The sequence below is a fragment of the Marmota flaviventris genome, chromosome 7, assembly GCF_047511675.1.
Source record: "Marmota flaviventris isolate mMarFla1 chromosome 7, mMarFla1.hap1, whole genome shotgun sequence".
In the NCBI taxonomy this organism is placed as follows: domain Eukaryota; kingdom Metazoa; phylum Chordata; class Mammalia; order Rodentia; family Sciuridae; genus Marmota; species Marmota flaviventris.
In genome coordinates, this window is record NC_092504.1 from 115,787,693 (window position 1) to 116,364,408 (window position 576,716).

Genomic DNA, 576,716 nt, shown 5'->3' on the forward strand with positions numbered 1-576,716 from the left:
TCTCATTCCCAAAGCTCCATTTTCAGCTTCTTACCTGTCTCATTACCACCCACACTTAACCGGACTCTTCATTTTCTTGTTCCCCCCAGACGAATTTCTCCTCTCGTTTTCCTACTTATGTTAATAGTCTTCAATTTTTTGTTCCTCAGAATCATCTTTTCTCTCCACTGCCCACCTCCCAATTCGGTTTTACTCTAAGTTTTTTCTATTCTGTTTCTATCAAGTGCTTGAATGGCTTCAACCAATTTTTTGAGCCCCTGCTAGATACAAGGGCTTCTGCTATAGAGGCATTAGGGCTGGTCACCAGTCTATGCTGCTGGCAGCATTGAAGCAATGCTTGTAAATAAAGTCATATATCAATTTATTGAATTTTCCCAAATCTAATTTTTAATGGAAAGAAATGGAGCTGATAACAGAAATTCTTTTTTGCAACAAGAAATTATTTCAACCCGCCTTTAGATTTAAATATAACATGGAGGAGCTATACAAGATAGAAATTACTCAACAGAAATAAGAACTCCTTGTGTAAAGCAGGTGTGGATATTCCCCAGAGCTGTATAAGGCAGCATTCTCTTGCTTCACTGTACACAGTGATTATCTGCAAACGTCTGTTAATATTAGTACAGGTTTTAGGAATCCACTAGCAGCCCCTCTGATTCCACAGATCTGGAAAGGGGCTGAGATCATTCTCTGTCTCTGTCTCTCTGTCTCTCTGTCTCTCTCTCTCTCTCTAGGGATCAAACCCAGGGCCTTGCACACGCAGGCAAGCAATCTACCACTGAACTATGTCCCCAGCCTGACTCATATTTTGTAACAAAAATAAGAGAGTAATCTAAGGAATATTTTTTTTCAGATGGGATATAATTTCTCATTTTTCTTAGTGTACAGGTTGCAGAATCACATTGGTCATGCAGTCACGTGTATACACACAGCAATAATACTGTCTACTTCATTCCACTATCCTTACTTCCCCCCCCCCCATCCCTTCTCTCCCTTCCCATCACTTCTCCCTACTCAATCTAAGGTAACGCTATTTTTTTTCTCACATCTACATGTATTCTGTATAACAATGAGGGTCTCCTTCCATCTTCCATGCAATTCCCCTTCTCCCTCCCTTTCCCTCCCACCCCTCTTCCCTATCTAGAGATAATCTTCTTCCCATGCTCTTCCTCCCTACCCCATTTTGAGTCACCCCCCTTATATCAGAGAAGACATTCGGCATTTGTTTTTTTGGGATTGGCTAACTTCACTTAGCATAATCTGCTCTAATGCCATCCATTTCCCTACAAATGGCATGATCTTGTTATTTTTTGGTGCTGAGCAATATTCCATTGTGAATATATGCCACATTTTTTAATCCATTCATCCATTGAAGGGCATCTAGGTTGGCTCCACAGTCTAGCTATTGTGAATTGTGCTGCTATAAACATTGATGTGGCTGTGTCCCTGTAGTATGCTGTTTTTAGGTCCTTTGGGTATAGATGGAGAAGAGGGATAGCTGGGTCAAATGGTTGTTCCATTCCCAGCTTTCCAAGGAATCTCCATACTGCTTTCCAAGTTGGCTGCACCAATTTGCAGTCCCACCAGCAATGTACAAGTGTACCCTTTTCTCTGCATCCTCGCCAGCACTTGTTGTTGTTTGACTTCATAATGGCTGCCATTCTTACTGGAGTGAGATGGTATCTTAGCATAGTTTTAATTTGCATTTCTATGATTGCTAGAGATGGTGAGCATTTTTTTGTGTAATTGTTGATTGATTGTATATCCTCTTCTGAGAAGTCTCTGTTCAGGTCCTTGGCCCATTTGTTGATTGGGTTATTTGGTTTTTTGGTGCTTAGCTTTTTGAGTTCTTTTTATATCCTAGAGATTAGAGCTCTATCTGATGTGTGAGGGGTAAAAGTTTGTTCCCAGAATATAGGCTCCCTATTCACCTCACATATTATTTCTCTTGCTGAGAAAAAACTTTTTTTGTTTGAATTCATCCCATTTGTTGATTCTTGGTTTTAATTCTTGGTGCTATAGGTGTCTGATTAAGGAAATTGGGGTCTAACCCACATAATGGAAATGAGGGCTAAGGAACGTTTTCAGAAATAGTGATGTCAAAGAAACTCTAATATAAAATAAATATAAAAATAAAATATTATCCTTAGATCATTACATTGCTTTATAAAACCACTTTTAAATTAGTCAGCTACTTTGTATTTGATCCCATAATTCTCTCCCAAAGCTATTTCCTAAGTCTATCTTTGGATGCTCTGTCTGATTTCTGGTTATATCTAAAGTTTACATTTCAGTTTGGTGGAAGTAATACTTTAGGCAGATCAGACATTCAGACCTTACCTTGTATGTTCATCCTGTCCCATGGTGGATGGGTGGGAATTAGAGAGGGATTCCTGAACTGATAAAGGGGCCATTTAACAAGTAGGGAGTAGTAGGGAGGGGTGCTGGTGCAGATGCTGGTCCAGCCACAGTTAGGCCCATTCCCACTAGCAAACTCCAGGTGAGCGAACAGTGGAGTGGGATTGGTGAACCAATAACCTGCAGCAGTGCTCCATCATGGCCCACATGCCAACTTGGGCACAGCTGAGGGAACCAGGCTAAAGCATGGGCACAAGACAGACACCTGGAAAAGGACAGGTGAAGTCGCTTGGCTTTCTTTATGATCCACTCTAGCCATAGTCCTGTGTGTTACATCTTAGATTAGTACAAATGTTTAACGGAGCTCCAAAATACAGTGCTATAAACTCCCCTATTACCCCCATCTTCTAGAATTTTCATTTACCTTTGTTAAATGTTTGGCCAAGTTCCACTTGTTCCAGGCAGGCCGCAGTACTTCAGAGGTCTCTGTGTGGCCTTCTCTCCTTATACTTTCATAGAGCAAATCAGGAGAAACAATGACCAAAATTTTTCTTAGTGTTGTGGCTTTCTGGGATTTAATTGGCTTATTTTATGGATATCATTCAAACTTGGCTGTTTTTAAAATGTTACATAGTTTTGCTTTTGCTTTGTAAAGATTAAATATATGTGACAACCCCTCTTGATGCCAATCAAGTGACTATATGCCACCAATTTTGTAACTGCCCCATGCTGTGATATCTGATTGCCTTGCTATCTCTGGGGACAGATTGTACCACGAAGAATAATTTCCTGACAGACATAATTTGTTTAGAAATTTATAAACTTGACTGCTCTTAGAAACAGCTAGATGTTTATGTTTCTGTCTCAATTTCACTTTAACATTTTATTTTATGTTTCAGTAATACTTAGCAGTTAGTTATAATTTAGTAAAATACATTTCACTCCTTCAGCAAGTATTTACTGAGTGTACTGTTTTAAGTGTTTTAGATAACAGCAAATGAAAAAATCCTTCCTGGACTGGGGAATCATTTGGTTGGTAGAGGGCTTGCCTAGCATGAATGAGGCCCTGGGTTCAATTCCCAGCAATCCCTGCTCCACCAAATCCTTCTTCTTTTCATGGAGTTTACATAAAATTTATTTTAATTAATGTATAATTACATGATTATATTAATTTAAAATTTCATGAGCTTGTGACACCACAATCCAGTTTAGAAGATAAGGTGAACAAATATATAAATATATATATATATATATATATATATATATATATATATATATATATATATATATATATATATACACACACACACACACACACACACACACACACACTTTCCTCTGAAAAGCTTAAATAAAAAACAAGATTGAGAAGTTTATATTTATTGAACAGGACATAGGGAGTCTTGGAGGTGTGTTTTGTTTGTGCTGGAAATTGGACCCAGGGACTTGTACATGCTGAGCAAGTGCTTTACCACCGACCTACACCTCAATCTCCTTGGAGATTTTGATGGACCTTCACAGTATTTTCTGGCTAATTTTCACAAGGTCCCTCTTTTAGTATATTTTTTTCTCACTCTGTCACTTATTTAGAATGTTCACATCTCTGATAACCCCAAATATGTGTGTGTGTGTGTGTGGCAGGGGTGGAGTGTGGGGGGGTGGGGGGTGTTTTGGATTGCCCACCTCCAGATACAAAGTGGCCTGCAGGTGGCAGTGGTGAGCAGCACATGCAGCAAACCCAGCAAACGTCACCTCATCAGTGCTTCCCTGACCACCCTACCTGAAATAGCACCTGCTCCAGGCTCCAGTCTCTCACTCCCTTACCCCCATTTTTCTTCATAACTATTTCACCAATTGACATTATATAGTATTGGGATTATTGCCTCTTTCTTTCCACTAAAATGTGAACTTAGGTCTTTGTTCATTGTATTGAACAAGGCCTGACAACTAGTCCATATTCAATAATATATATTTCCTAATCAATAATGATATATAAATATATATTTATATATAGCTCATATTTAATAAATATATATTTCATATTCAATAAGTATATATAAATATACTTTGAGCATCCAGCAGAGGAACACTATGTAGAATGATATACACTTACCTGGCAACCAAATTTTGGGGTACATATTTGATCAAGTTTTATTTTATCAGGATAATTTTATGTAGTTTCTGTTCATAGCTAAAGGTACCTTACCATATCAAAAGGTTATAAAGAGAGGTGTGATGAAGGAGACTTTTAATACCCATAATGAGATAAAATAGTGTTAAATGACATACTAATAGGGAAATTAACCTAATGAAACATAGTAGGTGAGATCCACAGGAAGTGCTGATATGCTGATATCTGACTTCTAGGGATGCATGATTAAGCAATGGTTTTCCTGGATCTTACTAAACAGAATTTCCTCTGAGCTGTTTGTAAAAGATGAAACACAGTGTTCCAAATTCTGACTTGGTTTTTTCAGTGATGAGCTTGTCCTTAGTCTGTGTGCAGTCAGGCTATTCTTCTGCAAACTACAGCCACAGCAGTTATCAACCAAGTATGGTTAACACTCTAGTCTCTCTTGCAAAACACTGAGTAAATATTTGGGCTCTGTTTTTGCAAATCGTATCTCTATTTACCCGAGTGGAGGTCACAGGGCCCCAGCACTCAGGGTAAAGCATACACAGCATCTCAGTTTGAAGAAGGCTAAAATATGTCACTTTTCAAGGATGAAGCAAGGTTCTTCAAGATGCCAATAAAAAGTTGGCTTTTGTACACCGTCCATTCTGTATGGATATAACTTTGAAAGAACTATAGTGCAAATCACATTAAGGTAATAAACTTCCCTAAAACATAGATCCAAATCTTATAAATGTTTTGTTGATCCTCATTCAAGGTTGCAGGGTAAAGCAAATATGGACATTAAGTAAGAAAAGATGAATTGTTTTGTGGATGTGGTAAAATTTTCCATTCTACTTACCTGCTCTTCTTTAGGAATATCTACTTTCTTTTTATTTTTCTCTCTGCAAAGATAGTTCATGACAAACTCACGAGACTTTTCCACAAATAGAGGGCAGTCCATTTTTTCTGTAGGCCTGTATCTTTCCTCAGAGGCCTACATGATTCTTTTCTTTCTAGAGCACATTCTTGTGAATATAACTTGGCCCTTTCAACTACTGCCTTAGTCCTAGAGAGGGAGTCCGTCCTCCTTGTGCTCCATGTGTGTTTTTGGGCTTTGACTTATATAGTGAAACTAAAAGCACATTGTTCATAGACTCCAAACAAAACATCTTCAATTTCACTTTCCATGTGCTATTTTTGTACACATAGCAAATATTCTCACTGACAACTTTGTTGCCCTAGATGGGATATTTTTGCCATTAGGGTGGACTGGTTTTCAACGTGCCAACAGATTGTTTTCTTTCTGTCTAGTTGAAGAAAAATCAATTCTAAGGCATAAAGCTGTAAATTTAGGTTAGGTCTATACATTATTTACTTATTAGCTAAATAAATGTTTTGTTGTCAGAATTGATTTGAGCTTTTTTGGACTACCCAAAATATGTGTCTTCCCTTAGTCTACTGAGAGAAGATAATTCTTGGAGTCCTACTCTATTTGAACCATGAGTTGGCATTGAAAACCACTTACTCTAAAATTGAACTGAAAACACAAACTAATCATAAAACAATAAAAATGTAGATTCGTGAAGGACTGTAAAAGATCATGGTGAACTTTAACTCACAGAAAGAGACAGACAATAAATAAATGTAAATACATGTTCATGTAATCACACACACACACACACACACACACACACACACAACTTTTTAAAATCTATAAATGCTGCTAAAACCTATCCCATCAGTGAATACTTCGATTCTTATAATACCCTGTATCTCTGTACCAATTTAAATTAAGTGCTTCATGATTGAAGCTGAGCTGAAGGCTCAGGTGTTGGGTTACATGATCTTGGGCCCCTTGGGATTAAATTCCTGTTCTGGCACAGTGACCTTGCCTATGTCATATAGCCTCTGTATGACTCTCTTTTCTCCTTCATAAGATCATATTTACCTCCAAAGCTCATTGTAAGGAGTAAATGAATGAATGCACAAAACACAAAGAACTAAATTGCAGCATGACACATCTAGCATGAAGAATATGCTCCAAATCAGTGACTCTATCAGTCCTGAAGGTCTATATCATTTATCACTGGGTAAACGAGTCATCTTCACAGATGAACTTACTCTCCATAATCAAATTCAAATTCAGCAAATATTCTGGAGCAGAGGTAAGCAAAACAGGCAAGGGACTCAGAGAGGGAATTATCAATTTACGGGAAGACCATTAGTAGTAGATGTATCTTCAAATCAGTACACAGTTGGATGATAGGGAATTTCAAAAATTATTACTTTGATAAATAAACCCACTGACTTGTGAAACAAATCAAATTATTGTGTTGGCTTAAATAATACGTATGCTATTTTCTCAGGAAACAAACCTACAAGTGGAGTAAATTGGATTTAAGAAATATTCTTCTTTCCTGGAATTCATTAATCATTTATCAAAGAAAAAGTTGGTTCAAACATGGAGAAGAATAACTAGTTAAAATTTAATAAACCTAAATGATACTAGACAATGCAGAACCAAAGTAGGTCACTAAATCACTCCTGGCCACTTTTTTTCTCAAAAATCATCTTGTTTAGTATTATTCTAATTTAGAACTTGAGATTGTGGTTTAAAAAATAAATCTATTTCCTAAAATTCTGACCATGCACCTCAAATTCCAATCCAAGTCAGTAAAAAGGAAAGAATGCAAGTATTCCAAATCTAAAATGATATAAGAATTTTTATTTCCTCTACCTATCAACCTTTGGCATATTATATACATTGATGCTTCTAAAGAAATTGTATGAAGTCAAGAAGTTCAAAACCCAACCTGTGGCTGAATGAGTCATAACCTCAGATTCAATATATCAATACTTTATGTTCTTCAGTAAGAAGATACATAATGACAACATGCTCTGTCTAAACAAAATTTGCTTAAACACTGTTACTGATAAAAGTATGACTTCTCTTAAGGCATGCAATCTAGTTCTATCATCATTTGATCTGTGATTGGTGGAGTGAATGTTTAAGTAATTTCCATCTAAATTAGACAATCAAGTTTTCCTTTTCTAGGTGGCATCATAGATTATAGTTAGTTGCCACAGATGATTTATTAAAAAGAACTTCTACAACTTGAACAACTCATTTCCCATGAACCAAATATACCAATAATGATCACTCTTACAATGGTATGAAATGAAATTACTATTTATAAAAATTTTATATCTAAACCATTCAGTAATTGATAAACCTTATAAACATTCACCTAATATTCTTTGTGAATCAGACAATGCATTCAGTGTATTTATCCCATTGAATCCTGGGAACAGTCCAAGTAAGTAAATAATAGCACTAATTTTTAATTCTAATTTGTTATATATGACAGCAGAATGCATTCCAATTCATATTACACATATAGAGCACAATTTTTCATATCTCTGGTTGTATACAAAGTATATTCACATCAATTCGTGTCTTTATACATGTACTTAGGGTATCAATGTCCATCTCATTCCACTGTCTTTCCTACCTCATGCCCCCCTTTACTTCCCTCTTACCCCTAAAAGCACTATTTCCATTCTACCAACATGGACTATAAAACCAAGAGAGGTTTAGTAACTTGTACTGAGTGGCACAGCTAGTAAGGTGTGGAAATGAGATTCAAAGCCCGGCAGGTGGACTCCAGAACCCTTACCAATTAATGTCTGTACTCTCCAATTGGATTATATTCTCCTTAAAATCAAAGGCAAAAAACTAAGTCATCTTTTATATTCAAATCAAAAAATAATCAGAGGAATTGTGTGGGGTTTATCTCAGTGTAGAGTATGTGCCTAGCATGCATACACTAAGCCCTGGGTTCAATCACCAGCACCCATCATCATCATCATCATCATGTAATCACTAGCACAGAAAACAAATCATTGTGAGTGATCAATCATTGCAGATTTTCATTACAAATTTAGAGTAGATAATATGTGACTATGTTCAAAATTCTAAAGATACTAAGTATACAGAGAAATGAAGAATTTCTCCCAACCCTGTCCATCATCATCTCACCCCATACCTTTCCATAGAGATAAACACTGGCTAAAATTGACCTGCACTCTTGAAAAGTCCATCCAATGGAAGTGCTCACATGTATGTTGATACATTCTATTGTCTTTAAAAATCACAAATGGTAGAATGCTTTTTCCTTTTTCCTAAGAATATGTTGGATACTGCTCCATGTGACTAAATTAGAGTTTCCTCATTCACTTAAAAGATAGTTTCATATTCATTCATATGGATAGTCAATCATTTCTTTAATCATTACCTTTGTTGCTTATTTTTGTGGCTTAGGAGTTCTGAGAAGTATTAGAAATTTAAACTTCAAAGAATGACTTTCAGCCCAATTGAAGTCATCAGATAAATATTAAATATTTTTTATATGAGTTGCTGTGGCCATAAAGATGAGTTTAAATCTAGTGAGATCAATATGACATGTATGTGTATAACACAAAGTCACTACCAATGCTATGAAAGAGGTAGAGCTTGCTCCCAAGGTTTTGGCACGGGTGGGGTGGGGAGGGGGAATCATAAAACAAATTTTAAGGACATGTACAATTGTGACAGCCAGAGAGCTAGCGGTCTTTCTGAAGCCCAAACGGGCAGAAGGAGCTACATTGAAAAATGAAAACCTTGATCACAGATAGGACCATATGGTGCACAATAAGGAGATGGTATGTGATTCAATTTGGTTAGACTAGAAGGTATAGGAAATACGATCCAGAGAGAAAAAACAGCAAGGATAGGAGGAGACATTTATGATATTTACATTCACTATGATGGGAAGTAGGGAGTCACTGAAAGCTTTTGAGCAGATGAATGTCATAATTGGAGCTACATTATAGGAAGATTAGCAAATGGTTTGAGCCGGGTGTGGTGGCACATGCCTATAATGCCACAGCTGGGGAGGCTGAGGCACGAGGATCATGAGTTCAAAGCCAGCTTCAGCAAGTGTGAGCCGCTAAGCAACTCATTGAGACCCTTCTCTAAATGAAATATAAAGAAGGGCTGGGAAAGTGGCTCAGTGCTTGAAGGCCCCTGAGTTCAATCCCTGGTACCAAAAACAAAAAACAAAAAACAAAACAAAACAAACAAACAAAAAACACCACCAAATGGTTTGGAGGAATGACTGGACTGAAGGAAGGGAGATCAGGTAGCAGACTTTTAATTAGTTATGTGATACGATGATGTGATTGCATTAACTGAATAGTAAGAGGGGAATATTAAGGAACAAAGAAAGGTAAATCTGATTTGGGTAGATACACTTTATTTTGATAATTATTGATTAGCTATAGAATGTGAACATTTATCTGTTTTCAAATCAAAACATAAGCTTTCCTTTGTAAAGAATTAGATTAGAACATTAAAATGTTAGTATTTCTTTCATGCTAAACATATTTCTCCCACTTTTATGGTTTATCAAAATTTAGCCCGACAATGGTGGAGCATGCCTGTAACTCCAGTAACTCAGGAGGGTTACAAGTTCAAGGCCAGCCTCAGCAACTTATTTCTCAAAATAAAAAATAAAAAGGGCTGTGAATGTGGCTCAGTGGTTAAGCACCTCTGTGTTCAATCCCTGGTACAAAAAAAAAAAAAATTAATTGGTGTCAGAGGAGGGAATGAGGGATAACCCAAAATAGGGACATCAATAATAGCGATAATGCATGATTATAAATTATCAATAGTTGATGGTGGATGTCGTTTCCCAATACACAAAGAAGCTCTAGCGACAGGGCAGAGATGATGGCCCTTTTCTAATATCGCATTTTGCCTCTTTTCCTTCAGCTTTGCTTCTAGTCAGGGAGAAAGATTTTCCTAGCCCCTGCCTCTGCATCCAGAGGTAACCAGATGGAACCTCAGGAAAAACAAGCGGGCTCTTTGCTCATTTTCCCTTGGTGGCAGCCAGTTCTACCAGTCAAAGAGACAAGTCGAGCTCAAGAGCTCATTGAGAATGGAGGTCAGAGGGTCACAGTCAACCCAGAGGGACAAGAAGGCCCTTTCCAGTGTCATTCATCCTGGGACTACTGAATTGGGTCATGGTGGGAGGCAAAGTCCTGCCACAGCCGCAGGTTAGAGAGAATGTTGTCACCTCATCCCTGGGCTAAGAAAGGTCTGTGGGTCATTTAGGTTATGGCGGCAGGCCCCATCTTAAGGACAGGCAGGGTTTGCTCGGGTGGACTTGGGATCTGTGTTTGCTCTCTCTGCTGCCTACGGGAAGAGGTTGCAACACGCAGCTCCCCGCCCCCAAAACAGTGGCTAAAGCTTCACCTGCTCTGGGAGATTTTTGGATCACAGGGAGAAGTTTGAGCTGGGCCAAAAAAGGAGGAGCTTAAACCGGGGTGCAAAATCTGGGAACCTGACTGAGCACAGGTTGGGGCCAGGAGGAGGAAAAAGAGACGGGAAAGAGGTGCCCACCCTTCCGGTAAGGAGACCCCGTGATCAGCTCCCTCCAGTAGCCATCGGGGCCAGCCCTGGACCTTATATAAAGGCACAGGGGGAGCCCAGGAGTTCACAGCGCTGACAGTTCAGGGCTCTAAGCGCCAGGCGCCCCAGGCATCATGGGTTTGTCCCTACAACCCCGGAGTTTAATTCTGTACCTCTCCAGCCTTCTTCTCCTGTTCTCTCCAGCATGCCTGGCAGTAAGTGTGCTGTTCATAAAACACCTTCTTTTAAACAGAAAGCCGAAACATAAGAAAGCAAATGGTGACTAGTGACATTTCGTGCTTTTCTCCTTTTAGTATGTGGCTACCAGAGACAACTGCTGCATCTTAGATGAAAGATTTGTAAGTAGCGTTTATGTTTCTTGCGTTCTGTTGGAGAGGGGAGGAAAACAGGAGCAATTCTTCCACAAATACCGTTTAATGTTTTAAAAATATCGTTGACCTATTACTTTTTTTTTAATGGATAGGTTTTAAGTGTTGCTCTTGTTCAAATGTCTGGTCCCTTGCTGCTTCTGTTTGCAGGGTAGTTATTGTCCAACTACCTGTGGCATCGCAGATTTCCTGTCTACTTACCAAAGCAATGTAGACAAGGACCTGCAGAGTTTGGAAGACATCTTAAATCAAGTTGAAAACAAAACAACAGAAGCCAAAGAACTCATCAAAGCCATCCAGATCAGCTATAATCCAGATCAGCCAAAAAAGCCAAGTGAGAAACTAAGGACTAGGGGCCACCTGAGAAAATTGTTCAAGAAGTTCTTTTGTTGTTGTTTTGTTTGCTTATTTTCTGGTTTTGGTCTCCTCTTACAGATATGATAGAGACTGCCACCCAGAATTCCAAGAAGATGGTAGAAGAGATTATGAAATACGAAGCATCGATTCTAACACATGATGCTAGTATTCGGTAAGCATTTTGGCTTTCCTTTGCTCTCCAAGACAGATTTAGTTTTGATTACTATAACATGTTTCAGTGAAAGTCTTTTTAATCTTTTTTTTTTCATTTTAAATGTCCAGTTGACATTATGTCTGTCTTTGACCCAATGAGCTGGGAGGTTTTTTTTGTGTGTGCAATATGAATTATAGTGGATTATAATTGCTTTTATTTATGGCATTGGGGATCAAACTCAGGGCTTCGTGCATGCTAGGCAAGCAATCAAGCACTGAGCTACATCCCCAGTCCCAGTAATTGCTTTCTAATAATTACATTGGAGAAAGGTGTTCTAAATATATTTAAATGTTTAAAATCTAAATGTCCCTCACCTCCTACTGGTCTTACAGTGTAAAAATCATACACATGGGCATTTGGGTGTTGAAATTAAAATTCTCTTTATAAAAATGTCAACAAGTCAGTGGTAAGAAATTATCAAGCAGAGTCATAAGAAGGATCATGACTACTAAGGTAAATTATATTGAAGGTGAGTCAGAAAAGAAATACCTTAAGAGACTTAAACAAACATTGTAAAGCAATGTGTTGATCCTGGCACAATGAACCTACAGTTATGTATTTTCCTCCTATCATGTGGAAATAAAATACCTGTTCCTGGCTTCCTAGAGTCACATAAACTTTCTAACCATAGAATCTCAGATAAAGTTGTCGTTTCTTCACCATTTTTTTAAAGAAAATTGATCTCAAAATTCTGAGAAACTGAGATCTATGATGTCTGGGAAGAAGTGGCCCAGGAGAGATTTTTGCCTCTTTTTGATATCAGAAGTCTGTTGATGTGTTTATTGTCACCAATATAATTTGCATTATGACTGCCCATCATTGAAGTTAAGAAGACCATTGTGCAGAAATTGTCTAAGAGTAGAGAAAGAGGGTGGTCCAATAGTTTTTCTTCCCTTCTGTTTTTCAAAGTTAGAAACAGAGGTTTATGCACAGTAGATAGTTTTCTATCATTTCTGAATATTTATAAGCAACCCTGTGAGAAACTGCAAAAGCAGCGTTTTTACTTCCCCCAAGCTTTTTCCAGACCTGTGTAACTGGAAACACTAAGAAAGATAGGAAAGTGTCTAGTTGTATATTTTATGTATGGTAATACCCAAGATACCTTTTGCAAGTAAGTTAGAGATGGAAGCCCATTAATAGGTCCTTGGTAGATTACCAGGTGAAAATGGATGACGCTTCAACAACACATGGGAATTATTGAGCAGAACTGTCCCTGCTTCCAAATGGCCAGGAGGTGTCTCCCTTAACCAGGCCCATCTCACGTGGCTGTTACCTGCTCTCCTTTAAGCATAAACTGAAAATCAGAATGACCACTTAGTGATGACCTTTGTATATTGATATGGACTTTGTTATTTGTGTTCAGAGTTGAGACTTTATGTCTGTTTCTGGATAAAAAGATTCTGGCAAAAAATTGTATTCCTGTTTTTATTATTTGGGGAAGCGGGTGTGGAGTTGATTTCCTTGCCCAAAAAGCTTAGCATTTTAATTCATTTCAATTTATTAACATAATTTTGCAAATTTCCCCAAAAGGGAAGTCTTAAGAAAATAAGATAGTAGTTCTAAGAGAAAATACAAAGTTACTCCAACGAAAGGAATGCTTATCTTTTATTATCTCGTTGTTTACTTTGTAGATTTTTGCAGGAAATATATAATTCAAATAATCAGAAGATCCTTAACCTGAAACAGAAAGTAGCCCAGCTTGAAGCCAAGTGCCAGGAGCCTTGTAAAGACACAGTACAAATCTATGATACAACTGGGAAAGGTAAATGAGAGGTTTATATTGGGATCATGTTCATCAAACCAAATAGACAAAGTAAAAGGGAATGTATAGGAATAATGTAGAAAGTGTCTAGCTTTCCCCTCCACTCTTCCCCGCCTTCCTTTTTTTGGGGGGGTGGGGAAGTACTGGGAATTAAACCCACGGGCACTTTACCACTGAGCCACATCTCCAACCCTTCTAGCTCCTTTTCTTTCCCTCTTTCTTTCCCTTTTTTCCTCTTTCTTTCTTCCTTCATTTCTCTCTCTCTCTCTCTCTCTCTCTCTCTCTCTCTCTCTCTCTCTCTCTCTCTTCAACAGGGTCTTGCTATGTTGCTGAGGCTAGTCTAGATCTGCAATCCTCCTGCCTCAGTCTCCTGAGTCTCTAGGATTATAGGCATGCTGCTCCTTGCCTAGTGAGTATCTAGCTCTTAAAGTGTCTAAGGATTCCAATAGTATAGAGTATTCTTGAGTAGCAAACAATAGTTTGAAAGGACTGATGATGTAAGAATGTACATAATGTAAATTATATTCCTCTTGGGAAATGAAGAGTTGAAAACACGTTCATTTCATCTCATTTTTGAGGCTAGCACAATCTTACCTGGATTTAAAACCACAGTAAATGTTTCTTATTTTCCTTTTTTCAGATTGTCAAGACATTGCCAATAAGGGAGCCAAAGAGAGTGGCCTTTACTTCATCAAGCCTCTGAAAGCGAAGCAGCAGTTCTTGGTCTACTGTGAAATTGATGGCTCTGGAAATGGATGGACTGTGCTACAGAAGGTAATTTTCCCCTTTCATCTGTGTTTAATAAATGTCCACATTGGTGCTGCCATATGACAGATGCTTGTCAAAGTACCTTGTGAACATTAAATTACTTAACCCTCAGGAGGGAACTGAGGATGACAGGTAGAGTAACTTGCCCCAAATCACATAAGTAATAAGTAACAGAGTGAGGATTTGAATCCAGGCAGTGTGGTTTCAGTGTCTTGGCTTTCACTCAATATGGCTGGTGTCACTGCTGCAGATTTATGATGGCACATAAGCAAAGTCCTTTGGTCACAAAAAAATAGAAGAGACCTCTTTCATCAGATATATTAAGACCAAGGACCGCCATCATAAGAAGAAGAGCCCCCCCCCCCCCGAAGATACAGGTGGGCTACTCCAAGGCCTCTTGTGGCCTCTGCCAGTCACTGGGAGCCACTGAGGATCCTGGCTCCCTTGCCTTATTTACTTCCTGCCACTGTTAAACTACTGGTGCAGGGGCACTCAGAGGGCTGCATTCCACCATCAGCACATGGAATCAATAATGTCTAGCTCGAGTTCTGAAGTCCTCCAGGGGTCTTTTAAAAATAAAAAAACCTACCACTAGTTCAGAATTCACCATGTACTGAGCACTCTTTAAAGTGTTTCATTAATATCTATCATGAAATCCTCACAGCAACCCTAAAAAGCCCGATTTGATAGATAAGGAAACCAAGGCATCTTGCCCATGTCACTTCATTGCTAGTCAATACACTTATAACCTCCATATTTTTGACAGGATGTTGATGATATTTTCTTGACATGCACCAATATCTGTTCTCTCCCCTTGTGCCATTCTGTAATTAGAGACTGGACGGCAGTGTGGATTTCAAGAAGAACTGGATTCAGTATAAAGAAGGATTTGGCCATCTCTCTCCTACTGGCACCACTGAGTTTTGGCTGGGAAATGAGAAGATTCACTTGATAAGCACACAGTCTCAAATCCCGTATGCACTCAGAGTGCAATTGGAAGACTGGAATGGCAGAACCAGGTACTGTGCAGAAAGAACTTTAAGGATTTTTTTTTTTTTTTTTGTAGAGGTCATCCATACATGTGCCCTTTCCAACTCTCAATAGATGGATGGCAAAAAACAGCCTGGTATATGTGAGGAACAGTTTGGTTCTTGGGCAGTCCAAAGAGGAAGGTTCTCTCTGTAATGGATCTGAATGTTTTTGTATAATTTACTTACCCTGGAAACATTCAGAGCAATAGCTAATTGCTGAGATTTTAATAGGTACCAGAAAATGAGCATGATATTAAATCTAATTTAATCAAAATAACCATCCCAAAAGCAGGTATCATTATTAATCCCACTTTATCAACTAACATTGCTGGTAAATGATAGAGGTGGGTTATGAATTCAGGAAGTTTGACTCCATGAGTCTCCTGAATGAAAGTGAATTCAGCCTCTTTAGATTTCCCATTTATTTAATAACCACTCATTCTGTCAGCTCCTTGGTTATCATAAAATAAAATCAGCTGGCTCCCTTGGTGATCTACAGCCCTCTCTAGACTTAGAGGTACCTGAGAATTTTGAGTTTGTAGACCTAATTCAAGTGAATAAAAACATTCAACCATCTTACTATGTTTATGGAATAATGAAACAGATTCTGTCTCTGAACACAAAGATTTGTTATAGTTGTTGTTTTTTTAACTCTTCAGGTGGTATGAAAGTACTATAGTTAGTAGACTTTTTCCTATAAGATCATCTCCAATTTTCCTAGTATTGTAGATTAGGGAAGAAGGTAAAATATTTTCTGGAAATCTCTGTTCATTCCTGAGACTCATTATTCCCTCCACTCCATAGAATTTGATTTCTTTCCCATTTTTTCCCAGTGGAGAATCTCTCTCTGACTCCTATAGCTCATTTTTTTGTGGACTACACAGGTACTGCTTAGTTTCTATGATGTCCTAGATAGCCCTCCTTCTTGCCTCTGCCCTACTGCCTTGGGAAAGAAGACCCTGTTTAGACCTTACCCTTCAGGTGGTATGAATGGGTAAGGGAACTAGCTGTATCTCCTTCCTGAGCATTAACTCATGCTCATCATCAGATCATTAGGGTGATCTATGATAGCATTGTATGCAAGGCTAAATACTAAAATAGAAAGGGAAAATATGAAATTAGTCAAATTTTGGTTTTATTAGGAACCTATCTATAAGTAAAAAAGCATTCAAATAAGTGAAGTGTTTACTTTTCACTGAGACTCCTTGAAGTCTTCTAGACCCTTCCTGAGCAGAGTTGCTGAACTCTGAACTGGTTCACACATTTGTAGAAAACTCTTCTCAATGTGCCTATTTGTCTTAAGAAACAAAGTGACAAAGCAGCTGCCTGAGGGAAACGGGACCTTCTGAACTTCCTGAGGAGGCTTAGGATGTGACATCTCTATTTCCTTCTTCACAGTACTGCAGATTATGCCATGTTCAAGGTGGGACCTGAAACTGACAAATACCGCCTGACCTATGCCTACTTCATTGGTGGAGATGCTGGGGATGCCTTCGATGGCTTTGATTTTGGTGATGATCCTAGTGACAAGTTTTTCACATCCCACAATGGTATGCAGTTCAGCACCTGGGACAATGACAATGATAAATTCGAAGGCAACTGTGCTGAACAGGATGGATCTGGTTGGTGGATGAACAAGTGTCATGCTGGCCACCTCAATGGAATTTATTACCAAGGTACGGCTTTCTTTCTTAGGTTCCAAGTGAGTGTAGAGTATGTACATTTTACAAAGTGTAACAAATAGATACAAAGTAAAGAGGAATAATTGTAAGGATAGTAGGTCTTTTATCATATAGGTCTTTATTTGAAACCAAAATTGGAAAGTACCAAGACTGTGCATAAAATAGGACAACCACCTACTGCAAAATACCCAGTGGTTTGTCATTATACCTAAAACTATCACCATCAGACTTGGAACTTTGGGTTACAGTATCTCCTTTAGACATACCATATATGTGATCTGGATGGGCTAACATTACCATATTTGTACTTATTAGCACATTAGCCTGGCTCAGCTTCCCGTGAATTATATGTATCAGATACAACCAGTGAACAGTGGGTAAGTGTCTAAAGAAGTGGAATGAAGGAAAGGAAAGTACTATTAATGGCAAGGATTCATGAATGCATGAGAAAAGTCATGCTTAGGGTTTGTAGACACTTATTTTAGGATGGGGGAGGCTATGTTTTCTATAAGGGTAGAATGATTTGGACCACTGGTTTGACTTACTGCTCAGCAGTTATGCCTGGGGAGGCCCTACAAATGGATCCTAAAGGATTCATTAGCAAACATAGAATATGGCTACTCATCTCATCTACTTATAAGCAGCCTTATCTCTAGTAGCCATTGTCCTACAGCCAACTTTAAATCTTCTCAAAGATTCTTTAAAGTAACTTGGTTTCTCCCAACATTTTTATTTATTTATTTTTTTACTGGGAGAAACCAATATATCTTTGCACCAGGAGAAACTATGTTTGGAAGAAACTCTCTAGGAAGGTGCTTGATCCAGATGACTCAGGGTAGCCATGTAGACAGACTTTAGTCCACTCCAGTATTAGACTCAACCATCCCCTTACAAAATCATGAATTCTGGTACCTAGGAACAAGAAGGCAAATTAATCTAGTCGCTATAGAGATTATAATAAAGATTAAAATAACATTCCAGAACCATTTTCTAAAACCTCTTTTCAATGAACCAGTAGAATCGTGTTGTCCCATAACCACAGACGACCTGATCTGGAATCTTGGGGCTCCTGCATTCTAACCTGCCTGAGGAAAGACTGTCCATAATAGCTGAGTCCAGGATGGTGAAGCTTAGGGAAAGAGAGAGACCAAGTAGGGAACTTTGTTCTGGCTCTATTAGCAGTGAATAAATTTAGAGAATGGCTGTGACCATGAAGCATGCTTCAGATAGACAGCATTGTCGAATACTAAATTTAATTATAAATTGAGATTTTAGGAATCTTTAGAGACACTTTTCGTTAATAGATAACACTTGCAAACTTGATGAAACTGGCAATGCACATCACAGTAGACATTTCTTCTTAGACTGTCTGAGGAAAGCAAATGCAAGAGTAATGATTTGTGTGTCCACTACTCTTTTTAGGTGGCACTTACTCAAAAGCATCTACCCCTAATGGTTATGATAATGGAATTATTTGGGCCACTTGGAAAAGCCGCTGGTATTCCATGAAGAAAACCACCATGAAGATAATCCCATTCAACAGACTCTCCATTACAGATGGACAGCAACACCACCTGGGGGGTGCCAAACAGGTCAGGCCAGAACATGATGTTGAAATAGAAGATGAATAAATCATTTTTCTCAGAGATGGTAGAGTGATAACTGTTAATTTCTATGGACTCACACAATGTTTCAGACATTTTCTGAAAGTCTTTTCCTATCTTCCTTTACTGTATTTTTTAATTTTAATTATTCTTAAAAGGATATTTGGGCTTCAATGAAAAATAAAAATTCACATCAGACTGTATTCCAAAATTACTGAAATCAGAGTTATTTTAAAAATTGCTTATTTGAGGAGATAACATTTGGACTTATTTCCTAAATATATAAAAATAAAACTATGGCTTTTTTTGCCTTGTTATGATTATTTGTCATTTTATTTTGTTGCTTTTTTGGGTTTTATTATTTCATAAATATTTTTGTATGTACTAATAAAATAGGAGAAAATTTTAGAGTTTCAAATGCCTGAGTATGTTTTCATGTATATTACCCCCAAATCAGTCATATTTAATTCTTCTTTTTTAAACAGAGAATTATATCTTTTTTAATATATTCTTTTGTTTTGTTATATATTCATAGGCTGGAGACGTTTAAAAGACCATTCAAAAGTGATTTGCTTTTTTAAAGGACTTTATCTGAACAGAAAAATATAATATTTTTCCTATGGGACAATGGACTTTCAAAGCCTCACTTCATATTAAGAGTAAAACGAACTCACGTTGAAAACTCCATTAACAGTTTTGTGCTGGTGGTAATTTATCTACATGCATTTCAATAAACATTTTGTTTCCTAAGACTAGACACATGGTATCTTTTATTGAACATTAAAAACCATCACTTTTCATCCACTTAGTCATTACAATTGAACAGTCATCAGTTTTTGCTGAACTCACCCTTGATGCTAAACATTGTACCTGACTGGGGGAAATTACAGAGGAAATGAAGTCATGGCTTTTCTCTTCAGGGAATATGAGACACTTGAAGTGCTGTAACCCAAAGTGAAAAAAATTGATATAAGAACACATCAGGTAATTCAGGTACATGGGACCCAAAGAGCAGCTGGCAACAGAAATCTGCTGAGGGATTCTTCCAGCAGCAGTGTTGAACTTCAAATACAGGCCACCACATGGGTTCAATCAGAGAGACCTACAGTTCAGAGCAAAGCACTGTGAGGAACCATCTGCTCAGTCTCTCACTGATGAACCAGGAGGGGAGGGGAGTGGAACCATCTCCTCATTCCAAATCAGAGATAATGATACTTTAGCAGCTTGAATTCAGAAGCTGCTGACTATCTAAGGAAGTTCATAAATCTGTGTAACTTGACATTTGGTTGACTGCATAAAGCTCTAAACTGATTTTATGAAGGAAGTATCTAATTGATCTGAAGTCCTGAGCTTTGGCTTTGAATTGTCTTCCTTCCCACAATTTCTTTCCTAATTCCCTCATTTTCTGGTTCTCACAAGTCCTGATTTTAAAATAATCTTAGAGGAAGTAAAAACAAAACAAAACAATAAATCAACTTCTAGGTATACAAACAAATGCTTGTGACTCTTTGGAAAATCGGAACATGGATGGGGGGAAGTGGGGATGGGAATGGGAAAGACAGTAGAATGAATTGAACATCACTTTCCTATGTTCATATATGAATACAGGACCAGTGTAACAACCACAAGAATGGAAAGTTAGATTGCATGTGTGTATGGTATGTCAAAATACATCCTACTGTTATGTATAACTAAAAAGAACAAATTAAAAATGAAATAAGAACTTAGATTCATTGTTTGCAGTATTCATTTGTCTATGCATGCACAGTGTTCCTTCAACTCCCATTTATTGAGTACCTTCAATGCACTAGCTCCTGTGCTAGACATTACGGGTGTGGCACAAAATGTGCTCGACATCTTCCTCTCTCTCAAGCCTATTCTTTTCCATCAGTTCTTATGTTCCAAGACAGGGACATCCTCTAGGCTTCCTCATTCCCTCCTCCTTCATGTCCACTGACTGATCTGTCTGTCAAGTCCTAAATATTTAGTAGAATCCTTTCCTTCTCTATAGTTCTTGCCTCTAGTCAACAAACACATCTCATGCCAGAAGAATTGCAATAACCTGCTTCCTGTTCCTTCTTGCCTATTCCACCTGGTCATGCTCCACACTATTTCTAAAATCAGAATGCAGAGTCTATCTACGCTTCGTGCAATTACAAAATCTTTTAGAGTATCGGTTTGATCATGAATAGAAATAGTTATATATTTCAAAGTTTTAGTGCAATAATATCACTCCTGTGATTTATCCTAAGAACAGTTAAAAACATTTTTTATTTATTCTAATTAGTTACACATAACAATAAAATGCATTTTGACATATCATACATTAATGAGAAGCTATACTCCATTAATTACTGGTTGAGTAATCATATGTGCATGTAGGGTAATAATGTCCAGTTCACTCCACTATCATTCCTTCTCCCATACCCCTCCCCTCCCTTCGCTCCACCCTGTCTAATCCAAAGTACTTCCATTTTTCCCCCACCCCATTTTGAATTAGCACCACATATCAGAGAAAATATTCAGCTTTGGTTTTTTTGGGATTGGCTTATTTCTCTTAGCATAATATTCTCCAATTCTACTCATTTACAAGCAAATGCCATAATTTCATTCTTCTTTAAGGCTGAGTAATATTTTATTGAGAAAAAATATATATATATATTTTTTAAGAAGCTGGGGATGTAACTCAGTGGAGAGGAGGTGCTTAACATGCACAAGGCCCAGGGTCCAATCCCAGAGCCCCAACCCTCACAAAGAAAAGAAGAAAAGGAAAAGAAACAGAAAAAGGAGAGAAAAATAAGAAAATATTATATACAGCAATATAATAATAGTCATAACTTTAATGACAATGAGAAATTTAGAAAATATTAACAGTGGAAGAATCAACAAGTAAGACATTTTATTAGTACAATGGAATAGAATATAATAACCACATAGTAAGAATAATATCTATATCAACATGGAAACATTTACAAAATAATAAACAAAATTTAAAGATGACAAAATAATTCTACAATGACAATTATGTAAAAACTGTACATTTTGAATAAAATATAATCTTGACATATGCACATTATTTGTACATATTTGTTCTTCCCAATCTATTATATAAAATGTAATGAAATAATAAATAAATTTCCAACATTTCTGATTTTTTATAATCACCTGTCTGATGCTTCTTCTGATATATTAATTATAACAGTCTTTCAAAATAATTTTGAAGTACCCCATATTTGTGAGTGTCCAAAGTACATATTTGCTCTACATATTGGATAATCTATCACTGATAGAAAGGGAACAGTAATTTTTTCTTTAGACTTCCCCATATTGTTTGGATTATTATAATGAATATAAATTTTAATTTTGCAGTTAATTTTAAAACTCAGCAAGGTAGAGAAAAATAGATTAACTTCAAATTTATATTTAGATATCAATATACAATGGTGAGCATTGAAAGACTATAATTTAAGGAAGAAAGCATGAGAAATACTTCCAGACTCAATTGGACCAGGTCTTCACAAATGAAGTAGGAATTGAAAGGCTTATCTTGATAAGAGAACTTTTAAAAATCTACTTTCAAGGGGGCTGGGATTGTGGCTCAGCGGTACAGTGTTCATCCAGCACATGCGAGGACCTGGGTTCGATCCTCAGCACCACATAAAAATAAATAAACAAAATAAAGATATTGTGTCCAACTACTTCTAAAAAATAAATATTTTAAAAAATCTACTTTCAAGTGTAAAGAAGAGTTTGGGAGATTATAGATTCTTTTTCTTCACAATTTCTCAAATCTCAGAAAACTATTGCTCATCTCTCCCCTTGACTTTCTTAAGCATACAAAAATTTGAGTCACTGAAAAATAGACTAAATGCAAACCGGATGTACAAGGTCCAACACTTTCATAAACCTGCAGGGGGAAATTTCTGAAAGAAAAATTCTGATGCATAGACATTAAGTCATGCAGCAACAGGGAAAAGATTTTATATCAAAAGACAGAATCAATTGGCCAAGAATCAATTTTTTAAAAATATACCTCTGAAGTGCTGTAGCTTTTTCCAAATTTTGTTATGTTTAATAGTTATATTTTATAGATTATGTTTCAGATGTGTGGGTGGGTGAAAAATGAGTAGGGAATGAAGAAATGTAAGTGTTCATGGCATATTTGAGATCTTTCCCAGATCCTACATTCTTTCACTATAAGATTGTTATAAACCGGACAAAGAATGTATGGTAAATATATTTGGTTTATTCCAATGGTAAGAGAGAATATTTAGCTGTGGGAAAATGTGTCTACCTGATAGTTTCTTATCAGTTTGATTTAGCTCAAAAAAGAGCCAAGGATAAAAGTTAAAGATAGTAAATGAATAGATGAGCAACAATAAATTCTTGAAAGAGGCCATGCGTGAGAGAAAGACTATATTTCCTTTACCTCTTTGGGGTGTGGCAGGGAGGGACATATGCACACCCTCAGAAGCACCCTCCTAATACACAATTCTCATTGTTCTGTGCTGAATTAGTCTCTTGATTGATTGATTAATCCTAATTTATTTAAATTTCCTTCCTTTCCCCTTCTCCTCTGAATAATCAACGATTCTAACAAATTTGATATGCATTTCTTTATCTTTTGGCATTTTATTAATCATGGATATATGTGTGCATATTCTTAAACTATATAAATGTCATTGTGCTATATATAAATCAGTGTTATTCAGAATGCTGACCCCCAATTTTTTGTTACTGCATTAAAAACAAAAATCAAGATTAGCATGTAGAAACTTTGTTCAATGTTGTTTGTTCTGATTTTTTTTTATATCTATTGAAACTGTATCATTGTTTTTTGAACCAAATAACAAAAATTGCAGCTTGTGTTTTACATATTCTTGCTTTGCTAAATTTCATTTTTCTAGTAATTATTTTTATTGTGTTTTTGTAAAATACTAAGTCTGTGACTGAATAGAACTTTAATAAAATGGTTCCTTTGCCACAAATACTTTGAGAATACTGTTAACATCTTCATTGTATGTATTGCTTTGTGTGTGTGTGTGTGTGTGTGTGTGTGTATGTGTGTGGTGCTGGGTGTCAAATCCAGGGCCTCATCCATAGTAGGCAAGTGCTGTGCCACTGAGTCACTCCCCTGATCCCACTTATTTTTTTTAATATGACAGCAGAATGCATTACAATTCATATTATACAGGGCACACTTTTTCATATCTCTGATTGTACACAAAGTAGAGTCACACCATTTGTCTTCATATAAATGTACTTAGGGCAATGATGTTTATCTCATTCCATCATCTTTCCTACCCCCCCCCCATCCCACTTATTACTTTTGTTATTCATCACTGTTTTTTTAAAGATCTATTTACAATTTGAGTGTTTTATAATTTCCCTTTATGTCCAGAGGTACTCAAGTGAATACTAATTGTTTCCAAAACTTGTGAATTTTTAACTACTTTAACTATTATCTAGATGCATTGCCTATGGTTAGAGAACAGAGTCTTGATGGTGATTCTTGGGAAGGAGAAGTTTTGCAACTCATATTGGGACAAAGGATTATCAGAATTAATGTATCCCATAAAAGTGTATATAAACCACAATCATTCTCCAATAAGGATCTACCTACTGAAATTATATGAACATTTTTTTTTTCCTTTTGGAAGGCAAAGTATAAACCGAAGACAGACAGGTGGTTATTGGCTTGTAAGCATGAGCTTTGGCCCAAATGGTGCTGTAGCCTTTGGCCCATTCTAAGTATTAATTAAAGGTCTGACCATGAGAACCAGCAGAGCTTTGCTCTGTGGCAGGTTTGGAAGCTTCCTGGCAGGGCTGGATGGCACAAATTGAAGCTGCTGCTCTTCTCAATTTCATTGGGAAATACCTGAACGCAGAAAATGAAGATAAATTTCAGATCATGGCCTTTAATCAGGTCTACAACTGGGTCAAAAATATGCTTCTCAAATCCCAAATTCAGAGTTCATGGCCCTCGCTCCCATTTCCCAGGTTCTTACCCAGATTTCTTTTATTGGCAACTTGAAAAGCATGAAGTGACCCGAAGCACCTGAATTTTGCCCCTAAATCTGAATGTTGACTCTCCCTAAATAAACAGAGAGGGCAGATTCCACTCTGATAAAAGTGGCTTCTTTCAAATCCTCAGGGACAAATAGTTAAAGTGTGACTAAAAAACAAGAGCCAACACTGAAGAGGCCTTGGCCTGGAAACGCATCCTTTATGATATGCTCTCTTCATATTGCAAAGCTATGGTAAGCTTCAAAATGAGGCAACCTATAAAAATGCTCCAGAGACAATAGGAAAGAAAATTGAGTTGATTTTAAATATATATATATTTTTTTCCACACAAGATATGAATCTGATGTTGGTTACTTTGGAAATATAATTTTAGATTTTTAATATTTTTGATTTTATTTTTTAAATAATCTTTTTATTTATAGAAAAGTCATAGAGATACTGTACGGAGTGCCCCATACCATCATCACCCAGTTTCCTTTAATGTTAACGTTTTATGTTACTAAGGGTTCATTTGTCAAAACTAAGAAATAAATTCTGATACATTGCTATTGTCTAACTTCACACTTCATTCAGATTTCATTCATTTTTATACTAATGTCCCTTGCCTGTTCCAGGTTTCCATCCAGTATACAATATAATATTTAGGTTGTTATATCTCCTTAGTCACCTTTGGTCTGCAATGTTTGAGTTTTTCCTGCCTTTGATGGTTTAGAGGAGTTGATTCTGGTATATTAGTTAGGAATTTTGTAAAGTGTCCCTCAATGCTTTTTACAATTTTTCTCAATGCTTTTTTTGTGAAATCTATTTTACTGTCAAATGACCTGTTAAAACTATATCTCAATACAAAGAATCAAATCCACGGAGAATTAAATGGGCCCTGGTAATTGAATTGTTCCATTTTCACATGTAATTACTTATTTGTGGAAACACCAAGTGCCTTCCTGATGCTGTTTTCCCAGACTTCAGTACATCCATGTTAAAGCACTACTGATTGAAAGATCTTGTTTGCTAATCTTTAATAGAAGAAACCCAGTGAAACCAGCAGAACAGAGTACTGAATACAGCAAATTTACAGTGGATGATGTTAGAATGGAAATATGTTGTTGATATTAAGACATCAATTGATTATCTGTATAATTAATCATGTTTCTCAAAAATAGCATTTTTATCTTAATATGTGTTCAATGCCAAAAATTTAACAAATCTAGAGGTAATGCAATACAGGTAAGATAATTTTATTTTGAAATGAGTTATTTAATTGATAATGCAGTTTAAAAGGAAAAGAAACAGTGGGAAAAACTGAAGGACTCCACTTTCAACTCTCTTCCCCCACCCCAACACACACACACACACACACACACACACACACACTCACACACAGACAATTTAATGAATTTTACTGAAAACACTTAAGTAAAAGACCATTAAAATTACATCTTAATTCCAAAAATGCCCCAAAATGTCATTCATTTAGATGGACATTAATCTGGAAAGTACCAGAGAACTTTTCAGAGAAATAAGGTAGATTTCTTTCCTGAATAGGGAGATTAAATGGAAGTATAATAAAGTCAAGCAAGATTAAACAAACAAACAAACAAACAAACAAGCCCTATTTTTTCCCTTCTCACTTTTTATAGTGTGGTTCATTTCTATGTGTTTGAGGAAATCCCATTTTCTCTCTACAGCTATAACTTCCAGGGAAAACATCTGCAGGCAAAGTATTAACAAGTTTTGAAAACAAGTGTCCTATTTTTCTCTTTTACATAGATCATCATACCAACTCATTTAACAGTAAATGACAAGGTAAAAGCAAACTTTTGCAATGTACTTGGAATGAGCAAATACAACACACAACGTTCTTGTCAATGATTTCCAGCGAATCCTTTTATAGACCAGTCACTGTTGAAAAACCTGAGGCAGAGGCTCTGTAGCAGTATTTACAAATGCCAAAAGTTCATGAAATTTTTAAATTTAGACATTTCAAAATTTCAAAATCACTTTCTTACTTTCCAGTAATTATGTGCTCAATATTGTTTAAACTGAGTATTTCCTGTTAAAGTACCCTTACCTTCTTGTTACTAGGATGATAATAAGTGTATAGATTCATATAGCTTTTTTTGTACTGAGGATTGAACACAGGGGCACTTATCCACTGAACCCCATCCCCAGTGCTTTTTTTATATTTTATTTACAGACAGGGTCTCCCTGAGTTGGTTAGGGCCTGGCTAAGTTGCTGAGTCTGGATTTGTGCTTGTGATTTTCCTACCTCATCCTCCCAGAGCCTCTGGGATCACAGGTGTGTGCTACCACGTCCAGCTTTATATAGATTTTTTAAAAAATATGTTTTAGTTGTTGGTGGACCTTTATTTTATTTACTAATTTATATGTGCTGCTGAGAATCAAACCCAGTGCCTTGCACTTGCGAGGCAAGCACTCTACCCTTGAGCTACAATTCCAGCCCCTCATGTAGATTTTTGATGGAAGAAACAAGTGTATTTTTCAGATGCACCTTGTCTTTTGAGACATAATTAAATCTGACATTTAAGGGAATGTTTTACATAAAATGTAACCAAAGGAGTGCAGATTCCATACCTGACTCTTCAGCTGTGTGTTCTTAGATCTGTGTTCTAACAGCACTTCTTCAGAATATATTCCACAAAATGTATCGTTGTTTTATGTTAGATTAAGCTATACTCATCATTTTGCAAATATTCATCAATTTGACCTACAAAGAAGGCAATTTCATATGGTTTAATTTAATTCTTAGCTGTTTACTTATTTGACTTGCTCCCCAATTATTAGCCACTTAAAAATAAAAGACTAGATTATTTGTCTATCTCAGGCATGAAGAAGTGGACAAAACTGGACAAAAAGCAAACACATAATAAATGGTTGTTAAATTTAAACTAATAAATAAATGAGTTAACTGCTCTTAGAACTCAAGACATTTAAAAAACATTGGTAAAAAATGGAATGTTCTACTTTCATGAGATATAACCCTGGAAAGGAAAAATACTCCATTCAGAAGCAAGCTATTGTTTGTTTTGTTCTGCTTTGTGTCTCTAAGATGTGACTGTCTAGACAACTGTTTAAACATTTTATTCTTCATGTGCAAGTTGTGATAGTAGATATAGCTTAAAACTGAACATCCTGTAGAATTTCTATCCTTTCTGTACACATTGTACACCACACAAGTAAAAATATTTCAGTCCTTCCAGATGTCACAGCTTAACAAATGTGTGAATTCTTGCATATAAATATTAATAACTGGTGGAATATTATCAATTTCAAAAAATAAGTAAGTCAAATATCCTTCTCTGCAGAGGTGAGGAAAATTGTATAATCATTCTGGCAACCGCAATACATAGCAGTTTGAATTTAGACCGCTGAAAATTTCTTAAAATTTTTTTCAATTAAAAAGATAACCTCATTATCACATGATTTTAAAAAATGATATTTCTAGTTTTATTTGGTGCCTATTAATGACATTTTGTTAAAAAACAAAAACATAAGCCAAAAAACCTCCTCCCCTCTGGTTTACATTATGGCTTATTCATAGATTAGCAAGTCATCATTGCCTGGTTCAGTGCCAGGTCCAAAGAGTGGCCTCAAAAGGGCCTAGAAAAGGAATCGTAACATAAGAGAGAAAACAAGATAGCTTTTTATTACCAGGTATTAGGGTATTCTAGAAGCAATAGAAGAATATAAGGTAACATTTCTAGGGATTGTATCATGTATGTCCAATATTTTATATATGTCATTTTTTATAATTCCCACAAGTTTGCAATAAAACCATTGGTATCCCATTTTACAGATAAATATGCTAGCTTGACTAATTTAATAGTTTGTCCACATCCCTTCTCTAGAATTCGGATCTCCAGATGGAAGCCCTCTATCCTTCCTCCATCCTGAGCCGCCATGTTGTCTAGCAGTGATGCAGTACCATGAAGAATAGCTAAGTAGGACCAACGGAATAACATGAGAAGGAGGCTGCTTTTTAGGTAAGGTGGTCAGAGAAGGCTTCTCTAAGGAGGTGCCGTTTGAGTAGAGGCTTGGATGAAGTAATGCAGTAAGATGGGCAGAAACTTGAGGGCAGCGCAGAGCAGCAAGGATAAAACCTCCGGGGGTGGGGCATCCTTGGAAATGCCCAGACAGGAGCCAGAGTGGTGGCATTCTATCAAATAATTTTCTCTTAATTTACTTTCGACAACCGTGTGTTCAATGAACTCACCCAAAGCTCACCATGTTACTCTCTGGGAACTTTCTTGCTATGTCACATGCATTTCCAAAAAGGGACACTTCCTGCAGCCATAAGAAAATGTCTCAGAAGGTCAAGCCTCACCTCCCTCTTCTTGCCTGTGTTTTGCCAGGGTGGTCATGGAATTTCTCATGGAATTATTGCCATCTGGAACCTCAATGGGGCTTTAAGCCCCCCATGTGAGCTCTGTAACTGCCTCTAGAAATCTGAGAGCTGCCTGAATGAGCTTAATGAGGCAAAGAGCCTCCATAGACAGACAGACAGTGATGGAGGACACTGGTTTGCACCAGGGCTTTGACTCATTTCTAGCAAGACTTACGAGCCTTCTGGAGGCAGAAGGGCCACTTCACAACAATGGAACTCACTCATGCTTTCTGGCTGAGTGAGGACCCACACCTTTTCAGAAAGAATACAAAGGCAAAAAAAAAAAAGTTCTTCCATTCTTGGCCAGGCGCAGTGGCACACACCTGTAATCCCAGCGGTTCGGGAGGCTGAGGAAGGAGGATCGCAGTGTTCAAAGCCAGCCTCAGCAGCTGCAAAGTGCTAAGCAACTCAGTGGGACCTTATCTCTAAATAAAATACAAAAGAGAACAAACAAACAAACAAAAAGACGTGGATCCTTAAATGTATGACCTAGTGGGGGAGATGGAGAATATTCCTACAATGATAAATGCCACCAGTGATACATGGTCTAAAGAAGTATAGAAAAACAGAAATTACTTTCAATTGGATAGACTAAACCAAATACCCTATAAAATGACAACCAAAGTGTTTAGCACTTAGTAAGCACACAATGACATTAGCTACTTTTACAACCAAGAGTGGCTTTCCATAGGAAGTAGAATTTGGGGCAAGGTAGAATTGACTACTATATAAATTATAGGGTATCCTGTTAAGTTTGAACATCAGATGATAAATGACACTAAAAAAATTTTAATATGAGTATATCCCAAATATTGTGCTAGACGTACTTACACTAAAATGTATTCATTATTTATCTGTAGTTCAAATGTAACTGACCATCCTGGTTTTTTAAATTATATGCTACATCTGACAAATCTAAGCCTAAGGGTTTTTTTTTAGCTTTAGTATAATTGACAAATGTAGTATAATTGACAAATGAAAATTATATATACTAAGGTATATAACTTATATATATAGTATGTGTATATATATATATATATATATATATATATATATACACACACACACACTAAGGTATATACTAAGGTGTTGATACGCATGCATGTTGTAAAGTGATGACCACTGTCAAGATAATTAACATATGGATCATCTCATATACTTATCCTTTTGATTTAAGTGAGAAGTCTTGGCAAACTTCAAGTGCACAAAACAGTATTGTAAACCATAAGCACTGTGCTGTTCATTAGATCTCCAGAAGTTATTCATCCTACATAACTGAAAATTTGTATGCTTTGACCAATGTCTCTCCATTTCTCCAGCTACCATCCTCTGGAAACTACCATTCAACTCTCTTCTATTTTAGATTCCACACACGAGAGACCATACAGCATTTGGTCTTTTTATATCTGCCTTATTTCACTTAGCATTTTGTCTTCCGGTTTGTCCATGTTGTCAAAAATGGCAGGATTTTCTTCTTTTCACAGACTGAATAATTTTCCATTATACTTACCTACATGTATTTATTTATCTTTTTAATCTACTCATCATCAAGGAACATTTAGGCTTCTTCCATATCTTGACTGTTAGGTATAAAGCTACATTGATCATGGGGATGCACATATGTCTTCTACATACTGATTTCATTTTCTTTACACACATTCTCCAAAACAGGATGGCTGGATCATATAGTAGTTTTCTATATGAAATTTCATATGGAGATCAAGAGTAGGGAAAGCAAATTAGGATGCACAACACAGAGAAAAAAGAAAGAAATGGTATTTTCATCTTCTTTTTTATTTATTAAAACATTATAATTACATATAGTAGTTGGATTCATTTTGACAAAATTATACATGAAATTTGATTTACTCTATTTCAGTTCCCGTCTCCCCTTCCATTCCCTCCCTCTGCCTCTTCTTCCTTCCTCTACTCTAGTGATCTTCCTTTCACTCATTTATTTATTTAGTTTTGATTGGTACTTTCTACATGTACACAAAGGTGGGATTCCCTGTGGTATGTTTCTGTATGCACATAGTGTGATTTTGTTAAACCTATTAGCATTTCCTCCCCTTTCTCGTCCCCCCCCACCCCCTCAATGCCCTTCCTCTACCTCACTGATCTCTCTGCTGTTTTCATGGGATTCCCTCCCAGACCTTCTCTCCCTTGTTTTGCCCTAGCTTCCACCAATGAGAGAAAACATCCAACCCTTTGTTTTCTGAGACTGGCTTATTTCACTTAGCAAGATGTTCTAGACTATTTCCATGCATTTGCCAGCAAATACATAATTTCCTTCTTCTTTATGGCTGAGTAAAACTCCATTGTGTATGTATACCACAGTTTCTTAACCCATTCATCTACTGATGGGCATCTGAACTGATTCCATAATTTGGCTATTAAATTGTACTGCTATAAACATTGGAGTGGCTGTATTGCCATAGCATGCTGATTTTAGATATTTTGGGTAAATCGAAGGAGTGGGAGAGCTGGGTCATATGGTGATTCCATTTCTAATGTTTTGGGGAAATCTCCAAAGTGCTTTCCAGAGTGTTTTGTTGTTGTTTGTTTGTTTGTTTGTTTTTTACTAATTTTCCATCTTGTCAACATGTATTAGTGTACCTTTCCCCACATCCTCACCAACATTTACTATTATTTATATTCTTAATTTCCATTTCTAACTGGAATGAGATGAAATCTTAGTGTAGTTTTGATTTGCATTTCCTGGATTGCTAGAGATGTTGAACATTTTTTTCCCATATATTTGCTGTCCATTTGTGTTTCTTCTTAGAAGAAATGTCTTTTTAGTTCTTCTGCCCATTTATTGATTGGGTTATTTGGTTTTTTGGTGTTCAGTTTTTTGAGTTCTTCATGTATTCTGGACATAATTCTCTGTTACAGAAGCAGCTGGAAGAGATTTTCTTTCATTCTGTAGGCTCTCTCTTCACTGTTCTTAATCATTTCTTTTGCTGTATAGAAGCTTTTTAATTTGATGGCATCCAACTTACTAATTCTTATTTCTTGAGCCTTAGGGATCTTATTAAGGAAGTCAATGTTTGCACTAATATGATGAAGTGTTGATCTTGTGTTTTCTTCTAGCAGTTGCAAAGTTTCTGGTCTAATTTCTAAGTCTTTGATCCCCTAAAACAGTATTTTTAATTAATTTTTAAAATTTATATATGACAGCAGAATGCATTACAATTCTTATTACACATAGGGCACATTTTTTTCCATATCTCTGGTTGTATGCAAAGTATATTCACACCAATTCGTGTCTTCAAACCTGTACTTTGGATAATAATGTCCATCACATTCCACCCATTTGTGGCACTGCAGACTCTCCAATAATCGCTGCCATTTACTGAATACTTAGTATGTAGCAGTTACTGCTTTAAGGAATGTACAAGGATTAACTTATATATTCTCCATAAAGACGTACGTGGTAGGTTATCATTATCTCTGTTTTTAAACAGAGGCGGGAAACAGAGGCAGACAGAGATAATGCAACCTGTCAAAGAGCACAGAGCTTAGAAATGGTGTAGCTGTGGATGTGTTCTCCTTTGCATTTTCAAAGTCACCTGTTCCTGGAATGTGGGGTCATCCCCCAACTGCTGGCTGGAAAATCAGATGCTGCTGTTTGCAACAGTTTATCGGAAGCAAACAAGTTGAGGAAAATTGAGTAAGAATTTCTGGGATACCAACATTATGGCAGGAGCAAAGGAAGCAAAATGAGCTTGAGGACTGTCGAAACAGGACAAAGGTAATGATTTACCAAGCTGCCTGCAGATTTAAATGGGGTGGCAGCTAAGAGTGGAGGCAATCCTCCTTTCTTTCAACTGGAGTGCTTCTCATGAGCCAACCCCTGGCTCAGAGAAGATGTTTTCCATGAGGATCGTCTGCCTGGTCCTGAGCGTGGTCAGCACAGTATGGGTAGGGTGCCATTTATTCTTTGTTTCTCTCTGGTGTTTATTCTACAAAGAGCTTGGAGGTTCTGATTCTGCTAATTGTATATTCTGATACACTCTCAGCCTCATGCTCTTGCTAAAAAGGCTTGGCAAGAATGCAGGATAATATGACTGACTACAAGAGGAAGATCTTAGAGGAACCCAAGTGTACAAATTCACAAGGGAGATCTTGACGTCTATCATTCAGTCTTAAAACATTGTTGGTTGTGTTTTTCTCAGAATTTTTAAGGACAAGAATCCTTCACATTTTTGTCCCTTTAAAGTCTTGGAGTACTATCATGCCAGATAACAGAACAAGGATTCTATAAGATTTTTTTCCCTCTAATTCTTAATTGCTTATTATTTGTCTGTAATAAGCATAATGTTTAGTTTTATTTAAATTTTTTCTAAAAGGTTGTTTTTTTTTTTATTCAAGACAAAATGCTTAAAAAGCAAATGCATTATATTTGGAAACATACAGCAAGACCACAAGAAATAAGTTGATAAGTAAATAGGTTTATTTGGAAATATTATATTCTTTTAAGATAACTTCTAAATGTTTAAATATGGCAAGAATTTCTAAAATTTAGCTCCAGAGATCTATATAAAGGAAGAAAAAATTTATTCAAAAATGTTTCTGAAATACTCTGCTTTTATAAAAAATATGCCAAATATGTTCTGGAAACTCGGTTATCTCCTAGTTCATAATACAAGATGTAAATTATTTCAATTTATTTCTTGCCCCCCCCAAATCATAAATTGTAGTGTGGGCATAAGCATTAAAGAAGGAAAAAGATGAAGAGGGGGGTTTTAACTTAATTTTCTCCCTTATAGAAAAATAATAAGGAAGACTTTTTGTAGGAAATAAAACTAAAACCATTTATTAAAGTGATATTTCAGGTAATACATAGGCTTCAATTATTTTTCCTCTCTCTTATTGTCATAAATCTACAAATTTTGCTTGTTTTTATTGTTGTTTTGCTTCATTCTGAAATATGTTTGAATTTACTCTTTCATTTTTTTAGGCAAAAGGATTTTACTTGTTTCTTTCAATTAATTGTTCTTGGTTCTTTGAATTAGGATTATTGTTATTTGGATATGCCTAAAAAATGAAATTAGGACTAAATATTAGCTTAAACTATCCCATACTAAAGAAGTCACAACAAAATTTTTGTAAGTTGGTGGTATAGCATAAAAATAGTGAAAATCTAGAGCCATTTTTATATATTAAGATATAAAGTTTTATTAGTAGAGTTTTTATACCTTATTTGACCACTTGGTTCAGGACAGGAAATTTTTAAGTCTGTATTTCTAATTATAAGATGTTCAAAAAAAGTTGTCAGTCAGCAACTATTTTTTTGTTTGTTCTCTGTCTACTTTTTTTTTTCACTTCAAATAAAAAGAAATCACTCCATGAATGAGCAACCCCAAAAGCATTCCTAAGTTTTACTTCACCCTATTTGTGTCCTTGGTGATGGCTTGTCTGAACTATGGACCCATCGCTAAAGGCTGCACTAAATACTTGAAGGGAAGTTAAGATAGTGTAGGTTTCTGCCTACTGAAATAGGAATTTTAGGAGAAAGAACTCTGAATTTTTCCATTATCTTTCCATCTACAATCATTATGAAAAGGCAAAATTTAACTGATTTCATTGATCCAAATAATTAATTACCTTTATCACAAGCCCTTTAAAACTCCTGACATTAATCAGACATTTATTGTCAAACACTTTTAAGAAATTTGTACCCCTTATCTTCTTTAAGTCTCATAACCATTTCGTAAAACGGGTATGAGGATTTTCACTGGAAGGTAAGAAACCTAAAGTTTTGTGGAAGCCCTGAAATTGTGACTTAGGATCTCTTAAGAGTGCCATTCATTCCTGGGACTTGCAGGCATGACAGTGTCTCTTCTTCTCCTGGCTAACGTTGTTGTTGTTGTTGCTCTTTTTGTGCATGTGTGAACGAATCTTTAAAGACTGCAGATACAGATAAAGGTGAATTCTTAGCAGAAGGAGGAGGAGTGCGTGGCCCAAGAATTGTGGAAAGACAGCAGTCTGCCTGCAAAGAGGGGGACTGGCCCTTCTGTGCTGATGAAGACTGGGTAAGCCGTGGGCCTGGGGAGCAGGAGGGTCCTTCCCTATGGTGCTAGAAAGGGGCCCAGAAAACTTTTCCAGTAGGAAATAACCTAATAATAATCTAGCTCCTTGCCTGTCTCATTAAAAGCAACAAAGGTCAAGGCACCTAATCTTGAGAGCACAGTTTAATTACAACCCACTCTGGATCATTACCTGGTTGAATAGATTGGATGTTAGTTGAATGCTTAAGCAAGTTCTAGGATCCTGAGTACTGTGGTCTCAACATTTGATGGAACCGCATTTATAGGTAGGTCAACAGTCATTCCAGAGTTTCTCTAATTAGTCCTCTTGATTATTTTTAAGTCAGAAGAGATGGGAACTGCAAATCATTCTGGATCCAAGAGATAGGCCCTTAATGTAATTTTCCCCTATTCACTTTCAGAACCAAAAATGCCCTTCTGGCTGCAGGATGAAAGGGTTGATTGATGAAGTCAATCAAGATTTTACAAACAGAATAAATAAGCTCAAAAATTCGCTCTTTGATTATCAAAAAAACAATAAGGATTCTAATACGTTGACCAGGAATATAATGGAGCTTTTGAGAGGGGACTTTGCCAACGCCAATAGTAAGTACTCCATATTATTATTTTGACTTTATAACTAAAGCAACAACACAAATCTTAAATAAATAAGATGTCTGCTTATAGCTACTGAAATTTTATTCCAAAGTACTTAGCATAAAAATACATGCCTTCTTGATATCCCTGAATTTTAAGGAGAGGCTTGTTTTTTTATCTTTTTTCACACAGCAAAAGAGGTTACTTTAAACTCTTAAAGGTCACAAAGTCAGTCAGAATTTTGGATTGAAGACAAGAATGTAAGCATGTTCTTTTTAAGAATATATAATGAAAATTAGATGGACCAGATGCTTTGAGCAGATTTATTTTTGCGGGGGAGGGTTACCAAGGATTGAACTCAGAGGCACTCAACCACTGAGCCACATCCTCAGTCCTATTTTTTGTATTTTATTTGGAGACAGGGCCTCACCCAGTTGTTCGGCTCCTCGCTTTTTGCTGAGGCTGGCTTTGAACTCACAATCCTCCTGTCTCAGCCTCCCAAACTGCTGGGATTACAGGCATGCACTACCTCACCCGGCAGATATTTTTGTTTCTATCTTATGGAGGAGGAAACTCACAGGTCAATAAACTTGCTCAAAGACACAAAGCTGGAGGTGAATCCCAGACCCCACTGAGTTCATTATGTAGATTTTTAAATTTTTAAATATAGAACGATTCTCTTTCTCTCTGTTTACCCTCAAAAGAGTTTAGGAACAATTTAACATCTATAGGTAGGAAGAAAAATTCCTCAGTAATTAAATCCAATAATGGATTCAAATCTCTTGAGTAAGGATATGATAAAATAATTGGAATGTGATCAAACTATTTTATCTCTTAATTAACCTTTGAATAAATTTATTATGTATTAAATAAATTCTATTATTATTTATTAAATAAATTTGCTAGTTCTTTATTATCTATTTATAAATTCATTATTTCTTTATTATTTATTAAATAAATTTCTTTGGAATTCCTTCTGTGTTTATTTGAATTACTAACTACTACTAAGACATTGGAACCAACATCCATGAATGACTGCAGAATGCAACAGTATCTAAAAATCAAATGCCTAATAAGCTTGAAATTCACAGAATAAATATAGGGAGAACAAACTGTAAACAAAACAAAATGTGGGAGTACTTATAATCAAATTTCCTGTATTTTCTTGCTGGCTATTATAAGCAAACCCACTCCCAGATACTTCAAAACCCATGTTTTCTATTTCAGACCATGATAATACATATAATCAAGTATCAGAAGATTTGAGAAGCAGAATTGAGATCCTGAAGCGCAAAGTAATAGAGAAAGTACAGCAAATACAACTTCTGCAGAACAATGTCAGGGCCCAGCTGATAGATATGAAACGCCTGGAGGTAAGACTGTAGCTCAGACCCATGTCCTTGTCATTGAACTGTGAGGAAAAGGAAGACAGTCGTCACACCCATTGGGTGTCTACCATATGCAAAGAAAAGTACTATACCCACCATCTCCTTAAAAGTAGGAACTATCTCCCCCACACTACAGATGAAGAAAAGTAAACTTTCAAGAGCACATACTAAATTTCAAAAGCAAATTTTCAGTCCTGTCTGCCTGATTCCAAAACCCAGGATATCAACAACTTGGGGCCTTAGCCTCAGTTGTACCAAGGGTGTTTTAATTGGTGTTGCCTTTCAGAGGGAATGGCAGCTTACTCTCTACTATTCTGAATCTAAGATGAACCCAAAGAGCTCCCATTGCAGATCCTGGCTAGCCTTCCCATGCCCAACCTGTCTTGCACTGAAGATAGAAAACAAAAAAATATGGATTATAGGTCTGCAAGTCCTAAAAATTTAACCAGTTTCCAAACAATAAATGGACTTCCAGGAACTCAAGAGGCATAGTCCATTATTTAAATCTACCTTTTCCTTTTCTCTTTCTCTAGGTGGACATCAATATTAAGATCCGATCTTGCCAAGGGTCGTGTAGTAGGTCTGTATCACGTGAGATAGATCTGAGGGACTACGAAAACCAGCAGAGGCAACTTGAACAGATCATATCCCAAAACTTACTTCCCTCTGCAGATAGGCAATACTTACCACTGATAAAAATGACTCCAGTCCCAGACTTGATTCCTGGTCATTACAAGAGCCAGCTTCAAAAGGCCCCTCCAGAGTGGAAGGCATTAACAGAAATGCAGCAGATGAGGATGGTGTTAGAGCGACATGGAAGAGAGGGGAGTGCCCGAGGAGACTCTCCATCTTATGGAACAGGGTCAGTGACAGAAAGGCCCAGGAACCCTGGATCTGCTGGTACGGCACCACGGAATCCTGGAAGTTCTAGGCCTGGAAGTGGTGGAAATTGGAACCCTGGGACTGCTGGATCCGATGGTACTGGACACTGGAATCCTGGGAGCTCCACACCCGGTCATAGTGGAAATTGGAGTCCTGGAGGCTCTGGACATGGAAGTTTTAGGCCAGAGAGTGGGGGCTATGGGAACACCAGGCCTGCCAGCCCAGACTGGGGGGAATTTGAAGAGGTGACAGGAAATATAAATCCAGGGACAAAGAAAGAATATAGCACAGGTAAACTGGTCACTTCTAAAGGAGAGAAAGAGCTCCTGATTGGGAACGAGAAGGTCACCTCTGCTGGTACAACCACCTCACGTCATTCATGCTCAAAAACCATCACTAAGACTGTGATAGGTGCCGATGGTCGCAGAGAAGTAACCAAAGAAGTGGTAAATTCTGAAGATGCTGCTGACTGTGGTGATGCCACTGACATAGACTCGCTGCACAGTTTTAGTGCCAGAGGCAGCCTAGCTGACTTTTCCAGACTGCACCCTGATGAAGCTTCTTTCTTTGAAACTTCCTCAATTGGGAAAACATTCCCAGGTTTACTCCCACCTTCCTTCAAAGAGTTTGGCAGTAAGATCCAAACTATGGGCTCAGAATCTGACACAGGGGAAACTGGCTCTCTTCATGAAGGTGTACCTGAATTCTCCTCCAGTGGGAAAACTTCAAGTCACAGAAAACTTGTAACCAGTAGCACAACTTACAGTAGAGGAGGCTCCACGGTGGAAACCAAGAACTATAAAATGTCAGATGAGGCTGGAAGTGAAGCCGGCCATGAAGAACTCCTCCGAGAAGCACATACTATCAAGAGAGGCCGTGCCATGTCTCGCCCTTCCAGAGGTATCCACACTTCTCCTTTGGGGGAGCCTTCCCTGAACCCCTAGACTAATTATTTCTGCAAAGTGCTCCCACAAGTACCTTGCACTTCTTTCTTAATCATCTACTAAGCTTTATCAAAATGACACTTTTTTTTTGGGTCTGTTTTTCATGCTAGACTGTGAGTTCCATGGGGGAAGGGGCTTTGTCTATTGTGTTCATCTCTGTATTCCCAAATGCCTAGCAGTGCAGAAAGTCATCACTCAATAAATACATGTTAAATGAATGAATGAATACCTTCTGAAACTCGGTTTTGAGTTTATATAACCAAATTGTTTCATCATTCAAAATATGCGCTATAGGAATTGTCACTCAATTGACTAATTTTTAGCGTGTGTCTCAGTTGATATTTAGATCAGGTGAAAACCAAGTTGTACTAGTCTTCATTGATACTTGGCTACCTTTGATGGCTATTTGCCATTAGTCGGTTTGTGCAAGTAAAATTCCAAATTCATTTGAGAAAAATGTACATTTTGAAGATATAGATGACCCTCGATTGCATACAATTATATCCCACTTATGTACATCCTTTTCCCATGGGCAGAAGGAAGGAAAGAAGGAAGGAAGGGAAGAAAGAAAGCAGTATTTGCCTTCTTTAATCTGGTCCATGCCTATCTTTGTAAAAGTTAAATGAGAGTAACTTCTTCCAACCAGCTTAATTTTTTTTTTAGACTGTGATGATGTCCTCCAAACACATCCTTCAGGTGCCCAAAGTGGCATTTTCAATATCAAGCTACCAGGATCCAGTAAGATTTTTTCTGTTTATTGCGATCAAGAGACCAGTTTGGGAGGATGGCTTTTGATCCAGCAAAGAATGGATGGATCACTGAATTTTAACCGGACCTGGCAAGACTACAAGAGAGGTTTCGGCAGCCTGAATGACAAGGGGGAAGGAGAATTCTGGCTAGGCAATGACTACCTCCACTTACTCACACAGGGGGGCTCTATCCTTAGGGTAGAATTGGAGGACTGGGATGGGAAAGGGGCTTATGCCGAGTACCACTTGCGGGTGGGCTCTGAGGAGGAAGGATATGCTCTGGAGGTTTCCTCCTATAGGGGCACTGCTGGGGATGCTCTGATTGAGGGTTCTGTGGAAGAAGGGACTGAATACACTTCTCACAATGCCATGCAATTCAGTACCTTCGACAGGGATGCAGACCAGTGGGAAGAGAACTGTGCAGAAGTCTACGGAGGGGGCTGGTGGTACAACAACTGCCAGGCAGCCAACCTCAACGGCATCTTCTACCCTGGGGGCTCCTATGACCCAAGGAACAACAGCCCTTATGAGATTGAGAATGGAGTGGTCTGGGTCCCCTTTAGAGGAGCAGATTATTCCCTGAGGGTTGTCCGCATGAAAATCAGGCCCCTGGTGACCCAGTAGGCCAAAGCAGTGGGAATGGGGACAGAAAGGCTTGGTTTGTTTAGCAAAGTGGAGAGAAAATAAGGAACATAAAGGAGTCAAGATTCTTTACCACCTATTAAAAATTCCCAGGTGCTATTTCATTGTTCTTTGTACTGTAGCTAAATGTAACTGAGACATATTAGTGCTTTGAAAAATAAAATAATCAATTTTTTTTTTTACCTTTAAATAACTCTGTGGGCTTTAAAATTTTTAAAGAAACACACTAAGGGACATCCATTACACCAGGAGGAGGGAGTCACATGGGACCTCCTTTCTGCAACCCAGAAGATGTTGAAAACTTCTCTTCCACACCACCCAGTCATAGGCCAGCCCATTGCAAACTAGTTATTTTCATCCACTAGGTTTGAATGGTTTTAAACCAACATTTTGAGTTAAAAATCACTGAATTGAGCAGTGCTTGACCTTTGTAGAGGAATTCACAATTTTCAAAGTATGTTTTAAAAATTTTTTTTTAATATTTATTTTTTTAGTTGTAGTTGGACATAATACCTTTATTTATTTTTATATGGCGCTGAGGATCGAACTCAGCACTCTACAGCTGAGCCATAGCTCATCCCTCAATATATGTTCATCTCTTCTTTTAGCAAGCAAGTCCAGAAAAACCATTCTTTCCTAATAGAAACGGAAATGTATTCTTTGAGTCTACCCATAGAGACTATAATGTAGACTCAAATTCTTTTTCAGAGTCTAACCGATTTCTTTCAAGAACATATGGAAAAACACATTTAAAATATTTACAAATATTTACAAAAAGGAAATTTACACATGCATAAACAATCTCCCCAGTATTGATTTGATTTCATTTTTCTACCAAATACTAAATCATTACTTTGAAAACACCTCACTAAATATGATCTATATCATTTTTATAAATTCAACATATTTACATTGGTCAATTTGTTTTCTTTTTGTGGGTTCTTTTTAGTTACATGAATGGGATTATGAATGGAAAGGGCTTTCTTTGAAGATTTTGAATTTATTATAAGAGAATTAAGTATACTTTCAATTCAATAAACAGTCCATTCTAGCAGACTCATTATGATTGGAAATAGAGTTTGAGTGGGAGAAAAGACACCACACATCTCTTTATTCCATCTGACCTTCTCTTTAACTGATTTCTTTCTCTCCCTTCCCCTGAAATTAGTTATTAATTCATCTTCAATTCCTTTCATTCCCCTCAACTTGGCTTCCAGGTGCTTACTGGTCTATTGAAATTGCTCTCCTTCAGTTGGCAGTGACTTTGTAACTTTGTTAGGATCCTGCGTTCAAGCCTTTCCCTTCATAGCCTCCTTTCATAGTCACCCCATCCTTGGATCTGTCTCTTCTCTTGGTTTCTGGTATCTCACTCCTTCCTGTCTCACAATTTTCTGTTGTTTTCAACTGGTGATTTCTTCCCAGATGACTCCTTAAATGCAAGGGTTTGTCATTACGATAACATAAGTGCTCATTTATTAGTCAGGATTAGGTTTGGCATGTGTGGCTTCAACAAGGAAGAAGTCTGTTTCCTGTTCACAAGAAAAAAAAAAAAAGTCTGCAGGAATATGTTCTCCCAGTCCTCAAGAAGTCAAAATCTTAACACAGAAGCTGCAGTTGTGGCTCAGTGATGGAGCACTTGCCTTGCACATGTAAGGCACTGGGTTCAATCCTCACACCACATAAAAATTAATAAGTAAAATAAAGATATTGTGTCCATCTACAACTAAAAAAGTATTTAAAAAAAAATCTTAACAGAGGCTTGCAGATCGCTTCCTGGTCTAAACCTTGTGTTCTGTGATAGCCTGGAAGAAGGAGGAAAGATGGAATGGAAAGGGAGTCTCTTCTCATTTAAGGAGCTTTCTTGATTGTTCCATAGAACACCTCCACTGACATCTTATGGGTCACACCTTAGTCACACAGGTAGATCTAATAGGAGATGCTGACATTTGCTTTTAGCTTGGGTATAAGAGAGTCCTAATTAAAATTAGGATTCTGTTAATAAGGAGGAGAGGGAGAATAGATATTGAAATCCAGTTACTACTTTTAGCCAAACCCTAATTTCTCTCTTTACAATGAGGACCTTTGCTCTTCATTTTGTGTGACTATCACCTAAAGCTTCATCTACATCAGTGGACTTAAGCAGGAAAGTCAGTGAGGTTAGGTTAAGTTTGTTTAGCTTTGCATATGAACTCTTGCACAAATTAGCCCATTTTCCACTTCTACAATCATTCGCTCTGCACTGCAATTACATTGCATTTTTCATTGGTACTGGAATACCAGGTTTTTAAATGATTTTGTGCTTTCTCACATACTATCTAGAAAATGCCCATTTATCCCTTTAAAAATAGCTCAAATCATGCTTCTGAGAGCCCTTCCCTGATGTCCACCACATAATACAATGAATTGTTCTCTTGTGCCTTGTTTTTGCAAAAATAAAGCAGTCTATTCCTGACTCTAACACACTTATTTTACTGTGGCACTAGATTGTGAATTCCTTTAGGCCAGAGCTCATTTATGTCATGTATTCTGTCCTACATAAGACTATCTCACTCATCCTAAGATGATACAGATAGATTTTAAATATTTCTTTAAATATTTTTCTTTTATATTTACATACCTAATTAATCTGGAATTTGTTTTAATATATTATGAAGAAAATATTCTCTTTTTTTTCTTTTGAAAGATGTCCAAGTATTAGTGGGATAACTTGTTAAATAAAGCATTCTTTGCCCATAGAATTTACATGTCAATTTATTGTACGAATTTTCTCTGGATCTCTGCATAGATGCCTTTGTTTAGCCTCCTGTTTAGGCCCATTGTGTGTGTGTGTGTGTGTGTGTGTGTGTGTGTTGTGCTAGGGATTGAACATAGGGCCTTGGCAGGCAAGAGCTCTATCCCTGAGCTATACCCACAGTGCTATTCCTTATTCATGTTTAAAATACAGCTTTTGGATGAAATTGTCTCACTTCTATCCCGTTTTGTTTTTTGTTTGCTTGTTTGTTTTTTAATCTAGAAAAATTGTAACTTTCACTTTTACTTTTGAAATTTTCTTCTAGGGGTTACCTGGAAAAGTCTTCCTTAATTTACAATTAGTTACCTTTTAAGGGGTTTAGAGTAAATTGTCTCTTCCATAATCAAGTTCTATTTAAGTTTTCTATTTCAAAATAACCCTTGAATGAATGAATGTATGAATGAACAAAATAGATATGAACCAGAACATTTTGCCATGAAAGTACATAATTTTAAATATTTCTTCCTTGGAGGAAAATGATGAATTAGGGTTTCTGATTTTGAGTTAGGAATATAAAAAACATCCAGTCATATTTTTCAAGTTATGCATAGGTGAATCGATGTCTTTTAGCCTGAGGCTATCCTTGATGCTCTTCTTCAGTATGCTATAGTATATGAAGGAAAGCTCTTAGTTACTCTTTTCTGAGGTGCAGGAACTATATTTTTATATCTACTACTTATCGCAAGGCCTGTCACATAATAATGACCCAATAAATTTTTATAAGTAAAGGAATCTAAAAACTTTTAGTCTTCTACTTCAAACTTTACAAAAATCCCTTCCATATCTAGTGATATACCCAAGTTAATTAAGATGTCATATTTTATTTTTATTCAAGAAACTACTTACATTTTAATTCATTTATTATATTTGCATATATAGTTCCAGTTTTCTGAAACTCTTTAGTACCGGAAATTTGGGGGAAAAAATTTCTCTAAAATGTTAGAACACTTTTAATTAATAATCACATATTGCTAGTTCCTTTTACAAAGTTGAGATCATTTTATTAATTGATTGTTCAGGTGAGAGAATAAATTAGGGAGGTTAAATTCTGTGATGATAAGAGGCACACCTGTGAGTGAAGCACACAGTATTGTTTTCATAGGCTCTAACCACCTAAGTTCCACCACTTATTATTCACTTGGAGATAATGATACTGTAATTCAGAGATAAACATCAGACTATTGTATATGGCATTTGCTTTAAATTATTTTCCCAGTACTGTTACTGATTTGATTATACTCTGTCATAGGTTCCCAAAGGCAACAAAATATATTTCCCAGTTAGCTAGTGCTAGAGGAGCTGCAGGTGAATCTGGAAAGTAGTGCTATGCAGACACATTCACTCATCTCAAATCAGGTCTACAAAAACCTGAAAGGAAATGATAGGTCACTAATACAAGTACATGCAGAATGCAAAGTCATAAATCTACTATATTTTATATTCAAGAAAAATAATGCAACATTTGCTATTTACTAAAAAAGTTTGAGATTAGCAACATTTAGATTTTGATAACTCTGAACATAATACAAATTCCTTATAGGTAGTGAGCTTAACATAGAAACCATTTCTGAAATATCTTGTATTTTATTTATTTATCCATTTATTTATTTTTGCATTCATTGATTCATTTATTGTTAGCTTTTAATTGAGACCCAAGTACTTTTTAAATGTCATTCATGGAGAAAATACAAATTAATTGAGGTTGAGATCAGGAAGGACCTTAAACATTACAGTATCATAGGGATTTGCATTTGGGGAGGAAACTCAAATTAATACTTGAAAAAGACATTATGTCTTTCATTTTCACATAGCAAAAGCAACAATCAAAAGCACAGAGGAGAGTAAACCTAAGAGTAAGCCAGGTTTGAGCTGAGAAAAGCTAAGTTATTAAACAGTGGTCTCCCTGTTCATCATCTCATTGCTGAAGGTAGGTATGTGGTGATTGCAAAAGAGTAAAATATTTGCCAGACTCACCTTTGACTCAATCCCCAATAGGTCTATGACCTTAAGGTTGCACGCCTACATAAGCTATTGCAAAATTGCCTTCAAGTATCTCCTTTTGAGAGATAAAGCAAATGCAGTAAACAATTGGTGACTCTGGGTGAAGGATAGAGAGGTACTCATTAAACTTACAATTTTTTTCTTTTTAGTCTGAAACCTTTCAAAGTAAAATGTTAGAAGGAGAAATAAATATAATTTAATCAACCCCCCCAAAAAAATATGCTACCTTTTGATCACATCTTGGGTGGAAGAAGGAGATATAAAACAACTTAAAGTCCAACCAAGAGAATCACCTAAGGCTGTGATGCAATGTGGGAGAGATGGTGGGTTTAGCCTTTGGAGACCTATTAAACCCAAGTCCACTTGAATCTAATGTATGAAATATGATATGTCAAGAGCTTTATAATGTTTTGAACAACCAATAAAAAAAAATCTAACCCAGTGTATCCTCAAATGGTTCCAACATGTAATTAATATAAAACTTATTAATGAGAGATTTTACATGCTTTTGCTTTCTGTACTAAGTCTTTGAACTCCAGTGTCTACTTTATACTAATAGAACATTTCATTTTGGATACTGAATTTTCTATAGCCTTTCCAAAACAATAAAGTTATGTCAAGTAGAAAAAAAAAAAAAACCAAGTCCAGTCTTAAACATAGGTAGTGGTTTCCTATAAGATTATGGAAACTTCAATGATAACAATTTGCTCTAAATATTCTTCATGGTCGTCATTTGAATGAAAAACAAGATGCTAGGTAAGAGAGATAAAAGGAGTCACAGATAAATGTAGCCTGCATCAGTAATTCCAAAATCCAGCCAGTGATCAGAAACTCTATTGAGAAAACAGACTCTTTGGCTTATTCCACATGCAGACTTTGATGTAATAAACCTAGGTTTATACCAGGAAATCCCTGCAGATTCTGATAACCAGGATCCAGGACTTTAAGTGTGTAATAATTAAACAGAAATATTGATTGATCTGGTGATATGTCACATTACTCCAAATTTTTGTCCCAAGTGCAGAATCTGTGATCATCTTAAAATCCAGTCCCTTAGTTACATTGATTAGTTGTTTCCCTTGCTTCCTAAATGCAAAGGAATTAAAAGTTTATGTCCCATAATATATGTGTATATATACATATACAATATATTTTTAATAGATTGTTGCATAATTTCAGCCCTAATTGTATAATAAAATATTATTTTTCTCATGCCACAGTGTGGCATTAAACAATTAACGTTCAACTCATTATTACATTATGTTCATAAAGTCATGGTTTAATAGTCTTTTTCAATGCTATTTTTTAATTCTGACTAGAGGAAACTATTGTTTTATTATATTCAAAATTGTAATGCCCAAAAGGGCAAAATCAGATAGATAGCATTTCTTACCAAATTATGCTTTAATAGAGCTTGCTTCTTTCTAGATAGACTTATATATTACATGTATTCCAGGAGTGATGTTTTGCTATTTGTATGTGGGCTAAGAATTGGCCATTGGATTGTCTGATTTAATGGATTTAAATCTGTGCCTTTACTTTAAGCTCTAGGGATACACTAGGTCCTCTATGTGTGCATAAGGGGTTGAGCAAAGTTCTGAGGATTGACCTTCCCAGCCCCCTTCTTCAGTGGACTCTTGACCCCGAAGTTCCACTCTCAACTATTTTGCCTAATGAGTTTCTATGTGTACCTTTACTGGACTGTGAGTTCTGTATAAAAACAGGAATATCCCAAACTCTGATAATCATTGGGTTTAATCTGTCAACACTTATGAGTTTATGAAAAGTAGTCTTTCTGACAGACTAATCATTCTGAAATCAAATCCTAATAAGAGCTTATTATTAGTGTAGGAAAAAAGGTGTATCAAAAAAACAGATCAATTACTGGTGTTAGTTTTTTAAATTGCCCAAGAGTTTCAGAGAGTTTTCTCTTGGTGTTGATAATTAAATGGAAATTTGAAATGAATAGTAATTTAGCAGATGGTGTTGCGGGGAATAAGCTGTTGACCATGAGAACTGCTTTCCATAGTAGCTGCATTAACAGTGCACAAGGATACGCACTGTATCTAATAGTCAGAGTGCTAGAAGCAGAAAAACAGCTGGTGGTGGCCAGGGATAAGGGGAGGAGGAAGGAAGAACTTTTCAATGAATATAAAGTTAGAGTTATGAATAAGTCCTGGAAATCTTCTTACAACGTAGTACCTGTAGATAATAATACAATATTGTACATTGAAAATTTTGATAAGAGTTGCTCTCATATCAAATGTTCTTACCACAACTTAACAAAACAAAACAAAGGAACACAAGAAAATTTTTGGAGGTGATGGATTGGATACCTTAGTAATAGCTCTACACATATTGAAGCTTATTGAATAGCATATGTTAAGAAGGTGCAAGTTTTGGGGCTGGGGATATACAGCTTAAGTGGTAGTTCACTCGCCTAGCATGCGTGAGGCACTGGGTTCAATTCTCAGCACCACATTAAAAAAAATAAGGATATTGTGTCCACCTAAAACTAAAAAATAAATATTTTTAAAGAAGAGTGTGCAAGTTTGAGTGTTTTGTTTTTGTTTTGGGGGTGGGGGTGCTAGGCATTGAACTTTGTTTGTTTGTATGTCAATTATACCTGAATAAAGCCAGTAAAAACATTCTCAAGGACCTGATTTGTCCTGATATGGTGAGAAACCCACTGTGACAAAAATGTAGGTAGGCAGGAGAGGGTACTGGGACCAAGTAGTAAGCCATTTTCATCTCTAACTAAAAAATTTGATTTTAGGGAATTTTGACATAGACAGCAAGGAACTAACATTAAGCAGGAAAGTAACTTGGCCAGAGTTTTCTATTTTTAGGATGATATGTGAGATGACAGAGTGATAGAAGGAGCACAAGCTACAGGTGACAAAACTCATGGCAGAGTAACCAGATAAAAGTTGAAGTCAGATTTGATGAGGAAGTAAGAGCATGACAGCATTCAGAAAAAAAGAAAGTAATACCCTTTTTTTAGAAAAATGAAGAGGATGAGTGTTATGGTTTAGATGTGAGGTGTCTACAAAAAACTCGGGTGTGAATCAATGCAAGAGGGTTTCAAGGTGAGATGATTGGGTTATGAGAGATTTAACCTAATCAGAGCATTAATCCCCGGGTAGGGATGAACTCAGTGGTAACCATAGGCAGGTAGGGTGTGGCTGGGGGAGCTTGTTATTGAGGGCGTGCCTTTGGGGGATACATTTTGTTGATGGTGAGTGGAGTCTCTCTCTGTGCTTCCTGGTGCCATGCTCACCTCTGCTTTCCTGGGCTACATGCTTCCACCATGATGTTCTGCCTCACCTGGAACCCCAAAGAATGGAATTGGCCAACTATGGACAAGACCACTGAAGCCATGAGACCGAAAAGAAACTTTTCCTCCACTAAAATAGTCCTTGTCAGGTCTTTTAGTCACAGTAGTAAAAAGGTAGAGTCATACGATGAACTTCAGGGCATTAAGGTCCATCAGAATAAATGACAATGACAAAAAAGGACTGAGGAACCCAGGGTTACCAAGGGCAGTTGGAGTGCAGCAAGGAGATGTTGAAACAATATACCCACTTCATAAGGAGAAGTAGAAAGAACACTTCTACTTCTAGTATAACTATGTAAAAAAGAAAAACCGAGTTGAGAATAACAGTAGACCTCATTTCCATGAACACTATGTATACTCTTACTTTGCTATTTCCCTTTAAAAAAATGTTTGATGAAGACTTGCTCATTATTATCCCCTGGAAGTTCTGATGCTAATATAGAGTAGTGGTGTTTCCATGGTACACAGCAAAATTTTGACTCTTCAGATACTTGAAGCTTGGGATGCTTCTCTCTCTTACAAGTTCAAAGTCTAATTCATTGGCAGTGTGGATATCAAAATAAGGAAACATTGATTTATTGCAACAGACACTGGTTTAATTAATAATTCTGAAAGTTTTCAGTGACAGATATTACATAAATAAATAGGGTTTTAAAAGTGGATATTTAGAAAAAGATTTTAGTTTGCCTCATCATTTTTCTATAAGGATAGATTATCTCTTTTCCTGATTTGAAACTTTTCACAATCAATTCGAACCAACTGACTTTGTCCACAACTATCCTCTTAGTTACTTCATGGTAAGGTGAGTGAAAAATATGAAAGAAAATTTCATGCTACTTTGAATGTCATTTATCCTATACATTTTCCAAAAAGACACAGAATCATATGAGATTTTCAGAGGGATATAATGTATGAAAGAAAATTCCAATAACATAATGTAAAAAATGTTGTCACATATAGAAGAATAAAAATCTACATTTGGGAAATTATTGCTGTGGGAAGAAGGGTCTGATCTTCATTGATATCTTCCTCATTGAATACCATGATCCCTTCCAATTCATCCATACTACGCCATCATCTGTGCCATGTTTAGCCATGTCCCAGCTGTACTGTCCACCCCAGTAGTATCTGCCATTTGGATTGGCTGCATGACATCTGTTATACCACCATCCACCACCATCTTCTTTAGAACACTGTTTTCTTGGATCTTCATTTGTCCTGAAAGGAAATATGTCTTAGGTTACTAGAAGCAGAACTACAGTTGTCAAGTTAATTCTTTGCAGAGTATCCACAGGAGAGTGCTATACTGAGGTACTTCCCTTGGGTTTTACATGTAAAGTCCTATAAGTACACCAAAGGCTTCCCTGTCCCATAGCAAGAAAGGGAGATAGCTGGGCCTATGTGGCCAGGTCATGTAGTGATGACATTGGTTACTTCATACTGAAATGATAACTTTCAGATGCATTAGTATTTAAGAACCCTGGAAATCAAAATGAAGATCTTCAAATAAACATTAGAGCATAGATATGTAGGTATTTATATGAATGCTCATTGCTCAGAAAATGAGTGTGGTCTAATTCCAGTTCCTTCTCTTACTGTGACTTTGGGTTAATTATTTAATTTCTTGAAGTTGCATTTATAAAGTGAGAATAATAATTTCTACTTTATAGTTGAAATGCTTTTAAGTGAAACATACATTGGGTGACAGATTATGGTTGCTAATAACATTAGCTGTTAAATGATGCTGAGTAATGATACTAGTAGGGACTTTTAAATTAGGAGTGAAGAATGCAGCACATACCAGCCATCATTGTCTCTGTCGTAGGTGCTGAAGAACATGCCATTGTGGATGGTCATGGTTCTGTTTTCTCCTACCAGTTGAGAAGCTCCATCCATGAGAGCATTGCCGGCTGTTCCTTTGTAGTTACCCACTGAGATTCTGTATTTATTGGCCTCATTCTGCACCGTGAAGAGTCCATAATGCGCCTTCACCTTGTCTCCTTTCCAGTCCTCCATTTCAATCAAAAGTTCTGTGGCCCCCATCTCGGTAAGTTCATTGATCTTATCATTTCCAAGCCAATACTCACCTAAAGGAAAAACAGAATAAAATCTTACCAAATATCAAATATTTGGAAACAAACAAAAACACTGATTTTCTTACCTATCTTTTGCTTTTACATTTTTCTAATTAAACTCCTTTTTACTGCCTAAAACCTAAAAACAGACTCTAATCAATGCTCTTACAATGGAAAAAAAATCCCATTTGAAATACAATAATTTTATTTTCTCCTCCTAGTTTTTACCTGGTAGGCCACAGTATTTCTTTCCATCTGCATTGGTTGCAATATTTCCAAATCCTTTTTTATAGGGGTCCCATTTTCTGCCAAAGTCAACGCTACCATCCTGACGGTTCTGAATTACTGTCCATCCTATGGTTGATGGAAACAAAAATAGCATAAATTAGCCAATAATAAGTGATATCGCTTTGAAAAGAACATCTGAATCCATTGTCCATTCAATTTACCTGATGCCCACTTAAATTTAGTTCTCCAAAATGGACAGAATCATGAATATAAATATGAGAAGAAACTCTTAAACTCTTTGGAAATGAAATATGCTTGATCTTATCCCAACTTGTAAATCATAGATATTTTAAAGCTTTTAAAATATCAGATTGAATTCCAAATCAAATTGCTCTTTGCCAGCTATGTCACAGCAAGGTCTTGTTTCCTGTCCGGTATTCGAAAGAACCACTGTCCAATACTTACCTCCATTTTCTGTGGTCATGTCACAGTATACTCTATATGGTTTGCTGGACCTGTCAGGCTTAATGAGATACATTTCAGATGTTTCACCACCTTTCCTGATGATTTCTTCACATTCTGCAAACATAAGATAACATCTTATGTTCAGGGTCTATAACATCATTACTTGGTCAGTTCTTTATCAAAAATGATTATATAGATCAGGGGGGTACTGTTTTATTATAGACATTTGAGAATTGTTTTAATATTATAAAACACTGGGTCTTTCTTTGAAAATCAAACTTAGTTTTGAAGAATTCTATCTGCTGAGTAAATGAAAAGGGCCCTCCCCTAAGCCCCTCTTGTGCCTAGGAGTATCCCCAAATGGATGGAACACATGGGATGGGGAAGCTCCAATACCTGTCCCTGCCATCTGTTCACCCAAGTACATTCATAGACTGTACATCAGATACCCTTGAAACTACCACCATCATTATATTTCATCCTGCTTATAGGAAATTGGCAAAATCACCAGGCCAAGGCATACCACAATATGCTAATGACATCTTCATGATGTGTTACAGTGACATTAGGCTCCACTGAGGAAAATGTACTGGATTCATTTTTTAATTCTTTTATTTTTAAAGAATGTGAATTCTTCTGGAATCTGATAGAAGTATGTTTACTAACTACTTACCTTTGCCAGACACCACAGGGATATTGCAGCTGACAGTGCACGGGGCTTGGCAGTATTCCATCTGTGCTGAGACATCAGATTCTAATTTTTGTATTTTGCTTCTCAGGTCTTCCAGGATTGAGCGGAGCACACGAAGGTTAGTTGGGATGTTTTCATTCACCGTCTCATCTATATATAATCGTTGGTTTTCCAGTGCTGAAGAGTACTCATTAATGACATTTTCATTGTCTAGGAAAATGAAATTATATAGGGATGGTCAGCATTTGCCTCATAAAAAGCTAAGTATATTCAACTATATAATTATGATTTTAGTTTGCTGAGAATAAGAGACATTGATTGAGCTACTATCAAGTAATCATGATATATAGTTGTACTTAGGGAAAATTATTTTGTCAAGGCATAGACAAATTAGCAACTATATAATTATGATTTTAGTTTGCTGAGAATAAGAGACATTGAGCTACTATCAAGTAATCATGATATATAGTTGTACTTAGGGAAAATTATTTTGTCAAGGCATAGACAAATTAGCAAAGCCATAGAACTTCAGCATTATCACCACTATGTGAGTAATTTACCATAGGTATAATTTAAAGATCATATCCAATAATGGATACAATATGTTGCTTATTTCTTTGACGAAGAAAAGAGGAGAAAGCAGTATTTGGGCCTTCCATCTCAGAAGTTCAACATCTTCTAGAGAAAATGCATTTGATTTCTGTATACACCTTGCATAATTACTATAGAACATCAAAAGTTAAAAGAGAGATGCTATGATTCCTTCAACTCATTTGAAAAGTGTACAAACTTAGGTATGTTACTGAGAAGCCAGGCTCATACTCTAGTTGATCCCTAAACACCAAGCCACTACCCCTAAGCATTGAGATCTTAAGATTCACAGTTGAGACATCCCTGTGCATGCGACAATGAAATATATCATGGATTTCTCTTTCACATTCAAAACCTCAAATATTCAATCTATATGTGCTAAATTTTCACTTTGTAAATTTTTAATTATTATTATTATTTTGTACTGGAGATTGAACTCAGGGGCACTCAACCACTGAGCCACATTCCCAGTCCTATTTTATATTTTATTTAGGGACAGGGTCTCACTTTGTAGCTTAGCATCTCACTGTTGCTGAGGCTGGGCTTTGAATTCACAACCCTCCTGCCTTAGCGCCCCCAGCAGCTGGGATTACAGGCCTGCAGCACTGGGCCCGGCTCACTTTGTGAATCTTTATCTTCTGAGTCATCAACCAAATTTCTTATAGATGAACAATGAGAAATTATAGTAAAATTTTTCATAGATCACTCTTGTTGAAGCCACACTGGGAACAAAACTTTGATCATGTTTATCTGGCGAATCACAGGTGCAGATGCCTAAGCCAGGATCTTAATGTAATCAGATGCATACTGAAAGCAATATTGATGCTATTTAGACCAGTTTAGAAATGCTGATCTCATAATCATGCATTCTCACAGCTGATTTTATAACTGAGAATCAAATGGAAAACACAAGAATATCCACCTTTTACTTGTGCCTGCCTCTTTTTCCACATGTCTTTTAGCAGAGTCATGTACTGAAATGTGCTGGAGGAAGTCTGGGAAACAGACTCCACATTGTTGTTTAATTCTGCAATGCTGTTTTTGATTGGTTTTTCCTGGTTTAGCAGAGTATCTTGCAACTGACATCCTGTAGGACACAACACCCCCTACAAAGAAGAAAGCAGGCATTAGAGAAAGGATGTGGATTATGGATACTTGTTGAAATAGTGCATATAACAATCCAATTATCTCATTAGTCAATGTAACACTGTGTTATTTGACTTGCTTTATGGAAGACCAGAAATGTCAGAATTAGCATCATCATATATTTACATATTTTGAAAACTTAAAATAATCCTTACCACAGAAGAAATGTAATGAGGCTATGAAAATTTTATCAACTTGAACAAAAGAAGTAGGTGAAATTTAAAGCAAAGACAATACCCACATATCCTAACTTGTTATCTAGGCCCAGACCAAAGAACACAAGAAAGGGAGACTACACCAAAGACCAAATTAGGTTTATGTTCCGAATTTTATTTCCAAAATAAATAAGCAAAATAGCAATGATGGTAATGTGGGTCAATGAAAACCTAGACTTTCTCTGCATGGAAGACCCACCACTTCAAGAAATGTCAATGCTTACCAGGTCTGGGTCAGCATGAAGACAGCCTCCAGCATCCGGGGCTTTTCTTTCCACTTTTTTCTGACCCGCAACTGCTTTGGCTGGACGAGCCCGATAGCCACCTCCACTAATGGGAGGTGGGGCAGGTCTCAGGCTGGGAGCCTCTTCCCTCCTCCGGTCAATGGGTCGATGACCACGAGCATCCACTACAGCCTGCAGGAAGCCAGACAGAAATAGAATGATGACTGTTAGAGAAGATTTGAGATGAAACTATTCCAACACCCTCATTTTATAACTGAGGTTGTCACAAACCTGAAGATTTGCTTAAGGTCCATTAACTGGATAGTTTGTGGTAGAAAATCAGAAGTTTACTTATGTCTCTTCAGAATAGGATGAAAGAACAATAACATCTAAGACTACCATACCCAAGAGAGTTTTTAAAGAGAGCCTCTAAGATAAAACTATATGAGATTATGAATAACCTTGACCTCAGGTTCTTGAAACCCAAATATTGGAACACACAAAATTCTCAGGAATCTATACAGTCAAGAAGAATGAATATTCTTAAGCCCCTTAGATTACTAAATTCCTATAATTATTATTTATCATTTCCCCACCTACAACTTTTACAAATTGATCATCAGTCTATCCTATAGGATCATATGTAACAGACAATATAAGATGTATTTAAAGTGAAATTTACTTAAATTTGATTTGTATGTAATAAGACAAACTTTGACCCTAACATGTTGCAAGAGAAATAAGGTATTCTGGGGTCAGATTGCCTGGCTTTCAACTGTGACCCTACATTTACTATAAGACCCTGAGCAAGTTACTCTGTGTCCCCGTTTCCTCATCTGTAAAACAAGGATAACTGTAGTTTATATCTATCTCATAAGATTACTGTAAGGTTTTAATGACTTATGTATGACACACTCAGAATAGTACTAGGCCCATTGTAAATGCTCATTATAACTTGGAATGTTATATATGTTGGAATCATACATAACAGATATTATAGTTTAAGTGGCTTCTTCACTCTTAATTCAACTTTCACTCTTATTTCCTATTAACAAAATTTATTAAAATATAATTTTGAAATTTCCTATATGGTCTCTATATGAAATACCAAGATTATCTCATATTTAAAATAATTCTTAAGATTTATATGTTGCAACAAAAATTATGTACTAACAAAAATATTGCATTAAATGAACTTGAATTGCAAAATATGCAGTGCAATATAAAGGTTTTGGCTTGGATTAAATATATTATCATATACTCTTTGTCAGTAATTGTATTCATGGGGACTTAATTACTAATTAACAAATGACAAAAATTTGGAGAAGGACCTGAACTCTTTTGCAATTGTTTGAGTCTAAAAGTCACCAAATGAGCTGTACTTAGAATTTTATTGTCATTTATTTGTAAGATAATTTGATTACTTAACATTTCCTGCTAGGATTAAAACCTAGGAAGTTTGGCTCCATATTCCCCTGCTCAATCACATATATCCTTAATGAAAAAGATTTGGAGGAAATATCAAAGGCAAGGTCCCAAGGAGAGCTTGTCTGCTCCAACACAAATTTAATTCACCTGTTTATTATAAATAAAATTATAAATGAGACTGTTTTCTTTTTTGTTTTAGAGTGCTAGTCGAGAAGCAATTTTACTAGAGAAAAAAATGTAAAAAATATTTAACAGATTTTAAGTCTATGAAGACCACTTATCAAAATAACCAAAACTAGAAAATCTGCTTTGGAACATAAACTATTAAACTATTTCTATGAAGATTAGTTACTGAGTAAGAATGTGAAAGTACCTTGCAAAGTGCTTCAAAATACTTAGTCTCACAACTTCTTTCCATTTTTCTCACCAAATGTGATTGACCAAGTTATCTTTTTATTTGAAGAGTGTGATGATTAGAACATTAAAGTTCTCTCCAAATTCAATAAAAGAGCCAAATGAATCAAAGTCTTATTGTATATTCTTATTTCTAGTGTGTTGATACTTTATCATGCACAAGAAATTTGATCATGATACATTTGATAATAAAATTACAATTCCTTAAATATTTCTTTTTTCTAAATGCATTTCTATGTTTTTGATAACAACAAACTAATAGCAGTAAGTTGGCAAAGATAACACTTGAGGACAAAACTGTTCGACAAAATAAAAAGTTAGACTTCATAACCATCAATAATAACAATAAACACCACCTCTGATTTAAATTGTCTCATCTGAAAAACATTTCATTTAAACTTAAATTATAATTCATATTCATAATTAGTCAGTAATCTCAAGAGCTATATATTGCTCTCCTCACCAAAAAGCCACCTATCTATCACAGATTTTTCTTTTAAAACTCTCCTCTTTTGCTGTATTTTAGCCTTTACAGTTTTTAGATTCTATACTTATAATTGTAATAATGTATTGCTAGAACTAAGTGAAAATCATAGCATTCAGGATAACAAAAAGTGAAAAAAATACATCTTACGTTAGCCAAGCCATCTTCATCCTTGGAAAATAAAAGTAATAAACCAAAAAAAAATCAAATTATTTTGCTTTCACAAATGAATCATCACGAAGTAGCTTTAGGTAAATTAGATCCTAGAGATTAACAATTCAGTTTCAAAGTATAATCAACACTAATTTCATTTAAGTAACTATTCATTAGTATGATTGTATTATATTTTATATTAATAAGATTAGTAATAGTAGAATAATATAAAAAAATCACCTCTTCTTCGTAGTCATAAAATTGGGATTTAACTGAGAAAACACACAACAGAAGCAATAATAGATGTTTCATGGTTTCAAATTTTTGAAAGTTCCAAGAAATCATCTTCTGCCTGAAGACCAGAGAGAACTTCAACTATATATACTTGGGTCCTCTGTTAGGCATGATTTCAGAAATGGTTACCTTCCCTTAGTTAATATTTAATTTTTTGGTTCCCTTGTTGGCTGAACCATTTTATCACTTAAGCAACATCTTCCCAGCAAGACTTATTTACTTGTGATACAACTCTTCTCTGCTGTTGGTTTAATTTAGAAACACTCATCTCCTCAACTCATTTAACCAGAAAAATGATGGAAATTTAGAACATTCCTGGAAGAGATGTATCACATTTCTCATAAATTAATGCCACACAAGTTCACAAAGAATGTGCAGGGAAAAAAATTTAATAGAATCACAAAATTTGAGCCACTCAGAAAGCAATCACTAAGATTAGGAACCCATTAAAGATACACCATATGTGCTTAGGTTTTGAGGCAAACACATAATTCAATTTTACAAGAGGCCATTAAAACCAAGAGTAATTTATGTCATCATGTGTTTATCCTTTCTTTAGACATTAATCAGAATTAAAAAATAGCAATTCATGTCTTTGATAGACAAACACTGGAAAGAAAATGTCCAGATCTTTTTTTAACCCTGACTAGTTTTTATACTTTGTCTTTTATTAATGTAAATTAAAACTAACAACAAATTCTAATCATTATTAAAATAACTAATAGTTTATAGATTCTCAAATCAAAATTGACATTATAGTGACTGGATACATAGTTAACATTTCATATAATCCATAATAATCACTTTTCATATTTTATTTTCTATCAGATTGCTTATTAAAAACAATGTCATTGTAACATTGGGAAGCCTTCATAACAGTAATGACTTTGTACTTCTCTTTCAGTTTGTTCCCACACTTAATTTTCCTTCATCATTTCTCATAAGTCACAAGATCCATCATTCTTATCTGTTCATTTGTTTATTGCAATTGAGACTAAGAACTCCTACAAGAATCAAAAGGAAATCCCATCAGGTGCACTGTTTAAAAGTATTTCCTGTTTTGTTTTGTTCTGTTTGTATGGAAAGTAAAATATTCTTATTAAGGTTGCAAAATGTTTTTATTAGGAAGATGATAAGTTATCTGAGTTTGGATTGGGGAAGTTTTAAACAGTGCTTTGAAACACAATCTTGGTAATAGTGTGAAACAGTGAATTTCTTTTTTCTCTTGATAGTATAGATTACATTCCCAAATTCTTTTAACTCAGATATATAGAAACAGAATATTGAATTTAATTGAAGAAATATATTTGATTGCATTTTTTCAAATTTGTGCCCCAATTATTAGTCGTGAATGAACATTTTTCTTTACAATTATATTCTTTAGAATATACAGAGGGATACACAAGATGACAGAAAAATTAACTCTATCAATTAAAATAAGATACAAGAATATTTTCCTTCCAAACATAACTGAGAAAATTTTATTTTAAAAATCTGGACAGATTTTATTTTGTGATGTATAGGTTCTTGCTGATTTTTAAAAGAACTATTTGTTAAGAAGATTCAAACAATTTTTGAGGCGATGTATTATTATATTTCCAGTCCACAAGTTGATAAATATTAATTTTCAGAAATTGGTTCATTTTGTTAGTTTCTTCTAGCATATAGTAGACTCTTGTTCAAAGTTACAGTGAAAGTTCCTTACCACTTAGCTCTGCTGCAGCCGGCCTTCTTACCACTGGCAGAAGGAAAATGGAAGAAAACTAAAGGAATGATCTGTAAGAACAGAGAGACTTATGTTCATTCTATGTGAGTAGTACCTAAGAACCTCCTAAGTGACAGGTGGTCTGGTGGGGCCTGGGGACACATTGGTGAGCAAGACAGACATAGCAGACATTCTATAAATAAAGATAGAATGAGTGAGTAAACTGGCCTTCGTTGATTTGTTCCTCAGATGCCAACTACGATATTCATTTATCTTATTTAATTCTTGAAACTACTGAGCTCAACAGATAATGAAACTGAGGTTCAGAGTGGTTAAACTATCTAAGAGCACACAGAAAGTGCTAGTACCAGGACTTGACCCACTCTGTCTAACCCAACCTCTATGCTCTGTGCCTATTATGCCAATATTGCCCAATGGAATGTAAACATTATACAAAATTAACCTGAACTTTCTTTTTTAGTTTGTTGCTGTTGTTTGGGGTAGTGTTGTTTGGGGTAGACACTACAGTACCTCAGATGGGCACACACACTCTTAGCCCTTACTTTCACATATATTTTCATCCTAATCTATGGGTGGGTGTGAATATTCCTGTCTGTGTGAGAGACATGGAGACATGGGCAGTTATGTTGGTGATGAGTTTCTTTAATTATAGTTCTTGTAGAATTTTTCTGTACTAACACTCTAACTTGCTTAATATTATAAAGTAAATGAGGATGTTTTCAAAGAGAAGAAATGTATTTGCAGAGATCCCACTTAATAAAATGTTTACATTTTTCACAAAGTTGATGCCATTGGTGGAGGATAAAGGGAGTACTGTTTGTTCAGTTACGTTTTGAGGTCAATGTTGCACTGCTTGTCCTATTAGCTGATGTTGTTACCTAAGTCCAGGGCAGTAAATCAGTGACAGAGAAAACAGAAATAATCTGTTCTGCCAGCAGCTCTCTGGCATGAAAGGCAAAGACTTGCAGGCACTGATCGTCAATGCAATTTCTGCTGTTACTTTTATGATTCATGTCAGGCCTAATCTACATACAGCAAGGAGATTTGTGTTTAGTAGCTATTTACAGAGCATCTGCTTGGTGGCAGGTAGTTTGATAGGAGCAGGGACACTTAGGTGAACAAGATAGACAAGGGCCCTGGGCTTATGAAGCTCTATGTCTAGTGGGAAAGAGAAAATGGACATTACCTACAGTAACTTGGGCTGAGTAGGAAAGCAGGGCTTTGGCAACAGTGACTTAAGAACCCAGTATTATTTCGGGGGGCGGGGGGAGGACTTGAAAGGAAAAGGACACTTGTGGACTAGAAACTCATAGTTTGAATCATTGTATGTTTTATTCATGCACCTGGCACCTAGGAAGTATTTCAGATATATCTTTTGAGCAAGTTTATGAATATATAAATGAACAAATGAATAAAATGAAATATTGATCTTCTTTATCTAAATAAGTATAGTTTTGGAGATTTTAAACTAAATCATTCTTAGTCTTCAATCATATTTTCCTTGAGCTACAGTTTGAGAATCACAATCCAAAGGGAAGAGTTGGAGGTCAGTCTGGACTAGAGTTGTTTTTTTTTTAGTTCTTCTTTGGTTCTCTTTAGTTATACATGATTTGAAATCCATTTTGATATAATTATACAAGCAGGGAATATATCTTATTCTAACTAGGACCCATTCTTGTGGACGTACATGATGGTGGGATTCACTGTGATGTACATACGCAAATTATGTAAGATTCATCTCACTGTGTTTCCTTTTCCTATCCTCCCTCTCTTCCCTCTATTCCTCATTGTCTAATCTCCTGAACTTCTATTTTTGTTGTACAAGCCCAAGACCAGGTGGCAGCGACACCTGCAGTTGGTTAGCCATCCTCTATGGGAAAGCAGGTGACAGGGAAGAAAAGGAGAAGGCAGTTCTCTCTTGTGGAGGGTCTTCCACTATTAACTTAGAAGATGTCAGCCTGCTCTATGTACAGGAGTCAACATGGAAAGGGATGATGGAGTATTATCTTCTTTCATCAGGTGCAGATCCTAAGAGCTAGAAAAAAGACAAATTGATCTTCTAGTTTTGTCACATTGAGACAAAAAAAACAAAGGGTGTAGTGACCACCTCCCTTCTCCTGGAATGACCCCTAACAGTCAAGAGTGCAGCTCCAGTGGTCCTGCTGGTAGTATGACGCCCTGACTTCTGAACACAGGTGACCATGCTAGGGGTAGACATACTTTTTATGCAACCAAGCTCTATCAAATTCTCTCCCCCGATTTGAGATTTGCAAAGGAAGTTTCAGACAACTGGGTGAGGTGGCCTGAAGTCATACACATTTCTAGAGAGAAAGTCCATAAGCTGCAGTAGCAGACCTACCAAAACCTGCAAACTTAATGGTTAAGTTTTTCTGTCAAATCTGAGACCCTTGAAGGCCTTTCAATAGCACCTATTGCACTTTACCTTTCAATAACTTAGGCTGAGATGGTTTCTGGAACCCAAACAAATCTGAAGAAAAATTAAGTATTTTGGAATTGGGCTGGCTGCCTTATTTTTAGGCAGAAAGTGCACTTTGGAGAAAAAAGCTATATTTTCCAATAATGCAACATATCACTAAATTTTTTTACATATTAAGTATATGGTACCAACAATAAAACTCTGGAGGGAAATGAAAGATTTAATTTTATTTTTGAGCGCTTCAGTAACATTCATATTAAAAACTTTTCATCATTTGATAACTATTTTTTCAATTAAATTAGCAATATTTTCTGTAAAATAGGCTCAAGATTCATCAAAGATTTAATGAAATTTTTATAAAAAGTTACAGCTTGATGAGAAAACATGGAGCTGTATAGATAAAAATGAACAAATGGTCATACAAAAGAGAAAAGAAACAAACACCTATTTAGAAAAATATTAAACCTACAACTTTGATCACAAGTTCAAGGCTAGCCTCAGCAACTCAGGGAGGTCTTAAGCAACTTAGCAAGACCCTATATCAAAATAAAAAATAAAAAGGTCTAGGGATGTGGCTCAGTGGTTAAACACCCCTGAATTCAATTCTCAGTTCCAAAAAAATAAAAAATAAAAAAAAAATTGAACCCAGATATGAATCTAAGAAAACCAGAAAGGTTAACATGGAAACTGTATTAGAGAAGGGGGCAAAGGGCATAAAAAAAATCTCCACCATGTCTACAGAAGTAAGGGAGATGGTACATGGGTCAAAGAATAAGATAAGCTGGGGAAAGAGGCTTAACACGGGGGATAAACACTGCAGAGTACAAGATTTAGAATCCTCTGTCAATTCCCTGTGATTTCTTCAATATTCCAATTTATTTTGCTAAGAGTTTGTGGACCAGGTTTTCTTTTGGAAGAATTAGGCCTACTTTAAGTTTAGTTCAGAATGAAAATAAAAGCTGCCTGTGTGGAAGTACTGACCTCTCACTTCTAGCTTCCATTTCTGCAGATCTTTTCTTCTTATAAGAAATAGAATTCTGATTGTAATAAAACTAACTCATATGGAGCAATTAATTATGTGCCAGACACTTTTGCCAGTACTTTACTCTTAATTTCTCCAGCGATGTTATTGGGTAGCATAGTAGTAGTATTTCCATTTTACAGATGGGAAATTGAGGCACGCAAAAAAAAAATCACTCAAGATGACACTGCTGGTAAGTTGCAGAGAGGTGCTGAAGAATGATATTCTGGCTCCAAATTTTATATCCCTGCCTACTATGATGAGCAGTTTCTTCCTGTTATGCACAAAGCTTGTTTGATCTCTTTTATTGATATACTGTTCCTACCCTGGCAAAATGAACACTGTGTATGTACAACTGCCTAATTCTAGGAAGACACACACACACACACACACACACACACATACACACATATGTAACTATATTTTTAGAAGTTAATCTTTTGGGACAAAAGGCATGTGAAAATTTTTGATTAATTTACTGCTAAATTGCATATCAAAAATTTGCCTCCATTTGTACACCAATCAATCTTTAGGTCGTTCCCTCATCCTTTCAACACTGAGACTTGTAAACTAAAATTTGAACTAATCCATTAGGTGTTACAGAATATCACATTGTTGTATGACTAGCACTTCTTTAATTATGAGGCATAATGAGGATCTTTCTTGTTTGTATTTATTGACCCCAATATTTCTTTTATGATGAATTGCTTGTCAATGTGCTTTGTCTATTAGGTTGTTCATTTTCTCTCTTGATTTAAAACAGTTCTATTTATAAAAATAAAATTATCCTTTAGACTAACATGTACATTGCAAACTTGTTCCCAATTTTCATTTATATTTTGACTTTATGCTCTCTCTCTCCTATGTACATATAAACATGTACCATATGGTATTTCAAATTATGGTACCAAATTATAAATACTCTTAGGATCCCTGAATTTGGGTCTAGCTTAAGAAGATCTTCCCCAGTACAAAGTTTTGTTTCGTTTTTTCAACTTTTTAAAAAATATTTATTTTTAGGTGTAGATGGACACAACACAATTCCTTTATTTTTATGTGGTGCTGAGGATGGAACCCGGGTGGGGAGTGCTCTACCGCTGAGCCACAATCCCAGCCCTCAAGTTATCCATATAGATTTACAATGGCTCAGAGCAGAAACTCTGGACCTAAACTATTTGGATTAGAAACAAGAAGAAGAAATTGTAAATTCATAATTTTACAGGTATGATAATCAGGAAACATTTCCTATAAAGATGTGTAAAGTATTGATACTGCAATCAAATCTACACTCACATATCCTAACACTGCTCAAGAGCAGAAGACATAATCTTTGAAGAAAAATAAATTTTTTTATTGATAATAAAAAATAGGTTGACTGAGAACACTTTTCTTAAAATTTATATCAATAGTTTCACACAAATAGATAAGATATTATTATTTACATTAAATTATTTGCCATATTTGCTTTAAGGAAAAAAAAAGTCTTCTGAGTCAGTATGAAGAGTAGTAGGGACATCTACTGGTCAAATAAGGAAACTCACGAAGTCAGCCAGTCTAGTTAGGTTTTTGGAGGCTTGGGTTCCCTCGAAAATCCAATGAAATTTATAGATCCCTTGGGACGGGAAGACAAACAAACACAAACAAGTTTCCTATAGAAATACAAAATTTGCCTATGATATATGTAATTCATGGATCCCAGAACAAAATAATAGGGCTACATGAGCTCTAAAATAAACTTGCATGAAACAATTCATAAATTCAAGAATTTTTAAAAGATCAAAGTCTGATGCAATTTACTTCAATCATTAGAATATTTTTCTGAGTCTGGGTTTATAACTTAAATGTTTCCAGAATGATAAAAATCTAACAGTTTAACACAAGTAGACAGTTATTACATTACCATAAATATATTACTGTTTCTACAGTTTTTATTGACATTTAAAACCATGTTCTTAAAAAAAATAAAATAAAATAGTGTTATTTTCTATAGTTACTACTGTCTATAGGTAAGGTAAAATGATTTAATTCTCCGAGTATGCATTTTATAATCATGGAATTTTCTTGCAAGGTCTACTATCACTGACCACTTTTACAGAAAATAATAGGTCAAACACACTTAAATTCAGAGATGACTGTATTTTCAAGTAAAAATATGGCTTTCATGCTTTTAATAAATTTTAAAAATCATGAATTTCTAAATGAGATCATTGATTGACATTACTATACTTTTATTAGATTTTTTTCCTCCTTTTCAAAGTACAAGCAGTATTTTCTGGTGACAAGATCTGAAACTTATCATAGTTAAGGAAGAAGTAGGACCAGTGAAATGTTTGTATGTTTAAGTTTGCAAATGCCCAACTGCATCATTTTTTTTTCCTTTTACACAGAAAAACAATTGCACATAATTGATCATAAACTGCAGATCTTATCTAGGTAGGAAACAAAACAAAAATACCAGTACTTGGCATCAGGATGCCTCTAAATAAAAATAGCTATGATCTCTGATTGTCTTTCTCCCACCAGCTTTGAAAAGCTGCGTCCTGGAATTGTTGATACCATATTAACCAGCAGACAACTAGGAAATGACCAAGACTTTGTATTCTTGAGATATTAAAAGAAATCTATGCAGCAGAAAATAAATTTGGGGTTTTGCCATATGCTGTTAATGAGATTATTTTTCACACCTACACGTCAAAATTTCTCAAACTGAAAAAAACAATTCTGCAACATTTATTCAAGAAGTGCTTTTGCACTGCGTCAGAGGAACTGCTTTTAGGCACCAATACCAAAACAGTCTGCCAGCCAAGTAGCGGAACCAGCGCCAAAGAGACCCCAAAGGCAGCAAGACCTTTGAACCCACAAAGGTTCGCTGTTCTGATCATCCCTAGAATTGATTTCTTAAGATCTGTTAATTAAAAGCATTAAATTTCCGAGAAATGCACCATCAAGCAAGAGTAAGGCCGAAAACATTGTTGTTGTTTTTTGGCCCGGGGATGGGCGGGGGAAGATTCTCAAGAAGGAAGAGGGAAACCCGCCAGTCAAGCGCTTCCAAGAGTCTCCGCCCACAGGCTCTAGACCCCGCCCCGGAGGCGGGTCCGAAGAGGAAGACCCGCCTCTCGACCCCAGAAGGCTGGTGCGTTACTAGCGCGCGTGCGCGAGCTTACGTCACGTCCGGCGACAGGGCTCCGGATTCCGGAAGAGGCTGAAGAGTGGCGGCGGCTGTTTCTGCGTTGGCGATAAGTGTTTCTTCGTTATCAGAGGGGTCAGATAAACGGAAGCGTCATGGTCGAGGTAAAGTGACGCTTGGGCACTCAAGAGTTGTTAGTCTCTGGGCTTTTTTTCTTTGGCATTGTTCATAGGGGGTGGAATGTGCTGGGAATATGGGGCGAGAAGAGGCTGCGAGGGTAGACGTTTTGACCGAGGCCGAGTGGTCTCTTTTTAAGGTTTTCTGGGGAGGGAGGGAAGCCAAGTGAGAATCCGAGTCGCTGCTTCTGTCTGGGCGGGAAGCCTGAGATAATTCATCCAATTCTTATTTGACCCTTGGGATCCAGCACTGCCTTCTGATGATGCTTGACCACTGGTACTGCAGTGTTAATTGATTGTGTCCTAAAGACTTGAGACCTTCTCTATTTTAGCGTTCAATTCGTCTCTCATTTCAGCTGTACTGCAGGGGTCCTAAAGACTAGAGATCGTCTCAATTTTTGCATTCAGATTTTATGTCTCTCATTTCAGCTGAACTGCAGGAGCCTGCCATTCTTGAAATTTTACATCTTTTCCCTAGCTTGAACTCCCATTCAGACAAACAGATCTTGTTTGTCTTATCTCAAATATTGATTCCATCCACTCATCTCCGTATCCTGCATTTATCTTAATTCAGACTAGCTTCATTCATCTTTTGCCTGGATTAGTGCATTAGCTTCCAGCTCATCTCCCTTCTTCCATTTTTGTTCTCTTTGAAATGTGAGTTGTTCATGTTTTGCAGGAATTCCTTTGACTCTGTTGGTAAAACAAAAATATAGGCTGTGTAATGGTCTGAAAGACCTGAGCTGATCTGAACTTCACCTACCCTTGCAGCTTCATCTTATAGGACAACCCACCCTCTCAGCCAATGTACACAGTTGTGCAGTGTTTCTTACTTTATTTCAACTGTTGAGCACCTTTGCAGTCTGCCTTGATTGTTCTTATGTTTATACTGTAATTTTATAATCCCTTTGTCCTTTCAGCAGGGATTTCTCCTTCTCTACTTAAATATCATCGAAGAGATACCTCAATTATATTGAGTTCTTCCTGTGTTCTCTGACTTAGCCCCTTATTTGTCTTCATAGTACTTTTCAAAATGCTGAATTATTTTACTTATTTTTAATTGTCTGTTTTCTTTTGAACACAGGGACCATTATTACCTTTTCATTGTTCTCTGGGTAACTTCTAGCACAATACCTGCAAGATATATAAGTACAAACTCAATAAATATTCATTGAATAAATTACTAATCCCAGACATGACTCAATTGCTATACTTAGGGCTCTGGCCAAAGAGGAACTTTCTCCTCTTCTCTGAACTTGACTCCTGTAGCTTGCTACAAATAGCAGTGATGCACTCAATATGTATAAAACTTTTTACATATTGAAACATGTAAAATGTAAAAGTAATTTTGCTTAATTTATGATATGGGTAATTTGTTGCTAAATGTGCAATTACACTCTTTTCTTCCTAGGAAGTACAGAAACATTCTGTGCACACACTTGTGTTCAGGTCACTGAAGAGAACCCATGACATGTTTGTAGCTGATAATGGAAAACCTGTGCCTTTGGATGAAGAGAGGTAGGTATAGTTCTTTTTCAGTTTCTAAAATATTTAAAATTCTGATATTGATGGAAGAAAGCAAGGAGAGGAAGACCTTTAAAGGTCTTAAAATACTATTACACATAGGTTATCTATCCAATAAGAAGTGATGTTCTTGCATAATTTCAGCTGATTTAACTTTTTTTTGCCTTTTACAATAAAATCTCAAAATTAATTAATTGCATTTTACAAATATCCAGTAATTAGCAGAGCCCCTTTTAGGTATTTTATCTTATAATCAATCACTTTGTATGTGCTTTCAGCTTCCCGCTGCTCTCAGAGCCTTGCTGAGCTGAAATTGTACCTGGCCAGTACCTCTACTCCCATCTTTTCTCGTTAGTATGATGAAGATTTTTGAGTGGTGGCATATTTTTGGTTCTACATCTCCAGCTCCAGTCTGGGATTGCATTATGTGCAGTGTTCCTTCTTTGCCCTTTACCCTTCTGTTAAAATATTTAATTCCTCAAACAAGCATTTATATTTAACTTATAAGGTGGACTATAAAAGTAACATAAGTGCATTTCTTTTTAAAATATTGAACTCATTAAGTGCTTTGATTAGTTCTAACTGAACTCTTTAGACACATCTAGTAAAGTTTGGTACAGATGGTTTAAACTATTTTTAGATTTAGACATTAGAAATAAAGTATATTGACTTTGAGGTTTTTAAAGGATATATTAGTTTCTGTATATCTTTAATTATTTGGATCCTTGGGAATTAATCATGAAAAGTTTTGTCTTTATTAAGTAACTAAAATATTACTCAAGTTTAATGAATGTTGGTGTGATACAAAAAATAAATTTATGTGGTGTGGAAATGCACTTGAAAATGTTTGACTCTACTATTTAACTTTAAAATCTAATTAGAAACTTTTTCTACATGATTACACAAGCCTAAGCTATTTAAGTACTTGTTTACTAGCTTTTCATAAACACATTGGTGAAATATTTAAAGTATTTAAGGATATATTTTATGTTTATAATTTTTAAATAGTCACAAACGAAAAATGGCAATCAAGCTCCGTAATGAGTACGGTCCTGTGTTGCATATGCCTACTTCAAAAGAAAATCTTAAAGAGAAAGGCCCTCAGAATGCAACGGATTCATACGGTCATAAACAATATCCTGCCAATCAAGGTAAGTATAGTATAAATCAGAAATGACAGGACTTATGTGAATTTTTTAAATATAAAAACAAATGTCTTATTAGTGCTCCTTCTGAAAGCATTTATTATGGTCACACAGTATTATACCAGTATTAAGATGGAAGTTTTGACTTGCCCATGAGAGTCGTAGCTTAGATTATTGATTGATCACTTTTTTTCTAATGGGAAATAAAAGCGTATAATGATGGCAGAAATGTGTTGGATGTGCAGACGGTCACAATGGAGACTAATGGAGAAAATTGAAGAATATTTCTAACCTATAGGAAGATCATTTATCTTAGCTATAATTCAGAAAGATGAAATTAAGTATTGAAGTTGTAATGAACAAAGAGGATCTAAGATTCTACATAAATTAAAATTGGAGAGCTGGGAATATAGCTCATTTGGTAGAGTGCTTGCCATGCATGCACAAGGCCCTGGGTTCAATCCCCATCACCGCAAAAACAAACAAATGAAAAACAGAAACACCGTTGCTGTTTAGCAAATGCATGAGCTTTCTTGATCTCTTACCAGCTAATGGACAAGGAAATAACCAAGTTTTTGGTTTATTGAGGTCAAAACAAAACTGATGAACTTTCCTTATTTTTGAGACTTAAGTTTAGTTGGGAGAGGAAAAATCCAGTTAGTAACTTAATATTATTGATATATTCTAAAAGATCATACTTGAATGTAAGATAGATTCACTATCAATACATATATTTTCTTTTTTGTTGTTTTTTTCTTTTTTAGGACAAGAAGTTGAGTATTTGGTTACAGGTACACATCCATATCCACCAGGACCTGGTAAGTAAACTTTTATGTATTGGAAATAATCTTATTTTATTGCTACATATTTTTAGGCACCATGCTAGAATTTCAAAGGCAGTAAGACTGCTCTAGTTCTAGACCTAAGTTTTTTACCTGAGTGATTTAGACAGACATGCAACTATGTAAACATTAAAAATGATAAAAGTGTTGGTACAGAAGTAGGTATGATTAAAAATTGCAGTGTGTGTGTTTGTAGGTGTGTAGATGGGTTGGCACATAGATGATATGGACAGGGTGGAGGACAGACAATGCGTGGTATGTATAGAACGGAAAGTGCGGGGGGATTGGGTGCATCTTATAGTAACTTTCATTCTTAGAAACATGAGTATTTGAGTAGCTGCTTAATTTTTTTGCTTTTGAAAGTAATATCTGAATTTTAATAATTTAAATTACGAAATTGGGCTATTTTAATACCAAGCTGCTTAAATTAGATCAAATTTAGAAACAAAGCAAGGCTTAATCAAACTTGTTGTAATATCACTGCCTGGAGATCACCAACTAGTGTCTTTTTCTCTAACAGTTTATTTTAAATATATATATAAATGAGAACAAAAATAACTACTAAGAAGAACTGATTTTATTTTTAACAGGAGTTGCTTTGACAGCGGATACTAAGGTCCAAAGAATGCCCAGCGAATCAGCTGCACAGTCCTTGGCAGTGGCATTACCTTCTTCCCAGGCCAGGTATCAGATGTTATGCTTATAATTACAAAGATTGAAAATATATTTCACCATTTACATTTTTTCAGAGTTGTTTATAACTGTATATTTTATTTTGGCACTTTTCACAAAAATTTAAACTGACCATGTGACTGAGGCATTAATTACTTTTATAATATTTCTTTTGCCTCAAGTCGTGTGACTGAGGTATTAATTACTTTCATAATATTTCTTTTGCCTCAGAGTTGAGGGAAATCGTACTGCACCTGGTGGAACTGAATATCGACATCCTGGGGCTTCTGACCGTTCACAACCTACAGTGATGAATTCAGTAAGATTCTCTGTCATATAGCAAAACAGGTTTCTAGCTTTTGGAATGTTACCTTGTTACCTTTATTCCAAAAGTTTTCCTTTAACTATTAGAGAAATTAACACTTTCTTGGAATTTGTTCCTATAAATAGCAGCTTGAGATAGTCATTAACATTTCTTTGCCCTAAAACTTTGGGTTTTAGTAAATTAACATATGTTTTAGAATTTGAAATCCTGTTACATCCATTATCTACTTGCACATTGCACGAAATACGTATTTTGATTAAGACAATGTGATTTTGGTATTTACTATGCACTATTAAAAATACAGGAAGTATTATCCTGAAATTTGTGTTACTTTGTGCTAATTATGAAAGTCTTCTTTCAATTGAACTTTAAATTGGTGTGTGCTTAAAGCTGAGTGCTAATAGTGTGGTAATATTCTTGGGCTCTACAACTAGCATTTTATAAATGAGTGTGTAGAAATTGGTTTATTTGTAAGTAAACAACAATTGCTCTTAGTGAAAATAGTTGTAGGAAAAAATAACAGAAAATGTGAAGCTATTTTATTATGTGTCTTGACGTAAGTATGGGCTTTACAACTATATTATATTTTTGTTTTTGTTTTTTTCAGTGTAGGAATCGAACTCATCAGTTTTTTATGAATTCTGTTTCATATGAAGTGAATGAATTTGTGATGCTCACACCACATGTTTTCTTCATTCTCATTTAGAGCAGTCTTTGTGTTCAAGCTCTCTGCATCTTTGGGAGGATATAATTTAAACTTCTTGAGGGCAGAATTTTATGTTCTTTTTTTTTTTTTTTTTTAAATTAATGTACACTAACAATAGATGGTACAGGTTGAGTTGCCCTTATTCGAAGTGTTTTGAACCAGAATGTTTCAGATTTCAAACTTTGGATTGGAAATATTTGTGTAGCCTTTACCTGTTGAGCATCCCTAATCTAAAATTTTGAAATCTAAATTCAATTTCGATTTCAGAGTATTTTGGATTTATGGATTAAGGATGCTCAATCGGTATCAGCAGTTTACCTTTAAAATAGTATTTAAGTGCTTATATTTAAAGATGAATAGAAACCCATGATAAAAGCATTTTGCTGTTCATTTTTCAGCATGGGCACATATAAGTTAAAGAATTTTTACATAAGGTCAGTCAGCTAGAAAATGGCATAGCTGAGTTTTGAACTCAGAGTGATGTCTGCTCTTAACTAATACTCTGCCTCTCTGAGGTTTTTTTACTTGCTTTTAAAAATGAACATACAGAAAATAAAGTTCTGAAGTAGGAGTCTTAGACTGACTTTTCAGTTGAATATGTTAGGTGTTTTTCTCTCATTTAAGGGGAAAAATTTTCATAAATCCCCTTTTAATCCATCTTTTAATTAAAAACCAAACTTTAAATATGACTTCTTTATTGATAATGTAATCTGTTCCATATTTAGATGGTTATGGAAACTGGCAATACTAAGAACTCTGCGCTGATGGCCAAAAAAGCACCTACAATGCCAAAACCCCAGTGGCACCCACCATGGAAACTCTATAGGGTGAGCAAATCTAGATTTTATTCCACTATGTACAATATCATTGCTTTCCATTTGATGAGAGCTGAAGAATAGAAAAAGGAGAAGGAATGAATATGAAAATAGTAGAGTGATCTGCGGTGGGATGAGAAGGGGCTTTTGCACTGTTAAAAGATATCTTGAGATTTCCTTGGGTAAAAGGTATACTAGTATTTTTTGTAAAGTGCAGTATAAAATATTGACAGAAGGCTACTAAATGTGTAGGACAGGCAAAATAAATATAGGAAAATATTTGAAGTATTTAACATGAAGGCTGAGGAATAAACACCTTATTAGTGAGTTTTTGTACCTACCAATTATTCTTTCAACTGCAATAAATTAAAATAACTCAGAATGTACCAGATATAAAATAAAATTTATATAATAGGAAATGTACAGCCAACATGATCTTATTTTTCAAATGATCACATTGTAAGAGACTTTTTTCTTTCGATGTATAGGTCTACTGAATTTTAACTGATATATGGGTTTGGGTAACCACTGCCATGATCTGCATCAGCTCAAAACACCACTGTGTTGTTCTTTTCGTCATACCCTCCTCCACACCTGGCAATCACTGATATGTTTTCTATCACTGTACTTGTGTCCTTTTTACAGTGTCAGAATGGAATCATACATTATGTACTCTTTGAGACTGTCTTTCTTTCTTCATTCTTTGCCTTTGAGATTCATCCAAGTTATTGTGTGTGTTAGTAAAGCATTCCTTTTTTTTTTTCTTTTGAAGACTATTATTCCTTTGTATAGATGTACCGCAATTATGTACCCATTCACCTATTGAAGATAAGTTAATGTTGCTCACTCTAAAATATATTGTCAGATAATCTTGTAAACATATAAAGATGCTGCAGTTCAAACCCAGGTTGTGGTTAAAATTGAATACATTTTGACTAATGTGTAGATGATTCTGCCTATTTTACTTTTTCTTATTCAGGTTATCAGTGGGCATCTTGGTTGGGTTCGATGTATTGCTGTGGAACCTGGAAATCAGTGGTTTGTTACTGGATCTGCTGATAGAACTATAAAGGTAATAAGAAAGAAAAGATAACAGGACTTTGTGTTTGTTGCAGAAGTTTAAACTATTTTAAATTATTTCCTATGGCAGGAATTGTATTGCAAGCCTTTATTTCTTGGACTTCAGCATGTAGTCTGTAATAGTAATAGTTTGAAATAAATATCTATTTGAAAAGAGACATTTAAGCAATAGGGGTTTTATCCTAATCATAATAACCTAATTCCTTAATACTTTAAGATTTTTTCCCTGGTTACAAAATTAAACCAGGCTAATTTATAGAATATGTGGAAAATTTATAGAACTGTGAAAGAACCACACATAATCCTATAAATATCAGATATTTAGACAAATTTAATTTTAAAAAACATTTATTTCTGTGTTTATATACATCAGTACATTTACTTCTAAACTTTTTTCAGGGTGTTAAGGTATAAATATGTATCTTTTAAAAAATATTTATAACTTTGTATCTGTTTTCATTTAACATTATATCAAAGCCATATTATAAAAAGTCTGTATCTTTTTAAATGGTTACATAATATATAATTTTGATATTCTACAGTCTGTTTTCCTATTGTTGGACATTAAAGTTTTTATTTTGATGATTTTTATTATTAAAAGTGGTGCTGTATGGGTCTGGGGTTGTGGTTCAGCAGGAGAGTGCTCACCTGGCATGTGTGAGGCCCTGGGTTCGATTCTCAGCACCACATAAAAATAAGTAAATAAAGGTATTGTGTTCAACTACAACTAAAAAATAAATAAATATATATATTTTTTAAAGTGATGCTGTAGTTAGCCTTTATGCATACGTGTTTTTCTGTATTTTATTTTGTTATGGTACATTCCCAGAAATAGGAACATCAACTATTTTTGAGGATATCCAAAGTATAAATTACTTCCCAAATGACTTGCAGCATATTTCAGAGAATCCATTCCAGTCCATCAATTTTGTATTCTTTTATCTAATAACATAAGTAAAAAATGGGTATCTAGTCTTTTTTTAAGTTGTTCATACAAAATTTCTATACAAATTTTCATTTATTTGTGTTCATTTTTTTTCAGTTGTCCTTTGCCAACCTAATACCATGTTATTCATACTTTTATTATCAATGATATATTTTACATATTGTTTAGAATGTTAGCCTTTACCTCTATTGCAAACATTTCTCTAGTTTGACAGTTTGAGCATGCCTTTTACATTTTCTTTTATTTGGAAAGGATCATTTTTCAAATTTTTACTTTTTATGTATATGTGTGTATATATTTGGGGACTTAACATTAGGATTCTAAATATTTGCTTTGGGTTAGCCAACAAAATGAAAAAATATTCTTTGATTGCAGATCTGGGACCTGGCCAGTGGCAAGTTAAAACTCTCGTTGACCGGACATATCAGTACAGTGCGAGGTGTGATAGTAAGCACAAGGAGCCCATACCTGTTTTCTTGTGGAGAAGACAAACAAGTAAAATGCTGGGATCTTGAATATAATAAGGTACTCTTAGAGTTAAGTATTGAAAATACTATGAGCTACTGTTTATTTTTCTAATTTTAGAAAATTTTACTTTATTGCCTTATCTTTTAGGTTATAAGGCATTATCATGGACATCTGAGTGCAGTATATGGTTTGGATTTGCATCCAACAATCGATGTGCTGGTAACCTGTAGTCGAGATTCAACTGCCCGGGTAAATGAGTTAAAGCTGTGTGTTTGTAAACGTATTGCATCTTGTCATATACATATTTGATATCAGTCTTATATTATTTGACAGAGCATTAAAAATAATTGCTGCATTTGTCAATACCCTAGTCCCTCCTTTTCTTGACTTATATGTGTTTTTTTTTACCACCTTAGGCTTCAGTTCTTTGGCCTTGCATTCTCGTTTTCCAATTTGTCACAACTGTTGTCCATTATCTTTTTTATTCAGTAGTTCATTATGCCCATTAGTCTTTCAGTACCCTTATCTTTCAGCTTTTTATTTTCCCCTTGCAGCTGTTTTCTAGTTGTATTCCCCGCCTAGCTTATAAATCATTATCCTTCTTGTAAGCATTTTCTTTATGATATTGAGGCACAGTTATCTAGTAAATTCCCAGCCTCGAATTGATCTGGTTATCTGCCTGAGATATGAATACCTGTTCTTTTTAACTGTATGTCTATTATATTTTTATAGATTTGGGATGTGAGAACTAAAGCCAGTGTACACACATTATCTGGACATACAAATGCAGTTGCTACAGTGAGGTGTCAAGCTGCAGAACCACAAATTATTACTGGTATGATAAGATACTTTTCATATTTATAGTCTGTTCATACCAAATATGTTATAATTGTACATATACTTCTCATTCATTGTGATTCTTTTTATTGTGTTTGTGATATTTTTGTATTATATATTTTAATCGTAGGAATTTGAAATTTCTTATTAAGACTTCTTCTAGTTGTTTTTTACTTCATACTTTTTACATATTTTAGGGTATTTCATACACAGAATTTTGTAACATCCAACTAGAAAACTTTTTAGTGTTATTTTATAGTGCCAAAATTATTAGTCTAGGAAATTAAAGTTAGAAGACAAAAATACTCTGAGATCAATAACCTTTAGAACTGATGTGAACCTTGTATTTGTTAACAGTGGATCATTAAAAACTAGAAAATAATTCCTTCACCTAACATTTTTTTTAAAAGAATTAACATTTAAAATCAACCTTGAGTTTTGGAACTATGATGAAATTAGCCAAGAGATGATAAGACTTTCATTTAATATGTATATATTTGTGGAAGAATGCTTCATATGTTGTCATATATCACTTTTGCTTCTTTTTCTTGGTCTATGTTTTGGATTTGTGTGTATTTCCATTACAGGAAGCCATGACACTACAATACGATTATGGGATCTGGTGGCTGGAAAGACAAGAGTGACATTAACAAATCATAAGAAATCAGTCAGGGCTGTGGTTTTACATCCACGACAGTAAGTGTGTTTTTTTTTTTCATTATCTTCTCTTCCATCTTTATGCCTTAGTATAGTACTGAAATAACAACTTGAGCACTGCTTTTGGCAGTCATGTAGCCGCTGTCACCGTCAGTCCTGTTTCACTTGTGGACATGCATTTCTTCAGTTTTTCTTATGTTAATTATTTTGCTTTATGCCCTAAATAAAATGAGGAAAGCCTTTTATACAGTCACAAATACTATCAAGTTAGACAATATAAGTATATCATGGACAAAAGGTGCATATCAAAATAGAAAGTAACATTGGCTGGGCATGCTTTGCACATAAATGATATTAGACTTGAGAAACACATAGAATGATTTAATTCTTAAGAAGTTCAAGAAAGTGAGAACCATGAACATTATAGTCAAGCTATCCACAGAAATGGCGAAGAATATCACATCCTAGTGTTCATCATATCAGATCACTCCTGACATTCTTCTGTTTGTATTTATATTTTTTCTTTTCCCTTTCTTTTCTAACTCTTCCTTCCTCCTGTCCTTCCCTTTTTCTTCCCTTTCCCTGTTTTCACTCATTTTCATCCTGTCCTTCACTTCTTTTCTCCTCTTCTCTCACTATTTCTTTCTCTCCCTTTCTCCAGAATTGTTGCTCACTCTTTTGCCTTTTTTGTGAAATTAGGTATTTGCATATTTATTACTCTTGATGTACAGCCCTAGGAAAATGAAAGAATAAAACATAAAATTTGAAAAATTCATTTAACTTGAAACAAGTACCTTGATATTTTTGCATGTTGATATGACACTAATATTTTGCTAAAATTGAGCTGGGTGCATGGTGGCACACGCCTGGGACTACCCAGCTACTCAGGAGGCTGAAGAAGTGGGAGGACTGAGGCCAACTTTAGCAACCCAGTTGAAGCACTGTCTGAAAAAATAAATAAAAAGGGCAGAGGATATAGTTCAGTGATAAAACCACACATTCTGGGTTCAATCTCCAGAACAAAAAAGAGTGCTAAAACTACAGATATCAGTGAATATGCATGGGAAATTAACTAAGCTTTTTAAAACCCACCATTTTGTTTAGCTTGATTTACGTTGCCATTAATTCGTTTTGCTTTTATTTCAGTTACACATTTGCATCTGGTTCTCCAGATAACATAAAGCAGTGGAAATTCCCTGATGGAAGTTTTATTCAAAATCTTTCTGGTCATAATGCTATTATTAACACATTGACAGTAAATTCCGATGGAGTGCTTGTATCTGGAGGTAACATAAGATTTTTATAATAAATGTGTTTAGTTCATTGTTTTATTTTTTAATCAATGAATGAACATTTCTAAATCATCAGAGATAAGTATTATAGCAGAACTTGCCTGAAGAGGGTATATTTGGATGTGTACGTGTTTGTGCCTATTCAGAATATATGTAGTATATTTCACAGTTAAGCTCACTTTAAGTTCCCCTGTGATAAATCTAAGTTAGAGACAGGTTTATGATGAGAATTGCATGATATTTGGTTGAGTATTCTGGAATTGACTGTCAAATTTTGTGGTGCTTTTTAAGATCTATGATAAAATTAAAAACAGATGAAAGTAGACAAAGCAGTATTAAGAGAAGTTTAGGTTAATTGTTGGTCAAAGGATACCAAACGTAACTAACTAGATCTTTTCCTTTAAGCTGACAATGGCACTATGCATCTTTGGGATTGGAGAACTGGCTACAATTTTCAGAGAGTTCATGCAGCTGTGCAGCCTGGGTCTTTGGACAGTGAATCAGGAATATTTGCTTGTGCTTTTGATCAGTCTGAAAGTCGATTATTAACAGCTGAAGCTGATAAAACCATTAAAGTGTACAGAGAGGATGATACGGCAGTAAGTTCATTGTTTTACATACATTTAAAGTAAAATAACAACTATACAAATTTAGCAAGGGTCTTAATTTAATTATCAGAAGGAAAAATAATCTTCATGGTATTAAGGTATTTGTCATCTTGAATAGTGTCTGCTCCTAGATTTCTGTATCATTTTCATTGATTTAAGTGAATATATCACTTCAGTTTTTTTTTAATTTTTTTTAGTTGGTGATGGACTTTTATTTTATTCATTTATTTATATGCAGTGCTGAGAATTGAACCCAGTGCCTCACACATGTGAGGCAAGTGCTCTACCACTGAGCCACAACCCCAACCCTGAATATATCACTTTACTTTTATACCAACTTTCATTTTTACAGTTACTAGGAAAATGGTACACTAATAATAACAAATACTAAATTGCGTGGAAATTTATTCTAGAATCACAAGCTTCATGCTACTATAGCTAAATGAAAATTTTATTTTGGATGAGAAACTACAAATTTATCTTTAATGAATGTATTCACTTTTTGTTACACTTGGATAATGCCTAAAGTTTATTAGCTATTCCTAAAACCATTAATAACCTGCTAAATATGTAGTGAAAATAATATGACTTGGAATAAATACATTATTTTTGTTAAAAAGGAATTCTGTTAAACATGAATTCAACTAATAGCACTTTAATTTATTTTTTACTTTTAGACAGAAGAAACTCATCCAGTCAGCTGGAAACCAGAAATTATCAAGCGAAAGAGATTTTAATGTGGCATTGTCTTCATGGTGTTTTTTTTTTTTTTTTTTAAGCTTGGCATTGATGAGGATGTCGGTCATTTTGTGTTCTGGCGGGAATATAAAGCAGAAACTCATTTACTGGAATCATTGCTGCTTAATATTTTACAATAAACTGTCCCCTATGCCCCCCCCCCCGTGTTTTTATTTGTAAAATGAACATTTTGTGATCCTAGAAAGTAAGATGCAAATATCAAGCACATGGAGGTTTATTAGACATGACTGTTCTAAAGACAAAATTCTTAATAGTTTTATTAAAAAATCTCTTTTAAAAATTGTCTATTATAACAACACGTTTTGAGGGGAGCAGGTGTTTTTTACAATCCTTTAAAAACTGATAATTTGGGATTTAAAATTTTCAGTCTTAATTTATATATGTTCATTTCAAAAGCAGTTTTTGAGTTTGTTCTTTAGAATTCAGCAGTAGATACTGTTCAGGGAAAGATAAGATTTATCTATCTCTAAAACTTCGAGTTTTGCTAGCTTACAGAAATGCTGCAATACAGGTGGTGTAGGTGTAATGCTGGAGGAACACTGAGTAAAAGGCTATTCATCTTTCCCAGAGAGGCCTGGGGAAGACTTCATTGAGGAAGGACCATTTGAACTGACCTTGAAGTCAAGGAGGGCAAAGGAAACAGTGTTCTAAGCTGAGGCATTAACTGGATGAAACCAGATGCGGGAACCTGAGTGGTGTACTCTAGGACAGATTGTCTGTCACAGTTGACTAATGGGATACAAAGCTGGTTCGTGTTAGGAAAAGCTCATGGTCTGAGTTTGGATTCTATTCCACAAGCAGTAGGAGACCAATATTGTAATAGAAACTTAGGGAAATAACTATGGAGATACCACTGAAGATACTTAAAGCAGTAGCAAGGGGTACAATCTTCTGGAGATTGTATAGGAAGGTGTTTAAAGTTTCTAATTCTTATATCTCCTGGTAAATAACAAATTTTATAAATCCTGCCCTTGAGGTCCTGATTCCCCATCAGTCAAGATTTGTCTCACTTCACCTATGATCAGAAGATTGTTATAAGAACAATCAATTTAAAAAATTTCCCAAGTTAAAAAATTGCACCATGAGTTCAAACATTTCCAGACTTTACATATCCCATTTGCATGCTGTAGGTGGGAGAATAATTGTAACACTCTTTAGAAGTGTAGTTTTTTGTGTTTATTGAGAATATTTGAATCATTAGCCCAGTAACTTCATTTCTAGGAAACGGCCTAATAGGAGTAACCTGACAAGTGTACACAAGGAAGTTCATTGCACCTTTGTTCTTTAATATTAAAACTAACCCAAATGCCCTATCATTAAGGAGCTAGTTTAATAGATATGATCCTCCAACTTATTTCTTTGTATTCATGAAGAGAGTGAGGAACATCTAGACTTACTAGGGCAAGATGTCCAAAGTTTGCTCATGTAAAAGGAAGCTGTATATGCATTTTTGTAAAATAATGAACACTAAAAAATAATGGGAAAGTAGCACCAGGTTGTTAACAGTGGCTTTGTGAAGGAGTAGAATTGGGAAATTTTCATGACCTGCTTTATATATTTCTATAATGTTTTCCTTTTCTATAAGCATGTATTTTGTAAACTTAAATAAAGGAAAAAAAATAAACTAGTATCCCAGAGAGATTCTAATATGCTTTCTAAAAGAAGAAAGATATTGCTAGTACAAGAAAGTAAGATAGCCCATACTAATTTGCCTAGCAAGGTTTCAGCCTCTGTGTTTTAAGTTAGGAACCATTAGCAGTTTTAATGAACATTGAAATCTAAAGAATTTATGCTATCCTTTATGTGTTGCAAAAGGTGTTGTAAAAAGTTTGCTTACCATATGAAACTCAAAATTTTAGTCAGAATTTCATGTATATGTCCCTCTCAACCTGCTTGGTATAACTTCAACTAGAGGTTTAACCCAAATCTCCTACACTGCCTATGTCATATCTATACCTAAGCTACAAATATTACCTGAGTAAAACAGCTGTGCTAGCTGGATTCATTAGTGATCTATGACCACATGCCATCAATGATGACCAAATAATACATTTCCATTTTAAAAGCTTTCTGCCTCCTATTAAAAAGATGAGCCATCAGCCTACTCTTGCCATGTATGTGTGCCTACTCAAGGACTTTGCCCCCATGATTAACCATTCTCTTGCACCATTTAATTTCCTCTGTATCAAATGATCTTTATCAGTATAAAAATATAGTGACAGTCTTCCAGAAAAAAATAATGATTGTTCTTATGTGCCTGTTTCTCTTCACTTATAGACAAACTGCTTCACTTTTTATAGACAAAAGTTTAACTCATCTCGTAATTCCTCAGTTTTCCATTTTCTTCTAGTACAGAAATAACAAAAATAATTTGTTCAACATATAAGGAAAATAAGTTGGTAGAAAATAAGGAAAAATAGAATTAGTAAATAAACAGATAGTTTTAGGTGAAACCTTATATAAAACTAAATAGAGGGCTGGGGTTGTGGCTCAGTGGTAGAGTGCTTCCCTAGCATGTATGAGGCACTGGGTTTGATTCTCAGCACTGCATATAAATAAATGAATAAAGGTCCATCATCATCTAAAAAATATTTTTTAAAAACCCAAATAGAAGCATAAGTACATAGAAGAATTTAATTAATGGAGACAAATGTGTCCAATTCTATGTCATTATATTTGAAGAGCCTAATACAGTGGTGAGACTTAAAATATTCAATGATTTATTCGAAAAGATAAAACCTAAACAAATTAATTGCCATAGAAGAAATAAAGTTTTATTTCTACCACCACCACCACTGTCTACATACACCAATAAGCCCAAAAATCTTCAAAATCAAATTCTAATTCACTGCACTTCAAATTTTTCTAGGACCTAGATAACAAAATTTTTAATATGCTTTCAGATGTTAGTATAACAAAAACCCAGTTAAGTACAAATAAAATTATGGTTTAATCTTGCTTATGAATATCAGTGCTAAAAATCATTAGTAAAGTCTAATAACAGAAAAAGCACATGCCAAAGTGGACTTTATACTAAGAATGCAAGAATGGGTCACTGCTGGAAAAGATACTCCATTGACTTACCTAAAACAAAAAATATGAGCATCTTCATAGATGCTAAAGGAAGCATTTTGCTAGATTCTAAAATCCATTTTGGGTGAAGTCTGCAGAACAGAATATACAGTATGATCTTAAAGATACAAATTACTCTAATTCTGGAAGGATATAACAGGGGAATAGGGTAATTATTTTACTTTCTACTTCAAAAACTAGTAACTTTTACTTTCGATTGCCAACAATCAAAAGAGAAACTATTAACCAGCTAATCACATCCGTTAGTCATTCCATCACTCATACATCACCGTTTCACATCTAGGCACATATCTAGGCACATTTAGGGAGGAAAGAAATAGTCTTTATTAATAACTGTCAAAAACCACCAACAACTTATCATTTATTCAATAAAAATTAGTTCAGTAGTAAATTATGGTGCACAAAAACCGTGGCACAGGGAATACTTAGAGGCATTAAGAGGAAAAAAATGAAGTAAATTTGAAGACGCTAATGTGAAACAATAGTCAAAGAAAAAATTTTAGGAATGTTAAAAATATAGAGAGACTTGCTTAAAAAGGTGCTTGATAGCATATTTGCATCTATTTTGGTACTTCCTAAAAGCTCATAATATTTTCATATTATAATTCTATAAGGACTATGAAGTTGTTTCTTTGTACTAAGTGAAAAACAACAAGGACAAAAAGAAACAAAGAAGAAAACAGAAAACAATTTTTGGAAATGAGAAGGCATATGGAAATAAAAAGACAGAAGATAACCAACTTAACATACTGGAGAAACCTGAATCCTAAATTGACAATAAGGAGAGCCCCCAAAGCAATTCACTTTATGCAGCAGAATCCCCAAAGATTTAGAAAGGGGCTGCACCCCGCTAAAAGGGGGGCAGATGAAGATAGATAAAGTAAAATACTTGGACTTTATACTTAGGGTTTCCAGATAAAATGCAAGTCTCCCAGTTAAATTTGAATTTCAAATAAACAACAAATCATGCTTTTGTGTAAGTATATTCCAATTATTTGTATGAGACACACTTATAGTAAGAAGTATTCATTACTTATTTTAAACTTAAATTTGATTGGATGCCCTCTATTTTTATTTGCAATTGTACTTGGAATGGTCATGGCCCCCAGGGACACATCTAAGAAGGAAGGAGGAGAGACATCTGCATAGAAAGAATGGCTTCTCCCATCTCCCTGCATTCTGATTTCATAATGGTCCTTCTGATTAGCAGAATCTATCTGGAAGCTGGTGGGAAGCTGGTCTAGGGAATATATTTCTGTCTTTTATTGACTCTCCCCAACAGCATCACAAAGCAGAGCATAGAAGGACTGGAGGTGAGATAAACTCCAGCCCAGCTTTATTTCAATGTGTAGAATTTTAGCTAAAGATGAGTCTTGACTGAATTTCTCCTTTTTTTTGATGCTGGGGGATTTGAACCAGGGCCTTATGCGTGTGCCAGGCAAGCTCTTTACCACTGAGCCACATCCCCAGCCCTAACTTCCTTCTGTGGTGCTTTTAGTTGCCTTAAATATTTTGAGTGCTTCTTTTGGAGTGGGCAAACAGAAAACTAATAGAAAGGATTACAGAAACATGAGATGTCATAAAACAAGTGTCATGCTAGGGACCCACCTGGAATGCCAGAGGAGTGCAGAAGGTCATTTTTGAAGGGGTCTCCAAGGAGCTTCACGAAATTCTTGGCATTCTAAATGAGACTTGCATAATGAAAGAGGAGGAATGGGAAAGACATTCCTAGGTAAAGGGCATGAGATTAAAACCAGAGATGAGGAATGTGTTGCAGATTCTGAGACTAGCCAAGATGACAGCTGAGCAGACAATGTGTGTTGTGTATGGGAAGCACCATGGCACAGAGTAATTGGCTCAACCTGTGGGACCCATGGCCCCTACGGATAAATGGGTATTCAAAGATAGTCTGCCATGGGGGATCTTAATATTTCCCACTGTAAAACATGGCTGTCTTCTTACCCCAGCCAAACCCATTTTTTTTTGCCAAACTTTCTTTTCCTAGGGTTTTTTAAAAGTACTTTTTCTCTTCTAAATATGAAATATTTAGAAGACAAACAAAGAAATATTTAGACAAATATTTAGACAAACAAAAAAATATTTAGAAGACAAACAAAGTATTTTGTTTGTCAAATTATATTAATGCTACACTCTTAAGCCAAAGTTGTGTTTTTTGTTTTGTTTTGTTTTTAATTTATTTTTTAGTTATAGATGGACACAATATCTTTATGTGGTGCTAAGGATTGAACCCAGTGCCTCACACATGCAAGGCGAGCGCTCTACTCTGAGCCACAACCCCAGCCTACCAAAGTTGTTTTGTAAAAAATTAGGAAAACATTAGGCACCACATTTTGGTTTCTTTTTAATTTTTGTTTTTGTTTTTGTTTTTTAGTTGTAGATGGACACAATACCGTTATTTTATTTATTTACGTGGTGCTGTGGATCGAACCTAGTGCCCCACTCAAGCAAGGTAAGCACACTACCACTGATCCACAATCCCAGCCCTAGGCACCACAGTTTTTCATGCCTGTTTTTCTATGCATTTGTGTGTGTGTGTGGGGGGGGGGGGGGGGGTGCGCGTGCACGCACGCACATGTAGAATTTATTTCTGCATGATTTCTATGAAAGGCATTATGCCATACATATGCACTTTGTTTTCTTAATACATTTAGGGATCTCCTTCCCCCTCCTCTCTCTCTTTCTCTCTTTCTGTGCATTGTGTCATTGTTTTTATTGAAGAAATATATTTTTTTCATTCATTACTGCAAATATCAACTGAAGAAAAATGAAAGAAAATACAAAAAGAAAAAGAAATGGAGGCAGACCTCAGTGGATCAGGAAAGCTTATTAGCAGACCAGTACATTTTCAACAGGAAAATGGCGAATGGTTATAAAAACGGTCTGAATTTTACAGGGTTAAGCAGATCCATATCCTGGTAGGAGTTTGTTAGTTACATTTTGTGTGCTTACTTTTGGTGGGCAGGGGAACTCTGGCAGATAAGAGAAACTGCAAAAGGTCAGAGTTCTTATTTCCCTTTTCCCCTAAGGGTTTTGTAAATTTCGATTTCCTTCATCAACACTCATTGATTTTTTTGGGGGGTGCACATTACGGAGTATTTCTATAGTTAGCAGTATAATTAAAGTCAACATATGTAGTTGCATGTACAACCAAATTAGACCAGTGTCTAATAATTTCCATTGCTTTAATACCTTAATTTCTTTTAATCCAGATATTCCTACTCTTATAGGTCTGTAAATGAGTCAAGTTGCAACAATGTTAAAAATCCTTCCCTTTCCCCCAAAAGGAAATTAAGTGGGATCCTTAGAGTCTGATAATAGGTGAATCTGAAGGAAAAAAATCTAAATGCCCAAGAGCTCAAGGACATTTTAAAGCAGATCAGGAAATAGGAGGGCTTCCTTGGGGATTAAAAATTTTTTTTAATTTAAAAATTGTTTGATGGTATTTTTGACAGATAATATTTTTGCACTGATCATACATGATCTATAAATAAGGCTTAACAAAAACAATAAAGACTTTTTGATGTTTAATTTTTAAAAACAGCATTATTGAGATACTATTCATATAACATATAATTAACCCACTTCCCCGAAGAAGTTCTTAGCATAATCACAAAGTTGTGCAGTGCTCATCATAATCAATTGTAGGGAATTTTTTTTTTTTTTTTTTGCGGGGCGGGGGTGTACCTGGGATTGAACCCTGAGGCTTTTAACAACTGAACCACATCTCGATCCCTTTTTATATTTTATTTAGGGATAGGGTCTCCCTAAGTTGCTTAGGTCCTTGCTAAATTGCTGAGGCTAGCTTTGAACTCACAATCCTCCTGCCTTAGCCTCCTGAGCCAGAGGGATTACAGGCCTATTCCACCATGGCTGGTTTTATAGTGAGTTTATATCACTCTAAAGTAAAATCCCATATTCTTTAGCAGTCCCTTCCATTTTCCCCCAAATTCTCAAAGCTGTAGGCAACTACTTTATACCTCCACAGATATGCCTATTTTATACATTTCAAATACAGGGACTCACATGCTATGTGGTCTTTTGTCCCAAACTTCTTTCCTTTAGTGGAATGTCCTTAAATTTCATACAGGTAGTAAGTAGCCTATATCAGTACCATATTCCTTTTCATTGCTGAATACTATTTCCCTGCATGGATATACACTTTTTCACCCAACAGTTAAAGAACATTAGGTTGAAGAAAATTTTCTACATTTAGAAAAAAAAGTACATTATAAAGACTTTCTTGAGGGTAACTAGTGTGTTTAGAAGTAAGCTCATAAGTTATTTTAGGACTCTTAATTTGTCAACCAGATCCGATTTCCAGTTGTTAGATACTTGAGCCATTCTAAAAATTCTGCATTATAAATGATATAGGGAGGGATAATTGCCTAACAAAAATTAGAAATTAAGAGGTAAACTGGAAATTAAATGTACAATTTCTAGAAAATGGACGAGAACTTGAAGTTACATAAGAAAGATATTATAGTATTTCAAATTAACATTCATGAAATACAAAGAAAATATTCATATTTAAACCATCTTTTAACATTTTATTGCAGTTAATGTCTTTATAAGCAGCATATGGATGAATTTTGCCTTGCCAAAGAAATTAGAATGTCTGTGCCTTTTAGAAATGATAATAATAGTAAAAACAAACCTTCATAAAACATTTGCTATACACCTGGCATTATTCCAAGTGAATTTATGTATTAACTCATAATACTTAAAAATCAGAGTCAGCTACATAATTTGCAGGTCAAGTGTAAAAGGAAATGCAGGGCTTGCTGTTTACAAATCAGGAAGAAAGTGGCATTAAAAATAGTACTAAAATACAAAGTGTTTTTCTTCCCTTCCTTCGGTGGTGGTTTTTTCATTTGTTTGCTACTTAATAGCATTCTAAGTGAAAATAAAAAATAAAAAAATTTAAGTTATAAGCATGAATTCTAATATTGGTTTTTACATTGTGCAATGTACATTTAAATGCAAATGAGCATTGAACTCATATGCAAAATTATCAAAATTATCATTTGTATTTCATAGCACATATGTGCCTATGTATTTTTGTGCTTACCAGAAGACTGGTAATGCTTCATAAAACCAACTCAATTGTTTTTATTTCATTTCTTTATAAACCTACATTCCACTGGCACCTACTGATTTTTGTACGTGTGGGCTTACCCATGAATGAGGAAGAACAGAACCGAGAGGAGCTATGGGGTGGGTGCCTAATCCTTCCCTTTCCTTCTGTGTTACCATTTTCAGCAGAGTTGGTTGGCTAATGTAGGAAGTGACATGAATAAAGGAGGATTCCTTGTCTTTTGGGTTTCTTAGAATGCCATTACCTTTGTTTTGTGTTTAGAGCAAGTTCTGCTATGAATGGTAATATTTTCTTGTATTCTAATCACATCCTATTAAAATGAGCTTCCCCTAGGGGCGCTGGGGTTGTAAGCTGTCCAGAAGTGGGCATATAGAAAAGGCTCAGAGAATTATGTTTTGGTCCCTGCTGTACTAACTATTACCAGATACTAATAACTAGCATGATGAAATTAGCTGAAATCTCCCAAAACTGTTGCAAAAAATAAAATTCAAATTTGGGTATCATTATTTATTTATCAGTACTAATCATGCTTGCAACCTTTTGGTATTTGCACAAAATATGGTACAAAATACATTTTGAGAAGTCCATAAGATGGTGCAAAATGAACAACGCTTCTTCCCAAAGAAAAATCTTCTGCTTTTAAAAATTCCCTTCTGAACTTAAAGATGGAGAAAGGTAAATCCGTGGTAAAAAAAATAAATGCATGAGAAGTATGGAGGACAGAAGAAAAACTGAGCTCCAGAATTCTCTACCACTCTTCCCTCACCAATGACTTGGAAGCTTTTATAACAAAGGAATATCTAGTCATCTTGGAAACTACCAGTGCATTTTCACATCCTATGCTGGGCTTCCACTATGTATGTCATTGCTTTGCTGAATCAGGCTTGTCATGACCCATTTTAGAATTTCTCATGGTGAAGTAGGCTTTCTAGTACATCTACCAATAAACATTCTTTGCCAGTCTACTCCATTGCAGTTGCTTCTGATGGAACTGGGGCAGCAAGAGTGACCAATCATTTTTAAGTTTCTATTTTCTCACAGAAATCACTGGATCTTTAATAACTCTTCCTAAACTGTATATATGACTACCATCTAATAAAATGCCAAGCTTTCTCCATCGCCCTCAATTTTGTTCTTTTATTTCTTTTTTTCCAGGTCCACCTGAAGAAATGTCAAGTGATGAGCAAAATTTTCTTGGATACATTTAGATTTCTGCTGGGTGCAATTTGTTGCTCACTATGAATGAGGTGATTGCTCAAGTCAGGAGCTACCCATGCACACACACATGCTTAGGTCCTTGAAAAAGGCCTTGAGTGGGAAAATGAAAAGATGTTGGTCAAAGGGTATAAACTTTCAGTTATAAGAACTAAATGTACAGCATGATGACAATAATTAGTAATAATGTACCATATACTTGCAATTTACTAAGACAATATATCTTAAATAATCTCAACACACACACACACACACTCACAAGTTAACTATGCAATGTAAAGGATATATTAATTAGCTTGATCATGTCACAACATATACAATACCAAAACATCACATGAAATGCTTTAAAAATGTACATTTTATTTGTTAATTATACTTCAATAAAGCTGGAGAAAGAAAAAAGAAGACCATCCTATAAAGTTTGATCAAGAAGAGCATATAAGTTGATTCTTTTATAAAGGCTCTAACATTTATATTACAGTCTGTTTTTAAAAGATAGATTGTCATTGGGTTACCTAATTATTTTAATTCAATGAATATAAATATTGGTACTTAAGAGTTATAACTTAGGGTTTAATATAGTAAAAATTGAAATTTACCAAATTCCTCTGCTTTAGATAGGGGGAATGGGTGGGTTTTCTGCTTAATATAAAGTGATTCTCCCATCCAAACCATATATCTCTCCCTAGCAATTTTTTGTCTCTGCTTTATTTTTTTCATATCACATTTTAATATAATCTATTCATTTTAGTTGTCTATTTCCTACAATTAAATATAAGCTGCAAAATAGCAACTACCTTATTCATTGATGTTTTTCCAGCACCTGGAACAGTGTCTGACACATAACAGAAAGTTAATGTATTTTATTAGATAATTAAAGTGAAAAAGTATAATTGTGGAATCATTGGGAAATTGGTAGAATCATTTTATGATGATCTGTTTTTGAAATTTTTTTCACTTTTATAATACAGGTAAATAATTAAATGAATTATTAAATATTGGGTGTTGGAAGTAATTTCAGTGAGATTAATTTATACTTTTATGAATTTTTAAAATGTAATTAACAGAGGCAAATTCATCAATTTGGCAGATACTTTGAAGAGATAAAACTAAATTTTGGAAGTGTGAGTTATAATCTCACACCTCAGTTTTCCAGTGCAGCTTTGGATAATTTTCTTCTTTAGAACAAACTACATCCTCTGCTGCCCTTTTATGGTACAGCTTACGATTTGAAGCTCCCACATGAATACAAAATTGTTGGAGATTTTTATCTCCAGTGCCATTTTTTCTAGTGTCTAAATTTCTGAAGAATTCAACGCTGAAGTCTAGAAATAGTATTAGTAAATATAGTGTGCATTACATCTTTGTTTAATTTCTGTCTTGGATTCAGAAATTCAAATAAGTGAGGAGAGTGGGAAGGTTGGGGGTGAGATCACCTCAATGGTTGGAGTACAAAATTATTTCCTGAAACTTGACATTGCTGAGAGCAGAGAGAGCCCCTGAGAACAGCATATTCTTCCTGTGGCTTCATCATTAACTGCAGTTATAAAAGGGAAAGACTGACAGCTCGTAGCAACAGGAACTTTCTGAAACTGGAATGGAGACAACCTCCCTCCCCCACTGAGAAAATCGATGTTTCATTGGTGTCTCTGACACCACTTTTGAAATCAAATGCTTATAAATTTCTTAAAAATTTCAGACTTTTTTTCAGGTTGCCCATCATCAGCACTGCCCTGAATATTCTATGAAGTCACATTCTCTTTCCTTTTGACCAGAGCTCTGCTCTAGCAGAGCAGAAGGGAAGGTTCCCATCACAGCCTGGTCATTCATCCTGGCTTGGCTCAGCCCTCGCTTTGATTAACCCCACACTGATGAATGTAAGTAAGTTCCTTCACATTTCTGCGTCTGGGTTTCCTCTCTGTCTCTAACCCCATGGAGTAGTTGTGCTTATTAAGGAACAAAGTGGTTCTAATAGGGCCTGGCAAATAGTAAACCCTCTAAATATTCCCTGTTATTTACCTGAAAGTATCTATTTCCTTTGTTCTGAGGGTGTTGCTGCTTAAGTCTTTTATAATTGCCTAAAAAAAAGGTTGCAGATTCTGTCCTTCTCCCTTCTAGATAGGGCTGAGGAATTAGTTCTAGACTTTAGGACAATGGTCTCTCCCAAGGCAGCTCTTTTAGTTTAGGGTCAAATCCATGTCTCTGGATAATACCATCCAGTTTCAGGTGACTGCCATGTTGTGAACCAATGGAGTAGATTACCATAGGCTTGGAGGGGGCTTCTATGCTATTTGTAGGCTTCTCTTACAAATAAATGTTATATAATATAATTAATATATACAAATGTATGTTATAATATATGTACATATGTACATATATATGCATTATATAAAATGTAATATTTATCAATACATATAAATATTATATAAATATATATAAATATACATGCAAATTTTATATAATATATAATACATAACATGTACATGTATATCATTATATATTATATAACGTTAATTTGTAAGGAAGCCTAAAACATATATGTGTGTGTGTATACGTATATAATATATATGTATACACACATATACACACATATGTTTTATATACAATTATAGTATATATAAGACACTGAAATATTTGACTTTCTTAATTGCTATATGATTTAGACATCTTAATGGAAACTTAAATACTTGGATACTTATTTGTACATTTATCATGAATCAAGGCTAAATTTTTTCCATTATCTACCCCACCAGGTAGATATCTGTGCTATACCAACTCCTTTTCAGAACCCTAGATTTGTTTCCTTCCTTCCTCCCTCGCTCCCTCCCTCCCTCCTTCTCTTACTCTCTTTCTTTCTTTCAGAAGCAATGGTAGACATTGTGAGTTGATATCCAACAACCATTGTCGTCTTAGAACCCTTATTTTATTTAGGGGAGTGGTGGTGATGATGTGTCTACAATATTGCACATCTCGGACTTTTTTGCAGGTATGGGTATCTATGAGGGAATGTTCCACCCAATGAGACTTAATCAAAAATGTTGTGTGGAACTTTCTGGAAAGTTACTTAAAAGTTGTTGATTCAGCTGAGAGGTGGAAAACTTCACTCTTTCTTCCATCAAGAAAGCAAATGTAATAGTGGGAACATTAGCCATCATATCGTAACAAGACATGACATTGAGGATAGAAGCCAGAGGGATGATAATGCAGCAGAAATACCAGGAAGCCTGAGGGTATTATAACTACAATGCTGCTGCCCATCTCTAGGGTTCCATTATTATAAAGAAGAAAACCTAACTTTCTTAAGTTACGTTATTTTGGCTTTTTTGTTATTTACAGCCATATTGAATCTTAATAGATAATAGGGGACTTGGTTTTGAGTGTCCCCAGAAATGGGTACCCATCTGGGTCCATTCATATGAGAAGCAAGGGGAGAGGGCGAGGTGAGGTGGGAAATTTTTCTTTTGTTGAATGAATGTAATGAATAGAAATATTGGTACTTAAGAGTTACCACTTATGATTTAATTTAGTAAAAATTGAAATTTACCAAATTCCTCTGCTTTAGATAGGGAGAATGGGTGGTCAGTGGAGGCAATGGTGAGAGGAAGACCTAACTAGGGAATCATGAGAAGATTGTAGCTTCTGGGCCAGGGGCAGGATGATGAGCTCACAGGCACAGCAAAAGATGGTCCATAAGTTTGGCTCTGGGTTCTTGATGTTTCCTAGGGGTAGAACTACTCTTGGCTTAGTCTTTCCTCTTGAAAGGGTCATAAACTTTCTGTGCTGTTCCCCTTTGATCTTCTCTTTCGAATCTTATAACTCTAGTTTGGACATCAAAAATAATATAGTAAATAGTTTCTTTATCTTTGAATTCTTTTTCTACCAATCTTAATTCTCTTTCAGGCAATATAATCATCCCCGGTGGATGAGTGGAAGGGTCAGGAAGTAGAGGACAGGAAAACAGGAGGATTTATATTCAGGATGTTGTCTACCATCAGGATGTCTTCCAATACTGGTAAAATTATTGCTAATATGAGAGGGAAAAAACCAACACATTTGGTCAAGAAAATCACAATCAGTGTAGTTTCTTTTGATTTTTAAAGAACACAAAAGAAAAATATCCATCAACTTTCTAAGAAATATTGTCCTGTATTCAGTATGCCTATTTTAACAGAAAACTCTTAGAAAAGAACATTCATGAATATAATAGATCTTGCCAAAAAGTAAGTATAACATCATCAACAATTAATAGACTGAATGAAAGCCAGGTATTTAAATAAACCATCTTGCCAGTCTGCTATCTTCTTGGAAGCTATTTGCAATCACACTGCCTCCAATATCTTTGGTTTCATTCAAAGGAAATGAAATGTATTGTTCTCCAAAGGAATCACATGTAAGAATTTTCATTTCATCCTCATAGGGTGTGAAGGTAGAGTTGTATTAGTCTATCCTTTACGTTGGAAACTGGTCAAGAGAGAGTGTTACAAAAGCAAACTGTGATGAACGTCCCTGAGATGGTGGTGGGGAGACCATAATAGCTGGAGGGAAGTAGGATGGAGTAAAGAAATTCAAGTACTAATATGATAGAAAGTACTGGTGATGAAAAATAAATTATATAGTCTGTGACTATGTATCTGTGGAGGATTTGTTTCAGGACCCCCTCAAATAGAAAAATTATGGATAATTAATTCCTTTCTATGAAATACCATAGTATTTGCATATATACAAACTACACAGATTCTCCTACATACTTTAAGTCATCTGTAGATTATTTATAAAATCTAATCAATGTAATGCTATATAAATAATTGTTATACTGCAAAGGATAATAAGAACAAAAATCTATAGATGTTCAGTAGAGATGCAATTTTTTCCCAGATATTTTAAATCTATTTGTTGGATCTATGAATGCAGAACTCTTGAACAGAGGATGGACTATACAAGAGTTGACTTTTACTGGGGTAAGAATGCCATCCATTTCTTATTCTCCACTCATATTTGACAAATTTGACATTCAACTTTATCAACAGGGCTCAAAATCCTGATAGGAATAGCTAAAGGATTGTACCCCAGATACATGAAAGCCACTCTGTTTTCTTTATTTCTGGGTCCTAGATATGGCAGGTTATCTACTATCTTGTTTTGTTAAGATATTATGTATTCACATGAGTCATTCATTCATTTATTCAACGTTTGTTGATATGGCATTCTTCCCTCTTTCTTGTACAGATGCAGGTTTTTCTCTAATTTTATTTCTTTTACCTATTTCAGTTGGGAAACCTCTGCAACTATATGATATATATATATATATATATATATATATATATATATATATATATATATATATATATAACGCACAGGTATATGTATACAACTATGCTGTGGGGGAAAGTAAGTTATACCTGACTTGCAAATGTACAACAGATTTAATTTTAAATTTTATTGCTTTAATTCATTCTACGAGGCCAACATCACCCTGATTCCTAAACCAGACAAAGACACTTCAAAGAAAGAAAACTACAGAGCAATATCTCTAATCAACCTAGATGCAAAAATCCTCAATAAAATTCTGGTGAATCGGATACAAAAACATATCAAAAAAATTGTGCACCATGACCAAGTAGGATTCATCCCTGGGATGCAAGGCTGGTTCAATATATGGAAATCAATAAATGTTATTCACCTCATCAATAGACTTAAAAATAAGAACCAAATGATCATCTCGATAGATGCAGAAAAAGCATTCGACAAAGTACAGCATCCCTTTATGCTCAAAACTCTAGAAAAACTAGGGATAACAGGAACATACCTCAATATTATAAAAGCAATCTATGCTAAGCCTCAGGCTAGCATCATTCTGAATGGAGAAAAATTGAAGGCATTCCCTCTAAAATCTGGAACAAGACAGGGATGCCCTCTCTCACCACTTCTGTTCAACATAGTTCTCGAAACACTGGCCAGAGCAATTAGACAGATGAAAGAAATTAAAGGCATAAAAAAAAGGAAAAGAAGAACTTAAATTATCACTATTTGCAGCTGACATGATTATATACCTAGCAGACCCAAAAGGGTCTACAAAAAAACTATTAGAGCTAATAAATGAATTCAGCAAAGTGGCAGGATATAAAATCAACACGCATAAATCAAAGGCATTCCTGTATATCAACGACAAATCCTCTGAAATGGAAATGAGGACAACCACTCCATTCACAATATCCTCAAAAAAATAAAATACTTGGGAATCAACCTAACAAAAGAGGTGAAAGACTTATACAATGAAAACTACAGAACCCTAAAGAGAGAAATAGAAGAAGATCTTAGAAGATGGAAAAATATACCCTGTTCATGGATAGGCAGAACTAACATCATCAAAATGGCGATATTACCAAAAGTTCTCTATAGGTTTAATGCAATGCCAATCAAAATCCCAACAGCATTTCTTGTAGAAATAGATAAAGCAATCATGAAATTCATATGGAAAAATAAAAGACCCAGAATAGCAAAAACAACTCAAAGCAGGAAGTGTGAATCAGGCGGTATAGCGATACCAGACCTCAAACTATACTACAGAGCAATAGTAACAAAAACAGCATGGTACTGGTACCAAAACAGGTGGGTGGACCAATGGTACAGAATAGAGGAAACAGAAACCAATCCACAAAACTACAACTATCTTATATTTGATAAAGGGGCTAAAAGCATGAAATGGAGGAAGGATAGCATCTTCAACAAATGGTGCTAGGATAACTGGACATCCATATGCAACAAAATGAAACTGAATCCCTTTCTCTCGCCATGCACAAAAGTTAACTCAAAATGGATCAAGGAGCTTGATATCAAATCAGAGACATGGTGTCTGATACAAGAAAAAGTTGGCTACGATCTACATACTGTGGGGTCGGGCTCCAAATTCCTCAATAGGACACCCATAGCACAAGAGTTAATAACTAGAATCAACAAATGGGACTTACTTAAACTAAAAAGTTTTTTCTCAGCAAAACAAACAATAAGAGAGGTAAATGGGGAGCCTACATCCTGGGAACAAATCTTTACTCCTCACACTTCAGATAGAGCCCTAATATCCAGAGTATACAAAGAACTCAAAAAATTAAACAATAAGAAAATGAATAACCCAATCAACAAATGGGCCAAGGACCTGAACAGACACTTCTCAGAGGAGGACATACAATCAATCAACAAGTACATGAAAAAATGCTCACCATCTCTAGCAGTCAGAGAAATGCAAATCAAAACCACCCTAAGATACCATCTCACTCCAGTAAGATTGGCAGCCATTATGAAGTCAAACAACAACAAGTGCTGGCGAGGATGTGGGGAAAAGGGTACACTTGTACACTGCTGGTGGGACTGCAAATTGGTGCAGCCAATTTGGAAAGCAGTATGGAGATTTCTTGGAAAGCTGGGAATGGAACCACCATTTGACCCAGCTATTCCCCTTCTCGGTCTATTCCCTAAAGACCTAAAAAGAGCATGCTACAGGGACACTGCTACATCGATATTCATAGCAGCACAATTCACAATAGCAAGACTGTAGAACCAACCTAGATGCCCTTCAATAGATGAATGGATTAAAAAAATGTGGCAGTTATACACAATGGAATATTACTCTGCATTAAAAAATGACAAAATCATAGAATTTGCAGGGAAATGGATGGCATTAGAACAGATTATGCTAAGTGAAGCTAGCCAATCCCTAAAAAACAAATGCCAAATGTTTTCTTTGATATACGGAGGGTAACTAAGAACAGAGTTGGGAGGAAGAGCATGAGAAGAAGATTAACATTAAACAGGGTTGAGAGGTGGGAGGGAAAAGGAAAGAGAAGGGAAATTGCATGGAAATGGAAGGAGACCCTCATGGTTATACAAAATTACATACAAGAGGAAGTGAGGGGAAAGGGGGAAAAAAAACAAGGGGGAGAAATGAATTACAGTAGATGGGGTGGAGAGAGAAGACTTGAGGGGAGGGGATGGGGGATAGTAGAGGATAGGAAAGGCAGCAGAATACAACAGACATTAGTATAGCAATATGTAAAACAGTGGATGTGTAACCGATGTGATGCTGCAATCTGTATACGGGGTAAAAATGGGAGTTCATAACCCACTTGAATCAAAGTGTGAAATATGATTTGTCAAGAACTATGTAATGTTTTGAACAACCAACAATAAAAATTAAAAATTAATTAATTAATTAATTAAAAAAATAAATTTTATTGCTTTATTATTGATTTTGTTAGTTTCTTAATTGATCTTTAATTTATTAAATTATGCAATTCTAGATGGATCTTTTAAAGTATTAGCTCATTCTAGTTGGTAAAATTTTATCTTATCAGGTATAGTGACTAAGGAGTGAGATACATAGGTACAAGACTTATCAATGGAAAATGTTTCTAAGACTTGACCATAATTATAACTTTATATTGGACTATGAACATCAACTTGGATGTATATATTGTTGTTTAGTTGTAGAATTCACTAGAACTTGTCTGTGTATGAATGATCAGACTTTTCACCTTTGGATTACTTTAAAATTGTTGATTATGGATACTTAAACCAATTTTTGATAAGAAAATTACATAGTTGATAAGCCTGTATAGAGGAGAGCTGATCCTTCAGTACTATCCTATCATTTAACTTGGTTCAGGGATGAAAAATGTAAGATATCCCTTTAATCACTTTCTGGTAAGCACCTTTTAAGTACAACTTGGATTCAAGAAGGCAATAAACAACTTATTCTATTGTAACTTTATAGATTAGCAAACAGCTGATTTTAAATCTCCACTGACATATAGAAGAGTATAGTACTTGTAAATACTATAGTTGGAATCTTAAATGTCTCCTAAAGGCCTATGCACTAAAGGTTTTGTTGGCAGCTTGTGATGCTATTGAGAGAGAATGGAACTTTTAAGAGGTGGGGCTTAGTGCAAGGAAGTTAGGTCATTGGGGGTGTGCCCTTGAAAGGGATACTGGAACTTTGGCCTCCCCTTTTCTTCTCTGTTCACTTTCTGGCTGCCATGAGTGATAGGCTTTCTTGCCATGGACTCACACCATGAGATACTAGGTCACTACATGCCCAAAGCAACAAAGCCACATGGTGGTAGACTCAAACCTCCCAAACTGTGAACCTAAATAAACTTTTCCTCTTAGAAGCTGGTTTATCTCAAGTATTTGTTACAGTAACAGAAAGCTGATTAATACAACAAGATTCTTGGTAAACTAAGAAAAATATAAATGCCACTAGCCACCATTCCCTATCCCTGCCCCCGTGCCTCAGCCTTAGGATGGAAGACATTGACCTGCAAACATAGTCTTCAGAGTAAATGTGACTAGGAAATCTTGCTAGATGGTGCATGTGCTACTTATTTCCCCATTTTTCTAGTCCTGGGAAAAGCCAGGGAGTAGAATACAGAGTCTTAGAGTCTCCTAATACAGAAGATGCAATGTCTTCTGCAGTGGCCCTGCCTGTGTCAGGTTTGTCCCTGCAGAACTTATTCCCATTTGTGTAGTATTCGCACTTCACTTCCCTCCATCAAAGTCCCAGATGGTGTATGGAGATCTAAATTCCCTTGGTTTAATTACTAGTTTACTTTAAATAAGGAGACAAATTCAATCAACCAGAACAATCTTCTGGTTTTATTCCGCTGACTAATTAAAATGTAGCATTGCATATCTTTTTAAATAAAACATACATATTACTTTATTAAGGGTAGAAAACCCTATATGGGTGAAAATATCCAAATCAAAAACTGATACCAGGTTTTCTTTTTTTAAATTCTCAACTCAGTGTTATATTATCATAAGCAGAAATTTCAGAAGTATTCTTTTCACAGAGAAAAGTGAAAAGAAAAACAACTTAAATGTTTCTAACACTCCAATGGGAATTCCTTCTCTTAAAGGTCAGCTTTGTGTCCTGACTGGAACCTTTTCTTTATTGTTAAGGTCCTTGATCTTCCCAAAGCCTGGTAGATAAACCCACGCTTAAAATCCTTCCCTTGCCATCTGGTCCTGCTTCTCATCTTTTCCCTGGTTCCCAGGCTGATGTTTTCCAAGTAATAATTGTTAAATATGCTGGTTGGTTTTACTTTTAGAGAATAGTCAAATCTAATATGTATGATTTATGTTTGCAAAGTAAGAAATTTGGGGAAAGACTTGCCTGTTCTTAGACTGGAATCAGTTTCAGCTTGTGGCATGTGATACCATTTATGGTTTTTGGAACATTTACATCACACTAGAGTTGGTTTATCTCAAAAGGCTCAGGATCCTGCTGTCAAATATAACATGCTAAGATTTTGTTCCCCATGGAATGTTTAGGGCAGTGTTTTATTGTTCACATTTGAGGTTTCCTATCCCTAATATCCTATTCTTTGCAAAGAATGTCATTTAAACTTTTTAATTGTTTAAAAATACACAGAACATGAAATTTTACCATTTTGACCTTTTTAGAGTGTATATCTCAATAGAGTTACGCACATTCATATTGTTGTACAATCAATCTGAGAACTCTTCACCCTAAAAAACTGAATATAATACCTATTAAACAACTCCTTGTTCCCTTTTCCTCCCAGTCCTTGGCAAATACCCTTCTTCTTTCTATCTCTGTTAATTTGACTACTCTAGGTACCTAATATAAATGGAATCATACAGTATTTATCATTTTTTGACAAGCCTGGGTGCTTGAGATTCATCCATATTGTAGCAAATCAGGGCTTCCTATCTTTTTAAGACTGAATGATATTCTATTGTGTAATATACTTTATAGTCAGGTGCTTCTACGTTTTGGCTGACAGTGCTGCTCTGAACATGAATGTACAAATGTCATCTTGAGATCTCGTTTTCAATTCTTTTTTTGGCATACACTGTATTCCCAGAAATTGATTTTTAGGGTCATACATACAGTGATTTTAAATTTTGAGGAACTACTATCCTATTTAGCATAGTGGCTGTACCATTTTGCATTCCCACCAATAATGCACCTGGTTCCAATTTCTCCACATCCTTGTCAACAGTTTCCCTTTTCTTTTTAAAATAGTAGCCATTTGTAATAGTTAATTTGAATTGTCAACTTGATTAGATTAAGAGATGCCTAAGATTAAGAGGCTTTTGGGTGAGTCTATAAGGGTGTGTCTAGGAATAAATGGCATGTGGATAGCCAATTAAAGTGAAGAGCCTCCATAAACATGGGCAGCACCATCCAATAGGCTGGAGGCTTGGATGGAATAAAAGTTGGAAGAACAAGGAAACCACATTGAACGGGTTCTTGATTGCTGCTGCCATTGCCTGAGGACTTCAGACTCTTGCTGCTCCTTCACTCTTTTAATGTGAATTCTGCTGGTGATTCTCCAGGAAGTTTCTAGAAGCCGTTGGTCTTGGACCGGGGCAGCACCATTGATCCCTCTTGTTCTGAGGCTTCAGCCTCTTGGTCTGGGCAGCTACTGGTTCCTCCAGTTCTCCAGCCTGCAGACAGCCATTGTGGGCTATCCAGCTTCTGGTCGTGTAAGCCAATCTAATAAGTCCCTTTTTATAATCATCCCTTCTGTTGATTCTTGTCCTCTAGTGCCACAGTCTGGCTGGGCACAAAATAATCGAGCCACCACAAAAGCCTTGTAGATTCAAACAGCAACTCTTTATTCCCGAACTCTCACCCACTCTACACGCATGTTCTCGGACAAATACACTCCCTCCACCGGGCTCTGCTTACCGATTCTCTCAGAACTCTGCAAGAACTCAACGGGAACTCAAGGACAGGTGCCTGAGGCAGCAGGATACGTCCTATTCCCAGCAGGATCCACCCTAAACCTGGAGCCACCCTAATCCCTGAGCAGGGTCACCTTTCAACCAAAAATGCCATGCATCCTACTTGGCTATGGCTCTCAGCATCTCCCCCCTTCTGATTAATTAAACAACAAGCAATGTGGCTTTGGGACTGTGCCTGTTAGGTTGTCCAATTCAACATATGGTCCTTACCCGTCATCGGATGAGCTGACCTCTAGGCGTCAGCGTCCTGTCTTAGGTTGGTACCACTGCAATTGGATCATACCCATCACAGAACAATCCAGCATACAGCCATACTTGTGGATAGGCCTATGCACCAGTGTGTGTGGGGGGGTGAGGTTCTTTGCCTCACCTCTGTTGGCCCCCAAATTTGGCCTTGGTGCCAGTGGGGGGGTGAGGTTCTTTGCCTCACCTCTGTTGGCCCCCAAATTTTAGACCATCACTAGCAGAAGGGAGGAGGATACAGAAATGCCATGACACCAAGCCAATTGACGGCTCCTTTGGAAAAATTGTATCACCGGTGACACCATCAGCAAAGATACGCCAGCACTACCACAATTCGCTGCACCAACAGATAGTTCACAATGTATACAAGTGATACATAGTCCAGGCAAGTTCTGCAAGCAGTTCAAAGCAGAGGAATCTATCAATATGTCCATTTCCTCCCAAAGTAAATCAACTCCTTGATTGAGCATTACTTGTTGAGTTATTATTCATTGATGCATCAGTTTATACAGTTTACTGTGATAGCTATCGAAGAAGCTGTAGTTTGGTTTTATCTTTGTCTTCACCGGCACTGGGATGAAGATAGGAATTCTGGCAATGATGCTAAAAAAAAATATGTAACATTCCAACAGGTACTAAGAAAACAATTTTCTGAACAATTGACATTATCCTGAACAGAATTATTAAATATAATGAAAAGGAAAGGTGAAAGTAAACAAACAGATCTGTTAACCACCTTTAAAAACAATCCTTAACAGCTGTTTACCTAGTTTAAATTAAACCATTAAAATCACGTGAATAAAAAAAAATTCAGATCCATTTTTTCATGAGCGCTCCTCATATATGATATATGGGCATATGCACACACAGACATACAACACAAAACACAAGAGTGCACACAAACGTACAACACATAAGACAATAGTAAAGGCCTTGTAGCTTACACAGGTGAAATCTCCATTGCAATGTTTAAAAACTCCACAGTCAAAAAATAAAACTGATCAGAAAAACATTAACCTAGGTTTGTATGAGCTCAAAAAATAAAATAGAACTTTATGATGTGGGAAAAGGCAATAATAAAATAGATATTGAAAAAAGCATCCTGGTTAATCACTGTCGCAGATGTAAGAATAGCCAAGCTGGAGCTCTGGATATCAGCTGTTATGGATTTGAGTCAAATCATCTTCTTTTTGGTCTGTAGAAATTTTTTTGGTTAGTCTCTCTGGAATCCAAATCGGCTGTTGTTCTCCCTGTGAAAACACACAAACAGAACCCCGACTCCAGACAATCACTGGGTCAGGACCTTTCCATTGTCCTGTTAGAATATCCTTTCAAAGTACCTTAGGCTTATGTACATTTTTTGGATACATATGTCTTTCTGCAGCACTAAGCCCTGATGAATCCAAATTTAAAAAGTTTAGAGTAAAAAGGGTTATTTTAAGTTTATCTTTGGGGGATATATACCCCTTTCCAATTCCCTCTTTTTGCTTTAATAAGTACATTTTAATAGTTTGATGAGCTTTGTCCCTGTGGATTGTATAGGATTCCTGTTAAGTAAAACATTAACTGATTTTTCTTCAGAGATGATGTTCCAAAATATCCTATATGCATCCTTTGGAAATTTAAATATTCTTTTAAATTTAAGTCTTCCAAAAGCATTTTGCCTTAGTTTTTAGAATTACTTTAGTCCTTTTAATTTTTTGATGTGTTTTTAAACCAATTTTCTTTTAGTTTAACGTTTTCTAAATTGGCTCTTGTCTATAAATTTTAACAACCTCATCTGAGAATTTTAATTTCTGTACCACCAGAAATTAAAGTTGATAGGCTTTTTGAAAAAGATTACTAATAATCTCCTTGTTCTTCTATTTTATCCAATATTTGACTTTAAACTTCTCTCTTCTACCTTTTTCTATCTTGAATGTCTGTATCTAATAGTTGTCTTAGCTTTTTTCATTTTCTGTCTGAAATACCTTTACTTGACATTTTCAACCATTTTCTGTCTTATTTCTATCTTCTAGTTTTTTTTTTAAGGTTTGTACATTCACCCTTAGTTGCTTTTTTATCCTCCTCGTTTTCTTTTGTTTCCTATTTTGTGGGTTTAAAATTCTTGTCTTCCTACATCTTCTCTATCTTCCTACATCTTTTCTATCTTTTTTTCACCTTCCTGTATTTCTGTCTTCAAAGTTTTTCACTTCAAATTTCTAATATTCTTTCTCCAAATTGCTTTTATCCTATTATCTTCCCATTTTCATGTTTTTTTTTTTAAGTAATGCTTTTAAGATTAACTAGGCTTCGAATGGCGCAATCTTTCCTCCATCATGAAGGCATCTCGACCACCTTCAATTTAACCTTTTAAAGCCTTCCAATTATCATCTATACTGTACTTTTAAATGTACTTTTTCACCACCTACAGCTTCACTCTTTTAAACGAGGTTTAGATTCTGTTTAAATTGCTTAATGTTAGTTTACATGGCTGCCCTTTAACTAAAGGCTTTTTTTTTTTACTCCACTAAGAAGCTTTGTCTCAATCTGCCATGTACAAATACCTTTTTCTTCTTTCTTCCTTTCTCAAGCTTTTAAAGTAAGTCTAGTTTCCTCAAAATCTTTTTAAATGGCATTTTACAACTTTTTACTTTACCACACAGAGATTATCTCATCTAGAAACATTTCTTTTTCCTTTAACTTTTTATATTAAAATATATTTCCACATCTTGAATATTTTTATATCTCTTTTCTAGCCATTAACCCTTTTTATAAATTCACATTCTGAAACAACTCTTACAAAATTTCTGATTTAGACAAATTACTCCACTTTAATAAGATGAAATACTTTCATGTTTTTTTATGGTACTATAATACTATAATTGAAACCCAACTGAAACTTCTTATACTCTTTGTATATAAATTACACATGATAGAATCTTAACTCTTAGTAACCTTGTTTTAGCAAAGACACAGACCAAAGCAATATTAAACTTTTTTTTCATTTACCAATTTATGAAAACACACATAATGTTTAAATATCTAGTTTAATGTTTTCTAAATTGGCTCTTGTCTATAAATTTTAACACCCTCATCTGAGACTTCTAATTTCTGCACCATCAGAAATTAAAGTTGATGGGATTTTTTGAAAAAAATTATGAATAATCTCCTTGTTATTCTATTTTATCCAATATTTGACTTTAAACTTTTCTCTTCTACCTTTCTCTATCTTGAATGTCCTCTTAGTTTTTTTTGTTTGTTTGTTTTTGTTTTTTGCTTCCTATTTTGTGGGTTTCTTTTCTATCTTCCTATATCTTTTCTTTTTTTTTTTTACCTTTCTGTAATCTCCTTGTTCTTCTAATGGTGCTGATAACGCCAAGGTCGCGGGTTCCTTCCCCGCAGGGACCACCAAATGCTGCAGTCTGGCTGGGCACAAAATAATCCAGCCACCACAAAAGCCTTGTAGATTCAAACAGCAACTCTTTATTCCCGAACTCTCACTCACTCTACATGCACGCACGTTCTCTGAAAAATACACTCCCTCCACCGGGTTCTGCGTACCAATTCTCTCAGAACTCTGTGAGAACTCAATGGGAACTCAAGGAGCAGGCGCCTGAGGCAGCAGGATATGCCGGATTCCCAGCAGGATCCACCCTAAACCTGGAGCCACCCTAATCCAGCAAGATCCACCCTAAATCTGGAGCCACCCTAATCCCTGAGCAGGATCACCTTTCAACCAAAAATGCCATGCATCCTACTTGGCTATGGCTCTCAGCACTCTAGAGAACTCTAATACACCAATCTAATGAAGGTGAAGTGGTATATCCTTGTGATTTAATTTTTCATTTCCCTAATGATTAGTGATGTTGAGCATCTTCTTGTACTTCTTGTGTATTTGTCTTCTTTGGAGAAATCTCTATTTAAGTCCTGTGCCCATTTCTTTTTTAAAAAAAAATATTTATTTTTTAAGTGTAGATGGACACAATATAATGCCTTTATTTTTATGTGGTGCTGAGGATTGAACCCTGGTCCTGCCCATGCTAGGTGAGCCTTCTACTGCTGAGCCACAATCCCAGCCCCCTGTACCCATTTCTTAATCAGGCTGTTTTTGTTTTTTGTTGTTCAGTTATACTAGTTTTTTATATATACCGGATAATAAACCCTCTCCAGTTATATGATCAGCAAATATTTTAGTTTATTGTTTGCCCTTTTCACTCCATTGTGTCCTTTAGTACATACTGATTAATTTTTATAAAGTCCAATTTATTTTTACTTTTTTTTGCCTGTTCTTTTGGTGCCACATCCAAGAAACCATTGCCAAATCCAATGTCATGAAGATTTTCTCCTATGCTTTCTTCCAAGCGTTTCATAGATTTAGCTCTTCAGCTTAAGTCTTTAATCCATTTTGAGTTAATTTTTATAGAGTAAGTTAAGGATCTTACTTCATTCTTTTGCATGAGGATACCAGTTCTTCCAACACCATTGTTAAAAAAGATTGTCATTTCTCCATTTACTGGTCTTAGCAGCCTTGTTTGGTCACATATGGATGGTTTATTTCTGGACTTTTCATTCTGTTCCATGGGTCTATGTCTGACTTTACACCAGTACCATGCTTTGATTTTTTTACAAAATGTGAGACCTCCAAAGTTGTTCTTCTTTTCCAAGATTGTTTTAGTTATTTTGGATCTCCTGAGATCCAAAATCCTTGGATGGATTTTTCTGTTACTATAAAAAAGGAACAAAACAACAACAAAAACACCATTGCATAAATGGATTGTTTCTAATCTGTAGCTCACTTTGGGTAATATCAACATCAAAGCTTTCATTTCTGGTGATAACGGGTTTACTTTTGTTTTCGGAATTGTTATCCATAGTTTATAAAAGAAAAAAAATGGAAAAGTTATGTTGAATAAATTTCCAGAGACATGAACATCAAAGAACATTCCTTGGATGTTCTCAGGCCATTTTCGTTATTCCCTTTGTAGAAGTTGTCCATCTTTTTTTCCCCCTCTCAATCTTTCTCTTAACACAAATGGATGAGAACATTCCTGTAGAAGCACTTACAAAATTTTTACTAATTAACTGGCAGAAATTCAAACAGTGAAGTACTTGAAGCAGCCATGCTACTTTTAATTTCAGAGGAAAAGGATTTTCAGATGACAAGTGGCAAGGGATACACCTGCTGTGGATCTGAACTCCCTCTGATAGGTCTCCTCCCTCAGGAATTTTGCATTGCCCATTGGCATTTTTTTGAGGGGGGTGGGGGTGGGCGGTGGGGGTGGTATTGAGGATTGAACTCAGGGGCACTCGACTACTGAGCCACATCCTCAGCCCTATTTTGTATTTTATTTAGAGACAGGGTCTCACTGAGTTGCTGAGTACCTTGCTTTTGCTGAAGCTGGTTTGAACTTGGGATCCTCCTGCCTCAGCCTCCCGAGCCTCTGGGATAACAGGTGTGTGCCACCACGTTTGGCATGTCCATTGGCCTTTGATTTGATTTTTCTTTTAGGAATGAGAATCTGAACCTCTTTGAAAAACTCACTTTAAAAGTATATCATTAACAGAGAGCTTAACTAGTGTTTAGGACTTTGATAATCTTTTTTTTTTTTTTTCCCTTAAGGGTCCTTCATTCACCTGTTTTGCTCACTTGGATGAAACCTAATAGAACACATATCATGATTTTTGAAGCTATTTTGAAATAATGGAAACCCTGCCCAAACCTTTAAAGAAAAGAGCTTACTTTAATAGATTTTGAGGGGTATCCTAGCAACACTCCATAGTGAAATTTATCAATTTCTCAAAAAGAATTTGTACTAAATCCAAGAAAGAGACACTTCAGTTTTAGTTTCTTACAACCATTTTTTCTACATTGTTCCAAGGATAGGATCTTCTTAGGTATCTTCACTCTTGGGACTTTATTTAATGACCATTAAAAACATATTTTGATGTTATTCTGCCTGGGTTAGCTCCTTTATTGGCACTGAATTCTATCTGACATAAATCAATGGATAGATAGATGGGCAGATACACAGATAGATATTTAAAAATTGTAAAATTGATAAAAGCAGTGTGAAAAAATATATATACATATATATTTTATTATTTTATTATATATATATATTTTATTATTTGTTTATTATTATTTGTAAATTTGTTTTTATTTCTAACATGCAACAATACTGCATAAAACCTAATCCCAAGGAAAGCTGAGGCTTCAATAGCACAATTCATATAAATCCTGGATTTCCTTGTTGCTATGAAAGGGAGAAGATTTACTGGATCATGCTTTCAGATATTGGTTGTTTCCAAAGAGAAGAATTATTTTTTAAAAATGCAGAATGTGAATGAAACTAAATTTTTTTTCCAGGTGTGTGAACAAGTCAAGCATGAAACAGTACAAACCAAGCACACATTCTGTAAATAGGATTCAAAATTGAGCAGGATATTAAAATTAAATAGCGTTAACAATGCAACTCTGGGTAACCAGGGAATAATGCATAAAAGATTCATATTTGGAGAAAGACCTAGTGTCAGTCTTTTTGTTATCTTGTAAAGCAAAGTGAAGTTGTTAAGTGCATAGGTGTATGGGGGATTTACAACTTATGCATTGCTTATAGTGCAATCATTTAGTGTCTGGCTAGACAGATAAGTGGACTTGTATATATGAACATGTGTTTATATAAGCATGCAGTTATTTTAATTAGTACTGTGGTAATCTAATTATAGGAAGAATATTTGCAGGATCTAGCAGGCATGCTAATAGTATTTCCTTAATGCTGGTGAACAAATGAATAAGCATTCAGGAGCCAATTTTTATAACAATACTTTCTGCTGGAACAATACCCATGAACAAGAATTGGAATTTATAAAGCACATTGTTCCTTTCAAAATATTAAATATATAGTAAAGTTTTGTTGATTTCATCACACTAAATATTCTTTTTGAACATTTTATTGAAGTACAATCTGTATTGCTTAAGATTTTATTCTTGGAATTATTCTTTGGGCTGTTTTAATGTTATTTTTGCTTTGGACATTGTTTCTGTTTAGTTTTCATTCATTTCTAAGTTGTTCATTTGAAGGACCATTATTTCCTAAATGTTTGACCCTTAGTCCTTTATCTTTAGTTTCAAGGAGGGAGTCAAGTTGTTATTAGTTTGGGGTATGCTGCTGATGGTGGTAACAAAGGAGTGTGGGACATGGTGGCAGAGGCAGGAAGTGCCCATACCGTGGTTGGAAGATGTCAAGTTCCACCCATTCCCCTCTGTGGTTCTCCTCCTTGGACTTCTTTCCTTGCCAAACTCCATCAGTATTGATCCTCCAGATAATATTATCCAGGATCACTTGAGAATGCCACAGGCTAAGAAAACTTTCCAGGGCAATATTATCAGTATTATCTTAATTTATTCATGCAACACGCTTGGGTTCCTATCACCTTGGCCATCCTCAATTCACAACTCTCAGGACAGCAATGCTTTATTGAATAGCTACTATATGATGATTTTATGTGCTCTATTTGCAATAAATTGGTTATTTGGAACCTAGGAAACATTTTCCAAAAAATACTGCCTTACTTATCTCTAGGTTCCTAAGTCAGTTGGCAAAAGCCCAAAGAGTCTGGGTCAACTACTGTTGAATTCATTCTTCCTCCTGATTGTATTAAAAAAATCCTGGTGCACTGAGTTCTTTTCTGGGCATATTTACAACAATCTCAAGGAACTGGGTTCTTATTTATGCCAGTTTTAAGCCACTCCTTCTTGGGTTAAATGAGATAACTGGAGGGAGAAATAGTCAAGAATAGCAAAAATCAATGCAAATCTATCCCAGCACCCTCCTCTTGGAACAAACATGAGGAGACTTGGTGAATTTGAGCATGAGGGGTGGGGGAAAGTGGAGACAGAGATGTGTACAAGTGACTGCTGAGTGACAATGTGAGAAAAATGAGACTGCACGAAGAACCTGAATCCCTTTAGATGGGAACAGAGATCAATGCCTTTTAGTATGTATTTTATCTGCAACCAAGTTCAACAAATTTAAGAACATCTCATTAGAAATGGCCTAAATGGGAGATCCTCAGGAGATTCCAGAGAGCTTGACATGCCCAGTGGAAACCAATAGCACAGAACTTATCATTCCTAATGGTTTGACTCTCAATCTTGATGACCTCAAAACAATTTTTCCTTCGGGTCTTAAATTTCTCAATCTGCTACTCTACTGCAGGCATCCAGCCACTGAACTGGAGAATTAGATACTAAAAGCAATGAAAACGAGCCCAGTGGTGTTGCAATACTCTTAATTAAAAGAGAAGAGCACTAAACTACATTAAAAACAAAACAGTGAGTTCCTTTGAACGCTGGTGCTTCGGGAACAGCAAGGCTAATTAGAGGAGGATGAGAGATTCTGAATGGGACTTGTGGCTGCTTTCAAGTGCTTTGAAAGTTGGTGGCATGGATTCTTTTTGAACCTGTTTCCTTTCAATGTTTCTATGTAAGTTTGGATCATTGTCTCCCCCTGCCCCCAAGCTTTTAATTTGGTTCACAAATGGAACCCAAATGTAATAAGAAATGGAAAAATAAAAAAGATTCTTAAGATAAGTGGTCAGAAAGTGGGAAAATGAAGGAAAAGAAAGGGATCAATGATGGAGGATTTCACAAAGCAGAACTGAATAAGGACAGACAGAGATGTAGTAAGGGAGAAAGCAAGAGCAAGGCAGGGAGAAAAAGGAGAGGGAGAGAGAAAAGAGGCAGGATCTTGTGTTGGCAATCTCTCATTAGATGGTGCTCAGGAACTTTGGATCTCACAAAATTTTGGAGAGGGGATGCTGGGAATTGAATCCAGGGCCTTGTGCATGCTAGACAAGCACTCCACCAGTGAGCTACACCCCCAACCTTTCAAATTTTATTTTGGGATAAGGTCTCACTAAATTGCTTAGTTTTGCCTCAAAATTGTGATCCTCTTTCCTCAAATTCCTGGGTAGAAATCTCATGGTTCTGGAAGTAAGGCCCAGAGGGGATCCATTGCCTTAGCAGTGCTTGGTTTAAATCAGAGAAAACTGGTATGGGAATGGCTAGAAAGCCCTAGTTCTTTGCCGAATATTAAACATTGCATTAGCCTGAAAAGTTTTACAAACTGCCTAACCTGCCTCACCTAGAGATAGGAAGCCTGGGAAGGGGCCTGGGCATAGGTATTTTTATTTTATTTTAATTGCTTTAAAAATATTTTATTAATTGTACCTATTAACAGGGTTCACTGTGAGCTTTCAACTGCACACAGAGTGCACTGATCAAATTGAGCCACCTGGTAGTTCTAATGCATGGCCTCAGTGAGAACTTTGGCATCAGGGATAGGCCTGGAGATACTGGATATTGGTTTTGCAATACCCTTAATTAAAAGAGAAAAGCATAAAATTACACTCAAAACAAAAGTGTGTTCCATTGATGGCATGTGTACCTACCTGGCTGCCTGCATTTGTGGGACGCTGTTGGAAAGCTAGTTGTCACCTTCAGGAGCACATCCGCATCTATGTCCTTATTTGTACCGGTTCCTCTAAAGAACAGTTTCCTCAGGATGCTGTCTGTGTTGACACTTTCAAGGTGGTCCGGGCCTTGTCAACATAAACAATCTGGAAAATTATCATGTAATTATCAAATAGGGTATTTACACCACATCCTTTTGCCATTACATAATCTTTCCTTGTAAAACATATGCTGTTACTCCCCTTTTGGTGACTCTGCTACTCAGATGTATAAGGAAAGGAAATGCTTTCAGACCATCAATTCTCATTGCAATATTTCATAAACAATATGGAATTGTGTAGTTAGTCAATTAAAAATGATTCAACTAGATTTTTAAAGCAGAGACTAATAAGTTTGGAAGAAGAGATCCTTATTAGCTAGGTTGTCATCATGTCTTCATCAAGTTTCTCTTTAGTGAGCACCTACTATGTATTAGACACTGTATTAATAAATTGCCTATCAAATCTCATTTCATTCATTCAACTCCTTTTTCTGGGTTGTCAGATGTTGTTGACAGTAACTGAGAAAGTCTGCCTGACACTTAAATAACTTTTGTTCCCACTCCCTGAGAAATCATGGTGGGATAGTGGAATGTTTGTTTGGATGTCAGAACCTGAGAGAACTTATTCTTTCCCCAACTTGTGGTTTCTTCATTTATTAAATGATGTGTTCAGGCTGCATGATTTTATAAATTTATGAAAATCATGGTAAGAAGTAGTTGGATAAAGCAATAAGCTTCTGGGTGCAACACTAATATATTTCTTTGGTAGATGGTGCTTGATCATTTCTGGTTCCATTCATAATGTTATTTTTGATTTTTACTCACAGCTCCCTTGTGAGGGAAGCAGGATAGATATCACCTTGCCATCCCTGGGAACGAGCCTGGGAATGTTATTCTTTATTAAGAAAGACTACAGAAAGAGCAGTCAGTTTTTGTTTTCTTTCTTGCAGTGCAAAGCAGTGGGAAAAGCAAATGAAAGGTCCTATGATTGCTAAAACAAATACACGAAGCAATGTCAAAGCTTGACTTCTTGTCTGCATTGCAAACATTTTACAAATTTTCACTTTACAGAGGAAGAAAATCATGTGAATTGTTTCTCCGTAAAGTACTCTATTTGAAAAGGCAATTCAGTCTCCTAGCAACCAACACTTCTCCAAATGAGAAAAATGTCTGGAGGAAGGGAGAAACTGCAATTACACAATGAATAGAGTAGAATTCTCATGAGCCTGGAAGAGAATCATAAAGGGCATCTTAGCCCATTTCCATTCTCCTGTGCTTGCCTCTGGGATTCTCAGTGGCTCTGAACAGGAGCACCAGCAAGGTCAAATGTGGTATCCTGTCTTAGAGCTATGCTAGTGCTGGGACTTCTTTCCCCCTTGGAACTGTGTCCTTTCTAAACAGAACAAACAAGCCATTTCTATAAGCAAAACCTAGAAGTTCTCTGGATCACAATGCTATCCAAAATGGTAGCCACTAGCCTCATAAGGTTTGAGGGAAAACAACAACACAAAAATCAGTATTTTTCTCTTCTATATTCTTGTAATATAACACTTCTGGTCACCAAAAAGGGTATGCGTGTTTATTTCCCCATTCCAAGTAATTCTTGGCAGACACCAACATGGTGTTCTTCAATTTAAGTCAGTCCTGCCATTATCTGCTTGGAGATGGTATCGGATACCACAGGCTAAGGGCTCAGTTCCACAAGACCACCCTCCCATTTCAGGTACCAATCACAGTAGTAGGTCTCAGGTTATCCACTACTTCTCTCTGCCTTGGTTTACAAAGAGGTTGCAAAGGGAGGTCCTCAACACTCCCTCTCAGTTTTGATCATTTGCTAGAGCAACCCACAAAATTCAGGAAAACAGTTTACTTACCAGATTACCAGTTTATTGCAAATTATGCAAATGAGGAACAGCCAAGTGAACTGACACATAAAAAAGGTATGGGCAGCAGAGTTGAAGAGCTTCCCTGACTTCCCTGGGTGGTCACCGTCTCTCCCATACCTCTGTTTGTTTGTCAACCTGCAGGCTCTCTGAATCTCATCCTTTTGAGTTTTTGTGGAGGCTTCATTTTGTAGGCATAATTGATTAAATCATTGTCCATTGGATCAACTCAACCTTCAGCCCCTCTGCCCTCTCTGAGGTAGAGAAGAAAGTTCCAAGCCTCTAAGCGCATGGTTGCATTTCCTGGCAACCAGCTTCCATCTAGAGGTTACCCAGGAGCCCCTAGCCACCAGTCATGTCATTAACATACAAAAAGACATTTATTACTTCAGCTATTTATTCCAAAGGCTTTAGAAGCAGTGTGCCAGGAAAGTGGGTAGGGTGAGAAAAAGACCAAAATAGGTATTTCTTATTATATCAGAAATCACAGATGACAATTTTAATTTAATTTAACTTAATTTAAAAGTTTCTCAGTCCCCCAAACCACTTTTCAAGTGTTCAACAGCCACCTATGGGTAGTGGCTACCATATTGAGCAGGTCTGATTTGGAACATTCCCCTCACTGTGGAAAGTTTCATGCAACTCCACAGCCCTGCTCTGGAGAGTGCCAGCAAAATCGATTTGGATGGAGAAATCTCCTCCTTAACTAGGGCCTCTCTATCTAAATCACAACTCCCCAGCTGTATGGGGGAACTTGAAATTGCTCCTCAGAATTTGACCTCCATCTTTGGATTTTTCTCACCGTATTTCCACTTAAGATTTTTTTCCCTCTATAGTCCTCTCCAATTGGAAAAATAATTTTGAAAACTGCTAGGTATTTGTCCCACTAAGGGATGCAGAGATGAGGAACGTAAGAGGAAAAGTACTTTTGCACAATTGTGTAACTGATATTTTCTGCAGATTTAAATCTAAGCTTTTAGAGCAGCAGTCAGAACAGCCAGTGACAGACAACAGAATTCCCCAAGTTAACTCAATATGGGGTAGTCTGATCGTCTGAGAGGTGATGGTTTGGGGTCCCTGTTTTTGGTTCCCTTTATATGACCAGCATGAGGGAACACTGGCATTCCCACTTGGGAATGAACAAAGATTTCAAAAGATAGGTCAGAATTTTCTCCAGGATTTCTTCATCTTCTCTTTTTATACACTGCCTTCTTCATCTGTTTGGTCCCATCCAACATGAATTGTCTTTTGCCTTGGAGAAGAAGATGGAACAGAAAAGGAGGGTGGATATTGCACATTCTGATGATTTATTTATTTATTTTTTGCTTCTTGAATTTCTTTTTTTTTTTTTTTTTTTTGGTGCTGGGAATCAAATGCTGAACCTTGTGTGTGCTACACAAGTGTTCTACCACTGAGCAATATCTCAAACCAATCATGCCTTCTGAGTCTACCTGGACTGGACTGCCAGTTGAGAGAACCCAGGTACTGGACATTAGGACTAGTCAGTGAAATATCCAGCCCAGGCTATCACCAGCACAAATCCAATTTCAGTCTTGGCTGTCAGTGGCTGTGGGAGCTCAGCAGGGCCAATATGATCGTGTCCAAAATGGACACACATCCTTGACAGCATTGTTCATCTTATGAAATGGAGGGGCTCTTGGGGTTGCTGTAATGGATAATTCAGTGAATCCATATGTCACTGACCAAAGAACCATCTCCAGGTTACAGATTTTCATGTTAATTCCAGGCTTTCAGAGTTCAGTCCATGTTTACCAAAAGTTATCTTATGCTATCAAAAAGCAGTTCCAGGTTGCTATTTCCTCTTCCATACAATTGAAAATATTTTCTTCAAAAAATATGCTTTTCACATATACATCTCCAGAAGTCTTTTGAGAAAGGGATTGCCTGTTTGACAGGTAGAATAGTAGTAGCAAAACAAGGAATTTCTGAAATTTTGACTTGGTATATAAAAGTGTGGATTACTAAGAAATGACCAATTGCGAGGGGTCTGTGGTTTCATGTCCCCATAGACACACGGCGTGATGTGACTAGATAGCAAGCCAATAGGAGGATGTTGACTGATATGATCCGGAAGTGACTTAGCTCCCATATTTCTGCCCATGGGGAACTGATTTTAAATTAGAGTCCAAGCCAGCGTTGATGGGTAGCACAAGTGGAGACTAAAACACTCCTCTTTCCACATGGCTACAATATGTAGGGCGCAGATCATGGCACAGAAAACCAGATGCATGGAACCAGTTGAAAGACTAAAAGTTGCAGTCATAATCTTCTTCCCTCAATAACTGGAGTTGGCAGCCAAAGATCCAGAGCAGAATGGAGGGAAGGAAGCAAAAACGGACCTTCCTGGAAATCAATTAATAAATTATAATAAAAGGGGAAAGATTTTAAACATTCACAAGACTCAGTTTGATAACTTCGTTTTTGCAAATCAACTCTGTTTTCAAGCCCTTATTTCAGCCTAAGAGTGGGAAAAAAAAATCCTCTCCAAGTTTTTTTAAAAAAACAAAAAACTCTCAATCATTCATGGTTTGAAATACAGTCAGGTCAAGATTTAAACTTAGTTGAGCACAGTGTCTCCTCCTGCACACACACCCCTAGGACACCTGCATCTTCCTGTCCCTAAGCTCTGAAAATCCATTTTGTTTTTCCTCTGCATGGTTCATATTATCTCAGGGTCCCATATGAAGCTGATACCAGTTTTGAAATTCAGGATTAATTCATCATTCCCCCAGTGTTGAAGATTAAACACCGAGAAACACCAAGGCAAGAGCAAAAAAAAAAAAAAATGTTTTATTTAAAGGATAGAACAGAGTGAGACACTCCTCTGAGAAGGAGGGGCCCCAGAGTTGGTGTTTGTGGGAGTGGGGGTGTCCTGCCCCTTTTATAGATTTCAGGTTTCCTTTCTTCTCCTCCCATCCTTCTTATGTAACCAAACCTGACCAAAAGGGCAGGAAGAGAGCTGTCCAGGAGGTATTGCTTTTGTTGGAAAATGTATATCTACCCGTTTCCTTTTCTTTTGATAATCAACTGTCCCTTGCCTTGGTCTCAAAGCTGTCTTCCCCTAGACAGCCAAAGAAATCGGGCACAACTTTCTTGTGTTTTTAGATTCTCAGACATGATAGAGATTTCAATAATGCTTCTTTCTGGGATTTAGATGCTGGCGATGAGGTGTATATCAGAGTGTGGCACAGGGAGGAGCCATCGGACTGGCATCTAAATGCCTTTGTTCTCCCCCATCTTTTCCAACTTTTTGCTTCCAGCTTAGGGAGTTTGGCCCTCTCTCCTCTGCACAGAGGGAAACTGTGTTTACGCTCAAACATTCTTCTCCTGATTTACAGCAGAAACCCAATGCCTCGGGTACTCCACTCAATGGCCCTTTGGAAACAAAACACAAATCCTTGTCTCAAGATCTTAACAGAGCCAGTCTCCTGAAAATGAATGTTTTGCTTTCTGTTTTGTTATTTCTGTTATAGATTTATGAAAAATTTGATGTTATTATTCTGTCAATGCTTTGGAAATAAAGAATACTGTTGATCCATTAGGTAGAGAGCCCAGAGTCAACTAGAAACTACTAGAAATCACGGGGAATAAAGGAAATACATCAGTTACCAGGTGAAATACAATGCTACAATGATGTGGAACTTTTTGTATTTGCCAGGCGCCACTCTAAGACTTTTCTCTTCCTGTCTCATGTAGTGCTCAAAAGGATTCAGTGGGCATTCTTCCCACTGGACTTTACTGATGAGACAGTCAAGTGTGGGGGAGTAGAGGTGGAGCAGAAATGTGACCAATATTGTGCAGCTGGGAGCTGGAGGGGAAGGGATGTGAACCTATGCAATCCCACTTGAGGGCCCTTGATCAGAACCACATACACTGCTTCCTGATGGGGTGTCCTCAACATCCCCCAAACTTCAGAAGAACTTAAAAAAAATCATCAAACATTTGCACCATGTGGCATTAACTATAAACTTTTTCACACTTTCAAAGAAAGATAATGTGCATGACAAAACTACCAGAACATTCAAAAAGAAAAAAACCACCCAACCGATTTTCCACAGTTCCATTACTCTAATATAGGGGTGGTAAACCGATGGAGATGGGCCCCCAAAAGACATTATAACGGCTTAGAGGCCATATTTGACTTTCAGATGAGTTTGCCTGAGCCAGCAAGATTTCTTAAGATATCTGCTTAATTAGGAGGAGCAGGCACTACTAGTTTCATATATTCCTTGTTATCTTTTTTTAAAAAATTTTTAAATATATTTTATAGTAGACAGACACAATACCTTTACTTTATTTTTATATGGTGCTGAGGATCAAACCTAGTGCCTCACACGTGCTAGGCAAGCACTCTACCAACTGAGCTACAGCCCAACCCAATTCCTTCTTATCGTAAAGTAATCTCATTCATATATTTATATTGCTTGCTGGCTCCTCAGGAGTTGCCACTCATCTCATCTGTGATCACAGAGATAAGACCATAATTGTAATATCTTAGATCCTTCTCTTAGGCAACCACAACTTTCAAAGAGTATGCCCTAGTGCCCATTTTAGTTTCGTTAAGTATGAATTCGAATCCTGCCCATTGAGATATCATTTGGGGCCACAAGTAGGTTAGACTTTAAGCTACTAGAATTTACATTTCCAAGTTTTGTTCTTTAACCATGAAGGTAGATCATTGTACATATTTGGGGGTAAAATCATGAACTAATCAGAATAATCAGCCATAAATGCAGAGATTCATAAATGTCTTGGCATGTACTAGTTTGTATTAAAAAAACACCTAACATAGCCAAGTGAGGCTTGATCTAGAATATATTAAGAGGCTGCTAGAATCAACTTGGGAGAGTGGCACAGTGGCTCAAAGAAACAATAAAATATGTTAAATTTTAAAAAAGAGACAGCTTAGAAAATTCAGTCTGGCATGTTTTGTTTAGCAAGGAACAGCTTCATATACCTAAACAGGCCCTGAGGGCATTGGGGAAATGAGGACTCAGTGATGTTCTCAAAGACACCACAGGTTCCTGGAGGGCAAGTTCAGCACATTTCACTTTAAAGGCAGAATGTGAGTAATCCATTAACATGCATATAAAAATATATATAAATATTCACAATCATACAGGGTTTTATTTTCAGTAGAAAACAGGGCCAACTGTAATTGTCTGGAAAATTTACCACATCTTTTGACAATACTTAGTAAGATAAATCATTAATTCACATATCACAGTTTTATAAAAAATGTAAAAAAAAAAAAAAAAAAAAAAACAAGACAGAATGTTTTCCTACCCATATGGTCTTTGCAGAGTGTCTGTCTGCCTGTGGGAATTGTGTCAGTGTGAGAAGGAATGTGCAAAAAGAATCCAATGTATAAGAAATGAAGTGCTTCTCCTTCAGGTTGAGGTAGACAAGGGGCCCAGGCTGGGTATACCCACTAAACATCCCTTGGCATCAGCTTTGTGTATGGCTGGAATGTTGTGCATCACCTACAACATTTACTAAGAAAAAGTGCTGAATTTTGTCAACCCCAGTTGAAGTGATGTTAAAAAATAAATATATAAATAAAATAAAATAAATTTAAAAATTTTTAAAAAGCAGCCCTACTGGGTACTCACTGTTACACACTGTTAGAGTTACACACAGATGGAGCTACCACATCCATTTTGCAAATTCCCAATGATATCTCCTATATACACCTATAAAGATGTTCTTCCATGGAATAATCTCTCATCAATACGCAGAAAACAAAACCCCTTTGGTCTGATTGATGGTAATTAGCCTCTGATCACATAATCAGGTGAGAAGTATCTGTTTGCAGCTGATCAGGATAACAGCTGGCCCGTTACCAGCATAGAAGAGAATCATGGACATTAATGGAGGCAAACAATGGTAAGTTGGTTTATTATTTGATTTCCAAGTTGTTCTGGGTCCTGGGAACCTCAGTCTCATTTGAATTGAAAGGCTGTATAGAAAATTTTTTTTCAGTATCTGTGTTATATGAGTTTCAGTATTCATATTAGGTTAATATTAGGAAGACTCTCTTGTGTATCCAACAAAAAATTGTGGTTAGTTACTTTATATTACTTGCTAGGTCTGTTGCACAGGGTGGCTGAGAGCTTGCTACTTTATCCACGAGTTATGGAAGCTGTGCTGGGAATTTGTCCGGGTGCAAATGACTGAATGTGGAAAGTCAGCATTTCAGAAAAACATTTCAGGTTTCGAACTGAACATCTTGGGACTGGCATTCAGGGTCTGAGGGCTTTAAGAGATTTTCTTACAGGTCCTTTTGGCCCCCAGAACTGCCATCTGGAGGGAGCATCACCGACTCTTATAGCTAAGCCATTTTCATCTCTTTGCCGGCACAGTCTCTTTCTTGTTTGTTTCCTCTTTTTGGTTTGCTTATCTGGCTTTCTTTTTATTTTAATTAATTTTTATATATGACAGTGGAATGCATTACAATTCATATTACACATATAGAGCAAAGTTTTTCATATCTCTGGTTTATCTGGTTTTTAACTCCACGAGGCAGTAAGTATTTGTGTTTTGTCAAGCTCAGTACTCATAAAAATCTCAAAGTTTGCACTCTTGTTGGGGATGTTTCATTAAGAGTAGATTTTGGGGCTGGGGATGTGGCTTAAGCGGTAGCATGCTCGCCTGGCATGCGTGCGGCCCGGGTTCGATTCTCAGCACCACATACAAACAAATGTTGTGTCCGCCGAAAAACTAAAAAATAAATATTAAAATTCTCTCTCTCTCTCTCTCTTTAAAAAAAAAAGAGTAGATTATTCCAGAGGCCCTGGGTCCAACCATAATTGCATTGTGATACACAAGCTGGTCAAAAGTAGCACAGGCAACTTAGCTCAGTGGGATCTGTATGTGTGGGACATGGGGAGAGTGAGAAGGGAAGGACATGGTTTTCTTTTGGCATTTTCCACTTGTCTGCTAATAGTCCTCCCTGTGGCCTAAGCAAAGCCCTTTGCCCTGACATGCAAAGAAAAGAAATGTAAGGAGAGTCACTAACTGGAAAGGTAATCCTGAAGTCCACTTTCCGATCAGCTGACCAATCATTTCTGTGATGAATCCACTTAGACTTACTTTTTGATATTGATTTATTTATAGTACATGAACTGGTAATTAGTAATTGACTCTGTGAAAAACAAATTATTTATAAACCATATATTCTATGATGTCATATGATACAAATGAGCTTTAGAATGACCGATGACTTTCCAAAGCAGCTTTGTCCATACCTGTGTGCAAAAGTCCCTAGTGGCTACTAAGTTGCTGATGAGAAATCCGGTTTCAAGCCATTTGGACTCAATCCTGAGAACAGACATTTGTTTTTAATATGTTAGTATGTGTGATGAGATAATGGCTAAGAAATAGAGTGGAAGAAACAAAGGAAGAGTTAGACAAAGCTGTTTTTTTTTTCCCAATACAGTATCAAAAAGAGTTAGTGAGTTTATTAAGACTATGTTTTTAACCCACTTTTAAAATACAGTTACATGCCACATTGCAATACTTTGGTCAATGCTGGAGTGCAAACACAATGGCATTTCCTTACACTTATATAGCCTGGTGACATGGTAGCTGTCAAGTTTATGTCCACACAGTGACAAAAATCGCCTCATGATGCATTTCTTAGAATATGTCCCTGTTGTTAAGTGGTACATGATTGTAACGTGTGCAAGTATTCATGGTTCTTGGCACTCAAGATTCAAGAATCCCTGATTTATGATGGTTCACTTAAAAGTTTTCAACTTTACGGTAGTGTCAAAACAATACATAGTCAGTAGAAACCATACTTCAAATTTTGAATTTGGATCTTTGCCCTGGCTGGTGATATGCAATGTGATGCCCCCCATTGCTGGGCAATGGCAGGAAGGAGCCATTGGGTCACATGATTGGGAGGGGAAACAAACCAAACTCTATAATGGACTATGTTGCCAACATTTTTTTTTTGTATACAGATATTCAATATGATTACATGAGCTCTCCAACACTTTATTATAAAATAGGCAAGTGTTAAATGATTTTGCCTGTCAGCTAATGTAAACGTTCTGAGTATGTTTATGGAAGCATAGGCTAAGTTATAATGTTCAGGAGGTTAGGTGTCTTGATGCATTTTTTTTTCTATTTTATTTTTGTGGATACATTACAATTATATATAGTAGTGGGGTTGGCTGTTATGCATTTGTACGTGCATACAACACAATAATATAATTTAATCAGTTTCATTCCTTAGTGCCTCCCTTGATCTCTCCATCAATGTATTTTAGATTTATGATATTTCCAAACTATGTTGGGTTTGGGGGGAAGGTAACCCCATTGTAAGTTGAGGAGCATCTGTATGTCAACATTTCAAGATGAACTTTACATTTTAAGGTGGCTGCTTTCAGAAACAGTGGAAATATTTTCCTCCAGTTTTAAATTAGTCATCATATCTGCTGTTCATGTATTTATTCATCATCCTTTCCATAAGTTGTCCCTGAGGATTTCTTACATACCCTGTTTTGGATTGATATTGGCAAATAGCTTCAACACATTGCTTCTCTTATTGAATTGATATCATGGTTGGGAGCATATATCAGCTCTTTAAAATAAAAGACTTAAATTAGTTCTCTGAGCCAATAAGTGATCTGAACCCGATAATGGCTTGAATAAATATCTTTCAATAATCTGGTTGAAGGAGATCAATAGATCTCTACAAAAGAGAGTCCCTACAAGTAGAGACACAAAAGGGAGTTTTATAACTCAATTTCTTAAAACTTAAGGCCTAGGAGGAGAATCACAAGTTTGAGGCCAGCCTCAGCAACTTAGCAAAACCCTCAGCAACTTGGCAAGACTCTTGTCTCAAAATAAATACCGAAAAGGTCTAGGGATGTAACTCAGTGGTAGAGCACTCCTAGGCTCAATCCCCGGTACCAACAGCAACAACAATCAATAAACAAAACAAAAACTAAGGTCTGGGAAGAGGTTTACCCTTCTCTTAAAAAAAAAAAAAAAAAAAATCAGAGGATCACTTTTTCTCTCCACTGTCTCTTGTCATCACCAGGTGGCAGTGTTTCTGAGCTTTGCTGCCTAGTGACTTGAAATGCAAGTGGACAGAATTACTGCAGGAGCAAGACAGGACACATGCTGCAGAAAAATCTCATATGAACTAAAACCAACCAGCAAATACATTGAAACTCATTTATTTTATTTATTTCTGTATTTAGTGTTTTTGCAGCATCAGTTTGCATTTCTAGATGGGTAAGCTTGTGCCTAGGTCTTGAATGTATTTGAAAGGCTAGGATTTTAACCTTTTCTTGAACTTTTCCAAGATGAACTTGAGAGGAAAAGAGGGCCCTAAGGCTGGGAAGCAAGAGGTGGTAGCGGGAATGACCAGATTGTACTTTGGAAGGATGACTGTGGTAGCATTTCGTTGGTTGACAGTGTGGGGAAGGACATGTGATATCAGAGGCAGGCTGGTTTGTCAAGAAGCAGATTGAATGGTTTAAATAAATACCATTAAAGAAATGGTAGAGAGATGGAGAAGAGATGTGAATCATGTTTGAAAGTATTGCCTATGGGACTTAGTGACAACATGGAGTGTTGAACTTGAGGACGGAGAGAAAAAAGAGAGGAGCAGGGATTGACTAAGGTAAATAGTCACTTAATGAATTACATCAGAGAAAGGAAGCAAGTTTAGGGGAGAAAGTGGTATTTGGGGTTGAGGTTCCTGGTTCCTGTAAAATATCATTTGAAGAGACTAGCCATCAGTTAAGAATGAGGACTTAGCATTTGTAGAAGAAAGCAAATGTGTGACCTTAAAGTCAGATTTGGTTATTATAAGAGTCTCGATAGCGGGCCAAAGCAGCAACAGCAGGCAAGTGCAAGGGGTGTCAATTGTGGAGACAGCTTACCCCTCCCCCAGACCAATCACTTTGGTACTAATAACATTCTTCTTTATGGCAACTAATATTTTTTGAATCTATGGAAATCATGAATACATGCATCTTACGATAATTGCTTTATTGCAAGTTGTGTAAAAAGTAAAATTTCCTATGTATAGGGATCTGGAAACATGTAATATAAATACAAGAGATGTGTTGCCATGTGAAGGCAGTTTAAGACAAGCTATCTATTCCCCTACCCAGTCCCACCAGGCAGTCATCTTTATGGTATACCTCCCTATCTAAGTTTAAAGTCACCCCTGAACTAGTAGTAAAGGAGGAGAGAAGAAATCTAAGAGATGTGGTTATCAAGACTGCTTGTATATCAGGATTACCTATGGCTCTAAAAAGTGCACAAACTTGGATCCTGTCTATGGAGATTTTAATTCAGCAAGTCTGGGCTAAGAAAATCAAGATAAATAGTTTTGTGTGCTACAGGAGAAGCATTTCAATGAGTGACTGGTCACTCTGCCTAATGGGGAGACCGAGGAAGTTACAGACTAGACAGTGGTCTAGATGTGGCTGCTGGAAACCCACTGAAGCCCTTTATGGGAACATTGCCATTGGGTGTGGGGAACCAGATCATTTGCTGGAGTGAATGGAGCCATGTCAGGGAGCCTCCTATAATGCAAGAAAAGGGATTGCTGTCTAAAACATTTGCCAACTAAGAGGTTTCTTGAGCAACTCTTCCAACTGAGGTTGGAAACTATTGACTTAGAAATGGTGTCAATCTTTGTTAATTCATAAATTAGTTCAACAGTTTTGGGGGCACTGGGGTAGAGAAGTGAATACATTTTACAAGGATTCGACATTTTACAGGGAAGGCAGACAATAAACAAGTATCTCAACAGGGATGTTAATTTCAGAAAATGGTAAGTGCTGTAGAAGAAAATGAACAGCAGTGGCATGATACAGACAGACACAGGGTTACCTGCAGGAGCAGTGAGCGTCTCAAGTACAGATGGCAAAAGGGGCTTGGACTAATCAGAAATCACAAGGAAAGGAGAAGTGCATCAGAAGGACCAGGGCCAAGCATGCTAAGGTCTCAGCTGCTAAGAGATAGCCAAAGCAATGACCTCTGTTAGCCACCTCTGTTAGCCAGAATGGATCTGAATGAAAATGAAGTTGTCCTCTGGGTTTCATTGAGGTTTTTTTTTTTTTTCCTTTGTAGCATTATTTATCTTACACCATGAATTTTATTTTACTTTTTTAATTTTCATTTTTTTTTGTAGTTATCTCCTTTCCCAACTAGACAGTGAGTTCCTCCAGGAAAGGGATCTTGTCCTACCAGATTCTTCCTTGCATCCCTCATACACATACTGAATCCATCTGGATGGTTTCTTTTTGAAATCCCAATGTAGGGGAAATGGCTCTCACTCTCCCTGTGGAAGTCTAAACACCCCACATGACCAGCATGTGTGGGGAGTAGGTGCTTGGTTCCCGGAGAAGGCCAGGCAACTTTCTTGTCTACACAAAACAAGAGTAATGATAGACATATCCTTGCAAATCACAAATCAGAATGAAATGGGTTAAACTATTTTATCTTGCTGTTGGTTTAAGGTTACTGGGAGAAACCAAGGTGGATCTTTGGAATCCGGTATGGATCTTTTGAAGCCTTCTGCAGGATGTAAGGAAAATAGTTTTTATCCAAACTCAAAGAAAAAGAAGCATGGAGCATGCCTATAATTCCAGCTGCTCAGGAGGCCAAGACAGGAGGATCGTGAGTTCAAAGCCAGCCTCAGCAACTGCGAGGCGCTAAGCAACTCAGTGAGACTCGGTCTCTAACAAAATACAAAATAGGACTGGGGATATGGCTCAGTGGTCATGTGCCCCCGAGTTCAATCCCTGGTACAAAAAAAGAAGAGAAAAGAAAAAAAGAAAGAAAAAGAAAAGAGAATTCATGAAATTATCATGGTGATTATCCAATAACATAGAAAGCTATTATTTTCTCTTCTACTCTGAAACATTATTCATATTGTTTATTGTTTTATGTCTCTGTTTCAAGACCAAGTTTATATACATTTAGATATTTTATCTTGGGAACAGCTTTCGAGTTTGATGAGACATGCTTTCTAGATTTAATAATGAGATTTTCCTTCTATTCAATTATTCATTTAGAAATGTCTTTTTATTTCAAAAATTACTCATCATAAATTAAAAAATAAGTTATCTTTAAAGAAAACATTATAAAATCTGATGAAATGTAACTTCCTTTTGTATCTCTCTTTAACTATTGGATCTTTACTCTGTCAATGTAATAATCCAAGGATTAAGCATACAACTTCTTAAAATTAACTAGATTTGAGTCTCTAAGATCTTATTAGTCCAAATCATGATTCTGGAAGGTTCTAGAACTTCAGTCCAAATTGGCAATGATAACTCCCTCTGACATGCATTCTTAATGTTCCAGCTGCTCCTAATTCCTCTCAGTTTCATAAATCAACACCCTATTTCCCTTCAGGCTGCTAAATCTATATATAATTATTAAAATTTCCCTTTAAAATCTTTACTTGGAATTCTGGATGTGTTTCATCTATGCGTATTTGATTGAAGCAGTCTAAATTCTGGTTCTGGATAGTTTGGGCAGGTAAATTTGTCTTGGCCTCAAGATTGGCATTTTCCTTTGGTACTTCTGACTTCAAGCAAATACTTGGCATAGGTAAAGAATTCCTTAGGATCTCCCAGCCTCTGTCTGTCTCCAATGTCTACTTTCTAGCATCCTTTTTTTTTTTATACCTGCTTTCCAAAAGAGACCATGTCCATTCACACAAAGCAAAATAGTTTAGCTATACAGTTAAAGGCTTCTACAATCATGTGAGTTATACATACCAGCTTAATATCTTAAACCCTTGAATCATGAGGCTGTCTTAATTCTAAATGCAGCAGGGTGGGCTCTGCTTCTTTTTAAAAATATCTTTAATTTTTTAAAATCAAAGTGTCAGGAGACACTCATTTACATTATAGTTTATGGACTTGTTACATTTTAGCAGCAAGAACAAAGTCATTTCGATAGATGGCAATTTAACAATAATTGCTCTTTTCAAAATGGAAGGGAAATTAGCCAGCCTGGTGGATCAGCCTATTTAGGCAATATGTCTCCATATGTCAGCCTGCTGCTCTTGGCACCACCTGCTTGAGTCCCCATCAGGGACACAGCCCAATGAGATCACTATAGCATGCTATAGATCTTGGGCAAGTTAACGGGTTCACTTTTGCTTGGTAATGAGGAGAGTGTCTCTGGAAAAATAGGAAATTGAAATCTGTCACCTCTCAGCAAACTGATGAGTGATTGCTATTGTTTTGCATCTCTGTAGGGTTAGCACAGTTTATTAGCTATTCCTCAGCCTTGAGAGTTTAGTGTCACTCCTATTTTACAGGCAAGATTCTGTGAAGTGTGTTGTACAGCATAATAGTCCAAAACAAAAGTGATAGCAGTTTTCCTGCAAGTCTTAGGACCCTAGCTTCATCTGCCTTGAGCAGTTTTAGCAATGGGGAGAGGAAGGTGATGTTCAAGGTGACATTGTCAAGGAGCGTAAATCAAAATGCCGGAAGTGACTGAACATGCTTTCTCCCTTAGGAGTCATTCTAGTTCTCCAAATCCTGAAATTAAAACTCACCAACACCAATGCTAATGTGGAAAAAAGAGTATGGAAATGCTTTCAATATTTATGATTTTGTTTTGGAGGACAAGTTTGTGGTCTATAATTAATAACTGTGGAGACAGAAGGAATCAGAATTATCTTAGAAGAAACCATTTTTTTTAATTAAATGAACCTGCTGGAGGGAGGTTCCAAGTTGTTAGTCATTGCTTCATTCTATTAAAAAAGACTTTGGAGGAAATAATGTTTCTCTTGAGGAAAAACTATAAAATCAAAGAGTTGGAAAAGACCTTAAAGATATTCAGTCACAAGCTATCATTTTATTTGAAGTTACCAGGTAATAATGAAGAAACTGTTAGTACTAAAATAGGAAGCAAATACTTTTAGTGAAAAATGATACAACTGAAGTTTTAAAATTCTAGATCATGGTCACTTTATGGGTCTTGTTCATCATTTTAAAAATACCCATGAGGGGCTAGGGTTGTGGCTCTGTGGTAGAGCACTTGCCTGGCATGTGTGAGGCACTGGGTTCGATTCTCAGCACCACATAAAAATAAATAAAATAAAGGTCTATTGACAACTTAAAAAAATGTTTAAAACAAACACACAAACAATGAAAGGGCCACAGGTGTCACTCAGTGGTTGAGTGCTTACCTAGCATGTGCAAACCCCTGGGTTGGATTCTCAGCACAAACTAAAAGAAAAAGAGAGAGAGAAAAATTAACAAATTTAGGAAATTTCAGAATATATCAACATTGCAAGGATAAGTAGTTTATCATTGAACATTTGTGTGTGTGTGTGTGTGTGTGTTATATGTGTACAATATCTTTTTCTTGCAGCAGCTCAGAAAAGCTTGGAAACCACTGCATTTCCGTTTGACTATGAGTAGATGAAACAGATTCTTTGTGTGTACATTAGCAGAATCCCTACCTCTTGGGCCAGTGACCTCCATTGAACAGATTTCATGGCCCATTATATAACACTTAGGTTTGTTTCCCCAGTCAGGATTTATTTCTCTCCACAATATAACCAGAACACCATTTTCCCGCTGTTGGGCCAAACACTTTGCTTTAAAAGTAACCTTTGTGTCCTTAACTCTCTTTTCCAAAGACTTCATTCTCTCCCTTGGATCAATCTGTGGCTGTCTCTCAATTATGCTCAAATTTACATCTGAACAATTTTAATAATCATGATCAGACTTTATTTACACAGTCTTTCTTTTGCCTTTTAAGCTGAAGTGTCTATTTTGTTGCAGACATTTTTCTAGAAACACTTTTACAAAACAATAAAACTTCGGAGAATGCATTTAAATCAAAGAAGAATTTCATCTTGACATTGTAAGAAACACATTCTCTGAAGTGAATCTGCCCAATTTCCCAGCTGGAACGGATCCCTTGGGATGCTGTCAGCTGGAAACAAAATCAATGTTTGGATAATTCCGCCTCTGTTCCGTGAGATCCTGTGTTTAGGAGAGAATGGTACCAGTGTGGGTAAAATATGCAGTCTGAAGAATGCAGGTAAAGGAATAACTGGCTAGGCACTACCGGCTGTGCATGGGTTTCCTATGGCTGGAGTAGCAAATTATCACACACTTAGTGACTTCAAACAACACAATTTAATATTTCCTGTTCTATAGGTAAGTCCAACGTGACTCTCACTGGGCTAAAATCTAGATATTGGCAGGGCTGTGTTCCTTTGGAAGCTCTGGAGGAGAATTCATTTCCTTGCTTTTGCCAGCTCTTGGAAGCTTCCTGGATTCTTTGGCTCATGGCTCCTTCACTCTTGACTTCTGCTTCCACTGTCCTATCTCCTCTACTCTGACTCTCCTGCCCCCCTCTTGACCTTCCAAGGACCTGTGTAATTATACCAGGGCCATTCGGACAATCTCCCCATCTCAAGTTCCTTAACTTCATTACATCTGCAACTTCCCTTTTGGATAAAGTAATGTATTCACAGGTTCCAAGGATGAGGATGTGGACTAGGAATGTCTGCATGGGATGTGTGTCTGGAATTAAAGGAGAGCAAAAGTGAATAATCCATCAGATAGGATTCCCTTGCTTGGTGAATATGGTTTTTGTGCTGGTGTTTTTTTTTTTGGTATCAGGGATTGAACCCAGGGTCACTTAACCACGTGATCCACAACTTCAGCCCTTTTTATTTTATTTTTTGACACAGGGTCTCACTAAGTTACTTAAGGTCTTGCTAAATTGCTGAGGCTGGCTTTGAACTTGGGTTCCTCCTGCCTCAGTCTCCAAGCTGCTGGGATTACAGCCATGCACCACCGCACCTGGCCTGCTGGTGATATTCTTGCAGAAGAAGGGCTGAGTTACCAGAATCATTCACTCTAGGCATCTGCCAAGCTGGAAAAAAGGCATCTGTGGCCACTCTGCAGCCACGTACAGCTCTGCCTTGTTTCTCCTGAGCTGCACGATGAGTGATTGCATCTCTGATTATTGGTGGTTACTCTCTAGCATTTAACATTCATCTGTGCCCCCTGAAGGTCTTTATCATGTGAGTATTTTAAGAATCTCTTCTAAACTCCATTTTAAAAAATAGCTGTTATTTTAAGCTTCTCTCTTATGCCTGGATTAGAGAGGAGGGCTTAAAGGAAGGAAGAACAGTGAATAAAGCCCACAGGTGAAGCAGGGCGAACTGGGGATAAGAATGTGTTAGAAGAAAGGCTAGAAATCTTCAAAGAAGATCTTGATGATAAAGCACATAGCAAAAAATGTAGAAGCAGCATTTATAAATAAAGGGTCAGGGATAAAAGACCATGAAGGCAAAGGAAAAAAAATACATACATTTGCAGATACAGGAAACTGTTTGAAGACAAGCTCCTGCAGATGCAGTCAAGTTACTTGCTGTGGATACCCTGGAGCCGGAGCTCAGTCTGATGGTTAAAACACAGTGCACTGTGTTCAGAATGGAGATCAGTGACCGTGGGATTCAGGCCTTGCTTTCCTGAATGACTGGGGTATATTAATTGAATGTGTCTTACCAGGCCAAAAGCTTCTGAAATTTCATTCCTCTCCCCCACACCCTCTCTCTCTGAGATACAAATAGTTATGGGAAATAAAGAGTTGGCAGTCAACAGAGGACAGTGGAGGAGCACCTCTCCAAGGATGGCAGTCTAGTCTTCTAAGATAAAGTCCACGGATGTAAAGTCTCCTTGGAACCCAAGCCCTCAGGATTCCAGGGCTCTCTAAGTCAGTTTGTGGTTTCTCAAAGCATAGGTTCTCTCTTCAGGTTTATCTTGACTGTCATTTAAAAACATCTTCAAAGATATTATGTGTGGATTCACTCCTTATGCCCCAAAGTGGGTAAATCTTAAATCCAATGATTCATTAATTCATGACAATATCTGTCTAATTTTCAGGTTAGTGTCAGGGCCAATAGTGGTATCTTTAAAATCATGGATCACTGAAAAATTATTTAGAAAATGTCATGAAAATATTCTATTAGATACAGAATAAATTTGTATCAAAAGAAAAGAAGATGAAACTTCTGAAAATGCAAATTGTGACAATAGAGAACATCAAGTGGATTCAGAAACACTTGGAATACTCCTATAGGGATTATGCTACTGTGCTGTTCATTTTACTAAAGGAAAACAAGACTGACTTAGTTTTGCAGTTTTCTTTCCATATACATGCTATCGGACCTAGGAAATCAGGGTAGAGACACTCAGATCTCGTGTGATCCAGGCAAATTTAAAGAGCAGCATTGCCAGATCCACGTATGTTCCATAAGAAAAATAGCCAAGATATTGACATAACCAAAAATCTATGACAGAAGTTTTCCTACCAAATGTCTGTGTACTGAAGGGGTTTCTTGTAGATAGTATCTGTACCCAGTACGTCTCCATCTGTGCGTGTTAATCATGAACTGTGCTTGAATCCAGAAGGATCTATTTATTTCCAAAATAACTGTGCCTTGATCAAATAGGATTCATGTGTGCGTGTTGTACTGAGCAGACACACTGGGCCGGATGTGGCTCTTTTCCCTGACTGCCTTGATTCAATGGGATCCAGGCATTTTCCAACTGAACAGCTGTGGCTTGGGAAGAATCCAGGTGTTTTTCTCACTGAATATTTGTGGGATTGGCAGGGTCCTGGGTATTTCCTTTGCTTTCTCTTGCCTGGAATTATTATAACATATATTATGTACATATATTTCAATGAACTTTTGCTCTGTCCCAGGAAACAGATAAGCTTCCTTGACTTTGCATAGAGAATAATAATACCTAAAAGATTACAAGCAGGATTAAATGCAATTTACTTTGTAATTTTTCTTTGTTTATCGTTTTTGTCAACTCCATCCTTTATGCTGCCCTGTACACGAATATTCTAAAAATCCCTTTGTATAAAAAGCAAAGTAGAAGGTATTGCCTTTTCAGAATGAAGGTGTCACACCTGTTCTGACATCCACTTGTTAAGAACCTGTTGGACTTGGCTTTGATTTCTGATTGAAGAACTCAGCCTCCAGAGGTTTGGCATAGACCCTGTCAGAAAATGACGTGTGGTTTTGGTTTCCACATCTCATACAATATATAGGAAAATTGGAAAGAGTTCAGAGAACAGAAACAAAATGATTAAAGGGTTGGGGAAATAAGGAGCTGGGATTATTTCATCTAAAGAAAAGTGTTCAGGGAAAGCATGATGGGGAATGTGCCAAAGGCAGAGTTAGGAAGCCAAATCTTAGTGGTTATATGGTTGAGCAGGTTTGATTGGCCCTTGTAGACCATCCTGGGTCTGGTGGAGGGAGTGGGGAGAAGTTGGCCTGCCTGAAGGATTATTGGGTAGGAGAAGGGAGTCTGGAGAAATTCAGGCAGGTATTACTGTAGCTAGGAATTCTATCTCACACCTACTTATACTCCAAACTTCAAAAACAGAGTCAACTTCTGTAGAGAAGTTAGTCAAGGTACGATGGGGTTACAACCTGATAAACCCATCATAAATTGCAAAAATCATAGGTCAAAATGCAAACATCATAGTTTAGCCTAGACTAGCTCAAACATACTCAGAACACTTACATTCCCCTACAGTTGGGCAGATGAATTTAACACGGAGTTGACTTTATGATGAAGTATTTATTGATTATATATCATATAATTTATTGAATGCTTGTATCCAAAAATCACTGGCAACACAAAACACTGTAGATGTAGGTTGTTTGATGGCACATCACAAGTCTAGGAAAAGATCAAACAACTTAATGAGGCCCTAAGCCATTTAGTGAGACCCTGTCTCTAAATAAAATATAAAAGGGTTAGGGATATGGCTCAGTGGTTAAGTGCCTCTGGGTTCAATCCCTGGTACAAAAAAAAAGTGGGGGGGGGGAGAGAAAAGGAAAAGATCGACCCTTTTTTCCTCCCTTTTTCCAGATGAGAAAAACTGTGTGTCTATATCTATATCTAATGCTGTGTAAAATTTAATTACATTCTGTTGAGTGGGAAAATTTAGAATGAGTATGTGGAATTGGTTCTCAACAGAAAGAAGAAAAAGAAAATGTTCTCTTTTGGATGACTGAGAGTCAAAGGTAAGGAGGTGAATTTGATTGGTGAACTTGATTGCCTCTGAAGATGTCTGTGATGGGACTGTGGATGTGGCTCAGTGGTAGAGTGTTACTGTATGACATCTAAGATTCTGATTTTAAGAAATTAAGAACATAAAATATAGGTGGAAATTAAGTGCAGATATAATATTAAATACTAAATCCTCTCCACTTCTTAATAAACTCTGTGTTAGGAGTCACCAGAGAAATACAAATTTTCTATCATATATACTATTTACTTACTTAAGTAATTTACTCATACAATTTTAGGGATTCACGAAATAAAATCTATAGGATAGTATTATAATTTGGATCTGAAAAGTCCCTCAAAGGCCTATGTATTGAATACTTCATTCCCAGGGTGACACTATTGGGAGGTGGGAAAACTTTTGAGATAGGGCCTGGTGGGAGATCTTCAAGGACATTGTGGACAAGTCTTTGAAGGAGATCATGTGACTCTCATTATTTCTTCTTCCTCCCTTTTGCTTCCCAGCCATAAGGTCAACCATTTTCTTCTGTTATGTGCTACCTGCATGATGTATTGTCTTGCTCCAAGCAATGAGATCAACTAGTCATAAACTGAAACCTCTAAAACTGTGAGCCAAATATACCTTTTCTCAGGCATTTTGTTAGAGCGACAGAAGGCTCACAAGCAGTTGAGCACACTGGATACTCAGGCAGAATTTCTATATTATAGTCTAGAAGCAGAATGTTTTCTTTTGCAAGAAATCTCCATTTTGGCTTCTAAGACCTTCAACTGATTAATGATGCCCACCCACATTATGGAGGACAATCTCCTTGACATTAAGTATACTGGTTGCAGATGTTAATCCCATCTAAAAATATATCTTCACAGTAATATCTATACTGGTATTTGACTGAACTACTGGGTACCATTGCCTAGACAACCTGACACATAAAATGTAACCGTCTCAAACTCTCAACACTCTTTGGGTCAAATTTTTCCAGAAAGATGACACATGAGCCTCAATGGGTAAGAGGGGTCCCCACTGTACAGCACCCTTCCTAATCCTCAGGGGGCCTCCCCCTGAGGAGAAGATGGGAATAAATTCTTTGTGTTTCACAGGATTCTCCTCACTTGATTTTGAATATAATTTCTAAATAGTTGATTTCTTTTTTTGGCGGGAGGTTGGGGGTTACTGAAGATTGAACTTAGGGGCACTAGACCACTGAGCCACATGCCCAGCCCTATTTTGTATTTTATTTAGAGACAGGGTCTCACGGAGTTGCTTAGCACCTTGTTTTTGATGAGGCTGGCTTTGAACTCGAGATCCTCCTGCCTCAGCCTCCAGAGCCCCTGGGATTACAGGTGTGTGCCCCTGTTCCTGGCTAAATAGTTGATTTCTTTTTGTTGCACTCCACTTCCTGCAGCTCTTCTCCTGTGCTTCCCCACTAATCCCACAAATGTCCTGTCTGTCCGAGCTACTCTTCCTGCAATTCTCCCAAGTTTTTCCCCAACTTATTATATCACTTTAGAATTCTGAAGACAACCAGCTTAAAGAAAATCACAGAGATGATGAATGACCAGTGGAGAGGGCAAAAAAAATGACCAGTGAAAACCATGGACACTGAAGCAAAACTTTCTAGGTTAAAGTTCCATTCTATCACTTACTATCTATGTGACTTTGGTCATATTACTTCCCATGTCTCTGAACCTCAGCTTCCTTATCTGCAAGATGGGGGATAATTGTTACAGGGGAGATGAGGTGCTTTGAATACTGCTTTGAGTGCTTGGTAACTATGTCAGTTGACTCTTACAAATCTGAGCACTATCTACATTCTAAGAGAAAATTATTTTGAAGAGGGACTTCCTGTATCACTGAAATCATATAACACCAAGGGAAAAATCTGCCCTGAGTCTTTCTGTCCATGAGTTTCTGTTCATGATTCCTGCTTCATATGCTCTGCAGGCTAAAAAGTGAGAATTTGATATTACTGAGAATCCCAAAATAATTTACCCCTAAAACATTTTCACCACACCAATAAAAGAAAGCAGGAGCAATAATATTTACTGGATGTTTTCTATTGCCGACTCACATGCACAGTTTCATTTAGGGCTCACAACATACTTGTAAATTAGATAAATCCCCCCAAATTTAAAGAAGGAAATAGAAGCTTGATAAGATTTAAGTTACTGGTTCCAAATTATAGCACATAATGAGGGTTGCCATTACATGGTTGTGCTTCTTTCAAAAGGGTCAGACCTTGACCTATTTCTTGTAGGCTGTTGGTGCCTGTATTACCAAAATTTATTTTTCACACATTTGAGAAATGCATTTATTTATTTTGCTATACAACATAAAGTTATCAATTCTAGGATATTACACAGGACATTCAATGAAGGGTATTGTAAAGTGAGCAGGAAACCTTAAATGGCACACTAGTATTACAAAGCTAAAGAACCAATGGAAAAACAGATGTTTGAAACACCTCACTTTCCATTTGTTTCTAAACTAAACCACTATTTACAAAGAATGTGTCTGGGAAAGAGAGAGAGAAAAAAATCCTGCTTTTCTTTTATGTTTAAACAATATTGGATAACAGTACAGTTTATACTATAAGTTGAAGAAGCTCAAAGATAAGTTCAAGAAACCACATAGGATGATTAAAATGAAAAGGTCACAAAGATAGAATTCACAGTTAATTCTTAGTTATGGCTTCAAATTGCTACTTTAACAGACACATTCATCCACATATCATTGGTTCAACCAACTGTCATCTAATACATATTTAATGAACAGAGACCTATTATGTGCTAAAGTATTGTTCCAGGTGCTGGGATAAAGCAGTGTTTCAAGTACATAGAGAGGGTAAGATTGTAATACTCTAATAAATAGATGAGTAAAACAAGTTGATTTTAGGAACTGATAGACACTGAATAAAATAGGATGTGAGGCTATATAGTTTATGGAGGAGGGGCTCCTTGAAGTAGGGTGATCAGAACAGAACCCTCTAAACATTTGGCATCTGAGTTGAGACCTGAGTGGAAAAAAAAAAAATAAAAATCCAGATCTTTGCAAAGGAGAAAAAAATAACTAGGGAAAGAAAGCTTTAACAATTCAAAGACATCAAGATCACACAGAAGGCAGTATTGCTACTCTAGAGAGGTGGTGTGGAAGGAGTACAGTAAAGTGGGTACAGTCTCATAACTTAGGAAGGAATTATAAGCCAAATTATAAACCAAATTATAAACCAAATATAATGGAATTATATTGCAGGTTCTTAACTGGAGGTAAAATGACTTGAGGTACCTTCAATTTAGATGCTTGGTGGAGAACTACTTTAAAGGGGCCAGAGTGGAGGTAGGAAGGATTCCTCACTTACAGTGAGATGGCAGAGGATGAGGAGAAAGAAGACCCCAAAGATTCATACCAAAATTAATAGGTACGGAGATTTCATTGGTAAAAGGAAGCTGAACTTATTTTAATAATGTCTTCACTTGCATGCAACATAACTGCTAGAATGTAAATTGTTTTACTATTTTTGTCAGAGGTAAAGAAGATGGCATGGCTGTGGATTAACAATGTATATATGCCACTGAATATAAAAAGGCAATTTACTGGTGCTATAATGAACCACTATGCAAAGCTTTTGGTCCTCCCTAAAGGACAGAACAGTATCTAGGTAAATAATTCTTCCCTCTGGCCGAGATGCAAAATTGCAGAAACCATTCGCTAAATACGGTCGGCCATTCTTAAGAGGGCAGAGACTTCTTCCTCGGAGCATACTTTATTAGAGGCCATTCATCAATTTCAACCGATTATTATGGATAACTGAAAGGCAGCCTGAGACGATGGAGATTGACTGGCATTTACTTCTGGCTCAGCCAGAAGCTGGTTTTGAAAGTGGTTTCAGTAAGTGGCCTGCCCTGCGAACTTCCTTGCTTAGGGGTGGTGGAGGAGGTGGGGAGGCCTCAGCCACCGGTCTTTCTGCCCATTAATCAGCGTCATAAGACATCCTGCGTGTATTATGATGGCGCTGAATACATAAACAAGATTCACAAACCGAATCTATTGTCACTCCTGGTGGCAGAGGGGAGTGACAAGACGCTCACATGTCGCTGAATAGTAGCGCGGCATAATACAGCGTGGTTCACACCATGTGTGTCACATATTTATCGGGTTTTCTCGAAGGTTTTTCAAGTTCCTCCTTCACCCCCTTTGCAGGCATCCTGGATCCAGCTGTGCATCGGCCTTTGACTCCATCTGTCCTTCTGCTGGGGACGAGTCTTTCCTGCCAAACGGAAAATACAAGTTTGGCGCCCTAAAGTGATTATAATCCCCACCTTTGCTCATCCGGAGCCAGGCTTCAGGCCTGATGGAGGGACAGTCAAGACGACTGAAGGGAGAGGCGTGGAGAAGATGCTCGCTTCACCTCTCCACACCCACAGCACTTGGCACGCAAAACCTCGGCAGACACCCCGCCTGCGTGTCCCCGACCCGCCGGTCCCACTGTGCAAATCTCCTGGTTCTTTCCCATTTCGTCCTCCTCGGTCCTGCTGCAGAGCCTGGGCTCGCAGGTTGGAGTTCGCCCTCTTGGGCGCCGCGTCACGCGCTGGGAGGGGAGTGAGGCGGCAGAAGCCGGATCCAAGCGGGAGCTGCGTGGTCCTTCGCGTCCTGAGACGCTGCGATGAGCGACCGCCCCCGGAGCAGCCAACAGGGCCGCAGCCGGCCCGCCCCTCCCTCCTTCCCTCCCGCCCCGCGCCCCCACTCCAGGCCTCCCCGCCCTTACTCCACCCCCTTCCCAGCCCGATCCCCATCCTCTCCGTGCGTGCGCGCTTTAAATAAATTCCTCCTTTTTGGCAAAGGAAATAATGCACCTGACTTTACCAGGGGGAAACAACCAGCCGAGCAGAACAAGGAACAGATGTAAAATGAATAAAAGGAGAGAGAAAAAGAGATGAGACTCGTTTAAAGAAATCCAGGGGCTGAAGAGGTGGCTGCAGCGGCAGAACCAGCTACAGCTTTCCCATCTGTGTGTGCTGCAGGCAGAGGACGTTTGCACCAGTTGCTGATGTAACCCCGGGAACTCCTGGGTCTGTTGGTTTGTTTGCGAAAGTGTTTTCTTCTTTAGCTCAGACACTGAAAGAAGCTCCTGGATTTTTCCGCGATCCCGCCACAAGCTGGCAGTTATCCGGTGCCTTCTCGAGGAGGTCGCGGAGAATGAGCCCTTCTGGGAGAAAGATGGGAGAAGGGCGTCATCAGCGGGGAGTTCCCGTCTGGGAGCGCCTACCGCTCGGCGGGAGGAGAGGGTCACCCCGAGGGATGCCGGGCGGTGGCAGCCGCGCCAGGGCGCAGCGCTCCCTGTTCGGCCTCTTGGTGCACGCGTGGTTGTGGGCGTCCTCGGGCTCATCTGCCCAGGTATTTAACCTCAGCCTTTCCGTGGACGAGGGGCTTCCGCCGGACACACTGGTCGGTGACATTCGGGCCGGGCTGCCAGCCGCGCAGCAGCAGGAGGGGGGCGGTTTCTTTCTGTCGGAGGACTCTGATGACTCTCCGCTGCTGGACGACTTCCACGTGCACCCCGACACCGGCATTATCCGCACAGCCCGGTGCCTGGACCGCGAACAGCGGGACCACTACAGCTTTGTAGCTGCCACTCTGCTGGGCGCTGTGGTGCAGGTGGAGATCCGAGTCAATGACGTGAATGACCACTCGCCCCGTTTTCCCCGGGACTCGTTGCAACTCAACGTATCCGAGCTCAGCCCACCAGGTACTGCCATCCGCCTGCCAGGTGCCCACGACCCAGACGCCGGGTTGTTCAGCACACAGGGTTACACTTTGGTGCAATCGTCCGACTTGCCTAAGAACCCCGCAGGACCATTCTTCCAGTTGCGCTATGGGACTCCGGGGCCACCACCATCGCTGCCCCTGGAACCCCTAGACTTGGTGCTGCTGCGGCGCTTGGACCGCGAGGAGCTGGAGGCACACGAGCTGTCGATTGAAGCATGGGACGGTGGCATCCCACGACGCACGGGTCGCCTGCGCGTGGAACTGCGCGTACTGGATGAGAACGACAACCCGCCAGTTTTTGAGCAGGGCGAGTACCGCGCTGTAGTACGGGAGGACGCCCAGCCGGGCGCTGAGGTGTGTCGTGTGCGCGCCACAGACCGAGACCTGGGACCTAATGGCCAAGTGCACTACAGCGTCCGCGCCCGGCAAGTGCCCGGGACCGGTGGAGGTAGAGAACCAGTAGGCGATGCGGCCTACTTCACTGTGGAGGAGCTGAGCGGCGTGGTGAGGGTGCGGAGACCTCTAGACCGCGAGACGCAGGCCTGGCACCAGCTGGTGGTCGAGGCTCGAGACGGAGGCGCAGAGCCTGAGATCGCCACGGTGCGCGTGTCCATCGCGATACTGGACGTGAATGACAACCCACCCACTATTCACCTGTTGTTCCTTACTGAGGGAGGCGCGGCCCGTGTCTCTGAGGGTGCTGGACCTGGCGATTACGTGGCTCGCGTCTCCGTGTCCGATGCAGATGGTGACCCTGAAAAGGAAGAGGATGCCACCGGGGAGCTTGGAGTGGGCCTTGGGGGAGGGAGCATCTCGCTGTCCTTAGAGGGTGGGGAGGGAGCCTTTGCGCTGCAGCCAGGTGGACCTCCAGGAGTATTTTTCCTTTGCGTTGAGGGGCCCCTGGACAGGGAAAGCCGTGATCTGTATGAGTTGCGACTAGTGGCCACTGATGCGGGGTCTCCTCGGTTGAGCATGGTGGAGACTCTGCTGCTCTGGGTCGCTGACCTCAATGACCAGCCGCCTCACTTCACCCAGGAGCATTACCAGGCCTCTGTGTCCGAGGCTGCAGCCCCGGGCACTGCAGTAGTATGGGTCAGCGCCTCCGATGAGGATGAGGCTGGCACTGATCACTCCCTGCTGCGCTATGCGCTGGTCCAACTCTTGGCTCCCTGCAACCCAGAGGCCCTGCCGCCCAGCGCAGAATGCGAGCCTTCATTCACCATCAATCCAGAAAGCGGTGTGATCAGCACTATACGAACTCTAGACCGAGAGACCCAGGAGACTATAGAGTTGAGAGTAGTGGCCCAGGACCTTGGAGAGCCCCCACTCTCTGCTACCTGTCTGGTGACCATCACTGTGGATGACGTGAATGATAATGAGCCCATCTTCCGGAGGCAGGTGTATAATGTCACCCTTGCAGAGCATGCCCCAGTTGGACACTGCTTTCTGCAGGTGAGTGGACAATAGGCCTGCGGGTCAACTTGGGGGTCCTGCGGCGGGGTAGGGGATGGAGAGGGTGCGAGTCTGCCTAGGGAACTGTGATATGATTGTATCCTGGACCATAGGCTGTAGATCCCTCTCTACAGGAGATGAATGTATGCCTTTTGATCACTGACTCTTTCTACCAGAGTCATGGCTGTATGATCTCTAAGGTACTGACGGGCATTTGAATCTTGATGGAAACCCAGTTTTCTTCATGTTGGTGTGTGCACCCACATCAGTTTGTGAGGAACCACCCAATTCTAAGCCGTTTAGCATGCAATAGGCACTGTTTCACATTTTTTGGAGCACCCTTTTATGGCATATCAAGGCTACCATAAATGAGTTTTTCAAATGATCAAGTGTATTATGTCTTTAAACACTGAAACTGTTTTGAGTAACCATCTCCAGAGACTCCTTCCACATTTTCCTACCTTCTTTAGAAGCTTACAAAGTTGGTTGAAGACTTAAAGTTACCTTTTTAGTGTCCTTTGTGGGTTGAGAGTGCTTCAGGATGCTGAGACATCAATCATCCTTAATAAAAATGGGGCTGTATACATTGCTTTTTGATTTGGGTGTGTTGTCCTTTGGAGTTCATCTGATCTGAACTTCATTGTTAGAATGTACTACTTTGCCCCATTCTAGGCACCCCTCCCTGTTGCTTCCCATTTCCTACTTGTATTCCATTACCTAGTGTGAGGTAACCAAATATTTAAGCTTGACTTATTTACTCCAAGACAACTTGAGTAAATAAATAGAGCCTGGTGAAGTTTTAGTTACCTCTCAGCCTGGATTGTTTTCAGACCTGGACTGCAACCTCTACCTTTTGGTTCTCAGGCAGGGTGAGGGTTTAGCTTTATAAATTATGTCTCAAATAATAATGTTTTGGTAAGTAGGTGCTAACATATTGTAAAAATCAGTTTCATAAATGCTTCTATCTTTTTAATCCTTTGGGTATGTGGTTAAAAAAAATCACCATCCCTTTTTCTAGTGTGATTGGATAGAGTTGCTAGGTTATTAAAAGGTGACTTGAAGACTAATTAATGACTGCTGCTGAAGCAGATAAATCCACAAATATCAGTGACTAATACAATTAAAATGCATTTATCTCTCAAGAAGAATCCAATGTGATGTAGATTGGCTGCTTATCCTTCATTTAAGATGGAGCTAGATCTGGGAATGACTTATATTATTTCCACCAATATGGAATTAACCAGAGCTCAGCCATGTGGTCTCAGGTCCTGCAAAGGAGGCCAAGACATGGAGAAGAGCCTAAGGACTCCCAGTGTCCAAGGATTTTTTGGATTTCTAGAAATGAAATCATAACAGGTGAAGGACTGAAATGATGTGATTTCCAAGATTTTTTTTCCATCTGGAAGCCCCTAGAGATCTGCGTCTGAAAATGGTACAACTTGGCTCCTTTGAAATAAAAGTAAGCAGGATGAATGAACTGTGATCTTCACGAGAACCTATCTTTAGTGTCATTTCTAAAATTGTGAGGTCTGAGATGTCAGTTTATCCTATTATAGTAACTCGGTATGTGGTGGAATCCTTATGGTGAGATGAACTTGGCTTTAGTGGAGGGCTACATCTTCAACAATTTCACAAAACCTTGCCAGGTTGCCAAGCATTGCTGCTACAGACAGCATTAAATTGTGCTGATTAGAGTTTCTGGAAATTCCAGGAATCTAACCCTTCAAGAAATGCATAAATCCTCTTATTCACTGGGCTCTGGGGTCCCCTTCCCAGCAGCTGTGTGAACTTTCTGTGTTCCACACCCCACCCCCCACCCTCCAGCAGACTCTGGGGGGTCACTCTCACCTGACTTCCAGGTAAGCTACACAGGAGTATTTTTTATCTATCTCCTTATTCTTTCAATCTTTCTTTATATAAACTTAGCAAAAACTGATCTCCTCATTTGTCCCTCATGCTCTCTCCCTTCTTCCAAAGCTCTATTTAATGATATTATATAAATATTTTATCGCTGTGCATTTTTTCCCTTGTTCTCTACCAATCCCCCCGCCCCTTTAGACCTCATGCCTACTTAAGTCTCTTTTGTCAAAATCAAAGAAAAAACAAAATGAGAAACAACAGGAGAAAGAAAAATTATCTCCTAGATGCCCTGTAAGTCATCTAATTAAACAAACAAACAAATAAACAAACAAAAACAACCCTTTAATCTTTGAGGTGTCTTGGTGGTTATTCTGCATCCACAATCCTTGAGTTTTCTTATTTTTTATTTTTCACTTTTACTGCTGCTCCTGTTGCCAACATAGTGCAGACCACCCCTCCCCTCAACAAGTGCAGGTTGAATTCTTTTATATTCTTATGTCTAGATTGGAACTTTCCCAAGATTGTAAATATAAAGGAACACAGGAATTAAATGAAAGATGACCAGGCAATCTATATCACATGAGATTCTTCTTGAGAGAGAAATACATTTTGATAGTATTAGTCACTGGTATTTATGGATTCATCTGCTTCAGCATTAATTAACCTTCAAGCATTAATTAACCTTCAAGCCACCCATTAAACTCTGTCCAATCATGCTGGAGAAAGGGATGGAGGTTATTTTTACCCACCTATGAAAAGGACTAAAAAAATAGACGCGGTCACGAAAACTACTTTTACAGTATGGTATCACTTTACTTATCTAAAGCTTATTATTTGAGACATGATTTATCCAGAGTAAGAACCATTATCAGTCTGGAATAGGTAATCTCTAGTCCCAAAGAGTTTCTATAACTTTTGCTATAATTTGGATAAGTATCCTCAAAAGAATTGGTTCTCAGCTTTGCAGTATTGGGAGGTGGTGAGACTTTTAAGAGGTGGGACCTAGTGGGAGGTCTTTAGGTCCTTGGTGCTGTGACCTGGGATGGTGGGATTCAGGTCTTTCCCTGACCTCACTTGCCTGACCTCACATCAGGTTTTCCTCTGCTGTGCACTGTTACCATGATGCGCTGCCATTGACCCAAAGCAACAGAACCAATTGGTCAAGAACTGTAAACTGATCTCAAATAAAACTATTCGCTTAGTTTATGCTGATAGTATCTGTTGCTGGCAATGCAAGATAGTATCTGTTGCTCAGGTATTTGGTATAGAAAAGGAAAGCTGACAAACACAATTTTGACAGGCACTAGCCTGGATTTCTTAATTCCTTTCTTCCTACCCGCTCGCTCCCATGTGGAAAGCCTCTTCACAACTCACCTCTCAGGGGCTCCTTTCAATCTCTTGATGCTTTTATGGTCTAGATGGAGAGTGTTTCTACTCTGCAGACAATCAGGGGTTTCCTCAGTTATAATGTCTTATAATAATAATCGGAAAGATTCCCCTTTCTTCAGATTACTGCTGAAACGGCTAACTTCAAGCTCTAGGCAAGACCTCCACCCTCCAATGTGTGAGCTAATGTTTTGCATTTTATTTGCATGTACATTTGATTTATTGTAAAGTTTATTTCCTCAATATATTTTATAACTGATTCTTTGGAATTTTATGGTCCTGCCTGCATTGCTTGTCCTGTAGTTTTGGTCCCCTTCACCTTAACACTAACATACTTTCATTGTTTAGCTTACATACATATTTATAGAATTTGTACCAACTTTGAATTTTATATAATTGTATGACCTGTATGTTTATATTATTTTGCCTCCTTTAAGAGGATCCAACCTATCCTTGCACTGGAAATGTAAAATTTCCACAGCAGTCGTCTGCTCTCGTTTCCAGAATTTGTCTAGATCACCTAATGATTTTCATCTTTGCTAGGTATCTGGATTAACACCTTAGTTCCCAGTATGTGCTGTAGATGCCCCTGGCTGTAAGGACTTCTTTTAGTCTCTCTGGATGGATTTGGATGCCATTTTTTCCACCACTTAAACAATTGAGTGTTTTATCATCAGATAGAACTTGATTCGATTTTTTTTCTCATTTTAGAATTGGTACATCACAGTTGTGCATAATAGTGAGATTTGTTGTTACATATTTGTGTATGCCCACTCAAGTGTCATTTGCTATCTTTCCTTTCTCTGTCCCCAGAAAGCACCCAATTGTTGCCCAAAACCAATCAGCTGGCTTGGCTTGCTTTTTCAGCTTGGGGAACATAATCAGATAGTATTAGGATATGTAATAACAGGATGGGATAACCTAGAATCTGTGGGATGTATTGCTGGCTCCCATCAATACGTAACTTGACAGTTGCTTTGTCTAGCTCTTTATTCTTTAATTAAAGATGAATGACTTTACATGAAAGAGTGTTCATAGCTTTGAAGGTTATGTTTAGGCACTATGCAGCGATGACAAATATGGCCTATGAGGTCAAGGTGCCTGAGTTTGAATCTCGGCTCCACTGTTTACTAGTCATGTCATCTTTAACATTGCCTCCATTTCCTCCTCTACAAAATATGGATAGAAGTAGTGTTGGCTTCATACAGTTATTCTGTGGATAACGAATTAATACATGTATGTTCTGAACAATGCTTGGCTCATAGTAAGTGCTCAACACATGTTCTATATACAATTAAACTGTAGTAAGCCAGAATTCTGGAAATGATGAAACTATTGCTAAAACTTTTTTTTTTTTTTAAAAGAAAGGTATTTTGTCTGATAGAACAAAAAGAAGGACTAACAAAAATGGCATTTCAAATAGACATTCCCTTGCATTGGAAGATGGAAAAATGAACAGAGATTAGTTTAAATTGGATTTTAGGTTTTTAGTTAAATATATATATTTCTGTCAATGCAAGATAGTATCCGTTGCTGCTGGCTCTAGAAGTTTGTAACATGTCCTCATAAACGATGTCACCTATCTTAAGGAAGGTTCAGAGGATCTCTTGGTAGTGATTATTTGGCAAAAAAACTGCAACTATAAAAACTCTCCACAGATCTTAGGGGACTAGGTAGTGTGATCTAAGTTGGCATGGCATGGTGGCCTTGGCATGGTGGGTCATTTATCCCCAGGGGTTCACTTAGGCCACTACACACCTGTGTTAAACTTAGTGTCAGCACCTGTGCCTCCTTCAGATATGCAGGGCATGATTCTGTTCTGTAGGGTGTCTTAATGTCTTTTATTCAGTTTATTGGTTATTACTCTTTGGAATCTTTAGTTGAGATGGCATTTAATTAGTGAGCACTTTATATGGAGTTCAGTTGTTTTTCTGGTCATAGTGTCTCCTCCATAAAATGTCACAATTCAGTTTAGCAACATGTTGCTGGAAAGATCAGATATAATCTATATCTTATGGTAGAAAGTAGTAGGTATGCTTAGAGTTAAGTGGCTCTGGGGCTGGGAGGTTTTCTTTATCCAATAGATCAGGGGATCTTCTGTATAATACATGTTTTTGTTTACAACATGTAATGAATGCATTCTACTGTCATTGCCGATCTCTCTCTCTCTCTCTCTCTCTCTCTCTCTCTGTGTGTGTGTATGTGTATAAAAATGTGTACTGCATTTTTAGGCATAATCAGCTTTACAAGAGAATAATTTGGGATGGGCTTTGGGAATCTGTGACCAGTAAGATTTTCTTTCTCTGAAGATTAAAATCTGACAATAAATTAATTTGATTAACAACTAAACACCAGACTTCTAGTAATAGGCCCCTCACCTTGTAAATTATAAATTAAAATAGTGGAAATACTTTCATAGCCCCTTAGGGAAATTATGCTAGAACATTTTTATAAATGCCAGGTTATTTAATTCTTACTGAATTGAAACCTTCATGTAAAAGGAATATGTATGTACTTGGTGGTAAAAGTGGATCTGATGAACACCATCACATCACAGGTATGAATTAAGTAAAAATCTATTCAGTCCATGGAGATCTTGGATTGGAATAATCCTGGTATGTCTTGTTCTTGTAGTGAAGTCATGGGAGGGGATAACCATGAAGGACTCGCTGTGTTTGCTTATTATTAGGGAAGTATCTGGGAGATAGGGAATGGTTATTATTATTTTTTTTAGCAGGTAGTACCAGGGATTGAACTACATCCCCTGTTTTATTTATTTATTTATTTATTTTTACCTTTTGAGACAGTGTCACACTAAGTTACTCAGGGCCTCACTAACTTGCTGTGGTTGGCTTTGAACTTATGATCCTTCTGCCTCAACCTCCCAAGGCACTAGGATTATAAGAGTGCTCCACCATGCCTGGCATATGGAAGCTTTCTGAGTATAGATTGACATATGTATAATAAAGTTTTAGGAAAATTTGTGTTGAATTACAGAGTAAAAAAGAAGAAAGCAGGAAAATCAGGTAGAGGGTCCTGAGACTTGTCATAGGACATGTTCAGCCGTGAACTAGGGGAATGTTGGAGAAGTGTAATGAAGGCTGGCCTGAGAGGCTCTATAAAGGGAGAATTAGCACAGCTTAAATGAGGTGTGAGGGGAGAAATGTTGGAGAAAGTCAAAGAGGATGTATATTTTGAGTCGGGGTGAGTGGGAGGAACAGGAAAAGTGGAAGGTGAGAGTTTTGGAGAAGGAGGCTCACTCAGCTGAGTTTTGAATCGTTTGGATATGAATTAGTGGCCAGTAGCCCAGGAAAAGGTATCTCAAAGGTTGCTTAGAGATTCAGAAGTACTTTCAGGAAGGAGACCAAGGTGGGAGATACAGACTTAGAAGTTGTGCCGTACTGTGGAGGTGATCACTGAAGCCATGAATGTGAACGTGGGGCCCTCCTTCCTGTTTTCTATAGGCCTAGACAGTCTCTTTCACAGGGACTGAGGACATTGATGGTCTTTTAGGCTCTTTTGTCTCCACGATAGCTCTTTGCATGCAGGCAATCTACTCTTCCATTCCTCAAATGACCCAGTTTCGATGTCTTTTATTTTTGATCCTGCTCCCAGAACCTTACCTCCCAGGAACAGAGATTCTTGGATAACCTGGAATCTTCTAAAGCTGTTTCACCTCTGAAATCTCAACTCATATCTCAACTCTCTGATCACCGTCTCCTAGTCTTTCCAAGTATCTCAGCCTTTGGTTTTATTTCCTTTATGAATTCTGATTACCTTAAATGTCCCTTACTTTTCTGTCCTTGCATCTAAGTCCCTTTCTTGCTTCAGTTCCTCCTCTGTCTATCCCAGACTTCTCCACTCACCAAATTAACCCTCCATCTTCCTGAATATAGATCACTGTTAAACTAGATCAGTCTAGCTATATGCTGGATGTGCTCTGTATTTCTGTGCCCACCTGGGACTGTGCAGGATTGCTGGAGTAATTATGAGTGATTCCACTCAGATTGGTTCCAATCAGCGTGTGGCGTCAACCAGGCCCTGGTCTCTACTGGGTAATTTCATGGTATTCACCTTAACCATTTCTCCCACGACTTCATTCTCTTTCAGTGTCATATCTTGCTACCTTTATTCTTTAAAGGTAATCATGCCTCTTATGTTACAGAGCCCAGAAGGTGAAAACAAGCTTGTATCTTTACTTGCAATTATCAGAACTTTGTCTCTGTACCATCCGGTCCCTAAGGACTAGGTGATTAGGTGATTCTTCCTTATCCAAATCAAACCCATCCATCCATCCTCCACATTTCACCTTCCCCATCTTCCCTGACATTGCTTCCTAATGATTTCTTGAACCTCCATCTTTGACCTCTGTCTCTAGACTTGTTCCTGCTCTTTAGCATGTAATATGCTGCTCCCATTATTTGATGTATTTGCAAAGCAAGACTGTGGGCATCTTATTTCTGTTTGCTCAGTTTCCTTCTTCAGTGGCCTGTAATGACTGACATCAACTGCCTGCTGGCCTGTTTTCATTCAGGCTGGGTCATATGGGAAGACCCTTCCTACTCAAAGAAGATTTCTGGAAACCTGTGCTTCTTGTATAGTGTGTGTCCTCTTTCCAATGGACTTAGTACCCTGCTTCATCTCTTGAGCAGAAAGAGTCTTCTTCCACATCGACTGGTGTCAAGACGGGAAGAAAATGCTGCTGCTAAAGTATAAGAAATGACTCATGAGAGTTATTATTGCCCATTTCTTAATGTTACATCTCATAATTGATGGGAACCATCCACTTTGATCTTTTATAGAAGAAGAAATGTTTGAATCAATTAGGATAAGATGTCCACTGCATAGACAAAATGACTTAGTAATTATGGATTATGATTTAAATAATCTTGCTGCTTTTACTTTTTTACTGGATGGCTTTTGAACTGACTACACATGTCTTTCTAGGCAGTAGGATGCTGTGTCTTTCTTAACAGTTCTGTTTTAGATTTCCTTTTAAAAGCCCAGACTGTTAACTTCATTTTAGGTTTTACCACTTTCCCATAAACATGTAGCTCTCAGATAGCTCACTGATGAAGTGTGTGAAAGCTCTTTGGTAGAGAGGATGGAAGAAGTTTGGTAGGAAATAATAATAATTATTTCCAGGTGTTCTTGCTTTGGACAGAAGAGCCATCTATTGAGTAAAAACTCACACTTTTGAGTCAGACAAACATGGATTTAAATTTCAGCTGTCACTTAGTAACTGGACTTTAAATAAGTTTCCAAACTTTGTAAACCTAATTTTTCTCATCCAGAAAATAGGAATGACAATAGCTACCTTCTAGGGTTATTGTGGGGGTTTAGTGAGATGATGCACATTCAATATATACAGCTTTGACTGACAAATGGTAAATGCCCAAGAAAGTGTATCATTATTTGTATCTTCACTTGAGTTTGATTCAAAGTGAGGAGCTAAGAGAGAGTGAAAGAAAGAAATATCAATCAAGAAAACCAATGCCTAGTCATGTTAAATGGCTAGAGATATGACCTTGAACCTGAGTTGACCCTTTAGGAAGATGCATTGTCTTAATTCAAATCCAGAGATTTAGTTCCAAATTTAGCTAGGGTCTTACCAGTTACATAGAAAATATATGAACCTTGACCATGCCTTGGCTCTCGTGGTTAAAGTAAGGACTAGCACCGTAGCTTGTTCTCTGGCATCTGCCACTGATCATCTCTGGGACACTTGGCTGTCCATGCATCTGTTACCCTGGGTGCTTCTCTGGTCTTCTAAGGTAAAGGATATTTCCCAAGATGGAGGCAATGTCAGACTTTGTCTTGTAGCTCTTTGACTCCTGAGATGAAAGTGAGCCAAGTAAAAGAGAAAAATATTGACTTCCTAGGATTGTGACCAACTTATGTCATCATTGTTTATTGGTTATTCTGAGAGCTGCTCCTTCCCATTTGGAGTAGAAGTGGGATGAAGAAGAGACAGAGATACTTTGAGTTTCCCTTTAATAAAGAAGAATAGGACCATTAGTAGTGCCCTCTAACAGACATTTATTGAGCATGGAGCTAATAAAGTCATTGAATAACTTCTTTTATTGGAAGCAATTTACTAGCAGAAAAAAAGGACATCAATTAAAACTTATTTGAATACCTCTTAAAGAAAGCTGAACAACACAAGCCATTCCTTAAAAACCCTTTCACATATTAATATGGGAAAGTTTAAAAATATTAATATAAAACTTTTCAGTTGTATTTTTTATGTGTTGTGTATATGCTTGCTACTTTGACATGCCTCACGCAATCAAGTAAATTGTGTATTTGTACTTACTTTATAGAAATTAAAACCCATGTTTTCTATTTTAAATGATTGTAATGATTTTAATTGTTCAATATTTACTTTGATGATATCAATGGTTTATTTCATACAAAATCCTGAGACAGGCAAATACCATTCATTGATGCTTTTAGGGATTGTGTTGTGGCCAAAAGCAAGAAAAACTGGTAGTATAGCTGTTTTCACGAGGACAGCAAAGAAGATAGAACAAAATAGAACTTGAGGCAATTTATAACCAGTTTGATTACTGGTGATACTCCATCCAATAATTCAGTTACTATAAGGAACTATCCTCTACCTTTAAAAGATCTTTTCTGCTCAGATTATTCTGGAAGGTTTTTGTTCTTTATTGAAAGTAACCATGTATGGTTATCCATTGCTATGGTTATGTTTTGGAGAGATTAAATATTATTTTTAGCCTCACTAACTGGATTTAGATACTATTTAATTTTGAACAGTTGTCTAGTTAGAAGCTACTCATGTTGTATATTCTGCAGAATTCTGCATTTGGAAACCCAGAGGAAGTTAGTGTTTATATAGAGATTGACTTGTCTAGCTCCTAAGAATATCTATTATACAAGAACCAAGTTGTGAGGAAAAGAGTAATCTAAGCTTACGCACTGTTTACTCTCCTTTGAAGTATAGATTATTTTAAGTATGAACTGTTAAAAATAATACAAAAGCTGTCCTGTTACATTATGCATAAACAAGAACACAACCTTTCAGTGTTGGCAGACCTATTTCCTGGACTCATCTTGCAAGAAATTTTAGGGCATTTTTCTTGTGTAGAATTTCATTGTCATACTTGTGTCTAGTTTACTTCCATTGCCTCTATCACAAGAAGGGAGGTGACAGGAGGGGCAATTTATAAATTGGAGTTTGACAAGTCTTTTGCTTATTTGGTCACATTAAATATAAGATTCTATGATTATTGTAGCATACTTTTAACATTACAAAGCAAATTCAGTAGATGTACCTTGAGTTTTAAATCTTAGCACATTTTATAGGAAAGAATTTTGTTTTGGAGCATGGTAATATTCACAAAGAGGAGCGCAACTTTAACCTAGAGTCATAATATCTTCAGGCTACTTCATGATTTCTTCTCTAAATGTACTTTGACATATGAAATGTAGTTACTGCTTTTGTTTATAATTTGTGAAGATAACTTTTCTTTTTTCTTTAAATGAGAAAGTTAAACCTATTCCACATACAAATAAGGATCTTTTGAAAGGCTGCTTTTTCATTATATTTCAATTTTTTTTCTGCCTTATTCTTCATTTTCTGTTTATGAGATTCCAAATACATGTATGTCAGATCGCTTGCTCTGATGTCTGAGACTTTTTTTAAAAATAATTTTCCTTTCTATTCAGGATGGTTAGTATTTATTTCACTATCATGTTCCTTATCACCAATCTGCTGTTAATCCATCTGACAAACTTTTAATTTTTTTCATTTACAGAATTTCCAGTTTGGTCTATTTCGTAGCTTCTGTTTTTCTGCTGATATTCCTTATCTTTTCACTCATTACAAGAGTCTCTTCCTTTACCTTACATAGATATAATAGCTTCTTTAAAGGTTTATCTGTCAATTCCAAAATTTGACTGACCTCCTTTTTTTTTACTTGTGATTATATCACATTTCCTATTAATGCGTACATTAAATAAATTTGCACTTATTCTTTTTTTTTAGAGAGAGAGAGAGAGAATTTTTTAATATTTATTTTTTAGTTTTTGGTGGACACAACATCTTTATTTTATTTGTATGTGGTGCTAAGGATCGAACCCAGCGCCCTGCGCGTGCCAGGCGAGCGCGATACTGCTTGAGCCACATCCCCAGTCTTGCACTGTATTCTTGATACGTCACATGCATGTCATGTTGTGGAGACTCTAGATTCTGTTGTCTTCTGAATAGTTTTAATATTTTTGTTTTAGTAGGCAATTAACTTGGTTGGGTCATAACTGCAAACTCTGACTCTCAGGCACCTGTGCAAATCCCATTTCAGATCTATTTTTTCTTAACTCGATGTTTGCAATCTACTCCATGCACATGAAGCTAGGGGTTAGTTAAAAATTGGGGCACATCATTTACAGAATTTGGGCCTTTGCCATTCCTTTCTGGGATTTCCCTCTTACCTACTCTGTTTAAAGATTCTTCAGAAAGACTCTGTGTTTCTATTGAAGCTTTAGCTACACTGCATGGTGCTGTGATTGATGCCCACTTAATATTAACAGAGAAAGAAAGAGAGAAAGAGAAAGAAAAGGAAGAAGAGAGAGAGAAAGGAAGGAAGGGAGGGAGGGAGGGAAAGAGAGAGGGAAGATGGGAGGAAAAAAGTAAAGAAAGTTCAAAATATGGGAAACTCACTCTATCTCAGTCCATTTTGCCAATTTTTGACCCTTTGTGAAAATCTGACTGCTTTGATTCAGTCCTTATAGACTTAAGATTTTTTTTTCTATATTATTCATAGTTTACAGTTGTTCCATGCAGGAGGTTAGGTTTGATAGGCATGTGCTTGGCCAAACCAGAAGCAGAACTCCTGATTTTTTCTTAAATTTCATTTTTTTAATTCAATAAGATTCAGAAGATTAAGACTTAATAGTAAGAGCTCTTTGAAAATTAGGCCTGCACAATTTTACTCTATTTACAATATATTAGGTTATTATTCAATTGCAGCTATTTTGTAAAGCAGCAAAGAATTACTGATTCAGTGTTTCTTGGATTAACTAGAGCTAATAGTAGTAAATGTCAACAGTTTAAAATCATAAATTTCAGCTTTAACCAGGGAAAACAGGTAATTTTATGTATTTGTAATTTTCAAATTTTGGCTGAAAACTGATAGTCCTTCATGACAAAGTAGAAACAGAAATCAATTCTGTGAATTTGCAGATAATATTTCCCACCATGTTTGTATTTAGTCGAGTCATGTAGAGAAAATCATTCACTGTGACCCAGCTGAGCAAAAATGGTCCTCTGAAAGCTCTGTCCAAATGCAAAGAATCACCTAAGATTGTCACAAATCATTAAGACTAAAATTTAATATTCCAAAACCCAAACCCAAACCCAAAACCTTTTATCTGAGTAGAACTTCATTTTGCATTCCTACCCCTCCTTTTTTCTTTTTTTAGTGAATAAAAGCTCTGGAGCCCCCATATCTCAATTGTCTTTTACTAAGTACATTGTTCTCCTATCACATATCAGGTAGAAGATGACATTTCCTTTAATAATTCCTTCCCTTCAAAGTCATCTGTAACACAGTTCTGATTATATTACTCATGCTTAAACTTTGCATGGCTTTGTATTGCTCCTAAAATCAAGTTCAAAATCCTTTCCAAACCCATTCTATATGCCTCTCTGCCCTTGTTCTGAGGACCTCTCTTGCACCCTTCCCTATATCATGAGGGTACCATGCTCTTCCTCACCTCAGGCCTTTGCTCTGTGTCCTGGAATGATACCACTCCCAACAGTCATATGTTGAAGCGCTTACAACCCAGAGTAATGGGATTTGGATTTGGGGCTTTTGGGAGGTAGGTTATTAGGTTTAGACAAGGTCAAGAGGGTTGGGCGTAAAATGGGATTAGTGTTTTTATAAGTAAGAAGAGGAAGAGAGCAGAATTCAACTCTCTCTACCACATGAGGACACAGCAAGTAGGCCCTCACCAGAATTCAAACATGCTGGCCCCTTGATCTCAGCCCCTGGCCTCTAGTACTCTGAGAAATAAATGTCTGTATTGAAGTTTCTATGGTATTTTTTATGGCGGTCAAGCTGACTAATATACTCTTTTTGCTTCTTTGTGTGAAAGGTGCTATCCTTGTCCTCTCTGCCAGGGTTCCTCTCCCCCAGCTAACTCTTACTGGTTCCTTAAAAACATCATTCCCTTAGAAAAGCCTTCCTTGACTATCTGAGCACCCCCACTTGACCACTGCTAGTTAAGTCTCCCCTACATTATACACATTATGCAATGAATCTCTTTTGTATCTAGTACTCCTCGCCCAGATAATAGTTGTGCATCTGCTCCCTGGCTCTTGATAAACTTCAGGAGATGGTGACTGAGGCCTTATCTATCTTGCTTACGGCTAAGTGCTTGCAAAATTGCCTATCACACAATAACAATAAAGTGTGTTCGATGATAAAATGAAATGATCTACATGGTAACCTCATAAGTGAGCACTGACTGCCTCAGTGACTGGGCAGATCCTACAAGGTGACAGTGCGGTCTGTCTAAAATCTTTCACGCTCTTATAACTTTTGGAAAGGCAGTGCTGTCATTGAAATTTCTACCATGAACATTATAAAACAGTGAGACAGTTAATATCCTTTTTTTTAAAAATGTTGTCATTTAGTACCAGATAGACCTTTTCATTTCATATGAAAAACATGATCTTTGTCAGCACCTCTTTTTAACTGTCAGAATATGAAGCTATGAATGTTGCATATTAGCAGAAATATTACTAGAGTGTTCTTATTTCTCAAATGTCTGAAGTTAACAATCTGGTGTATGGCCCTGTAACCTGCTAAAAGGCATGCATATCTCTCACCCTTGTCCCCTCTCAAATGGGGTAGCTGGTTGGAGAAGATAGCCATATTTTAACTTTGTAGTTGATTCTGTCTATTCATAAACTTGAAAAATAAACAAACCAATTCAAAACTTAAAAAAAGAATAATGATAGTGGATGTGTTTCTGCTTGTTTCTGGAGGAATGCCAATTTCATGAAGCACTTTGCCAAATCCTTTTAAGTAGAATATGAATTGACTTATTAATAGTTATGTGCTCAGTGGGATACTGCAAGTGGAGAGTGCAGATAGACTTGAATCTATTTGGCTCTGCAGTTTTTAAGAAATTTAAATTAATTTTTCAACTGATATGTAAAAAAGAAAAATTTCACATATTAATGGAGGACCATGTGATATTTCTATACATGCATACATTGTATGTTTTTTTGGTGGTTTTTCTAATTAGTCATACCATGTATGTTTAAATCAGGTTAAATCTATCTCTTTGAACATTTATCATTTCTTCATGGTGAAAACATTGAAAAATTCTTTCTTTAAGCTTTCTGAAATGTGCAGAACATTATCATTATCTGTAATCACTCTACTTTATCTATTTTCACCCTGCTGTGCAGCCGCACACCAGAATGTCTTGCTTTTATATAACTCCAACTTGGTACCCATTCATCCCTCCCCTCTACTCTCAAATTCTATGAAATCAACTTTTTACGATTCCATATACGAGTGAGATCAGGCGGTAGTTATCTTTCTGTTCCTGGCTTACTTGATAAAATATAGTGATTGCCTGTTCAATCCAAGTTGTTATGAGTGACAGGATTCCGTTCTTTTTGTGGCTGAATCCTATTCCATTGTGTGTATGTACCCCATTTTCTTTGTCCATTTGTCAGTTATCATATACTTAGGTTGTTTTTCATTTCTTGTTTATTGCTGCAATGAATATACTGTCTTTTCAACATATTGGTTTTATTTCCTTTGGGTACATACCCAGCAGTGAGATTGCTGGATCATATTGTAGTTTTGTTTTTAACTCTTTGAGGTCCTGCCATATTGTTTTTCCATAATGGTTATCCTAATTTGCATTCCCATCAACAGTGTGCACAAAATTTCCTTTTCTTCACCTCCTGGCCAGCGCTCGTGAGAATACTTACTCTTATTGAAGTGATGCAATAGCCACTTGCTCATTGTGGTTTTTGATTGGCATTTCCCTGATGATTAGCTTCAGTTTTGCCTTTTGTCAGTGGTGTGCACTGGACCTCAATTTACTCATCTAGAAAATGGGATAATAATTCATTCTTTGAAGGGTTATTTTGAGAATCAAAGATCATATGCTGAAGGCACTAGCACATGTAAGCACTTAAAAATTTGCAGCTATTTCTTACACATGGAGACATGGAAACTCAACCAGACATTGTTTGGAGACTGGGTTTTACTGAACTGGATGGTTTCTGCATGAAACAATATGGGAAACATTTAATACTCAGAGACACTAAACAGAATGTGAGCCCCCTTCTGCTGGATTAATTTTGCTTATTTACATTGATTTACTCTTCTTGTACTAACAAATAACTGGATTGGACTTGGTCATGAATGATACATCCTAATCCTGAAGAAAACTAATTTAAGATATGGCTGCATTAAATGCAAAGTGTGTGGCTAATTTATTCCTTTAAGGTTTTAGCACTTTGAGCTTATAGACTAAATGAATCTACTCTTAACTTTATATTTCTCCAAGGATTAATTTATAGCCTTGATGGGAAGAACTCTAGAGAGTTCTTTTGATACTTTCATTGACAGATAAATTTTAAGATCTACAGCTACTCTGAACTAGCAAGCCTTCCATTTAAATTGCATTTTTTCTCCTTCCTGATTTGATTGGGCTTGATGTGCTAAATTTTGAGTGAATATAAGAGGTTACAGAAGAAGTTAAGTACACTTGTTTTTTTGATGTTTATTAGCAATACAGAAACCGTTTATATAATTCCCTTGCTGAAAAAATAGCTAATGTGGCAATTACAATATGGTAATAGTAGTTTTAAACTCTAATAGTATATTAATTTTATTATAATTGGAGTATCAAAAATAAAATGATAACATAACTTTTAGCTTCACTGTTCTACTGATTTATAACTTAGAGAAAGCTGAAAAAAAGTACAGTATTAATAGAAAAATGTATTCCTTAATGAATAGTTTTCCTAGAGAAGAAAACATGCTTGCAATAATAATTTGTAATAAACGTTTATTGAATGCTACCATCTGCCACGCACTGTTCTAAGACATCAGGATGAATAGTTTTGCTCTCATAACATTCCATGTCGAAGGTAATACTGTTGTCCCCATTTTGTGGATGAGAGAGTAAGTCCCTGTCCACGTTCCCCAGTGTCTTGGCCTGGAAACTTGCTGAGGTGAAGGCTTGTATGGAGGAGGTTTATTGGCCAGTGCTCTGGCCTCAACACCCAGACAAGGTGAGAAAAGCAGGCTTGGGCAGAGAGGAAAGTGAAACACCATATAGGTCCAGCCAATGACCTCAGCCTGTTCTCTAGGGAACTCTGGCTTGGATGCATCCCTCACGGCGTTAAGTGTCATGGGTCTGCCCAAGAGGAAGGGGCATAGTCTGCTCCCTTTGGCTGGGGAAATTCCTGGGTAGACACTCACAAACCAAGTAGAGGAATGAGTGTCTGGGGTTTGAAGAAAACTCCAGGTGATACCACTCTACCATCCACTGTGGCCCACCTCTGACTATGACCATATTTGGAAATAGGGACTTAGTGGATCTAATTCAGGCTCTAGAGACAAGGTCATAGTGGATTTAGGGTGAACCTTAATTCCAATGACTGACATAACAAGAGAAAGGAAAGAGAGGTTTGAGATGGAGAACAGGACTATATGAAGATGGAGGCAGAGATTGGAGTGGTCCTGCCCTAAGCCAAGAAATACCAGGAATCCCCAGAGGCTGTGAGAGAGAGGTATGGAAGGATTGCTCCCCAGAGCCTTCAGAGGGAACATGGCCCTGCTGATACTTGATTTCAGATTTCTTGTCTCAAGAACTGTGAGAAAATAAATTCCTGTTATTTTAGGCCAACTAGTCTGGGCTACTTTATTATGGCTGCCCAGGGAAACCAACACAACATGCACTGTGCTACTTGGACCCACCTGCTTCCTCTAAGCTTATCACATCTGGTAATTTCTTTCCTAATATTCTGGTTGATTTCTTTTCCTGGGGAAACTTAAAAGAAGGTGGTCAGTGGGGGGAACCCTAGCCCTGCTGCTGCAAATGGTTCTGGGACTGCAACCGATACTCTACCTCTCCCCTCTCCTACCCATCTGGAGTGGCCTCATGATTGGCTAGCACCTCTCCCAGTCAGGGTGGTGGGACTCAGTTTTCATCATAAGGGCTCTGAATGCCTGCTCACTCTAGACTTCTCTGGCTGTATTTCTTGCATTTGTCTATTAATTGGCAAGAGAGTCCCCCAAAATGTCTCAGTGTATCTCCTGGGTGTCAGAGAAGTTCTCCCCTGTCTGCTTTGGAAGACATCACCTCCTCATAATGATCAGAGTCAACTGTCTTAACAGCATGGAGCGTCTTTTTTTTTCTCCTGGCCACTTGAAGACTGCAGTGACCTGACAGCAGTGTCAGCTCAGTTGCTGTGTCCAATGGGGAAGCACTCCCCACCCTGGGAACCTAACAGATGCACCCAGCCCAGAGATGTGGTGGTGGCCGGTGGTTTTTAGAGCTTAGTGGCCAGTGGAGCCAGGTACACAGAAGGAATGCCTGGAAGTAACTCGTGGGCTTAAGAGTTTTGGGAGCAGTAACTGAGGGGAGGGACAGGGGGAGCCCACAAGAGCCACTTTCCTCATTTTATCGGCTCATGGAGAGGCTCTATCTTATCCTGGGTCACAGGAGAAACACCACATAGGCCCAGCAGTGCCTTCAGACCTCTAGGGAGCTCTGGGTTGGAAGTGCCCTTCAGGTCTGTATAGGATGAGTATCAAGTGGCTGTTGAGCTGGGACCTCAACACTCCCTTCCCACTCAGGTGCCAGGCCACATCCCTTCCCACTCAGGTGCCAGGCCACATCCCTTTATTTCATATGGATCCATTTTACTCAATTATCAAAATGAATTAGCTGGTATTTAAAAATCCACATTTCTGTTGAATGATTTTCAAATTTCATTTCTAACTGAAATGTTATCATTATAATGAAGCAAACTTTACTAGTTGTGAGGATTTCATTGTGTAGAGTGAATGTGTGTGTGAGAGAGAGAGAGAGCGAGCAAGGCTGGATTATCTCTGAAACCAACATAAAAAAGTGTACCACATAACAATATTTCAGTCGATACAGACCACAAATACAACGCTGGTCCCATAAGATTATAATGGGGCTAAAAATTTCCTGTTGCTTAGTTTGGTGAGTAGCTATTGTAACATCATGGTGCAACATGCTATTCCTTGTTTGTGGTGATGTGGTGTTAACAAGCCTACAGCACTGCCAGACATATAAAACTATAGCACGTACAATTATGTCCAATACATAACACTTGATAATGACAATCAGTGAATACATTACTAGTTTATTTAGGGTTTTTATCTTCATTTTATAGTATTCTACAACAATAGCATATACAGTACACACACACACACACATATGGAGAATACAGTAAATACATATATATATATATATATATATATATATATATATATACATATAGTACAAATGTGAATGCAATATGACTTATGTATTTTGTGCTTACTGTGACTCTTCATTGCAGCAAGAGATCACATTGGTAGGTTGGCTGATACCATGTTTTGTATAAGTACACTCTATGAAGTGTCCACAATGATAAAAACTCTGGACAACACATTTCTCAGAAGCTGTCCCATTGTGAAGGATGCAGCACTGTATTTAATATCAGTTTTATTATCCAAGGTAGTTCTTACAAAGTTTCCATGCTTCTCTCAATGTTAGATGCTCATTAAAAATAAATATTATGAAATGAATTTAACTTTAGGTCTTTTAGTGAAGGAGCCAAAATCTTTCTCTTGCAGTCGGTCTTAATAAAAAATTTCCTGTAAATGCTGTGCATGCCAAAACTGTAGGGGAAAAAATGGAGACATTCTAATGTGCTGAAAGCAAGTTTTTAAAAAAATGGTTTAAATGTTCTTACAACATTAGAATGTGTGGATGCTCAACAGTTATGCCAATTTAATTTTAATGTTACCTGTGTGGCTAAGATTACAGTGATGGATAGGCTGACAGTTGTCTTGGTTGTCTGTAAGAATATTGAGAGTTCATTTAAAGGATTTTTAAAAAATATTATCATTATTATGAGATTTAGAAAAAAGCCATTGGAACCACAATTGCTTTCATACTGTCCTGTAATCACTAATGTGAGACTTGGAAGGGATCTCGGTACAGAGAATTACAATCATTGTCAAGGGGATAAAGTATAGAAGAGAAAAGAGCCTTTTTAAACTGTGGATTATTTACATATGTGTGACACTGTTGACAACCGGCCAAAGAGCTGCTCTGTGGTTTCATGTCCTGAAGCTTTGCTGTCTTGTTAATTAATAACTCCTTGCAATTCAAACCACCTTCTTTGCCCAAAGCTGTACTTTAAATAGCAAGTTGTTTTTGCTAGAGACTAACAGGACATAAGGCATATAATATTTGTAGTAGAATCCTTAATGACATGACTATTAAAATAAGAATGTGATTACATTTTTCAGTCTGAAAGCCCTGGCAGCGTTCAAATCATCTACCTACACTTGCACCGCCTTCGGAATCTGAGCTGTGAGCATTTCTAGTCTGTTTCTGCTTGCATTTTTTTCTCCTACACCTTTTCTGAAGATTTGGCATAGATTTGCATTAATAAGATTACTCTAATAAAAAAAAAAAGAATTACTCTTCCAGGGAAAAGTTCAGTCTCAGACTCTAAAGCATTCTCTGAAGTTTAGAGAATGGAAAAGACAACAAATGCTGAGACACTGAGACAGTTAGGAGCATGTGACCATAATGCAGCTTCAGTTCTGGGATGGCACAGGGGTCTGTTTCCTGAGATGGCTGTCCTCAGCAGATCATGCATATGGTCACAGGAGGGTCAATGGATATTAAATTTGACCCTGGATTTATTAACTGAGAAGTAGAAATTATCTGTGACTGAGGACAGCCACTGTTACTAAGATAAAGCATTTCTAACTCAATTAGAAGCATAATTCTTTTTTCAACTGACCTTGAAAATAAAGGGAAGCATAGTTTGATCTACGGTGGGAAGCCTTTCACACCAGTTACTCTCATGCTGTGATATGAAAAGAGCATTATCAGAAACACATTTTTTTTCCACGAAAGCCCCATAATTTATTTCAGACCTGTACTAGAATAAATAACACACATGAGCTTTAACAGATGCGAATACTAGGGAGTAACCCTTGTGTGAGTAATTGTATCGATTGTGGAATCATTCGGATACAAGACTGGGTTGTCAGAGACACTCTAGACTTGAAACATTTTTAATGTGTACTTTTTAAGTAAGTCAGTGTGTCCCTAAGCCACATGGCAATGGTTATAAACTCTAGCCAGCACATAAGTAAGTAAATAAACGATGGGCCAATAAATAGAAACCATTTGTGCTTCTTTTTAAAAACCACTGTGAAGTGGCTGGAAGAAAGTATGTTATTTGGGGGGTTGGGGTGGGTGCTGGGGATCAGACCTAGGGCCTTGTTCCACTGAACTACAACCCCAGGCCCTAGAAAGTAAGTTTTGATGTTAGGTTGCACCTGGAACACAGCTGCAGAAATCCGGTGGTCCAATAGATTCTGATTCAGGCTGCTTCTCTTCATTTCTAAGTATAGCTGCCCAAATCCAATGTCTTCATGAAGCTCCATCTGTAGTAAAGTGACCATTAGTTAACTTTGACTAAGTATTACAATGGAAAAGTGTGGCGATAATATGTCTTTTAGAATACTTATTCCCACTGTATTAACTTTGGGATGGTTGAGGGAGACGCTCTGAAAACCGAAATTCATAACACATCTAACCTAAATACAGTCCTAAAAGACTTTCAGGATTTTTCCAGTAGATTTTTTCTGGTGAAACCTACTTGTAATTGGCTATATATATACAATAGTATAAAACTCTGCCCTAAGTAAACACTGGTCAAAAATTGTGTATGAGCCACTGGTATCTAAAATCTTATCTGAAGTCTTATCAGACTTAGCTGACAAATCTTTCTTAACATTAGCTAGAGTGTTTTGACTATGTTGATTATTAAAAGACTCTTTTCTTTCTCTTTTGTCCTCTATCCTTCCCTTCCTCCTTCTTTCATTCTCATCACAATCATATTCATTTTATTTCATTCATTCAGTTAATATTTACTGGCCACCATTTATGTCTGTGGCCTTGTAGACAGAGGTAATACAAGATGTGGTACAGAACAATTTTTTTTTTTGGGGGGGGGTACTGGCAATTGAACTCAGGGGCATTTGACCACTGAGCCACATCCCTAGCCCTATTTTGTATTTCATTGAGAGACAGGGTCTCACTGAGTTGCTTAGTGCCTGGCTTTTGCTGAGGCTGGCTTTGAAATTGAGTCACAAACCTCCTTTCTCAGCCTCTTGAGCCCGGGGGATTACAGGTGTGTGCCACCATGTGTGGCCGTACTGAACAATTTTTATGGGTTGTTTAATGTGGAAAAAGACAGAAAATAAAAATGATAAAATAGCTGATGCTAATAAATACTACAGCATGATGGGCCCCCGAGTGGCAGGCGAGTGGTGGGGCTCCTTTATGAAGATGCAGGGGTACTTCTCTAACAGGGTGACTGATATTACAGTAAGCACTGAATGAGGAAGAGGCCACCATGTAAATACTACCTGGGGGAGTAGCACTGAAGGTGAAAAGATCAGTAATCACAAAGCCCTGAGACAGTTATGAGCTTGTGGTTAGGGGAACCAAAGAAGCTATTGGATCCCCATGATCAAGGGGAAGAGAGGAGGACAGAGCAGTGGAGACCAGGTCACATATAGTGGCCAGACCACGGTAAGTGGTTTGAATTTTTTCTCATTGAATTAGAGGGCATTGGAGAGTTCTAAGCAGGACAATGATTTGAACCCTCATGAGTATGCATTTAAAAGCTGTGTCTGAGTTTCTCATTCACTCTGTCATAGAATATCCAATTTGTGAGGATACAGTAGAGAAATTCCTTTTGGTTTCCATAGAGGAGAAGAAGTTTAAAACATTTTAGAATCTTATTTCTGAATTTTACTAACAACCCAATACTCCAACGGATTGACATCCGGAAAGTTCAGAGCTGATTTGTAACTTTCCTCTAGTAATTATGTAACTATTGTATACCACTGCACATATATATATGTGTGTGTGTGTGTATATATATATATATATATATATATATATATATATATATATATAATCTATTTGTAAGACTTTATTGAAATGGGAAATGCATTTATGATGTCCAAAAATTTAAAAAAATATATAGAAATTTATATTTTGGGAATATTTGTCCTGATACTTTTCTCTACCCATTTTACCAGTCACCCCTGTCCTCTGGCCAACAATCTTTTATTTTAATTCATTGTGTGCCTTTCCATTTATATTAGTTCTTATGTGTCTTGCTAGCCTTTCTTTATGTAGATAAAGCAAATATATATGCATATATATATATATATATATATATATATATATGATTTTTCTAGCCTTATTGAGGTTTAATTGATAAGTAAATTGTACATATTTAAGGTGTATGACTTGATGTTTTTGTAGTTGCCTCTGTGTTGTCCACCAGTAAGCTAGTTAACATATCCATTTTCACAGAGATACCTCTTTTTCCTTTCCTTCTGAGACATTTCATATTCAATGGATTAGAAGAATTAATATTATTAAAATATCCATTCTTCCCAAAACATCTATAGATTCACTAAAATTCCTATCAAAATCCCAATGGCATTTTTTTATAGAAATAGAAAAAAAAATCCTAAAATTCATTTGAAACCAGTGCAGACTCTGAATAGCCAAAGTAATTTTGAGCAAGAAGTACAAAGCTGGAGGTATCATGCACCCTGATTTAAAAATATATTACAAAACTACAGTAATTAAACTGTTTGGTTCTATCATGAATACAAACACATAAAATGATGAAAGAGTAGAGTTCAGAAATAAATCAGTGCATAAAGAGTCAACATGCTATTAGGAAAATATAAGTGGTGTTGATAAAATTTGATAAATATACATTGTTATTTTCCTTTACCAAGTGTGCTCTGTGTTTGTGAGCTCTCTCTCTCTCTCTCTCTCTCTCTCTCTCTCTGTGTGTGTGTGTATTCTATTACATCTTACTTTCTTTACCTAAAGTGAAACATGGTCCATATTTAATCAATCTTAGGAGATCATTCCAATATACGGACAGCTTTCTCCCTCTATTTTACAGTAGGAAGGTTCTCCTCTGAGTAGAAGTGCCATATGCTGTTTAACCAGACCTCATTGATGTGCTCTTGGGTTATAGTGTATCTCCTGCTATCAGAAAGAGTGTGCAATCAATAACAGTTTTCACATATCACTTTATATTTGTGAGATGTCACTGTAATATAAATTCTCTGAAGTGGAACTGCTTGATCAAAGTATTCATAATACATAATTTTGGTACATATTCATATTTGCTAAGTATTGTCAATTTTCCTATGTAGAGGTCATGCTATTTTGTACCTTCAGTAGCAGCAGTATATGGTAATGTAGATTATTCTTATTGTGGGCTTTATTGTTTATTTCTCATTTATCTATGTTTTTTCTTAGTCCCTTCCCTAGTTTATTTATTTATATTCTTCTATATTGTGCATACTTTTGTAAGCCACCTGAAGATCACTTCAATTATTGACTGAATGAGGCATTGAATAAGCAGAAAGATAAATTTTACATGCTTAAATTATTCCACTGAACACCCTATCTTATGATTATTCTTTGATATTTTTACTCCTTCCTCTAGATTCTTGAGTAGCTTCTTAATAACATGGTCCAGACTTAATTAATCGTAGGAGATTGATGCATGGAACATAGTAGAAAGTAAATATTCAATATTTTAATGAATAAATATAGTAGTGTTCCTACTAAGCTTAGTGGATCTAAATAATAAAGCCAAATTTGTATGTAGAGGCAGAATTAGTGAATAATTTTAATGAATAAATTAATAAATATAGGATTTTTCTTTAAGAGAAACCATTTTATCAATAGCAATAAAGAAACATTATGGAATGGACTAAACTTGTCTAATTTAACTAGATGCCATTAGGACATAAATTAAACTGATATTCCATTAGTGCATGACTTTAGAGGAAATGAAATCCTATACCGTATGGCAGATGAGAATTTTAATGAAAACATTCATAAGGAAAAGTGTCCTGTGAATAAACTAGAAGGTTAACACAGAGAATTGGCCCAGCAAAAGAATTATTTGGAGGGAGAAAATTCTGCATTAGGGAGCTTTAGATGACACAAATACTTCAAGAAATTCTTAGAAAAGTTTTAAAATGAAATGATTAAAATGAAATGAATGTTCCTTCTGTAACAATGTATGATTACACCTCATACATTTAATAATACTGCTACACATTTTAGTCTTGATTGTTTTATGATTTGTATCTAGATGAACTGAAGGAAATCCTAATACATTTAAAATGTGATATTACTGCTCACAAAACATGTATGTGCAATAAAAATCTCTAGTCATTGCATAGGAATGTCTGGCTTGAGTCTTGCCTCCATTTAATAATTCCTTGTATATGAAACAACTGATCAGGGAACATCACAAACATTACATAGGTTAGCAAGCAGAAGGGGCTTTGATATTAGGGTAATGGTGTCAGGCCTTAAAACAAACTACCTTGTCAGACTAATTTAAATGTGTACCTGCCAAATAGTACACATTGCAATGACTAAATATACATGTATCTTCAAAATTTTTTCATGCTTATTTGATAATCTTGGCATAAACATATTACAGAATGATTTCATCAGACTTCAGGGATTATGATATTGAGTATCATCAAACATTTATGAAGCACATAAGGACATAACTTGCTTTAAACCAGTCTGGTTTATAAAGATATACATCTTTCGCAAAAAAAAGACTTGCTTTGTATGTGATTTCTTCATAATTACCTTTTAGTATCATTTTCATCATGTATTTGAGTAATGATTAAGCCTACAAATATCTATTTTCATTCCACTTTTTTTCAGAAATATAAATGTATTAAGTATTATGCTTGGAAATTATTATATCCCCTTTGCCTATGATATAATTACAAAACTATTTAAACTTTTGATAGTTTTTTTAAATTCCTTAAAATAATTTACTAATACTTCTCTTGAATTGTTCCATTATTTTTGCAATTTTAAGAGACTCTATGTTTAAATGCCTTCTAGTGGCTATATTGATTAAAGACATTCAAAATCTAGTTTTGCCAGGCACAGGCACAGTAGTGCATGCCCGTAGTCCAAGTAGTTTGGGAGGCTGAGGCAGGAGGATCACAAGTTCAAAGCCAGCTTCAGCAACTTAGCAAGGCCCTAAGCAACTCAGCAAGACTGTGTCTCTAAATAAAATACAAAAAAAGAGATTGGGAATGTGGGTCAGTGGTTAAACCCCCTTAGGTTTAATCCCTGGCACCAAAAACAAACAACAACAACAACAAAACAACAATAGCAAAATAACCAACTCTAAAAACTCTAGTATTGATAAAATTTTGTTAAAAAGAAATAAGACATGGTAGAATTTCATGAAACTTCCTTACTTGCACAAGACTCTAAATATATAATAATAGTATGAGTTTTATCCAGAGTATCCGACAACTCAATAGCTATCACACATATGGTGTATCCAGCTTATAAATAACTTTTTATTCTATACTGATATACCCCGTAAGCGTAAGAATGGATTTTATATTCATGTACAAATTTTAGCTTTCCCTCTTTTTAGCAAACTCATTCCAGATCAGAGAGAATGATTTTTAGTTATAGATGGACAAAATACCTTTATTTTATTTATATGTGGTGCTGGGGATCAAACCCAATGCCTCACACATGCTAGGCAAGCACTCTGCTTCTGAGCTACAGCCCCAGCCCATGACTATCTCTTGCTGTGGATCTTCCTAAATTTTTTTTTTTTAATCTGTAGTCTTGTATTACCTTCCTAATGTTGTAACAAATACTGAGAAAACTTTTCTTTCTGTGTTAGAGGCTGACATAGTTTTTGCACATAACATTTAACACCTGTGACTATGGAAAAGCGACTTAAGCACTCTTGGAATTGTGTTGATGAAGTATTACTTATATGCCAGTAAAGAAAACTGTAATAAAAAAGGAATTATAGTAAAATCTGTTGAAATCTTAAATTTCCTTGGATCTATTGCTTAAACCCTAGCTCAAGCATTGATTCTCTTTCTTGATTAATAAACATTTTGAGTATAAACAGTCTGGTTTCTTACGTTGGAAAAGAATAGTTCCATTTTTAGAGCTGTCATCCTGATTTAGCTCACATGATTCACTTTGATGAAATGCACTTAGCATTAGACTATGTCAGTTTCCCATAGGTCCTGCCTGTCTTGCTGGGTATGCCAGGAATGCAAGATTCTGGCCTCTCTTTACCTGGATCATTTATCAGAGTTGTGTTTTCAGCAAGCAACCTTGGGGGATAAAGTAATGTCTCCATTCAGGACAAAGAGCAGGCTTGCTTACTACTTGCTGTAAAGGGTGAGTTCTTTAAGCTCAATCTTTCTACTGTATATGTAGACATCAATTGACCCTCCACCACAACCTTAAGAATTGGGTTTGGGGAATCGATAGGAATATGCTGATATTATGGCTACTGCTTTTGCTATGAATCATGAAGTCTTTTATCTCTGATCCAGGATTCTGGTGTTATCACTGAGCCACTAGGTTGGATAATTGTAAGGATCACCTTGTTGCTTCTCTCAGTTTAGCAATCACGGTTTTGCACTGCCTGCTCTCTGATGTCTCCTTGAAGTTGTTTCCTTTAATTTTTTCCAGTTTTTCAGTTATTGATAACAAAATGATAGGCTCAGTCCCAGATATGCCATTATGCCTAGAAATAGAAATCTGGCACTTGATTTAATAATTTTTTTTGATTGTTTAGAGTTATCTGTTAAAATTCATTATCTTCTTTTTTTTTTCCCTCAATGAACACAAAAAAATATATACCTTTCAAGGTCTCTGACAATTCAACTCCAATATCTGGAACTTTCTGGATCTGTAGTATCCTGTTGTTTCCACTTTATTTTTTCTCTTTTGTTTTCCTGCTTACCATCTTTTAAAATAGTTACTAATACATCTTAATTGTCCAAATTAATGGGATTCACTGTGTTTTTTTCCACACATGCATACATCTTGTGTTCATCATGTTCCTGATTGCCTTTGATTATGTGTGGATATTGCATTTGCAGAACTGTTTTTAAAAATATTTTGAGGTGTAGGATGATGAGGCAGCTAGGCTCTAAGACAGTCATCTCCTTAAGTCCTCACCAGTTTGTGAGTTGGACTTGGTAATTTGCCACTAGTAGAAAATGGCTGGAATGTAATCTCACTTATGAGATTAAGTTATAAAAGATTTGGGTTTCTGAATTGGGCTCCTTCTCCTACACTTGGAAGCCTCTGGGAGAAACCTCAATGTGAGCAGCACTGTGGAGAGGCCTATATGGTGAGTGTGCATTTTGTGTTACATGGTCCCATTTACTACTGTTAGAAGTATGTCTTTGCCACCTGCACCTCAGATAGAGCATTAATCTGCATGATATATACAGAACTCAAAAAAACTTAACACCAAAAACCCAAATAACCCAATCAATAAATGGGCAAAGGAACTGAACAGACACTTCACAGAGGAAGAAATACAACCAGTCAACAAATAATATGAAAAAATTTTCAGTATGTCTAGCAGTTAGAGAAATTCAAATTAAAACTACACTTGAGATTTTATCTCACTGTAGTCAGCATGGCAATTATCAAGAATACAAACAACAATAAATATTGGCGAGGATGTGGGGAAAAAGGTACATGCAAATTGGTGCAACCAATATGGAAAGCAGTATGGAGATTTCTCAGAAAACTTGGAATGGAATCACCATTTAACTCAGTTATACCACTCCTTGGTTTATACCCAAAGGACTTAAAATCAACATACTACAATTATACAGCCAGATCAATGATTATAGCAGCTCAATTCACAACAGCTAAACTAGGGATCCAGCCTAGGTGCCCTTCAACAGATTAATGGATATAGAAAATGTGGTATATATATACAGTGAAATATTACTTAGCCATACAGAGAAATGAAATGATGGCATTTGCTGGTAAATGGATGGCATAGGAAACTATCTTGATAAGTAAAATAATCCAATCCTGAAAATCCAAAGGCCAGGTGTTCTCTCTGATATGCAGGTACTAACTCACAGTGGGTAGGGAAGACTAGGAGTCCTTTGAATTAGACAAAGGGGAAGGAAGGGAAGGGAGAGGGAATTAGAATAGGAAACATAGTAGAATGAATCAGAGTTCCTTTCCTATGTGCATATATGATGACCAATGTAATTCTACATCATGTACAACCAGAAGAATGAGAAATTATACTTCATATATATAATATGTTAAAATATATTCCACTGCCATGTGTAACTAATAAGAACAAATAAAATTTTTAAAAAGGAAAAAAGTATGCCAGACTTGGTATGAATTTCTATCAGGGAAGTAAGTGTTCTTTCCTGAGTCATGGAATTTATGTTCCTCAAAAAGTGCTATGAGGGGTTGGGGTTGTGGCTCAGTGGTAGAGCACTCACCTAGCATGTGCAAGGCCCTGGGTTCGATCCTCAACACCATATAAAAAATAAACAAACAAAATAAAGGTGTACTTTAACTATAACTAAAAAATAAAATATTAAAAAAGTGCTATGAGAGGGGATCTAATTTCCCCAGTATAAGAGAAGGAAAAAGCCCAACATAAGGATGAAGGTTGGAAGGATAGAGCAGAAGCTGAGGAAGAGGATTGAGGATTTGGTATCCAATTCTTTTTGCTCATACATCTTTGAATTATTTGACTTTTTTGTCATATTTCTAATAAGATACAAAGGACTACAAATAATCAGACTTCATGTTTGCACATTGCTTTCCAGCATACAAAAGCTTTTATGTATATTATCTTTTGTTCCTCATTGCAAACCTGTAAGGTAGGCAAGAAAGACATTGTCATTATTCATATTCTTACACAGAAAACTGAGAGTCTGGAAAATGGCTGTTAATATCAACCCCAAGTACATGAATGGAGAGAGGGACAGAAGGGGACAAAATGGTGGATTAAATTTCTCATTCGAGGATACAACTCATTTTTTTTTTTGAGGGGGGAGGTACCAGGAATTGAACCCAGCCCTTTTTAATTATTATAATTATTATTTTTTTTTTTGAGACAGGATCTTGCTAAGTTGTTCAGAGCTTCGCTTAGTTGCGGAGGCTAGCTTTGAATTCACAATCCTCCTGCCTCAGCCTCCCAAGCTGCAGAGATTATAGGCATGCATCACCATGCTCAGCAAGGTCTTACAATTCTTAAGTGCTAGAATTTAAACTCCTTCCAGAATTTCTGACTGTAAATTTCTAACTTTAAACATAGAATATATGCCTAACTACAACGCAATTCTCCATTTGTTGTAAAACATAACACATACTATTTCCTTTTATCATTCTGCTTTAGGATATCTCTTTCTCATGGTTTTTACTAGATAATAGGTTTATGCATTTATTTGTGTTTAGCTATGGACAGTATAAATATTAATTTTCTTATGTTACTTTTTTTCCTTCCATCCAACAAATATCTGATGCTTTTTCATTATATGTATTGGAGTTGCTAAATCTTCCTAAGTCACATATCAGATTCAAACAGTTGTCTGTTTGTATATACAAAATCCAGAGTCAGAAATTCTGGGAGGAATTTAAATTCTATCATAATAGTTGTAAGATCTTGAATGACAAATTCAACCAACCATTTTGTTCCCATTCATGTGCTTAGGGTGTATATTAACAGCCTTTTTCCAGATAGTCTGAGAACATGAATAATGACAGTGTCCTTCTTGCCTACCTTATAGGTTTGCAATGAGAAGCAAAAGATAATATACATGAAAACCTCTGTATGCTGTAAAGCAATGTGCAAACACGAAGTTTGATTATTTGTTGTCCTTTGCTTCATTGTAAAGTGTTAGGAGGAGACTACTGAGATGAGATGTCCAAGTTTCCATACAGTGAAGTAGGAAAAGATGTTTGCGGAATCTGATAATATATGAAGCCAAATATAGGGAAAAAACTTAGACATATCATTTGTAACTCAAGAAAAAAGAAAACTTGAAGCAGAAGATACTCTGTGTAAGAGTATCTGGAAAATAAAAAACGCTGATTGCACTTAAGAGAAGTACAGAGAGGCATTTTATTTTGTTGGGGGTGGGGTGCAGTGAGCCGAGGGTGAGCCTGCCAGGTGGCTCCTGTCCCTTTCCTTCCTCTGAATTTAAAAAGCATGACCTACCTCTTGTGCTTTTGATTAGTTTAACATCAAGCGCAGAGCGTTGAATATCAGCTCCTGACCTTGGGGAGAGCTTTCTGGGAAGCTGTGGAAAGTGAGTAAGGATGGGAAAGTCTTCCTCTGGCAAGCGTTCCCTCCTCACCTATCCTTCGGAAAATCCACCAAAAATGTACAGGTTGTTACTTTTGTTTCTCTAAATGATAAAACAGTTACTTATGGATCCATATGATGCAACCAGATGGTAATGATCTTAAGAGCATAAAGGGGGAAAAGGCAAGTCTTTAGTTCTTTTTATTATATGTGGATTTAAACCAAGAATGATTTTAGGGTATTAGATTCTAGTTTGTAAAATATTTTGTATTTTTATTTAATTAATTCTGTGTGTGTGTGTGTGTGTGTGTGTGTGTGTGTGTGGTCCTAGGGATGGAACCCAGGCTCTGGGCATGCTAGGCAAGTGCTCTACCACTTAGCTACACCCCCAGCCCTTAACCCCTGTATACCTTCTGCTCTGAGTGATGGTGTGTCATTATGCCAGATCCCGATCTTTTCCATTTTAAATATTTCCTCTTTCACTTTCTCTTGAAAATAGACTTGGCAAGATAGAGAAATTATAGCTCTTAGAACATAGATAAATATAAACTTCTGCTGGGGATATAGCTCAGTTGGTAGAGTGCTTGCATGCACAAGGCCCTGGGTTCAATCCCCAACACCACAAAATAAAATAAATAAACAAACAAACAAATAAATGAATTTCTCATTGATATGTACTAAATACTGATGTATCCTGAGATAGGAAGTCAAATATTTGTTATAATGGTTTTTGAACTATATGTTTCACTAAAACTGTATCCATGCACTTTAAAGTGTTAACAAGGTCCTAGGCAGCTACATATTGAACACGTCATACTGACCCTGAGGGAGAATGGAAAAATGATATTTCATCGTGGCAAAGGAATAAGTACATTTTTAATGAAAAACTCTAGATTATTAGGTGATGGGCCTAAAATTCTACTTGAATTTTAATGATGTTCTTGCATCGTGTGGTTCTGGGATTGGAAAAGCTCCTGCATGACCCCTATTTGGGGCTTACTATGGCTGGTGAAAATAGTTTTCAGAGGACCTGATATTTTCAGAAGCTAGTACTGCATATATGATTCTTCTGCTCACTGAATTACTTCTCCATTCCCCCTGTTATCTAATTTTAGCTCTTCTTGGTCTGCAAGTCCATTTAGGTAACACTGGTAATTCAATTATACCTTTTAGTTGAAAGCAGAGGCTGGGAATAGGGTTTGTACACGTTCTGTGGCTCATAGTTTATTATTATTCCTAGGCTCATAGTTTATTATTGTTATTGCTATTATTTTAAACAAATGCTATATAGGCCACCAGCCTTTTCTCATTGTTTTCCTTTCCAGTTACTGACATGAGGTTGTAGCTGGCAATAAAATGATGGCTAACATTTATTGCAGTCTTTCCACATGTCAGGAAACACCATTCATTTTATGTGAAATGTTTGATTTAGTCTTCATAACAACCTCATGAGGGTTGTTGTGGGTCATGTGATTAGGCCATTACATAAACATGGAAACTGAGGCTACTTGAAGTGAAATAATGTGTCCAAGGTTGAGCAGATGCTTAATGGTGAAGTCAGGATGCCTGTGTTGGGGCTCTGAAGGCAGTTTCCAACTCCCTCAGCCCTTGGGAAGAATAGCCCTTGGGAAGAAGTTCCACCTTACACACATGCAAAGTCTTAACAGAAGCATTAATTAAATCATTCAACATGAAGTGTATCATAGAAGAGGAATTTGAGTTCATCAAAATAATATGTATTGTTTATAGAGCAATACATCTTCCTGTTTTGGTTTGTTCTGTCTCTGCTGCAAGCATCTCTAATTAAACCACCAGAGATGTTTGCAAATTAAATCAGTATGATTGATGCTAGCTTAAGGCAGGGAAACTGAAGCTCAGATTTATAGATGAGGTTTTATCTATATGTAACAGTAGAAATGTACCAGTGGTCCGTGTAGGACATTGGTATTGTCCGACTCTTGATTGCAATATAGGTTGCTTTGCAAATTAGTCTCGGTCAACCATCAGTTCAACAGGTATGATTGGCGGCCTGGAAGATTTAAAGGTGGGAAGAACCTATTTAAGTATAAACTTAATATTGGCTTAACGATGTCCATTTAAGTCCTACATATTCTACTTTTATGTATGGGTTGATTTTGCAAGTTGGAAATGACAGGGATGTGAGCATAAGCATATGCATGTGCGCTCACATATGCGGGATGGGGAGGGGAGGGACGCTAAGACCTTCAGGTTAGATATAGTCTTTCCTAGATTTCCCCACTGGAGATATGTAAAGGGGCTGGAACTCTTGGGGTTTATCCTTGTTTGGCTCTCAGTCTCCTGCCACATCTCATTATGCAAATGTAACCTGAAGCCAATTAGCAAGGGTACTCTAGAGAGGAGACTGGAGGTCATCTCTGTGAAGCACAGAGCAGAGCAGGGAGGAGGGTGAGACGGATCTGAGATCAGACATCAGTAATGGCACAGTGTTTCTGGGGACAGTGGTTGGCTGGTGCTTTTTGCCTTTGTTCTCCTTTTCCTGAGAGGAGATACCAAATTTCTAGTTTTGAGAACTTTTTGTGGTTCTTGAAAGTCTCATTTTTCTTTTTCTTCTTCTTCTTCTTTTTTTTTTTTTATGAAACATGAAATTCCCCTTAGGACATTCTGTGTCCAGAACGTTTGTTCGGAGGCGAGAGTTTTGTCACTTGATCATCTGCTTCAGCTCTAATCTTCCCTTTCAGGGCTTTTAGACAAGTGTTTCCCAAATGGACTTTACCCCCCGCCCAGGGGATGGTACCTATGTCTTAAACTTCCTGTCAACTAAAACTCATCTCCTCATTTTGTGAGAAGCAGAGGCTTCAGAGGAAGAACAATGTCTCTGACAAATTTGTGAAAATTTCCCCATTATCTTCTCCTTTTAAACAATGAATTGATAATTTGCTGCTTAACAGTTTATAATTACTTGCATTTATGGGGTACAAAGTGGTGTTATGATTTATGAATACAATGTTGAATAATTAAATCAAGCTAATTAACATGACCATCACCTCAAATATTTAACTTTTTTTTTTGTTCTGTGGTGAGAACATTTAATTATGAAATATTGTATCATTGCTAGGAGCAACTAGTTTCTTATCTGGCTTATTTCCACCTGTGAAATAGGAATTCTTTATAATTTTTCAAAATTCTGGTTCCCATTACATAATAGAAGAAATATTTTATTATTACAAATATCTCATAAGATATTTTAGGGCAATTTGGAAACAGCTTATCATTATTGTAGTATTTTCTGCTATTGAATCTCCATTTGATAATCTTTTTTTTTTTTCTGGTGAGGCGTAGTCAGTAGTGACATATGGTAATAATATATTTATTGTTTTGTAGGAATTGGGTTTTCTTTGAATGTATCTGTGGAGTGTTTGTGTGTACATCTGAGAAACTGCATCCTTAGAAGATAATGTTTTAACTGTCAATATAACTGGTCCAATGAACTTTAGAATGAGTGAACATTATAATTTGTCAACTTTTAAAATCAAAATTAAGTTTGTTTTATTTTCTTTAGATTCTAGCACATATCTGCACATAGTCATATAATATATTTAGGTCCTTGGATTATAATGTGGAGGATCATTTAACAACTACTTAAATACAGATTTCCAAAGTTAACATGATGTGTTCAAAAAGATGGTATTTCATATCACAATTGAACTCGTCAACTTTGGGAACTTCATCAGCCCTGACCTGAGCAGGCAGTCATCACATTTTGAACTTCAAAATGAAAAAGGCAAAGCTTTTAATGGTGAACACTGTAAAGCATTTATATTATAAACAACAATTCTTGTTGGTGATGGCGGCTCGGAGAGCACATAACAGCTGTTTTTCTAGCTTGTCCTTCAAACAAAACTTCTACATACGAAGTTTATGAACCAAGTAACTTGATTCTATAATGAAAACTCCATTTCTCTGGAAATATGGGACTGATTTTTCTATTTAAGCAGCAAATTTTATTTAGAATTTCAGCAAATTACTGTTTCTTTTTGGGCAAAAGAAACATTCTAAATGGAAATATTTAATTTAAAAATAATTGATGTTATTCTAATTCTCTACAATTAGCCATCCTTTTATGTGGTGTCCTTTTACTTCTTTTAACTAATTTCAGTTAGCAAGAGGATGGATGAAATGTAGTTTCCATAAAATAATTTATCTTCATGAACATTTTTTTCTGTATGTGAAGATTGATGTGGGGGGTGACATGGAAACACCCTCTCCCCCAAAAGTTAAACATAAAGGCACAAGGCATACTGATTTAATTATTATAATGGAATTATGCTGGCTCTGTTGCAATATTTTTGCAACCAGTATCAATAAAATGATTTTCCACATTAGTTGTTCTCAAAGTGTGGTCCTTGCAGTAGTAGCATTAGCAGCCTCTTGAGAACTTGCTAGAATGCAAATTTTGGGGTTCCACTCCAGGTCTTGTACTGAAGCAGAAACTTTCAGAAGAAATGGGAGAAGAGAAGCAATCTGTGTTTTAACATGACATTTTGGTGGTTCTGTGGGCCCTAGAATAATTAGTGTAATTTGGTATCGCCTGCCAATTCAAATTGCTCTGTTATAAGCCAAATATGATAGATGGCATAGATAAGATACTCTATAAAACAAAATCATTGGGCTAGGGAAGTTGGTCCATGGTAGGCCCCTTCTCTAACACCTATAAGCCCTGAGTTTAATCCCCAGCACTTCCCCACCAAAATAATTAATACTGTTGTTTGCGTATGGAGAAAGATCAGCATGACTTGTTGGGATAAGCCATTGGAAGGCCTGAAGGTAGGGATATGTATGCATTCTTAAATGTTGTCACTAAGGCCATAGTGGCGGGACAGAGAGGCATGCAGAAGTGGAAACACTTCCCAATTTAGTTATAATGGTGCTGCTTTCATCTGTGGGATAGTAAGTTAACAGGATAAAAGAAAGTGATAGACAGGAACACAATTTGCAAATTGTAAAGCACCACAGAAATGCAACTTGTGCATTTGTTAACAAACATTTAAATATTCTTGGTGCTGGGACATCAACAATGAAAAAACCACAAGTCCATGCCCTCCTGGAACTCATAGTCTGGTGGGTTGCAGTTATATTTAAGTATGCCCAACTTCCAGTTAGGCGACAAATGAGTACTTCCAAGTAAACTGAGGTTAATTAGTGGGAAAAAATACAGTTCAAAATAGTCCCATGTGGCAATGAGTTTACCTACTCATAGCTCTGATATAGGGCAATTTCAAACACATTTAACCAGAAAGTAAGAAAACAAGCTTCTGCAAACTGAAATTAAACTTGAGTCCATTTACTTACCCTCAGGCCCTCTACATCTAGCTCCGACTCAGTTCATTTACAGAATGTCTTACTTGACTCATAATTTTAAGTTGTCTACTTTTTCTAAGTCCATTTAGTCCTGCTCTTTTCTTTCATGCTTATAATGCCCTTACTTCCCCTTCTTTGCTTAATAAAATTGTGCATATTCTACAAAACTTCCAGAAACCGTTCCCAGGCTTATTGAATGCCTTGGTTTCTGTTTTCTGTGATCTGGCTGCAGCTGGTCGTGTCTATAGTGGAGCCTGGAATTCCTTAGTTCTGTCATTGAATTAATCCCTGTCTGTGATCCCTTGTTCACTTTTAGACCTTGGATCCCTAGAGGGCAAAGACCTTATAACAGCAAACGAGGATCATCAGCACCTCCTGGCTGTTAATGATACATAGCAAGTGCTCAAGAAATGTTTGTTCAAGAATGAATTTAACATGGTAATCTGGCTTTCAATCCCACAACCCTTTAGAGATAGCAAATTAAAAGAATTTGCAAGTCCACATGGTGATGTGCACCTGCAGTTCCAGCTACAGCTAGGAAACTGAGCCCAGAGGATGGCTTTGAGCATAGGCATTTGAGGCCAATCTGGGCAACACAGCGAGATGCCATTTCAGAAGAGTTTCCTTGTGGAGACCTATAATAGTAGGGAGTACATGTTCCTTACAACTTTACAATAAAGAACAAAACAAGAAGACAAAAATTAGACAATGAAGACAAATTATAATATAAAAAATTAAGGTCCATATTTAAAGGAAGGATTAAAATGTATTCGAATTTTTTAAAGATTTATGGAAGCAGTTGCCTAAAGATGCAAAGTGTTAATTCTCTAGGATACCTGGCTCTTTGTAGCTTCCTGATAATCAGAGCTTTAGGGTAGCATATCTTGAATATGAAAACTCAAGTTAAAGAACCCATTTCACCCTTTTAAAATTTAGAGCATAATTTTGTTTTGCTTTGATGCTGGGGACTGAACCCAGGGTCTCCTGTATTCTAAGCACATGCTCTACCTCTGAGCCGCACTTCCAGCCTAGGACATTGTTTTTTTTTTTTTGACTCATTCTAGATTCCAAATGTGATGCTGATTAATGACATTGACCCTATAGGTTTATCTAATATTGTCATTTTTATTACTTTCAGTTTGATAGCGTTTTCATCAAGGAGAAAATATTATGCCATATAGCACAACTAGAGAAGATGTAGTTTCATGTTCTGCCTTATGTTTCAACCAGAATGAAACTTTCATGAGGTTTTAGAAGGACATTTATGAGTATTTGTCCTCATGTATGTTACCTTTAACTTTTTAATTTCTGTAACATTTTAAATGCTATAAAACTGTGTAAAACCTATAACATTTTAAATGCTATAACAACTGTGTTATTGCAGGTATCACTTATATCTTTTGTATTTAAGAAACATTTTCTTGAGCAGCCACTAAAGCCTCTTTGGAATATTCTGTTAATTGACATAAAACTGTGTGTGACATAGTGTGAAAAAGCTGCGTAATAGAGTTCTTTTTTGAGATCTAGCCCTAGTCTGCCTCATAGTAAATGTGAGTCTCATCACAATCACTGAAATTCAACCATCAGCCATTTTTTTTTCTGCAAAATGGATACAAACAAATGGACAGCACAGGGTTGTTTTGATAATGCAATGAAATAAAGTGTGTGAAAAGCATTTAATAAACAAAGTTCACTCACAGAGATGATGGGAACCTATATTGCAAAATATATGTTAGAAGACAGGATCCGAAAGCAAATGCCAAAAGTGTCTCATTTTTCCATTCCCGTCTCTTCCTTCCTATGATATTTCCCCTGACAATTCCTGAAGTCAGATGATTCTTTGTTTATATAAAATGGCCCAGATCCAGTTGTTCTCATGAACTCTCTTGGAACTTTCTCAAGGAGGATTGTTACTGAGCTTAAAGGGTTGGTAAATTAATTATAAATTCTAAGGAGGAAATCAGATGTTATGAAAACAGCCCTAACAACAGAAAGTGGACTTAGACCTGCTATGTTCAACAGTGGCTGGAATTTTTAAGACTTATGATTGTGTTTACTACACTGGGCTTCCAACATATTTACAGAAACTGAATGTTTATCTGTACATTGTTACTATTTTAAAATTTTGGTCTTTGCACAATTCTTGAACAGCTGCCTCACATTAACATCTTTGAAGACAAAGCCTACAGTTCACACATTTTTGACAAGGAGTAGTAGAAAGATTGGTTCAGCATAAAAACTGAATCCAGCTGTGTTTCACGTATCAAATCAATAAGGGTCTGTCTTTAATGCCTTCAAATTCAGGTTCCTTCACAGGGTGAGCTGGGCAGGATAATTTTTATTGTAGCACAGAATATTTTCTTCCTGAAAAGCAACTGTGTTATAGCAGGTATCACTTATTAACATCTTTAAGGATGCCAGTTATTCCCACATTTATCAAAAGGGAAAATATGCAGATAAGAGTGAAGCACCTTTATTTGGAGTTGGGTTGGGGGGAGAAGCTGAAATCATGAAAGTGTTGTTTGAGGAAGGGAGGCCCGAAGGGGGAACATTGATGTGAACGGGTTGGGGTACAGCCTGGGCTACATTGCCAACGTTATGGTGAGATGCAGAGACACCTGGGAAGAACTTGGAGAGACTAAAAATGAAGAAAGTGTCAATAGGCAGCTTTGCCTGCTTTGCACTTTTGCTTAGTTGGAGTGTCCAGAAACACATGTTCATTGACATTAGCACAGTGCAAATTACAGTTGTATTAAGCACCCATTTCATATGTAGAATATTATATGATTTGTGGTTAATAGGGAGAATTTTGGTTTATTTCTCTGTTTAAAATAATTGGCTATGAAAAGGCCCAAACATATTAGGCTGAGTACATCAATAGTCAAGAAAGTTGAGTGTGTGCGTGTGTGTGAGTGTGCATGCTGTTTGAACCATGGGGACATATAAAATTATCAGACTGTGTAACCAGTTATAGTTTCTATTTGATATTTTATTTTAATCAACTTACTACATTAATAATTGACTAGTTTTCATGTATGAAAGCTTAGAGCTATAATAATATTTGTTACGTGAATGCTTTTAAAAATAAGTAATTGCCCAGCATATATGAAATGTAATCATGAATCTAGCAACAATAGTATTATTCCCTTCTTATGCAACCATATGAAAACCAATACAAAACGTCATTGTTGATCATTACGTCAGTTCGGGTGCTCTGAGGCACAGGTTCCCTAGTAGGATTAGATGTGCAGATTTGTTGGGAGTCAGCCTGTGAAGGACTCAGGCAAGGCAACAATGGTAAGTGGGAGGCACTTAGGCCGTGGTGCAGTCAGTCATTCCTGAGTAGAAAGAGAGAAGGAAGGAGGGTGGGTAGGAAGAAGCTCCAGCTGAATCTTGCTCTGATGAAGTTTGGCTAGACCAAGGGTTTGCCAAAGCCAGGACTGCCCCATTGACAAGATGAACACTGGGAAGGAATGGCCCAGCTTTTGTCACCACCAGTGCTCAGCCACCGGTTAGAAGCAGCTGGGGAAGTGGGTGCTGAGGCAGATCCTGAAGGTGCAGTAGCTGTCTGTCATTGTCACCATAGGCTCTATCATGAAGGGACATCCCAGCAGCCCACCCAGGCTTACCGAAATAATGCAGTATTATGAATTATTTTTACTAAACACCACTTTACAATTCACATTCTAAATATTCACTAATGCAAATTTCTTTGCTACTGGCAAATGGGGATTGTTACAAACACACTAGTGTCATGGAAGGTCACGGAACAACCAGCTTGAAATTCTATTTCCCTAGTAAACCTAGAGGCTCATCTTATTTATTTGAAGTTTTATAGCCATTATTACATTTCACTCTTTATTTTCTTTTATACCTAGAATCTAGAAAGCAGCTCTAGCTTTTAAAAACAATATTAATGACTTTCTCAAATTCTAAATACAGGATATACTCATTTTAGACAAACATGAAATACAGAAAGCTCTAAAAAGGAAAATAAGTGTCACTATAAGCCCTCAACCTAAAATAAATGCACAGTTCGCTTTTTGTGGTGTCTCTTTTATGATTTTTTAAAAAATGTATACACATGACAGGGTTGTTAACAGCATCTGCAAAGGGAAACTATGTGAGTGAAAATTCCAGTCCCCTCCCCAGAGACAGCTAATCTGTGAGCTGGCGGCGGCACTGGCTTATCAAGTCACAGGGAAGAGCTCCTACCAACAGATGAGACTGAACCCTACCAAACTTACCTGCCTAAGGACCCAACTCACTTCAGGATGGTAGGACTTCCAGGGAGATTGCCATTTATAGCTGTTAGCCCCAGAGTTATGCTGTAACTGAAGGAGTATGGTTTTGAGGTCATATAGGGCAACCTTTCCTGAATCACCGTAGGTCACCTCAAGCTTGTATTTGTGCTGATGGCCTCAGGGGAGCAACACAGTGCCCAGAGTGACATGGTGGTAGCTGGGGGATGCTCAGCAGGTTGAGGGGTTGCTCAGATGACCCCTGGAGTGCTTTGCTCTAACAGGAGTATTTGGAAACACTTGGGTAGCCCAGAAGTTCTACAGGGGTTAGTAGGTTAGAGCCCTCGAAGTTGGACTCCATGTGTCCTTGGAGCCCGAGAGATCTACACAAGAAGAAATTCATTCTGAATGTTGTGAGGGGGAGAGAGGGAAGAGAAGAGACAGGAATTGATATTGTGTCATTAATGGATGTCACAAACAATTTTTCATTCTGCCTATTTTTCAGTTAATGTTATATTGCATGGCTGCTTGCTCAAATTATTTAATTTCCCTCGAAAATGTGATTTTAAAATGGATGTGGACTTTTTGTTAGTATGTGTGCTATCATGTGCTGAATTCTTTAATTTATGCATACTTGGGTTTTTATGTTTTCCACTTTTAAGGCATGATGAACATATTTGTGTTTATGTCCTTTATCATATTTTTAATGATTTCTTTAAGATAAATCCCTCCAATGAGATGACTGGGTGAAAGGATATCTTCATTTTAAGATTTTTGGTCCTGCATCTATATGCTTTGAAGACGTTTAATGAAATTTACACTTTCATTAGCAGTAATGAGATAGTCTGTCTCCCTAAGTCTACTTCATGATTGTATTTATTTGAAAAATCTTTTCCAATTTCACATATAAAAATATTAGGTTATTTAAACTTTCCACTAGGTAGGTTGAATATTTTTTCTTTTATGATTGTCTGTAAGCTTCTGTTGTCTTCTCTGTGTGTGTGTTTTTAAATAAGGTATTGACATTGTTCATATTGATTGGAAAGAGTCCTTTTATAAAACATGTGTGAACCTTTTTTTTTTGGGGGGGGGTACCAGGGATTGAACTCAGGGACGCTTGACCACTGGGCCTCATCCCCAGCCCTATTTCGTATTTTATTTAGAGTCAGTGTCTCACTGAGTAGCTTAGTGCCTCACATTTACTGAGGCTGGCTTTGAATTAGGGATCCTCCTGCCTCAGCTTCCCAAGTTGCTGGGATTATAGGTGTGTGGAACTGTGCCTGGCTGTGAATCTTTTATATTTGTTCTTCCTCTTCAATTTTCCTTTACATTTTCATTAAAAACTTTTTTTTTCAATGAATAGAGGTCTTAAACTTTTACCTAGCAAGGTCTTTTTTTTTTTTTTTTTTTTTGTCTTTTTTCTCTTTATGACTTTTTGGATCTTCCACTTAGGTGGGGGGAAAAAAAACACCTCATCTAAGTACTTGGAATAAAATCAAGCTGAAGTCTTGAGTTAAATGTGTCAGAATTAATTTCATCTGAAATAAAGAATTAAATGTAAAAGGAGCCATAAAAATTATTTTTGCTATAAACAGATTTGTTGGTCCTCCTCACTGTCTGGTTTGTTGCTGTTAAATTAATCCTTAGGGCTCAGAGCAGGAGGACAATTTTACATGTTTAAGATCTTCTTTCACTAGGTTGGGGGCTTAGCTATACAGCCTGAAGATATTCAGCCCCTCCTGCAGGTTCCTGGCCTGGTGCTGAGGGAATGGTTTTGGGATACACCCAAGTAATCTGTAATCCTGTCTTGCTAGATATGATGAGCAAATGTTTGTGATTTCTTGATAACTCTTTGACTTCTGACATCTTTTCTTTAAAGGTTTCACATCTAAGATACAACACAGCCCTGTCTTCCCATTTGGAGCTCCAGCAGAATTACATTACTACATGCTCCCCTAACCCTTCTATTAAAGATAAACAACAGTTCCTTCAGGAGTTTTGGCTTTCAGTAGACCTCTCAGGCTTGTCTCCCCACTGTTGCCTGTAATGCACTAAGACATCTCAAAGTTCTGCTATATCCAAGAAGCAGTCTCCTGTCTCCCTTCTATTGCCCCTCTTGGACCAGGCATGGCCTGTGGCCACAGCTTATGGTGATCTCAGCAGGGCATGATGCTTATTGCAATCAATCCAGTTTCTGTTTGAACTATTGCCCAATGGAAATTTTGAATATCTAGTCTTCTATACTGCTTGAAGTGGAACTGCTTACCCATGTCTTTTCAAATGTTTGTAAAGCTATAATACTGAGGATGATGCTTTTGTGGTCAGAAAATGAAAGGGCCTCTGGCTGTCTGGACCCCTCGTAGTCAAATTTATAAGGAACAAATACTGCTTCTATTTCTCTTGGAACATAACATTTTTTTTTCTTGGAACATTCAGGTAGAACCTGCTTAGTTTCAGAAAAAGGTTTATGGTTATTTGGATAGATTTCAATTTGTCACTTTTAATGTATGTGAAATGAAACTCAACATTTACTAGTTTAAGCTTCTTTAGTAGATGCCATTCAGTTTTTGACAAGCTAATATTTGTTAGATATTTAGAACTTCCTTCTATTAAAGATGTACACAAATACTTGCATTCTTTCTCATCTGTGTAAGAATTGTGCTGAGTGATAATATCAAGTTACACTATGTGAAAAGTTGCATGTGTCAACATGTTCACAAAACCTGTGGTGACAATCAGCATCATGGATTCTGTGCTCATGTTGTAAAGTATCACAAGTACTAGATGACTGTGTTAATACCATGGTCATCTAATTCGTGAGCCTTTTAGACAATGACAGGTGTTCAGGGAGAGGAGCTGGCTGGTATTCACAGACGGTCATTCTGACCACTTGATATTCAACTCTTCTGCTGAGACCACCCTTTGATGTGTATTCCTATGGGATGAAATTATCTCCAAGTGTTTTACCCCCATTTTATCTCCAAGTGTTTTACCCCCATTCAGAGAGATTTAGCCACACACCTTGTTCACCAATTTTTAAATCATAGTTCTATGCTCCACACCATCCAAGCAATTAATTGGCTATGTTCCATGAATCCGTACAGACTTAAACCTTCATCCATTTCTCCTTCCAAGCAGAATGAACAATACGATGCAGTGTGTGAAGTTCTGCCTTCTGGGGAGATTTCCTTTCATTACTGTCATTTGCAGATATCCCAGAAATGGGCTGTAGTGCTGCAGCCATCTGTAGATCACCCTCATCTTCTCTTCATGAGGTCATAGGTGTGGGCAAGGAGAGAGGAGACAGTTTAGCAGGAGTCAGGGAAGTGACATCTGAACCAGTTCCTCATGGAACTTGTGTCTTCAAAGTTATTTTGAGATCATATGTAGCATGCCCATCTCATAATGGAGTGTCTTGTGCATGCCCAACACTATGGCTTGGAGGGTCAGATAGCACCCAGTTCATGAAGGACATGGTAAGTTAGTCTATGGTTAAGTGTCCAATCTCTATTAAGGCCCAATAACAAGCCAAACGCTATTTACTCAAAAGAAGAGAAGTTACCTATAGAGAATGGTGGAATTTGCTCAGAGACATCATTCTTTATTCCTGATTTTCACTTTTGATGTTACTTCATGAGCATTGGCATGTCCATAGGACTATGCTGCACATGAATGCAGAAATGAATCCATTTGAATGTGATTCTTCCCTTTTGGAGTTTACAGTCCCTCAAGGGGACACACATTAACCACCCAGCCACACAGATGGGAGTTAAATTTAAGTTTCAGTGAGTTTTACAAAGAATGACTTGTGGCAGTGTCTGAGCATATAGTGGGGGAGAGAGAGGACAGGTAAGTCTTGGTTGAGGAAGGAACATTTATGGAGCTGAAATCCATAGGGTGAGTAGAAGAAATCTGTTAAGCAAAAGAACTGGAAAGACAGGGTTAGCCAGAGAGGACAGGGATGACTTCTGTGGAAGCCAGAAAGAACAACTGTGTGACTGGAGCAGAGAGAGCAGAATCCATGTTAAGGGTTTTTGGCTTTATTATCAAAAGCCACTGAAGTGTCTTAAACAAAAACCTCACTTGAAGGTTGGGGGAAAGAGTGAATTTAGGAAATAAGATCACAGATTTGCAATAATCAAGGTAAGAACTAATAGTAGTGGGGGGAGTTGGTGGTCAGGAGCCGTGGGGAGGAGTTGCCAGATTTGAGAAATTCCTAGGAGGATCTCGTGAGGAATTGGATGTTGATGGAAATGGATTCTTTGGTTATTGTGTAAATGGAGCAAGATCCTAAATTTAGATTGCATATTGAAGACCTTGAGGCATGATATGGTTTGGATGTGAGGTGTCCCCCAAAAGCTCACACGTGAGACAATGCAAGAAGGTTCAGAGGAGAAACAATTGGGTTGAGAGAGTCTGAACCCAATCAGGTAATTAATCTCCTCATAGGGATTAACTGAGTGGTAACTGGAGGCAGGTGGATATGGCTTTGGGCTATATATTTGTATCTGGTGAGTGGAGTCTCCCTCTCCCTCTCCCTCTCCCTCTCCCTCTCCCTCTCCCTCTCCCTCTCCCTCTCCCTCTCCCTCTCCCTCTCCCTCTCCCTCTCCCTCTCCCTCCCCCTCCCCCTCCCCCTCCCCCTCCCCTCCCCTCCCCCCCCTCTCTCTTTTCTGATCATCATCATGTGAGCTGTTTTCCTCTGCCACACTCTTCCACCATGATGTTCAGCCTCACCTTGAGCCCCAAGGAATGGAGCCGGCCTTCTATGGATTAAGACCTCTGAAACCACAAGCCCTCAAATAAACTTTTCCTCTTCTACAACTGTTCCAGTCAGGTCTTTTAGTCAGAGCAATGAAAAAAAAAAAAAAAAACCTGACTAAAATAAGGCATTTGATGTATTCCAGTGAAGTACTTGAGTCTGGAGATGAGAGAAGAGTTCTGGTCTTGAGATGTGAACTGATAAGCAAGTCGTAAGTTTATGCACATAAAACAAAGTCGTGGGCTTGAACTTCATTGCCCAGGGAGAGGAGCACCAATGTTTGATAGCCAGAAAGAGGAGGGGGAGCTTGCTAGGGAAAGGGGAAAGGGCATCTGTGAGATAGAGGAAATCAGAAGAGCCCCGGGGAAGAGGCACTGAGGAAGCTGGGAGGGAAAACCCTCTCAGAGGCTGGGGACAAGGCAATGATTTGAGCAATTGAATTTTATTTGAATTTAATGATATGAGTCTTGAGGGTTGAGATGTAAGTATTGTGAAGAGTGAATCGGAGGCGAAGAAATGAAGTCGACAAGTCTAGGCAGTTTTCTGGATAATCTTGTCTTCTGGGCAAAAGACAAAGAGATGTGGGATGGAGTGTGTTTCTGTTGTTGAGGGGTGTTTTTCTAATGTTTAAGGTATAATATAGAGGTATTATCCGTATTCAGATTATGTCTTGAAAAGATATCTTTCCTTGCTTACAATTTTCTTATTCATTTATTTCATTTATATAAAAAATTATCTGAGAAGATAGCATGCCCTTCACATCGCTGACCATCATGTACTAGTTTTAACTATTTAGTAAATGCAGCTCCTCAGAGCTCTGGTTGAATATTTACTGAGTGATTTTTCCTCAAGCTCCACTTTGTTTCAAACTCACTGTAGAGAATCAAAATCTATTTGAGAATGATTTTTTCAAAACAGCAAAACCCCCTGAAAGATATGCACGTGTAACAATTTGTAATTGGAATGTTCATTAAAGTGATTGTACATGAAGGTATTCTTGGGAGAATTAATATGGAGAAGTCCCATGCGCATTTTACTCAATTTTCCCTAGTGGTAGTATTTTGCAAAACTGTGATTTTGACTACTTCATCTACTTCTTTAGATTTCTCCAGTTTTACTTGAACTTTCTCTCTCTCTCTCTCTCTCTCTCTCTCTCTCTCTCTCTCTCTCTCTCAGTGTGTGTGTTTGTGTGTGTATTGGGAAAGTTATAGCTCATACACATGTATGTGAGTGTACATTTAATTTTTATCACAGATGTAGATTTGCCTGTTCACCACCAGAAGCAAAATTTTGTGGATGAATAAAGAAGTTAATTCTCTAATTGGAGTAGCTGATAGTAAATTATGCATGCATGAATAAATCAAAGAGGAAATAGAACCAGTTTATTTACCTCCCTTTCATTGACCAGTAACTTGTTTTGCTTTTGAAATCTGATAATTTCAAAATGTCTTTGGGAGGCAGCCCTGGGGATTCTATTATGCAACTGTAGTATGGCAGACTGTTACATATGGACATTGAAGACAGACAGCCTGGGCTCGAGACCTATCCCTTATCCCACGTGTGATCTCAGGAATGTTGCTTAACCTCTCTGATTCAGTTTCCTCATCTACAAAATGGAGATAGCAGTGTCTCAAAATTGTTCTGAGGATTAAGTAGTACATTATATAAATGAAAGCTGTCTTCATTGTTTATTTAGAGTTGATTCCTTCTAGAACATAATCTGTCAGTGAAAATTCCAGAAACAAATCCTGGGGCATATTTTCTTCACTCTGTGTAAAGCAACACTTTCTTTTGACAGCAGACCTGTGATAACTTTAATGTGTGTTTAACTTTTGACATCAATCTAAATATGTTCAGTATATTTACCTCTCAGGGATGTATGCATTCTGATAAAACAGTTCCATTTTGCAGCCATGATAAAAGCTTTAAAGATAACCTCTTTAACCTTCACATTTTTAATGTAAGTCCTTATGGATTAGACTTTTAAATCTTTGCTATTTCCTGAGAAATCTTATTGATTTAGTAAAGCCAATGCTGCATGTGTAACGTAAGAGAGTTAGACATATTATTGAAAAAGGAGAAGGTAGAGTATTCTTTTTGACTGGAAAATGGAGATGAAATTTTGAAAAAATTCTCCAAAGAATATTCTCATCTTCTACTGATTCAGTAATGAATCTCCTTCCATTCTCTTTTTCTGATTGTGCCCTGAGAGATTTTATAGTCATTTTTCAGGGATAGATGAATGCATTTTTATAATTAGGATTTTATAATCAGGTTTTGTTCTATTCAGGGACATGAGCAAGCTCAACTTGGGGGCAGGTGACCTGTGCTTTCAGTGTAAGAGAATCTAACAACAGTTCTTTGAAATTATCCTAGGGGATGCTGGGAGGAGCATGAAGAATGAATTAGACATTTAAAAAAACTTTGGTTTCTTGCAGAAGTGCTATGGGAAGTTGCTTTCTACCTCAAAAGCCCTTGAGAAATCAAGTTTCTGTTCCTATGCGATTGGTTTCTCCAGAGCTTGTAGGAAAAAGCAATTAATGCATTCATTTACTTAGCAAATATTTATTTACTGAGGCTGATATGGCTTAGATATGAAAAAGTTCAAAAGCTCATTGTGTGATGCAAGAATATTCAGAAGCAAAATGATTAGATAAGGAGAATTGTAAACTAATCAGTAGATTAAACCACTGATATGGATTAACTGGGTGGTAGCTGTAGGCAGGGAGAGGTGACAGGAGGAAGCAGGTTGCTGGGGGTGTGACTTTGGGGTTTCTATTTTTTCCCTGATTGAGAGGAGCTCTCTCTGCTTCTGGTTGCCATGTCCTGAGCTTCCTTCCTCTGCAATGCCCTTCTACCATGATGTTCTACCTCACCTTGGGCCCAGAGTTATGGATTTGGCCAACCATGAGCTAAAATACACTTTTTCTCCTCTACATGGTTCTTTCCAGGTATTTGGGTCACAAATGATGCAAAAACTGATGGAAACAGAAGCATTACTAGTTTTCAGGTTCTATTTTAAGTGCTGAAAATAACACAATGGGCCAAAGACCCTCCCTTTGGGGAGCCATTCTAATGGAGGAGAAAGATAATAAAGAAGCAGCAAATGATTACTGATATGTAGCGACAAATGCTACAAATAGAATGAAATCAGGATAAGAAGGCAAGGGAGTGAAAGCTGTTACTTTGTCAGATAAGGTGGTCAGGAAAGCCTTCTCTGAAGAGGTAATATTTGACTGAAAGCTGTAGTGACAAGCCATCTTCAGGGGCTGGTTGTCTAGGCAGAAGAAACAGGAAGTTCAACACCCTGAGGTAGGACCCTGTTTTCCGGGTTTGTAGAACATGGAGACCAGTGTGCCTGGTGCTGAATGAGAAGTGAATGGTAAGTGTGGAAGACATGAGTTCGGAGAGAAGTTCAAGGGCCCTCTGATGAAGGCCTGCATCATAGGTTGTGGCTTCACATTTTATCATGAAAATGTAAAGGGGAGTGAGTGCTGATCATCTATTTATTCATTTATGATGCCCATGATGGAACCTAGGACCTCATGCCTGCTAAGCACCATGCTCTGCCTTTTAAAAGGATCATCAGGCATTGTGTAGAGGGATGCATGATGATGGTGATGGTAGTGGTGATAGAGTATGATTCCGCATAAGTGAGCGATGGTGATGGCCCAGCTCAGAGTGGTAGGAGTGGAGGTGGAAGTTGGGGTAAGAATTCAGATTCAGAATATATGCAGGTTGTAGGGAAAACAATATTTGATGCTGGATTGGATATGGGAAGTGCAAGAAAAGTTCTCATTAAGGATCTTGGTCTGAGTAAAAGGGAGAATAGAGGTGTAGGCAGTAAATTATGGGACCTAGGGAGGGAAAATTTAGGGAAAGGAGTCAGGAATTGATTTGGGGACATGTTTTGTTTTGTTTTTAAGATATCTATGATAAAGCCAAGTGATATGGTAGCAATACAAAGAAATAAGGATGAGATTTACTGAAATCCAGTAAAGAAGATGGGATTGGAGATATAAATTTGAGATTCATCACTTAGCAGAAGATGCTTAAAACCACTGGTGTGAACTACATTCTCAGTGTCCTTAATAAATAGAAACGAGGTCCATGTGCTTAGCCTGGGGACATTCTGCCTGAAGATAAGAGGAGTAAGCAAGGTGCTATAGGTTTGACCTTAAATGTCTCTCAAGGTCCATGTGTTAAAGGTAAGTCCTCAGTTTGATACTATTGGGAGGTGGAGCTTAGTGGGATATTTTAGATCTTTGGGGATGAGTCCTTGAAGGGGATTATGGGATTCTAGGCTCTTCTTCCTCACCTTTTTCTTTTGTGTCCCAGCCATGAGGTAATCAGTTTACTCCACCGTACACTCCTCATTATGATGCTTTGCTTTGTTACAGACCCAAAACAATGGGGCAAGTCATGAGTCGAAACCTCCAAAAATATGAGACAACATAAACTTTTTCTCTTACTAAGTATACTCATCTCAGGTGTTTGTTACAGTAACAGAAAGGTGACTAATACAAAAGGAGCAGGTAGGCAGGGTTGAGGGAAAACAGGACAGTATTGTATTCTAAAGCAAAGAAAAGGAAATGTTTCAATGAGTAATTGATCAATTTTGTCAAATGAAAATTGGTTAAAGATTCAGGCTCAGAATTGGCCACAAGCAGTGAGCAGCTCATTGGTGATTTTGATAGTTTAAATGAAGAATTTAAAGAGAAGAGACTCTTATCTATACCCACCTCAAGGAGTTCTGCTGAATAGAAGAACAGGGGAAAGGGGTGGGTAGCTGGAGGGGAGGTTGGGCTCATTGGAGATTTTCCCTCCCCTCCCCTCCCCTTCCCTTCTTCTCACTTTCTTCTAGAACAAATATCATGTATCTGTGCTGAAGGAATGATACTGGGAGAGGGAACAATAGGTGATTCCAAATACATAAAATAATTGGAAAAACAGAATCCTGGAGTAGATGAGATGGGATGGGACTCAGACCTCTAGTAGAGGAGGGACAATCTTTTGGTTGTCAGAGAAAAGGTGGAGTGTACGGTTGTACATGCAGAGGGGTTGGTGCAGGTGGGAGATTGTGGAGGTTCTTTTCTGATTCTTTTTATAATCTCAAGAAAATAGAAAAACAAGAGTAAAGGCCATCAGTGTAGTGAATGTCGTGGAGATAATGAGACCATTTAAAGAGAGAGTTTCTTCAAGGGTCTGTGAAAATGCGGACATCTACCCAGCAGAGAAATATTGGACTGCTGGGCAGCTCTGCTGGTCACTCAAGGTTGTAGTAATACATTTAAGGGAGATGATCCCATGTAAATGTATTTTTGTTTAGACATCTTGATCTATGGAAACATCTGTAACAGGTAAAGAGTTGGGTTTAACTGATTTTAGAGCAGTGGAATTGATTGATTCAGCATGGAGGTGATTTTAGCAGTAGGTCACAGAATCCAGATAACGTAAGGAGGGAAGTGAGGCTGTAGGAGATCATGGTTGTTGGAGTTGATACTGGAGTGATTGTGATGGAGAGAGGGGAGATGAGTTAGAGAAAGGGATAGTTGAAATTGAGACATTTGCAGGCAGTGATGGGAGCCATGATGGCAGAATTTGAGCAGAAGCATGCACGACTGAGGAGGGCTGGGAGACAGGGTCTTTGAACATGAAGAGGGGACTGACCTTGGCACCAGGTGTTACGTCTTGGATCTGAAAAGTCTCTCAAGGGCTCATGTCTCCAGTGAAGCAGGTGAGACTTTTGGCAAGTGGTTGGATCATGAGGTCTTTGAGCTCATCAACGAGTTACTCATTGATGGATTCATAAACTGATTATAGGGAGGGGGTGGAAACCACTGAAGATGGGCCCTCTTTGAAGGAAGTAGGTCACTGGGGGCATGCCCTGGAAGGTTCTGCCTTGTTCCCAGACTCTTCCTTTCCTTCTTGCTCTGTTTCCTGTTTGCCATAAGAGGAGTAACTTTCCTTTTCTACATCATTCTGCCATGATGTTTCTGCCTTGCCTCAGGCCCAGAACAATGAAGCCAGCTGACCATGGACTGAAACCTTAAAACCAGGCCAAAATAAACCTTTCCTCCCTTAAGTTGATTTTCTCATGTATTTTGTCACAGCGATTAGCACAATAGGATTTTGGAAGACTCATCTATGCAGATGAAGGGACTATTACTAAGAGAAAGAAAGGGAACCATGGTGAAATGTTCTACGGCTGGGATGGGGAGGGTTTATCAATGTAGTGAATAATTGTAACAAGGAGAGGTAGCTTTTGTATCTGATGGCATGTGCCTCAAAGGGACCATGAGTCTCAAAGAGGAAGAAAAAAATAGTGTGAAGCAGCAAAAAAGATATATGCCTCACTCCCAGTCCATCGGCACAGGAGGAGTGGGGAGAAAATAAAAACTGTGACTGGTGAAGGTGTCAAGGTGAGCTGTTTCCTGGTGCCGTGTGTGTGTGTGTGTGTGTGTGTGTGTGTGTGTGTGTTGTGAGGGTGAGGACATCCAGTTTTCAGTTATATCCTGAAGGTGAAAGGGACATTCAGAGAATAGGGTGAAAATACAGGAGTTCTCCAAATGACAGACTTGAATTATCCATATACAGTGGTACTCTTTGGAGGATTCTGGAAGGATGTGTTTGAGTCAGTGAGGGGACAGAGAGCCATGTGGGGTAGGAGTGTCTAGGGGCAGAGGCTCTACCTTCTTCTGGAGACTTTGGCTAATAAAATGGATCTGTCTTACAGATCACATTAGGGAAACAGGGTCAGATAATGCAGCTTCCTTCCTTCTGGGGACTGGCCATTTAGGTTGTCTTATATAGTAGGAAGGAGAAATGGTGGTCTGGCTGGGAGCAAGTAGAGCTTTATATATCTGCCTCTGCACTTTGTCCTCAGTAGTAACAAGCCCAAGAGATCACCCAGATGATGAGCATGTAACAACATTTAGAGTACAAAATGAACGTGGTGTACTTGATATAAAGGAGACTATTTGTTTGATTGGCAATAAATAAAATTTACTCATTTATTTATCCAATGGTTATTGATTATAAGATGTGAAGGATATAATGCAGAACAAGACTCAGTCCTTCCTAATTCTGTATCTCATTAGAATGACACACTGTGTTGTAGATCTGATTTACGTCCTCTCTTCTTGACAACCTTACAGTACAAGAACTCCTCAGATATATATGTAATAAATAAACAGCTTTTTATAAATAATACTTTATAAATAACAATAGAAAAAAAGCCATGTTATTCTCATAAAAGATGACTGAGATCTTTCAGTACAAATGAATTTAATTTTTTAAATAGATTGTGTTGTGTTGACTTATAAGTGTTGTATTATATGTTTTCATAATTTGGAGAAAGGGTGCTCTGCTACAACAGGAGCTTCAAAAATAAAAACAGAAGAGATTTTCTGAAAATTTTTTACTCATGCCATACTGTTTGTCAATACTTGTAAAAATAAAGGGATATTTAACATTGTTTTCAGTTTACCTTGCTTTTAGAACAGATATTTTGCATATTGCATGGCTTTAAAAATGAACTTTTCATGTATTAAAATAGGCTATGGGAAAAGACAGCAGATTATCTGCTGTGTTTAATTAATTCATGAATTATAATTCCTTTGTTTCCAAAATCGCTGATCTAGAGTCTTCTCTTTTTGGCTTTCAGAGACTCAACAGGTTGCTACAGTTGTTGCAGAAATCCTCTGAACACATCATATTATCACACTGAAGAAATTTTGGCTACAGTTTTAAAATACTATCAAACCAATGAGGTTTCCCCTTCTGTTTTAGTATACAGTTCCAACAAAGACTTAGCATCCTTTCTTCTAAAAGCACCCTAATATCAAAGGGCTGTCGGTGCTGGTATATCTCTTTATTTCTGCCCATGCCATCAAAGGTTTGAATTATTTTCTTCTAAAATGTTGGCCAAGGTCAAAGAGATTTTACAGTAACTCTTAATGAACTGATGAGATATATGTGTTTGCCATTTGCACAATGTTAACCCCAGCATCCTGAGCTCTAATGGCATACGGAGTAATAAACAGTGAAAGATATTATTTGGTGAAATTGAAAAAGTCTGAATTATGTGTCAAGAATAAGATTCAATTGTGACTTTTTAAAAATGACCTCTACATCTTCTTTGATTTTCTTTTCTTTTGGTCTTACGACTTCTTAGCCTTTAGGGATATGAAGGGTAAGACCTAATTGTTTTTGTGTAACTAATAGAATGACTTATGATTTTTTATGTCTCATTAAAATAGAATACGGTTAAGCCCATTATAGAATTTCATCTAGTCCATGAATTCTTGTTAGGGGCAAAAATTGGCTTGTAGGGAGTAAAAAAAATGTCTAATAATTATTTCTGGTCTTCCAAAGGAACACAGTATATAAATTAATGTACAGTAATCAGTGATATTAAAATTTCACAGGAGAGCTGGTGTTGTAGCTCAGTGGTGGAATGATTGATTGTCTCACATGCATGAGGCACTGGGTTTGATCCTCAGCACCACATAAAAACAAACAAATGAAACAAAGGTATTATGTCCATCTACAATTAAAAATAAAAAACAATCATGGGAGGCTTAGGAAAAAAATACCAAAAAAAATGCTCCTTAGAAAGACAATAATATTTTTATAAAGGTTCAGAAACACTGATCTAGTAATTGATATGGAAGTTCAGCACCAGAATATAATGTGAGCCACCATTATGGTAAGAATATAGACAGATTTTGAAAATAAATATCAATTGCATGTTTGCTTATGATTTGGGCAGATAAGTCCCAAAGGCCCATGAATTGAAGGCTTGGTGGCCAGCCTGTGGTGCTTTGGGGAGGTGATGAGGACATTAGGAGGTGGGTCTTAGTGGAAGGAAGTTAGGTAATTGGAGGTGTGCCCTTGAAAGGATATTGGGACCTGTTCTCACCCCCTCTTTCTCTCTCTGCTTCCTGGGCTCCAAGAGGTGAGCAGCTTTCTCCACCAACCCTTCCTACACTGCTGTCCTGCCTCACCACCCGCAGAAACAATGGAGCCAACTATCCATGGACTTACCCCTCTAAAAATGTGAACCAAAATAAACCTTTTCTTTTTTAAATGGAATATCTTAGGTACTTTTATTCTCCAAGTACTGATTTTGTAGTTCATCAACCTACTTAAAACTCACACTGGTCCTTTGGACACCAGGGCTCTAAGACGTAATATTGGCTGTCTCAGCTTCACCTCACCCTTGTCTTTTCTTCCAGGACCTAGCTGTCTTTTGGGGGGAAATGAGATAAGGAAACACTTGGCCCAGAGTATTCTGTGAGCACACATGTAGACAGCTGTGGGACCACAAAGGAAGAATAGTTAACTTTTCTGGAAGGTAGTTAGGGAAGGATTGCACAAAGAGAGGACTTGAGAAAAAGAGTTTGCAAACTTAGATGGGGGAAACAATTAGTTCTTTATTTTTCAGTTAACTCCATCTGAAATGTACTGTTTTCTTCAATTACTATGCGGTAAACTTCAGTATTATTAGGACTTGGACTTTATCACCTCTAGAAATCATAAATATTTCCATAGCACATTTTAGTTGTTGCATATATCTTGAAATCTGTTTGTGGTCATAATTACTTTGAAATTATTAGACCACTTCTAAATTTTATGACTAAACATGTTAGTAAGGTATGTATTTTGCAAATCTCAAATTTAACCACCTAAAAATCCCAAGCTTCTGTTCAATAAAGGTTGCAACAAAATTGAAAGGAAAATCACAGCATTGGATGCATATATTTCAGATAAGAGAGTCATCTTTGTAATGGAAGTAGAACTCCAACAGCAGATTGATGGAATTTCAATGATCTCAAGGAAGTATTCCAGATTTATCAAAGAGCGACTAAGAAAAGACCACTTATAAAAGAAGATATCAATGTGGCCAGTGCAAATGTATCTCTCAGATTCCTGGGGAATATCAAAAACAATTATTTAAAAACATTTTGGCAAGTTGCCAAAAATTTGGAGTGAAAATGTAAAATATAAAGTGTGTGGGAAATGGATCCTTTCATAATGTGGTACAAGGTGATAGATTCTTTTTATGGCAGTTTTCCACTTTTTAGAATGCTAATAACTGTTGACCCAGAAATCCTATCTCCAGAAATCTACCAAAATGCTGGCATATATGCACATGGACATATATTTAAGAATGTCTGACAAAGTATTGCTCTTAGAGTGAAAAACCTAAAGAGACTCAACTGTCCATTAGCAGGGAAATTCATTACATACATTGTCAAATGCTTCTAATGGCATGATATACAGCTATAAATATAGCTATATCCACTGAAATCAGAATACTCAGAGAAAACTAATGTATGAAAAGTCATAGGGAAAATATGCAGCACAATTCTGTTTATGCAAAATATAACAAAGCCAAAAAACTCAGCAAACTCCAAAGTGCATGGAAAATTGTCTTGATGGCTGTGGGCCCAGCACTTCACAGAGCTTCCATTTATGGGGAGGAGTGGGGTTGGCAGGGGAAGTGACAGAGTTTGTTGTTATACATCTGTAGTGTTTTTTAATGACGTTTTATTCATGTATTACCACATACTTAAGTAAAAGGAAAAATTCTTAAATGATTGCATTTACTATAACCACAAAAATATGGACTTCTTAGGGATAATTCTATCAGAAACCGAGAGAGCTATTATGTTGTATTGAGGTATATAAAAAAGACCTGAATAATGGAGAAATGTGCAGTGTCCTTGAATTAGATGATTCAATTTAAATTTATAGAGGTTATGCAAATCTAGTCAAAACCCATGAGAGATTCAATCTGACAAAATGATCCCACAGTTCTTCTGTGATAATAATAGTAATAACAATAATAAAGTCAAGAATAACCAAGAAAATCTCGATAAAGAAAAATGAGAGTATGCCTATGAAACCAAATATTGAAGCTATTATAAAATTAAAATCGTGGAAACACTGAGCTATGGGCCCATGATTAGATAAGAAGGGGCATTGAACAGAATGGAAAGCCAGACATTAGTTGGCTGTCCACTGCAGTCTTTTGGGCACTGATTGGCATTTGCCTAATGAGACTCACATATGGCCTTTCTAGCTCTTTATTATAAGAAGGCCATTCTCAGCCTTGACTTCCTTTGCATTCCCACCACACCTGGTGCCAATTTTATGTTTGTTATTAATCAGGTCTGGCAGGGAGAAGATGACCATCTGATTGAATTTCCTGGCAAGGTGATTTTAGAAGCAAATGTCTCGTTATTCTCTTCTCTCTAGCAGGAATGTACAGAGGGACAGGGAAGGGTTATTTTGAGATAAAATTCAAATCTTTGCTGTATAAACTGTACACAAACAGTATATACTATATAACCTCTATAACCTACATAAACTCAAAGACCTGCATAGCCTCTATGACCTTAGTAGCTTGCATGACCTGCCAATGCCCATGGACTGTGCAGACTCTATGACCTGTTTAGTTTATATGCCTGCATAACTGGTATAGGCTGTGTAGCCTCTGTGCCCTGATTAGTCTCCATGGCATTATCAGCCTCTTAGGCTTGCTAAGCCTAAATGGCATGCATAGACTCTAAAACCTGAGAAGTCTCTACGAATGCATTGCCACTATGATCTGCACAGCGGCTGTGACCTGTGTAGGAGGTTCAAGGAGACTTTGTGAACAGTGTTATATGACATGAGCAACCTCTGTGACCTGAGTACCTTTATGATCTGTGTAGCCTTCATGGCCTGAGTAGCCTAAATGACCTGAGTGGCCTCAATGGCTTTATTATCTTAAATGACCTTAGTCATGATCTGCATAACATCTATGGCCTGAGTAGCATCTATAACCTGAGTAGCTTCTATGAACTGAGTAGCCTCTATGGCCTATGTGGTGTCTGTGACCTTAGTAACATCTCTGGCCTACTACCTCTATGGCCTGAAGATCCTCTGTGACCTGTGTAGTCTCTAAGGTCTGTGTAGCCTCTGTGGCTTAGCAGTCCCTGTGAGTTGCCTGGTATCTATGGCTGGAATAGCCTCTATTACCTTATATCCTCTATGATCTGCATGTGCTCTTTGGCCTGAGTAGCCTGCATAGACTTAGTAGCCTAAATGACCTGTGTAGCCTCAATGACCTCAGCAGGTACTATGACCTGCATAGACTCCATTACCCAGTAGCCTCTATGACCTGTCTAGATTCTATGATATGTAGAATGGCCTGAGTAGCTGAAATGACCTTAGTGCACCTGCATATCCTCTATGGCCTGTGTAAACCTGAGTAGAGTATAACCTGCCTAGGCTTTATGACCTTTGTACCCTTATGGCCTGTGTAGGCTAGATGAACCTAGTACCTCTTTATGACCTTAGTAGCCCTTTATGATGTGTATAGCTTCTGTTGTTCATGTACCCTCTATGACCTGAGTAGCCTCTAGGAACTGAGTAGTCTTTATGACCAGTGTATCCTCTATGAATTCATAGCTTCTAAGTCCTTCACTTTCTCTATGGCTTGCTGAGAATCTGTATTTTGCAGACCATTTACAGCCTGTGCAACCTCTCTGACCTGCTTCCCATTTAAGACCTGAGTTGCGTAAAAGACCTGTGTAGTTCCTATGACCTCAGTAGCTACTATGACTTGTATAACCTCTATGAATAAGTAGCCTCTATTCTCTGTGTGGCCTTTATGACCTGTGTAGCCTCTGTGTCCAGAGTAGCCTCTTTGAGTTGTGCAGATCTTTTGAGTTGTAAATGACCTTAGTAACCCCAATGACCTGTGTAGCTGGTGTAGCCTGAGTAGCCTGTGTAAGATGAATAGCATAATCTCTGTTACCTGCATAGCCTCTAAGACCTCAGTAGCCCGTACATAACTATGGTATGAGTAATCTGTATTGCCTGCATATATGGACCTTTGGAGGATTTTTGACTAAGGTAGCATAAAAGATTTTAGTAATCCCTATGACCCATGTAGCCTCTTATAGCCTGAGTAACATCTACATCCTCTATATACTGTGTAGCCTATATGACCACTGTAACCTTTATGACCTGTGTAGACTCTGTGGTCTGAGTAGCCTCTGTTACTTGTGCAATGTCTGTAACCTGCATATCAGAGTGATCTGCTGCTGGGAGCCATTAGCCAAGTAGGTATGACAATTTCCTTGCCAGCGTACCCCATGTTGCTTAGTGGAAGGACTCGTGGAAATAGGACATTTTGCAGTGACATTGCATGTAGGTGACCTTGCTCAAGGACCAGGGCGGATTAGGGTGTTCCCAGTTTAGGATAATCAGGTTTAGGGCGTTCCAGGTTTAAGATTATTCCTGCTGGGAATAGGGCGTATCCTGCTGCCTGAGTTCCCCTTGAGTTCTCAAGGGATTCAGACAGTAGACAGAAGCCCAGTGGGAGTGGATTTGGGTAGAGAACGTGGATTTCCCCAGAACGTGATTGTAGACGGCTGGTGTGAGTTCGGGAATAAAGAGTTGCTGTTTGAATCTACAAGCTGTGTGGTGGCTCGTGATTGTGTGCCCAGCCAGACTGCGGCATTTGTGCCCAGCCAGACTGTGGCATTTGGCGTCCCGTGCGGGGAACTTCTGAAGCTTGGAGGTAAGTGAAATTGCTCGTCCCTGAGGAAGAGCAAAAGAATGGGTGACCATTTCAAAAAAAAACAGTGCGTTCTTGTTTTGATTTATCTTGTTTTTGTTTCAAGCTGCCTATCCCTAGAAATTTCTCAGGCAAACTGGAAAAAATGGTTGACTAAAGGTTTGAAGTTTGTCGGCCCTGAGGAAGAGAAAATTGATACAACGATTTTTTATTCCGTTTTTGTTTCATTCAGTTTCGGTTTTGTTTTGTGTTATCTTATTGGGTTGCGTTATCTTTATAGTGGATCAGAAATTAGTAAAAAACAAACTGAAAAGATGTTAAGTAAATTGTTAGAGGTTCAGACCATGGAGAAAGACATTTTAGATCAAGCAAAAGAGAAGGTCTCTCGAGCTAGTCAGACAGAGGAAGAAAATTTAAAGGAAAAGGGGTTGTTAGGAAAAAGGCCACAACAGAAGGCTGTTACTAACTCCGTTTTATCACAAGAGGGCGTAATTCAACCAACAGCCCCACCGATGGAGACAGCTGAGTGGCCCTCAAACCCCGTGGTTGAAAAATGGGATCCTGAGACAGGACCTCAAAGATTAGCATGCCCTGTACTTGAACAGGTAGGAGGGCAGCGAATTCACCGTGCTTTAGATTTTAAAACAGTGAAGCAGTTAAAGGAGGCTGTAACAACCTATGGTCCCCAAGCTCCATTCACGGTAAGCATGGTCGAGTCCATTACTAACTTGGACATGACGCCAGCAGATTGGGCTAGCATGTGTAAATCTGTACTAAATGGAGGACAATATTTGTTATGGAAGGTTGCCAATGAGGAATTTTGCGTGGAGACAGCTAGGCGAAATGCAGCAGCCGGTTACCCTCAAAGAAATCTAGATATGTTGTTAGGAAAAGGACCTTATGAGGGTCAACGGCAACAAATTGAATATGATCCTGCTATATATGCACAAATTGCTGCAGACGCAGTTAGGGCATGGAAGACTTTACAAGGACATGGAGATTTACAAGGTCAGCTATCTAAGGTAATACAGAGAGCTAATGAACCTTATGCTGACTTTGTAGATAGGCTAATTCAAACGGCTGCCAAAATTTTTGGGGATACAGAACAAGCAATGCCATTAATAAAACAACTGGCTTATGACCAAGCAAATCGTTGCTGCAGAGAGGTTATTAGACCATGGAGACATGAAGATTTAAACACATATATTAAATTATGTAGAGATATTAATGAACAAGGGCAAGTCTTGGCAGCTGCAGTACAACAGGCTTTAGATGCCAGGCCAAAAACATGCTATGATTGTGAACAAACAGGACATTTTAAAAGGAATTGCCCCATAGGAGGAGGGTTTAACAAAAGTAGGTATCAAGGGAATAGAATACCGGGTATTTGCCCACAATGCCGTAGAGGGAGACATTGGGCTAATGAATACCGTTCTCAAACCACCATAGAGGGTACTCCCTTATCAAAAAACGGACAAAGACCAGGTATTTATCCACGATATCATGGAGAAAGGCATCAGGCTCCATTGCCAAAAAACGGACAGGGGGGGCCCAATGCTCCGGGGCCCACAACCACAAATCTACGGGGCAGTGGAGGAACCCAGCAACACCATCAGGCTAGTGCCCAGGACACATTGTCCATTAAATCCCTCATCAGACAAACCCGAGGGAGCGCAGGGTTGGACATCTGCGCCTCTGCCAGAGCAGTATTAACTCCAGAGATGGGAGTTCAAATCATTCCCACAGGAGTAAAAGGACCTCTTCCCCAAGGAACAGTAGGCTTATTATTGGGACGTAGTTCATCTACATTAAAAGGACTTATGATAAGTCCTGGGGTAATTGATCCCGATTATGTAGGTGAAATAAAAATTATAGCTAGTTCTCCAAGAGGTATATCAGTAATTTCACCTGGAGATAGAATAGCACAGTTGTTAATAATACCCAGCCTACATAATAAATCTCCTAGTCATAGTGTAGAAAGAGGTTCCAGGGGATTAGGCTCCACAGGTGTAGATTGGGCTATGTTGTCTTTAAATTTAGATTCTCGCCCAGTGCTAAAACTAAATATTCAAGGTCATGAGTTTAATGGGCTACTGGACACAGGAGCTGACCTTAGCATCATATCTCGTCAAGAATGGCCAAAACATTGGCCATTACAACAAGCCACTCAAACGCTTCGAGGCCTAGGAGTGGCGACTAATCCCCATAGAAGTTCTATGATATTAGATTGGAAGGATCCTGAAGGATGTGAAGGAACTATACAGCCATATGTATTGGATCATCTTTCTATAAATTTATGGGGACGAGATGTCCTAGATCAATTAGGTTTGACGTTAACAAATAACATCAATCCTAATGCGCCCACTACTAGGGCTAGACAAGGCTTTAGGAAAGAAAAAAGATTAGGAAAACAAGGGCAAGGTATAACAGCACCAATACAAATAGATCAAGGAACAGACAGACATGGGTTGGATTTTCAGAAAGGGCCACTGAGACAATCAAAATTACTTGGAAATCAGAAAGACCAGTGTGGGTTCCTCAGTGGCCCCTGACTAAAGAAAAGATACAAGTAGCCCATGATCTGGTCAAACAACAATTAGCGGAAGGACATATACAACCTTCCATATCTCCCCATAATACTCCCATTTTTGTCATCAAAAAGAAATCTGGTAAATGGAGATTATTGCAAGATTTAAGAGCCATTAATAATGAGATGGTTATTATGGGACCTGCTCAATCAGGGATTCCTCAATTGTCTGCTTTGCCAAAAACCTGGCATGTTTTAGCTATAGATATTAAAGATTGTTTTTTTTTCAATTCCAGTTCATCCCGAGGATAGTCCACGTTTTGCATTTACTATCCCTGCATTAAATCATGAAGGTCCTGATCAGAGATATGAATGGAAAGTACTCCCTCAAGGCATGGCTAACAGTCCAACTATGTGTCAAATATATGTTAACAAAGCAATCCAGCCACTTAGAAATCAAAATCCTGAACTACAAATATTTCACTATATGGATGATGTATTATTGGCACATAAAGATAAAAACATATTGCTGGAATGTTATGCCACACTTACAAACTTATTAAAAAAATTATAGTCTAGAGATAGCAATAGATAAAGTACAATTAAATTTTCCAATTAATTATTTAGGAGTTCTATTATCCTCAACCATGGTCCGTCCACCAAAAATTCAAATACGAGTAGATCAATTCAAATCACTTAACGACTTTCAAAAGTTATTGGGAGACATAAATTGGATAAGGCCTTATCTAGGTATACCAACAGGAGAGTTGGGACCTTTATTTGATATTCTAAAAGGTCCATCAGATCCAAATTCACCCCACATGTTAACTCCTAAAGCAAGAAAGGCATTAAAAATTATTGAAATATATATGGAAAGTATACATTTGGATAGAATTGATATAAGTTTGCCTTTATTATTTATTGTACTACCAACAAAAAATATTCCTACAGGAGTATTTTGGCAAGAAGGTCCATTATTGTGGATACATTTATCTTATTCTCCTAACACTATTCTTACTAGGTATCCTGAGGCTGTAGGACAATTAATACTCAAAGGAATAAAAGCAGCGAAGGGAGTGTTTGGAATTTCTCCCAATAAAATTATTACTCCATATACTACGGATCAAATTGATGAGTTAGCTAATGAGTTAAATACTTGGGCAATAATCATGTGTAAATCTAATGTTACATTTGATAATCATTTACCATCTAATCCTTTGTTGTCTTTTTGGTCTAAGCATCCTGTAGTTTTTCCTAAAATGACAAGAAAAACACCTATCATGAATGCTCCAAATATATTCACTGATGGGTCTAATAATGGTACAGCAGCAGTAGTTACCCCAGATCGAACTTTTACATTTTTAGTACCCAAACAATCAGCTCAAAAGGTAGAGCTTAATGCAGTTTTACAAGCTTTTTTGATGTTTAAAGATTCTGTATTTAATTTATTTTCTGATAGTCAGTATGTAGTTAATGCTATAGTATCTCTTGAAGATGCTGGTAGGATTTCCCCTTCTTCTACTGTTTTCTCTTTGTTTTCCACTATACAAAGTCTAATCTGGGACAGAAAAGATCCATTCTTTATAGGACATATTAGGGCACATACAGGATTGCCTGGAGCCCTTAGTTTAGGCAATGATTTAGCAGATAAAACTACACATGACATACATATTTTCTCTACATTTGAAGAAGCTACAAATTTTCATAAAAGGTTTCATGTTAATGCTAATACTTTACAAAAGCGTTTCAAAATAACTAAGGAACAAGCCAGACATATAATAAAACAATGTCAAAATTGTGTGACATTTTTACCACAAGTTAATCTTGGAGTCAATCCTAGAGGACTGATACCTAACCATATTTGGCAGATGGACGTCACACACTTGCCAGAATTTGGAAAATTAAAATATTTACATGTTACAGTCGATACTTCTTCCGGATTTTTGATGGGCTCCCTTCATGCCGGAGAAAAAACTAAAGATGTTATAGCTCATTGCTTACAAAATTTTGCCACTGTGGGCGTTCCTAAACAGTTAAAAACCGATAATGGTCCTGGCTATACCTCTACCTCTTTTAAACAATTTTGATCATCATTTGGTATTACTCATATAACAGGAATCCCATACAATCCAGAGGGACAAGGCATAGTTGAAAGAGCTCATCAAACTATTAAAACATACTTATTAAAGCAAAAAGAGGGAATTGGAAGGGGCTATATATCCCCCAAAGATAAACTTAAAATAACGCTTTTTACTCTAAACTTTTTAAATTTGGATTCATAAGGACTTAGTGCTGCGGAAAGGCATATGTATCCAAAAAATGTACATAAGCCTAAGGTACTTTGAAAAGATATTCTAACAGGACAATGGAAAGGTCCTGACCCAGTGATTGTCTGGAGTCGGGGTTTTGTTTGTGTGTTTCCACAGGGAGAACAGCAGCCGATTTGGATTCCAGAGAGATTAACTAAAACAATTTCTACAGATCGAAAAGAAGATGATTTGACTCAAATCCATAACAGCTGATATCCAGAACTCCAGCTTGGCCATTCTTACATCTGCGACACTGATTAACCAGGATGCTTTTTTCAATAGCTATTTTATTATTGCATTTTTCCACATCATAAGGTTCTATTTTTATTTTTTGAGCTCATACAAACCTAGGTTAATGTTTTTCTGATCAGTTTTATTTTTGACTGTGGAGTTTTTAAACATTGCAATGGAGATTTCACCTAGGTAAAGCTACAAGGCCTTTACTATTTTCTTATGTGTTGTACGTTTATGTGCACATTTGTGTTTTGTGTTGTATGTCTGTATGTGCGTATGTCCATATTTCTTATATGAGGAGTGCTCATGAAAAAATGGATCCGAATTATTATTTTTTTTTTATTCACGTGATTTAAATGGTTTAATTTAAATTAGGTAAACAGCTGTTAAGGATTGTTTTTAAAGGTGGTTAACAGATCTGTTTGTTTACTAATTTAAATTAGGTAAACAGCTATTAAGGTTTGTTTTTAAAGTAGGTTAACAGATCTGTTTGTTTACTTTCACCTTTCCTTTTCATTATATTTAATAATTCTTTTCAGGATAATGTCTCTTTAGCATCATTGCCAGAATTCCTATCTTCATCCCAGTGCCGGTGAAGACAAAGATAAAACCAAACTACAGCTTCTGTGATAGCTATCACAGTAAACTGTATAAACTGATGCATCAATGAATATAACTCAACAAGTAATGCTCAATCAAGGAGTCAACTTACTTTGGGAGGAAACGGATTTTGGGAGGAAATGGACATACTGATAGATTCCTCCGCTTTGAACTGCTTGCAGAACTTGCCTGGACTATGTAACTATCGTTTGGTGCAGTGAATTGTGGTAATGCTGGCATATCTTTGCTGATGGTGTCACCAGTGATGAAATTTTTATTTCCTTGCCAGCGCACCCCATGTTAATTGTGGTACTGCTGGCATATCTTTGCTGATGGTGTCACCAGTGATGCAATTTTTCCCAAGGAGCCGTCAATTAGCTTGGTGTCGTGGCATTTCTGTATCCTCCTCCCTTCTGCTAGTGATGGTCTAAAATTTTGGGGCCAATGACTATATGCTGGACTGGTAGTCAGTGACGGGTATGATCCAATTGCAGTGGTATCAACCTAAGACAGGAGGCTGACGCCTAAAGGTCAGTTTTCTGATGATGGGTAAGAACCATATGTTGAATTGGACAACCTACCAGGCACGGTCCTTAAGCCACATTAACCTCACTCCCCCACTGGCACCAAGGCCAAATTTGGGGGCCAACAGAGGTGAGGCAAAGAACCTCACCCCCCCACTGGTGCATAGACCTATCCACAAGTATGGCTGTATGCTGGACCGGTAGTCAGTGACGGGTATGATCCAATTGCAGTGGTATCAACCTAAGACAGGAGGCTGACGCCTAAAGGTCAGTTTTTCCCATGACAGGTAAGAACCATATATTGAATTGGACAACCTACCAGGCACGGTCCTTAAGCCACATTGCTTGTTGTTTAATTAATCAGAAGGGGGGAGATGCTGGGAGCCATTAGCCAAGTAGGTATGACAGTTTCCTTGCCAGCGTACCCCATGTTGCTTAGTGGAAGGACTCGTGGAAATAGGACATTTTGCAGTGACATTGCATGTAGGTGACCTTGCTCAAGGACCAGGGCGGATTAGGGTGTTCCTGGTTTAGGATAATCGGGTTTAGGGTGTTCCAGGTTTAAGATTATTCCTGCTGGGAATAGGGTGTATCCTGCTGCCTGAGTTCCCCTTGAGTTCTCACGGGATTCAGACAGTAGACAGAAGCCCAGTGGGAGTGGATTTGGGCAGAGAACGTGGATTTCCCCAGAACGTGATTGTAGACGGCTGGTGTGAGTTCGGGAATAAAGAGTTGCTGTTTGAATCTACAAGCTGTGTGGTGGCTCGTGATTGTGTGCCCAGCCAGACTGCGGCATTTGTGCCCAGCCATACTGCGGCAATCTGCATAGCTCTATGGCCTGCACCACCTCTATGACCTGCATAGCCTGCAGCCTGAGTAGCCTCTATGACCTATGTAGCCTCTATCTGTGAGTAACATTTATGGTCTGAGTAGCCTAAATGACCTGAGTAGTCTCTACGACCTAGTAGCCACTATGACCTATGTATTCTCTCTCTATATGTAGCCTTTATGGTCTGAGTAGCCTAAATGACCTTAGTATGCCCTATGACCTGCGTGTCCTCTATAACCAGCATAGCTTCTATGAGCTGCATAGCTTCTAAAGCCTAAGTACCTTCAATGGTACATATGGCTTGAGGTATCAAAATTATCTTAGTATCCTCAGTGACCTTAGGATGTGCTGTGACATTCATAGGCTCAATGGCCTGAGTGGTCTCTTTGACCTGCATAGCATTTAGTGCCAGATTATCCTCTATGACCTGTGTAGCCTTTAGAATATGTGCAACCTCTATGGCCTGTGTATCCTCTATGACCTGTGCAGACTCTCTGACCTCTAGAGCTTCTTGGCCTAAGTAGCCTCTATGATCTGAGTAGCTTCCATGACCTGAGTATCCTCTGTAATTGAGTATCTTCTATGACCAGCAGAGCCTCTATGAGCTGCATGGCCTTAACTGTCTATAACCTAACCTTTTATTGATTGAGTATTCTAAATGACCTGCATAGCCTCTATGGTCTTAGTAGCCTAAATAACCTTAGTAGCCCTATGACCTACATAGCCTCTATGGCCTGTATAGCCTCTATGACCTATCTAGCCTTTATCGCCTGAGTAGCCTCTTTGCCTGCATACCCTCTATGACCTGATTAGTTTCTTGGAACTGAGTAACCTCTATGACCAGTATAACCTCTATGACCCAGGAATCCTCTATGACCTGCATAGCCTCTATGGCTTGCATAACCTACCTGTTTAGCCTCAATATGTGAGTGACAGAGTATCCTCTATGACCTGCATAATATCTATGACCTGTGTATGTTTGGTGAACTGGTTAGCACTATGATCAACATAGCCTCTATGGACTGAGTAGCCACTATGACTAGGACCTGAGTCTCCTTTATGAGTAGTATAACCTCTATGATTTGCATAGCCTCTGTGACCTGTAACCTTTATGGTGTTTATGGCCTGTGTAGTTTTAAATGACCTGTGTAGCTTCTGTGATCTCAGCAGCCAGTATGGCTTGCATATCTGCTATGATCAAGTAGCCTGTGTGTCCTGAGTGGCCTCCATGACTTGCATAGCACCATCTATGGTTTTAGTATCCTTCATGTTCTGAGTAGCCCATGAACTGAGTAGCCTGTATGACCAAGGTATCTCCTAAGACTCGTGTAGCCTCTTAGACCTACATAACCTGTATGACAGGACTGTGTAACCTGTATGATTTTCATAGCCTCTGTGGCTTGCACTGTCTCTATGACCTGCAACATCTTTATGACATGAGTAGCCTAAATGCCCTGGATAGCTTCTATGACTTCAGTTAGCTATGGGGAGGTGGCCAGTGTCTTGTTAGGGGGGTTCTTCTTCCTGCTCAGGAGGGTGTAAGCCACCTAAGAAATTAAAGTCTAGAATAATTAGTGAAGAACAAAAGACAAAGTCAGAATTAGGTTTAAAGGATGGAGTACCTGATAGATCCAGCCCACACAGGAGCTGGAGCTGGCAATTAGAAAATGGCTCCTGTGGTTTATTTAAGGAGTTACATTAAAGGCAGAGATAAGTTTTCAGGGGTGGGGTCTTGCTTTGTGGGGTCTTGCTTTGTGAGTTCTTGCAGTCAGCAGGTTGATTGGCATCTTGGCAGGTCACAACCATCTCAGAGGAGCTGTGCGGCTACAGTGCCGTCTCCGGTGCTGTGTGGGACGTTTGGCAGAGCTGAATAGGGCTCACAATATGTCTGGGTGGTCAGCCAGAGGAAATGTCCCCTGGATGTTTCCAGACACTGGATTCTCCTATTCATTAGGCTGTAATGCATGTCTGTGGGCAGTCCATAGACAGCCCACAGATGGCTCTCAACAAGTAGCCATATGGCCTGCATAGTCTGAGTGGATTCTATGACCTGCCTGGCCATTATGATTTGTGTAGCTTTTTTGACCTCAGCAGTCTAAATGACCTTAGCTCCTATGACCTGTGTAAGCTCTATGATCTACATAGTCTCTGTAACCTATGTAGCTTATGTGTCTTCAGTATCCTCCATATTTTGTTAAAACTCCATGGTGTGAGTAGCCTAAACGACCTTAGTAACCTCTATGACATGCTTAGCCTCTATATTCTGAGTAGCCTCTGTAACATGAGTGACCCCTGTGACCTGCCTAGTATCTATGTCCCAAATAGCCTCTATTGCCTGTGTACCCTCTATGATCTCAGTAGTCTCAATGAACTGAGAGGCCTGAATGACTAGCCTAACATCTATGACCTGTGTAGCCTATATGACCTACGTAGTAGTCATTATATCCTGAGGAGCCTAGAATACTGGAGTGGCCTATATGACCTTGGTAGTCTTTGTGTCCTGAGTAGCTTCCTAGTCTTTATGGGCTGTGTACCCTCTGTGGCCTGAATAACTTGTTTAGTTCTAGTAGCCTCTGTGACCTGAGTAGTTGCTATGACCTTTGCAGCCTTTATAAAATGCACATCCTCTGTGACCTGTGTATCTCCTATGACTTAGACAGCCTCTATGCCTGAGTAGTCTCTATGACATATGTAGCTTCTATGACCTGCCTAAACTCTATGGCCTAAGTATCCTTTATGTCCTGCATAAGCTCTATGGCTTGTGTTGACTCTATGACCTTCTTAGTCGCTATGTCCTGTGTATCCTCTATGACCTGCACAGCCCGTATGACCAGTACCCTTTGTCACCTGCATTGTCTCTGTGACATGCCTTGCTTCTGTAACCTAGGTAACCTCTTTGGCCTGTGTAGTTTCTATGGTCTGGGTAACCTCTATGACTTGTATACACTCTGTGACCTGCATAGCCTTTATGTCCTGTGTAGCCTCTCGTTACCTATGTTCCTTCTATGACCTAAATAACCCCATGACCTGTGTCACCTCAATTGCCTGAGTAGCCTCTATGACCTCATAGACTATTTGACATGAGTAACCTGAGTAGCCTTTATGACCACCATATCCTCTGTTACCTGTGTGTCCTTTGTGGCCTGAGTAGTCTCTCTGACCTGCATAGCCTCCAAGAGCCTCGTTGCTTTTATGACCTGTGTAACCAGTATGGCCCAAGTATCCTCTATTACCTCATAGTCTCTCTGACCTGAGTAGCCTTTATGAACTGCATGGTCTTTATGACCTCTGTTACCTCTATGACCTGGGTAGCCTCTAGGACCTTCGTATCCTCTATGACTCAGCTAACCTCTTGAATTGAAATCCCTTAGGATCCGCATAGCCTTTACGACCTGAATAGCCTCTATATCCCCTATAGTGTCTTTAACCTGCATTTCCTCTATGACCCATGTACCCGCTATGATCTTTGTTACTTCTACAGCCCAAGTAACATCTATGACCTGCATAATTTCTAATCTAAAATGAGGGCTTTTGGAATAGTGTGTTTCCAAGTAGGAGCACAAGGAATACTTTTAAAAAAACTTTTTCCTCAAAAATAGTTATTAAAAATATCATTTTATAGAGGACTTGAACAAGGTGCTGCAAGTCAGTCTAGGAAGAATAAAGTCAGCCAAGTTCAAAGAATTTGCTACTCAAAAATCACCCTCACCGACAAGAACATCAATAAAGCCTGAATCTAGCATAAATCAATTATATAGATTCTGAAATTTCCCCCTTTGAAATAAACTTAAAAAATACAAATGGTATTTATATCAGTTGATTATGAATATATGAACAGTGAATATATTTTTGTTGGGTTTTCATATTTCTCATTATTTATACATGCTTTATAATGAAAATTATTGCATCAGTAAGCAGGCAAAAATGTTATTTTGCCAATTTGTCTTTCTGCTCCTTAGATAATTTCAACTGTTTCGCCTTTAAGTTTGCTGATATTTTTCTTTTGCCTTCCTTCTCAGATCCATTTGATCTGTGAATTGTACTTCCCATCTCCTAAATTCCTATTTGGATCTTTTAAAAAAAATTCCATCTCTTTCTGGATATTCTCATTTTGTTAATATTGAATTTTCCTAGTTTCTATTTTTTTTCATCATTTCATTTAGCTTTCTAAGAATAGTAAAGTCTTTGTCTAGTAAATGTAATGTCCAGGGGGTTTCTGTTCAGGTTAATGTTCAGGGTCTGTTTCTGTCTATTTATTTATTTTTCCTTTGTCCTTGTAATCGTTCATTGAAAGCTGAGCATTTAAATATTGTAATATGATATCTATGGAAATCAGATTATCTTATGTCCAAAGGATTTGTTATTGTTGATTATTGAGGGCTACAATATCCCGTTGTTTAGGGACCTTTCCAAACATTTATGTATGTATGTATTGCAGAGACTGTGAAGTTGTCATGTGAAGTTTCTTTAGCTTGTGTTCAGCTAGTGTTTGCACTGAGATTTCCTTGACGGCTAGGAGGGAACAAAAAGTAACAGAGTAAGAACAAGACCAAGAAAGTGAAAGAGGGAGAATAAGAGCAAGAGAGATAGGAGGGAGGGAGAGAGGGAGAAGGGGAGGAAAGAGAGAGACTTAAGATAACAATTTTATTTCCTAGTCTTTGCAGATCAACTCTGTGCTGACCAGGCCACTTACAATTCTGACATAGCCTTCACTTCCTGCTTTTGATGACCCTATTTCAGATTTTTTTATACTCAGAATCAAACAATAATAACATTATCAATAAGATAATCTTTTGCAGCTCACCTGCCGCAGTCTGGCTGGGCACAATTCAGGAGCCACTTGTCAAAAGAAACGAACTTTATTTTTAGAACACACACACACCACCACACAGCTCTTCAGGAAAACCTTCAGAGCCCAACTGCCACCACCAGCTTCCCACAAGCCTCTCAACCTCCCCCACTCCTCCTGCTCTTGAGGCCAATTGGCTGGGTCGCATGGGCGGGGCCAAAAAAAGTCCCCCAATGAGCAGCTCCGTGGTCTGAAAGGGCGGGGAAACAACCCAATGAGCATCACTGCAGAGGAGCCAATCAGTTGGCAGCTAGAAGTTTGCTGGGGCCGCTGTGAGCCAATCATCAGCTGGCAGCTGGAAGTTTGATGGCAGCTGGAAGTTTGTTGGGGCCCCTTTCGGCTGTGGCTCTCAACACTCACCTTTAATATTTGTGTAATAATTGTTTTACAAAATCTTCAAGGCTCTAACTTATCAGTTTAAATTTTGGGTAGCTAGGAGATATAATTTAGATTATTTAGGTATGAGGAGAGCAGAACATATAAAATCTGTACCATTTAAAAAATCTAATTAAACTTGTTTATTTATTTTTAGTTATACATGACAATAGAGTATAATTTGACCTATTTGGACAGACAGGGAGTACCATTTGTTTTTATTGATCAGAAGGTACTCATTATTTCTGAGGTAATACTCTTCTTGTACTTCCTGTACTTTTAAAATATTATCTCCCAGAATAACAGTGATGACCAAGAATTTGCTTATTGATCTTAAAAAGTTAGCTTTGTTTTTGCTTCTAGTAGTTCTAAATTTTAAAAAATTATAGAATAGCTTTAGATTTACAGAAAAGTTGCAAGGATAGTATATATTTTTTGCATACCCCTCACCTAGTTTCCCATTGTTAACATCTTGAACTTCCATGGTACATTTGACAAAACTAAGAATTCCACATGGGCACATTACTGTTAACAAAGTTCCAAACTTGGATTTCACTTGTTTTTCCCTCTTTCCCTATTTCCATCCTGGGCTCCCATTCAGGGCACCTTATTCCCCTTAAGTATCATATTGCCCTAATGCTTCTCTGGTCTGGGACAGTTTTTCATACTTTCCTTGGTACCTTGATAATTTTAATGGTACTGGTCAGGTATTTTGTAGAATGTCTTTTAATTTTTTCATGGTCAGACACTGTTTATGAATTTTGGGGGAGGAAGACTAGATAAAATATCATTTTCACCAGGTACAGGGGTGCATGCCTGTAGTCTCAGCTACTTGGGAGGCTGAGGTAGGAAGATCACTTAAATCCAGGAGTTTGATACCAGTTTGAGGAACATAGTGAAACTCCACTTAAAAAAAAAAAATCATACATCATCTCATTTCAAGGGTACGTGCTATTGACTTGGCTTGTCACTAATTATATTAGCTGACTTTTTAAGAGTACAATTTTATTGTTAACTGCATCATTTTTACCAGAGTGTATAAAGTGTGTCCAAATAAATTATTATAAGAGGAACATTCATGTACCCTTTCCAACTTAAGAAACCTAATACTTAGAAGTTTTTGTATGTCCCATCTCCATAGCTACAATCCTGAATTTGTATTACTAATCATTCTCACAAATACTACCACTTAAATCTCTAAGCAGCAAATCGTGTAATTAATTGTTTCTGGTTTTAGAATCTTACATACATTTTTTTGCATATATGTGACTTGGTTTCTTTTTCTCAAACTTCATTTTTGATATTTATTCATCTCATTGACTGATGTTTGGAGTTGCTGTCTTGTCCCGCTATCTTATTACCTGCTTTCTCTTTGTCAAACTTTTTTCTTTTGTTTCTTTTTTCCTTTCCTCTCTTGCTTCAGGATTATGGCATGAAACTGGTAAACTCTGCAATTGAGTAATTAGAAGATAGCAGCCTAAGTGACTAATTAGAAAGTTTTGGATTGGCTAAGGACAACCCTAAGAGATAGTAAGTTTGCTGGAAGCTAGTAAGAGCAGCTAGCTTGCTCTAGGAGCCTATGAAGGAATGTTCTGGTTTCCTAGGCCTACCATAAGAAATTACCATAAGCAGTGTGGCTTAGAACAACAGGTATTTATTTGCTCACATTTATGGAGATGAGAAGTCTAAAACCAAGGCACTGGCAGGGCTTGCTTTCTCTGAAGGCTCTAAGAGTGGAATCCTCTGGCTTCTTCCCAGCTTTTGATGGCCCCCAGAGATCCTTGACATTGTTTGGCTTGTAGCTGCATCATTTCAAACTACCTCCATGGTCATGTGGTGTTATCTTTGTGATTCCTCAGTTTCTGTCTCTCAAATTCTTTGCTCCCCAGTCATGGGATTTAGGACCCATCGAATGCATTATGTCCTCATCTTACCTTAATTACATCTGCAAAGACTCTATTTCCAAAAACAGTTTCATTCACAGTGACAGGGGATTAGAACTTGAACGTATCTTTATTGCAAGACACAATCTACTACAGGGATGGGGCAGTTCCTAGTTACTTACAGAGAGATATGAAGAGGCTTCCCTTCAGAAACTGGTGGCTTCTGAATGGGGTCAGGGAACAGATACCCGGCTTCCACTCTTCTTCTTCTCTCTGCTCTCCTACACTGACTCCTCTTGGCTGAGCTCTGTGGGAGTCCAGAGAGTCCATAAGTCTCAGGATGTGGTCCAGACAGATTTAGGCATGAGGGCACAGAGCTGGTAGAAGGTAGAGGCAGATCCGGGGCACAGGTACTGGACGGGTTGAGAGCACGTGCACCTCTCCCTGTTGCTTCCCCAAATCTCTCTCTCTTATTTGTTCTTATTCCATTACTACTTCTATTATCCTGAAAATTTTATTCTCTATGGATATTCCTTTTATGGTTACCCTACTTAACTTTAACATGTATATTTACCTTTAAATTTAAAACAAATTAGTATCTTTATTCTCCTACTGAACAAAGTAAGACCTTTAACTCCCATTATTCCTACCCAACTTAGAGGCTATTATGGTTTATTTGAAGTCATTGTTATTATTGCATCACTTGTCTGATGAGGAATAACAAGGCACTAGAAGTTACACAACTTGCCCTAAGACAAACAGAATTCTACTAAAAGTCTCTAAAAAATACTCTTATGTTTTAAATTTTAAATTGACAAATTATAATTGTATATAAACTAATAGTCTTTGGCTTATTATATGTTGAGTCTGGGAATATAGATGTCATCTACATTGTAGCTTCCAGTAGGATGCGTGAAAAGATAGACTATTAATATTACTGTTTAGATCAAATAGCTAAAACAATAGTTTTTTTTTTAAAGATTTGACTTATGATTTCTTAGAACTTCACGCTCATTTTTTGAACATCATGCCTTATCCATAGTGGAGACATAATAAAGATAATTGTTGCATTCACTTCTGACAAGAAAGTACAGGTAGTTTATATCTTGATGAATTCCCTTTTTAAACACATAATAATAGCAGGTAAGTATTGAAATATGGAACAAAAATATATGGCTATACTTAAAATGAATATTTGCCTCTTCTTGGAACAGAAATGGGACAGAAAAAAATTTAAAAATGGTGACTGGAGTTGAAGCCCTAGGCTTACTGCACATTGGTTCTGGGAAGCAGGAAGTGATGTCCACAAGTTCAACTCCCATAGGGGAAGAGAACTGAGGTCCAGTGGGTCCCAGTATTTAGATAGAACCATGTGACTAAACACTGAACCAGGCTTCCTGTGGATTTTGAGGTTAGAATATTATATCCCTCTGTCCTCATTAGAAAGGAGACCTGAAATGCCATTTTCAGTCCTGGAAGAGATTTAGCATTGTCTACAAAGAAAAATCCAAGAAAATATATCAAACACATGCTAGATTATTTCTTCGTTCTATACAGTATTAACATAGAAACTCAGAAGCATTTCTATATCCCAATAATAAGCAATAAAAACAAAAATAAACAATGAGAAAATATAAGAGTACCTAACTAGGAATTTAGCTAACAAAAGATGTCATATATATATGAAAAGTACAAATCAGTACTGAATGATTTAGCTGTATGTTAAATAAGATCACTACTTTAAAATATATTCAGAAAATGTGATTCTCCCACACCTGAATTGCAACTTGAACATTCTGTCTTTTCTGATTACTATAAATTAATATTCCTTATATTCTATTTAAATCATGCTGAGTCTTATTTCAGTAAATAGGATCCCAAGTCCCCAGCAATTGCCAAAACTCAGGATTTAGTTTAGAGTTAAATATTTCCCTGCACATCATTGTAGTTCTGTTCAGTTTTTCTCAATATTGTGAAGATGTTAATGTTGCTTTATGTTGACTGTAGACTCAATACAATCCCAATAAAAATCACAGCAGGTTTTTTGTTTTGTTTTGGTAGAATCTGACAAGCTGATTCTAGAGTACCTATGAACATGTATAGAGTTAAGAATAACTAGGCACTTAGAAGAACAAGGTGAGGGGATTTGAGATACCAGGTAAGAAGAAGAAGAATACTAGCATAATAATGAAGATAGTGCATTGCTGGCGGGGGATAGGCCGATCAATCAATGGAATAGAAGGGAGCTCAAGCAGACTTGTACATGTAGACGCTTGATTTATTTCTGAAATGTCACTGCAGAGCCACAGGGCAAGATAGTTTTTTTCAATAAATGTGCTGGGATAATTGGAAATTTAGAGAGAAAAAATAAAATGGAATCCCCAAACGTAGATGTACTAAATGATCCTGAAATTGAATCTCTATAATTCATTAGGTGACGTGAGGGACAGACACATTCTTTAAGAATATTGATAGATGCTAGGCCACACAGCTGATGTTCAGGTTTTAAAATGTATGTCATTCAAACTTTTCTGGGAAAATAAGTTCAAGAATTCTGCAGCACCATCTCCCCTACGAAAGAATCAGGGGATTCATCTCTATGTTGCTTCAGGGAGGATCCTAATTTTATTCTGCCTGGGATCTCCATTTGTCTGACCAGAACCCTAAGGGATTCTGAGGCAAACTCACATTTCTGGAGAGAGCTTTTGGATTCCTGACACCCCTGAGGCTTGAAACAAATGTCTTTTGCTAGTTATCTTTTTTCATCTTACCCTGTCATGAGTTCCTAGGTGAATTCTGAAACCTCTTCATGACTTTAGGGGATGTCCTAGTATTTCAATGGCATGAATGTGGCTGGCTTCAAACAGAACATTTTGTAAACTGACATGATAACAGGTTTTAGATTCATATTTGAATCATATGCATGTGTGCTATGCCATGTTTTAAATTTATGGAATATTTAATATATATGCTCTTGCCTCTTCAGCTAGATTCCTAAGTGCTCACAGTGACAGAAATCATGACTTAATTAAGGGACACCTACACCACCATTGCCTTCACCCCTGACATTTGTACTGTGTGTCAAGTCCTGTGGCAAGCACTTTACAAATAATTAATGCATTCCCACAAAACCAACATACTGTTAGGACCTCTATTTTGCAGATGTAGAAATTGAGCCACCAGGTGTCAGTGATTTACTCAAGACAGTCAGCTAGTAAGGAGCAGAGCTAAGGGCCAAACTCAGGGGAGGCCCATTTCAGATTCCTGGCTATTCACTACTGTATAATGTTTCTTGATACATACAAAAGAAATTGATTACAGAAAAGAAGTTTTGAAGTTCTGTGGCAATGGAATCTAACCCTTATGGAATCCATAGACTCTGTGGCACTTTTTCTATTTAAACTCACTCCCTCTTACATAATCTTAGCAATTGCATATTTTTTAGTATTTAAATTGGACTTCTCTTTTTATTTTTCACTGTTGTTATGTTTTGCATGACTTATAAGAAGTTTCTTGGTAGGATATTGGATAGTTATAAAAATTTGTCCAAAACCTAGAAAACTAGAATAGGAGTAGAGGCAGAAACCCGGGGAGCTGGGTCACGTTACAGAACTGACCTGGGAAATCTGCTGCTGATAAAGCTGAATTCTAAGCTACCCCTTGTCTTTGTTTCACTGGCTCAAAAATTTAAGTTTTCTTGTAGAAACATCTGTTTAGCCAAGCCTAGGACACCTGTCTATGCTCTCTCTCTGCCAAGAGTGAGGAGAGGGAGTAACTGGCCTCTTGTAGTGAGAAGTAGAATTTGGCTTCCCATCAAGCCCACTCTGAAGTCTTCCCCACAGAGAGAAGGGGAGAAGCTGAACAGCCAGAAAGTGATCAGGAGTCATTACGGTTCTCTTATTTTTTATCATGTGTCCATCCACAGTTCCATTCTGCCTACTGAAAATGGTGGGCTAGACACTCACATTCCGTACTAGGAAACAGGAGAGTTGTATGCATAGGCCAGATTAAGGCCATTAATTAATGGTCATTCATGCAGGAAACAAGTGATCCGGTTCATGTAGCATTGCCAGATTGTGCTCTGTTTTAAAGATGTTCCTGTATGTTCTGAACCACAATCAAATGTTCTGCTAGAACACAAACTTAATTTCATTGATTTTTTTTTTCACTTTAAACTTACCCCCTCTTTTGGCATCTCTAAGTCTTTACATAGTATTGTCTTTTAACCCACATTTCTTTTATTTCCTTTAATCCTAATATCCAGATATTTAGAAAATCTTAGCAGATATATATATATATATATATATTTTAATGTTTAAAATTGGCACTCTCTTTTTATTTTCATTCTTGTTATTTTTGCATGGCTTACTTTGTACCTAACTGGATGTCCTATCTCCAGTTGGTCCCTCTTCCAGCTTGCCTTTCCTATTATTACTGAATTACGTTAATCTGAAGCACATTTCTAGTTCTATTACTCTCATGCTCCATTTGATTTAATGGCTATAGCCTTCCAAATTTGAGTTTGAAGCATCACATGAGAAGGCCCCAAACTACTTCTCCAACCTAATTTCCCATTTGCCAACTACTAAACACTTCTCTCCAGCCAAACTATGAATATATTCTATACGTTGACTGTGATCGACTGTCTTCTACTATATGTTTTATCCTAGAAATCCTAAGTGGAAAGGTTTTTGTCTTTTCTTTTTACAGATGAGGAGAAAATTGATGTCATGGTCTCTCCAGAGGTCCCTGATAGTGAGAGAGCCGAGTTCCAAGCCCAGTCTGGGAGGTCTTCAGTCTTTAGTCTTTCCAGTACACTGGATTACCTTTTTGCATCTGTTTTTTTTCTCCAGTTCTCTTTATGAAATTCCCTTTCCCTTTATTTATATGTGACTAAATTTTTCTCATCTTCTAAGATTTCTAAAACTTAACTCAGCTGTCACCTTCTCAGTTAGACATTCTTAAATCATGGTAGCTTGGAGGGATCTCTACCTCCTCTGATTTTCCATGCTATTTCTTTTTGGTTCTTTACATACAAGGCTTGTGAGGAGCCATAAGATAACCTGCAGTTTATTCCTTGACATTAGCTAGAATCATCACTGATAAATGGAATTTTCTCTGATCAAAAGAATGCATCTGTTACTGCGGTCATCAACTAAGGGCAACATTTCTCTGTCAGATGTTTACTACTACCTCTCACTATCTGCCATTAAAAGAATAGTTACGTCCAAGTGAGACAGGTCAGTATGTATTTAGATGAGATAAGACAAAATCGAACTTTCTCTTGCTTGATTGTCATACAAGGACTTGGGTAGTCCCAAAGTGAAGTGGAAGCAGAGATAAGGATAGGGAGTTGGGGGACCAGGCTGAGGTCCCAGGAAAAGCCTGACATCTAATTCTGCTTTAGGCAGGCTACACATTAATCCTGAGGAAAATGGCAGAGGCTAAGAGGTCAACCAAGGAAGGAAAATAAACCAAGGTAAGGGCAGGGCAATCAGAGAAAGGTCCAGGTGTCCATCCAGAACTGGCCCAAAGTGTTCAAGTCTAAAGGAGCAGCAGGGTAGCACCTACAGAATGTTTTACTAGTGTTCAAGTTTGGATCTGGAACCTCTCCCAAAGGCCCATGTGTTTAAGGCTTGGTCCCTAGTTTGTGGGTGCTATTGGGAGACGGCAGAAGATTCAGGAGGTGGAGCCTAATGGAAGGAAGTTAGGTCTTCAGGGTAATGCCCTTGAAGGAGATATTGGGACCTTCAGTCTCTTCTCTGTCCCTTTGCTTCCCAGCTACCATGAGGCAAATAGGTCTCTCATGTCATGAGCTCCCACCATAATGTATTGTACCATTCAGCAGCCCCAAAGCCACATGGCCAAGTGACCATAGACTGATACCTTTGAAGCCATATGCCAAAATTAAACCTTTCTTCCCTTTAAGGTGATTATCTAAGGTATTTTGTCACAGTGATGGAAAGCTGACTAACACAAGCAGTAAAATGGAGTGTGACACTGAGATTATCTCAGTTTTTGCTCAGGTCTACAATAGCTCTCAGAGTGTGGGTGGGCCCAGCAGGAAGCCATTAGACACACTTAGCTAGGGTGAGGGCTCTGTGGTATGTAGATTGAGAAGCTGATGACAGTATTACTTTCAAAAAGCTCTGTTTAAAAATCAGCTATGGTTCATTTAAGCACTGTGGCTTTGTGAGTGACCTCACAGCTATGTGTTTAGCTTTAGTTAAATGGAGCCTCATGAGTCTGATATGCAGTTTTTGTTATATAATGTGGAGATCCAATGAAATGGAAATTCAGTCTCTGATATGTGTTAAAATGCTAAATTCTTCAAAACAATCTCATTGCCTTGTCAGCTTTAGGACTCCAGTTTGAATGATGAAGGGGACTGGCTAATTGGCATTTGACTTCTACATTGAGTAGTAATTTTGTATTCCTTCTAGAAGCTTTTCAGCAATATTTGGAAAGGCAAGTGATCTAGTAGATTAAATCATTCTATCTGAAAGAAATGCACTTAGCTTAGACATTTAACTTGGCTAGAAATTTTATTCATAGAGAAGAGTGCTCCACTTGAGGATCTGGGGACAACTGGGATGCTATTTCCAAGCATTCTTACAATACAGGTGTATCACAACCTACTGGTTCCTCAACTGGTGCTAGAACCTTGAAAAATAGTTTGTGCCTTCATTCAGCTGTGACTTTGGAATGACTTTGATGATAAATCTCTGTACTGAAGGGACAGACCCCACCATGCCCTGCTTCACAGCCACAGTGAATAATTGCTGTCACCTGTTATTTAGCCATGATCCCTCAACCCAGTGATCCTGTTTATCTGCTGCTGTCAAGGTGTGCTTATCGGGAATCTGCTTTCTGAGCACAGACTTCCCTCTTGCTTGGAAAAGATGTTAATTAAAAAAGAAATAGAGCTGCCAGAAGTGAATTATTGAGTTCCATGGTTATCTTTGGACTCTGTACCCGTTATAGATGTCATTATTGTGGGGGAGGGGGACAGGAGGCTCTGCAGCCAGAGTCCTACAGATAACATTTCCTTGCAAGAGCACACAGCATTTGCAGGTAACATTATCTGCATCTGAAAGGAGGAGGGCTTGAATGAAGATTAACTTCCGTTTTCTGTTGCACCTCTGATTTGAAGTAAAGGCTTACCTTTAGGTACATAGACCTAACTGATTTCCCGAGACCCTATAAGGTTTCTGACAAGTTGCAGTTTTCAAAATCTCTTGTGTCCTTGCTCATATATTTCTTCACAGTGTGCCTTTGTGCTGTTTAACTCTGAAATCCAAGAGATTCGAGTTTGATTTAGTAATTCAATTTAATGTCGGCATGATTCATTTTCTCAGTCGAGAATTCATTGTAGTTGTTTAGGTCTGTAGCTTACTTTCATCTTAATTTTCTGGTTCTTGCCTATTTTCCTCCTACCCACTGTAAATTTTCATTTTCCCCCCCATATCCTATATTTTCTCATTTTGTTTGGCTCCTTATAATTGTTGTATAAAGACCACTGAAGCTTTTCATATTCTTTATTTAGGTAGTACACACATTTGCTTGGAATGTTAAGAAGCTTTTTCTGGGTTCTTTTTTAATGTTGTTTACATTCAACTAAGTGACTTACTTCTAATTATATCCCCAGATTATAGTTGTTTGGGATTCAATCTTCTCTTTTCTCTTCTTGAATTCTTTGATTCTCAAAGCATCTTGCATTTGCTTACTGTTGCAGCCCAGTTTTCGGTTGCTTGTATCCACAAGCCAGAAGAAGGAGGCAGCAGTGGAGGCTCCTCCTATCTGAAAGTTGTTTGCACATTGACCAAGTTACAAGTATTCAAAAAGTATTTGCTAAGCTCCTACTATGTGCATCTTAAGTGTGACAATTCACCCAAAATTATTTGAAAAAATATATATATGTGTGTGTGTGTGTATGTATGTATATACATACATACACACACACACAATACATACACACACACACACACACACATACACATACTTAACATCAGGCTCAAAGAAGTTAAAGTGTGATTTTTTAACTCCTCATCGCTGAAATTGTGGTCCCTGGACCAACAGCTTCAACATCACCTGAGGAGTTTCAGATCCCATCTGAGATTTACTAAATAGAAATTTGCATTTTACCAAGATCCCCAGATGATTTGTGTGCACTTAACATTTAAGAAAAGTATACAGAATTGTATAATATTATTTATGGATGCATTAGATTTTAATTATTTGCTAATGATGGCTAAAATGTATGAATATAGATTATAGGATGAGTTTTGTAATCTTTGTGATCAGAAGCAGTTCAGCTGGATTCCTAGCCTTCAATTCTGGAGTAACATATTGCAAGGGCTCTGAGCCAAGTTCGCTTTTTTTGATTTGTTAGCAGTTCAACAAATCACTTTTGAACACCTCTCTGCGTGATGTAGGAAAGAATGAGACATGGTTCCTGTGTTTGTGAAAACTGCATGTTAGCAGGGGAGACAACCAATTATTCAACTATTAAAAATGCCTTGGGGGCCATAAAAAGAAATGAAGGACTGACATGCTGCAACATTGGTGAACTCTGGAAATGTTATGCTCAGAGAAAGAAGCATGTGATGTCATAAAAGACTGCATCTTATAAGATTCCTTTCATATGAAGAGTCCAGAATAGGGTAATCCATAGAGACAAAAGTAGTCTCATATCGGCTTAGGACTGGCAGAGAGATAGGAGGACAGGGCGGTGATGGCAAAATATAAGATGATGAAAAGATTCTGAAATTGTGGTGATGGTTGTACATATCTACTGGAGTCCATTGGATTATGTATTTAAGTGGGCAAATCTTATGGTAGGTTAATGATATCTTGTTAAAGCTGTTAAAATTATCTTGATAGGAATAAGAAGAAGTACTGTAAGGTGCTATGAGTGTTTGTAATGGAGCCTTCAGATCTGGACAGGGAAGTCGTCTTTGGATATCCCTTCAGCCAGGCTTGGGTGAATGTGTGGGAGTGACCAGGGCAAGGGAAATGAGTATGCAGAACATTCCAGGCACAGTGGGTGGCATTGTGGGGTGGGGGGTGGGGGGAGTGGGGGGGTGTCAATGACAGAAAGTACAGGAAGCATCTGAGGACTTGACAGGCTGGTGTGGTGCAGGTAGATCAGAGGGAGGAATGTCATGAGTGAGCCTGTGAGATGACAGGGCTCAGGTCACTGGGGATCTATAAGACTTTGATGTTTATACTGAAATAATAGAAAACTGCTAAAGGGCTTTATTGAATGGCTCTGATTATTTTCTAGATCACTCTTACATTTGTCAGAGAATGGATGGTAGAAAACCATGATTGGAGACTGGGAGACCTTTGGGCTCAGACAGATGTCGTGATGGAGAGAGTGGCAGATGTTTTAGGATGCATTTTGAATGTAAGACCTATAGAACTTGCTCGTGGAGTGGGTGACTGGGTAAAGACAAGGGTGAATCAGGGGCGACTCTTAGGCTTTTGACTTGTACATCTTGATGAGTCAACATTTTGAGTTGGAGGGACCTGTGGCCATTCAAGTGGAGATGCCGAGGAGGACTACAGCTCAAATGAGTATTCTGAGCATTTGTTAAAACTGAAAAGTTGTCATAATGTGGGAGGTAATTGAGGTTATGGGAAAATCAAAATAGCTTAAGCAATGAGTATAGTTTGAGAATAGTTGAGGTCAAAGGCCTAGCTCCTTAGAATACCAGCATTTAAAAACTGAATAGAGGAGGATTTGTCAGCCTAGGAGACTGAGGAAGGACATCCAGAGAAGGAGGAGACCCCTGAGTTTGGTTCAGTGAAATCAAGAGGGGAGAAGGAATCATAAGTAAAGAGTGGTGAGCTTCGTCGGGTGACATCAAAAGAATAAGTAAAATGAGCATTGAAGATGTTTCTTGGATTTAGAAGATGGAAGCTATTTGTGACTTTACCAAGAAATGTGGGATTATAAACCAGACTGAAAGAGATTAGAGAGGAATGAGAAGTGAGGAAATAGAAAAACACAGTGTGGAAACTGTCTTAATTTACTTACAATAGGGTGGAGAGACAAAGGCTGTGATTGGAAGAGAAAATGGGTGCAAGGTTGTGTTTTTAGTTTGTATGTATATCTATAATGCACTAATTTTTAAAAAAAATTATAAATAAATAAAAGAAAGACCAATAGAATAGAGGAAAAGAAATGGGAGAGAGGAGAGGAGGGCAGGGGAGATATTGTGGACTGAATTGGAGTAAATTATATTCCATTCTATATGATTATGTCAAAATGAATCTCAATATTCTCTATAACTATAATTCACTTAATAAAAATTTTGGGAAAAAGCAGACTTAGGCATATTTAAACACAGATGAGAATTGTCTAGCAGAGAGGGGAAATTCTTAAAGGGGAAAGATGTGATTCTTTTATAAAGTATGGATGCTTGTTTTATATTATTAATGTTTTCTGAGTTTTCACTTTATGCCAGGCATAAGTTGCTGAATGGTGTATATTAAACCTGTTGGCAGTGGATATGATTTTTGGGTTACTTTTTCCAATAACAGTAGCATATACGTTATATATAGTAGTAATTACCATGTAGCTGGTAGGCATTGATAAGGGTTAGATTTAGTAAGTACCTGTCATCCACTAATGTCGAAAGAGTATCTTCATTTCTATAGCTACTACAATACTAGTTGACACCTAAAATTGACCATCATGCCTTAACATCTTGCAGGGCATTTTAGGTGTCAACTTGACTGGGTTAAGGAATACTCAGATAGCCGTGAAAATGATTTTTGAAGATTTCTGTGAGAGTGTTTCTGGTAGAAATTGGCATTTGTATCAGTGCACTGCATAAAGAAAATCCTCCCTCCCACAATTTGGACAGACACCATCCAATCAGCTGAGGGCCCATACAGAACAAAAAGGCAGAAGAAAGGCAAATTCACTCTCTCTTATGGAGCTAGAACACACACCTTCTCCTGCCCCTTGGACCTCTGAACTCCAAGTTTTCTGACCTTTGCACACTGGGATGTACCAGCAACCCCTCACTATCCACCTCCCACCCCAGATTCTTGAGCCTATGACCTTGGATTGAAGATCACACCATCATTTTCCCTGGTCTTGAGGCCTTTGAACTTGTACTGAGCTATGCAACTGGCTTCTCTGATTCTCCTCCTTCCAGATGGTGTATGTGGGACTTCTCAGTCTCCATAATCACCAATTCCCATGAGAATTTCCCTCTCATCTAGTCTGTCTCTCTCTATCCAATTGGTTCTGTTTCTCTGGAGATCCTCGGCTAGTATAGTATATATACTGAAATTATTAAGATTCCCAGCTTCCCTCTCCCATTGGTCTCCAAGGACTCAATATATTCTCAAAGCAAATAATTAGAAGATTAGTCTCTGGAAGTAAGCGAACAGCTGGGCCTCTTATTCCCCGCCCCCACCTCTTCTTTCCATCTGGTCTGTAGCCCATTGAATCTACCTCTAAATATATATCTAATTTGCCCTATTCTCTCAGCCCCCATGACTATCATTAGAAGCCTTCACTATTTCTCACTTGTGTCAATTTAACAACCTCCCAACCCATCTGATTGCCTTCCAAATCATCATTCCACTGATGGCAAAGAGAAAGAATGTTTTAAATGCAAACGGGGTGCCACTTCTAGTTTAAAAGACTTTCAGGATGCATTTGGATCCTGAATCAGCTCCCTATATACACCCAGCCTCACCTGCCATCTCCCCCTCCACTCTATGGTCACTCATCCCCAATATTGCCCACTCATCCTCTCTTCTCTTGTTTGCTTGCTTTCCCCCAACACCCTTTCTGAGACTTAGTTTTAGCAGTCTCCTAAGCACTTCCTCTCCTAAACACTTTCCTCAACATCTCCAGACTGAGCCAGGAGCTCCCAGTCCTCTGTGTGCCTGCAGTGTCCTGCATAGTCTTCCTCAGGACATAAGCACTTCTTAACTGATGCTTCTCATTTTCCCATCCAGCAGAATATATTCAAATTCTTTATAAATTTTGAAGGAACAGTTTGACACCCAAGTAAGTGAAATCCTTACTTACTATGATCTGTGTTCGATAGAAACACAAAATATTTTTTTGCACTGACTTAATATAATTCAAATTACCTAGGAATAAAATTACCAAGTAAGTCAAGGGAAGATTATACTTTGTTTTATTTGCAACTTTGTCATTTTGCAAAATCCATTACCAATGGCAGCACTGCCTGGTAAATAGAGTCACCACCTCAGGAGGCCCATATTAATCTGCATTTGTAGCCTCTGTGTGCACAGCGATGATGTATGTGTACACTTGCATATATGCTTATTTAGCCCTTGTTTTTAAATGGCAAATGTGAAACATTCACTCATGTGCAGCACTCATGCTGATTCTCTGTGAGTATGTCTTTATTTAGTTTTCATTTCAAATCATAAAATATGTACAAAAGCATAATGAATGGTGTCTTTCTTGTAATTCCAAACCCGTTCATTAGAATTTTGTGCAAATACCTACCTCATTGTGTTTTCTATTATAGTCATACCTAAACAATTATGTATTGAAATACATGCCCTTATAAATTACTTTCATTTCACCCTTACATTGCAGCTAGAACATTATATGGATTTTTACAAAGGAATTGCATATCAGGATAGAAGAGGAGATATTATTAAATGCTTAGCTTAAAAGGGTATAGATTTGAAAGGGGGAAATGACTGGTGTTTACTGTCAACGTTTTTAGGGGGTACTGGGGGATTAAACACATGGGCACATAACCACTGAGCCATCTGAAGCCTTTTTTTTTTTGATCTGTTCTCAATAACGTTCTTGCATAAATCTGGTTTCATGTTTTTGACTTTACTTTTTTTCTTTTTAATTTTTAAAATTTGTTCTAATTAGTTATACGACAGTAGAATGCATTTTGACACATAATACATAAATGGAGTATAACTTCTCATTCTTCTGGTTGTACATAATGTAAAAACACACCAGTCATGTAGTCATATATGCACATAGGGTAACAATGTCCAATTCATTCTACTGTTGTCCCTACCCCCAGATCCCCTCTACCCCACTCTCTTCTGCCTAGTCCAAAGTAGTTCTGTTCTTCCCTAACCCTTCCCCCTTTTGTGAATTAGCATCTGCCTATCAGAGAAAACATTCTGTCTTTGGTTTTTTACTTCAGATAGAGCATTTGTCTCCAGGATATATAAAGAACTCAAAAAGCTTAAAACCAAAAAAACGAATAACCCAATCAATAAATGTGCTAAGGAATTGAACAGACACTTCACAGAAGAAGAAATATGATTGGCCAATAAATATATGAAAAAATGTTCAATATCTCTAGAAATTCAAGAAATGCAAATCAAAACTACCCTAAGATTTCATCTCACTCCAGTCAGAATGGCAATTATCAAAAAATACAAGCAACAACAAATGTTGGAGAGTATATGGGCAAAAAGGTGCACTCATACATTGCTGGTGGAACTGCAAATTGGTGCAACCATTATGAAAAACAGTATGGAGATTCCTCAGAAAACTTGGAATGGACTCACCATTTGACCCAGCTATTCCACTCGTCAGTGTACACCCAATGGACTTAAAATCAGTGAAATTATAGCATTTGCAGGTAAATGGATGGAGCTGGAGAATATCATGTTAAGCGAAAAAAGCCAATCCCCAGCTCTTTTTTGTATCTTATTTAGAGTCAGGGTCTCACTGAGTTGCTTAGGGCCTAACTAAGCTGCTGAGGCTGGCTTTGAGTTCACAATCCTCCTGCCTCTGCTGGGATTACAAGCATGTGTCACTGCACCTGGTTTACTGTCAACTTTTTATAGGAAATCCATAGGCTCTTATTCCATCACTTTGATTTTTCTAAAATAATTTTTGTTGTGTGTGTGTGTGGGGGTGGTGGTGCTGGGGATTGAGCCCAGGGCCTTGTGCATGCAAGGCAAGCACTCTACCGCCTGAGCTATATCCCCTGCCCTAAAATAAATATTTTTAATAAATACTTTTAAATTCCTTTGCCATGTTCTTTCTTATTTTGGCTGCAGCAGTATGATAGTTATGATTTGTTAGCAATGGAAAAGTCAAAGAGAGTCTAAGGAATGGATTAAAGGCACTGTCAGCTTGGGGAGCCATGGCAGGAGGTTTCTGCCATTTGCAAAATACTGTGCTGTTCCTAATTAGACACCGACTGGTCTGGGCACTGACACCTGCCTTTAGTCGTTGATACACCAGTGGCATGTGCCCAACTTTGGGCACATCATTAGGATTTTCTGAGCCTCTATTTCTACATGTGCAAAGTGAAAGGGACACATTTGATTTTTTTTGGTGGTTTCTCCATTTGTTCTGCTATGTCCCTGGAAGAACATCATGAAATACAGATGCATTTAAAACTATCCTATTCTACTACCAGAAAATTTGACCATATTATATAAATGTAACAAAAATAAAAACACTCTTCCACGGAGAAGGCAGTCCTAATAAGTCAGAATAATTAGGTGCCTTTCTCCACAGATATCTTTCAGCAATTGCCCACTTTTTCTGTCACCCACTGGTGCTTGTTGTCAGGTAAGCAATGCTGAAATAGTCAGGAAAACTATTGCAAAAGAAAAGCTAAGAAATCAAGAAAATTCTATTAACTTATTTTGCTTCCTGAATATTGAGAAAACAGCACGTAATTCTGTTCTAGTGGTGTAGTAGAGAAAGAAATTTGTAAGTTTAGTTAATAATTAAGGCAGTTTCTATTATTAAGAGGGTTTTGTTTTGTTTGTTTTCTTTTCCAGATGTTCCTATACTGATTCTCAAAACACCAGAACAATTTTTTTTTAATTTTTCTCTTCTTCCTCCTCTTCTTTTTCACCCCCTTCTCCTCCTCCTTTTACCCAAGATAGTAGGATTGTTAGATTTAATAAATAAATATATGGGATTTCCAGTTAAATTTGAACTTCAGATAAACAGTGAATAGTTTTGGTTTAGCTTTTTGAATATAAGTAATTTCCAAGTAGTGCATGCAGCAATCTGATTTCTAATTCAGTTCATGTGAACCAGTCCATTAATGTTTGTGGGTTTTTCTTGTTTGAGATCCAAAAATATCATCAGGGCCCTCCTCTGAAAGCTGCCTTTAAGGAGGGACCCCAATTACTCTCAGGGAGTTAATTCAAATAACTGCTAAGAACTCAGTACTTTGCTTGGATGTAAATAATTCTTGATTTGGTCAAGGGAGTCTAGTAAGGGCTACTAATCCTGAACATTAAACTGTCAAAAAAAAAAAAAAAAAAAAGTGTTCACAGTGCACCTGGGAGTCTATAAACTAAACAGGAATGAAGGGCTGAGTCCTGCTGTCCCCCTGAGGAGCCACACACTGGGGACTGGTCTGCACTGGTGACAGGAGGTCTTGCAGTAGTTGTGGCCTGTGTGTCATTTGAGTGGCATCTAACAGAGGGAGCCCCCACCATAGCCATTGGTCTTAGTTCAAACCGGCCATAAAGCAGCTCCAGTCTGAGTCCGCACCAGAGCAGCTGGGTGTGTGTATTGCCAGGGCAGGAGTGACCAACCAGGACAGATGGAGCTGGCGTTTGACAAGGAAGGAGCGATTTGGTGTTAGTTTTGGCCTTGGAGTGTAAAAACATCTGGGAAATAAAATGAGTGAAGTTAACTGGAAACGTGAGCGTTCGCCAAGACTCTGGAAGAAAGGTGCAGAGGGCGCAGACGCTTCCCTCCTGCCCGCCTCCAGCTCCCAGCTTGGGAAAAAAGCATCAGAAGAGAAACCCTATTGTTACTCTCGGGGAAGGGGCCTTATTTAGAAGCATTTAATAAGTGAGTGTTCCCCGCAGTTCCCTTTTCTGTGGTTCTGATGTGGCTGCTTAGGAAAGCGGGTCAGGCCAAGCTGTGGTCCCCCGGGATACCAAGAGGCTGAGCCAGAAACCTGCTGCTCAAGACAGGACGTCTGACGGTCCTGTTAGGGGACAGTTACCAGGAGCGTCTGGAGGATCCGATGGCAGAATGGGGAAAACACAATAACAGGACTCCAAGAGTGTGAAGTCCTGGAACAGAAAGAAGATCATTCTTCATCCCTGGGGGACAGCATCAGAGTATTGAAGGAAGAGGAAAAGAGAGCTGTCGGGTAAACACGGCCTCCCTGCCAGTTGGTCAGCTGTTCCTGACCCTGGGAGGGCAGGCACTGAGAGGTCAGCAGCGTTCCTCTGGCAGGAAATAAAAAACCAGGCAGATGCAGCTGTGCAGTGCTCCTGGTGGTCACCATCCTCCACTGATTCTGTCGTGGACCCTTCTTTCATGCTGTGCCCTCTCTGAATCTCATCTCTTCCTTTGCCCAACCAGAGCCCTCTGTCCCCTCAAAGCTGACCCCACCCATTCCAGTTACTAGTTCTTCTTTTTCTTGTGCTCATCTCAGTTCTAAAACATCAGCCTTCAAATCTCTCACACTGAATACTCTACTAATAACATTTGATTACTCATTGCCAGTGTATGTTTATTTCTTTATAAACAATCTCCAAGGATTATGTACATCCATATATGCATGCAAATATAAATAAAAATAAGCACAAAATGTAAAAATACGAATGAGAAATATAGATATTAAATATAAGATGAATCTATTTAAAACAGAAAAGTGGAAGAAGTAAAATAAATGAGTAAAGTAAATTTATGTTTTCTTACCACAACTTCATCTAGCCTTTTGTTTTGGACAAACCTTTGAGTGTATCTGCCTCCTCTGCTGGGCAAGCGCTGACCCCTGGCTGCACCTTGGCCTGAATCCCATGTCATAGTCATGGTCCTCACTGACCTCCCTGCTCTTCCTGCCTTTCTTATTGACACAGGACTTGGAGAGACCACCATTCTAGTTCCCCAACCCAGGATCAGACATACTTAAGGATCTTTGCTAAAAGCACTGACTTTGGGGGTTATCCCTGTAGCAGGAATGGGTGATACAAACCTGAATATATCTTATGCTGCCTCTTGTTGCTTCTCAGAGCAAGGAAGGAATCAATCAAATTCTAGGCCATTCAAGTGCTGAACTTAAGTTTTAGGCATCCATATAAGAAAAGTCCTTCCCCCCCTGAACTTTGTGGGTATTAAGTGATACTGGGTGGCATTACCAGAAACAAATCTCTGGGGACTGGGAAATCTGTAATTCTGAGAAACCTGCAAATGGGAAGGAAATTAGGATACTTTTGTTGCAAGTGAATCGTGAACTCCAATCAAAAGTATGTGCAATTAGATCTTTGTAAAAGTAAAACAAACAAAAAAATGCATGTGTAGGTCAGATTTGTGAAATATTTCATTAATATTTGAGGGAGAAGATTAGAAATTAATCTTACTAAATGACCGAAAGAAAATACTATCAAATTCGTAAAGATACAGTTTATCTTTATGCTTGCCTTGCTATGCATTTATTTGCAAATAATATCAGTTTTATCAGGTCCCTGGTGGCCCTCACTAGGATAACTCAATGATAATGTATTTAGCCAAAGAAAACAGCCATGTGTTAGGCAGTTGCACAGCTGCTGAAGAGGACAACATGTTAATGGGGGTGAGCCTTTTGCCACACCCTCTGAGCTCATGTGGGAACTGTAGCCCCAACTTCACCCTGTTAGCAGCTGTCAGGGAAGGCAAGGCTTTCCCTTGTCGAATTGCTACATTCCCCAGTGGCAGAACTGCCAAGGCCAATTCAGATCATTCTAAACTATTCCCTTTTCTCCATCCCCTGTTGGTTTACCCAGTAACTTACAGCATCTCATTTGGAAAAGAGATAAGCAAAGTCTCATTGCTGGTCTTTCTTTTGCTTCGCTTCTCTATCTTTAATACTTAAATCAATTTTTAGGCATTCATATGAGAAAGGGCCTGTCTCTCTCTCCATATTTGCGGGCATTAATATCTTAATACTTTAAAAGCATCATTTTAGGCAGGAGAAGGGGGAGTTGTGGCTGGATTGCAGTTCAACAGTTGGTGGTGCATTTTTGTAATGAGTAGGAAAACGAGTGTCAGGAATGCTTCTTGTATTATGGCCTAATTTTTTGGCAAGTATCATATTTCCCTTGGCCAAAGGAAAAAAAAAAAAAAGAAAGAAAGCAAGCAAGAAAGAAATGTAGCTTGGAGACGTCTTCTGGTCTTCACTTTTTATTACGTTCTCTGGGAATTTTCTGTTTTGCTTTCCCTAATGTTAGAGGCTCAAATTCAGGAGGGTCATGTACAGTGTTAGGCATTTTGTGTTTTGATTTGGTTTAAAGTAATACCACAATCAAACTCTGAGTTAGTATTTTGTTCTACATCTTGAAAAAGTAGACTAGGTAACTGACCTAGTGTTTTGTTTTGGAATTTTCTAAACACTTGGAGATGTCGCCCTGCATTAGAACACACACACACACACACACACTCAGAATTTATTTATTTATTCAAGGAAAATCATTGCTTGCCCCTCTCTAGCACTGTTCTGGAAGCTGAGGGTGATGGTATGAACAAGACACAGTGCCTGTCATATGGAGCTCATGGTTATTTGATGGGAAGCAGGGGAGAGTCCTGAATACAAAACTCAGTAAATAAAAATAAATTCATTAGATAATTTCAGATATGAAATGCAAGGAGGAAAAGAAGAGATGTGTTCATTAGGGCCTCATTGGGAAACAGAGGGTGCACTCAAATTTGGATAATTTGAGACAAATTTAACATAAGTTCTGTTTATAAAGGCCAGGCCAGGGCCAGAGTAAGGAACATTATAAATTAATGCAGTCTTTTGAGGCTAGGTACAGAGCCAAACTCTAAAGTAGAGGGAACAGTTACCTGAAGGACAGGGAGGGCTACCTCACAGGGCATGTGGCCTTCGACTGGGGCCCTTGGCTAGCCCTTGGGTTTCTTCAGGAAAGGAACTCAGCTCCCCATTGGCCTAGCCCACTGGAGGTCAGATGGCAAGTGAACCAGATGACATGATCCATCTACACAGGTCCACCTTCTGTGGGGGACACAAGGCCGGTGAGAGAAAGGGGAGCATGTGGCTCTGGAGGAGAAGGGAGGTGTCCAGTGCCAGGGAAAATGGGATACCACTTGGAACTTACATTACCCAGTGACCTAAACTGGGGTGCTGTTTCTGCCACAAAGGTGCTTTGGGTTTATTTGAGGTGATCAAAAATAAATTTATGAAAATATAATGAGCAATAGATAAAACTGGATAAAAGTAATACAAATGGCATATATCCATACATATTTGAGAACAGAGGAGATTGCTTCTACTTTGGAAGATGAGGAGAAATTTCATGGAGTAAGTATACTTGAATCTGGGTTTAAGGAATAGATAGACTGTTAATCGCTAGGTAGGAAGACATCAAGGAATATAAACTGTTATGGGTCACACTGCACAGATGAGAGATGTTTTAGGACCAAGGTAGTGATTAGGTACTGTCCTCCTTTTAGAACATGGCTTGAAATTAAAAATAAACCTACTCTCTTCTAAACTCCCACTGAGTATAGAAATGACATCTGTGTTACCTCACTTTCTTCCTTCCTCCCTCTTTTCCTTCCCCCCTGTACCCATTACTTCTGTGCATTTCATCAAACATATACGGAACATCTGCAGCTCGCATAGTTGCAGTGAGTAAGCATTAAGTCACTGCATCGAACAAGTCCATATTCCCCTCAGTTGGGAGTTGAGTTTCAATTTCAGTATTCCAGAGAATTTCTCTGTCATTCAACAGGGTAATAATAGGCAATACTTATTGAACATTTGTCGTATGCCAGACACTGGAGACTTTGTCTTATGAAGAATGAATGAATGTTTGTATAATATGTCAAATACACTCTACTGTTATGTATATCTAAAAAGAAGAAATAATTTCTTAAAGAAAAAGAATGAATGAAAAACTTCAGGAATTACTGAAATGATCTTCCATATTTTGGCCCCACAAAGCTGGGTTTGATTGTTTTAAAAGTGCTCATTTGCTCAAATAGTAACTTGACTGAGCAATTTACTGCACTTCAAGTGTGAATGAGGTTTCAATTTTGCATAAATGATGGATGAAGAACACTTTCTCAGTGAGAGACCCATGGCAATTCAGTGTGGGTCCAGTGTTATTTTCTTTCATTTAGTGGAAGTCTTTCTTTCTCTTCCTCCTTTCTGGGATTCCAGACCTCTTAATGGCAGGGACTGAGAGAGGCAGCTAGACAGAAGAGGTGACTAGTTTGGGGTCAGTTGAAGATGAAGTTGATGGGGGTAAAGCATTGGTCAGTTTCTCTCCAGAGACTATGATAAATTTGATTTTTTCTTATACTCACACAGATGTTTCTTTAGTGGTGAGCTGTGATTTCTATTTCCCATATTGATAAATAAAAATTCATTTGGAAAACAGCTCTTCATAATACTTAATTAGCAATTTTGTGCTTTTCCTTTCTATTCTCTCTCTCTCTCTCTCTCTCTCATCTCTGGGAACTGAATTTCCCTCATAACTCCTAAATATTTTATTTTAACTTTAGGTTAGTTTAAAGAAATAAGTTATCTACAAAATAGTGGTGGCTATAGTGGGAAAGGTCAATATATTTTTCCTGCTTAACATATATAAATTATAGATTGGTCTCCTATGAAAGTTTTTCCTCAAGAATTGTCAACTTTCTTGGAAACAGTTTCATTTCTAGTCTTTTAAAATTTATTCATTAAACATAGCCCAGGTACCATCATAATATTTAAAGGAGAGTAATCATTGAACTTCAAATAAGATGTTATTACTGTGATTTTAAAATGATCTGACTGCATGTATTTCACACATGAGAGAAAATGTTTGAAATTCACATTTTTATCACTAAAACTCTGGGTATTTGAGAATGTAAAGTTGTATCAGTATTAACTTTCTCATTTTAAAATTCCTCAGATTAATTTTGTTATCAAATACATACAGAGATGAAAGGTGTTGAGCAGAATCCTGGAGGGGCTGCCCATGACATGGGACATGAAGGACGAATGGTACTTGGAGTGGGTGGCAAGAACAGCAGGGAGGGCCTAGTTTCTAGAACACTCTCTTTGAGAAGGAGATGGGGAGAGAGGGGGCCAGGAAAAAGAAGAAAATGCAGGTTATAGTAATGGGGGTTGTGGACATAGATAGGCTTTTGCCTTGCCCCATCCTTAGAAAATAGTTCTCCCAGGGCTGTCAATGCAGTTTGAAGTTAAGCAGGCTTAGCAAGCCCTAGTGCAGCCGTGCCCTGCCAGACCCTGGAGAGAGCCCTAGGAAGCACTGCACCACAGCCTGGCGGTGGGGAGGGTCTCCAGGTTGTGTGCAGCCCCTCACTGACACAGCTGGGGATTGTCAGAGGCTCCCAGCCCTGACAGAAGAGACCAGAACCCTTGTTTTATGGTGAAAGTTGTGACTACTCGGAAACAAGCACCTGGAAGGGCAGAGCATTCCCGGTAATTAAAAAAGAAACTATAACTTCTTGTCAACCAGAAGGAGAAAAGTTTTTATTTCGACAAAGTTGAAGATATAATTCAGAGTTACCCCATAACCTCTGCCTCCATCTTATGCCTAAAGCCTCTGAGTTTTTGATATTGGTGAAGCAAGTACAGGTTGATGTAAGAAATGAAACAGAGCAGCCTTGCATAGCAAAGGAATGGAGTCCAGATAGCAGACATTTTGGGCCTGGATGGTTCAGCCTCTTGTGGTCAGATTTGTAACAATTAACAAAACCCCCATGGAAGAGAAAGATCTAGAGAGACGTCAATCCCAAGACCACTGAGGCCCCAAATTTGAGGATTTCATTGTGCATACTGTCTTGCCATAAGGGGATGTCTGTGACCACTTATTCTCTGACTCACTACAGACCCCAGCATGTGTGGGACAGCCTCGGGACTACCCAGCTCTTTGGGAGCTTGGTGGCCTTTGTATTTCTTAGGGGTTTTGATATCCAGCTGCATTCACAAGAGAAAGGATCGGGTGCACCTGGCAACTTTTGTCTTTTGTCAGAGATGAGGCCCCAGAGGAGAGGAAGATTGGAACCGGATGCTGACTACTTCCTTTCCAAGATAGTCACTCATATCTCAGCTCCAAGATTTGTTAGAAGGAACTTTGGTGTATGCAGTCAGATGCATTTGGGAAATGGGCAATGTTGTCCAACACAATAGCAAAAGAAGAAAGGAAGGAGAGATCTGTGCTGCAGACCAGAAGAGATTTTCTTTCCATAAGCAAATATAACATATAACTCCTTTGGGAGAAAACTATGTAATAGATTTGTCTGGATTCCAAAAACTTTTCTTGGAGCAAGATATAATGAAATGAAGGAATCTAGTCATTAACATTCCAGTGTGGTGTTGGTTCTCACAAGAAAAATATGAAGGGCTCTCATTTGCACCTCCTGCTACAAGAGAGTAACAGATACTGGACTTGTCCTCCCACTATGAATGACATAAAACCAGACAGAATATACGAGACGACTACTTTCAGGTGCCGGACCTTAGACAGAGCAGGATTGCCATTTTTGAGGGAAGAGAAGCACCCATCATGAGCCCTTTGATTCAGGGTCCTTTTTTTATTGTGTCAAAATGAAGGAGAACCCAACAGGAGTGATGGTATTACTGGACTGAGAGATAGTGACTGGGCTTCACTGCTAAACTTTGTGGGTACAGGGTTGGAAAAAAGGAATTTGTCCATGTGGGTGTTTATTATGGGTCATGGCCAGAGCTGGGCTGTACATATTCTGGCCAAGACTGAGATGCAACAGAGAATGCTGAGTGTGGGGTGAGAACTGACATAGAGAAACCACAGTTCATTCACTGTCAAGAGAGATTGGCAGTCAACCACAGAGGTGGGTAGAATTCACTGACCGAACAATTTGGTCTTTTTTTTTTTTTTTTTTGGTGTTATAGAAAGGCAATGCCCTAGGAATAAAGACTAAGCCTTCAAATAATTATCCTAAGGATAAAACACCAACTAACTCTTCTAAAAAGACAACATAATTCAGGCTATTTACAATGTATCATATACTAAATATTTATGAGCTGGACATGGTGGCTGTGCATGCCTGTAATCCCAGCAATTTGTGAGGCTGAGGCAGGAGGATCACAAGTTTGAGGCCAACCTCAGCGACTTAGCAAGACCCTCAGGAACTTAGCAAGACCTTATCTCAAAATAAAATTTAAAAGGGCAGGGCATGTAGTTCAATAGTAAAGTGTCCATGGGTTCAATCTCCAGTATCTGCTCCAAAAAAGAGATATGTAAATAGGAAGGACAATGTGAGCTCTCATCAAACACTGAGAAATAGATCCTAAGATGACACAAATTTTAGATTTAGCAGACAAGGACTTTAAAAATTGGCTATTGCAAATGTGTTGAAGGACTTAAAGGAAAGGATAGACCTAATGAAGGAAAATTTAGGAATATCAACAACAAAAAAAAATAAAAACTATAAAAATTTTCTAAACGAAAACCCTATAAATGAAAAGGACGATATCTGAAATAAAAGTCTAATCTGAAGAACAGCATAAGTAATTGATGGAACAAGTAGATAAAGATAGAAATTTGAGCCAGTCTGTCCTCCACATGACATGGCTGGCATTTATAGAACCCTCTCTCCAATGCTTGCATCCCATTTATTGTTTTCAAGAACACATTAAATGTTCAATACCACAAATCACATGCTAGGCCATAAAAAGGACTGAACATGTTTAAATTGTTGAAGTCAGAAACTACATTCTTTGACCACAATGGAATTAAATTAGACATCAGCAACAACAGGATTTCTAGCAAAAAGAATCCAAATGTTGGAAATAAAGCAATACTATTTTAAATAATCTATCACTCAAAAAAAGAATTGAAAAGTCAATTTGGAAATATTTTGAATTTAGTAATAACAAATATATATTAAAATTTTGTGGGATACAGTTGAAACAATTCTTAGAGGTAAATGCATTATTTTTTACATTTTTATTAGAAAAGAAGAAAGATGTAAGAAAGAACAAGGTAGTAGATTATAGGAAGGAATTACAAAGAGAAAATTCCACAAAGAACAATAAAAATTAGAAAAATTACCATAGGAAAGTTTTTAGAAAATATTAATTAAATCAATAAATCCATGGGAAAAAGTGTTCTAGATAAAAGGAGAAAGAAAATGAATTATCGATAGCAGGGATGAAAGTGAGGATAGAATATAGTTGCAGACCTTACATACATTGAAAAGATATTATGCAAAATTTCTTCCAATAAATTTAATAACTTACATGAAGTGGACAAATAACCAACTTTATAAAACTGGCACAAGAAGAAAAATCCCAATAGCTCTTTATCTACTTGAGAATAGAGTTTAAAATGATTACCCATCTTTCTTCCTCAAAATATCAGTCTCACATGGTTTTACTTGTGGATTCGATCAGATATTCAAGAAAGAATTAATGTGAATCTGTGTTAGACAGATTTGCATTACTGTTACAAAATACCTGAGATGATCAACTTATAAGGAGGAAAGGTTTCTTTTAGCATAGAACTGTGGTGGTTTTAGTCCTGTTCCTTTGGGGCCTTTGGTGAGGCAGCACATCATGCATCATGGTGGGAGTGTATGATGGAGGAATCTGTTTATGTCATGGCAGCCAGGAAGTTAAAAAAGAAAAAAAAATAATGAAGGAGAAGGTACAGGTCCTAATATCTCCTTCAGGGTTATGCTCCCAATGACCTAACTTCCTCCCATTAGACACCATCTCTTAAAGGTTCCATTAGCTTCCAATAACTCTACAGGTTAGGGACCAAGCCTTTAATACATGGAGGATACTTGCCGCAGTCTGGCTGGGCACAAAAATCACGAGCCACTCAAGCAGGAACAAACTTTATTTCCAAAACTCCTGGGAATGCCACACAGGTGGCCTTCTCTGGGGACACACTACACCAACAGGAAATCCCTCCTCCGGAATTCCCTCCTACCACACTTCCCCAACCAATGGGAACTCTCCGGGAGTCCAGAGCTCCAAAGTAGCAGGCCTAGGCAGGCAGCAGGGGTCTAATCTCCAATTGAATGCACATCTTAACATAATCATTATCATCTCAATGGCTTGCTGGCCTCACCTTTCAACCAAAAATGCCATGCATCATTCCTACTTGGCTATGGCTCTCAGCAGATACTTATTCAAATTGCAGCATAATCTCACACAAACTCAGAAAATACAAAGCAGGGGAATGTCTCCCAATGTCTCTTATGAGGTCAGGATAATCCTGACACCAAAACTTGATCAAAACATTATGAGTGAATGGGTAGTTTTTCTAATTTCTCTTTCAGAAATTAGAAATGTATAGAAATGCATTTGAATGATTTTATATCCTGCCATTTTGCTGAATTCATTTATTAATTCTAGAAGTTTTCTGGTGGAGTTTTTTTGGATCCAGAATTATGTTGTCAGCAAGTAGTGATAGTTTGAGTTCTTCTTTTCCTATTCAAATCCCTTTTATTTCTTTTATCTGTTTAATTACTCTGGCTAGAGTTTCAAGAACAATATTGAATAGAAATGGTGAGAGAGGGGACCCCTGTAATATTTGGGAATCAATTTAACAAAATATGTGAGATATATATATATATATATATATATATATATATATATATATATAAAACTACAGAACACTAAAGAAATTGAAGAAGATATTTAAAAGATGGAAAGATATCCTATATTCTTGTATAGGCAGAATTAATATTATCAAAATGACCATGCTACCCAAAGAACTGTACAGATTTAATGCAATTCCAATTAAAATCCCAACATTTCTCATAGAAGTAGAAAAAGCAATCATGAAATTTATTGGGAAATATAAGAGACCCAGAATAGCCAATGCAATCCTTAGCAAGAAGAGTAAAGCAGGAGGCCTGACAATAGGAGACCTTAAACTAGACTACAGAGCTATGGTAATAAAAAGGTAGGTATTGGCACTATAGACATGTAGACCAATGGTCTTCATCATCACCTAATCAGATTAGGTCCTGACTTCTGTAACAAGACTCCTAAAGCACAAGAAAAAAAAGTCAAGAATTAATAAATGGGATGGATTCAAACTACAAAGCTTCTTCTCAGCAAAGGAAACAATCAATGATATGAAGAGAGAGCCCACAAAGTGGGAGAACATCTTTACTACACACACATCAGATAGAGCACTAATTTCCAGTATATATAAAGAACTCAAAAAACGCAACACCAAAAGAATAAATAACTCAATCAATAAAGGGCCTAAGGAAAAGAACAGACAGTTCACAGAAGAAGATATACAATCGATCAACAAATGTATGAAAAAATGTTCAGCTTCACTAGTAATTAGAGAAATGTAAATCAAAACTACTCTAAAGTTTCATCTCACTCCAGTCAGAATGGCAATTATCAAGAATACAAGCAACAATAAAGGTTGGCAAGGATGTGAGGAAAAGGGCACACTCATACGTTGCTGGTGGGACTGCAAATTGGTGCAACCACTATGGAAAGCAGTATGGGATGCGTTAAAAAACTTGGAATGGAACCACCATTTGACCCAGCTATCCCACTCTTCTGTCTATACTCAGAGGACTTAAAATCACCATATTAGAGTGACGCAGCCACATCAATGTTTATAACAGCCCAATTCAAATAGCTAAACTGTGGAACCAACCTAAATGCCCTTCAGTAGATGAATGGATAAAGAAACTGTGGTATATACCCACAATGGTTATTACTCAGCATTAAAAGAGAATGAAATCATGGCATTTGCAGGTAAGTGGATGGAGTTGGAGAATATCATACTAAGTGAAGTGAGCCAATTCCAAAAAAACAAAGGCCAAATGTTCTCCCTGGTAAGTGGACACTGATTCATAATGTGGAAGGAGGGGATGGGAAGAATGGAGGAACTTTGGACAAAGGGGAAGAAGGGGAGGGGAGGGGACATGGTGGTATGAAAGATAATGGAATGAGACGGACATCATTACCCTATGTACACGTATGACCCATATATGATATAATTCTGCATCGTATACCACCAGAGAAATGAATTGCTGTGCTCCATTTGTGTACAATGAACCAAAATGCATTCTGCTGTCATGTATAACTAATTAGAACAAATAAAAAAATATGTTGGACAAAAACCAGAAAAAAAAAAAACATTATAAGTAAACAAAATGGTGATTCATCCGTATCTCTCATAAACAAAAATCCTCAACAAAATATTAGGAAATCAAATTCAACAGTCTATGAAAGGATAATAAAATCAAGTTGGTTTATTCCAGGAATACAAGGTGATTTGATGTTAGAAAATAATGTAAATCAGAAACATAACACAAAAAAAGGAAAATACATATGATTATCTAAATTAGTGCAGAAAAATCATTTTTAAAAAATCAACACTTATTCAGGCCTAAAAACCAATTAAAACAAACAGCTGTCAATGAACTGGAAAAAGGATCTAGTAAGGGCATCTACAGAAAATTTAGCCTTAACTTCATAATGAGTTCTTTCCTTCTGAGATAGGAAAATTGTATAAGTGATTTTTTTTCTCACCACTTCTATTGTGTAGATATCTATCAGAACAGTAAGGCAAGGAAGTGGAATGAAGTGCAAAATATTGGAAAGGATGCAATAAAATAGCCTTTATTCACAGACCAACATGATTAGTGGTGTTAAAAACCCTAAATTAAGTACTTTATCATAATTCACTAAAAAGTTAGTTTAGTAAGATATCCCAAGCAATTTTTCCTATGTATTAACAATAAAAAGTGGTCAACAAATTTAAAAACTTTCAATTTTTAGATAGCTTCAAATATAAGCTATTTAAGAATAAATTCAATAAAATGCATGTAGGACCTGTACTCTGAAAAACAGCGAAGCTTTTTCTGAGAGACAATGAAGAAGATCTAAATAAATGGAGAAATATATAATGCATTGGTGTACTTAATATATTTAGAATGCATCTTCTTTCCAAGTTGATCTATAGCTTGATCACAGTCTCTGTCCAACATTCCTAGTAGGCTTATTTTATAAAAGTTACATACTGATTCTAAAATCTATATGGTAATATGGTGGATCTAGAATATCCAAGCAGGGAAAAAGTTTGGGGACTGGCTCTGTTTGATTAAAGACTTAGTATAAAGCACTGGTTATCAAAAGTGTTCAGTGTTATCATTAAGAAAGCTAGATAAGAAAGACATCCTCTGAATTGGTTTTGTACAAAGGTACCCATGGTACCTTTCAATGGTAAAAGGAAAGTATTTTTGATAAATCACTGGGAATGATTTGGAGATCTTTTTGCAGAAATAACTTGACCACAATCCCACACCATAGACAAAAATCAATCGGAGTTTGCTTGTAGACCTAAAGATAAAACTAAAACTTCAGAGTTTCTAGAACAAAACACAGGAGTATCTCTGTGCACTCTTGAAGTAGGAAGATTTCTCAGAGAGGAGACAAAAAGCCCAAAACATAAAAGAAAAAATACTCTAGCAATTTTGGGAGAAAGTATTTGGTAACTGCTTAGAAAAGTTAATACACCTATGATGTGCAATTCCTCTCCTAAATGTTTGCCCCCTGGGAAATGCAAAGATGAGCTGGGCGTGCTGGTGCACACCTGTAATCCCGGGAACTTGGTAGACTGAGGCAGCAGGATCACAAGTTTGATGCCAGCCTCAGTAACTTAGCCAAGCACTAAGCAACACAGTGAGACCCTGTCTCAAAATAAAAAGAGCTGAGGATGTGGCTCAGTGGTTAAGCACCCCTGGAGGAAAGCTCCAGTACAAACAAAAAACCAAACACTAAAAAACGAGTAAAAGAATATTCGTAGAAGCCTCACTAATAAGAGCCTCAAACAGGATAAAGACAGATGTTCATGATGACTGGATAAATAAATTATGGCCTTCAGAGCTAATAGAATACCATTCAGCAGCATAGAAAAAGTGAATTTCTGTGACATGAAACAACATGGATGAATCTCAAAAACTTTATGCTGAGTAAAAGAAAACAGAAGTGAAAAAACACACATGTGATTTTATTGATGTGATTTTAAGAATTAGCAAAATTAATCTATGATAATAGAAAATAGAACCGGAGTTGCTTATGGTGTATGGAGGTAGTGACTGAGAGCAAGAATGAAGACCATTTCTGGGGTGGTTGAAATGTTCCATATTTTGATTGGTGTGTTGATTACATGCACACACACACACATATATCTATGTATAGATACATACATTGGTCAAAATCTGTCTAACTAGTTGTACCTTAAGATGAATGCAAAACTCTAATATAAATTTTACTTTAATAAAATGAAGCAGCAATGCTTGGGCTAAGAGAATGGACTTCTTGCTTTTCTAGAGCTGTGTGCAGTTGAGAGATCACAAGTTGGGACCCCAGAGTGGGAGGGCAGAGAGCCATGCGGTAGCCATGCATGTAAAGGAGTGGTGTGAGTGTGAGAGAAACCCAGCTTGGGGGGGGGGGGTTGTAACTACCATGAATATGAAACTTTGGCAGAAAGGGGAAAATATCTAAGCAATGTTGAAAAGAGTTATGTTTGTTTGAAGCAATGCATAGACTCTTATCCTTTTAAGGAAACCTGAAGTGAATAGCTCCATTATTCTTGGTTTTTGGAGTCCATTTGTGTTGCTTTCCAGAAGTGCCGCCATACTTAGGAGTACAGGCATATGTGGTGGGGGGCAGGGTACTAAGGAGTATAGTATTGATTTCTGTTCTCTTGGGTGAGAAGGGCCTTTGAAAGAACTCCTTCAAAGTCCTAAAATTACCTAACAAAAGAGTTGGTTTGGAAAGTCTAGTTAGTCACTTTTAAAGGAAACCTTACCCATATTTTATAAAGTGAAAAATCCTGTTGATTTTTCCACGAATTACTTGTGGAGGGTGAAACGCCCTCTGGATTTATGTGCTCTTGCAACTTGTTCAGAGCCACTTGGAATTCCCTCTCTATTCCTGTGCTCCCAGAGGGAACCTTAGGCTTCTTTTCACTGTTCTGAAACAGCTTGGAGCTATGAAAACCTCAGCAGAACTCTCTGGGCACAGCTGCACAGTACTTAGTCAATTGTTAATTCCACCAAAGAGGAACATTGGTTATGGACTCAGCTTCAGTGGAGGGATCCCTTTGCCACCAACTCCCTCTGCTGGCCTTGAAATTGCATCTTACTATGAAACCCTTTCTCCCTCAAATATGATCTTTTCCCCTTCTTTGACTATTAAAGATAGCAACTCCGAACCAAAAAAAAAAAAAAAAATTAAGCTTAGTTATGAATAAGCACTTAGTGAAACTTGATCACTCACAGCTCTCATTGGCCTTCCCCTCTTCCTCTGTCACCCACCCTAACGCCAGCCCTTCCATTGTCACACTTGTGGTTCAGTAGTTTTGAACCACCACGCCTCAACACATCTTTACTGGGGTCAGCAATGAGGCATTATCTCAAATGCCGTGTTCTTTCTTTTTTTCCACTAAATGTAGAGAATTTAAAATATGTATTTTCATAAAGTGTTCCTAACTACGAACAGATTTGTGCTCACAAGTTTTTCATATTTTTTGGCAGATTTTAAGATGAAAATCTTGCATGCCATCTGATTTGAAGCAACGATGAAAAAGCAAAGGGGGGAAAGGTTGGGTAGGTAAACGTTGAACTGTTCTTAGCAGTTCTGGGAATGATACCGTATTTTAAAATCAATCCAGAATGGAAAATGGAAGTTGCTTTCAGGCATGACGGTCCAGCATTTATAGCTCAGTTTCTGTTTCCAGTCCTCCCAGAAGACAGATATCATGAAATAGTTTATGAAACTCCAAAACTTGTCTTAAGATGATGTTTTTGGAGAGATATGGGAAAAAGAACTGCACCCCCCACCCCCACCGTCCAATACAGAGGACTCACGCTGATAGGTCTGTTTCCTATTCTTCTCTGACCTAGAGAAAGGGAGGTATAAGTGGGGAGTTGATGATGTTGAAGAGATTGTCAAGGTTTAGATATGAAATATTCTCCATAAACTCATGCATGAGACAATATAAGAAAGCCTAGAGGTGAAATGATTGGGTTATGAGAGCCGTAACCTAATCAGTGCATTCATCTACTCGAATGGATTGACTAGGGGGTAACTGTAGACAGGTAAGTTGTGGCTGGAAAAGGCGTGTCACTGGGGGTATTTGGGGTCACTGGGGGTTTATATTTTGTCCCTGGTGAGCAGAGCTCTCTCTGTTTCCTGGTGGCCATGTTCTGAGCTGCTTTCTTTCCTTCCACATTCTTCTTCCACCATGTTCTGCCTCACCTTGGGCTTAAAGCAGGGAGTTGGCCATCTGTGGACTGACACCTCTAAAACTATGAGCCAGATAAACTTTTCCTCCTCTAAAATCGTTCTTGTCTTGGTCACAGCACCAAGAAAAACTTATTAAAACAGAGATACTGTCTTTTTTTTTTTTTTGGATACTTTTTAGAGCCTCTGCCAAAGGTCTGAGATATGTAGACCTATAATGAATGAATGTTCTTTATTTAATAGAGTGACATAAAGAGTTTTGGGGTACACATGTTTGGATTCAGACCTTAATTTTGGGTAGGAAGAGGAATTACACATTTCTATGTAGTCAATTAATGTGCCTTTTGTAATGTGCCCCAGGGCTCACAGTCAGTTTAGGGGAGCATCCTATTTGAAAGCTCACTGGGATGAGAACGACTGAGAAGATCAGTATCATGGGGATAGCTTTATAAAAATAGGAGTCTGATAACATTTATTTTTCCAAAAATTACTCAGAAACTTTAGAAGTGACTCTGGATCATTGGAGACATGCCTTATTGCTGGCTCCCAGAATGAGGTGTTGAGATGTGGTGGGTGAGAACTCGGAATCACATGGTGTGGACAGAGGAAGAGCTGGAGTGGGATGGACAGAGGCAGGGGGTGGGGAAAAATGACAACTGAGAATAATAATAATAATCCAGCTTCACTCAGCGCTCAATACATGTCAGGCCTCGGGCACTCTTTGTGCCTTATTGTATTGTATCTTCATGGCAACCCTGGGAAGTGACCGTTACTCCCATTTGACATGATTTGTAAATGGTGGATACAGGACTCAAACTTACGTCTAGCACCCATATTCTTAAACGCACAGAGAACATTCGTATACATAATTCTTTTTTTAAAAAAAAAAACATTATTTTTTTTAGTTGTAGATGGACACAATACCTCTATTTTATTTATATATTTTTATAAGGTGCTGAGGATCCAACCCCATGCCTCACATGTGCTAGGCAAGCACTCCACCACTGAGCTACAACCCTAGCCCCCTATATACATAATTCTTTATTTGAATGGAATTAAAATCAAATCAACAAAAACCCATTAGTCATAGTTTAAGGCCTAGTGCAGATATAAATTCAGAATTCTTTTTTTTTTTAAGATAGGAGATAGACCTGAATCAGATGGCATTTCTCCTCCTCAAAGCAAAAAACAATACCCAAAGCATAACTACTTCTACTTGCACCCCTAAATCTTCTTTGTCTTACCTTGACCCACTCATAAGCATCATCGTTTATGTCTTCAGTTTCTCCTCTCAGTACCTGTTGTTGTTTTTTTTTTTTTTTCCCCTTCAGTTTTGCTCTGCTTAGTCCAGAGATGTGAATATTCTGAGATGATGTGTTAGGTGTCCATTATTCATTTTGGCGGGGAAAGAGACAAAAGAGAAAGCTCATTCTGAGCTACTCCATCCATCTCGTCATTTTGAAAAACTGATATGGTAAAAGCAGCGCTTCTGAATCCATTGGCAAATGTGACATCTGCATCTCAGGAAATGGTATTTTTAAAATGAAATCACATGTGAAAAGCAAATCCTTTGTCTATCTTTGAAAGAGTTAATTGTGGAATGTGCAAAAACCCATAGTTAGACACAGTGAGGCTTAAGGAGTGGGCGAAACAGATGCCAAGAAAGAGGGGACACAGGGGACATCACCATGTAGTTAAAAGGTTGTCATAGTTTTGTGAAAAAGCAAGTAATATTTGGTAAGAGGCATAAAAAGTATGCGTGTACTGTTTTTATTTTAATGATACGATATTTTATTGAAATTAAACCCATATCCTAATTGGGACCAATTTCAAAAAGTACAAATGAACTCTCTTCTTGACTGTAGAATAGATATCCTAGACCTAGACAACCCATATTTCAAACTTTTGGCTTAATTTGTAAAGGAAATTGAAAAGAGAAAGAGAGAAAATAACCAGACAATAAGTCCTAGCCCAAATGGTATATGTGGATTGATTAATCAGGATTTAAAAAAAATACGTAAGAATCTTTTTACCTAATAAATATTTGCTCACATAACTGTATTTGTCCCTTCCCTATTCTAACTTTTACAGACTTTCCGGCGTCATTAGAATTACGTGCATATTTCACTCTTCATTCTACTTCATGTGTAATGTCCTTTCTGCCATTTGCTGATACCACTCCCTGTCTCTTCCACTCCCCGTGGACGTACCTAGAGAGTCACAGCTCATTGTTTGGCTCAGCCCGTTAATCGCACCAATGATGCTGCCTTCTTCTTTTAGGCTATTTAATTCCCAATAGTTCCTTTCGATCCTGTTTGAAGAAATGATGGCAGGAAGGTTTCAGACATACAAATAAATCATATATGGAATGTTCAGTATTAGAATAATACAGGGAAGAGACTATGGGAATAGAGAGGAAGAGAAGATCACTTCAGCTGAGGACATCAGGGACGGCTTGTTGGAGAGGCGGCAATTGCCCCTCATCTTCAAATATATGAATTATGAGTCAGATTTAATCATAGTGAAGTGAAGGGGGAAGGAAATTCCATGCAGAGAAGATACCTTGAGGCAAAGGCTGGAGCGGGAACTGTGTGAAACAGTGGATTGTGCATTTTGACAGGAATACAGGTGTTACAAATGAAATAAGAGGAAATAGGCTATAAGGAGGGTAGGTGGGTTGGGATACCATCAAACCTTTGAGTGCAGAGTATTGGCATTGGGAGCTCAATAAACTCTTTTTCCTTCCTGAGTTCAAAGCCAGTCCAGAGATCTCAAGTGTTCAGAAATTGGAATTATAATGGTATCAAGATTACTATAAAATTGGAATAGAGGATGTGCTTTTATATTGGTGGCCAAGTGGACCGGCTGAACCTCACACCTAATTAGATAGAATTATCAAACAGGCATGGGAAGCACTGGCCAACAGAGAGCCTCTTCAACTTGGGCAGACCCCACAGGACAGCCAGCAGGAATTATTCTATTCTTCTCTCTCTCCCCTTCCCTCCCTCCCTCCTTCCTTCCTTTGTACTTTCTTTCCTTCCATATTTATTGAGTTCTTAGTATGTACCAGGTACTCTTTTATGTGCTGAGGAGAAAGTATTGAACAAGACATAGAATTTATACTTTAGAAAGAATTGAAGTATGCTTAAGTCAGACTGAATCTTAAACAATCCCAGAAAGGCCTCAGCCTATTTATGCTCAATTTCTTCTCCCTAAATCAGGATGCTCTGTAGAACTACAAAAATGACAAATGTTTACCTCACCCAATTTTCTAACCTATAAAATGGTAATAAGAATTCTTTCCTCGAATAACTCCTCGATTTTGTAAGCAGGACGAAAGCCTGTGGAGGATGTTAGCACACGATTCGCAGCATAAAGAGAAGTCTAGTCAATAAACCAGAGTATTTCTGCTTCTGTGCTCTTTCCTGTTCTTATTTAGCAACTCTTATTACCATAATTCCTCTTTGTCTTCCAATTCATTATTTCACTTGCTTTCTTGTCTGCTTTTTTCTATTAAGGATTTTTGAGCCCTTTCCAAGAAAACCCACCCCTGAGTTTCTTTATATAATAGTTTTATAGCTACTCGGCATTGGAAAGAAAATTTGCTTGTGCTTTGGAAATGCTTTAACTCATCATTTAAATTTAATGAGGCCTGGGGGTATAGCTCAGTGGTATACTTGCTTAGCTTGCCTGAAATCCTGGATTTCATTCCCAGCACCAAAAAAAAAAAAAAAAAAAAAAAAACAGATTTATGAATTTGGTGAACATCTCAATTTACAAATAGAACTTGGTCAATACAAAGGATTTATTCCTGGAATTTATTTATTAGGTGCCTGTGTTGGACTAGACACCCTGCGGGGCAGTGGAACTAGCCATGAATGAAGCAAGATGGTCTGTCGTTGCTAAGATTATAGGCACACAAGAGCAGTGGTCAGGCAATCCAGGGGACTGTGGATATGTGGGAAGATCTGCTGTGGGGAAATATTGTTTAAGGATTTTCACCAGGGTCTCTTAGATGGCATTCATTATGCCCAGAACCCTCAGCTGGCCTAGATGTTTTATCAGATTATCAAGGTGTGATGTGATGAAGCAAGAGATAAGAATTTTGGATTTAAATGAATATAGATTGTGACCAAAATATAGAAAAAATATGTGGTATTCATATTTAATGCTGTTATTTTAATAATGTCCTTCATGATACAAATTTGCTAAATTCTTTTTCCTAATTGCTAAGCATTGCTCTTTCAGCTTTACACACATTATCTCATTTAAAACTCAAAATGGACCCAAGAAGAAGAGTGGAAAAGTCTAATGGTTGTCTTCCCAACAGTCTGACTTTCTTCCTTCATCTTCCTCCAAATGGACATATTTTTTCTTGGCTCCTTTTCAGTCCTTCCATTTAGAACAAATCATAGTGATCTACTTTGCCTGGCCAAATAATTGATGGTTCTGGGCAGGCCATAGGACTCTGGGACTTGAAGTAAATGCTGGTAGGAATTTCTGGAAAGCGTTTTTTTTTTTTTTCTCTTAAAAATGGATGCAAAGTAATTATGTTCTTTCTGCCTTTGGATATTGCCATTGGCAAGGGGTGTGCAGTGCCACAGTACACGAAGTTAGCCCAATGTGATGACCATCTCTAAGAGAACAAGCAGCCAATGTACCAACATGGTCAGGGAGTGGAAGCGGTGAAACATGAAGGATCTAGAACCTTGGTGGGTTTACCAAGCTACTTCAATTAACCAGTCCTAAAACTGCCATCTCCCCCAGATTTCTTGAGAAGTGAGATAATAAAAGCCCACATTGTTTAAAACACATTGGTTGGGTTTTCTGTGACTTGTAACTGCAAGCATGCCGAAAGATGTGTGATTTCTTTTTATAAAACTGAAGCACATTCATTGATGTTAAGTTACTGCCCAGTATTACATAGCTGCACGGGAGAGCTAGGATTCAGATTCAGTCTGGTTCCTGAGCCTGTTTTTCCAAGCTGTAATGTGCACTGACCTTGGCATTTCAATTCTGCATGGATGGAACAGTGATGGTTTTAGTATTGTTGTATTCCATTCCGGAGTCACATATTGATGGTGCTGAGGCCTTCTTGGATTCTGCCCCTCACTGGTAATAGTTATGGAGCAGCAAAAAATTATGGAGGAGCAGGGGAGAAGTATGAGTAGGCCCTTTCCCATCAGCCCTTTATCTGTGACTGCAGATTTGACAGGGAATCAATTCAATGGATGGGTATAATTTTATTTTTTTGTCAAGTGTGTTTTTAAGTACGTAATAAATCTTACTTAGATTGATACTTAAATTTTGAAGTATGGATGTTTCTGAGACTGAGGAATTAACCCATATGTGGACTAGTATGTATAGTTCTATAAAAGTGATTGTACTGGGGAAGGGTAGGCAAGCCCTGCAACCCATGTTCCATGGTTAGATCTCTGCTCACTGTCTTCTTCAGGAAAGCAAAGTCACTAGAGTCTGTGATTCTGATGCTTTTGCAGGTGTGAAAAGTGAAGTAAATTATAGTTTGCATTGGAACTCACAGACCTTCATTTCTATTGTTGACTTACTTACTTGGCCTTCCTGTATTTGTCTTTTTCATTAGGATTTTTCAGACCTACCAATTCTCTTTTGAGTTTAGAGTGCATCTGTCCATGTTTATATCTGGGAATACATGATTCAAATAGAGAAGGCCTCTGGGCATACATTTCCAGTAGCTTCTTCTTTTTTTTTTTTAATTTACAAAACATATATAGGAGAGATACAAGCAAAAGATAAAGCTAAATTATTCTAATTTATGATACTCATTCCCAAATTTGAAGGACATGCTTAAGCATGAATCTTTTGGGGAAAAAAAATACAATGAGTTGCCCTCTCTAGATTTTTACAAGTGTTTCAGGGTATCCTTTGTGGTTAGAATGGGGAGACGGTGACCCTTAAAATCATACAACATGATACACACACACACACACACACACACACACATTCTCCATAATTTTACCCCAGAGAGAACACTTGTTAGTAGTTGGGGGTATATTATTATTCAGATTTTTATTTTTCTGGAAATAGCAGAATTTATATAACTCTACACTGTGGACTTCTATCTTGAGTTAGGATGTTGGTCAGAAGGCCATGAGCTTCACCTTTCAGTAGATGGGGTGTACCATGTGGCCCATCCCCTTCTCTTCTACTCTCAAGTGAAGGAGCACCCGTGATGGCAAGGAGAGCAGTATCTGGTCTCTTCCTCTGCTGGGGAACACGCAGAGCCTCAAGTCACTAGTCCCTTTGGGTTGCTGCAGTACAACACATGGCCTCAAGAGGAGTTGAGCGATGGGTCTGTCTTTTTGGTCTGTCCTTGGTGCTGGACTTTTCTACCCATTTACATATGGGCACTGATTTGCAGAAGCATTCCTTTGCTTCACTCTTTTAAACCCTTTCTCTTTTCCTTCAGCATTTTGTCTCTTCCTGCTGGCTCGACATCAGTGATTCTCTGATCTGCCTGTTTGGGGGTCTAGAGCATAGGAGAACTGATTCTAGTGCTGAAGTGGAAGAAGGACTTGATCTGCCTTGGACAACATGGAGTACCCAAGAAATGCTCAGCCATTTCTCTATGAGGTGGGGTGGAGGAAGCACAGCACTCACTGTGTGCTAGAGTCCTTGTCACTTGAGGATCAATATACTCTGCTTAATTTGTGAGGCGTTATGCTCAGAAGGAAAGATCACTTTACCACATATAATATGTTCTAAGTTTAAAAGTTTGATTTTGCCGAACCTATTTTACAACTTTTGTTCTTTACATCTTTGTTATTTTTCTGCGTGTGTACAGTTAGATTTGCTTTGTTCTTTCTAACACACCTATACTATACCATTGTATTGCTATAAAATTGGTTAATCCATTAAAAAATATTTTTAGTTGTAGAAGGACAAAATACCTTTATTTCGTTTGTTTATTTATATATGGTGCTGAGGATTGAACACAGGACCTCACACATACAAGGCCACAACCCCAGTCCTGGCTAAATCCATTCGGATAGACCCTTTTATTGTTTCTAATTTTTTACTGGAAAATGAGAAAGTTTAATAACACTAAACTTGATCAAAATTTTCATCTTTCCCAATATGAGAAATAAAATTAAAAAGTCTGAGCTAGAGTATAATTATTATTGAAGTCCAATGCCTTTTAATATGTGTTTAATTGCTTGTATTTATCTCACTTGATCTCTCAGCATCATTCTGTAACTCTCGCATGCTAGGCATAACTACTCCACAATTGGCTCTGCTGAGAAAATTTTCTCAAGGCTAGGAGAAAGAGTAGAAGGAAAAATTTCAGTTCCTTTCCTTGAGCCACACAGGGTAAGTGGAGTTGCCATTATATTAGAAATGAGTGAGAGGGGAGTGATTTTGTGCAGTGAGTGAGGAGAACCCAAAAGTTCTACTTTGGCCATGTTAAATGTGAAATGCCCATGAAACAACTCTAGTGGGCACATCATAGGGGCCCTTCCACATGTGAATCTGGAGCCCACAGAAATGATGCATGCTGGAGGTATGTTGTCCAGGCTTCCCTCATATGGAAGATATTTAAAATCATTAGACTGGATGAGCTCACTAAAGCAGAGAGTGAAAAAAGAGAAAAGAAGACATTTACACAGCAGTTTGGAAGCACTAATGTCTATGTGTTCGAGCCATATATGAAAATTAATCCCTTGGTGAAATCTTAGAGGTAAGAAGAAAGAATAAAAATGAGGTATCAGCTTTTATAAGTCTGTTTCTTTTGCCAGATCTCTGAGAAGGTCCATACTGGCCAACAAATTTATATCTGAGCTTCAGGGAAATAAAAACCTTGAATGAAATATTTAGTTAAAATCCTCTCATGAATTTGCTTGTCATGTAAGGATTTACAGTATTAGACATTATGCATGTATGTGGAAAACATAGTATTTATGATCCAAATTCATTCTTGGATAAACGGAATGTTTCTAATCATACAAGTCTTTTCATTTCCTGATATCAGTAAGAATGCTATGAAAGCATCCAGTTATGAATTGACTTGTTTTTGAAACATGTAGTTTCCCTTCGTTGTACTATTGTTTTGTAAAGAAGTGTAAAGTATTTGAAAACCATGGTTGTCTTGAATAATTCAAAAGGTTTTACTGTGATATTGTTTGCAAAAATAACAGAAGACAGCAGTGTGTGATAGATGATCGGATGAACCAGAGAAATCTGCTTGTGTTACAAACACTGTGTTAGTCAGCTTTGCATCTGTATGACAAAATATCTGGAAACACAACTTAGAGGATGAAAGATATATTTTGACTCAAATTTCAGGTTTCAGTCCACGGTTGGCTGGTTCCGTTGCTAGTGAGCATCATGGTGGTGAGTGTATGGAGGAGAAGAGCAGCATACCTCTTGACCACCAGGAGTGAGAGGGCCCCGGGGAGGGGGCGTGAGAGAATTTTAGCAGCTTTTTCGCTGCTATAACTAACTACAAGACCCAACCAGAAAAATTGTAGGGGAGGAAAAGTTATTTGGGGTCTCCTGGTGTCAGAGGTCTCAGTCCATGGACATCTGGCTTAATTCTTTGGGGCAAAAGGTGAAGCTGAACATCATGGTGGAAGAGTGTGGTGGAAGGAAGTGGTTCTCATGATGATCAGGAGTAGAAAAGAGACCCCATTCACCAAATACAAAATATATACCCCAAAGGCACATCCTGAATGACCCAATTCCTCCAGCCACATGCTACCTGCCTACAATTCCCTCTCATTTAATCTCATCAGGGGATTAATTCACTGATTAGGTTGAGGCTCTCATAACCCAATCATTTCACCTCTAAATCTTCTTGTATTGCCTCACACATGAGCTTTTGGGGGAAACCTCACATCCAAACCATAACATAGAGATAGAGAGATAGATAGATAGATGGAAGATGCAATCCTAGGGACATTCATGCAAGGACACCTTCTTCAACTAGTCCCACTTCCTACTGTTTCCATCACTTCCAGATAATGCCATCAAATTATTAATGCACTGTTTAGATCAGAGCCCTCATGGTCCAATCACATCCCCAAAGTTCCACCTCTGAACATTGCTGCACTGGGGACCAGGCCTTCAATATGTGATCTTTTGGGAGCATTCCAGATCCAAACCATAATAAGCTCTGTTAATGCTAATAATAAACAGTTAAAAAGAGACTTTGAAACCACATAGTTAAAACTCATGAAAGTAGGAGTTGTAACTATTTTTTTAGATGTGAAGTGAAATATGACAGAGGTATAATTTGGGCTACTTTGTGTACATATGTATGCCTATGCGTGTGCATGTGTGTGTATTTATTACAAGTGATATTAAAGCAAGTTTTGAACATGAGTATTGAGCCAACCATTTACTTAAACTTGCTATATTATAATGTAGTATTTCTATCTCTTCTTTTGCCATAAGTTTATTAAGAATATCAACATCGGAGGTCTGTTCACTGAAATAAGTAAATAAATCAAAGGCAAATGGTAGATTAGCCACTGGCAACCTAATTTTTAGTGCCATAAATATCAATTAATTGTTCTTCTAAAGATTACTGTCTTATGTATGGAGGAAGATTTGACATCATTAAAACAGCATTATTGGTGGAGAACTCTGGAAGAGCCTCCATGTGGCTCTTGGGGGCTGAGGAGACTTGTTCCTCTGACTTCAACTTGTTTGATCCATTTTAGCTTAGGTGCCTTAAAGGGAGTTTTTTATTTTCCAGTTTTTGATTTGTATGTGTGTGGGGAGTTAAATTAGGTATTAGAAGAATCTTCACAAAAGAGGTATTGGATCATGTTTTAGATCATGTTTTCAGTTTTAGTCACTCCACGACACATAGTAGTAAAATGAAATTTTACAAAATAGAAAGTCATAAGATAAAAATTTTACTCAGCACAAACACTTTAGCTAGGACTTAAAATTGAATGATTTGGGTCATTTAAAAAAAATTAACTTTTATTTTTATTATAAGAGTAGAATGTAGAGGCATCAATGAATGGAGACCTTGGCTATAAGGGCAGTTCAAATATCTTGAATGAGTCCCTAACTATCAGTAGATTTATTCACCAAAATTATATTAGTTTTGATTAACATGTATAAATTATAAATTTTATTATTTTATTAACATGTATATATTATACATATTAATGGGGTTCATTTGATATTTCAACACAGGCGTAGAGTGTGCACTGATCAAATCCAGCTTCCTATGCATCCTCTGATTTTCTAAGAATTTATTCCCCTGTTTTAGATCAGGGGTTGGTAAACAGTGGCATCTGGGCTGGAACCAGTTAGCCTACCTGTTTATGTACCACTTGTGAATTAAAAATGCTTTTTACATTTTTAAATACTGGGGCAGAGGGAAGCAATATTTCATGACAAGTGGAAATTAAATACAATTCAGATTTCAGTCTCCATAAATAATTATTTTACAATAGTTCATGACAAGGGAAAGTTAAATGAAATTCAGATTTTGCTCTCCATAAATAAAAATTTTATTGTAACTCTGCTATTCATTTACAATAGTCTATGACTCTTTCATGGTAAAATGGCCAGGAGTGGGCAAACTTTTTCTATTAAGGGGCAGATGGTAAATATTTTAGGCCTGAGAGGCCCATACAGTATCTACTACAACTGTTCATCTCCTGCTTTATAAATGAATAATGCTGCTGAAGGTGCACCATCTAGCATGTTTGAGAACCTGGGTTTGATCCAGACCAAAAATAAAGAAACAAACAAAAAAGAGGATATTCCTGTAGACCCTGTGACTCCTACACATCCACACTCTGTAAGTGGGTGTTTGAGAAAGAGGTACTAAAGGTGCACGTAGAGTAGCTCTACAGAGAGATGGCAGATGCCTACCAATACCAGTTATACTTTGGTTCAGCATTTTAAAAGCTCAGCTCTTTTTCATAATATTTTTTCTATGAAATTATTTCTTTGAAAATTTGAAAAAAAAATAATGAAATAAAAACATTTTTAAAGAACCTCTTATTTCCCCCATTAGACTACTTAACTTTTCTTTGGTATTTTTGTTGTATACACTAGATTCTTTTGGCACAAATGAGTTATTTTAAATACAATTTTTCAATTGTTCTTTTCTGTAAAACTGAACACATACTGTGGACCTTTTATTGTCTTTAAATACACAGTTTTCATGGCTACTTTGAATTCTGTCTCAGGGATGAATTATAATTTATTTAAAAACTGTTTTATTGTTGAGTATTTGTACCCTAGAATAAATAATACTATGTTGTGTCTTTTATACAGATATTTTACTTTGGATATTTCTTCATATATACTGAGATGAATAATTTTAGATTTGGGAGAATGTTTAACAGATGTATATGATTAAAACCAAAACTTTTTCCATATAGGCTATAAAAATGAGTGCATATTTGATTCATTTTTCTCACAATTTAATATATTATGGTTGCCAATTTGCAAGGCCACAAATGTTTTGTTTTTCATTAATTTGATTACCATTAAAGCAGCATATCTTAAATATATTTATTTTTCTGTGAATTGTCAGTTCATGTCCCTTGACTACTTTTTTGTATTGGGCAATTAGAACCATTTTTATTTTTAAAGGACATTAAGTTTTTGTATGTATTTGTTACAGATATCATACCTAATTTGCCATTAGATTTTTTTTTGTATATGATTATTTTTCAGAATGCAGAATTAAATGTTTGTTTTGTCTTTTTCCTTTGAGATTTTTGGCACTGTTTTAGGTTTTAAATCCCTTTTTGCCTGAAATTTTCTTTCGAGTATAAGGCCAGGCCAAATATATATATGTGCTTGAAGTGATTTCATTATTTATATTTGACATATCTGTATAGAATTTATTTCAGGATAAGGTTAACAGCAAACTGGGTCCCCCCAGCCCCACCCACTGTACTTTGCCAATTTTTCTAGTATTTATGTTGATCCACTCACATTTCTCAGTGGTTTTCTTTGTAATATACAAAACTTGAGTTTTAAGGAGGATTTTTCTCAGATGCTACGTTGATGTGCTGCTGATCTGCCTGCTAATTCTTTGTGTAGATCATGCTGTTCTAATTGTTCAGTTCGTAACACTTCAGGGACAGCTCTTCTTCTCAATCCATTGGTTCAGGCTTCTTTTGGGGGGGAAGGGAGACAGGACAATAATTAAATAATAGGATTAGTGATTTCTAAATCTCATTCTTTAAGGCAATAAAAACATGTTATCACAAATTTTGGCTCTATCTTGAGAACATATATTCAAACTATTCATATAATAGTTGTAACAACTTCTCTGAGAATGCTTTTAAAAAGTTAAAACTAAAACACAGTTGCTTCCAACCTCTTAAATAGGTCCATGTATCTTGAGATTTATTTCCTTCTTCTTCTTTTGCCTAGCTGATTTTAGTTGCAGTATTCTGGTGGTGTTAAAAACCATTATGTATTTTGATCTATGGTGATAAATCTCGGTTAATAAATTGTTTTAGGAATAAAAATTATTTTTCAGTGAGTGTTCCGTAAGTGTTGTGAAACATTTTGTTCTTTTGTGTTTTCTCTGTAGGTCAAATAGGCTGAATAGTCATGAAAATCACTCTTATGCACAATTACTCAATTCATTCTTTCATGCAACAAGCGTTTACGGCACCTCTCGCTGTGAAGCAGGCAACAGTGTTGTGGGTGCTGGAAATGCATTGGGGAGTGAGATAAGTGTAACATTTACCCTGGAGCTTAAATTCCAGTGAAGACATGTAGTTATCAGAAAAAATAAAATAAAAATGAAAATATATAATTCAGTACAGAGATAAGTGCTCTGAGTATTATAAGGACTCTCAAGTTGCTTTTGCTAAAACACTGTCTTCACTTGGGCCTGCAAATGTTCAAAAAGAAATTGGCATCTCTGCCTCCATTTTACGTCTATCTTCTTTGCTCTGAGTCACTTTGGATTCTAGGAATAGCAGGTTTGATCAATAAGCATCTTGTGATCAGTCAAAACTCCCTCCAAGGCAATAGCAACTTTCCCGCCTGAGTGGTCCTGAGCTAATGATCAACCAGACCACAGTTTGACAAAGATTGCTTAAGTGTGCCTATTTGTTCCTGTTGCCTATGTAAACTGGGAGTTCATGTCAGTGGCCCCTGAAGACAGGGATGGAAATCCTGGTACCTTTTATCTTCCTAGTATAGCTACACTGATTAAAGTTCCTTTCCTGCTTTTCACCATTCACTTTTTACATTTGGTTTTTCGGGCAAGTGGCTGGACCTGTTTGATTGAGATACCCAGAGTTGGGCTTTTGGCCTAGAACACGTGCAACTAAAGAAAAGCAAAACAGAATAAGAAGAAACCATTTGCCAGAGGTGAAAGGGAGATATTCACGTCCAGGGTCATCAGGATGGCCTGTGTGACTAGGTAGTATCTGTACCAAGACTTGAAAGAAATGAGAGAACAAGTTGTACTAATGTCTGAAAGGAAAGCCTTCCAGGCAGACAGAGCAGCAAACATTCCAAGGTGCAAAGATTCCAAGGTGCTGTGAATCCCAGTACCATTAAAGAGATCAACATGTCCAGGAGGGAGATGAGGTTACGGAGGTATCCAGGGATTAGGATTTTACTTAAGGGTAGAATTTTACTGGGTATGATGGTAGCCACTAGAAGATTCTGAGTGGGAGAGTAATATGACTTGTGTTATTTAACAGTATCTCTTTGGCTGCTTCAGTAGGAAGGGCAGGATACCTGAAAAGATTGGAATGTTAGCGAATTTTCAGGTGGTATGGTGCTAGAAATCAGGAGTTCCCTTTGAGCATATTGCATGTGAGATACAGGAAGAGATGTTAACTGTCAGTAGGATGATGCATGAGCCTGGACAAGGAATGAGAATTGAGTCATCAACACAGATTGCTTTAGTGTCATCAGGCTGGGACACATCACTCAGGGAGTGTATTAGTTTCCTAGGGCCATCACAACAATTGCCATAAATTTGGTGCCTTAAAACAACAGAAACTATTATTTCTTACAGTCTGAGACTAGAAATCCTAGATTTGGCAAGGTCCAAGGGTAGAACCCATCTTTGTCTCTTCATCAAGTCAAGCTTTTCTTCTGTTGTTACATTATCCCTCCTCTTCTGCCTGTTGTGCCTCTCTGCCACTCCTTATAAGGATACTTGTCATTGCATTTAGGGCCCACCTGGGTATTCCTGGATAAGCATCTTTTCTCAAAATCTTTAAATTCATCCCATTTTCCCCATATAAGGTAATAGTTTTTCTTTGATCATATAAGGTAATATTCACAGTTCCTGGAATTAAAAGAGTTTACCATTTAGTCGTCTATAAGCAGTCAGTGTGAATGGAAAAGAAAAGTAGCCCAAGACTGTGCTTTGGGTCATGCCAGTGTTCAGACGGAGGGTGAGACCATCCAGACAGTAAGGAAATAGAGGGAGGTCAGTGGGATATGGGGAGGAGGACAGTCAGACTCTAATGCTGGAGAGGCACATGCTTCAATAAGGAGATGCTTAGCTGTGTGGAAAGCTGCCAAGGGATTCTGAACCCAAAGACCAACATTCATTACTAAACTTGGTGAGATGGGGGTTGTTGGTGAACTGGCAAAATTGCATTCAGAGAGTGGCATGTTGTATCCACTGTGTTCCTCAATGTTGAATCCAACTTCTACTGGAATATGACAGTCCTGTGTTATCTGTTGGGTTAGTGGCCAGCCAAGTGCTTAAAATACAAGAAGTTGTTTCATGATTTCTTTTCTATTTGAAGTTCTATGGATGAATGTGCATGTCAATAATTTTGTTTCTTCAAAATTAAGTAATCTGATAGCTTAGGACTTGGCAAAGAGTCCTGCTGCCAACAAAATGTCACTCTAAGACTTTGGATTGGGTCTGGCTGATGTGAATGACTGAGACCCTCCACAAGGCTGACCAACAATGCTGACAAGGAGACCTTCTCAGGCAGAGGTGGTGTTGTCCTAAGGACATGCACACCAGTCCTTTCTGACAGCTGCTAATAATTGAGTAACCTGGAGTTCCCAAAGACAACAACAGATCTCCTAAAACCATATGGTAGTCTCAATAACATTGGCTGGATTGGAAGAAAAATACAATGAACTGAATTCTAAAATTCATTCTCAACCTTTTCATAGCATATATGAACAAATGTTTTGGCTTGTGTAAAAACAAATTTCTTATTTCTGCTTTAAAATTCTGCTTTTTCATTCAAAAAGCTTGAACACATGTATCAGGGCCAGTGTTCTCATGGCCATGTAAAGCATCTGTATTCCTCCTTATCTAGATGTTAACATGTGAAAAGTGGCAGAAAATTATTTAAATGTAAGAAAGCTAAAGATGGAATCAGACCAATCTTAATATCATAGTGATATTTTGCATCTTTATAGTGTCTCCATTAAACTGGTGAGCAATCACACTCAAGGAGAACAGTTCTGAACCAGAATAAGCTTAAAGTAAAATCATCAGCTTCATCTTAACCTAAAACAGGAAATTGAGAGAGAAAGCTGTGGAACTCAGGATGGCATTGAGAGTGCTGCGATTGGCTCTATAAGTAGATTCAGGGGCAAAATCCTCCTGTCGACTTACTAACAGAGTTTGACCAGGTTCTTCTGGTTTTGATTTAAGTAGCTATCTCTGCAGAAAGGGCCCTCTGAGCATCTTTACCAATTAAGATTTCCTCTTAAGGCTTTGTCAAAGCTATTTGCATTTTCTATTATTCAGGTTGCCCAACTTTACACATCAGTCAGCAGATATTGGACAGTGTAAGCATCATAAAGATTCCAGATTAATTCGAGGCATTGAAGACCTAGTATTAGTAGGTGAAATATGTTGTTAGAGAACAGAAGGTTAATGTATCTAGGGAGTTGGGTAAAAACAGGGAGGAATACATTCTTATTTTATAATTCTGAAACTCAGAATGTGAACTGCCAACATAAATTGAAATCTGTACTTTTATCCCATGTTTGATTCCTTATAGTTTGCTCTGCCAAAAGTCCAGATGAGATAAAAGTTCTTGAAAGTGAAAATAAGGAAACTTGGTTTTACATAAGCCAAAACACTTGTTTACATATGCTATTAAAGGCCGAGAATGACTTTTATAATGTAATTAATTGTAGTTTTTTTCCAATCAAGTGGAAGTTATTGAGACTCCAATATAGTTTTAGAAGATGCATTTGTTTTGGGGAACTTGAGCCTATTTTATTATTAATAGCTGTCAGAACACAAGAGACCAGATGTATTTGAAGGTTAGGTTTTTTGTGGTGAGGAAATTTGTGGATTTTCTGGTTCAGCCAATCTGACAAAAAATAGCTCACATAGGATAAATTTTGCCAGAGAATGTAAGATGGATGAGAGTGAAGATAAATTTTAAAAACTATCTCATCAGTTGAAAAAAAATATACAATGAATGAAAGCAAATAAATATATTGCAATTATTAGGATTTTCATTCAAGCCTAGAGAGTCTCAACCTAAGCACTGTTGACATTGTGGGCCCGATAACTTTTTGTTGTGGGGAGTCTGTCCTGTACATTGTAGGATGTTTAGCAGCATCTCTGGCTTCAACCCACTACATGCCAGTAGAACCTCATCCCCCATTGTGACAACCAAAAAGTTCTCTGGTCTTTGCCAAATGTATTCTTGGTGGCAGACTTCCCCTAGCTTTGAACCTTTGAGTTATGCTGCACAAATGCCCCCAAAGTCACATTCCAGATATTTGCTCAGGATAGAATGAGATGAGGGGACAGGCTTATTGAGACCTTCGCTGCTGGACATGTTTTGGGGATGGAGTTCACTTGGGAAGCACTGTAATTATGGTGTAGCTTCTGGATGTACATTGTACTGCTGAAAAATAGATTCTCTTAAAATCTAAAGTTCAATGAGCATGTTAGGAATACTAAAAATACAGGTGATATAGGTGATCTTTTGAATTTGTCTGCCTCCACAAAACCTTGCAACAATGTGGAGCTCTGCCACAATTGTCTCCAAGACTAAGTGTAGTAGTTGGTATTGGGGAGACTATTCTGAGTATAACTTTGCATTTGCTTAATTTTACAAGTAGCAGCTACTTGAAGACCTACACAATCTTATATGCTTATCTTCGTGTATTATAAACTAATGGTGCTTGTGTCAGAGACTATTTCCATTCATCAAATATCCTGATGTTTCTCTGCATTTCCTAGTCACCCTTGCAGTCAAGCTGGGGCCATGCAACTAGTTTTCTCCAGTGAAATGTGAATTGACTTGACTTTGAGGCCGAGGAAGTAACAGGCCAGAGTGCCTAGTCTATCTTCCCCCCACATCAAAGTGACTTGGGGGGTCCTGCCATGACCCAAAGAGAGAGCTGTTCCATGATTTCATTTTCTCTGTTCTCTTTTTCTGGAACAACTGCTAGTTGGATGTTGGACTTTCGGAGATCATCTGCTTAATTTTCTTTTATTTCCAAGAATCATCTCTTCATCTATTTTTCTGCTTTCTGGAAACCAGTTGGAATTTGACCACACAGAAAAGGAGGTTCAGCTAAGCCTTGAGGGTTCAAGCATCACTACTGGTTGCCTTTCTTTATGGTAATGATATTATACTCAAAAAGCCACATGCTGTGACATGAACAGTTATTTGAAATGGTGTCACACATTTCCTAGTACATTCTGCTTTGAAGGAAAGTAAAAAAAAAAGATCACAGGAGTGCATTTTTTCCAGTAAATAAAAGATGAAATGACAAGACTCAAGATTTGGAGAGAGAGAGAGAGAGAGAGCGAGCACGTGTGCAGTTTCAGGCATCCACCAGGGGGTCCTGATGGGGGGATACTATATATGTATTCCTACACGGTTAGCATAAATCAGTTAAGTGCTTTCGTAATTCCACCTGTTTCATCCTTTTTACTGGTCATATGCCTGCTGCTAACATAAGTGGTGCTTACAGGATAAGAAAGAAATGCCTTTCCTCTGGGCAGTGCCAGCTTCATGTCAGTGCACCTGTTTGGTGAGCAGTGTGCTGGCTTTTATGCACAGAAGGAAACCCGGCCTGGGAGACCCAAAGCTCACCCTCCAGAGTGAACTTGGTCAACCCTATTGGTTTCCCAGCAGTGCCGCCACTCTGCCTTGATTTTTTTGGCCTCTTGCCATTCTCAGGTTGAGCCCATCATGTGAAGGCCTAGGAGGGAGAGGGAACCAGCTAGTACGTTGTCTAGTCCTGACAGCCACGTGGATATTTTTAAGCCTTTGCAATTGGATGAGATCACTTAGCTATGATGAAAGAAATAAGAGGACAAAGGAATCCAGACTTCAGACTTTGAGAGGTCACTTGAACATGTGGGGATAGGCATAGGGGAAGGAAAGAGAATTTACTAAGGGAGGGAAAAAAAGTGTAGAGACAGAGTTGTGAGAGGAAGGAGGAGAAGAGAGAGAAACAATCAAAGCCCGTGCTTTCTGAATAGCTGAGGTGGTTATGTGATTGTCCAAATCATTATCATAATTCACAAACCACTGAAAGTAATGCCAGTATTTCTGCCGTCTCACAGATCCATCTCCTATCTCATAGGTAAAAGCCTCCGATGCAGATGCAGGAGCCTATGGCTTTGTTCAGTATTCTCTTTATGACGGATTCCAAAGCGATGAAGCCCCTCCAGCATTCCGGATCGACCCACACGATGGGCAAATCTGTGTGTCTCAAGATATTGACAGGGAAAGGGATCCTGCCACCTTTGATCTCCTGGTGAAAGCGAAGGATGGGGTAAGTCTTTGTGTATGAAATTTCAAACATCCTCAAAAGTGAACCATGAAGTGTACTTTGTAGAGAATCAATTATAAATAATTGGCTTACCAAATTTCATATACCCATCACCTCTTTCCTTTGCCTGAGTTTTTTTTAAAGCAAATACCTGGCATTATATCATTTTACCCATTAATAATTAGATAATATCTCTAACAGATAGTGACTTTTAAAAACTATAACTACAATACTTCAGCAGTATATTATTCTTTGATAAAATCTAATATGGATTCCTTGTTAAATTTTCTGGATTATCTAAGCATATATTTTAATAACTGGTTTATCTGAATCCATATCCAAGTAAGTCCCTGAATTTTTATTTTTGGCATGCAAGTGGTGTATTAAATATACTTATCACATATGTTTTTTTTCTTTCCGTAGCTTGTCATTTCTTGTCCTTAATGGTGTCTTTTGAGGGAAAATGTTTTTAATCATAAGAAAGCTCATTTTATCAATTTGTTTCCCTTTATAGCTAGTGTTTTTTTTGTGTGTGTCATTTTAGCAAGCAATTGCTAAACTTAGAGATATAGAGGTGTTCTCTAACATTCTTTTCTAGAACCTTCTCATTGTTTCACCTTTCAGATCTGTTTTTTCAGTCTAATGTTGGGAAGGTTTTTTCATTATTTCTCCAGTATGGTATTCAATTAATCCAGAACTCTCTACTGAAACGATCTTTCTTCAATGTAATAGAGTCTCACTGTTGTGGAGAACCATGTGATTGTGTATGTGTGTCTCTCTGGACACTCTCTTTTTGAGCTATTTGTCTGACTTAGTGGTAGCAATAGATACTCCTAATCATTTGAATTTTATAATACATTGTAATATCATGTATTCTCTTAGCTTTATCCTTGGCTATCTCTGATAATTTGCATCTCCAAATACATTTTGGAAACATCTTGTTCAATTTCCAGTACATTACAGTAAAGGTAGACTAGTATGCACACTGACACTGGGATATTTTTCACTTACTGTATTTTAAAGGCTTTACTTGTTTCTTTTTTTCCATCAGAATATCTTTTTTTTCATGTACTTCAACTCAGATATCTTAGCAACATTGAATAAAAATTTTCCAATAAAATCTTCTCCCTTTTTTTTCCAAATATATTTCTTTTGATGTATTTGAAAGAAATGGTGCTTATCTCATTCATTATGTGAGTATGCACAGGAAGAGTAATTTGAGGGTAATCTGAGGCACCTGCTAGGTGCCATTCCATGGATCTGTTTGTTTTTTTTTAATTTGTTCTTTTTGGAAATACATGACAATAGAGTGTATTTTGACATATTACCCATATATGCATTATAACTTACTTGTTTCTTTTTAAAAATCTACTTATTATTCCTTTGTGTAGCTATATACTGCTAACACCTCTATGGGCTGATGTTTCTCATTTGAAATTAATAGGAGACTGTACCTACTTAAGACATGAGTCATTGGGAAAATAAGTCTAATTGTATGCATTACAAGTAAACATATAGAAGCTAATATGAAATAAACTAATTTATATTCAATAAGATATTTGTGTTCTATTTGATTAGATTGTTGTGAATACCTGCTATGTGGCTTCTGGAATCCTTGATCCTATGTAATAAATATGTAGGAAACAAAGGTAATAATAAACAGACGAGTTTAGATTAATGTAAGTCTCTGCAATTATTTAAAGCCCAATATATCCACACAGATATTAATATAAGACTTTAAAATGTATTCTTAATAGATCTGGGGACAATTATAAAAAGGCCCTCTAGAGATGAATAACCAGGTTAAAGTCAATACTGCAGGAGTCCAACACCTATTTCTAATTAGCTGGTTTCAGAAGATCTTGTAATGATGTGTAGAAGTGGTTATCTTTATACAAATTGCATCATTTGGTGCAGGAAGTATTTTTTTTTTCTTTTTCCATAGTCCACTAATTAGGAGCACTGTAGCAGAATAAGAAAAAAAAAATCAATGCAATCAATTTGAACTCCCTTGCTTACTTCCATTTCCATACTCTACAGACTTATCCCCTAAAGAATGGAGTCCCTGCTGTATCATCCAAGTGCTACTTTAACCACCCATCCCCCCCTAAAGTATCTCCAGACTGAACAAATGGGATACATTTTTCCCCAATCAAGAGGCACATTATTTTTAAAGATAATTATATTTAAAGATAATTTAAAGATAATTAAGAGAGATAACTTACTGTTAGGAGTTAGATGGGGTATCCCCCAAAAGTTTGCATTTTATGAGACAACACAGAAGGTTTAGAGGAGAAATGACCGGGTTATAGCCTTAACCTAATCAGTGAATTCAGCCCTGATAGGATTAACTGAGTGATGAGTGGAGGCAGGTGGGGTGTGGCTAGAGGAAGTGGTTCATTGGGGGCATGGCTTTGAAGTATATATTTGTGTCTGCCAAGTGGAGACCCCTCTCTCTGCTTCCTGATCACTATGTGAGCCACTTCCCTCCGCCACACTCTTCTGCTGTGATGTTCAGCTTCTCCAGGAGCCCCAGGGAATGGAGGCAGACTTCAATGGGCCGAGACCTCTGATACTGTGAGCCCTCAACTAGACTTTTCCTTCTCTACAATTGTTCTGGTCGGGTCTTTCAATTGCAGCAGTGAAAAACCTGAGTAAAACACTGTCTATGTGCAACTTTTGCCAATTTTTAGAAATAAAAAATGAGACAATCTTTACATTGATGATGTTTGATGAGTCAGAATATTCAAACTTGTAAAAACTCCTTGTTTTGTAAAAAGAAAACACTTCTAAAAAAAAAAGCACAAAATATTTCTATTAGAATTGCAACACCCTCCCTATGGGTTCTTTATATTCAAATTCTCACTCTCCTTTTTCGGGTGATCTCATTTTTAGCCCAGTGCAGAACTTAGTTTCCAGAGAACTGCTCTGACCCTCCCTGTTTTAATGTAGGTTTTCATTATTATTTCCATATGGTAAGGACTATAGATCATGAGTAGCTGCCATTAAAAAAAATAGTTAATACAAAGCCAAGAGGAAGGCATGCCACCCTTGTGTCACTATGCCACAAGGGTGATAGAGCTGTGCAGGTTGGGGGAACATGTGCATACAGTGAAATAACAAGTTGGCCAGGAGGCCTAAGGAGAGAAAGCATTGTGAACTAGAGCATTTACTGTGGTTTCCAGGGATGGGCAAGGCAGAATTAGCAGTTTTAGTATTGACTGGTTTGAGTAGTTGCAGAACACTCTAGGACATAGAGACTGTACCAGTTGTCTAATACTTGATGCTAGGTTGATCAGGGCAGGTGGACAGTGGCGTGGCATATAAAAGCCTAATTGGGATATGGGTTCTGGATGTTTGTTTGCATTTGAACAGCGAGTTGTTCACTGTCCTAGGACTGGGCTAAGCCTGGGAAGGGCTGTCCTCCAGGGTCATCAAGGCCCCAGATGTCAAAGCATCCGAATATAGAAAATAGGAGATATGGTTAATGCACTACCCTGGGGGGTCTCCAGGAAGAGAAAGACTAAGGGCTCATCAGAACTCCTGGAATATTGGGGCTGTACAAGAGAAAATCTTTGCAGCTACATCAGTTCAATACCAACTTATTTTACATAACAGTGATATTGAGGCAATTCACCTTTTGTCCACGTGTAGCATCTTAAATCCTCAAAGGAAGTTTTTGTCTTGACACAGGCTACTTCCAACACTTTCTTCTCCTTTGCTGCACGTTGTCCCTGGCAAGCTTCACCAGCGCTGCTCAGTCCTGGGCAGACAGCCCATGGACTCATCAGCAGCTGCTTCACCCTCCTCACTGCTTCCCCATCCTCCTCCTTGTCTTCATCTTCATTTTCCATGGTTTACTTTATCTCCATTCTCTTCTGAGTTTGTCTCCTCTAGAAGATTTTTAGCTGCTGGTTCCATCTCCACCCAAGTCTGTCTTTCTTCAATTTTGTGGGACTCCAGGCATTAAAAGTCATTGAGAATCACCTGCTTCAAACATGCCCCCCAAACAGAAAGCAGCCCATATCCGAGACCAGAGTGGCTCTAATGCCACATTGGTTTTTTTCAGAACCATCTTCATCCTTCCAACTGGCCTAAGGCAAAGGACTCTCATAAAATGGTGACTATGGCCCCATCTTCTATGACAACCACTTTGGCTATCTCTGTGGGCTCCTGTGTGATGACTTCCCCAAATTCCTTCTTGCTGTCTATCAGCCTTGTCCCCTACTTTTTTGCCTCTCCTGTTTTCTCTTCTCAGACCTAGGGTGCTTCAGCTTTTCAGCAAACCAGCAGTCTGTGTTATCATGGAAGTACAGCTCACTAATGAAGTCATCCTCCAGGTTATCTTTCTTATTACAGACACTCCCAAAGAGCAGTATCTGATGATTCATGTCTACAGCTCCCCCAAAGCCAGACATTGGAAAGGGCTGGCTTTACTCTTGGAGTAAACTCAATCCCAGTCTACACTCATTTGCCTTCTCCTTCCTCAGAGGAGAAACAGATAAATGCAGCATGATTGTCCATATCTTTATTGTTTCCAACAGCCTTTACAGATGTTGATGTTGCCCACAAGAGTGATAGACATATGGCAGCCCAGTCTGGGTGGAAACCCGGACCCTCAAGTGGACAGCTTGCTTTACAGAAATATGGTTAAAGGTATACATATCCCTTGTTATTTCATGGAAAAAGAATTAGCTGTTTCTTCTAATTCCATCTGAGTCCACTCTGACCTTATGGAAGGATATAATTTGCTCCCAGGTATTGGTGGCCACACATAGGACCCTGGGTTCCATGTAGTGGTAAAGCTTCTTTCCACTGGGAGAAGAAAACTGTCACCTTGAGACACCACCACTGCCTGGAAAGCACAATGCCTAGACCTTTGGGTCAGGTATCTTTTCTGACATTACAAATACAGAGCTCATTACACAAACATGTATTTTGGTCACTGAAAAATTCACCTCTGCAAAGCATCAATTCATTATTGAGCATAAAAGGACACCTTGAACCTTGGTGAAGGTGAAGAACATGATATTTCTATGTCTTTTTAGCATGTATTGTTTGGAATCTGTGTCTTTTTAGCATGTATTATTTGGAAGTTTGTTATCAGGGGGGACCTTTAAGATCTACCCCTTTCCTGAACGCTTGGACACCTTCTCTATCTTGATGGCTACCTTCTTCTTCTTGCTTTTCCCACCCATCTTGTGGATATAAGGCCACATAGTGACCCAGGGAAGAAACTGTACCTGGGAATCCTCCAAATGATGTCCTCATGGGAACAGTGCTTGGCATGAGGCAGGGATGCATCTTAAGACAAATTCTAGAAGAATCCATTCTATCCACCTATCATAGACTTTTAACAGTTTCCTAACCTTCACCCTGTTTGGACTTAACACTGCCTCTAACATTCTTTATGTTTGCCTCAGAAAGTACAGAAAGAAAGCCACATATGTGCTTTTATGTTGAGTGTGTCTATGTGCACACACAAATATAATGTGTACACATACACACACACACACACACACACACACATATATATACATGTAAATAAGTATAGATGCACATGTACATATATGAAGTTATCCAGTATACAGCATTACTGCATAATCTTCATGAAATTCTTCTGTGATAAACTGTGAGTTTTGACAGGGTGACCTCTGCATTTGTCATAATTATTCTGTGTAATATCTACTAGCCTTGTATGTCCCTCAGAAATCCATCATCAAATAGGTCAGAAAAGATGAAGATAACAAGGCTGGTAATGACCCAGCAGGCTGCCCCTGAAAACAATCCAGATTGCACCCAAAGGAAAGATTAGCTCAGACAAGATATGTTAGGTTCAAAATGTTGCCATTCAGGCCATAATGAATTTATTCAAAACAATAAACTGACGCTTGACAGAAGTTCTTTAATTTTACATAATCACCTTGACAATCTATGGCTTTTCCTCTCATCCTTTCTCTTTCTAATAAATGTCCTCTAAGCCCTTGGTAGGAAAATTGCTGGAAACTCATTTACTGGTGGTTCCTAAGAGATTTTTATCTGTTAGTAGAAGAATATTTCTTATAAAATAACCCAGATGTTCTTGGCTTCTTTGTTGCTACTCTATTTATCTTTGTGGTGACTGTCAATATTTTTTTTAACTCCATCACTTCTACTCGACTGATATTACATCTGAAATACTCAATTTTTTTTCTGTTCCTGCTACTGCTATTTATCTCACACACAGTAGCCATGGTGAAGATGCTATAAAATGAAATAATGGGATCAAATAATTGCCAACCACATGGTTTTCCCCAATAAAATTCTATAATATAATTAATTCCAACCTTATATCTAATTTTTATTTTTTTATCCATGTATTTTCACCAAGTGGAGCTCTCATTTTTGGAACATGTATTTATTAACATTGTTCCCTCATTTTTTGCTGAATTCTGTAGCTGAAATGTGTCTGAAATATAGCTATTTCAACTCTGTCTCACCCCTCTAGGCTTAACAGAGGATTGTGTCAGACTAATAATATAAAAAGTAAATTGACTCAGCTTCTCACCATTGTTTATATTAATGACAAAGTTGGCTATTAAGGTTATGCTATTTAGTGTGTGTGCAGTGCAGATTGAAACCCAAAAGCAAACTTCCCAAGTAAAGAGCATGTTCATTTTAATTCTAATAGCTTATGTAATCTCACTTTCTAAACAGTGTTCAGGTACTTATTTCTCTCTTTTGTTTCATTGATTACCATCCCCCACCCATTTCAGAATGCCATTGGGCAATTGTGCCTCATGTTTTCTAGTTCAATTTTTCTGCACCATATCTGAAATGAATTGCCCACCATTCTTTCATATATTTCATAGACTAATTCCAAAATGTCTTAGATACCACTTTACTTCATTCTTGTCTGCAAGAGTTTAATCCTCTCTACCTTCCGTTACTATCCATATTCTCATCTGCACCCTGCTCAGTTCATGCCTTAATTTGAATCTCTTTTGTACTCACAATTTCTGTCCTTCTAAACTCTTCTATTATGCTCTCTAAAACCCATGGTCCATCATTTAGCAAATCCCTTTATACACTCAGCCTGGTCTCTCTCTGTTCCTTTATCTCCTTGCCCTGATTGAAAATAGTCTGAGGATACCAGGTTTTTCCTGGCCTCTGAAAGGGAAGACCAGAATTCCATAAATTACAAGACAGGAGGTAGTGAGATAGGGCTCTCCTGATGCCCAAGGCGTTATCTAAGTCTTTTCTACTCCATTCTTGAGAAAACAATTTGTTTTTGAGGTTCAAGTTGTCAGACTATATCACAGACATTCCTTTTTATTGTTATCATGTTTTAAATCCCTTTATCACTTTGGGATTTTTTTCTACCTTGCTCATAGTCTTTCTCTTCACCACTGTATTCATCAGCTTTCCATTTCTATAACGAAATGCTTGAGATAATTAAATTATAAAGAGAAATGGTTTGTTTTAGCTTACAGTTCTATAAAGGTTCCAGTACAAGATGGAGTAACCCCATTGATATGGGCCTTAGGTCAGGTAGCAAATCATGGCAGAAATGAGTGGTGGAGCAAACTGATCACCTCCTGAGCCAAAGAGGAAGAGGCCAGGATCTCACAGTCCCCTTCAAGAGCACCTCTCCAGTGACTTAAGGATCTCCAAGAAGGCCCTACAGCCTGAAGGTCCAGAGCATCTCTTAAGAGTGCCATTCTAAGGACCAAACCTTTAACACATGGAGCTTTGACGCCATTCAACATCTAAACTATAGCAACCACTTTTTCCTCATCAATCTTGGAGCTTTCAATATTTATAACTATCTTATACTCAGAATATCACAGCTCCTTGACTTTGTCATTGCAAAGATCATCACCTAATTAATGGTGGTGAAGTGTCTGAAATCTTGATTTCAAGCATGCTACTTTCTGATCAGCATTTTTATCTTCCTGTCTCGCTTACTGGGGCACCTCTAATCCCATCTTCCCATAGGAAGATCAACTGGTTTATTACCCATCATTGAAGCCATTCAGTTGCAAACACCCTTCCCTAGAACTCTCCTGGTAAAACCTTAGCTTTGTCTAAACTCAACTCTTGGCCTTTTCTGCATTTGCTTCTCAGCAGGCAAATGTGCCTGGAGAAGAGGAGCCCATCTGCTGGAGATAGGAGGGTCTTTACCTTCCTGCTACCAACTCTACTCATCTACCCATTTACTAGTTCATTCTCTACTTTCTTCTTATCATATTAGAGATGTCCCTGTTTGTATTAGAAGCAAATCCCTCCTGGTGTTCAGGGTCAGCCTACTCAAGGTCATCACTTTTCTCTTTTTCCTGCATTATTAATTTCTCAAATTCTCTTGAATGACTCCCATACAAGGCAGAATAGTGATCTCTTTTTTAAAAAAAAAATCTTTAAAAAAAACTCCTAATTTCATATACTTTCTTAGAAAATCATTTTATTCATTTTTTTCTCTTCCATATTAAATCTACTTAAAATAGTTGTCCCTGTTTTCTCACTTATGCATTTCCTTTGATGGATTCTTCCTTTCCAATAAAACTGCTTTTATCAACAGGATTACAGTTGTGCTGTATCCTGGCATTATCGATTCATTAATTTTTAACATCTTCAACCTTTCAGTGATTTGAAAAATATTCTTTGAATGCTGCTCTGCTTGGCTTTGTAGACACCCCAACTTACTGCTTTCTCTTTACTAAGCTGAACCTTCATTTTTCTTCACCTTTGTTCATAAAACTTAGACTGTATCACATTGACATAGAAGGCTCACTAGGATGCAAACCACGACGCACACAAACTAAGAGATGTGAAGAATAGATATTAATATTCTGCTCTTCGGGAGTCCCAGAAGACAAGAACAAAGAGAATAGAGAGTAGACAATTGCCAAAGTAGAAATAACAGCAGAAAATTTTCCATATCTGCTGATTGCCCCCAGGCAACCTTCCGGCCTCAGAGATATTGTTTGCTTTCAAGCTTGGAGTTTTCCCAAAGTACTCCAGCCTCTCACAGCATAATTTGAGGGCATTGGGATTTGGGTAGATTGCTTAGGAGTTTCTTCTCATAATTTTAAAAATCAAATGATTAAAATTAAATCAAAGTGACCCCCGACTTGTTGGTAGAAAGAGAAGAGGTTAAAAAAAATTAATAAACATTCATGCGTGAGATGTATTGGTTACCTATTGATGCATAACAAGTTATTCCTGAATTTAACAGCTTAAAATGACAACCATTTATTATCTCATGTTGTTTCTAAGGTCTGGGAGTCTGGAAGTGGCTCAGCTGTGTGGTTCTGGCTCAGAGTCTCTCATGATGCTGGGTTATCAGAAGTTTCCATCTTCTGGACAGAAGTTTTGTAATACAGCCTAGGGAAGTGGGCTCTGAAGGGGATAGAGGGAATGAGTTTAGATGTGCTTTCCTGACAGCATTTGGTGGGATACTGATTTCCCAAAAAGGAACCTTCTAAAAAGGGTTCTGTGGTCCAGAAAGAGTGAGTTATAGGGATACAGCTTGACATGACCACAGCCATCTTGGTTGTAACATTATCTCAATGCCTGCAAGACAAACAAAGTTGTTCACAGTGGGCCGAACGTCTTGCGTGCTGTCTACTGACCCCTGCACTGCATTTTAACTGACCTTGGACACATTAATAGTATTTGAGAAAGGCCAGGGACATTCCAGTTGGCAGCAGCCCTCTTTTTTCTAGTTTAGTGTATAAATCCCTTCCTCTTGCCTCAGGGTGTGAGGATAGACCTATCTTGCTGACACTCAAGAGGTGCTTCTTTCCATAAATCCCCAGTAAATTGTACCTTGTGCTACCTGAGATCCATCTGCCTGTTTCTTTCATCTCATGGCACTGTCTACATGTGGTGGCTCATTCTCATACACCAGGACTGAGTTTCTCCAAAACAGTGCCGTTTTCATTTCTTCTAGAAATGTGCATATAAAAGGCTCTGAGAAAATGAACCCTTATGACTTGGTGAATTTGGCATTTCCCCACCTTTCTGACTAAGGAATCTCTTTATTGATTTATGAATTTTTAAAAATACATCTCTCCCTTACTACCCAGGTATCTCTCTCTAAAACATAGATTTGATCACATCACTTCATTAATGCCAGCAATAGTGTCATGTTGGAATTTAGGGAGAATAAGTGAGTATTTGACTTTTTTAAATTTTGTTTTTGTGATATTTTTCATATAAATAATATATCAGCACAGCAAATGTATACATGACTTGTTAACAAATAAAAACGTATGTATTGAGGGCATGCACACCACATGTTTTTTACTGATGGTGAAACCAAGTTTGAAACCAAACTCCATTCTGGCTTCTGCTGGTGGGTGGGGTCTGTGTAAGGTAATGGCCTATGCAGCTGAGAAAGCTCCTTTTAGTTTGAGCAGCTAATCACAGCAGGGGCTGCCTGTTAGTGTCACTTGGTCAGCTCAGAGTGTCACAGCCAACAAAGCCTGATTCTTTTCCACTACTATCCAGTGGTGTGTTGCCTCTCTAAATGGTGGCCCATGCCCTCCACATGTGACAACAGACCCCAATAGAGCACTACAACCTCTTACCAGGTTCTTGTTTTGCAAATCTAAAGAACTAAACTCATGGGACAAAAGAAGGCAAGAATGAGAGGAGAAGGATTTATTCAAGTGTGAAAAATAGAAATTGAACTCTTGCAGAAGCAAGAGGAAACCCCCAATAGGGGTTGCTGCCAGTGTGTGCTAGTCTAGGGGTTTATGTAGCACATGGGTCAAAGCTTTTGGTTCAAATTTATGCTAATTGGGGTTTGGAAAAGTACTAAGGCTATTGGGTAGCCCTGCAATCTCATTCAGGTCTGCTCTACTTCTGTTTTCCTCCTGCTGGTGGGGAAGCAGGGGTCAACGTGGTGGGAGCCTGGATGCTTGGGGTTCCACCTGTCTTGCTGTGTGGAGTAGGCATCTACACCAGCCCAGGCCAGGTGTGGGGTGAGGGGTGGTAACAGGTCTGGTACCCCTAGCTCAGCTCTGCCCTGGAGCAACATGCCTCAACCCGCACCAGCATGGCGGGCTCCGTGCAGCCACAACCAAGCTCACTTCTCTGCAGGGATTAGTGGGCTGGCCGTGCAGCTTGGCAGCTGGAGAACTGTGACCATGGAGGCCTTCAGCATACAGAATACAGCCCAGATTTGTTAGTTTTTGAAGGGTGGCTACAGGGTTGAAGTGGCCTCTAATCCGGTGCTCACAGCTCAGGCGAATCATGCGTCTACACTTGAATTGCTTCCCAATCCTTAAAAGGAGAAGTTTTAAAAACTCATCTGGTGACAAAACTTATTTGACATTACATGAAGCTAATCACATTCTTAAAATCCTTCTAAGTGTGTTTATTCACCTACTTTGTTGCTCTTGTTACCCCAGACCCTGCTATCTTCTGTTACCTTTCTAAAATGGAAAGTCTTAATTCTAAGACAAATCTCTCTGACTCCAATTATTTAACTTGCAGTGTTCTTCTATTATATTTGATGGCTATTAATCATTAAAAATGCTTTTATCTGTATTGTGCCACTCATTTCAATGACAGGTCTTCAGATGACCCAGCTTCATGGAAGAGGTGGCTTAGCTTTGGGCCACCTGAATTTCTCAAGGCTACACGCCCAGATGTTGGCACAGCCAGACACTGAACCCAGTCTCTTGGCTCTGAATTGTTCTGCCCTACCACAGACCTAGCCACCTAGAGTCTGTCTTATAGACAGTGAGTTCCTTAAAAACAGGGGCCCTGTTTTTATTTTATTCTGTAAGGTCAAGTCCATGCAAAGCCAGTCTTACAGGAGAGGTAGAATTTATGCCACAGCAGAGCAGAGTAAAAGAACCTCAATTTAAAAGAAGTCACCAGAGGCTTTGAGGATAGACGAATCTTTGTTCTAGTTGCAGATGTGCTATTTATAGTCTCCTGTACCAAGTCACCAAGCTTCTCTATGCTTCGATTTCTTATCTGTGATAGGAAGAAACCCACAAAAACCTTAAAAAGGAAGACTATAACAATTGAAGGAAAAATACATGTAAGATACACCTAAAATACACATAAATGGTTATTAAAATAGGAAAATACCTCCTTTGATGAATTCAGCAGGTAAAAAAATTGAATTTCTAGAAAAGGGAGACTGAGGTGTCTATTTTCCTTGCAAAATTCTGTGACAATAAATCCATTCACTTTGTCTAACATTTGCTGATTTTTTTTTAATAGCATTGCCTGGTTGAGGATGTTCTTGGAATTAAGTTCTTTGTTCTTAAGGATCTTAGAGTGGAGAAATGTTCATTTCTTCATATTTTCCCCCAGTCTTTTGGTACTTTGCTCATCTGCCTTTTCAGCCCTTCTTCAGCCTGAGTGCTTGAACTTGAGGAGAAACCAAAGAGGAAGAAAAAAAAAACACATCTGAGAAGGCAGGCTCTTTGGAGGAAAAGTAGAGTATATGTCAGATGTCATGGATTTTCTGCTTGCTTATAATCAGTCTGTGGTCCCCTCTTCCAGTACCTACCCAGACACCTGCAGGTGATTTTACTTTGCTGAAGGTGCAGGCCTGTCTGTATTGTTTGTTCACAGGCCAGAAGGATGTGTGAGCACTGTTCTATTCCAATCATGACTAGTCCTCACTACTCCTGTTCTAACTGGTAACTGGCAGGGAGGGCTGTGGAACTTTACCCAACTTGGAACATGGAAAAATCACTATTGCTAAAGATTTGTTTCTCAATTCCTTTTTAGTCCTCAAAGTCTGGTATATAGGGACCTTAGAATTATAAGAGCCATTTCCAAATCCATTGTCAGTTTCACCCTGAACAATGCCGTCTTTCTTGCCCTGCCTCACCCTCCACATGCGCTTCCTCCCATCCGCACAGCGGCAGGCCTCTTTTAGTCTCATGCCAAGCCTCCTTCACTGTCATTCTTGTTCCTCTTTGCTCAGTGCCTCCCTGCCGCAGTGGGAAAATGGAACAAAAAGAACAAAAGAAAAAGGAAAAAAAAAGGAGGGGGGTGGATAAATGAGGAAATCCAGGCTCCTGTGACTTACCAAGGATTTTTGTCAAAACTGGAAAGTGTCAAAATGTACCAGATAGCAATGGAAAATGGGGCCTGAAAGTAGGAACAGATGTTATGCTTTAGAAAAGGAAAAATTGCAGGGGGCAGTGTTCTTCTATTTTGTTTGCTCCCCTTCTCTTTGGTTTTACATGGAGGTGACACAAAATAAATAGTCTGGGATCCACTTCTCACTGCTTTGTGCTCTGTGTCACCTTTCTCAAGCCTAAAAAATTCCAATTTCCAAAGCAATCAAAGCAATAGTGATCCCAAGGACATGGAATAAGTCCCTTCACTGTTCCTTCCTTGTCTGGGCTGGTCCACTCCTGGCTTGGTGTTCCGTGAGCACCCTCACTGGGACCTTTCTTCACGGCCTTCCAGTCTGTTGTGAGCACTGTAGCCAGGACAACAATTAAAAGCAGAGTGCTGTGGTGCACGCCTGTAATCCCAGCTCCTCAGGGGATCGGATCGAGGCAGAGGATTGCAAGTTCAAGGATAGCCTGGTCAACTTAGCAAGACCTTGTAAGGGTGTAGCTCAGTGGTAGAGCTCTCGCCTAGCATGCTTGAGGCCCTGAGTTGAATCTCCAGGACTGCAAATAAAAGACCAATACATGCATATTTGAATATCTATCTATCTATCTATCTATCTATCTATCTACCTACCTACCTATCTATCTATCTATCTATCTAAAATTGAAGTTGAATAAACTGTTCCTGTGCTTAAAACTCTCCAGTGAAGAAGTTCACAGAGCCTGCATGACCTGCCCCTGCCTGACATCAGCCCCAGGGCCTCCATTGCTGTTCCTGAACAGGCCACAGGGGGCGCACTGCCCTCTTGCCACAGAGCCTTTGTATCTTTCCTCTCTTTTATAATCTTCCGGATAACTGAAGTCAAGCTCCTATATATAAATCTATACTCAAATCACTCATACCTCTGAGTGACGTGTTTCGTTGGTGCACCCACCTCTGATACTTCCTCATCCCTTTTATTTAGCACTTACTAATATTCACTTCAAATTATTTTAGAGATAAAAGTAATTTTAGTTTTTTTTTTCAGGCATCAGAGCAACTTTCATTGAATATCTTTGGCCTTTACTCTGAAATTTTTGCTTATAAGCTCTTTTAGTGGTAATCTCATTCTTTTTTTTTTTTTTTTTTTTAGTTGTTGATGGACCTTTATTTTATTTATTTATATATGGTGCTGAGAATTGAACCCAGTGCCTCACACATGCTATGCAAGCACGCTACCACTGAGCCACAACCCCAGCCCTATCTCATTCATATTTAAGAATCAGCACTGAAATATAAATACATGCCATCATATAGGAAGTCATGTCAAGATTAAAAGTAAAATGAAATATGTGTGTGTGCACATATGTGTATATATGTGAGGGCATATATATGTATACCTGTATCTGTACAATGATATTTTGTTGTTTGAGAAGTCTGTTGTAGGATCATTGCCATTTATGCTTTATGCCAGTATATTCAGCTCACTCATCACCACTCATTCATCCCACAGGGAGGGCTAAGTGCCCAGGCTTTTGTTCGTGTGGAACTAGAGGATGTGAATGACAATCATCCTGTGTTTGACCCATCGACCTATGTGACAAGCATCAGTGGCCAGACCCAGCCAGGCACTGAGATCATCAGTGTCCGCGCCACGGACAGGGATTCTGGGACATATGGTACGGTGGCTTACGAACTCATTCCGGGAGACCTGTCATCCCTCTTTACCATTGACTCCACCACAGGTATGTGACCGTGGGGTAGTTTTATCCTCTGGTTCGTTAGGTCTCAGCTTAATTGTTTAATGATCAGAAACTTAGGAAAAAAAATTTTAAATAGGAAGGTTGTTGCAGGATTCAACTTTCCAGAAGGCTCTGAGACTCAGTGAAATGGACCGGCCTTTTGTCATTAGGTCCCACCTTTGCTTCTACTTGCTTTCATGTTTTTTAATGGGCTCAGTTTCCTATTAGTGCTAATAATACCTATGTTGCAAAGTTGTTGTGACAACCAAAGGCAGTAAATTACACTGAAGCTGTTGGCCAGTGGTATATAATTATCTTACAAATGTCCATCTCCCCTTATTTGTACGAACATGCCATCTAAGGAGGACTTAGTATCATTTCAGTGTCTTAATGGATGGTATCAGTGCAAGGAGACCAAGTAGACATCTTTCTTCATGCTAGGTCTGGTATTCCCTTTCAGTCTTAGTCTCCTTGTTTCTAAACTCTTACCTAAAACTCCTTTCATTTCTCTAACATGATAATTAATTACATATCTACCAAAGAAGCCCAGTGAGCAAAGCAATTCTTGTAGAAATAATAAATATTTCAGAGGTCACCTTCCTTATTACTTTGTTGTAAAAAAAATGATGTTTGAAATATTTGTCATAAAAATCAAAATTCAAATTAGATAATATTATTTTATAATACTTTTGATATCCTTAGAGATATTCTAGTCTAAAACTGAAGCTACAAAAGAATGAAATGATTTTTTTTCCCTTCTATATTCCTTCTCACAATCTGAGAAATATGTTGAATGTGTTTCTATTATATGGGAATGATCCTGCCTGGGACTACAGTAGACTGTGTATTGTCACATTGGATCTTCACAATACCTTTATGATCACCACATACATTAGAAACAGATGATAATTTACTCAGGAAATGTGATCTACTGTTAGTTTGCCCTCTCTGGGCTCTCTAGGTAGAGTCACCGCAGCTTCCAGCAAGAGAGTGCTTCATCTGGCTCACGTAACGGGCTGGAGGATCAATTTGTTTACAGTGGCAGTCTTTATAAGGCAAACTTTTCCTTGCTTGAAATAATCCACTGACGTGGACTCTGTACCATTTCAAAGATCAGAAGAAATACTTTTGTAGGAAATTAGTCTGCTTATCTCGGCTTTTTTCAAAATTCATCTTCACCGAGGACCTTAAATGCCTGTCAAATCATCAGGCCCTGTAGGGCACTAGTGTTGCCAAAAATATATAGGTCAGCCACAAATCAGGATAGGGATCTAAGAGCATGAGGCAGATTGTTTTTAAAAGACATCAACACACTCATCATCCAGTTTCCCCTGGAAGAGCTGGAAGAATGAACTGTATTCTGTTTTTAGAAGAGATCTCTGTCACTATACTGCCCCCATGCTTCCCTTCCTGGCACGGGCTACGAGACAAATGCCATTGTTAATCATGGAGAACGCTTTTCATGTGTGTCATTATCTAGGGAAAGCATTGTAGTAATTTTCTTTCTTTTTTTTTTTTTTTAAGAGTAAAGACCAAATTTTTAATGGAAGTAGCCTTGAGTTACTATTGTTGGCAATTTTGATGCCCGTCCATCTAGGTAGAAGGCATTTCTCAGACAAACAGTGTTTGGAATTGGGTCATACTTAATCACAACTCAGGAGAGATTTGTGAGACCTGGTCATGGTTGACTTTAACCTTTAGAGGAGAATGAAGCAGTGTGATGACTACTGTGGGAAAGAATTTGTCTAGGGAACCAGCAGTCTCCAAGATGAATGGTTGAGCTCCATCAGTCCATCAGTTGAAGCAGAGAACACAATGTATATATTCATGGTGTCTCGGGTATGCTATGTTATATGTCCACATCACAAACTGATAAAATCAGGCTAATTAACCATCACCTCGTGCACTCTGGATTTTTTTTTTTTTTTTGTAGTGAGAACATTTAAGATCTCTTCTCAAAGCAATTTTCAAGTATAGAAGATTATTATTCATTATATTCACCATACTCTACAGTACATCTCCAGATAAAATGTCTTCTTTGAAGGCTAAATGGTATTCCATTTATGTCTATACCACATTTCTTTACCTGTTCATCTATTGGTAGACACACTAGTTGATTTCATACCTTGGTTATTGTGAATACTGCTGCTTTGAGCATTTAGTGCAGATATACTCTTTGACCTGCTGATTTCAGTTTCCTTTGAGGATATACCCAGAGGTGAGATTGCTACTGTTGACTTTTCGAGGAAATTCTATGCTGTTTCCCATAATGGTTGTGCCCCATTTTCTATATAAGGATGTTCTCTGAAAATAGAACCAGGAGCAGTATTGGAATATGATTTTCTTCTTCTGGATTCGTTTCTTCGTGTTGTTGTTGTGTTTTCTTGCTTCACCCTAAGGCCCATCTCTACCAAGGCTTCCAGTATAAAAATAGCCCCAACAAACCATCTCTTTCAATAACTATTCATGGAATAAATTTACAAATGACATTTATTAATAATCAAAAAGTGATGTAAATCTTTATTACAGACTTCTAAGAAATTGCATGGGAGTTCCATTGATAACATGGTACAAAACCTAATTTAAAATCCCTTTTGTGATTAACAGCATCAAAACTGACCCTATGGCTGCCTGACTCTCCCAATCTCTATATAGCTTACCTGTGTGGACACTGGTATTTTTTCTTTCCTTTTTAAAAAATTACCTCCCTTTGTTTCTGGATTTATTCTTTACTTTTCTCCTTTCAGTGGTAAGTTTTCAAGCTAGTCTTGGTACCTTTCAATTATTCCCTTTCTTCTTTAACCTGAGCTCCTACATAGCTAGGTAGAGGAGAAATAAAATAACCTGAGAATATTGAGCAATGATGAACCCAATTATGCATTGTCGCTTCCTCTTTCATTACTTTAAAATTCTCTCTTAGAGACTTTCCTGTCTTGGAAACCTTTGCTCATGGCTTCATGCATCCTTTCTTTCTGAGGATTTCTATGCCAGACGTGCTATTTTAAAAACTCACATATTTTGTATCACAGGCTCATGCTTTCCTGAAGACAAGAGATTGCTCATTGATCTGTTTGTGCCACAACCAAGCCTCATGTATTAAAAATAGAGCTCTTTGACTTATTGTGTTCATCTGGGAAGAAAAATGTTTTGGAGAAAACTGGAAGGGGGTGTGACCATGTCATGGTTGTTTTCACTTGTGGGTTTATCTTCCTGTTCTGTTTCTGGTTTTCTAAGTTTGTTGTTGATTCAAAGAACATTTTTGCAAAATGCGTTTAGGCACCAGGAGAGAGATATTGAATGCTCTCTTCGTTTCTTATTCTCAGCCCGTTGGCTAGCTTTGATGTGGGCATGAAGCAGACCACACTGTTTGGAATTTTAAGAGGAAGAAACACAAGAGACAGTTATTAATAGCTCTTTTTTCATGTATTTTTAATCTCATTTTATAAACTCTATGTAGGTTTTTTTTCCTTCTATTTTTTGAAGTACTCTGATTAGTAGCATAAAGAAAATAATTTCTCAGTCTTTGAGATTGTCCTCTTAGTAATTTTTTGGGGGTGGGTAACCAGGGATTGAACTCAGGGACATTCAACCATTGAGCCACATCCCCAGCCCTATTTTGTATTTTATTTAGAGACAGGGTCTCATTGAGTTGCTTAGTACCTCACTTTTGCTGAAATTGGCTTTGAACTAGTGATCCTCTTGCCTCAGTCTCCCAAGCCATTACTTAGTAATTTTACATTAAAGAAAAATATGACTTCTACTTCAAATTATTTTCTTTTTCTTCATTTTATTTTATTTTTTATTTGATCTTATTAGTTATACATGATAGTAGAATGTATTTTGACATATTATACATATGTGGAGTATAATTTCCCATTCTTCTAGTTGTACATGATATGGAATTACATTGGTTGTATATTCATATACGTACATAGGAAACTAAGGTCCAATTCATTCCATTATCTTTCCTATTCCCATCCCCCTTCCCTTCTAGTTCAGATTCTTTTAATGTGACAAATAGGTTTTAAGCATTTGGGTTGGTTGTTCTCTATCACACAAAACTACCTTTTATTAGGGCTACCTTTGGCTAAATTCTTGTGGTTTGCTTCTTTTTTATGGAAGCAAGTTAATGATGTAAAGACAAGTGAATAATAATTCTAAAAAGAGCGTAACTTATCTATTTAGGGCAGGAAATGAAAGGAAGTCAGTCCGTCTGTGTGATGCACATTTTTTCAATGCTTGCTATGTACTTGCTGTTTGGGATACATCAGTGAATAACACAGATGAAAATTCCTGCTCACACAGTGCTTACAGCAAGAAACTTAGGTGGCTTAACCTATGGGCTGTTCTGTGTTTAGTTGTGGTGTACACCAAATCCAAGATTAGCACTACAAAAGGACAAGTAATTAAAAGGGTAACAAGCTGCCAGAGAAGGGCAGCTGTACCTCATGTTTGGTTGCCTCATTATGTGGATTTTTAACATGGACATGAAATAATGTAGCACAGACTCTGTTTTTCTTTATTTCAAGGGCAGATTCTTTCCTAATGTTAGTTTCATGGTCACATCTCATACCGTGTAACGATTCTTACAATTCTTCATGACTGCCACTTTCCTACATTTGACATTTAACAGTCTCCTCTGTAGTTAATCAATTAATGCCACACCTCATTTCATAATGGATGTGAGCCTGTGGGTGCCAAATAAATGGTGACTTTCTTTTATTTGCAAGACAGATTGTAAAATTAATCTCAAGCACCTAATGAGTATGTTGCTTTCCTAGGAAACAAAACCAGAAAAAAAGAGAATTTTCTCATGAGTATCTTTTCAGTACAAGATCACAGACTCACAGAATGGAAAACTTTACAAATCAGCTGCCTCATTTAGTGGAGGAAGAAATTGAGTCTGAAGGGATTTCACCAAAGATGTACTGCTGGCTATGGCAGAATTGGTCTTGAACTTTGTCCTAGATCTGTGATTCATCCCTATACCTGTCTCAGGCAATAATACTTTCAAATTGCTTTTTTGAGCCTTGATCAAGTTTATGAGAAAAACAAGGCAGATATTTTTATGTCCATCTGCAAATGAAGATACTGAACACCCTGAGAGTCTTAATGACTTATTCAAGGGCATTGTAGTAAATCTGACACCTGAATTTATTTCCTGGATTTCCATTCCAGGGCTTTTTCTATTATTACAATTATTTTTAAGCTGAAGACAAAAATAAAATAAATATAGATTGATTCAACTAAATAAGATAGAAAAATTATCCCTGTAACTTCCTTGGTAAGCCTAATTGAAATGACAAATTCTCTGTTGATTTTTATAATTACTTTTTTCAATGGAATAAACAGAAATTAGTAGAATCTTTCAAAACACATAATTTTTATTATGAAGTTGTTTTAGTTGTTAATATGAACTGGAAAGTTGAATTCATTCTAGTTCTTGCAGCCAACAACTTAGCCAATGAGATTTGTGTGCAAGATAAATACTAAAATGTCATTTATTTTGTGAATATACTTCTATATTCTCACAAACTGAGTATAGGAAAGACTTTATAAATATCATAGGAAAGACTTTATAAATATCAATGATTAATAAAAAGTTGATATTGATATCTCATAGTTTTTGGTTTCACCTATTTTTGAGAAACCATGTTTATAGGCTTTGTATCTGGTGAAGGTCATGGTTTTGTGTTTATTTGAACTTGTCACAACTATGCCATAGCTTACAATTTTAGTAATAACCTACAGAATATTTTTTAACAATGTATTTCTACCTAAGTTTAGAGTATTCAGAAAATCGGTATTGTTTAATTAATAGAAGAGCATGATAATAGATTAATATATACTATATGTAATATATATATATATATATATATATATATATATATATATATATATGATAGATTTTAATTGAGAGGATCTTTGTCTTCAAGTTCTTTTACTACACTATCAATTTTAAGAATATTTCATCCCAGCAATTTTCTCTGCTCAAATAAAAAGTGACAAGATGAAGAGCAGAGACATAAATAGTGTGCATTATAATTAGTATGTAAATCCAAACAGTCATTAAAACATAAAATAACCAGTGCTCTGTAAATTAATCAATGTCTGTATTTTAAAGTTGGTCCCTGCATTAGTGGTTAATAATAATTTGCAAGTGTCATGAAAAATGGCACTGTACTTTAAAGTATTAAAATATATTATCATAAATTTTGAGTTGATAAATATATAGGCAAAGGCAGTTCTTCATTTTCTGGCCCCTCAACTTTTTTATTTTAACTTTTTTTCCCTCCCAAATATCTTGGATAATATCTCATAGAGAAACATTTGACCTTCATTTGCAAAGGTTTCAAATCATTTCCTTACTCTAAGTCAACAGGTTTTACCTCTCAACTTTTAATAGAGAGCCCAGTCTACTTAAGAATCTTGTATTCAAATGTACAATTTTTATTTGTCAATTACACCTCAATAAATCAGACAAAAAAGGAACATTGAATTCGAGCAAGAGTTTTGTTGCTCCTCTTTCTATTCAAATGCTTTTAAAAAGTGAATGTTTGAAATATGCAGTACATAGAACCTCATAATATCCTCTTCTAGGTAGTGAGCATTCATTCAAAGAAATTTATTGGACCTGGATGTGCATGCCAAATATTTACTTCTCTTTGTCCTACTTTTCTTAGACTCAGTAGCTCTCCTTAGGGTGAGCATACTTTTGAGATATATCTTTATATTTCACATACAGTCCAGTCTGTGGGCTATAGAGTCACACTATCTGTCTCTCTCTGGTTTTTGTTTGTTTTGTTATTTAGTTCTGGGAATTGAACCCAGAGCTTCCCATATGCTAAACACATGTTCTACCACTGACCCCTCTGTCACTCTGTCTCATTAAGGTGACTATCTTTGTATTCCATGGAAAAGAAACACTAAGGGCAAACTTCATGTATTGATAACAGTAATTACTGAAGACAGTGTTGGCTCCAGAAGGAAGCCAGGCAAAGTGTCCTGGACCAGATGGCGGGTGGGCTGTGACACTCAGCAGAAAAGCTCAGATTCGGATGGGCAAATTGGAGAAGTATAGATGGCAATTCCAGAGAAAGCAACAAAATAAATAGACATGGAGATGAAAATTACTAACCGTTTGGAACAAGAAACTAAAATGTTAAGTTTGGGCTGAGCCACCAAAATACAGAGTAAATTCTACAAAGAGTCTAGACTCTAGGCAGAATTTCCAAAGGAGATGCACCTTGTCAAATGTATGAAAGGTTGATAGTCTGGATAGAGCTCTCCTTGGTTTATGGGTCCCCCAAGGTGGGGATCAGCACCTTATGACTACTCAAGAGAATATAGTGTATGTCCTCGGTAGTATGGGGCTGACCATAGACTCATGTGTGACTATCACCTGACAAATGTAAAGAAGAGATGGTTGGCATCAGAATAATGGAAGTGTTTCTAAAATAGAAACAAACTTCACTTCCGTAGTTTGTGCAGAAGAGATTATTTAATCATTTCTCCGGGATATAGAACATTTTTGAGAGAGAGGTATGGAATGTTTTCCAGGTTCTGTCTACAAAGGACCAAAGATTATACTGCCAGCTTTTTAGGAGAGAAGGAAGTAGTAATGAACAGCTCAAATAGAGACGTGTTCACCTCCACCAAGGCCACTTCAGGTCAATGGCCAGACACAAAAATCCTTGCTATAGTTTGGATCTTGGATGTTGCTCAAAGGCCTAAGCATTGAAGGCTTAGTTCTCAGCCTGTGGCATTGTTAGGAAGTTGTGGGACCTTTAGGGGGTGAGGCTTAGTGGAAGTAAGTTATGTCATTGTGGATGTGTCCTCTCTCTGTATTTTCCAGCTGCTATGAGGTGATCAGCCTCCTCCACCGTGTGCTATGATGAGCTGCCAAAAGCAACAGGGTCAGTGGATCATGGACTAAAACCCCACAAACCATGAGCCACAATAAATCTTTTTAAGTTGATTATCTCAGGTGTTTTTAACACAGTATCTACAAGAGTGTTATGGGTTTAGTTATTAGGTGTCCACCAAAAGCTCATATGTGATACAATACAAGAAGGTTTAAAGGTGGAATGATTGGCTTATGAGACCCTCAACCTGATCAGTGGAATAATCCCCTGATTGGGATTAATCAAGAATGACTGTAGGCAGGTGTGAAGTGGGTCATTGGAGGCATGCCTTTGGAGGCTCATTTTCTCTCTGTTTCCTAGTGCCATGTCCACAGCTGCTTTCTCCTGCCACATGCTTCTGCCATGATGTTCTGCCTCACCTCAGGCCCTGAGGAATAGAGTAGACCATCTATGGACTGAACCTGTTTCAGTCAGCTTTTTTGCTGCTGTGACTAAAAGACCCAACCAGAACAACTGTAGAGGAGGAAAAGTTTATTTGGGGGTTCACAGTTTCAGAAGTCTCAATCCATAAACAGTATGCTCCATTCCTTGGGACTCAAGGTGAGGCAGAATATCCTGGCGGAAGAATGTGGTGGAAGGAAGTGGCTCACATGATGATCAGGCAGTAGAGAGAGACTTAGCTCTGCTCACCAAATGTATACCCCAAAGACATGCCCCAATGCCTCACCTCCTCTGGCCACACCCTACCCACAATCAGTTACCACTCAGTTAATCCCATCAGGGGAATATTTCACTGACTTCTCCTCTAAACCTTTTGCATTGTTTAGCTTTTGGGGGACACCTAATATCCAAAGCATAACAGAGCCCTCTGAAAACGTGAGCCCCAAAATAAACTTTTCCTCCTCTAAAATTGTTCTTGTCCTGTTTTTTGATCACAGCAATAAAAAAGCTGACTAAAGCAAAGAGAAAGTGAGTTTTCAATACTGCTTACACTGAAAAGTGATGATGCTTGGTCATTATGATAGTGTCCATCAATTTAAACTTTCCTGCCTCCCCTGCCCCCATCCTCTGGCCTCTTTCCCCCCCTTCCCCCTTGCTTCAGTCCTGTGTGGTTCAGGAATTCAGCAAGTTGAGACAGGAGAAGAGCTAAATGAAGAGAGAATTCAACCACTTTTTTTTTTTAAATTGATTTTTTTAAAAAATAAATGACAGTGGAATGCATTATAATTCTTATTACACATATACAGCACAATTTTCCATACCTCTGGTTGTATATAAAGTATGTTGACACTAATTTGTGTCTTCATACATTTACTTTGGATAATGATGTCCATCACATTCCACCATCCTTGCTAATTCCTTGCCCCCTCTTTCCCTCCCACCCCTCTGCCCTATCTAGAGTTTCTCTATTCCTCCCATTCTCCCCCTCCCTACCCCACTATGAATCAGCCTCCTTATATCAGAGGAAACATTTGGCATTTGTTTTTTTGGGATTGGCTAACTTAACATCATCTTCTCCAACACCATCCATTTACCTGCAAATGACATGATTTTATTCTCTTTTATTGCTGAGTGATATTCCATTGTGTATATATGCCACATTTTTTTATCCATTCATCTACTAAAGGGTATCTAGGTTGGCTCTACAGTTTAGCTATTGTGAATTGTGCTACTATAAACATTGATGTGGTTGTGTCCCTGTAGTGTGCTGATTTTAAGTCCTTTGGGTATAAGTCCTTTTGGGTCCATTCTCAGATTTCCAAAGAATCTCCATACTGCTTTCCATAATGGCTACACCAATTTGCAGTCTCACCAGCAATGTATGAGTGTACCTTTTCCCCCACATCCTCGCCAACACTTATTGTTATTTGTCTTCATAATAGCTGCCATTTTGACTGGAGTGAGTGAGGTGAATGGAGAACCTACATCATGGGAGCAAATCTTTACCCCTCACACATCAGATAGAACACTAATCTCTAGGGTATATAAAGAACTCAAAAAGCTAAATACCAAAAAAAAAAAAAAAAAAAAAAACAAATAACCCAATCAATAAATGGGCCAGGAACCTGAACAGACACTTCTCAGAAGAGGATGTACAATCAATCAATAAATATATGAAAAAAATGTTCATCATCTCTAGCAATCAGAGAAAAGAAATGCAAATCAAAACTACTGTAAGTCAACCACTTTTGACCTTCAGCCTCACTCAAAGTTTAAACTTAGAATTTTGATTATCCTGTAGTCCTTTCTATTTTAATTATTAAATCGAGACATCAAATAACAAAAAGAGTTATAATTGGTTGATAGTCACTGTTGAAATTATGGAGATTCTTGAGTTTTCACAGCTAGAAGGGCACAATATAAATTTAAAAAGAATAAAACAGTGTAGCCTCTGATGACGTCTCTTGAGGATTGTGAATGAAGAGGAGAACGTGGGCAGTGAATGAGAGGGTGGGAAGCCATCAAGAGGATGGGAGGATTATGAAGGAATTGAAGAGCCTGACAGAAAGTTTAAACCTGATTGTTACAGAAGTTAAGGTCTGATGTGGGGTTTTGAGGTGCTGTATGACATGATGAAGTGATGTGTAAGGAGAACACCCTGGAGCAGCGGGCCAGGTGGATGATAGAAGAGAAGATTTGAACAGGAGAACTAATTGTTGTAATAATCCAGGCTTAAAGTAATGAGGTTTGTGCTTAAGGAGAAAGCAATAAAAACGGAGCAGAAATAAGTAATTATCTTAGAGAAAAATAATAAGAGAGTGGCGAATAATTCAATTTATTAATGAAAGGGGATACATCACACAGAATTTTTATATTTTAACTAAGATGATTGATGGTCCAGCTGGCATCAAATTGACAGATGTCTCAGGGGAAGTGCGACCTAGGAAATGGCATAGAACAACAATTCAGGTGAAGGGATGAAGGAAGATTCTAGAATAAGGTGACTGTTGAAGCCATGAAAACATGAATATTTTGAAGGAAAGAGCAGTTTTCAAGGAAATTTTGTTTTCATAAGTCATGAAGGTGATTTTGATGCAGCTCGTCAGGGACACCCTTTGAGACCTGGCAGGAAATAGAACAAGGGACCTATTTAGAGAGATGCTTAGAAGCCTGAGGAGAGACGAAGAAAGCCCACTGGAAAAATCTAAGGGGTTATCAGGAGGGGGGACATGGAGGAATTGGTGAATTCTAGATAGGGCAGAGAGGTGGGAGGGAAAGGGAGGGGGCATGGGGTTAGCAAGGATGGTGGAATGTGATGGACATCATTATCCAAAGTACATGTATAAAGACACGAATTGGATGTCAAGATACTTTATATACAAACAGAGATAGGAAAAATTGTGCTATATATGTGTAATAAGAATTGTAATGCATTCTGCTGTCATTTTGTTTAATCAATAAAAAGTAAAATTAAATAAAATTTTTTAAAAAAGAAAACTACAACACAACTAAAGGGCAGAGTCAAAAGGTGAGGGGATCTCCTGGATCTGACAGATCCAAATGCCAAGGATGGAGACAACCTGCAGTTAGCAGTGTCCCCTTCACCCTGTCTGCACACAGCCTTTTGTTTCAGGTGAATTTCCTATAACAACACTTGGCTGGATTTATTCTCAAAGTTTTGCCTCTTAACTGGAATATTTTGTCTATTTATGTTTCCTAAAGTTTCCCAGTTTAGATCTGCCACTCATTTTCATTCTCACTCCTGTTAACACAGTTCCTTGTATTATTTGTGATTGATTGACTGTGGGCTTGGATTTTAATCTGAGAGAATCCTTTGAGTCCTTGGGATTTAGGTGGGTTCCTCTGGAAAGGATTTGTATTTCTTTTGCCCATGCTCTACAGAAATATGAGTCCACATATTGTATGAGTGTGTGTGTGTGTGTGTGTGTGTGTATGCACGTGTACACACATGTGCATTGCAAATGAATGTGCATGCTGGGGTGAAACCAAGTAAGTACCTGGTACATACTAGGCACATGCTTTACTCTGTGGCATACCTCCAGCCCCAAGTCTTTACCATTTTAAACCAGATTCTGGGCTTGAAATTTTTCACACCATCCTCTATTGTGAATTCAGGCTGCAAATTAATGTAAGAGCTGGTTTATGTTTAGGAATTCTCAAAAGGAGTTTTTACCAAGTGTTTAACAACACTTCAAGTCAGGCAATTTTCTTCTCAGTCTATTGGGAATGAAAGGGTTTATTTCAAGCTCATCCTTCAACTGAAATGTTTGTTGACTTGATCTTATTGGACAAATTCTTGAGATGCTCTCCATCCCTGGCCTGCCTTTATCCACAGACTACTTGGGTCTCTTTTTTCTGCCTCCTGAAAGTCATTTAAAAAAAATAAACTAAAATAAGGGGGGAAATGGGGGTAATCACATGAAAATAGAAGGGAGATCAGTAGAGGAAGGGGATTGAGGAGTAAAGAGGAAAAATGGGCAAAGGGAAGAACTGCAGAATGAATTGATCTAACTATGCTCTGTACATATACGAATATGCCACGGTGAATTTCACCTCTATGCATATCTGTAAAGCACTATTTAACAATTCATAAAACTATAAATAAATGGAAGGAAGTCCAGTAGAGTAGAGGAGGGGAAACAGGAAAAGGGAGGAAGTAGGAGGGGAGGGAAAGGGGAAGTAGTAAGGACTGACATGGAGTCAGTTATATTCCATGCATGTATGAGTATGTCAAAATGAACCCCAATATTATTTATAACTATAATGCACTAATAAAAATATTGAAAAATAAACTTCAAGGTCACCTGTGTTTGGGAAATGCCCTGAAGGCCAAAGTTCAATGCAGTATGTTGTCTAATCTCTAGGTTCCTGAGGTCACTTAACTGCTTAACAGTTTGTCTTCTTTATTGTTAATTTATTGAAGCATATCCCGAGGGTGTTTTCATATTTTATGTAGCCCTTGCTTTCCAGAAGAGAGTCAGAGTACCTAGTACTAGAAACAAAAATTCCTTTTATATACAACTATATAATATGTATATAGGAGTTCTCTCAATGGTGGTCTATAAGATGTGCATTATCTTTTTATCTTATTTCATGCATGTGATAGTTGATTTCATCATATTACTTGGGGGTCATGAAAGAGGCTCAGGAAGAAGCTCTGCCCTTATCATAAATGGAAGACATTTACAAAGAAGACAAGTCAGGAAGTGTTCATCTTCAACCCTTGACTTACTTGGAGGGAGTGTCCCCCTTCGCCCCAGAAGATGGAGCTTAGCAGGAGTGAGGATAAATGAAACTGTTGCTTTTCATAATCTTGGCTTTGTTGGTTTGGAGAAGAGTCCAGATTTAGTGTCCATTGGGATGGCTTGGGCCAGGGGTGGGCTAGGTAGGACAAGAAATCCTTGAAAGCCCATAATGGAAAGCTAATGCCACAGATAACCATAAAAACCCTTGTATTATTTCTGGGACAGACATGCAATCTGTTATGGTTTACATATTAGGTGGCTCCCAAAATCTCACGTGTGAGACAATGCAAGAAGGTTTAGAGGTGAAATGATTGTGTTATGAGAGCCTTAACCCAATCAGTGAATTAATCCCCTGATAAGATTAACTGACTCACAACTCTATGGCTGGAGGAGGTAGGTGGCTGGGGGTATGCCTCTGAGGCATATAATTTGTCATTATTGGGTGGAGCTGTCTCTCTGTTTCCTGGTGCCATGTCCTCAGCTACTTTCCCCTGCCATGCTCTTCTCCATTACATTCTACTTCATCTTAGGCCCCAAGGAATGGAGTTGGCCATCGGTGGGCTGCTAAAACTTTGAGTCTCCTAAATAAACTTTTACTCCTTTAACTGTCCTTGTCAGTTCTTTTGGTCATAGCAGCGAAAAAGCTAACTTGTTTGTGCACTGTGTGTGTCTGTGTGTACGTGATTGTGGAGTTAGCTTACTCTACATTCTGGTAAGTTAGAAGTTCCTAGTTAAAACTGTGAATTAATTGACTAATATGTATAATTCATAGAAATAGCAAAAGTCTGAAAGCAATTGATGCCTTCATTGATGAAGCCATCAATAGTGTTTCAACAGCTAACACTATTATTTGAAGAAGGAGACATTCATTTGGGAGAAACTATTCATGACGGTAGTATTTTTCAACCCTTTTAACTCAATCATCAGTAGTTTTCTATTTTAGTGTGTTTATGGATACCGCTCTAAAAGTTGTTATTTGTTTCTTCAGAGCTGTATCATTTTTCTGAAATCCACCAACAGTATGATGATTTCTAGGCTTTTGCCCCTCAAAGTTTTATATACACCCTCCCTTTGGCCACTCCACTTGAGAAGCTGTACTGTAATTGCTTGGCAGCATTTGCTGACAAGATGACCGTCTTTGGGGACATAACCTCGACTGAGTCCCTTAAAAGCCGGCCTACCATTTCATTTCTCCTTTTCTGCTGCTCATCTTTACCCAGAACCCACTACTTCACTTGGATCATGCTGAATGAAAAGCAAACCCATCATATATGCCTGTGTCCAAATTAACTTGTCTTCATTGGAAGGCCATATCTTTAGCTCTGGCTTTCGTGTCAATGAACTTGAACTAGAGCTTTCTGAAGATTTGCCCAGGGGGTGTCACTCTTCCTGAGCCTACAGCCATCCCTTCTGCCTTTTGTATATTCTTCCTTTTGTATATACAGTTAATTTCTTAAACCTTGCACTTTTGTAAAGCTGAGATTTTTAATGGACACTAATCTGTCACTTTTGTTGAAAATAAAGGTTAAAAACAATCTTTGAAGAATTTTCTGACATTTTCTACCTAAAGTTAGCATTGGTAAATTTATTTTCCAATATATGACATATATGTAATTATGCATTTTATGATGATATTGGTAATTTAAAAGTAGTAAGTATTGTAAGTAAAGATTGTAAAAAAAATCGTAACTTTTTTCCAATTGAAGTTCTGGATTTTCCTTACATGTAGATTAACTAAGTTGTTTGTGCAACTTTTAAATTGGACTTTAAAATGAAAATAGCTGATTTTGAAGAGCTGTTTAGCATACAAAATCAATGTCACTGTAAGCCAAGGTATTAATTCTGTTTTGTGTGTTTTGGGATCACTGTGTGTATATAACTCAAATCAGCCTTAGGAGGTAAAATGATGGATACACAATTTCACTCTCAAATTGAAAAAAAATAAATAAAACTAGGAATTTTTACTAATTATTTTTGATGCTGTATGTTACTTCTTTTGGGAGAAATGCTTTCAAATGATTTCTTAAATGATGTTAAATATTAAACATGTAAACTAAATTATAGAATAAAATCAAATGTTTTATGTTAAAATAATTAAAAGAAATTCAGCATGATATGACATTGAATAATAAAGTTACGACACTCGACACTTGCTAAACATTATTTCTTTTTCTTTGAGCGTAGTATCTCATCTGAGTTCCATAAAAATTCCATGAAGTAGATCCCCTTCATGTCCTGTGTTTCTGATGAGGAAGCAGACACTCAGAGAAGTGTGGTGACCTGTGTCTTGTGGCGTCATTAGATGGAGCAGGCAGGATCACTGACTACTTAAAATGGGGGAACTTCAAAGGCGCAGAGTCCAGACTTTGAGATTGAAACAAGTCTGTTAAAAAAATGAAAGGAAGCCGGATATGTTGGCGCGTACCTGTAATCCCAGAGGCTCAGGAGACCAAGGCAGGCGGATCATGAGTTCAAAGCCAGCCTCAGTAACTTAGCAAGGCCCTAAACAACTCAGCAGGACCCTGTCTCTAAATAAAATACAATAAAAGAGGACAGGGGATGTGGCTCAGTGGTTAAGCCCCTCTGGGTTCAATTCCCAGTACCCCCCCAAAAAAGAAAGGAAGACGAAAACATTTTTATTTATCATCATCTCATATGGATTTACTGGAATTAGCTGTGCACATTTTAATTTTTGTTCTAATGTAACTCCAAAATAAAATTAGACTTTTGACTTATTATTTAAATATAATTCATCAATTATCTTTTTGTTCACTTTCTGGAAAGTAATTATAGCAGCACACTGAAATATGTATCATGTGAATCAACATTTGGTTATAAGTGCCATGAAAAAGGAAACAAAAATACATGAGTTTCTCTGTAAAGGCTGTAATTTCCCTTAGCCATCGAACCCTAAATAGATATAAAAGAATAACAATAATAGAAACATGGGATGATTCAGCACATTTAACCTTATTTTTAAAAAACAGTTTATTTCCGTTGCCATAAATATTCCTATGAAGTAAAAAGAAGGCAGAAATAATATGCTTTTGGTGATACAAGGATATAAAGACATAGTCTATAAATAATAATGAATATTGTTAAAGTTTACAGGAAGCTATTGGTTAGCACTGACTCCTGTGCTGGGCCCAAAAAACCCAACCAAAATGGAGTCACTCGTGTTAATGTTCCACATTCCCAGTCAGAAACTAAGTTGTTCACATGATCTTCCAGGAAGTCAGAGGAGAGGAAGATAAATCTTCAGACTAGCCTGTGTTAGCCAGCATGGCATGGAAGTGCCTTCTCTACTTTGGCCTTTAGACTCGAGTAACTTTGAAATGACCAATCTTCTTGTTCTCAGTCTCTGCTCTCCTCAGCTCTTTATAAAGCCAGTCTCCTCTGTTGAGCTCATTGGAATACTCATTCTGTTTTATAAAATGAGGTGTGGCCCAACTATTAAAATAAATAAAAGCCAGTTAAGGTCTCTAAACTAAATTTGTCATTTGACAATATTTTTGAGCATTTAATATGTGCCAGAAAATTTTCCCCTTACTCTACTTATATTATATTGACTTATTTAACCATCATGCCAGACCTTTGCTTTGGGAACCATTTTTATCCCCACTTTATAAATAAGTAAGTGATCCACAGAAGAGAAGCAGAATTATCAGAGGATTTCAGATGACCACATGAGAGAACATAAACTAAAACTTCTGGTATTACACCTGTGTCCACTGGACGTGTATTTGGGCTCCCCCGAACACTACTGGCCCACAGTCATGTTGGCAACCTATATCCATATCTAGGTTTATATAATGAGGGATGGTTATTTAAATGATCTTGAAATATTTACTTAGGGGGACACATTGTACACCCCATAAAAGCATATAAGAACTAGGACTTATACACACCTACAAATAGGAAGTATACATCCATCCAAGACTAGTTCAGATAAAGCTTTGAATTAGTAGTTTTACCATTATATTAGAGGAGCTAGACATGATGGATGGAAAAAGAGCATTGCAGGCCCTCTATAAAGGATCTTTAGTGCTGCGGTCAGCACTTGTGAGTTTCTTATGCACTCTATTTGCACAATTTCACATTATATTGATGCAGCTCCAATTGCCCAACTTTCTCTTTACCCAGAAGATTTTTTATTCACTCATTATCAGTTCTTCCTTGGTACACAGAATTGCCCACTTTCTAGTCCTTATATATAGTCCATATATAAATATAAGATATAAATAAATATATAATATAGTTATATTTTTATATGTTCATTTATATATGTTTGTTAAATTAGTACTGAATCAGGCACTTATGCTAAGTGATATATTTCTATATAATATTTAATTTGATCCTCATGGCAGTTTTGCACAATAAATGATATCGGTCTGATTCCAAAGTCTGTTTACAAATGATAAACAGAGGCTCAGAGGGTTTATAAAATTGCTCAAGGTCAAAGCAGGAATTGATAGAACCAGGATTTGAACCCAACTATATTTGATTCTAAGGCTGTTGCCAGGGTCTTTTATTATTCTGTAAACTCTTAAGAATAGCTTTCTTGCCTTGCTTTTAAGGATAATCTGCTCATATGGAAAATGTCTAAGATGCCAGTTTTATGTACAAAGTCTGGTTCTGCTAAGATTTAATCAAAACAATTCACAAAGAAACCTAGTACTGAGAACATAAAATTAGCATATAGAATCAGAAATCTAACATTCATAGCATTTCAAGGCAAGGATAACAAACATCACAAACTTTACTCATTTGTTTGGGGATGGCTGATTGCAGGAGGAAGACCAATATTTTAAACCTGAGATAATGATTACAAGTTCAAAATGTATCACATTGATTAAATTGGTCATCTCAGTGTCACAGAAATACCTTTCATATACCACACTAAGTGGGCTCACCAGATTTGGATCCATACAAATTTTAAGCCAACTTTTTCATTAAAAAATCAGGGTACTTTTAATGCCCAGTTTTGTGACACAATCATGCAGTTTATTATGATAAATACTCCATATGGAGCCATGAGGAAAGAGTCTATAATGCAAATGATTCATGTTAAATATGAACAGCATCTTTTTTTACTGGGTATCAGAAGTTAGGAATTATTTTTCTGTAGTTCTTTCAACCAAAGAGTCTCCCATTGGCCAGGGACAGGTCATAAGTTGAGGCACTCAATAAACAGATGGCTTTTCAGGGTCCCTTGGATTCTGGTTTAAGCAGGAAGGGATATATAGGCACCTGTTTGGTCATTTCCTTTGTTAAGCTGGAAATGAGGTAGAATTCAAGTACAATGTATTAAAAATATTTATATATGTTTGTTAAATTTGTAGATGTGTTACCCACATAAAATGAGCAAATTGTTGTGGGGTATTTTTCCTCTGTAGTTACTAATCCTAAGTGTAATAAATCAAGAGCTAGAAGTCCTTCATGAGGCTGACGTCAGGCCTGCCGCTTGCCACCTGAGCTAGTATTTCTTTGAACTTATCTGTTCTATTCTATTATCTATCCTTGCATTAGTACCACAGACTCCTAATGGTTACAGGCATATGGTAATTGTAATATTTGGCGTGGAGTTCCACCACTAAGTTATTCTTCTGTTATGGACTGCCTGTTTGTGCCCCTCCAAAATGCATTTGTTGAAACCCTAACCCCCTAGTGAGATGGAATCAGGAGGTGATGGAATTTGAAAGTTAATTATGTTTAGATGACATCTTGAAGGTAGAGCCCCCAGGATGGGGGTTATGTCCTTATAAGAGAAAGAGATTAGAGCCCTCTTTCTCTGTCATATGTGGGGATATAATAAGAAGATGGCCATCTGCAAACCAAAAGAGAGTTCTCACCAGACATGGTATCTTTGTGCACCTTGATTTTGTGCTTCCTGGTGTCTAGGACTGTGAGAAGTACATTTCTGTTGTTCAAGCTCCCCAGGCTATGCTGTATTTCTTAGAGCAGCCCAAACTAAGACATCTTCTTTCTTCCTTTGAAGTTCTTTTGATTAATCTCAAGCAGTGATTTTTCCTGAGTGGCTTGTTATTTACTTTTTAATTCATGAAGCAGCTTCTGAGCCTGGGATTGTGACAGGCCCTGGTTGGTTAATGGTGATTAATAAAGACCCAGTCCTTGCCTTCATGGACCTTAAAATGTAGAAGGGGACAAAGAGAAAATAAGAAAACAGGCAGATACCTGCAGATTGTGATCTTATAAAGAAAATGACTGAGGAGTAGAGACAGGGAATAATAATGAGGGCCAACTTTATATAAGATGATGTCCTCGTCTGTTTTCTGTGCTATAACAAATTACCCAAGACTGGCTTATTTATTAAGAATAGAATTTTGTTTGGTTCATGGTTCTGAAGGTTGAGAAGTCCAACACATGACATTAACATCTGCTTCACATCTTGTGAGGGCCTTGTGCTGCCTCACACATTGGTGGAGGCATCACATGGTGAGACAGAGCAAGCAGACTAGCTCTTGTCTTTCTCCCTTTCTTGGAAAGCCACTAATGCCATGTGGGGCCAGGGGCTCTACCCTCATTACCTCATTTTACATAAGGCCCTATTCCTAAAGGTCTTCCCTCCAAATACCATTAACATATGAATCTGGGCAATAAGTTTCCTAAACATGAGCTTTTGGGTATACATCCAGACCGTAGCAGTGGCATAATCTGTAACTGCTCAGTGTCTGCTCATTTATTTGCTTGGAAGACAAGTCACTAATCCAACATTGACTATTTTCAAGCCATTGTGATTATTTCACCTAACTAGCAATGTAATCCAGGCCAGTCGGAATCAGTGAGATCTATAGCATTTGGGATCCAATCAGGAAAACAGAAACATTTATTGTAAAATATATAATTTAATACGGGCCCTTGTAAGTGGGTAGTGGAAAACAGAGAGAGCAAAACAGGAACAGAGGTTAACCCAGAGACATTGCATGAGGCTAGGGAAACTGAGCTCTATGTTGGACATGATTGAATCTTAGTGTTGGCAGTAGGCCCTGTAGAGCTGGGATCTAGACATCTTCAGAGGGCCCCACCACATGGGGGCTAGTGCCCCTGGACACCACTGTAGCTGCTTCCAGACAAGTTCTGCCAATGGGGAGCACTAGCAGGAAATTGGACGTCAGAGGCTAGGAGCTTTGTGGCCAGTGTCCTCCTGTCTTTTGGCACCCACTACACCATTCCCTTCAGAAATGCAACTGTCAGCCATTCAGTGCCTTCTTGGACAGTAAGCATCACCCTCTCTGTGCCCCTTCAGAGTGCAGCAGCCACACCACAGTGTTCTGAGCCTCTCTTGGCCCTTTGGACATGGCTGTAAGTCACCCTATGAGACACCTAAGTATCATCTGCAAGAAGATGCCTCAGAACATTGGGTACCACTGATGAGGTCCCACCTGGGAACTTCAAGCCACATCATGGCCCCTCCTCCTCTTCTTTTTGACAAAAGTCATAATGCTGCCTTTTCTGTTTTGAGCCTAATGACCTAGAGAAGGTCACAGCCTTCTGTAGTTATCATTCACCACCACCACCACCCCCCGCCCCGGCTCTTTTAGCTTTCCTATTCCCATTAATTAATTAAAGATCCTCTAAAAATTCTTGTATGGTTTTCATTTTCCTGACTGGACCATGACCAGAAAAAAAAACCACATTTAATATCTTTAAATAAAGGAGGAGATTGAATATGTAAGTATATACATTGGGAAATAGCCTAGCAATTCCAATAGGTCTTTGTAAGTCTTGACCTATTTTATACCAGTGCAATGGATCCCTGCAAGTTCAAAGACAAGTGCATTAGCCAATTGTGTTTTCTTTTGAGTGATTATTCTTAGTTGAGTATAATGTTTTCATTTAATAAAAAAATGAATATTGTAAAAGCTAGAATTATGGAAATAGTTACCACAAGAATTGATCACTTTCAGAAAGGAATTAACGCTGTCTGACATTGCTAGGGGAGTTATCATCGTCCTAATTTGTACATGAGGAAGGTAAAAACATGGCAGGTTGGAATGATTTTTCTGTGGTCATACACACAAATCAGTGGGGTTCCTGGTGTTTTGAAACAATTACTTTGAGCTTGGCAATTGGTGAACAAGTATTTTGTGTAACAAATATTAACTATCCCATCATTAGACAGAAATGTTGGGTAGATTAGCATGATATGTACATATATTAATGTAACATCATGCCTACCTTTTTTGAACACAATGTACAAATGTATGTATACATATGTGTATGTATTATGAATGTGTGGATATGTACACGTATATATTTATGTGTGTAAACATACACACACATATGTATGTATATACTCTCAGATTAGTGTCTCTACTTCTAAGACTTTTATGAAATGAGAAATGGAGAAAAGTTAAAAGGGGATTCCCCCCCCCCCCAAATCCTAGTGGAAAACCGATATTGGAGGACTTACCTTGTAAGTTCAGGCACATTTATAGTTTTGTTTGTTTTAAAAGGCTTGAAAACATTTTCCCTTTAAGGTATTTCTCTTTAGGAAGTAGGATTCCTGACCCTTCTCCTACGAACTCATTTCTTTGAATGGCCACCATATGCAAAGTTCATGCAGATTTCACTGTTTACATGTTAGCTACGAATTTTGTTGTCACTTGCTTGCTTATAACTGACAGTCCTAGCCGGGTGCAGTGCCACAAGCCTAGGGTCAGGAGGCCAAGGCAGGCAGATTGCAGTTCCAGTCCTGTCTCAGCAATTTAGCAAGGCTCTAAGCAACTTAGTGAGACACTGCCTCAAAATAAAATATAAAAAGGGCCAGGGATGTGGCTCAGTGGTTAAGCGTCCCTGGGTTCAATCCTTGGCACTCCCCCTACCAATAAAAAACTAAGAGTCCTTACTTTTTTTTTTAAACTCTATTTTATAGTTTACCCTATGTTACTGTGGCACATTTTGCTAATAATTTGAGTATTTGACACAATATTTTTTATGTCCAAACAGTTTTATAAAGACAGTTTCCACAGAACATGTTTATCTGAACCTCAGGGAATTATTTAATGGAAAATAGCTTTCCTAAACAACTTGCTAGTCCTAAAATTTTGTCCTTGAAGATTTTTATATAATAATGCTATTTTTTAGGCAAGTGTCTTGTGTAATTATTTTTAAAGGCATGCAATTTAATGTCCAATCTAAATCTTTACTATGGTGTTAACATTTCCTTTATAGCTCTAAAGAAAGTTGGTATAGGCAGTCATGCATCACATAATGATGGGATACATTCTAAAAAACATGTGTCGAATGTACTTACACAGACTAAGATAGATGCAATATGTTAGGCTTTGGATATGATGTACCTCAAAAGCTAATATGTGAGACAATGCAAGAAGGTTTGGAGGAGAAATGATTGGATCATAGCCCCAACCCAATCATCGAATTAATTCCTGATGGGATTAACTGGGTGGTAACTGGAGGCAAGTGGGGTGTGAGTAGAGGAAGTGGTTCATTGGGGGCATGGCTTTGGGGTATATATTTTGTATCTGTAGAGTGGAGTCTCTCTCTGCTTTCTGATCACCATGTGAGCTACTTCCCTCTGCCACATTCTTCCTCCAAGATGTTCTGCCTCACCTTGAGCCCCAAAGAATAGAGTCTGTCTTCCATGGACAAAGACTTCTGAAACCATGAGCCCTCAAATAAACTTATCCTCCTCTACAGTTGTGCTGGTTGGGTCTTTTAGTTGCAGCAACAAAAATGCTGACTAAAACACAATGTCACTAGACAATATGATTTTATAGGACCACTGTCACACATGCACTCAATCATTGATTAAAATGACATTTTGAGGTGCATGACTGCATGTGTCTTTTTCAGTAATATATTTTATTTTTCTAAAAATCCTTTGAACTTTATATATTTTCTAAATACTAAGTTGACATACACTCATTGTTAAATATTTTTAAAGTATAGGGATATAGCCAGGTGTGCTGGCAAACGCCTGTAATTCCAGTTGCTTGGGAGGCTGAGGCAGGAGGATTTTGAGTTCAAATTCAGCATCAGCAACTTAGTGAGGCCCTAAGCAATTTAGCAAGACTCTGTCACAAAATAAAAAATAAAAATGGTCCAGGGTCATGGCTCAGTGGTTAAGTACCCCTGGATTCAATCCTTGGTACCAAATAAAAAAAAAGGAAAGAAAGTAAGCTGTCCTATAATCTCATAATCTCCACCCCCAAAGGTGACCTTTCTTGACAATTATTCATCTTCTTCCATGTTTCCCAGTGTGCTTATTTTTGTGGTTACACCTATAGTGTAAGTGTCAGTGTTTATATGAAAACTGTATGTATTGTTCTGTACTCTTAACATTCTCACTTAGCAGGGTTTCATGTATAATAATGCCCTAAGTGTTATCAGAAATAATTTAGGATTGAGGGTATAAAAAAAAAGAGAGACAACTGTTTTAATTTTTATTATTATTAGTGAGTTTGAGCATTACTGTATTTATTGACATTTTGTCTTTCTTATCTACACTATCTGTGCTTATCTACCGTTAACGTTTGGTTTCCTTTTATTTTTCATCTTAATTGCAGAAACCTTTATATTATGGACATTAAATTGTTTAAATATTTTTCAAATAATTTTCATTTTATTAAAAGATCACTGATTAGTGATCAAGGAAGTGAATGATAAGAAATATAAAAACTGATATTTAATGTATAATGTATTCAGTTTATAGTAGGCACAGATTCCCAGACCACTATAGCATCACAGAAGGGTGGTGTCTGGCTATGTGGAGGCAAGCAAAAGCTACCTGCATTAGGTGAGACTTGAGCTGCACTTTAAAATATGACTCGAAATCATCAGGTTGATGAAGAATTGTTCTGGGAAAAGGATATGCTAATTCAAATAGAAAAGAGCACCATCTAGTCTGCAAAGTATAAGTACTTCACTTTGCTGAAGGAAAAAAGTCTACATAGTAAGTCATGAGATGGGGCTACAGAAATGGAGGTTGTGCCAGCTTTCTTATCACTATGACCAGAATACTTAACAAGAGCAACTGAGAGGAGGAAACGTTTATTGGGTACACATGATTTTAGAGGTCTCAGTCCCTAGACAGCCAACTCCATTTCTCTAGGCCCGAGGTGAGCACATCATGCAGAAGGGACCAGTGGATGAAAGGTGCTCAGCTTATGGTGGGGTCAAGAAGCAGAGAAACAGGGGCTGGGGTTGGGGCTCAGTGGTAGAGCACTCGCCTCGCACATGTGAAGCATTGGGTTTGATCCTCAGCACCACATAAAAATAAATAAATAAAAATAAAGGTTAAAAAAAAAAGCAGAGAAACAGGGAGAGAGAGGAAGGGACCACAGGAAGAGCAAGCCTTTCAGGGCACATCCTGGTGACCCACTTCCTCCAGCCACGCCCCACCTGCCTACAGTTACCACCCAGTCAGTCCATTCAAACTTGGATGGATTGATCAGGTTGCTGCTTTCACAATCCAATCATTTCACCTCTGAATATCCCTGCATTAATACAGGAGTTTTAGGGGAACGCCTCATATCCAAACTGAAACAGATGAAAGAGGGCTAATTTATGAAAAGTTTGGTGTGTTCGGATGAGGCATTTGAACTGTATGCTGAGAACCTGGATATATCCGGATTTGGATTTCAGGAAGACTATTTTCATAGAAGTCTGAAAAATAGCCCAGAAAGAGTCAGTCTTTAGGTAGGAAGACTAGTTGTGCCTATTTGAGAGAGACATTCATTTTTTTCAATGTCACACGATCTTCAAAAAGGCAAAATGAGATCTTTCAAATTTTCCCTATAATAAGAATTAAGTTAAATCTGTGAGAATATATACCCAGGGTGTGGGAATGACTGGGGTTGAGGGGACTTTTTTGTTTTTTTCTGTAAACAGTTCTGTATCATTTGAGTTTTATTTTTCAAATCAAGCACAAGCTTTTATCAGTGGACTAGTCCAAGGGGATTGAAGGGAAGGGAGGACGGATGGGACAAGGGAAGAACAGTGGAAGGAATCTGACCTAAGTTTCCTGTGTACATATATGAATATACCACAGTGACTCTCACCGTCATGTATAGCCACCAGACACTAATTAAAAAAAAAAAAGGTAAGTAAATAGCAGGAAGATCAGTAGAGTAGAGGGAAGAGAACAGGGTGAGGGAGGATGGGAGGAAGGACTGGGGACTGAATTAGAACAAATTTTATTCCATGCTTTTATAATTGTACCAAAATGAATCCTAATGTCATATAAGCTAAAAATGACCAATAAAAAGAAAGAAAGAAAAAAGTCACCTCTGGAAGTCATTTGTGCAGAATAATAAGAACTTCCTGTAAGGGTGAAATAACATTTGTAGCTGGAATCGAGACTTACCTTTCAGGCATTCTGATTGTTAAGGTTAGTTTTCTGGGGTGGGGTCATACTCTTCTTTGCTATAGGTGTCTAAATAGCTGTCATAATGGGAAGGGGCAGTTCGAAGTTAGAAACCTGCATGGTGAATACTCTACAGTATTTCTGAAAATTCATTTCTTGCTTCCTGCTTTTAGAACGTGTAATGTAATATTTTATCTTCACTCAACTTAGCAAGCAAATGGATGATGACATTGATGTTCCACTTCTAAGTCCCAATACATATTTTATTTAACGATCCAGTCAATGCTAAGAAAGATTGTAATTAATCACTGCCGGTTTTTAATGTGTAAATTTTCAATTGGACTTTACCCCAATTTTAAAAATAAACAAAATAAATTCTATTTACCTAAAAAAAGCATTGGCTTTTAGAATGAAACAATTTATATCTTTTTTTTTTTTTAAACTGCACCAATAACAGATGGGAATGATCTGAACTAGGAGTTTGTTTGAAAAGTATTTAGGGCTTTGGTGGACCACAAAATCAATTAGAACCCTGATTCTAACATGTCTGCTAAAGTTGGTCTAATAATAGTTGGTATCATTAGTAGTGTTTTGTAGTATCCTAATACTTTGGATTTGGACCTGCTTGGCTTGGTCAGATTGACCTGGAAATTGTGTTCACTTTGGAGTCCTCAGTTAAGATGATCAGCTTGAAGCATATTCAGGAGAAGCAAACCATTTGGGAAATGATTTAAAGTCAAGTTAGATAAGAAACTATTAAAGAACAGGGCAACTCAAGTATGTCTCAAATCGTCACATTGCACACCTTGAACTGGTACAATTTTATGTATTGATTATACCTCAGTAAAGCTGGGCAGGGGGATAAAAGGGGGGATGTTATGCTTGGAGGAAGTCAGACAAGATGCATGACTTTATAATACATTATGCCAAAGAGAAATGATGCATGTTCATTAAACCCTGGACAGAAATAGGAATGGGAACAGATTTTGAAAAGAAACAACTAGAATGGGTGTCCATTTTTCATACCTAAAAACTGGGTACTTCTGATGTATTTACCAGCTTATATACTGCCAAAAATTTGCAGTATTCCATTCTTAAATTGATAGGATGATTGGTTAGACCATCAGAGTCCATAAAGTGCAACTGTGTTTATTTCTATTTTTATCAATGAGTCTGCATGCATTTTCTTTCTTGTTAAACAAAACCAACAGGTTTATTTCCAAAGTTGGTTCCATTGTATCTATTTTCTTGCTTTCAAACCAGTTACATATTTAATTATTGCAATATTAAATAATTAGTCTTCTCAATTTCTGAATCTCTCCCCAACTTAACCATAAATACCTCTTCCTCTCACACGCAATAGTCATAAGCCTCAAATATCACTCTTTCCCTCATGGTTTTAACACTTATTGAAGTTTCCTTACACACAGTTCTTGTATTATATCTTCTCACCAGCAAAGAGTAGAATCAGTTGAAAAACAGAACTGCCCCAATTGGCATTGAGTCTGGGAATGCCTGGAAGATTCATTTCAGTTTTCTCCTGAGGTTTAGTGCCCTGGCACCTGGGCAGGTTGTAACTACCCGCTACCCATGTTAGCCCCACCTGAGGACACATCAGACTGAGCTGGTGATGTGATCGTCAGGCCTGATTTTATGTTCTTCTGGTTGAGTTGACATGCTTCCAAAATGTCTAATGTTTAAGCCCAGGGGGAATACTGTTCTCTTGACAGAATCTGTAGCATCATTTTTCAAATATGTACAAGTTCTTTGGTTATAAAACTGGTGTATCAATTCAGTTTCTCTAGAAAGATAGAACCAATAGAATGGGTGTGTTTGAGTATGTGTGCATATGCGTGTGCGTGGATATACACACATGTCGATGGCCGTTTACATGTGATAAATACATATACACATCTATGAGGAGATTTCTTGTAAGGAATTGCATTGCGCAATTATGGAGACTGACATTTCCCAAGATCCGCAGGGTAAGTTAGAAAGCTAAGCCAAAGAAAGTCAATGGTTTATTGCATACTGAAGACCAGCAGGCTTGAGACCCAGGAAGAACTAATGTTTCATCAGAGTCTGAAGGCAGGAAAAAACTAACCAGTATTCCATTTTGAAGACAGTCAGACAGGAGGAATTCCCTCTTAATTATAAAGTGGTAAGTTTTTATTTTCAATTCAGGACTTCAACTGATTGGATAAAGCCCACCTATGTTAGGGATAACAGTCTACTGTATTCACTCTGAGAAGTCAAGTAATATCATACAAAAATATGGAATCAACCTAGGTGCCCTTCAACAGATGAATGGATAAGTAAAATATGATATATATACACGATAGAATATTACTCAGCCATAAAGAAAGATGAAATTATGGCTGGTACGTGGATGGAACTGGAGACTATCATGCTAAGTGAAATAAGCCAGTCACAAGAAACTAAAAGCTGAATACTCTCATCTGATATGTGGATGCTAACATACAATAAGGAGGTAGGGAGGGAAGAATAGAAGTTTACTGGATTAGACATAGGGGAATGAAGGGAAGGGAGAGAGGATGGGAATAGAAAAGATAATAGAATGAATCAAACATAACTTTTCCATGTTTATATATAAATACACAACAGTGAAATGCCACATCATGTGCAACCGCAAGAATGGGATCCTAGTTAGAATAAGTCATACTCCATATATATATATGTGTGTGTGTGTGTGTGTGTGTGTGTGTGTGTGTGTTAAAATATACTCTACTTCCATGTATATCTAAAAGGAGCACATTTTTAAAAAGAGAAAAAATTACTCTCAGAGTCACACTCAGAATAATGTTTGATCAAATATCTGGGCACCCCATAATCCAATCAAGTTGGTGCATAAAATTAAATAGCACAGCAGACTTAACAGATTAGGTGTTATAACTATCAGTATTTATTGCATATTAACTACTTATTAATTATTTCTTGTCCCCATCCAGGGATTATTTACTTAACATCATCTCTTAGTCATTTGGAACCGACTACTCTTTTTTTGATGGCCTGTGCCCAAGATGGTGGTGGGCTTACAGCTGCAGTTAACGCTGACATCACCATACACATCCTCCAGACAGCTCTGGCACCTGCAGAATTTGAAAGGCCTAAGTACACATTCTCAGTTTATGAAGATGTGCCTGAAGACAGTCCTGTTGGAACAGTGAAAGCCAGAGAGTCCTTGAGTAAGTACTGCTGCTGCATTAAAAGTCCATGATTGAAAATCTTGCTGTATTTTCTTGGGTTGTCCAATCTTGAAGAATGCTTTCCTTCTCTCCAGGCAAGATGAACTGAGGCAGCACAAGGTGTGGCTTGCTCTGCGTTCTCTCAACATTGTTTCTATCCATCCTACAATTCTCTTAATAATAACAACAGAAATAGGTATTTTCAAAAGAAAACAGTACAGAATATTTATGTAGAAAGTGTATATGTCCTCCCCGAAAACACACACTTAAAAAAAAATATTTCTTACAAAAATCCATTCCATTCTGTTATACTTTTTATCACTTTAGTATAAAAAGGGCAGCTTTCCAGGAAAACTACATCATCTGGCTCATTAAATAAGTCACATAGTATTTCAACTTAGATGTGTTTCCTTTAAACATTGCCTTTTTGCTGTCTATTTGAATATTTTGAAATTTTGGTAGTCCAAATACCATGTGAGCAAATATTCTTTCATAACTCCATTTTACACAGACAGAATGAAATCCTAAAAGGGAATTATGTCTCCAAAAAGCTTGCCTTCCTCCTGGTCCCTTCCTTTCCTTTCTTCTCTCCTTCTCCTCCATCTTCTGTGGGGGTTATGGCCCAGGCCTGGGAAGACATCATACAGAAACATCAACAGAAACTTAACTTGGCTTCCTTAAATATAGAGAAGATGGTATGCAAATTATTTTCTGAATATCTTTTCTTTTTACCTAATGCAAAAAGATGAAGAAAGATAGTAAAGCCTGCAGCTTGCTCTTTGTTCTCTGGATGTCTGCTTTGCTCACAAAACAAAACAAAACAAAACAAAAAACCCTTAATCTATGCACCCCCTTTTCAACATGCTTGAGAAGTAGAGGAAGAAAGCAGACAGACATTCCACAGTGCTCAGGGTCTATGCAGCATATGTTAATATTTCAGCATTTCCAGCACCTGCATTCCTGTGGCATATAATGATTGCATATCCTCCCTTTTCAGATTCCTCAGAACCAATCTTCTACAGGATTTCCTCTGGCAACCTGGACGGAAAGTTCTCCATTCACCCTTGGCTGGGCACTCTTCGCACCCAGAAGCCTTTAGATCACGAAACGCAGCCCGTGGCTGTCCTCACGGTCCAGGCGCAGCTTGGCAGCTCCCCGGTCTGCAGCAGCACGGAAGTCAACATCACCATAGTGGACGTCAATGACAACCACCCCGAGTTCCTCACAGCCTCTGATGAGATCAGGATATCGCAGACCACCCCGGCTGGCACGGCCGTGTACGTTGCACGTGCAGAAGACAAAGACAGCGGGCTGAACGGGCTCATACGATACAGCATTGCCAGCCAGAACCCAGGCATCTTCACCATCGACCGAGGGCTGGGGGTGGTGTACCTCCGTGGGAGCCTGGGAGGGGAGGTCCTGCAGAAACACACCCTGACCCTCGTGGCAGAGGACCATGGCGCCCCTCCCCGGGCCTCCCTGTTGATGCTGACGATAGTCATCGAGAAACCAGAACAAACCCCAGCCTTGACTTTTGAAAACTTGGTTTATCAAGTGGAAGTCAGTGAATCTCTCTCGCTGACGACACAAATACTGCGAATACAGGCGCACCCCCAGCACACAACCTCGCAGACGATGTACTCACTGGAGGCCAGTGTAGACGCTGCTGCGTTCGGCGTCCACCCCTACACGGGTTGGATGTATCTGCGGCGACAGCTCGACTATGAATCCACACGAACATACCGCTTTAGAGTGTTCGCCGGGATCCCGGAGGACAGATCCTTGCAAAATGTGAGCGCTTCAGTCATTGTTCATGTCCTGGATGAGAACGACAATTCCCCGACCTTCTCGCGTGATGTGTTGTTTTTGAAAGTTGAAGAGAACCCTATTCCCCCAGGGGTAATAGGCAAAATTACAGCCATTGACCCAGACTCTGGAAAGAATGGACAGCTATCCTATTTTCTTTTGTCTGATGGAAAATTCTTCGGGATAAATCCTAATACAGGTAGCATTTTGTAGCTTCCAGTTACTCCTTTAAAGTTAGGATTGAGAAAAAAAAATTTTTTTAGTTATAGCATTAGTATGAACATTCAGATAAAATGAGTTTTTAGTAGATGAAGTATCTGATTATAGTATTGTGTAACTTTAAAATGAAGTTAAAACCGAAAAGAATTTCACCTCTAATGATTCATCCTTCTCTTGGTTCTGCTCATATATTGCCAATACCATCATGTGCCATATAATGACACTTTGGTCAACAGGGAGCTGCATAGATAACAGTTGTCCCATAAAATTATAATGGAACTGAAAAATTCCTATTGCCTATAACTTGTACTGTACTTTTTCTATGTTTAAATATATTTAGATGCACAGATTCTGACTATTCTGTTACAGTCGCCTGCAATATTCAATAGGGTCATATGTTCCACAAGTTTGTAGCCTTGGAGCAATAGGCTATGCCATATAGCGTCTATCATCTATGCTTCTGTAAGCACATTTCTGATGTTTGCACAGTAAAGAAATCAGCTAGGGACACATTTCTTAGAACATATCCCCGTCATTAAGGGGTGCATGACTATATAAGCTTCTTACACTGAATGAGAGGTATAGTCAGAATTGGATTAAATAAATCCTGGGAAAGGTTTGTTTTCTTTGCCAACCAGTTTTTTTTTTTTAATTGCAGATTTTTTTTTAATCACTCCGGCATACATTGTAAAATATAAATGTCACCAACACAAAGCTAGAAAGTAATCCATTAGCTGAGATTTTAAAATCACCCCAGGGATGCACGCATGTCCCCATTCTCATTTTGTTAAGGGAACCGGGGGGGGGGGGAAAGGGGGAATAATTACAGTGGCATAATTATTTTTTTGAAGTCTTAATTTAAAAATTAAATATAAAACATTATATTTAAAAATTTATGCTGTATGAATTTACAAGGACTTTAATCTCTGCAACAAGATGTGTTTATTCTGCAAATACAGAGCTGGGAAAACTGAGAATGAGATAGCTGTGGGAAGGTCAAAGAGCTAGTCAGAGGTTAGAGGAAGCCACCAATAGCAGAAGGCTTGAAATAGGTCACATCCTGGCTAATATTGCCCCTACCCTTTAGTGGGACAGGATTTGAATTCAGTTCTAGTTAGCTTCTAGACTTTGTTCTTCATTCCCCATGTGTGAAATGGGAGAAGATGCTTCTTCCTTCTGTAGGTGGAGCCTCTCATCAGCACAAGTGGCTTCTAGGAAGGGTGCAGACTGGATTTCAACTCCCAGTCACTTTGTAAACTGGTGTGCCTTCTGGAGGGCATGGGCTGCACAGATGTGTGGGAGAGTCCTGCTGCCGCTTCATTCCATATGTCTGTTCGTTTCCAGATCTTCTGTTTCACTTGGTAATTTTTTTTAAAAAAAAATATGCAAACTACAGCAGGTTACCCCATGATTTTCTTTCTTCTATAATTATTCAGTACCCAGATTCAGAAGACCTAGTGTTCCGTCATGATTTTGTTCATATCAGAGCTCAGTGCCCTTGCCATGGATAGAGGAGATAATTCCTAACATGTGTCACGTTGTGCTCTGAGGTTGTCAAAGAGATGAAGTACATGAAGGGGATTGAAATCCAATGTCCTGATAAGCTGTTCTCATTTGCCAGGGACAGTGTGGCAAGGCAGGGCTGGAGGGCATCCTTCAGAGCGGGCAGGCCACCATGTCTCCTCATCCTGGTATGCTGAGCAGTCTTCTTACTGACGTGGATGCCAGTTCCCATTGAACCCTGACTTGGCATCACCAGTGCCAGCCCCAGGCTGTGGCTCAAAGTCCTTTTACCTATTTTTTGAGAGAGGATCTCACTAAGTTGCTTAGGGTCTTGCTAATAGACCTCTAAATAGCTGATATATGTCCATCAGAGTTGGTTCATAAAATAAAAAATCTGTTTGTCATTCAGGATTTGGGGTTTTTCAAAGAATTACAAATTGGAACTTTAAAATACAGTGATGATGTGATTTTTTATTAAAATTACATTTATGGTAAACACTCTTTAAATAGTTTATAAAGTAAATAGTAGCAGTAAACTCTGCATTTTAGCTCACCAATCCAGAGACTTATCCAAATATGAATTTTATCCTTGTTTCAGCTTTTTTAATACAATGGTATTTTATTTGAATTAAGAGGAGAATATCTTAGCAATGAGAATGTTGGTTGATAGTTGCTTCATGTTTACTTTCTCACAAGTAGATTTCTTGAAAGACCTTAGAAAACTAGTGCTTTGCTGAGCTCCACAGCAGGAGATGGGCTATTGGAGAGAACTTGGCTTCCAAAGGCCCTTGGCAATATGAAGAGGCAGTTACAATTTTGTGCCTCAGTCTCCATGGCTAAACCATGTAGGAGTTTACGAAATATAGCATAGTTGTAGGCAAAAATATATAAAATAAGGCTTATAAAGCATTAATTGCTCTTTGGGAAGTCACTACCCATTGCTACACATATGCTTTGTGGGAAAAAAATAAATACTTGTATACATGAATGAAAAACCATTGCCTAAAGAATATGATTTTCAGGAAAATGTTTGCCATCATTTTAAAGTAATGATAACAACTGCCGAGAGTGTGATAATTCACAGCTTATGAAATGCTTTTTCTTATGAAACAATTGCATTTGTTTCAGAGAGCAGCCCCAGGAGGTAGGCTCAGAGACCATGTTAGGTGGGGAACCTTGGACCCAAAGCCAGAACTTATATCATAGCTCACATGCTTTCCATTGTTCTGTGTGGCAGCCTATAATAAGCAGTTATTTTAAATTTTCCAATCATTTTTTTTGTGTGTGTGAATTCATAGTTTCTTAGTTCAAAGGGTTGATGGCAGATAATTTGAAATACAAAGAGTGACCAAGAAAGTAGCATTTTCGGGAGCTACTTCAGGAAATTCTTCCGACAGTAGCATGAGCCAAACTAAGTATGTGGTCTTGGGAGTTGTACTTCTGCTCAAAGCTTCATCTTTGATTTTCCTTCTCTGGATTATTTTGGGTATGGTCTGTGACACTAGTGTCCTTGTCCTTTGCTCTGCCCTGTATTCTTCAGGAGAATTGATCGGCTGGTTGGCATTGGATCGTGAGCATCAGATGCACCATCAAATGACTGTGCTGGTGACGGACCATGGCTCCCCACCACGAAATGCCACCATGGTGGTTTATATCACAGTTACCGACATCAATGACAACAGGCCATTTTTCCCACAGTGTCTCCCTGGAAAGGAACTTCACATCAAGGTTTGTGAAGTAGCCTTGCCGTGGATTTTTTAGTCATTTGTTTTGAGCACCATCTTGTGGTAATTCATGTGAATTTATCAAACTGGCCTTGGTGGGGCATTGCATAGATTTCTAGATAGAAATTGTAAATATGTGGGTTTTTTTTTTTCTTAAAAAAGGGCATTTAGAAAAAAGAGAATAGATATTTATGCTCTTTGGAATCACCTCCAGTTGTTGTATAAGGAGGAATGTATTCCTGCCCTTTGCATACAGATATGATTACCTCGGTTCCAGTAATGCTCACACATGGATTATTTAACCACTAGTTTGCTTGCATCTTTTTGAAATCCTTATGAGCAAATGATGCACATCACTAAGATGGGAAGTTGAGAGCATGGAACAATCTAAAATCTAAAATGGTCATTTTAAACTTCTAATTACATTTATATCATGTACATTTGTATGTTTTTGCATCTTTTCCAATGTGTACAGTATAATTAGCATATTAATTCATGTACATAGTAAGTGAATATATCTTGGAGGTATTTGTATACTTGTAATTTTTTTCTTTTTTTTTTTTTTTTTGGTACTAGGGATTTAACACAGGAGTGCTTTACCACTGATGTATTTTTAATTTTTCTATTTTACTTTTTATTTTTTTGAGACAGGGTCTCACTAAGTTGCTTAAGGTCTTGCTAAATTTCTGAGGTTGGACTTAAACTTTAAATCCTCTTACCTTAGCTTCCCAAGTTGCTGGGATTACAGGCATGTGCCACCACACCCGGCTGTAATTATTTTTAATGGATGCATTGTACGAATAAAAAGTTTGAGAGCTACTGCTCTAAAATAGTCAAATTGGACAAACTGGGCTCAAATATACACACTGAGCAACTGAAAAAAGCTATTGAAAATTTAATAACTTTAAACTAATCTTCTGAAACCATATTTAAAGAAAAATTATCCCAAAGCCAAACAGTATCAGGTAATTATATAATTTGCAATTCTATCATTAAAATATTCTGTGCTTAATTGGAGAGTTTAACTCCACATGTGCATTTCAATATTCCAGAAAAATTCCTATTAAGAAGATATGTTTCCTGTGTGAGGTATGTTTCCTGAAATAAAGGGCCATATTTATCTTAAGCATATTTTGAACTATAACAACTACCTTTTAAACAATGACCTGAGAAGGTGAGAATGAGATGCTAAAATTCTTTAAAAACATCCAAAATAGATAACTGTTTTGTTCATTTGATTTCCATCATTTTTATTTATTTATTTATTTGCAGAATTAGTTCAAATGCCCCTGATAATTTGTTCAAACTGTGTAAAAGATTTAAATTTGTAAGGTGGATCCTTTTCATGGACTTCCACCCATGTAACTTTTCTTATGGTAGACATTTGGATGGTACATGGATTTTAAAACAGTTTTTAAAAAGGCATAATAGTATAATGTGTCCTTTCATTTAAAGGCCAACTGATGCTTCTTTTTAAAATGTTGCTGTCTTTTTTGTAAGCCATGTGTTTTTATGACAGGTTTTAGAAGGTCAACCAGTAAATATGTTGGTCACAACTGTTTTTGCAAAGGATCTTGATGAAGGAAGTAATGCAGAAGTTCTATATTCAATCTCTGCAGGTAAAACTTACTAATATTAAGTCTGAATGGTTTTTAGAATTTCCTCTGTCATTTATAAGCTCTCTATCTCCTTCTAGGAAGCGGCATCCTATTTTAATTATTCAGAATTCTCTAGTTAAAGTTAAGTATAACAAAATTAAAAACAAAATTTATTTGCTATTGCCAAGAATCACTTCATTTAAAAAAATAATCTTATGAGTTTAGTGAAAACTTTTCTATGTACTAAATAGAAACCATCCACCTTAAATGAGTAATTTGTACTAATCCAAAGTACAAATTAACTATTACCAGAAGGCAAGTAGTAGCTAGTAAATAAGAAATGGTAGTTAGTGTGTTACAAGTGCCAAACATCTATGAATCTATATGAAGAGGGACTGCTCTTAACATCAGTGTAAATTATACCTACTGGTACTGTACCATAAATTATTACCATATATGTGTTGTGTATGTGGGAACTTCATTGCAACAGTTTTGCTTTTATGTCTTAAAATTTGCAGGCCTCAGATTTTTTTCTGGTGATTAGGTTTAGTTTGCATTGTATCTTAGACCATTTTAAAAGACATTTGGTGCTTTGTCTTGTTTGACACAGACAATAAAACAAGAGACAATATTGCCATTGCTTGCAGATAATTTGACTGTCTTCATGGAAAACCCAAGATGTACTACTATAGGCAAAGTATTGGAATTAATAGGGTAGTATATTTTTCCCAGAGCCACGTACAAAACTCACTAGCACTTTTTAAATTAGGCAGTTTTTCAAAGATCTCATTCTTTGTAGTGAATCCATAAAGAACCATAGAGTGAGAGCAGATTCATTGCAAAGCTAATGAAGCTTAAGTTTCAAGGTCCTTGACTATGTGACCTTCTCCAGGAAAGGGGGATGGTAGGCAATTTATATATTTTTCTCTAGGAGGACCCCTTAAATTATATAAGCTTCAGAACTCCCTAAATCAGGATCTGTGCCTATTAAGAGGCATAGGGAAAATTCCAATAAAACATGTATAAGACCTGTATGAAGAAAGTTACAAAATATTAATGAAGATAAATGAAAAAGGCAAATGAAATAGCCAACCAATGAAATTAAAAACTGTGTCATGTTCATACTTAGGAAGTCTCTATATCCAAAAGATGAAAATGATTTAAATATATAAATTTGGTGTATTTCCAATTGAAACCTCACTGAATTTTGGTGGAATTTGACAAACTGATTCTGGAAGTCACACGGAAGAGCAAAAATCACTGAATAACTAACACAATGTCAAAAGAACAACTAGGATATTTATCCTCTGTAATTAAATCCCAGTGGCTCAGAAGAAGGCTGGGTGAGGCAGGAGGATCACGAGTTTAAAGCCAGCCTCTGTAACTTAGTGAGGCCCTGAGCAACTTAGTGAGACCCTGTCTGTAAATAAAATATAAAAAGTGCTGGGGATGTGGCTTAGTGGTTAATTACCCCTGAGTTCAATCCCCAGTACAAAAAAAAATCCTGTAATTAAGACAATATTGTATTGATTCTTTGATTAACAAATAGAGCAGTGGGAAAGAATAGAGAACTCATCCCACATAAATGGAGACTTGTATGAAAAGATATACTATCAGCAAAATAAAATTATATATCTACCTCTCAATCTATCAAAGATGAGGTGGTTTAAGTAGGAAAATCCTTGAAATCTTACAGAAGAAAATATGAGAGATTGATTTGATATTAGCACTGAGGGCAAAGAATGATTTTTAAACAAGAAAAGCAAAAATTTACAAAGAAACAGATCAATAAAGCTACATTCAAATTTTAAAAAGGAGCCTGAATCATCAAAAACATGTTAAAACACGCTCAACCTTGTTGGCATAACTACTTTGAAGAAGAGTGGATGATATCTGATAGAATTGGAGGTGTGCTCACAGTGAGCCCTTGAAGTTTCATTTCTGCTGTACACCTCAGAGAAACTCAGATACGTGCAGGACAAGATCTGTAGCAGAATATTTATTGAAGCATTGCTTGAATTGTTTACATAATATGGTAAAGTACTCTACAATGAAATTGAGTGTATGGAGCTGTGCATACATGATCCCAGAAAAACCTTGAATTTTATGTAAAAAAGGCAGGTTACAGAAGATAAAAAAAAGTATCTTACTCTATAACAGTGGTTCTCAGATCATTGTGTCACCTCTTTCTGGGGGAGTTCCACTTGTTCCTCTCATCACCTCCTGGATCCTGGGCAAGTTCTCCTTTCATGTTCCTATGCCCACATCCTGATTTCTCTACCTGTAAACATTTCAGAAGGTCTTTCCAACTTTTTCAGTATACTTAAACAGTGTTTTGGAATAGTGATTTTGCAGAGATAATGAGCCTACTGAAGCAGATCTATCTAATATTTTTCACTTAATTTTCCTTTTTGCAAAATTGGTACATTATAATTTTACATAATAGTGGGATTAGAAGAACTATATTTAAAGACAGTTATTCTTTCTCCTTTTAAATTTTATTCTTAATTTTTTGTCTCCCCATTAATTACTGCTCAGCTTTCTCTTTCTAGTCTTGTAATTTATTCTAATCTGGTCCCAGGAAGGAAAGTGGCTTTTCAAGCATGCATTCAAAGATCTTCCTCTGGTTATTAGATCAGTAAGACCAGTAAGATCTTTGTATTATATTTTTTCCTGTTTTATTCTGAGCAGGGAAAGAGAACATGGTCCACCTATGAAAAGCCACAGGGGTGAAGAGGAACACACATGCACACATCCTTACGTTGGGCTATAATCCTGCTGTAATACCATTATTTAAAAACAAGCAAAACCATGTTATGCATATTTATGAATGTATGGAATAGATACATAAACCTTCACTTCAGTTAGGTAAAGTGGCTTTCTATGGATAAGGAAGAGAGGAACAAGATCTGGAGGTATATATAGGCCCACTGATTTCTTTATACTTGGTCATTTCATTTAAAATCTTGAGGAAATGTTGAGAATTGATCAGCCTGGTTTCCAAAATAACTTTTAGGAATGTAGCAATGTAAAAATGCAGTAACTTTATCTCATTACAAAATAGAGGCAACTACAAAATATAATAGAAAAACAAGACAAAAATTAGTGAAATGGGAACAGAGATTTGAATCATATTCCTGAGAACACGCCACAGTATTCTGGTGAGACTAAAGTGAGTGTATTATATCACAGAAATCACAACTAATAAATGTTACATAACTTCTTGCTCAATATCTGAGTTTCTTAAAGGCAGGAGTTCTTTTTTATTTGACTTTATATGTTTGATAATTGGTATCATTCAATACTAGTGACTCGGCAATTGTTTAAACAAAGAATGGAAGACTCTAGCCACTCGGGCTTTGTCTGAGGCTTTGTTTTTTTTTTTTTTCCATTTTTTGGAGTATTCGGGTTTAATTAAAGAATAAAATCTGCTATTTAACTCAAGACCCTGTGGTATCAATCTGAATTATAAACATCTATATGAACTTATGATATATTTTTGTGCATAAGTGTGTCTGTTCTCTGTCCACTGAAAAGGCCTAGAAGTGATGATCAACCCCAAAATAATGAACATCCCTAATGTCCAGAATATGGTCTCCCCAAACCATTTTCCACCAAAAGGAACCAGAAGTCGTTAGAGAAATGACTGATTATAGATGTTACACAAGAAATCTACAGAAAGAGTCTGCACCATTTTGGTTTTTGCTCTACCCCTTACAAGGAGTTTATGAAGATCATTGGAATTCCATCCAAGTGGTCCAGGAATCATATTTAAGATGATCCCAGTGTTCAACCATATGAGCACCATTAATGATAATAATGACAATATGTTGAAGGACATTTGTTTAATGTCATGCTTAATAATTTGTAAAAAAAAAACAAAAACATAGAACTGTACTTATAGTTGGTACATTGGAGGATATTAGTAAACCCACCCATTATTTCAAAGATAGTTAAAAGTTTAGTATCAAGCATTTATCTTGTCTTTCCTGTAATAAACGGTTCCTCTGGTTTATCAAAAAAATAGATGAAAGGCAATTTCTTTTATTGAAATATTCTGGCTCATAAATGAGCATACAGCACGTTAATGTTGTATGTTTTGCAGTCCTTATGAGTCCATAGATCTAGGCTGTGAATCAACAAGGTCAACATCAAAACCAAAAGGCAGCCAAGCAGGTGCCTTTGGAGGGAAGCACTGTTTGTGCTGTTGTCTGGCTGAGAAATCCACACGAGTCCCATCAGTTTTCCAGATCCCCCTTCCAATTCGACAACCAGAGGAAGATATGAAGCCACCTGTCAGCAATGCAACAACCCAATTTAAACCATGAGAAACTTCAAGAGACATGATTCAGCTTCTTCACCAAATGAATTGCAAGGATGAAATAGAGAGATATACGGCAGGAATGAATGACTTCAAGAAATATGAACTCTACAAACTTTATTTTGATGCTAATTTGAAGAATCCAACCAAAAGATATTTATGGGACTATCAGAAATCTGAAAACTTCCTGGATATTTGATGATGTTAAAGGATCACTGTTATTTTTAAAAGTATTTCATGGTACTATAATTATTTAAAAGCATTCATTATCTGTTAGAGATGCATGTTGAAGTGTATACAGAAGAAATGATATGATTTCTGGAAATGTTATGATTTCCTTCTTGTTCAGAAAGAAATGGGGGATGGGAAATATAAAAACTAGGAATAGATGAATTAAGATTGTCCATGAATTGATAATTATCGAAGCTAGGCAGTGAGAGCACAAGAAAGTTGATTATGTCATTTTATGTACTTGTTTAATATGCTTGAACATTTTAAAAAAATGTATTATATTTACAGTTCATGGTCTTCTTGTCTTGTTTAATTTAAATTTATTTGAACAGATACATGAAAACTTAAAAGATGTGCTTATTAATGTGGTAGCATATGACATTTCGATACATTGTGTAAGGTTTGAGTCTGTCACCTCCAAGATGTTCAAGCTGTCATGGAACTTAAGGCAAATACATATTCCAAAAGATCATAGATACATTGGATTAATTGGTTTTCTGCCTGGTCAATTAACATTTGTTTCTTAATTTGTGTGTGTGTGTGCGTATGTAGAAAATTATTCTGATCACTTTAAGATCGATGCCAACAATGGTGAAATAAGAACCACCACGATGCTTTCACATGATTATCGACCTTCCTACAGGATGACGGTTATCGCCAGTGACCAGGGAGTACCTGCCCTTCACGGAGAGGCAATTGTTAATATTCAGGTAATGTTGTCACCATAAAATGTGAAAGAATATTCTGAAGGTTTTGTTTGATTTGTATACAAGTGTAGAGAGTGAAAATACATTCAATACATGAATACTATTTTAAGATCACTTTGCACATATATTTATTTCTTTGTTATCCCTAGGAATTGATTTAAATCCATATAACTTTTAGAATTAGTTTGGGGCAGTTCTTGACAAGGCATTCATCACTCCGTGGGCATTTAGGTTGCTTTGTTTATGTTATGTCTTTTATTTTATTATATCCTGATGGGAAGGACCTGGTAAATTGTTAGGAGAAATTTGTATGTAAACAAGGGCCATGTCACAAATCACTTAGAGTTTTGCAATCTTTAAAGCTTAGAACAGTTGCTTAAGATCCATAAAAATATGGATTAAAAAATATGGATTTTAAAAGCCTTAAAAAGGCTTTACTTAAATCAAACAAGTTCTACGAAGTCTTGAGATAAGAAAAGCCCTCCAACCAAAGTTAAGACCGAGTGACTGCACAGGTAGAGTTCTTTGTTGATGCACATGATACCCAGTGATATTAATATAAATATATGTATATAATCAAGAATATATTTCCCCAACAATTGTGTTTTCAGATTATATTCTTTATGGATTCAAGAAATAAAGATTTGGAGAAAAATCTACATAGCTATACCTCAATTATTTTTTAAATTTCAGACAAAGATACATGCCATTTACATGTACAAAGATGTCATTATGGATAAATTGATCTCTAGGATTTACAGTAATTTGGAGAACCAGCTGTCCCACATTTCCTTTGAAGAACCACAAGGTTATATTTCAACATGGCCTCACAAAACTACCATTTCACACATCACAAAAAGTGGAAAATCATGTCATTTCCTATATCCTAAATATTATGCAATTTTTAATCTTATGAGGCATGTTTTCTGACCAAGTAACATGTATATATTGCACAAGTAGGAATTAGTTTCCAAACTAATATTGTAACATGTATTAGTATTTAATATTATGTTACTATTTTATTAATTGCTTAAAAATACTCCAAACTCACAGCTCTTTTTTTTTTTTTTTTTTTATTCTTGCTCCAGGTGATACCACTCTACAAAGGGAGAGTTATCATTTCTCAGAACATCAGACATTTGGTTATACCAGAAAACTTGAAGCCGGCAAAAATAATGAGCTTGATAAAGTCACCCGATCACCTTCAACAGCATCACAATGGAAAGCTACACTTTATCATTGCTGCCAATGACAAGGATAGTCACTTTGAAATCGACAGCTCAACGGGAGACTTGTACCTTTCTAAGGCACTTGATTATGAAACGACATCTCATTACCTTTTCAGGGTGATTGCTGAAGATCGAGGCAAACATCCTCCCCCGAACAGCACCGTCTTCCTCAGTATTGATGTGGAAGATCAGAACGACCATTCTCCATCTTTCCAGGATGAGTTCATTGTGATAAGTGTAGAAGAGAATGTGCCGGTAGGAACTCTGGTGTACGAATTCCATGCCAAAGACGGTGATGGCAGCTTTTTGAACAGTAGGATACAATACTTCATTGAATCCCACCATCCTGGAATGAATCCATTTCTCATCCACCCCTCATCTGGCATGCTAGTCACCGCCTCCCCTCTGGACAGAGAGAGTACCCCAGCTGTCACTCTGACAGTAACCGCCTCCGATCAGGCTGTGAACGTGACAGACCGGCGACTGAGATCACTGGTAGCAAAAGTGGTGATTTTGGATGCAAATGACCACAGGCCTACTTTCACGACTTTCCCCATCTCCTATGTCAGAGAGGATGCTGCGGTGGGCTCCGTGGTGCACCACGTGAGTGCTCAAGATCCAGATGAAGGAAGGAATGGAGAAGTAACATACAGCATCCTCTCAGGAAATGACCACATGACCTTCGTGCTGGATGAGTCGTCAGGTACAGTGTCCTGTGTGTCACTTTAAACATTTTCTATTTAAATTTATTGTGGTAAGAAAACTTAACATGAGACCTACTTTCTTAACAAAGTTTTGTTTGTATAATACGTGATCTTTGACCTTGGGTATCATGTTATGCAACAGATTTCTACAGCTGATTCATCTCATTTAACCAAAACTATGATTTCTCCCTTTCTCCCTCCATCCAGTTGGACAATCCCCATTGCACTCTTTGATTCTATGAATTTGACTATTTCAAAATACCTCCTATGAGCAGAATAATGACATACTTATATTTCTGTCATTGGCTTATTTTACTTAGCATAATATCCTCAAAGTCTATCCATGTTATCACATATTAACAGAAATTCCTTCTTTTTTGAAGGCTAAATAGTATTCCATTTGACTCCAGTTCTTCTGGATAAACATCCAGAAGCGGGGGTTCCATGTTGTGTGATAATTTTCTTTTCTTTTTTTTTTCTTTTTTGAGAAATCTAGAAATGTTTACAACTTAAAGTACTACCTCTGCACTTATCATATATAAGTTAAAAAGTGTAACAACTCAAACATTTTTAAAGCATATATATCTTGAGAACTATTATTTTAAAGGAAAAGAATATTAAAAGGATAAATGTAAATAGGTAATAAGAAACTTTAATTGAAAGAGAAGTAAAAATGCATCCAAATCAGAAAGAAAGAAATAAAAGTATCCTTGTTTGCAGAACACACAATCTTTTAAATAGAAAACCATGGTGATTTTACAAAAAACAAACAAACAAAAAAACTCTTATAATAAACAATTTCAGTAAGGTTACACAATATAAAATCTACATACAGAATCAATTGCATTTCTATACACTAATAAGAAGCTACTTGAAATTAGGAAAATGGCTCCCTTAATATAGCACCAAAAGGAGTAAAAATACTTAGGGCTAAACTTAACTAAGGAGGTGAGCAACTGCTATACCAAAATTTACAAAACACTGATGAAAGAGTTAAAGAAGGCACAACCAAATGGAAAGATATCCCATGTTCATGGAGTGGAAGACTCAATATGGTTCAAACAGTCAAACTATCCAAAGTGATCTACAGATCAGTGCAATCTCTATCAAAATTTCAGTAACACTTTTCACAGAAACATAATAATGTTCTAACTTTAATTTGCCTGTTTGTTAATAGTAGGTACACTACAGCTAGCTCACATCTCATAGGCTGAATATACAATAGCAAACTTCTTTGCCTCCATCATGGGACCTTGCAGTAAGAGATGAAGCTAAAAGTAAATCAAGGCAAGAACATGACAAATCAATACCACTCTTTAAAGACTTAGACACAGAAACTTATCTTTATATTATGTAAACAAATATTTGTAAATAATTGAAAATAATATATACATGTTTTAATGGTTGAATTCATGTGGACATTAAGGGTGTTGCTTTTCACATATATTGTACCCTTTTGTGTTTAGAAGATCACTGTCAAATACTTTGTGAAAATGTCTCTCACTGTGACTTCAATTGTTTGTTGCCACATAACAACTACTCTAAGTTTTGATGTGACTTGATGAAAGAGTATATATGTACAAAGAGTAGTGTTCTGAATTTGGAAATGAATTTCCTTCTCCTTGATTTTCAGGGGAAATTGAAAAATTAATAGACTTCTATCTTATTCTCTAAAAAAAAATTTCTATATAAGCCTCAGGAAAAAATCTCAGATGTACACCATTTGGCACAAATGCTAATAAGAGCATTATTTGGAATGGAACTGAATGTGCAGGATTTGGAAGTCATGATTGTAGTCTAGCTCTATTCTGTTGGAAATTTTCATCAAAATATTTATTAAATCCTGTGCATATGTTTCCATTCAGAGGCATGCATAGACACCACCTAAATGCCCAACTGACAGGGAGATAGTCCAGACACAGGCTGGGGCTCTCCAAGGACCTATTTCAATGATACTTAAAATGTTTTCCAACATGACCAAGGAAGGTCTATTTCAGATTGTTAAAGAGAATGAATAAAATTAGAATTGTATCTCAGTGTGGTGGTTTTTGAGCAATTGCAATGGCTGTTTCAGTTGAGATATTTTTCAAAGACTTAAAATGGTAATAGCCAAATGCATCCATATGAGGTGAAATTTTTTCCTCTCACAAGATTTATGTTTCTTATAGAGAAATGGCTTTAATGGCTGTGAGATATGACGTGATGAGTAATTATTGAGAAACTATCTTTATAAAGTTTGATTTCATAAACCTCTTGAATTATTTGAAGAAAAGTTCTTAAAGGATGAGAGAAGAAATCAGCAGTTCTAAAAGAAAAATGTGACAATTGGAATCTTACAATGACTAGCTTTGTAAAGCACTTTACTCATATGGATTATGTGCTTCAATGGCAATATGATACAGCCATGTTATAGCACCCTTGCTCTTTATTGTAAAAAAAAAAAATAAGACAGTTAACTCAGATTAAGTGTAAAGAAGCCAGAACTCTTTAACAAAAATCAAACATCTTGCCAGGCATGATGACACATGCTTGTAATCCCAGTGGCTTAGAAGGCTGAGGCTTAGGATTGTGAGTTCAAAGCCAGCTTCAGCAACTCAATGAGACCCTAAGCAACTCAGCAGGACCCTTTCTGTAAATAAAATTTAAAAAAAAAGAGGACTGGGGATGTGGCTTAGTGGTTAAGTGCCCCTGGGTTTAATCCCCAGTACCAAAAAAAAAAAAAAAAAAATCAAACATCTTTAAGTAATGTAGTCATACTCAAATTTTTATAACGCAATCACTTTTAAACATGGAATATCATGTGACATGAAAATATGTGTTGTTAATATCACAAATATCGTTTAAGTGAGGGAAATACTGGGTAAGCAAATAATTTTATGTTTTTAATCAGTGTATTGTAATCATACATAACAGTGAGACTCATTGCAGCATTTTTTATACATGCGTAAAACATAATTTTCTAGTACTTCTTTTTCTCCTCTCCTCCCTCCCCTTGGTGCCTTTCCTCTACTCTACTGAACTCACTTCTCTATATTTGTCTTTCAGTTGGCGTATTATAATCATACCTAAGAGTGGGTGTCACTGCGATGCCTGTACATGCACATTGAACATTGGTTGATTTCGTTCTCCGGTGTCTCCCTTTCCCTTCTCTCCTCCCTCCCCCTCAATATCCTTCCTGTACTCTACTCCCTTCTATTTTTTGAGGTTCTGTGTTTTATTCCTTTCTTCTCTTTATCTTCTACATATTCAACCCTTGACTTTCTGAGTCTGGCTTATTTCACTTAGCATGATGTTCTCCGGTTCCATCCATTTACCAGCAAATGACATCATAATTCATGCCACGTTGTCCTTCTGGGAAACAATAGATGGTTTTTGAATTTTCATTCATCCCCATAAATAAATTGATTTTTCTGACTAAAAAATGTGAACTGTTAATTCTGGATAATATACGAATTTAAAGTTGGTTTAATATATTCATTCTTTAACAATGAAAATTGAGTGTTGGGCTAGGGATGTGGCTCAAGTGGTAGCGCGCTCACCTGGCATGCGTGGGGTACTGGGTTTGATCCTCAGCACCACGTAAAAATAAAATAAAGATGTTGTGTCCACTGAAAACTAAAAAATAAATATTAAAAAAAATAAGAAAAGAAAATTGAGTGTTTATCAATTTAAATAAGTTTGACATGGGTAGAATGAACATAACCAACCTAAGGAATATTCATAACACACTGCTTTTTTTTTTCTCTTTCAAAACAGGCTTACTAACTACAATTCGTCCTTTGGATTATGAACTAAAAACTCAGCACATTCTGACCCTTCTGGCCCTGGATGATGGCATGCCAGCACTTTCTTCATCACAGACCTTGACAATTACTGTTCTTGATGTAAATGACCATGCACCAGAATTTATGCAGCACCTGTATGAAGCTTCAGTTAAAGAAAACCAACGTCCAGGGGCATTTGTCACAAGGGTTGAAGCTCAGGACAGAGATTCAGGTAATATAAGAATACAGAAACTGGGTAGTTAATACAAAAAAAAAGGCACTCAAAAACTATCATTAACTTAGTTTAAAATAGTCACGCTCAGTTGCTAGTTGTCTCAGACTTCTAATGCTTCCTTCATTTGAATACACATAGCCACACACACATCAAGATAATTGTGCCTTTTATAGCATTTGTTTATATGGATCTTTATTATCATTTATACTAGAGCAGTACATAACTAATTAACATGCGACTTATTGATTTGATCTTGATAGTAAAAAGAATTATAGAGGAAGAATGACATTTATTTCCCAGCGTAAGAGATGGCTCAAGTAAAGAAGACAAATAAATTTTTTTATTTCCTCAATATTTTAGCAGAGTGGAAGAGATGGCATCAGATGGCCTAGGTGAGAATCCCAGAATTAGCATCCATTTAAGCTGTGGAATGGAGAACAAGTCACTAATCCTCACTGTTCTGCTAATTGTAAAATAGGGCTAAAAATGCTGTCTAATTTATAGTTCTCTTATGAGAACCACATTTTAAAAGGTTTGTAAGGTATCATTCTGTACAACTCTCTTACGAGTGTGAAAGAGTTATTACATGTATGGAATTTAGACCAGTGACTGACACAATAAATGGTCAGTGTTATTTGCCCATCACTACTATCATTACTATTATTATTAATATCAACTAAAGACAATAACAGTGAACAGAGTGAACAGTTGCCCTGGCTAGGAATTTATAAATTTCTGAGACTTGCTTTTCAATAGCTCTGTAACTCTTTTGGCATTTAAGATTTGGCAACTTCAATAACTAACTTGGTTTTTCTTTTAAACAAAACAATGATTAAAAGTATAGAGCAGTGTTTCATATTAGCAGCATATTCTCAATTTTTCCATCTGTAATTTAATAAGCCAGTCTTTAAAATTTGCGTTTGTACATAGCAAGGGGCGTTATATATCAATATAATATTTTATTCTATTCTTTTAAGAATTGTAAAAGATGTTTCTATGGAAATAATAGTATCAACAATAATACATTACCCCTTGCCAAGTTGTTAAGTCAAAAGACTCCAAGATTTTCTTCAACTTTTAAGCTGAATTACATACTATTTGGCTCTTTTGCCATATCTTTTAATGAAGTACATTTTACATGAATTTGTGTTAGATGCTAGAACAGTTTCAAAGGCTAACCTAATTTTCTCTCTTTGACCAGAGCGGGGCAGTGTGATCAAAGAGTTTTCCTTCCTATGTTCAAAGATATAGTACTAGAGCAAGCTCACCGTTGTCCCAGGCTGTGCTTCAGAATCTGTTCAGGACGTAGCCAGAAATGATCATTTTTAGAGTGTTAGCAACAATGGGGAATATACACTAGCTTTGTGATTCACAATAATTTCAGTTCTGTGAGGTTCTCTTAGGGCCTCCTCTGTTATAAACAGCAATGCAGAGCTCCAGATAACATAGAAGCCACTCCTGAAAGTGTATAGACACACATTGAACCTATTGCTGATGCTATGTGATTTAACAATCATGTAAAATTCTCTCTTCCTTTATTTTTCAAGTTTTATATTTTTTGCAATGGGCTTTACTGAAAGTATTTTTTTCCTTTAATGTTTGAAAGGGAGAAAACACTTTCTCCCAATATTTTGCATGTATTAACTAAAGATGACTACCATAAATATACTCTTCTAATTTTTACTGTTAAATCGCCTAGTGTTAGTGCTGTTTTCTTTTAGTATAAATATTCTGCATCCTGTTAGTTATAATTGAATGAAAGCTCATTTATTCTAGAAATTATGATTGCTGACTGCAAACTCAGATGCACAATTATTATTTTTGTTGCTTTGCATAAATGGGTATTTACCACAAACATTAACATCTTCATGAGTCTCATGTACCTTTGCGTGTTTTGGAGATGGTTTTGATTTACTGGAAATCTCAGTGTTTTTAGTGAGGCCAGATTGGTTAAGAAGGTGGTTATGTAAATACATGTAAATACTGCTATGTGTGCATTAGCTTTTGAATATATTTTCTCTCAATACAGTTCTAAAATTTCTACCTAGTGGGTTAAAACAATGAAAGAGGATTATGCATAAGAAATGACATAGTCAAGATTTTAACATAACTGGCATTGCATTGGAATTTATGAATGGTTTACTTTATAGTATGTATTTTAAAAAATACTATAGCGTTACTTAAAACCAGCGAGCTTAACATATGTTTTCTAGCATTCTACAATGCAGTTTTAAAAAATGTAAGCATACGGTGTTGTTTGGCATTCAAAACCCACAGGGATTTGCGCACTGAATGTTTATGATGTATGACTCACACTAATTCTAACAGGAGTTTCTTCTTGTATTAAAAGGAAAAAACAACTACCAGATTTTAACTAAGGTATTAAAACTGCTGCAGCATTTGGTGCTCCCAACAAGAGCTCCATTGTTAGTGAGTGAAGTCCTGTCCCTATGGTGCCCCTCCAACTCCCTGGATGAAGACGTGCCCACCAGGGAAGATGGCTCACATTGCTCAGTAGTGATGAATACAAAATAGTTTAACAGTACATTGCCATACATAAATATAGAATTAGTTAATAAGATGTTATTCTCTATTCCATAAAAATATATTCTCTGCCTGGGGTCATCTTGATCTGCTGGAAGATTTCACCTACATCAGATATACCACTGCACCTTTCAAACCTATATTTATAGACAGGGAAAGATATGATATTTCTTTGAATCCAAAGACCATTAATCCAAGGACCATTAATCAGAAGATGCATCTAATTTCAGAAATTGAAAATGTATAAAACATGTATCTTAGAATTAATGAAAATAAATAGATTCTTTGCCTTAACCTTAGAATTACGTCTACCTGGCTGATGTCTTTAACCTCATAGGAAATTATAAGGTATCATTCTGTACAACCTTTAAAAGGAGACTTATTTGTGCACATATCAAAGGATAAGGATGTTGTGTGAGTCACTTTCCATTGCTGTGACCGAATAACATGACAAGAACAACTTACAGTCGGAAAACCTTATTTGAGGCTCATGGTTTCAGAGATTCAGTCCATGGTCAGTCAAATTCGTTGCTGTGGGTCCAAAATGGAGCAGAACATCATGGTGGAAGGGCATGTAGAGGACAGGCTCTCAGCTCATGGCAGCCAGGAAACAGAAGTTGTGAAGAGCCAGGAACAAGATATAATCCCCAAAGCACCATACCCCACCTGTCATTCAGATCATTAATACATCAAATGGGTTAACCCACAGGTGAGGTTATATCTCTCATCATTGCCTAAGAGCCCTACCTCTAGGTGACATACCTTTAATCCCAGCAACCTTGGAGAGACTGAGGCAGGAGGATCACAAGTTTGAGGCCATCTTTAGCATCTTAACAAGAACTACCTTAAAATAAAAAAAATAAAAAAGGGCTGAGGGTGCAGCATAGTGGTAGAGCACACTGGGCTCAATTTCCAGTACCAAAAAAAAAAAAAAAACCCAACCTCTGAACTTTGCTGTATTGGGAACTATGCTTTCAAAACATGAGCATTTCCAGGGACATTTCTAGATCCAAACCATCACACATGTTAAAATATTTTAATATGTGCCATTTTGCAATAACAATTTCTCACTGTAGTAGAAACTCTAGTTGGCTGTGCATTTTTTTAAGGCAATTTCTTTATGGGGTGATATTTCCCCAGTGTCATCTACAGAGGCCAAATATCCATCAACTGTTCATCTGCACTTTATTAAAAGTTACTGGTTGACATGCTCTTCAGTTTTTTTTTTAAACCAACAGTATTTACCCAAAGTTTTAGATTCTGTACAATCCATATAAAGTGGGACCAAATCAGTGTTACAGACTTTGTACCCCAATTCTAGCAACTCTGATTTTACCAAAGTCCTAACAGAGGGATTTGGAGATAGGCTAGACCACTGGGCATTTCAATGTTAAATGCCCCAGTCTTAGGTCATGAAACATTGCTACAAGAAGTTACATGCTGATTGAAGTTACCACCTACATAGAGTATAGTTCTGCTAATCCACATGTATTTCCTAGGTTTATGACAATATAAGATAAGCAGAAAACTCTTGCTCTTCTCTTGAAACTATAAGCTATCTCTGACTGAGAGTTGCATTTGACTTCCGGCAATGTGTTGAAATCTGATCCTGTTCATGGGTGTTCACAAATATAGACATCCCCTTACTGGGTACCTGTTGCATCTGCCAGTCAATTTGGGTCTGATCTTCAGGGAGATTCATTTTAGGGCTCCCATAGAAACTTGCTAGTTCTCTAACTATGGCTGACTTGAGCTGCAAGTTCAAAGCCTCAGTTTGTAGTTTTCATTCTTTAAGTTCCTAGTACATTCAGAATATCATCCTGAGTCATATTTCTGTTGCCACTATCTAGTCAAAGTTAGCACCACTTGGTCTCTAACAAATTTGAGTCCTTTAACAGTCACTCTCAACACCTTGGAACACAGGTGATAATTCAATCGTGACCTCACCCCAAATGCTAAATTACTAGAATCCCATTACCACAGCAAGGAACTCAGCACTGCATGGAAGGCCGAACACAGAATCAAACCAATCCCAGAATCCCTATTACCCGAGAACTGCTTTTGCCAAGTACTTTATCAATCACTTTCAGTCAGGGAAACGAGATGCTACAACACAGGTGCTGTACAGTTGAATTACCAGAAAGAGAATACTAAGGTAACTTAGAAAAAATAACTCTGGAAGCACTGGGAAACACAGAGAGGAAATTGGGGTTATTGAAACCTAGGAAGGGCATGAGAAGGGGCCTGGGGGGCCTGTTTCTCCATTGTACCATCTGTTGGATAATCAAGGTGGGCAGAGAGATGGTTGGCATGGTTCTGGACTGAGGTTTTGCTGGACATCTATGGCAAAAAGCTTTGGGACCTGAGGAAATAAGCCAGGTTACTAAAGTGACAGTTCTTGGAACTGGACTGGATAGGGTAAAAAGTGTCATTGAGGAGAGGTGTCTTGGGGACATAATGAAGCAGGCACCGGACCCAGGTATTGTTGTCTAAGAGGAGATGTGCCATGCGGATGTGTGTGCACACAGAGGCACACACACACACACACACGCACACACCCTTCAGTAAGTGTGTGTCATTAGCCTATAAATATCTTCAGATGCGGATTTCTAATTGAATTACCCAGGAGATGAAATTAAACTAAATCATCTCTATTCATTTTTGTCTTCCGGGTTCTCAAGTCTGATGGGGCCACATTTGTGCTGAAGGATTAAAGAGTGTGAGGAGAAAGAAGCAACTCAATCAGTTGAAACCACCAAAAAATATGGGAAGAATTATTTTTAAAATGCATAATAATGTGTTATCATATTTCTCACTCCAGATAGGACATTGATTACTAAGTAAAAAAAAAAAAAAGAAAAAACAAACAAAGCAAAAATAAATATATATGCAATTCTGTGGTTTTGCCTCCTGAAAATAAACAAAATCTTATAACTTAGCACAGGCTTTTAAATAGAGGGTTGATCCACAGAAATTGTCATTTGCCCCACAAGCTTACAATTATGCCATTAAATCACGATCAGGGGGTGTTAGAAGGAGTAATTAGGAATACGTTGTAGAATTGTATACTCATAAGAAAAATTTTATGGGAGGGAAAAAATCCTAAGCATTCACCATGGGGAAGTCTCATAAGACTTTTGAAAATAAAGCATTTCAGCTCATGGGGCTTTTATTTCACAAGAACAGCCAAACAGATTTTCCTTCACCTTAATTTGAAAGTTGTTTAAGAATCTCACCTTCCTCATCTACAGCCTGACATGTTCAAAGGAAAATGAATGGGAATACAGTCAAGTTTATTCCACAGAGATGATTGCTAGGTTTTTCTTTTGATTTTCCTTAAGGAATCAATTCCAAGCTTCGGTTTGAAATCATGCCAGGGGCTTCCTTTGGGTTGTTCGAGATCAATCCTGACACTGGAGAGGTAGTGACAACTACCACATTTGACAGAGAAGTTCAGGATGCTTTTGCCCTTCAAGGTAAGGAATCTTTGCCCCCTCCCCACCAAAGGTCAATGATATAAAAAAAAAAAACACACACACACACCAAAACCCCAAAAAGATCCACAGTGAAATTTTACATTTTATTAACGTATCTTTAAATATTATTGACCCAGTGCTACCTATAAGTTTAGTCTGATGCTGTCTAACTAGAGCAATGCATTTCATGTATGAGTTAACGGCCACAATTGGTGCTGTCTTTCTGTTCCATGTCAGTACTAGTGCGAGATGAGGGCGTCCCATCATTGTCCAGCACCACAACTATCGTCTGCACTGTTGAAGATGAGAATGATCACGCGCCAGAGTTCATTGTCCCCGTTCATGACATTGAGGTCCTGGAAAACCAAAAGCCAGAGGTTGTCTATACTGTTTGGGCCTCTGATATGGATGCTGGCCAAAATGCAGCCATCAGATTTCACATAATCGGTAAGTACTTTTAATGAAAATCCCCGTCCATGAGACTGACTGGAGTCAATGTGCCCTATAGGGTAATTCTCCTGTATCTGGCATCTGTTGTATTTTTTTGCATAATGCACACCCAGTAGGAACTGATGGGTAACACTTGGCATGGGCTTCCTTCCACCCCTCCCACAGCCACCCTGAACCACTAACTTCCAAATTCTTTAAAATCCTGGCCTTGAAAATTGTGAATTTGCTTTCATACTAACTGTAGTAGATAGATGGATGGAACAAATAGCTTTTCTCCTATATTTTTCCCTTTCAAATGATCACTTATTTTATTTTTTGCTTCTTTAATTAATGTTTCTTTCTTACATTCTTGCCAAATTTTATGATAATTTGATAGATTTTTTTCTACAAAAGATTGATTTTTGTATATATTTTCCTACAACTAAAATATTTATGCTGAAATATAAGATCTAATAAATTTTTAAGTAAATATAGAGTCCAAATTCAAAAGTTATTTTGGCTGTAGTTATTGATGTGATTATTGCAATATTAAAAATAGAAAAATTACATTCCATGTTTTGACACTATTTAACATGGAAATTAAAATTATATTGGACTGGAAATACATCTCTTAATGAGATTGATGGGCTTTTTTTCTAGCTCATGAATTCATGCAATTTTTTTTTTTTTGAGACAGTAGTTTGCTATGTTCCTCAGTTTGGCCTCAAATTTATGGGCTAATCCTCTTGCCTCAACTTCTCAGTAATTAGGAATATGAGTATGCACTTCTGTTCCCCAGGATAAAACAAGCTGTAGTGCCAAGTCTGCTGCTGTTTTTCTTTGTTACATATATAAGAACTGAGGGTTCCTCTGGGCATGCTGGTGCACGTCTGTAATCCCAGCAGCTCAGGAGGCTGAGGCAGGAGGATCAAAGCGAGCCTCAGCAACTTAAATAAAATATATTTTTTAAAAGGGCTGGGGATGTGGCGCAGTGGTTAAGTGCCCCTGGGTTCAATCCCTGGTACCCGCTCCAAAAAGAAAAAAGAAAAAAAAAAAAAAGAACTGAGAAAGTCCCTATGCACATTCATTCATTCATGCATGCATGCATTCATTCAGTTTTGGGTGCTGTGGACTGAACCCAGGCCTTTAGTAATGCTAGGTATATGCTCTGCCACTGAAGCTACAATCCCAGCACCTTCTGCAGGTTTTTTTTTTTTAATGGGAGGATCATTGTTTGATACAAGTAAAGTTGGTTTTTGCGCTCTTCCTGAGCTATACACCCCCAAAATCAGTTAATAGTGCTTCTTTTTATTTATATACCACTTAAAAACTTAAATAGGTCCTATAATTTAGCTGAAAGCAAACACACTTTCTGAATACAAAAGAATGTTTTCTCCCAGGCATTAAAGTCAGTCATTGTTTCAGTATTAAATATGAATATTGGGAATGACCCCTTGATTTGGCAGTCATTTATCTGGGTGAGAGATGAAACTTTTTTTTTTTAATTTGTGAGAAGGGCAGTGATAAAGGCAAATTTAGACAAGGTAAACACCATGATCATATGTAAATTCTGAGGTGAAACAATTTTAACAATAAGGATGTGCAAACTGAGCTTCTGGAAAATACCTTAAAGCTACCTGTTTCCAGGTACTCCTTGGAAAGCTTCATATAACCTTTAAAAACATGCACTTCATATACTCTTTAAGAACAACCATCTAAACATCATCCATTTGTGGTGTTACTCAGTTTTCCATCACTATAACAAAACCTGAGATAATTAACATACAAAGAAAGAACTTAGTATGGCTCACAGTTTTGGAGGTTCCAGTCTATGATGGATTGACTACATTGCTCTAGACCTATGATGGCACATCATGGTGGAGGGCATGGAAGAGCAAACTCATGTACAGTACAAATTGGGTTAACAAAAGAAAGCAGGAGGATGGAATGGGATCCCACAGACTCTTTAAAGAGTATATCTCCAATGATCTAACTTCCTCCCACTGGGCTCCGCCTCTTAAAGGCTCCACTATCCCCAATATCTCCACACCGGGGACCAAGCCTTTAATAGTCGAGATTCAAACTATAGCATTTACCTAAGCCAAATCAAATAAATTTTTCCTTCCTCCTTATTTTTCCTCCTTAGTATCTTTGGAATATGTCCATTTCCTCTTTGCACACATTATTTTCAGAACCTGTTTGTTGCTCAACTATAGATTACTACAATGCTCTCTTAATCTCCCCATATTCTAATCAAGCCTTGCCTTGCTGCTTCAGTCTTCCTCTTAAAACATAAATTTGATTCATGACACTGTCCTGTCAAAGTCCTTCAGGAGCTCCCCATAGATTCTGAGATAAAATGGAGACTCTTTAACAGTGTGCTCAGGACTTTCATGATTGAACCTCTATCTACCTCCCAAATTCATGTCTTCTTCATTGTGTCAACCCTTTCCCTACCCTCTGCACGCCAATACCCAAGGAACCCTGTGTTCTAGTCACTCGAAAACATTTGCAACCTGCTAAATTCTCCTATTCCTGGGGCTACATACAGGATATTTGCTCTGCATGGAACACTCTTTCCAAAACTTGTACTCTGGCTTTTCTAAAGGAGTGTTTTAGTCAGCTTTTTTGCTTCTGTGAATAAAAGATCTGACAAGAATAATTTTAGAGGAGGAAAAGATTATTTGGGGACTCACGATTTCAGAGGTCTCAGTCCACAGCCAGCCAGCTCCATTCTGTGGATGAACATCATGGCAGAAGAGTTGACTTGATGATCAGGAAGCAGAGACTCCACTCACCAGATACAAAATATATCCCCCAAAGGCTCGCCCCCATCCCCTGCAGCGACCTACCTCCTCCAGCCACAACCTACCGGCCTTCTATTTTGTTTTGTTTGTAGTACTAGGGATTGAACTTCGCATGTACTAGGCAGACTAGGAGTGACTTTTGATATTAATTTTCCTAATAAGCATTTCCTGGCCATCCTAACACCAGGCTATGCATCCTTCCCCTGGCCTCCCAGGATATAGGATTTTTCACACTATATTTTAATGTCTGGATACCGGCATTCATTTCCTCCCAGACTCTAAACTCTTAGCAGTCAGATAATATCTTACCTCTTCAAATTCCCAATGTTAAACATACACTTAGCACACAGTAATTACTTACACTTGGCACATGATAGGTGCTTATTAAATGTTTGTTGAGTGAATTAATCACTTTGTCATCCACAAATACCACAGAAATGTAGGCTTGTCTGACCATCTGTACTTTGGTTATAGATCAACTGTTTCTCTAAATAAAACCGCAGGACCCTCTCCTCATCCCCAGCATCCATTATGACAGTTGCTTTCCTCCAAAGCCATTCCACTTTGTTCTCATATACCTCCAGTACTTAAATTCTAATAAGGTCCCATAATATTGGACGTGGTCCTTTCATTTTGTCACTCATTTGAGAATATGACTAGCAAGTCTTTGAACCACATTTCCTCCCAAATTTACCAGGATGACTTTGAAACATTTTGAATTTGTGTTTAGTTTTAACTTTTATTATACTTTATACCATGGAAAAGAGTAAAGGGAAGATTTTTTTTAAAGATGCTGAGATGAATAAATTATCTTCTTTGCTAATGTTATGGGATAACTTGTCAAGGGTCCAACTAACTGTAACAGAAGTGTCAGGACTCATGCACAGCATGCCACGGGCATGTGGAAGAGGAAGCTCACGGTGGTATTGTAATGGGCATAAACTCTGAGAATGAGTTTGTTTGGGAAAATCACTATAACTGATCAGTTAATTTTTACTGATATCCAGAAATGGACATTATATCCTGTTTCTTATCCCTGATGTCTATGTTTTATTTTAAATAAAATAATATATTCATATATGTTTGCAAGAGGGAAAATATATGAATATAAAAAGTTGTAGCTATATACAAAAAAAATCAGACTGCCAAAAATCTGTGAAAACCAGTGTTCTAGTTATTGATTCAGTTAAGATGTCTACTGAATCATATTATTATTATTATTCCCTTCTTAGAAGTGTCCTAAGGTCAGGGATTGTATCATGCTCACTGTTCTATCCCCAGTACTTATAAAAGTACTAGCTTGAAACAGGAAATAGTTCCTAAATGAATGAATAAATTAATATGTATGTTAGCAAATAGATATTTCTTTTTTCAATTCAAGTAACTTTTCAATTATTTTCTATAATAGATGGAAACACCAATGCGTACTTTGCTATTCATGAAACTTCAGGAGAACTCTCTACCACTCGGGCTTTGGACCGGGAGCAGGTCAACAATTTTACCCTCATCATCCTGTGCTCTGACCTGGGGGCTCCTCCTCGAAGCTCTGTGATACAGTTGCAAGTTAGGGTTTTGGATGACAATGACCACAGCCCATCTTTCCCAGTCCCTCATTACCGGTCCTCTGTGAGAGAAGATGCTGAAATCGGAACCGTGGTTCTGGTGCTGTCTGCTGGGGACGAGGATGAAGGCCTGAATGGGCAGATTGAATATTTCCTATTGGACAAGTCGTCTGGTGCCTTCACCATTGACCCTGCCGCAGGTATACTGAGAACTGCGCACACCCTTGATCGAGAAGCCCAGTTTCAGCATACATTTCAGGTGGTGGCCAGAGACTGCAGCATCCGAGGTTCAAGAAGCACTACTGTGATCATAGAGGTATCTGTCACTGACGTTAATGACAATGATCCAGTTTGGGACCAGAACCCGTTTGAGGCTTTTCTTCCCCCCCAGTCATCTACAAACCAGACAATTGCTATTCTGAGAGCTGACGACCCAGATTTGGGGCCCAATGGAACTGTCACTTTCAGTTTTGCAGATAGTCAGTCCATGTTTTCTCTTGATCGATATACAGGAGAAATTAAACTTCAGCAAAATCCATTGTCAGAACATTTCCCTCTCTGGCTGAGGTTAAAAGTTACAGATCAAGGGGTCCCAGGCAGGACAACCACTGGTCTCTTAGTCATTCACAAGGAAGAAGAAGATGTAAAGATTTCCTTTAGTCACCGTCAATATAAAGGATTCGTGACTGAAAATTGTGAGGCAGGTAAGTGTCCCTTTAAGTTTTTGTATTCCAGCTTATGTAAGAGTATTATCACAGATTCAATTATAAACATCTGAGTCTAGCCAGTCCTTGGTATTGAGAAGTCATAATCATCAATATGATTGTATTAGTCAGCTTTCAAGAACTATAATGAAATATCTAAAGCAATTAACTTATAAAGTAAAGAGGTTTATTTTAGCTTCCAGTCTGGGGGTTCCAGTCTAAGATGGAGTGACCCCGTTGCTTTGGGTCTCTGGTGAGGACAGCATGGTGGGATACATAGCAGAGCACATCACTCACCTCATGATTCAAGAAGCAGAGTGAAAGGGTAGGACAGGGTCCTGAAATCCCCTCTGAGAATACACTTAAGGACCTCCCAGTAAACCTTGCTTCCAACCTTCTGTTATCACCCAGTGGCACCACCCTGAGGGTCAAGTCATTAACACATGGGCCTTTGTAGAACATTCAACATCCAAACTATAGTGATGGTTAATAGTAGCCTCATCTGACATAAAAATATTAAGGCAGAATACAGTGAAGACCGAATGACTTCTAAGGTGTACCCTCCCCTTTCAAACACGGTTTAAAAAGCTAATGTTAAATGAATTGGAATCCTCCACCATTGTCTTATTTTTTTTTTAAATACCTGATCAGAGTTGTCCTTCCTGGTTCCCTGGCATTTGGAATTACCTAATTAAATTGGACATTTATCTTTTTAATGGAACTTAACACTCCAAATTTATTTATTAAGTTGTATGCTTAAAGAAGGGAGGAAATACTTCTAGAAATAACAGAAGCATATTCTGTAAACATTCACTGGAAGTCATCTGAAGTGATGAGCTGTGACCTGTCTTTGAAGAGTAAAAATAATGGGTAAAGGGCATAAAGTCCAAGCTGAGAGGTAGACCCAAACTGCAGATGTGACAGGAAAGAGAAAGGGGGGAGGAGAAAATGGTGGTTTTGGAGGCTGTTGAGTCTGATTAGATGCAAGTAAACCATGCCAGGATTGGCAGGCTTCTTAGTCCCTTAGAAAAAAGAAAATGCAGTGTACTTAAAATACAGATTGATATGATTCAAGCAGGCCAAAGTTTTCCCTGGAACATTAATTCAATACAGATTTAATCTGGTGTCTATCTCATAGACACCAGAAAGTGATTTTTTTTTCTTTTTTAATTAAAAAAATTATTTTTTGAATTCCAGTGGTTTTAAAAGATTGGAAATTCATTGGTCAGTGTTCGAATGGTCTTGATATAAGTGATGAAATAAGCAACAGAATGATTTTCCCCTCTCCAAATGCACCTCCAATTTTAACTTCCATTTTTTTAATGAAAAACATTTGCTTATTGGAACTTAAATTTTCTGTAGGTCACTCAAAATTTCTATCAGTTGGTGCCACTTGACATCTGAGTGAATTATTCTTGCTTCAATCATAAATTCTCATCACTCTGCACTGCTTTTAACATTTACATGCTCTTTTAAGAAAAAAAAAATAGTTCAAAGCCAGCCTCAGCAAAAGCAAGGCACTAAGCAACTTAGTGAGACCCTGTTTCTAAATAAGACACAAAATAGGGCTAGGGATGTGGCTCAGTGGTCCAGTGCCCCTGAGTTCAATACCTGGTGAGAGAGAGAGAGAGAGAGAGAGAGAGAGAGAGAGAGAGAAGGAGGTAGAGAGGAGAGAGGGAGGGAGGGAGGAGGGAAGGAAATAAATAGTTTAAAGTTCAAACAAATAACTCCAATGTATTTATATTTGTTTAACTTTTTGTTAGAAAAAAGTACACAGATTCAGGTTTTAACTGACATTACATTCCTCTACTAACAACATTAAACGTAACACTTCAATTTGCTGTAGTCCGGCTGGGTTAAATAACCGAAAGGTGACAAGCAACTTGAAGGTTGAATCCAGAACTACTTTATTGCAAGTGAACTCAGCAGGAACTGAGAACTCAAAGTAGCGGGCACCCAAGGTAGCAGGAGCCGCCTCTCTGCCAGACTGCAGAGGTACATATACCCAACTAATTACACACAGCTTAACTTAATTGACATCATCTAGACACAGTAGTCAGTCATTAAGGAATCCTCATCATCTTAATGGCTCATTGGCGTTGGCTCAGAAACCACTCCTCCTAGCGTACTGCCAGGTGCCATCTTAACTTGGTTGTGGCCCTCATCATCAATTGTTTAAAATAATATATAATTTCCATTTTTAAAGCAATTCTTTAGTAGATAAAATCTCTGTAAAAGTCAGTTAGGATTTGGATCTTAAATGAATGTCCCCCAAAGGCCATCTGTTAAAGACTTAGATTCCAGCCTGTGACACTATTTTGGAAAATGGGACCTAGTAGAAGTTAGGTCATGGAGGATTGCCCCTGAAATATTAGGGCTCCAGCTCCTCTCTCTCTACTTCCTTGTAGATACAAGGTGAATGACTTTGCTCTGCCTTGTGCTCCCCACCTTAATGTTCTGACTCACCACAGGCTTCAGCAATGGGGCCAAAGGACTATGAACTGAAACCTCTGAAACCATAAGCCAAAATAAACCATTCTTCTTTTTATGTTGTTTATCTCAGGTATTTTATCATAGCAACAGAGAACTAACGAACACAGAGTCAGTCATGAAATATTCACTTATTCATAAAAACAAAGCACATTGTGGCCCTTCAACAGCATGTCAGGATAAGTTGTCCAAGTGATTCTCATTCTACTCTTACTGCTGCTCTTCCTCAACATTTGAGATAACAGTCATCCTGAATCTTTTTAAAAGTTAAACTTTATTACCTATAATATTTTAATCCACTAGACAATTTAAAGAAAACTTCTAGAAGCCAGCTTGCATTTCTTCTGCTTTGCTTCCAGTGCTTTGGTTATTCAGATGAGGCTGACTCAGCAACCATCACCCTCAGTGTGGGCTATTTACAACTTCATGCATTTCTTTGAATTACCCGGAGGGGAAAAATTGAAATTGTGAACTATATTAATACCCTGACTGAAAGTGAGGACTCAGAGTTTGGAAAATTTGAAATTAAATTAAAATATGATAACACATGGGGGCACTCTAGGAAATAAAACATACTTAATAGTGTAAAGTAAATAAATTGCATATTGATACTTTGGAGGAAAAATCCTTCTCTTGGCATTTGGGCCGTTGATTCCGTGAATTCTGGCTCTTCTTTTCAGTAAGGGCTCATGAATGTTGAAGTGTGGAAATCATGACAGAAGTTGATGTAGCTGAGTGGGTCATGCTTCTTGCTTGTGCTGGGAAAATTCTCTCTCTATGAGTGGAGATGATAATGATTTCCTCACAGGGATACTATAAGGATTAAATTAAGCTGTAGGAAGATGCTAGTCATCTTTTTGTTGTTGTTTTGGTATTTTTTCTTCTGTCCCAAATCCTTACTTGGATTCTGTAATGTTAACTGGGCATAAGTTCTCATCAGAGCAGGCAGTGTACATAACAATGTTATGATGGAATGAAATGTTTGCAGTCTTGAAGGCCCCACCATCTGTTCCTTCTCTTCAAATCAGGTAAGAACTACACTTTCCAAGGTAATGGTCTTCCCCACAATGTGGAATTAAATGACACTGTCACTGGCAACTTTGGCACAGGGCCCAACATATAATATTTTATGATAATGAAAAGATGGAAACAAATCTCTCATTCTTATTTCATTACTTAGGGGCACCCTTATACTTGAGATGAAGTTCATTGGAATGGACACCACCTAAGTAGCCTTTGAACAGCAATGTGGAATTTCCTTACCTCTCCTCTGATTCCAAGGTAGCTCTGAAGGGAATAGAAGTAGCAAAGCCCTAGACCAGGTCAAGTTTTCACAGAAAATATCTACCTCCCAATGCAGGTTTTATCTTTGTGAACTCACCCCAGTCCCACAGTTGGGCCTCAGCCATAGACGCTCAGGATCTCTTTTCAATAATATAATAAGAGGTTCCTATTCCCAGAGTGGGAGTAGTAACCAAGATGAAAGAGACCGATGCCTATGTTATGAAGCCACTTTAAAAATCACGTTTGCTGAACTGTGATGCCCATATGGATTACAATAGGCATGTTGAAATGACCGGTTATTTCTAGGAAAAAAAAAAAGATACAGGGAGCCAAATTATAATCAAAATTTTGTTTGCTAATCCTCAACAATTAGGAGCAGGATGTGACTCAAGTGTTGAATGTCATCAGCCTGTGTTGCCCTTTTCTCAAGCTAAACTTCTCCAGCACTGCCAAGTAGGAGCTTGTGATGTCTTCACTGAGTGCTGAAGCATTGTATAGATAGCAGGATTAGTGTGTGTGTATGTGTGTGTGTGTGGGGGGGGGGGTCTTGGAGATCACACCCAAGGACCTCATACATGCTAGATAAGTCCTCTACCGCGGAGCTACATTCCCAGCCCAGGTGAATGTTTTTGAACTATATTAATATTCTCTGTTACCTCTCTGTGGATAAGAGTTTTTGTCTATTCTACAAGAGATGTCCACTTATTGTAGAAAGCATTAGGATCATTACAGTAGGAATACAAAGAAAGAATATTCTGTCTTTCACAAACAAAATCTGTGGTTCATGATATAAACAAACATGGTTCATAATGAAGCCTGCTCCATGGGAAGAAGGGAAACCCATCCATTCTGGTTGCTGGGAACTATAGGAAGGACAAGAGAGATAAAGTATAGGAATCAAGGGGTCGGGACCTTGCATCCCAGATAGACCCCCTTTCTAGAAGCTATAATCCAGGAGGGGCCATTGAGATCGACTGAAGGGAAAGTTAGGAGCAGAGGACACGCTGAGACCCTGGGAGAACACTGTCTTCCAGGATGGCTCTTTGCTCACACAGATCAGGGGGCAGCAGAGTAAAATTGGCAACATATTCAGGTACAGAGGTACAGGGAAGTGCTCCATCCTTGTTTGGCTCTTGCAAAGGCCCGAAGACATCCTGGAATCCCAGTCGGCTCACTTGAGGACACAGATCACCAGTGGGCCCACCACGGGGACCATTGCTGCAAGGGATAAGATGACCTCACCCCCAAATCTGTGCAGGGACAACCTGAGCATAGGAAGGAACATGTGGCATTTCAAAGGGTCTTTAGCATCATTAGAAACTCACATGAGGTCATGTCACCAAGGATGGAGTCCTAAACTTGGCCACATTGACATGACAGACCAGATTCGCTGATGAACTCTAGGAGCTGGTAGCACAAAAGGATCCCACCTGCAAGACCCCTCCACCAGACACACACACCTACCCACCAGTGTCATCTTATTGAGGAGCAACACAAGAGGCAGGGAACTCCAAAATTGAGCACATACTAAAAGTAAGTTACCTAAAAATGGTGTTTAAAGGGAAAAGACAGAGACAACATTACATAGCATTTTAAAAATGGTCATTTCTTCCTACTGTCCATCAGAATGGTGCTCCTAAGAGATAGTAGATCAATAATTTGTTTTAAAGAACTATTTTTTCTTTGTACATTTAAGATGTTCTCTGTGAAATTGTAATTTTTTCACTTCATAAATTTTTAGCCCTTGAGAGACACTTTTATTTATATTCTTGGGGGATACCTCACTGTTCTGTCCTCCTCAACATCTCTCCTATCAGATGTTGGCTATATACTTGACTTTGTATGCTCTGTGTTCAGTTTTCTAAAGGACTATTTAGAAAAAAATCTTTTTTTAATCTACTCTTTTATAAGATGGTTTTCATGATCAAATCAGCACTTCATATTCCCTAAAGTATTTTACCTTCCTTATTATCAATTGTCTTAAGTCTAAGATACGAGATGAATGTGAGTTAGAATTAGCTGGGAGGAGCTTCTGTTAGTGTAACAAAGCTAGAGGAAGTTTGTACCTGTAAGGTCTTCACCAAATATTAAATGAAGTCATTTTACCATTATTGTTTACTTCTAAGACAAAAGGCTTCTGCCCAAATAAGAATTTGGGGAGAGGGGAGACAGTTTGTGCCAGGCAGAGGAAATGGCATCATGCACAAAAACTTGGAGACTAAAGATTGTGGTGAGCTCACTGTCAGGTGAAGCAGCTTTTTTAAAAATTTCATTTATTTTCTTTTTAGTTATACATGATAGTAGAATGTATTTGGACATATCAAACATACATGGAATATAACTTCTCATTTTTGTGGTTGTACCTGATGTGGAGTTACACTATTCATATGTGAACACAGGAATGTGATGTCCAATTCATTCTACTGTCTTTCCCATCCCTATTCCCTCTCCCTTCCCCTCATTTCCTCCCTGTCTGATCCAATGAACCTTCCCACTCCTCCTTCTGCCCCACCTGTTGTGAGTCAGCATTTACATACCAGAGAGAACATTCAGACTTTGGTTTGGGGGATTGGCTTATTTCTCTTAGCATGATAGTCTCCAGTCTCATCCATTTACTGGCAAATGCCATAATTTCATTCTTCTTTATGGCTGAGTTATAATCCATTGTGTATATGCATCACATTCTTCATCCATTCATCTGTTGAAGGAAACCTAGATTGGTTCTATAATTTGGCTAATGTGAATTAAGCTACTGTAAACATTGACATGACTGCATCACTGTAGTATGCTGTTTTTAAGTCCTTTGGGTATACACCAAAGAGTGGAATAACTGGGTCAAATGGTGGTTCCATTCCAAGTTTTCTGAGGAATCACCATACTGGTTTCCAGAGTGGTTGCACAAATTTGCAGTCCTACTGGAAATGTATGAGTGTACCTTTATCCCCACATCCTCATCAACATTTATTGTTACTTGTATTCTTGATAATTGCCACTCTTGACTGCAGTGAGAATAATCTCAGTATAGTTTTAATTTGCATTTTTCTAATTGCTAGTGAGGTTGAACTTTTTTTTTTTTAATGTATTTGTTGACCAATTGAATTTCTTCTTCTGTGAAATATCTGTTCAGTTTCTTTGCCCATTTATTGATTGGGTCATTTGGGTTTTGGTGTGAAGTTTTTTGAGTTCTTTATACATCCTGGAGATTAATGCTCTACCTGAGGTACAAGTGGCAAAGATTTTCTCCCACTCTGAAGGCTGTCTCTAGAAGCATCTTATCTGGAATAGCTGAGTACTGGTCGGCAGGAGGTCCATGTGCTTCCCAGAGATAACTTGGAAGAGAGAAACAGCAAAGGCCTGTGAGTTATCAAAAACACTTTGATATGGTAGAAAGCTCCCTTCAAAGCTGTGTGAAGGGAGGCCTGGAGGAGAGAGATGAGCTAGGAGGATACCGCAGGGATCCACGTGACCAATAGCCAGGGTCTCATTAAAGCCTCCACAGTGAGGGAAGATGAGGCTGTGTGCTCCATGAGGGTTTCAGTGGGACCTGGTTATTACTTAGACACCAGGGTGGGGTATTTTAAAAAACAAAATACTTGGACATCCACCCCACCCCACCCAATTCAGTGAGACTCCTCTGAGGTACACCGTTAATGGGTAGAAACTCCCATGCATTTCCCCAAGGATAGAAAGATAAGCGAGAAAATTCAAAGAAGCATTAGTGTTTTACAGGAGTTTGAAGAAATAAAGCATCTGTAAAGGGGATGGAAACGGGGGGCTCAGGGTGGCCGTGACAATCCCTGGGAGGACAGTATTAGAAGAAAAGGAGATGTCACCTTCCAGAAGCAGGAAGCAATCAGTATATCTAATTTGGAGCAGAGGCTTGGTAAAGTAGAAACTGAAAAGTGGCAGCTATCCCAATTGGGTCCCTGTCCCCAAAGAGAGTGGTGAGTTTGTACCCATGGGGAGGGGACTGCGGTGCTCACAATCCATCGCCTCTGCTGAGTGAGGGCAGTCTTACCTGAGATGGTCTGAGGATGTCAACTTGCCCTTGGGTGATGCAAACATGGAAGAAAGGAAAGAATGTCTGAAAGAAGTCCATGCAACAAGTGTGAAGGATGAGACAACCCGGAGAGGCACTGTGAGCAAACCAGAGGCCTGAGGGAGTCCAGAGAAGTCCCAAGGAGCAGGGCTGCTCTGTGGAAGTTGTTCAGGATTTTGGCCAAGAATAATACAAGGCCCAGGCTGTCTAACATGAATTCTGGACTCGGCTGTGGCTTCTTACAGAAACTGTTCACAGCTCAACAGAATTTAGCAACTTAGGAGGGAATTGGGAACTGTGGCGAGAACTAATTTGCTGGAGTTTTATTTTAGTAGCCAAAGCACAGTGAGGTGCAGCGTGAAAAGGTGGGGACAGGCCATTCAGAGCACTTTGGACAAGGTTTGGAGATGAAGGGGAGGAAAGGAATGTGACAAAACCACTGTTTGAAGGGCCCTGAGGATCAGAGGGGTATTTTGTTCTGTTTTTGAAAGCTGGCAGAGATTTAGACAGTTGTGATTTATGGCACTTTAAAACCTACCAAGAACTTTCGCTAATACTTAAATCAAAAAAATGGAATAAAAATTATTTAGTGTAAATATTAAGATGCCCTTTTTAAAAATTTTTGTTCTATTTAGCACCTATTTTTTGTGGGTGTTTGAAGCCTGGTTTCAGATTATTTTGAGGATAACAATGATCTCTTCCTAAGCAGCTCTTGTGACAATCAAATGGAATCATTAAAATAATAGATTGTAACTTCATTACTTGGCAACTGAAAACATCCTAAAAGGCATTTTCTTGAGTGAAGTGTAATTAGATAGTTGGAAATGTGCATCTCAAAACCAAAGTTGAGAATCATTCGGTACAGAAATACCGTGTGGTCTATCTTTTTGAATCTGTGTGGGCTTCAGATTCTGGCTGGGTCTTGGGTTTCAGGATCTGGAAAGGAGAATATGGATGGATCTTGAAAATGCAAAGAATCTAAAGTTTGACTGACAACATGGGAAAGGAAACCCAGACAGGAAATGGCTGGGCAGTGAGAGAGGGCCAGACACACCAGACCCACAAGCAGGACGTGGGATCAGATCCAACATTGCCTCAACACTAAAAATTCCCCAGCTCACGTTGTAAATAAAGATAGTCTTCTCTTACAAAATTAAAGATATGATAGGAACATCTAGGGATCACTTCAGCACCCACCTTCTCTAAGCTGTTGAGAATATTTTAGATATTCTCTGTTGAGAAATGCAGTCATTTCTCAATATCATTCCTAAAAATCTTGCCCACTAAAATAAAATGTACTTCTCACAGACGCCTTAACTCTAGTTGGTTTTCTTTCCCACCTCTTTGCTAAAACTTACAAAAAGTCCGTAAGCAATTTAATAACTTCCTCTATTATTTCTTTAGGTGTTCACAAAATATATTCAAAAATGCATAAATTACCATTTTAAAGCATCATTTTCACATGTGTGTAAGTTTTGGAAAATTATTCCTTTTGAGTATACATTTTCTGTGCTTTTCTGTACTTTGTTTCCTAGGAGTGAGTTCCTTCTTTTTTCCTTCCTTCCTTCTCTCTCGCTCGTTTTTTTTTTTTGTGTGTGTGTGTGTGTGTGTGTATGTTGTTGTTGTTTTGTTTTTTGGTGGGAAGGAAAAAGCAACACCATTTCTTCTCTTATTCTAATAAAAGAACATTTACCTCCTTAACCATGACTAAATGTATAACAGTGTCAATTAAATTCATATCACTGTGCAACAGATTTCACATTTTGCAAAACTGAAACTCTACGCTGACTGAACCGTTCCCCTTGGTTCCCTCCCCCAGCTCATTTCAAATGTCATTCTACCTTCTGTTTCTAGAAGTCTATTTTAGATACTTCATGTAAGTGGAATTGTGTAGCATTTGGTTTTGTGGGGCGGGGGGGTTGTGACTGACTTGTTTCACATAATGGCCTCAAGTTCTTCCTTTTTGTAGCATATGGCAGGATTTCCTTCCATTTAAAAGGCTGCATAATATTCCAGGGTATGTGTATGCCAACTTTTGACTATACTTTCATCAATGGGTAGACATTTAGGATGCTTCCACCTGTGGGAATGAACATGAGTACAAATATGTAGAGGTCCTGTCTCCAGTTCTTTTGGACATCTACCCAGAAGTAGAATTGTTGGATCATATGGTAGTTCTGGTTTTTAATTTTTTGAAGAATTTCCCTACTATGGTCCATAATGGTTGCACCATTTCCCATTCTTACCAATAAACGTTCACATTTTTCTACATCTTTATCAATACTTATCATTGCCTGCTCTTTTTTTATTGCTGTGTTGTTTTGTTTTGTTTTGTTTTTATAGTGGCCATTCTAACAGATGTGCTATGAGAGCTCCTGTGGTATTGATGATTCATGATACTGAGCACTTCATCATATTTCTTGGCCATTTGTATATCTTCTTTGGAGAAATGTTTATCTGAGTCCTTTTCCACTTTTTAATCAGGTTTTTTCCTTGATTGTCTGTAGAAGCTGTTTTGGATAAAACTTCCTTAGATACAGGATTTGCAAATATTTTCTCCTGTCTGACTTTTCACTCTATTGATGTTTTTTTTTTTCCCCCCCCTGAGGAAAAAAAAAATGATGCAGTTCCATTTGTTTATTTTTGTTTTCCTTGGCTGCGGTTTTCATGACATAGCCAATAAATCTCTGCTAAATATAATGTCAGGAAGTTTTTCCTCTGTTTTCTTCTAGGAATTTTACGGTTTCAGGTCTTATATCTAAGAGTTTAATCTGTTTTGAGTTGTTTGGGGTTTTTGTTTATGTACCAGGGGTTGAATCCAGGAGCACTTAACCAGCCCTTTTTATATTTTATTTTGAGACAGGGTCTAAGTTGCTTAGAACCTCACTAAGTTGCTGAGGCTGTCTTTAAACTTGTGATCCTCCTGCCTCAGCCTCCCAAGATGCTGGGATTACAAGGTTGGGCCACTGTTCCCAGCCTATTTTGAGTTTTGAGTTAAGTTTTGTATATGGTATAATGTAAGGGTCTAATTTCATTATTTTACATCTAGATATCCAATTTTCCTAGTACCCTTTGTATAGCCTGGGCAACTTTCTTAAAGACCATTGATCATATATGGAGAATTTATTTCTAAGAATAATGCGGTAAGTCTTTGTGTCTATTGTTATGCCAGAAACATACTGTTTTGATTATTCTAGCCTTATAATATGAATAGCAGTAAGGATGTGTGAGACCGCTAGCTTTGTTTTTCTCCAGGTTATTGTTGCTGTTGTTATTAGGCTATTCAGAGTCCTTTGAAGTTCCATATGAATTTTAGGGCTATTTTTACTATTTCTGAAAAACAATTTCATTGGAATTTTGGTAGGGACTGAATTTAATTTTACAGGTTGCTTTGGGTAGTATGGACGTTTTAACAATATTATCTCCCACTCTATGAATAAGGGGAATGTCTTTCTATTTATTTGTGTGTTCTTTAACTTCTGTCAGCATTTTTTTTTTATAGTTTTCAATATGCAAATCTTTTTTTCTCCTTGGTTAAATTTATTCTCATGTATTTATTGTTTTTGATGCTGGTGTATTTGGAATTGTACAATTTCCTGGATGGATTTTTTTCATTGCTACTACACAGAAATATAACTAATTTTGTGTGTTGATGGCCTTTATTATGTATATTATTTCCTTCTATTTCTAGTTTGTTTTGTTTTTAATCAAGCAAGCATGTTTAATTTTGTCATTATGACTTTTTGTATCTATTGAGCTGATTTTGCAATTTTTTTTTTTTTTTGTTGGTTAAGTAGCACTTTTTTTTTTTTTTGCTTTACAATTCTTAATACACCTTTTTACCACAATTTATCCTGTCACATCTTCATACATGTATTCTGTATAATGATGAGGGTCTCCTTACACCATCCATGCTATTCCCCTTCTCCTTCCCTTTCCCTCCCATCCCTATTCCCTATCTAGAGGTAATCTTCCTCCCTTGCTCTCCCTCCCAACCCATTTTAAGTCACCCCCCTTATATCAGAGGAGACATTCGGCATTTGTTTTTTGGGGGGATTGGCTGACTTCACTTAGCATAATCTTCTCTGATGCCATCTATTTCCTTGCAAATGCCATGATCTTATTCTTTTTATTGCTGAGTAATATTCCATTGTGTATAAATGCCACATTTTTTTAATCCATTCATCCACTGAAGGATGTCTAGGTTGGCTCCACAATTTAGCTATTGTGAATTGTTCTGCTATAAACATTGATGTGGCTGTGTCCCTGTAGTATGCTGTTTTTTAGGTCCTTTGGGTATAGTCCGAGAAGAGGAATAGCTGGGTCAAATGGTGGTTCCATTCCTAGCTTTCTAATAAATCTCCATACTGCTTCCAAATTGGCTGCACCAATCTGCAGTCCCACCAGCAATGTATGAGTGTACCTTTTTCCCCGCATCCTCGCCAGCACTTGTTGTTGTTTGTCTTTGCAATGGCTGCCACTCTTACTGGAATGAGATGGTATCTTAGCGTAGTTTAAATTTGCATATCTCTGAATGCTAGAGATGATGAGCATTTTTTCGTATATTTGTTGATTGGTTGTATATCCTCTTCTGAGAAGTGTCTGTTCAGGTCCTTGGACCATTTATTGATTGGATTATTTGGATTTTTGGTGCTTATCTTGTTGAGCTCTTTATATACCCTAGAGGTTAGAGCTCTATCTGATGTGTGAGGGGTAAAAATTTGTTCCCAGGATGTAGGCTCCCTGTTCACCTCACATATTATTTCTTTTGCTGAGAAAAAAAAAAACTTTTTAGTTTGAATCCATCCCATTTGTTTTAATTCTTGATTTTGCAATTTTTATACTTTACTTAGTTAATGTTGTATGCCACCTTAATTTATTTTCATATGTTGAACTATCCTTATATCCTTGAAAGGGATAAATTCCACTTGGTAATGGTGTATGAACCTTGGAATGTGCTATTAAATTCTGTTTGCTACTATTTTGTTGATGATTTTGTTCAGGTATGTTAATTTAGTGTACCTGCAAAAAAAGAAAAGAAAGAAAGAAAAAGAAAAGAAAAGAATCTGTAGTTTTCTTTTCTTGCAGTATCTTTGTCTAGTTTTGGTCTCAAAGTAATGTTGATATCATAAAATGAGTTTAGAAGGGTTGCCTCCTTTTTTAAGTTTTTTGAAAGAGTTTCAGAAGGATTGGCATCGACATTAGTTCTTTAAATATTTGTTAGAATTCTCCAGTGAAGAAATCTGGTCCTGGTTTTTTTGTGGTTGGGAATTTTTTTATTAAAAATTCAATGTCCTTTATTACATAGGTCTGCTCAAAATTCTATTTCTTCATGAACAGTTCTGGCAGGTAGTATGTTTCTAGAAATGTATTCTTTTTTTCTATGATATTTAACTTGTTGGCATATACTATAATTGTTCATTGAGGTCTCTTGATTCCCTTTTTAAATTTCTGTGGCATCAGTGATAATCTCCTCTTCCACTTCTATTTTTGATGAGTCTCTCTTTTTAATTGGAGTTTGTCAATTTTGTTGATATTTTTTTAAAAAATAGCAATTGTTAGTCAATTTTTTCTATTGTTTTTATTTTCTCTACTTAGTTTGTTTCCACTTGAATCTTTATTAATTCCTTCCTTCTACTAACTTTGGGGTCAGTTTATTCTTCTTTTTGTAGTTCCTTGTGATGTAACCTTACATTGTTGATTTGAGATTTTTAATGGAGGCATTTGCCATTGGTAACTTTCCTCTCAGAACAGCTTTTGCTGCATCCCATAATTTTGGGGATGTTGTGCTTTTGTTTCATCTCAAGATATTTTGTTTCTAATTTCCCTTTTTATTTCTTTGTTGGTGCGTTGGTTGTTCACATATTTGGGGATTTTCCAGTTTTCCTTTTGCTAATGATTTCAAGTTTCATTCTATTGTGGTTGGAAAAGATATTTGGTATGATTTCAATCTTGCTAAAGTTATTAGGACTTGTTTTGTAAGCTAGCATGTGAGTTATCCTGGAGAATATTCTGCATGCACTTGAAGAGAACCTGTATTCTGTGCTCTTGTTGAGTGAAATGTCCTTTATATGTCCATTAGGTCAACTAGTATGCAGTTTTATTCAAGTCCTGTGTTGCCTGGTTTATCTATCAATTATTGAAGGTTGTGTATTAAAATTTGCTATATTGGGGTCACTAATTCTCTCTTCAATTCTGCCAATGTTTGCTTTAGATATTTGGGTGCTATGCTGATTGTAGTTATTATATCTTCCCGATGAATTGAATTTGTTAGTACTAGGCCATGTTCTTTGTCTCTTTTATCTGTTTTGCCTGATGTAACTCTGGCCATCCCTGTTTTATTTTCAACAAAATTTACTTTTAGTATCTATTCCCATCCTTTCACTTTCAGCCTATATGTGTGTCCTTATATGTAAAGTGAGTGTGATAGAAAGGACAAAGCTGGATTTGTTAAAAAATCAGTTCAGTTAATCTATGCATTTCAGTTTGGGAGTTTAGTCCATTTATATTTAAAGTAATCCCTGATAGAAAATACTATTAACATTGTGTTCCTTATATTTGTAGTTATTTCATCCTTCTTTACTCCTTTGGTTCTATTCCTCTGTTTCATTGTTTTGTTTTGTTTTGTTTTGTTTGTCTACTGGCATGCTTGACATGCTTTGATTCCCTTCTTATTTCAGGTTTTTCTTCTATAGGTGTTTTTATTGTGGATACCACATGACATAAAATAGCTTATAACAATCTCTTTTAAAATTATAATAAAGCCAAACTTCATTTGCACATGAAAACTTTGACCTCTACATCTCCCCTTGTTATATGCACACTTTATATTACACCTTCTTATATTATGTATCTATTGACATAGTTTTGTGGTTAGAGTTTTTGTTTTTAGATTTTACATTATAAGTCAGAATTCACAGCAATTTGTGCACCACTAGTGTAGACTAATAGGATTCTATATTTGTCTATATATTGACGTTACCAGAAAGGCTTGTATTTTTCATGTTTCCATTTGCCATCTAGTGTCTTTTTGTTGCAACTAGTAGGACTCCCTTTATCATATCCTTTAAGGCAATTTAGTGGTGATGACCTCTCTCAGCTTTTGCTTATTTAGGAAGGTTTGTGTCTCCTTCATTTATGAAGGACAGCTTTGTAGTTGGGTGTGGTGGTGCACATCTGTAATCTCACCAAATTAGGAGGCTGAGGCAGGAGGATCATAAGTTTGAGGCCAGCTTCAGCAAATTTAGTAAGACCCTATTTAAAAATAAAAAGGACTGGGAATATAGCTCAGTGGTAAAGAGCCCTGGTTTAATCATATATGTATGTGTGTCTGTGTGTGTGTGTGTGTGTGTATACACATGATGTATATATATACATTCACATGATCATATATATATATGATCTTATATATGTGTATGTGTATATTCTCAAACTTATATATTCTCAGTACAATCTCAAATTTAAACTTTGTCAGAGAAAGAATATATATTTTCAGTTCTCTGAGGACTTGAGTATCTAGTTTGAAGTGTTTTTATTGAATGAAATTCTTTTGCATTGTAATTCCATTTGGTATGATGAACATTTTATTTTCAATATAATATGACTGTTTCCTTTAAAAGAGAAAGGCCTAGTATGATTCTTTGCAATTCTGTACCAATCTTTGTTCTTTTTAATGTGAGCCATCTCCATGTTTTCATTTGTAATTGGGCATGTAATAAGCATCCTAACCCATGAAAAAAAGGGCCGCCAGCAAGACTGTGTATCTTGCCTGTTTCTCGTCTTACTGCCATTCTTAAGAGTAAATGACAAGTTAGATGAAATAAAATTTCCTGTTTTTAAAAATAAATTGTGTCAGGAAGCACGCAACTATAATTGAGCACAAGAGATAAAGCATGAAGTGTACTACTGTAAAGGTTAAATCCTAACAAAAATGCAAGACATTTTTATGTTAACAATATGTCTCCTGAAATGCAATAAAGCAACCATGAGATTATAATGCAATTTGAAAGAATTCTCAACATGTGTAGTAATTGATTCCACCGTGATTGATTAAAATTTGATACTTTGTTCCAAAATGACTTCATAACTGGCTTGAATAGAATAACCATTGAGAAATCCTGATAGATTATTTTTAAATATTGTCACAGTTTACGTCAAGTATAATTTTTCTAAAGAGAGTACTATATAGAATTTGGAGTTTCCTGTCTTTCTCCATAACAAATTCTGTTTTGGGTCTTCATTCACTGAGTTCTCACTGAAGTTTCAGTTCTGTGGGCAATATCATATTCTTGTTTCCTTTAACATTTATAGTGATCATTGCATTCTTCCTTTGAGAGGTAGGCATTGAAAGGATCCTAGAGGAAAAGTCTGTCTGATCTAGGGCCTTTTCGTTTTCTTTTACTTTCAGTGAAATTATATTAAATATTTAGAAAAAAAAAGCAATTTAACTTGGTTTAGATATGATATTTTGTTATAACCTCCAGCAGAATGGGTTTTAAGCGGGGTTCCCAGTTCCTGTGCAGTAAGATTCAATGAGGAGGCTCAGTCGTAAAGGTACTATTTTTTTGACCTCTGCAGATAAGACTATCAGATGTGATGTTATAGCATTGAGTTGTTTTTTAAAAAATAATTTCCATTAATTTAGAGTGACCCTGTCGACCCAGACCAACACTATTCTAATTTCTCTGCCTAGAAAACTTCAGTGTTCTTTTTCTCTCTGTTTCCTTTTCTGTTTCTTCTTCCCACAATCTTTAAGTACCTGCTACTTATGAAGAAATACATTTTTGAGACATAGAACAACACACTTCATTTTTTTTAAAAAAAGCAACCTTACATTGAACAAAAGATGCCAGATACCATAGACTTTAAGTGTAGGAAATTTCTCTTTAAATTATTATTTTAATTGTACAAATTTATGCAGTATGGAGTGGTAATCTGGTAGATGTATATAGAGTAGAATGATCAAAATCAGATAGTAAGCATTTCTATCTCTTTAAACTTCTTAAATATTTTGATTAACTTAATGATTACACATATTTTTGGAGTACAATGTGATACGTATAAATATGTATACAAGTGCATGTATATAACATGTACTGATCAAATTGGGGTAATTAGTATATCTTTCTTATCATTAACAAGTGTACGAAATTTTAAAGGTAACACTAATATATAGCTGGGTGTGGTGGCTCATGCCTGTAATCCCAGCAGCTCGGGAACCTGAGGCAGGAGGATCATGAGTTCAAAGCCAGCCTCAGCAACTTAGCAAGGCCCTAAGCAATTCAGTGAGCTCCCATCTCTAAATAAAATGCAAAATCAGACTGAGGATGTGGCTCAGTGGTCATATGCCCCTGAATTCAGTCCCTGGTTCCGTCCCCCCGTCCCCCCGCCCCCCCCAAAAAAGAAACTAGTATACAGTTATAAGAATATATCAATCACAAATATATAGAAAATCTCCTTGGGGCTGGAGATGTAGCTCAGTGGTAGAGTGCTTGCCAAGCACATACAAGGACCTGGGTTCAACCCTCACACCACCAAAAAGTTAAAAAGAAAATTTCTGCTGTCGTGTTATTTTGCCCAATTAAATCAAGGAGATGAGAGATCAGTCTTCCAACATACGAGTCTCTGGCTTAAAAATAAGTAGCAAAGCCCAAATGCTAAAAGGGCTGATAACAGAGAGAGGCTTATCTTCCTCTCAGTGATGGGATGACTCAGCACTGGAGCCAAGCCACAGCTGGGTTTCATTCAGTCCATCTGGTGGTATTTGTTTTCTTAATTAGTTGTTTTCCAACATTTAGAAATTGAGAGATTTCACATGAACATAAACATGAATTTTCAAGCTTCTCTTGGAAAGACCAGAATCTCAAGCACCCTGAAGCCTGTTTCCTCTGTTCGCAGCAATGAGCTGAGGTGCGTGGGCACACTGAGTGCTCTGCCCCCTCCGCTTCTCTGACCTCTTCAGGTGGCCAGGCTTCTTGCTTTTACTTAATGGCATCTGAGTTAATGATTCCTGCAATGTACTCATCTTGGACATCAGGGCTGGTCCTGTTTCCTTTTCAAATGTGTTCTTTCACTTTTCCTCCTGTGCCTTGTTACCACCATCTTGGAGAGGACCCTGTTGCTGTACAGTGAGCAGCCAGAGAGACCTCCAGGGTTCCCTCCTGTCCATCTCTCCCCATTAGTACAACATGCAAACATTGCCAGTAGGTGGCATCCCAGGGGGCAAAGGACAGTAAGAGGAGAGGCAGGGTCATGGCAAGATCAGGAGTTCAAAGCAGTTACCACAAATTAGACGCTTAAAACCAGAGGAAAGGGGTCAGTCAAAAACCATCAGAATGTGTTTTCAGAAGTGATGGGTGAGTAAAAACCAGGAAGCCAGGGACAAGGTTGAACTAAAAAGAAGGGTGCAAGTGTGGCCAATAAGCACACAAAAAGATGCTCAGTATCACCAAACATCAGGAAAATTAAAACTAAGAACCACAATAAGATACACTGCATATCCACTGAGATGACTAAAATTACAAAGACTGACAATACCACTCAATTGGGAGCAACTAGAATTCTCATATGCGGCCAGCCAGAATGTAAAAAAGGACTAATGCTTTGGAAAATAGTTTGGTAGTTTCCTATAAACACACATTTACTCAAGGAATGAAGACATGAATTCATGAAAACCCAGGGGTATGAATGTCCACAGAAACTTTAGCCACAGTAGCCCCCAATAGGAAGTAATCCAAATGTCCATCTATAGGTGAATGGAAAACAAATTCTGGTGTGCCCATGCAATACAGCATCACTCTGCAATAAAAATGGAACGTACTTCTGAAACACCAACCAATACATATGTTGTTGTCAGAAAATTACACTGAGCAAAAGAAGCCAGAGAGTGTGTGACTCACAAATGTATAAAATTTTAGAAACAAAACAAATCTTGAGTTATAGAAAATAAATCCGCGATGCCATGTGGTCAAAAGTGAGGGGAAAGTGACTGCAGGAAGCAGAAGGAAAATTTGTGGGTGTTGAAAATATTTCTGGGTCTTTATAGTGATACTGATCGCATAGGTGTATGTAGTTGTCAGACTCATAGAACTGCATATTTAAAACACATGCTTATTATTGCATGTAAATTTTACCTTAGTGAAGTTGACTAATTTTTAAAAAATATTTTTACAAAAAATAAGAGAAATGAACAAACAGAACAGAAAACAAAGCAGAGGTGAGCCATATAGGCATAATATATTACAAACAAAGACATGAAAGTACTGACCTGAGGCCCAGATAGATGCCTGGGGACCCTTGTAGCTGTCGTAAGTAACTTTCTTTGCCCAGAGTTGCTCATACAAGTAACTGCTGTGTGCAGCTTGCCTTGAAGTCACTTTGCATCTTTTCTCAGTTTATCTTCCATTTTCTCTTCATGGTTTCCTGTCACATAAAACCCATCTACTTTATTTTTTAAATAAAGTTTTATTGGAACACAGTCACACTTTTTTTTTTAACACATTGTCTGTTTTCATGCCACAATGACAGGGTTGAGTATTTGCAACAGAGACTACACAACCCACAGAGCCTAAAAGATTTATTATCTGTCATTTTACAGAAAATAATTGAAATCCTTAATATAAAGCAAATTATTATCATTATTATTTTTTGGTACTGGGATTGAACCCAGGGATCCCAGGATACTTAACCCCTGAGCCACATCCCCAGCTCTTTTTATATTTTATTTAGAGACAAAGTCTCACTAAGTTGATGAGGTTGGCTTTGAACTTATGATCCTACGGCCTCAGCCTCCAGAGTTGCTGGGATTCCAGGTGTGTGCCGCTGTGCCCATCCTAGGCTCCCAACCCTAATCATACAGACCACCTCATTGCCACTGTCAGTCCTTGTGCATTCTTTCATGCTGGTGACTGGTTTGTCCCCCATAACATGAAATGGCTTTCTTCTCTACTGTCTTCCAATTTCTACACCTAATTCAATTTTTGTTTCTTCCTTGAAGTTATCTCTCGACTGCTTCTTCCCTATTTTAACAAATTTTTAATGAGTTAATGTCATGTAGTAAAGTTACTTTCCAGTTGAATTGCTTCTACCTATTACTAATCTAGATGCTAGTTAAAGAATTATTTCTCCTCTTTATACTCCTTTGACCTTCTTTCCCACTCCCACCCAATGATCAAGACACTGTGTGAAAATATGTTTTCAATCTGTCTACCTGGTCCATCTTCCCTCCCACAGTCATGGGTCTTTGTCTTTTGCTAGGACTATTGTAATATTATCTTACACTGTCTCTGCTCCATTTTTTTTCTCTTCTTTCCTATGTTCTTCAGCCAGCAGTCAAATGTTATTTTTTAAAATAAATTTCGTTGTTTCATTCCATTCCTTAGACTGCTTTTATGACTTCCCAATGAACTGAGAAAAAGACACTCTCCTTGCTGATGCTGCCGTGTCCTCTCTAGGCCTCTTCCCTGAGCCCTGGTGCTGTACCAGTCCTTTCCCAGATCACCACTTCTGTACTGGTTATTCCTCCTCCTCGAATCCTCTCTGCCAGTTACCATGGCCCTTCATCCTCACTCTGCCTCACTCCAGGAAAGAAGTGCTCCTGTCACATAACCTTACTTCTCTTTCCAGGGAAAGTAGCAGAGTCTAAGATTTACCTTGATTACATCTTTGTTTAGTGATTTACTGTGTTTCCTTCCTCTAGTTAATAACCACCACATGAAGAGAGATCTACTCTATCTTGCTTGCCTCTGTATCCCCAGTACTTAGCATGGATTCTGACATATGAAGACGCTTCCTGAGTAATTGTTGAATTAATGAACAGTGAAAACATAATAGTTATTACTCAAGTGTTTGCTCTTCTTCTTTTTTCCCATGAAATATTATTTTCCTAAAGATGCCCTTTTTTTAACCTTATGTTTACAGGTACTTCTATCCTGACTGTGAAAGCTTTTGCTTCCGACTCAATTCAGGATGGTATTAAATACTCAATTTTTAGTGGAAATGAAGATGGAGTTTGTTCCCTGGGCTCCAATTCAGGTAATCCTTCTCTACCATAATATAGCTTTATTTGCTGTTCCATTTAATGTTACTAGTCTACAAAATTTTCAAGGCAAAATTTTAAAAGTTAGCAGGAAATTTTTATAGTAGCCAATGAGAAACTACCGGGAAATTCAGAACTATCTGTGTGTTTGTTTATGTATAGTCACTAAGAATTCTATTTCAACATTTCCAAATTAGCATTTATCCTGTCCTTTGGATTTTTGAAGATGAATTGGTTTCTACTTATAATTTCCTAACCTGTTTGGGAAAATTGGAGATAGAGAGTGGAGATCAATGATACTGAATTTGAATTGAAAATAAGCACACATGTCTGGCCCTAGGGAATTTTCATCAGAGATTCTTCTAATTCGCCACTGAATGTCAACAATGCAACAAGAAAGGACAGCTGGAAAAGTTTCTATGTGGTGGTAAAGAAATTACTTCCAAATACAGCATGTATTAAATTTAGCTTTAATACGACCATTATTGTGTTTTAAATGAATACCAATTGATTATTTGAAACATACTTTTTTGACTAACAGCTATGCAGTAGATGTATATCTATTGCTTCATTGTCAAACCTCAAGAAGAATGGTTTTAATAATTTCTATATTACCATACAACTGCCTTATTTAATCTGTAATACATGCACACGGGAAAAATTGGGAGGGCATAATTTCTTAGAGAAAAGCCTTTATGGTGGCTAGGGCTGGTGTTATGGCTTTTTGGTCCATGCAGCTGGGTCAGCAGCCTTTCTGAGGCAGTCTGCTGGAAATTTCCATCCCTTCACCACCCATGGCAGACTGGAAGAATGACAAAGGAAACCTGTTGGCAAAAGGTGCTTTCAAACACCACCGACCCATGAGCTTTCCCGACCTGGTGTCTTAGATCTCTGGGGAAAGAGCTGAGATTAAACTGTTAATGAAAAGAGGAGAATAATAGAGATTCCATGTTATCCCAGACTATCCGGATCTTTCTATCATGTCCCTCCTGATGTGGCCCACGCATGACCTTCCCCCGACCACTGGATTACATTATTAAAAGGCAGATAAAATTTACCTAGAGTCAGAACAAGGAGGTCACCCACAGAAATCTACTTTTTGATTAGTTATGTTGAAATTTATGTAAGCATTTTTGAAATATCTATATGATAATACATTAAAATTTATAAAATACCTAATGGACAATAGAAATATAAAAGCCCATGTGTTTGTTGTCTGTCTCCAGAAATAAGACATTACTAGAACTTTAGGAAGACACTGTGTATCTCTCCTCCTTTCCTCCCTCTTCCCATTTTCTGCTGCTTAGAAGTATGAATGCATATTGGAATGGCTAAATCGAGTTAATTAGCATATTGTTGCATATGCTAAAGAGCCTCAGGCTCCCTTCTTCCACTCCAGAGGTATCAGTAACCTGAATTGGATATTGATAACTGAGTTTGTTTTCAATGTTATAATTTTCCACTGTGTTCAAATTTCTAAATAGTGTTATTTTCTTTGACCTTCATTTAAACACCATCTCAGAAATGCTGTGGGCCCTTTTGCTCAACATTTTTACTGACTTAAGGTGCATAAGCCACCCCCTGTTTAAGAGAAATAGCAAAGAAGGAAATGTACCTGTTTGCATATCTTTTGTTAGGTCTGCCTTAAATATTTTGTACTTTTTCTTGCTGAAGTAAATTAAATTTTTTTTCTGACCATGTTGGTATGTATGTTTGAAGTTAACTTTTGTGTTTTGAGTTTGTACCAAGCAAGTTTGCAAACTCACTGATTCTGACATTTTTCTGTACATTGTATATACACAATCAGTTTCTGAAAATGTCTTCCCCTATGTTTTTTTCCCCTATGTTTATTGGAAGTTATATAACTATTTTTCTTCTTTTAATGGTTAATCTAGCTATTTTAATATTATAAAGTTAGAATCCAAGGTGAGACAAAATCATATGTACTACACAAGGCTTATAATTCTTTATCTCCAAATACTCCTTTTTCTATTTGCATGGTTTGGTTGACCACAGTTTTAGTTCTTTTAATTAGGAACAATTAGAATTTTATAATAGAGTTAGCTGCTTCTTAGCTAATGTCTTTGCAAACTTTTCTTTCTTACATCTCAAACTTCCCTTTATTATCATTTTCTTTCTACCCCAAATAACTCCTTTTAGTGACTTTTAGATTTTAGTTGTGTAAAAAATGTCTTTATTTAATCCTTATTTTTAATGCATACTTTTGCTGGTCTTATAATTCTAGACTCACAGTTAATTTCTCGCCTGTCTTCTGGTTTCCTGCTGTTGCTCTAAGAAGTCAGCAACTGATCTAAATGCCATTCATTTGTATCTTTCTTTGGAACACCAATTTGACAAAGATGGAACCAAATAAATCTCTCCTATACCTCTTTTTCATCTCTTTGTCTTTTTGCTTTTCAATCTGAGGAATTATATTTTTTCATTTTTTTTAATTTCCAGGAATTTTCTTCTGTTTTTTTTATTGTGTTGTATTGTACTGTATTGGGTATTGAACCCAAGAGTGCTTTACCACTGAGCAACATCTCTAGCCCTTTTTATTTTTTATTTTGAGACAGGGTCTTCCTAAATTGCTTAGGATGCCATTAAATTGCTGAGGCTGTCCTTGAACCTATGATCCTCTTCCTACCTTGGCCTCCTGAATTGCTGGGATTACAGGTGTGTATCACCATACCCAGCTCTTCTGCTCTTTTTCAAATATTTTTGGTCTTCAAAAAATTTAATCTCTTGTTCCTTGTGCATGTTTCCAAGGTTCTTTTATATATATTTAAGCATGTGGGGCTGGGGATGTAGCTCAGTGTTAGAACATTTGCCTAGCACGTGTGTCCCCCACGGTTCCATACCTAGCAACACTGCATTTATATATATAATTCTGAATGCAGTAATTCTACCACTGTAAGTCCTTGAAGTTTTATTCTGCTGTCTGTTGGATTTACTTGTTGTTTTTCGTGGGTCTGGGTTTCTGTATGATGTTTGTACTTGTGAACTATGACCTCCACATTGTCCTCAAAACATTTCCTTTGAAGATTCTTTGAAGCCTGGATTGAATTTGTGCCCCTCAGAGATGATTTTCTTTCCTTCTAAAATTCACCTGGTTACAACAAACAGGAACAAATTTAAATTTAATTCTTTTTGGGGGGGTACTGGGGATTGAACTCAGGGGCACTCAACCACTGAGCCACATCCCCTGCCCTATTTTATTTAGAGACAGGGTCTCACTGAGGTGCTTAGCACCTCGCTGTTGCTGAGGCTGGCTTTGAACTCTCGATTCTCCTGCCTCAGCCTCCCAAGTCACTGGGTTATAGGTGTGGGCCACTGCACCCAGCAAATTTAATTCTTAAGAGCTTTTTAAAAGACATTTAACTGTGACAGTATAAGTACATAAACTCAGGCCCAAGCTAATGAATTCCTGGAAGAAATATTTTTTCTCTCCTTGTCAGCAAATGCAAAGTCAAGAAAATTAAGTTTTATGCATCAGTTTTTAATTTTTTTCACATTCATTGTTCATTTAGAATATAACTTTTGGGTTTCTACTGTATGCTGGTTTTTTCCTATTAGCCTTTTAACCTTTGAACCTGTTTTTCACATTCTGAAGTGTCAGAGAGGCATTTCAAGGAAGTCATGGAATGAACATAGACTTTTAGTGCATGTTTCCCTTCAAGGATTCCTGTTTTCATTGTTAGGGTTGTCTTCTGGGGATTCCTTACATCTGTACCAACTCAGTAATGCATTTTAATATACACATAAACATGTATGTGCATAGGTATTTTAATCAGTTTTTCACTGCTGTGACTAAGTAACCTGACTAGCACAACTGTAGAGGAGGAAGAGTTTATTTGAGGGCTTATGGCTTCAGAGGCCTCAATCCATAGACAGCTGGCTCCATTCCTCCAGGCTTAAGCTGAGGCTGAACATCATGGCAGAGAGTGCAGCAGAGGAAAGCAGCTCACAAGGTGATTAGGAAGCAGAGAGAGAGAGAGTCCATTCACCAGATACAAATATATACCCAAGGCCACACCCCAGTTCCCACCACCTCCAGCCATAGCCCACCACTTCAATTACCACTCAGTTAATCTTTATCAGAAGATTAAGTCACTGATTGGGTTAAGACTCTTACAACCCAATCATTTCTCCTCTGAACCTTCTTACACTGTCTCACATGTGAGCTTTATTGGGACACCTCACATCCAAACCATAACAATAGGTAATGTGCATATATATCATATGCATCCAAATCTTATCAAGCATTTTAGTTGCCTTGATCATGAGCATCATTAATATGTGTAGATTATATATATGTATATATAATCATATGTATATATATAATCATATTATATATATATAACTGTTATCATGAAGTCTTTTAGATTTTTAATTATGATATTAAATGCATGTCTCATACTATCTTTGACACATTATCATTAAATTTGTGCCTAAAGATACCTAACAGAGATTTTTCTGGATGTGTGTATTTTAAACCTTGGATTAGTTAAAATAGAAAACTGGTATATATGATTAAATAATAAAATTGGTCTTTCAAATTGTGGTCACTTTTTTAAAAGATAAAAATGCAAAGAACCTCTGTTCCATTGTTACAAGCCAAAGGTTGACTTTTGTATTTAAACTTCATGCTGCTTTGGATTAAAAACATCTATTACTGTCTAAACCAGCAGGAATTTTAGAGTTTGACTAAGACTAAGACAGTGTATGTAAATAACAGATGGTAGTATTCAGTCCATTATTTGGTAGATTGACATAAAACAAAAATGATCAAACTTTCAATGTTTCAAAGACATGCTTGTGGCAGGAGAGAGTTTTAAAAGCTATTGGGTAACATAAATATTTGTCACATTCTGCTTTGGGTTCATATAGTTGTGTGCACACAGTGTACAAATGACTGAAGTAACCTGATTATTTTATCAAGCATGTAGCATTTGAAGAATCTTAATCTCATTTTGATGTGCATTTTGTAACTTGGACTAAAGCTATGTATTAGAAGGAAAAATATTACTGCAGTTTTTTCTCAAGTTAATATACAACTGGCACATAATGCATAAGCAGGAATGTAAAGGTGATATTTGCAAGGCTTCACGCTATAAGGAAAATGTGGACTTCTGCCCATGTCATTAGACAGCCTGGTAGTACTTTCATCTCACTGATGACTACATCTTTGATGTCTCTGAGAAAAATTCATGTGTATCATTGCAGGCAAAATGTGGATTTAGTAGGTGTGCCAGCCTTGAGTCATCTCATAGACTGGCTATTGTCTTTTCCATTTGCACAACTTTCACAGCATGTGCCAGTTATGATGCCAAAAATAAAAAACCAAGCAAGGAAAGCATTAGACCCATAGATCCATTCCAAGTGCAAAATTCCAATTATCAAAGCGTAAACACAAGCCTTTTATTAAAAACTCCACTTTGATCTGCACCATAATTGGCACACTTTCTACTAAATGACACTGGCAATTTAGTGTTGCCTTTCTATTTTATTTTTCCTTTACAAACAGTAACACAATAGCATGATAGCATGATGCTGTGTTTTCTAGAGATCGGGTGAGAGCCATGGACCCACCTCAGACTTGGCTTCCCTACAATTTAGGGGTGTAGGAATCAGCCTTTGTGCCACAGATGTTTCTCAAGACCAGCTACTTTCATCACCAACCCACAAGATACATCTTAATGATTCTGCAGTTGCCAAAATTGGGAGCTACCCATAATTCTCTGTTAGGGGTGTGTTGAACAAAACAGACTGTGGTGTGTAAAATTAATTTGGTCCCAGGACTCAAAATAATACTGAAAATATGATGTCAAAAATAATAGTGAGTTTATGATATTTTAAATTTGATAGTAAAATGAGTTCTGAATATAGAACATAAACAGTTAATGTTTTGAGGTAACAGAATATTAACTATAATATTCTCACACACACACTCCCCCACACACATACATACTCAATATCAAAGATAAAACTCAAGTGTTTTCTGAACTAGGTTGGTTATCTGGGGAAATGTGTTCAGGCAGAGAAATAAATATGCTCTTCCAGGCCAAGTTTCTGGAAAAAGTATAGATTCTTTTGCCAGCAAATCAAACTTCTAAAATTCCATGTAGAGATGTTGTATCATGTGGTCTGCACAGCTACCCTATAAAGTCATTATGAATATTCTCATTTCATGGAAAAGGAGCTTTAGCCATATAGGATCTGAAAAACCTTCTCCAGCAAGTCACAAAAATGAGGTGTTGGAGCCATTAATTTAACTAAATGAAGCAACCAATGCTAGGATTTATTCTTGGTTTCATGTGCTTATTTGATAAGTCTCTACTTGATGGAATTTCAGATAGTCAAAATGATAATAAGTGGGATCTGAAATTTTGTTCTATGGCAGGGGGGAAAAAGCAATAAAAATTAGAGAAGGCAGTTATATAGAAGGAATTTCTTAATTTAGGGGAGAAACTTGAGCATGACATCATCCCCAAAAGTCTGCTTCCCTGAAAAAGATAGCATCCATTTTTATTTAGTTCTGCTTCTTATATAAGGATGTTCAAGTACTCACGAATGCCTTCTAGAGGCCACACCCTGAGCTAAGTGATGTGATGGAGTGTAAAAGACAGGTAATAGTCCTCACCTTATGGAGCTTATAAACCTGGAGAACTAATAGGCCTGAAACATGTAAGGTGACCGAGAAGGCTGCCTACAAATGCAGATGTTTTGTGAGAGTCTGTGGGCAGCTGGCATTGGGATGGCACAGGGCAAAAAAGATCCCTGTAGGGGGCTAGACGTGGGGACAGTTCCAGGCAGATGAGAGGCATGCATGACAACTCTGAAATGACCATTCAGGGGATACTGGACGGATGCAGGTTATGACTGGAGCAGAGAGGGCAAAGTAGAGAAAGATGTGAGTGAAACTTTGCAGGTGGGTGAGGCCCGAGTGAGTGGACCCTTGCAGGTTAAAGATGCTGAACTTCATCCTGTTAGCTGTCAGAAGCCCGTGAAGGATTTTATGCAGGACAATGACAGCATCCATTTTTATTTAGTTCAGAATGGAAACTGGATTGGTGGGGAGACCAGGTAAGTGGCTAATGCAGGGGACAAAAAGGGAAATGCTGATAGCTTGGAGGAGGGCAGCAGAAGAGGTGGATTAAGAGACTTTGGAAGGTGCACTTTGCAGATGTGACAAAGGGCTCCATATGGAGAGAGAAGGATGGTAGAAGAGAGAACTCCCAACCGGGTGCTATGGAGTACCCCAGTAATCCCAGTGACTTGGAGGCTGAGGCAGGAGGATCACAAGTTCAAAGCCAGCCTCAGCAACTCAGCAAAGCTCTAAGCAACTTAGTGAGACCTGTCTCAAAATAAAAGATAAAAAAGACTGGGGATGTGGCTCAGTGGTACAACACCCCTGGGTTACTGGATAATCCCCAGTACCCCCAAAATAAATAAATAAATAAAGAGAAAGCTCCAGATTTTACATATTTTATGGATTCTTTCCCTCTACATGTTTAAACCCTGCAAATACTTGTTAGTTCACAGCTCTTTCCACAATGACCATCGTCAGTGGGGACGAGAGGCCTGCCAATGGGAGACTGGTGGGAACGTGAGCCTATGAGTCAAGGGTAACTTGGATCTCTTTAAAAATAACACTACATTCTCTCTTTTCTTTCTCCTTGGGAATAAAAATAGGACAACTCACTGTGAAAGAACCCCAATTCCTCGATTTTGAAGTCAGAAATGAAATGCAACTCATCATTGTAGCTGAAAGTGGCGGACACAGAGCCTACAGCAAAGTCGCAGTCTTGATACAGGATGTGAATGACAACTCGCCATGCTTTGGGCAAAGGTTTTATCAAGCTTCAGTGTCCGAAGGCCAGCCCTACAGCACTCACATCATACAGGTGAACAGAAGTGTGTATGTGTGTGTGTGTGTGCACTTGTGTGTATTAATTATTATCAGTGTACAACAGAATGTCAAAGGCTTCTGTCCAACACATTAATTAAAATGTAAATGTCCCACTGGGAGTGGAGGTGCATGCCCATAATCCTAGAGGCTCTGGAGGCTGAGGCAGGAGGGTCACCAGTTCAAAGCCAGCCTCAGCAACTCAGCAAGGCCCTAAGCAACTTAGTGAGACCCTGTCTCTAAATAAAATATAAGAAGGCCTATGGATGTGGCTCAGTTTTTATGCACTCCTAGGTTCAATCCTCAATACAAAAAAAAACAAAACAAAACAAATGTCTCCAGGTACAGCATTTAAGGGTTGAATGAAACCTTAGATTGAATGAAATCTGAAATTTCTACATTCACTCTTGTTCCTCTTTATTCATTCAATGCTCCATTGCTGCCCACCTGGTTTCTCTAGGGACTCTAACACTGCAGGCACTAGAGGGACACTGCAGGATCACAAAAAAAAAAAAAAAATGACTAGACTTTCAAATATGTACAGTTTAGGGGGGAGGTTGGAAATATAAGTATAAAATCAAATGTTATACAATTAATGTCATAATAGGATCTTGCAATGAGTGTCATGAGAGCAAATAGGAGTGATTCACAGTCTCCTCTTGGAGGGAAATGTGACACTTCACAGAGGACTGATCTTTGCATCAGATCTTACAGGTGAACAGGCAGGTGGACAGATCCTCTGTGTTTCAAGACTCACCTCATCTCACTGATGAGCCCCTAACAGTAAGAGAATCTTCACTGTCTAGTTGTCTAGCTCTAAGCCTCACCCATTCTGGGTAGTGTTTCTTCTTGCTTCAGGACTAGTGCCCATTTTTTCCTTTCCCTTCACCATTAAACTACATTTTGTAGTCAAGAAGCTGGGCACCAAAGGATCTGCAACTTCCTGCGAATCCGCAAAGAAAATCAGCATAAAACCATCTTCCTGGTAAAGATAGCCATAGAATGGGCGTTGCCTTTGGCCCCTGGAACGCTGCTGGTGTGACCAGCACCTCATACTTATCACATCATGGGTTTCTTCTCTGGGCTACATATTTATATGGAATGCTAGCATTTTCAGGACAAGATCTCCAATACTTCTTTACATATAGTCACCTGAATATATAGAAAGACGCCTTCTTTTTACTTGAAGTGCAGTTCCTGATGCACACGCGCTCCTCTATTGCGGGGGACCAGTTGAGTCGCAGCTCTGCTGGAGGTTCAGCTTCGTGCCCCTCAGTGCCACACACACACAATCCGGGATCCTCGTGTCTATTATTGCAGATTTATTTGGTATTAGAGCAGCCTGTTTTCTCCAGTCACCAACCTGGTCCACAAGTGCTGTCTTTACTCTGATTTCAGCCAACACTGGGATGTTTAAGAAAGTGATGGTGGCGATGGCAGATCCTTTTGCAAGGAGGATTTCTGCATGGAGGCCTGTGGCGTTGCCCTTCTCTGTCCCCCATGCTAATCTGGGTAGGGCCAGACTGCTCCCTGTGGAGTAAGTGCTCGTGAGGATGCCTTCAAAGCCCAGGTGCCTAAATCAGGGAGAATCGGGTTCACCAGTGCCTCAGGTTATTGCAGACTTCTAGAAGGTTGAGTCAGGGATAGACATGATGCATTTTGTTCTTCCCATTTTTAGATTGCTTAGTTCCTAGGAAGCTAGCACTGCCATTCTCTGTCCTGCTAGAAAGAGGTTATACCAGGCTACTTCCTGGGTTTTGCTACCTAACTGCGCACAGGCCATTTTGTCTGCAATTCTAGAAACTTCCCTTGAGGATCTGCTCCTCCTTGCTGGGGTGCAGACTTGGCAGTTGTATCAAAGACTGACTAACCTCCCACCCTGCCCCACCAGAGGTGCTGTGCATTGCCTTAGTCTCAGTCAGACGGACTTTCTCTTGGAATTTGAAGGGACATCAAGACAGACAGAGCAGAGCTGATTCATCTTGATGGCAACAACCCGAGGAAGCTGTGCTGTAGATACCCAGAGTTGCTCAGCTTCTTGTTCACCAGGTAGTTATCTTGCCGATGCATACCTTTCTGAAGTTAGCCGTGGTGCACACGTGTTACCAGCATCCTAAAACACTGTTCCATGTCCTTACAAGGCCCACCTTCTATACCACTTCTAAGTATACACCTCAAGGGACGTGATGGGCTGTATTTGTCCCCAGTTGGAGACTAGTTTCTCTTCCTGGTGATCCCAAAGGACACCATGTATTGATGCCTTTCTGTACCCCATAATTGGCTTGTGCACCCTCCTGATGAGGTCCTGAATGCTTCACTAGGGCCACTAAGATCTGGTGGCAGTGGGAAGGATGGATCAAGAGAGTAAGGATTAGCAGCAAAATCCCACTGCGACATCCAAATAACAGCCCAGGAGAGAGAAGACAATGGACATAAGCTAAGGCTGAGGGGCACAGAGTATGTAGAATTTTTTTTATTAATAAATCAGAAACTTATTCTTAAATAAGATATTCAATCCATTGATATAATTGATTCAGTGATTAAAATTTAATTACACAGTACATCTCCATGGAGAATGAGGCCAAACATTTTTTCCAGCTTCAGTACTACTTTTCTAACTCATCAAATCAAGTGATCGGAATCTCAATTTATTAGCACTAAACCTAGGCTGTATCTTTTTTAAAGATCCCTTTAAGTTAAAACTTGAATCAAACATAAAAAATCTGCACATGGCTTATTTTATAGGTGATGGTTTAAACAGGAGGATAAAACAGCAAATGAAAATTATTTTTCACCATATGAAGGTTTCCTGTAACACTTATTTCCTTTTCTGGTGCCAGCCTGAATCCATATACAGCTCTGGAAATCTTCTATTCAAGCAAATTAGATATTTTTTCCAGCAATTTTGCCTATTGCACAAAATTATAGCTCAAGAACATGTGAAAGTTATTTGGAAATCCTTTGGATGAGTATGCAGAAAATTTCATTTCCCTCATCACGCACTTTATTATAAAGTTAAATGTAAGCTTCAGGCATTGTTTTTTATTTTTTTGAATGTTTGTAATGGTGGTTTTTAAAATGCATTAACAACCTGTGATTCCTTTATAATGCATTTCTCTGAAAAGCAAGCTTATCCCATATTGCAGATTAAATCCTATCTAATGGAAGAGTCGGTTCCTCATAGGTTTTTGCTACTGACCTGGACAGTGGGTTAAATGGCCTTATTGAGTATTCCATTCTCTCGGGCAACCAAGAAGAAGCCTTCCAGATTGATGCTCTGAGCGGGGTGATAACAGCAAATTCGATTCTGGATTACGAGGCCACCAGCTCCTACAGGTTTGTCCAGGATTCATGTACATTTGATCCACTTTTCTGCTTGGTGTCTAGTAGAGTCATTGCTTGGGTCTCAACATCCTGTATATGGGAGCTTAACTGTAAAATGTGTTTTCTTTTGATCCCGTTTATGGTTACCTTTTTTGACATGTAAAAATAGTCTTAGAAATAATTTTGTATATGGAAAAAGGAATGAGACCTGATCTAAGATTTTAGGAATTTGTGATGCTGTTAAATGTAGAGAGAGATTAAAAAAATGTTTGTGACATGCCTTCTGAACCATAGCACCCTCTGCAAATGTTTACTGTTCTTATTTTTAAAACAGTGAAGACGGAATGAAAAATTCTTTATTCTTATTTTGTGCACAAAAGTACAATGTTGTCATCAGGGTTCTTGTGGCAGTACTATGTCCTAACTGAAATAATAGAAATGATCTTATTAAAAGCATATGTTCAAAGTTAAACTGCTTTTGTCTGGTATGCCAGCCTCATCCAAAACACTATACAGGAGAGAGTAATAGTGTCACAGATCTTCTGTGTATTTTTAACAGTCAGTGCTACAAAAGTCTAGAGTTACATGCAGAGATATTTGTGGCATCTCAGTCTGTAAAAGCAAAAGACTCTTAGGAACCACCACAAGGAGGTACTGCAAAGGACAATGGCATGACCCTTCCATGATACACCAAGAAACTCACTTTAAAAAAGAAAGGGGTGTGTCTGTGTTTGCTGCTGAGGGGAGAAAGCTCTAGAACATGTGGTGTGTAGTGCTTACACGGTGTGACTCTGAGGAAAAGCTCGCGTATGTACTTGGGAAGCTTCTGGTAGGTGCTGTTAACCTTGTTTGTCTTTGGCTAATTGGGTGAATGTGTTGGGGTTAAAGAGACTTGGCTTTCTTGTTGTACATTCCAGTGTGCTTTATATTTGTTTAACCATTTTATGTTTTTTCAAGAGCATTTGCATACACACTACAGCAGTGCCCCTTTATCGTGGGAGATGTAAGACTGCCAGAGGAAGCCTGAAACCCCATGAAGTAGTGAACCCTATATATGTTGTATTTTTTCCTATATTCCCTGCAGCATTACCACATGGTACCAGAGTTAATCTGTTCTGCCATGTTTTATGCTCTGGGGCCTCCTTGGCATCACTACTCTTACACTTTGGAGATATTATTAAGTAAAACAGGGTTATTGAACACATTCACTATAATACCACAACAGGCAATCTGATAATCAAGTGGTACTAAATGACTAACAGGTGGGTAGTGTATACAGTGCGGATACACTGAACTAAGAAATGATTCATGCCCAAGCAGGACAGAGCAGGACAATGTAAGTTTTCATCACACTATCCAGAATAGCATACAATTTAAAAATAATGAATTTTTTATTACCAGAATTTCCATTTAATATTTTTGGGCAACAGTTGACTTGGGAAATTGAAACTGGGAAGTAATACCACAGGTAAGGGAGGGCAGACACCATTTTATTTCATTTAATCCTTACAGCTACCTCACAAGGAAGTTCAGGTTGGCATTTCATATTTACTGATCAGGCAACAGAGATACACTAGCTTGTTCAGGGTCACAGACTATTTAAGGATCAAACTTGGACTTGCACTCAGCTATTCTGATTCTGAGTCACACTATTACCATACAAACTACAGAGCAGACCTCTTACTCAGAGAAAAAGAGATATAAAAATGGCTGGGTCAATATTCTCCTATACCAGACTTCTTTCATGTTTTATGAGGAAAGTGGAATATATCAATGGTAATAAACAATGAGAACTGATTAAAATAGAATAGGTTCCTGGATGGATTGAAATAATTAGCAACTAGAAACCTTCCAACTCTAAGAGTTTAATCAAGTTCTTTTTCATTTAATATATTTCAAAATATTATTTCCAAAGTACTTTTTAAAGTTTAAGACCTTGCCATGTATTAATTATTAGGAAATTTTTAAGTAATATTTTAGTGTAATCAATTTTTATGACACAATGTGTCAATATTTAAAAACCTATTTCCACCACATTGTTTCTTTAGTAATTTGAGCATGAAGTATTTTTGCCCTCTCTGTGGATGACTGTAGGTAAATCTCGGTGCTAGTTGAGTGATTGCAAATCAGAGATGATTGACAGTGCTGTGTTGCAGGAGCTAAGCATTTCCCAGTTATAACTGACTTTTCTGTTATAGTGTTCCTCTTATTCAGTGAAGTCTAATTAACAATTAAATCTAACTTCTTTCAACTTTTTCCTATTTGCGTCATGGTTTCTATGTTCCCAAGATCTAAATTGGTCCCAATATTTTAAAATGGATTTCTCCAAATCCCCATGAAGAAGTTAACTCAAGACTGGGAAAAGTGAAAACAAAGAGAAGTTGAAACCTATCCACCCCTGCCACACACACACACACACACACACACACACACTCCACAGACACATGCATGCCCACGCTCACACATCATCTCCAGCATTACTAAAGCAATAAAGTATTTTAAGCTTCTTGCCTCTCCGGGTTCTCCTCTAACCCACTCCCAACCCCTGCCTGCCCTCTGGCTTCCATTTTTCTTTTTTTGAGCTTATGTGGTGATAGGGATTGAACCCAGGCCCTTGTGCCTACTAGGCGAGCCCTCTGTCCCTGAGCTACATACTGAGTATGTAGCAATGAAAATTATAGGATGATTTTCCTCTCGTCTGCTATACCCTGGGTGAATGCTTTGGAAGTGCTTTCATTTAGTTTTCAACTTTACTTTTAAAGTACTGCTATTTTGTCTCATTGAGGAAAATATTCCTAATCCCAAAACTTGGTTTTAAAATATACATTGAGGGAATAAAAGGACATAGTGTCAGTTATGATTTTACTAAGCATAAATAAATTAAATAATTTTAGTTTTCATATGAGGGCACATTTGATAAAACTCAGTGGGAAGGTGACAAATTATCAAATAGGCGTTAAGCTTTGTCTGATTGATTTATCTAAATTTATAAAAACTGTCTACCAGAAAAAAAGCCAAAGATACAAAGACAAATCAGTCCTTGTTCTCAGGGAGATTCATATTGGGGTCCTAGTAAAACCCCATGACAGCATATTAATAATCACAACAGTAGCCATTTATGGAGATCCTGCTTTACATTTATTATCTAATTGAATTCTTATAGCATGATGTACAAAATGAAGGTCGTAAAATTCAGGTAAAGTTGCTTGGCCAAAAATAAAACTAGTAAATGATAAAATGTGAAAGCAGCCCATGAGAATGGTCATAGTAGAGCTTCCTAGAACAAAAAATTAAAGTTTGAAATAATGTTAAAAAATAAGCCCCAGCTCACAACTGTGAAATAGCACAGTTCAGTGTGAATGCCAAAATGAAGTTTGAGTTAATGGTTTCTGCTACTGGACTCATCACTGATATAGACATATCATTGTTTAATTTGGCAATTGGTATTCATATAAGCCTTGTAACATTATAGGGCCCAAATTTTTAATTTTTTGAGGGACTTTAAATAAAAATGAGCAAAAAATCCAAGTCAACTGATTGTTTATTTAGATGTTTAAAAATTCAACTTCTATGGCATAAATATTCAAGATGAAAAAGCAATTGTTTGTCAGAAGCAACGCTCAACTTACAGTACACTCTCCATTTAATATTCACTGTGACTAATGAGAAACACAAGGAAAGCAATTGACTATAAAGGGTGAGAAATGGACTGAGGTACTAATGATCTTTTCCAAAATATTCAACTTATAAGCATCAGTGTTGGGAATGGAACCCCAGTTTATGGACAGCCTATGGAAAATGAATGGAAGTCATTTTAGTCAGAAGGTCATGAGGAAGGCATGGATGTACTACAGTATTTTGTATGCTTGGAAATAATGAGCCATGGAATATACCTGAGAATCAACTGAGTGTGTAGTAACCACAGAGGTTGGCAGGCTGCAGGTAAATTTTGAATGATTTTATATCACATATAATGAAAATTGTACTTTATTCTGTGGCCATAGAAAAGCATGAGCAGTTGAATGAATGTTCTGTCTTTATTTTGTAAAGCTATCTAGTGATGGATGACAGAAAACTTGCTTCAGGAAGACAAGGCAGGCAAGTTAGGCAGCATCTAATAAAGATCTGTTACCCAGATGAAGGGACTGTGCTTATTGGTTTTCCTTTATCATAACAAATACCAGAGATAAATGTACTTAGAAAGAGAAAAGGTTTATTTCAACTGAGTTTTGAAGACTTCAGTCTATGATTAGTGGGCCCATTGCTTTTGGGCCTATGATGGTGCAGTAGCTCATGGGAGGGAGCATGTTTTAGAGCAAAATCATTATCTCATGACTAGAAAATGAAATAGGAGGAGAGGGAGGAGCTTGTATCCCACAATGCCCCTTGAGGGAACACTTCCCATTATCTAAAGACCTCCCTCTAGGCCTCATCTTCTAGAGGTTCCACTGCCTCCCAGTAATACCCTGGGCTGTGGAACAATCCTTTAACATGGGCCTTTGGGGGATATTCAGATACAAACAATAGCAGGGACATACTTAAAACTTGATCCAGCTATGGAATCATAGGGACTTGGTGATAATTTTAATTTATTGAATGAAGAAGGAAATAGAAAATGGCTCTGAAATGTCTGCCTACGAAAGACAGGGGAATAGATGAGGATTAAGAGTCAGTGCAAGAGCAAAGGTAAAGATTCCCTTTAGACAGTTGAAAATCGTGATCTGAAACTCAGAAAAGGAATCTTGAGTCAAGATTTTAAGATGAGGTTTATCCAGAGAAAAGGTGTAAAACGGAACACCCTAGGGAGAGCCTGGAAGATGAGCCTGGGAAGTGGTGAGTTATCGCCTGTGAGGATCAGACAGAGAAATAGAAACCAAACTGACAGACTCAGGGGATAGAAAGAGCCAGAAAAAGAAGGTGTCCTGGAAACCAAACAGAGAGTTTGGATTGGGTAAAAGAACAAGACTTCAAACTGTATTGGGTTAGAGTTTCTAGAAGCATTCCTCCCTGTAGGAAGTTTGCAAGAAATAAGTTTGTACTGAATTGGTTTCTAGCAAGATAATTTACCAAGATAATTCATATTAATTTTTTGAGGGACTTTAAATAAAAATGAGAAAAAATCCTAGTCGACTGATTGTTAATTTAAGATGTTTAAAAATTCAACTTCTATGGCATAAATATTATTATTAATATAAAGTTGTTAAATTAACATTTAAGTTAAAAACTAATTTTCATAAACAAAACTATTTGATGTATTAAGTAAGCAAATACACCTTCCCATTACAAACATTTATTACAGACACCATTATTCTTGGATGATCAAACAACAAATATTTCTTTGCCATTCGCTATTATTATTATAAGAGTGTCTGTGAACTTCAAAGAAAGGATTTTATTTAAATTTACATAAAAACTTTTGGCCTCATCTGACTGATGCTTTTTGCTCACTTTCCTGCGGGAGTCTCTGCCGCAGTCCAGCTGCAGCAGAATAATCAGGGGGGGTGACTAATAACTTGTGTAGGTTGATACAGCAGGAGTGGGAGCCGTTTATTGCAGGACAGGAGCAGTATTTATACATTCCACACAGCTTATCTAATTAACATAAACTAGATACATCAGTCAACCAATAAGGAATCTCCACACTTAATGGCTTGTTTTTGTTACTTCTCAAACCACTCCCTCTGGCATTTTGCCAGGCACCATCCAGACTTGTTTATGAACTCTAACATTCCCCTGGCAAAATGCCAGGTGTTATTTTGACTTGTTTGCAGACTCTAACAAGTCTCCTGAATGCAAATGTTCTCTGACCTTGTATACTTGACAAAGACCAAAATATTAGCACAGCACTTTTAGTTTTCTGAGTGCATATGGAAGGATTATTTCCTTTGAAGAAATTTCAACGAATTCCATTGTGATCTGGCATTTCTTTTCATTTCAAACAAGGCCAAATAAGAACTTGAAGGTTTATGGTGTTTATGTCCACAATTTGGAAGAGACCTATGCATGGAGACCCACCAAAATGATAGACAGAAAGCAGATTATGAGGGAGAGAAGAATGACTAAAATAGGAAGCAGAGACAATTAGAACAGACTACTTCTTTCTCAGCAATGCCATATTAAAAGGAAGGAATGTCATATGGTGGTAACCAATGGGAATTCAGGCTTGACACTAGGGTGTACTTTCAGAATGGGCTGGATTTGGGCAAGCTTTGGACCAAGCTCCTAACATATGGGCTTTTGGGAGACATTTCAGATCTGAACTATAGCAATGGCCTTTTATAATACATACTTAATATTATATGACTATCTAAATGTTTTCTTCATAGCCAGATATGTGATTTTATTTCCTTTCACACACTCCCCCTGCCAAAACCAAGCTTCCTTGAGTTAATTACCACCAATCGGTTTTGCTCATCTTACTCAATTTGCTATGTCCATGTATCAATTTCTTATAAATGGTCCATCAGCTTTGTTATTCCACCCATCTTTTTCTCTTCCAAATGCCTCTCATATCAAATAATCTATCTAGTTGCTTTTTTTTCCCCCTGAGGCCTCATTTCTGCTGCTTTATGCTCTCCTGGGCGCTAGCCTGGAGGGTTTGATTCAGGGAGCACTGGTTTATCCCTCACTATTTTGGACCCAGAGTTTCCAGATCCCATGCACGCCCTTATAAGTTCTTTTCTCTTCCAGTCGCTTTGTAGGAAAAGTTGCCAGAGATGTAAATTATCTGTGTCTTTGCATGTTTGAAAATGACTTCATTGTACTCTCACATGTGATCTATGCAATAGACAATACAGAGGTTGACAAATATATTTTAGAATTTTGAAGGCATTGTTCTTTTACCTATAAAACCCATCATTGCAGTTGGGAAGTCTTATGTATTTCTAATTCTTTTACTTTGTATGATTTTTTTCCTTCTCTATGGAAGGTTTTAGATTATTTATTTTATCCATGACATCTAGAAATGTTATGATTATGTGCTTTGGTGTATTTCTCCTCTTTAGTTCAGTTTTCTTTAAATAAGGAGACTTTTGTTCCTATTTTCATGTATTCTTTCATTGATAACTTCCTACCCTCTGTTTTTATTTTTTGGTTTGTATTTTGTTTGTTTGTGTTGTTCTATTTTCCTGTTCAATCAGTTGTTAGATCACGTCAGTGTATACTTTGTTAGCTGTATATTATTTCTACTTTTTGTTTCTTTCTTGGTTGTTTTTTGTAATTTTAGTTTTCTGGAATATTATCTTAATTTTAATCTTCTTAATTTTTATTTATTTTCTAGTTTAAAATGGGATATATGGCTTTCTAGTTCTAGTTTTTATTTATATCTATCTGTATATCTGTATCTATCTATATAGAGAGATGTAGATATAGATAAATAGATACATTTTTACTTCCAAAGGCTCTTCCATGATCCTTGAATTTTTTTTGTAGTATCCTGTTCTTGTTTTATTAATGTGTTGTCTTCTGATCTCTCTCCAAGGGCATGCATTAGAATTGATTTTATATTTTCTTTTATTCTTTTCAATATCTGTTCCCACTTGGCTCCTTTTTTCTTTTTCTTTTGAGCTCTCCTTTTCTTCCTGGAGGCTTACTGATGATTGCCGGGTGTGATTTAGGCAACAGCAAAGTTATTAGAATCTCGAAATGAGCTGAATGAGCCTGACTAGCACAATTCACTTTCAGATGAACCAGAGAGGACATAGACTGTTTTCCAGATGACATTCCAATGGCCATAGATAGAGTCCACTTATCTGAGGTGGGGGCTTTCATTTCTTTTGTAAAAGTCCCTCAATATTAATTAACCAGCAGGAACGTCATCAGGCATTCTTTTGTCTGGAAGTGAAAGGCAGCAGGCAGAGGGACATGATTCTTCTGAATTTTGATTCAACAGAGTCTTCCTAGTTATATCTCAACACACCCTTTTTCATGTCTTGGGTCTCTCCTTGTTTACCTGGGGGAAAAAAAAAAACCTGCTCTTCATTCATCCTTCTATTTGGATGTATTGCTAAATATAATTTATTCTTAGAGCAATTACACGTCCATGGCAAAATTGAGAGGAAAATATAGAGCTATTTCATTATCCCTATCTCACACATATGCAGCAGAATCCCCACTAGAGCAGTACATTTGTTATGATCGATGAAGCTACACTGACATATCACTACCACCCGAATCTGTAATTTAAATTAGGGGACACTTTGGGTGTTGTATATCCTGAACACATTTTAATCTTTGATTTTCTCCAACTCACTCATCTATAACCACTCTTGAATCTTCTTATATCTTTTAGAAATGTTGATGCTTCTCACCTACTCCACCCACTAATATTTTCTCCCATTTCTTTTTAGCCTTATGGATTTACACATTATTTTAGATTGCCTTGCTATCACTTTTGTAGAATCTTGGAAAGAAGAGGATATAAACTTGAGAAGTCAGATTACCATATTTAACCAGAAGTCATACTTCTTTTTTAGATGGTTCTGATGCTGACTGATCACTTTTAGTTTCCTTAGGATTTGAAAAGGAATGGAAAATTTTTCATAGACATTTAAAATATAGATGAGAAAGAGTTTTTGAAAAATTTCCTACCAACATATTTACTGTTTTAAGGCAATTACAAAAGATCCTGTCTGGTCAAAGGCCTCATTTAATGTTTAGCATGGTGAAAGAAGTTTCCCATGGTTGAGAGAATAGGAAAAATATGTTCTGAACTTAGAACGGTCTGTTCAAAATCTGGTCAGTTTCATTTATAGTCTCTGCTGATCATAATAATCAGGGCAATAGTTTTGTAACATGGAGCCAGTTGGCCTGGCTACAACCAATAGTTTCACAATGACTGCCAAGGAGCCATCATGGATGGCTTGAGGTCTCACAGACACTGTATGTAGAATCACTGCAGATCTACTTTCATAATTTTTTATTTGTTCTTCAAGCCATTGAGAAACCTTTTTTTTGCCCCTTTATTTTGAAAATGAACTACACATTTTCCTTACTTTTTTTTGTTTTTGAAACCTGCCATAGAAATTGCATAGAAGCCCTGAAGTTATAGTATTCTGAAAATAAGGATGGTTTTGACAACAGTAGAAGAGTTGATGGAACCTTAACTTTGGGATCTTGGCTAAGACTAGGTGACCCTGGAGAAGGGCAGGCAGAAAGGGAGGACAACACTATGAGTTGATTACTTTTAGCAAATTATTTCCATATGTACCTGATTGGTGGTCATACTAACAAACTTTCCACTTGAAATTGTTCCTAGGACTATGAAATTCAAGTGGTTGTGGTGATAATCTCAACTCTGAAAGTGTAGAAGGCACTAGCTTTGTGAATGTTAAGATTGACAGTAGTCATTTGCTACTAAATGGAGTCCAAGTCAAGAATGAGTTGATACTTATTTCACCTCATTTTCAAATTTAGGATTGAAAAAGGTTACTTAAAAGGGTCTAACAATGGAAAATAAAGTAGAAAGGTATCTACTTCCAAAACTCAGTTTCTTAAAAGTTAGTTTCCACAACTGGGCAAGATGGATACCACCTCTGAAAGAAAGACCATCTTCTAATTGACATCTCACTTTTTGATGCAGCTTCTTCCCCCCGGACTTCATAGAAAGAAGTTAAAAACAAGCTGATGATTTTTTATTAGGGTGCTGTGTATATATAGCAAGAGAGGCACATTGAAGGAGTATCAAATAGTAGAGCAAAGCTTTCCATGTGACCAGGACTGGAAGTTGAATTCTATGTCTGTCATATAGTACATATGTGACCTTGGGCAGATTGTGAGAATCCAATGCTCAATCTATTTTCTTTTCATTTCTTTTTTTTTTTACTTTCTTTCTCCTTCCCTCCTTCCTTCCTTTCTGAAAATAAAATAAAGTAGCCACCTGATCTCAAGGAACTTATAGAAGAGGTAGACAAATGAACCATTAAGAACTAAAAGCAGTGATTGCTAGGGTAGAAAAATGTACAGGGTGCCATGGGGATTGATAAAGGGGAAGTTGAGAGGTCAGTGCAGTCTTAAAAGAGATTTGAGATTTGGAAGGCCAGGCCATGAGGCATAGGGACAGGGATTCTAGACAGAAGTCAGGTCATAGAAGGTCATGTGTACATGCTTGGGGTTGGACAACCTTGACAAGAAGGACCAGGAAAGGTTTTAAGGATGGGGGAGGGGATTGTACAAATTGAATTTTAGTTTTTAAATTTTATTTAGTTTCTGATGGAACCTTGTGCATGCTAAGTGAATGTTCTACCACTGAACTACATCCCCAGCCCACAAGTAGGATTTTAGATAGAGAAATTGAGCTTCACTGTGGGTGATGGATAGGAACAGATGAGACCTTTGTAGGGGAGGTTGGTACATACAAGAAGCACCCCAAGTGAGAAAGGATACAATATCTAAACATCATCACAGGTGTAAAGATAAGGGATGAGTCTGCAGGGACGGACTTGCTTAGGTGTGCCCAGGACATTCTTGGATTTAGCACTGAAAATTTCATGTCTTATTTTGCCTGGATTGTACTGGTTTTGAAAACACTGCAAGTCCACGTTCCAGAAAACTTTTCAGTTCTCGGCAAAGTATGATTGATGGCTGATAATACTACTTGAATGAAGATTAGGCTTTGAAGGAAGACAGGAGTATAGTGAATAAAAGCACTAATCCAAGTAACATTCAAAAAGTAAATCAGTCAGACCCAGTGCCTCATATATGCTAGGTAAACACTGTACCACACTACCACTGACCTATATTCCCAGCCACTACCACCCCATGTATATGGAGTATGTGTGTGTGTGTGTGTGTGTGTGTGTGAGAGAGAGAGAGAGAGAGAGAGAGAGATTGTGGCATTGTCCTTTATTCTGTAATTTTGATTGATTTGAAATCCCAATCTTAAAAAATAGCAGTGCAAAGCAATCTTTTAGTAGTTCTGTCTTTGTTGGTACAGTAAAATGGAAATGTCGCAGTATTTTACGTTGTACATGGCAGAGTAGAAGAAATCTGCTTATCCAAAGTATAGATATTAGTGTTTGTAATTTTTAGGTTGTTCTTGGTAGGATAGGATTAAATTTTACACTCTTATCTCCCAGAAGTGGTCCATTCATTTTGACATTAATGTTTCATGATCCCTGGAAGCTTGCTGGATTTGATTCTCCAAACATGTCAAAATTTAAAAAATTTCAGGCTACCATTCTTACGAGAAATAAATTTTAAATGATACCATTTAGAGAAAGCCAGGGGAGAAATAAAAGTAGCCAGTCAACTCATTTTAAGATTTTCAACTAGATATTTGATATTTATGTTGTTTTTTTAATTCCTGGATGGTGAGTAACATTCCTTGATTCTTTTCCAAACCAGATTGATCGTGCAAGCCACGGATAAAGGGCTGCCCAGGCTTTCTGATACAACTATGATCGAGATTCGAGTGATTGATATAAATGACAATGCTCCAGTTTTTGTCCCCTCTGAAGCAGTAGAAATTGCAGAAAGTAAGTGTGGCAATTTGCTGTGGTGGTTTTGATTTACTTATATCATTTATCATTTCTTTCAGCCAGACACTATGTTAAGTATGAGTGCTAGCCCTGCACAGCCATGCAAGCTTGGAAATTTTTATCTTACTTTTATAGCATTAAAAATGAATGGTTAAATATCAAATGTTAAATATCAAATGTCAAAGGAGTTAACTGTTAAAACTGGGATTTGTATTCAGATTAGCAAGAGGCTGAGCCCCCTCTGCCAACTGCCATTCCATATAATATCTGTTTATGTGCAGACTTGCCTTAAAAATTAAACTTTTCTGAAGAAGCAGGGTTTTTTTTGGCTGCGGAAACAGTGAATCTTCTCTGAGAAGAAGCAATGTTCTTAGACTCCTAGCTTCGTCAATCTTTGCAAGATACTAATGACAATTAATGAAATAAGTTGGATGTTGGTTGAACAAAGTCATCGTTTTCCTCCCTAAGTCCCCTAGACTTCAATAGTTGCATCACACTAATGGTGGATGTTGAAAATATAAAGTTTTTTTGTGATAGATGGATTAATCTTAATTGTTTGGGTATGTGAGTTATACAATGATTGCACAGTTTATGAACCCAAAATTACACATGCTCATTCACTACACTGGTGAAATCCAACCCAACTTTTTATAGTTGAAGTTGAAAATACTGGTGGCTTATCACTTGCCTCTCTGCTCTCTCTCTCTCTCTCTTTCTTTCTCCCTCTCCCTCTCTCCTGGGGATTGAACCCAGAGCCTCACATCTTCTAAGCAAGACCTCTACCCTTGAGCTACATAGGCAGCTGCTTGTTTTCACTCTTAATACCAAACTCATTTCTAAAACGTCCTTACCATTTTATTATGCTCACTTTCCAAACAAATCATAAGCACCACCTCTCACAGAGGGATATATTCCAGAAATCTCTATGTCTAGGGATGCCCCCAAATGTTAAATTCCATAAATAAGAACATTTTCCAGTTTTGCCTCTCACCTATTTATTTTCATTTGATTTTATGGAAAATCAAATGTTCGTGTTCGTAAGCACTTGCATTAGTGTTAAAATGTGCCCAGAATAAATATATCACAAGAACAAACTGCATAAATCAAAATGTACTGAATGGGGTGAGGTGTGGTTGGTGCACATCAAGAATGCTCAAGCTTCAAACTGAAAATTATGAGCCTCATATACAGTGGAACCATTCTGAGCATCTTGGCATACTCTTTCCACCCACACCATACCTACAGCCTAGTAACAAAGTCCCTTTCATGGGCAATTTAGGCTGCAGAACACATGTGGTATGTGAGACATTGAGCATGTCATCTATTTTGTAATTTTTTTTAGTGACTAATATTAGAGATTTGTTTTCATCACTAGCACTATATAAATTTTGTCTTTCTATCATCTTGATAATTTTGAAAATCAGATTTAAGAGAAAGAAGCAGTGCAACTCTGAAAGAAATAATTTTGCCAAATAAATACAAAGGAATGAGTAGCTAACTCTTATATCTGTACCCAATTTTTTTTATTAAAACCTCGCTTTTCTTTTCAAAATTTTATGCTTGGCATTAATATTTTGAGTAATGTTTTTCCTACTCACATCCACATGAATATGATTTTGATACAGAAACTACACAGTACAGATATATGCTTAGAATGTTCCTTGACCCCAGAGTGATGTTATAAGTATATAATTTTAAAAAACTGTAATATGAAAAATTGAATATACTCTACTTTCTTAATTTCCTACTCCGTGGTAAATTTTCAGTTTTATTGGGCTCATAAATCCTACCGAGTTTTTGTTTAGTTCACAAGGAGCTTTGTATGAGAAAACATGCCAAAAAAGAGCAAATCATGTTGGATTTACAATGAGACACTTGGATTATACTCTTGAAAAAATTGTTTTCAAAGGATGAATGTTAATGGAGGTTGACACTGGTCATGATTATTTCAGATTCTTTGCCTGGTGTAATTGTGTCTCGGGTATCAGTTCATGATGCGGATTTGAATCCAGCTTTCATCTTCAGTTTCACAAAAGACAGTAACCCTGGAGCCAAATTTGCCATTGATCAGAACACTGGGAGAGTGGTATTGATAAAAACATTGGATTTTGAAGAAGCTTCTGAATACAAGTTGTTCGTTCAAATTTCTGATTCAGTGTACCACACAGAGGGATCCCTCACCATCTCTGTGTTGGATGTCAACGACAACCCACCAGTGTTTTCTCAAGATTTCTATCAGGTAAAGAGCTTGAAGAAATGTAAGCTTTCCATTGCTGGCCCACTGAGATAATATTTATTCTGGTTTTGGGTACCTGATTTAATGCCACAGGTTTTATATTGTGGAAACTATAAGTAATTATGGAATTGAATGTCTCGTTCACTTCAATTCATAAACTATGTAGGTCATCATTTTTTTAAGTTTTTTTGTGAAGTTGGAGTCCGGTTGTTCAGAACAATTGGAACTTGCTTCGTATTTGCAAAGCCACAGATAAAACGAGGGAGTTTGGATTATCTGCATTTAATTTGGAAAATTTTTTTCTTCCTTAGGCATATTTTTGGAATATACTAATTAATATCTTAAAACAAATTAGGTACAAATCTATAAGGTGGAAATTTTAGTATTTAGAGCATAGTATCTATTTAGAGAAGTTAGAGCAACAATAGTATTCAACTAATCATTTGGAAATGAACTCCAGGACTTTTGAGTATACCAAATGTAAGATTTAAAGGTCAACACAGGAGGAAAACTAAACTATAGAGGTTTATTTAAATTATACAATGTGTATGATATAATAATATAACAGTGACTGTATTAACAATATTCAACACACAGAAATAATTTAGAAAAAAAATTCATAAGAAAAATCAAAACTGAATAAAATTTTAAACTTTTTCTTTTCTCTTTCCAGGAACTGAAAACATATTTCTTTTCTTTTCTTTTTTACCTTTTTTGCAGTGTTGACAATTCCACCCAGGGTCTCACACATGCTAGGCCAGTGCTCTACCACTGAGCTATTCCCTGGCCTAATATTTTTAATGTGTCACCTTCATAAATCGATGTATCTAAGAGAGTCATGTTGAATTGTATGGTTTCCATAAGCAAAATAGACAAAATGACCTTATGTTCTGGCCCTGGTCATTAATGTGCCTTTAGCCTTTAAACACAATGTCCTTTTTCCTCTCTTGTGCTTAGGTCACAGTTCCTGAATTGGTTCCTCTGGGGTACTCAGTGTTGACTGTGTCAGCCTCAGACTTAGAAGGCAATGAGACCATTTCTTATAGAATCCTTTCCTCTTCTAAGGAATTTGCCATTGATCCCATGAATGGTGAGTGGTTTCTAGTGACTTTAGAGCTCACGGTTTGAGTTACAGGGTGGAATCATGAAGTAATACTTTCCAGATGCTCCTTCAATAGCCCCCTATCTCTACCCCCTGCAATTATAGGCACCACCTTCTTCTTTACCTTCATGTCAAACACTGCAATAGCAAACACCAGTGTTATTTCTCATTTCTCTTCTCAAACATCTCAGTGACTGAAAAGCAGAAGGCATTGGTTAAGTGCTGGTAAATACTCAGAAATTTAGACCCCCAAGATAGTACACCCCCAGTTTCATGCATCTATCCAAGCACAATTCAGGCCATTTATCCTGGGATTCAACAATAATCAAAATGAGGTTGAAAGGATTAAGTCAGTGCTAAGGACTTCACGTTACTAGAGTCTGAAGTCTTTTACTCAAACCAAGTACAAAAATATTCAGTAATAGCTTCATTTGTTCAATAAGTACAAGAAGAGTGAAAAAGGAAAATAATTTAAGTATCCATTTCTACTAAACAGAAACCATGGTGATGTGATGTTCTACTTTATTTGATGTCTTTTAAGTCTCTTTGTAGTTTTATCTAAGAACTAGACATTCGTGAATGCGTTTGAAAATGAATTCATGCAGGTTATTCCAGATTTGAACAGGTAAGTGGAGTACAGAGAAAGTTTAACAGTGAGTGGACATTAAGAGCTAAATTTTATAAAAATGAATATTATCAGCAAAGTAATGTCCTAGAACACTTTAGAAAAGAACAAAAATTAGGACACATCACACTGTGCGTTCCGACCTCTACCCACCATTTTGCATTATTTCTGCAAGAGAGAGCTGACTTAAAAATTAACCTCAGGATGCCTGAAAGGAGAATTTGGTCCCAAAATATCAGAATGAGGTCCCCAGGGTGTTGTAAGAAAAATAGGTGATGTTACCACATAGTCTGTTCATGAATGAGTAATGTATGCATATAAACATGTCTGGAATTTGGTGCCTGCTCCCCTGCCATGATGTCAGATCCTGGCAATTGCTGCCCTGGACACTGGCAAATTGAATTCACCTTTCCTGTTGATCAGAATGGTTTTAAAACTTTAAGTCTAATCAAGTCAATTCAGTCCATGGTGTGACTCTAATTGAAATGTGGCTTTTTTTTTTTTTCTTTCCCTGGCCACATTTTTATTGGCACGTTACATCACACATATTGATGGGATTTGTGAATACATATTAATAGATATACACAATATGACAATATACTTGGGCCAATATCAATCCCCAGCATTTCCCCCCAGTATATTTTTTAATTTGTTTTTTTTTAGATATATATGACAGTGGAGTGAATTTTGACATATCATATATACATGGAATATAACTTTCATTCTTGTGGTTGTGCATGATGTAGAGTTACAGTGGTCATTTATTCATGTATGAACACAGAAAAGTTTTGTCCAATTCAGTCTACTGTCCCATCCCTCCTCCCTTCCCTTCATTCTCCTTTGTCTAATCCAATGAACTTCTATACTTCCCCTCCCATGTTGCTGTTAGCATCTATATATCACAGAGAACATTTGGCTTTGGGTCTTTGGGGATTGGCTCATTGCAATTAGCATGATAGTCTCCAGTTCCATCCATTTACCTGTAAATGCCATAAATTTATTCTTCTGTGTAGCTGAGTAATATTCCATTGAGTATCTATACCACATCTTCTTCATCCATTCATCTGTTGAAGGCACCTAGGTTTGTTCCATAGCTTAACTATTGTGAATTGAGCAGCTATAATGATGTAGCTGCATCACTGTAGTAAACTGATTTAAAATCCTTTAGGAAAATGTCATTATTCAATATTCTTCTTCAGTGATCATACTTAAAACACATTTATCTTAGAAAAATGTTGTTCCATCCATATTCATAAAAATTATGTCTGTATTTAATATAGTAAGTCTTAAATATATATTTTATCAGTAAGGGAAAAATTCACTTGCTGAATGAACCATGAGCTTTAGGAAAAGTATATCTAAAAATGTATATCTATAATTATAATATTAAGGAACAGTTATAATTCCATAAAATTATCATTTTTACTGCTTTCATTGGACTAGGGTGAGTGTCAACCAGTATTTCCAGAATAAGTATCTTTATGCCAAAATATCTCTATACATTTGTTTATGGCTCATAGAATAGGGAATAAATTTTACAAACAAGAATATATTTTCTTGAAATATGGTATACATACAAATGGAGTTTCACTTGCCATAAAGAAGAATGAAATTATGGCATTTGCTGATAATGGATGGAAATGAGGAGCATCATGCTAAATGAAATAAACCAGACCTAGAAAACCGAGGATCAAATGTTTTTTCTCACATTCAGGAGCTAGATCAAAGTAAGGGGGAAAAGAGAGGACAGTGGGATATCATAAGAAGAGAGGGAAGATCCGTAGAAAAGAAGAAAAGTGAGGGGGAAGGAGGCAGGACAGAAAAGGGAGGAAATGCAGAATGATTTTGATAAAATCATGCTATGTGCATGTATAAATATATCAGAGTGACTTCTACTTTTATGTATAATCTATAAAGCATCAATTAAAAATAAATAGAAGGAAGACCAGTAGAGAAGGGGGCAAGAGTAAGGGGGGAAAAGGGGAGGGAAGGAGGAGGCACTGGGGACTGATATGGATCAAATTAAATTTCGTGCATATATGATATGTCAAAATGAACCCAACTATTATGTATGACTATAATGCACTCATAAAACCATATTTGTCTTTTAAAAGCAGTTATAGAACAACTTACTACAGAAGAGTAAGATTCAGAAAAAAGAATCGTAGTGAAGGCAATCTCAAGAAGCACACATATAGAATTTTTATGTCATTAAAATTATTTCTGAATCTTATAAAATAAAAATTATTTCTGAATCTTAACTGTACTTTTATAAAGTTTATAACATTATATAAATATAATAATTTTAATTTCTATCTGGACTTTGTTATTGTTTACACATCTGACAAAGAACTAAACACATTTAGATACTCAGTAAGCATCTGCTGACTACACTGGCCATGAACATTTACTTCACAATACTGATATGCTCTGCCTTGTTTTTCAGGAACAATATTTACTACCAGCCCTATATTACCTCTGGATAAAATATCAACAATTCGATTTCTTGTGGAAGCCAGCGATGGTGGAATTCCTGACCTGAGGGCTCTTACGTTAGTGGAGATAAAAATACAAGATGTGAATAACCATGCCCCGGAGTTTATAGTCGAGTACCATAACCTTAGTTTGACTGAAGATGCTCTGATAGGAAGCACACTCATGACTCTTTCAACCATTGACCTTGATTGGACCTATGAAAACACACAAGTTGAATATTCCATCATCAGCGGTAATTCACAGAACAACTTCCATGTGGAAACTAGTTTCATTCATTCAGAATATCCTTCGAAGCAAGCTGGTTATCTTGTGTTGCTTCGCAATCTAGACAGAGAAGCAAGTGCCAGCCACGAGCTTGTCATTCTAGCCTCTGACCATGGTTGCCCTCCTATGAGTTCCACAACTGTCGTATACATACAAGTGCTTGATGTTGACGACAACCCACCCAAATTCAGCAGTCTGAAATATCATGCCCACGTCAAGGAAAGCACGCCGCTAGGGAGCCACATCACTGTTGTCTCAGCAAGTGACTGTGATGTGGGTTCACATGCAGAAATCGTCTACCACATAATCTCGGGAAATGAGAAAGAGCATTTTCACTTGGAAGAAAAATCAGGAGTCCTTTATTTGATTAAGCCTCTGGATTATGAAGAAACGGTAACATTCACTTTAACTGTCCAAGCTTCAGATGAAGAAAAGAAGCACTTTTCTTTTGCAGTCGTGTCTATCAGTGTCTTAGACGATAACGATCATGTGCCTCAGTTTATGTCCCCAAACATGAATTGTGTTGTTCCTGAGAATCTCCCTATTTTCTCCACCATATGTTCTATAAATGCTTTGGATTTTGATGCTGGTCCTTATGGAGAATTGACCTACTCTATTTTATCACCTTGTTTTGTCACTCATGGAATGCCTCCTGATCAGGACCTTTTCATCATTGACCCTTTAACAGGAGATATTCGTGCTAAGCAAATCCTTGACTATGAAAATGTCAGTAAGTACTGCCTCACAGTTCAGGCCAAAGACAAAGGTGGATCAACAGCCTCTTTAATGTTGTGGGTGGACATTGAAGGGATAGATGAATTTGAACCCATTTTCACTCAAGATGAATATTTTTTCAACCACCTAGAAAAGAATCAAGGAAGGCAGTTGATTGGAAGAGTGGAAGCCTCAGATGCAGACGCTGGTACCGACGGAGTCATTCTTTACTCCCTTGGAACTCCATCTCCTTTCTTTGCCATAAATGAAACAAATGGAAATGTTTATTGGATTAGAGGCACTCCCCTCATACAAAGTCAAGCCATCAGAGAACACACCTTTGAAATGAAAGTCATCGCCCATAGCCCCAAACCCGACTCCAAGTTCGCGTCTTGCACCGTGTTTGTAAACGTGTCTTTGTCCTCTGATGGAAAACATGCAGCGATATCTGCTGACAGCTTTTTGATCAGCCTCACAGTCTCCTTTTTAGTGTTTCTGTCACTCATCGGCATTCTCCTTGTACTGATACTAAGACACAAACAGAAAGACACACGACGCAACTGTGAGGAGAAGAAAGCATCGTCGTCCTTAGGAAGCAATTTGAGTCTGACCAGGGAGGCCGGCATGCTCCGGGGCTTCCAGAAAACCAGCAAGTGCCATCAAGAGGTACCTGTGCAAGCCGTGCCTGAGTGGTTGAGCTTACTAAGCATCATGGAGAAGGACATGATCAACCTGTACAGGCACTCAAACTCCAGCGGCCACTGTTCTGTGGAAGGAGAAACTGCAGAAGATAAAGAAATCCAGAGGATAAATGAGCATCCTTATAGAAAGGACTCGGACTCGGCGTTGAGTGATCGGGGGTCCAGGGTGCCTGACTCGGGAATCCCCCGGGACTCAGACCAGCTCTCCTGCCTGTCTGGGGAAACAGATGTGATGGCCACGGTCGAAGCTGCAGAAGCCAGCCAGACGTTTGAGGACAGAGATGGTGGGGAAAGCTGCAGCACCCTCTATGTTCAAAATACGGGGTCACCCCAGCCACTTCAGAAGAGAGAGGTGAAAGAGGGTGTCCTGGCTGACGTCAGGAAAGAGTCTATCTTTATGTCAAGTGATCAGGAAGCAAGATGCGCAGCTTTTCCAACTCAGATAACCTTCAATCATGATCTGAGAGGCAGCTCCACCTGGGATTATCTGCTCAGTTGGGAACCCAAGTTCCAACCTCTTGCCTCAGTGTTTAATGATATTGCAAAACTAAAGGACGAGCATTTACATCTGCCTGGCATCCCAAAAGAGAAGTCTTTTGTTTTCCCACCGCCTTTGATAACAGCGGTAGCCCAGCCTGGGATTAAAGCAGTTCCACCAAGAATGCCAGCCATAGCCCCAGGTCAGGTCATTCAGAAATACCCACGCTCCCCAATTCTCTGCCACCCCGGTTCTCTCTCGGAAGCCATGGCTCCTAGCTTTTCTCCATCTCTCTCCCTACTGGCCGTGCAGACTCCTGCCAGGTCGCCCCTGTTGTCAGATGGGGAGTTATTAGGACCACACCTCCGTGGTGCAACCCCTGAACTGAAAGCTGAAGATGAAGTTCAAATATAAAACCATGGCTGTGCCAAATACCCGCTGACCACCGGTCACAAATGGCTGGGCAAAGCATTCCCAAGCAAACTCTGGGTTCATTCTTATCTAAAAGTGAGGGATCTAATTTAGCCAGGGTTTTTAAAAATATCCCCCATTCAAGTTTCTCAAATTTCTTCCAGCCTTAATGAGGAGTTATTTCCTCTTTTAAACTTTATATTTTGCTCTCAGGACTCACGTTTGAATATATCAAATAGTGTGTATTCTGTCGTACCTGGTTTTCTGTGTGATTAGATTTCCAAAGAACATAGTGAACTTTGCTGCCTGCCAAAATGTTTCTATGGAAATAAACAGAAATAAAGTAGAGGGCACTCTGGTCAGATTGCTGCTGATTACACTGCTAATCTAAAGCAAGTAATGTCTGAATGGGGAATGAGTTTAGAAAAGAAAGTAATAAAAAGGAGAAATCTAGAGGAATAAACTTAAGTTTTAAAGCAAAGTGGCAGTCTGTGAATCTGATACAGTTATCCATGGATTTCTCCACTTTGCCCATATACCAGCCTTGTGGAGTTTAGCTATAATTTGAATTTCAAAGTGGTGTTTTTGGAAATCTAATGGGAAATTAAGAATGAAATTTTCATAACTATGTGTCAATAGGAAAAACAGATAACTATTCCTGTTTAAATGAACCAGAAATATATGATCTGGATAGAGGGTCAGGATGGATTTTAGCAATACTTATGTGGTTAGCTGCCACCTGACACATCATCTTGGCCTTCTCTCCAAATAGAACGATGTTTTTGTTCAATACTCTGTCTTATAATAGGGTACGGGTTCAGACATGAAGATTAATTTATAATGATTTCAATTTTATTTTCTTCTAGATACAGTAACTTTGGGTATGAAATAATTTATCCATTCAATGTCTGTTTTTAAAGTCTGTGTAGATAAAATTATGTTATTAGCTAATTATAAATTTCATAAAGTAATTTAGCAATATATTTTTAAATGAATTTTTTTATATAAATGTTTCTACTCTACATGTTAAGAATGGATGTCAGAAGACTCTTCTGTTCACTCAGACTCATGTTTAGCTTTAACTGCCATTAGATGTAGCAATGTGGCAATGCGGTGAAAGTAATTCTGTTTTATACAGCCCTTGTTTCAGAAATAAGAGTAGTGTTGTACGATGCTCACATGCTTCTCTCTGATGAACCTGAGAATCCAGGGTGCATCCTGAGAATGATGATCCAGAAGTCATTCTCCCCTGGTAGGCACCATGGCCAGGTTTTTGGATAGCAGCTTAGCAATTCTAGTGAAATCTCAATGCTATCTGGTGTGGTTTTCTTAGTAGTTAGGGTGGGCTTCTGCTACAGAACTAGTTCATTAAGTCTTTGTGCCTCATCTGTGAAATTATGTGAAATAATTAATTTTTCTTTACTAAGAAAGCATTGCAGGTATGGTGTTTGATATCTAGTTTTGTAAATACATAATTCTAAGTCTTCCTGTGCTGATATTTACACTATTATATGTCTTTGTTGACTCAAATCGAGAACAAGTGTATAAAAATCACATTAGAAAGTGTATGAAACATGAAAGTTTTGAACAAGCCTGGAGAAAGTCATTTAGGTATGGAAGGTTTAACTATTACAGGACCAATCCACGTCTCTTCTTTTCTTCATGGAATCTGGGGAAAAAGATTTCATGACTTTCGCAAGGAAAAAAAAAAAAAACCCCACATCCTAATTATTTTAGTGTTTCAATATCTATTCTCTCTTTGACTCTTCAAAAGATTGCTTTGAGCAAAGCAAGAAATTCTATAATTCTATTTTTTTTCTAATTATGTGTGAAAGTTTTATTTTGCAAGAGAATTATTTCTGGAAACCAAGAACGTTTTGTTGTTTTTAATTAAACAGGTTCTCCATTTACTTATGTTTAAAGATAATTGCCCATCCAACTTTTCCCTAAGTTATTTGCCTGTGATTTATTACTGAATATGATTCTGTATTTTTTCTAGCCATTTCATAAAAACAGAAGACATGAAGTATTTAGAGCTCCTTCCCAATAGTTAGTGGATTTTTAATTGACAGCTTTATTAATACTGTAATCCAGCACCACACCACCACCAAAAAAACTGCCACAAGTAGGGTTGAGGGTAAAATGTGAACATGCTGGCTAAGTGTTTGTAATAAATCATATGTCAGCCCTTTCAACTAGAGTGCTTTTTCCTAAGTAAACAATGTAATTTGTACAGTTTTCCTTCAAGTTTAATATTAACTTGCCTCATATGTTCTGTGTTACTTTGCTGATCTCTACACCAGCTTTAGCACTCTGGAGGGGGTACAGAACTTGTTGGTGGAAAATCATATTAAGCCCCAAATTCATAAGCTATAAAATAAAAGACAGTTGTCTCTTGTGGAATTTTGGCTGCCTGAAATTCTGGACTTTCTTGTTGGCAGCCTTAAAAATACTGGTGTAAATCAGTACCAAATGGATATCAAAATTCCATGTCCTAGTAGTAATCATTGAATTGGCTTCCAAAACAGATTCCTGGGCAAATAAAGGGAAAAATGCAGTATCTTTAGGGATTTGATCATTTCACTGTTTTTAAAAATATTGAAATGTGTTATACACTACTGGCAGCTTCCACATGTATACATTTAGTCTATAATTAATGTCCAGTTGAGACAGGATTTGTTTGTAGCACCTTTATCATCAGAGCTCTGCTTGCTATCCTTTCTAGAATTGAGAGAGATGAAAATTTATTATTAACTTTAAAGTTATTTTCATCCAAATCTACAATACTTTTGTTGTTTTTGTTTTCTTTTGCCATCTTATACATGCTTTAACTTTAAAAAGGTAAGATGTAACTCAGGATCTAAGATAATGATGATCCACTTCAAAGCAAATGAAATACATGGAATGAATATGGCCAGTGGATTCTCACATGATTTTATAGTTAAGCTTGTTGAGATTTTTTTTTAGCATGTTTTATGTGAGCTGAAATGTGCAGGGCCATCTGTTCAGTCATAGCTGAGAGAGTTCGAATAGGAGATCATTCTGTGCAAGAGGGATTTCAGGATAAGTGGAGCTATAGACGCTCTGCTTAGAACCCAAATCAGGTGTCCCAGTGTGAGCTTCTGCCCGATACAGAGATGGAGGGAGGCAAGGAAGAGAAGCAGGAAAACAAAGAATGAGGGATAGAAAAAAATAGAGGATTAAATCTGGAAAGCAATAGTTTGGGACACAGAGAAATGTAAGAAGGCAGAAGCATAACGATTTATGAAAACATAATTTTAATGTACGACTTAATGACTTTTACTAAGTCACTTACCCATCACAAATTTCCTTAAAGGAATCTCTTTTATTCTTTTCTGGTTGTCCCATATGGTTCACTCCATTGTCTTGACAATTTAGATTTATCAAGTTGTGAAACTAAAACTAGATGACAATGACCTAAAATAGTTTGATGACGAATAAACTTGCATTCATTTTGTCTTTGGGGTTTTCTTTTTTTATTTTCTTTTTGGCGCAGAGGGTGGGGGCGATTGTAAATTTCAGAAAGAAAAAGTAGCAATGATTATCATACCTTATTCCCTACTCTACATAGCTTTGGCATTGAGAGTGTCACCGTTTTAGGTAGTTGTCCCTGGACATATAACCAAATAAATGGAAGTTCAGAAGCAGTTAGTTGGAAGAGAATATAAAATTCTTTCCTAGTGGCTAGTCCTTTTAAAAAAATGAGTACTTGCTTGATGGTTGTGACTCTATTATCAAATATTAGATATTACCCAACTTTTAAAGCACAGTACAATACACAAGGCATAATCCATAGGTTTTTCTCAAATAGTCCATTTTATTTGAACTCTGGTGTGATATCTATTAGTTTGATTCCATCTAGATGAAAGAAGTGTGTCTACTAGAAACAGAATTATGGCAATCTGAGATTGATTCAGCCCCATGTGACTGGCGTATCAAACTATACCTTTCTCTTATAAACTCAACACTTGGCTATTTGATGACAATTAGCACTTCCTACTGTTTTAGTCTACATAACTTTATTCAGTTCACCCAATGCATTTGCTAAACCAAAACTGTGAAGTGAGTAATAGAGAGGGAGAAGGCATGCCAAATAAATAGCAGATGCACAAGTACATCTCTTGAATGAGAAAGCATTATTTTGGTTAGAAAACTAAATAAATGGGTTTCGTTGTTAGATAGTCAACCCTCAGGGCAAAGGCCTGGTCTCCACTTGTATTATAAAGTACAGATGGTTTTTATAATGAATGAGTGCATGTGTGAATGGGCGTGGAGGGTGCTAAGCTATGCAGGCCTTAAACCTATTAGGTGAGAACTCTGACATAATTCTGTAATTTTAGCCAATCCCAGGGCTGAGAGAAAGTAAATTCAAATATCCTATTAGGATATTATACAATACCTTAGAAAAAGTCAAGGGCCAGCATTCCTTTCTCTCCCTTCCTCACAATATGCAGGTTATCTTGTGAGTTTTAGACATAATAGAAACAAGTTATAAATGGCATTCCAAAGCATAGTTTTTGAGGCAGTAACATGACATGACCAAGCACATTGGTTTAATTTAGTTTTAGATCCTGTAATAAATCATGGCTTCTCCATGGCCAGCATAATGAAGTTGTATCCTTGTGAGAGAAAAATCCTGCTTTGTAGATATCTCTAGTATGTTCACATCAAAACTTATTAAAATTTAAGGTAAAAACCAGATGAGAAATTTATGAGATATAGTCTATATATACATATACTTAGTGTGTTATGGGTAATATTCTAAACAAGAACAGATTATTTAATACACCATGCTGAGGAATTGGGAAAGTTAGTACACATGAAGTTATTTCTTCTCACACCATAAATTTAAAAATAAATTCTAATTAGTTAAACCATATGAGCTGGAGGGAAAACAGAATAAAGATGAGAAAGATCTTTTATTAAATATAAAAGCAAACATAGACTGATGGATTGGAATTTGTGACAATAAATAGTACTGTAACACTTTGCAGAAATTATAATGGGGAAACACTTCACAGATTTAAGCAAATATTTATCAAATATTAGATATTACCCAACTTTTAAAGCACAGTGTAATACACGAGGCATAACCTGTAGTTTTTTCTCAAATAGTCCATTTATTTTGAACTCTGGTGACATTTATTAGTTTGATTCTATGTAGATGAAAGAAGTGTGTCTATTAGAAACAGAATTATGGCAATTTGAGATTGATTCAGCCCCACATGAATAAATAAAGTAAATATTTATTTTTTATTGTGAATAAGCTATGTATTGGGGCTCTGGAGAAACAGGAATGAATAGAACTGTCAAACTTAGGGAATTCATAAAACTCCCATTTTATTGAGGAAAACAATTTTTAAATGCTTTCAATTAATAGTAAGTTATAAATAAAAATAAGAATATAAAGAAAAATAAGAGATTGGCGAGGTTGTGGGGCAGTATAGATGGGCTGTTTAGATTGATTACCTAGAAGAGGTGTCTCTGGTATAATGCTATTGGAACTGAAAGAAGTGTATGAATTGTGCAACAATCCGGGGGAAAGCCTTGCAGGTACATTTGTCAGCTGGTACAGGGATCTTGAGGTAGGAGCCATCTGGAGAATTATGGTAACTATGAAGCTGGGAGTCTACGACTGATTATGAAAGGAAGAGGAGTAGGAAATAAACTCATATTGGCAACCAGGTTGCAGATTGTGTAGGGCCTTGAAGGTTATGGTAAAGACTTTATATTTTCCCAAAAAGTATGATGAAAAATCACTGGTACTTATACATCGAAGTATGAAATTATCTGATTCATATTTTTAAAGGACAATTGACTAGTTTTTAAAAAATAAACCAAGGCAGGGCTGGGGAGAAGTAATCGGACCCAGTTACGGCTCTTGGAGTAATTTCAGCTAGTGATGTTATAGTATGACTTCAGGTATCAAAATCAAGAAATATACTACAGGTAGAGTTGCAAGTTCTTGAGAGTGGATTGGATACAGAGTGTGGAGGAAATCATACCTGAGCCTGGGCTTTAGGAGAGTTTAGGGAAATAGAGAAACTTTGGAGTCATCAAATTATAGACAGTACCTAAAGCCATGAATTGGATGGCCGTATGAGACCACCTAGGAGTAAATAAGTGTTATAGGAAATAAGACAGATCCGAGCACTCACATCTGGAATCTTTCTTATACCAAGAGGTCAAAAAGAGTAGGAAGATTGAGCAACTAATTATTAGGAAGACAAGTGAAGCAAGGTTGTAAACAAATGATAAAATAGCGCCCCCCTCCAAAAATTAAAGAAAGTGGGATACGCTTTATTGTCTCAGCAAGAAAATACCATCAATATAGACTTAAATCTTCCTCAATGCCCTAAAAACATGGTGAGATCATCTGGAATAGTGAAAGCAAAATTTTATGGACAAAATCTTTTCCTAAAGGAGAAGTCAACCTCACATATTCTAGGATGTGGGCAGGCAAGCAAACCCACCAATTGTGTCAGTTAGGTGACAAGGAAAGGGGAATAGTTCAATGTTTTTGAGTCAGAAAACCAGAAATTGCTAATGGGTATTTTTTCACCTACCAAAGGGAAGGTCTACTGTTGGAGTGGAAACCCAGCAGATAGGTCAGGGAATAACTAACGACTAGGAAGACAGCAAATCATCCACTTTGCAGATGAGTAGAAAGACTGAAGTAGAATGAAATTATGCTGGGTGTCCAAGATATACCCAACCTAAATATCCTGTGGAAAAAGACAATTCTTGATAAGTAACATGTACTAAACGCAGATTTCAAATTCATATAAATAGCAAAGAAAGAGAAATCCTAAATACAAAGGGGAAAAGAGACCAAAGAAAGCAGAAGATACAAAGAGATCCTACTTATAAATACTTTGCAGAAACAAGAGAAAAGGGACTCTAGAGCCACAACTCTAAGAATGCTGTTCTGGTCAGTCACCCCCTCTACATTATAACTTCCTGAAATACGGGAAAACCCATCTCAATTAAGCACAGGCAACACAAAATACCTGCAATCTCAAATATGTTATAACCAAAAAGACTAAGCCTTGAATAATTTTCTGATGGACATTCAATGCAAAGGTCAATAAAATTTTTAGCTTAATATTCCAAAAGTAACTAAATGAAATTAAAAAAAATCATAAAAACAAATATGCACAATCAATCCAAAGGGGAAAACTACCCAAGAGAAGGATATTAAAACAAGATAGAATTTTTTAAAATAATTCAAAATAGAAGAAAAAAATTAGAAGACTAAACTAGGAGAAATAAAAGCTTAATAAACACTAAGGAAAGTAGAGTAAGAGAAATAGGAAACAGGAAAAATGAAAACAAAAATCAAAAAGAATTGAAAACATGTTTGAAGGCATCTAGCGACCACAGATTTAGCAGGCTGGGGGAAAAAATGATTCAACTCATGTATAAAATAGAATCCTTGAAGAACAAAAGAAATGGAACAGAACAAATACAAAACCCATAATTCATTAAAATTTTCCAGGCATAAAACAAAATTAGGATCCACATATTAGAAGGGTATTCCATGTAAAAAAAATTAACCCAAATAGTGGATAGCAAGACATATTTTTTAAATGTACTACATTTCAAAGGGGAAAAAATATTTTTGGTCTTCCAGATAAAAATACCAAGTTTCTAGCAAGGGAAAAAAGAATATCAAATTGGTGCACATTTCAACAACAGCATTTTAAGACAGAAGACTGTGGTGTAGCATATTTAAGATACTCAAAGACAAATATAAGCCAGAATTTTTTATCTAGTTAAATTAATCTGTGTGTGTATAAAATAGATGAATGTATGAATATGCGAGGAATATTCCTAAAGAACAAACTAAAGAATAATTTTAGGACAATTGAGAAATACTAGGAAATATTCACCATAAGGACCTTAAATATACTTAGTTGTGGAACTGATTATGTATATATAAAGTGATAAAATGGTGTATAGTTACTTTGATAAAGTAAATAAATTTCAACTACAATTATGGAAGATGAAAGAAAGAGTACATGGAAATAGAATGCTTGCTAATTGTCTTATAAGTAATATTTGGGAGTAGAAGGTATTACTTTAAATTAGAAAGAAGAAAACAAGAATATATTAAAGGTAAAAACAAAAGTTAATGAGTCATAACAACAAAAGCCTGACAGAGTTCATGAATAAATAAATCTGGCTTAAAAATCATTCTTTCTAAAAAGATTTAAATTAAATCTAAAATGATTTTATTTCCAAAATTGACCTAAGCCTAATTTAAAAACAGAATTAAGGATGTTAAGAAGCTCCTCCACAGACTGCTTTACACTGAAATTTTACCAAACTTTTAAATATTAGATAATATGAATGTGATTTAAACTACTCCAAAGCATGGAAAAATAAGGAAGTTATTCAAATTCTTTTAATGTGTTGAATATAGAATTCATATCAAAACCTGAAAAATATTGCACAAAACAAAAAAGTATAGCCTATTGCCACTTACCAAAAATGTATGCAAAATTCTTAACTAATTAGCAAAAATAATCAATAGCACAGTAAAATATAATACATCACAGCATGGAGGATTTATTTCAGAAATGCAAAGATGTTTCACTATTAATAAATTGGTCTATATATTACTAGAACTATGGGGGGAAAAATCTGTAGGACATTTTCTTAAGTAGTGAAAAGATCAGCTACAAAATCAGTAGTCATAAATAGACAGTCCCTTAAGATGATAATTAACTCCAAAACCTGGTCTTCTCCAATGGAAGGACTCTAAAACCTTTCCTACAAAAGCCAAGAACAAGACAACAGGCTGATACATACACCAAAGCTTTGCATTGTAGAGATTAGTTCATACAATTAAACAAGATAGCAATTAGAAACATAAGAATTTGAAAAAAACAGAGAGAAACTATTTGTAAACTATATTTCTGGAAAACTCAAAATAATTGATGAGAAATCATTAACAATAATTTGGTAAATAAAGTTGTAAGATACAAAATTATTACCTAAAATCACATCAATACTCTTCACATTTATGAACAAGTATCAGGATAAATGAAAGAGAAGATTCCATTTACAATTAGGAAAAAAATAAGCAAAAACTTAATAAGAAAAAGTGCTTAAAAACTTTATGAGGAAAATGATAACATCTCCTGAAAGACACCAAGTAATAAAAATAGATTTTTTAAAATAGAAAGACTCAATGCTGGAAAATATGTCAGTAGTTCCTATGTAAATTTAAAAATTTAAAGTGATCCCAATAAAAATACCATATTTATATTTTTTTCTAGAGTTAAATAATTTGATTATACCGTTATTTGGGGAAAGACAAGCAAGAATAGCTAGGAAACAATATGATCAATGTTGTATGCACTAACTGCATCAGATAAAACAATATCATAAAGCCTCAATAATTAAAATGGGGTGGTGTTGATGTATTACTACATGACTAATGGAACAGAAGAGAAAAACCGGAAGAGATGCCAGTGTATACATGTCTTCCTGTGATGATTGTTTCTTGTTGTGGGCCAGTTGTCCTGCTAAAAATAAGTACAAAAGATGAATACTAACAGCAATGAAGAGGAAGAAATGGAGAATAAGAAAATACAAACAAAAAAACCAGTTCTGTGTGTGTGTGTGTGTTTTGAGGCATTAAAGAACTACCAACGCAGTGAAGATCTAAGAAACCATGATCCTAGAGAGAATAGAAACACAGAGGGGTAAACCTAACATACTACGCTCCTAACTCCCAAGAGGTTGAGCAGAAAATGTCAACTGCAAGCTTGAGAGAAGTTAAATAGAACTACCCGCAATTAGGATCTGGAGCCCCTGAGGAGAAGGACCAGGTTATTCATATACCAGGTTATTAATTGGTACTCCTGCAAAAAAAAAAAATACATATGAACCAGAGAAGACAAGGTCTCACAAAATAGCCAATTTTTGAATAAAATTAAGTACACAGTTAAGTATGATAATCTGTCCCTATTCTTACTGTTCACAAAAAGTAATATTTAGTTCTCTATAGAGGAAAAATTACCCAGAACATTAATTATTTATAAAAAAAAAATACCCAGCATTGAATCTAAAATTTCCAGGCATATTGAGGAAAAGGTAACATGACCAAAACTAATAAAAACAAACACGTGGAAGAACCATATATTGCCATTCTCTTATGTGGATTTTTAAATTAGACATCATAATGAAGAACTTCAGGAGAAAACTAGAAACTATTTTCAAAAGATGAAAAGGGAATCCTAAACTTTTAAATACATGACCATTTCAAGCCTACTAAGATAGTTATAATTTTAAAAGACAGGTAATTCCAAGTGTTTGGTGATGGTGGGAGGAATTGGAATTCTCATAGATTCCTAATGCAAGGTAAAATGGGTATGTCTATATGGACTTTTAGTTCCTCAAAAAGTTATGCATACACTTATCATGTTACCCAGAAATTTCACTTCTAGGCATATACTTGAAAAAAATGAAAGTTATGTTCATACAAAAAAATTGACCATGGCCAGGCGTGTGGTGCACACCTGTAATCCCAGCGGCTTGGGAGGCTGAGACAGGAGCATCACAAGTTCAAAGCCAGCCTCAGCAAAAGCAAGGTGCTAAGCAACTCAGCTAGACCCTGTCTCTAAATAAAATACAAAATAGATCTGCAGATGTGGCTCAGTGGTTGGGTGCCCCAAAGTTCAATCCCTGGAACCATTCCCCCAACAACAACAACAAAAAAAACTTGACCATGGATGTTAATAGGAGCATTATGCATAATTACCAAAAAATAGAAACAACTCAAATGTCAATTATCTAATAGTAGATGAACCAAATGTGGTATGTTCATAAAATGGAATATTACTTGGCAAAAAAAAAAAGCATTAAACACTTACATGCAATACAATGCAGATGGACTTGAAAACATTATACTAAGAGAAAGGATCCAGTCACATTGTATGATTCTGTTTATATGAACCATTCAGAATAAGCAAATATGTAGAGACAAAAAATATATTAGAGAGTCATAGGGCTAGATGAGTTGTGGGAAGATGGGGAATTATTGCTAATTCTTTTTGGTGTTGAAAATATCCTAAAATTAATTGTGGTGATGATTGTATAACTCTGTGAAATACTAAAAACCTTTGAATTGTACACTTTAAATAGATGAATTGTATGGTATGTGAATTGCATCTCAATAAACCTATAAAAATACAGTAACTGAAGATAAGAACTCAATAATTGTGTTTATATCAGATAGATTGTATCAGATTAGACACATATAAAGAGAGGATTAATAAATTAGAAAATATATCAAAAGAAAATGCATAGACTAAAACGTGGAGAAATGTTTGCAACTACTGAAAAAAGAATGAGAAATTAGTGGAACAATGTAAAAAGGTCTAACATATGTATAATTAGAATTCAAAAAGAAAAATGGAGATAATGGGCGAGAAGCCATATTTGAAAACATGGTGACTGAGAATCTCCAATCTGACATCAAATCACAATTCTAATTATGCCACCAACCTCAGTCATGATAAATTTTAAAAAGAAAGCAAGCATATCACAGTAGAAGTGCTATAAAGCAAATGAGAAAAATCTTAAAGACATTCAAAGATAAATAGTACATTATCTTCAGAGAACTGAGTGCCTATGGAACTATAACATATGATAAAGGCAGCACATGAAATTAATGAAGGGAAGAATTTTTTAGTGAATGGAGCTGGAATAACTGGTCTGCCATAGGAAAAATTATTAAACTGATCTATTCTTCATACCAACCACCAGGATAACCCATACAAATAAAAACAAGCAAACACTAGAAGAAAACCTACATGTAGACTTTTATAAACTGGGAATGGGAAAACATTCTCTAACAAGACTCAAAATCCAGAAGCAATATGAGAAAAGGGTGATAAATCTGACTAAAAAAACATTTTGCATGGCAAAACCTCTGAATCAACTACAATATGTGGGAGAATGGATTCTGGGGCCACATATCAATCTTGTGGTAAAACAGGTTGGGTCACATGATTGCTAAGAATCATGTGAAGACTTCAAAGAAAGAAAACTACAGACCAATATCTCTAATGAACCTAGATGCAAAAATCCTCAATAAAATTCTGGAGAATCGGATACAAAAACATATCAAAAAAATTGTGCACCATGATCAAGTAGGATTCATCCCTGGGATGCAAGGCTGGTTCAATATACGGAAATCAATAAATGTTATTCACCACATCAATAGACTTAAAAATAAGAACCATATGATCATCTCGATAGATGCGGAAAAAGCATTCGACAAAGTACAGCATCCCTTTATGTTCAAAACTCTAGAAAAACTAGGGATAACAGGAACATACCTCAATATTGTAAAAGAAATCTATGCTAAGCCTCAGGCTAGCATCATTCTGAATGGAGAAAAATTGAAGGCATTCCCTCTAAAATCTGGAACAAGACAGGGATGCCCTCTCTCACCACTTCTGTTCAACATAGTTCTCGAAACACTGGCCAGAGCAATTAGACAGACGAAAGAAATTAAAGGCATCAAAATAGGAAAAGAAGAACTTAAATTATCACTATTTGCAGTGACATGATTCTATACCTAGCAGACCCAAAAGGGTCTACAAAGAAACTATTAGAGCTAATAAATGAATTCAGCAAAGTGGCAGGATATAAAATCAACACGCATAAATCAAAGGCATTCCTGTATATCAGCGACAAATCCTCTGAAATGGAAATGAGGACAACCACTCCATTCACAATATCCTCAAAAAAAATAAAATACTTGGGAATCAACCTAACAAAAGAGGTGAAAGACTTATACAATGAAAACTACAGAACCCTAAAGAGAGAAATAGAAGAAGATCTTAGAAGATGGAAAAATATACCCTGTTCATGGATAGGCAGAACTAACATCATCAAAATGGCGATATTACCAAAAGTTCTCTATAGGTTTAATGCAATGCCAATCAAAATCCCAACGGCATTTCTTGTAGAAATAGAGAAAGCAATCATGAAATTCATATGGAAAAATAAAAGACCCAGAATAGCAAAAATAATGCTAAGCAGGAAGTGTGAATCAGGCGGTATAGCAATACCAGACTTCAAACTATACTACAGAGCGATAGTAACAAAAACAGCATGGTACTGGTACCAAAACAGGCGGGTGGACCAATGGTACAGAATAGAGGACACAGAAACCAATCCACAAAACTACAACTATCTTATATTTGATAAAGGGGCTAAAAGCATGCAATGGAGGAAGGATAGCATCTTCAACAAATGGTGCTGGGAAAACTGGAAATCCATATGCAACAAAATGAAACTGAATCCCTTTCTCTCGCCATGCACAAAAGTTAATTCAAAATGGATCAAGGAGCTTGATATCAAATCAGAGACACGCCGTCTGATAGAAGAAAAAGTTGGCTACGATCTACATACTGTGGGGTCGGGCTCCAAATTCCTCAATAGGACACCCATAGCACAAAAGTTAATAACTAGAATCAACAAATGGGACTTACTCAAACCAGAAAGTTTTTTCTCAGCAAAAGAAACAATAAGAGAGGTAAATAGAGAGCCTACATCCTGGGAACAAATCTTTACTCCTCACACTTCAGATAGAGCCCTAATATCCAGAGTATACAAAGAACTCAAAAAATTAGACAATAAAATAACAAACAACCCAATCAACAAATGGGCCAAGGACCTGAACAGACACTTCTCAGAGGAGGACATACAATCAATCAACAAGTACATGAAAAAATGCTCACCATCTCTAGCAGTCAGAGAAATGCAAATCAAAACCACCCTAAGATACCATCTCACTCCAGTTAGATTGGCAGCCATTATGAAGTCAAACAACAACAAGTGCTGGCGAGGATGTGGGGACAAGGGTACACTTGTACATTGCTGGTGGGACTGCAAATTGGTGCAGCCAATTTGGAAAGCAGGATGGAGATTTCTTGGAAAGCTGGGAATGGAGCCACCATTTGACCCAGCTATTCCCCTTCTAGGTCTATTCCCTAAAGACCTAAAAAGAGCATGCTACAGGGACACTGCTACATCGATGTTCATAGCAGCACAATTCACAATAGCAAGACTGTGGAAGCAACCTAGATGCCCTTCAATAGACGAATGGATAAAAAAAATGTGGCATTTATACACAATGGAGTATTACTCTGCATTAAAAAATGACAAAATCATAGAATTTGCAGGGAAATGGATGGCATTAGAGCAGATTATGCTAAGCGAAGCTAGCCAATCCCTAATAAACAAATGCCAAATGTCTTCTTTGATATAAGGAGAGTAACTAAGAACAGAGTAGGGACGAAGAGCATGAGAAGAAGATTAACATTAAACAGGGATGAGAGGTGGGAGGGAAAGGGAGAGAGAAGGGAAATTGCATGGAAATGGAAGGAGACCCTCAGGGTTATACAAAAGTACATACAAGAGGAAGTGAGGGGAAAGGGAAAAATAATACAAGGGGGACAAATGAATGACAGTAGAGGGGGCAGAGAGAGAAGAGGGGAGGGGAGGGGAGGGGAGGGGAGGGGGGATAGTAGAGGATAGGAAAGGCAGCAGAACACAACAGACACTAGTATGGCAATATGTAAATCAATGGATGTGTAACTGATGTGATTCTGCAATCTGTATATGGGGTAAAAATGGGAGCTCATAACCCACTTGAATCAAAGTGTGAAATATGATATATCAAGAACTATGTAATGTTTTGAACAACCAACAATAAAAAATTAAAAAAAAGAATCATGTGAAGAAAGGCCAGTTCCTGAAAAGAACAGATGCTTATTACCATTGCACCAGGAATTAGATACTATTTTTCACTTATAAAACTAAACATACCTTGTAAATATACCTTATTGACTAATGAATTCACCAGTTTTAAGTGTAGTTTTACAGAGCAGAGTTTGCTTGTATACTAAGCAGAAGCTTAATGCCTTATAATGTTAGTAATTGAAACTTCATGTGGTCTTTAAACTTGGCTTTTTATTTTTTATTTCACTGACCTTATTTCTTTTTCTGTCATTTCAAATCTGTCATTGGTCTCTTCAGCTAATATAATGGAAATAATTTGCTGCTGGCGTGTTAAAGTAGTCCTCAAAAATGAGACAAAGTCAAGTGGACTTTGATTACTTTATAAAGTTCTTCTGGTTTGATTCGTTTAAAAGTACGCTTTCTACTTCTTATCTAGAAACTGTAGAAAATCCTTAAACTATAAGTTAATTATGGAAAGCATATGTGGTTAATTTTATGAAATGGACAAATTGAAAGTACTAAAAACAAAAGGGTTCAGATTATTGTCAGATTGTATGTCATATAAAAGGGAAATATATTAACCTTTGTGAACTTAAATATACAATTTTACTGAGTGTTCATTATGTGCCAAATATTGTACTATGAGTTTTATATGTAGTATATTTTGTTTAACCTTCAAAAAAACCCTTCAGGGTAGATACTAATATGCTCCCATTTTACCAATAAGGAAACCATGGTTTAAAGAACTAGTAATTGGTGGAGTCTGGAATCCAACTTGGTTGAGTGACTGGAAGCTCTTCTTTTAACCCCTTCATTACACTACCTCACACTTAAATGTCCCTTAGGAAAAATCTAAAATTTTTTAGTGATAATTTAAAATGGCTCCATTTTGAAAATTCCTCAGTAGATCATGTTCAACAAATGGCAGATGAGCTCTATGGCATTTGGACTGATACTTTCCCTTGTTCCAGAATTTGTAGTCCTAATAACTCATAATTGAGGGATGATTGTACAGGCAAGTAATAAGTACATTTTTCTGATTCTCACCTTTTCTTACTTAAAAAAATTTATATTAAAAAAAGGACCTGATGATACTCATGACCCAATGGCTCTGAAGGTTTATATATCGCTTCAGTATCCATTGCAAATATCAATGAGACACAACACTTTAAGCAAAAAGAAAAATGACAGAGTTTAAAAAAAAAGACAGATAATAATCATCTCTATGGCAATATTTAGTCATGTGGTTTTGTTTGTTTGTTTGTTTTAGTGATAGAGATCAAAATCTAGGGCTTCATATATCCTAAGCAAGTGCTCTACCATCGAGCTAAACCTTCAGCTCAAGTTGCAGATATCTTACCCTACAAAGATGGTTCATTCCATTTTTAGGTATACACTCTAATGAAAAATTTCCCAAGAACAGAAAAACCTAGTGGAGCCTTCGTGACTAAAGTTTAGGCCTGTTCTGCTTCAGGAAGGAGGCATTACTAGACATGGGTATTCTGCATTTTTGAAGGAAACTGCCAATAAATGGAGTCCGTAACTAGGTTAGGTTCTTAAAACATGGAGCTAAGGAGAGCTGCTGAGCTCCCTCCCCACCAGAGTAAAAAACAGTGGAAAAGCTAGGCTCATCACCACCTGGAGCCATAAGAACTCAAAGGATAAATACTTGCTCTTATGAATGAGAACTAAGTCAATAGACCTATAACTTAATGATTACCTATAATATCCCAATATTACTTAGAGATGGCGTTTTGAAAATCATAATAAGATCTGGTTCTAGAACCAGCATTCCCATTAATGTCAGGAGTAATAGAAGGATCTCTTTTATTACTATTTAAAAGAGTACCAGTAATTGTATATGATGCAATAGGACCAGAATATAGGAAATAAGGTACCGAATGTGGAAAAGAAAAGATAAAAACCTTTGTTTGCAGACAGTATCATTGTCTGGACAGCAATTCTACAGATGAGTTATTAGAACTAATAGAGAATGAGTATAAATAAAATCAGTGTCAAATATCATTAACACATGCCATCAAATGCAAAATGTAGCACAGTAGAAGAAAAGTTTATAAGCTCATAACTGCATTCATAATAACAAGAGGACTATACAGTATTTTAAAGACTAAATCTAACATTGAAAGACTTCTTGGAGAATATTCAGAATAGTGTCACAGGAAGTAAAAGAAGACCCAATTAAGTGATGATATATAGTAGAAAGGAACAGTCAATAATTTAAAAATAATAATTCTCTGAACATTCATCTACAAACTTAATGCCATTGAATCTAAAGGCCAATTGGGTATTTGCAGAATTGAGCCGTACTATTTAAAAAGACTTACAGAAGAGCAAAGACCCAGCAATAATGAAGCCAACATTGAAGAAAAAGGAAGTATGGGCCCTAACAGATATGAAGAGAAGAAATAGAGAGGACTGGAAACAAGTACCTGCATGGAAATTTGGATGGAGATGGCTTAGTAAGTAAGGACAAGGTGGATAATTTAATAAAAGGTGCTGCATCAATAAGTTATTTACATAAAAATAAAATTTTACCTCTTCCTAACATATACAAATGAAAATTAAAATTTAAAATTTAAACAATAAGAAGGAAATACAGAATATTTTTATGGCATCAGGATATGAAAGATTATATCTTTTTGTTTGCAGACAGTATCATTGTCTGCAATGCAAAACATACAAACACAAGAAAATATTGATAAATATAATTACTTCAATTAAGAACTAGTGTTGAAACAAAGCTATCACATAAACAAACTTATAAAAGAATCCACAACTTAGAAAAGATGTTTATAATAGATACCATGATAGTGGTAATATAACAAATTAATAAGAAAGTGATATCATTATAGAAAAATTGACAAAGTTAAGTTAGAGGAAAGGAAATTTGCATGATTAATAAATATATTCATGCTCAATGACATATCAAGTGTTGATAAAATTGTGGAGGATCAGAAACTTTTATTCACTGCTGCGATATATTCATAATATTTATGCACTGCTAGTAGCGTTGTTATTACCATTGTGGAGAGCAATTTGATAACATCTTGGCAAAGTTGACAATACTCTTTCTGACAACCTAGTTAATTCCATTTCTAGGCATTTACTATACAGAAAATATCTCTCATGCATATAAAGGACATGTATGATAATACTTATTGAAATACTATTTTCAAAGCAAATATTAGAAACAATCCAGTCCATCAAAAGAAGTATTGATAAATATTTATGGTAAACTCATAATGTGAAATAGTAATCTGAATGAGTAAGAGCTATTTGTACCAACATAAATAAGCCTTTAAGATAATGCATTGCAAAATGACATATTCCACACTACTGCCTTTATATAAAGTTTAAAACATACAAAACAAAGACATGTAGAATTCTTTATGAATAGATACACATGTATGATATATGTAGCATTAGTATAACTCATATCTGGGATCAATCGACAAAATCATAGTGATCCTCACCTTTAGGAAGAGAGTGACGTGAAGTCTTCCAAAGTGATCGTAATTGTTTTTACTTTGACAAGCCTGAAACAAGCCTGGCAAAATATTAAGCTTTCATAGACCCAGGTTGTTGGTAATATTTTAAAATTAAAAATATATCATACTGATTACACATAAAAAGATTTCATTTTCAATAGCTTGGCTGCATCTAAAGTCACTCTTAAACGTCTAATTTAGGCATAAAGGACATATTGTCTGAAATAAAGTGTTTTCCCTATGCAAACTGTGGCAACGAACTTTGAGAATCCAAGTGCTGTGGAAAATGTTTTCGGCAGTGTGCTTTAATCAGCATCTTCTGCCAAGGATTTTTCTTTTCTTTCATATTACAAAGAACGCGAGTCGAGCAAATGCAAACATGTAACTCTACATTACTAGGGGTGAACCACAGAACCTGAGAACTGTCGGCTTTTGTTTAAATACACATTTTAATTTTAAGCCAAAGAGTCCCTTGTTTCTGTGATGAATGTGATGTGGCATTTTCTGATTGGCAACTGACCCAAGGAAAGTACACAGAGAACCATCATGTCACACTCCAACTTCATAATTAAGTGTAGTTTTGTTTGTGGCCTTAATTACATTTGTTGGAAGCTAAGTCCTTGATTTCCCAATCATGTCTACATTTTTACTTGCCTATGTAAAAAATAAAGAAAAGGAGTCTGACTCCAAAGCAACACAAATTTGGGAGATTGGTTTGGTACGAATAGCAATAGGAGATATATCCCCTTATTTAGCTGCCATATTTCTCCTAGGGAAAAAACAAAACAAAACCTCGAGCATTGATATTACCTGGATACTTAACAGAAACTGAGGGTTTTTCCTTTGGCTAATGGCTGCTAATCTGATCCTTCTTCCTAAACTACCTCACCCCAATCATAAATGGGCCAGTTGAAAAGCCCAGCTACTTTATATTTGTGCATATAAAGATGCTGCATCTCAGCACAAACATGGCTGATATCGTCCCTCTAGAATAATATAAGGAAGTTGAAAAGTAGGAGCATGTAATACACAATGGTGCTTTATTTATTGGAAATTATTTTTCAAGAATTATATGATAATCCTGAAAGTCTACAAAGGCAAACCTCATTTTAGAATCGATGTCCCTTTCCTTTAAAGGTAAAGGAATGCTTAATAGCAACTGACTCTTTTAAGCCTCATCCTTAAAAGGGGGTGGAAGGAAAGCATGTGATATTTCCCGTGGCCAAAGAAGCCCCACTTTCCCCCTGAGGATGAGACCATCACAAGCCCACAATCAGTGCCTGGCTAGCAGCGGGTTCCCAATGTACCCATGATGATTCCAAAAGTGTAATCATGCCCTGATGACTGTGTGGGGTGGGCAGAGGAAGAGCCCAGACTCAGCACAGCTTCCCAGTTTGGCATGCCAGTCTGCCCGCAGAGACAGTGTGGTTCCACCTGCCCATGAGAACCGCAAAGCACCACTGAGCTTCTAGAATCAATGATCTCCTTTCCACCACTAAAATGTCTTTACGAATATTTTTGCCTCTAAATATGAATAATACTGATGTTACTGGTGGACTCACAATTAACAATTAACCTGTAGTGTTAATTGGAATTAGCAATAGAGGTGTGGCTTGGGGAGAGGGCAGACAGGAATGGACTCAGCATTTCTGCTCTCAGGATGAATTGAGTTAGTTGTGCCCCATAGAGGAAATATGGCTTAGCTCTCCATTTCCTTTGCTTCTTAAAATCATTTCCATAAACTCAGAATGCATCAAAAGATATGCAAAAGCTTAAACCAGAAAGGTGAACATTCACTGTGTGTCAATTTCAGCAGTGATGGTTCATTTTCCTCCCAGGGTCACCTAACCATCACTTCTGCATCAGCCCCAACTTCCTATCTTCTGACAAGTTCTTGTCTAAGAATTAAACTCGTTGTTTTGAGATGAGAAGAATGGAAAACAAATGATAAACAGCACAGACGTTACCCGGAGGACAGAGATGGCGTAGAGGAAAATTGCATAATACTGGTTCAACTTTAAGTTATCTGGAATGGAGATGCAAAAGAGGAATCAAGTATAACTAAAAAGAACAAATAAAAAATATATAAATAAAATAATAAATAAAAAACGCTGGGAAGTGACTCAGAGGTTAAGCACCCCTGGATTCAATCCCTAGTATCAAAAAAAAAAAAATATCTCTACAAAATATTCTGCTCATTCTTAAATTCTAGTGACACATAATTCCATTTTGCTACACATCAATATTAAGTTATTTCACTTTTTTGAGGAAGCCAGGAGTCCTCTTAATGAAATATGCACTCCCTTCCACTCCATAGAAAAGGTCTCCCTTCCCCACATAAACAATTCACAGCTTCTTCAGATCATCAGACAATCCTTCTTCTCTCATTTGCAGCTCTCTCACTTTATGTTGGCTTGGTTCAAGGATAAAAATGCAAATGTTAATTAGTTCCAACTTCACAAGTTTGAAGACAAATCTATGAATTTTGTTTTCCCTCAAATATATAGAGCTCTGCCTCATGGCTGTATTCTAGAACTCATGGTTAGTTTGGTTACACATAGACAAGGTGAGCATTCTAAAACATTGCTGTCCAACAGAACTCTCTAGAAGTTATTTGTAGTATCCACTAGCAAGCTGTGACTATTAGGTACAAGAAACAGAGTATAACTAGTAAGATGGAAGAACTGCTTTGTAAATTATTCTAGATGAAACATGTTGAAAATGTATTGTCCCTGGAAATGAAAACTTATTTTAAAAGTCCAAATAATCATCATCATCACCATCATCATCATCATCATCATCATCATCATCATCATCATCACTGCTATCACTATTCATTGAGAGGGAACAAGTAGAGATAATGAGTTAATAAGGATTCATATTTTCTTCATATTCATATTCCACTATGAATATTAGTCAATAATGATGTATTAGGATGATGATAACAATGTTTGGAAATTTTTGCTGATAAACAGCAGTAGAACAAAAAAAAGCACATCTATGGGCCCTGACTTATTTATAAGCAGTGTAACTTGGACCAAGTTCCTAACCTGTCACCTCTTAATTCCCTCACAGAAAGAATGTGACATTAAAACTGACAACCTCGTGGGACTGTTCATCCAGATAAGATGGTTAGAACAGCGCCTTGCATATCACATGAGCCCCATCAGTTTAGCTCTTACCCTCTTTTGAAAGGCATTGGCTTTAAGCTCAGAGTAAACACAGCTCAAAACCCTCATGAACAGTGGCACCTTATATGCCTGATTTCTTCCTTTCAAAGGACTCAAATCACTTTAGAAGCAGGGATTTCTGTGGGATCTGAGGAAGTTTGACATTTCATCAAAGTCAAGTGGCAGCCTATCCAAAGACTCTCAGTGGTAATTGTCAATTAGTTATTAAGGGCCTGTCAATAGAATTTTCCCACATCTGTTTAAACAAGAGCACTCCATTAGCCTTTACAGAGGAAGCATGTCACATTGAGCATCTTTCTTCATCAAGGCACTGTCTTAAATTTTGTCAGTTTCTTCCAGAAACACAGACATTCAAGTAAAGATATAATGAAAGCTTTTACGGGGCCACAAATTCCTCAAGAAAGAAATATTATAATCAAAAACTAATTTTTCTACAATCCAAATCTTATTAGTAGAGTGTAGGACCACTTAAAAGTGTTTCAAATATTCACCACTCATTGCCCTATCTAAAAGAAACAAAACTTATAAACATGATTTTTAAATAATTTTATTCATGTTTTCCCATTTTTCATCTCATAACTTTTTCCATCTCAAAATTATCATTATAATCATACTAGTCATACTCTGTTGTTTGTACCCAATAGTCACAGCTGGCTAGTGGTTACTACAAATAACTTCTAGAGAGTTCTGTTGACAGCAAAGTTTTAGAATGCTCAGCTTGTCTATGTGTAACCAAACTAACCATGAGTTCTAGAATGCAGCCATGAGGCAGAGCTCTATATATTTGAGGGAAAATAAAATCCATAGATGTGTCTTCAAACTTGTGAAGTTGGAACTAATTAACATTTGCATTTTTGTCCTTGAACCAAGCCAACATAAAGTGAGAGAGCTGCAAATGAGAGAATATCATTAGTCAGTAAACTTGTCATAGAAACAGCTACAGATTCTAGAGAAGAAATTGGATCTGTGATGCCATATTTTGTTAAGAAATTTTAAAATGTTTTTTTTTTTTTTTTTTGCTACTCTTTCCCCACTGGACTGAAGTGCTTCGAATTTATGTATCTCAAAATGAAGTTAGCGATCCACTCATCTCTCCCTCTGTCCCTACCCTCTGCCCCCTATCCCTTTTTCCCCTTACTTCCTTCTTTCCAAGGAGCTCCCAGGAAGGAACACTGATTGGGATGACAGCCAGGAAATTGGATCCTATTGCCTTCCTCTACGTTCATCAACTGAGGCAAGCCACTCAGCTCTAAACTTGTTCTGCAACTTAAAATTAGGGATTGGCTGAGTAGGAGGATTGAAGGTTTGAACCCAGTCTCAGCAATTTAGCAAGACTGTAAGCAACCCACTGAGCCTGTCTCAGAAAAAGAAAAAGGGCTGGGGATGTAGATCACTGGTTAAGCATCCCTGGGTTCACAGGGATTGGTAATGCAATAATCTTTAAACTCCCTTCCAATGTTAACCTCATATAAACTTACTATTTGAAAAAGATCTCTTAACTAACTGTTCTTTATTTATCAGCTAACATGGGAATCACTTATATTTGTCCTTAAAATGTGTTTTTGTTTTTGTAACTGATTCTGAACATGAAGGAACTTGGTCTACCCAATTATGAGTCCCTTCTTCTGGGTCTTCTCTTCCAATTATTCTTTAGCCTCTCAAACTAGTGAAGCATAACACCCCATGAAAACAGCAGTAAACATCTCTTGAGCAGATGTTTAAGTATTGGTATTCATGACTTCTGTTAAACTATTCTATGTAAAAGAAAAATAAACAAAATTTTAATATCAACAATTGACTATTTTTGCAATTGACTATTATAAAAATTATCTACACAATTTCTAATTTTTTCTTTTAATTTTTTCAGTACAATATGTCTGCTTGGTCTAAGGTAGAAGCCATTGAAACTTAAATGCTGCCTTGTAATTATAATCCTCTAAAAATGGTCCTAAACATGCTTTGGAAGCTTGCAAGCTTCCTAAGACAACTTCAGAGAAGTTGAGTGACATTCTTTAGTCCCAGGCACAGTCAAGGAGAGAGCCTCATGCAGTGATGTCCCTGTCTCCCTGCCCCCGCATCACTCTAGCCCAGGAGGCTGGGAGCTACCATCTCTGGTGACTTGTAGCCATTGTTTATGGCTCCTGTCATAGGATTCCCTCATTCACACCCCATCTTACACCCTGGATTCCATGACAGTATGGAGGTGTTGTCCTGACCTCTCAGCTGGCTGTTAGATCTGTCCACCGTGCGTGTATAGCCCTGTACTTTGCAGTAGGTTGATAAATGTGCTTTCACCTTTCCTCTCAACCCCTTCAACTATGGCAACCCTTCCTCTGAGGTCCTGGTCCAAAGATATCTGACCATTGGAATCTGTACCTCTGTGAAAAGAGTCTATAACTATCAGTTCAACCCCACGGATTCTAAGTGGCATGTGTTCAGTGTTCTGGCTCTGAGGTAGGACATGGGATACAATAGCAAATAAGGGGTTTGTGGGTTTATAGGTAATTGCTGGAGCATGTGGTTCGCATGCACAAAGTCTGGGTTCAATCCCTAGCATCAAAAGAAAAAATAATAAATAAGGACCTGTATGTTAGAACCAGGGTTCCCTATCTGTGACCTTAGGGTCACCAGGGGCCTCTAAAAAGCTGCATGTACTCTGGGCATTTTCTACCATACAGTCTGTTCTGGTGTTTGAGACTTTGTGAATGTTCATCTCTGTGTCTGTTTAGTCTCTTTCTTGAGAACACAGCACACACTGCCTCCTTCATCAATATGATTCCATGATAATAACTGAGATTGGAGCATTTTCTGACTTCTTTGGGGGAATGTTTCACAGTGAAGTGAGGACATTGTCATCTTCATTTCTTTTTAATCTGTCACCCTTTAAAGAAAATACACATAACAGTAGACTTGTGTTACATGATTAAAATGTTGTAAGTCATTTGATATATTGTCCCCAGATGGGAGATGCAGAAGAGGATGTTTGCCCACAAATTCTTCTCCCAAACTCAGCAAACAAGTGGGTTGGAAGGAGCAATAGAGTTTGCCAACTCTCTGGATGCATTTATTTAGTTCATCTGCTTGCAAAGCATTTCTGTATCTCTTTTTTTTTTATATTACCCCAAGAAGAAATGGACAAATGAGTTAAAAATGTCTCACTTCACAAAAAAAGAGACTAAGGATAAGTGAGGTCATAGAGTATCCCAGAAGGGTCAAGATTGTCAGTGTTGAGTCCAGAGGTTGGAAATCTGGTGTGGGTGGGGCATGTGTGACAGGGGTGGTTATGGTTTGGAAATAGGAATGTCCTCTGAAAATATCATGTATTAGGCAATGCGGCAATGTTCAGAGGTGAAATGATCATATCTTAAAGATAGATTAATAACATGAATGGACTACTCCGTGGTAACTGTAGGCAGGTGGGGCATGGCTTCAGGAAGTAGGTCACTGGTGGTGTGCCCTTGGGGACTATATCTTGTCCCTGGCTCTTTTCTCTCTGCTTCCTGGCTGTCATAATCTGAGCAGCTGTCCTCCACCATGCCCTTTTACCATGATGTTCTGCCTCACCTTGGACCAAGAGCAATGGATTTGTCTGATAATGGACTTGAACCTTTGCAATCTTAAGCCAAAATAAACCTCCTCCTCTAAGTTGTTCCTATAAGGTATTTTGATCACAGTGATGAAAAGCTTACTAACACAAGAGTCTTCCCACATCTGCTCCTAGACCCTGCCCATTCTTCCTTTGTTCATCCCATGAGCTTGATGGTTTGACTCTTCCTTTTTTCCTCAGCCCGTGATCCACACGTGCCAATGTCAAGGTCCTTGTTCCTTTTTCCTTCACATTCAGTCCACTTCTATGCCCAGCCCCAAGGCATCTTGACCATTAGACCTTCCCATCCTTCTGAGAAGAGTGGTTAGATCTCAGAGAGAGCTTCCAGAGATGCTTAGAAGTCTCCAGGGTCTTAGAGTTCATGTATCTTTCTGTTCAGAGAAACTCAGTCGAGCACATCCTACCCAAACTGAACAAAATACCCACCTTCAGGGAGAAGACCCAGCAAGGCTGTGTCAGGCGGAAATGGTCATGCCTCCTCAGGACTGCCACTAACATCAATGCATTGACCCACCGGTCACCCCTCCTGCACATTCAGCCTATACCCAACAGCTCCTCCTTTGGAGGCCATAGGGGAGGAGTGGGTGAGAGGAAAAAACACAGAAACAGATCTGATACTGATCTGATACTTCCAGAAAGGAAAACATTTGGATTGTTCATAGGAAATTAACAAAATGAAAGGATTAACTGAGCCAATTATGAATTTTTAAATGTTTTTCTTTCCTTGTAGATGGACACAATAACTTTCTTTTATTTATTTTTATGTGGTGCTGAGGATCAAATCTAATGCCTCACATGTGGTAGGCAAGCACTCTACCATTGAGTTACAATCCCTACCCCCAATTATGATCTTTAAAATATAAATAGAGGGTTTACATGTGGTTTCTTTGCTGACGATCACTTGGGATCAGAGACTCATTAGTAAATGATAAATGCATCACAGTCTAACAGGATGCAATCTACCATCTGATAAAAATGGGGGTGTTTGCTCACAATAAAAGGTGAATACGCCTGACTATTAATATATATTACTTTTTCATCTTTTCTTTTTCTTTTAGTTGGGAAATAAAATAAAAGCAGGGCATAGAATTCAGGGTAGCTGATGGAAGCAGGAAGACAGAGTGACCATCTACATGTCCAGGTTGACATACTTCTGTTCCTAGATCCATGGCTAATAGAGATCATCCTCTATAGACATCAACACATGATGATGTTTTGGTCAACAATGGACCTCATATAAAATGGTGGTCCTACAGGATTATAATGGAACTGAAAAATTCCCGTCTTCCAGGAACATGTTAGCCATCATAGCCACCATAACATCACAGCACAACTCATCATTCATGTGCTTGTGGTGATGTTGGTGTAAACACACCTACTGCACAGCCAGTGGTAAAAAAGTATGACACATACAATTATGTGTAGTACATAATATTTGACAATGATAATAAACAAGTACGTTATTGGTTTATATATGTTGTGGTTTAGACCTGTAAGGTCCCCCAAAGACTCATCCCCAGAGAAGCAGTGTTCAGAGGTGCAGCCTTTGGGGAATACTCGAGTCATCAATGATTAATGCATTGATGAGTTTACAACTTAATGGGCTATTGGGACCTGGTTAGAGGAGGTGGATTCTTAGGAGTTGCCTTGAGGTCTGTGTCTTTTCCCTGGGTCCTTATTATTCCTTTTATCTCTGTTTCTTTCTTTACTCTTTCTCTTTACTTCCTGGACACCATGAGGTGAGAAGCAGTGCTCTATCTACCACATGCTCCCACCTGATATTCTGCCTCACCATAGCACCAGAAACAAAGGAGCCAAGCAACCATAAACTGGAACCTCTGTAACCATGGAGCCAAAATAAATCTTTCCTCCTCGTAATTTGTTTGTCTCAGGTATTTTATCACGGTGATGGAAAGCTAGCTAACACATGACACCATACTTTTTATCATCATTTTAGAACACACTCCTGTACTTATATTAAAAACATGTTCATTGTGACACAGTATGCCACCTTACTTCAGCAGCAGCCTCATTCATGTAATGTAATGCATTTCATTACATCTCTTGGTTTCACCAAGAGCCCACATCAAGAAATGGACCTAGACCATCTAGGTTTGGGTAAGTGTACCCTACGATATTCCCACAATGACAAAACCACCTAATGATGCATTTTTCAGAGTATGTCCCCAACATTAAGCAACACATGAGTGCATTCCTTTGCCTGTTCCCTAGGGCAAGGATAGGGACAAAATCCCATGTGGTCCCAAATCCCATGTGGAAGCCAGCTGGGGGGTCTCTGCCACCCTGTGTAGGAAAATAAACCACAAATCAACAGCAGGAGATTTGCACTCAAGGAAGGAGATTCTTAGAATAGTTCCCAGTCCCATTATGGAACCAAGTGCGTCAAACCAGATGATTTCATTTGTGCTGATCTCTGAGGAGAGGGAGCAAAAATACATAAGTCAGCACATTCTGAAGGATTTACCAAAGCTTCTTTATCAACTGTCCATATGTCCATGATCCTTTTGAAAGTCTGTAAACTTCTTAAAAATATAACCAGGGCAATATCAGCACTGACAAGTAGGTCATCCTAACCTATCAATCACTGTACAATGCAACTTCCAACATTTGAAATCAAGGAGCTTCTTAAACATTGGGAAAATCTCAGGAGGAGCAAGAGTTATGAGTTTCCAGAAACTCAAAGTGTGCAAGATCTGGTTGATTGTGTGTGAACCCTGTTTCTTCTTGTCCTTCCTGGGCACAAAGCTTTACTGGTATCTTAGTGGTCCTTTGAGGAATAATTTTCTATGACCATCTTCATCTTTATACCAACCTTTCCAATTAATGGTAGCCAAGGAAATTTTAAAAGCATCACAATATACTTTAGTTTGGCAGGGGGAGGATATTTGTATTTGCTTATTCATTTATGTAAGTTGACAAAATTTTATACATATATATTTTTTTCCATGTATATGTTTTGAAATATGTACACACCATGAAATGGCTAGATCAAGCTAATTAACATATGCATTACCTCACAGACTTAGTTCCTTGAGGTGACAATACTCAAAATCTATTAGAAATTTTCAAGAACATAATGCATTGCTATTAAATGTAGTCATCAGATCATGCAATTGATCTTTTGGACATATTACTCTTAATGAAAATTTGTATCCTTTGACCAACATCTCCCCAATCCATCCAACTACCATTATTCCCAACCCAGCTTCTGGTAACCACCATTTTACTCTCTGCTTCCAGAATTATTATTTTATTATTATTTTAAAGATTCCACATGTGAGATCATGTGGTACATTTTTTTTTCTTTACCGGGCTTATATTACTTAATACAATATCTTCCATGTTTATAGATGTTGCAAATGATAAGATTTCCTTTTTTAAGGCTGAATAAAATCAGAAAAATACAAATTAATATCATGATAAGATAGCATCTCATATTTTTTAGAGAGACTATTATGAAAAAGGTGAAATATAATAAATGTTGCTCATTGCAATTTGGATCTGGAATGTCTCCCAAATGCTCATGTGTTGAAAGCTTGGTACACAGCTGGTGGTGTTGTTGGGAGGCTGTGGAAACTTTAAGAGCAGTGCCTAGTTGGAAGAAGTTTGGGATGAGTAGGAAAGGGGAATGCTTTTGAAGGATTTATTTTGTCACCAAATTCCCACCCCCTTCCATACACCACTTTGCTCCAACACACATTGCACACCATGATGCTCTCCTCACCATAGGTGGAAAAGCAATGGAGGCAGGTGACCATGGACTGAAACCTCTGACACTGTGAGACAAAATGAATCTTTCCGCCCTTAAGTTGATTTTCTCAGGTATTTTGTCACAGTATGAAAAGACGAATAAAATATTGGAAAAGATATGTAAAAAATACTTTCACCCTGTTGGTGGGAATGTAAAATAGTATAGTCATTATGAAAAATAATATGGACAGTTCTTAAAATATTAAGAATAGCACTACCATATGCTCTAGCAAGTCTAATACCGGGATACATTCAAACGATATGAAATCAATATGTCAAAGAGACATCTGCTCTCCCATGTTCACTGCAATATTACTCACAATAGCCATGGTACGGAATTAATAAGTGTCTAAATGGATGAACATATAAAGAAAATATGGTCATATGTACAAAATTGAACACTATTTAGCTGATTTTTAATTTAAAAAGGTTATGTTTCTTAACTGATTGCTGCTTAGTGGGTTGTTTATTTCCTATCATAGAAGCTTGAGAAGAGTGGAGTGAAAATGAATGGCAAATGATTCTACAGAAGTGACTGGATTTCAGAATGTTGTCAGCCCTAAGTCATTCTTTAAAAACCAAAATGAAGCAAAACATTGTTGGGATGATTGGACAACAATGTGAATGTATTAATCCATTGAGTTGTACAGCTAAAATGATAAACTATGTTATGTACATCTTATCATATCCAAAAAAAAAAAAAAAAACAACTATACAAGTCTGTAGAAATGAAGCCATTTCAAGCAAAGCATAATGAATGCTGTAGAGACCAAAGTGGGAGACCCAGCAGGCTTTGTTCAGTTTGACTATGGAAGTTGGGCAAGAAACAACGGAGACCTCACCCTAGAGGTACTTGTGCTGCTGACAGTGGACATGAATATATTTTGCTAAAATATAAATCATATGCTTCCTCTTTCTTTGACTTTTTTTTTTTTAGTATGAGGTTGGAACATAGAAATAAGGCATAAGATTCAGGGCCATCACTGGAGAAATGGGCTCCTACTCTGTGCTTCCAAGATGTTTGGAAAAAGAGTACAGATGCTTTTTACTAAATTTCAAAACAAAGATCTGAGATTAGTCCCTTAACACAACAGAAGCTATTTGGATGGCCTTTATACCTGATTTTCTAATTGTGCCTGTTACCTCGTTAGTTGACTGGGCTGGATGAGGGTCCAGGAACATTGGTTCTAGCAACAAAAATACCAGGAGTGTTTCCAGGATAGATCCAGCAAGATCTACCAAGGATCCCCCTGTCTATCCACTGACATATCTAGATACACACACCAGATATGAGTAATGGGTCCAAAGAGCAAAATCATGGACATTAGGAAACGGAACCAGCAGCAATAGAAACAGCATAATGAAGTTGGATTCTAAAACCAATATATCTCATTTCCCTTGGATTTTTTCTATTATTATTTGTCTCTATTGTTTAAAAATAGCTGCCAAATCATGTCAATGACATTGTTTATTTTTAAGATCTCCCACCATGTACAGTGACACATGTATGGAATCCCAGTGACTCTGGAGGCTAAAGCAGGAGGATCGCAAGTTCAAGGCCAGCCTTAGTAATTCAGAGAAACCCTGAACAATGTAGCCAGACCATGTCTGAAAATAAAAAAAAAAATAAAATAGAAAGGACAGAGAATATAGCTTAGTGGGAATGTGCTTCTGGGTTCAATCTCCAGTACCCCTCCCCACCCCACCCCACCCCCACCCCCCAAAAAACCCTGCTTGTACTTATTTCTTTAAATTCTTTTAAATTTACATCCCTTGAGCTTCAAATATTTCATCCTCTCTCAATTTTTAGGTTTAGTGAATGAGTATAAAATTTTTTCATATACTATAGCTAAACTCACTTTGGGGGGTAAATTCCTTAAGATGCTCAACATTGTCAATTATGTCATCAGTGATTAAAAATTTTTATATCTTTTCAAATTTACATGAATTTTATTTCTTTTTCTAGTCTTATTGCAATGGATTGGACCTCCAATACAAAGTTGTTCTGAAGTGAGGATAACAAGCCTTCTGGTCTTGTTACAAAGACTAAAATGAAAGTATCTAATCTTTCACTGTTAAGTATGATGCTGGTTGCAAATTTGTTATAGGTGCCCATTTATCACATTGAGAATGTTTTCTTCTCCACCTGGTTTGATGAGAGAGCTTTAAATTATTGAGTAGGTGTTGAATTTTATCAAATATTTTTCCTATTAAGATGATCATATGTTTTTTCTATTTTAGTATTTTGAGAGATGAATTACACTGATTTACAAATGTTAAACCAACACTACATTCCTAGGATAAATCTCACATGATCATGATGTGATTATCCTTTTTGTATGAAGCTAGATTAGATGTGTTTGATTTTTTTAAGAAGTTTTGAGTCTGTATTTATATAGTTTTCTTTGAATTTCTGTGATGTTTTAGCATCACGGTAATAAATTTCTAAATGTTTCTTCCTTCTTTTATTTTTCAAAGACTTTATATAGAGCTATCACTATTTCTTCTGTGTTTGATAGCATTCACCAATTTAACAGATGTGGGTTTCAATTTTTCTTTATAAAAAGTTTTTATAAAACTTTCTTTATATAAAGTTTTTTTAATATGAATTTAATTCCTTAATTATATAGGATTAGCAAGCATGTTTATTTCTTCTTAAGTGAGTTTATTAGTTTCTCTTTCAAGAAATTTGTCCATTTCATGAAAGTTATCAAATTTATTTTGTATAAAATAAGCTAATAAGTTTTAAAGCTGTGGTATCTATAGAGATATTTTCTTATTCTTGCTGTTGGTAGTTTTCTTGTTTTTGTAGTTTTCTTGTAGTTTTCTTTTCTATCCCTCTTTTTAATTATTGGAAAGTATGAATTCAGAAGAATTTCTCAGAGTTAGCAATTTTGACAATTTGGTCAAATAATTTGGGGAACCGATCTGTGCATTTTAGGATATTTAACAGTATCCCTAGTCTTAACTACTAGAGGACAGTAGCAACTACTTTCCCTCCATTTCCGTCTATCAAAAATGTCTGCAGATATTGCCAAATGACCTCTGGAGTATATATAATTTGCCTTGATTAAAAACCACTGGGCTAGAGTTTATAGATTTTTGTTTTATTAATTTTAAAAATTTACCTTCTGTTTTTATGTATTTCCTTGCTTCTTAACTTTCCTTATCTTTACCATTATTAATTTAGTCTAGGTTTAGTTTTTATACTTTCATTGGTTCAAATTCACTTTACCTATTTACTTATTCATTTATTTCTAATGAAAGCATTCAGTATTTTATACTTTTCTTTTGGCCATGGTTTACCTCATAAATGTTATATGTTAAATGTTATATTGTGTTTTCATTTTCATCCAGTTCAAATTATTTTATGATTCCCCCTATTTTTTTGAAAATAAGTCTTGCTTTATTTATTTTTTTAAATTTATTCATTTATTCTAATTTGTTATACATGACAGCAGAATGCATTCAATTCATATGAGACATATAGAGCATAATTTTGGTTGTACACAAAGCAGAGTCACACCATTCGTGTCATTACTCCAAGTACATGTATGATTTCCCTTTTGATAGCTTCTTTTACCCAGAATTTATGACAAATGTGTTTTTTAATTTACCAATATTTGAGGGCATTGTCAGATATCTTTCTGTTACTGACTTCTGGTTTAAATTCATTACGACAGCTATAGGTTGATGATTTCAATTTTTTAAGTTATTGAAAACATTTTTTAATCCACAAATATGGTCTAACTTGGTGAATGTTTCATGCATAGACTCAAAAAACTAAACATCAAAAAAACCCAAATAACCCAATCAATAAATGGGCTAAGGAACTGAACTGACACTTCACAGAAGAAGAAATACAATTAACCAACAAATATCTGAAAAACAATGTTCAACATCTCTAGCAATTAGAGAAATGCAAATCAACACTACTCTAAGATTTCATCTCACTCCTATCAGGATGGCAATCATCAAGAATATAGGCAACAATAAATGTTGGCAAGGAGGTGGTAAAAAAGGCACACTCATACATTGCTGGTGGGACTGCAAATTGGTGCAACCACTATGGAAAGCAGTATGGAGATTCCTCAGAAAATTGGGAATGGAACCACCATTTGACCCAGCTATCCCACTCCTTGATTTATACCCAAAAGACTTAAAATCAGCATACTATAGTGACACAGCCACATCAATGTTTATAGCAGCTCAATTCACAATAGCTAGACTATAGAACCAACCTAGGTGTCCCTCAATAGATGAATGGATAAAGAAAATGTGGTATATATATTCAATGGATATTACTCAACTTTAAAGATGAGTAAAATTATGGCATTTGCCAGTAAATCGTTGGAGTTGAAAAATGTCATGCTAAGCAAAATAAGCCAATCCCACAAAACCAAAGGCTGAATGTTTTCTCTAATATGCAGATGCTAATTCACAATAAGGTGGCTGGGGGGGGGGGGGCACTAGGGAAGAATAGCATTACCTTAGATTAGGTAGAGTTAGTAATGGGAGGGAAGGGGAAGAGATGTGGGGATGGGAAAGATAGTAGAATAAAACAGACATTATTATTGTATGAATATTATGTGACTGCATGACCTATATGATTCTACAACATGTACACTCAGAAAAATAAGAAATTATATCCCTTCTATGTATGATATATCAAAGTGCATAAATGTATTCTACTGTCATGTATAACTAATCAAATCAAATTAAAATTTTTTAAAATAAATTTTTAAAAAACTTGTATTCCATTGGTGTTGGATGGAATATTATACAAATATCAGTAAAGTAAATTTGGCTCTTAAAGTGCTTCTTTGCACTTCACAAATTTAGGTTTATTTGTTATTTGCTTATTTCTTATTTGTTCTATCAAATAACAAGGGAGAATTGTTAAAGTTTCTATATAATTGGGGATTTAACTATTTCTCCTTCTAGTTCTATCAGTTTTCACTTTGTGCATTTAAAAGTTTTGCTATTACATGTACACACTTAACTTTCCATCTTGATGATATTTCTGGTTCTGAAGTCACTTTTTAAAAACTTAATAGAGCCAGTCCATGTTTTTATAATTAGGTTAGCATGCTATAGCATTTCCCCATCTTTTTACTTTTAAGCTGTTTGTGCCTTTATATTTTTAAGTGGGTTTCTTCTACCCAGCATCTAGTTACATTTTGCTTTTTTTTTTTTTAAATTAAAACTGGTAATATGTACATTTTAATTGGGGTATTTGGGACATCAATGCAAACTACGAACTTCGTCTTTCCTGTTGCATGGGGAAACAGAAACCTGTTTATTTCTTTGAGTCTTGGCTGTGCTGTTTGGAGCCTGCCCAGTGAACAAGCAGTGCATTGATCAGCCACCAATTTGCTCAGAACTTCTGTGCAGCATTTAGAGCTTCTGTTGTATGGCTTCCCTTAGACTTCCTGTTCATTTTCTAGCAGCTATGATCCTCTTTAAATTTGATGCTTCAAGCCAGCAATTTGGTCCTTCTGCCATGGAGCTAATGGCAAGCTAAGTTTTAGTCAGCCATCTGAAATGTACTGGGATCTATTTTCAGGTAAAAAGTTGAGAAAAAATGAGAAACTTACTCCAAGACATTTCTTCCTTATAGTTTCTACTTGTTTTCTTTGTTCTCATGTGCCTTAAAGTATTTGTTTTGTTTTCCCCAGAGTTTGGTAGTTGTTATATAAAGGATATTTGGTAGAACAGAAGCAACTTATCCATTACCAGAAGGTAGATTCCCAATTTCTCTAACTTGGATTTTCATAATATTAATATAAAATACCTTATATCTGTCCATCAATCATGTTTCTGTTCATTCTCACAGACAAACGAGATCTTTCAGAAGTCCGCTACCCTCTTAACTACCCCAGATGACCTAGTACGGTGACCAAATATGAATATTCTGCTATGGTATATCTCCTACAAATTATTTACTAATTCACTGAATCTTTACAGAACTCTTTTATTAGCCAGTTTCTCTTTGGAAAAGAGTTCATTTATCTAGCCCCTCTGTTTGCTGTCTCTAAGCATTTTATTAGATAAAATAGTCTCTCTATTGTAACACGGCCAGATTTTGAGGAAAACTTGTGTGGAAATTTGTCAAAAGCCTTTTGGAAATTCTTATTAGGGTATATCAACTTATTATTCACTCTCGTAATTTCATTATTGCCTTAAGGAGTGAAAATAAAACATGCTACTTTCAAAAGAACTCTGATTTACTCATGGTTGTTTATCTTTAAGAATTTGATAGTCCAATCATTTGATAATTATAACCTTGTATCAGCTTCTCTGGAATAAGAATTAGGCATAATGATTCAAAGTCCTCAGAGTCTCCCTGAATTTTTTTTTTTTTTTTCGCTACTGAGATTACATATTCACTCTTCTAGTCTTCTGCCATGGAGCTAATGGCAAGTCAAATTCTACAATTTGGCCACATATCTGTGGTTTCATACTTAAGTTACTTTAAGAGTATCACTTGACTTGGTGATTTAAACTGCCTTTATTTGGCTAATAATAACAGATAATATTTTGTGCATTTACTACATGCCAGACAATGTTCTAAATGTATGGAACTAAACATTTTTATTCTTAGTAAATCTTCAAAATAAGCTTTCTCGGCCCATTATTTAAGATAAAATAAAAAGTTATTTAAATAAAATAGATTCTTTAAAGTGTCCTAAGTAGGGACACTTTTAAAAGTAGAAAAAAATGGTAAAGATAGAAATTCTGAAGGTGCCAGCAGATACAGATTAGCATATCATGTGATGCTAAATAACATTATATTAGTATAGGTTCCTTGGTTTGTTTTATTAATGGTTGAATAAAGCAGTCATTTGGGGGGAAGGAGTCACTGGACCATTGAGCTACATCCCAGCCCTATTCTGTATTTCATTTAGAGACAGAGTCTTACTGAGCTGCTTAGCACCTCGCTTTTGCTGAGGCTGGCTTTGAACTCACAATCCTCCTGCCCCAGGCTCCCAAGCCGCTAGGATTACAGATGTGCATCATCACACCCAGCTAAAGCAGTCATTTTATAATAATTTTCTTCATGTTTCTGGCTTGATTCATTTTTTCCACATTTACTCTCTTTCTTTTCTATTTTAGGTTATAATATTTTTAAATCTAATACACAACCAGAGATATGAAAAATTGTGCTCTGTATGTGTAATAAGGGGGAAAAAAACAAGGGAGAGAAATGAATTAGAGTAGTTGGGGTAGAGAGAGAAGATGGGAGGGGAGGGGAGGGGAGGGGAGGATAGGAAAGACAGCAGAATACAACAGACACTAGTATGGCAGTATGTAAAAACGTGGATGTGTAACCGATGTGATTCTGTAATCTGTATACGGGGTAAAAATGGGAGTTCATAACCCACTTGAATCAAATGTATGAAATATGATATGTCAAGAGCTATGTAATGTTTTGAACAACTAATAATAAAAAAAGAATTGTAATGCATTCCCGCTGACATATATTTAAATAAAAAATAAATATTTTTTTTAAAAATAAAATAAATAAATAATTTTTAAAAATTAATTTTAAAAAGAAAAAAATCAATCATTTGATAACAAAAAAATTATTGATCTAGCATTCAGTTTTCAGTATCCCCTTGGGTCAGTTTTCTTAAAATATCTTTATTTTTAACTCTTACGTTTGCTCAGACGAGACTTCTCCCCCTTCATTGTCTTTGTGACAGGACTATTTTACTCTTTCCATTCTTCTGCTTTGAACTGCTTAGTCTGTTCTGATTTTCTTTTGTTCTTTTTTTTAATTTTAATTTTAATTAAATATTTAAAAACTGGTATTTGATTCAATTATTGTAAAACATGCCTATTTGGTACATGTCTATACATTTTACAATGATAATGATCCACTTTGTAAAAAAGCTCTTATTTGAGTGTAGAAAAATATCATTTCTCACTTATTTGAATCGCCAACTTTGTTTTAAAGCCCGAGGCAATTGCAAACTTCCTCCCCTGGTGGTTTTTCTCTGCATCCCATCAGTTTTTCTTTAAAAGAAATCTCTTTGAAAGAAAATCTCTTCCTACATTATTCTTTTTTTCTAGGATTAACTGGCGGCTGATGTAGTTGTCCAGGTATTTATGATTTCTCTTATAGTGTATCCTTCCTTCCGTCCTTGGACTCTTCCTGCTGTTCTCAACTGGGTGATGGGCTGAGTTAAAACCAAAGGATTCCATTACTCCAGTCATTCCGTGCTTTCAGAAAGTTCATGAAATTATCAACTTTACTTTTAGGCTATGATTCTCCCTTTAGCTTACATAAAAATGTGGCAGGGATCATCAGAAGTTGCCTGCAATAATCACACAGACAGAACATCCGGAACAGAAGCAACCAGAAGGTCAGGAATAGTATGAGAGAGCTTTTGCTGATAAAAGGAAAGTATCTGTGTGCTCAGAGGGGCCGGGAAAAGGTCCTTTCAATCAATGCTGTGAGAGATAAGCAAGTTCCTTTTCTTTCCAGTTGTTAATCATTGAAAAATACAGTTAAAAACTATTTTCTAAGTCTCACAGCTTTCTTTTGGAGACAACATTTTAGGACAAATTATATTAATTTGGTTCTTATTTCCCAAAGACTTTTGACATCATCTCTGCGAATACTGTTACTAACTCTAAGAAAAAAAAGGACTCAATTAAATTATGCCCAGTTTACAGGTAAGTTTGCTTAGGTATGAGACTTTACTTGTCAAACTGTTAGTCAGCTTCTATTGCTGTGACAAAGTACCTAAGAATATCAACATATAAAGATGAAAGGTTTATTATGGCTCATGATTTCAGAAGCTCCAGTTCATGGAGAGTGGGCCTCATTGATAAAGACCTGTAGCAGCACAGTACATCGTGGCAGGAGCATATGGCAAAGGAAGCTGCTCACCTCATGTAGCCAGGAAGCAAAGAGAGAGAGAAGAAGGGGCTGAGGTTCAAATACCCTCTTCAAAGGTACATCCCCATTGACCTAACTTCCTCCCATTAGGCCCCTCCTCTTAAAGGTTCCACCACCTCCCTACAATATGTTGGGCTGGTGACCAAGCCTTCAACACCTGGGTTCGAAGGAGAGGAGAACATTTCAGACCCAAACCATAGCACCAACCGAACAGGTCACTTAATCACAAATGGAACTTTCATTCTGTGTCTGCTGTGTTCCGTGCTTTCTCCGCTTTTATATCTTTGCCAGTCTCCCATGCTTCCTCTGCACCCCCTAATTCTTTATTTCTGTTTTCTCTCTTATAACTCTTGGAACTTTTCACATTTATCATTACAGGAATAGGAGACTGTGCACTAACTGAAGGAGAAGAAAGCAGTCACCGTTTTCATGTGCTCAAACCAAGTTTAGCATACTCTCTACATTTAAACCTCATTGAATAACTTATTCAGGTTTAAGGTAATGTGTGATCCCTATGGGGTTCTTAAAATATTTGACAAAGAAAAAATACAGATGAACCATGATTTAAAATGATAGTTGAGGCTGCTTTGGCCCACAGTTTAGTTTAAGACTCCCATGTAGGAAGGAAAAGTCAAGAAACAGAAGTCTAAATATTTATTTTAGGCTTTATTTTTGCTGCTTTTGTTGGTTTTACCCCTGTGGACTTCTTCTATTATTTGTTTGTTTACTTCAGTTTTTCCTGTGAACTTCTTGTGGCATCAGCAACAACTCTGACCCTCCCCCAGTCTGGAACATTCAGGAGTCTGAACTTGGCCTTCATGGCTGCCGTGTGAAGAGAACAATTCCCCCAAAGGCCTTCTTTCCTTATTCCAAGCATCCAAAACTTCATCGTGCTTTCCAGGGATTTCGTCATTTTTCAGTGTCCTTGTTTGGTTTTTCAAAGCCTCAGGGGGTTGAGACCCTGTGGTTTCAATATTTACAATCCTGTCCCCTTATTGTTATCACTGGGATGGTGCTCAAGGTCACTCAGTTCACACATTAAGTTTCAACTTGACCTAAAATGGTACTGATGAGGTATAAAGACCCTCCTACCAAACCAAGTGAGGAAGGCACGTCCTGTTGCAGGCATCATGTGGCTTATCTGCCTAGAAGTCTTCTTCCATCTCAGACTTTCTCACTATGAACTGCAATTGGAGATATCTGCTTTATCAGTCTTTGATGAGATGAGAGGGAGCATGAGCCTGAGGGAGTGTAGGAAGCAGGAAGGAATGGAGAAACAACCAGGCAGATACACTCTCTGGCCACTTAATTCTGATTTAAAAAAAAAAAAATGGTAGTCCCATTATCCTGATTGACAGGAGAGGCTGGTTGGCTGTCAGAGGGTCCTTGGTCTATGGTCATAATTCTCAGTCCAATCTAAGTCGATGAAAACTACCCTTGGAAATATTTTGTTCTAAAGCTAATTTGAATAACAAGTCTGGTGTGAAAATAGATCTTATCCTGTTTTCCTGCCATCAATCACTTTTCAGATTGCATCCTGGAATACTTTATATCCGGTGTGATATTTATCTTTATGCCAGATAAATATCATCTGTCTAAGGAGAAGCCCTCTATATTTTTAATGACCAGTAACAATTTATCCTGAGAACTCTGTTTTCCACCACCCTAAATACCCCAGGAAACAGCTAAGTGAATTCTCTTTTCCATAGCCAATGACTCTATTCTAGTGATGTTTTTCCAAACCGTCCCACAAACTAAGAAAAATATATCGTGAATGTTATTGAAAGTAAACTGGTTTTTGAGACAATGAAAACATTTTATTCATTTAAATTGAAGCAGAATGTCAGTGGCCTGCTTTTAATTCACATTGTCCATGAAATTGAAGCAAAGCATTCGTCTTGATTTTGCATGCTCATTGTCTCTAGTTTAAAATGGTCAACTTCAATTGCCTGGAGTTGGCTAAAGTCATTCAATCTTTGGTCTGTTTTTGACCAACAATTAAACAAGTACAGGGAAATGCCATTGCTTACCATGAGGTCAGAAGTCTCGTTTAGAAAAACCATTTGCCCCCACAGACTAGTTAGAGCCCCCCAAAGATGTGATTTTTCTTTGATAATTGAACAATGTTGTGCTTGGGATTGGAAAAGAAGTAGGGCCAGAAAAACTCAAATTGAAAGAATCCTCATAAAATACAAGTCAGCATATGTAGTCACTTAAACTCTAGTGTGTATGTATATGCCATGATTTTCAGAATGAGCTTAATAGAGGAAAAGGATGATGGTACATGTTCCAAGAGATTTTGTAACCTGACATTGATTGTTCCAAAAATCTTTTTTTAACCCCACAAAGTTAGATGTGTAAGGAAGCGAATGAAAGTATCTTAAATTTGGAGATAAAAATCTTCCTCGTGTTTTACACCAAATTCTTCAAATTAAACTGATAGCCTATGTTAAAATATCAACTTCTGCAAATAAACACAAAATTGAAAAGTGTTCTAAATATCTCAGGAGGCTTGAGATGTGGCTCTGTGTAGAGCACATGCTTCACATGCACGAGACCCAGGTTCAATCCTCAGCAAACAAGAAAAAACAAACAATAATAATAAATACCTCAAAATAGATGTCTATACAAAAAATCCTGTGCCTCAGCAAGTAGGATGCAGAAATTTGTGTCATCCAAACTAGGGTTTTACAGATGTATTTTCTATATGTCCCTTTTGTTATACATGTTAGCAAAATGGTTTATTTAAGGGTTTTGTTTGTTTGTTTGTTTGTTTGTTTTGGCAGAACTGGGGATTGAACCCAGATGCATTCTACAGCTGAACTACATCCTCAGCCCCATCCCCTGCTTTTTTCCCAATTTTGAAATAGGGTCTGTTCAAGTTGATGAGGCTATCCTCCAACTTGGGATCCTCCTGCCTTAGCCTCTTGAGTGAATGGGAACACAAACATGCACCATTGTGCCCCCACAATATCAATTTTTTAAATAAATAGCTATTTGTAACTGATTTGAAGCAGCATTTACATGTGTTTTTCTTCTGTAGAAAAGGTCATCTCAAAACCATTAGACTTGATTATAAAGAATTTAACTTGGATAATATTTCTTAAATCTCTTTTTTCTCTTTTAACAGAACATACAAAGTATTATTGAGTATTTATGAGTGAAACTCAATGAAGAAATCACAGTTTTTAATAGGCTTACAGTAAAAACCCCCAAAGATGTTTATATTAAGAGAATTTGCTGATCCTGGAAATAAAAGGCAAACTTTAAAAATCCTTACTTCAGTCTTCATTTTGAAAAACAAATAAACAAACAAAAAATACAATTCAAATGGCTCTGAAAAATCAAATATTTCTTTCTAAATAACCCAAGACATTTTCAATAAGGAAATGATTTTCAATTTTCTATTAAATAGAAATCATAGGAGTGGTGTTTAAATTATGTAAAGTTCTGGATTAGTAGAGTGCAAATTAAAGAGGAATTAGAGTAAAATAAAAACAGATTGTACAAGCTTGGTCCTAGAGGTAGTTCAAAAATTCAGTAAGAAAGCAGGATTTGGGGACATGTTGTGATTACTAAGTGACTATATGGGCAGCGACTGTCCTCTGAGTTTGGAAGGGGCTAACCATCTGAGTTACCAGGGCTCCATTTCTCATAGCATCTCATATTGAAATGCCTTAGCAGTCTTTCCCCAGAATCTAGTTTGAGAAAATGAACGTGAACTTCAGGGTAAAAATGCCCGTCTGCACTTTCATCGTGAGGGAAAGAACAGACTGATAACTGGACACATCTGATAGCCATTTACTTTAATATGAATGTTTTTGAACCTAAATGCATTTAGCATTATAGCTATTGCTCAAGGAGAAGGCTATTCTTTGGGCTGTGATGAGCTCAGAAAAAGGATCCAAGGATTTCTCTGGGAACTCCAAGAACTCTGGGCTATTTTTTTCCCATTGTCCACTACTTTATTGTCACTTTAGCCTCCTTTATTTCTACTGTGAATCAGAGAAGCACATATCTCAGATTTAGAAGGAAAATACCACCCATGCTCCCAGGCCAAGTTCTGAGCTGAGAGAGAGGCAAGACTCTTGCAAATCAAAACGCACGATTTAGAAGTAGCACAGTGATTCCTATTTCCCTATAGCCAGGAATGGGCTTGATACCATTCTTCTGAATTAAATACCCACCAGAACATAAGCTTTCTGCCGACGAATGACTCCCCCAAAGGAAACAGACACCCAGGAGCTCTCCTAAACTCACAGACCACCCTAAAGTGCCTAAGAGAATGCAGGAGTATAACACAAATTCAGAGGTTCTCAAATGTGCTCCAGGCTCTGGGAATCCATAAATCGTGTCCAGGAATCTGCAAAGTCAACTGTACTTTGGTAACAGTACCATGTACTCATGTTCTCACAGGAGTACAGTGGAAAGACTGGATTACACGTGCTATTGCAAGCAAAATCTGGAATCTACCCCGCCTCCCATCAAGCCAATCACAAATAGATTCTTAAAAATTTGAAACAATGCCACTTTTCTTATGAAATTGTTTCTATATCCTTTTTTAAAAGCTTTTAGTTTTGGAAATGGTTTAAGACTCATGTAAGAGTTACCAAAACAGGACGGTGAGAATATACTCTTCAGTTTTCTCTCTCAACACTTCATATAACAATGATGTCATTACCAAAACGAAAAATTAACCATTGGTATGTAATTCTTCTAACTCAACTACTGAATCCATGCAGATCTCACAAGTTTTTTTTGTTTGATAAATATATTTGTTGTGATTCAAAATCCAATCCAAGATGCTGTGTTGCATTTTGTCCTATCTCTTGAGTGTTGTCAATGTGTGAAAATTCATTCTTCCCTCGCTTTATATGACCTTGGCATTTTTAAAGTATAGTGGTTGGATATTTTATAGAATGGCCTTCAACTTGAGTTTGATGTTTTTTCGTGTTTGAATTAGAGTTACGAATGTGGATGAAGAATGCCACAGAGGTGACACTGTGCCCTTCCTTGGGAATATGTAATGTCCATGTATTGCTACTGCTGATATCAAGCTTGGTACTTAATTAAGATTGTGATCACTAGATTTCCCCATAGTACATTCACTATTTTTCTTTCTATAATCAACAAATGTTTCATCTATGTAAATATTTTCTTTCTCCTTAAACTTTTGCCAACCAATTCCATCACTCTTTGGTCGGTTGCCAGAAGCAAGTATTTCTATGGTGTTCTAAATGTGGTTTTCTATTTCATTTAGCCCATCTACATTTTTAAATAATTCTGCAAATATTGTCCTCTATTTCTCACTTATCAATTTATTCTGTCATTAGTTATATTAGGATAAGTGCATGGACATTCATTTTATTCTTTGGTTATGCATGTATTATCTTTGTGTGTTTGCTCAAATTGTTCTATCTTTGACCATTAGGAGTTTTCTTTTTTTATTGCCTCATGTGCCTTTTGAGATTTTGTTACTTTCTGACACCACAAAATGTTCTAGCTTTATTGCTCCAACCTTGGGTCAACCAATTCTCCAAGGAACTTTTGTTCATTTTAATGGGGAAGTTATTTATAAATCAAGACCTTTGAATTCTGGGTGTGCTCATTGCTTTGAGGGCAAACATTGTTTCCAGACCCTAGAACACAAGGGAAACACACACACACACACACACACACACACACACTCATGTCTATTATCTATTTGTTAACAAAACATGAGCTCATATAAATACCTACAAATCCAATACAACACCATACAGATCATCTAGAATCTCCCCTTTGCTTATTTTTAACATCTTTTTCCCACAGTAAGAAATCTGTCTCTCATTATGTAACATATACTTACATATTTGTTCAACCCTAATATATGTATACATATAAAGAAATGTCAGGATTGCAATCCTGTATGCTGATGAGAAATCAATACACTAATTAAAGTACAGTATTTGCATAAAATTCTTTTTATCTTTTAGCTTCACAGTATCCAGGAAACATAGTGTCTAAAGTCACTTAGGCTAAGGTCTTCATTCCTCATTCCTTTTGTTATGTCATATATTCATAATATAGTTGGATATGTCATCACAAACTATATTATGTCTTGTTTTCCCCAATGTTTTGGTTAATTTTCTTTATTTATATACAATAAAATCCACTCATTGTGATATACAGTTTCTATGGGTTTTGACAAACGCATAGAACCATAAATCCACCACCATGATATAATACAGAGTAGGTTTTCTGACTCCTGAATTTCCCTCATGCTATCCTTAAATAGTCAAGTCTTACCCCTGTGCCAGTGTGGGCACATTTCCCACCCCTAGAGTTTTTCTTTCTACAAAATATATGCTTCTTTTATTTAATAAAATACATTTGTGTTGTCCCATGAATCAATACTATAATTTGTTGCTTTTGATAGTTCTGCGTTGTCTAAATGTACTGTACTTTAGCCATTTGCCCCTTGGAAGGCATCTGGGTTGCTTCCAGGTTTTGATAATTAAAAATAAAGTTACTATGGACACTCACAATTGAATCTTTGTATAAACATTAGTTTTCATAACCTTCAGGTAAATACCTAAGCATGGGATTGCTTGGTCAGATGGCAAATGCAATTTGTATTTATGGAAAATACAAAACTGTTTCCCAAAATGGATACTCTATTTTGCATTTATATCAGCACTACACAAAAAGTCCAGTTACTTTGCTATCTTGTCAGTCCTTGGCTTTGTCAGGTTGTTTTTAATCCGTTCTGAGAGACAGGTAGCGGAGTTTTGTGGTTTTTAATTTGCATTTTCCAAATGACAAACAACATTAAGCATCTTTTCACAGGTTTATGTGACATCCATGTACTTTCTTTGATGAAAGATCTGTTCAGACACTTTGTTCATTTTTTAACTGGATTTTTTGTTTTCTTTTTGTTAAAATTGATAATTATTTACACATTCTCAATGTAAGTTCTTTTTCAGATAAAATTTGAATGTATTTCTCCAATTTATTACTTGTGTTTAAGAACCTGATCAAATCCAGTGTTTCCATTGATTTTAATTCCCACCTTAGCTGCCATAGCTCCTCACCCTCCTCTGCCTCCTTTATTCTTTTATGCCAACCAGAAGCTTTTCCTCCTCCTCTAACATCCCTGCCAGTGCTTCTCCCTGAAGTGTCACCCACAGTGTGAGATACCTCCATGGCCACTGTGGCCACCCACCAAAATCCAATTGTAATTTCCCTACCAGACCCTGCCTCCAGCTAAATCAATTTGTCTCCTAACACCTCTCAGCTGCCTCAAATATATTCAGGGACTCTTCTTCCTATGTGGAAATAATGCTTGCATCCATTTACCCACTAACTAGATAGGAATTGCATTCTAACCTTTCTTTGCATCCTCATTATATAGTCCACTGAGAAGGGACCCATCCCAGCCCCAGTATACCCCACACTCACCCCAGTATACCCCAGTATATCCCTCTTACCCCTCTCCTAGTCATCCTGGGTATAACAACAATGGTGGGCATAGGAGTGGCTGGAGTAGGAGTCTCCACCCACCATTTTGCAGTACTGTCCAAAGAAATGGCAGATAGCTTTAGAGAACTCTCAACTCTTCTATCCTTTGTCCACCCTTCAGGACCAAATAGATTCATTGGTGGCAGTTGTCCTTAATAACAGATGAAGACTAGATCCATTAAATGTAGAAAAAGGAGGCATCTCATCTGTGCCTCTCTACAAGAGACCTGCTGCTTTTACCTTGACAAGTCTGGCCTGGTAAGGGATGGCATAAAAAAAATTAAGAGGTTAAATTACCAAATTTGACCAATACTCCTCCTCATGGAACATAGGCTGGTTTTCTCATTCTACTATCTTTTCTTGAATAGTCCCTTTCCTATTCCCAGTTCTGTTTAAAATTACTGACTTTCCCATTAGGCTGTCCAGTTTTAGCTGTTCATCTTTTTTTTTTTTTTTAACAGAAGACCATCAATGCCACTTCTGACTAGAGTCCAAAACACCCTCCTGCTCCACACCATTAGAGTTACTCAATACCAACACTTACTAGAGCCCTTGGCCAACACCAGAGGACTTCCTCTTAACCAAGAAGTAGCTTAAGAGACACCAACACCCCTTCTTTCATCCCACTACCCTTCTTTTTATCAAATAAAAACTGAAGTTATGGATATTAGGAACAACTTGACATAGGCAACACCATCTTTGAAACATATCTTCTATCTTAGTCACCCCACGGGCACTCAGATCTAGAGCAATGGTCAGCCTGACCTAAACTGCAGACAGTACTCTGTAACAAGAATTGTTACCTGGGACTGAATATTGAGAAACACTCCTGTTGGACATGGAACAGTGGCTATCACAAATAATGGTGACGACAACAAGAACCCTTCCCTGAAAATCCCCTTGCAATGGCCAAACCACAAAACTCCCCCCACCCCTTCACTCCTTTATAACTTCTCTAGGCTGTGAGTAGAAGATGGACCCCAGCCTTGCTGGGACCCCCCTCTGCAGGATTTTCCCAAATAAACCTGTGTTACAGTTAAGCCACCTCTTCTATTTCTTTCATTCCATCTTTCCTTACTGTGTTTTCATTTTCTTAACCATTTTTTTTTACAGATCAAAAGTTTTTAATTTTTATGAAGTCCTATTTATTATTTTTTCTTCTATGACTTGTGCTTTGGTGCTATATTTAAAACTCTTTGGCAAACCCAACATCATACAAATTCTCCTATGTTTTCTTCTAGAAGTTCTATAATTTTGGAGTTTGTGTTTATGATGTACTTCAAATTAATTTTTGCATAAAATGTAGATTAGAACTTAGTCATATTTCTTTTCATTGTAAAAGTAGAAGCATGCTTCTTAAAGCTTATTATATCCAATATGAAAGGAGAAGGCCACTAAATTGGTTTTTTGGTAAAATGGTAAATGTAGTTTTCTAAATAAAAATGTTACTTATATTAGTGGGCAACAGGTAAAATATTGTTAGATTTAAATAGATAATTTTGAAGTACTCATTTTAAATTTCTAGTATGGGGTGACTTCTACCTTCTTCCAAGTTGAAGTAACAGGGACATATATATAATCCCTTGCATATTGAAGTAAAAATAAAAAAAAAAAGAAAAACATATGAAGCAATGGTTCTAGATGCTGGACACCAGGCAGCACAGGACTGTGATATTAAGACAGGGGAAACAAAGTGAGTCCTACAGTTGCTTTCTCCTACTTTCTAATTCTCAAAAGAGAGAAGGAGAAATCTATGTGAAGCCCAGCCATCTTTCTGAGTAGAGAAAATAGAGCTGGAAGTTCAGGAATACCTAAACAACCAGAGTTCACAGGGATGTGTATGGAGGAAAGAGAACCACGTGGAGACATGGTATCAGAAATGTGCAGGCAACCCCTCTAGCCTTCCACTGAATATTGATGGATTCATACTGCATTTATAAAAGAAAACTACACAACACTGAGAAAGAACCCCTTTAAAGGAACATTCAAAACAATCCAGGGGGCTCCCACCTCGCCAAGAATATTTTGTGTTCCCATGAGTCAGAGTGAAAAAAAAAAAAGAAACACTGTAATATCTAAGGCAGTGGGTAGGGTCATCTTTGGCACTGGGGCAAAATTAGCTCTATTCTGAAAGTCACATTGGTCCCACCTAACAAAAATGAAGTGCAGTTCAATGGAGTCAAACTATTTACCAACAATTTAACTATATCTCAGGATAAAATTCAAAAATATTGCAAAGTATTTCAGAACATCCAGAACTCAGCAAGGTAAAATTTGCAATGTCTGCATCCAATCAAAAATGACTAGGCATGAAATGAAGCAGAAGAATATGACTCATGTTGAGGATGACCGCATATTTCTCATCAAAAAAAATATTGCAACTTAGAGTTCTATACTGAGAAAAAAAATATATTTTAAAATGAAGGTAAAACTAAAGAAATTTTCAGACTTTAAAAAATTGAAAATATTCATTATCGGCAACACTGCAAAGCAGGAAATGATAAAGTTCTCTCGAGTAAAGGGAAAATAAGTATGAAAATAAGTATGTATGTAGAGGAACAAAGAGCCATAGAAATAGTAAGTATGTGGGTAAATTTAAAATATACTTTTTTGAGATTTTAATATTAGTTTAAATTAAATTTGGTAGCAATATATGATGGGATTTGTAACAAATACAAAGTCAAAATGCATGACATGAATAGGACACTGACTAGAAGAGAGAAATGGATGCAGACAGATTAAGGTTCTCTAATGTACTTGAATTTATATAACTCACTTGAAGGTAGACACACACTATAAATAGTAAAGCAACAGCTGGGATCAGGGAGCTAGTGTATGCATTTTTTATTATAACTGTAACAAATTACCACAAACTTAGTGATTTAAAATTTATTTTCTTGGGGCTGGGGTTGTGGCTCACTGGTAGAGAGCTTGCCTAGCATGTGTGAGGCACTGGGCTCGATTCTCAGAACTGCATATATATAAATAAATGAATAGAATAATGGCCCACACATTTAAAAATAAACAAATAAATTTATTATCTTAGAACCCTGGAGGGCAGAAATCTGAAATGAATCCTCAGAGACTCATTTCTTCTGGAGGTGCTTCCAGAATTCCATTTCCTTGAATTTCTACTTCCTTAGCCAGTGTCCCTTCCTCCATCTTCAAAGCCAGAAATGTAGCATATCATCTCTTCTCTCACCTTCTGTCTCCCTCTTACATGGTCTCGCCTGTTGCTTCAGACTTATCAAGTCATCTGATGTAATCTCTCCATCTAAAGATGCTCAGCCACATTTGCAAAGTTCATTTTGCCATGAAAGTAACATTCACAGGTAATGAGGGTTAGGATGTGGATATCTTTGGAAGCGATTATGTAGCCTACTACAGCTAATAAACCAACAAAATGAATAAAATTGAATAATAACAAACCCATTAACCCTAAAGAAGGCAGATAGAAGTAAACAAGCAAAAAAAAAAAAAAAAAAGAACAGGTGGGGAAAATAGCAGACAATAGCTAGATGGTAGAGACAAACCTAACTATAAAAACAGAGATATGAAAAATTGTGACGTATATGTGTAATAAGAATTGTAATGCATTCCGCAGTCATTTATTTTTTTAAAATTAATTTAAAAAATTTTTAAAAATGAAAAAAGTATTAAGTGTAAACACTCTAATTAAAAGGCAGAATATTTTCAGACTAGATTTTAAAAAGCAAAATGCAATTGCATGTCACTTATAAGTGTTCCTTTTAAATACAAGAACAAATAGTGTCAAAGTAAAAGGATGGAAAAGACAAAACCATGTTAATACTAATCATAAAAAAGCATTATCATTTCATTATGATAAAGGGGAGGGAGTAGAGTCCTTAAAATAATATGATAACTAAATTTTTATATAATTAATATAGGGTTCGAGATATATGAAGCAAAACAAAATCTGATAAAACTAAAAAGAGAAATAGACTAACCCACAATTATAGACAAAGATTTCAATATCCCTGTCTATAATTGTGGATTAGTCTATTATTCAGTATTTGTATTTGATAAAACAAATATTAAATCAAAAAGGATAGAGATACTACTAAACACCTTGTCCTAATTAACATTTAGGAAACACTAACAGCATCAAAATACACATTGTTGATAATAAGTAAAGAACATATACAAAGATATACCACTTTCTGGGGCACAAAATGAATTTCAATAAAATTAGAAGGGTTGAAATCGTGTGAATTATTTTATTTGACAATAATAAATTAAATTATAAAATAATTATAGAAAAATATCTGGAGAAATATTTTAAAATATTTGGAAATCAAGTAACACATCTTAAACTAATTTCTTGGTCAAAGAAGAAATCACAAGGGACATTACGAACTATTTTAAATTTTTTAAAAATGAAAAAACTTCATACCAAATTACATATGATTCAGTGATAAGAGACAATAGAGAGTATAGACCTAAAGGGTCCGATTAGGAAAGAAGAAAAGTCTCAAATTAATGACCTAACATTCAACTCCTCCTACTATTACTACAGTAATAATAATAATAATAATAATAATAACAACAATAAATTAAACTTAAACTTAGATGGGAGCATAAACCAAGACACTGAAAACAGAAAAAGTGTAACAGGATATCAATAAACTGAGAATTGATTTTTCAACAAGATTAACAAAGCTGATAAATCTCTAGTCAGACTGATAAAGAAAAAAAAAAGAGAAAGCCCAAATTTTCATTATCAGAGAAAGAATATCACTATTGATCCTACAAACTTAAAAATATAAGGCCCTATTGAATAATTTTATCTCAATATATTTAGCAAATGATTGTGGAGCACCTGGATTTCCATATGTACATTAAAATGACTTTCCATCTGCACCTGTATTCTATGCTAAAATTGACTAAAAATAGATCATAGACTTAAATATGAAACTTAAAAAGGTAAAATTTGGGGGTGGGGGGATACTAGGAATTGAACTCAGGGGCATTCAACCACTGAGCCACATCCCCAGCCCAATTTTGTATTTTTATTTAAAGACAGGGTCTCACTGAGTTGCTTAGTGCCTCTCTAAGTTGCTGAGGCTGGCTTTGAACTCGGGATCCTCCTGTCTCAGCCTCCTGAGCCGCTGGGATTACAGGCATGCACCACCGCACCCAGACAAAAGGTAAATTTTATCTATATAAATCTTACATTAATTTGAAAATAGAGAAATCAAAAATTCTAATGTGACAAATATTAATAGTTAGAACACACATAAACAACAGTTCTTAGTGGCTTCAAGACTTTTAAAGCGTGTAACTGTCTCCTAAAACCCAGATTACTGAAAACTGCTGACATAGTAAAGTACATTCACATGAACAAATAAACAGTGGGAAGCTTCCTTCTCAGATGGTTCTTTTTAATACGTGTTTTCCCAGGCTTATAAACAACTATAATGTTCTTATCTAATAATTATGATTACCATTTTGGGGAGTGGCTTACATGATTCTCACAAGCATTGCCATATATTATTACATGTAATTCTTATACAACCACCTATGTTATCCTCATTTTGCAAACAAAGAAAATGAGGGTGAAAGATTGATTAATGTGCCCCAGGCCACATAATCACAGAACTGGAACTCAATCCAAGCCCATCTGATTCAAAGACCTGTGCTTGTTCTACTAAGTCCTGGGAGGGTAAAGTAATGGAATAGTGCCCTCAGGGAATGGAAGTTGCTTTTCTGCTAAGCTTGTTCCAAGGGACTAGCTTTCAGAATGGGAAAGGGGACAAGGAGGTAACCGGTAACCATGTGGCACTGAGGCCTACAACTGCCTTAGAGCAGCCTGGGAAGGTCCCTTCACTCCATCTGAAGGATGAAGGAGGAAAAGGAGGAGCAAGTTCAGGAGTCTGGGAAACCTTCCCTTTTACCAAGGGTCTGAAGCTGACACAGAATGAATAGGTGCACAATGAACAAAGAAAGACTTAGTAAGTATCTTACATGCACAGAAGAGAGAGGGCAGTAGTGCAATGCCTTGGGAAAGCAAACAGACTTCCCCATTCCTAAGACCCTTTGGGATACGTAAGCCAAAATTATTTTCATCATACTTTATCATTATTTCACTTATTCACTCTTTTTCTTATGCACACACAGGGGAGTTTTCCCAGAGGCTACATGATAATGTGATATTGTAACAATGCAGTTGGCAGAAGCAGATATGAAAATCTATCATTCTTCTATTATGTCTAATTTTGAAGAGGTAAGTGCAAAAGGTTACTCTTCTTGCTAACTTTTTTGTCTTTTGACTCTGGAAAATAATAGTTAATCTTCATAAATTTATTTTATGGAAATGTAAAATGAGTTTATTACTCTTCTAAATGAACTAAAATATTTTTATTTTAAATTTATCAGTTTTAATTTCTAATGCATAAATACCAATGGATCAATCTGACATAAACAAAATTCTTTGGGAGTCAAAAAATCTTAGGAGTGTGGAACTATCCTTAGATAAAAAAAAGTTTAAGATTTACTGTCTCATAGAACCACTTAAAGATGACTGGTTGAAACACACAGAGTGGAAACAAATTACCCAAAGTAACTACTCTATGGAAAAGCTCAGTCTCAAAGCCAGGGTGTCACACTCTAGATGCTTCCATAATATCATTTCATGATATCTCTCCTTTTCACCTTAAGCCCAAGTGAAACTTTCCTCTGTTTCTCTATCACCATCTGCCCAACTGCAGCCAGTTCTCAGGGCATATATATCACTTTTTGTTCTTTTGCAAACAATATCTGATTTGAGTTATAAGCAGAGTCCACAACTTGTCATAAACCATGTTGACCTGTCCCTCCTCAACACAGATGATCTCTCCCTCCTAACCTGGTTCTGAACTACTCATTCTCCTCCAGGAAGCCCATAATCATAAAAAGACTTTGAATTTTCACACCATTTCTAGGGTGACCCTTGTGGAGCATTTCCCTTGCAGCTCTATTTCTAAATTCTTTTTCTCTTCTTTAATGATTCTGCAAGGTCCTGTATTTGCATGAATTGAGCATTTCTATAAATGAACTCTGGAAAGCTTAACCTGTGTCAAGGTGATTTAGAGAGCAGAAGGGGTACCAAGAAAGATGGCACATCCCATTCTGTTAGCTTACAAGCCAAGAATGTGTGTGATTTGGGAAGAAAGGATGCCATTGCTGTGGACACTGGAATCTAATAGACTGGATCTATTGGAGAAGTTTCTTTTGCCTTAAATTGGTGCCTAGGGAAATAAACCTAAAAAGAACCATAAGACAATTCCAAAGACATATTTTTTAAGCTCAAGAATACCTTCCTCTAAGGTACAGATTATTTTGGATACAGAGTCGAATTACTTAACATTTACGATTATCCAATTGGTATCCAGGTGTCTTAGTCAACTTTGTTGCTGCTGTGACTAAAAGGATCTGATCAGAACAATTAGAAGAGGAAAGGTCTTAGTCCATAGAAGGCCAGCTCCATTCCTCAGGGCTTGAGGTGAGGCTCAACATTATGGTGCAAGAGTGTGGTAGAGGGAAGCCGCTCACATGGTGATCAGGAAGCAGAGGGAGAGACTCCAGTTATATATATATATATATATATATATATATATATTCCCATAACCACTCCCCCAATGACTTCCAGCCACACCCCACCTGCCTCTAGTTACTACTCAGTTAATCCCACCAGGAATTAATTCACTGATTAGGTGAAGGCTACAATCCAATCATTTCTCCTCCTTGCATTATTTCACATGTAAGTTTTTGGAGGACACCACATCTAAACCATAACACCGGGAAAACCAATTATTCACCCCAGCAAGCCATTGCCAATTAGGAATTGCATATATTTGCTCCTCCTTAAGATTTGCTCTTTCACTGAGGTTGCAGTCTCTTTGTATTTCTTCTAATTTTTTCTTATTTCTCATTGGTCTTTCTTCCATAAATATAAACCTTCCTCAATATTTATTCTCTACTTCCTCCTCCTTTTTTTTCTTCTTTTTTCTTTTAGTATTGGGGATTGAACCCAGGGTCATTTAACCACTGAACCACATCCCCAGCCCTTTTGATATTTTATTTTTGAGACAGGGTCTTGCTAGGTTGCTTAGGGCCTCATTAAGTTGCTAAGGTTGGCTTACGATCCTCCTGCCTCAGCCTCCCACATTGCTGGTATGACAAGCATGTGTCACTATGCTCGGCTGGGAGAAAATATTTATATCTCCTGTTAATTAGTTGTTTTGCCCAATGTTTAGATGCTTCTTGGAGAATGCATCCCCAGCCAGGTAGTGAAGATGGGCTCATCATTTCAGTCAGGACATAAAAGATTCACCTCCAAACTGCCACAGGGCAAGCTTAGGAAAACATGTCACCAAAGGTCACCTCTGCAGAGAACAGACTTGCTGTGCAAAACAAAGGAAAAGGAAAAAGGAGACTGAGCTCTTGCGCCCCTACTTTCCTGGGGTCAATCTGCCCCTCCCTGCTTCTTGTTTCCCACCAGACTTTCCAAAGATGTTTCACTTAACAAGAAGCACTTATTACTGTGGACATTGAACTGATGAAACAAAACATGGAAAGTCAATGTTTAGGTTTTTTCAAAAAACCATTTCCATATTTAAGTCAGCAGTTGGGCAAAAAGAAAAAAGAATTCTTTAAAGGACAGATTGAGCAGCAATTATGCTGTAAACATGAGACATTTCTAGATCCACACAAAATTGCTATGGACACTATCCCAGGGGGGTGTGGCAATGGGGACTAGAACCACGTGTGGGAATTGAATGACACCATACAGAACTTCCTCCGCTGTGGAGGGTAGCCGTAGGAACCACTGATCCGCCATCTCAATCCACTTTTCATTTATTGTAACAGAATTGGTGAACTGTCCTGAAACCCACTCTCAAAAATAGACTTGGCAAACAAGGTTAACTTATGTCTTTGTTTTAAACATTTAATAATTAAAAGGCTCTGAGAGTAGCAAGGCTTCCCAGGTGGTCTCTAACAGGCATGTCAAGGGCATTCTGTAGGCAACTCCAAGGCAACTGCTTGAGGACTTTGCCAGATAGCAAAAAAACACTGCTGATGGAAAAATGTGACCCTCAACACATTGGCATGTGATGGCGGTGACTGCCATCTGAGGAGAGGAATTGAGAGGCGAGTGGGGATGAGTGGATTTCTGCAGCCACAACCTGGAGGACTGAGACCCGAAATGGAAATTTAATGTCAGCATCCCTGCCCGCCACCCTCCCCCTTAAAATAAGCTGACATGTACTGAATAAATTCACTTTAAATTCCCTGTGGCACACACCTGTAATCCCAGTGGCTCAGAAGGCTGAGGCAGGAGGATCATGCATTCAAAGCCAGCTTCAGCAGAAGTGAGGCACTAAGCAACTCAGTGAGACCCTGTCTCTAAATGAAACACAAAATAGGGCTGGGGATGTGGCTTAGTGGTCAAGTGCCCCTGAGTTCAATCTCGGTACCCTCCCCCCCAAAAAATTTAAATAATCTCTTTTTCTCATACTGGAATATGAAAGGTTAAAAAACAAAATGTTTTATAATCCTGACAACAGAGGAAAAAGTAGCTTTCCGTCCCCTCCAAACAAATCACTGCTTCTTTATGCATTTTCCTTAAAAATAGTTCTATGCTTTATTCACAGAGAATTATACATGACTTGAGATTCCAGGGTATTATTTGGGGTGGGAAAAACTGGCAAGTGAAGCATGAAGCGAAGCGCCACATTTTTGCAATTATCTCTCTTTTGCGTCCCTCCTCCTGTGTTCCCCAGTGAAGGGCAGAGCTGAAATGGGGGACTGAGTATCCGAAGAAAGAACTTAGCAGCTCTGCTGGTGGAAATGTGCTGATTTAAAAGGCAGTAAAGAATATCAGTGATAGAGTTCTGTATATTCACTTAATTCTCACAAAAAAATACAGCTGGGTACTGTTGATTTTAATGCTACTTAAATCTATAAAAATATTTTATTCAAACTATAAATAGTTTTGCTCCAATTAGCTTTGTGGCTAAATCGTGTTATGTCTGTGCTCTCAGAGGATAATTTTGACTTAAAATGGTGACACAGAGAGGACTCCTCCATCAGGTCATGGGAGAAATTATATATAGGGTCAGGGTTTTCTTCCTCTTCTTTTTTTTTCTTTTTCTTTTTCTTTTTTTCATTTGATTACATGGAAAAACAGATGGAGATTTTAAGAATAAAAAATGTATTCAGTCTTCTTTGCTAAGCTTGAATAAAATTGGTTAAGAATTAAAGAATTTATCAACAAATGAAAATAGCACAGAACACATGTGTTGCTGCTTAATTAAAATCTCAAAAAAAATTAATAAACACCAAATGCAGAGGTCTAGATGGAGTCATGCACTAGCACAAACACACACGCATAGTTGAGTGTGGAGACACAGAAGTGGTTTTCATGTGTGTGTGTTCATTAGTGCCTCAGAAATGTAAGGACCTACATCAGACAATGTTTGTGGCAGTCATGTGTGTAGTTGCCTACATTTAAAATGCAAGTCTGATCCTTGGGGTATTGAAGACTGGGTAGGAAATACCATAGCTCTGTAGCCTTATTTTCAAAGGGATCTTTGCTATTTCTATGGTGCTTTTAGGAACAAGAGTGAGTTTTACCAAGGACTGGAAGCTAGGCTCAGCATCTTGGACCTCTGAAGAGATTAAATGGTGGGAGATGTTTCCAAAAATGGTTTAAAGCCAGGGAATCAAAGAGATAAACAGGAACCACACACAAGTATGAAAGTCAGATGCCAGTCCTTCAGATGAGGGTCAGGAATCATGTTTGAAAGACTGGTACAAATTATAACCGGAGACTAGGCCAAGAATCAGGAACCAAGGAGATTAGATGCAGACAAGAATTGCAGTTCAACGTAGACAAAAGATGGAATATGAATGTAAATGAAAAAATGGAGTACAATTGTCTTGTACTTGTGTGTTTCTATAAGAAAATACCTGAGCTTGGAGGATTTATAAAGAAGAGAAATTTTATTTCTCACAGTTATGGAAGCTGAGAAGTCTAAGTTCAAGGTGGAGGTGGAAGGGCCCCAAAGAGGCAAACTCTCTCTAAAGCCTCCTTTATAAAGGTATTAATTCATACATGCGGGTGGAGTTCTCATGAGTTCTCACTTTCCAGGAGGCCCTGACACTTAACAGTATCACAATGGGGTTGCTTTTCGATAAGGATTTGGAGGGGCATCCAAACCATAGCAGCGATACCAGAGCGTTGAAGGTAAAGACTGTACAAGAGACAGGGAGGCCATGGAAAGTCCTAGAGGTGCATCAGAGGTCTGAATGCCTCAGGCCAGAAACACAGATGGCTAAAGAACGTGTGAGTCTGTATCCTGGGGTGGAGTCTTAGCTGAGGCAGCTCCTGTAATAGGGGCAAAGCCCCACCCACTTAACAAGCCCTGACAAGTTGTGAATTTCTGTTCTGTTGCTGATGGTGGTTTACTAAGCTTCTGTAATTTTTCTTTATTTTTTGCTGCATAGGGGATTGATCCCCGGGACTTGTGCATGCTAAGCATGGGCTCTACCACTGAACTATATCCCCAGCCCTTTAGTAATTTTTTGAAACCCCCAAGAGAAAAATGACAACAAAATATCTACCCAAATGGGCATGACAACCTTAAATTTTTCTACTTTTTCTTTATGTTAGAGTCAATATATCAGCACATTCTAAAATGCAAATTGAGCCCGACATGGTGGCTTGGGCTGATGATCCCAGTGACCAGGGAGACTGAGACAGGAGAATCACATTCACATGTTCGAGGCCAGCTTCAGCAACTTAGCAAGACCCTCTCTCAAAATAAATATAAATACAGAAATAAATAGGATAGGGAATGTAGTTCAGTGATAAAGTGCCCTTGGGTTCAATCCCAGGTACCTAAAGGGGGGAAAAAAGCGCAAATCCAAATTGGCTGCTAAAATCATTTAAAAGCAATGTAAGTCATCCTGAAAGATGTCCTGAAGGAAGCAGAAGTATTGCACTGCACATCTGTGGAAAGCAATGCTCCCTAGTAACCCTCCTTCACTGTCTCTTTTCCTTCAGGAATTCCCATCCTTGGGGCAGGTCCTCACCTCCCTCCCCACCTGCTTCTCCTTGTTCTTCCCCTCCCACCTCCCCCCCCCCCACTCCTCCACCTTCCTTCCTTCTGTCTCGGCTTCTGCTCTCGGCCTTTTCTCCTGTAGCACAATTTGGACTTCCTCCTTTTCCTGTCCTCTCCATCTATTCCCTTTCCTTTTGCAGCACAAACTTCAGGTACCTAATAGGGCAAAGTGTGTCTTCTCTTTAAAAGATAAGAGAATGGAAGGATTTTAGGTACAGATGTTCCTCAAGTTACAATGGGGTGACTTCCCAATAAGCCCATCTCAAGTTGGCAATACTGTTAAGTCAAAGTGTGGTTGGTGCACCTCACCTAGTGAACACTCTCGCTTAGCAACACAGTACCCTGGGAAGCATTGGTCATTTCCCCAGGTGATCATGCGGCAGATTGGGAGATGAGAGGTAGCTGTCGCTGTCCTGCATGCCAATACATGCCATTAATATGCCAGGAAAAAATCAAAATTCAACACACAAGTTCTACTGAATGAGTATTGCTTTCACATCTTGAAGTCAAAAAAATCTTCAGTTGAACCATCATAAGTCAGGGGTTGCTTGTATTTAAAATTTATTTTTTCACTGTCACATAAGGAATTCAAATCATCGCTTTGAGTTCCTTGCTCAGCAGCATAAAAAGTTAAGTCAAGCTTTTTCAATTTAGATTCTAGGGAAGAGTGGAAAGAAAACTGGACCCAGTTGGTACTCCACAACTGGAGTGCCAGCCCAGCCACGGAACTGATTGATGTGTACCTCAGCAAGACTGGAACTTCTCGGAGATTTGTGTCATCTGAGGATGTGGACCCAGACAGTGGGAGTTTTGGCCAGAGCTGGCACTTTGGTAAAGCATCATAGATTTCTTTCCTGTGGATTTAAAGTCATTTGGTGAAAATATTCTTTTAACAGGAAAGTATGAAAACAAGGTTCTAAAATGTTCTCCTTACTTGTGAAATTATTATGCCCTCTAAGGAAAACAGCATTGGCAATATCTAATGACTTGAGGCAAGTCATGCTCACAGCATGAGAACTTTATTTGGGGAGGATCATAGCCTTGATCTAGTAGTAGATCTTAGATTCTTAGGAAAGGAACTAAGTGACATAAGAGGCTTTGCCTTTGTGGTGATGGGGATGGATCAGATAATTTTGCCCTCCTTTCCATTCCCAGGAGACTCCAAGGAAGAGAAACAAGAGACCAATAAATTAATAAAATGATCCTGAAAAGTTGTAAACATAACTAGTCCTCACAGATTAACAGCCTAAAGTCACGTCACGAGGGGAGACCAAAAAACCCTGCAAGCCATGAAAAACATTAAAAGAGGGTCCCAGCCTGATAGTGTCACCATTAGGAAGCCTGATAGAGACAGAATGCAAATCTTCTCAGAAATATTGCACCTTCATCTTGGAGAATTAAATCTGATCAAGACTCCAGATTAACAACCACTTTGTAGAAATTCCAGAAATCAGAAGTACGGAAAACGTCAGACAAACACTCTCATCAGGATATAGTCACAGACTGGGAAACTAGACAACATGCTTTCTTCAAAAACAATTGCAAAGAAAATAAAATCACACAGATGAAGGAAGAACTCGCACGTTAAACCTTGAGAAGCATATCAACCATTTGCGATTTGGATCTTATTTGGTTATTGCCTCAGCAAAACCCAAGTCCAAACCCCTGTGTATCAACAAAAGATAATTGGCAATGTGGAAAAAAAAAAGCATCATAGAGTACCAATCACTTTTTATATTTATCATCTCTTAAGATTTTCACAGTCTGTGTGGCATTGGTGACCCCATTTGACAGGTGATGATAATTAAAGAGATTATGTAATATGTTTGACATCACACACTTAGAAATTGGCCAAACCTATATCAGAACACAGATTTTTTTTTTTTTACATAAAAGCAATGAAATTTTAGTTTGTGAAATTTGATGATGCAAATTCTCTCCAAGAACCTACCAAGGGAGACAATCAAATACATTCGATGTCCATGAGACCCAACAGCTTCAGGAGCCACCAGATTTTTCTGTCATATCTTAGTTATCAAAATTAATTCCCATCTATGAATTGTATTGGCATGGGGGTCAACATTTCTCCAAATTCAGTTTTCTTTTGTATAAATCGTTACACGGATGGGACCTCCAACAGAGAGTCAATGTGTTGGGTCAGTACTTTTCAAAATGTGCTTGCATAAGAATCACTGCAGTGGGGAGGGGAGACTTGTTAGAATGTGACTCATGAGGCTCTGATCCCTGACATGCAGTGTTCTGGAGTTCAGGTCCAGAAGACTCTGATGCAAATGGCCCACAGTCCACATAATAAAAGGTGTTGCTTTTGTGCACAGTCCCAGAAATTGAGTTTTTCTGAAATTCTCAGAAGGGCCCATTTACTTCATGAAGTGCTTTGCAGTTGAACAGAGAGATAAATATCTATTCGTGACCTCCCTTAAGCCAGCCTTGCCATGGTCCTAGAAATCAGGCAATTCCATTGAAAACATTCTTTCTCTGGGAGGCCATTTTTCCTTTAGAGAAAGCATTAAACTTTCATGTGCTTGTGAAATTATTTATGCAGTGTGAGGGGACCATTTTGGAGTGCAGGAAATTCTTTAAGCAGATCTAGTGGCGGGGGGTGGGGGGGGGGGGTGGGGGGGGGGTGCAGTCCAATGAAGAAAAAAGGAGAGGCACAGAAAGGAAAGAGAAAAAAAAAAATACTAAGGATAAAGTTTACTTCATGGCTCAGCCTGGGCTCAGGTTCACCTGTGATGATTTAAAACTATGAACTCCCTGATCCTGCAACTCCAAAGATTCTGATGTCCTTGGTCTGGTCTGGGCGCAACCTAAAGCACTGGGAGTCTTAAAAAACTTTCGAGATGGTTCTAATGTGCAGCCAAGGTTGAGAACCACTGCTCACAGTTTTGTCCCTGCTAGCCCTGAAGAGCAAAAAAAGATGTGAGGTTTGTTTGGGAATATACGCTGCAGTTTTAACACTGAACATCCTGTGAGGGTGGAAGTGACTAGAAAACCTTATTTTCATCTTGCTGTGTCCTCCTGGGGCATGGGAAGTATTGATCTGATCAATATGTAGGGTTTTCAAAAGAATAGCATTTTCGTCCTGCACTTGGGTTTCTGATGGCAAAGCTGCAAATTCAGTATATCTAGATAACAGAGAAATGACTGCAAGCCCTCTGGTGTTTAATGTGCATGTAAAAGTTTACGGTTTATTGAAATGTGAACTCGCAAGGGTCTCCTACCCCACAAATGGAGTCTTTAACGGCATGTGGACCAGCCGATTGCAATACAGCGGGCAGCTCTCTTTTGTCTTTGTGCTGTGGGAATTGGGTTTGTGAGTTTTCATGATTTCCACGTACGTAAAATCTCAGCCATAATGTTGCATTTCCATTAAATTAGTGGATTACAGTTGTGTGTTCTGGCATGACTTCCAGCACTGGTCCCCACACTGTTGATGTCTTGCTGTTTGACACTGACCTATAAAATGTGTTATAATGATCTAAAATAAGGGAAAGGAATGAAAAATAAAACCAGCCACAAAGGCATTTTGAAATGAGGTAAGATTTAGAATGGCTTTGGCACGTGTAGCGTTCTATAAAGTTAAGTCCAGGATTCAGCTTTTCTTTCGTTTAAGATCCTTGCAAATAAAACACAAATATTGGCGTGATAAAAGATGGAGATGGCGAGTCTGTAGCAAAAAGTAGTCCTACAGAAAGAACCAGGAGCTTATTTGCTCATGGATCACCTTGCACATGCTGCCACCAGCTGCAGGAGATCACCAAAGTTCTCCAGGCTGTGTTCCCCACGATCGTGTAGTTATATAAAGATGTCTAGAAGAGCACTCAGGACCCACCGCAATAAAACACCTAATTTCCACATGTTTGGCAATCCTTTTATGGCCAAAAATAATATCATCAACATTCTTCCAAGGAATAAGCTTACACAAGCCAAATTCAAAAATAAAATGAAACATCCTAACCACCACCTCCTACCAAACCAGACCCCAGGGCCACCTGCTGCGAGGATGCCTATTTCAAGTCCAAGAAACATCTCCCAGAGTTGTGTATCCCACAAACTTTCCTTGTTGCTGTGTAAGCGAGAGGCTGGTTGGAGCAGTGGTCAAGAATGCAGCTCTGGAGTCGAGTGAAGCTGGGTTTGAGTCTCAGCTCGGTTTTTACTAGCTATGTGACTAAGCAAGGTGCTTATCCACTCCAAGAATCAGTTTGCTCAGTTCTCAAGTGGGGGGGTGATAATACCGACTACCGCTGTCAAGGCCAAGTGAAACAAGGATGTGAAGCACCTAGTCATGGGCAGGGTGGGCTCACACCTCCATAAGTGGCAGCGCCGGTGGCGGTCATGTTATCATGGAGTTAGCTTTGGCATCTAGTGGGTGTTGGATGTAGGGGACAAGGAAAATTAAAGATGACTTTCAAATAGTTGCTAGTTAGCTGGTTCTTCCCTTTTTATGTCATTGTTTTCATTGTCACAATTCTCTTTGGGGTTTATTTGATGCTTTTAATCAGAATTTTAATAATAATTTTTCTGGCACTGGGTCCTTTTCTGCATTTTACTAGTGACCTAATTTCCATTTCTCAGTAAACCCTCAATAAGAGAGGCACTACATCTGTCTTTCTGTCCATCTGTCTGTCTCTCTCTCTCTCTCTCTCTCTCTCACACACACACACACACACACACCTACAGAGCTATTGGGTTAAATTTTTTTTTAATGTCGTCACTTTTTAATGTAAATTTTATTTTTATTTATATTGGGTTAAATTTTAGCTAAGTGAGATCCCTGTAACTTCACATCCCCCAAGACAAGGCTAGAGGTTAATGCTGGGATAGTGGAAGGTGGGGAAGTTCTGTCTTTTTATTTCTATACTATCTTGCACTTAATATGTAATCATGTGATTGATAAATATTTATGACAGTGAATTAATGCATTAGCTCTACCCTGTTAGGAACTAATAAACAATGAAGTGAACTATTGATCTTGCCCTGAATAACCAATTCATTAAAAAGTCATTCACATTTGTACTGAAAATGCTGGCCTCGTGGGTGTCTGGAATATTTGGCACTTCCTAGGTGATTTACCTTTGCAAATTCCATCACCAGAATGTTGGTTGCAAACTTCATAATAAATAGAGTGGACAGTTGAGAACATTTTTTGGCTACCCAGACTTTGGGGCCCCTTCTCATATTTGGGAAATCTTCCACTGTGTGGTTCTTAGATGGAAATCAAGTGTCATTCTTAGGACCTCTGGACACCCTTATTCTTCCAGACCCCTGAAAAGCAGGACCCAAACATGACTCCACAGATGATCACCACATCATCACCACCTGGAGTAAGTATGACCCAAGGAGCAGGGACAGTGACAACACCTTCCCAAATCAGGGGGAAGCATTGACTTCCTATCTCTGATCCCTAGAGACATCAAAGTCAGAGTCCAATGGTTCTGTCACTAGTGCTTTGATTGCCACCTCTGTTCTGCTGGTCTCATTAGGCTTCTGCCCATTTCCTAATGCAGAATTTTGGTTGAATCTGTAATCTACTATAAATTCCTTCCCTGTTTAAGTTACCAGAGTTGGTGTGTATTATTTTTAATCAAGAACCCTGACAACCACAGTGAGGGTGGGTAGAGATTTGTCAAAGATGAATAAGGGCATAGGGTCCTTTTAAATCAATCTTTCAAAATCAATCAGTTATTACCCTCCTATTTAATAACCCTAGTCAGAGTTCCCTGATTACCGGGTTCCCTGTTAGTGTTGGTTGAACAACCACCAGCCAACAAAAACGATGGCTGTTCATTTTTAGAATTCACCACCCATCTGATGCCTCGCACAGAGTGGGTGTGCAATAAATATTATTGTTGAATGAATGAAGAAAATTCAATAGTTGAAACTGAGAATTCACTGAATGAGCTTGACACCAGATGGGCTATGCAATAGAAGAGTGGACTGAAAGAGAGTATAAAATTTCCAGGCTGCAGCAGCTGCAAAGAAATATAAGTTTGTGGTTTATGTCCCCATGAAACTTACAATCTAGCTAAGAAGAGGAGACTTCCATCCAAGAAACAATTTGAGAACAATAAAAGCCAGAATTACATATAAATAAGGGGCAAATGTGGAAAAGCGATGGAAGAATGTACGTATTGTGTGTGTTTGACATTCCTCTTTTGGTGTTTGTCAAATTATCCCTCATTTGCCAAGAATAAAGATGTGGGCAAGAAATGATCCAGAACAGAATACCCATGTTCTCATTATATTAGTTTTGAATGATGTCAGCTGAAGCATTCATCGTCTGGGATCTGTGTAGAGACAGAGCCGTAATACCAGGTTTGTTTGAGGCAAAATTGTGATTAAGTTCAGAAATAGTTATTGTGTTCTCAAATTAGAGAAGATGAGGGACTAGAAGCCCTGTTCAGTCATATCTCTGATCCCAGTCAACCTCTGTAGAAGTCACTGAGTCACACGAAGACCTCTTCTCTCCCTCTATGTACCAGACATACTCAAGGTAGAATAATTTAAGGAGGATTTCATACAGAAACTATATTTCAAATGGCGTTGGCAAATCAGAAACAACAGTGAAATACTCTGGGGCTGTTACCTCCTCAGGAGTCAAGGGGAGGGATTAATGAACAAATCTTGAAGGGATAAAGTCAAGCAGAAAAGTCTCCAAAGAGCATCTGTTGGGATTCAGCACTCCTGAGAAACCCCTGCTGAAAAGAGAGCCTAGAAAATAGTCACCCTGACTTCATTGTCCTCCATAACTTATTGCATAAATAAACCTAGTTGGAAGTCTAAGGGCAAGAAAAGATCCTAGCATCATCCATTTGGATTTGCCTCCAGAGACCAGAAAGCAGCGTGTGAGAGGGTGGTGAGTTAATTTGGAGGTGGGAAAAGAACATGATCTAGCACACTGTAGAATAGTGAATTTCAAACTCATATGCACCTTACCTCATTTGAGGGATATGTGATGATTTTTCTAGGGGTGTGTATACGGCAAGGATAGCTTTAAGAAAATCAGATTCTAGATCTTCCAGTTGCATCTGTATTCATCCCTAACAGCGATCTGCCTGAGAAAGTACAGACTCTCAGGCTACTTGAAGATTTTGTGTCAGTCAGCCTTCTGTTACTGTAATGAATACCTGAGATGATTAACTTACAAAGAAAAAGGGTTTATATTGGTTTATGGTTTTGGAGGTTCCATGATTGAATGGCCCCACTCCTTTCGGGTCTATGGTAAGGAAGCTCATCATGGTAGCAGTACATCTGGAGCAAAGGCCTTATCTCATTGATGGGAAGTAAAAATCAAGGAAAGGAAAAGACCTGAGCCTCACAATTCTGGTCAAAAGCACACTCCTAATGACCAATGACCAGAAGACCTCCCACACTAACTTCCTTCCTACAGTTCCTTTTTACAAATGCCTTTATTTGCCCTTCTTGAAAAAGGTATATTTTATCTATCTGGAAAGAAAGATTCCCTTTTCACCTATACTGATGTATTATGTTCAAGTATAAATGCTTTTTAAGATTTTTTTTGTTGTCAATGGACCTTTATTTTATTTACTTATATGTGGTTCTGAGAATCAAACCCAGGGCCTCACACGTGCTAGGCAAGCACTCTACCACTGAGCCACAACCCCAGCCCAAGTATAAACACTTTTGAAGTGACAAACTATAGCATCCCCAGCCCAAATGTGCGAGGGCAGTGTGATAGGTTGCTGAGAGACCAAGGAAAACATGCAGAGATGGGGGGAAGCGGGGTGAGACATGAAGCTTATTGGAAAATGCTTATGGGAAAAGTCTAATGATGGCGGGCTGGACGGGAAAGTTTGCCAGAGTCCAGTAATGATGGCTGGACAGGAACACTCTATTCCTCATGGTATTTCACCAAGTACTGCCTCCTCTCCCTCATAATGCTACCCCAAAAAAGAATGCCTCCTTCCCAGCATGGCATTGTGTCCAGAGGCAGCTAACTGGACAAGGGGCCCATTGCCTTTCCATCGAGTGCCACACCAGGTACCATGGGGAGAAGGAATTTAAAAATTAGGCTACAGGCACAGTGACATCATCAGCATGAGTTGGCTTTGTTCCTTGTATGACGAGCATCCCAAAGAGCGTCTGTCCTGGTGTATCCACAAAAACTCAGCTTTCTACAGAAAATGCCAACTTGCTCTCGTTGGAAAGAAAGTGTCTTTCTGGTTGATGGAGGCCTTCCTGGCCCAGGCCTGCTCCTTTGTTCCCTTGACTTGGCTGTGTTCCTGGGAATTAAAAGGCCACTTCAGGGATAGGGTACCTTACTGTCCTCCTTTTCTATGTTTAATTCAAAACATTGGTGTCTGTGAACGCTCTTTCATCAAAATGTGTAATGTATTTTATTTATAGTGATCGTGCACTAACAAATTGTCTACGGTTACTCAAACCAGAAGATGCATTTAATATTGAGAGCAGTGATTCCCTTCAGATTATAATAACTTGGAGAGATCTAAAGATATTCCAGTGCCAAAACTGGCCGCCCCCACCAGACTGATTAAATTAGAATCTCGAGGAGAAGGATCTATACTTGGCAATTTTTAATTCTCCCTAGGTAATTTTAAATATACAGCCAGAATTAAGCAACACTGAATCAGACTCAGACTTTCCATTTGTCACAGAAAATTAAAATCTTTTAATGTTTTTGTGTGCCTAGTTTGTTCACAAAAAATATTATGGGGTGGTCAATAGACATTAAATCTAAAATTATATCACATTAGAATTCCTATGGAAGAAGTAAAACAAAAATACGGAAATAAACCAGTTCCAGAAACGAAAGAAGTAATGTAAAACTTCCAACCCTATAGAACTTTTTTTTAAAAAAAAAAATGGGTAATGTTGATTCAGTCATTTTCATACTGTGAGTGGCTTTCAGAGGATCATGATTTGATAATACAGCTTAAAAAAAAAGCTGCATAAAATATAAACAAAAATTCTCCTAGAGGTTATCAAAGATCTACTAAGGCAACCGTGAATTGATGGAGCAGGATCCCAGGAGAATGAAGAAACGTGAGTTCACATTCACTAAAGCAAATTTCCTGCCGAGGCATTTGCTGATTACAGCCCTGGACAAGAGGTGGAAAATTCAAGGACAGCAACATGGTGGAGAGGCGAGGGCAGTCGTATGGGCTGGGGACAAAAATTATACCTGGGGCTGCTAAGGCATCTAGGATTAAGGAACCAAGATCTTGGAGACAGGAAATAAAAAAAAATAAGTCCAATATTTAGTGGTTTTTTTTTTCATAAAGGGATTTACAAAATATTAATCTGTTCAGATGAAAAGGGGTATATAACCAAGCAACACATTTCTGAAAAGCAGAGTGGTACTCCTAGCAGTTTAGAGGACTGAAGAAATTTATAAATAATCTCCAAATTAGAGGAACCTGGTAAGCTTCCCAGATTCTCAATGAAACTGAAACAAATCTATAATCTAGGAGCAAAGGGAAAGAAGAATTGACCAAATCTCTCAAAACTGGGACTCAGACTCAAGTCAGTTAAGTGACTGATTGAATTAAAGTGATCCATCTACCCAAATACCTATCAAAAGATTAAAAAATATTCCTCACAGGAGGAATGTGACATCATCCAGAACCTCTACACGTCTTCAAACATAGTCTTCCATTCATTAAAAAGTTGCTAAGCATTCTGGGAAAACTACAGGGACATAAATAGACCAATTGGTGATGGGGTTAGGGAGGAGGGAGAGTTGAATGGAAGTGGCACTGAAGATTTTTAGGGCAGTAAAACTATTTTGTATGAAGCCATAATAGTAGATACATGTCATGACACATTTGTCAAACCCATAAAATGAATGACACCAACACTATAGACTTTGTGTGATAATGATATATCAATGAAAATCCATTGATTATAATATGTGTATAATTCTGGTGAAGGATATTAATAGAAAGTTTTTTATATATGGAGAGAGAGAGAATATGAGAGATCTCTGTTCTTTTTGTTCAATTTCACTGTGGCCCTAAAAATTCTCTTCATAAATAGAGGAATGCTAGGAATGCCACTCTACTTTTAAAATTTTGTTAGCATACCAAGGAATGGGACCAAGGTGAAGGGACACTACAGATGCCCTAAATTGTTGCAGTATTAGAAATAAACTTTTAAATGTTTGTGGTTGACATGTTTAAGAAAATAGATAGGAAGGTGAAGATTTTCAGTAGGAAATCAAAATACATTTTGAAATATCTAAAGAAAGTCATGGAAATAAAAATATCAATGATTTGAATAAAAAACTCAACAGAAGTCTTTGATAACAGATAGAACATGTAAAAGATAGTGAGCTGAGTGGGGCATCATGGCACATGCCTGTAATCCCTATTCCTCTGGAGGCTGAGGCAGGAGGATCACAAGTTCAAGGTCAGTCTGGGCAACTTAATGAGAACCTGTCTCAAAACAAGACTCCATTGTCATTCCTTATAGAAACAAATTATTATTTTTTACAAATGAATTTCATGATTGCTTGTTTTTGTTTCTATAAGGAATGACCATTGGGTTTTAATTGGAATCACTGTATAGCACTTGGGGTAGTATAGCCATTTTGACAATATCAATTTTGCCTATCCAAGATCATGGGAGATTTTTCCATCTTCTAAGGTCTTCTTCAATTTCCATATGCAGCAAAATGAAAATAAACCCCTATCTCTCACCATGCACAAAACTCAACTCAAAGTGGATCAATGATCTAAGAATTAGTCCAGAGATCCTGTGCCTAATAGAGAAAAAAGTAGGCCCAAATCTTCATCATATAGGATTAGGCCCCAACTTCCTTAACAAAATCCCTAAAGCTCAAAAAAATAAAATCAAGAAAAGGGAAGGACTCAAACTAAATAGCTTCTTCTCAGCAAAAGAAAAAATCAATGGAGTAAACAGAGAGCCTACATTTTGGAAGAGAATTTTTGCCACACACACATCAGTTAGAGCATAATCTCCAGGATATATAAAGAATTAAAAAAAAACTTAACACCATAAAAACAAACAACCCAATCAATAAATGGGCTAAGGAGCTGAACATTTACTTCTCAGAAGAAGATATACATTTGATCAACAAATATATGAAAAAATGTTCAACATCTCTAGTAATTAAAGAAATGCAAATCAAAATTACTCTAAGATTTCATCTCATTCCAGTCAGAATGGCAGTTATCAAGAATATAAGCAACAATAAATGTTGTTGAGGATTTAGGGGAAAAGGCACACTCATACATTGCTGTAAGTGGGACAATTGGTGCAACCAATCTGGAAAGCAGTATGGAGATTCCTTGGAAAACTAGGAATGGAATCACTATTTGACCCAGCTAACCCATTCCTCAGTCTATACCCAAAGGACTTAAAATCGGCATACTATAGTAACACAACTACATCAATGTTCATAGCAGCTCAATTCACAATAGCTATACTGTGGAAGCAACCTAGATGCCCTTCAATAGATGAATGGATAAAGAAACTGTGGTATATATACCCAATGGAATATTACTCAACATTAAAAGAGAATAAAATTATGGCATTTGCAGGTAAATGGGTGGAGTTGAGGAATATCATGCTAAGCTAAGTAAGCCAATCCCAAAAAAACAAAGTTTGAATGCTCTCTCTGATAAGTGGATGCTGATCCATAACGGGGAGGTGGGAGGCATGGGGAAAAATAGAGAAACTTTGATTCGGCAAAGGGGAGGGAGGGGAGGGAGCGTGCATGGGGGCAGGAAAGACGGTGGAATGAGATGGACAGCATTACCCTAGGTACATGTATAACTGCACATATGGTGCAACGCTACAATATATACAACCATAGAAATGTAAAGTTGTGCTGTAATTGTGTACAAGGAATCAAAATGCATTCTGCTGTCATATATACCCAATAAAAATAAAGTAATTAATTAAAAAATATATGTAGAATTAAAATACATTGAAAAGTAAGACAAAAGGCAGGAGGAAAATGAATGAAGTATTCTAGTTTCTGTCAAGAAGTGGATAAGTATACTGACTTATATTAAGACTGTAACAAATCAAAAATATATGCTATATGCCAATCAAAAATAAGTAATAGGCTGGGCATAGCGGTGCACACCTGTAATCCCAGCGGCCCAGAAGGCTGGGGCAGGAGGATCATGAGTTCAAAGCCAGCCTCAGCAATGGGGAGGTACTTAGCAACTCAGGGAGACCCTGTCTCCAAATAAAATACAAAATAGGGCCAGGGATGTGGCTCAGTCGTTGAGTGCCCCTGAGTTCAACCCCCCATACCCCCCAAAAAATAGTAATAGATGAGTGAAAAGAAGGTCAATAGAGTAGAGGAAGGAGAATAGGGGAAGGGAGGAGAAAAGGGAAGAAGGGTTCGTGAGAACAGGGACTGAAATGGAGTAGATAAAATTCCACACACGTATGATTTTTTTGTCAAAATGAGCCCAACTTCTATGTATAACTATAATATTCTAATAAAAAAAAAGATATGCTATAATCTCTGGGGTAATCACTAAAGGATAATAAAAATATATGATTAATAATATAATATCAAAAATATAATAAAACAAATGAAAAATCAAGAATATTTGATTAATATAGTAGAAAGTGATGAAAGATAGAAGGGAACATAAACAATAAATAAATACCAAGTAAAAACCTTAGTGTGTGAAAAATGACACTAAATGTAAGTGAATTAAATCCTCAAAACCAAAAACAAAAGTGATAAGACTACATGTTTTGGGAAACTGTATTTTACTTACAAGATCCTTCCTTAGATATAGGGCCACAGTGTAAATGAAAGTGTAAATGAGAGAATGTAAAATATAAAATGATAACAACAAGATCAACAGAAACCTGGTGTCACATTGATATCATAGTGCTTGTCTTCATCAGCTTTTTCGCTGCTGTGACCGAAAGACCTGACAAGAACAATTACAGGAGAAAAAGTTTATGTGGGGACTCATGGTTTCAGAGTCTCAGTCCATAGAAGGCTGACTCCGTTCCTTAGTGTTGAGAGCCACAGCCGAAGGGGCCCCAGCAAACTTCCAGCTGCCAGCAATCCAGCTGCCGGCTGATGATTGGCTCACAGCGGCCCCAGCAACATCTAGCTGATTGGCTCCTCGGCCCCAGCAACATCTAGCTGATTGGCTCCTCTGCGGTGATGCTCATTGGACTGTTTCCCTGCCCTTTCAGACCACGGAGCTGCTCATTGGGGGACTTTTTGGCTCTGCCCACGTGACCCAGCCAATCGGCCTCAAGAGCAGGAGGATTGTGGGAGGTGGGGAGAAGCTTGTGGGGGGAGGGAGAGGCTTGTGGAAAGCCGATGGTGGCAGTTGAGGCTCTGAGGGGTTTTTTCCTGAGAGGCTGTTTGTTTGGCGTGTTTGGTTCTAAAAATAAAGTTAGTTTCTTTTGACAAGTGGCTCCTGATTGTGCCCAGCCAGACTGCGGCATTTGGTGGCTCGCACGGGGAGCGACTGAGGGTAAGTGAAACTGCTCGCCCCTGAGGGCAGGGCGAGAGGATGGGTAGCCATTTTAAGATTCTTCTTTTGTTATTTTGTTTCACTTTTGTTTTAAGTTGCCTGTCCCTGGAGATGAGTGAGATGGAAGAAAAACCGCTCACATCTGAGGAAAAACTATTTACGTCTGAGGAACAGATAGGGAGAAAGGACGGATGCACATGTCAGGAGGATAGAAAGGCTATAATGACTTTTTGTTGTTCCCTTTTTATCTCATTCTGTCTCGGTTTTGTTTGGCGTCATCTTGTTGGGTTGTATTATAGTAGAAATACGGGATCAGAAATTAGTAAAAAACAAACTGAAAGAGTGTTAAGTAAATTGTTAGAGGAAGGAGGCATCCCAGTAAAATCAATAGCAGTCAGGGCATACGTTGATACAATACAAAAATGTAGCCCATGGCTTTTTAAGGAGGAGTTGTTAAATATATCACAATGGAACCATCATGGTGAAGATTTAAAAAGAATAGAAAAGAAAAGCCCAGGGACTCTGCCAGTTGGCACATTGCCATTGTGGACGTTCGTATCTTGTTTGCTTAGTCCAAAGCCTTCAGTTCAGACAATGGTAGAGGAAGGAGAAGACATAATGATTCAAGTAAAAGAGAAGGTCTCTCAAGTTAGTCAGACAGAGGAAAAGATTCAAGTAAAAAAGAAGGTCTCTCAAGTTAGTCAGACAGAGAAAGAAAGTGTAAAACAGAAAAAGCCATCAGGGGGAAAGTTACAACAGGAGATTGCTACTAACACCTTTCTATCACCAGAGGGTGTAAGTGTCCAACCAACAGCACCACCTCTACAGGAGACTGCTACTAACACCTTTCTATCACCAGAGGACGTAAGTGTCCAACTAACAAGGCCACCTCCATATGCTGGGAGGTCCCCAACCCCCGCAGTTGATAGTTGGGATCCTGAGACAAGATCTCAAATATTAACATGCCCTGTATTTGAGGCAGGAGGGCAGCGATTTTACCAAGTTTTAAATTTCAAAACAGTGAAGCAGCTAAAAGAGGCTGTAACAACCTATGGTCCTCAAGCACCCTTCATTGTAAGCTTGGTCGAATCCATTAACGACTTGAACATGACGCCAGCAGATTGGGCTAATATGTGTAAAGCTGTGCTAAATGGAGGACAATACCTGTTATGGAAGGTTGCCAATGAGGAATTTTGCAAGGAGACGGCTAGGCGAAATGCAGCAGCTGGTTATCCTCAGAGAAATCTAGATATGTTGTTAGGAAAGGGACCTTATGAGGATCAGCAGCAACAAATGGCATATGATCCTGGCGTATACGCACAAATTGCTGCAGATGCAATTAAGGCATGGAAGACTTTACAAGGACATGGAGGTTTACAAGGTCAATTATCTAAGGTAATACAAGGAGCTAATGAACCTTATGCTGAATTTGTAGATAGGCTTATTCAAACAGCTACCAGAGTTTTTGGGAATACAGAACAAGCAATGCCATTACTAAAACACCTGGCTTATGAGCAAGCGAATCGTTGGTGCAGAGATATCATTAGACCATGGAAACATGAAGATTTAAACACATATATTAAATTATGTAGAGACATTAATGAACAAGAGCAAGTCGTGGCAGCTGCAGTAAAACAGGCTTTAGATGCCAGAGACATTAATGAACAAGGGCAAATTGTGGCAGCTGCAGTAAAACAGGCTTTAGATGCCAGGCCAAGAACATGCTACAATTGTGAACAAACAGGACATTTTAAAAGGAATTGCCCCATTGGAGGAGGGTTTAACAAAACTAGGTATCCAAGGAGTAGAATACCAGGTATTTGCCCACGATGCCGTAGAGGGAGACATTGGGCTAATGAATGCCGTTCTCAAACCACCATAGAGGGTACTCCATTATCAAAAAACGAACAAGGACCAGGTGTTTATCCACGATATCGTGGAGAAAGGCATCAGGCTCCATTGCCAAAAAATGGACAAGGGGGCCCAATGCTCCGGGGCCCAAAACCACAAATATACGGAGCACTGGAGGAACCCAGCAACCCCATCAGGGTAGTGCCCAGGACACATTGTCCAGATCCCTCATCAGACAAACCAGAGGGAGCGCAGGGTTGGACATCTGCGCCTCCGCCAGAGCAGTACTAACTCCAGAGATGGGAGTTCAAATCATTCCCACAGGGGTGAAAGGACCTCTTCCCAAAGGAACAGTAGGCTTATTATTGGGACGCAGCTCTTCTACTCTAAAAGGACTTATGATAAGTCCTGGGGTAATTGATCCCGATTATGAAGGTGAAATAAAAATTATAGCCAGTTCTCCAAAGGGTATATCAGTAATTTCACCAGGAGATAGAATAGCACAGTTACTAATAATACCCAGCCTACATGATAAATTTTCCAGTCATACTGTAGAAAGAGGTTCCAAGGGATTAGGTTCCACAGGTGTAGATTGGGCTATGCTTTCTTTAAATTTAGATTCTCGCCCCATGCTAAAACTAAATATTCAAGGACATGAATTTAATGGGCTACTGGATACAGGTGCAGACCTTAGCATCATCTCTCGTCAAGAATGGCCAAAACATTGGCCATTACAACAAGCCACTCAAACGCTTCGAGGCCTAGGAGTGGCGACTAATCCCCATAGAAGTGCAATGGTATTAGATTGGAAGGATCCTGAAGGATGTGAAGGAACTATACAGCCATATGTATTGGATCATCTTCCCGTAAATTTATGGGGACGAGATGTCCTAGATCAATTAGGTTTGACATTAACAAATAACATCAACCAAAATGCACCCACTATTATGACTAGACAAGGTTTTAGGAAAGGAAAAAGATTAGAAAAACAAGAACAAGGTATAGCAGCACCAATACAAATAGATCAAGGAACAGACAGACATGGGTTGGATTTTCAGAAAGGGCCACTGAGACAATAAAAATTACTTGGAAATCAGAAAGACCAGTATGGGTTCCTCAGTGGCCCCTGACTAAAGAAAAGATACAAGCAGCCCATGACCTGGTCAAACAACAATTAGCAGAAGGACATATACAACCTTCTGTATCTCCCCATAATACTCCCATTTTTGTCATCAAAAAGAAATCTGGTAAATGGAGATTATTGCAAGATTTAAGAGCCATTAATAATGAGATGGTTATTATGGGACCTGCTCAATCAGGGATTCCTCAATTGTCTGCTTTGCCAAAAACCTGGTATGTTTTAGTTATAGATATTAAAGATTGTTTTTTTTCAATTCCAATTCATCCTGAGGATAGTCCACGTTTTGCATTTACTATCCCTGCACTGAATCATGAAGGTCCTGATCAGAGATATGAATGGAAAGTACTCCCTCAAGGGATGGCTAACAGCCCAACTATGTGTCAAATTTATGTTAACAAAGCAATCCAGCCACTTAGAAATCAAAATCCTGAACTACAAATATTTCACTATATGGATGATGTATTATTAGCACACAAAGATAAAAACACATTGCTAGAATGTTATGCCACACTTACAAACTTATTAAAAAATTATAATCTAGAGATAGCAATAGATAAAGTACAATTAAATTTTCCAATTAATTATTTAGGAGTTCTATTATCCTCAACCATGGTCCGTCCACCAAAAATTCAAATACGAGTAGATCAACTCAAATCACTTAATGACTTTCAAAAGTTATTAGGAGACATAAATTGGATAAGGCCTTATTTAGGTATACCAACAGGAGAGTTGGGACCTTTATTTGATATCCTAAAAGGTCCATCAGATCCAAATTCACCCCGAATGTTAACGCCTGAAGCAAGAAAGGCATTAAAAATCATTGAAACATATATGGAAAATATGCATTTGGATAGAATTGATATAAGTTTGCCTTTATTATTTATTATACTACCAACAAAAAATATTCCTACAGGAGTATTTTGGCAAGAAGGTCCATTATTATGGATACATTTATCTTATTCTCCTAACACTATTCTTACTAGGTATCCTGAGGCTGTAGGACAATTAATACTCAAAGGAATAAAAGCAGCAAAGGGAGTGTTTGGAATTTCTCCCAATAAAATTATTACTCCATATACTATGAATCAAATTGATGAGTTAGCTAATGAGTTAAATACTTGGGCAATAATCATGTGCAAATCTAATGTTTCATTTGATAACCACTTACCATCTAATCCTTTATTGTCTTTTTGGTCATTGCATCCTGTAATTTTTCCAAAAATGACAAGAAAAACACCTATCATGAATGCTCCAAATATATTCACTGATGGGTCAAATAATGGTACAGCAGCAGTAGTTACCCCTGATCAAACTTTTACATTTTTAGTACCCAAACAATCATCTCAAAAGGTAGAGCTTAATGCAGTTTTACAAGCTTTTGTGATGTTTAAAGATTCTGTATTTAATTTATTTTCTGATAGTCAGTATGTAGTTAATGCTATAGTATCTCTTGAAGATGCTGGTAGGATTTCCCCTTCTTCTACTGTTTTCTCTTTGCTTTCCACTATACAAAGTCTAATCTGGGACAGAAAAGATCCATTCTTTATAGGACATATCAGGGCACATACAGGATTGCCTGGAGCCCTTAGTTTGGGCAATGATTTAGCAGATAAAACTACACATGACATACATATTTTCTCTACACTAGAAGAAGCTATAAATTTTCATAAAAAGTTCCATGTCAATGCTAATACTTTACAAAAGCGTTTTAAAATAACTAAGGAACAAGCTAGACAAATAATAAAACAATGTCAAAATTGTGTGACCTTTTTACCACAAGTTAATCTTGGAGTCAATCCTAGAGGATTGATACCTAACCATATTTGGCAGATGGACGTCACACACTTGCCAGAATTTGGAAAATTAAAATATTTGCATGTTACAGTTGATACTTCTTCTGGATTTTTGATGGGCTCCCTTCATGCCGGAGAAAAAACTAAAGATGTTATAGCTCATTGCTTACAAAATTTTGCCACTGTGGGTGTTCCAAAACAGTTAAAAACAGATAATGCCCCTGGTTATACTTCTACCTCTTTTAAACAATTTTGCTCAACATTTGGCATTACTCATATAACAGGAATCCCATACAATCCACAGGGACAAGGCATAGTTGAAAGAGCTCATCAAACTATTAAAATGTACTTATTAAAGCAAAAAGAAGGAATTGGGAAGGGGTATATATTCCCCAAAGATAAACTTAAAATAACCCTTTTTACTCTAAACTTTTTAAATTTGGATTCATCAGGACTTAGTGCTGCGGAAAGGCATATGTGTCCAAAAAATGTACATAAGCCCAAGGTACTTTGGAAGGATATTCTAACAGGACAATGGAAAGGTCCTGACCCAGTAATTGTCTGGAGTCGGGGGTCTGTTTGTGTGTTTCCACAGGGAGAACAGCAGCCGATTTGGATTCCAGAGAGATTAACCAAGGTCCTGACCCAGTGATTGTCTGGAGTCGGGGGTCTGTTTATGTGTTTCCACAGGGAGAACAGCAGCCGATTTGGATTCCAGAAAGATTAACTAAAGCGATTTCTACAGACCAAAAAGAAGATGATTTGGCTCAAATCCATAACAACTGATATCCAAAACTCCAGTTTGGCTATTCTTACATCTGCAACAGAACCAGGATGCTTTTTTCAATATCTATTTTATTATTGCCCTTTGCCATATCATGAAGTTCTATTTTGTTTTTTGAGCTCATACAGACCTAGGTTAATGTTTTGCTGATCGGTTCTATTTTTTGACTATAGAGTTTTTAAACATTGCAATGGAGATTTCACCTGTAAAAAGTTATAAGGCCTTTACTATAATGTTATGTGTTGTATGTATTATGTTATGTGTGCACACTTGTGTTTTGTGTTATATGTTTGAATGTCCATATATCATATATGATGAGCGCTCATGATAAAATGGATCCAAATATTTTTTTTTTCACGTGATTTATATGGTTTAATTTATATTGGGTAAACAACTGTTGAGGATTGTTTTAATATGTAAACAAAAAAGAAGGTTAACAGATCTGTTTGTTTACTTTCACCTTTCCTTTTCATTATATTTTATAATTCTCTTAAAGATAATGTAAATTGTTAAGAAAATTGTTTTCTTTTAGTGCCTTCTGTAATGTTACATAATTTTTTCTTTAGCCATTATTGCCAGAATTCCTATCTTCATCCCAGTGCCGGTGAAGACAATGTAAATTGTTAAGAAAATTGTTTTCTTTTAGTGCCTTCTGTAATGTTACATAATTTTTTCTTTAGCCATTATTGCCAGAATTCCTATCTTCATCCCAGTGCTGGTGAAGTCAAAGATAAAACCAATCTACAGCTTCTACAATAGCCATCACTGAACTGCTTGCAGAACTTGCCTGGACACATTGTGAGCTCACCTGTATGCATTGTGAACTATCTGTTGGTGCAGCGACTTGTGGTAGTGTTGGGGTATTTTTGCTGATGATGTCACTGGTGGTACAATTTTTCAAAGGAGCCCTCAATTGGCTTTATGTCATGGCATTTTGCATCCTCCTCTACTAGTGATGGTCTAAAATTTGGGGGCCAACAGAGGTGAGGCAAAGAACCTCACCCCCCCACTGGTGCAAAGGCCTATCCACAAGTATAGCTGTATGCTGGACCGGTAGTCAGTGACGGGTATGATCCAATTGCAGTGGTACCAACCTAAGACAGGAGGCTGACGCCTAGAGGTCAGTTCATCCGATGACGGGTAAGGACCATATGTTGAATTGGACTGCCTAACAGACACGGTCCCTAAGCCACATGCTTGTTGTTTAAACAGAGAGGGGGAGATGTTGAGAGCCACAGCCGAAGGGGCCCCAGCAAACTTCCAGCTGCCAGCAATCCAGCTGCCGGCTGATGATTGGCTCACAGCGGCCCCAGCAACATCTAGCTGATTGGCTCCTCGGCCCCAGCAACATCTAGCTGATTGGCTCCTCTGCGGTGATGCTCATTGGACTGTTTCCCTGCCCTTTCAGACCACGGAGCTGCTCATTGGGGGACTTTTTGGCTCTGCCCACGTGACCCAGCCAATCGGCCTCAAGAGCAGGAGGATTGTGGGAGGTGGGGAGAAGCTTGTGGGGGGAGGGAGAGGCTTGTGGAAAGCCGATGGTGGCAGTTGAGGCTCTGAGGGGTTTTTTCCTGAGAGGCTGTTTGTTTGGCGTGTTTGGTTCTAAAAATAAAGTTAGTTTCTTTTGACAAGTGGCTCCTGATTGTGCCCAGCCAGACTGCGGCACTTAGGGCTCTAGGTGAGGCAGAACATCATGGTGGAAAAGTGTAGAGAAGCAGCTGGGAGCACGGCTCCAGGAAGCAGAGAGACTCCACTTGTTAGATACAAAGCCCAAAGGCACTCACTCCCCCAGGGACCCACCTCCTCTGATGTGTGAGGGGTAAAGGTTTGCTTTTTCGTTTGAGTCCAACAACTGATAAATCTATCAACAACAAACCAATTATGATTAAAGATCTAAATTAACAAATAGACATCCACAGATCAATGCTCTTGAAAAATGACAGAATTCACATTGTTTTCAAGTACGCATGGAATATATACCCCTATTAACTACATGTGACTATAAAGTGAATCTCAACCCATTTAAAGGAATTAAAATTACTCAGAATATATTCTTTGAAAGTAAGCTAAACCTCAATAATATACAGTAGGACTGGGGAGTATCTCAGTGGCAAAGCAGTTCCCTGGCATGTGCAAGGTCCTGGGTTTGAACCCTATTGGAAAAACACCACAACCACCACCAAAAAATAATCATCTAAGTATTTAAGGTAGACACCAATAACAAAAAATAATTATCCAAGAAATAGATTAAGTTTTTTTGCAAATTAAGAGCATATTTTCAAGAACTCAAAGAACTCATCTAACTAGATGATAATAAAAATATGGTATTATCCTCTCTCTAAATCAAATATGTCAACATTACATATATGAAGTTGTAGAACGCACCTAACACAGTGCCAAGAAGGCGATTATGGCTTTATATACAAATATTAAGAAAGAAGAAAGAAGAATCAGTGCTGTATGTAACACAGAGATTAAAGAAAGAACAAATAAAATCCAAGAAACTTATAGGAAGGCACGTGTAGTGAAAAAAAAGAAGAAATTAATAATACTGAGAACAAGTACATGACAGAGTTAACAAGACAATTGTTTAATGAAACTAATAAAAATTAATGAACTGCTGACAAGAAAAAAGTAAGAATTGACACATTGTCAAATCAGGAATCTTTTAAAAAGAACATTGCTACCAATTTTTTAGACATTAAGAAAGATAGTAGGAGGACTTCTGCTTTGAGTGCCACAGGTTAGAGCCCGGAAGCCTCTACCTTCATTCCCACCACAAGGAAAAAGCTGAGCAAACTAAGAATCAGTTCCTTTTCTCAGATTCATCTGAAAAGTGGGATCATAAAGTCAACCGACTCTCAAATTTAGAGACAGGTGAATACAGAAAATTACACCAGAGACAAGCTCACCTTAAATAGAAGATGCTCATAGTATAAGTTATAGAAAGAGTCAAGTGAAACTGTTAATAAATCACTAAAGGGGTGAACTAGCTTGAGAACGGAAATCTCCTGAGGTCTGATGTTAGGGGAGTCCCCCAGTTTTATGGGATTTACCTACAGAAACCACACTTGGCTCTCACTGAGGAAAATCTCTTCCTATATTAGACAAAAAGGGAGAAAAGGTAACTATTTTGAAATATGTTACTAATGTGCTATTGATCATAGGATAAAGATAAACTGAATAAATGGCAGCAAAGTTAAAAGGGAAAGAATTGGGATCACTCTGATTAAAAGTACTTGCAGCCACCTGTGAATCAGTACAGTGGTATTTTAGGGTGGCCTTGGATTAACTGTAAGTTTATACAGTAAGCTCTACTGCAGTCTTAATAATTTTTAAAAATTATTATAATGGATACTGCTAAGAACAGAGACTTAAAATGCTTAATTAAAACCAGAGAAAGAAGAAAATAGGAAGGGAAAAAAGGAAAGAACAAAGCAATAAATAAAAAATAAAACATAGTAGTCATTGGACAAACAATTTCAGTAATAATTTTATTTTTATTTATTTTTTATTTATATATGACAGCATTATAATTCGTATTGCACATATAGAGCACAATTTTTCATCTCTCTGGTTGTATACGTAGTATACTCACATAAATCCGTGTCTTTATACATGTACTTTGGATAATAATGATCATCACATTCCACCATCATTAATTACCCCATGCCCCCTCCCTTCCCCTCCAAGCCCTCTGCCCTATCTAGAGTTCCTCTAATCCTCCCATGCTCCCTCGCCTTATCCCACTATGAGTCAGCCTCCTTATATCAAAGGAAACATTCAACATTTGGTTTTTTGGGGAATGGCTAACTTCACTTAGCATTATATATACACAATAGAATATGACTCAGCAATAAAAGAGAATAAAATCATGGCATATGCAAGTAAATGGATGGAGTTAGAGAAGATAATGCTCAGTAATAATTTTAAATGTGAGCGCTCTAATATACTAATTAAAAGGCAGAGATTGCCAGCATGAATTTTAAAAAAAACTGTTTTGATTCAATTCTATTTTACCCATAGTAATTCCACCTTAGATATGAAAGACAGGTTAAAAATGACATACTATGCCCAACACTTCAACATATTGGCACAGAAACTAACTTCCTGAACAAGACTCCTCAAGCACAAGAAATAAAATTTACATATCAACAAACAGAATGGCATCTAACTAAAAAGCTTCTTCACACAAAACAATCAGGAGCATAAAGGGAGAACCTACAGAATGGGAGAAAATTTTTGCCACCTGCACTTCAGATAGGGAGTTCGTTTCCAGGGAATACAAAAAATTCAAAAAGCTTAACACCAAATAATGGTTCCCTTTAAGGCAAGTATGTCTTAGAATGAGCAAAAAGGGGACTTCTTACTGTTTGTCTGTTTGCTGGTCACATGGATGTGTTAACTATGAAAACCATTGGGATGTACACTTTGTGTTCTTTTTTGTTGTTGTTGTTGGTATTGTAGGTTGAGCCCGGGGATGGGCTACTATCTTCAGCCCTTTTATTTTTTATTTTGAGACAGGACTATACTAACTTGCTGAGGCTGGTCTCAGACTTGGTGATCTTCCTGCCTCAGTCTCCAGAGTTGGAATTATAGTTGTGCACAACCATGCCTGGCCATTTTTAAATTTTATACTTAACAGGAAGTTTACTTTTAAAAGAGCACTGGTATTTTAATGTTATTGGAACCTTCAAAAGAATGAAGTGATGGTTTTATTTTTAAATACTATGTACTTAAAACACACTGGAAAATGATATCCTTTTCAACCATTTACAGGTTTGATTTAAAATTAGATATTAACAAAACTTTATAAGAGAGTAGTACATCAATTTTTATTGAAAGATTTTATAGGAATGACAGTGAATTTTAAAGTTTAATCTCTCGCCCAGGTTAGAGGTGACATCTGAGAAATAACTTAGATGATGACTACTGTACTGTGTGCAACTCAGTAAAGAAAGCAGAGGTGTACCTAAGTGATACATCAGTAAGGGATTGCCGACCTGTACTTATTTCTGAACATGGGTCTCCATTTGGCCAAATATTAGAGTATATCTATGAAGCTGGTAATATAAGTACATAAAATTCTGTGGCTAATGAAAAGTTTTAGTTAATTTCCTGATTGCACATCCCATCAGCAGGGCTCTGGCTTGTCAATCATCTCCCCTATAGAACAGTGGGTCAAGTGTATGCATAGCCTCTCTAGGGTCAGCAGTGTTTTTTCTCCCTTCCCCTCCAACACATTGGCAACAGAAAGGAAGCAATGGTAATAAGAGGTGAGAGAATCAGCCTTTGCTCCAATCATTTCTTACTGTCTTGAAATGTTTTCTTGGTAGACAGATGAGGCAATGTCTTCAGTCCCAATGTTGAGTATGTTTGGAGGGAGTGTTAGTTACTTGTTCTGATCCCTCTGCTTCTAGAACTTTCCAAGTCTGGCTTTTGGATCATATCATTCTGTTTCTTCTCTCTTCTTGTGCTTGATATGTTCCAGAGACTTGCTGCATATAATATGGTACAGTTTCTCACCAGTTTTCCATCAACGTTTATATACTAACCACCTCCTCAGAGTCTCTTCATCTTCCTCTCACTCATCTCTCTCCCCTACTTTTGGCTTTATTCACTGCGTCCTTCTTCTATGCATCTCATACACTCTGCTTCCTATCAGTTCTCTTTTGCTTTAACCATAGACCAACTGTTATTCTTCCCAAAGTTTCTCCCTCATCTCTATTAACCCCTTGAGTACCAAACTTTGTTTTCACTCTTTCTGAAAGAACCGACCGATCTTAGAAACATCACTGCCATCCCAACCATTTACTACGTAAATCCATACTGTTTCCCTCCTGGCCCATAATTCTACAGAAAAGTTGTCCATGACATCTTAATGGACAAATCCAGTACCCTACTTTAATCTTCGCCTTCTTGACTCACCCGTATCATTTTCCCTCTTTCCTCTAGACTGCATTTTTTTTCTATTATATAACATCAATCACTTAGTTCTCTGTCTCATTGCTTCTTCTGTCTTCTCTTTGCTCTGTCGCATTTCTTCCTCTTGTCACCTATCCATGTAAAAGAGGGTGCTCCTTTGAACACAGTGAAAAGTATGTCTCTTTTTACACCCCAACTCTCACTGCCCACATCTCATTCATTCCTGTGACATTAGACTTACATAAATGAACTCCAGATATTATGTTGCCAATGAGACCTGAAGCCCCAACAGGGTGCTCTTGGGTAATATCTATGGCCATCTAAATCACGTATTTATATATTTGTTCTACAAGAGGTTTAGGTAGTGTTTGGGAACTTATGTTTTCAATTTTAAGGAACCCCTTAAAACTAACTAACTTTTCACATTTTAAAAGTGATGATCATGGTGACATTAAAGCTTCATCTCTCTTCTCTCTTTGGCTCTCACAAAAACATCTGCAGGGACCATTTTCCCTGGTCACCCTAGCTCTTTAACCAAAGGCTTTGTCCCTCTGGATGAAGTGGCCATGCCCATGAGACCCATCAGAAAGAAACAGCGCTTCTCCAGCCGTGTGTGAATCAGCAGCCACAAGTTTGCATTTTGGAAATAGTTTTGGCAGCTGGGGAAATTATCCTGAGGTAGTTGAGACGGTTATCTCTAAGTGGAAAGAAGGAGTAATGTGAGGGTAAGGTGGGGCAGAATGAAATCAGTAGAGGGATAGCAATTAGGCTAACTAAACAGCAGCATGGGAAAGGTTAGAAACACATATTCTGCTGAAACTGAATGTCATGTAGAGCCAGAAAATTCTTGGGAAACCACATAAGCCAAACCTCTCATTTCATAGATAAGGGGCCCAGAGAGGTTGTTATTTAGTCCCAGTTACACGAGTAAATCAAAGGCAAAAACACAACAGCACTGCACAGATCCAGTTCTTTGGCTTCCATTGTCCCGTCCGTCTGCTCAGGGTTCGCTGCTGTGTCTTCTCTGTCGGGCATCTTTGGCCCTCGGACTCCTTAGAAGCATTATAAACTAAATAGTGAGCAACGTGTACACGTTACATCAACAATGGCAGCAGCTTCTGGGGACTTATCCACATTATATGTAGACTCTCTTCAGTCAAAATCTTAGACATCCTCTTCTGTGCGTCAGTGGACATGTTGACTCAGACAGCTTCCTGCGTCGTGGTTCCTTGACCTTTTTCTCTACTTCCTTTACTTTCACACTGAGTCCACTCCCAGGGTCATAGACCAGCTATTGCCACTGCCAGGAATTGTTATTTTAGTCCCTCTGGACTCCTGTGTGACACGGTACCATAAACTGGTCAGCGGATGAACAACAGAAATTTATTTCTCACGGTTCTGTAAGCTGGGAGCCCAAGACAAAGGCGCCAGGAGATTCCACGTCTGGTGAGGTCCCACATTCTGGTTCACAGATGGCTCCTTGCAGCTTTTTTTTCACGTGGTAGACAGGGGTAAATTGCTCTCTGAGGCTTCTTTTTTAAGGACAAAAATCCCCTTAACAGGAGGGGTGCCCTAGTGACCTAAACATCTCCCAAAGACCTCCATTTTTAGTGCCACCACATTGGTGCGTGGGTTTCCAACATACGAATTTCAGGGGAATACATACTAATTATAGCCAATCCTATTGGTAAAACTTCCCTCTACAGTTTCGACCTCTAATTCTTCTACCTCTCACACTCTGACTACATCTGTTCCATTAAATTTTCCAACACATCATACCTCCCTGCCCTTCCAAACTTCTATTTGGGCTTCAATTTTCTCACCCAACTTGGACCACATACTCAACAATTGCAATTGCGTCCTTGGTAGAGCCTTTATGACCCTCACCCCCATCATTCCTTAACCCCATCACATCCATTTCCTCTGCTACTGACATGCTGACTTCAGTTGAGGAAAACAACACTGGAACTCTGGGCTCTCAGTGCATATTTATCATTTCTCCCCCTCCGTGGCCCTGGGAACCCCTCATCTGTTGCTCTATTCTCCGCTTTTCCTTATTTCCCATATATCAGCTATATCAGAGTTCTCAAATCACTTTCTCCACCTGACTCGACCAAAGGACCCAATCTCCTAGAACATCAAACAAGAGCCGGGAGATATAAACTCCTTCAACTGCCCCTCTCACCTCCAAAGAAATGCACCTTCCCCCAACTTCCCCCACTTTAACCCTCTCTGAACCCTAAGGCAGTATTTTCAAATCCCACTCCCTTTCACCCCATCCTCTTTTCCTACTAATTGCACAGAAACATTAAAACTAAACATTTGAAAAATAATCATAATATCACACTGAGAGAAGCTGAGCCTCCCTATTTTCCTCTTTGCATTTGTCAATTAAATGTCTTACTTAATTCACTCTCATACACACACTTATACGCATTTAAGAAGTCTCTACTAAGTCAGTAAAGATTATATCTTTATTTAGTAATCGATTATCTTAGTAGAACTCAGGGGAAAATAAACATTTGTGCTTGTCTGGTTTCGGCCATCATGTTTCTGTTGACTCCTTAGGCAGTTGGTACTCATTCCATCAGAACAAAAAAGCCAGTGTCAGCCGTGAACAACACCTAGTTAACCTGCTGACATCATTTCAAGTGGGAATTTTTCAAAATCCCAATCTTTTTAATTTCCAGAATTTCTAAATCAGCAAGTCACCTTTGGGCCTATAAAAAAACACTTCTGATACCGATGAGCTCCAGGTAGATTTCCCAAAATTTATTTGAACTCAGCAGCCATGACATGCATGATGTTTTCCCCCATAAACACCATTTCTACTGGGAGAAATCACGTAGTCATCTGTAGATCAGGAAAAATGAACACTGCGCTTCACTCAGGAGGGCTGAGAAGAGTACAAAGGTATAACAGCTCCAGATAAATCTCAGCATGTGTCCCTCCCTATCAAATAAACCTAAATATCCGTTTCAGTGCTTCTTGACTTACCTCTAGGTTGCCAATAAACAAAAACCCCAGAGATTAGGAGACAGAAATCTAATGTACTTTGAACTTCAGCTAAATCTCAGCAATTTGGGTTTAGCTATTTTCAGTCCCCAGGCTAATGGTCATCGCAATGTTCTGTCTTCCCTGTGTTTGGAGAAGACACACTCAGACTGCCTAAGCCATCCCTAGGCAGTTGATCCTGACCTTGGAGACCCTTAATCCTCAGAGAGGGATGCAATGGAAAGAATAAGGACATTTATTATCCTGCTTTATCATGTCTGGTTCATGACCTACTTATTACATTTGGCACATGACATAGTATCCACAGCTGTACTTCTTTCCTGAATTAGTTTGGAGCTAATAGATGATGGCCCCTGAGCAAGGCTGGGCCAGTCCCCATGAATGGTGCCTTTTTTTTGCAAAGTTATTTTGCCCTGTGTCAGAAAGAACTTTACATAACTCATTACTTTTCTTTATTGAGTCTAAATAAAGTGGCATGTCATCTGATAGTTTATGAAGTAATGCACACATGCTCTTAATATGGCAAGCAATGGCCCAAGGCTTAGGGGAACTTAAACATTCAATCTCTGTCTTGAGGTCCTTCACACCAAAAAGGAAAGAATAGGGAGAAAGTTATTTTCGGGGGGAGTTTATAGGACATTCTTAACTATTTCAGGTAGGGTCTAGGGAGTGTGTGTGTGTGTGTGTGTGTGTGTGTGTGTGTGTGAGAGAGAGAGAGAGAGATCTTTTAAAAGAACTATAAGTTGAAAGTTCAACCAAGTTCAGGAGCGTTTATGAATATTTATTAAGTAGGGCATTTTGAAGAGTTTAAGACAGAACAGGAAACTTTCCTTCTGTACTTGCTGTCAGTGTTTCCACGGACGTTGCTGTGGCCCTGAGCACCTCAGTAGAGCGGATTTCAGCACAAGAAATGCCACAAATTAAATGTGGCTCCAGTGGTTTGGGATCTGGACCCAAAAAGTTATCTTTATTAATGCATTCAGGGGAAAGGTCTTATTTTCATGACATTGTTTCCTTAATGATAAAGGCAGGGAAAACCCTGAACAAAAACACCCCAAAGAAATCTCAGGCTTTTGGCAGTCAGGCTAATTTCCCGGTGTGTTTGGTACCCAGCAGGAGCTGGCATCATCCAGCTCGCCCCCTCCTGGGTTAGAGAAGCAGCCCCCGCCCCCTTTCCCCAGGCCTCTCTTTGCTTACCCTGACATTTTCTTGGCTTCAGCTGAAATTTTGACACATAAATCCCACTTGTCAAATGATATTGTAAAGCAAGTATCCAAGTGTCAGCACATGGTCTGCTAGTCTGGGGACTAGAGAATAGGCCCAGGAACACCTCTATGGAGGCTTTCATCTGCCTCCAGCCATCTGCAAGCAATTTGAAACGAGTTTCCAATGCAGCTAGGTTATTTGGCCTGGTAACACAGCACAGCCAAAAGAAAGGGCCAGAGTCATCAAAACCTGTTAACTCATAATGAGTAGATAAAACTGTATATTTTTTTAAAAAATCTTCCTCCGACCAATCCATGAGCATTCAGTCAGATAGTCTGAAATCTCTTTTCACTTACAAAACCCATCAAACTGCTCTGGCCCATTAAGACATCACGTGTGCAGCCCCCTTACCTCTACCCCAGGCCATCTGTAGAGTCACTAATGACCGAGACCCTGATAGGACTTTTGGCATCTGAATCCAGATGCTTCCCTTTCACTTAGGGATAAAGCAGAGACTCAAACACAAGATTTGGAAAGTCTCTTGTAAAGAAGTGGGTACCTTCTTCATCTGTAAAAAACTTGTAGCGTATCTGCGATTATTCTTTATTCTTTGACTCACAGAGATTTCTGTGGAGATTTTCATTTGGCTTGCAAGAATAGTGCAAAGTTCATGGGTAGCAGCAAAGAGAAAAATCAAGGAAAGGAGAATGGGGAGGGATGATACCAAGTCCCTTTCAGGTCTTTGCTCAGCCAAAGTCAACCTCGCTGAATATCAGTTTGCTCATTGTAAAGTGGGGACACTCGTAGCTAACTCACAAAATTTCTAATGTAAATGACCCAATTTGGCTAAGCTATACTCTTTCTTTTAGCAGTAAAGAACAAGCATACAAAGTTACAAAGAGGTGTGTTCATGGTTGTTGTTTTTAATTTTGAGACAGGGGCTCACTAAGTTGCTTAGGGCCTCACTATGTTGGTAAGACTGGCCTCAAACTTGCAATCCTCCTGCCTCAGCCTCCCAAGTTGCTGAGGTTACAAGCATGCACCCACCATAGCTGACTTTAGGTAGTTTTACTGTACACTAAGGAAGCTCTAGCTTCAAGTCCCCTCACTTGCATTTCTTTCACCTGGAAAGGGGCCCTACAGTGCATTTGCAAGTTTATATTCTTAAAAAAGCAAATGAGTGTTGGATGTCATCAATTCCAAAAGTCTATCCTATACAATAAAACTTGAACTAACCTGATACAAACTTGTTCCAAATTTGAAATAATTCTCAATATTTATAGAGCAATACAATTAACAAGTTTAAAGGGAAAACATGCACTAAATAAGTGAATAAGTGTTGCCAGAGGAAATATTAAATTTGCTTTCCTCTCTCAATGAAAGAAATGATAAAACTAAAGCAGTCCATTATGAAGAGGTGATCAAAGAGTATAAAGACAAAAAAAGTAAGAAAAAAATATTTTTTGTAAATGGGTCATGAAGTTAATTAATTAAAATGTTCTATGATTTTAGGGAGTTTTGTAATGTGATAATTATAATGTTTTCAAATTTTGTAATTTGTTGTGATGGCCTATGTCATTGTAAAATAATATTCACTTCCATCTCACAGTTTGCATTCTTTCTCTCAAAAAGAATCCCCAAAATTATATAGCCTCAGACCCCAGAAAAACTAGAGTTACCTCTGAGACCAAGGAAAAAAAGGAGTTGTTTGTAAACAAAGAAATCATAAATTTCTATGATTTCAAGCAGGCTGGGCAAGTCTTTGGGCAAATTTATACTAGTTTATTTTTGGAAACCCCTTATTCTTTGTTACAGTTTGTTTTCTGCTACTATAACAAAATGCCTGAGGCCAGGCAATTTATAAAGAATTGAGGTTTATTTGACTGGGGGCTTAGAAGTCCAAGAGCATGGTATTGGCATCTGGTAAGAGTCTTATGCTGCATCACAACATGGCAGAGGTCATGATATGGCAAGAAAGAGCAAGTGTGCTAGCTCAGCCTCTCTTCCTCTTCTTATAAAGCCACTAGCGCTATCAGGGGAACCGAACCACATGACCTCATCTAACTCTAATTACCTCTCCAGGGCTCCACTTCCAAATACCATCAACATGTGAATTTGAGGATGAAGTTTCCAACACATGTGTTTTTAGTGGACATGTTCACCTGCTCCTCACTTCAGTGTCACTCATGAGTGCCCAGGGGTCACTACTGTTACTGCAGCTGGCATCTTCTTCTCTGCCTATGTCTCAGTCAATACTTGTGCAAATTCAACCTCCAGGATCTTGCTGTCCTTCAGGAGAAAGACGGGCATTCGTATTTTCCTAGGGGATGATGAATTAACTGATCAACCATCACACTGTGCAAGGAACCTCAGAACCTGCTCTTAGGGAGTTTCCAAAAACTTAGCAATAAGATTCCCAGCATCCGTGGAGCGGGGGAGACCATTTCTGCCTCCCTGAGTCCCGGTGGCTGTCAGTTGGAGGATGTCACCTCCTGCAGTAGGAACAGAGGACGATTTAAGGCCACAGCTGCCTGCCTTGACTATCGTTCAGACCTTCTCACCAACCATAGCCAGGATGTCTGGATACTGGAGTCATCCAGAGGGCAGCCTACGGGCTGAGGTCTCCAACATTCTGTAGGCCTCCCACTCTGCTCCCAGGCGTAGAATGAAGACATCCTCCACCCACATCCCTACTTCCCTCAGCAGCCCCGTCCCCACGTGGGTAGTGCTCTCACCTCTCAACCTTGTCCCTTCATGGTCACTTACCAGAACCTTCCCAGGGGCCTGCTCAGTTTGACCCCCAGCCATCTTTTCAGCCTCATCCTGGCTCCAGAACCCATCTGTTCTGATGATCCCCAAACCTGGTCTCCGGGCAAAGTCACTTGGAAGCGTGCCCACAGGACTGCCCCTTGGGCCCACTGTGGGCACACGACAGAGTGGAGACTTCTGGGGGCGGGGGTCAGGGAAAACCTGACAGGCCCTCTGGTGAGTTCTTCCTTTCTCAGTCCTGTTTCTTATTCTCAGACGATCTTCCCACTTGTCTATTCTGCTCGAACTGTTTGACTTGCCTCCCTATTCCTTGGCCCTCCTTCCATAAACCTGCAATCTACCATCCTCCCCGAAAGATACCCTTTTCCTCCATTTAAATACTCAGATATTCCTTCAGCAAGTCCCCATCATCACACATCTTCTTGTTCTTCGACGCTGGGGGTGGAACCCAGGGCCTCACACATGCTGGGCAAGTGGTCTTCCACTGAGCCCCACCCGCAGTCCATCATTCACCTTGACTTCATTCAGCAAGAACCATCGTTGTTCATGTTGACTGTGACAGCCCGTGGGCCAGCATCTGGCCTGAGTTCACATAGACTATTTTCCATACACCAGCCAAACTCTACAAAATGCAAATCCAAGTACACTATTTGGAGCCCATCTCTGGCTCTACATGGTTCAACTTCCCTGTCTCTGGGTCCTCTTTGGCACCTTCCGTGTAGTCACACTGTGTTCCTCCAGGTGTACTGTGCTCCTCAGTTCTTGGAACATTCCATGACATTTCCTGCCCCATGACTTTTGCACATGCTGTTCTCCCAATGATTGTGGTCTGAAAAGGAGACTAAGCATATTGTTCAATCCAGGGAAGCCTAGGTGACCAAATAAGACCCTCCCCCCCAAAAAAAAAAAAAAAAGTTTTAGAACATATTTGGAAATTTATTTCTTATAAATTATTAAGTATTAAAACAATCTTATAAAGTATTTATGATCTTTTAAAGTATTTATAATCTTATAAAGTATTAAAATAGTTATTGTAGGAGAAAAAGATGACAAAGTGTTGGTCTTCCTACTTTATCTGAAGGTCGTGTCTGGGTAAGTACTTATTTTTGGACACACACGGGGGGGAAGGGGTGGGAAAAGGGCACCATCGTGCTGTCCAAAGCTCATGGCAGTGATTCTCAGCAGAATCGTGCAGAGGCCTTGTTACAACACAGATGGCCAGGCCCAGCCCCAGAGGTTCTCGTCCGGCGTGTCTGGATGGACGTGAGAATCTACATGTTTAGCAGTTTCCCAGGTGCTGCTGGCCTTGATCTTCCAGTATTTACAACTGTGAATACAAAACAGAGTCACCTGCAGAGCTCTTAGAAATACATTTTTCTGGGATCACCTTGGAACAATTAAATAGGAATCTCTGGGGACGGGGCCAGGTACTTATATTTAAGTTTCCAGGTGATTTTATTATGCATCCAGTGTTGAAATCCACTAGTTCAGGATTCGCAGTCTTAACCCAGCCAAAAATTTCCCTCTTCCTAAAACATTCTCTGCCCTCAGCTAGTGAACTTATTACCGGTCCTCAAGTGCCACTTTCTTCCTTATTAGTCCTAATTTGCGTCACTTTCCTTTGGAAAATGTCAATGGCAGTAGGTTATTGATGTGATTGTGTTGACGGTGTCATTTTTAATTTTCTTTTTTTTTAAGTTGTAGTTAGACACAATTATTTTATTTTATTTATTTATTTTTATGCGGTGCTGAGGATGGAACCCAGTGTCTCACACATGCTGGGCAAGAGCTCTATCACTGAGCCACAACCCCAGCCTGGCACTGTCTATTTTTAAGGCTCTAAGCTGAAACTGCAGAGTCTAAAAAAAGTCCCTGGCTGCACAGCTTTTCAGCCTTTCAATATAATATTTGTCAAGTGAATAAACCATAAACTATATAGTTGTCAGCATTTATCTCCTTTTTTTTCCTTTTTCTTTCTTTCTTTTTTTTGTACCAGGGGCTCTCAATCACTGAGTCACATCCCCAGTGCCCTTCCCCCACACTTTTTTTTTTTTTTTAATTTTGAGACAGGGTCTCACTATGTTCTATAGGGCCTCACTAATTTGCTGAAGCTGGCTTTGAACTTGTGATCCTCCTGCCTCAGCCTCCCAAGCTGCTGGGATTACAAGTGTATACCACAGGCTCCTGGCTCTTATCTCCTTTTATCTTGTGAAACTGACTCTATGAAGCATATTGAAAGAGCTTTGTGACTTTGCTGGCAGCTTAGTATTTGCGTCCACATCATGCCACAGGGCTGCAGACATGCAGGGACCCATATCATAGAAAAGAAAAATTCTACCCATTGCATGGGATCCTTCCTTCTTTCCATAAGCCCATCACCCAGGGAAAACCACAAGCCCAGATCTGCCCAGTTTGAATAAGGAGCTCAAATTGATCTGATTTGTAGAGTGCTACAACACCAAGGTGAAATATTCATCACTGTGGTAGGGAAGGGGAGGGATCTCTACTGAAGAGGCACTTGCAATAAAAGAAAGATGTTGTAAATTCCATGAGAATAAAAATAGCACATTGAGGGGCTTGAGGCCAAAGAATAAGCCAATACCAAAAGCAAAGGTGATATTAAAGATATGTTCAAAATTAGATGCTTAAAAATGACTAAAGATAGTCAGGCACAGTGACCCATGCCTGTAATCCCAGCTGCTCAGGAGGGTGAGGCAGGAGAATTGTGAGTTCAAAGCCAGCCTCAGCAAAGGGGAGGCACAAAGCAACTCAGTGAGACTCTGTCTCTAAATAAAATACAAAATAGGGCTGGGGGTGTGGCTCAGTGGTGGAGGGCCCTGAGTTCAATCCCTGGTACCCTTCCCTCCCCACCAAAGATTAAAAACAAAGAAATTTAAAAAGAAAGAGAAAAATCTTAACAAAAGAAATTTAAATATGAAATTCTTATATATATATATATAAGAATTTTATATATATATATAAAACCAAATATGTGACTACCTGTATCAAAAACTAAAATAATTGATAACAGAAATCAAAGAAAATCCAAATAAATCAAGATATTACTGAGTGGAGCACTCATTTTTTTTTATATGTCAATTGTCTCTCAAATTGATGTATAGATTCAAGACATACCAACCAAATTTCTAGTAGGCTACTATTGTAGAAGTTGACAAGAGAAATTATTACAGTATAGAAATTAATAACCAGAAAAGCAAGGTATAACCAAAATAGTTCTGAAAAAAAAGTTGTAAGACTAGGATTACCTGATTTCAAACTTACTAGAAATATATAATTAAGACAGTATGGTATGGATAAAATATTAGGAACATCATAAATATTGAAACAAAATAAAGATTTTAAAAATAGATTTTCTCATATATGGTCAATTGCGTTTTGCAATAGGGTTCAAGTAAATTCAATATAGAAAGGATATTCTCTTTAGTATATGGTATTCCAATGCTATATATTGGTATATCATTTTACATCCCTGTGTAAATAAATGAAATATGACTTCTAATCTCTACCACTTACAAATATTATCTAAAAAGTAGATCATACACCTAATGTCAAGTCTACTTGTATAGAATTACTGAAACAAATCTGGTAGAAAATTTTTCATAGTAGGATAAGCAAAGACTCTTATGTAGGACACAAAATGTATGAATCATTGGTAAAATTGCTTATGTGAACTTTATAAAATGAAAAACTTTTGTTTTTCCAAAAACTGTTAAAAAATAAATAAATAAACTTGGAGAAAACATTTGCAAAACAAATGTGATATAGAATTATATCTATCTGATACAGAACTGGTATTCAGAACAAATAAATAACTCAAAATTCAGACAATTCAACTTAAAAATACTAACTTGGGAAAATAGTTTGAACAGATTCTTCATCAAAGAGGATATACAGATGGCAAATAAATACATGAAACAATGCTTAATATTATTAGCCTTTAGAGAACTATAAGCTACAATCACTTTGAGATTTCACTATACAACTACTATTATGGAAACAAACAATAAGTAAAAAAATAAAAATAAGAGACAAACCAACCAAAACTGACAATAATAAGTGCTGACGTCAATGTGTAGAGCAACTGGAACTCCCATGTGTTGCTGGTAGGAAACAAACTGATACAAATTTTTTTAGAAAGTAATTTGATAGTTTCTGACAAAGTCAAAAACACACTTCAAATAAAAGTTAGCAATTCCACTCCAAGTTCTTTATCTAAAAGAAATAAAAATCTATGTCCATATAAATGTTTGTGGTGACTTTATTCAAAATCATGTCCAGTGTCCAAATGTTTTTAATTGATTTCAAAAATATGTAGTACATTCATACAGTACCACCCATGGATGAAAACAGTCTGCTGATTTGCCCAGCGTGGGTTCAATTGTACCATGGAACTAAATGAGGGAGACTGGACTCAAAAGCTACTTGATGTATGTATTCCATTTGGGTGACATTCTGGGCAAGACTACTCCACAGGGACAGAAGACAGGTGAAGGGTTGCTGGGGACTGAGGCACTAGAGAAAGGAATCGAATAGAAGAGAGTCTGAGGAAATTTAAGGGGGTGATGGAAATGCTCTGTTAGCTGGATTGCACCCGGCCTCGGTGGCTGTACACAATCATCAAAACTTGTAGAACTCCACAAGGATGAGTTTTGCCACAGGTAAAGTGTACCTCAGTAAAAGCACTTTAAAATCATAGGCATAATCAAATGGAGAAAATAAAACAACTTTTGAATGCAATTCCTTTCATTCATACGAACTCTCTGGGACATAGTGCAGGGACAAAAAGAACTGAAATGAAATTTTAATACGAAATGTAAGATACACAAAAAATAATTTCGCGATTAAATGTCAATCTTACAGCAAGTACTAAAAATACTATATTTAAGATTTGAACTAAAAGAGATAATGATATAAAATTTTATAAGCAGGTTTAAAATCTTGTTATATGAATTATAGTTGTCATAGAAGTGAATCCCATAATTCGCATACAATCTAGCATTGGTCTAGCTAAAGCAGCTAGAAATAACAACATCCTAATGGAAACAAACAATGTTAGTGTTCAGGTATTGTTTGCTATGCATCTATTTTTTTAAAAAATGCAAAATATTATGACTGTACAGTAATAGCTAATTCCAAGTATAGGACAAGGAAATTAAAAGGGACAGTGTAGTGTAAGAAAACAGCATCGCTCATATACTCAAGGACTGTGTTGAAGAAGCACCGGAGCCCTCCTGATGTGCCTCTCACAAACCAAATTTAGAATCTTTGAAGTCAAAAAGAACAATGTTGGCCATCAATTGTAATACACTTAATGTTTTTTAAAAAATAGGTTCATAATATTAGTAGAGAAGAAATAAGACAGAACACAAAATTTCTTTGTAGTAGAATTTCATCTAACAAATGAAGTTAGTAATAGAATAATAGAATAACCACTTTGCTATTCCCAACTGTGTCATGAAGGATCATGGTAACAACAACAAAACATGGTGGACCTGTTCTGCATTAAAAGGAATGCAATAGCTCTTACAGTCGAACAACAAACAATTCGAGGCATTGACGTTGAGTCCTACACCCAATCAATCAATCAATCAATCATCAAACAAAAGACATTCAAGAAACAATTGGGGAGATTTTAACCTGGCTTCCGTGTAAAATGAGGTCACAGACATGAATTTGGGAACACAGGGAAGTGGTGCTGTTGTTATACCCTTAGGCTTAGGAAATTCATGATGTGGAGGTGTCAGAGTGTCAACTCATTTGCAAATGGTTCAGCAAAAACACTTAAGTCCATAAACAAATAAGAGAGACCCAGAGAAAATAAGGTGCAATGTGAAAAATTGATGAATCTGGATGTAAGGCATATGGTTTATTTTTTATTGTGCTGGCCTTTATCTTTTATGTTAATATGGAAAGTTTAAAAAGGTTGTAGGAAAAACAATTAACTGTCTGACCTGATTAGAGTGAAACGGGGCCTGAGAGATATATTGATGCCACATTGACCAATGCATTCTCCATGGTGGCTGGAGAAAGAGGTTAGCTGCTGAGGTTGCTGACCTGTGGGGACTTCAGGGCTGCTGGGAAAACCAGAAGCACTCATTTCCCGGCTGAAGGTTCCAACGCCCAAGGCCAAGAGTACAGACTGCATTTTTCTCAACTGAGAATCTGGAAGACTCATGCAATACTGAAACATTTTGAACGGTCTGAGCGGAGGCAGTGGGCCAAAAAGTTATTAATTTTAATTCTAGCTAAACCACTGGCAAAAATGGGTGTCTCCCATCAAATTCCTTGGGAATGGATGGAAAATCCAGGCTTCCTTGGAAACCTGCAACAGGGTGTCAGGGGGATTACTTTGGGAAGTCACATTCATGCCATTAATTAGCTTAACAAATAACCATTTATCATCACTCATGTTTACCTAATCATTAGCATCACATCTAATCAAATTTAAGTGCACAAGGAGACAAAGACTTGGTACAAAATTCCTTTGCTTTTTATTATTTTGACAAGCATTTGGAAAACCATGTTTTTTTTTTCTTTTGCTAGATGTTTTATGGAGAATTAGATGTTCTTCAAAAAATATTGCGGGGACAGACTGCCACAGCTGGACAGAGGGATGAAAACAGCAAGTGTTCCAATTAAACGAACAAAGAAAGTTCTAGAAGCCATGCATGTACTAAGAAGCCGTCTTAATCAAAGGACTTTCTAATTGTGAGAGTATGCTTTTAATATTTAATTTTAATGAAATTCAAGCCAGACTTTTTGTTGCTCAATCTTTTGTAACCAGGTGCCAAAAATCTGGCCAAATGTATGGATGCAGATTCCTCTTCTGTGAACCACCCCAGAACTTTGATGTTCATGCCCAGTAGAAGGAATCTAGGTTGATTACTCTCTTCCAGAAGACCATCCCTTTCTTGGTAAAGAACATTCTTCCTGACTTCTCCAGCTTGGAAGGACACCATAAACTTGGCTTTCCAAGCCTTCTTATTAAAAGTCCCCCTCCCCACCCCACTTTTTAAAATTCTGGTCAATCTTAAGACTCACTAAGATTCTCACAGAACAAAGTAATTAACTTTTGCACTTTTTTTTCCCCTGAAACAAAAACCTTTAGTTTTTAAGATAACCAGAATTTACTATATATTGGCATTATTGGCTTATTATTATTCCCTTTAAAAAAGAACAAAACTAAAATTCTTCCTTTGATACTAGATTTCATAATTTGAAAAATGAATTTGCTTTCTGGGATCTCTTCTGACACTCTTTCACAACGTCTTGCCTGTTGTTGTTCTTCAGGCTCACTTGTATAATTTAAAATTTTAACTAAGATTCTTATGAAAATGCATGTAAATACCTCAGTGCATAACATTTTTTAACGAGTTACTACATATAGCACCCGTTCGTGCTAGCTCTCGGTGCAAACATCTTGTCTTAATTCAGCTGTTTCAGACTTGCACTCTCCTGATTAACTTCTGAATCCCTGCTGACACTGTCCTAGAAGGGTAAAAAAAAAAAAAAAATTGATCACACTGATGTCATTCCAGACAAGACAAGCACAGGATTTAAAGTGCTTGTTTGGTATGTGGAGTGGAATTTAAGACATCCTACATATAAAATTCTTACACAGCAATGGGGAAGTCAGTCATGGACCCAGGCAATAGGGAAACATGTTTGTTTTGTGATACTTGTGCAAGGTAAATTTCATTATTCCCTCATTAAGGGTTATATAGGGTCGTTATACTGAACCCACCGTCAACAGTTGTAAAGAGAATACTAGACACGTTGTTTATTTTATACATAGGTGCAGCCAACCAAACATGCTAAACCACTTACAGCAGTTTATTGACATTGGCGAGGAACAACAATTTAGAAAAGCAAATGACGCAAATTGCATATCGTGGAGTTCTCGAGGTTTCTTCCCCCCTACCACCACCACCAAGCTTTCTTTAGAAAACTTCTTTTTACATTGAAAACATGTCAAAATTTGGGAAAGCAACAAGCGATCAGGTATGTTTTGTTTTTTCTCCTCAAGTTATAATTTGTTTTTGCACAAATCTCAAACAGTGGACTTTTCAAGGTCAACCAGTTTATATATATTTTATGTATTTTATGTGTTAGGTCTTCAAGTTTGAAGTAATGAGCAGAAAGAAAGCTAGAGTCTTATACAGATTGCTTTGTAATCACTAATTTCAAGGCAAATAAATAAATAATCTTAATACCATTCATATATTGGGGTTTTGCTTTGACCAAATACCACAGTCAAATTGCACACGTGATGTTGCACATGGTAAACTAAAATTAGCAGACTGCAAGTACCCTATATAAAATAGATTTCCTTTAAAAGATAGTGCATGAATTTTGGAATATATTGTGCATGATATAGTGCTCTGTGATATGATATTATTTCATTATGTGTCATCACCACATCAACAGGTCTCAGAGTTAACATTTTGGCCTAGAAGCAACATTACGTAGGGAATGAGAATATGACCAAACTGGACTTTTGACCTGTCATTTACTAATTCCTGAAACTCCGGCACCCTCGATTTTCTCATTTGCAGATTGGAGATGAAAATACCTTCTCCTAGGTAGACCACATGAAGATTTGAACAAGAAAACGTGCCCGGGGCTCACATACTGGAGAAAGGAGCACAGCTCAGTGGAATATGGAGTTTGTGTTCCAGCACCAGCAACACAATGGCAGCAGCTCTCAAAACAAGAGCCCAGAGTCTGCCGACAGCATCAGCAGCCAATCACATCTGCACACACGACATGCATTTGAGCCACATTCTTAGTCACTATCCACTCATATTCTGGTCCAGGAGGGTGAAAATGAAATCTAGATTCACGGAGCTAACATTACACTACAAGTTAGATATCAGTTTTCACAAGGGGAGGACAAGGGAATGAGGTAGCTAATGTCTACACTGGTTTGCCTTAAGATTTTAGATCTGCAACTGATCTGGTGATCCTCGTGGAGTGTGGGTTAGTCCTAGCACTTCATGTCTGTTAACTTGTTCATCCTCAAGTCCTCTGTGCTAGTTCTGTGATCAACCCTTCTTTGTTGGTGAGGAAATCAAGGCAGGAGGCACTTAATCGACCTCCTTCACCTTCCAGGCTCAACAATGGGGTTGGGAAGGATGCAAGTCAGGGGGTTCACTGCACAGCCTGCTTGAACACACCCTCACGTATGAGGAGGAAGACAGCCAGTTCTTGCCCTTTTAACTTAATGGCGATATCATTACACACACACACACACACACACACACACACAGTCATGCATTATTATGCTTCATAATTGCCCCTAGGATTTGGGTAGTTTTAGACTAAAAAGTAAATCAATGAAATGGTTACCAGGAGCTGGGAGCTGGGCATACTGGAGAATGATCGTTTAATGCGTACAGAGTTTCAGCTGGGGGAGATGAAAACATTCTGGAGATGGAAGGGGGTGATGGTTGCATGGTGATGTAACTGTACTCAATGCCCAATGCAAATGTCATGTATCTATTTTATCATAATCTTTAAAACTAGGAGCCAAAGAAGAGAAGTTGCATTAGGGTCATCCAACCCAAAGTGTCAAATGGATTAAGGCTGAGAAAGCCCAGTTACAGGAGGGCTAGAGTGACAGTGAGTGTCTTCTACTACATTGTGTATTGACTAGGTTGGTTTTATTATAATATCTTGAGCCTGATGTTTATTGTCTGGTCTTTTCCATGTAGGCAGAGGTTTAAGTTCCTGGGAAATCCAGAAGCTATAAAGCAAGAGGGTTTATTTCTGTTACATTCTGAATTTCCATGGCTTAGGCTACAGTTTTCAGTGAAAAATGATGGTCATTGTCCAAAGTGGTTTCCAGGCTGAAGTGGCCCTGTCATCCCTCTGTGTTTTTAAGGGGAAGAATGATATATGCCCAATATTATCTCTGCTAAATCATTCAGAACTACAAAACAACTTCAAGTGAGAACAGATTTTCAGATTTAAAAGATAATTCTTTGCCCACTGATGTGTAAGATGGAAAAAGAGGACAAAAAATCTTGGAAAGAACTTAAGACTTAAAATTAAGGCAACCGGGCCTTGTGTTCATAAGGATCTCATCTCTCAATGAATCAGAACCTTCCTTGTGAAGGTCAAGATCTTCATACCCACTGAGATAAATAAGCTATTACATTATTTTTCAGAATGTCTGTTAGAAATGTAAGTCCACATACCTGCTGGGTTTAAAAAAAAGAAAAGAGTCCAGTCTTAAAAATGGAAAATAAAATTTAATACCATGTTATTACTTACAGTTGTCATTGGCGAAGCTTCTAGCAGCCTTCTGCATTTGCAAGCACCACCCAGGATTGTTTTTGTTTCAAAATGGATTTTTCCCTCAAGATTTTTATGAAGATTTTTAAGTGGAATCGCATGCAGTCCTGCGAAGGGCAAATTTAATTCTTTTTACTTCCAGTTTATTTTTTTTTTTTAATTCTAATCTTATGATTTTTCCAGAAATAAGAAAGGTATGTGTAGTGTGAAATTGGCATTGCGTTATAGGATTTACACTGTCCATATCTGTATGGCCCTGTGTCTGGCCATCTTATCCAAATCTTTCACCCCAACAGACCCACTGGGAATATACCTTTTAGAACTAAAGCGCTAAAAGATCTTTTGTAATATTTAAACTTTTATTCTGTAAAATTGTTGATGATGATCATAGGAAAGAGTACAAGAAAAAAGAGTTTGTGTCACATTTTTTGAAAAGGCTATTCCTAGAAGCCTCCGTGAGCTTCCCCCTCATGTATCCATTCAAAAAATCCACATTGAGTAACTTCTGGACACTGCTTTAAGCAATGGAAATCCAGGAGTGAACCAAATGAGATTCAGTCCTAACTTTGTGAAACGAATTTTTTAGTACCACCACCAACAAGTTGTTTATCTGTGGATTATTTAATTAGCATTGTAAATGTTCCAAAGAGAACCAGAGAGTTCCATGACAGTTTAACTGACATTAAACTTGGAGAAAGGGTTGTTGGAATTGAGTACCACCCGTAGCCCCAGGCAAAAGCCCCTGGTCCTGAGGTTTGAAGGAATCCACTCTCCTCATTCTAGACCACACCCAGGTTTCCCTGACCCTTCCATTTCTGTACAAAGCCCCTCTCTGAGCCTTGCTCAGACCTTTTTTCTGGGCCTGTCATATCTCAAGGGGGACCATCAGCAAGGATGTATATTCCTAGGCTTCTGGGTGGTAACCAAGAGGGGCGGCTGGCAAAGCATGGGTGTGCATGGGGACTATGAGGTACACTCTGGGAGATGCACAAGTCTCCCCCTTTACCAAGCAAAAGGGAACCAAACAAGAGAAAGAAGGGAGATGGGGGCATTGGTCACTAGCCAGGGGCCAGGAACCCCTTCATTCTTATACTACAACATTCCTCTGTGGAATCTGAAAAGCCTGAATTATCACTATAGGATATGAGCCTTCAACTACACTCTTGCTTTGAGCCCTGGTTGGGGTGGATCTGAATTTTGCAGCATGAGTTGGAATTGACTGATCAAGAGAAAGAAATGATATTTTTGAGGAACTATGTCTAAAAAATAAAATAATTTGAAATATTTCTCACTGGAGCTTGACTGAGAGTTATCTGGGGCAACAGAGGAAAGGCCTGCTCTGCGTGACACCCTTGGAAAGGGATGTGTTATGTGCCCATAAATGAAAGCTCTCTGTAGGATATTTTTGATGAGGTATAAAAAATATACCCAAAGAATCAGACACAATGGCACATGTCTATAATCCTAGCTAGTTGGGAGGCTGAGCCAGGAGGATTGCAAAGTTGAGGCCAGGCTTAACAATTTAGAGAAGACCCTTAGCAACTTGATGGACCCTGTCTCAAAATGAATAAATAAAAAGGGTTGGGGATGTAGCTCAGTGGTAGAGTGCCCCTGGGTTCAATCCTCAGTGCCAAAACAGAAAAACAACAACAACAACAACAACAAAATATGAAAAGACATAATGCTAAACTATTATTTCTATACAATCTATATACCAAAACTGAGTTAAAATTTTTTTTAAATAATTTTATTTCAAATACTGTATTACAAGGTCCCATTATCTTAGTCCCTTTAGGCTGCTACAACATAGTAGTATCACCTGGGAGGCTTACAAACAGCAGGAATTCCCCCCTCACAGTTCTGGAGGTTGTGAAGTCCAAGATCAAGGGGCCAGGTGATTCAGGCCTGGTTAGGGCCTGCTCCTCGGAGATGGCAGTTCTTCACTGAGTCCTCACATAGTGGAGGGGAAAACATGCTTCCTCAGGCCTCTTTTAAAAGGTCATTAACCTGTCAGGTGCAGTAGTGCAGGCCTGTAATCCCAGTGGCTTTGGAGGCTGAGGCAGGAGGATCACAAGTTCAAAGCCAGCCTCAGCAACTTAGAAAGGCCCTAAGCAACACAGTGAGACCCTGTCTCTAAATAAAATATAAAAAAGGGCTGGGGATGTGGCTCAGTGATTAAGTGCCCCTGGGTTCAATCCCACAGGAGTTAAGATCTCAGTACATGAATTCAGTGAGGCCACAAACACCCTAAGACCCATTATCTTTATAATCTATGAAATTCTAATAATGACACCCTGTGGCCCTGGAGACTCAGGCCTAGGGAACAGGCTGCCTCCCCTATTGCTCTCCTGCGTAGTTTTTACATTCAGTAAATCATCACGTTGTTCATTTATCTGTTCACTCACTTAACTCAGCCATGGCTTCCTCACCTGCACTGTGGGAATGACAAGAGTGTAACAGAGACACCGGGAGGATGGAATAAAGTGGTGTCTACAACGTGCTTTAAAGGGCACCGAGAAACCACGAGGCACGCTGTAGGATGCAGTGGTTCCTAGATCCCCAGGAGCTTCAGTTAGCAGAAAAGCAGAAGGACAGGTCACTCTGTGATCACAACTATAAACACAGCAGGTTCTAAAATGACCAAGAAGGAATCCGCTCATTCTGCCTGTCGAGCAGGGAAAGGTTTCGCGGAGGGAAGACTGGATCTGGACCCGCAGAGGGGACGAAGATGTCAGGAGAAGGACGTCCATGCTCCAGCCAAAGGGTTCAGCAAGGTGGCAGAATGCTGAGTTGGGGGAGAGTGGGTGATGTGACAACGTGGAATGGGCAGTCTAGTGGTGGGAGCTGAGCTCGGTGGCAGCAGATTAAGGAGGGACTTGTGCCCTATGCTAAGGAGCCGAGCCTTTATTTGGTAGCACTATAATTTTGATGTGCTCCTTAAAGGGGAACACATGTGTTCCCTGTTAAAGGCTTGGTTCTCAGCCCACGGGAGTATTGGGAGGTGGTAGAACTTGCCGGGAGGCTTAGTGGGTGTTAGGTTTAGATGTGAGGTGTCCCCCAAAAGCTCACCGGTGAGGCAATGCAAGATGGTTCAGGGGAGAAATGACTGGGTTGTAAGAGTCTTAACCCAACCAGCGAATTAATCCCCTGATAGGGATTGACTGAGTGGTGACTGAGGTGGGGGGGGGGTGTGTGGCTGGAGGAGCTGGGAATTGGGTATCTGTTTGTATCCAGTGAGTGGAGCCTCTCTCTCCACTTCCTCATCACCTCTGCCACCCTCTCCTGACATGGTGTTCAGCCTCACCTCCAGCCCTGAGGAATGGAGCTGGCCTTCTGTGCACTAACCCCTCTGAAACCCTGAGCCCTCAAATAAACTTTTCCTCCTTACAGTTGTTCTGGTCAGATCCTTCAGTCCCAGCAGACAAAAAGCTCACCAAAACAGTGGGAGACGCTTGGGTCATTGGGATGTGCCTTTGAAAGGGATGTTGGGACCACGGCCGGTTCTTCCTCTTTGCTTTCCAGCCATCACAGGTGAGTACCTTTGGTCCACCACACAGTCCCTGTTACTATGTTCTGACTTATCATAGGCCCACTGAATGCTCTTGCTCTGAAATGCTGAACTTTTCCTCTTTTTACATTTTCTCAGGTACTTTGTCACAGTAATGGACTATAACATAGTAGGATAGTATTTCTCAAAGTATAGGCCTTGGGTATTAAAATCCCCTGAAGTGGTTACTAAAAATAAGGATTCCTGTACTCACCCCAGAATTAATGAGTCGGAAAATAGGGTTTGGAGCCATTTAACAAATCTTTCCAGGTGATTCTTGTTTATGCTCTTTGCTGATTTAAAAAAAAAAAAAAGCACCCCCTTCAACTCTTCATTGTGAGTATAAAATTTGTTCAAAAAGCCTTGTCTTAGACAAGTGCCTGGCTACATCCATGCTATTAAGAAAACCAAGAGGCTCATCTTTCAGAAGAAAAATATGCTTCAGAAATGTGAGTTTCCCTTTACGACAATAAATTAGCATAAGACACATGTTGGCTAGACATGTTAAGCTAAGGAGGAAAAAATCTTGAGGCAAATATACTGTTGCCCGCAAAGTATATTCCCTCACTGTTCCCTGAGATCCTGACGTCCAAAGGGAAAAAGATAAAAATGATCCCAGAAGTCATAAGGTTTGTTAGTTTTTCCCTGTTAGGCAATAAAGACTTGCAGCCTAAATTTACATTTAGATTTGTGGACCCTGTTTAGGTAATATGTCACACACACACACACACACACACACACACACGCAAATGGCTGATATATTACACGCCTGTAATTCCAGCAGCTCAGAAGGCTAAGGAAGGAGGATTGTGAGTTCAAAGCCAACCTGAGCAAAAGCAAGGCGCTAAGCAACTCAGCAAGACCCTGTCTCCAAAAAAAAAAAAAAAAAAAAAATACAAAAAATAGGGCTGGGGATTTGGCTCAGTAGTCAAGTGCTCCTGAGTTCAATCCCGGGTACCTCCCACCCCCCAAAAAAAATTGCTGATATAAAGAATGGTAATGTTTCAAATTTTTATGAGTTAATGTCAATGAAAATACTTTCAAACCTTCCCTAAGTTGCATTACCCCAAAATGTTACAGTGTAATTTACAGTGTAAACCCCTGTAATTAAGATTTTTACTTTTTGACAGTTCTCTTCTCCATGAACCTGAGAGTTAATAAGGAGAAAAGGGAGATTATTTTACTGATAACCTTAACCCATCACAATGCTCTATTTTGTGACTACCCTTTGTATTATGAAATATAACATTTTCAGACTGTTTAACAACATGAGACCATTCTAGTAAAGTGATCCATGGGAGAAGCATCCAAACTAAAAAAGATAGGTATCATCCTTAACTTATTATAAATAGATCCCTAAATCTAAAGACTAGAAGAACATGAAATAGTGGTGAATTCTGTTGGCAGTATCAGCAATTTTCTTTTATTTTGCTTCCTTCTTTGTGCTTTTCTTTACATTTTGAAAATGTCTAAAATGACGTTGCTTGTATTGTATGACTTTAAAAAGTCCCCAAATGTGCAAGTGCATGTGTAGGGAGGGGAAGTGGGGTGCAAGGAGCAGGAATGAGACACAGTGACAGGGTGAACAGTGTGGTCTGGGACGAAGAGGAAGCCTCGCCCGCCCCCCAGCAGAATCACTGGCTCCTTTCCTGAGGCTCCTCTCTGTTGAGGTCTGTCTCCTTTTTTAAACAGTGAGTTTTCTGAGTTCAGAAACTGTATGCAACTGGTACCTGTAAACTCAGAATCTAATCTGGCCCAGTAAGAATGGCCCCCGAGTGACTGTCTCTAGTTCTCCAGAAGCTTCCACTGATATCCCATTTGGCAGAATCAAGATTTCTGGAGCTCTGAATTCTGCTGTTAAGAAATGCCTGTTTCACTTGGGGAGCTGATCTCTAACGCAAGCAGGAGGAAGAGAAATGATTCCATGTTCCAATCCACAGAGCTGTAGACTGGGCCAGTTAAGCAGGTGTTAGGATCCAAGGAGAGAGCTCCCTGCTCTGAAGTACCCACACTGGTTCCTGGCATTTTACCATCATAACTTCATTCCTTCGGGGTCTGAATTCTTGTAACAGTCCCCTATTAAAATGCAAATGCCTCTGGGAGGTGTTAAACCCTTGTCACCAAACACCTTGCTTATTAGCTAACACCTGAGCAGACAGCCATCTGAGAGCAAGTGCCTGCTGGGAAATCAGTTCCCAGAGAGGTGGAGAAACGGGGGCAATTGGAGGACAGCTGAGGGACCTTAGGGTAACTGAGCTCAGGTGTCACAAGACTTCCATGTCTGGAGTTGGTGGTAACAGGGAATGGGCACCCCCAATTGTCAGTGAGCACTCTGATCAGGTGGTAGAGAGGGCTTGAGGCACTTATATTTCTCAGGCCAGGTGATCAGGTGAAGGTCCAGGTGAAGAACATGTGTGTGCTCTCGGGCCTCAGTGCACCCAACCGCCAGGCAGTTTTACTTTCTTGACAAGTCCCAATGTACATAGGACTAGAATCAGAAATTTATTGAGTTTTTTTCCCACTGTGTTTTATTTTTATTGTTGTTGTTTTGTTTGTTTTTAAAAACAAGAATGATTGTGAGTTTCTCAGTCATAAGCATTAACCTGCAGTGTTGGGGCCCAACCAAATAAGTTAGTAGCTATTTACTCCTTCATCTTCCATCAATGAAGCCACACATACCTACCTCCTGTCATTTCTCTTCAAAAATCAAATCCTTTGGGACTAAGGGTGTTGTTCAGTGCTAGAGTGCATGCTTAGCATGTAAGCCTTGGGTTCAGTCCCCAGCACCATAAAAATGAAGTCAAAACCTTCACTTCTTGAGTGTTTTTAAAACTGTTCTCTGAAAACCTCTCTGTTGGTCTGTGTCGTTCTGGACTAGAGAAAGATGCTGAATTTTCCCACTTTGGTGTGCAGTGTTCGTCACCGAGGGAGAGTTAAATGGCACTCTGAATTGAGTAAGATTGCCTGAACTGCTTTCAAATATTTGGGGTTCAAAAAACAAAAACCCAAAATGCATTTGACCAAAACATTTGCTTTCCTCTTCATTTTTCTTCAACCTATGTTTATTTCAAGGAACATTAAGCCCATGTGTTTCTAATGCATTCACACTCAGTTCATTATAATGCTACTCTATAATAGTTCTTTGGCATCCAAAAGGCCCAACAGGCCCTTCTCCTTTGAACGAGTAGGTGCACTGTGGTCACCCCAAATGAGCACTGTCCAGAATGGCTCACATTCAGCTCCTTCCTGAGGTCTACCCGGGCCAGCACATGCAGGGACTAGCACAGAACCATCCCTCCTGAGGTCTGGCACCATGGTATCCTCTCAACCTCTGCTAGGAACAGGAACCAGTGAGCAGTCAGAATTTTAGAGTTCTGGTCAGAATTTTAAATTGAATTAAGTTTGGCCTAATGCAGCCTCAGTACATATTTTAATCTTGGCCTCAACATTTCCTTTGTAAATGGTAAACTGCAGCCTCACTTGATATAGTCATAGACTATAACATAGTCTTGTAAGGGTAGCTGAGTCTCAACCACTAGTAAGTGGTCAACTGTTCAAACTCTGTTCAAATAAGACAGACATGACCTCTACCTCACTTCTGTTTTCTGTAGGTCACTTCCTTTTCTCTGGTTCTAAATACAACTTGCCCATGTGGAAAGGAACCTATTCTGGTTCTTGTAGTCACCGGGTTTAGACATCATTTCTTGCCCAGTTAATCCATTGCATGTGATATGTCGAAAGCTTTTCATTTAACAGATGTTAAGTGTTTAGCAATCCTTTCCCTGCCTTTGTGAATCTTAATCATTATTAAGAGCATTTAAGAGCCAGACCACATGCACCCTACATGACCTTATTAAATATCAATTCCGAGACTGAAGGGGCAAGGAGGAACTGAGAATGTCCCCCATTGACCCTATTGCTACAGTGGCTGGGAATTAATCAAATTTCTAGAAAAGTTGATATATACCTGGTTAACAATTTCAGTTGAAATTGCTTAATAAGTAACTTTGTTATGGTTTAGATGTGGGGTATCCCCCAAATGCTCATGTGTGAGACAATGCAAGTTTAGAGGTGAAATGATTGGGTCACGAGAGTTTTAACCTAACCTAAGCATTAATGCCTTGGATTACTAGATGGTAACTGTAGGCAGGTAGGGTGTGGCTGGAGGAGGTGAGTCCCTGTGGGCATGCATTTGGGGTATATATTTTGTTCTTGTTTAGTGGAGCTCTCTCTCTCTCTCTCTCTCTCTCTCTCTCTCTCTCTCTCTCTCTGCTTCCTAGTGCTGTGTCCCCAGCTGCTTTCCTCTGTCACATACTTCTGCCAAGATGTTTGGCCTCACCTCAGGCCCTAAGGAGTGGAGTCGGCCATCTATAAACTGAGACCTTTGAAACCATGAGCCCCCAAATAAACTTTTCCTCCTTAAAATTGTTCTCTTCAGGTCTTTTGATCACAGTGCCAAAAACATTGATTAAAACAGTAGCAAAGGGTACTCTTGCTTCATCATTTTCTCCTTTTTTTCTGGATATATTGACCCTACTGAATGTGATTGTGTTTCTGGAAGGAGTGGGGAACAGAAGCAGTCATAAGAAGGATGTTTGGAATTGGCCGACTAGCTCAGGGTCGAGTCTTTCCAAAATAAATTCTCTCTAATAAATAATTCTAATTCCAGTTGTTCTCAATTTGCTGGATTTCCCCATATGTCAAGTATTGAGCTAAAAATCCCTATATGTTATCCTATGTTATCCCATTTGATCCCCACTACAATCTGGGGATAATATTCTTGTTTATCCCCACTTTACAGATGAGCAAAATGAGGTGTAGAGAAAAGCAACTTGCCTTAGTGAGGTCATAGAGCAATCATCAGTGGGGGTTTTGCTTTGACTCTGGCAGACCTGCTGCACGATGTTATCCTGTCAGAGAGCAGAGCCTGAAGTTAGACCTACCACCACAGGGAAGTCCTGAGTCACAGCTCTTTAGTGGAGACCAGCCCAGGAGATAGGAAGTGCTGGGAAGGGGAAGTGCATTTTTAAATCTTAAATCTTAGCATTAGAAGGAACTTGAGATTGTTTTGTCCACCTTCCCTCAATTATTTCTCTATCAGGAAAAAGAATATGCTCCAGTTCTCATTGTCCTTCTTAAAGTGTGAGTCACAGATGGGACCCAAGACCTAGATGTGGTCCAGCCAGCACTGAAGGGTGCGTAGCCTGTCTGCCAGCTTCCAACACTCTATTAACCAAGCCCTGACTTTTACTACTTCCCAAAGCCACTCATTATGTGGTTACCTCATTGTGCTGTTGCTTCATATTGAGCTGCCAGTTACCAAACACACTCTTTTATTGGCTATTTACTTACATATTTCCTTATTTTCTCATTTCCTAAATGCACCCACCTCAGTGAGGGTCAAGAGTTCCTAGACATGTCTTCCTGCTCCTGAACTACCTGCGTTGAGTTTCTGGTGGTCTCTTCTCCTTTGGATCTGGTTACCCGTTGCATTGGAAGTTCTTTCCCATGTTTGGAAGATCTGTTTTGGGCAGGAAATGAAAGGGTCTACTTTCTCCTCTCTTATCCTTGTAAAGATCCCTAAACTTTCGTGTTCTTCTATTTAACAAATACTTTAAAATATATCCCTTTACAATGTTCTCTGTATGTGTAGACTGTCCATTTTGATGCTGTGCCTACCTGGCAGTATTGTCATTTGTCACACCCTTTAGTTGGAAAGACGTTCTTTCACCTTGGACGTGAGTCCTTTCCTAGCTTTTCCAAGATCCCTTTAGGAATCAGGCTGCCTCTCTTGAGCTTTTCCCACTTTTATTCCTCTTTGACTTTTAGGATCGAATTTTGCCTGTGTTAAGTCTTCTGTACATCTGGGATATCCTTCCTCTGGAGTCTCTGGCTAGGAAATTATCTAAACTTTTCCTGATTTTTTTTTTATTTTTTTGTAACTGGGATTGAACTCAGGGGCACTCAATCACTGAGCCACACCCCCCAGCCCTATTTTGTATTTTAGCTAGAGACAGGGTCTCACTGAGTTGCTTAGTGCCTCGCTGTTGCTGAGGCTGGCTTTGAACTCGTAATGCTCCTGCTTCAGCCTTCTGAGCCTCTGGGATTACAGGCCTGCGCCATGTGCCCAGCCCTTTGCTGAATTTTTTGAAAACTATTTTCCAAAAGTATAGATTATGTTTGATGCCTAACATGATTATTTCTTGACAAAATTATTCAATGATAAACTGGCCATGTTTTTGTAAAGTTTTTATTATTTCTATGTCTGACTTTAATCTATGTTATGGAATTAGGTCAAGTAACAATTCCATGTCTTGCTTCTTCTATGTATTAAGGAAAATAACAAATTTAACAAAGGCTCTGCATTGAGCAAAATGGTCTTTTAGCAGATGTCCGAGTAGGTGAGGCTATCTTTACCTTGAGATGCTTCAGTGATGGTCTGGTTATCTATAGAGGAAAGGATTATCATTTTCTCAGGGGCCACAGGGTTGCTCAAATTGTCTTCCTCAGTGATGTTTTTCTGATCTGCTTTCTTTTTATTGTCTCCTAAGCACTCTCAAAAATTCTTCCATGCAAAATCTCATAGAATCATGGACGTGTAATGAAAATAGCCAGTTTAGGTGAGAGGATCTTGCTATATAAGGCCACTCTTGCCTCTTCTGTTTAACCGGAATGGAAATATTCTCTTTACAGGTAGGTTGGAAGGAATAAATAAAACAATGGTTAGCAAAGGATCATGCAAATTGGAAAGAGTGGTACAAATGTTTGCAATTATTTTTCCTGAGTTTTTGTTTATTGTTTATTGTTTGTTTGTTTGTTTGACAACTCTGCCTCTGTAATGAAACATTTCTGTGGATGAGATGCACCTCTCCTTTACAACATCCCAAACTTGAGTCTTACCCACAACTATTGTCAAACTATGTTTACCTTCCTGTATTGGACTGGCAAGATTCTTGATTAGACCTAATGAATGCATTAGATAATAAACACAGAAATAAGTATCTTAAACACAGACAGCCTCTTTCATTTCATTTTATTTTATTTTTAAAGCAAGAGAGAAAAAAGAAAGAGAGAGAATTTTTTAATATTTATTTTTCAGTTTTCGGTGGATACAACATCTTTATTTTTATGTGGTGCTGAGGATTGAACCCAGGCGAGCGCGTTACTGCTTGAGCCACATCCCCAGCCCTAACCTCTTTCATTTTAGAATACCTATATCAGAATAAGATTTTAGGTGTTTGGCGAATAAAGCCTTTTTCTTTTCACCTTGTGGCGATCTGTTTTTTGCCTAAACACAATTAAGCTCCAAGTCAGTAAGGAAACTAATCATAAGTGGATGCCACCTATAGGTAGGAAAAGGTAATACATTTATTTTATTATCAGCTAAATGGTGGAATGTGATGGACATCATTATCCAAAGTACATGTATGAAGACACGAATTGGGTGTCAACCTACTTTATATACAAACAGAGGTATGAAAAATTGTGGTATATATGTGTAATAAGAATTGTAATGCAAAAAAACAAAGTACATATATAAAGACATGAATTGGCATGAACATACTTTATATATGATATGAAAAATTGTGCTCTATATGTGTAATAAGAATTATAATGCATTCCGCTGTCATGTATGTAAAAAAATAAAATCAATTAAATAAAAAATTAAAAAAATAAATAACAATAAGAAAAATGATTATATAGCACACAACTTAGACTTTCAAACTTAAAACCACGGTATTTGTTCTTTTTTTTTAATTATTTGTTTTTAGCTTTATGTATTTTTCTTAAACATCTTGATTAAGATATAATTCATATACCAAGGAATTTTCCTATTTAAAGTGTGCATCTAAATAGTTTTAGTATATTAACAGTTATGTGTGATCATCACAGTCCTAAGTTTCAAAAATTTTCATCACCCCACCTCATTTCCCCTTGACTTCCCACCTCCTCAGTCCAAGTTCACCACCAAATCATTTGAGTATTATAGGTGTCTCATATTAATGGAATCATGCAATATGTGTATTTTTGTGATGTTTCTGGTTTCTTTCACTTAGCATGGTGTTCTCAAATTTCAACCATATCACAGCATGTATGGGTGCCTTATTATTTTTATTTCAGGATATTATTTCATTATATGGAAATTTCACATTTTATTTATGTATTTATCTACTTATCAGTTCAGGGTAGCCTCCAATATGTGGTTATTGTGAACATCTATGTACACAGTTTTGGAGAAGTAGATGTTTTCAATTTCTCTTAAGTATATACCCAGGACTAAAACTGCTGGGGCATATGCTAATTGTGTAACATTTTGAGAAACTTAAACTGTTCCCAAAACAGGTATATCATTTTTCATTCCCACCATCAAATTTATGAGGAGTTCAATTTATCTACATCTTGCCAACACTTATCATTGCCTTTCTTTTATTTCAGCCATCCTAGTGGTATGAAGTAGAATCTCATAATGGTTTTGATTTATAATTTGTATTTTCATAATCACTAATGATACTGAACATTTTTTCATATGTTTATTGGATATTTGTATATTTTCTTTGAAGAAATTTTTACTCAAATCCTTTGCCCAACTTTTATTAGGTTGCCTTTTTGAGTTTTAAGAACTCCAGGCACAAGTCCCTTGTCAGATATGTGATATATGATTTATATTTTCTTTCTCATCTGTGTTTTGTGTTTTCACTATTTTAATGGTCATTTTCAGCACAAATTTTTGTTTGCTAGGATGTAGTGCAACTTATGTATTTTTCTTTGGTTGTTTTTCTTTTGGTGTTATATCTAAGAAACCTATTCTAAGGTTATCAAAATTTACACCTTTATTTTCTTCTAAGAGTTTTATACTTTTATCTCTTCAATTTCAACTTTAAATCCACTTCAAATTGGTTTTGTGACATAAAGTACTCCATTTTCATTCTTTATATTTAGATTTATAGTTGTCCCAACACCACTTATTGACAATTCCCCACTGAATTGTCTTAACACCCTTTGGAAATCACTTGAACATAAATAGCAGATTTTATTCTTGGGCTTTGAATTCTATTCCATTGATGTATGTCTATTCTTATGCCAGCAGCAAAATATCTTGATACTATAGATATGTAGTAAGTTCTTGAAATTCACAAGTCTTTCTGTAACTTCAGCTTTGTCTTCTTTCTTCAAGATTGTCTGGGTTTCTTAACATTTCCATATAAATTTTATGATCAGCTTTTCCATTTTTGAAAAGAAGGACCTTTTGAATTTCTGTTGGGATTTATGAGTCTGTAAATTAATTCAGGAAGTATTGCTGTCTTAACAGTATTAAGTCATCTAGTTCACAAACATGACATCCTTTTACTTATTTAGATCTTCTTGAATTTTTTTCACCAAGGTCTTACATAGTTTCCATGTCCAAGTCTTGCACTTATTTTGTTACACTTATTTCTGTTTGTATTTTTTTGATGCTATTTTATTTATTTATTGTTTTCTTTGTTTGGGTACTGGGGATTATTTTGTATGGTACTGGGGATTGAACCCTAGGGCATACTACCACTGAGCTCCATCTCTAGCTTTTTTTTTTTTTTTTTTTTTTTTTTTTTTTTGAGACAGGGTCTTGCTAAGTTGTCCAGGCTAGGCTCAAATTTGAATTCTTCCTGTTTGTTTCCCAAGTAGCTGGGATTACAGGCCTGTGCCAAAACATACAGTTGCTCTTTTCAATAAATTTTTATTCTTAACTTCCTCTTGAAATTGTTTATTTCTAAAATATAGATAGAAAATTGATCTTTATATAAAAGTTGTCTAGAAAGATAATTAATTTGGTGGAGGCACCGGGGATTAAACTCAGGGGCACTCAACCACTGAGCCAGATCCCCAGCCCTATTTTTTTTTTTTTTTTTTGTATTTTATTTAGAGACAGGGTCTCACTGCATTGCTTAGTGCCTTGCCGTTGGTGAGGCTGGCTTTGAACTTGCAATCCTCCTTGTCTCAGCCTCCCAAGCCGCTGGGATTATAGCCGTGCACCACCACATCCTGATAGATAATTGATTTTTATATATTGATCTTGTATCCCATAACCTTCTTGATCTTATTTGTTAACTGTTTAATGAAGAGTTGTTTAATGAAGTTCTGAGAATTTACTATATATAAAATCATGTCATCTGTGACTATAGTTTTACTCCTTCCTTCCTAATAGAATGCCTTGTATTTATTTTTATTCACCAAATGCCATACCCAAAATCTTCAATAAAAAGTTTAATGGAAGTGGTAAGAGGAAATATTCCTGTTTTAGTCCTTATCCTAGGGAAAAGCATCCAATCTTTCACATTAAGTGTGATAGTAACTATTAGCTTTTCTGGGATGGAAACTAAAGGGGCGTACTTTAATTCCTAGTTGGATGGTACTTTTATCATTGGACCACATTGACTGCTTGCATTCATGGGCTAAATTCCACTTGTTTATGATATATAGTATTTTTTATATGTTGCTAGATTTTTTTCTTAGTATTTTATTGAGGATTTTTGTGCCTATATTCATACAAGTTATTGGTCTATAATTTTTTTCCTTATGAAATGTTTGCCTGTTTTTTTGTTATAAAGATGGTGATAAAGTGAGATAATAAATGTACTGTCCTCTTCTGTTTTTTATTTTGCTTCGGTCTGGTTTGAGTTTTTATTGGAAAAAATTGCGAAGAATCATACTAATTCTTCTTTTAATGGTTAGTAGAATTTGACATTAAAGCCGCTCAGTTGGCTTGGTTTTCTGGTTTTATTTTGTGGGAATTATTTAATTTTGAATTCAACACTTGTTACAGATCTATTCAGATTTTCTATTTCTTTTTGAGTCAGTTTCAATGGCTTGTGTTTTCCTAGGTATTTTTCTATTTCTTCTAGTTCATTGCCATTTAACATTAATTTGTTATTATTATTGCTTTTATATCTCCTAGTATTTCAGATCCCTCAACAAAGATTTTGATTGCATACCTATATAAATGTTTTACCATATGCCACACAAACATGCATGCACACTCACACACATGTATACACATGTTCTGACAACACCCCTGTCAGAAAGTGAAGAAGATTTAGCTATTTCAATTTGGAGAACACACTCCAATTTATTATATCTTTTGTATCATGGAAAATTTGTTAGAGCCAACATATGCTTAGACAGTAATTGTTTTTTGTTTTTAAAGCTGTAAGCTTGGTTAACTTCCAACATTATTTTCTATGTTCAATCTTTGTTACCTTCTGTGTGGTGTGGAATTTCTCATATACAACTGTTGCAACATGTTGCAACGAAACAAAGAACTCATTTTTTTTCTTTTTATTTTTTTTGTTCATTTATTTATTTTTATTATTTTTTAGAAACTCTCAGAAGCAAACAGAAAGCTGGATAATTTGCTCCTAGGGATTGTAACTCTCCATTGGATGTTATGAAAACTGTCTTATCTGAAGTCACATCTCTTACTATTATTTTATTGAACAATAATCATAGTACTTTAAAGGCTAAACTCACACAAGATTAACATATATGGCATAAATTTAAGCAGCCCATTCATTTGTATTAAGTTATCCCTAAGAAGGGTTTATGTTCCTTCTAGACTTGTATAATTCAGTTGTCTAGAATCCTCCTTTGAAGGCAAAAGAATGACATCCTTGCCTTTTCTTTTCACTGAAAGAACAAAGTGCATAGTTAACTTTTACCAGGATGCAGATAGCATTGCTGTTTTTGAACATAGCATTGAACACTGAAGGACCATAAATCCAGTTACACAGCAATTCCGTTCCTTTCATCACACAGGGACCCAGATATTCTTATCTGCCTCCCGTTCTTCAGTTATGCTCTTGGCTCTATCAACTGGGGTTCACACTATTCTCATATTCAGTTATAAAGGAGTCCCCTGGACAAAAGAAAATACAACGTAAGTTTGAATTTTTGCCTGTAAGTCTTTCCATTTTGCTTTACTAAGACTTGTTCATTTTTAGTACACGTTAAGCAACTGATTGATTAGAATTTGAGTTAAAAGTATCTGACTGTAGCTATCCACTTCCACTCAGATCCTTTCTTATCCAAATATATGTACTATATATTTTGAGGAAACTTTCAAAGAGACTTCTCTTTGAGGGTTAAATTTTGTTTTGTTTTGTTGTGGCAATGTCTGGTGAAAAATATATAAGGGATTTCTTAATTCCTGCATCTTCTCAATGACTTCTTCTTTATACTTGCTCTTTTGCCTTCCTACTTGATGAGATTTGACTTTCTGTCCCAGTATCTTTTTGCAGCCTTGGTCTAGTTTTAGTGATAATCACCTTGCTGGGGTGAAAGCCATTAACCCTTTCCCACTGTACCTGTTCAACATGAATGATATAGTTTCTCTTGTAAGCCTGGACTACTTTGCCAATCTGCTGACTTTTATGATGCCCTCAGATGAGAACTTCACCATCCTTACAGATGGGCTTGAATGAAGCATTATTCCTCTGTCTCAGCTCTTTGGAAAAAGAGGGAGACATATCTTCCTGCAAATGTAGGGAGGTGCTTGAGATGTCTTTTATGATTCTTGCTTTGGCCAGAAGTCACGAAGCCATTGAACTTCATTTCAACCACTGCCACTGCAGGAAGGGTGGTAAAAAGAAATAACACTCCAAGGTTTTAGGGTTTGGGCTTTGTTTTCGCTAGGAAAGAAAGAAATTTCAAAACACAGCATGGCACATGAACATGAAGCTTCCTTGGGAAGTCCCAGGGGGAATTTGAATAGAAGTAACCTGAAGTTCTTCCCCGTAAGACCAGATATCACAATTGTTTCTCAAAGCAGGTGATTTAAACTCTGCTACCCACCAACTTAGCCCCTCTCCCTACTGGGCCATGAGTACCAGCCCTCAGACCAGAAAGCAGCACCAGGACCTCAGGCCCAGCCCTGTCATTCCATGACTCACTCCTAGAAGTGATTTATATTTACCTTCTATTCCCTCCTCTTGCCTTGTAGGAAAGCATCGCACAAAGGCTGTGGACACAGTTATGAATGCCTAAACAAATATGGCTAATGGTGGCTGCAGGTAAAAGTGTGCCTTTTTCTTATCAAACCTTACCTGTGAGCACAAGGTGGTTCATCCTGGACTCTAGTTAGAGCAATACGTGAATTTGCATCCATATATTAAGGTCATGGCAGCAGATGCTCATCTCAGCAGCCCCAGGGAAATGATCTAAATGTAAAAGTGCTGATGGGATCCTGAGAATCATACATACACAGACTAATGGGATATTTTTAAAAAGGAGGAGAAATTTGTGGGTCTGTCAATATCCGCACCAGGTAGAGAGTAGCCTCCTTTCCTGTCTGTAGCTATAAAATTTCTATCAACACCTGGAGCATTTATGAAGCTTCTATGTGAATGTGACACTCTCCTGCATCAACATTATAGGCCAGTTGTTGAGATGCAAATTCTGCCACATAGAAAAGGAATGAAGGAAGTGGTCTTGTCATGTGCACACTTTCATGCCAATTTCTCAAGCCATAGCCTAACTCCATCTAAAATGTTCAGCTAAGAGAATGTTCAGGATGGAGTCTATGGGAGTCCTTCTTGAAACTGAATCTGTGATAGATCGGCAACTGCAGAGAGAACAGGAGGCCTCCAGGTTTACTTTTAGAGCAAAGTCTACTTCCACAGCAAGGAAAACCATTTCCTTCCTATAAGAGCTCTCCCCGTCACTTCTGTCGCCAAAGCACTTCCAAGTGGAATGCTCCCATTTGCCTGGATGAGAAAAACATCTTTAAATCCTCTAATACAGTTGTACAAATGTGATTTCCTCACTGGTGAATATCACATTTTTGTGGGTTCACAAAAAATAAAACTGCTTTTCCTTTTGGCTGAAAGTTGCTTATGAAAAGGAAAGGCGGTTTGGATTTGGGTGCTTTCTTTCCCAAGCAGGACACGGGTTTTATTTTTTGGTGGTAAGAAACCACATCTGCGATACAGACAATTTTCACCTGTGACTAAAAGGGTTTCACACTAAATTTCCCACGGAGACAAGGAAAAGCCGGGTTTACCTGGTGAACTGGTAAAATGTTATCCTGGATTAAATTCACCCCATAAAACTGTCAGTCACAGAAGAGCTATCCCCAAGAGCCAGGAACCGCAAGAACATTAACCCTTTTGCAAAGAATAAGGTGAAAAGTTATCCAAATCTTCAAACCAAAGGCAAACTGTGTCCTCTTGTGGTCTAGCTGTCCCTGGTGACCAAGCCAACTCCCAAACATCCATTCCTCAGCCCTCCTCAGGACAGACCTCAGCCTCCTCCACCCCAACACACAGGAAATCACAGGGGAGATGAAGGGCAAGGAGGCGAATGCTTATTCAGGACAAATGATCTTTTATGTTCTTTTTTTATTATTCATTTGAATCAGTTATACATGACAGTAGAAAGCTCTTTGATTCATTGTACACAAATGTAGCAGGATTTTTTACTTCTCTGTTTGTACATGAAGTAGTCACACCGTTCATGCAACCATACGTGTACCTAGGGTAGTGATGTCTGTCTCATTCCACCTTCTTTTCTACCCCCTTGCTTCTTCTCCCCCTCCCCTTTGCCCCATCCAAAGTTCCTCCACTCATCCCATGCTCCCCCTACCCCATCCACTCAGCAGAGAAAATGTTTGGCTCCTGTTTTGGGGGGAATTGGCTCATTTCACTTAGCATGATATTCTCCAACTTTGTCCATTTACCTGCAAATGCCATAATTTCATTCTCTTTGAATATTGAGTTATTTCTTTGTGTATATATAGCACAGTTTCTTTATCCATTTATCTATTGAAGGGCATCTAAGTTGGTTCCACAGTTTAGCAATTGTGAGTTGTGCTGCTATAAATATTGAAGTGGCTGTGTCCCTGTAGTATGCTGTTATTAAGTCTTTTGGGTATAGACCGAGGAGTGGGATAGCTGGATCAAATAGTGGTTTGATTCCAAGTTTTCTAAGAAATCTCCATACTGTTTTCCAGAGTGGTTGCACCAATTTGTAGTCCTACCAGCAATGTATGAATGTGCCTTTTCCCCCCACATCCTTGCCAACACTTATTGTTGCTTATATTCTTGAAAACTGCCATTCTGACTGGAATGAGATGAAATCTTAGAGTAGTTTTGGCTTGCATTTCTCTAATTACTAGAGATGTTGAACATTTTTTCATATTTTTTTTGATCAATTATATATCTTCTTCTGAGAAGTGTCTGTTCAGCTCCTTAGCCCATTTATTAGTTGGGTTGTTTGGGTTTTTTGGTGTTAAGTTTTTGGAGTTCTTTATATATCCTAGAGATTAGTGCTCTATTTTACGTGTGGCAAAAATTTGCTCCCAAAATGTAGCCTCTCTCTTCACCTCATTGATTGTTTCTTCTGCTGAAAAGAATCTTTTTAGTTTGAATCTATCCCATTTATTTATTCTTTATTTTGCTTCTTGTGCTTTAGAGTCTTGTTAAGGAAGTTGGGGCCTAATCCGACATGATGAAGATTTGGGCCTACTTTTTCTTCTATTAGGCACAGGGTCTCTGGTCTAAATCCTAGGTTCTTGAATGATCCTTTATTATAAGTGGATTTACAAGACATTTTGTTCCCCTTATATTTGATTTTTGTTCTCTGGGTTTTGGTAAATCCCATTTTTCACGGTTACCTTCACTCACGGGAACTTCTGTGAGAAAGGGGGACCTTGACATCAATAAGACATTGTTTCATGACCTAATAGGATACCCTCTGGGGTCAATAAGGAAGTCTTTGAGCATGCCACCATTTTGTAGTAATGTTGACCGGATCATCATTTCTACAAAATGTGATCCTGCAAACTCCAATGACTGGCAATCTCTTAAGTACCAGCATCTTATTCCATAAAATTAGGATAAACAGTGGAGATACTTCTGAGAAGGGCAGCAATGGATTTCTGTCCCAAATTCTGTAGATAAGGCAAAACACATGTATATATAATCAAAGTTGCTCTTGGAAATATCCAACATGGAGCACCAAGTGAAGACCATAGCTTACATTCAGGGACCACGTCACAGGAAGCTGTGTAGGTCTCCTTTCCCAGATGATGAACTCACCCTGTGACAAACATAGATGAAAAAGAATTGGAGGACAGTCCCCTTCAAAGCTTGGGCTAAGACTGAGACCCACAAGGGACAGTGTCACTATCTCCTGTCCTTCCTTCTTCACCACTGTTCCTAGTAGAAATTACTTACAGAATCCAACTAAGTAAATGCACACATATATGAGATACTACCATTTTGTTTGTATGAGAATGACGATGATGAGAATTGTGTTTGCCTGAAGTTTTAGAGATCATAAGTCATGTTTATATGTCTACCTTCCATTTTATTTTTCCAACAACCCTATAGGGTAATTATTGTTTATTTCCCTTCACAGATCAGAGCATGAATTTTAGGGAGGCAGATATGAGAAGGGTGATGCCAAGGCCTGACCTCCTTCCCCAGTGGCTTCCACAGATATGTGCCTGGCCTCTGGTGGACACAAAGAAAATAATGAGATGCTAAACCAACCAGCACAGAATGGGTACACTGCCAAGTATTGAACAAGGGACACTGCACACATTCGGTTTAAAGATTTTGTTTTTATGATTGAAACCAACTGAATTTATCATTTGTAAACATCGTAAACACTGTCATAGTCTATGGAACATTTTCAAAGTGGAAATAAAAAACCGTCCTGCCTTTCAGGTTTATTAGTTAATATGTCACATCAAGGTTAGATGCACCCCATGTCTACACCAGCAGGGAATCAGTAACCTTTACAAGGGTTTGGCACTTAAGAGGCTTGATCTACTTTTCTCTCTAGAGTGAGAACTGTGAGCATTTTCAAATGCTTTCCATTTCACTGTGAGTTATAATTACAGAAAGCCTAGAAACAAACTAAATCTAACCACAGGAGATTTACAAAATAAATTATGTTGAGTACATGCATAGAAATATGGGTACTGACATCAAAAAAATCATATTGTAGAAATGACAGAAACAGCTACTAAGGAGCATAGGAAAATTTCAATGATGATCACATAAATAGTATGCTATAGAAAGTATGTATGATACGTGTATTATTCTATCTTGTGCTGCTATAACGGAATACCTGAGACTAGGTAATTTGTAAAGAACAGATTTTCCCCCCCCCCCCGGTTCTGAGAAATACAAGTTCTTGGTGTGCTGGTGTCTGACAAGGGCTTTCTTGCTGAGTCCTCACATGACAGAAGGTGGAGTAGGAAGAGAGAACCAGTTCCTTTATGAAGTCCCTTTACAGGGCTGACTAGAGAGGAGCCAGCACTCATGGCCTAATCACCTTGAAAGGGCCCCACCTCTTAAGACTACTGCATTAGCAATATCTGTACCTTGGAGGGGACACATTCAAACTATAGCAGGGAAAGATCTAGAAGGCAATATAATCAGAGGTTACTACCAGATGTTAAATAAGAAGTTTATTTGGCTTTTCCTTTTTCCTGTTTCTTAAATTTTCTACATTGAGGACATCTAAATTTTGAAATGAGAGGTTGGGAAAAAACATTTTGAACAATGAAACCAACGCCTTTAAATTGAATAAGTTTATATTTGTAAGGCTCTTACTTTGGGCCCAGGCAGGTCCCAGGCATGTCACTGCCAAAGCCAGCATGGTCCATAGTGAGAAGAAGCTGACACCAGGGCCCAGATCTCTGGGTGACCGGCCTTCCCAGGGTCACCCAGACATTGAAGGATTCCTTTCCCCACTAAATTCTCCGTATGAGTTTGGAATTTTTCTCCTGTTCAAGAACATTTTAGGACAAAATAAAGCTTCCACACAACGAATTTATCTATTTTCATTTTGTATCTCCACCCTCTGGTAGGATCAACTGCTCGTGAGAAAATGAAAGATTTGAGACTTTTGATAAAATTTGCATTATTTGTGCTTGTAAGTGTGAGGAGGGAGATGAGGGAAGAGGTTTTTGAATTATCTACGAAATAATTCTTCTTTTCATGGTGAATGAGTCAACCACACTTGAACAATAACCTAAGTTTAAAATGCCATGACTTTAGAGTTATATAAAGTGAGGAAATGCAAAAAAAAAAAAAAATTCCCTATTTGTCTAAATTTCATAGTTTGAATTTTTAATAATTCTTTAGAAAGTCACTTTTAATATCATTGTATGAGCCTGAATTTTAAATTATTAGCTTTAGCAAGATGAGCTTGGCTTTCACATTCCACAGAATTTGGAACATAGAAAGACTTCTGCAGATTCCAAAAGACATGCTCTTTACAGAAATCATCATGGTGCTCAACTGTAGGGAAGGAAATCTATAGTATGGCTTTCTGAAAAATTTTAATAGAGTTAAGTAGAAGAATTCTCACACTAAATTTTATGTTTCAATCTGTCAAGGTTTCTCATCTAATGAAAACAAATGCTTTCTTTCTGGCCATTCTGTCTCTATAAAGACTTTACAATGTTCACCATTCAGGGATAAAGAAAATTGAATTGTCCCTTTAAAAGTAGCATTGTGAAAATGAATCTTTTAAATACATACCAAGTCTTTTTTTTTTTTTTTGTCCTCCATCAAAAGCTTGTTAGCCTCCAAGAAATAGCAATTACATCCTAGTAGAATACTGTAAAGAATGTTTCCAAAGCTGATTATAATTATTCTGCATTTCATTCATTTTTGTTATTCAAAACTCCACAGACTTTAAAGGTGACCACACTCTCCCATTCTGTAAGGGATTCTGCTGGGTCTTAGAGATGGTGCTGAGGACCAACCAGCAGATCCAAAGCAGCAGGAGTCCACAATTCCAGGGCAACATAAGATTGGATCTTTGGAAACAAAATACATCTGTCTTTCCCATTGTCCATGTTGGTTCCCAGGGACTTAGAGGAAACCACATTCATGTGTAAATATGACTTAAACTTCATCTGTAAAAGCAATTATACAATGCTTCCTGGTTTTAAATTCTTACACTGAAACAAAAGCAACCCTTCTTCCCATCCATAAACTTATCAGTTCTTTTCAATTCTTTGTTGTTGTTGTTGTTGTTGTTGTTGTTGTTCTCCCCAAATACGAAGCAAGCTCTCCCAAAGCAAGAAAAGATAAAGAGAACTGTTGGATCTCTGCCTACCTGGTTGAGTTCAGGGGAGCTTTAAATTTTCTCATATCAGAAACACCTTCTGAAATGAAGATACTTCATAAGGGAGTTAGATGTGATCTGAATCTAGGTTTTACCAGATCCTTCTTTGGCAAGGGAGGTGTGGTGAGTGACAGAAGATATCCCCTTCTGGGAGGGGTTTTTAAAATGTTTTTATCCTTTTTTTATAGTTATTTTTCTGATTATAAAAAAATGATAAATTCTAGTTACATATGTAAACCCAAAGAATTATTGAAAAGAAGTTTTAGAATTATGCAAAATTTCACCAGAAAGAAAGAAAGATAGATTTTTGAAATGGTTTCTTATTGTTTTGGTTTGCATTATTTAATTTTAAACTTTAAAAATTATGTCACTTCTATGTACGGCGTTTCTCAGTGACTTCTATGTTCCCGAGTAAAGTATTTTGGTGACCTATATAACTGGGAACAATCAGGTTTATTTGAGCACCTTGAAATGCACTCTGAATCAAAGACAAAAGACACTAAAAACCTTGGAGAAACAGAGGCAACTATTTTACAATTTCCTCTATTGGCTGACTGAGTTAATTGCTTGGAATTCCAAGAAGCTGTTTTTAAAATTCTTAACTAAGGATTCTGGTTTTTCTTTCTTCCTTTTTTTAAAATTCAATTTTAAATTATATTTCCTTCCTAGCTTTGCCTTAAGAGAGAAATAATTGGTAATAGTTACTAGCAGTACAAAATGATGTGGTTGTATCAATTCACACAGCAAATCAGAAATTCAGCCTTTTAAATTAATTAGAACCTATGCTACCTCACCAAGTTCTATGACCTAAAAGACTGATGCTTTGCCAGGGACCATTAGGATAATCTCTGTCCACCTATGAATGGTTTTGATCTTGGCCTTTTTGTTAATTGCCATGTGCTATAGCTTGGATCTAGAATGTTCCCCCAAAGGACCATGTATTGGTCCTCAACTGCGGTGCTATGGGAAGGTGTTAGCCTTTAGGAGGGGGGCCTGGTGGGAGTTTTTATGACATTACGGGTGTGTTCTTAAAGGAGATTGAAAGACACTGGTCTTTCCTCTTCTTCCTTCTCTTCCTCCTCTTCTGCCTCTTCTTCTTCTCCTCCTTCCTTCTCTTCTTCTCCTCCTTTTCCTTCTTCTTCTTCTTTCTTCTTCTGCTCCTACCCATGAGTTGAATGGGTGGCATCCACCACACACTCCCAGTATAATGTTCTGCCTTACAATAGGTCCAAAAGAAATGGGCCAACCAACCATGGACAAAAACCTCCAAAACTGTGAGCCAAAATAAGTCCTTCATCTTTTTTAAGTTGATTTTCTCAGGTATTTGTTGCAGCAATGGAAAACTGACTCACCTTGTGTGTAATTTGTCTGAGATATAAGCTTTTCTGGAATCTTACTTAGGTGTAATAAATTCTTTAAGACTGTAACCATTTTGGTGGTATTTTTATTAGAAAAAATAACAAGCCAGTTAAGAGAATTTTAGAAACAATTTAGATACATTCATATTAAAATAAAATTCCCAAACTCTGGAGCATTTTCCTAAATATTATCAGATCCAAATGGAAAGGCAATTCTCCTGGGGGGGGGAAAATTGTCCTAATTTAGAAGAGTGTTTGAAATTTTGAGCCTACATTTTATTTTCTTCTTTTGCTCTTTTGAGAGTTAAGGTCTTAAAGCAAGTAAAATAAAGCGTCTTCGAAACCCTGAGAAACTCACACTCTTTAAGATGGTCACTTTTTTATTAAGATTCATTACTTGAATTTGCCATTTTTAGTTCAAGTAGACCTTCCATTTATAAACTTCACACTCCATTAGTATGTTGTCGTTGTTGTTTATTGGCAGCGCCTCTTCTTCTGCCACAAACATTATACATGACCCAATTCCAAGAACTCCCTTGTCAAAGGTACTTACTTAAACTAACAAACAAACCAGCAGGGGAAAAAGAATTACATGGGACCACTCTGAGAAGCAAAAGGTCTTGGCATTATAAACAACATGGAAATAGATCATAAGATCCTGTCATGTGTCCCAAATCAAATTTATGTGGTCAGCAATGTAATTCTTTCCATCTCTGCAAGGAACTTATCCACTCTGGTTGACTATACAGTTTGTATACAATTTCTTCTCTCACCGCACCTCTATTAAAATGGAACACATGTCTATACAAGAGTTCATTCAAATGATAAAGTGCAGGAAACTGTTTTCATCATTGCCTGTGCTTGGAAAGGATGGATAGGAGGAGTCTTTGCAATTAGTGCTATCTTAATACTTCCTGGTTCAGTAGAAGGAATCTTGCCTATTCTTCACTCTATCATTTCTTCTTGAGAAGTGATGTCATCTCAGTTCATTCATTTTTATTCTGAGATAAACCATAAGGTTTGCATTTGGTGAATGGTACCTGAGTAGACTTTCTTGCATGAAACTGAAATTGAAAACAGGTACAGGTATGTTCTTCCAAAAATGCAATTGTAATCAGGTACAAAATCCTAAGGCATACCAGTTTTAGCTGCTTATCCCAATTTCTCAATAAAAACAGGAAGCTCCTATAAAAGGAACTGCATTCTGGAAGTGCTAAGTGTATTATCAGAAGAAAAAGTGAAAGGAATAACTGTTTATAAAGCCATCCTGAGTATCTGCCTCCTACCCTCAAGCATGTATGTCTGATTCACTACAATGGAGAAGACTAGATGATTGGGAAGTGAGGCCAGGTCTTCAACATGTCCCAGCCGTGAGATGCAGCCCTGTCACTGGTGACACTGGAGTCAAGTTCATTGGTATCATGGGATTGGACAACCTGAAAAACTTAGCAACACCTCTGTTTAGCAGGTTGACCTTCAGTTTTCCTAAACTGAATCTCAGAGGCACTGAACCTGGACTAGCTTTTTGAAAAGAGGTCTGCAGGTATTACTTGTTTCTGGATTTTGAATGTTCATGTGTAAGAGGCAAAACTCCAACTTACTGAGACATGAGTTGAAAGAGTGATGTTATATATGATTTTCTATTCCTTCCATGGATGCCTTGCGGTTAGATGCATGTCTCATGAGATGAATATACACAAATAATGTGAATGATTCAGAAGCTCCTTTACTGGCACCCTGGCCGAGTTCTGGAAAGTGTTCTCAAAATTGTTTATAAGACCAAAGTGATTTTATATAAGCAGCTGTTATCCCAATTTTTGGCAATGGGTAGGGTCATGGTACTCATAGTGTTCATGCCTTTTTTATATGCATGAAAATGTACAAGTTGAAAGTTTATAAAAAGGAAAGCATCTATACTGTAAATAAATATCTAACCTATGTTTTAGTTTCCCAGAGCTGCCATAACAAATTATCATAAAGTGGATGCCTTGAAAGGGCAGAAATTTACTCTCTCACAGTTCTGGAGGACAGGAGTCTGAAGTTCAGGTGTTGGCAGGGTTGGTCTTCTTTGAAGGTTCTGTCCTGGCTTTTTTTGAAGGTTCCTTGCTTCTGTTCTAGCTCCTGGTGATGGCCGGCAACCACTGCTGTTCCTTGACTTGCAGACAATCCAGCTCTGTTTCCAGATTTGGTTCACAAAAACCTGCCGTGCATGTTCTTCCCAGGAAAAACATCCTGAGCAGCCTTGCCTTGCAGACCCAGAGCCACAGGACAAAAGAAGCCTAAGCTTCTGAATCACTACTTACTGGTCATGAACACCCATTTTTTAAGCTTTTATCATTAAGTAATATGAGTTTTGTTGTCACGGAACCTAGCATGACCTTAATTTAAGTATACTTGCCACAAATGGGGACTGAAGCTTACAGAACTCAGCACCAAGGAATGTGAGAATGACTGAAAAGGAATGTCATGATTGCTTAATTGCGATGTTGTCCCTACCCTATTAGTGCCAGGAAGTCTATGCAGCTGATCACTCCCTTAAATGTCACCCATCAAATTGATGAACCATGTACATACACTACACTGCCATGCATTCTTCTCCTTGGTATGTCTTTATCTCATCTCCTTAATTAGAGGGCAAACTTGTTGGAGATTTTTGCTTTTCCTATTGCACTCCTAGCTTAAAGTCTACAGCAATGAAAAGGATCAATGTATACTTACTTGTATATTGGGTGGGCTGATTGTTTAAAGAAAGCCAAGCGCTAATTTTAGCAGCTAAACAATTTTGGTTGTATTTAATGACCTTCAAAAACAAGTGTCAAGGCTTAAGAAAAAAAACATGTGGGTAGGGAGGGGGGAATCCCATGATCATTGCAGGAGAGGAAAGGAATTGAGGAGTGGAGAAGAAACAGGAAGAGAGTAACAGTGAAGTGAAGTTGACCAAATTATGCTATGTACATATATGAATGCACCACAGTGTGTTTGACCTTTATGTATATCTAATTTGGAAAAAAAACTAGAAACCAATAGAAGGAAGACCAGTGGAATAGAGGGAGGGGAACAGAGGGAGGGATGAGAGGAGGGAAGTGGGAAGCACTGGGGACTGAGGTGGAGCAAATTATATTGCAGGCTTTTGTGACTATGTCAAAATGAACCCCACTATTATGCATATGTATTACACACTAATAAAGAGAGGGGGGTGATGCAGTCAGATTGAAAACAGAGAGGCTAAACAGAAATGGACAGACTTGATAGTACCCAGGGGCTGGTGTTGTTATTTCTGAGCCTATAACATCATTCGTGCTTAGCTTGATTTTATGGGGTTATAAATTCCCATTATTGAGTAAAACTGGCTTGTGTTAGATTGTTACCACTTGAAACTAAGAGAGGGTCCCTAAATCAGCAGTCCCTAAAGCTTCTCAGTCTGGCACAGGACTTGGACATATGTGGTCTCTGTTAATTTGATATTCTCACTTTTGATGCTAGTCTGGTTCTGTTTTTTCAAACTGTTTTCCATTAAGACTTAAATAATATTTTTTCATACTATATAAGCATAATAAATGTTCTGTAATTTTAAGGGTGATATATTTTTGTATCATGTGCCTCTTATAAATGCTTGTGTATAATCTACCTAAAGTTCTGAATTTTCTTCCTGATAGTGATTTAATAAGCTAACAAATAATTTGCAAAGTAGGTTCAGGGAAATTCTCTACTCCAGGAACATCTTTATTGCTACACTAAAACCATGTTTGGATAGCACTAAAACAACTTGTAAACTTCTCTGTAGCATCCAGTAAAAATTGAAATTTTATGAGATTAATACAATAGGCATAACAAAAGTAGCATCTTTCTAGATTCATGATTAGTTTAGAGCTGATCGTATGTTAAAAGGGCCCTTCATTAGATTTAAAATTGGAAAACCTCAGTACATATTTTGTTGGAAGTGAAAGAAATGCAATGCAAACAAATTTGATAACCACTAGTCTAGTTAAGGATAATATACCTGTGTATATTATATATACAATATAAATATATATTAATAATATATAGTGATATATAATATACCATATGTAATATATATCATATATATATATATATATATATATATATATATATATATATATATTATATATATATTATATACTCATATACAAATATATATTACTGTCACGACACATGACTAAACCAGTCAGGGTCACTCCACATGAACTGGGCTGGCACAAAATAAGCACACAGAAACTACCTTTTTCTTTGGGTTCTGTGACAGCTCCTCTGACCCAGCTCCCACAAAGGAGGCAAAGGCAGGCAAGAAAGAGAGCATGCCTGGAAACCAGTTTTAATGGGGAGAAGCCACTCAAATGAGTCAAGGGGTCAGGTTTCAGAGGGTGGGGTCTAGCTTCTGATGTCTTGCAGGTCAGCAGGTTGACTGACATCTTGGAAGGCCACACCCATATCATGTGCTGTGTGATGATCAAAGGCAGAGCAAGCAAAAGGGACACATATGTGCACAGCCCAGACAGAAGCTGCATGGCCAGTCCAGACTGCTTTGTGGGCTCAAAATGCTCACAGCTCACACACACAGCCCATGGCTGGCTTGCCACATCTCCACATTCCCATCACTCAAAGCTAGGGGGCGCTCAGCTCCTATGTGGCTGCTCCCAACATATTGTATATCTAATATTGATCGTGTTAATAGATACGGAGGAATGGACCACGTGAATCAATCAAGGGAACTGTTTTAGTCAGCTTCTCGCTGCTGTGACTAAAGCATCTGACAAGAACAATTAGAGGAGAAAAAGTTTATTTGGGGGTTCACCGTTTCAGAGGTCTGAGTCCATAGAAGGTAGACTCCATTCCTCAGGGCTCAGGGTGAGATAGAACATCATGGTGGAAGAGTGTGGTGGAGGAAAACAGCTGGGAACATGGCTCCAGGAAGCAGAGAGAGGGAGAGGGAGAGGCTCCACTGGCCAAATAAAAATATAAACCCAAAGGTATGTCCCCAGGGACCCAGCACCTCCAGCCAAATCTACTTGCCTAAATTATCACCTAGTTAATCCCTATTAGAGAATTAATTCTCTGATTGGGTTAAGGCTCTCATAACCCAGTCATTTCACCTCTGAACTTTCTTGCATTGTCTCACACATGAGCTTTTGGGAGACACCTCACATCTAAACCTTAACAGGAATACAACCATTATTTTATTTTTTTTATTTTTATCTTTATTTTTTTAGAGAGAGAGAGAGAATCTTTTTTTTTTTTTTTTAATAGATGGACACAACACAACGCCTTTATTTTTATATGATGCTGAGAATCAAACCCAGGTCCTACACATTCTAGGCGAGCTCTCTACCACTGAGCCACAATCCCAGCCCAACAACCACTATTTATTAGTTAACAGACTGAACATTTTAGTTCCAATATGTTTCCAGTTTGTTACCTAAGTTCTTAGTTTATTAAGGAGGAGACAATGGTGATTATCTTGGAATACTGGAATATTCATTTTGGAATATGAATATTTTCCAAATCCCCGTAACTAAGAACTTGACAAGAACCAATAGTTATCATAATATAAAATGTTAATTAAATCATCTCTCAACTATTAAAATTAGCCTCCACCAAACATGCCACCAGCTTTATATGGGAGTTTCCTTCCTCTGGTCTGGATGGCTTTTCAGTTATAAAATAAATTGTGAGTCTTGTAATGTAGCATTTTATATAAATGAGGGAAGTTTTTTAAACAACTGTTGGAATCACATTAAAAGCTATTGACTAATGAGAATCTAGCAGTTTTAAAAGTATTGGCAATTGAAGACCACAAAAATCAATAAAGACAATGAAACAGGGCTGCAAAATAAAATGATTCAATATCTACAGTCAACTGTGGTCCTAGGAAAAATTGATAAAACTCTTGCATATTTTCAAAATACTTTCAATATATTATTCCCCTGCTATAATGTTATTTGCCACCAAAACATTATTTTGACCTATTCTTTGTATATTCTATAAGTTTACAATATAGGTAAAATTAAATAATCTAAATTTTTTTTCAAAATGGAAATTATTTATTTTCATATTTTTCCTTTTATATTTCAAGACAAATTCTCAAAGAAACCTTATTTTTCTGACCCCATTTGAATCAAATGTATGATATGTCAAGATCATTGTATTGTCTTGAGCAACTAATAAAAAAAAAGAAACGAAACTTTATTTTTCTGAAAAGTTGGTCTCCATTTTATTTATTTTTTAATTGTAACTGGACACAATATCTTTATTTATTTATTTATTTATTTATTTATTTATTTCTATGAGGAGCGCTCTACAGCTGAGCTACAACCCCAGCCCCTAGGTCTTCATTTTAAAAGCGTTCATTTTATGTGGGCTTTTCTTTGTTCTAACTTTTTTTTTTTTTTGGTGGTGGTGGTACTGGGGATTGAACCCAGGGCATTGTGCATGTGAGGCAAGCACTCTACCAACTGGGCTATATCCCTAGCTCCTGGTTCTCATTTTCTTTTAATAGTAAGGGCACCTTCTTGCCATATCTTTCTGACAGTTTTTGTTTGTTTCCTGAACCAAACTGTATAATCCTTAAATGCAAGTACCTTCTTTATTTCATCTTTGATTTTCATAATGTCCAGCCAAATACCTGATCATAAAGTTGACAAAATAAATAAATAGATGCTTGGATGAAACTACTATGTTTCTGGACTAAATAATCTATTAAAGCCCTTAAAATTTAGCATTTCCTAAACATTTTACATTTGCCTTCTTTTCAAAATAGAATTTATAGTTTATTTTATATATACATATGAGATAGGGTCTCTCTAAATTCCTTAGGGCCTCACTAAGTTGTTGAGGCTGGCTCTGGACTTGTGATCTTCCTCCTCCCTTAGCCTCCCAAGCTGCTGGGTTATAGGCATGTGTCACCACACTCGGCTTCAGTTGCATTTTAAATATAAATAACCATCAGTTTTTTAAAAAGATTCTCATGATAGCCAAAGGAATCAATCACTCATAAAGTCATCTTTTCCTCTTTTGTCCCTAATGAGGGTCAACTCTTAGATGAGAAATCAATAAGCTCATCTTCTAAGAGTTACAAGACATGCTTGAGTGTGGTTACAGTACAGATTCCAGGAGCCAGAATCTGCTGATGAACTGCTACCAAAATGGGGTTGGGATAGTCCAGGAGTGACTGGAAGCCAGCTGGACATCCAGTAAAATTGGCACTAGGTGTGTTTTGCACGCTTGGCCTTCAGTTACAGACATACCTCTTAGATTCATTTAATGGAAACGAAGCCTCAAAGGGTCTCTCTGCTAGGCCTGAAAATATGTGACTCAGACGAAACATATTAAGTTCATTATGGCAAATTGGTCTTTGGACCCCAGTGACTGCAGGGTTGCAGGGAAGACAAAAAGCCCTGCTGCTGTCAGGACCTTGGGAATCTGCCACTGGAGATACAAGGAGAGGTAGGAAAGGACTCCCAGATTCAAAATGGAGTCATTATCCAATTAAAATAGATCGATTTAATGGTTAGAGGATGATATAATGTGCCTAAGGACCTATAAAGGCCTTTTGTGAGCTTGAACAAGCATTCTAAAAGTCCCTGGGGTTCTAAGCAGGGATGTGTGAGCTCTGCATTTGGAGGCCCTTGAGTGCCTCGTACAGGCCCAAATTAACATGAGCACTTGACAACTTCTGTCTGCCTTAGTGACAATGATGACAGGTGATATAAGGTAATTCAATTTATTGATCATCTGCTATGTGACAGATGCCCTATTCCGCACAGGGCTATCAACGTTTCTTTGAAATGCTCTGAGAGTTATCAAACAGGGTATATGGGTCAGAATGCCATCTAGAAGTATCCTGAACATAAGTCAATTTAATTGCAATGGAATAAAATTTAGGTCAAACTCCTTGACTTTCAAGGTGAATGGACATTGGAACAAGGATCTTATAACTGCACACGTACAGCTTTGTTGGGCAAGTCCATCATGAAATAATTGGGTCTAGAGTTGGGGGCTGCTTGGTATGGGCGCTTCTTGGAGTAATTTTAAGCCTCTTGTACTAAGATCTGTTCAAGAAGCAAAATTCATCAGAAGATTCAGGGCTTTAGTTGTAGCTTTCATGGAATTATGTATGGATGAGACTTAATTTTAGGTGAAAGAATTTCCCTAGAATGGGAGGTGAACAAGTTCCAAATTGCTTCCTTTCTAAAGGTTTGCCATAAACCTTAGAACCCATGTAACAGGACATCTATTCATGTATTACACTTATCCACATTTTTTTCCCTTTCAAATGAAATTTTGACTTGGCTATTAGTAAAATAGAAATAATAAAAAAAGAAAGCAAACTAATGCATATACTATATCATGAGTATACTACTTCAAACACTTAGGCTAAAATTTGATTCTAAACTTCCTTACTGCCAAGGCAAGGAGGGAAGGATAACTGACTATATCACTCTTATTGGAAACATTCAAATCAGGTTTTAAAGAAGAAAAACAATCTTCTAGACCCTAGATGAAAATTGCTCACATGGAGCTTTGTCCAGAAGGAATGAAGTGATATAATGAAAAATCCTCACACATTTTTAGAATTTAAAAGTGAATGCCATCTGTTTCTCTCTTCTGGCAACTTTTGCTAAAAGTCTAAAAGAATACTATTAAAGCATAACTTAAAGGTGACAAAGTATTCTGCATTCTAATTGTCTAATTCAAGCCAAGGTTAGAACTTCGAGGCATAAATGAGTCCTTCGAAAAGTAAATGGATAGCATTACCCCTTTATTTTATAGAACCCATGCTCTTTCCTCCCTTTCCACAGCATTTATAGTTTCATCAATAACATCTTCTATAACATACAGTAATGCTCAAAGATGGGGGAAGAGGGATGAAAAGGTGCTAGTATCTATTCTGAAAGATAATTTTCAGGTCCTAGACCTGCCACCTTGCACTGAAGAATTTATGCTTCAGATAACTTCCCTATATATATATAGTTCCTTTCTTCTTGGTTTTTGATGGGAGCATAGAAGAAGACTTTTAGGACTTTTTATTTTGAATGATGCTATAATTTGGATCTTAAGTGTCTTTCAAAGGATCCATGAACTAAAATCTCGATCCCCAGCATGGTGCTACTGAGAAATGGTGAAACCTTTAGAGTTGGAGTCTGGTGGGAAGTCTTTAAGACATTGGGCATGCCCTTGAAAGAACCTCAGACTTCTCCTCTTCTTTCTGGTTCCCCACAAGATGAATGGATTTGTTTTGCTTTGTGCTTCCATTATGACATGCTACCACAGGCCCAAAACAATGAGAAGAGACCTTCATGGACCACGTTTTGGCTTTTGTGTTGCTAAGATCAAAATATATAAAGAACAACTTAAAGGAGGAAAGTTTAATTGGGGGCTCCTGGTTTCAGAGATCTCAGTCCATGGATGGCCGACACCACTGCTTTGGGCCCAAGGTGAGGCAGCACATTATGCAGGCAGGAAATGGCAAAGGAAACCTGCTTAGTTCATGGCAGAGTCAGGCAGGAGAAAAAGAAGGAAGCCCCACCTCCGACCCCCCCTAGGAAGATGCCCCCTTCCAGGGCACACTTCCAGTGACCCACTGTCTTCAGCCACTTCCCGCCTACCTACAGTTACCACCCAGTCATTCCATTCAAACTAGGGTGGACTGATTAGGTTTCTGCTCTCACAATTCAATCATTTAACCTCTGAGGATTCTTACATTAACAGGAGATTTGGGGGATACCTCATAGCCAAACAATAACAGACTGAAGCCTCTGAAATCATGAGCCAAAATATACCTTTCCTCTTCATAATTTGCTTGATCTCAGATATTTATTACAGTAATGAAAAGCTGACTAGCACAGATGGGGTCCTGAGTGCCAATTGAAGGCACATCCCAAAAAGAAGGCCTCATTGCCAGGAGAACTGCTGTTACAAGTTCACCCAGGCTCTCACTATGAAAACATTTTTTTTAAAGTCAGTAATTTTATTATGAATATAGTTGTATATTTACTTGAGTTGTTTTTTTTTTTTTTTTAATCCATTTCAGTTTCCTAAATCTCTTGTTCTAGGAAAGGCAGAGATTACATTGGCCTTGATGCTCATCAAACTGCTACAGTCATAGAAAACCCCAAGAATGCTTCTAAAGGGCCTGCCAGCATGATGACACTTCTAGAGGAGCAGGATCTGTCCTTCCCTGTTGTTCTGGGAGGCTGAGCCACAGAAGGTGATGCTAATAGGTGATTACTGCCAGATAAACTTGACCAGAGGGGAGAAAGACATGAACCTGAGTGGACCACACTCCTACTAAACTACCATTGGTTTCCATCCTTCAACTCCACCTCTTGTCCAACCTAGGAAAATACAACTGGAGAAGGAAAAAAAATCAGCATACTCTATAGAAGAACCAAAGGGACATAAAATCACTGTAGTATATATGTCTATCTCACTTTCACCACTTGAAAGCTTTGGATAAGACAGCTGACGTCTATGCACTACTTATAAGATAGATGGCTGGGATCTATGCCCCTCCTTGTCAATGAGGAGCATTTATTAAGGGGATGACAGGTTCTTGTAAGCCCAGAATATTTAATGAACCAACTGAATAAATAAAAATATAATAAAATGTATGTCCATTGTCATCAACTAAGAAGGCACACACGTGAGACAGTTTTTAGTGATCCTTTTTATGAGCTCAATCCTTTAAATTTATGATGTGAGATATGTGGGAAAAGCAACAAAAACTTTAGTCATGGTCCATTGGGTTTGACCATAATTTTAAAAAGAAAGAAAAAAGGTTTAGGCCATAAAATCCTCCATTTGGCTTAAAAGTATTTCCATCTTCCCACTAATTATTGTATTAATTATTTAGTCTGAGAATCTGAGTTTCCTGCTGTGGAAGCGGCAACACTGGGTAGCCCAGCAAGAGCACAGAGGTGCTCAGGACACTAGGTGGAAATGGCTGTGTGTGTGGCAGAAGGCTTTCATTCACGCAGCTTTGCTGGCCTCCCACATCCAGTCAACACCAAGTCCAACTATCCTTCTTGTGAACTGTCCTTCTTACTTGTCTCTCTAACTAGATGTGACTTTTTTGAGGACAGGGACTTAAACTTTTTTTCTTGTGTATGCTTGGGATGCACCATTAGGTCTTAAACATGGTAGAGCAGTAGAGTTTTTAGTGATGATGAGCATTTACTAACTGAAGAGTAATGATTTGGAAAACTTCCCATTGGAAAAGAGGGATTTGGAGGGACTTTAAAAAGGAGTCTGAGGGACTTTAAAAAGGAGTGTGTCAAAATGATACAGGAATGCATGCCTAAAAACACATAAATATACATAGATACCCGCTATGCCAAAAATGTAGCAATAATAGATAAAAATAAATAAAGAGAAAAACAAAAAATGAGATGTATCTGTTGGCCATAAATTGATCATAAATGTCAACTGGTGAGCTGAGCTGAAGCCAGTGACCTCCTGGGCTATAGGACTGGAAGGCAGTAAGGAAGGGCAGAGAGAGTGAACAGGTAATCCATTCCTGTGAAATGACTGAAACTAGACAGGTCTACTGTGCGGTGAAACTAAGAGAAATCAACAAAGAGGAAATGAAGTTCCCCAGATGAAGCTAATTTTATAAAATAGTCCAATAAAATATTAATAGAAGTTTAGAAAGACAAAAAAGTAAAAAAGAATAAGATACAAAAGAATAAAAATAATTTAAAATAATAATGATAAATAAGTACAATAAAAAGGAAAATTAAAAGTAGAAGTCTTGAAAATGAAAAACACCATATATAAAATAAAAAAGCAATATACTACATATATGCTAGACAAAAAATGGTTATGACAGAATAGTGAATTGGAGAAAAGACAGGAGTAAAGAATCTGCCCATGACACACATGCACTTAAATTAAGTATATAAGAGAATCAAGAGACGCCAACATTAATCTAATGGGAGTTAAAAAAAAAAAAAGAAAATGGAAGAAATGTGACAAAGCAAAATTTAAAGAACTATGTATTAAGGGGCTGTGGATATGGGTCCTAGCACATGTGAGGCACTGGATTCGATCCTCAGCACCACATAAAAATAAATAATTAAATAAATAAAAGCATGACATCTCAGATTTATAATCCACTATAAATACCTATAAGAATAAATAAAATTATTCCACACATTAAACCCATCATAATAAAGCTGTATTTTGAGGAACATAGAGCTTAAAAATATGTATATTGTGTTTGTGTGTGTATGTGTATGTGTGTGTGTGTGCCAAAACCAAGCCACACAAAAGGGAATCCCATGATTATCTCAATAGATATTGAAAAAGAATTTGACAAATTATAGCACACATTCATGGTTAAAACATGAGAAAAACTAAAGAAAGAAAATAAAGAAGACCTTAGAAGATGGAAAGATCTACCTTGCTTTTGGATTGGCAGAATTAAGATTGTCCAAATGGCCATACTACCAAAAGCACCATACAGATTTAATGGAATTCCAATCAAAATCCCAACGACATTCTGCCGTGACACCTGACTAAGTCAGTTAGGGCCATTCCAGGTGAATTTGGCTTGGCACGAAATAACCACACGAGACAGAGAAAGCACCTTTTTCTTGGGGTTCTTCAGCAACGGCTCCTCTGCCAGACCTCACTTATTGTTGCTTTGAGGTCTGGTATTGTGATGCCTCCTGCTTCACTCTTCTTGCTAAGGATTGCTTTAGCTATTCTGGGGCTCTTATTTTTCCAGATGAATTTCATGATTGCTTTTTCTGTTTCTATGAAGAATGTTGTTGGGGACCAGCCATGGGCTATGTGTGTGAACTGTGAGCCCCTTGAGTGCACGAGCAAACTGGACTGACGTCGCTGCTCTGTCTGGCTGTGCACATCTCTGTCCTTTTTGCTTGTGCTGCCTTTGAGCCCACACAACACCTGAAATGGGTGTGGTCTTCCAAGATGTCAGTCAATCTGCTGATCACAAGACAACAGGAACCTAGACTCAACCCCCTGAAACCTGACCTGTTTGCCTCATTGGGGTGGAACTTTCTCGAGTGTCTTTCCCTCAATAAAAAGGGCTGCAGAACGTCCTCCTCTTTCTTTTGTCTGCCTCCCTTGTGGGAACTGGAGCAAAAACAGCATGGTATTGGCATGAAAACTGACTGGTAGACCAATGGTACAGAATAGAGGACACAGAGACTAACCCACATAATTACAATTATCTTATATTAAACAAAGGTGCCAGAAACACACATTGGAGAAAAGATAGCCTCTTCAACAGCTGGTGCTGGGAAAACTGGAAATCCATTTGCAACAAAATGAAATTAAACCCCTATCTCTCACCATGCACAAAACTCAACTCAAAGTAGATCAAGGATCTAGGAATAACACTAGAGATTCTGTGCCTAATAGAAGAAAACGTAAGCCCAAATTTTCATCATGTCGGATTAGGCCCCGACTTCTTTAACATGACTCCTAGAGCACAAGAAATAAAATCAAGAACCAATAAATGGAATGGATTTAAACTGAAAAGCTTCTTTCTCAGCAAAAGAAACAATCAGTGAGGTGAACAGAGAGCCTATAGAATGGGAGCAAATTTTTACCACATGCACATGAGATAGAGCACTAATCTCTAGGATATATAAAGAACTCAAAAAACTTAACACCAAAAAAAACAAACAGCCCAATCAGTAAATGGGCCAAGGAACTGAACAGACACAGACACTTCTCAGAAGATAATATACAATCAATCAACATGAAAAAATGTTCAACATCTCTAGCAACTAGAGAAATGCAAATCAAAACTACCCTAAGATTTCATCTCATTCCAGTCAGAATGGCAGCTATTAAGAATACAAACAACAATAAGTATCAGTGAGAATGTGAGGGAAAAGGCACACTCATACATTGCTGGTGGGACTGCAAATTGATGCAACCACTCTGGAAAGCAGTATGGAAATTCCTTGGAAAACATGGAATGGAACCACCATTTGACTCAGCTATCCCACTCCTCAATTATACACAAATGACTTAAAAACAGCATACTACAATGACACAGCCACATCAATGTTTATAGCAGCACAATTCACAATAGCTAAATTGTGGAACCAACCTAGATGCCCTTCAGTAGAAGAATGGATAAAGAAAATGTGGTATATATACACAGTGGAATATTACTCAGCAAAATCACGGCATTTGCAAGTGAATGGATGGAGTTAGAGAATATTATACTTAGTGAAGTAAGCCAATCCCCAAAAACCAAAGGCCAAATGTATTCTCTGATATGTGGATGCTGATCCATAATGGGGATGGGTGGGGAAGCATGGGGAAAATGGAGGAACTTTAGATAAGGCAAAGAGGAGGGAGAGGAAGGGGAAGATATAGGGATAGGAAAGATGGTGGAATGAGATGGACATCATTACCTTAAGTACATGCAGGAAGACATGAATGGTGTGACCTACTTTATGAACAACCAGAAACATGAAAAATTGTGCTCTATATGTATACTATGAATTAAAATGCATTCTGCTGTTATATATAACAAATTAGAGTAAATAAATAATTTTTTAAAAAAATAGCAAAGTACTACACCAAAATAGGCATCTTCATGGAATAAGACAGAAGACACAGAGACAAACCCACATGAATACAGTTATCTGATGCTAGACAAATTTACCAAAATATACATTGGAGAAAAAGATAGCCTTAAAAAAAAATGGTGCTGGGAAATAGGAAATCCATATGTAGAAGAATGAAATTTAAACCCTATCTCTTACCCTGCACAAAGACTAACTCAAAGTGAATCAAGGACCTAGGCATTAGACTAGAGACCTGGCACCTACTAGAAGAAAATGTAGGTCCAACATTCCAAGATGTTGTCTCAGGAACTGACTTCCTTAATAAGACTTCTGAAGTGCAAGAAGTAAATTCAAAAATCAATAAATGGGATGGCATTAAACTGAAAAGCTTCTTCACAGCAAAGGAAATAATCAAGAGTATGAAAAGAGACACTAGCATGGGAGAAAATCTTTGCCACCTGATCCTCAAATAGGGCACTATTATCTAGGATATACAAAGAACTCAAAAAACTTAACACCAAAAAGATAAATAAATAAAAATAAAGATATCCCAATCAATAAATGGGAAAAGGAATTAAACAAACACTTCTCAAAAGAAGAAATACAGGGCTGGGGTTATGGTTCAGTGGTACAACACTTGCCTGGCACGTCTGAGGCACTGGGTTCAACTCTCAGCACTGCATAAAAATAAACAAAAGCACTGTGTCCATCTACAACTAAAAAAAAATTAAAGAAGAATTACAAATGGTCAACAAATATATGAAAAATTGTTCAACATCTCTAGCAATTAGAGAAATGCAAATTAAAACTACACTGAGATTTCATCTAACTTTACTCAGAATAGCAATTATAAAGAATACAATTAATAATCACTGTTGGTGAGGATGTGGGGAAAAGGATATACTCATATATTGTTTGTGGGACTTGCAAATTAGTGCAATCACTCTGGAAAGCAGTATGGATATTTCTCAAAAATCTAGGAATGTAACTACCATATGACCAATCTAGCCCACTCCTAAGTATACATCTAAAGGACTTAAAATCAACATACTACAGTGATGCAGCCACATAAATTTTATAGAAGCACAATTCATAATAGCTAAGCTATGGAGCTAATATAGGTGCCCTTCAACCAATGAATAGATATAGATGGCATATATACATAACGGAGTATTAGCCATAAAGAAGAATGACTTACTGGCATTTGCTGGTAAATGGATGGAACTGAAGACTATCATGTTAAGTGAAATAAGCCAGTCCTAAAAAATCAAAGGTAGAATATTTTCTTTGGTATATGGAAGCTAATACAAAATAAGGAGAGGAGGAGATTTAAAAAAATTAGAACAAAGATCAGTGGAGTAGTCAAAGGGGAATGAAAGGAAGGGAGAAGGGAGATAGGAAAAACAGTGGAATGTATCTGACCTATAGTAAACCTCACCATCAGGTACATCCACAAGACACTGATTTTTTAAAAAGATTATAAATAAATAGCAGAAACATTAGTAGAATAGAGGGAAGGGAACAGGGGGAAGGAGGAGGAGAGGAGAATCGGAAGTACTGAGGATTGAATTAGAACAAATTATATCCCATGCTTTTATAATTATATCAAATGAATCTTATTGTCATGTATACCTAAAAAAGAACCAATAAAATAAAATAAAGATACTTCTCAAAAACAAAGGAAGAGGAAGAAGAAGGAGGTGGAGGAGGAGAAACAGACAACCCAGAAAATCAGTAACCTTTAAAAAGTTGAATAAAAATTCACAATTCTTCCCTGGTAAAGGTTGAGCATGAGGAGGAAAGGTCAAAGGTAAAGGTTTTAGAAGAAAGTTCTAATGAACCTGCAAGGAACAGATCATCTGTATTTTATAAAAACTTTTCAGGGAATTGAAAATGAAAGTTTTCTAATCCTTCTTAAACTCTAGATGACCCCCAAACAGAAAAAAACAATACAATTATGATACGAGTTTATAATTGGAGATGCAAAAATATTATTCAGCTGAATTCAGCCATTTTCATTATGACCAAGCATGAATTAGTAAATGCAAGAATGGTTGAAAAATCAGAAAACTTACCATTTTTTTACAAGAAATTAAGAGATTAAAGCAGAATTGTTTATCTAATTGTTACAAAATTGCTTGGAAATTTTCATTATTCACTTATTCATGATTAAAATTCTTGATAAGCCAATAATAAAGAGAAAGTAACCTGGAAAAGGATTGCTACCAAAAACTGGCACAAAAAGCATGTTTAATTATAAAAGTATTAATTATAAAAATATTAATATGTATATAAAATATATACATAACTCCATTATGTATATATACCATCAGGAACCATATGCTCTTTAATCTCCATTGCTAAAAGATTTCATACTTGATGGTACTGTCCAATGCAACTGGTCAAGGAAAAAAAAAAAAAAACTGTAGGAATTAGAAAAGAATCACAACTTCTCTCTCCTACTCAAAGTTTCCCTCTCACACCCGACCTTACCCAACACATACCAATCTCTTCAGAAGTTCCTCAAGTTCTCAGCTCCCTCTACTTTGAATCAGACACCCTCTCTTCTAATTTCTCATGGTTAGAGAAGTTGGCCAACTTGATGTTCCATGAGTAGAGGAAGGAAAGACATCAAAGGGTTTTCCATTCTGTTTCATACTTTGATTTTTTTATAAGGCTTAAAGTTTCTAAGATATCTCACTTGGTGAACATAAACTTTCTCCTGAAATCCTTTATCCTATCTACAGTGGAATTTTCTCCAACTCTAAAATTTTGTCCTTCTTGTTACTTGTCCTTTTCTGGACTCAGGATTAGAAGACAAACCTCAATAAAGAAGATCTGCATGATCATCACTTTTAACCTCATTTTTCATCATTTTTCTCCTGCCTAGCAGACAAAGGTTGTCATCCTAAAGCATGGTAATCTCAACATGTCTGTCCTTAAAAATGTGACTGTGCTTTGATATAACAACTGTATTCGTAAGAATTTTTCCAAGGAAAGTGTCATAGTTTGGACAAGGATGTCTATCTCAGCATTACTTATAATAGTAAATTTTAAATAATGGAAATATTTAATAACATGAAATTAAGTTAATTATAGATCATTAGTCTCATGGAATATTTTTCAGCCAATTAAAAATTGTGTTGCAAGAAAATATTTGGTGACATGTGCTTGATGGCCTATTAAGTGACAAAGTAGGCCACAAAACCTTGTTTGATATTTTTGTCACTATTATTTTGATGATAGATATGTGCCTGAGAAAAAGTACAGAAAGGAGCTACCACAAAAATCCTAATTTGCTTACCTCAGGATAGTACAATGGCAAGGTATATCCGGTTTATTTGTTTGTGTGATGTTTTTCTTTTCGCTTTCTTCCTGCGCCCCAAAGGGGGAAGAAATATGTTGACCTGACAGTGTCAGCTGGAAGTTGGACCAGCTCGAATAACTGGACCACAGTGTTCTCCTGATGAACGTAAACAATTTCACACTGCACTGACCACATGTGACCTCCATCTGTGACTGCGATGAAGGAAGACAAACACAAGACCATTCTGTAAACATGTCTGAGCACAGACAAAAATAAAAATACCGTGGAAACCACAACAGCCAGACAAAAATGGCTTTACGCTTCTTCGTTAGCTACAGCATTGCCCTTTCTGATCTTCCACCTTTAAAGATTTTTAAAAAATAATAATAAAATATCCAATTAAAGAATTTCCTTTTTCTCGACTTCCTGAGAGCATCCAAACCACTTATGCTACCCAAAATAACCTGACAGTAGCTGTAACAAGTTTCTGCAACCCCCTCTTACCTCCAGGGAGCCTCTCTTGCTACCACAACATCAATAAATCTAACTTTGCTTTACTGTAGATGTGTTTCTGGTGACCTTGTCCAGAGATAATCATTAATATAAATTGTATGCATGAAGCATATATTCCTTTCATAACTATAGAGAAAACTATATAAATTAAATATTATCTATCCAAGAATACATCAAGTGACTTTCAACCTCTGGAAAAAGAGATGGACCCTCAGCTGTCACTGGGTTCTTACATTTCCAATGAGCCAGTCCTGCAACCAGCAGCAGGAGCTTAGCCCCTCAGGTGCCCTTAGCTGTGGGAACTGTGAGTACTTCCGTGCATGCAGAGCAGGGCTTCTCAGCGGGAACACTATTGATATTTGGGCCAGATGACTCTTTATCATGAGGCTGTCCTGCTCATTGGAGAATGTTAACACCATCCCTGGGTCTCTACCAATTGATGCAAATAGCATCCTTCTGGGGTGACCACTAAATATGTCTCCAGACAATTTCCCCTGAAAGGAGGGAAGGGAAGATTGTCCCCAGTTGGGAACCATGATGTAGACCGAGGACAATGGAAAGAGGGAAATTCCTGGCTATGTTTTTAGAAGGCTTAGAGGCATGGATTCTTCATTCTTGAGAGTGGAGATAGTCATTTTTGTCCAGTCTACCTTGTGGGGATAGTGAGAGGTGAGAGAAAAGACATAAGCAGGCTTGAAAATACTGGAAGAGATAACCATTTATTTAATAAAAATCTATCAAATGTCTACTGAATGAGAGATATATAAAAGGTGTTTAAAACTATCGAAGAGTTACACCGAATAGACACTGATACCCTAAATCCAGAAAAAGGACAAAATAGAGTTTTTATAGATCATTTAAAGTGGTATAATAATGCAATGACAAAGATGCCCTCAGAAATAATCATATAATTAATTATATGATTAAATTTATTTAATCCTATAAATTAATTTAATTTGCATTTGCCCAATGTATCTTAGTACAGAAAATCAATTTTCATCTAAGAAATAAGAAAATCAAATCATCTGTCCCAAGAGCAATCCTTCAGAGTATTTTTTGAATCTCAGTTTCCATCTTAACAAAGAACTGCAAACTACACTCAGGAGGAGAGAAAATAAAGAGAAACTTAACACAATACATTAATGCATGCTTACATGCTGGGAACAATCATTTCTGGATCTTCTAAATGAATAACAATAGGATGATGGTCAAAAATGAAAACTGAAGGGTCTAAAATAATAATATGAAAAGCTTTTAAGTAAGAGCAATATAACGCCAAATTTCCCAGGTGTAAAGATGACTCAATGCAAGTGGCATAGTTGAGTGACCATGTGAGCCCCCTATGACATTTTTTAAAAGGTGTTGTAAATAATGAAATTAGCCTTGGAGTCTTCACCAAACTGATAATTATGTTTTCTTTCTAAATGTGAAGGTTTTAATTTTTCTTTTCCATTTTCTGGAAAATAGAAATCAGCTGTTTTCATTTATAAAAATGTTATTGAAAATGTGTTACTAAAGACCCTTTTAATCAACTTTCAAACCGGATAGATTACTTGCAAAGGATTAGTTGTTTCTTATCTTGCTTTTTAAAATGTGAAAATGAGACTGGCCTGCATTTATAAATATGTTTTACAGGACTGAGATACCAAGATTAAAATCTTTCTCCTGCATGGTTATTTAATGTAGTAATTACAGGGAAACAAGATAGTTTTAAAACGAATTCAAAGGGTTAAAGATGTTAAGTTCAGGCTCTGCTTATACCTACACTCCAGAGACACCTGGGCCCAGCAGGTGATTGAGCTCCTGGGGTTCTTTTTATATCATAGTGAATCAGAATAGGAAGCTTTGGGGGCCAGAAAGAGGCTCCTTGGCCACCTGTGCAGCTCTTGCCAGAGCTTCAGACAACCCAGCATTCCAGCTTTCCCCAGCTTCCTGACACTCACCCCTGCCACCCACAGGCTCCACACCTTCCTGGGAACAGGAACCTGCTATCCTTTTCCCCTTTTTAAAATACTCCCTGTTGAAGTTTCACATTTCCTCATACACAAGTATCTGGCAAAAAAAAAAAAAGTAACATAAATTAAATACAGAAAAGATGAGCAATAATTTCAATATACAGAAAAGAATCCCATCATTGGACTTTTTTTTTTTATATATAAAGATAGAAACCTGGAGATAATTATCTGACCTAGTTTTGCCTTCTTTTTTTTTTTTTTTCCTTTTAAGAAACATGCCCTTCTCTGCTAACTCTCTTTTCTTGGTTGCCACGGCAGACAGTAGGTGGTGCCTATCTTCCTTCAGTGAGTTGCACTTGGCACTCTGGACGGTGCTGACCAGACATGCTTTCTTTTCTAATAAGCAATACCTGCATCCCTGCCTGGCTTAAGTAGATGGAATACGTCATATTTCTCAACTAACTACCCATTATCTTCAGGAGAAATGCAGGCCTGAGATAATTTCGATGGAAAGAACCCAGATGTTATGGTTTTGTTATGCTCGAATTCGGGACCCCCAAAAGACCACCAGAGACCCAGATCGATGTGAGCAGCAAAGAGGTGTTTATTTCGAGCTAGCCGGGTCCCCCGTGCACACACAGCAACTGGTGACACTGAGAGGCCTGGAGCCCAGGGTTTGCAGCAGTTTTATACACTCTTTGGGGAAGGCAGGGACCCCACATACATCATAGCATCTCTTAGCAAATCATCACACACTTCGGGAAAATCATAAAACAACTCTAAAACATGATTAGCACATTCACTGGTGGGAACAAGTTGGGTAGGGGTGATTGGTAAGTACAAGAGAGGAATTCTTTTGAACTGATTGGTTTAAGCCACCAGGGGAGTACGTGCTGAACTACATGGTTTCCCAACACGTTATCAACCACCATAAACTTCTGGGAGGGTCATCTGGCATCCCAGGTATTTTCCCTGTCTCATGCTGATTGTTGGCTGTTAGGGGGTTACTATGGGTCCCCACCTAGCCTGACTGAGTCAGGGACACCTGGCTCCTGTTATTTGTAGATAAACAACTCAGCAGTTTGGGTATGTGCCTAGGAGTGCTCTGTGGGTCTTTCCAAGGGCAAGGGTCACACCCCCTTCCTTGGACAGGCTTTGCTCTGAGGTAGGGGCTGGTTTTACAGTTTGAATGTAAGGCATCCCCCAAAAGCTCACATGTGAGACAATGCAAGAAGGTTCAGAGGAGAAATGATTGGGATATAAGAGTCTTAACTCAATCATTGTGAATTAATCCAGAGTAACTGAGTGGTAACTGAAGTGGTAGGGTGTGGCTGGAGGAGGTGGGACTTGGGGACATGGCTTTGGGGTACATATATTTTGTATCTGGAGAACAGAAACTCTCTCTGCTTCCTGACCATCATGTAAACTGCATCCCTCTGCTGCACTCTTCCACCTTGATGTTCTGCCTCCCCTCAAGCCCCAAGGAATGGAGCCAACCTTCCATGGACGAAGACCTCTGAAACCATGAACCCTCAAATAACGTTTTCCTGCCCTAAAACTGTTCTGGTTGGGCCTTTTAATCACAGCAGCGAAAAGCTGACTAAAACACCAGGAAACTGGTGACCATATCCTGAAACTCAGGGAAATAAAAATGATTCCCCCTAGCCAAGAAACCTGGAAGAATAAATGGTTAAGAATGCAATCAGCATGGACCAAGATGACCTAGAGTAGTCATTGCCATTGGGGACTTGGAAGTCTGATGTCATCCTGATGTTAATAGAAAGTCAAGAGGTGGTCCTGGGTGGTTTTCTCTGGAAACTTTTCTGGGATCTCCAATAAAGTTGGAGTGCAGGAGAGGCACATTGTCCCTCTCCTCTCTGGGAAGACCCACTGTCTTCCTCAAGAGCATCCCCTTTCCATTTCCCTGTCCCTTCAATGAACTCATTCCTGTTACCCCAAGTGAAATGTCTGAAATCATTCTAATTTGATCACAAGAATCAGGGTTTGAAGAAGGGGTCTTTGCATTACCTTAGTTTCCTGGAAGGTCCCAGCTCCGGAACACTGTTGGAGTCACATGCTTGCACTGATCCTTTACTTGAGTCAATCTTTACATTTATTTTTTAATTGATTTTAAAAAAAATAAATAAATGACAGCAGAATGCATTACCTCTTATTACATGTATACAGCACAAATTTTCATGTCTCCGGTTGTATATAAAGTATGTTACACCAATTTGTGTCTTCATACATGTACTTTGGATAATGTGCAGGAGCAGTACACTGAGGTACAAGGGCTTAGAGTAAATCTGAAGGATGGATTCCTTATCGTGAAGACCATTAAATCCAAGAAAGGATGGCAAAAATAGGACAGATTTTTGTACATTTGAAAATGTTGTGTGTCTGTCTGCTATCTAGAAAGCCACTTCATACCCTGTAAGTACTGCAGCAATACAGGGGAGACCAAGGTGATCCACCCATCCTTTGATATTTAATAGGAAGGTGATTGGAATCTTTGGCAGCTTGTAATTTTAACTGCTCAGAGTGGCATGGACTTCACTGCACTGCTGATTATCCACCCATCTGTATACTAGAGTAGCCTGGAGATTATTTTTAAAATACCAATGCATATGCCCCAGAAATTTTTATTTAATTAGTCTTGGATGGACCTGTGTCATCTGTGTATTTTAAGAGCTTCCCAATGATTCTCATGTCCATCCAGGATTGAGAACCACCGGAGAAGACTCTAGCTCCATCTCTGATCTACTGGAGTGGAAGTTCTTGGGTCCAAGTTCCTGGCAATTGGTATTTGCGGAGCACCCCCAAATTCTTCACCGGGAAAGAATTCCAGACTGAAAATTCATTTGATGCTCACAGTAACCCTCTGCAGGGGCCACACAGATGCTTTCTGTGTTATGCAGATAATGCATGTGCAGAGAAGTTAAAGGATTCATTGAAGTTTATCCAATCAGAAGCCATGGCATGGGCCAGGACTTCGGCCTCAGAGCTCCCTACCCTGGAGTGCTTAACACCTAGAATGTCAACTACATAGCTGTCTGTTAGGTCTAGTACCTGGCTAGACCCTTTAGAAGTACTTTACTCTTCCATTGTATTTCTAAATTTTCTTTCTTGATGCAGAGATTTCTTTTGGTCCAATTAATTTAGTTGCTAAAATGATGCGTCCTCTTTATATTGCCTTGTCTACTTCCAGTTCTTTCCTTGCCTTATCTGGTATGCCATTTATCTTGCCATTGTTTATTTGGCCCCTGATTCTATTAAGTGCCTTCATTGCCACCAATGACTACCAACCATCAGGGAGAGAGTAATTTAGGCTTCTTCTACTAAGTCTGAGGCCCAGGAACCTCTGCAAGGAGAAAGCCACTTAGCAATGCACAGTGTTGCTCCCAGCCAGCAGAGCTGCCCCAGGATAGCAACCATAGGCCTTCTAACTGCACCTCATTATGCTCCTACTATATGCGGACTATTGTGAGATGTAGGAGTAGAAGGGAGTAGAGAGAGTCTCTACCTTATTTATTTCTCAGATTTATTGTCTGTCCCCAGCACCCAGGATTTTGTGTGTGTGTGTGTGTGTGTGTGTTGCTCACTGTTTTATTGGCAGAACCTAGAGGACAGCCTCAGGAAATAGCTTTTGGGTCTAAACACTGGTAGTTCCTTCATGTCTGGGTAGCCAGCTTTAGGTAGGCCTCTTAGTTATTCAAAGTGCCTACTGTGTGTTATTTCCTAAACTACTCAATGACCAATCTGCCTCAGTTCCTAGTCCTATTTTGTCTTTATTATGATTTACTAAACATATTTATCTTCTGATGTTGAGCTAGCTTTATGGTTTTATGATTAATACAGAAACAACCTGGAACAGCATTTTGTCACTTACCTTAATGAAAGTGCAGCATTATGAGACTCTGCCAGAGAAAAACACGGCAAACATGTCAGACCTTTCTTGACACATATTTACTCTTCCATTGTATTTCTAAATTTTCTTCCTCTTTTTCTAACATTTACTGGGTTCTAGACACCAACTTCTTCCAGGAGACCCCGGATAGGACCTCCATTCATGATAGTTTTGAAACAATGTGAGGAGAAGAGATGTGTCCTTGGCCTAATAGGATGAAGAATTTCAAACGTGTGGTTCCGCTTTAGGAAGAGACAGGGCTGCTCTTAGTTAGGAGAGTAGTTTATTTTCTCCAGAGGTTAAATTGAAATGTTTTCTGGCATTTCTCTTAATGATAATGAAAATGGCAAAATACATGTGCATTAGTCTACTATTTTATTTGAGGCAGGATCAAAGATTCTTCTGACGTGCTAGACGCACCATGGTCTTACCAGCAGCAATGGTGAATGGCTAAGTAGGAATATGATGCAAATCAGCATACCCAATCAGTATTATGATCTGAGTTCCAGGAAGAAAATTTCCAATCCTTTTAATTCTGCCATGCACCATTATTTCTTGCCAAATGAAGAAAAATAAAATAAAATACAAAGCATCCGCACTGAACTTCGAACACGTCCTTACATAATAGTTTTTATTCCATCAGTAATAAAGTGTCCTCGGAGGACCTGAGACCCACATTCCTGAGGACATTGCTTGACATTGATTGATTGCCTTATAATATATTTTCCAAGCTACCTGCTTGAATGTTCCCACCACAAATATGGCTCAAAATCTAGCCAGTCCTCCTGAGTCATTCCACATGACCACTCCTCTCTGCACTCTGTACTTGGCTGATATTATTTCATTTGGACTTTCTAATACCCCCATTTAGGTTCTATTGCTCCTCTGCTTGTTCCATAGACTCTGGATGGTACCACCACAATTTTTGAGCACAGGGACCCTCCTCTATGTCTTTCAATCCTTGAATCTCTCAATAGTTGGCATACAGTAGGAGCACACTGACTGCAGTCAGAAGCCCTGTGGTTGCTGTCTTGGGGCAGCTCAGCTTTCTGGGATTGACACTATGCAACACTAACTGGGGTTCTCCCTGTGGAGGTTCCTGAGCCTCAGACGTAGAAGGAGAAGCCAAGCCACTCTCCTAGCATCGTATGGTAGCTATCAGCAGTGAAGGCATTTTGCAGAATGGGGAGCAATAAATAAGAAATAACTGTCTGTACAAGACCTAACAAGATGGCGTCTCAGGACCCTGCTCTTCCTGGCTGTTTTGCCCTTACCCTCATAGTCAGAGAAAATAATTATTGAATTCAGGTCCCCGTTCCTGTGTTATAACCCCCTTGCACCAACCTTCCTTCTTCCTGTTTTTCTTTTCTTCCTTTCTCCTTTCCTGACTCTTCTTTCTTCATGCACTCCTATCCCTTGCCCTTTCCTGATTTTACCATTCATGGAGTTTCCCACGATGCTTTGCAGTCAATATTATGCAAATTTAAGGATGAGAAAGGCTTGATATCTGCCTTCCAGAAACTTAAACGCTCCTTGGGGAGATGAAACCTGAACAACTATATGGCAATCAGATGAATGGAGAGTTTAAGGAAGGAACACTTTACAAAGATGTGAATAATGTTAGGGGAACCCCAAGGGATGAAAAATGGCCCAAGAATTAACCATAGGGGAAAGCCATTGGCACCCCTAAACCCAAAGGGCAAAAGAGGAGACTGGAACCCAGAGAAGGTTATAGCCATGGAATAGGGCTGCTCAGGAGTGGTGGCAGCCTCCTGTATGAATGCCATCTTGCTCCTTGCCTTTCTCTGCCTCATCAATCACTGCCCTCCTTCGTCTTCCCACGGTTCTAATTCAAGTCTTTATTTTCTATCACCTCTACTTTTCTCCATCAGGACACTCCATCTCTAGCTATCTTGTAGCATAGAAATAAATCCTGGCCCTTGGCTGTGTGGGTATGTGTGTGTGTGTGTGTGCGTGCATGTGTGTGTGTATGTGTGTGTGTGTGTCACAAACCAGCATCTCAGGCTTTTTGTCAATTGTGTTAACCAATTTTCCGTCACTATGACAAAATACCTGAGAAAAATAAACTCAAAGGAGGAAAGGTTTATTTTGGCTCTGATTTCAGAGTTTTCAGTCCATGGTTGTTGGAACCTATCACTTTGAGCCTGTGGCAGAACAGCAAGGCAAGAGTACATAGTGGAACAAAGCTGCTCACCCCATGGCAACTGGGAAGCAAAAGGGAGAGGCCTTAGGGCCAAGGTCCCAATATCCTCTTCAAGGATACACTGGCAGTGACCTCACTTCCTTCTAATAGGCCCCGTCTCCTAATGGTCATGCTACCTCCCAACAGTGCCATCGCAGGGACTATGTAAGATCCAAACCATATCCTCAAGTGATGGTGGAGGATTTTTTTTTCCAGTTGTGAAGCTGCTAGGGTTGGTCCCTGATATCACAAAGAAGATGGATAATAAGATAAAGACTCAATTTTAGGGGCTGAGGTTGTGGCTTAGGGATAGAGTGATCACCTAGCACGTCTAAGGCCCTGGATTCAATCCTCAGCACCACATAAAAGCAAATAAAGGTATTGTGTCCATCAACAACCAGAAAATAAATATTTTTTAAAAAGACTCAATTTTAGCTCTGTCCTTACCTCTAATAAGAGCTATGTCCAGTTTTCTCACATCTCTCCTTGGTGAGTGTCAATTTTCTTCCCAGGAAAAAAACAAACTTTCCTCATGTAGAGAAGAATATACCTCCTATTAAATAACTTGAGAGATAAGAATCCTAGAATTTGTGTTCTTTCTGATCTTGCTTAGATTCAAAACCACCATAGAAAGTGAACATGGCGGGGGGGGGGGGGGGGCTGGGGATATGGCTCAAGTGGTAGTGCGCTCGCCTGGCATGTGTGCGGCCCGGGTTCAATCCTCAGCACCACATACAAACGACGATGTTGTGTCCGCCAAAAACTGAAAAAAAAAATATTTAAAAAAATTATTTAAGAAAAGAAAGTGAACATGGGTCCGTGTGAACTCTCCAGGATGCAGCACCAGCCCTAGGTTGTTGACTTCTGCTGTCTGGGGGTAAAGGGGAGGCTCAATCCAGTTTGCCACAAACAGATAAGGAAGAGGATAAATAGAAAGGAAAGGAGAATGTTTTTTAAGAGAACTTGTAACATAAACATCACATGCCTTCACTAATTATTTTGCCCCTCTGGGCCATAAAGAAATATTTGGGGTTGAATTGTGTCCCCACTCTCAAAATTCATTTGTTGAAGTCTTAACACTCAGGATGTGCCTTTATTTGGGAACAATGTTTTTATGGATGCAATTAGAGTTGAGGTCACACTGGAGTTGGATGGGACCCAATTCAATATGACTACTGTCCTTGTAGGAAGAGAAAATTTGGACACAGACTCATTTAAGGAAGGAAAAGGCACAGTTCTGTGTGACATATCTACAAACTAAAGGACATCAAAGATTGCCAGCCATCTCCAGAAACTAGGGGACAGCCCTGGAACAAGTTCTTCCCTCACCAACCTCAGAAGGAACCAACCCTGCAAACACCTTGATCTTGAACTTCTAGCCTCTAGAACTTAAAGACAATACATTTCTGATTATACTGCTAGGTCCGTGGTACTCTGCAATGGGCACTTCTGCAATTGAATCCAATTTGAAACCTCGTGCTTTAAATATCTCTATAAAGAGTACCTGAACTGGTGCTCTGGCCAGGCTTGATGCAGCAGGAACCTCACTAGGAATGTTCCAGACTTCGGTACCTCCTTCATGGAAATACCAGGGTCTGGGACATCCCACCTCATTTCTCCACAGTGATGATCACCATCAAGGTTCCCATCAATATTCAGGACAAGGACTGAAATATCTCACTTCCCACAGTCAGTAGGAGGGTTGTTATTAATATTAATGAGTCTATGCCTATCTTCACAAACAGCTAAAACCTGAAAACTCAGAACAAAATTTGTAGCATCACTGAAATCTCAGTTACTGATGTTCATTTATAGAAATCTATAAGGCATATTACATCTGTAAGTCAGACTATAATGTAACTCGTAGAAACCTTAATAGTTGATATTTTCTGGTGCCTTCCATAATAGAAGGAGGTGATTAAGTTCTCTAGCTTCACACTTTTTCCTGTTTACTTCTTCCCGAATATCTTCAAATCAATTATCCTAAATTTCTAGGTTTATAGTTTCTAATTCTAATTGCCTTTCTAAATACTTAAACAAGTAAATTTAGAACCTATAATTAAAAGAAAAAAAGAAACTTCTCCCTCACCCATTTACCTGTGTTTAGGTGAGTTATGGGGGAGAAAAGTAGCAATATATCATGCTGGGCAAGAAAAAGGAAAACAGAAATCAGAGAGTGTAGAAAAATCCAAAGAATGAAGGGCATTTTAAGGAACTTAAAGATGAAGACAAATTAATAGCAAGAAATCAAAACCAATGAGAACAAATGTAAGGGACCCCAGATGCTTTTGAATTTATGTCAAACACTACTTCTATCTCCAAGAAACTCGACTGTAAAATAGTTCATGTCAGCTACATCTGGCTATGACCAGGGTGAGATCAATAAAAGACACACAAATCAAAGTTGCACTGTTATCTAAACATACTATATTGTGAATTTTACATCTCATTACATTGAGTTCTGTGCATGCAGAATTCCATTAAAATGTCTTTGTGCAGTTTCATGGGAAGTTCATTTAGCATAAAGTGTATTTGGCTGATTCTGAAGGAAGCATTCTCCAAGCCAGTTTGCCCAAGTCTTCAGAACAGAGCTGCTGCCTGGAGCGCAGTGTGGGACCAGAGGAAACCATGATGGCATTGGCAGGTGATCAGTCAGCCTTGTTCAGAATCTCTAATAACTGCCTGTATACCACTTCATAAGCTTCTGCAGTTTGGCCTGTAATAGATTTTAAATATTTTAAACACGTTGAAAGTCCACATGCTTTTCATTTTTACACAGTGGCTCAAAATGAATCCAAGTTTTCTTGGTCCTACTGTTGCCATGAGAAGTTGTGGGACTTGTTTTCAGTTTGCTGTTGAACACCAAAGCCTGGAACAATCTTCCTGGGTCCTGGCAGGACCCAGAGGTTGGCCACATGCAGTCATTTGACTCTGGAAAGCTCTAAATGCACCACCGATTACAACCTCTGACCCGTTTATCTCCAGACACCCAAGTCCCTGCTTCTCCTTTGCGGAGGCAAAAAAAAACGGGCATGATGAAGGAGCTAGTCAAGGCCAGAGATGCCCTTCTAGAATTCAAAATCGGAGATTGTTTTCTATCAACAGACATACAACGCTTAACACTTTAAACATACTCATTTGTGCAGAATATTGTCTGGTCTGATACCACCCTGTCTGTCTTGGATGACTCCAAGTCGTCCAAGGGTGCTCTTTCTCTCTTCTGTCCACCATCCAATTATTCACTGGTCTTATTGACTCTACTTTGCAAATGCATCTTCATTCCATGCCTTCATCTCTCCTTTCTTGGTCAGTTTCTTACCATCTCTTTCCTTCCTCAAGTGTAACAGTCTCACAACTAAACCTATCTAGTGTTGTCTCTCCATAGTTTGGAGAGACCCTAAAATTATTTTTGTCTAAAATAATTTCCCCTAACTTTCAACAGGATCTGAAATTCAACTTTCCTAAGGGATTTTGCATTCACATAAGCAGCCGTTCTCTGTTGACCTATTTGAAGTGTTTTGAGGATTTTGTTACTACATCCCTTTTTCCTGACTCTCTTCTCTCTTCTGGGACCACTTTTCCCTCTCCTCTTTGTCTAATTCTATTTTTCCTTTGATTTCAGACTAAGTCCGATTTTTTCCAAAATCCCTGATAGTGTAATTTGGCTATCCTACTGTAATTTTAAATTTATTTGATTAAGCCAGCACGCCTATAATCCCATTGGCTCAGGAGGCAGGGGGATCATGAGTTCAAAGCCAGCCTCAGCAACTTAGCAAGGCCCTAAGTAACTCAGTGATACCCTGCCTCTAAATACAATGGGCTGGGAAGTGATTTAGTGGGTACGTGCACCTGGGTTCAATCGAAAGGAAGGAAGGAAGGAAGGAAGGAAGGAAGGAAGGAAGGAAGGAAGGAAGGAAGGAAGGAAGGAAGGAAGGAAGGAGGAAGGAAGGAAGGAAGGAAGGAAGGAAGGAAGGAAGGAAGGAAGGAAGGAAGGAAAGGAAGGAAGGAAAATAAAGAAAAACATTGTGTGATTATTTAATTATTTAACTGGCATGTTAATGAAAGCCACAAACCACAGTAATGGATGACATCAACAATCTCCAGAAATATTTTGAATCACAGGAAAAAATATTTATCAAGTTAACATTTTTACATAAATGTTGATTAAATTTGTTACTTGGATTAAGTCACAAAATTTTCAGAAAAGGGTCTCCCTGATGCCTCAATCTAATCTTCAAGTAGGCCCTGATGTCTCACCCCAAAAGTTTGTCTCAGCCTCAGCTAGTGACACCCCAGCATGAGCCATGCAGCCTGCCAGCCTGATCCTTTATGCTCTTTCTTAGCTCTGTGACGTGGTCTTCTGTTCCTCCACCTGAAATGCCTACCCACCCCCTCCTCCTGTTCACCCTGAGAGGCTCAAATGCCACCTTCTATGGGAGGCCTTATCCCAGCTCCTCGGGTACAGCAGTCATTTGCTCCTCGTTGCTCTCACCATGCTTTGTACACTTAATCAGCAGCCATTACTGAGGAATTACTGCATGTAATAAATTGTACAGAAATTTGTAGGCATCTAAATAAAAGGCACAGTTCCTGCTTTCAAGGAACACATGGCACAGAGCTTGAGATGGACCAGAGGATAATTACTTTGCCCATGTTCACAGGGAAGGGGTTCCCTCACCTCATTCTCAGTGTGTTGTATTTATTTCTGTGTGGCTTCTCTAGGTGTGAGTTCCCTAAAGCTGAAAACCCATTTCTAGTTCACCTCTGAGTTCTGGCCACTTGTGTTCAGAGTCTAACAAAGAAGCAGCCTATATATTTCGTTGTTGTTGTTAATGAACATTTAAATGAACTTTCATCTTAAATTGTATTTTACATGAATTCATTCTCTTATTGGCCCCTCATTTCTATAGAGCTAACACAATCAGATCCTCTTAAAGCAAACAAAAGCATTAAATGAGCATTAAAAGGACATTAACAGGCAGAAAACAGAAGGACTATGGGGGTGGAGGGACAGGGGAAGTGGGTAGCTCTTCTAAGAGATGTTGTGTATAATAAAAAACATAATGGCTATTTAGCCAAGAGGACCTGTACTAAAAACACTGGACCTATTTCCTATCTTCTTGGTAGATAATTATATTCTACATTTAGTGCTTGAATTTGAAGTTGCATGAATTTCCTGAAAATCAGATATACCTACACACACACACACTCACACACACACATACACACACACACACACATAGCTAATCAAACAGAAATGGATTTTTGAGCAACTGAAATGTCACTACACTTTCACAGCTGTGGAAATGTTGGACATTTCCACAGCTGTAGATTATCTAGATTGAATATTTTAATTCTCTCTTGGCTTTGTCTGAAATACATGATGTTAATATAGAAAGAATAAAATTGAAAGTTGAGGCCAATACATTATAAATTTATTTTAAAAAGATAATTAAGATAAGTAGAAGATAAAATACCCCAGAGCAAAGACAAATAAATTCATAAACAAGGTAAGTAGAGCCAGGCAAAGCATTTATAAGTCAAAAACAAACTACAGTGAAGTCTCATGAAAATTTGAGGACAGGAAGAAATCTATTGCTAAAACAAAAATATATGAACTTAGAAAAGTAGAATTCAATGCAATTTCTATTTCTCAAATTCATTGTGCCATCAGTACAATCTTAAATGCTGGGCATGGTGGCACACACCTTCCATGACTCAGGAGGCTGAGGCAGGAAGATCAAGTTTGAGGCTAGCCTTAGCAATTCAGCAAGATCCTGTCTCAAGATAAAAAGGGGTAAAGATGTAGCTCAGTGGTAGCGCACCCCTGGGTTCAATCCCCAGAATTGCAAAGAGTAAAGAAGGAAGGAAGGAAGGAAAGAAGGAAGGGAGGAGGGAAGGAGGGAGGGAGGTGGGAAGATTGATTTAGATTGAGGTGGTTTGGGCTGAAATCATTCTATGATACACTGAGAGCATAATAGAGAGATCTCTTACAGCAAAGCAGATAAATTGCCAAGCCTCTGGGCTGGCAGTTTCGCCTTTTCTTCTGATAATATTCACACATGGTGGATAAACCAAATTTTCCATAAGCTATGGGTATTGCACCCTTTCTGGCTAACAGACGATGACTGTACAGCCCCGTGGAGAAGCACCAGTCTAAGGACAATACCTCTGTTTACAGGCTGAAGCCTGAGGTTAAGCAAACACCCAAGGATTCCCGGGTACTTAATGGCACAGAAAGCCTTCCAAGTCTCAATTCCTTGTTCATTTAATTTGTCACTCTGAATTGGTCCTCCTCATCAACATCATTATACTTCATAGTTTAAAGGTATTTCTAAACATCATATCTTGATGGAGACTCTCAACCCTGTGAGGTAGGCACTACTGTTACCATGAGCATTTTAATAGATGTCTAAATAGAAGATATGCAAGAAGAGCAGTAGTAGGAGGGCTTCATTTATTTATTTATTTATTTAGTCTCTCTCAGACCTTGGGCCACACTGTACCAGTTTGATTAAATAGTTTAACTAGCAAATCTGATTGATGGTGAATACCTGTGTGTCTTTTCCCTTGACTAATTTTAACCTATATTATTTTGCTGTAATAAGCCATGACCATGAGTGTAATAATTCTTCTTCATCTTATGAGCCCTTCTACTGAATGACTGGACCTAAAGGTGGTTTTGCTCCCACATCCAGTTTACCATTGCTGCTAAAGGACATTACCACAAACTTGACAGCATTAACAGTACAAATTTATTCTTTTACAGATGTTGAGGTCAGAAGTCAAAAATGGGTCAGCAGGGCTGTGTTCCTTCTGGAGGCTCAAGGGACAATTTATTTCCTTACTTATTCTAATTTCTAGAGGCTGTCTGCGTAACTTGGCTCATGGCCCAATTTCAAATCCAGCAGTGTAGCATGTAGCATCTTCAAATCTCCTTCTCCCTCCTCCCTACATTGGTCATTACGTTGCCTTGTAACTTCTTTTCTTTGACCCTCCTGCTTCACGAACTCCCTCCTATAAGGAACACTGTGATTTCACTGGAACCACTTAAATAATCCAAGATAATGTCCCCAACTCAAAATCCTTAATCTCATCTGTGATCGTTTAATATAACATTTGCACAGGTTCCAGAGAGTAGGACTTAAGTTTATCTGGGGATGGGGAGAGGGGCATTATTCAGGCTACCACCATATGAAAGGCTTCATGCCACACAAAGGCCAAAATGGCGGTGGCTCCTGTTGGCCTGTTTCCTGGACAACTGCACGACTTATCTCACCTCTCTCTGCCTGCTCCCTGCTCTTGGCAAGAGGAAGACAGCAAAGGGAGAGTGTGGAGGATAGCTCTCTAAGAACAACGCAGTTGGCCTCTTCGTGGAGAAACTGATTTCTGGTTATTCTTGTTGAGAATTTGTTTGGAAAAAAGATGTTATTCTCAAATTGCAATCATAAGGACCAACCCCAACAGAATCACTTGGAAATTTGTTAAATTCAACATTCCCGACTGTGCCCTCAATCCACAGAGGTACTGGTTTTGTAAGGCTTCAAGAGCTTTGGCTTATAAAATTTTGTTTTGTTTTGTTGTTTTATGGAGAAAAACAAAATATCTCCTTCATTTTGCTTCCTGGAAAGATTATGTCACCTTTACCTTCCCAATTATGTTTCTTAAAGGGTGTCCATTACCCAAGGGGCTCCCTGAAACCTCAATTAAGATAAACACTTTAAACCCAGACATCATTACCATTACTTTATGCCAAACTATTATTATTTGGCTTGAAAACCTTTCTTCCTCAAAGCACTCTGGGATATATATTTGTTCTTTAAATAAACTGAATAAAATATTTTTAAAATTTACAACTCTGAGGCAACTGGAGATAACATGTAGAATCACTGATTTATGCAATGTGTTTGAGAATGAGAACAAGTTTGTGTGAGGAAAATAAAGACTCAACAGTAGAACTGTGAACCTAATTAGTCATTGTCAACCTAATTAGTCACTGCCTCAGCACTGAGCTTATTCAACTATGAGCACATTGGAAAAGGCCAAAATATGCAGTTTTCTGATGGGCCCCTGATTTATCTGGTTATTTATCTGAATTATAGCAAAAGAAACACAGGAGTTGGGGTCCTGCCACTCAAAGCCCTTGAAGACCATCAGCCTTTGGGGAACAAGCCAGCAAATGCTTGAGTTTTTTTCTTTTCTTTCTTTCTTTTTTTTTTTCCTGCTGCTATAACCTTGCCTAAGGCTGGTTTCAGGCAAGCGACTCTGAGCACAATTGATTCAATGTTTTGGGTCATGTGAATTGCGCAGCTGGGTCACCATATGCTTAATCCTGGAGAAAGGTGAAGTGCACAGTTATTAATGTGGCCCCAAATACAAGTGGCTCACAGCCAAATTGGGAACTGCTACAGGCCTGGCCGTGATTTGATCTTCAAGTTAAATCACACAAACCAAATAAAAAAAAAAAAAAAAGACTTAAGCCTTTTCAATTTATGTGATTTTTCCAGGAATCAAGATTTTGTGTTGGATGTAAGCAGGATTTGGAATGACCTTAAGTTTGACTTTTGTGAATGTCAGTTCCTAGCCCAGTTCCTGTGAGGAAGCCCCACCTCCAAATTACCAGGCCACCACCTTGGACAATTTTGCTGTGTTTAAAGAGCTTACAAAACAAAATTGCGCTTGTCAGCATATAAGCCTTTGCCACAGGGAGAGGCTCTGAAAGGCTTGCCTTCAGAATTTTCAAAACGATGGCAAATTTAGCCAAATTGGGCAAAAACGAATCAGGTTTCACAAATTTAGGAATGTTTATGTAAATCTTTAAAACATATGTTGCCACAGCTGTGTTTAGCATAAAATTATGATGAAAATAATCCTAATGAAAATGACGGTGTATTTATGTAATGCCGTCCACCCAACAACGCCAAATCCGCTACACAACTGATCTCATTAGGCCTGACTAAATCCCTTTGAGCTACAAGGTAAATATTAGTTCCAATTTGCAGAAGAAGAAACTGGGACATGGGCAAAGTTATTCGTGGCTAAGTAGATTAGTGCCAACCAGCCTGCCTCTTCCACCTGTGATTGCACTCTGAGCAGACTCTGGAGCAGAGAGGAGGGCAAATCAATGCCTACCTCCACACCTCCCTGCGTGGGTATCCTGACCTTGTTACAGGGAAAAGCAGAGATGAAGAGAGCATCACGCCATTATTCTTAGGAATTCACTGTGTTCTCAAGGAGAAATCCTGTCCTCTCCAAATGCACCAATGAGGACAGGAGTTGTGAAGGCAGGAGACAGTTTTATATCTTGGTTTTACTGATGGGGTCAAGACATAGAGAGGAAGAAGTTAACTCAGAACCACCCCTTCCCCAAGCCAGGACCATCTTACTCTGTTCTTTTCACTATCATGACTGTATCCGTCTGTGTTCTGCTGCAATAACAGACCACCACAGACTGAGCAAATTACAAACAACAGAATTTTATTGGGCTCATGAATCTGGAAACTGGCAAGTCAGAAGTCAAAGAGCTACATCTGTGAGGGACTTCTTGTTCTGCTACAACAGGGTGGAAGGAATGTGAGCATGCACCAGAGAACACGTAGGAGAAATCCTCCTTTTATCAGGAGCCCACTCCCAAGATTATTAGCCCACTCCTTCTATTAAGGCCTTAATTTATTCCTGAAGGCTGTGCTTGATGTCCTAATCACCTCTTATAGGTCCCACCTAACACTGTTACAATAGCAATTGTATTTCAAAAAGAATTTTAGAGGGGACATTCAAACCACAACATTGACTGAATTTTCTGTCTTTTTAAAAATGTTGGAGAATGATAAGAACTGTTCACAAAATGCCCTCTGCAAGCTCAAGTACTTCAGTTTGGACTACAGAATGTTGTCTTTTCCCGAATGTAGATTCTCCCTAAGTGGTAGAATTTACCCAAGCATTCAAGCATATTGTAATGGAATTCCTAAAAGAGTCCCAATGGGTTTCTGCCAACAAATGATATATTTTGGCACACGTTGTCCTCTTTTTATAGTTGGTACATGGTACAGCAACTGCAAGATCACTGCCTTAGAATGCATGAATAAAATACCTAACATAAGAACCTGCATGGTACCTGAACGCTGGAGACTATCAAAGTACTAATTTTTTATTCCATTTTCAGCAACACATTTTCAATTGCAGTTTCTAACTAGAAAGAAGGTTTTGCTTAATCTCTGCCAATCAGTATTGATGTTAGGTATGTGCTTTCCAAATTCAATTAAACAATGGCCTTTCTTCCATTCAGAAAAAAAAAAATTCCATCCAACCATTTTTGCCAAAATCTCGACTTAAGTCTGCCCAGGAAGGACATTCTCTAGAAATAGAAGAGAAAAACAAACCCTTTTAAATATTTTATAGACTTTATCTCTATTTGAATTCTCAAAGACCCAGAATATATTTAATTTTAGTAAAAATGTATTGACCTGTGTGTGGAGAACAGCTTTCATTGCCAGACACCTTTCCTATCGGGTGTGATGGATTGCAGGTGACCGAGGCTCTTCCTGTGATGGATTTGGGCTCTTATCCTACCTTGTTACTTATTCATTGGGAACCTTAGGAAAGCCACTCAAACCATCCAAATTTGATTTGTCCTGTGTAAAATGGAGATAAAAATGCATAGCTTAGCAATTGTGAAGACAACTTCAACATAGAACTTTCCTTCCTAAAAAGACTCTGAGTGAATGAAGATATTCTTCACTTTGACTTTTCTAATCACTTGCCCCAAATTGGTAAAGATTATCAAAATCAGTCTGTATTTTATATACTCTGTGTGTGTGTGTATGCATGTATGTGTGGATTAAATACACCAAAATATCAATAGCAGTTATCTCTAGAAATAGAATGGTGATGTATTTTTTAAGTTTTTTTCTTAGTGTTTTTCTGTTTTTCCAAATTTTCCATCATTACTAATAAAAATGTACATTTTTTTCAACTAATTTTCAGAAAATCACTGAGTAGCTCCACATTGTTTGGGAAAAACAAAACCAAGCCATAAATATTTGTTGTTGTAAAAATAAAATTTTAAATGGCTAACCAAAAATCTTATATTTGTATAGAAAGGGAAATCAAGACCCAAAAAGAATTTCAGCCAAAGCCTTCTTGGCTGCACTGATTGGAACTTACTTCCTTGGGTAACCAGATGACCCAGAGAGCTCTAGGGATGGGTATAAAGGAGGTGGCCACTTGACCCCAAGTGTGCTGCTCAACATCCCCCACCACCTGACACTGGAAAGATTTCATCCCTCCCCCTTTCTTTTTATGAACCCAGCTGTTAGATAGCCACCCTGTTCATTGAGTCCACTGATTTGCACAGATTTATAGAGGTAAACTTAACAAATCCCTATATCATAATGTGGTCACTTTTTAGTCAACTGTATTGCTGCTGTGATTAAAAAAAAAAAAAAAAAAAACTGACAAGAACCATTGGAGGGAGAAAAGTTTATTTGGTGGCTCATGGTTTCAGAGGACTCAATCCATAGTCAGCCAGCCCCATTCCTTGGGAACCGAGGTGAAAGCAGAACATCATGGCCGAAGAGTGTGGAGGAGGAAAGCATCTAGTGACATGGCAGTAGGAAGCAGAGAGAGAGCTTTTTACCTCATGGACAAAATATAAACCCTAAGAGCATGCCCCCATTGACCCACCCCCTCTGGCCACATTCTACCTACCTACTGTCACCACTCATATTACGGAATTAACAGATCAATTAGGTTAAGGCTTCTAACCCAATCATTTTGTCTCTAAACCTTCTCTCATTGTCTTACACATAAGCTTTTGGGGGACACCTAATATTCAAACCATAACAGTCACTCAATTAATGTGGCAAGGATACGGCTTATGTTAAGGGTCTTGCCATCACTACTTCTGTCTGGGACTTCCAGCTCTCAAAGATGAAGGGCTGAGAAGCTGGGCTGGGTCTAGCGGGAGGTCAATGAAGCACTAACCTCAGGGACCAAATTCAAGCACATGCCAAAAAACTCACTAATCAAAATAAATAATGTCCATGCGTTATTTTAAAAAATCAAAATTAGTGGGAAAATTCATGATAAAAAAATCAACATTTTAAATACAACATATATATCATGAACACTAGGTATTTGGTCTTTGTTCCTATTTCCTGGCACAGAGCTCCTAAAACCTTCGGGATTCCCTGAGTGATGAGAATATCTTTAATTATAGGGTTATTCATAATGAGCCCCTTTTAACCATACTTGAGTCTATCCTAATAAGGTAGATTTATAAACAGTTTCAGGATAGAGGAAGCAACTGTGTGGTTAGAGTTGGAACTTTGAGTCTCATCTCTAGACCTCCAGGGAGGAAAGAGGGCTTAGAAATTGAATTCAATTACCAATGGCCAATAATTTGATCAATCATGGTTTCATAATAAAATGTCCATAAAAAGCTCTATAGAATGGGTCCCAGGGATCTTCCAGGTTAGTGGTCACATGGAGGTGCTGTCAGCATCAGTTAAGTTGGAAACTCTGCACTAAACCCCATCCCTAAACCTCAAATTTTGTATCTCTTACATTTGTCTGTTCCTGAGTGGCAACTTTCATAATAAACCAATAAAAAGAAGAGTCTGGAGAATTCAAGAACCTGAGGAGGGGGTCAGGGGAATCCCTGAGCTGATAGTTGGTAGACATAAATGTGAATAGCCCAGGCATCCCTTTTGTAGATGGCATCTGAAGTAAGGGACGTCTTGTGGGACTGAGCTTTACATCCATGGGGTCAGAATTAAATTACATATTTATATTGGAGAATTTGGGGGGAGAAACTATAGTATTTGGTGTTGGAGAAAAAACATACATTTGATGTCAGAAGAAGATAGATCGGAACCCTGTGCCAGGCCATATAGTGCCAGGTAGGAGAAAGAATGATGACACCCAACTCTTCTTTATCACAACTTGTGATATTTTATCAGAGATTTCTGGCATTCATTTTATTTTTCAAAAATACTTCATTAAAATATTTTTCTTGATTACTGAGTTTCCCGGCCAATTAACAAATGAATGAAAGAAATATGGTTGATATAACCAAGAAGTGTATAACTGAAGCAAAGATTCTGCTCCTGATTTCTTCTCTAAGACCGCAGCCATGGAGAATGAGCTGTTCGACAATTCACCATAAAACAAATGCCCTGTTCCCAGATTCCAAGGTGATGATTCTTCTTTCATTTGTAGATAATACCTAGCTTTTTAAAACCCAAAACCAAGAAAATCACAAACGGCACCACTGAAATGGTGGATTTGAGGATTTGAGTCCTGGCAAGAATGGGACATGGAACTTAACAGGCCATGGTCCTAGAGCCCCTACAGGGGCATAACCAGGAAACAGCCATCTGGGGGCAGCCAAATGAGAGAGGGAGGCCAGAGCTGGGTCCAGAGATAATGAACCAACTAGTATCAGATCTATGAGGCAAGGCAGAAAACACAGTGGTTAGTGGCTCAGCTCCTGTGGTGGTGGCTGTAGTTAATCGCTTGTTAGAACCTTACAGAAATCAACTGGAAAAAAATAACTCAGATTCCATCGTATATATGGTTTTAGCATCAAACATTAGCCAAAGGGGGAAAAAAAAGAATTTTTGAGGGGTATATTTCTTCACTAAGTTTTACATAACCCAGCTCTAAACTTCTGGAACTCTTAATATAACCTTGAAATCTCTTGGCAGCAACATTCAAACACTACAGCTTTTCCTAACATCCAGAGCACCATGCTTTAATGTGCTAGTTCAACTCTGCAGTGTGAAACCGCTGTTTCGGGGCAGTGAGGAGCAATGACTGACAGTGATGTAATTCTAGAAGCCAAAAGCTGAGGTTGTACATAGAGTATCACATTTTCTACCCAAGGCCAATTGTTTCCCCAAGCTAAGAAATTTGGATTTTGACACTTGAAGGAATATTTCCACATTGCACGAAAGACAGGGTCCTCTGAAATGGTTCACCCAGCCTTCATGGTCATGTTGGGTACTCACAGAGCGAGTGAGTTGGATTTTATGAGACTTAGTGACAATTTTACTTTATAGAATCTCACTTTTTTCTAATCTCTCTTTATAGATTTTTTTTTCTCTTGTATTTCGTGGTACCTCCAGAATGACACTACAGTTTTAAAAAGAAACACTTTATTCCACCTTTGAATTGTTTGTGTTGTTACTCCTGTTTGTGCTCTTACCTTGGTGTTTGCTTTAAGATAGTATGGGTTGGGTTGGGGAAAGAAGGATATAACAAGTCTTCCACTCAAAATTTTATAGTTCTGAAAATTTATATCTTGGTGTCTTCACTGACAGAAAGTGGAGAAATTAGATCTGGAGAGATTAAGAACTAAACCAATGTCATTCAGCTGGTTGGTGGCTAAACAAGGGATGGACTTGAGTTTCCAGTCACAACTCTCATTAAACCATCCAGTGCCACAACTCTCTAGCAGCCAAATGGGGTCTGTATGGATGTGTAAGTGATTAAGACAGAGTCATAGCAGATGTTAAACGCCCTCTTCCTAAATGGTATGAGGTTCCCCGCAGCTTCTATAGGGCCTCAAATATGGGCAAAAGGCCTCGACTTTAAACCACTTGTATCCCACAGGAGGCATGGGGAGCCCTCGGTAACATGGGAAGGTGTTCCTTCCCATGTCTGGTCCCTGAACTAAGGCAGGTCCCCCAGAGGCACTTTGGATTCTCCAAAGGCATTGAGTGACCACCACCCTGTACTGGTATCCTTAGGCCGTAAAGCACTGCCCACAGGCCCTGCACCCCATATTCAAACCCTTCCCATTCCCCAGGAAGATACTCCCCTCCTGCCCTGCAGTGACTCTCTTCAGTCCAAAGCATCGGCCCCCATCTCCCATAGGTCGGACATGATCTTGTTGCAACTTCATCAGTGGCCAGAAATGCAAAACTATTTCTTTCCTGATGATTGTATAAAACAAACCCAGTATTGTAGGTCTGGATGAGAGAAAGAGAGAGAGAGAGGGAGGGAGGGAGGGAGGGAGGGAGGGAGGGAGAGAGAGAGAGAGAGAGAGAGAGAGAGAGAGAGAGAGAATTGTCTGTATTAGTCAGGTTTTTTGTTTTTGTTTTTGTTTTTCCATTATGATCAAAATGCCTGACAATAGAAACTTGGAGGAGTTTCAGAGGTCTCAGTCCGTGGTCTAACAGCTCCATCGCTTTGAGGGCTGAGGTGAAATAGAACATCATGGTGACAGGGCACTGCAGAGGAAAACTACTCAGCTCCTGGCAGCCGGATAGCAGAGAAAGAGAGAGCGAGCGAGCGAGGAAGGTCCCAGAGAGAAAATAAACCCTTCTGAGCCATATCCCCAGGGGCCTACTTCCTCCAACTAGGTTCCACCTCCAGTGCTCCATTCATCCATCAATGGACTAACCCACGGACAAGATCAGAGTCTTCATGATATAATCACTTCCCCCGATCCCACCTCTGAACAGGAGATTTGAGGGACACTCCAGATCCAAATCACAACACTGTCTTGGTCCATTTTTGTTGCTATAACTGAGTACTCCAGACAAGTAATTTAGGTAGCTCATGGTTCTAGAGTCTAAAAAGTCCAAGAACTTGGTTCTGGCATCTTCTCAGCTTTTGATGAGGGCCATCTTGCTGCAGCACAACATGGTGAAGAACATCAAGTGGTGAGACAGAGCCAATGTACTACCTGATGTCTCTTCCTATTATAAAGCCACTAAAGCTATCATGGGGACCTCACCCTCATGACCCCACCTAATCCTAATTACCTCCTAAAGATCCTATCTTCAATATTAACATAGGAATATGAGGATTGAATTTCCAATACACGAACTCCTGGAGGACATATTCAAACTGTAGCGGTAGCCAGTCTTGTGTTCTTGTCAATTGCTATGCTCATAGGTTCTGCTTTCTCCTGGCGGATTTTCAGGGAGCTGACTGCACTCTGTAAGACCCATGGCCTGCTCTCCTCCGTCTTCAGGAATCCCCTTCTCTATGTTGGAGTCACCAGAACCTTCACATGCCCCTTCCCTTCACCCACCTCAGACTCCAGGCACTACCTCTGTAAACTTCTACAGGCCTGGCCTTCTTTACTGGCCTCCGCTTGACCTTACAGAAAGAAACCTTAAGGGCAAAGCTCATGCCATCTTGACCACCTCCAAGAAATAGGGAGAAACATTAGAAGAATAAACATGGATGAGCATTTGTTTAAATTATCCAGTTATCGGGGCTGGGATTGTGGCTCAGCAGTAGAGCGCTCGCCTCACATGTGCGAGACCCTGGGTTCGATCCTCAGCACCACATACAAAAATAAACAAGTCAAATAAAGGTGTCATGTCCAACTACAACTAAAAAATAAATATTAAAAAAAAAACATTTAAAAAAATTATCCAGTTATATCTGGACACTACGCTTATTGCTATTATCTTTTTACTTCCCTTCCCTTCTTGTAGGCTTATTCCTTGAGATTTTAGGAGGGGGTGAAAATAGATTATGATCATCCTGTCATCTTCATTGGGCATGCCCCATGCTTTTCTGCCATTTGGGAGTTTATGGATGCATACATTGATCTAGTCTGTTTTTTCTGCATGTTTATTGAGTTCAAAGCTTGAATTTTAGGAGAAACCATGTTCCAAGTTACATTCAAATTATCACTGGACACATTTCCATTTATGAATAACATTTCACAACTGAATATAACTTTGAGTTTTACGGGACATTTTTTATTTTTCTAATTTAATCCTATGAGGTAGGCAAAGATCTAAGATGCGGGCGAATTCAGTCCCAATAGCTGTGAGATCCACACAGCTAGTCAGTGGTAGGCCCAGCTCTCAAACATGTCTTCTGGCTCCTGACTACGCCATGTGAATGTGGTCTCTCTCTTTGTCATTTTGCCTTTCTTTTTACAAAGGAAACAAATCAGGAAAATGTGTTTCTTTTCACAAATGTGACACAGTACAGAAAGCTTGCTGAAAAAATAGTCACATTCCTGAAACAATCCCGGCTGCCTCCCCTCTCTGGTCCGATGCAGGGAAGGCGGTTTGCTAGCATTGGGTTGGCCACATCTGTCAGGGTTTGAAGGTCTAGAATGTGTGGTAGGGACCGCCTACCCCACAAGGGGGCCTATTGATGATTTGGCTCAATCTGAAACTCTACCCACCCCCCCACCCTCCATCTTCCTGGGGCTTCCTTGGTCTCAGAGCCTTCTGAAATCTCAGAGAAAGCATCTCCCTCTGGTCCCCACGATGTTTTCACATCTTTGCTCCCTTAAGGAGATCTGCACATCTGTTTCCCATGACTGTGAACTATGAGAAGTTGTCAGGGCCTTTCAATCAGTATAACGGCCTATAAAAGCTTGCTGTATTTTCAGTTTTACTAAATATTTCTATAATTCAAAAATTATGGAAATGGATAATGTTTCTGTTCTTTGGGAATATATTTAACAGCTGTGTGTGCACCAGATGCAAATGAATATATAGAAATAAATTGTGCATTTTATAGACTGCACTTCATATTAACTGCCCTCCCCCACCCACCCACCCCCTTCAGATACCTCATCTCTGCTCCTGCCAGGATATCCAAGATCCTGGAGCACCTTGCAGGGGACAGTTTGCTTTTTAGTTCCACCCCCACCCCCAAAATGAGGTATAAATCCATCTGCAAAAGAGAGTATTTCCTGAGTGGAGAAGCAACTTGCTAAGGTAACTCTGACATTAGGAATTGTGGGAAATAGGTTAGGGTGCTAAATATCCAATAGTGGTGATCCAACATTAAACATGGTAAATTAGGTTCCTGACTGATCGGTAACTATGTAGTGAACAGTTGTCATATCTTGGCCTGCCCAAACTCTACATCAGAAGTTGAAATAGCTAGTCTTTGCTCTTCCTGGTCCCTGGCAACTACTGTGCAGGGACAAGATTCAAAAATGTGCCAATTGGTTATTCAGCCCAAGACTTCACACTTGATGCAAGGGATCAAAAAAATCAAGAGCAAGTGCAGGACTCTCAATGTAACAGCAGTCTCCAGGGTGCAGCCCTTGCTGCAGAGTGGCTGGGGCACCTGACCCCCCCCCCCCCCGCCACACAGAAAACACCTGCTACATGGTTGTATCATTTTTCTAGATGAAGATCCTGAGCCTCAGAAGAGATTCAGTAATTTGTCCAGGGTCCCTTGGCTTATAAAAGACAGAGCTGGGGCCCAGGGGTGTAGCTCAGTGGTAGGGCACTTACCTAGCATGTTTGAGGCCCTGGGTTCCTTCCTCAACCCTGGAGCAAAAATCGGAAGAACAGAGACTTCAGAACCTTGTGCCTTTCCCACGGAGATACATTCTTCAGTGCTCCTAAAAAATCTTCTGGTCAGCATAATATTGTGATTTTCATTTTGGTGGGTGGATTATCAGGCTCTGCCTGATTTTCTCAACTAGGGAAAAAAGTTTCAGTGATCCATAAAACTATCCCAGCTTGATTTCTCTCCCTGCCTTGTGCCTTTTTAATACTCAAAGTCAGGTGATTCCAACTCCTAGGGCAGGTTGTTTGGGCTAAGGAGAACAGAAGCTAATCCCATGTCCACATCAGACAGAGAGGGTTTTCATTCAAAATTGCATTTTGTCAAATTTAGTCAATTTCTCTCTCTTGCCTGTGAACCCTTTGGCTTTTGAAGCCTTTGATTGTGCACACCCTTGTCATCCTCTCACCCTTCTTTATGTTAAACAGCATCATTTCAGTCCTGGGAACTTGTCAGTTTCCAGAGGGAAGAGCCACGATTTCAGATCCTTAAATTAAAAACAGGGAGAAAATGTTCCCTTCCATCCATCAGAAAGAACACTCGCTCTCTCTCAAATTTGCTTTCTCGTACTTCATCTCTGCTCTTTGTCTGAATAGACTTGACAGAAAAATTATTTGGATGTGTCATGTGCTTGTCATCTCAGGCCAACAAATTGATGGTTTAATGCAAAATGACAAGGCAGCTCAGGAATCTCATACCGAAACCTACCTCACTCTATGGTTTCAGGAACAAGTCATCCCACCCGGGAATTTTAAGTAACACTTTGGCACAGATCTCATTTCCTGGCCATTGAGTTCTTATTGAAGACACCAGCTCTGGAAGAGAAAGAGTAGCAGGAAATGTACCATAGTCTCTTGTCTCCAAAGACAATATTCTTCCCACCAAAGAAGGGGAGATTTTTCTCCATCTTCTCCAATGGAAAAACATCTCTTTGTCTCTCTGCCTCTGTCTCTTGTAATCTCTCTCTCTTTCTTTTCTTTTTCCCCTCTTTGTTCTCTTCCTCTCCCCACCAAAAAAAAAAAAAAAAATGCTCAAAAAAAGCTCAAACATCCAACAACTCAAAAAACAATATCAAGGGTCAAACAATTCTGCTTATAGGATTACTTTTTCACCAAATAAAATGGCACCATGTTGAATTTTGATGGCTCCCAACTTACAATGGTGGAACTCAGGATTTTTTGATTTTATAATGGTGTGACTGTATACCTGTACAACCATTCTGGTTTTTACATTTAGTACTGTATTCATTGAATGACATAAGATATTCAATATTTTATTTTAAAATTGAGAGAATTTTGCCTTTTGCTAATAGAAGTGTTCTGAGCATGTTTAATGTAGACTCAGTGAAATCATGACGTTTAGCAGGAAAGGTGTACTCCAAACAAATTCGACTTATGGTATTTTCAACTTACATTGGATTTATGGGGAGGTAACATGACTGTAAGTTAAGGGGTATCTTGAACCACAATACAGCTGATTGGCAAAAAGCCTCACACTTGGGGCAATGAGGCTAGTTCCTGCCACTGTGTGATTTGGGCTAGTCTTTTGATTTCTGTCGATATGTTTCTTTCCCATGAAAATGGATGGTGAGAGGTGGGGAAGAACTGAATGTGCATGCTTCATTACCTCAGCCTGGAAAATGGGGGCTGCCCCCTAAGAACAAAGAACTAATAAAAAATTGTTCTAGAAGTCTTTCCTCCAAAACATGGGATGATTATCATTTTTTTATGTAGAAACTATATTAAACTAGAGATCTAAAAACATGACAACTAAAAACAAATAAGATTCCAAGTAGGCTTAAAGTGAGAAAGGCTTGTAGAGATCATCTGTCTGTCCCCCTCATTCAACAGTGATGGGACCTGAAGTCCAAACAGGCAAGGAGACAGAAACCTAGAGCATCTCACTTGCAGTTTGTCCCTGGCAATTGCTACACACAGGAGGCCCAATGCTGTCTTCCAATGTGGGACTCAGTATTGCTTGGCTTGTGAATCATTGTTCCATGAACTTTTGGCAATTAGAATCTAGGGAAAGAATGAAGAATGAAATCCCACCGTTGCCATTAAGATGTTAGATAGAAATCTCTCACATGCATTTTTGTGGGTACAGAGGGAAAAACAAGAAGACAAATCTACTGGATGTTTCCATTGGAGAAATGGGCCTGATAATTACTGCGAGGGAAATTACTTGCTCACTTTGTATCCTGACTTCACCAAGGTCTTATCATTTACATATATTATTTACATATATTATTCTTTCCTTGAAATTCAGGTGCAGGGGGCAGGAATGTTGTGCCTCCTAGAGTCTTATTTAATAATTATTTGTCACATTGCAAGAAAAATTAATACCCTCAGACATAAATGTTCTAATCTTTCCAGCTGCTGACCTAACCTAATTCTGTCCCCAGCTCTGAGTATATCTAAAGTCCATGATGGCTATCATATATTAACATTAACTGACCTCAATTGCATTTTTATACATAATTAAATTGATTATTTAACTGGTGGGTGGATTGCTCACTAGGAGTGTTTATATTTTAAAAGGAATTTGAAAATCAACAAATAACTTCATAACAAAATAGTCCTATAAGTGCTAAATATGGTTTTTTCCATGTTTCATATACAGAATATGGCAGCCCCAAATTGTCTGCAGCCACCAGTTAAATAATTCAATTGTGGCACACCAACAGGCAACAAAGAAAGCAGAAGTTCCATTGTTTTTGACATGCAAAGAAAAACAAATCCACGACTGGGACTATAAGGAAAGTAGAAAATTCAGTGTGCTCATTCTTCTAGCAACTAACGTTTGTTGGGTTTTTTTTTTTTTTTTCCCTACATGGTTGGATGCAAACCAAATTATCAGCTAACTCATGGGCACATATTTTAATCATAAATTTTTAGACAACAGGACTATAGAAGAGGATATTTGAGAGGAGAAAGATTTCTTTCTTCGTTGTTTCAGCAGATGGGTGCAAGTTTTTAATTCTACACTTTTCGGTGCACTATTTTAAGAAATGACTGAATGTATCTAAGTACCTAGCTTTAAAAGTGTGGTTACATGTATTTTGAAAACCAAGCCAAGAAATACAAGCCCCATAAAATCCTGAAGCATATTAAATGACGGTTCCTTTTTCCTTAATCCACCACCACAAATATCAATTAAATGTAATTATATTAAATAGGTTCCCCTGAGAGCAAATAAAGATTTGCCAGAACACAAATTGCTACCCAGGTGAACAATATATAATTTTCTTGAGTATACAGACAAATACAGATGGTACACTCCAGAATGTAATGCAGCAAATCTGGGTTGACTGTAACATATACATTGATTTTTTTCTTTCCTAGCTACCAAAATGGCAGGGGGCCAAAAACTACAAATAAAATAGATGAGTTTTCTTGGATGAGAGGATAAATATTGCATTTTATATTAATAGCTGTTAATTAAAAGGCTATTAATCAGAGACAATAATAAATAAATGGCCTCTACTAGAAGCAAATGCCAGAAATGAACATGTAAGTTTTAGCCACAAAAAAAGAACCTTATTTAAGTGACTTCCTAAAATTAAAAACAAATGCTTTGCTGAGCTTACCGTAAGAGGAAGAAATGAATCCATAAATAAGAAAATAGGTAGAATAAAAATGAATTTTGTTAACTATTTTAGGAGATTACTATTCCACTCCTCTTGAAGTGGAAAAAATAGATTTAAAAACTTTCTTAATTATAAGAATGAGCTTCCCAAAGATGTTTGAATTCAAAGATATCGGGGAATATTTCTAAAGAAAGTGTTTTTTTTTTAATTCTGCAAAAAAAAAAATGAAAAAATTTTGTGTTCATGGGCTTTTTTTTTCATTATATGATATGTAAGGTATAAATTTCTTCTGTCAGATGTTCCTAGGGATGGAAATTTAATTCATTCTTGGTGTGGTATGGAAAGCCTTGAAAAATAATCAATTTAAGATTGAATGTGCTGATATGTCAAGTATTTTTAGTCTCTGCCCTTTTTAAAGTCATAAAAATAATTATCTAAAACAGAATCTTGGAAGCAGGGACATTTTCCTTTTCCTATTGCTCATTCCCTTCAGATTGAAATCTCTGCCTCCACCCACCTCCCAGGACTAACTCTCACAGTAAGAATATGCCACTTCCAGATTTAGGAAGTGCTATGGGCAAGCAGAAGTTAAGGCTTTGCATCTCCTAGATTCTTAGTTTCCTGGGCTAGAAAACATGAGAATTAGCCGTTAAAAATCCTTCTCCTAAACAAGTGCAATAACCTGTGATCCCAGCAACTTGGGAGGCTGAGGCAGGAGGATCGCACGTTCAAATCCACTCTCAGCAACTTAGCACAGCCCTAAACAACTTAGCAAGACCTTGCCTCAAAATAAAAAATAAAACAGACTGGGGATATGTCTCTGTGGTTGCACCGCTGGGTCAACTCCAATACAAAAAAAAAAAAAGCAAAAGAAAAAAAAAAGAAAGAAAAGAAAAAGAAAAAATCTTTCTCCTATTGGTGATTCTATATCTCATAAAAAGGTGAAACGCTATGATGTCAAGGAGGATCTCATCCAGCTGTGCTCATAGCTGTCTGTTCAATTGAGGTCCTGGAAAAATTCTGTATGAAACTGGGTTGGGGGGACTTCCTCCTTTGCAGAGACACCCACATGCTGCTTAGAAAGCCCCCTGGGGGTTGGACGGCCTGATTCTGTGAAGTACATGGTTCAGGAGCAGGGCCAGGGAAGGGGTGATCGTACTCCCTGATGATGAACCTGGAATAGAGTGGGAGGCAGGTGGATTCCACAAGAACCCTTTTCCTTTCCTCTCACCTCTGCCTTCTGCACCCTCCTCCACCCCCTCATCAATACCCTTTACTCCTTATTTCTCCCAAAGTTCCTTCTCCTCTCTATTTGGTATTACTAAACCCCAAGATTTCTGATCTGTCTTATAAATCTTGACAGTCTCTTTAGCAACAATTAGCAAATTGTAATTATTTTCTATGGCCCTGCTCTGCAGCAGGGTGGGGGGGTGGCGGGGGAGGTTCCATCCTAGGACAAGGCAGGGAAGTTCTAGAAGGTCTTACATGTAAGGTGACCTCTTCCTTCCTTGCTGCTCTTCCTACCCCACTCTACCTCCCACTATTGCTTTTTCTATCATCCCTCTCTCCTTCCTTCCCTCCCTCCTTCCTTCCCTTTCTCCCTCCCTCCTTCCTTCCCTTCTTCTTCCCTCCCTCCTTCCCTCTTTCCTTCCTTCCCTCCTTCCTTCCCTTCCAAACCATTCCTCCCCCTTCCTTTTGTCCCTACTTTTCTAGAGTACCTCAGAAAGACCACTCATATCCCATAGTTCTTGGCTTATTATCTACATGGTTCAAGGAAGGCTTCCCTCATTAGTTATCCTTTGTCTCCACTTCCTCCCCCTTCTCTTCTACCCACCCCAGGCAACCATTCTAATGTTTGATAAGAATCCTCTTGTTTTTGTATGTCCCTATAAAGTTCATAAGTACTTCTCCATATGTGCCTTGTAATTTATCTGCATGGTATTCCACTGAAGACCTCATGAGGCTTCTTATCATTGTCACTCATCATGTCATCTTGAATATCTTACCTATTGCCTTTACCAGATGCATGGCACTTCCCTAGGGGGTGATTGAGTAGGCATGGCCTCCACCTACCTTTGACTACAAATAGCACTGCAGTGAGCATCCTTGAATGTGTCTCTCTGAGACACGTGTTCAGGAGTTTGATGCCTTACTATGAGTGGATAGTGCCCGGTTGCTCTCCATAAGGGCTGTGCCAAGTGATTCTCCTGCCCATGGTACATAAGTGTTCTTCTAGCTTCGCCACCACAACAGCATCTGGTGCTTGGATAACTGTAATTAAGAATGAATACCATGCTGGGCATGGTGGCACCTGTCTGTAATCCCAGCAGCTGGGGAGGCTAAGGCAGAAGGACTGCAAATTCAAAGCCAGCCTCAGCAACTTAGTGAGGCCCTGAGAAACTCAGCAAGACCCTGTCTCTAAATAAAATGTTCTTTAAAAGGGCTGGGCATGTGGCTCAGTGGTTAAACTCCCCTGAATTTAATCCCTGGTACAAAAAAAAAAAAAAAAAAAAAGAATGCCATAATTTTAAAGTGGAAGATTATTTCTCTACATTCTCTGGTCCATTGCTTTCAAAATTCTTTCCAAATTTCAGAAATGATGATGCTATACATTTACGTATATAGGAGATACTTTCTTTTCAGAAAGAATATGATATTATTATTATCAAATTGCAAAAGGAATGAAAAGAAAATTGCACTCCTGAATTCTGTACTGAGAAGAAATAAGTGATGAGCAAGTGTTTAGAAAAAACACATTCTGGTCCTTTGGTCTGTTTGGAAGATCTAGTTGAAAGATGTTCCCCTGGTCCCTGCTCACCCATTAGATCAAACTCTAGTTTCCTCCTGAAAGTGCTCCCTGCCCCAGATCTGCCTGTATGTCTGCTGGTCTGTCTTTCACACTGTGGACTCTGTGAGTGGAGCTCCCTGAAAGCAGTGCTTCCTTGTCTTGGCTGGATCCCAATACCTAAAATACTGTCTGATACGTTCTGGTCATTTAACAAATATCCATTGAATAAATGAATTCACAAATAAGTGAATTGGTTTGGGATTGCCAAACCCTCACTCGGGGCCTGATAGAGAGCTTACTCAGTGCATGGATGCATGAACAACTGATCAATCCCACTCTTTTGACTCCATCTTCCTTTCTGTCTCAGGATTCCCCCATTAGTTCTTCATCCTTGAATTTAGCCAGATTCCAGGACAGGACAGGACCATCCTAGCATAGCTTTAACTCACTTGAATATGGGTTGCCCCTTTCTCCCTCCAGGATGGGAGAACTAGAAATAGCTCAGGCTCATTGAAAAGCTGTGCACTCCAGGGAAGGAGCGAGAGGGCATAGCCAAGAGGCAATATTCCAACTGGTGTGTGTGAGCAGGTTTCTGCAGGGCAGGCAGCCAAGGCACCCACCCACCTTCCCTCCTCCTCTCCCTTCCTCCCCTCCAGGCTTTATCCTTCATGACAGTCTAATAAAGGGCTGGTCTGAGGCTGGAGGTCCTCTGATTACACTCAGATCTATACGTGCACATACCAAAGAGAAAACACATATAATCATATTAAGACAGTTTGTTTTCATATCTATATAGTTTATAGTGATATAAAGTTGACAGTTTCTAGGCAGAGTTTTCCCTAAACAAGCCTTCCATATTTTTCCTGGATGTGAAAGACTATTTTCACAGCCAGAAAAGAGCACTTGGGAAATTCTTGAGGACTGAGTGGTGCTTCAGGCCATCTTCCTCGGTTAACACTTCACTGAAGAACTCGTCTTAAGTTGGGTTTCTACCTAATTAAAATCAGCAAGGGAATCTTTTGGATCAAAGCCATCCCATCCAAACTATCTGGACTAGAGCTCAGACATTTGATAGCTCAAGCTTAAGTCACTTGCATTCCAAATACGATAGCATGTCGGCCGTGCTGAAGTCTGCTCAGTGTTTTTTTCTGAAAGTGTCCCACCTCCCTGTGTCAGGCTTGGTATTCACAGAGGGATTCGCCATGGGACGCTAATAGTACAAATTTTAGGACCCTGGCTTCACTTAGAGATTATTTTAAATAGGGCAGTATTTATGCTAAATTCATGTTTATTAAGAACATAATCCATCACCCATTGCTGTTAGCACAGCTTACCTATAGAACAAGAGATTGAGATTGGTTTTCTCCAGATACACACTTTTAAAATTGAACCAGTCCTCCTATTGTCAGTGCTGGTTCTACCTAATTAGGTCGAGGATAGTTGTACAGATCTATCTGGGGGTCCTCTTTTGTCCTATCTCGGACATTTTCCAAGATCCCTATCTCATCTGGCATAAGTTCATCTTCTTAGATCCTTTGGGCTCCTTAGAAAAAAAGGGGCTATGTAGGAGCAAACTAAATAGGTTCCATTTTCAATAAACTAACCCAAACCAGTCAAGAACCTTTTATTTAAAACAAAACAAAATACACACACACACACACACACACAATCTGCTTGTCATATATATATATATATATATATATATATATATATGACAAGCAGATTTTTTTTTTAGAAGACCTCTATCCTTACACAAGAAATAGGGTTTTATATTTCCATGCCATGGAATTTTCTCCCAGTGACCTGAGCCAGCGGGTAATTTTTCCTATAATTGAGCAGTATGAAAACCCTCATGACACTGTATAAAAGGGCTCAGCTTCCCAGGCACTGTATTGTACACACTTAAACTTTTTGGAGAACAAGAGGATGGGTTGGTTTGGACCAAATGACTTTGGTATATTGGGATGAGTCATGGGACCAGTCCTCCAGCTCTAGATGATTATAGGTGCCCTCTGGAAATGTATCCTTTAAGCCAGGACATAAGTACCATCTTAAATTATTTCTGGAACAAAATAGGGAACATATATGTATGCTATGTGTCCTCATGCTACACATGAAGGAAGACTCCAGTACCCCAAAACCTCAGTGTGAATAAAAATTATAGCTAATAATTATTTAACAGTTATCCCTCTTCTTAGCCTTTTTCATATATTTTCCCATTTAATTCTATCACTGTTCCCATTTTGCTCATGAGGAAACTGAGGCACTAAGTAATTGAACAACTTACTCAAAGTTAAACAGTTTGACCAAGGCAATTTGGTTCTGGGGTCTTTTTTTCTTTAAAAAGGACCTTACATTCCTTCCTTCCCTAATATAGTTTTCTCTATTGCCTGAGTTAGAAAACAGTTTGGGGGTGCATACCTTTTGTGCTTGATTCTGCTCATACAGATGAACTTGTTCTAAGACTCTGCCAGACATCCGACACCAGACTGAGCTCCAGGGGAGTTGGGGGGTTGGAGGGTTGGGGGGATGGTTAGTCAGCTCTTCACTGATGTGACAAATATCTGAGAAAAACAACTTAGAGGAGGAAATGTTTATTTTGGCTCATGGTTTCAGTCTGTTGTGAGCTGGCTCCATTGCTTTGGGCCTGAGGTTAGGCAGAGGATTATGGTGGAAGAGCAAGGTGGAGGAAAGCTGTTTAGCTCCTGATAGCTGGGAAATAGAGAGAGAGAGAGAGAGAGGAAAAGGCCTGAGAAAAGATAAATCTTTCATGGCATGACCCCAGTGACCTAATTTCTCCAAGCAGGTTCCACCTCCCAGTAGACCATTCAGCCATCAATGGATTCATTCACTGATGAGGTCAGAACCCTATGCCCAATCACTTCCCAAATATGAGCCTGGGCGTGGGGGACATTCCATATTCAAACTATAAAAGGGGCCTACAATAGAAACAGAAAGCACAGCCCCTGCCTACCAAGACCTCACAGTCCAGGAAGAAAAGACTATGGCAGAGCCTCAAGCTTGTGAGAGTTGTGGGCACATACTGTCCCCGTGCAGAAGCATGCTGGGAAGAGTCTGTGAGACTCTCGCACCCCAGTCTAATGGAGGCTGATCCCTGCCCTTCTCTCCTCACCAGGCCTTGTGGCCTGGACATGGGAGGAGCTGCTGAGAGTGGACATGGCCTTCCAGCAGCTGCTCACCTTTCACACCTGCAAAAAAGTTCACAGCTACAGCAGGCTCACACCCAAGCAAGACCAGTCTACCGCGGTGTTTTGCAGAATAGTTTCCACTGAGGAAGCGTCATAGAGAGAAGGTAAAGGTGGAGACTAAAATGAATTGAGACATTCTAGCTTCGGCAGAAACAAGCCCACTAACAGCATATGTCTACTGAACCTCAGAATCTAGGACACAGTTACCGGCCTATGACTGCGCGGACTCCCAGGTAAGGACAAGACCTCTGTGGTTCTCACCTGTCCATTATTCCAGTGAGTAATTGCACTGACTCTGACAGCATCAACCTTCTCAAGGTTTCTCCAGAACATACCCTGACGGGGAGCAGGGCCTGCATCCCACCGCCTGCTTTTTTTCCCCACTTCTCGGGCCTCTCCTAAAAGCAAATCTGAGTCAGTTTCAAGAATTTCAAAGTAAACATTTTTAATCTATCAGAGCTCATTTATAAAATGAAGCTATCATTTAAAGTGTGCCTGAGATAACATGTGAAGAGTAGGACTTTATACAAAGACACACCAAAAGATGAATATTGATGTATTTATGAAGTAAATGTTCTTAAAGAGTTTTTTTTTAAATGATTCAACTTCCAGCCCCATCCTCTCCCTCAACTGCATACTCCATCTTGTTTCATTTTAAGTCCATTTTCTCCCCTTGCCCTACCCCCACCCAAGAGAGATATTTATTGTGTGTATAGTATACTGCCTATGCTTATCTGGGAGCTTATCAGCAGAATTCTCTCCAACACCTCAAAATATGTAGGTCTAATCTGGTGTTGAACCAAGGTGGTTTTAAAAAGGTTTGGGATCTCCATCACCCCTTTGTTCTTGGCATTCTGTGGGTCCACATCTCCCCTGGGCTCCCAATGAACACGCAAGCTTGCTGCTGACAAGAAAAAAATGCTATTTAAATTACACATTGGAGCTGGAACAAGCATCCTGAGTCATAGCTCCAACCCACAGAGGAACGTGGGCTTCAAGGAGACACATCAGAACTGACAGTTACTTTAAGGTAAAGAGTTCGACTGACTGCAAAGTGGGGTTTTTTGGAAGCCAGTAAGTAATTTCCACTCTGCCTCACAGGTGTAGGGGCACATTTTTTTCTCTGCTGAGGGAATTCTAATATCCTACTCTTAGCACCATAGAATCTTCTCTCCCAGAGAGCGTATCAAATGTCCCTCCAGTTTCCAAGGCTGAGTTTAGAGCTCCGCAGACACAACCACATATTTTATACAGGCTGTTGCTCAGCACATTGACTGATTGTCTCCCTCTAAGATACTTCAAGTCAGGAATGGGTTCAGTTCGGCAGGAAAGGGGTTAAAAAGACTAAGGTAGTGAAATAATAGAGCATCCTGCGTGCTGGGAGATAAGGACAAGTCAAATAAGTCATTTGTCGTTCCTTCCACATGCCCAGGTCCATAGCCCAGGAGCTGGTTCATGCAGATGTTTGAAGACATTTTAGGAAGCCAGGCTTCTACTCCCAAGCCTCGCCTTTAGTCTACCCTAGTCACCTGGGCCAGATGAATCTTAGGAAAGGATAAGTAGAGAGAATTTCCTCTGCTTATTGACAGAGCAGCAGAGAGGCAAACACAAGTGCCACCCTTGTGATTCAGTACTTGCCATCTTAAATGAACTGTCTTGTTTCTGGCTTAGCATTCTCATTCTCTGTATCAGGGCTTGAATGTAGATTCTCTGTGTCCAGCCGGAAACAGTTCTTATACAATAGTACAATTGGTAACTATTTTCTGGTGAACGAATGTGTGAGTGAATGAATGTATGTTTCCTAACTGAGATGAGAGTGCAAAAGATTTTCCTCCACTGATGTTTAAGAAGGCAGGCAGCCCATGGAGGGGCACCATCCCCTGATGTTGACCAAGGCAGATGTTGGCCTCAACCCTCTTCTGTTTTCTCCAGATGCTCTTCTGGGGAGGTTTCTTGGGAAGCTGTTCATGTTCTTGGGAAGAGCTTGAGTGGAAGGGCAGGAGTCTCCTCTTCTAACACTCACAAACACTATAAGGGTTCATTACTTCCTTCAAGTTCTCCTGGACAGAATCGTTCAGAAGCCTTTGTTTATTAGAGAAAATTTATCAAAAGGAAAAAGAATCAATCATTTGAAATTTTATGGATGATTTCAAAGTAGATATGAGTCCCAAAAAATTAACCCAAGATTCCTTCTGAAGACTAAGAAAGCAAGGACATTTTAAATTAATTGTTTCTTATTGCTCAACATGATCCTTTTATCATCATCATCATTATCATTATTATTATTAGGTACTGTGGATTGAGCCCAAGGGCATTTTACCACTCAGCTACATCCCCAGCCCCTTTTACTTTTTGCTGTGGGTCTTGCTAAGTTGCTAAGGCTGGCCTTGAATTTGTGATTCTCTTGCCTCAGTCTCCTGAGTCACTGGAATTATAGGTGGGCACCAGCACAACCAACCACATGATCCTTTTAAATTGGTCTTATGGTAGATATACTAAACCTTAGCTTATCTACTTTCAGTATCCCTTTTCAGGGCTGAGGATATAGCTCAGTGGTAGAGCACTTACCTGGCATGTTCAAGGTTGTGGGCTTGATTCCCCAGCACTGGGGACCTGGGGGGGGTGTATATATTTTATATATTTTTAATAGATATAGATAGATAGATATCATGGGTGTATGCATGTCTAAATTCATCAAATATAGATAGAGAGAGAGAGAGAAAGAGATAAATAACTTTGTAACCCTCTAGTTATAGTCAGAGTGTGCCTACATTTCTGCTCATTTGAAAAGGAGGACTGTGGAATGAGTCTGGAGCCCTCTCCTTCAGCACCATGATCTGGAGACTCGGTTTTCTCACCTGTGAACTGAAAGGGCTGGGCAACTCCTGCCAGTCTCAGGTGGAAAGGTGACAGAAGTTAAAAAGTCACAGAGAAACTAACAAAGGCAGTTCCATTTTAATCTGAGATGATACTGATTCATTATGTAAAATTTTCTTTAATAAAAAATAGATTTTCACTAAAAAATGAAAAAGTTTGCAAATATTTGGATTAAATGAATAATGTCTGAGGTCTCTTGGGGTTCCAAATTCCTATAATAGAGATTAGTTTTATCATTTTACCATTTAAGTAACATTTTCAGCTTTATAGTCTTTGAATCTCTGGTTCAGTTTTTAAAGTAAGTAACAGCTATGCCTTCTCTAAGAATGAGATTTTGGCTTTGTTGTTTTGTTTTGTGGTGCTGGGGATTGAACCCAGGCTTTGTGCATGTGAGGCAAACACTCTACCAATTGAGCTTTTCCCCAGCCCAGAATGAGATTTTGGTAAGGAATGCAACACCCTCATTCATAGCAGTTGCTCTGGAAAGTTTTGGATCCACATTTAGAAAGTCTGCTTTAGATCATATGATACTTTTATTTTTGATATCTTAAGGAACTTCCGTACTGCTTTCCAGAGCAGCAGTATCATTTTCTATTTCCATTATCAGTGGACAGTGTTCCAATTTCTCCGTTCTTTGTCCCATTATTTATCTGGTTGCTGGTTGGTTGGTTGGTTTTGTTGCATTGCTGTTGTTAAAGAGTTCTTTATCCCTTTTGGAGCTTAATGCTTTATCCTATCTATGACTTACAAATATTTTCTCCCACTGCACTGGTTGCCTCTGCCTTGTTGGTTATTCCCTTGGCTCTACAGAAGTCTTTCACTCCTGGGTATATATTCTCTGCCACCCTCCCCTCCCCACTACCAAAAAACAAAACAAACAAACAAAAAACAGGCTTAATTAGGATTTTGAAGATATTAGCAGTCCTATGTTCCTTGTAGCATTACTCAAAATGGCCAAGACATGGAAACAAACCAAATGTTCATCACTAGACAAATAGGTAATGAATATGTTGTGTAAACACACCACATATAATACTGGGATATGGTCCAGCCTTTATAGAACATGGGCAAAGACACTATGTTAAGTGAAATAAGTCATTCAAATACCTCATGATTCCACTTATATGAGGTATCTAAAATAGCAAAATTTATGGAAGTAGAAAATAGAATGATGGTTACCACTGGGTGGAAGTAAGGAGAAATGGAGAATTGTTTAATGGGCATAAAGTTATAGTTATGTGGAATGAACGAGTTCTAGAGGTCTGCTGTAGAACATGGTGCCTATAGTCAACAACACACATTAAAAATTTAAGTGGGTAGATCTCATCCTAAGTGTTCCTACCACACGTGCGCATGCACGTGCGCACACACACACACACAAAATGGGGGGAGTCAAAATATATATTTATTACCTTGACTTTGGCAATGATATCATGGGTGTATGCATGTCTAAATTCATCAAATTGTATATATTGAATATGTGAACACTTTTCATATCAAAATTTCTCAGTAAAGCAGTTCTGTGAATCTTTCTTATAGTAGAAAGTCTTTCTTATTCTAGAAAGACTCAGAAGAGGCAAGGAAACTCAAACTTCTGCAGCTGAGGGACATGGAGTTGAGGGAAGATAAACAACAGCAAACCAATCTCAATGATGGAGAAAAAAATGGCTCTGGAAAGAAGCAAGAGTGGGAGAGGAAATCCCAAAGCAACCGCTAACCTTGGGGAGGAGGCCAGTCTTGCACTGGTGCCTACAAAGCTGAAACAGGGCTGAAGCTAAGGAAAAGAGAAGATGGGTGAGGAGTGGCAGAAGAACAGGAGAAGGAGGAGATGGCTTGGCGTGCTCTGAGAAGGTTTTCTTGGAGTGATGGCCAGTCAAAGAGAAATAGAAAGCGGAAATCAGAAGATCAAGATGAACCAAATAGGAAATTCATAGTAAAGGCAGGGAAGGGAGATGGGAAGAGAGCAGTAGGGACAACACACACACATACACACACACACACACAGACGGAGAGAAATGAGAAATAGAACTTGGAGAATTGCAGCTCTGAAGAGGTTATTTTAAGCCAGATGTCTAAGAAAAGGGTGAGTCTGGGGTGGAAGCTAACAGCCCTAAAAATTAATTTTTGAGTCCAACGTTCAGTGAAGTTTCTTATAACTGCCTGATTTCATAGCACTCGAAGTCCTCAGAATGCATTCTGCAGACATCTTAGAGCTAATCTCTGACAGCTAACCACGAGCAGCTCTTATTCACCAAGCTTCTCTACTTACCATCTACACACCATGGCTCTTGACTTTGCCTTGGCTGAAAGAGCAAAAAGTTCTCTGATTAAGAAGAAAAAAGATTTTTTCATAGCCCGGGGCACTCTCAACGCCCTCTACCTGTTAGAATTTTATCAACACTTTTATAGTTCAGGTATGGAAACAAGGAAGATGGCGATTTCTACAGAGAAGAAGAAAGGTGGGGGGAAACTAGTTAAAGAGAATAACTCATACTAGGGAGCAAATCTAAAATATGAAGTGATTTAAATATTATGACAACGTGTTTCCGTGAACTCATACTCACTTTAAACGCTCTCTGTTCACCAAGATAGATGAAGTGAGAATCCAAGGGTGATATTACGCTGAATAAATTAATGTTCCATTGAGGTTTGAATGTGTCCAAGGACTTCTGCTGACTGTCACAAAATATGCCACTTTCTTTTTAAAATAGTGACAAGGGTCTGGGGATGTAGCTCAGTGGTAAAGCATTTGCCTAGCATGCAGGAGGCTCTGGGTTTAATCTCCAGCACTGCAGATAAAATAAAATAAAATAATAAAAGCCTAACATGTAGAAGACCCTGGGTTTAATCCTCAGTACTGCAAATAAAATAAATTACTGACAATGTGTATCCTTCATTGATGATCACAATATTCATTTGCCCTAGCCAGAAAAGCCCTCCAATTAAGAAGAAAAAAATAATCTTAAACCATTTGCATAGAGATACTCAGTATTTAATACAAATGATAGATGGGATAAGGCCTTAGTTGGCCCCACCCATGATGGAGAGCTGACGAAGTGGTAAAACAAGATCTATCACCATTCCTTCCTGGAAAGGAAAAAAAAAAAAAAAAAGGCTGAGGAGCTGGTGGGAGAAGGAACATGGGGGTCTTGTAGAGGCCAAGGTCAAAGAAACCTTTTGGTTGTGCTAGTCCTCCCACCTAAGTACACTAGGACTCCACACCCATCACAAAGTCCCTGGCACTGGCCTACCCTGGACTCCTCATGCCAGCAGGGCCAGTCCCCTGCAGGGACCTGAACACAGCACGTGCCTTCTCATCTTTGCTCTGCTCTCCCAGAATGCAGTTCACAGCACCAGCTCTGCACAGCCTGCAGGGACCTCCTGACCCTCCAGCTCACACTCATCCCTTCCTCCTCTCGATTCCTTCCAGACCCAGAGTCTGACCTGTAACATTACCCCTCCTGCTGCCTTTTCTCTTGCGCTATATCACTCTATATTGAGTACATGAGTTTTGCTGTCCCATTTATAAACTAAAAAGAAGGACCTACATCTCATATGTTTTGTTGTCCCCACGGCTTTAGCACAGGACTTAAGAATTACATGCTGAGTTGAACGGATTCCAAGTGAACAGTGAGGAGGATGAGGACACAAAAGCAAACACCTTCTCAGACACGCAACTGAAATCTTCTGCCTTTGTAAGCCCACAAAGAAGCGACCCCATCATTCGCCCTCTCTCCTCAGACTTGGGGTCAAACCCTAGCATGGGAGCAAGTGAGAATTCATTAGGAGAATAACATAGGTCTGGAGTATTCGAGTACTTCTCTTCTAAAAAAAATGAGGCTTTCTCTCTCTTTGATACTTCCCAATTTTAAAAATTGCCTGGAATTTTTAAGAAAAATGCAAGAACGAGTGGCTTATCCAAGCCAGTTTCTGATTCTTAGAAATCCAGTTGTTGTCTTTATCCATTCTTTATTCACTAGAAATATCTAGTTACTAGTTGCTGCATTGTGCACTATGATAAGTGCTTGCTGTGCATTGATGGTCAAAATATGCATGGTTGCTACCTTCATGGAGCCGGTAGTTACTATACAGGACAGATTCTAAACAAGTAAATAAATGAAAAACCAAATGCAAATGGGTGGATTATATGATGTGTGAATTCTATCTCAATAAAACCATTCAAAATAAAAATCAAAAAACACAGAGACTCTAGAAGGGTCCATGGGTTAGGGTCATTGCTTCCTAACCTAAGTTCTAACCCAGTGTGCAAGCAGAGTTAGTATCTGCATCTCCTAACGTGATACCCTGCAGGCCCTAGATCCCTCTTAAAATATCCGTGTCCCAGATGAAATGTGGTGAGCAATGCTTTGTGGAACATTCCAGAGAACACAAGGAAACACAAAACATTTAGCTGCCACTTCCCGTCACAGATGTTCTGGTTGCATGTGAACTTGTCTAACTGGTTTGGCTCCTCCAAGGTCCCATCCCTCTTGCCCTCTTTTTGAGGGTAACGTTAATCTCCAATGGCTTCATTTTCCACTTTGGTGAGTCATCTATTCAGTCAAAGGGATGGAGAATGTAAGTCATTACTTTCTTCATCTTTGTAGATAATTTGATACCGTACATAGTCCATTCGAGTGTTTCTTCTGTATTTATGTCTTGGCAAAGGCATGCTACATTGTTTGCAATTCTTCTATTCTCATTGCCAGATTTTTCTGGAAAAATCAAAGACAATAAGACGCAGGATGTATCAGGCCACAACTCCTTGGATCCCTAGCTTTAGGGGTTTTCCCATGCTTCCACATACCCCTTATTGGCTTCTAGCATGCGCTAGCGTTCTCTTTCTCTCTCTCTCTCTCTCTCTCTCTCTCTCTCTCTCTCTCTCTCTCTCTCGCTCCCCCCACCCCTGCCTGCACCCCCTCTCCTGATGATGCTTCTAAGGACACTCCCTGGAGACTTCCAGGGCTCACAATCTACAGCTGAGGCTGCTTGAGAACATGCTAATCCCCTTCCTCTTTCACACCCTGAAAATTAAACATTCCTGAAAATCTTTTCTTCGAGGTGAAACTGACTGGCTTGATTTCTGATAGGTTTTTCACTTGTGTTGACATGAGAAGCAGAGAAAAATTAGGTGCTCTGCAACAGGATAAGAATGTAAAGAAAGGAAGGCCCTAATTTAAACCAGCCTAGAATTCCAAGGTTTTGGGCATGTCCTACAGTCTGCAAATTGCAAGAGGTAACTCCCCCAAAACAAGAGGTATTTGCTGAACTTCCAGAAGATAAAGTAAGTTACCATTTTCTGCTGGTGCAGAATATAAAGGAGAGCTAGGTCCATCATCATAAGCATGGAAGTATCCCCTTGATTAGAGTTATTTACCAACATCTAACAGAAACTACATTAAAACATAAGCCTTGATCCTTGAGTCAGAGTAAAACTGTTTTCTTGACATGGATTTAAATGTTTTCACTATAGTTAGCATGACCATGTAGGTAAATATTGACATTGTATTTGTCTGCTTCTTGTCACTTATATATCTGAAATCTTTCCTCCAAATTACCATTTGACTCAAGTCTATTGGTGAGCAGCACTGGATCTTTATTCCCCATTGCATCTATTGAGGGACACCTGGTGGGGACAATTCCTAACTATGAGAAGAGACTAATACGTTCTGAATAGAGAGAACTAAATTGGGAGCTTCTGCCATTCCCTAAATGGAATGCCAAACACCCAATTGAATAGCATATTTGATTCAATTTTGCAGAAAGAGTTGTGTCAACAATAGGACAATTCAGTCAACATTTGCTAATGAACTTGAAAATGTTCAGTTCTTTATATCACATACACACAGGCAAAGGGTGGAAGATTTTAAAGGACCCACTAATTTTATTATGGATATAAACATAGTAGGGAGGCATATCAAAAGCATGAGCACCCAAATGAATTTTATTTTTCCTGTTGATTTTGGAATTTGACATGATACAAGGTATTGATCTAGGTGATTAGCTCAATTAGGTGAATATGTCTCCCTTACTATTCTTTCCAGACACAAACCCAGGAAGAACATGATGCTGCTATGTGTAGTGACTAAACTAATGTGGTATATTTTGATATATAAAGGTAGACCTTATATTTGGGAAAACCAGATCTGTAACTAGCCTTGATGATGAAAGCAGTCCAGACAGAAATGCAAAAGCTGTCGGAATCAAACTGGAGTCACCTGTGTCAACCCCAACAACAACAAAATAATTATAGTTACTAAAGCCAGAGGTTATAAAGGAAGGGCTCTTTCACATGACTGCCTGGGAGTAACTATCGCAAAAGACTCTGTCAGAACCACCAGTTCACACAGAGACCACTGCACAAATAGTACTTCTATGAGGACATCTGCCCAGCAACTGTCTGTTCAGCCTTGGACGGATACCACTCTTGTTTTATATTTTTATGGCCAAGGATTGCTTCAAGATATCTGATGTAATCTTCCTAATTTTTGTCTTTAAAAATTTCTCCTTGGCTCCATCTCCTTCAACACCCACATACATGCCATCACAATGCTCTGCTACTCCTATTTCAATATTCTGCTATTCCCAGATTATTCCTTATTGTTCATTATTATATTATTATATCATTCATTAGCCTTTGGAGAACTTGCCTGTGGTTTTCTCTTAGGCTGACACTTGTCATCTCGGGTCAATGGACCCTCTACACTTACCTGCAATTCAGAACCAACAAAGGAGGGCCTGAATTACAAATGTCAAACCTGAATGGCCAGTGTAGTGTGGTGGCCATTCTCTGGAGTTTAGACCTTATTTCCTCTTAAACAAATTGACCCTCAAACCTATGAATATGACCTCATTTGGAAATAGGGTCTTTGCAAATGTAATCTCATTAAGATGAGAACAGATTGGATTGGGATGGGCCTTAATCTGATCACTGGTAGGCCTTAATCCGATAAGGAGAGGGAAATCCAAACACACACGCATGTGGGGAGAAGGTCAGGGGAAGACAGAGGTAGAGAATGGTCATCTACAAACCAAGGATGAGAGAATAAATTTCTTCATTACAAGCCACCCAGTCTACGGTACCTTGTTCTAACAGCTCTAGAAAACAATTACAGGTTGACGTTCATTTCTTCTTCCATTTCATTTACTTAATCTCTCTATTCCCCTTTTTAACTTCCACTGTCCTTGTCAAGATTCGAAGGTTCCTTTTTTTATTTTAAAATATGTTTCTGGAAACAACAACTGATTTTGCTGATGACTTTGCACTGAAATGTTTGCACACCAGGGGGAAAGAAAGGAAATGCTTCTTGTGTGTTTTAAAGTGCCTCTCCTGCCAAAGTAAAATGAACATTCAGCTGCGATAGGGCAGTTAAATGGGGTCCAGTTGTACAGCAGAAAACCGTCAGAGAAGGAGCTCTCCGCAGCATGGCTCCCCGGGCCAAGTGGACATGTCTCTCTGACTACGGGAGGAAGCTCCAGGGCCTACCAACAGGCTTCACCATGAATCGCTTCTGGTGGGCCGCTCTGTACACTCACAGAGGTGAGTTAGGTGGACTGACAAAGGACACGGGCTTTCCTCATAAAATGGTCCTATCGATGAACAATGAGATTAAACATAACAGAGTATCCAAAGATAAAATGAAGAGAAATTAGTATTATTAACTGTAAGGATACCCAAGACAGTCTCATTGTAAACCATTTTGAATCTCTTAGGAAAAGAAGCAAACTTTAGAAAATCATATAACGCATATCTGGGGGGTAAATTTACTATTTCTTCTCTTGATACTCAAATACTCTCTCACATTTCTATACCCTGGCTACAAATCTGTACCCCCATACCCTAAATCCTATAACCATTGCTAACCCTGGCTTTCCCCAGTACCTCCAGTGTTAGCTATTGACCTGTTGGCAATAATCTGGACTTCAAAGTCTTGTGTTTGTCTAAAGAAACCAACGAGTTGGAAAATCTACCATGGCAGGGCCTAAGGCTGAGCCAAGAATACATTTTAGCTATGTGCATTCTTTACGATCACTCTTAAATTAGTTGATATCTTTAGGGGTTAAATTTTAAATAAGATAATGCAATTTTTTGAAAAACAGTTGTTGGAATTAAAGCACAAATGCTAGGTTGGAGGGTGACAGGTTTTAGACATGACATCTGCACGAGCTGATGGGTTACATGGCCAAGTGCGACTTTGCGGAATGCCTGTGCATCTTTGCCAAGAGAGCACCTGGCTGGTATTATAAATAAAAGCCCCTGGAGTCCTCTCTCTAGAATGGATGCAGCTGCTTTGGTTGCTGAAACCCCCTTGACTGGGCAAGATAGACTTAGTACTTCTCAGGGGCCAACTGACCACCTACTGTCTGCTCTCCATAAGCCACACCATGCCTGGAGTAGTAGGTATCCTTTCCCTCCCTGCCCTGGGCTGGGGACATTCTCCCCTGCCCATCTCACCCCTGTGCTGCTGGAACTTTCCATTTTACTTGCACAAGGTGATCATGTGGTCTCTGTATGACAAACCATGTTTAGAAGCAGAGAGCCTGTACTGTGGCTGTAACTGCAGCCCAGAGTTGAGAAAAAAGGCAGTAGGTAAGGTAGAACACAGGTGTGGAATATTGTTTTCCAAGTGCTTTAGTGCCATCAAGTTTAATTGTCTGAATCTTCCTTTGTTTTTTTCTTTATTTTGAGATTATTTCAAACTTGGAAGTTTTAAGAATAGTACAAGGTATACCCAACATACACCCCCAGAGTTAGCAATTGTTTATTTCATCCGTTTGCATTATCTTTCTCTCACTGTCTTTATGTGTCGTGTGTGTGTGTGTGTGGTGTGTAAAATTAGCCCTTCATATTCGTGGGCTTTGCATCTGTGGATTCAACCAACTTCAGATAATAAATATTCTAAAAATAATTGGGTTTTTACTGAACCCATACTGTTTTTGTTTGTTGCCTTATTGTTATTCCCTAAACAGTACACTGTAACAACAATTTACATGCCATTGGCTCTGTATTAGTAATAGATTATCAGTGATCTAGAGATGATTTAAAGTGAGAATGTGAACAGGTTATATGCTAATACTACATTATTTTATATAAGTGGCTTGAGCATCAAGGGTTTTTAGGTTGGTCGTCCGGTCATGATGGAGTGGGATTACCTAAAACCAATCCTCAATGGATACCAAGGGATGACTTTTCATATATCTTTCTATATGTAGACGCATGTGTGTACATATGCGCGCGCGCACACACACACACACACACACACCCTAAATATACACACATACATCAGCATATTATTCTCTAAACCACTTGAGAGTAAAGACCTTATGTTCCTTTAAGACCAACACGTACATTCATGGTGGCTCAAAATTTCAGGGTGTATTTTTAGGAACAAGAATATACTCTTACATAACTATAATATATTTTATAAAATATGGATATTTAAATTTGATATAATATTATTATCTGATCCATAGTCCATGTAAAAGTTTGTCAAATGTCCCCAAGACGTACTATATAGCTAATTGTTTTCCAGTCAAGACTCAATCCAGGAACACACTCTGCATTGGGTGGCCATGTCTCCTTGGTCTCCTTTAATCAGGAACATTTCCTCAGCCTGTTGTTGGCCTTTACAGGTTGGAAGATTCAGGCCAGTCACTTTACAAACCAAGCCCTGATATAGGGGTTAATCTCTAAAAAACTGAGATTGACTTGGTTATGATTGGATTCAAATTATATATGGCAAAAATGTCACCATGTGATGCCACACTCTTGCAATGCATCCTATCAGGAGGCACATGCTGCTGTCCCAGTAGGTGGTACCTACCAGATTTCTCCACTGTAGACTATCGATCGCTCCCTATGTAAGTAATAATCAATTTGTGGAAAGATACTTTGAGATCATGAAAGCATCCAGCTCCTTCTCAAACTTTCATCCACTAGTTTTAACACCTATTGTTGATTTTCCAAATAAGTCTACCATTCCTTCTATATTTTTCACAGAGCATTCTACTTTTCCTATTACTATTATTATTGTTATTAGTAGTCGTAGTTCTATATTTATTAGTTTTTTTTTTGTTTGTTTTAGTGGTTTACTCATTCATTGTGGTTTTATTCTTAAGTTTTTGTCCCAACAATTATAACTTCTAAGGTAATGCAATTATTTTGTCTATTTTGGTTGGGTTTTTTAAAATAAGTACTTTTCTAAGGAACAATAGACATTTAAAAAAAATAAGCTGTGTATATTTGAAAATACTGTTTGGTGGGTTTGAAGATAAGTACAAGACCATCACCACAATCGATG

General features: G+C 37.8%; 5 protein-coding genes, 1 long non-coding RNA gene and 1 pseudogene across 13 annotated transcripts; 4 read left to right on the forward strand and 3 right to left on the reverse strand.

The window, feature by feature from the left end:
• The first annotated feature begins 11,059 nt into the window (after positions 1 to 11,059).
• Positions 11,060 to 19,593, forward strand: Fgg (fibrinogen gamma chain). Of its 2 annotated transcripts, XM_071614863.1 has the most exons (10): positions 11,060 to 11,140; positions 11,240 to 11,284; positions 11,465 to 11,648; positions 11,750 to 11,843; positions 13,517 to 13,647; positions 14,288 to 14,421; positions 15,250 to 15,434; positions 16,845 to 17,122; positions 18,551 to 18,720; positions 19,268 to 19,593. In XM_071614863.1, the coding sequence occupies exons 1-10, from the start codon at positions 11,060 to 11,062 to the stop codon at positions 19,280 to 19,282; spliced, it is 1,317 nt and encodes a 438-aa protein (XP_071470964.1). In that variant the 3' UTR covers positions 19,283 to 19,593. The 2 variants fall into 2 exon arrangements, with proteins under 2 accessions (XP_071470964.1, XP_071470963.1); XM_071614862.1 differs by lacking the exon at positions 19,268 to 19,593 and having other exon boundaries at positions 18,551 to 18,923.
• A 13,438-nt stretch (positions 19,594 to 33,031) lies between these two features.
• Positions 33,032 to 40,377, forward strand: Fga (fibrinogen alpha chain). The gene is made up of 6 exons (XM_027926538.2): positions 33,032 to 33,085; positions 35,074 to 35,199; positions 35,616 to 35,799; positions 37,018 to 37,163; positions 37,712 to 38,960; positions 39,668 to 40,377. The coding sequence occupies exons 1-6, from the start codon at positions 33,032 to 33,034 to the stop codon at positions 40,375 to 40,377; spliced, it is 2,469 nt and encodes an 822-aa protein (XP_027782339.2).
• A 9,133-nt stretch (positions 40,378 to 49,510) lies between these two features.
• Positions 49,511 to 56,983, reverse strand: Fgb (fibrinogen beta chain). Of its 6 annotated transcripts, none has more exons than XM_027926788.2 (8): positions 56,879 to 56,983; positions 54,294 to 54,351; positions 53,497 to 53,646; positions 51,966 to 52,193; positions 51,293 to 51,406; positions 50,828 to 50,953; positions 50,326 to 50,611; positions 49,511 to 49,742 (listed from the first exon to the last, which is right to left on the reverse strand). In XM_027926788.2, the coding sequence occupies exons 1-8, from the start codon at positions 56,981 to 56,983 to the stop codon at positions 49,511 to 49,513; spliced, it is 1,299 nt and encodes a 432-aa protein (XP_027782589.1). The 6 variants fall into 6 exon arrangements, with proteins under 6 accessions (XP_027782589.1, XP_071470966.1, XP_071470965.1 ...); XM_071614865.1 differs by having other exon boundaries at positions 53,497 to 53,548; positions 54,160 to 54,351; XM_071614864.1 differs by having other exon boundaries at positions 50,828 to 50,944; positions 53,497 to 53,680; positions 54,160 to 54,351.
• An 8,314-nt stretch (positions 56,984 to 65,297) lies between these two features.
• Positions 65,298 to 78,234, forward strand: Plrg1 (pleiotropic regulator 1). 2 transcript variants are annotated; one of them, XM_027926733.2, is made up of 15 exons: positions 65,298 to 65,407; positions 66,831 to 66,937; positions 67,952 to 68,094; positions 68,853 to 68,906; positions 69,521 to 69,614; positions 69,834 to 69,921; positions 71,359 to 71,460; positions 72,428 to 72,520; positions 73,850 to 73,999; positions 74,090 to 74,191; positions 74,675 to 74,777; positions 75,367 to 75,475; positions 76,583 to 76,722; positions 77,134 to 77,327; positions 78,014 to 78,234. In XM_027926733.2, exons 1-15 carry the CDS (start codon positions 65,399 to 65,401, stop codon positions 78,071 to 78,073), a joined length of 1,548 nt encoding a protein of 515 aa, XP_027782534.1. In that variant the 5' UTR covers positions 65,298 to 65,398; the 3' UTR covers positions 78,074 to 78,234. The 2 variants fall into 2 exon arrangements, with proteins under 2 accessions (XP_027782534.1, XP_027782536.1); XM_027926735.2 differs by lacking the exons at positions 65,298 to 65,407; positions 66,831 to 66,937 and adding an exon at positions 67,220 to 67,293.
• Positions 78,235 to 135,301: 57,067 nt separating this feature from the next.
• Positions 135,302 to 385,505, forward strand: Dchs2 (dachsous cadherin-related 2). The gene is made up of 22 exons (XM_071614027.1): positions 135,302 to 137,221; positions 259,740 to 259,931; positions 267,519 to 267,538; positions 268,207 to 268,222; positions 274,498 to 274,729; positions 303,117 to 303,353; positions 304,351 to 305,358; positions 308,422 to 308,609; positions 310,125 to 310,224; positions 315,308 to 315,465; positions 316,551 to 317,394; positions 321,152 to 321,391; positions 327,280 to 327,414; positions 327,652 to 327,861; positions 332,059 to 332,916; positions 353,648 to 353,761; positions 361,461 to 361,672; positions 364,859 to 365,010; positions 376,342 to 376,472; positions 378,428 to 378,714; positions 379,669 to 379,801; positions 382,885 to 385,505. The coding sequence occupies exons 1-22, from the start codon at positions 135,302 to 135,304 to the stop codon at positions 385,503 to 385,505; spliced, it is 10,008 nt and encodes a 3,335-aa protein (XP_071470128.1).
• A 115,285-nt stretch (positions 385,506 to 500,790) lies between these two features.
• Positions 500,791 to 501,320, reverse strand: LOC114085424 (ribosomal protein uL24-like pseudogene; annotated as a pseudogene).
• A 36,751-nt stretch (positions 501,321 to 538,071) lies between these two features.
• LOC114084134 (uncharacterized) lies at positions 538,072 to 570,349 on the reverse strand. The gene is made up of 8 exons (XR_011708153.1): positions 569,964 to 570,349; positions 568,980 to 569,204; positions 563,800 to 563,936; positions 562,751 to 563,041; positions 554,661 to 554,767; positions 553,898 to 554,087; positions 546,131 to 546,298; positions 538,072 to 538,383 (listed from the first exon to the last, which is right to left on the reverse strand). It is a non-coding gene; the product is annotated as an uncharacterized lncRNA (long non-coding RNA).
• Between the last annotated feature and the right edge of the window lie 6,367 nt (positions 570,350 to 576,716).

Bases quoted from the DNA above. Each gene is read 5' to 3' on its own strand.
- Fga (XM_027926538.2), top strand. From the start codon at position 33,032: ATGTTTTCCATGAGGATCGTCTGCCTGGTCCTGAGCGTGGTCAGCACA. The intron at 33,086-35,073 runs GTAGGGTGCCAT...GAATCTTTAAAG, and splicing joins GCGTGGTCAGCACAGTATGG to ACTGCAGATACAGATAAAGG. The intron at 38,961-39,667 runs GTATCCACACTT...TTTTTTTTTTAG, and splicing joins CATGTCTCGCCCTTCCAGAG to ACTGTGATGATGTCCTCCAA.
- Dchs2 (XM_071614027.1), top strand. From the start codon at position 135,302: ATGCCGGGCGGTGGCAGCCGCGCCAGGGCGCAGCGCTCCCTGTTCGGC. The intron at 376,473-378,427 runs GTAAGTGTGGCA...TGATTATTTCAG, and splicing joins AGCAGTAGAAATTGCAGAAA to ATTCTTTGCCTGGTGTAATT. The intron at 379,802-382,884 runs GTGAGTGGTTTC...CTTGTTTTTCAG, and splicing joins TGCCATTGATCCCATGAATG to GAACAATATTTACTACCAGC.
- Fgg (XM_071614862.1), top strand. From the start codon at position 11,060: ATGGGTTTGTCCCTACAACCCCGGAGTTTAATTCTGTACCTCTCCAGC. The intron at 11,141-11,239 runs GTAAGTGTGCTG...TTCTCCTTTTAG, and splicing joins TCTCTCCAGCATGCCTGGCA to TATGTGGCTACCAGAGACAA. The intron at 11,844-13,516 runs GTAAGCATTTTG...TTTACTTTGTAG, and splicing joins ACACATGATGCTAGTATTCG to ATTTTTGCAGGAAATATATA.
- Plrg1 (XM_027926733.2), top strand. The intron at 72,521-73,849 runs GTAATAAGAAAG...CTTTGATTGCAG, and splicing joins CTGCTGATAGAACTATAAAG to ATCTGGGACCTGGCCAGTGG. The intron at 76,723-77,133 runs GTAACATAAGAT...TTTTCCTTTAAG, and splicing joins TGGAGTGCTTGTATCTGGAG to CTGACAATGGCACTATGCAT.
- Fgb (XM_027926787.2), bottom strand. From the start codon at position 56,983: ATGATTTCTTGGAACTTTCAAAAATTTGAAACCATGAAACATCTATTA. The intron at 51,407-51,965 runs GTAAGTAGTTAG...TTATGTTTGCAG, and splicing joins CCCTGTGGTGTCTGGCAAAG to AATGTGAAGAAATCATCAGG. The intron at 49,743-50,325 runs GTATGTGCTGCA...ATTTCCTTTCAG, and splicing joins GACAGAGACAATGATGGCTG to GACAAATGAAGATCCAAGAA.